Here is a 576,716-nt window from a genome sequence, read left to right on the forward strand (position 1 = left end):
TCAGTCAGATAAGCACATTTCCAGGTCAAAATCTCAACTTCACCAAATGACTCAACTTTTCATGCTGGTTGCACTGAAATGCTTTTTTACAGTTAGATGAGCACATCAGAAGATCAAAATCTCATCTTCACCAAATGACTGTATTTTGGATGCTGTTTGCACTGAAACGCTTATTTCAGCAAGATAAGCACATTTCCAGGTCAAAATACCATCTTCAACAAATTACTCAACTTATCATCTTGGTTTCACTGAAATGCTTCTTTCAGTGAGCTGAGCACTTCAAAAGACCAAAATCTCAATTTCACCAAATGACACAACTTTTGAGCCTGGATTGACTGAAATGCTTATTTCAATGAGGTACGCACTTCAGAAGATGAAAATCTCAACTTCACCAAACGACTCAACTTTTGATGCTGATTTCACTGAAATGCTTATTTCCGTGAGAATGGCACATTTCCAGGTCAAAATCTCAACTTCACCACATGACTCAACTTTTGATCCTGTTTTCATTGAAATGCCTCTTTCAGTGAGATAAGCACACTTCAGCAGACCAAAATCTCAACCTCACCAAATGACTCAACTTTTCATGCTGGTTGCACTGAAATGGTTATTTCAGTGAGATAAGCACTTCAGCAGACCAAAGTCTCAACTTCACCAAATGACTCAACTTTTCATGCTGGTTGCACTGAAATGCTTTTTACAGTGAGAAGAGCAGTTCAGAAGAACAAAATCTCAACTCCCTCAAATGACTCAACTTTTCATGCTGGTTTCACTGAAATGCTTTTTTACAGTTAGATGAGATCATCAGAAGAACAAAATCTCAACTTCACCAAATCACTGTGCTTTGGATGCTGTTTGCAGTGAAATGCTTATTTCATCAAGATAAGCACATTTCCAGGTCAAAATACCATCTTCAACAAATTACTCAACTTACCATGTTGCTTTCACTGAAGTGCTTTTTTCAGCGAGTTCAGCACTTTCAAAGACCCGAATTCTCAATTTCACAAAAGGACACATCTTTGATACTAGTTTCACTTAAATGCTTCTTTCGGTGAGATAAGCATATTTCCAGGCCATAATCTCAACTTCACGAAATGACTCAACTTTTTATCCTGTTTTCACTGAAATGCTTCTTTCAGTGAGCTGAGCACTTCAAAAGACCAAAATCTCAATTTCACCAAATGACACAACTTTTGAGCCTGGATTGACTGAAATGCTTATTTCAATGAGGTACGCACTTCAGAAGATGAAAATCTCAACTTCACCAAACGACTCAACTTTTGATGCTCATTTCACTGAAATGCTTATTTCCGTGAGAAGGGCACATTTCCAGGTCAAAATCTCAACTTCACCACATGACTCAACTTTTGATCCTGTTTTCACTGAAATGCCTCTTTCAGTGAGATAAGCACACTTCAGCAGACCAAAATCTCAACTTCACCAAATGACTCAACTTTTCATGCTGGTTGCACTGAAATGGTTATTTCAGTGAGATAAGCACTTCAGCAGACCAAAGTCTCAACTTCACCAAATGACTCAACTTTTCATGCTGGTTACACTGAAATGCTTTTTACAGTGAGAAGAGCAGGTCAGAAGACCAAAAGCTCAACTTCACCAAATGACTGTACTTTGGATGCTGTTTGCAGTGAAATGCTTATTTCAGCAAGGTAAGCACATTTCCAGGTCAAAATACCATCTTCAACAAATTACTCAACTTACCATGTTGGTTTCACTGAAGTGCTTCTTTCAGCGAGTTAAGCACTTTCAAAGACCCGATCTCTCAATTTCACCAAAGGACACAACTTTTGATACTGGTTTCACTGAAAAAGCTTATTTCAGTGAGATCAGCATATTTCCTGGTCAAAATCCCAACTTCACCGAAAGGCTTAAAGTTTCATGCTGGTTAACCTGAAATGCTTATTTCCATGTGATAAGCACCTTTCCAGGTCAATATCTGAACTTCAGCAAATGTCTCAACTTTTCATATAGATGTCACTGAAATACTTATTTCGGCAAGATAAGCACATTTCCAGGTCAAAATCTCAACTTCACCAAATGACTCACCTTTTGATCCTGTTTTTACTGAAATGCTTCTTTCAGCGAGATAAGCACATTTCCAGGCCAAAATCTCAACTTCACGAAATGACTCACCTTTTGATCCTGTTTTCACTGAAATGCTTCTTTCAGTCAGATAAGCACATTTCCAGGTCAAAATCTCAACTTCACCAAATGAATCAACTTTTCATGCTGGTTGCACTGAAATGCTTTTTTACAGTGAGATGAGCCCATCAGAAGATCAAAATCTCATCTTCACCAAATGACTGTATTTTGGATGCTGTTTGCACTGAAACGCTTATTTCAGATAGATAAGCACATTTCCAGGTCAAAATACCATCTTCAACAAATTACTCAACTTATCATCTTGGTTTCACTGAAATGCTTCTTTCAGTGAGCTGAGCACTTCAAAAGACCAAAATCTCAATTTCACCAAATGACACAACTTTTGATGCTCATTTCACTGAAATGCTTATTTCCGTGAGAAGGGCACATTTCCAGGTCAAAATCTCAACTTCACCACATGACTCAACTTTTGATCCTGTTTTCACTGAAATGCCTCTTTCAGTGAGATAAGCACACTGCAGCAGACCAAAATCTCAACTTCACCAAATGACTCAACTTTTCATGCTGGTTGCACTGAAATGGTTATTTCAGTGAGATGAGCACTTCAGCAGACCAAAGTCTCAACTTCACCAAATGACTCAACTTTTCATGCTCGTTACACTGAAATGCTTTTTACAGTGAGAAGAGCAGGTCAGGAGACCAAAAGCTCAACTTCACCAAATGACTGTACTTTGGATGCTGTTTGCAGTGAAATGCTTATTTCAGCAAGGTAAGCACATTTCCAGGTCAAAATACCATCTTCATCAAATTACTCAACTTACCATGTTGGTTTCACTGAAGTGCTTCTTTCAGCGAGTTAAGCACTTTCAAAGACCCGATCTCTCAATTTCACCAAAGGACACAACTTTTGATAGTGGTTTCACTGAAAAAGCTTATTTCAGTGAGATCAGCACATTTCCAGGCCAAAATCTCAACTTCACGAAATGACTCAACTTTTTATCCTGTTTTCACTGAAATGCTTCTTTCAGTGAGCTGAGCACTTCAAAAGACCAAAATCTCAATTTCACCAAATGACACAAATTTTGAGCCTGGATTGACTGAAATGCTTATTTCAATGAGGTACGCACTTCAGAAGATGAAAATCTCAACTTCACCAAACGACTCAACTTTTGATGCTCATTTCACTGAAATGCTTATTTCCGTGAGAAGGGCACATTTCCAGGTCAAAATCTCAACTTCACCACATGACTCAACTTTTGATCCTGTTTTCACTGAAATGCCTCTTTCAGTGAGATAAGCACACTTCAGCAGACCAAAATCTCAACTTCACCAAATGACTCAACTTTTCATGCTGGTTGCACTGAAATGGTTATTTCAGTGAGATAAGCACTTCAGCAGACCAAAGTCTCAACTTCACCAAATGACTCAACTTTTCATGCTGGTTACACTGAAATGCTTTTTACAGTGAGAAGAGCAGGTCAGAAGACCAAAAGCTCAACTTCACCAAATGACTGTACTTTGGATGCTGTTTGCAGTGAAATGCTTATTTCAGCAAGGTAAGCACATTTCCAGGTCAAAATACCATCTTCAACAAATTACTCAACTTACCATGTTGGTTTCACTGAAGTGCTTCTTTCAGCGAGTTAAGCACTTTCAAAGACCCGATCTCTCAATTTCACCAAAGGACACAACTTTTGATAGTGGTTTCACTGAAAAAGCTTATTTCAGTGAGATCAGCATATTTCCTGGTCAAAATCCCAACTTCACCGTAAGGCTTAAAGTTTCATGCTGGTTAACCTGAAATGCTTATTTCCATGTGATAAGCACCTTTCCAGGTCAATATCTGAACTTCAGCAAATGTCTCAACTTTTCATATAGATGTCACTGAAATACTTATTTCGGCAAGATAAGCACATTTCCAGGTCAAAATCTCAACTTCACCAAATGACTCACCTTTTGATCCTGTTTTTACTGAAATGCTTCTTTCAGCGAGATAAGCACATTTCCAGGCCAAAATCTCAACTTCACGAAATGACTCACCTTTTGATCCTGTTTTCACTGAAATGCTTCTTTCAGTCAGATAAGCACATTTCCAGGTCAAAATCTCAACTTCACCAAATGACTCAACTTTTCATGCTGGTTGCACTGAAATGCTTTTTTACAGTTAGATGAGCACATCAGAAGATCAAAATCTCATCTTCACCAAATGACTGTATTTTGGATGCTGTTTGCACTGAAACGCTTATTTCAGCAAGATAAGCACATTTCCAGGTCAAAATACCATCTTCAACAAATTACTCAACTTATCATCTTGGTTTCACTGAAATGCTTCTTTCAGTGAGCTGAGCACTTCAAAAGACCAAAATCTCAATTTCACCAAATGACACAACTTTTGAGCCTGGATTGACTGAAATGCTTATTTCAATGAGGTACGCACTTCAGAAGATGAAAATCTCAACTTCACCAAACGACTCAACTTTTGATGCTGATTTCACTGAAATGCTTCTTTCAGTCAGATAAGCACATTTCCAGGTCAAAATCTCAACTTCACCAAATGACTCAACTTTTCATGCTGGTTGCACTGAAATGCTTTTTTACAGTTAGATGAGCACATCAGAAGATCAAAATCTCATCTTCACCAAATGACTGTATTTTGGATGCTGTTTGCACTGAAACGCTTATTTCAGCAAGATAAGCACATTTCCAGGTCAAAATACCATCTTCAACAAATTACTCAACTTATCATCTTGTTTTCACTGAAATGCTTCTTTCAGTGAGCTGAGCACTTCAAAAGACCAAAATCTCAATTTCACCAAATGACACAACTTTTGAGCCTGGATTGACTGAAATGCTTATTTCAATGAGGTACGCACTTCAGAAGATGAAAATCTCAACTTCACCAAACGACTCAACTTTTGATGCTGATTTCACTGAAATGCTTATTTCCGTGAGAAGGGCACATTTCCAGGTCAAAATCTCAACTTCACCACATGACTCAACTTTTGAGCCTGTTTTCATTGAAATGCCTCTTTCAGTGAGATAAGCACACTTCAGCAGACCAAAATCTCAACCTCACCAAATGACTCAACTTTTCATGCTGGTTGCACTGAAATGGTTATTTCAGTGAGATAAGCACTTCAGCAGACCAAAGTCTCAACTTCACCAAATGACTCAACTTTTCATGCTGGTTGCACTGAAATGCTTTTTACAGTGAGAAGAGCAGTTCAGAAGAACAAAATCTCAACTTCCTAAAATGACTCAACTTTTCATGCTGGTTTCACTGAAATGCTTTTTTACAGTTAAATGAGATCATCAGAAGAACAAAATCTCAACTTCACCAAATCACTGTGCTTTGGATGCTGTTTGCAGTGAAATGCTTATTTCAGCAAGATAAGCACATTTCCAGGTCAAAATACCATCTTCAACAAATTACTCAACTTACCATGTTGCTTTCACTGAAGTGCTTTTTTCAGCGAGTTCAGCACTTTCAAAGACCCGAATTCTCAATTTCACAAAAGGACACATCTTTGATACTAGTTTCACTTAAATGCTTCTTTCGGTGAGATAAGCATATTTCCAGGCCATAATCTCAACTTCACGAAATGACTCAACTTTTTATCCTGTTTTCACTGAAATGCTTCTTTCAGTGAGCTGAGCACTTCAAAAGACCAAAATCTCAATTTCACCAAATGACACAACTTTTGAGCCTGGATTGACTGAAATGCTTATTTCAATGAGGTACGCACTTCAGAAGATGAAAATCTCAACTTCACCAAACGACTCAACTTTTGATGCTGATTTCACTGAAATGCTTATTTCCGTGAGAAGGGCACATTTCCAGGTCAAAATCTCAACTTCACCACATGACTCAACTTTTGATCCTGTTTTCACTGAAATGCCTCTTTCAGTGAGATAAGCACACTTCAGCAGACCAAAATCTCAACTTCACCAAATGACTCAACTTTTCATGCTGGTTGCACTGAAATGGTTATTTCAGTGAGATAAGCACTTCAGCAGACCAAAGTCTCAACTTCACCAAATGACTCAACTTTTCATGCTGGTTACACTGAAATGCTTTTTACAGTGAGAAGAGCAGGTCAGAAGACCAAAAGCTCAACTTCACCAAATGACTGCACTTTGGATGCTGTTTGCAGTGAAATGCTTATTTCAGCAAGGTAAGCACATTTCCAGGTCAAAATACCATCTTCAACAAATTACTCAACTTACCATGTTGGTTTCACTGAAGTGCTTCTTTCAGCGAGTTAAGCACTTTCAAAGACCCGATCTCTCAATTTCACCAAAGGACACAACTTTTGATACTGGTTTCACTGAAAAAGCTTATTTCAGTGAGATCAGCATATTTCCTGGTCAAAATCCCAACTTCACCGAAAGGCTTAAAGTTTCATGCTGGTTAAACTGAAATGCTTATTTCCATGTGATAAGCACCTTTCCAGGTCAATATCTGAACTTCAGCAAATGTCTCAACTTTTCATATAGATGTCACTGAAATACTTATTTCGGCAAGATAAGCACATTTCCAGGTCAAAATCTCAACTTCACCAAATGACTCACCTTTTGATCCTGTTTTTACTGAAATGCTTCTTTCAGCGAGATAAGCACATTTCCAGGCCAAAATCTCAACTTCACGAAATGACTCACCTTTTGATCCTGTTTTCACTGAAATGCTTCTTTCAGTCAGATAAGCACATTTCCAGGTCAAAATCTCAACTTCACCAAATGACTCAACTTTTCATGCTGGTTGCACTGAAATGCTTTTTTACAGTTAGATGAGCACATCAGAAGATCAAAATCTCATCTTCACCAAATGACTGTATTTTGGATGCTGTTTGCACTGAAACGCTTATTTCAGCAAGATAAGCACCTTTCCAGGTCAAAATACCATCTTCAACAAATTACTCAACTTATCATCTTGGTTTCACTGAAATGCTTCTTTCAGTGAGCTGAGCACTTCAAAAGACCAAAATCTCAATTTCACCAAATGACACAACTTTTGATGCTCATTTCACTGAAATGCTTATTTCCGTGAGAAGGGCACATTTCCAGGTCAAAATCTCAACTTCACCACATGACTCAACTTTTGATCCTGTTTTCAATGAAATGCCTCTTTCAGTGAGATAAGCACACTTCAGCAGACCAAAATCTCAACTTCACCAAATGACTCAACTTTTCATGCTGGTTGCACTGAAATGGTTATTTCAGTGAGATAAGCACTTCAGCAGACCAAAGTCTCAACTTCACCAAATGACTCAACTTTTCATGCTGGTTACACTGAAATGCTTTTTACAGTGAGAAGAGCAGGTCAGGAGACCAAAAGCTCAACTTCACCAAATGACTGTACTTTGGATGCTGTTTGCAGTGAAATGCTTATTTCAGCAAGGTAAGCACATTTCCAGGTCAAAATACCATCTTCAACAAATTACTCAACTTACCATGTTGGTTTCACTGAAGTGCTTCTTTCAGCGAGTTAAGCACTTTCAAAGACCCGATCTCTCAATTTCACCAAAGGACACAACTTTTGATAGTGGTTTCACTGAAAAAGCTTATTTCAGTGAGATCAGCACATTTCCAGGCCAAAATCTCAACTTCACGAAATGACTCAACTTTTTATCCTGTTTTCACTGAAATGCTTCTTTCAGTGAGCTGAGCACTTCAAAAGACCAAAATCTCAATTTCACCAAATGACACAAATTTTGAGCCTGGATTGACTGAAATGCTTATTTCAATGAGGTACGCACTTCAGAAGATGAAAATCTCAACTTCACCAAACGACTCAACTTTTGATGCTCATTTCACTGAAATGCTTATTTCCGTGAGAAGGGCACATTTCCAGGTCAAAATCTCAACTTCACCACATGACTCAACTTTTGATCCTGTTTTCACTGAAATGCCTCTTTCAGTGAGATAAGCACACTTCAGCAGACCAAAATCTCAACTTCACCAAATGACTCAACTTTTCATGCTGGTTGCACTGAAATGGTTATTTCAGTGAGATAAGCACTTCAGCAGACCAAAGTCTCAACTTCACCAAATGACTCAACTTTTCATGCTGGTTACACTGAAATGCTTTTTACAGTGAGAAGAGCAGGTCAGAAGACCAAAAGCTCAACTTCACCAAATGACTGTACTTTGGATGCTGTTTGCAGTGAAATGCTTATTTCAGCAAGGTAAGCACATTTCCAGGTCAAAATACCATCTTCAACAAATTACTCAACTTACCATGTTGGTTTCACTGAAGTGCTTCTTTCAGCGAGTTAAGCACTTTCAAAGACCCGATCTCTCAATTTCACCAAAGGACACAACTTTTGATACTGGTTTCACTGAAAAAGCTTATTTCAGTGAGATCAGCATATTTCCTGGTCAAAATCCCAACTACACCGAAAGGACTAAAGTTTCATGCTGGTTAACCTGAAATGCTTATTTCCATGTGATAAGCACCTTTCCAGGTCAATATCTGAACTTCAGCAAATGTCTCAACTTTTCATATAGATGTCACTGAAATACTTATTTCGGCAAGATAAGCACATTTCCAGGTCAAAATCTCAACTTCACCAAATGACTCACCTTTTGATCCTGTTTTTACTGAAATGCTTCTTTCAGCGAGATAAGCACATTTCCAGGCCAAAATCTCAACTTCACGAAATGACTCACCTTTTGATCCTGTTTTCACTGAAATGCTTCTTTCAGTCAGATAAGCACATTTCCAGGTCAAAATCTCAACTTCACCAAATGAATCAACTTTTCATGCTGGTTGCACTGAAATGCTTTTTTACAGTTAGATGAGCACATCAGAAGATCAAAATCTCATCTTCACCAAATGACTGTATTTTGGATGCTGTTTGCACTGAAACGCTTATTTCAGCAAGATAAGCACATTTCCAGGTCAAAATACTATCTTCAACAAATTACTCAACTTATCATCTTGGTTTCACTGAAATGCTTCTTTCAGTGAGCTGAGCACTTCAAAAGACCAAAATCTCAATTTCACCAAATGACACAACTTTTGAGCCTGGATTGACTGAAATGCTTATTTCAATGAGGTACGCACTTCAGAAGATGAAAATCTCAACTTCACCAAACGACTCAACTTTTGATGCTGATTTCACTGAAATGCTTATTTCCGTGAGAAGGGCACATTTCCACGTCAAAATCTCAACTTCACCACATGACTCAACTTTTGATCCTGTTTTCATTGAAATGCCTCTTTCAGTGAGATAAGCACACTTCAGCAGACCAAAATCTCAACCTCACCAAATGACTCAACTTTTCATGCTGGTTGCACTGAAATGGTTATTTCAGTGAGATAAGCACTTCAGCAGACCAAAGTCTCAACTTCACCAAATGACTCAACTTTTCATGCTGGTTGCACTGAAATGCTTTTTACAGTGAGAAGAGCAGTTCAGAAGAACAAAATCTCAACTTCCTCAAATGACTCAACTTTTCATGCTGGTTTCACTGAAATGCTTTTTTACAGTTAGATGAGATCATCAGAAGAACAAAATCTCAACTTCACCAAATCACTGTGCTTTGGATGCTGTTTGCAGTGAAATGCTTATTTCAGCAAGATAAGCACATTTCCAGGTCAAAATACCATCTTCAACAAATTACTCAACTTACCATGTTGCTTTCACTGAAGTGCTTTTTTCAGCGAGTTCAGCACTTTCAAAGACCCGAATTCTCAATTTCACAAAAGGACACATCTTTGATACTAGTTTCACTTAAATGCTTCTTTCGGTGAGATAAGCATATTTCCAGGCCATAATCTCAACTTCACGAAATGACTCAACTTTTTATCCTGTTTTCACTGAAATGCTTCTTTCAGTGAGCTGAGCACTTCAAAAGACCAAAATCTCAATTTCACCAAATGACACAACTTTTGAGCCTGGAATGACTGAAATGCTTATTTCAATGAGGTACGCACTTCAGAAGATGAAAATCTCAACTTCACCAAACGACTCAACTTTTGATGCTCATTTCACTGAAATGCTTATTTCCGTGAGAAGGGCACATTTCCAGGTCAAAATCTCAACTTCACCACATGACTCAACTTTTGATCCTGTTTTCACTGAAATGCCTCTTTCAGTGAGATAAGCACACTTCAGCAGACCAAAATCTCAACTTCACCAAATGACTCAACTTTTCATGCTGGTTGCACTGAAATGGTTATTTCAGTGAGATAAGCACTTCAGCAGACCAAAGTCTCAACTTCACCAAATGACTCAACTTTTCATGCTGGTTACACTGAAATGCTTTTTACAGTGAGAAGAGCAGGTCAGAAGACCAAAAGCTCAACTTCACCAAATGACTGCACTTTGGATGCTGTTTGCAGTGAAATGCTTATTTCAGCAAGGTAAGCACATTTCCAGGTCAAAATACCATCTTCAACAAATTACTCAACTTACCATGTTGGTTTCACTGAAGTGCTTCTTTCAGCGAGTTAAGCACTTTCAAAGACCCGATCTCTCAATTTCACCAAAGGACACAACTTTTGATACTGGTTTCACTGAAAAAGCTTATTTCAGTGAGATCAGCATATTTCCTGGTCAAAATCCCAACTTCACCGAAAGGCTTAAAGTTTCATGCTGGTTAACCTGAAATGCTTATTTCCATGTGATAAGCACCTTTCCAGGTCAATATCTGAACTTCAGCAAATGTCTCAACTTTTCATATAGATGTCACTGAAATACTTATTTCGGCAAGATAAGCACATTTCCAGGTCAAAATCTCAACTTCACCAAATGACTCACCTTTTGATCCTGTTTTTACTGAAATGCTTCTTTCAGCGAGATAAGCACATTTCCAGGCCAAAATCTCAACTTCACGAAATGACTCACCTTTTGATCCTGTTTTCACTGAAATGCTTCTTTCAGTCAGATAAGCACATTTCCAGGTCAAAATCTCAACTTCACCAAATGAATCAACTTTTCATGCTGGTTGCACTGAAATGCTTTTTTACAGTGAGATGAGCACATCAGAAGATCAAAATCTCATCTTCACCAAATGACTGTATTTTGGATGCTGTTTGCACTGAAACGCTTATTTCAGCAAGATAAGCACATTTCCAGGTCAAAATACCATCTTCAACAAATTACTCAACTTATCATCTTGGTTTCACTGAAATGCTTCTTTCAGTGAGCTGAGCACTTCAAAAGACCAAAATCTCAATTTCACCAAATGACACAACCTTTGATGCTCATTTCACTGAAATGCTTATTTCCGTGAGAAGGGCACATTTCCAGGTCAAAATCTCAACTTCACCACATGACTCAACTTTTGATCCTGTTTTCACTGAAATGCCTCTTTCAGTGAGATAAGCACACTTCAGCAGACCAAAATCTCAACTTCACCAAATGACTCAACTTTTCATGCTGGTTGCACTGAAATGGTTATTTCAGTGAGATAAGCACTTCAGCAGACCAAAGTCTCAACTTCACCAAATGACTCAACTTTTCATGCTGGTTACACTGAAATGCTTTTTACAGTGAGAAGAGCAGGTCAGAAGACCAAAAGCTCAACTTCACCAAATGACTGTACTTTGGATGCTGTTTGCAGTGAAATGCTTATTTCAGCAAGGTAAGCACATTTCCAGGTCAAAATACCATCTTCAACAAATTACTCAACTTACCATGTTGGTTTCACTGAAGTGCTTCTTTCAGCGAGTTAAGCACTTTCAAAGACCCGATCTCTCAATTTCACCAAAGGACACAACTTTTGATACTGGTTTCACTGAAAAAGCTTATTTCAGTGAGATCAGCATATTTCCTGGTCAAAATCCCAACTTCACCGAAAGGCTTAAAGTTTCATGCTGGTTAACCTGAAATGCTTATTTCCATGTGATAAGCACCTTTCCAGGTCAATATCTGAACTTCAGCAAATGTCTCAACTTTTCATATAGATGTCACTGAAATACTTATTTCGGCAAGATAAGCACATTTCCAGGTCAAAATCTCAACTTCACCAAATGACTCACCTTTTGATCCTGTTTTTACTGAAATGCTTCTTTCAGCGAGATAAGCACATTTCCAGGCCAAAATCTCAACTTCACGAAATGACTCACCTTTTGATCCTGTTTTCACTGAAATGCTTCTTTCAGTCAGATAAGCACATTTCCAGGTCAAAATCTCAACTTCACCAAATGAATCAACTTTTCATGCTGGTTGCACTGAAATGCTTTTTTACAGTGGGATGAGCACATCAGAAGATCAAAATCTCATCTTCACCAAATGACTGTATTTTGGATGCTGTTTGCACTGAAACGCTTATTTCAGCAAGATAAGCACATTTCCAGGTCAAAATACCATCTTCAACAAATTACTCAACTTATCATCTTGGTTTCACTGAAATGCTTCTTTCAGTGAGCTGAGCACTTCAAAAGACCAAAATCTCAATTTCACCAAATGACACAACTTTTGATGCTCATTTCACTGAAATGCTTATTTCCGTGAGAAGGGCACATTTCCAGGTCAAAATCTCAACTTCACCACATGACTCAACTTTTGATCCTGTTTTCACTGAAATGCCTCTTTCAGTGAGATAAGCACACTTCAGCAGACCAAAATCTCAACTTCACCAAATGACTCAACTTTTCATGCTGGTTGCACTGAAATGGTTATTTCAGTGAGATAAGCACTTCAGCAGACCAAAGTCTCAACTTCACCAAATGACTCAACTTTTCATGCTGGTTACACTGAAATGCTTTTTACAGTGAGAAGAGCAGGTCAGAAGACCAAAAGCTCAACTTCACCAAATGACTGTACTTTGGATGCTGTTTGCAGTGAAATGCTTATTTCAGCAAGGTAAGCACATTTCCAGGTCAAAATACCATCTTCAACAAATTACTCAACTTACCATGTTGGTTTCACTGAAGTGCTTCTTTCAGCGAGTTAAGCACTTTCAAAGACCCGATCTCTCAATTTCACCAAAGGACACAACTTTTGATACTGGTTTCACTGAAAAAGCTTATTTCAGTGAGATCAGCATATTTCCTGGTCAAAATCCCAACTTCACCGAAAGGCTTAAAGTTTCATGCTGGTTAACCTGAAATGCTTATTTCCATGTGATAAGCACCTTTCCATGTCAATATCTGAACTTCAGCAAATGTCTCAACTTTTCATATAGATGTCACTGCAATACTTATTTCGGCAAGATAAGCACATTTCCAGGTCAAAATCTCAACTTCACCAAATGACTCACCTTTTGATCCTGTTTTTACTGAAATGCTTCTTTCAGCGAGATAAGCACATTTCCAGGCCAAAATCTCAACTTCACCAAATGACTCACCTTTTGATCCTGTTTTCACTGAAATGCTTCTTTCAGTCAGATAAGCACATTTCCAGGTCAAAATCTCAACTTCACCAAATGACTCAACTTTTCATGCTGGTTGCACTGAAATGCTTTTTTACAGTTAGATGAGCACATCAGAAGATCAAAATCTCATCTTCACCAAATGACTGTATTTTGGATGCTGTTTGCACTGAAACGCTTATTTCAGCAAGATAAGCACCTTTCCAGGTCAAAATACCATCTTCAACAAATTACTCAACTTATCATCTTGGTTTCACTGAAATGCTTCTTTCAGTGAGCTGAGCACTTCAAAAGACCAAAATCTCAATTTCACCAAATGACACAACTTTTGAGCCTGGATTGACTGAAATGCTTATTTCAATGAGGTACGCACTTCAGAAGATGAAAATCTCAACTTCACCAAACGACTCAACTTTTGATGCTCATTTCACTGAAATGCTTATTTCCGTGAGAAGGGCACATTTCCAGGTCAAAATCTCAACTTCACCACATGACTCAACTTTTGATCCTGTTTTCACTGAAATGCCTCTTTCAGTGAGATAAGCACACTTCAGCAGACCAAAATCTCAACTTCACCAAATGACTCAACTTTTCATGCTGGTTGCACTGAAATGGTTATTTCAGTGAGATAAGCACTTCAGCAGACCAAAGTCTCAACTTCACCAAATGACTCAACTTTTCATGCTGGTTACACTGAAATGCTTTTTACAGTGAGAAGAGCAGGTCAGAAGACCAAAAGCTCAACTTCACCAAATGACTGTACTTTGGATGCTGTTTGCAGTGAAATGCTTATTTCAGCAAGGTAAGCACATTTCCAGGTCAAAATACCATCTTCAACAAATTACTCAACTTACCATGTTGGTTTCACTGAAGTGCTTCTTTCAGCGAGTTAAGCACTTTCAAAGACCCGATCTCTCAATTTCACCAAAGGACACAACTTTTGATAGTGGTTTCACTGAAAAAGCTTATTTCAGTGAGATCAGCATATTTCCTGGTCAAAATCCCAACTTCAGCGAAAGGCTTAAAGTTTCATGCTGGTTAACCTGAAATGCTTATTTCCATGTGATAAGCACCTTTCCAGGTCAATATCTGAACTTCAGCAAATGTCTCAACTTTTCATATAGATGTCACTGAAATACTTATTTCGGCAAGATAAGCACATTTCCAGGTCAAAATCTCAACTTCACCAAATGACTCACCTTTTGATCCTGTTTTTACTGAAATGCTTCTTTCAGCGAGATAAGCACATTTCCAGGCCAAAATCTCAACTTCACGAAATGACTCACCTTTTGATCCTGTTTTCACTGAAATGCTTCTTTCAGTCAGATAAGCACATTTCCAGGTCAAAATCTCAACTTCACCAAATGACTCAACTTTTCATGCTGGTTGCACTGAAATGCTTTTTTACAGTTAGATGAGCACATCAGAAGATCAAAATCTCATCTTCACCAAATGACTGTATTTTGGATGCTGTTTGCACTGAAACGCTTATTTCAGCAAGATAAGCACCTTTCCAGGTCAAAATACCATCTTCAACAAATTACTCAACTTATCATCTTGGTTTCACTGAAATGCTTCTTTCAGTGAGCTGAGCACTTCAAAAGACCAAAATCTCAATTTCACCAAATGACACAACTTTTGAGCCTGGATTGACTGAAATGCTTATTTCAATGAGGTACGCACTTCAGAAGATGAAAATCTCAACTTCACCAAACGACTCAACTTTTGATGCTCATTTCACTGAAATGCTTATTTCCGTGAGAAGGGCACATTTCCAGGTCAAAATCTCAACTTCACCACATGACTCAACTTTTGATCCTGTTTTCACTGAAATGCCTCTTTCAGTGAGATAAGCACACTTCAGCAGACCAAAATCTCAACTTCACCAAATGACTCAACTTTTCATGCTGGTTGCACTGAAATGGTTATTTCAGTGAGATAAGCACTTCAGCAGACCAAAGTCTCAACTTCACCAAATGACTCAACTTTTCATGCTGGTTACACTGAAATGCTTTTTACAGTGAGACGAGCAGGTCAGAAGACCAAAAGCTCAACTTCACCAAATGACTGCACTTTGGATGCTGTTTGCAGTGAAATGCTTATTTCAGCAAGGTAAGCACATTTCCAGGTCAAAATACCATCTTCAACAAATTACTCAACTTACCATGTTGGTTTCACTGAAGTGTTTCTTTCAGCGAGTTAAGCACTTTCAAAGACCCGATCTCTCAATTTCACCAAAGGACACAACTTTTGATACTGGTTTCACTGAAAAAGCTTATTTCAGTGAGATCAGCATATTTCCTGGTCAAAATCCCAACTTCACCGAAAGGCTTAAAGTTTCATGCTGGTTAACCTGAAATGCTTATTTCCATGTGATAAGCACCTTTCCAGGTCAATATCTGAACTTCAGCAAATGTCTCAACTTTTCATATAGATGTCACTGAAATACTTATTTCGGCAAGATAAGCACATTTCCAGGTCAAAATCTCAACTTCACCAAATGACTCACCTTTTGATCCTGTTTTTACTGAAATGCTTCTTTCAGCGAGATAAGCACATTTCCAGGCCAAAATCTCAACTTCACGAAATGACTCACCTTTTGATCCTGTTTTCACTGAAATGCTTCTTTCAGTCAGATAAGCACATTTCCAGGTCAAAATCTCAACTTCACCAAATGAATCAACTTTTCATGCTGGTTGCACTGAAATGCTTTTTTACAGTGAGATGAGCACATCAGAAGATCAAAATCTCATCTTCACCAAATGACTGTATTTTGGATGCTGTTTGCACTGAAACGCTTATTTCAGCAAGATAAGCACATTTCCAGGTCAAAATACCATCTTCAACAAATTACTCAACTTATCATCTTGGTTTCACTGAAATGCTTCTTTCAGTGAGCTGAGCACTTCAAAAGACCAAAATCTCAATTTCACCAAATGACACAACTTTTGATGCTCATTTCACTGAAATGCTTATTTCCGTGAGAAGGGCACATTTCCAGGTCAAAATCTCAACTTCACCACATGACTCAACTTTTGATCCTGTTTTCACTGAAATGCCTCTTTCAGTGAGATAAGCACACTTCAGCAGACCAAAATCTCAACTTCACCAAATGACTCAACTTTTCATGCTGGTTGCACTGAAATGGTTATTTCAGTGAGATAAGCACTTCAGCAGACCAAAGTCTCAACTTCACCAAATGACTCAACTTTTCATGCTGGTTACACTGAAATGCTTTTTACAGTGAGAAGAGCAGGTCAGAAGACCAAAAGCTCAACTTCACCAAATGACTGTACTTTGGATGCTGTTTGCAGTGAAATGCTTATTTCAGCAAGGTAAGCACATTTCCAGGTCAAAATACCATCTTCAACAAATTACTCAACTTACCATGTTGGTTTCACTGAAGTGCTTCTTTCAGCGAGTTAAGCACTTTCAAAGACCCGATCTCTCAATTTCACCAAAGGACACAACTTTTGATACTGGTTTCACTGAAAAAGCTTATTTCAGTGAGATCAGCATATTTCCTGGTCAAAATCCCAACTTCACCGAAAGGCTTAAAGTTTCATGCTGGTTAACCTGAAATGCTTATTTCCATGTGATAAGCACCTTTCCAGGTCAATATCTGAACTTCAGCAAATGTCTCAACTTTTCACATAGATGTCACTGAAATACTTATTTCGGCAAGATAAGCACATTTCCAGGTCAAAATCTCAACTTCACCAAATGACTCACCTTTTGATCCTGTTTTTACTGAAATGCTTCTTTCAGCGAGATAAGCACATTTCCAGGCCAAAATCTCAACTTCACGAAATGACTCACCTTTTGATCCTGTTTTCACTGAAATGCTTCTTTCAGTCAGATAAGCACATTTCCAGGTCAAAATCTCAACTTCACCAAATGAATCAACTTTTCATGCTGGTTGCACTGAAATGCTTTTTTACAGTGAGATGAGCACATCAGAAGATCAAAATCTCATCTTCACCAAATGACTGTATTTTGGATGCTGTTTCAACTGAAACGCTTATTTCAGCAAGATAAGCACATTTCCAGGTGAAAATACCATCTTCAACAAATTACTCAACTTATCATCTTGGTTTCACTGAAATGCTTCTTTCAGTGAGCTGAGCACTTCAAAAGACCAAAATCTCAATTTCACCAAATGACACAACTTTTGATGCTCATTTCACTGAAATGCTTATTTCCGTGAGAAGGGCACATTTCCAGGTCAAAATCTCAACTTCACCACATGACTCAACTTTTGATCCTGTTTTCACTGAAATGCCTCTTTCAGTGTGATAAGCACACTTCAGCAGACCAAAATCTCAACTTCACCAAATGTCTCAACTTTTCATGCTGGTTGCACTGAAATGGTTATTTCAGTGAGATAAGCACTTCAGCAGACCAAAGTCTCAACTTCACCAAATGACTCAACTTTTCATGCTGGTTACACTGAAATGCTTTTTACAGTGAGAAGAGCAGGTCAGAAGACCAAAAGCTCAACTTCACCAAATGACTGTACTTTGGATGCTGTTTGCAGTGAAATGCTTATTTCAGCAAGGTAAGCACATTTCCAGGTCAAAATACCATCTTCAACAAATTACTCAACTTACCATGTTGGTTTCACTGAAGTGCTTCTTTCAGCGAGTTAAGCACTTTCAAAGACCCGATCTCTCAATTTCACCAAAGGACACAACTTTTGATACTGGTTTCACTGAAAAAGCTTATTTCAGTGAGATCAGCATATTTCCTGGTCAAAATCCCAACTTCACCGAAAGGCTTAAAGTTTCATGCTGGTTAACCTGAAATGCTTATTTCCATGTGATAAGCACCTTTCCAGGTCAATATCTGAACTTCAGCAAATGTCTCAACTTTTCATATAGATGTCACTGAAATACTTATTTCGGCAAGATAAGCACATTTCCAGGTCAAAATCTCAACTTCACCAAATGACTCACCTTTTGATCCTGTTTTTACTGAAATGCTTCTTTCAGCGAGATAAGCACATTTCCAGGCCAAAATCTCAACTTCACGAAATGACTCACCTTTTGATCCTGTTTTCACTGAAATGCTTCTTTCAGTCAGATAAGCACATTTCCAGGTCAAAATCTCAACTTCACCAAATGAATCAACTTTTCATGCTGGTTGCACTGAAATGCTTTTTTACAGTGAGATGAGCACATCAGAAGATCAAAATCTCATCTTCACCAAATGACTGTATTTTGGATGCTGTTTGCACTGAAACGCTTATTTCAGCAAGATAAGCACATTTCCAGGTCAAAATACCATCTTCAACAAATTACTCAACTTATCATCTTGGTTTCACTGAAATGCTTCTTTCAGTGAGCTGAGCACTTCAAAAGACCAAAATCTCAATTTCACCAAATGACACAACTTTTGATGCTCATTTCACTGAAATGCTTATTTCCGTGAGAAGGGCACATTTCCAGGTCAAAATCTCAACTTCACCACATGACTCAACTTTTGATCCTGTTTTCACTGAAATGCCTCTTTCAGTGAGATAAGCACACTGCAGCAGACCAAAATCTCAACTTCACCAAATGACTCAACTTTTCATGCTGGTTGCACTGAAATGGTTATTTCAGTGAGATAAGCACTTCAGCAGACCAAAGTCTCAACTTCACCAAATGACTCAACTTTTCATGCTCGTTACACTGAAATGCTTTTTACAGTGAGAAGAGCAGGTCAGGAGACCAAAAGCTCAACTTCACCAAATGACTGTACTTTGGATGCTGTTTGCAGTGAAATGCTTATTTCAGCAAGGTAAGCACATTTCCAGGTCAAAATACCATCTTCAACAAATTACTCAACTTACCATGTTGGTTTCACTGAAGTGCTTCTTTCAGCGAGTTAAGCACTTTCAAAGACCCGATCTCTCAATTTCACCAAAGGACACAACTTTTGATAGTGGTTTCACTGAAAAAGCTTATTTCAGTGAGATCAGCACATTTCCAGGCCAAAATCTCAACTTCACGAAATGACTCAACTTTTTATCCTGTTTTCACTGAAATGCTTCTTTCAGTGAGCTGAGCACTTCAAAAGACCAAAATCTCAATTTCACCAAATGACACAAATTTTGAGCCTGGATTGACTGAAATGCTTATTTCAATGAGGTACGCACTTCAGAAGATGAAAATCTCAACTTCACCAAACGACTCAACTTTTGATGCTCATTTCACTGAAATGCTTATTTCCGTGAGAAGGGCACATTTCCAGGTCAAAATCTCAACTTCACCACATGACTCAACTTTTGATCCTGTTTTCACTGAAATGCCTCTTTCAGTGAGATAAGCACACTTCAGCAGACCAAAATCTCAACTTCACCAAATGACTCAACTTTTCATGCTGGTTGCACTGAAATGGTTATTTCAGTGAGATAAGCACTTCAGCAGACCAAAGTCTCAACTTCACCAAATGACTCAACTTTTCATGCTGGTTACACTGAAATGCTTTTTACAGTGAGAAGAGCAGGTCAGAAGACCAAAAGCTCAACTTCACCAAATGACTGTACTTTGGATGCTGTTTGCAGTGAAATGCTTATTTCAGCAAGGTAAGCACATTTCCAGGTCAAAATACCATCTTCAACAAATTACTCAACTTACCATGTTGGTTTCACTGAAGTGCTTCTTTCAGCGAGTTAAGCACTTTCAAAGACCCGATCTCTCAATTTCACCAAAGGACACAACTTTTGATACTGGTTTCACTGAAAAAGCTTATTTCAGTGAGATCAGCATATTTCCTGGTCAAAATCCCAACTTCACCGAAAGGCTTAAAGTTTCATGCTGGTTAACCTGAAATGCTTATTTCCATGTGATAAGCACCTTTCCAGGTCAATATCTGAACTTCAGCAAATGTCTCAACTTTTCATATAGATGTCACTGAAATACTTATTTCGGCAAGATAAGCACATTTCCAGGTCAAAATCTCAACTTCACCAAATGACTCACCTTTTGATCCTGTTTTTACTGAAATGCTTCTTTCAGCGAGATAAGCACATTTCCAGGCCAAAATCTCAACTTCACGAAATGACTCACCTTTTGATCCTGTTTTCACTGAAATGCTTCTTTCAGTCAGATAAGCACATTTCCAGGTCAAAATCTCAACTTCACCAAATGACTCAACTTTTCATGCTGGTTGCACTGAAATGCTTTTTTACAGTTAGATGAGCACATCAGAAGATCAAAATCTCAACTTCACCAAATGACTGTATTTTGGATGCTGTTTGCACTGAAACGCTTATTTCAGCAAGATAAGCACATTTCCAGGTCAAAATACCATCTTCAACAAATTACTCAACTTATCATCTTGGTTTCACTGAAATGCTTCTTTCAGTGAGCTTGAGCACTTCAAAAGACCAAAATCTCAATTTCACCAAATGACACAACTTTTGAGCCTGGATTGACTGAAATGCTTATTTCAATGAGGTACGCACTTCAGAAGATGAAAATCTCAACTTCACCAAACGACTCAACTTTTGATGCTGATTTCACTGAAATGCTTATTTCCGTGAGAAGGGCACATTTCCAGGTCAAAATCTCAACTTCACCACATGACTCAACTTTTGAGCCTGTTTTCATTGAAATGCCTCTTTCAGTGAGATAAGCACACTTCAGCAGACCAAAATCTCAACCTCACCAAATGACTCAACTTTTCATGCTGGTTGCACTGAAATGGTTATTTCAGTGAGATAAGCACTTCAGCAGACCAAAGTCTCAACTTCACCAAATGACTCAACTTTTCATGCTGGTTGCACTGAAATGCTTTTTACAGTGAGAAGAGCAGTTCAGAAGAACAAAATCTCAACTTCCTCAAATGACTCAACTTTTCATGCTGGTTTCACTGAAATGCTTTTTTACAGTTAGATGAGATCATCAGAAGAACAAAATCTCAACTTCACCAAATCACTGTGCTTTGGATGCTGTTTGCAGTGAAATGCTTATTTCAGCAAGATAAGCACATTTCCAGGTCAAAATACCATCTTCAACAAATTACTCAACTTACCATGTTGCTTTCACTGAAGTGCTTTTTTCCGCGAGTTCAGCACTTTCAAAGACCCGAATTCTCAATTTCACAAAAGGACACATCTTTGATACTAGTTTCACTGAAATGCTTCTTTCGGTGAGATAAGCACATTTCCAGGCCAAAATCTCAACTTCACGAAATGACTCAACTTTTTATCCTGTTTTCACTGAAATGCTTCTTTCAGTGAGCTGAGCACTTCAAAAGACCAAAATCTCAATTTCACCAAATGACACAACTTTTGAGCCTGGATTGACTGAAATGCTTATTTCAATGAGGTACGCACTTCAGAAGATGAAAATCTCAACTTCACCAAACGACTCAACTTTTGATGCTCATTTCACTGAAATGCTTATTTCCGTGAGAAGGGCACATTTCCAGGTCAAAATCTCAACTTCACCACATGACTCAACTTTTGATCCTGTTTTCACTGAAATGCCTCTTTCAGTGAGATAAGCACACTTCAGCAGACCAAAATCTCAACTTCACCAAATGACTCAACTTTTCATGCTGGTTGCACTGAAATGGTTATTTCAGTGAGATAAGCACTTCAGCAGACCAAAGTCTCAACTTCACCAAATGACTCAACTTTTCATGCTGGTTACACTGAAATGCTTTTTACAGTGAGAAGAGCAGGTCAGAAGACCAAAAGCTCAACTTCACCAAATGACTGCACTTTGGATGCTGTTTGCAGTGAAATGCTTATTTCAGCAAGGTAAGCACATTTCCAGGTCAAAATACCATCTTCAACAAATTACTCAACTTACCATGTTGGTTTCACTGAAGTGCTTCTTTCAGCGAGTTAAGCACTTTCAAAGACCCGATCTCTCAATTTCACCAAAGGACACAACTTTTGATACTGGTTTCACTGAAAAAGCTTATTTCAGTGAGATCAGCATATTTCCTGGTCAAAATCCCAACTTCACCGAAAGGCTTAAAGTTTCATGCTGGTTAAACTGAAATGCTTATTTCCATGTGATAAGCACGTTTCCAGGTCAATATCTGAACTTCAGCAAATGTCTCAACTTTTCATATAGATGTCACTGAAATACTTATTTCGGCAAGATAAGCACATTTCCAGGTCAAAATCTCAACTTCACCAAATGACTCACCTTTTGATCCTGTTTTTACTGAAATGCTTCTTTCAGCGAGATAAGCACATTTCCAGGCCAAAATCTCAACTTCACGAAATGACTCACCTTTTGATCCTGTTTTCACTGAAATGCTTCTTTCAGTCAGATAAGCACATTTCCAGGTCAAAATCTCAACTTCACCAAATGACTCAACTTTTCATGCTGGTTGCACTGAAATGCTTTTTTACAGTTAGATGAGCACATCAGAAGATCAAAATCTCATCTTCACCAAATGACTGTATTTTGGATGCTGTTTGCACTGAAACGCTTATTTCAGCAAGATAAGCACCTTTCCAGGTCAAAATACCATCTTCAACAAATTACTCAACTTATCATCTTGGTTTCACTGAAATGCTTCTTTCAGTGAGCTGAGCACTTCAAAAGACCAAAATCTCAATTTCACCAAATGACACAACTTTTGATGCTCATTTCACTGAAATGCTTATTTCCGTGAGAAGGGCACATTTCCAGGTCAAAATCTCAACTTCACCACATGACTCAACTTTTGATCCTGTTTTCACTGAAATGCCTCTTTCAGTGAGATAAGCACACTTCAGCAGACCAAAATCTCAACTTCACCAAATGACTCAACTTTTCATGCTGGTTGCACTGAAATGGTTATTTCAGTGAGATAAGCACTTCAGCCGACCAAAGTCTCAACTTCACCAAATGACTCAACTTTTCATGCTGGTTACACTGAAATGCTTTTTACAGTGAGAAGAGCAGGTCAGGAGACCAAAAGCTCAACTTCACCAAATGACTGTACTTTGGATGCTGTTTGCAGTGAAATGCTTATTTCAGCAAGGTAAGCACATTTCCAGGTCAAAATACCATCTTCAACAAATTACTCAACTTACCATGTTGGTTTCACTGAAGTGCTTCTTTCAGCGAGTTAAGCACTTTCAAAGACCCGATCTCTCAATTTCACCAAAGGACACAACTTTTGATAGTGGTTTCACTGAAAAAGCTTATTTCAGTGAGATCAGCACATTTCCAGGCCAAAATCTCAACTTCACGAAATGACTCAACTTTTTATCCTGTTTTCACTGAAATGCTTCTTTCAGTGAGCTGAGCACTTCAAAAGACCAAAATCTCAATTTCACCAAATGACACAAATTTTGAGCCTGGATTGACTGAAATGCTTATTTCAATGAGGTACGCACTTCAGAAGATGAAAATCTCAACTTCACCAAACGACTCAACTTTTGATGCTCATTTCACTGAAATGCTTATTTCCGTGAGAAGGGCACATTTCCAGGTCAAAATCTCAACTTCACCACATGACTCAACTTTTGATCCTGTTTTCACTGAAATGCCTCTTTCAGTGAGATAAGCACACTTCAGCAGACCAAAATCTCAACTTCACCAAATGACTCAACTTTTCATGCTGGTTGCACTGAAATGGTTATTTCAGTGAGATAAGCACTTCAGCAGACCAAAGTCTCAACTTCACCAAATGACTCAACTTTTCATGCTGGTTACACTGAAATGCTTTTTACAGTGAGAAGAGCGGGTCAGAAGACCAAAAGCTCAACTTCACCAAATGACTGTACTTTGGATGCTGTTTGCAGTGAAATGCTTATTTCAGCAAGGTAAGCACATTTCCAGGTCAAAATACCATCTTCAACAAATTACTCAACTTACCATGTTGGTTTCACTGAAGTGCTTCTTTCAGCGAGTTAAGCACTTTCAAAGACCCGATCTCTCAATTTCACCAAAGGACACAACTTTTGATACTGGTTTCACTGAAAAAGCTTATTTCAGTGAGATCAGCATATTTCCTGGTCAAAATCCCAACTTCACCGAAAGGACTAAAGTTTCATGCTGGTTAACCTGAAATGCTTATTTCCATGTGATAAGCACCTTTCCAGGTCAATATCTGAACTTCAGCAAATGTCTCAACTTTTCATATAGATGTCACTGAAATACTTATTTCGGCAAGATAAGCACATTTCCAGGTCAAAATCTCAACTTCACCAAATGACTCACCTTTTGATCCTGTTTTTACTGAAATGCTTCTTTCAGCGAGATAAGCACATTTCCAGGCCAAAATCTCAACTTCACGAAATGACTCACCTTTTGATCCTGTTTTCACTGAAATGCTTCTTTCAGTCAGATAAGCACATTTCCAGGTCAAAATCTCAACTTCACCAAATGAATCAACTTTTCATGCTGGTTGCACTGAAATGCTTTTTTACAGTTAGATGAGCACATCAGAAGATCAAAATCTCATCTTCACCAAATGACTGTATTTTGGATGCTGTTTGCACTGAAACGCTTATTTCAGCAAGATGAGCACATTTCCAGGTCAAAATACTATCTTCAACAAATTACTCAACTTATCATCTTGGTTTCACTGAAATGCTTCTTTCAGTGAGCTGAGCACTTCAAAAGACCAAAATCTCAATTTCACCAAATGACACAACTTTTGATGCTCATTTCACTGAAATGCTTATTTCCGTGAGAAGGGCACATTTCCAGGTCAAAATCTCAACTTCACCACATGACTCAACTTTTGATCCTGTTTTCACTGAAATGCCTCTTTCAGTGCGATAAGCACACTGCAGCAGACCAAAATCTCAACTTCACCAAATGACTCAACTTTTCATGCTGGTTGCACTGAAATGGTTATTTCAGTGAGATAAGCACTTCAGCAGACCAAAGTCTCAACTTCACCAAATGACTCAACTTTTCATGCTCGTTACACTGAAATGCTTTTTACAGTGAGAAGAGCAGGTCAGGAGACCAAAAGCTCAACTTCACCAAATGACTGTACTTTGGATGCTGTTTGCAGTGAAATGCTTATTTCAGCAAGGTAAGCACATTTCCAGGTCAAAATACCATCTTCAACAAATTACTCAACTTACCATGTTGGTTTCACTGAAGTGCTTCTTTCAGCGAGTTAAGCACTTTCAAAGACCCGATCTCTCAATTTCACCAAAGGACACAACTTTTGATAGTGGTTTCACTGAAAAAGCTTATTTCAGTGAGATCAGCACATTTCCAGGCCAAAATCTCAACTTCACGAAATGACTCAACTTTTTATCCTGTTTTCACTGAAATGCTTCTTTCAGTGAGCTGAGCACTTCAAAAGACCAAAATCTCAATTTCACCAAATGACACAAATTTTGAGCCTGGATTGACTGAAATGCTTATTTCAATGAGGTACGCACTTCAGAAGATGAAAATCTCAACTTCACCAAACGACTCAACTTTTGATGCTCATTTCACTGAAATGCTTATTTCCGTGAGAAGGGCACATTTCCAGGTCAAAATCTCAACTTCACCACATGACTCAACTTTTGATCCTGTTTTCACTGAAATGCCTCTTTCAGTGAGATAAGCACACTTCAGCAGACCAAAATCTCAACTTCACCAAATGACTCAACTTTTCATGCTGGTTGCACTGAAATGGTTATTTCAGTGAGATAAGCACTTCAGTAGACCAAAGTCTCAACTTCACCAAATGACTCAACTTTTCATGCTGGTTACACTGAAATGCTTTTTACAGTGAGAAGAGCAGGTCAGAAGACCAAAAGCTCAACTTCACCAAATGACTGTACTTTGGATGCTGTTTGCAGTGAAATGCTTATTTCAGCAAGGTAAGCACATTTCCAGGTCAAAATACCATCTTCAACAAATTACTCAACTTATCATCTTGGTTTCACTGAAATGCTTCTTTCAGTGAGCTGAGCACTTCAAAAGACCAAAATCTCAATTTCACCAAATGACACAACTTTTGAGCCTGGATTGACTGAAATGCTTATTTCAATGAGGTACGCACTTCAGAAGATGAAAATCTCAACTTCACCAAACGACTCAACTTTTGATGCTGATTTCACTGAAATGCTTATTTCCGTGAGAAGGGCACATTTCCACGTCAAAATCTCAACTTCACCACATGACTCAACTTTTGATCCTGTTTTCATTGAAATGCCTCTTTCAGTGAAATAAGCACACTTCAGCAGACCAAAATCTCAACCTCACCAAATGACTCAACTTTTCATGCTGGTTGCACTGAAATGGTTATTTCAGTGAGATAAGCACTTCAGCAGACCAAAGTCTCAACTTCACCAAATGACTCAACTTTTCATGCTGGTTGCACTGAAATGCTTTTTACAGTGAGAAGAGCAGTTCAGAAGAACAAAATCTCAACTTCCTCAAATGACTCAACTTTTCATGCTGGTTTCACTGAAATGCTTTTTTACAGTTAGATGAGATCATCAGAAGAACAAAATCTCAACTTCACCAAATCACTGTGCTTTGGATGCTGTTTGCAGTGAAATGCTTATTTCAGCAAGATAAGCACATTTCCAGGTCAAAATACCATCTTCAACAAATTACTCAACTTACCATGTTGCTTTCACTGAAGTGCTTTTTTCAGCGAGTTCAGCACTTTCAAAGACCCGAATTCTCAATTTCACAAAAGGACACATCTTTGATACTAGTTTCACTGAAATGCTTCTTTCGGTGAGATAAGCATATTTCCAGGCCATAATCTCAACTTCACGAAATGACTCAACTTTTTATCCTGTTTTCACTGAAATGCTTCTTTCAGTGAGCTGAGCACTTCAAAAGACCAAAATCTCAATTTCACCAAATGACACAACTTTTGAGCCTGGATTGACTGAAATGCTTATTTCAATGAGGTACGCACTTCAGAAGATGAAAATCTCAACTTCACCAAACGACTCAACTTTTGATGCTCATTTCACTGAAATGCTTATTTCCGTGAGAAGGGCACATTTCCAGGTCAAAATCTCAACTTCACCACATGACTCAACTTTTGATCCTGTTTTCACTGAAATGCCTCTTTCAGTGAGATAAGCACACTTCAGCAGACCAAAATCTCAACTTCACCAAATGACTCAACTTTTCATGCTGGTTGCACTGAAATGGTTATTTCAGTGAGATAAGCACTTCAGCAGACCAAAGTCTCAACTTCACCAAATGACTCAACTTTTCATGCTGGTTACACTGAAATGCTTTTTACAGTGAGAAGAGCAGGTCAGAAGACCAAAAGCTCAACTTCACCAAATGACTGTACTTTGGATGCTGTTTGCAGTGAAATGCTTATTTCAGCAAGGTAAGCACATTTCCAGGTCAAAATACCATCTTCAACAAATTACTCAACTTACCATGTTGGTTTCACTGAAGTGCTTCTTTCAGCGAGTTAAGCACTTTCAAAGACCCGATCTCTCAATTTCACCAAAGGACACAACTTTTGATACTGGTTTCACTGAAAAAGCTTATTTCAGTGAGATCAGCATATTTCCTGGTCAAAATCCCAACTTCACCGAAAGGCTTAAAGTTTCATGCTGGTTAACCTGAAATGCTTATTTCCATGTGATAAGCACCTTTCCAGGTCAATATCTGAACTTCAGCAAATGTCTCAACTTTTCACATAGATGTCACTGAAATACTTATTTCGGCAAGATAAGCACATTTCCAGGTCAAAATCTCAACTTCACCAAATGACTCACCTTTTGATCCTGTTTTTACTGAAATGCTTCTTTCAGCGAGATAAGCACATTTCCAGGCCAAAATCTCAACTTCACGAAATGACTCACCTTTTGATCCTGTTTTCACTGAAATGCTTCTTTCAGTCAGATAAGCACATTTCCAGGTCAAAATCTCAACTTCACCAAATGAATCAACTTTTCATGCTGGTTGCACTGAAATGCTTTTTTACAGTGAGATGAGCACATCAGAAGATCAAAATCTCATCTTCACCAAATGACTGTATTTTGGATGCTGTTTCAACTGAAACGCTTATTTCAGCAAGATAAGCACATTTCCAGGTGAAAATACCATCTTCAACAAATTACTCAACTTATCATCTTGGTTTCACTGAAATGCTTCTTTCAGTGAGCTGAGCACTTCAAAAGACCAAAATCTCAATTTCACCAAATGACACAACTTTTGATGCTCATTTCACTGAAATGCTTATTTCCGTGAGAAGGGCACATTTCCAGGTCAAAATCTCAACTTCACCACATGACTCAACTTTTGATCCTGTTTTCACTGAAATGCCTCTTTCAGTGTGATAAGCACACTTCAGCAGACCAAAATCTCAACTTCACCAAATGTCTCAACTTTTCATGCTGGTTGCACTGAAATGGTTATTTCAGTGAGATAAGCACTTCAGCAGACCAAAGTCTCAACTTCACCAAATGACTCAACTTTTCATGCTGGTTACACTGAAATGCTTTTTACAGTGAGAAGAGCAGGTCAGAAGACCAAAAGCTCAACTTCACCAAATGACTGTACTTTGGATGCTGTTTGCAGTGAAATGCTTATTTCAGCAAGGTAAGCACATTTCCAGGTCAAAATACCATCTTCAACAAATTACTCAACTTACCATGTTGGTTTCACTGAAGTGCTTCTTTCAGCGAGTTAAGCACTTTCAAAGACCCGATCTCTCAATTTCACCAAAGGACACAACTTTTGATACTGGTTTCACTGAAAAAGCTTATTTCAGTGAGATCAGCATATTTCCTGGTCAAAATCCCAACTTCACCGAAAGGCTTAAAGTTTCATGCTGGTTAACCTGAAATGCTTATTTCCATGTGATAAGCACCTTTCCAGGTCAATATCTGAACTTCAGCAAATGTCTCAACTTTTCATATAGATGTCACTGAAATACTTATTTCGGCAAGATAAGCACATTTCCAGGTCAAAATCTCAACTTCACCAAATGACTCACCTTTTGATCCTGTTTTTACTGAAATGCTTCTTTCAGCGAGATAAGCACATTTCCAGGCCAAAATCTCAACTTCACGAAATGACTCACCTTTTGATCCTGTTTTCACTGAAATGCTTCTTTCAGTCAGATAAGCACATTTCCAGGTCAAAATCTCAACTTCACCAAATGAATCAACTTTTCATGCTGGTTGCACTGAAATGCTTTTTTACAGTGAGATGAGCACATCAGAAGATCAAAATCTCATCTTCACCAAATGACTGTATTTTGGATGCTGTTTGCACTGAAACGCTTATTTCAGCAAGATAAGCACATTTCCAGGTCAAAATACCATCTTCAACAAATTACTCAACTTATCATCTTGGTTTCACTGAAATGCTTCTTTCAGTGAGCTGAGCACTTCAAAAGACCAAAATCTCAATTTCACCAAATGACACAACTTTTGATGCTCATTTCACTGAAATGCTTATTTCCGTGAGAAGGGCACATTTCCAGGTCAAAATCTCAACTTCACCACATGACTCAACTTTTGATCCTGTTTTCACTGAAATGCCTCTTTCAGTGAGATAAGCACACTGCAGCAGACCAAAATCTCAACTTCACCAAATGACTCAACTTTTCATGCTGGTTGCACTGAAATGGTTATTTCAGTGAGATAAGCACTTCAGCAGACCAAAGTCTCAACTTCACCAAATGACTCAACTTTTCATGCTCGTTACACTGAAATGCTTTTTACAGTGAGAAGAGCAGGTCAGGAGACCAAAAGCTCAACTTCACCAAATGACTGTACTTTGGATGCTGTTTGCAGTGAAATGCTTATTTCAGCAAGGTAAGCACATTTCCAGGTCAAAATACCATCTTCAACAAATTACTCAACTTACCATGTTGGTTTCACTGAAGTGCTTCTTTCAGCGAGTTAAGCACTTTCAAAGACCCGATCTCTCAATTTCACCAAAGGACACAACTTTTGATAGTGGTTTCACTGAAAAAGCTTATTTCAGTGAGATCAGCACATTTCCAGGCCAAAATCTCAACTTCACGAAATGACTCAACTTTTTATCCTGTTTTCACTGAAATGCTTCTTTCAGTGAGCTGAGCACTTCAAAAGACCAAAATCTCAATTTCACCAAATGACACAAATTTTGAGCCTGGATTGACTGAAATGCTTATTTCAATGAGGTACGCACTTCAGAAGATGAAAATCTCAACTTCACCAAACGACTCAACTTTTGATGCTCATTTCACTGAAATGCTTATTTCCGTGAGAAGGGCACATTTCCAGGTCAAAATCTCAACTTCACCACATGACTCAACTTTTGATCCTGTTTTCACTGAAATGCCTCTTTCAGTGAGATAAGCACACTTCAGCAGACCAAAATCTCAACTTCACCAAATGACTCAACTTTTCATGCTGGTTGCACTGAAATGGTTATTTCAGTGAGATAAGCACTTCAGCAGACCAAAGTCTCAACTTCACCAAATGACTCAACTTTTCATGCTGGTTACACTGAAATGCTTTTTACAGTGAGAAGAGCAGGTCAGAAGACCAAAAGCTCAACTTCACCAAATGACTGTACTTTGGATGCTGTTTGCAGTGAAATGCTTATTTCAGCAAGGTAAGCACATTTCCAGGTCAAAATACCATCTTCAACAAATTACTCAACTTACCATGTTGGTTTCACTGAAGTGCTTCTTTCAGCGAGTTAAGCACTTTCAAAGACCCGATCTCTCAATTTCACCAAAGGACACAACTTTTGATACTGGTTTCACTGAAAAAGCTTATTTCAGTGAGATCAGCATATTTCCTGGTCAAAATCCCAACTTCACCGAAAGGCTTAAAGTTTCATGCTGGTTAACCTGAAATGCTTATTTCCATGTGATAAGCACCTTTCCAGGTCAATATCTGAACTTCAGCAAATGTCTCAACTTTTCATATAGATGTCACTGAAATACTTATTTCGGCAAGATAAGCACATTTCCAGGTCAAAATCTCAACTTCACCAAATGACTCACCTTTTGATCCTGTTTTTACTGAAATGCTTCTTTCAGCGAGATAAGCACATTTCCAGGCCAAAATCTCAACTTCACGAAATGACTCACCTTTTGATCCTGTTTTCACTGAAATGCTTCTTTCAGTCAGATAAGCACATTTCCAGGTCAAAATCTCAACTTCACCAAATGACTCAACTTTTCATGCTGGTTGCACTGAAATGCTTTTTTACAGTTAGATGAGCACATCAGAAGATCAAAATCTCAACTTCACCAAATGACTGTATTTTGGATGCTGTTTGCACTGAAACGCTTATTTCAGCAAGATAAGCACATTTCCAGGTCAAAATACCATCTTCAACAAATTACTCAACTTATCATCTTGGTTTCACTGAAATGCTTCTTTCAGTGAGCTGAGCACTTCAAAAGACCAAAATCTCAATTTCACCAAATGACACAACTTTTGAGCCTGGATTGACTGAAATGCTTATTTCAATGAGGTACGCACTTCAGAAGATGAAAATCTCAACTTCACCAAACGACTCAACTTTTGATGCTGATTTCACTGAAATGCTTATTTCCGTGAGAAGGGCACATTTCCAGGTCAAAATCTCAACTTCACCACATGACTCAACTTTTGAGCCTGTTTTCATTGAAATGCCTCTTTCAGTGAGATAAGCACACTTCAGCAGACCAAAATCTCAACCTCACCAAATGACTCAACTTTTCATGCTGGTTGCACTGAAATGGTTATTTCAGTGAGATAAGCACTTCAGCAGACCAAAGTCTCAACTTCACCAAATGACTCAACTTTTCATGCTGGTTGCACTGAAATGCTTTTTACAGTGAGAAGAGCAGTTCAGAAGAACAAAATCTCAACTTCCTCAAATGACTCAACTTTTCATGCTGGTTTCACTGAAATGCTTTTTTACAGTTAGATGAGATCATCAGAAGAACAAAATCTCAACTTCACCAAATCACTGTGCTTTGGATGCTGTTTGCAGTGAAATGCTTATTTCAGCAAGATAAGCACATTTCCAGGTCAAAATACCATCTTCAACAAATTACTCAACTTACCATGTTGCTTTCACTGAAGTGCTTTTTTCCGCGAGTTCAGCACTTTCAAAGACCCGAATTCTCAATTTCACAAAAGGACACATCTTTGATACTAGTTTCACTGAAATGCTTCTTTCGGTGAGATAAGCACATTTCCAGGCCAAAATCTCAACTTCACGAAATGACTCAACTTTTTATCCTGTTTTCACTGAAATGCTTCTTTCAGTGAGCTGAGCACTTCAAAAGACCAAAATCTCAATTTCACCAAATGACACAACTTTTGAGCCTGGATTGACTGAAATGCTTATTTCAATGAGGTACGCACTTCAGAAGATGAAAATCTCAACTTCACCAAACGACTCAACTTTTGATGCTCATTTCACTGAAATGCTTATTTCCGTGAGAAGGGCACATTTCCAGGTCAAAATCTCAACTTCACCACATGACTCAACTTTTGATCCTGTTTTCACTGAAATGCCTCTTTCAGTGAGATAAGCACACTTCAGCAGACCAAAATCTCAACTTCACCAAATGACTCAACTTTTCATGCTGGTTGCACTGAAATGGTTATTTCAGTGAGATAAGCACTTCAGCAGACCAAAGTCTCAACTTCACCAAATGACTCAACTTTTCATGCTGGTTACACTGAAATGCTTTTTACAGTGAGAAGAGCAGGTCAGAAGACCAAAAGCTCAACTTCACCAAATGACTGCACTTTGGATGCTGTTTGCAGTGAAATGCTTATTTCAGCAAGGTAAGCACATTTCCAGGTCAAAATACCATCTTCAACAAATTACTCAACTTACCATGTTGGTTTCACTGAAGTGCTTCTTTCAGCGAGTTAAGCACTTTCAAAGACCCGATCTCTCAATTTCACCAAAGGACACAACTTTTGATACTGGTTTCACTGAAAAAGCTTATTTCAGTGAGATCAGCATATTTCCTGGTCAAAATCCCAACTTCACCGAAAGGCTTAAAGTTTCATGCTGGTTAAACTGAAATGCTTATTTCCATGTGATAAGCACGTTTCCAGGTCAATATCTGAACTTCAGCAAATGTCTCAACTTTTCATATAGATGTCACTGAAATACTTATTTCGGCAAGATAAGCACATTTCCAGGTCAAAATCTCAACTTCACCAAATGACTCACCTTTTGATCCTGTTTTTACTGAAATGCTTCTTTCAGCGAGATAAGCACATTTCCAGGCCAAAATCTCAACTTCACGAAATGACTCACCTTTTGATCCTGTTTTCACTGAAATGCTTCTTTCAGTCAGATAAGCACATTTCCAGGTCAAAATCTCAACTTCACCAAATGACTCAACTTTTCATGCTGGTTGCACTGAAATGCTTTTTTACAGTTAGATGAGCACATCAGAAGATCAAAATCTCATCTTCACCAAATGACTGTATTTTGGATGCTGTTTGCACTGAAACGCTTATTTCAGCAAGATAAGCACCTTTCCAGGTCAAAATACCATCTTCAACAAATTACTCAACTTATCATCTTGGTTTCACTGAAATGCTTCTTTCAGTGAGCTGAGCACTTCAAAAGACCAAAATCTCAATTTCACCAAATGACACAACTTTTGATGCTCATTTCACTGAAATGCTTATTTCCGTGAGAAGGGCACATTTCCAGGTCAAAATCTCAACTTCACCACATGACTCAACTTTTGATCCTGTTTTCACTGAAATGCCTCTTTCAGTGAGATAAGCACACTTCAGCAGACCAAAATCTCAACTTCACCAAATGACTCAACTTTTCATGCTGGTTGCACTGAAATGGTTATTTCAGTGAGATAAGCACTTCAGCCGACCAAAGTCTCAACTTCACCAAATGACTCAACTTTTCATGCTGGTTACACTGAAATGCTTTTTACAGTGAGAAGAGCAGGTCAGGAGACCAAAAGCTCAACTTCACCAAATGACTGTACTTTGGATGCTGTTTGCAGTGAAATGCTTATTTCAGCAAGGTAAGCACATTTCCAGGTCAAAATACCATCTTCAACAAATTACTCAACTTACCATGTTGGTTTCACTGAAGTGCTTCTTTCAGCGAGTTAAGCACTTTCAAAGACCCGATCTCTCAATTTCACCAAAGGACACAACTTTTGATAGTGGTTTCACTGAAAAAGCTTATTTCAGTGAGATCAGCACATTTCCAGGCCAAAATCTCAACTTCACGAAATGACTCAACTTTTTATCCTGTTTTCACTGAAATGCTTCTTTCAGTGAGCTGAGCACTTCAAAAGACCAAAATCTCAATTTCACCAAATGACACAAATTTTGAGCCTGGATTGACTGAAATGCTTATTTCAATGAGGTACGCACTTCAGAAGATGAAAATCTCAACTTCACCAAACGACTCAACTTTTGATGCTCATTTCACTGAAATGCTTATTTCCGTGAGAAGGGCACATTTCCAGGTCAAAATCTCAACTTCACCACATGACTCAACTTTTGATCCTGTTTTCACTGAAATGCCTCTTTCAGTGAGATAAGCACACTTCAGCAGACCAAAATCTCAACTTCACCAAATGACTCAACTTTTCATGCTGGTTGCACTGAAATGGTTATTTCAGTGAGATAAGCACTTCAGCAGACCAAAGTCTCAACTTCACCAAATGACTCAACTTTTCATGCTGGTTACACTGAAATGCTTTTTACAGTGAGAAGAGCGGGTCAGAAGACCAAAAGCTCAACTTCACCAAATGACTGTACTTTGGATGCTGTTTGCAGTGAAATGCTTATTTCAGCAAGGTAAGCACATTTCCAGGTCAAAATACCATCTTCAACAAATTACTCAACTTACCATGTTGGTTTCACTGAAGTGCTTCTTTCAGCGAGTTAAGCACTTTCAAAGACCCGATCTCTCAATTTCACCAAAGGACACAACTTTTGATACTGGTTTCACTGAAAAAGCTTATTTCAGTGAGATCAGCATATTTCCTGGTCAAAATCCCAACTTCACCGAAAGGACTAAAGTTTCATGCTGGTTAACCTGAAATGCTTATTTCCATGTGATAAGCACCTTTCCAGGTCAATATCTGAACTTCAGCAAATGTCTCAACTTTTCATATAGATGTCACTGAAATACTTATTTCGGCAAGATAAGCACATTTCCAGGTCAAAATCTCAACTTCACCAAATGACTCACCTTTTGATCCTGTTTTTACTGAAATGCTTCTTTCAGCGAGATAAGCACATTTCCAGGCCAAAATCTCAACTTCACGAAATGACTCACCTTTTGATCCTGTTTTCACTGAAATGCTTCTTTCAGTCAGATAAGCACATTTCCAGGTCAAAATCTCAACTTCACCAAATGAATCAACTTTTCATGCTGGTTGCACTGAAATGCTTTTTTACAGTGAGATGAGCACATCAGAAGATCAAAATCTCATCTTCACCAAATGACTGTATTTTGGATGCTGTTTGCACTGAAACGCTTATTTCAGCAAGATAAGCACATTTCCAGGTGAAAATACCATCTTCAACAAATTACTCAACTTATCATCTTGGTTTCACTGAAATGCTTCTTTCAGTGAGCTGAGCACTTCAAAAGACCAAAATCTCAATTTCACCAAATGACACAACTTTTGATGCTCATTTCACTGAAATGCTTATTTCCGTGAGAAGGGCACATTTCCAGGTCAAAATCTCAACTTCACCACATGACTCAACTTTTGATCCTGTTTTCACTGAAATGCCTCTTTCAGTGTGATAAGCACACTTCAGCAGACCAAAATCTCAACTTCACCAAATGTCTCAACTTTTCATGCTGGTTGCACTGAAATGGTTATTTCAGTGAGATAAGCACTTCAGCAGACCAAAGTCTCAACTTCACCAAATGACTCAACTTTTCATGCTGGTTACACTGAAATGCTTTTTACAGTGAGAAGAGCAGGTCAGAAGACCAAAAGCTCAACTTCACCAAATGACTGTACTTTGGATGCTGTTTGCAGTGAAATGCTTATTTCAGCAAGGTAAGCACATTTCCAGGTCAAAATACCATCTTCAACAAATTACTCAACTTACCATGTTGGTTTCACTGAAGTGCTTCTTTCAGCGAGTTAAGCACTTTCAAAGACCCGATCTCTCAATTTCACCAAAGGACACAACTTTTGATACTGGTTTCACTGAAAAAGCTTATTTCAGTGAGATCAGCATATTTCCTGGTCAAAATCCCAACTTCACCGAAAGGCTTAAAGTTTCATGCTGGTTAACCTGAAATGCTTATTTCCATGTGATAAGCACCTTTCCAGGTCAATATCTGAACTTCAGCAAATGTCTCAACTTTTCATATAGATGTCACTGAAATACTTATTTCGGCAAGATAAGCACATTTCCAGGTCAAAATCTCAACTTCACCAAATGACTCACCTTTTGATCCTGTTTTTACTGAAATGCTTCTTTCAGCGAGATAAGCACATTTCCAGGCCAAAATCTCAACTTCACGAAATGACTCACCTTTTGATCCTGTTTTCACTGAAATGCTTCTTTCAGTCAGATAAGCACATTTCCAGGTCAAAATCTCAACTTCACCAAATGAATCAACTTTTCATGCTGGTTGCACTGAAATGCTTTTTTACAGTGAGATGAGCACATCAGAAGATCAAAATCTCATCTTCACCAAATGACTGTATTTTGGATGCTGTTTGCACTGAAACGCTTATTTCAGCAAGATAAGCACATTTCCAGGTCAAAATACCATCTTCAACAAATTACTCAACTTATCATCTTGGTTTCACTGAAATGCTTCTTTCAGTGAGCTGAGCACTTCAAAAGACCAAAATCTCAATTTCACCAAATGACACAACTTTTGATGCTCATTTCACTGAAATGCTTATTTCCGTGAGAAGGGCACATTTCCAGGTCAAAATCTCAACTTCACCACATGACTCAACTTTTGATCCTGTTTTCACTGAAATGCCTCTTTCAGTGAGATAAGCACACTGCAGCAGACCAAAATCTCAACTTCACCAAATGACTCAACTTTTCATGCTGGTTGCACTGAAATGGTTATTTCAGTGAGATAAGCACTTCAGCAGACCAAAGTCTCAACTTCACCAAATGACTCAACTTTTCATGCTCGTTACACTGAAATGCTTTTTACAGTGAGAAGAGCAGGTCAGGAGACCAAAAGCTCAACTTCACCAAATGACTGTACTTTGGATGCTGTTTGCAGTGAAATGCTTATTTCAGCAAGGTAAGCACATTTCCAGGTCAAAATACCATCTTCAACAAATTACTCAACTTACCATGTTGGTTTCACTGAAGTGCTTCTTTCAGCGAGTTAAGCACTTTCAAAGACCCGATCTCTCAATTTCACCAAAGGACACAACTTTTGATAGTGGTTTCACTGAAAAAGCTTATTTCAGTGAGATCAGCACATTTCCAGGCCAAAATCTCAACTTCACGAAATGACTCAACTTTTTATCCTGTTTTCACTGAAATGCTTCTTTCAGTGAGCTGAGCACTTCAAAAGACCAAAATCTCAATTTCACCAAATGACACAAATTTTGAGCCTGGATTGACTGAAATGCTTATTTCAATGAGGTACGCACTTCAGAAGATGAAAATCTCAACTTCACCAAACGACTCAACTTTTGATGCTCATTTCACTGAAATGCTTATTTCCGTGAGAAGGGCACATTTCCAGGTCAAAATCTCAACTTCACCACATGACTCAACTTTTGATCCTGTTTTCACTGAAATGCCTCTTTCAGTGAGATAAGCACACTTCAGCAGACCAAAATCTCAACTTCACCAAATGACTCAACTTTTCATGCTGGTTGCACTGAAATGGTTATTTCAGTGAGATAAGCACTTCAGCAGACCAAAGTCTCAACTTCACCAAATGACTCAACTTTTCATGCTGGTTACACTGAAATGCTTTTTACAGTGAGAAGAGCAGGTCAGAAGACCAAAAGCTCAACTTCACCAAATGACTGTACTTTGGATGCTGTTTGCAGTGAAATGCTTATTTCAGCAAGGTAAGCACATTTCCAGGTCAAAATACCATCTTCAACAAATTACTCAACTTACCATGTTGGTTTCACTGAAGTGCTTCTTTCAGCGAGTTAAGCACTTTCAAAGACCCGATCTCTCAATTTCACCAAAGGACACAACTTTTGATACTGGTTTCACTGAAAAAGCTTATTTCAGTGAGATCAGCATATTTCCTGGTCAAAATCCCAACTTCACCGAAAGGCTTAAAGTTTCATGCTGGTTAACCTGAAATGCTTATTTCCATGTGATAAGCACCTTTCCAGGTCAATATCTGAACTTCAGCAAATGTCTCAACTTTTCATATAGATGTCACTGAAATACTTATTTCGGCAAGATAAGCACATTTCCAGGTCAAAATCTCAACTTCACCAAATGACTCACCTTTTGATCCTGTTTTTACTGAAATGCTTCTTTCAGCGAGATAAGCACATTTCCAGGCCAAAATCTCAACTTCACGAAATGACTCACCTTTTGATCCTGTTTTCACTGAAATGCTTCTTTCAGTCAGATAAGCACATTTCCAGGTCAAAATCTCAACTTCACCAAATGACTCAACTTTTCATGCTGGTTGCACTGAAATGCTTTTTTACAGTTAGATGAGCACATCAGAAGATCAAAATCTCAACTTCACCAAATGACTGTATTTTGGATGCTGTTTGCACTGAAACGCTTATTTCAGCAAGATAAGCACATTTCCAGGTCAAAATACCATCTTCAACAAATTACTCAACTTATCATCTTGGTTTCACTGAAATGCTTCTTTCAGTGAGCTGAGCACTTCAAAAGACCAAAATCTCAATTTCACCAAATGACACAACTTTTGAGCCTGGATTGACTGAAATGCTTATTTCAATGAGGTACGCACTTCAGAAGATGAAAATCTCAACTTCACCAAACGACTCAACTTTTGATGCTGATTTCACTGAAATGCTTATTTCCGTGAGAAGGGCACATTTCCAGGTCAAAATCTCAACTTCACCACATGACTCAACTTTTGAGCCTGTTTTCATTGAAATGCCTCTTTCAGTGAGATAAGCACACTTCAGCAGACCAAAATCTCAACCTCACCAAATGACTCAACTTTTCATGCTGGTTGCACTGAAATGGTTATTTCAGTGAGATAAGCACTTCAGCAGACCAAAGTCTCAACTTCACCAAATGACTCAACTTTTCATGCTGGTTGCACTGAAATGCTTTTTACAGTGAGAAGAGCAGTTCAGAAGAACAAAATCTCAACTTCCTCAAATGACTCAACTTTTCATGCTGGTTTCACTGAAATGCTTTTTTACAGTTAGATGAGATCATCAGAAGAACAAAATCTCAACTTCACCAAATCACTGTGCTTTGGATGCTGTTTGCAGTGAAATGCTTATTTCAGCAAGATAAGCACATTTCCAGGTCAAAATACCATCTTCAACAAATTACTCAACTTACCATGTTGCTTTCACTGAAGTGCTTTTTTCCGCGAGTTCAGCACTTTCAAAGACCCGAATTCTCAATTTCACAAAAGGACACATCTTTGATACTAGTTTCACTGAAATGCTTCTTTCGGTGAGATAAGCACATTTCCAGGCCAAAATCTCAACTTCACGAAATGACTCAACTTTTTATCCTGTTTTCACTGAAATGCTTCTTTCAGTGAGCTGAGCACTTCAAAAGACCAAAATCTCAATTTCACCAAATGACACAACTTTTGAGCCTGGATTGACTGAAATGCTTATTTCAATGAGGTACGCACTTCAGAAGATGAAAATCTCAACTTCACCAAACGACTCAACTTTTGATGCTCATTTCACTGAAATGCTTATTTCCGTGAGAAGGGCACATTTCCAGGTCAAAATCTCAACTTCACCACATGACTCAACTTTTGATCCTGTTTTCACTGAAATGCCTCTTTCAGTGAGATAAGCACACTTCAGCAGACCAAAATCTCAACTTCACCAAATGACTCAACTTTTCATGCTGGTTGCACTGAAATGGTTATTTCAGTGAGATAAGCACTTCAGCAGACCAAAGTCTCAACTTCACCAAATGACTCAACTTTTCATGCTGGTTACACTGAAATGCTTTTTACAGTGAGAAGAGCAGGTCAGAAGACCAAAAGCTCAACTTCACCAAATGACTGCACTTTGGATGCTGTTTGCAGTGAAATGCTTATTTCAGCAAGGTAAGCACATTTCCAGGTCAAAATACCATCTTCAACAAATTACTCAACTTACCATGTTGGTTTCACTGAAGTGCTTCTTTCAGCGAGTTAAGCACTTTCAAAGACCCGATCTCTCAATTTCACCAAAGGACACAACTTTTGATACTGGTTTCACTGAAAAAGCTTATTTCAGTGAGATCAGCATATTTCCTGGTCAAAATCCCAACTTCACCGAAAGGCTTAAAGTTTCATGCTGGTTAAACTGAAATGCTTATTTCCATGTGATAAGCACGTTTCCAGGTCAATATCTGAACTTCAGCAAATGTCTCAACTTTTCATATAGATGTCACTGAAATACTTATTTCGGCAAGATAAGCACATTTCCAGGTCAAAATCTCAACTTCACCAAATGACTCACCTTTTGATCCTGTTTTTACTGAAATGCTTCTTTCAGCGAGATAAGCACATTTCCAGGCCAAAATCTCAACTTCACGAAATGACTCACCTTTTGATCCTGTTTTCACTGAAATGCTTCTTTCAGTCAGATAAGCACATTTCCAGGTCAAAATCTCAACTTCACCAAATGACTCAACTTTTCATGCTGGTTGCACTGAAATGCTTTTTTACAGTTAGATGAGCACATCAGAAGATCAAAATCTCATCTTCACCAAATGACTGTATTTTGGATGCTGTTTGCACTGAAACGCTTATTTCAGCAAGATAAGCACCTTTCCAGGTCAAAATACCATCTTCAACAAATTACTCAACTTATCATCTTGGTTTCACTGAAATGCTTCTTTCAGTGAGCTGAGCACTTCAAAAGACCAAAATCTCAATTTCACCAAATGACACAACTTTTGATGCTCATTTCACTGAAATGCTTATTTCCGTGAGAAGGGCACATTTCCAGGTCAAAATCTCAACTTCACCACATGACTCAACTTTTGATCCTGTTTTCACTGAAATGCCTCTTTCAGTGAGATAAGCACACTTCAGCAGACCAAAATCTCAACTTCACCAAATGACTCAACTTTTCATGCTGGTTGCACTGAAATGGTTATTTCAGTGAGATAAGCACTTCAGCCGACCAAAGTCTCAACTTCACCAAATGACTCAACTTTTCATGCTGGTTACACTGAAATGCTTTTTACAGTGAGAAGAGCAGGTCAGGAGACCAAAAGCTCAACTTCACCAAATGACTGTACTTTGGATGCTGTTTGCAGTGAAATGCTTATTTCAGCAAGGTAAGCACATTTCCAGGTCAAAATACCATCTTCAACAAATTACTCAACTTACCATGTTGGTTTCACTGAAGTGCTTCTTTCAGCGAGTTAAGCACTTTCAAAGACCCGATCTCTCAATTTCACCAAAGGACACAACTTTTGATAGTGGTTTCACTGAAAAAGCTTATTTCAGTGAGATCAGCACATTTCCAGGCCAAAATCTCAACTTCACGAAATGACTCAACTTTTTATCCTGTTTTCACTGAAATGCTTCTTTCAGTGAGCTGAGCACTTCAAAAGACCAAAATCTCAATTTCACCAAATGACACAAATTTTGAGCCTGGATTGACTGAAATGCTTATTTCAATGAGGTACGCACTTCAGAAGATGAAAATCTCAACTTCACCAAACGACTCAACTTTTGATGCTCATTTCACTGAAATGCTTATTTCCGTGAGAAGGGCACATTTCCAGGTCAAAATCTCAACTTCACCACATGACTCAACTTTTGATCCTGTTTTCACTGAAATGCCTCTTTCAGTGAGATAAGCACACTTCAGCAGACCAAAATCTCAACTTCACCAAATGACTCAACTTTTCATGCTGGTTGCACTGAAATGGTTATTTCAGTGAGATAAGCACTTCAGCAGACCAAAGTCTCAACTTCACCAAATGACTCAACTTTTCATGCTGGTTACACTGAAATGCTTTTTACAGTGAGAAGAGCGGGTCAGAAGACCAAAAGCTCAACTTCACCAAATGACTGTACTTTGGATGCTGTTTGCAGTGAAATGCTTATTTCAGCAAGGTAAGCACATTTCCAGGTCAAAATACCATCTTCAACAAATTACTCAACTTACCATGTTGGTTTCACTGAAGTGCTTCTTTCAGCGAGTTAAGCACTTTCAAAGACCCGATCTCTCAATTTCACCAAAGGACACAACTTTTGATACTGGTTTCACTGAAAAAGCTTATTTCAGTGAGATCAGCATATTTCCTGGTCAAAATCCCAACTTCACCGAAAGGACTAAAGTTTCATGCTGGTTAACCTGAAATGCTTATTTCCATGTGATAAGCACCTTTCCAGGTCAATATCTGAACTTCAGCAAATGTCTCAACTTTTCATATAGATGTCACTGAAATACTTATTTCGGCAAGATAAGCACATTTCCAGGTCAAAATCTCAACTTCACCAAATGACTCACCTTTTGATCCTGTTTTTACTGAAATGCTTCTTTCAGCGAGATAAGCACATTTCCAGGCCAAAATCTCAACTTCACGAAATGACTCACCTTTTGATCCTGTTTTCACTGAAATGCTTCTTTCAGTCAGATAAGCACATTTCCAGGTCAAAATCTCAACTTCACCAAATGAATCAACTTTTCATGCTGGTTGCACTGAAATGCTTTTTTACAGTTAGATGAGCACATCAGAAGATCAAAATCTCATCTTCACCAAATGACTGTATTTTGGATGCTGTTTGCACTGAAACGCTTATTTCAGCAAGATGAGCACATTTCCAGGTCAAAATACTATCTTCAACAAATTACTCAACTTATCATCTTGGTTTCACTGAAATGCTTCTTTCAGTGAGCTGAGCACTTCAAAAGACCAAAATCTCAATTTCACCAAATGACACAACTTTTGATGCTCATTTCACTGAAATGCTTATTTCCGTGAGAAGGGCACATTTCCAGGTCAAAATCTCAACTTCACCACATGACTCAACTTTTGATCCTGTTTTCACTGAAATGCCTCTTTCAGTGCGATAAGCACACTGCAGCAGACCAAAATCTCAACTTCACCAAATGACTCAACTTTTCATGCTGGTTGCACTGAAATGGTTATTTCAGTGAGATAAGCACTTCAGCAGACCAAAGTCTCAACTTCACCAAATGACTCAACTTTTCATGCTCGTTACACTGAAATGCTTTTTACAGTGAGAAGAGCAGGTCAGGAGACCAAAAGCTCAACTTCACCAAATGACTGTACTTTGGATGCTGTTTGCAGTGAAATGCTTATTTCAGCAAGGTAAGCACATTTCCAGGTCAAAATACCATCTTCAACAAATTACTCAACTTACCATGTTGGTTTCACTGAAGTGCTTCTTTCAGCGAGTTAAGCACTTTCAAAGACCCGATCTCTCAATTTCACCAAAGGACACAACTTTTGATAGTGGTTTCACTGAAAAAGCTTATTTCAGTGAGATCAGCACATTTCCAGGCCAAAATCTCAACTTCACGAAATGACTCAACTTTTTATCCTGTTTTCACTGAAATGCTTCTTTCAGTGAGCTGAGCACTTCAAAAGACCAAAATCTCAATTTCACCAAATGACACAAATTTTGAGCCTGGATTGACTGAAATGCTTATTTCAATGAGGTACGCACTTCAGAAGATGAAAATCTCAACTTCACCAAACGACTCAACTTTTGATGCTCATTTCACTGAAATGCTTATTTCCGTGAGAAGGGCACATTTCCAGGTCAAAATCTCAACTTCACCACATGACTCAACTTTTGATCCTGTTTTCACTGAAATGCCTCTTTCAGTGAGATAAGCACACTTCAGCAGACCAAAATCTCAACTTCACCAAATGACTCAACTTTTCATGCTGGTTGCACTGAAATGGTTATTTCAGTGAGATAAGCACTTCAGTAGACCAAAGTCTCAACTTCACCAAATGACTCAACTTTTCATGCTGGTTACACTGAAATGCTTTTTACAGTGAGAAGAGCAGGTCAGAAGACCAAAAGCTCAACTTCACCAAATGACTGTACTTTGGATGCTGTTTGCAGTGAAATGCTTATTTCAGCAAGGTAAGCACATTTCCAGGTCAAAATACCATCTTCAACAAATTACTCAACTTATCATCTTGGTTTCACTGAAATGCTTCTTTCAGTGAGCTGAGCACTTCAAAAGACCAAAATCTCAATTTCACCAAATGACACAACTTTTGAGCCTGGATTGACTGAAATGCTTATTTCAATGAGGTACGCACTTCAGAAGATGAAAATCTCAACTTCACCAAACGACTCAACTTTTGATGCTGATTTCACTGAAATGCTTATTTCCGTGAGAAGGGCACATTTCCACGTCAAAATCTCAACTTCACCACATGACTCAACTTTTGATCCTGTTTTCATTGAAATGCCTCTTTCAGTGAAATAAGCACACTTCAGCAGACCAAAATCTCAACCTCACCAAATGACTCAACTTTTCATGCTGGTTGCACTGAAATGGTTATTTCAGTGAGATAAGCACTTCAGCAGACCAAAGTCTCAACTTCACCAAATGACTCAACTTTTCATGCTGGTTGCACTGAAATGCTTTTTACAGTGAGAAGAGCAGTTCAGAAGAACAAAATCTCAACTTCCTCAAATGACTCAACTTTTCATGCTGGTTTCACTGAAATGCTTTTTTACAGTTAGATGAGATCATCAGAAGAACAAAATCTCAACTTCACCAAATCACTGTGCTTTGGATGCTGTTTGCAGTGAAATGCTTATTTCAGCAAGATAAGCACATTTCCAGGTCAAAATACCATCTTCAACAAATTACTCAACTTACCATGTTGCTTTCACTGAAGTGCTTTTTTCAGCGAGTTCAGCACTTTCAAAGACCCGAATTCTCAATTTCACAAAAGGACACATCTTTGATACTAGTTTCACTGAAATGCTTCTTTCGGTGAGATAAGCATATTTCCAGGCCATAATCTCAACTTCACGAAATGACTCAACTTTTTATCCTGTTTTCACTGAAATGCTTCTTTCAGTGAGCTGAGCACTTCAAAAGACCAAAATCTCAATTTCACCAAATGACACAACTTTTGAGCCTGGATTGACTGAAATGCTTATTTCAATGAGGTACGCACTTCAGAAGATGAAAATCTCAACTTCACCAAACGACTCAACTTTTGATGCTCATTTCACTGAAATGCTTATTTCCGTGAGAAGGGCACATTTCCAGGTCAAAATCTCAACTTCACCACATGACTCAACTTTTGATCCTGTTTTCACTGAAATGCCTCTTTCAGTGAGATAAGCACACTTCAGCAGACCAAAATCTCAACTTCACCAAATGACTCAACTTTTCATGCTGGTTGCACTGAAATGGTTATTTCAGTGAGATAAGCACTTCAGCAGACCAAAGTCTCAACTTCACCAAACGACTCAACTTTTCATGCTGGTTACACTGAAATGCTTTTTACAGTGAGAAGAGCAGGTCAGAAGACCAAAAGCTCAACTTCACCAAATGACTGCACTTTGGATGCTGTTTGCAGTGAAATGCTTATTTCAGCAAGGTAAGCACATTTCCAGGTCAAAATACCATCTTCAACAAATTACTCAACTTACCATGTTGGTTTCACTGAAGTGCTTCTTTCAGCGAGTTAAGCACTTTCAAAGACCCGATCTCTCAATTTCACCAAAGGACACAACTTTTGATACTGGTTTCACTGAAAAAGCTTATTTCAGTGAGATCAGCATATTTCCTGGTCAAAATCCCAACTTCACCGAAAGGCTTAAAGTTTCATGCTGGTTAACCTGAAATGCTTATTTCCATGTGATAAGCACCTTTCCAGGTCAATATCTGAACTTCAGCAAATGTCTCAACTTTTCATATAGATGTCACTGAAATACTTATTTCGGCAAGATAAGCACATTTCCAGGTCAAAATCTCAACTTCACCAAATGACTCACCTTTTGATCCTGTTTTTACTGAAATGCTTCTTTCAGCGAGATAAGCACATTTCCAGGCCAAAATCTCAACTTCACGAAATGACTCACCTTTTGATCCTGTTTTCACTGAAATGCTTCTTTCAGTCAGATAAGCACATTTCCAGGTCAAAATCTCAACTTCACCAAATGACTGTATTTTGGATGCTGTTTGCACTGAAACGCTTATTTCAGCAAGATAAGCACATTTCCAGGTCAAAATACCATCTTCAACAAATTACTCAACTTATCATCTTGGTTTCACTGAAATGCTTCTTTCAGTGAGCTGAGCACTTCAAAAGACCAAAATCTCAATTTCACCAAATGACACAACTTTTGAGCCTGGATTGACTGAAATGCTTATTTCAATGAGGTACGCACTTCAGAAGATGAAAATCTCAACTTCACCAAACGACTCAACTTTTGATGCTGATTTCACTGAAATGCTTCTTTCAGTCAGATAAGCACATTTCCAGGTCAAAATCTCAACTTCACCAAATGACTCAACTTTTCATGCTGGTTGCACTGAAATGCTTTTTTACAGTTAGATGAGCACATCAGAAGATCAAAATCTCATCTTCACCAAATGACTGTATTTTGGATGCTGTTTGCACTGAAACGCTTATTTCAGCAAGATAAGCACATTTCCAGGTCAAAATACCATCTTCAACAAATTACTCAACTTATCATCTTGGTTTCACTGAAATGCTTCTTTCAGTGAGCTGAGCACTTCAAAAGACCAAAATCTCAATTTCACCAAATGACACAACTTTTGAGCCTGGATTGACTGAAATGCTTATTTCAATGAGGTACGCACTTCAGAAGATGAAAATCTCAACTTCACCAAACGACTCAACTTTTGATGCTGATTTCACTGAAATGCTTATTTCCGTGAGAAGGGCACATTTCCAGGTCAAAATCTCAACTTCACCACATGACTCAACTTTTGAGCCTGTTTTCATTGAAATGCCTCTTTCAGTGAGATAAGCACACTTCAGCAGACCAAAATCTCAACCTCACCAAATGACTCAACTTTTCATGCTGGTTGCACTGAAATGGTTATTTCAGTGAGATAAGCACTTCAGCAGACCAAAGTCTCAACTTCACCAAATGACTCAACTTTTCATGCTGGTTGCACTGAAATGCTTTTTACAGTGAGAAGAGCAGTTCAGAAGAACAAAATCTCAACTTCCTCAAATGACTCAACTTTTCATGCTGGTTTCACTGAAATGCTTTTTTACAGTTAGATGAGATCATCAGAAGAACAAAATCTCAACTTCACCAAATCACTGTGCTTTGGATGCTGTTTGCAGTGAAATGCTTATTTCAGCAAGATAAGCACATTTCCAGGTCAAAATACCATCTTCAACAAATTACTCAACTTACCATGTTGCTTTCACTGAAGTGCTTTTTTCAGCGAGTTCAGCACTTTCAAAGACCCGAATTCTTAATTTCACAAAAGGACACATCTTTGATACTAGTTTCACTGAAATGCTTCTTTCGGTGAGATAAGCATATTTCCAGGCCATAATCTCAACTTCACGAAATGACTCAACTTTTTATCCTGTTTTCACTGAAATGCTTCTTTCAGTGAGCTGAGCACTTCAAAAGACCAAAATCTCAATTTCACCAAATGACACAACTTTTGAGCCTGGATTGACTGAAATGCTTATTTCAATGAGGTACGCACTTCAGAAGATGAAAATCTCAACTTCACCAAACGACTCAACTTTTGATGCTCATTTCACTGAAATGCTTATTTCCGTGAGAAGGGCACATTTCCAGGTCAAAATCTCAACTTCACCACATGACTCAACTTTTGATCCTGTTTTCACTGAAATGCCTCTTTCAGTGAGATAAGCACACTTCAGCAGACCAAAATCTCAACTTCACCAAATGACTCAACTTTTCATGCTGGTTGCACTGAAATGGTTATTTCAGTGAGATAAGCACTTCAGCAGACCAAAGTCTCAACTTCACCAAATGACTCAACTTTTCATGCTGGTTACACTGAAATGCTTTTTACAGTGAGAAGAGCAGGTCAGAAGACCAAAAGCTCAACTTCACCAAATGACTGCACTTTGGATGCTGTTTGCAGTGAAATGCTTATTTCAGCAAGGTAAGCACATTTCCAGGTCAAAATACCATCTTCAACAAATTACTCAACTTACCATGTTGGTTTCACTGAAGTGCTTCTTTCAGCGAGTTAAGCACTTTCAAAGACCCGATCTCTCAATTTCACCAAAGGACACAACTTTTGATACTGGTTTCACTGAAAAAGCTTATTTCAGTGAGATCAGCATATTTCCTGGTCAAAATCCCAACTTCACCGAAAGGCTTAAAGTTTCATGCTGGTTAACCTGAAATGCTTATTTCCATGTGATAAGCACCTTTCCAGGTCAATATCTGAACTTCAGCAAATGTCTCAACTTTTCATATAGATGTCACTGAAATACTTATTTCGGCAAGATAAGCACATTTCCAGGTCAAAATCTCAACTTCACCAAATGACTCACCTTTTGATCCTGTTTTTACTGAAATGCTTCTTTCAGCGAGATAAGCACATTTCCAGGCCAAAATCTCAACTTCACGAAATGACTCACCTTTTGATCCTGTTTTCACTGAAATGCTTCTTTCAGTCAGATAAGCACATTTCCAGGTCAAAATCTCAACTTCACCAAATGACTGTATTTTGGATGCTGTTTGCACTGAAACGCTTATTTCAGCAAGATAAGCACATTTCCAGGTCAAAATACCATCTTCAACAAATTACTCAACTTATCATCTTGGTTTCACTGAAATGCTTCTTTCAGTGAGCTGAGCACTTCAAAAGACCAAAATCTCAATTTCACCAAATGACACAACTTTTGAGCCTGGATTGACTGAAATGCTTATTTCAATGAGGTACGCACTTCAGAAGATGAAAATCTCAACTTCACCAAACGACTCAACTTTTGATGCTGATTTCACTGAAATGCTTCTTTCAGTCAGATAAGCACATTTCCAGGTCAAAATCTCAACTTCACCAAATGACTCAACTTTTCATGCTGGTTGCACTGAAATGCTTTTTTACAGTTAGATGAGCACATCAGAAGATCAAAATCTCATCTTCACCAAATGACTGTATTTTGGATGCTGTTTGCACTGAAACGCTTATTTCAGCAAGATAAGCACATTTCCAGGTCAAAATACCATCTTCAACAAATTACTCAACTTATCATCTTGGTTTCACTGAAATGCTTCTTTCAGTGAGCTGAGCACTTCAAAAGACCAAAATCTCAATTTCACCAAATGACACAACTTTTGAGCCTGGATTGACTGAAATGCTTATTTCAATGAGGTACGCACTTCAGAAGATGAAAATCTCAACTTCACCAAACGACTCAACTTTTGATGCTGATTTCACTGAAATGCTTATTTCCGTGAGAAGGGCACATTTCCAGGTCAAAATCTCAACTTCACCACATGACTCAACTTTTGAGCCTGTTTTCATTGAAATGCCTCTTTCAGTGAGATAAGCACACTTCAGCAGACCAAAATCTCAACCTCACCAAATGACTCAACTTTTCATGCTGGTTGCACTGAAATGGTTATTTCAGTGAGATAAGCACTTCAGCAGACCAAAGTCTCAACTTCACCAAATGACTCAACTTTTCATGCTGGTTGCACTGAAATGCTTTTTACAGTGAGAAGAGCAGTTCAGAAGAACAAAATCTCAACTTCCTCAAATGACTCAACTTTTCATGCTGGTTTCACTGAAATGCTTTTTTACAGTTAGATGAGATCATCAGAAGAACAAAATCTCAACTTCACCAAATCACTGTGCTTTGGATGCTGTTTGCAGTGAAATGCTTATTTCAGCAAGATAAGCACATTTCCAGGTCAAAATACCATCTTCAACAAATTACTCAACTTACCATGTTGCTTTCACTGAAGTGCTTTTTTCCGCGAGTTCAGCACTTTCAAAGACCCGAATTCTCAATTTCACAAAAGGACACATCTTTGATACTAGTTTCACTGAAATGCTTCTTTCGGTGAGATAAGCACATTTCCAGGCCAAAATCTCAACTTCACGAAATGACTCAACTTTTTATCCTGTTTTCACTGAAATGCTTCTTTCAGTGAGCTGAGCACTTCAAAAGACCAAAATCTCAATTTCACCAAATGACACAACTTTTGAGCCTGGATTGACTGAAATGCTTATTTCAATGAGGTACGCACTTCAGAAGATGAAAATCTCAACTTCACCAAACGACTCAACTTTTGATGCTCATTTCACTGAAATGCTTATTTCCGTGAGAAGGGCACATTTCCAGGTCAAAATCTCAACTTCACCACATGACTCAACTTTTGATCCTGTTTTCACTGAAATGCCTCTTTCAGTGAGATAAGCACACTTCAGCAGACCAAAATCTCAACTTCACCAAATGACTCAACTTTTCATGCTGGTTGCACTGAAATGGTTATTTCAGTGAGATAAGCACTTCAGCAGACCAAAGTCTCAACTTCACCAAATGACTCAACTTTTCATGCTGGTTACACTGAAATGCTTTTTACAGTGAGAAGAGCAGGTCAGAAGACCAAAAGCTCAACTTCACCAAATGACTGCACTTTGGATGCTGTTTGCAGTGAAATGCTTATTTCAGCAAGGTAAGCACATTTCCAGGTCAAAATACCATCTTCAACAAATTACTCAACTTACCATGTTGGTTTCACTGAAGTGCTTCTTTCAGCGAGTTAAGCACTTTCAAAGACCCGATCTCTCAATTTCACCAAAGGACACAACTTTTGATACTGGTTTCACTGAAAAAGCTTATTTCAGTGAGATCAGCATATTTCCTGGTCAAAATCCCAACTTCACCGAAAGGCTTAAAGTTTCATGCTGGTTAAACTGAAATGCTTATTTCCATGTGATAAGCACCTTTCCAGGTCAATATCTGAACTTCAGCAAATGTCTCAACTTTTCATATAGATGTCACTGAAATACTTATTTCGGCAAGATAAGCACATTTCCAGGTCAAAATCTCAACTTCACCAAATGACTCACCTTTTGATCCTGTTTTTACTGAAATGCTTCTTTCAGCGAGATAAGCACATTTCCAGGCCAAAATCTCAACTTCACGAAATGACTCACCTTTTGATCCTGTTTTCACTGAAATGCTTCTTTCAGTCAGATAAGCACATTTCCAGGTCAAAATCTCAACTTCACCAAATGACTCAACTTTTCATGCTGGTTGCACTGAAATGCTTTTTTACAGTTAGATGAGCACATCAGAAGATCAAAATCTCATCTTCACCAAATGACTGTATTTTGGATGCTGTTTGCACTGAAACGCTTATTTCAGCAAGATAAGCACCTTTCCAGGTCAAAATACCATCTTCAACAAATTACTCAACTTATCATCTTGGTTTCACTGAAATGCTTCTTTCAGTGAGCTGAGCACTTCAAAAGACCAAAATCTCAATTTCACCAAATGACACAACTTTTGATGCTCATTTCACTGAAATGCTTATTTCCGTGAGAAGGGCACATTTCCAGGTCAAAATCTCAACTTCACCACATGACTCAACTTTTGATCCTGTTTTCACTGAAATGCCTCTTTCAGTGAGATAAGCACACTTCAGCAGACCAAAATCTCAACTTCACCAAATGACTCAACTTTTCATGCTGGTTGCACTGAAATGGTTATTTCAGTGAGATAAGCACTTCAGCAGACCAAAGTCTCAACTTCACCAAATGACTCAACTTTTCATGCTGGTTACACTGAAATGCTTTTTACAGTGAGAAGAGCAGGTCAGGAGACCAAAAGCTCAACTTCACCAAATGACTGTACTTTGGATGCTGTTTGCAGTGAAATGCTTATTTCAGCAAGGTAAGCACATTTCCAGGTCAAAATACCATCTTCAACAAATTACTCAACTTACCATGTTGGTTTCACTGAAGTGCTTCTTTCAGCGAGTTAAGCACTTTCAAAGACCCGATCTCTCAATTTCACCAAAGGACACAACTTTTGATAGTGGTTTCACTGAAAAAGCTTATTTCAGTGAGATCAGCACATTTCCAGGCCAAAATCTCAACTTCACGAAATGACTCAACTTTTTATCCTGTTTTCACTGAAATGCTTCTTTCAGTGAGCTGAGCACTTCAAAAGACCAAAATCTCAATTTCACCAAATGACACAAATTTTGAGCCTGGATTGACTGAAATGCTTATTTCAATGAGGTACGCACTTCAGAAGATGAAAATCTCAACTTCACCAAACGACTCAACTTTTGATGCTCATTTCACTGAAATGCTTATTTCCGTGAGAAGGGCACATTTCCAGGTCAAAATCTCAACTTCACCACATGACTCAACTTTTGATCCTGTTTTCACTGAAATGCCTCTTTCAGTGAGATAAGCACACTTCAGCAGACCAAAATCTCAACTTCACCAAATGACTCAACTTTTCATGCTGGTTGCACTGAAATGGTTATTTCAGTGAGATAAGCACTTCAGCAGACCAAAGTCTCAACTTCACCAAATGACTCAACTTTTCATGCTGGTTACACTGAAATGCTTTTTACAGTGAGAAGAGCGGGTCAGAAGACCAAAAGCTCAACTTCACCAAATGACTGTACTTTGGATGCTGTTTGCAGTGAAATGCTTATTTCAGCAAGGTAAGCACATTTCCAGGTCAAAATACCATCTTCAACAAATTACTCAACTTACCATGTTGGTTTCACTGAAGTGCTTCTTTCAGCGAGTTAAGCACTTTCAAAGACCCGATCTCTCAATTTCACCAAAGGACACAACTTTTGATACTGGTTTCACTGAAAAAGCTTATTTCAGTGAGATCAGCATATTTCCTGGTCAAAATCCCAACTTCACCGAAAGGACTAAAGTTTCATGCTGGTTAACCTGAAATGCTTATTTCCATGTGATAAGCACCTTTCCAGGTCAATATCTGAACTTCAGCAAATGTCTCAACTTTTCATATAGATGTCACTGAAATACTTATTTCGGCAAGATAAGCACATTTCCAGGTCAAAATCTCAACTTCACCAAATGACTCACCTTTTGATCCTGTTTTTACTGAAATGCTTCTTTCAGCGAGATAAGCACATTTCCAGGCCAAAATCTCAACTTCACGAAATGACTCACCTTTTGATCCTGTTTTCACTGAAATGCTTCTTTCAGTCAGATAAGCACATTTCCAGGTCAAAATCTCAACTTCACCAAATGAATCAACTTTTCATGCTGGTTGCACTGAAATGCTTTTTTACAGTTAGATGAGCACATCAGAAGATCAAAATCTCATCTTCACCAAATGACTGTATTTTGGATGCTGTTTGCACTGAAACGCTTATTTCAGCAAGATGAGCACATTTCCAGGTCAAAATACTATCTTCAACAAATTACTCAACTTATCATCTTGGTTTCACTGAAATGCTTCTTTCAGTGAGCTGAGCACTTCAAAAGACCAAAATCTCAATTTCACCAAATGACACAACTTTTGATGCTCATTTCACTGAAATGCTTATTTCCGTGAGAAGGGCACATTTCCAGGTCAAAATCTCAACTTCACCACATGACTCAACTTTTGATCCTGTTTTCACTGAAATGCCTCTTTCAGTGCGATAAGCACACTGCAGCAGACCAAAATCTCAACTTCACCAAATGACTCAACTTTTCATGCTGGTTGCACTGAAATGGTTATTTCAGTGAGATAAGCACTTCAGCAGACCAAAGTCTCAACTTCACCAAATGACTCAACTTTTCATGCTGGTTACACTGAAATGCTTTTTACAGTGAGAAGAGCAGGTCAGGAGACCAAAAGCTCAACTTCACCAAATGACTGTACTTTGGATGCTGTTTGCAGTGAAATGCTTATTTCAGCAAGGTAAGCACATTTCCAGGTCAAAATACCATCTTCAACAAATTACTCAACTTACCATGTTGGTTTCACTGAAGTGCTTCTTTCAGCGAGTTAAGCACTTTCAAAGACCCGATCTCTCAATTTCACCAAAGGACACAACTTTTGATAGTGGTTTCACTGAAAAAGCTTATTTCAGTGAGATCAGCACATTTCCAGGCCAAAATCTCAACTTCACGAAATGACTCAACTTTTTATCCTGTTTTCACTGAAATGCTTCTTTCAGTGAGCTGAGCACTTCAAAAGACCAAAATCTCAATTTCACCAAATGACACAAATTTTGAGCCTGGATTGACTGAAATGCTTATTTCAATGAGGTACGCACTTCAGAAGATGAAAATCTCAACTTCACCAAACGACTCAACTTTTGATGCTCATTTCACTGAAATGCTTATTTCCGTGAGAAGGGCACATTTCCAGGTCAAAATCTCAACTTCACCACATGACTCAACTTTTGATCCTGTTTTCACTGAAATGCCTCTTTCAGTGAGATAAGCACACTTCAGCAGACCAAAATCTCAACTTCACCAAATGACTCAACTTTTCATGCTGGTTGCACTGAAATGGTTATTTCAGTGAGATAAGCACTTCAGTAGACCAAAGTCTCAACTTCACCAAATGACTCAACTTTTCATGCTGGTTACACTGAAATGCTTTTTACAGTGAGAAGAGCAGGTCAGAAGACCAAAAGCTCAACTTCACCAAATGACTGTACTTTGGATGCTGTTTGCAGTGAAATGCTTATTTCAGCAAGGTAAGCACATTTCCAGGTCAAAATACCATCTTCAACAAATTACTCAACTTACCATGTTGGTTTCACTGAAGTGCTTCTTTCAGCGAGTTAAGCACTTTCAAAGACCCGATCTCTCAATTTCACCAAAGGATACAACTTTTGATAGTGGTTTCACTGAAAAAGCTTATTTCAGTGAGATCAGCATATTTCCTGGTCAAAATCCCAACTTCACCGAAAGGCTTAAAGTTTCATGCTGGTTAACCTGAAATGCTTATTTCCATGTGATAAGCACCTTTCCAGGTCAATATCTGAACTTCAGCAAATGTCTCAACTTTTCATATAGATGTCACTGAAATACTTATTTCGGCAAGATAAGCACATTTCCAGGTCAAAATCTCAACTTCACCAAATGACTCACCTTTTGATCCTGTTTTTACTGAAATGCTTCTTTCAGCGAGATAAGCACATTTCCAGGCCAAAATCTCAACTTCACGAAATGACTCACCTTTTGATCCTGTTTTCACTGAAATGCTTCTTTCAGTCAGATAAGCACATTTCCAGGTCAAAATCTCAACTTCACCAAATGACTCAACTTTTCATGCTGGTTGCACTGAAATGCTTTTTTACAGTTAGATGAGCACATCAGAAGATCAAAATCTCATCTTCACCAAATGACTGTATTTTGGATGCTGTTTGCACTGAAACGCTTATTTCAGCAAGATAAGCACATTTCCAGGTCAAAATACCATCTTCAACAAATTACTCAACTTATCATCTTGGTTTCACTGAAATGCTTCTTTCAGTGAGCTGAGCACTTCAAAAGACCAAAATCTCAATTTCACCAAATGACACAACTTTTGAGCCTGGATTGACTGAAATGCTTATTTCAATGAGGTACGCACTTCAGAAGATGAAAATCTCAACTTCACCAAACGACTCAACTTTTGATGCTCATTTCACTGAAATGCTTATTTCCGTGAGAAGGGCACATTTCCACGTCAAAATCTCAACTTCACCACATGACTCAACTTTTGATCCTGTTTTCATTGAAATGCCTCTTTCAGTGAGATAAGCACACTTCAGCAGACCAAAATCTCAACCTCACCAAATGACTCAACTTTTCATGCTGGTTGCACTGAAATGGTTATTTCAGTGAGATAAGCACTTCAGCAGACCAAAGTCTCAACTTCACCAAATGACTCAACTTTTCATGCTGGTTGCACTGAAATGCTTTTTACAGTGAGAAGAGCAGTTCAGAAGAACAAAATCTCAACTTCCTCAAATGACTCAACTTTTCATGCTGGTTTCACTGAAATGCTTTTTTACAGTTAGATGAGATCATCAGAAGAACAAAATCTCAACTTCACCAAATCACTGTGCTTTGGATGCTGTTTGCAGTGAAATGCTTATTTCAGCAAGATAAGCACATTTCCAGGTCAAAATACCATCTTCAACAAATTACTCAACTTACCATGTTGCTTTCACTGAAGTGCTTTTTTCAGCGAGTTCAGCACTTTCAAAGACCCGAATTCTCAATTTCACAAAAGGACACATCTTTGATACTAGTTTCACTGAAATGCTTCTTTCGGTGAGATAAGCATATTTCCAGGCCATAATCTCAACTTCACGAAATGACTCAACTTTTTATCCTGTTTTCACTGAAATGCTTCTTTCAGTGAGCTGAGCACTTCAAAAGACCAAAATCTCAATTTCACCAAATGACACAACTTTTGAGCCTGGATTGACTGAAATGCTTATTTCAATGAGGTACGCACTTCAGAAGATGAAAATCTCAACTTCACCAAACGACTCAACTTTTGATGCTCATTTCACTGAAATGCTTATTTCCGTGAGAAGGGCACATTTCCAGGTCAAAATCTCAACTTCACCACATGACTCAACTTTTGATCCTGTTTTCACTGAAATGCCTCTTTCAGTGAGATAAGCACACTTCAGCAGACCAAAATCTCAACTTCACCAAATGACTCAACTTTTCATGCTGGTTGCACTGAAATGGTTATTTCAGTGAGATAAGCACTTCAGCAGACCAAAGTCTCAACTTCACCAAATGACTCAACTTTTCATGCTGGTTACACTGAAATGCTTTTTACAGTGAGAAGAGCAGGTCAGAAGACCAAAAGCTCAACTTCACCAAATGACTGCACTTTGGATGCTGTTTGCAGTGAAATGCTTATTTCAGCAAGGTAAGCACATTTCCAGGTCAAAATACCATCTTCAACAAATTACTCAACTTACCATGTTGGTTTCACTGAAGTGCTTCTTTCAGCGAGTTAAGCACTTTCAAAGACCCGATCTCTCAATTTCACCAAAGGACACAACTTTTGATACTGGTTTCACTGAAAAAGCTTATTTCAGTGAGATCAGCATATTTCCTGGTCAAAATCCCAACTTCACCGAAAGGCTTAAAGTTTCATGCTGGTTAACCTGAAATGCTTATTTCCATGTGATAAGCACCTTTCCAGGTCAATATCTGAACTTCAGCAAATGTCTCAACTTTTCATATAGATGTCACTGAAATACTTATTTCGGCAAGATAAGCACATTTCCAGGTCAAAATCTCAACTTCACCAAATGACTCACCTTTTGATCCTGTTTTTACTGAAATGCTTCTTTCAGCGAGATAAGCACATTTCCAGGCCAAAATCTCAACTTCACGAAATGACTCACCTTTTGATCCTGTTTTCACTGAAATGCTTCTTTCAGTCAGATAAGCACATTTCCAGGTCAAAATCTCAACTTCACCAAATGACTCAACTTTTCATGCTGGTTGCACTGAAATGCTTTTCTACAGTTAGATGAGCACATCAGAAGATCAAAATCTCATCTTCACCAAATGACTGTATTTTGGATGCTGTTTGCACTGAAACGCTTATTTCAGCAAGATAAGCACCTTTCCAGGTCAAAATACCATCTTCAACAAATTACTCAACTTATCATCTTGGTTTCACTGAAATGCTTCTTTCAGTGAGCTGAGCACTTCAAAAGACCAAAATCTCAATTTCACCAAATGACACAACTTTTGAGCCTGGATTGACTGAAATGCTTATTTCAATGAGGTACGCACTTCAGAAGATGAAAATCTCAACTTCACCAAACGACTCAACTTTTGATGCTCATTTCACTGAAATGCTTATTTCCGTGAGAAGGGCACATTTCCAGGTCAAAATCTCAACTTCACCACATGACTCAACTTTTGATCCTGTTTTCATTGAAATGCCTCTTTCAGTGAGATAAGCACACTTCAGCAGACCAAAATCTCAACTTCACCAAATGACTCAACTTTTCATGCTGGTTGCACTGAAATGGTTATTTCAGTGAGATAAGCACTTCAGCAGACCAAAGTCTCAACTTCACCAAATGACTCAACTTTTCATGCTGGTTGCACTGAAATGCTTTTTACAGTGAGAAGAGCAGTTCAGAAGAACAAAATCTCAACTTCCTCAAATGACTCAACTTTTCATGCTGGTTTCACTGAAATGCTTTTTTACAGTTAGATGAGATCATCAGAAGAACAAAATCTCAACTTCACCAAATCACTGTGCTTTGGATGCTGTTTGCAGTGAAATGCTTATTTCAGCAAGATAAGCACATTTCCAGGTCAAAATACCATCTTCAACAAATTACTCAACTTACCATGTTGCTTTCACTGAAGTGCTTTTTTCAGCGAGTTCAGCACTTTCAAAGACCCGAATTCTCAATTTCACAAAAGGACACATCTTTGATACTAGTTTCACTGAAATGCTTCTTTCGGTGAGATAAGCACATTTCCAGGTCAAAATCTCAACTTCACGAAATGACTCAACTTTTTATCCTGTTTTCACTGAAATGCTTCTTTCAGTGAGCTGAGCACTTCAAAAGACCAAAATCTCAATTTCACCAAATGACACAACTTTTGAGCCTGGATTGACTGAAATGCTTATTTCAATGAGGTACGCACTTCAGAAGATGAAAATCTCAACTTCACCAAACGACTCAACTTTTGATGCTGATTTCACTGAAATGCTTATTTCCGTGAGAAGGGCACATTTCCAGGTCAAAATCTCAACTTCACCACATGACTCAACTTTTGATCCTGTTTTCACTGAAATGCCTCTTTCAGTGAGATAAGCACACTTCAGCAAACCAAAATCTCAACTTCACCAAATGACTCAACTTTTCATGCTGGTTGCACTGAAATGGTTATTTCAGTGAGATAAGCACTTCAGCAGACCAAAGTCTCAACTTCACCAAATGACTCAACTTTTCATGCTGGTTACACTGAAATGCTTTTTACAGTGAGAAGAGCAGGTCAGAAGACCAAAAGCTCAACTTCACCAAATGACTGTACTTTGGATGCTGTTTGCAGTGAAATGCTTATTTCAGCAAGGTAAGCACATTTCCAGGTCAAAATACCATCTTCAACAAATTACTCAACTTACCATGTTGGTTTCACTGAAGTGCTTCTTTCAGCGAGTTAAGCACTTTCAAAGACCCGATCTCTCAATTTCACTTTTGATACTGGTTTCACTGAAAAAGCTTATTTCAGTGAGATCAGCATATTTCCTGGTCAAAATCCCAACTTCACCGAAAGGCTTAAAGTTTCATGCTGGTTAACCTGAAATGCTTATTTCCATGTGATAAGCACCTTTCCAGGTCAATATCTGAACTTCAGCAAATGTCTCAACTTTTCATATAGATGTCACTGAAATACTTATTTCGGCAAGATAAGCACATTTCCAGGTCAAAATCTCAACTTCACCAAATGACTCACCTTTTGATCCTGTTTTTACTGAAATGCTTCTTTCAGCGAGATAAGCACATTTCCAGGCCAAAATCTCAACTTCACGAAATGACTCACCTTTTGATCCTGTTTTCACTGAAATGCTTCTTTCAGTCAGATAAGCACATTTCCAGGTCAAAATCTCAACTTCACCAAATGAATCAACTTTTCATGCTGGTTGCACTGAAATGCTTTTTTACAGTGAGATGAGCACATCAGAAGATCAAAATCTCATCTTCACCAAATGACTGTATTTTGGATGCTGTTTGCACTGAAACGCTTATTTCAGCAAGATAAGCACATTTCCAGGTCAAAATACCATCTTCAACAAATTACTCAACTTATCATCTTGGTTTCACTGAAATGCTTCTTTCAGTGAGCTGAGCACTTCAAAAGACCAAAATCTCAATTTCACCAAATGACACAACCTTTGATGCTCATTTCACTGAAATGCTTATTTCCGTGAGAAGGGCACATTTCCAGGTCAAAATCTCAACTTCACCACATGACTCAACTTTTGATCCTGTTTTCACTGAAATGCCTCTTTCAGTGAGATAAGCACACTTCAGCAGACCAAAATCTCAACTTCACCAAATGACTCAACTTTTCATGCTGGTTGCACTGAAATGGTTATTTCAGTGAGATAAGCACTTCAGCAGACCAAAGTCTCAACTTCACCAAATGACTCAACTTTTCATGCTGGTTACACTGAAATGCTTTTTACAGTGAGAAGAGCAGGTCAGAAGACCAAAAGCTCAACTTCACCAAATGACTGTACTTTGGATGCTGTTTGCAGTGAAATGCTTATTTCAGCAAGGTAAGCACATTTCCAGGTCAAAATACCATCTTCAACAAATTACTCAACTTACCATGTTGGTTTCACTGAAGTGCTTCTTTCAGCGAGTTAAGCACTTTCAAAGACCCGATCTCTCAATTTCACCAAAGGACACAACTTTTGATAGTGGTTTCACTGAAAAAGCTTATTTCAGTGAGATCAGCATATTTCCTGGTCAAAATCCCAACTTCAGCGAAAGGCTTAAAGTTTCATGCTGGTTAACCTGAAATGCTTATTTCCATGTGATAAGCACCTTTCCAGGTCAATATCTGAACTTCAGCAAATGTCTCAACTTTTCATATAGATGTCACTGAAATACTTATTTCGGCAAGATAAGCACATTTCCAGGTCAAAATCTCAACTTCACCAAATGACTCACCTTTTGATCCTGTTTTTACTGAAATGCTTCTTTCAGCGAGATAAGCACATTTCCAGGCCAAAATCTCAACTTCACGAAATGACTCACCTTTTGATCCTGTTTTCACTGAAATGCTTCTTTCAGTCAGATAAGCACATTTCCAGGTCAAAATCTCAACTTCACCAAATGAATCAACTTTTCATGCTGGTTGCACTGAAATGCTTTTTTACAGTGAGATGAGCACATCAGAAGATCAAAATCTCATCTTCACCAAATGACTGTATTTTGGATGCTGTTTGCACTGAAACGCTTATTTCAGCAAGATAAGCACATTTCCAGGTCAAAATACCATCTTCAACAAATTACTCAACTTATCATCTTGGTTTCACTGAAATGCTTCTTTCAGTGAGCTGAGCACTTCAAAAGACCAAAATCTCAATTTCACCAAATGACACAACTTTTGATGCTCATTTCACTGAAATGCTTATTTCCGTGAGAAGGGCACATTTCCAGGTCAAAATCTCAACTTCACCACATGACTCAACTTTTGATCCTGTTTTCACTGAAATGCCTCTTTCAGTGAGATAAGCACACTTCAGCAGACCAAAATCTCAACTTCACCAAATGACTCAACTTTTCATGCTGGTTGCACTGAAATGGTTATTTCAGTGAGATAAGCACTTCAGCAGACCAAAGTCTCAACTTCACCAAATGACTCAACTTTTCATGCTGGTTACACTGAAATGCTTTTTACAGTGAGAAGAGCAGGTCAGAAGACCAAAAGCTCAACTTCACCAAATGACTGTACTTTGGATGCTGTTTGCAGTGAAATGCTTATTTCAGCAAGGTAAGCACATTTCCAGGTCAAAATACCATCTTCAACAAATTACTCAACTTACCATGTTGGTTTCACTGAAGTGCTTCTTTCAGCGAGTTAAGCACTTTCAAAGACCCGATCTCTCAATTTCACCAAAGGACACAACTTTTGATAGTGGTTTCACTGAAAAAGCTTATTTCAGTGAGATCAGCATATTTCCTGGTCAAAATCCCAACTTCAGCGAAAGGCTTAAAGTTTCATGCTGGTTAACCTGAAATGCTTATTTCCATGTGATAAGCACCTTTCCAGGTCAATATCTGAACTTCAGCAAATGTCTCAACTTTTCATATAGATGTCACTGAAATACTTATTTCGGCAAGATAAGCACATTTCCAGGTCAAAATCTCAACTTCACCAAATGACTCACCTTTTGATCCTGTTTTTACTGAAATGCTTCTTTCAGCGAGATAAGCACATTTCCAGGCCAAAATCTCAACTTCACCAAATGACTCACCTTTTGATCCTGTTTTCACTGAAATGCTTCTTTCAGTCAGATAAGCACATTTCCAGGTCAAAATCTCAACTTCACCAAATGACTCAACTTTTCATGCTGGTTGCACTGAAATGCTTTTTTACAGTTAGATGAGCACATCAGAAGATCAAAATCTCATCTTCACCAAATGACTGTATTTTGGATGCTGTTTGCACTGAAACGCTTATTTCAGCAAGATAAGCACCTTTCCAGGTCAAAATACCATCTTCAACAAATTACTCAACTTATCATCTTGGTTTCACTGAAATGCTTCTTTCAGTGAGCTGAGCACTTCAAAAGACCAAAATCTCAATTTCACCAAATGACACAACTTTTGAGCCTGGATTGACTGAAATGCTTATTTCAATGAGGTACGCACTTCAGAAGATGAAAATCTCAACTTCACCAAACGACTCAACTTTTGATGCTCATTTCACTGAAATGCTTAATTCCGTGAGAAGGGCACATTTCCAGGTCAAAATCTCAACTTCACCACATGACTCAACTTTTGATCCTGTTTTCACTGAAATGCCTCTTTCAGTGAGATAAGCACACTTCAGCAGACCAAAATCTCAACTTCACCAAATGACTCAACTTTTCATGCTGGTTGCACTGAAATGGTTATTTCAGTGAGATAAGCACTTCAGCAGACCAAAGTCTCAACTTCACCAAATGACTCAACTTTTCATGCTGGTTACACTGAAATGCTTTTTACAGTGAGAAGAGCAGGTCAGAAGACCAAAAGCTCAACTTCACCAAATGACTGTACTTTGGATGCTGTTTGCAGTGAAATGCTTATTTCAGCAAGGTAAGCACATTTCCAGGTCAAAATACCATCTTCAACAAATTACTCAACTTACCATGTTGGTTTCACTGAAGTGCTTCTTTCAGCGAGTTAAGCACTTTCAAAGACCCGATCTCTCAATTTCACCAAAGGACACAACTTTTGATAGTGGTTTCACTGAAAAAGCTTATTTCAGTGAGATCAGCATATTTCCTGGTCAAAATCCCAACTTCAGCGAAAGGCTTAAAGTTTCATGCTGGTTAACCTGAAATGCTTATTTCCATGTGATAAGCACCTTTCCAGGTCAATATCTGAACTTCAGCAAATGTCTCAACTTTTCATATAGATGTCACTGAAATACTTATTTCGGCAAGATAAGCACATTTCCAGGTCAAAATCTCAACTTCACCAAATGACTCACCTTTTGATCCTGTTTTTACTGAAATGCTTCTTTCAGCGAGATAAGCACATTTCCAGGCCAAAATCTCAACTTCACGAAATGACTCACCTTTTGATCCTGTTTTCACTGAAATGCTTCTTTCAGTCAGATAAGCACATTTCCAGGTCAAAATCTCAACTTCACCAAATGACTCAACTTTTCATGCTGGTTGCACTGAAATGCTTTTTTACAGTTAGATGAGCACATCAGAAGATCAAAATCTCATCTTCACCAAATGACTGTATTTTGGATGCTGTTTGCACTGAAACGCTTATTTCAGCAAGATAAGCACCTTTCCAGGTCAAAATACCATCTTCAACAAATTACTCAACTTATCATCTTGGTTTCACTGAAATGCTTCTTTCAGTGAGCTGAGCACTTCAAAAGACCAAAATCTCAATTTCACCAAATGACACAACTTTTGAGCCTGGATTGACTGAAATGCTTATTTCAATGAGGTACGCACTTCAGAAGATGAAAATCTCAACTTCACCAAACGACTCAACTTTTGATGCTCATTTCACTGAAATGCTTATTTCCGTGAGAAGGGCACATTTCCAGGTCAAAATCTCAACTTCACCACATGACTCAACTTTTGATCCTGTTTTCACTGAAATGCCTCTTTCAGTGAGATAAGCACACTTCAGCAGACCAAAATCTCAACTTCACCAAATGACTCAACTTTTCATGCTGGTTGCACTGAAATGGTTATTTCAGTGAGATAAGCACTTCAGCAGACCAAAGTCTCAACTTCACCAAATGACTCAACTTTTCATGCTGGTTACACTGAAATGCTTTTTACAGTGAGAAGAGCAGGTCAGAAGACCAAAAGCTCAACTTCACCAAATGACTGTACTTTGGATGCTGTTTGCAGTGAAATGCTTATTTCAGCAAGGTAAGCACATTTCCAGGTCAAAATACCATCTTCAACAAATTACTCAACTTACCATGTTGGTTTCACTGAAGTGCTTCTTTCAGCGAGTTAAGCACTTTCAAAGACCCGATCTCTCAATTTCACCAAAGGACACAACTTTTGATAGTGGTTTCACTGAAAAAGCTTATTTCAGTGAGATCAGCATATTTCCTGGTCAAAATCCCAACTTCAGCGAAAGGCTTAAAGTTTCATGCTGGTTAACCTGAAATGCTTATTTCCATGTGATAAGCACCTTTCCAGGTCAATATCTGAACTTCAGCAAATGTCTCAACTTTTCATATAGATGTCACTGAAATACTTATTTCGGCAAGATAAGCACATTTCCAGGTCAAAATCTCAACTTCACCAAATGACTCACCTTTTGATCCTGTTTTTACTGAAATGCTTCTTTCAGCGAGATAAGCACATTTCCAGGCCAAAATCTCAACTTCACGAAATGACTCACCTTTTGATCCTGTTTTCACTGAAATGCTTCTTTCAGTCAGATAAGCACATTTCCAGGTCAAAATCTCAACTTCACCAAATGACTCAACTTTTCATGCTGGTTGCACTGAAATGCTTTTTTACAGTTAGATGAGCACATCAGAAGATCAAAATCTCATCTTCACCAAATGACTGTATTTTGGATGCTGTTTGCACTGAAACGCTTATTTCAGCAAGATAAGCACCTTTCCAGGTCAAAATACCATCTTCAACAAATTACTCAACTTATCATCTTGGTTTCACTGAAATGCTTCTTTCAGTGAGCTGAGCACTTCAAAAGACCAAAATCTCAATTTCACCAAATGACACAACTTTTGAGCCTGGATTGACTGAAATGCTTATTTCAATGAGGTACGCACTTCAGAAGATGAAAATCTCAACTTCACCAAACGACTCAACTTTTGATGCTCATTTCACTGAAATGCTTATTTCCGTGAGAAGGGCACATTTCCAGGTCAAAATCTCAACTTCACCACATGACTCAACTTTTGATCCTGTTTTCACTGAAATGCCTCTTTCAGTGAGATAAGCACACTTCAGCAGACCAAAATCTCAACTTCACCAAATGACTCAACTTTTCATGCTGGTTGCACTGAAATGGTTATTTCAGTGAGATAAGCACTTCAGCAGACCAAAGTCTCAACTTCACCAAATGACTCAACTTTTCATGCTGGTTACACTGAAATGCTTTTTACAGTGAGAAGAGCAGGTCAGAAGACCAAAAGCTCAACTTCACCAAATGACTGTACTTTGGATGCTGTTTGCAGTGAAATGCTTATTTCAGCAAGGTAAGCACATTTCCAGGTCAAAATACCATCTTCAACAAATTACTCAACTTACCATGTTGGTTTCACTGAAGTGCTTCTTTCAGCGAGTTAAGCACTTTCAAAGACCCGATCTCTCAATTTCACCAAAGGACACAACTTTTGATAGTGGTTTCACTGAAAAAGCTTATTTCAGTGAGATCAGCATATTTCCTGCTCAAAATCCCAACTTCAGCGAAAGGCTTAAAGTTTCATGCTGGTTAACCTGAAATGCTTATTTCCATGTGATAAGCACCTTTCCAGGTCAATATCTGAACTTCAGCAAATGTCTCAACTTTTCATATAGATGTCACTGAAATACTTATTTCGGCAAGATAAGCACATTTCCAGGTCAAAATCTCAACTTCACCAAATGACTCACCTTTTGATCCTGTTTTTACTGAAATGCTTCTTTCAGCGAGATAAGCACATTTCCAGGCCAAAATCTCAACTTCACGAAATGACTCACCTTTTGATCCTGTTTTCACTGAAATGCTTCTTTCAGTCAGATAAGCACATTTCCAGGTCAAAATCTCAACTTCACCAAATGAATCAACTTTTCATGCTGGTTGCACTGAAATGCTTTTTTACAGTGAGATGAGCACATCAGAAGATCAAAATCTCATCTTCACCAAATGACTGTATTTTGGATGCTGTTTGCACTGAAACGCTTATTTCAGCAAGATAAGCACATTTCCAGGTCAAAATACCATCTTCAACAAATTACTCAACTTATCATCTTGGTTTCACTGAAATGCTTCTTTCAGTGAGCTGAGCACTTCAAAAGACCAAAATCTCAATTTCACCAAATGACACAACTTTTGATGCTCATTTCACTGAAATGCTTATTTCCGTGAGAAGGGCACATTTCCAGGTCAAAATCTCAACTTCACCACATGACTCAACTTTTGATCCTGTTTTCACTGAAATGCCTCTTTCAGTGAGATAAGCACACTTCAGCAGACCAAAATCTCAACTTCACCAAATGACTCAACTTTTCATGCTGGTTGCACTGAAATGGTTATTTCAGTGAGATAAGCACTTCAGCAGACCAAAGTCTCAACTTCACCAAATGACTCAACTTTTCATGCTGGTTACACTGAAATGCTTTTTACAGTGAGAAGAGCAGGTCAGAAGACCAAAAGCTCAACTTCACCAAATGACTGTACTTTGGATGCTGTTTGCAGTGAAATGCTTATTTCAGCAAGGTAAGCACATTTCCAGGTCAAAATACCATCTTCAACAAATTACTCAACTTACCATGTTGGTTTCACTGAAGTGCTTCTTTCAGCGAGTTAAGCACTTTCAAAGACCCGATCTCTCAATTTCACCAAAGGACACAACTTTTGATAGTGGTTTCACTGAAAAAGCTTATTTCAGTGAGATCAGCATATTTCCTGGTCAAAATCCCAACTTCAGCGAAAGGCTTAAAGTTTCATGCTGGTTAACCTGAAATGCTTATTTCCATGTGATAAGCACCTTTCCAGGTCAATATCTGAACTTCAGCAAATGTCTCAACTTTTCATATAGATGTCACTGAAATACTTATTTCGGCAAGATAAGCACATTTCCAGGTCAAAATCTCAACTTCACCAAATGACTCACCTTTTGATCCTGTTTTTACTGAAATGCTTCTTTCAGCGAGATAAGCACATTTCCAGGCCAAAATCTCAACTTCACCAAATGACTCACCTTTTGATCCTGTTTTCACTGAAATGCTTCTTTCAGTCAGATAAGCACATTTCCAGGTCAAAATCTCAACTTCACCAAATGACTCAACTTTTCATGCTGGTTGCACTGAAATGCTTTTTTACAGTTAGATGAGCACATCAGAAGATCAAAATCTCATCTTCACCAAATGACTGTATTTTGGATGCTGTTTGCACTGAAACGCTTATTTCAGCAAGATAAGCACCTTTCCAGGTCAAAATACCATCTTCAACAAATTACTCAACTTATCATCTTGGTTTCACTGAAATGCTTCTTTCAGTGAGCTGAGCACTTCAAAAGACCAAAATCTCAATTTCACCAAATGACACAACTTTTGAGCCTGGATTGACTGAAATGCTTATTTCAATGAGGTACGCACTTCAGAAGATGAAAATCTCAACTTCACCAAACGACTCAACTTTTGATGCTCATTTCACTGAAATGCTTAATTCCGTGAGAAGGGCACATTTCCAGGTCAAAATCTCAACTTCACCACATGACTCAACTTTTGATCCTGTTTTCACTGAAATGCCTCTTTCAGTGAGATAAGCACACTTCAGCAGACCAAAATCTCAACTTCACCAAATGACTCAACTTTTCATGCTGGTTGCACTGAAATGGTTATTTCAGTGAGATAAGCACTTCAGCAGACCAAAGTCTCAACTTCACCAAATGACTCAACTTTTCATGCTGGTTACACTGAAATGCTTTTTACAGTGAGAAGAGCAGGTCAGAAGACCAAAAGCTCAACTTCACCAAATGACTGTACTTTGGATGCTGTTTGCAGTGAAATGCTTATTTCAGCAAGGTAAGCACATTTCCAGGTCAAAATACCATCTTCAACAAATTACTCAACTTACCATGTTGGTTTCACTGAAGTGCTTCTTTCAGCGAGTTAAGCACTTTCAAAGACCCGATCTCTCAATTTCACCAAAGGACACAACTTTTGATAGTGGTTTCACTGAAAAAGCTTATTTCAGTGAGATCAGCATATTTCCTGGTCAAAATCCCAACTTCAGCGAAAGGCTTAAAGTTTCATGCTGGTTAACCTGAAATGCTTATTTCCATGTGATAAGCACCTTTCCAGGTCAATATCTGAACTTCAGCAAATGTCTCAACTTTTCATATAGATGTCACTGAAATACTTATTTCGGCAAGATAAGCACATTTCCAGGTCAAAATCTCAACTTCACCAAATGACTCACCTTTTGATCCTGTTTTTACTGAAATGCTTCTTTCAGCGAGATAAGCACATTTCCAGGCCAAAATCTCAACTTCACGAAATGACTCACCTTTTGATCCTGTTTTCACTGAAATGCTTCTTTCAGTCAGATAAGCACATTTCCAGGTCAAAATCTCAACTTCACCAAATGACTCAACTTTTCATGCTGGTTGCACTGAAATGCTTTTTTACAGTTAGATGAGCACATCAGAAGATCAAAATCTCATCTTCACCAAATGACTGTATTTTGGATGCTGTTTGCACTGAAACGCTTATTTCAGCAAGATAAGCACCTTTCCAGGTCAAAATACCATCTTCAACAAATTACTCAACTTATCATCTTGGTTTCACTGAAATGCTTCTTTCAGTGAGCTGAGCACTTCAAAAGACCAAAATCTCAATTTCACCAAATGACACAACTTTTGAGCCTGGATTGACTGAAATGCTTATTTCAATGAGGTACGCACTTCAGAAGATGAAAATCTCAACTTCACCAAACGACTCAACTTTTGATGCTCATTTCACTGAAATGCTTATTTCCGTGAGAAGGGCACATTTCCAGGTCAAAATCTCAACTTCACCACATGACTCAACTTTTGATCCTGTTTTCACTGAAATGCCTCTTTCAGTGAGATAAGCACACTTCAGCAGACCAAAATCTCAACTTCACCAAATGACTCAACTTTTCATGCTGGTTGCACTGAAATGGTTATTTCAGTGAGATAAGCACTTCAGCAGACCAAAGTCTCAACTTCACCAAATGACTCAACTTTTCATGCTGGTTACACTGAAATGCTTTTTACAGTGAGAAGAGCAGGTCAGAAGACCAAAAGCTCAACTTCACCAAATGACTGTACTTTGGATGCTGTTTGCAGTGAAATGCTTATTTCAGCAAGGTAAGCACATTTCCAGGTCAAAATACCATCTTCAACAAATTACTCAACTTACCATGTTGGTTTCACTGAAGTGCTTCTTTCAGCGAGTTAAGCACTTTCAAAGACCCGATCTCTCAATTTCACCAAAGGACACAACTTTTGATAGTGGTTTCACTGAAAAAGCTTATTTCAGTGAGATCAGCATATTTCCTGGTCAAAATCCCAACTTCAGCGAAAGGCTTAAAGTTTCATGCTGGTTAACCTGAAATGCTTATTTCCATGTGATAAGCACCTTTCCAGGTCAATATCTGAACTTCAGCAAATGTCTCAACTTTTCATATAGATGTCACTGAAATACTTATTTCGGCAAGATAAGCACATTTCCAGGTCAAAATCTCAACTTCACCAAATGACTCACCTTTTGATCCTGTTTTTACTGAAATGCTTCTTTCAGCGAGATAAGCACATTTCCAGGCCAAAATCTCAACTTCACGAAATGACTCACCTTTTGATCCTGTTTTCACTGAAATGCTTCTTTCAGTCAGATAAGCACATTTCCAGGTCAAAATCTCAACTTCACCAAATGACTCAACTTTTCATGCTGGTTGCACTGAAATGCTTTTTTACAGTTAGATGAGCACATCAGAAGATCAAAATCTCATCTTCACCAAATGACTGTATTTTGGATGCTGTTTGCACTGAAACGCTTATTTCAGCAAGATAAGCACCTTTCCAGGTCAAAATACCATCTTCAACAAATTACTCAACTTATCATCTTGGTTTCACTGAAATGCTTCTTTCAGTGAGCTGAGCACTTCAAAAGACCAAAATCTCAATTTCACCAAATGACACAACTTTTGAGCCTGGATTGACTGAAATGCTTATTTCAATGAGGTACGCACTTCAGAAGATGAAAATCTCAACTTCACCAAACGACTCAACTTTTGATGCTCATTTCACTGAAATGCTTATTTCCGTGAGAAGGGCACATTTCCAGGTCAAAATCTCAACTTCACCACATGACTCAACTTTTGATCCTGTTTTCACTGAAATGCCTCTTTCAGTGAGATAAGCACACTTCAGCAGACCAAAATCTCAACTTCACCAAATGACTCAACTTTTCATGCTGGTTGCACTGAAATGGTTATTTCAGTGAGATAAGCACTTCAGCAGACCAAAGTCTCAACTTCACCAAATGACTCAACTTTTCATGCTGGTTACACTGAAATGCTTTTTACAGTGAGAAGAGCAGGTCAGAAGACCAAAAGCTCAACTTCACCAAATGACTGTACTTTGGATGCTGTTTGCAGTGAAATGCTTATTTCAGCAAGGTAAGCACATTTCCAGGTCAAAATACCATCTTCAACAAATTACTCAACTTACCATGTTGGTTTCACTGAAGTGCTTCTTTCAGCGAGTTAAGCACTTTCAAAGACCCGATCTCTCAATTTCACCAAAGGACACAACTTTTGATAGTGGTTTCACTGAAAAAGCTTATTTCAGTGAGATCAGCATATTTCCTGCTCAAAATCCCAACTTCAGCGAAAGGCTTAAAGTTTCATGCTGGTTAACCTGAAATGCTTATTTCCATGTGATAAGCACCTTTCCAGGTCAATATCTGAACTTCAGCAAATGTCTCAACTTTTCATATAGATGTCACTGAAATACTTATTTCGGCAAGATAAGCACATTTCCAGGTCAAAATCTCAACTTCACCAAATGACTCACCTTTTGATCCTGTTTTTACTGAAATGCTTCTTTCAGCGAGATAAGCACATTTCCAGGCCAAAATCTCAACTTCACGAAATGACTCACCTTTTGATCCTGTTTTCACTGAAATGCTTCTTTCAGTCAGATAAGCACATTTCCAGGTCAAAATCTCAACTTCACCAAATGACTCAACTTTTCATGCTGGTTGCACTGAAATGCTTTTTTACAGTTAGATGAGCACATCAGAAGATCAAAATCTCATCTTCACCAAATGACTGTATTTTGGATGCTGTTTGCACTGAAACGCTTATTTCAGCAAGATAAGCACCTTTCCAGGTCAAAATACCATCTTCAACAAATTACTCAACTTATCATCTTGGTTTCACTGAAATGCTTCTTTCAGTGAGCTGAGCACTTCAAAAGACCAAAATCTCAATTTCACCAAATGACACAACTTTTGAGCCTGGATTGACTGAAATGCTTATTTCAATGAGGTACGCACTTCAGAAGATGAAAATCTCAACTTCACCAAACGACTCAACTTTTGATGCTCATTTCACTGAAATGCTTATTTCCGTGAGAAGGGCACATTTCCAGGTCAAAATCTCAACTTCACCACATGACTCAACTTTTGATCCTGTTTTCACTGAAATGCCTCTTTCAGTGAGATAAGCACACTTCAGCAGACCAAAATCTCAACTTCACCAAATGACTCAACTTTTCATGCTGGTTGCACTGAAATGGTTATTTCAGTGAGATAAGCACTTCAGCAGACCAAAGTCTCAACTTCACCAAATGACTCAACTTTTCATGCTGGTTACACTGAAATGCTTTTTACAGTGAGAAGAGCAGGTCAGAAGACCAAAAGCTCAACTTCACCAAATGACTGCACTTTGGATGCTGTTTGCAGTGAAATGCTTATTTCAGCAAGGTAAGCACATTTCCAGGTCAAAATACCATCTTCAACAAATTACTCAACTTACCATGTTGGTTTCACTGAAGTGCTTCTTTCAGCGAGTTAAGCACTTTCAAAGACCCGATCTCTCAATTTCACCAAAGGACACAACTTTTGATAGTGGTTTCACTGAAAAAGCTTATTTCAGTGAGATCAGCATATTTCCTGGTCAAAATCCCAACTTCACCGAAAGGCTTAAAGTTTCATGCTGGTTTACCTGAAATGCTTATTTCCATGTGATAAGCACCTTTCCAGGTCAATATCTGAACTTCAGCAAATGTCTCAACTTTTCATATAGATGTCACTGAAATACTTATTTCGGCAAGATAAGCACATTTCCAGGTCAAAATCTCAACTTCACCAAATGACTCACCTTTTGATCCTGTTTTTACTGAAATGCTTCTTTCAGCGAGATAAGCACATTTCCAGGCCAAAATCTCAACTTCACGAAATGACTCACCTTTTGATCCTGTTTTCACTGAAATGCTTCTTTCAGTCAGATAAGCACATTTCCAGGTCAAAATCTCAACTTCACCAAATGACTCAACTTTTCATGCTGGTTGCACTGAAATGCTTTTTTACAGTTAGATGAGCACATCAGAAGATCAAAATCTCATCTTCACCAAATGACTGTATTTTGGATGCTGTTTGCACTGAAACGCTTATTTCAGCAAGATAAGCACCTTTCCAGGTCAAAATACCATCTTCAACAAATTACTCAACTTATCATCTTGGTTTCACTGAAATGCTTCTTTCAGTGAGCTGAGCACTTCAAAAGACCAAAATCTCAATTTCACCAAATGACACAACTTTTGAGCCTGGATTGACTGAAATGCTTATTTCAATGAGGTACGCACTTCAGAAGATGAAAATCTCAACTTCACCAAACGACTCAACTTTTGATGCTCATTTCACTGAAATGCTTATTTCCGTGAGAAGGGCACATTTCCAGGTCAAAATCTCAACTTCACCACATGACTCAACTTTTGATCCTGTTTTCATTGAAATGCCTCTTTCAGTGAGATAAGCACACTTCAGCAGACCAAAATCTCAACTTCACCAAATGACTCAACTTTTCATGCTGGTTGCACTGAAATGGTTATTTCAGTGAGATAAGCACTTCAGCAGACCAAAGTCTCAACTTCACCAAATGACTCAACTTTTCATGCTGGTTGCACTGAAATGCTTTTTACAGTGAGAAGAGCAGTTCAGAAGAACAAAATCTCAACTTCCTCAAATGACTCAACTTTTCATGCTGGTTTCACTGAAATGCTTTTTTACAGTTAGATGAGATCATCAGAAGAACAAAATCTCAACTTCACCAAATCACTGTGCTTTGGATGCTGTTTGCAGTGAAATGCTTATTTCAGCAAGATAAGCACATTTCCAGGTCAAAATACCATCTTCAACAAATTACTCAACTTACCATGTTGCTTTCACTGAAGTGCTTTTTTCAGCGAGTTCAGCACTTTCAAAGACCCGAATTCTCAATTTCACAAAAGGACACATCTTTGATACTAGTTTCACTGAAATGCTTCTTTCGGTGAGATAAGCACATTTCCAGGCCAAAATCTCAACTTCACGAAATGACTCAACTTTTTATCCTGTTTTCACTGAAATGCTTCTTTCAGTGAGCTGAGCACTTCAAAAGACCAAAATCTCAATTTCACCAAATGACACAACTTTTGAGCCTGGATTGACTGAAATGCTTATTTCAATGAGGTACGCACTTCAGAAGATGAAAATCTCAACTTCACCAAACGACTCAACTTTTGATGCTCATTTCACTGAAATGCTTATTTCCGTGACAAGGGCACATTTCCAGGTCAAAATCTCAACTTCACCACATGACTCAACTTTTGATCCTGTTTTCACTGAAATGCCTCTTTCAGTGAGATAAGCACACTTCAGCAGACCAAAATCTCAACTTCACCAAATGACTCAACTTTTCATGCTGGTTGCACTGAAATGGTTATTTCAGTGAGATAAGCACTTCAGCAGACCAAAGTCTCAACTTCACCAAATGACTCAACTTTTCATGCTGGTTACACTGAAATGCTTTTTACAGTGAGAAGAGCAGGTCAGAAGACCAAAAGCTCAACTTCACCAAATGACTGCACTTTGGATGCTGTTTGCAGTGAAATGCTTATTTCAGCAAGGTAAGCACATTTCCAGGTCAAAATACCATCTTCAACAAATTACTCAACTTACCATGTTGGTTTCACTGAAGTGCTTCTTTCAGCGCGTTAAGCACTTTCAAAGACCCGATCTCTCAATTTCACCAAAGGACACAACTTTTGATACTGGTTTCACTGAAAAAGCTTATTTCAGTGAGATCAGCATATTTCCTGGTCAAAATCCCAACTTCACCGAAAGGCTTAAAGTTTCATGCTGGTTAACCTGAAATGCTTATTTCCATGTGATAAGCACCTTTCCAGGTCAATATCTGAACTTCAGCAAATGTCTCAACTTTTCATATAGATGTCACTGAAATACTTATTTCGGCAAGATAAGCACATTTCCAGGTCAAAATCTCAACTTCACCAAATGACTCACCTTTTGATCCTGTTTTTACTGAAATGCTTCTTTCAGCGAGATAAGCACATTTCCAGGCCAAAATCTCAACTTCACGAAATGACTCACCTTTTGATCCTGTTTTCACTGAAATGCTTCTTTCAGTCAGATAAGCACATTTCCAGGTCAAAATCTCAACTTCACCAAATGACTCAACTTTTCATGCTGGTTGCACTGAAATGCTTTTTTACAGTTAGATGAGCACATCAGAAGATCAAAATCTCATCTTCACCAAATGACTGTATTTTGGATGCTGTTTGCACTGAAACGCTTATTTCAGCAAGATAAGCACCTTTCCAGGTCAAAATACCATCTTCAACAAATTACTCAACTTATCATCTTGGTTTCACTGAAATGCTTCTTTCAGTGAGCTGAGCACTTCAAAAGACCAAAATCTCAATTTCACCAAATGACACAACTTTTGAGCCTGGATTGACTGAAATGCTTATTTCAATGAGGTACGCACTTCAGAAGATGAAAATCTCAACTTCACCAAACGACTCAACTTTTGATGCTCATTTCACTGAAATGCTTATTTCCGTGAGAAGGGCACATTTCCAGGTCAAAATCTCAACTTCACCACATGACTCAACTTTTGATCCTGTTTTCATTGAAATGCCTCTTTCAGTGAGATAAGCACACTTCAGCAGACCAAAATCTCAACTTCACCAAATGACTCAACTTTTCATGCTGGTTGCACTGAAATGGTTATTTCAGTGAGATAAGCACTTCAGCAGACCAAAGTCTCAACTTCACCAAATGACTCAACTTTTCATGCTGGTTGCACTGAAATGCTTTTTACAGTGAGAAGAGCAGTTCAGAAGAACAAAATCTCAACTTCCTCAAATGACTCAACTTTTCATGCTGGTTTCACTGAAATGCTTTTTTACAGTTAGATGAGATCATCAGAAGAACAAAATCTCAACTTCACCAAATCACTGTGCTTTGGATGCTGTTTGCAGTGAAATGCTTATTTCAGCAAGATAAGCACATTTCCAGGTCAAAATACCATCTTCAACAAATTACTCAACTTACCATGTTGCTTTCACTGAAGTGCTTTTTTCAGCGAGTTCAGCACTTTCAAAGACCCGAATTCTCAATTTCACAAAAGGACACATCTTTGATACTAGTTTCACTGAAATGCTTCTTTCGGTGAGATAAGCACATTTCCAGGCCAAAATCTCAACTTCACGAAATGACTCAACTTTTTATCCTGTTTTCACTGAAATGCTTCTTTCAGTGAGCTGAGCACTTCAAAAGACCAAAATCTCAATTTCACCAAATGACACAACTTTTGAGCCTGGATTGACTGAAATGCTTATTTCAATGAGGTACGCACTTCAGAAGATGAAAATCTCAACTTCACCAAACGACTCAACTTTTGATGCTGATTTCACTGAAATGCTTATTTCCGTGACAAGGGCACATTTCCAGGTCAAAATCTCAACTTCACCACATGACTCAACTTTTGATCCTGTTTTCACTGAAATGCCTCTTTCAGTGAGATAAGCACACTTCAGCAGACCAAAATCTCAACTTCACCAAATGACTCAACTTTTCATGCTGGTTGCACTGAAATGGTTATTTCAGTGAGATAAGCACTTCAGCAGACCAAAGTCTCAACTTCACCAAATGACTCAACTTTTCATGCTGGTTACACTGAAATGCTTTTTACAGTGAGAAGAGCAGGTCAGAAGACCAAAAGCTCAACTTCACCAAATGACTGTACTTTGGATGCTGTTTGCAGTGAAATGCTTATTTCAGCAAGGTAAGCACATTTCCAGGTCAAAATACCATCTTCAACAAATTACTCAACTTACCATGTTGGTTTCACTGAAGTGCTTCTTTCAGCGAGTTAAGCACTTTCAAAGACCCGATCTCTCAATTTCACCAAAGGACACAACTTTTGATAGTGGTTTCACTGAAAAAGCTTATTTCAGTGAGATCAGCATATTTCCTGGTCAAAATCCCAACTTCACCGAAAGGCTTAAAGTTTCATGCTGGTTAACCTGAAATGCTTATTTCCATGTGATAAGCACCTTTCCAGGTCAATATCTGAACTTCAGCAAATGTCTCAACTTTTCATATAGATGTCACTGAAATACTTATTTCGGCAAGATAAGCACATTTCCAGGTCAAAATCTCAACTTCACCAAATGACTCACCTTTTGATCCTGTTTTTACTGAAATGCTTCTTTCAGCGAGATAAGCACATTTCCAGGCCAAAATCTCAACTTCACGAAATGACTCACCTTTTGATCCTGTTTTCACTGAAATGCTTCTTTCAGTCAGATAAGCACACTTCAGCAGACCAAAATCTCAACTTCACCAAATGAATCAACTTTTCATGCTGGTTGCACTGAAATGCTTTTTTACAGTGAGATGAGCACATCAGAAGATCAAAATCTCATCTTCACCAAATGACTGTATTTTGGATGCTGTTTGCACTGAAACGCTTATTTCAGCAAGATAAGCACATTTCCAGGTCAAAATACCATCTTCAACAAATTACTCAACTTATCATCTTGGTTTCACTGAAATGCTTCTTTCAGTGAGCTGAGCACTTCAAAAGACCAAAATCTCAATTTCACCAAATGACACAACTTTTGATGCTCATTTCACTGAAATGCTTATTTCCGTGAGAAGGGCACATTTCCAGGTCAAAATCTCAACTTCACCACATGACTCAACTTTTGATCCTGTTTTCACTGAAATGCCTCTTTCAGTGAGATAAGCACACTTCAGCAGACCAAAATCTCAACTTCACCAAATGACTCAACTTTTCATGCTGGTTGCACTGAAATGGTTATTTCAGTGAGATAAGCACTTCAGCAGACCAAAGTCTCAACTTCACCAAATGACTCAACTTTTCATGCTGGTTACACTGAAATGCTTTTTACAGTGAGAAGAGCAGGTCAGAAGACCAAAAGCTCAACTTCACCAAATGACTGTACTTTGGATGCTGTTTGCAGTGAAATGCTTATTTCAGCAAGGTAAGCACATTTCCAGGTCAAAATACCATCTTCAACAAATTACTCAACTTACCATGTTGGTTTCACTGAAGTGCTTCTTTCAGCGAGTTAAGCACTTTCAAAGACCCGATCTCTCAATTTCACTTTTGATAGTGGTTTCACTGAAAAAGCTTATTTCAGTGAGATCAGCATATTTCCTGGTCAAAATCCCAACTTCAGCGAAAGGCTTAAAGTTTCATGCTGGTTAACCTGAAATGCTTATTTCCATGTGATAAGCACCTTTCCAGGTCAATATCTGAACTTCAGCAAATGTCTCAACTTTTCATATAGATGTCACTGAAATACTTATTTCGGCAAGATAAGCACATTTCCAGGTCAAAATCTCAACTTCACCAAATGACTCACCTTTTGATCCTGTTTTTACTGAAATGCTTCTTTCAGCGAGATAAGCACATTTCCAGGCCAAAATCTCAACTTCACGAAATGACTCACCTTTTGATCCTGTTTTCACTGAAATGCTTCTTTCAGTCAGATAAGCACATTTCCAGGTCAAAATCTCAACTTCACCAAATGAATCAACTTTTCATGCTGGTTGCACTGAAATGCTTTTTTACAGTGAGATGAGCACATCAGAAGATCAAAATCTCATCTTCACCAAATGACTGTATTTTGGATGCTGTTTGCACTGAAACGCTTATTTCAGCAAGATAAGCACATTTCCAGGTCAAAATACCATCTTCAACAAATTACTCAACTTATCATCTTGGTTTCACTGAAATGCTTCTTTCAGTGAGCTGAGCACTTCAAAAGACCAAAATCTCAATTTCACCAAATGACACAACTTTTGATGCTCATTTCACTGAAATGCTTATTTCCGTGAGAAGGGCACATTTCCAGGTCAAAATCTCAACTTCACCACATGACTCAACTTTTGATCCTGTTTTCACTGAAATGCCTCTTTCAGTGAGATAAGCACACTTCAGCAGACCAAAATCTCAACTTCACCAAATGACTCAACTTTTCATGCTGGTTGCACTGAAATGGTTATTTCAGTGAGATAAGCACTTCAGCAGACCAAAGTCTCAACTTCACCAAATGACTCAACTTTTCATGCTGGTTACACTGAAATGCTTTTTACAGTGAGAAGAGCAGGTCAGAAGACCAAAAGCTCAACTTCACCAAATGACTGTACTTTGGATGCTGTTTGCAATGAAATGCTTATTTCAGCAAGGTAAGCACATTTCCAGGTCAAAATACCATCTTCAACAAATTACTCAACTTACCATGTTGGTTTCACTGAAGTGCTTCTTTCAGCGAGTTAAGCACTTTCAAAGACCCGATCTCTCAATTTCACCAAAGGACACAACTTTTGATACTGGTTTCACTGAAAAAGCTTATTTCAGTGAGATCAGCATATTTCCTGGTCAAAATCCCAACTTCACCGAAAGGCTTAAAGTTTCATGCTGGTTAACCTGAAATGCTTATTTCCATGTGATAAGCACCTTTCCAGGTCAATATCTGAACTTCAGCAAATGTCTCAACTTTTCATATAGATGTCACTGAAATACTTATTTCGGCAAGATAAGCACATTTCCAGGTCAAAATCTCAACTTCACCAAATGACTCACCTTTTGATCCTGTTTTTACTGAAATGCTTCTTTCAGCGAGATAAGCACATTTCCAGGCCAAAATCTCAACTTCACGAAATGACTCACCTTTTGATCCTGTTTTCACTGAAATGCTTCTTTCAGTCAGATAAGCACATTTCCAGGTCAAAATCTCAACTTCACCAAATGAATCAACTTTTCATGCTGGTTGCACTGAAATGCTTTTTTACAGTGAGATGAGCACATCAGAAGATCAAAATCTCATCTTCACCAAATGACTGTATTTTGAATGCTGTTTGCACTGAAACGCTTATTTCAGCAAGATAAGCACATTTCCAGGTCAAAATACCATCTTCAACAAATTACTCAACTTATCATCTTGGTTTCACTGAAATGCTTCTTTCAGTGAGCTGAGCACTTCAAAAGACCAAAATCTCAATTTCACCAAATGACACAACTTTTGATGCTCATTTCACTGAAATACTTATTTCCGTGAGAAGGGCACATTTCCAGGTCAAAATCTCAACTTCACCACATGACTCAACTTTTGATCCTGTTTTCACTGAAATGCCTCTTTCAGTGAGATAAGCACACTTCAGCAGACCAAAATCTCAACTTCACCAAATGACTCAACTTTTCATGCTGGTTGCACTGAAATGGTTATTTCAGTGAGATAAGCACTTCAGCAGACCAAAGTCTCAACTTCACCAAATGACTCAACTTTTCATGCTGGTTACACTGAAATGCTTTTTACAGTGAGAAGAGCAGGTCAGAAGACCAAAAGCTCAACTTCACCAAATGACTGTACTTTGGATGCTGTTTGCAGTGAAATGCTTATTTCAGCAAGGTAAGCACATTTCCAGGTCAAAATACCATCTTCAACAAATTACTCAACTTACCATGTTGGTTTCACTGAAGTGCTTCTTTCAGCGAGTTAAGCACTTTCAAAGACCCGATCTCTCAATTTCACCAAAGGACACAACTTTTGATAGTGGTTTCACTGAAAAAGCTTATTTCAGTGAGATCAGCATATTTCCTGGTCAAAATCCCAACTTCACCGAAAGGCTTAAAGTTTCATGCTGGTTAACCTGAAATGCTTATTTCCATGTGATAAGCACCTTTCCAGGTCAATATCTGAACTTCAGCAAATGTCTCAACTTTTCATATAGATGTCACTGAAATACTTATTTCGGCAAGATAAGCACATTTCCAGGTCAAAATCTCAACTTCACCAAATGACTCACCTTTTGATCCTGTTTTTACTGAAATGCTTCTTTCAGCGAGATAAGCACATTTCCAGGCCAAAATCTCAACTTCACGAAATGACTCACCTTTTGATCCTGTTTTCACTGAAATGCTTCTTTCAGTCAGATAAGCACATTTCCAGGTCAAAATCTCAACTTCACCAAATGACTCAACTTTTCATGCTGGTTGCACTGAAATGCTTTTTTACAGTTAGATGAGCACATCAGAAGATCAAAATCTCATCTTCACCAAATGACTGTATTTTGGATGCTGTTTGCACTGAAACGCTTATTTCAGCAAGATAAGCACCTTTCCAGGTCAAAATACCATCTTCAACAAATTACTCAACTTATCATCTTGGTTTCACTGAAATGCTTCTTTCAGTGAGCTGAGCACTTCAAAAGACCAAAATCTCCATTTCACCAAATGACACAACTTTTGAGCCTGGATTGACTGAAATGCTTATTTCAATGAGGTACGCACTTCAGAAGATAAAAATCTCAACTTCACCAAACGACTCAACTTTTGATGCTCATTTCACTGAAATGCTTATTTCCGTGAGAAGGGCACATTTCCACGTCAAAATCTCAACTTCACCACATGACTCAACTTTTGATCCTGTTTTCATTGAAATGCCTCTTTCAGTGAGATAAGCACACTTCAGCAGACCAAAATCTCAACTTCACCAAATGACTCAACTTTTCATGCTGGTTGCACTGAAATGGTTATTTCAGTGAGATAAGCACTTCAGCAGACCAAAGTCTCAACTTCACCAAATGACTCAACTTTTCATGCTGGTTGCACTGAAATGCTTTTTACAGTGAGAAGAGCAGTTCAGAAGAACAAAATCTCAACTTCTTCAAATGACTCAACTTTTCATGCTGGTTTCACTGAAATGCTTTTTTACAGTCAGATGAGATCATCAGAAGAACAAAATCTCAACTTCACCAAATCACTGTGCTTTGGATGCTGTTTGCAGTGAAATGCTTATTTCAGCAAGATAAGCACATTTCCAGGTCAAAATACCATCTTCAACAAATTACTCAACTTACCATGTTGCTTTCACTGAAGTGCTTTTTTCAGCGAGTTCAGCACTTTCAAAGACCCGAATTCTCAATTTCACAAAAGGACACATCTTTGATACTAGTTTCACTGAAATGCTTCTTTCGGTGAGATAAGCACATTTCCAGGCCAAAATCTCAACTTCACGAAATGACTCAACTTTTTATCCTGTTTTCACTGAAATGCTTCTTTCAGTGAGCTGAGCACTTCAAAAGACCAAAATCTCAATTTCACCAAATGACACAACTTTTGAGCCTGGATTGACTGAAATGCTTATTTCAATGAGGTACGCACTTCAGAAGATGAAAATCTCAACTTCACCAAACGACTCAACTTTTGATGCTGATTTCACTGAAATGCTTATTTCCGTGAGAAGGGCACATTACCAGGTCAAAATCTCAACTTCACCACATGACTCAACTTTTGATCCTGTTTTCATTGAAATGCCTCTTTCAGGGAGATAAGCACACTTCAGCAGACCAAAATCTCAACTTCACCAAATGACTCAACTTTTCATGCTGGTTGCACTGAAATGGTTATTTCAGTGAGATAAGCACTTCAGCAGACCAAAGTCTCAACTTCACCAAATGACTCAACTTTTCATGCTGGTTACACTGAAATGCTTTTTACAGTGAGAAGAGCAGGTCAGAAGACCAAAAGCTCAACTTCACCAAATGACTGTACTTTGGATGCTGTTTGCAGTGAAATGCTTATTTCAGCAAGGTAAGCACATTTCCAGGTCAAAATACCATCTTCAACAAATTACTCAACTTACCATGTTGGTTTCACTGAAGTGCTTCTTTCAGCGAGTTAAGCACTTTCAAAGACCCGATCTCTCAATTTCACCAAAGGACACAACTTTTGATAGTGGTTTCACTGAAAAAGCTTATTTCAGTGAGATCAGCATATTTCCTGGTCAAAATCCCAACTTCACCGAAAGGCTTAAAGTTTCATGCTGGTTAACCTGAAATGCTTATTTCCATGTTATAAGCACCTTTCCAGGTCAATATCTGAACTTCAGCAAATGTCTCAACGTTTCATATAGATGTCACTGAAATGCTTATATCGGCAAGATAAGCACATTTCCAGGTCAAAATCTCAACTTCACCAAATGAATCAACTTTTCATGCTGGTTGCACTGAAATGCTTTTTTACAGTGAGATGAGCACATCAGAAGATCAAAATCTCATCTTCACCAAATGACTGTATTTTGGATGCTGTTTGCACTGAAACGCTTATTTCAGCAAGATAAGCACATTTCCAGGTCAAAATACCATCTTCAACAAATTACTCAACTTATCATCTTGGTTTCACTGAAATGCTTCTTTCAGTGAGCTGAGCACTTCAAAAGACCAAAATCTCAATTTCACCAAATGACACAACTTTTGATGCTCATTTCACTGAAATGCTTATTTCCGTGAGAAGGGCACATTTCCAGGTCAAAATCTCAACTTCACCACATGACTCAACTTTTGATCCTGTTTTCACTGAAATGCCTCTTTCAGTGAGATAAGCACACTTCAGCAGACCAAAATCTCAACTTCACCAAATGACTCAACTTTTCATGCTGGTTGCACTGAAATGGTTATTTCAGTGAGATAAGCACTTCAGCAGACCAAAGTCTCAACTTCACCAAATGACTCAACTTTTCATGCTGGTTACACTGAAATGCTTTTTACAGTGAGAAGAGCAGGTCAGAAGACCAAAAGCTCAACTTCACCAAATGACTGTACTTTGGATGCTGTTTGCAGTGAAATGCTTATTTCAGCAAGGTAAGCACATTTCCAGGTCAAAATACCATCTTCAACAAATTACTCAACTTACCATGTTGGTTTCACTGAAGTGCTTCTTTCAGCGAGTTAAGCACTTTCAAAGACCCGATCTCTCAATTTCACCAAAGGACACAACTTTTGATAGTGGTTTCACTGAAAAAGCTTATTTCAGTGAGATCAGCATATTTCCTGGTCAAAATCCCAACTTCAGCGAAAGGCTTAAAGTTTCATGCTGGTTAACCTGAAATGCTTATTTCCATGTGATAAGCACCTTTCCAGGTCAATATCTGAACTTCAGCAAATGTCTCAACTTTTCATATAGATGTCACTGAAATACTTATTTCGGCAAGATAAGCACATTTCCAGGTCAAAATCTCAACTTCACCAAATGACTCACCTTTTGATCCTGTTTTTACTGAAATGCTTCTTTCAGCGAGATAAGCACATTTCCAGGCCAAAATCTCAACTTCACGAAATGACTCACCTTTTGATCCTGTTTTCACTGAAATGCTTCTTTCAGTCAGATAAGCACATTTCCAGGTCAAAATCTCAACTTCACCAAATGACTCAACTTTTCATGCTGGTTGCACTGAAATGCTTTTTTACAGTTAGATGAGCACATCAGAAGATCAAAATCTCATCTTCACCAAATGACTGTATTTTGGATGCTGTTTGCAGTGAAACGCTTATTTCAGCAAGATAAGCACATTTCCAGGTCAAAATACCATCTTCAACAAATTACTCAACTTATCATCTTGGTTTCACTGAAATGCTTCTTTCAGTGAGCTGTGCACTTCAAAAGACCAAAATCTCAATTTCACCAAATGACACAACTTTTGAGCCTGGATTGACTGAAATGCTTATTTCAATGAGGTACGCACTTCAGAAGATGAAAATCTCAACTTCACCAAACGACTCAACTTTTGATGCTGATTTCACTGAAATGCTTATTTCCGTGAGAAGGGCACATTTCCAGGTCAAAATCTCAACTTCACCACATGACTCAACTTTTGATCCTGTTTTCATTGAAATGCCTCTTTCAGTGAGATAAGCACACTTCAGCAGACCAAAATCTCAACTTCACCAAATGACTCAACTTTTCATGCTGGTTGCACTGAAATGGTTATTTCAGTGTGATAAGCACTTCAGCAGACCAAAGTCTCAACTTCACCAAATGACTCAACTTTTCATGCTGGTTACACTGAAATGCTTTTTACAGTGAGAAGAGCAGGTCAGAAGACCAAAAGCTCAACTTCACCAAATGACTGTACTTTGGATGCTGTTTGCAGTGAAATGCTTATTTCAGCAAGGTAAGCACATTTCCAGGTCAAAATACCATCTTCAACAAATTACTCAACTTACCATGTTGGTTTCACTGAAGTGCTTCTTTCAGCGAGTTAAGCACTTTCAAAGACCCGATCTCTCAATTTCACCAAAGGACACAACTTTTGATAGTGGTTTCACTGAAAAAGCTTATTTCAGTGAGATCAGCATATTTCCTGGTCAAAATCCCAACTTCACCGAAAGGCTTAAAGTTTCATGCTGGTTAACCTGAAATGCTTATTTCCATGTGATAAGCACCTTTCCAGGTCAATATCTCAACTTCACCAAATGACTCACCTTTTGATCCTGTTTTTACTGAAATGCTTCTTTCAGCGAGATAAGCACATTTCCAGGCCAAAATCTCAACTTCACGAAATGACTCACCTTTTGAACCTGTTTTCACTGAAATGCTTCTTTCAGTCAGATAAGCACATTTCCAGGTCAAAATCTCAACTTCACCAAATGAATCAACTTTTCATACTGGTTGCACTGAAATGCTTTTTTACAGTGAGATGAGCACATCAGAAGATCAAAATCTCATCTTCACCAAATGACTGTATTTTGGATGCTGTTTGCACTGAAACGCTTATTTCAGCAAGATAAGCACATTTCCAGGTCAAAATACCATCTTCAACAAATTACTCAACTTATCATCTTGGTTTCACTGAAATGCTTCTTTCAGTGAGCTGAGCACTTCAAAAGACCAAAATCTCAATTTCACCAAATGACACAACTTTTGATGCTCATTTCACTGAAATGCTTATTTCCGTGAGAAGGGCACATTTCCAGGTCAAAATCTCAACTTCACCACATGACTCAACTTTTGATCCTGTTTTCACTGAAATGCCTCTTTCAGTGAGATAAGCACACTTCAGCAGACCAAAATCTCAACTTCACCAAATGACTCAACTTTTCATGCTGGTTGCACTGAAATGGTTATTTCAGTGAGATAAGCACTTCAGCAGACCAAAGTCTCAACTTCACCAAATGACTCAACTTTTCATGCTGGTGACACTGAAATGCTTTTTACAGTGAGAAGAGCAGGTCAGAAGACCAAAAGCTCAACTTCACCAAATGACTGTACTTTGGATGCTGTTTGCAGTGAAATGCTTATTTCAGCAAGGTAAGCACATTTCCAGGTCAAAATACCATCTTCAACAAATTACTCAACTTACCATGTTGGTTTCACTGAAGTGCTTCTTTCAGCGAGTTAAGCACTTTCAAAGACCCGATCTCTCAATTTCACCAAAGGACACAACTTTTGATAGTGGTTTCACTGAAAAAGCTTATTTCAGTGAGATCAGCACATTTCCAGGCCAAAATCTCAACTTCACCAAATGACTCAACTTTTTATCCTGTTTTCACTGAAATGCTTCTTTCAGTGAGCTGAGCACTTCAAAAGACCAAAATCTCAATTTCACCAAATGACACAACTTTTGAGCCTGGATTGACTGAAATGCTTATTTCAATGAGGTACGCACTTCAGAAGATGAAAATCTCAACTTCACCAAACGACTCAACTTTTGAAGCTGATTTCACTGAAATGCTTATTTCCGTGAGAAGGGCACATTTCCAGGTCAAAATCTCAACTTCACCACATGACTCAACTTTTGATCCTGTTTTCACTGAAATGCCTCTTTCAGTGAGATAAGCACACTTCAGCAGACCAAAATCTCAACTTCACCAAATGACTCAACTTTTCATGCTGGTTGCACTGAAATGGTTATTTCAGTGAGATAAGCACTTCAGCAGACCAAAGTCTCAACTTCACCAAATGACTCAACTTTTCATGCTGGTTACACTGAAATGCTTTTTACAGTGAGAAGAGCAGGTCAGAAGACCAAAAGCTCAACTTCACCAAATGACTGTACTTTGGATGCTGTTTGCAGTGAAATGCTTATTTCAGCAAGGTAAGCACATTTCCAGGTCAAAATACCATCTTCAACAAATTACTCAACTTACCATGTTGGTTTCACTGAAGTGCTTCTTTCAGCGAGTTAAGCACTTTCAAAGACCCGATCTCTCAATTTCACCAAAGGACACAACTTTTGATACTGGTTTCACTGAAAAAGCTTATTTCAGTGAGATCAGCATATTTCCTGGTCAAAATCCCAACTAAACCGAAAGGCTTAAAGTTTCATGCTGGTTAACCTGAAATGCTTATTTCCATGTGATAAGCACCTTTCCAGGTCAATATCTGAACTTCAGCAAATGTCTCAACTTTTCATATAGATGTCACTGAAATACTTATTTCGGCAAGATAAGCACATTTCCAGGTCAAAATCTCAACTTCACCAAATGACTCACCTTTTGATCCTGTTTTTACTGAAATGCTTCTTTCAGCGAGATAAGCACATTTCCAGGCCAAAATCTCAACTTCACGAAATGACTCACCTTTTGATCCTGTTTTCACTGAAATGCTTCTTTCAGCGAGATAAGCACATTTCCAGGCCAAAATCTCAACTTCACGAAATGACTCACCTTTTGATCCTGTTTTCACTGAAATGCTTCTTTCAGTCAGATAAGCACATTTCCAGGCCAAAATCTCAACTTCACGAAATGACTCACCTTTTGATCCTGTTTTCATTGAAATGCCTCTTTCAGTGAGATAAGCACACTTCAGCAGACCAAAATCTCAACTTCACCAAATGACTCAACTTTTTTGCTGGTTGCACTGAAATGGTTATTTCAGTGAGATAAGCACTTCAGCAGACCAAAGTCTCAACTTCACCAAATGACTCAACTTTTCATGCTGGTTACACTGAAATGCTTTTTACAGTGAGAAGAGCAGGTCAGAAGACCAAAAGCTCAACTTCACCAAATGACTGTACTTTGGATGCTGTTTGCAGTGAAATGCTTATTTCAGCAAGGTAAGCACATTTCCAGGTCAAAATACCATCTTCAACAAATTACTCAACTTACCATGTTGGTTTCACTGAAGTGCTTCTTTCAGCGAGTTAAGCACTTTCAAAGACCCGATCTCTCAATTTCACCAAAGGACACAACTTTTGATAGTGGTTTCACTGAAAAAGCTTATTTCAGTGAGATCAGCATATTTCCTGGTCAAAATCCCAACTTCACCGAAAGGCTTAAAGTTTCATGCTGGTTAACCTGAAATGCTTATTTCCATGTGATAAGCACCTTTCCAGGTCAATATCTGAACTTCAGCAAATGTCTCAACTTTTCATATAGATGTCACTGAAATACTTATTTCGGCAAGATAAGCACATTTCCAGGTCAAAATCTCAACTTCACCAAATGACTCACCTTTTGATCCTGTTTTTACTGAAATGCTTCTTTCAGCGAGATAAGCACATTTCCAGGCCAAAATCTCAACTTCACGAAATGACTCACCTTTTGATCCTGTTTTCACTGAAATGCTTCTTTCAGTCAGATAAGCACATTTCCAGGTCAAAATCTCAACTTCACCAAATGACTCAACTTTTCATGCTGGTTGCACTGAAATGCTTTTTTACAGTTAGATGAGCACATCAGAAGATCAAAATCTCATCTTCACCAAATGACTGTATTTTGGATGCTGTTTGCAGTGAAACGCTTATTTCAGCAAGATAAGCACATTTCCAGGTCAAAATACCATCTTCAACAAATTACTCAACTTATCATCTAGGTTTCACTGAAATGCTTCTTTCAGTGAGCTGTGCACTTCAAAAGACCAAAATCTCAATTTCACCAAATGACACAACTTTTGAGCCTGGATTGACTGAAATGCTTATTTCAATGAGGTACGCACTTCAGAAGATGAAAATCTCAACTTCACCAAACGACTCAACTTTTGATGCTGATTTCACTGAAATGCTTATTTCCGTGAGAAGGGCACATTTCCAGGTCAAAATCTCAACTTCACCACATGACTCAACTTTTGATCCTGTTTTCATTGAAATGCCTCTTTCAGTGAGATAAGCACACTTCAGCAGACCAAAATCTCAACTTCACCAAATGACTCAACTTTTCATGCTGGTTGCACTGAAATGGTTATTTCAGTGTGATAAGCACTTCAGCAGACCAAAGTCTCAACTTCACCAAATGACTCAACTTTTCATGCTGGTTACACTGAAATGCTTTTTACAGTGAGAAGAGCAGGTCAGAAGACCAAAAGCTCAACTTCACCAAATGACTGTACTTTGGATGCTGTTTGCAGTGAAATGCTTATTTCAGCAAGGTAAGCACATTTCCAGGTCAAAATACCATCTTCAACAAATTACTCAACTTACCATGTTGGTTTCACTGAAGTGCTTCTTTCAGCGAGTTAAGCACTTTCAAAGACCCGATCTCTCAATTTCACCAAAGGACACAACTTTTGATAGTGGTTTCACTGAAAAAGCTTATTTCAGTGAGATCAGCATATTTCCTGGTCAAAATCCCAACTTCACCGAAAGGCTTAAAGTTTCATGCTGGTTAACCTGAAATGCTTATTTCCATGTGATAAGCACCTTTCCAGGTCAATATCTGAACTTCAGCAAATGTCTCAACTTTTCATATAGATGTCACTGAAATACTTATTTCGGCAAGATAAGCACATTTCCAAGTCAAAATCTCAACTTCACCAAATGACTCACCTTTTGATCCTGTTTTTACTGAAATGCTTCTTTCAGCGAGATAAGCACATTTCCAGGCCAAAATCTCAACTTCACGAAATGACTCACCTTTTGATCCTGTTTTCACTGAAATGCTTCTTTCAGTCAGATAAGCACATTTCCAGGTCAAAATCTCAACTTCACCAAATGAATCAACTTTTCATGCTGGTTGCACTGAAATGCTTTTTTACAGTGAGATGAGCACATCAGAAGATCAAAATCTCATCTTCACCAAATGACTGTATTTTGGATGCTGTTTGCACTGAAACGCTTATTTCAGCAAGATAAGCACATTTCCAGGTCAAAATACCATCTTCAACAAATTACTCAACTTATCATCTTGGTTTCACTGAAATGCTTCTTTCAGTGAGCTGAGCACTTCAAAAGACCAAAATCTCAATTTCACCAAATGACACAACTTTTGATGCTCATTTCACTGAAATGCTTATTTCCGTGAGAAGGGCACATTTCCAGGTCAAAATCTCAACTTCACCACATGACTCAACTTTTCATGCTGGTTGCACTGAAATGGTTAATTCAGTGAGATAAGCACTTCAGCAGACCAAAGTCTCAACTTCACCAAATGACTCAACTTTTCATGCTGGTGACACAAATGCTTTTTACAGTGAGAAGAGCAGGTCAGAAGACCAAAAGCTCAACTTCACCAAATGACTGTACTTTGGATGCTGTTTGCAGTGAAATGCTTATTTCAGCAAGGTAAGCACATTTCCAGGTCAAAATACCATCTTCAACAAATTACTCAACTTACCATGTTGGTTTCACTGAAGTGCTTCTTTCAGCGAGTTAAGCACTTTCAAAGACCCGATCTCTCAATTTCACCAAAGGACACAACTTTTGATAGTGGTTTCACTGAAAAAGCTTATTTCAGTGAGATCAGCATATTTCCTGGTCAAAATCCCAACTTCACCGAAAGGCTTAAAGTTTCATGCTGGTTAACCTGAAATGCTTATTTCCATGTGATAAGCACCTTTCCAGGTCAATATCTGAACTTCAGCAAATGTCTCAACTTTTCATATAGATGTCACTGAAATACTTATTTCGGCAAGATAAGCACATTTCCAGGTCAAAATCTCAACTTCACCAAATGACTCACCTTTTGATCCTGTTTTTACTGAAATGCTTCTTTCAGCGAGATAAGCACATTTCCAGGCCAAAATCTCAACTTCACGAAATGACTCACCTTTTGATCCTGTTTTCACTGAAATGCTTCTTTCAGTCAGATAAGCACATTTCCAGGTCAAAATCTCAACTTCACCAAATGACTCAACTTTTCATGCTGGTTGCACTGAAATGCTTTTTTACAGTTAGATGAGCACATCAGAAGATCAAAATCTCATCTTCACCAAATGACTGTATTTTGGATGCTGTTTGCAGTGAAACGCTTATTTCAGCAAGATAAGCACATTTCCAGGTCAAAATACCATCTTCAACAAATTACTCAACTTATCATCTTGGTTTCACTGAAATGCTTCTTTCAGTGAGCTGTGCACTTCAAAAGACCAAAATCTCAATTTCACCAAATGACACAACTTTTGAGCCTGGATTGACTGAAATGCTTATTTCAATGAGGTACGCACTTCAGAAGATGAAAATCTCAACTTCACCAAACGACTCAACTTTTGATGCTGATTTCACTGAAATGCTTATTTCCGTGAGAAGGGCACATTTCCAGGTCAAAATCTCAACTTCACCACATGACTCAACTTTTGATCCTGTTTTCATTGAAATGCCTCTTTCAGTGAGATAAGCACACTTCAGCAGACCAAAATCTCAACTTCACCAAATGACTCAACTTTTCATGCTGGTTGCAATGAAATGGTTATTTCAGTGTGATAAGCACTTCAGCAGACCAAAGTCTCAACTTCACCAAATGACTCAACTTTTCATGCTGGTTACACTGAAATGCTTTTTACAGTGAGAAGAGCAGGTCAGAAGACCAAAAGCTCAACTTCACCAAATGACTGTACTTTGGATGCTGTTTGCAGTGAAATGCTTATTTCAGCAAGGTAAGCACATTTCCAGGTCAAAATACCATCTTCAACAAATTACTCAACTTACCATGTTGGTTTCACTGAAGTGCTTCTTTCAGCGAGTTAAGCACTTTCAAAGACCCGATCTCTCAATTTCACCAAAGGACACAACTTTTGATAGTGGTTTCACTGAAAAAGCTTATTTCAGTGAGATCAGCATATTTCCTGGTCAAAATCCCAACTTCACCGAAAGGCTTAAAGTTTCATGCTGGTTGACCTGAAATGCTTATTTCCATGTGATAAGCACCTTTCCAGGTCAATATCTGAACTTCAGCAAATGTCTCAACTTTTCATATAGATGTCACTGAAATACTTATTTCGGCAAGATAAGCACATTTCCAGGTCAAAATCTCAACTTCACCAAATGACTCACCTTTTGATCCTGTTTTTACTGAAATGCTTCTTTCAGCGAGATAAGCACATTTCCAGGCCAAAATCTCAACTTCACGAAATGACTCACCTTTTGATCCTGTTTTCACTGAAATGCTTCTTTCAGTCAGATAAGCACATTTCCAGGTCAAAATCTCAACTTCACCAAATGACTCAACTTTTCATGCTGGTTGCACTGAAATGCTTTTTTACAGTTAGATGAGCACATCAGAAGATCAAAATCTCATCTTCACCAAATGACTGTATTTTGGATGCTGTTTGCACTGAAACGCTTATTTCAGCAAGATAAGCACATTTCCAGGTCAAAATACCATCTTCAACAAATTACTCAACTTATCATCTTGGTTTCACTGAAATGCTTCTTTCAGTGAGCTGAGCACTTCAAAAGACCAAAATCTCAATTTCACCAAATGACACAACTTTTGATGCTCATTTCACTGAAATGCTTATTTCCGTGAGAAGGGCACATTTCCAGGTCAAAATCTCAACTTCACCACATGACTCAACTTTTGATCCTGTTTTCACTGAAATGCCTCTTTCAGTGAGATAAGCACACTTCAGCAGACCAAAATCTCAACTTCACCAAATGACTCAACTTTTCATGCTGGTTGCACTGAAATGGTTATTTCAGTGAGATAAGCACTTCAGCAGACCAAAGTCTCAACTTCACCAAATGACTCAACTTTTCATGCTGGTTACACTGAAATGCTTTTTACAGTGAGAAGAGCAGGTCAGAAGACCAAAAGCTGAACTTCACCAAATGACTGTACTTTGGATGCTGTTTGCAGTGAAATGCTTATTTCAGCAAGGTAAGCACATTTCCAGGTCAAAATACCATCTTCAACAAATTACTCAACTTACCATGTTGGTTTCACTGAAGTGCTTCTTTCAGCGAGTTAAGCACTTTCAAAGACCCGATCTCTCAATTTCACCAAAGGACACAACTTTTGATACTGGTTTCACTGAAAAAGCTTATTTCAGTGAGATCAGCATATTTCCTGGTCAAAATCCCAACTTCACCGAAAGGCTTAAAGTTTCATGCTGGTTGACCTGAAATGCTTATTTCCATGTGATAAGCACCTTTCCAGGTCAATATCTGAACTTCAGCAAATGTCTCAACTTTTCATATAGATGTCACTGAAATACTTATTTCGGCAAGATAAGCACATTTCCAGGTCAAAATCTCAACTTCACCAAATGACTCACCTTTTGATCCTGTTTTTACTGAAATGCTTCTTTCAGCGAGATAAGCACATTTCCAGGCCAAAATCTCAACTTCACGAAATGACTCACCTTTTGATCCTGTTTTCACTGAAATGCTTCTTTCAGTCAGATAAGCACATTTCCAGGTCAAAATCTCAACTTCACCAAATGAATCAACTTTTCATGCTGGTTGCACTGAAATGCTTTTTTACAGTGAGATGAGCACATCAGAAGATCAAAATCTCATCTTCACCAAATGACTGTATTTTGGATGCTGTTTGCACTGAAACGCTTATTTCAGCAAGATAAGCACATTTCCAGGTCAAAATACCATCTTCAACAAATTACTCAACTTATCATCTTGGTTTCACTGAAATGCTTCTTTCAGTGAGCTGAGCACTTCAAAAGACCAAAATCTCAATTTCACCAAATGACACAACTTTTGATGCTCATTTCACTGAAATGCTTATTTCCGTGAGAAGGGCACATTTCCAGGTCAAAATCTCAACTTCACCACATGACTCAACTTTTGATCCTGTTTTCACTGAAATGCCTCTTTCAGTGAGATAAGCACACTTCAGCAGACCAAAATCTCAACTTCACCAAATGACTCAACTTTTCATGCTGGTTGCACTGAAATGGTTATTTCAGTGAGATAAGCACTTCAGCAGACCAAAGTCTCAACTTCACCAAATGACTCAACTTTTCATGCTGGTTACACTGAAATGCTTTTTACAGTGAGAAGAGCAGGTCAGAAGACCAAAAGCTCAACTTCACCAAATGACTGTACTTTGGATGCTGTTTGCAGTGAAATGCTTATTTCAGCAAGGTAAGCACATTTCCAGGTCAAAATACCATCTTCAACAAATTACTCAACTTACCATGTTGGTTTCACTGAAGTGCTTCTTTCAGCGAGTTAAGCACTTTCAAAGACCCGATCTCTCAATTTCACCAAAGGACACAACTTTTGATACTGGTTTCACTGAAAAAGCTTATTTCAGTGAGATCAGCATATTTCCTGGTCAAAATCCCAACTTCACCGAAAGGCTTAAAGTTTCATGCTGGTTAACCTGAAATGCTTATTTCCATGTGATAAGCACCTTTCCAGGTCAATATCTGAACTTCAGCAAATGTCTCAACTTTTCATATAGATGTCACTGAAATACTTATTTCGGCAAGATAAGCACATTTCCAGGTCAAAATCTCAACTTCACCAAATGACTCACCTTTTGATCCTGTTTTTACTGAAACGCTTCTTTCAGCGAGATAAGCACATTTCCAGGCCAAAATCTCAACTTCACGAAATGACTCACCTTTTGATCCTGTTTTCACTGAAATGCTTCTTTCAGTCAGATAAGCACATTTCCAGGTCAAAATCTCAACTTCACCAAATGAATCAACTTTTCATGCTGGTTGCACTGAAATGCTTTTTTACAGTGAGATGAGCACATCAGAAGATCAAAATCTCATCTTCACCAAATGACTGTATTTTGGATGCTGTTTGCACTGAAACGCTTATTTCAGCAAGATAAGCACATTTCCAGGTCAAAATACCATCTTCAACAAATTACTCAACTTATCATCTTGGTTTCACTGAAATGCTTCTTTCAGTGAGCTGAGCACTTCAAAAGACCAAAATCTCAATTTCACCAAATGACACAACTTTTGATGCTCATTTCACTGAAATGCTTATTTGCGTGAGAAGGGCACATTTCCAGGTCAAAATCTCAACTTCACCACATGACTCAACTTTTGATCCTGTTTTCACTGAAATGCCTCTTTCAGTGAGATAAGCACACTTCAGCAGACCAAAATCTCAACTTCACCAAATGACTCAACTTTTCATGCTGGTTGCACTGAAATGGTTATTTCAGTGAGATAAGCACTTCAGCAGACCAAAGTCTCAATTTCACCAAATGACTCAACTTTTCATGCTGGTTACACTGAAATGCTTTTTACAGTGAGAAGAGCAGGTCAGAAGACCAAAAGCTCAACTTCACCAAATGACTGTACTTTGGATGCTGTTTGCAGTGAAATGCTTATTTCAGCAAGGTAAGCACATTTCCAGGTCAAAATACCATCTTCAACAAATTACTCAACTTACCATGTTGGTTTCACTGAAGTGCTTCTTTCAGCGAGTTAAGCACTTTCAAAGACCCGATCTCTCAATTTCACCAAAGGACACAACTTTTGATAGTGGTTTCACTGAAAAAGCTTATTTCAGTGAGATCAGCACATTTCCAGGCCAAAATCTCAACTTCACCAAATGACTCAACTTTTCATGCTGGTTGCACTGAAATGCTTCTTTCAGTGAGCTGAGCACTTCAAAAGACCAAAATCTCAATTTCACCAAATGACACAACTTTTGAGCCTGGATTGACTGAAATGCTTATTTCAATGAGGTACGCACTTCAGAAGATGAAAATCTCAACTTCACCAAACGACTCAACTTTTGATGCTCATTTCACTGAAATGCTTATTTCCGTGAGAAGGGCACATTTCCAGGTCAAAATCTCAACTTCACCACATGACTCAACTTTTGATCCTGTTTTCATTGAAATGCCTCTTTCAGTGAGATAAGCACACTTCAGCAGACCAAAATCTCAACTTCACCAAATGACTCAACTTTTCATGCTGGTTGCACTGAAATGGTTATTTCAGTGAGATAAGCACTTCAGCAGACCAAAGTCTCAACTTCACCAAATGACTCAACTTTTCATGCTGGTTGCACTGAAATGCTTTTTACAGTGAGAAGAGCAGTTCAGAAGAACAAAATCTCAACTTCCTCAAATGACTCAACTTTTCATGCTGGTTTCACTGAAATGCTTTTTTACAGTTAGATGAGATCATCAGAAGAACAAAATCTCAACTTCACCAAATCACTGTGCTTTGGATGCTGTTTGCAGTGAAATGCTTATTTCAGCAAGATAAGCACATTTCCAGGTCAAAATACCATCTTCAACAAATTACTCAACTAACCATGTTGCTTTCACTGAAGTGCTTTTTTCAGCGAGTTCAGCACTTTCAAAGACCCGAATTCTCAATTTCACAAAACGACACATCTTTGATACTAGTTTCACTGAAATGCTTCTTTCGGTGAGATAAGCACATTTCCAGGCCAAAATCTCAACTACATGAAATGACTCAACTTTTTATCCTGTTTTCACTGAAATGCTTCTTTCAGTGAGCTGAGCACTTCAAAAGACCAAAATCTCAATTTCACCAAATGACACAACTTTTTAGCCTGGATTGACTGAAATGCTTATTTCAATGAGGTACGCACTTCAGAAGATGAAAATCTCAACTTCACCAAACGACTCAACTTTTGATGCTCATTTCACTGAAATGCTTATTTCCGTGAGAAGGGCACATTTCCAGGTCAAAATCTCAACTTCACCACATGACTCAACTTTTGATCCTGTTTTCATTGAAATGCCTCTTTCAGTGAGATAAGCACACTTCAGCAGACCAAAATCTCAACTTCACCAAATGACTCAACTTTTCATGCTGGTTGCACTGAAATGGTTATTTCAGTGAGATAAGCACTTCAGCAGACCAAAGTCTCAACTTCACCAAATGACTCAACTTTTCATGCTGGTTACACTGAAATGCTTTTTACAGTGAGAAGAGCAGGTCAGAAGACCAAAAGCTCAACTTCACCAAATGACTGTACTTTGGATGCTGTTTGCAGTGAAATGCTTATTTCAGCAAGGTAAGCACATTTCCAGGTCAAAATACCATCTTCAACAAATTACTCAACTTACCATGTTGGTTTCACTGAAGTGCTTCTTTCAGCGAGTTAAGCACTTTCAAAGACCCGATCTCTCAATTTCACCAAAGGACACAACTTTTGATACTGGTTTCACTGAAAAAGCTTATTTCAGTGAGATCAGCATATTTCCTGGTCAAAATCCCAACTTCACCGAAAGGCTTAAAGTTTCATGCTGGTTAACCTGAAATGCTTATTTCCATGTGATAAGCACCTTTCCAGGTCAATATCTGAACTTCAGCAAATGTCTCAACGTTTCATATAGATGTCACTGAAATACTTATTTCGGCAAGATAAGCACATTTCCAGGTCAAAATCTCAACTTCACCAAATGACTCACCTTTTGATCCTGTTTTTACTGAAATGCTTCTTTCAGCGAGATAAGCACATTTCCAGGCCAAAATCTCAACTTCACGAAATGACTCACCTTTTGATCCTGTTTTCACTGAAATGCTTCTTTCAGTCAGATAAGCACATTTCCAGGTCAAAATCTCAACTTCACCAAATGAATCAACTTTTCATGCTGGTTGCACTGAAATGCTTTTTTACAGTGAGATGAGCACATCAGAAGATCAAAATCTCATCTTCACCAAATGACTGTATTTTGGATGCTGTTTGCACTGAAACGCTTATTTCAGCAAGATAAGCACATTTCCAGGTCAAAATACCATCTTCAACAAATTACTCAACTTATCATCTTGGTTTCACTGAAATGCTTCTTTCAGTGAGCTGAGCACTTCAAAAGACCAAAATCTCAATTTCACCAAATGACACAACTTTTGAGCCTGGATTGACTGAAATGCTTATTTCAATGAGGTACGCACTTCAGAAGATGAAAATCTCAACTTCACCAAACGACTCAACTTTTGATGCTCATTTCACTGAAATGCTTATTTCCGTGAGAAGGGCACATTTCCAGGTCAAAATCTCAACTTCACCACATGACTCAACTTTTGATCCTGTTTTCATTGAAATGCCTCTTTCAGTGAGATAAGCACACTTCAGCAGACCAAAATCTCAACTTCACCAAATGACTCAACTTTTCATGCTGGTTGCACTGAAATGGTTATTTCAGTGAGATAAGCACTTCAGCAGACCAAAGTCTCAACTTCACCAAATGACTCAACTTTTCATGCTGGTGACACTGAAATGCTTTTTACAGTGAGAAGAGCAGGTCAGAAGACCAAAAGCTCAACTTCACCAAATGACTGTACTTTGGATGCTGTTTGCAGTGAAATGCTTATTTCAGCAAGGTAAGCACATTTCCAGGTCAAAATACCATCTTCAACAAATTACTCAACTTACCATGTTGGTTTCACTGAAGTGCTTCTTTCAGCGAGTTAAGCACTTTCAAAGACCCGATCTCTCAATTTCACCAAAGGACACAACTTTTGATAGTGGTTTCACTGAAAAAGCTTATTTCAGTGAGATCAGCATATTTCCTGGTCAAAATCCCAACTTCACCGAAAGGCTTAAAGTTTCATGCTGGTTAACCTGAAATGCTTATTTCCATGTGATAAGCACCTTTCCAGGTCAATATCTGAACTTCAGCAAATGTCTCAACTTTTCATATAGATGTCACTGAAATACTTATTTCGGCAAGATAAGCACATTTCCAGGTCAAAATCTCAACTTCACCAAATGACTCACCTTTTGATCCTGTTTTTACTGAAATGCTTCTTTCAGCGAGATAAGCACATTTCCAGGCCAAAATCTCAACTTCACGAAATGACTCACCTTTTGATCCTGTTTTCACTGAAATGCTTCTTTCAGTCAGATAAGCACATTTCCAGGTCAAAATCTCAACTTCACCAAATGACTCAACTTTTCATGCTGGTTGCACTGAAATGCTTTTTTACAGTTAGATGAGCACATCAGAAGATCAAAATCTCATCTTCACCAAATGACTGTATTTTGGATGCTGTTTGCACTGAAACGCTTATTTCAGCAAGATAAGCACCTTTCCAGGTCAAAATACCATCTTCAACAAATTACTCAACTTATCATCTTGGTTTCACTGAAATGCTTCTTTCAGTGAGCTGAGCACTTCAAAAGACCAAAATCTCAATTTCACCAAATGACACAACTTTTGAGCCTGGATTGACTGAAATGCTTATTTCAATGAGGTACGCACTTCAGAAGATGAAAATCTCAACTTCACCAAACGACTCAACTTTTGATGCTCATTTCACTGAAATGCTTATTTCCGTGAGAAGGGCACATTTCCAGGTCAAAATCTCAACTTCACCACATGACTCAACTTTTGATCCTGTTTTCATTGAAATGCCTCTTTCAGTGAGATAAGCACACTTCAGCAGACCAAAATCTCAACTTCACCAAATGACTCAACTTTTCATGCTGGTTGCACTGAAATGGTTATTTCAGTGAGATAAGCACTTCAGCAGACCAAAGTCTCAACTTCACCAAATGACTCAACTTTTCATGCTGGTTACACTGAAATGCTTTTTACAGTGAGAAGAGCAGGTCAGAAGACCAAAAGCTCAACTTCACCAAATGACTGTACTTTGGATGCTGTTTGCAGTGAAATGCTTATTTCAGCAAGGTAAGCACATTTCCAGGTCAAAATACCATCTTCAACAAATTACTCAACTTACCATGTTGGTTTCACTGAAGTGCTTCTTTCAGCGAGTTAAGCACTTTCAAAGACCCGATCTCTCAATTTCACCAAAGGACACAACTTTTGATACTGGTTTCACTGAAAAAGCTTATTTCAGTGAGATCAGCATATTTCCTGGTCAAAATCCCAACTTCACCGAAAGGCTTAAAGTTTCATGCTGGTTAACCTGAAATGCTTATTTCCATGTGATAAGCACCTTTCCAGGTCAATATCTGAACTTCAGCAAATGTCTCAACTTTTCATATAGATGTCACTGAAATACTTATTTCGGCAAGATAAGCACATTTCCAGGTCAAAATCTCAACTTCACCAAATGACTCACCTTTTGATCCTGTTTTTACTGAAATGCTTCTTTCAGCGAGATAAGCACATTTCCAGGCCAAAATCTCAACTTCACGAAATGACTCACCTTTTGATCCTGTTTTCACTGAAATGCTTCTTTCAGTCAGATAAGCACATTTCCAGGTCAAAATCTCAACTTCACCAAATGAATCAACTTTTCATGCTGGTTGCACTGAAATGCTTTTTTACAGTGAGATGAGCACATCAGAAGATCAAAATCTCATCTTCACCAAATGACTGTATTTTGGATGCTGTTTGCACTGAAACGCTTATTTCAGCAAGATAAGCACATTTCCAGGTCAAAATACCATCTTCAACAAATTACTCAACTTATCATCTTGGTTTCACTGAAATGCTTCTTTCAGTGAGCTGAGCACTTCAAAAGACCAAAATCTCAATTTCACCAAATGACACAACTTTTGATGCTCATTTCACTGAAATGCTTATTTCCGTGAGAAGGGCACATTTCCAGGTCAAAATCTCAACTTCACCACATGACTCAACTTTTGATCCTGTTTTCACTGAAATGCCTCTTTCAGTGAGATAAGCACACTTCAGCAGACCAAAATCTCAACTTCACCAAATGACTCAACTTTTCATGCTGGTTGCACTGAAATGGTTATTTCAGTGAGATAAGCACTTCAGCAGACCAAAGTCTCAACTTCACCAAATGACTCAACTTTTCATGCTGGTTACACTGAAATGCTTTTTACAGTGAGAAGAGCAGGTCAGAAGACCAAAAGCTCAACTTCACCAAATGACTGTACTTTGGATGCTGTTTGCAGTGAAATGCTTATTTCAGCAAGGTAAGCACATTTCCAGGTCAAAATACCATCTTCAACAAATTACTCAACTTACCATGTTGGTTTCACTGAAGTGCTTCTTTCAGCGAGTTAAGCACTTTCAAAGACCCGATCTCTCAATTTCACCAAAGGACACAACTTTTGATACTGGTTTCACTGAAAAAGCTTATTTCAGTGAGATCAGCATATTTCCTGGTCAAAATCCCAACTTCACCGAAAGGCTTAAAGTTTCATGCTGGTTAACCTGAAATGCTTATTTCCATGTGATAAGCACCTTTCCAGGTCAATATCTGAACTTCAGCAAATGTCTCAACTTTTCATATAGATGTCACTGAAATACTTATTTCGGCAAGATAAGCACATTTCCAGGTCAAAATCTCAACTTCACCAAATGACTCACCTTTTGATCCTGTTTTTACTGAAATGCTTCTTTCAGCGAGATAAGCACATTTCCAGGCCAAAATCTCAACTTCACGAAATGACTCACCTTTTGATCCTGTTTTCACTGAAATGCTTCTTTCAGTCAGATAAGCACATTTCCAGGTCAAAATCTCAACTTCACCAAATGACTCAACTTTTCATGCTGGTTGCACTGAAATGCTTTTTTACAGTTAGATGAGCACATCAGAAGATCAAAATCTATTCTTCACCAAATGACTGTATTTTGGATGCTGTTTGCACTGAAACGCTTATTTCAGCAAGATAAGCACCTTTCCAGGTCAAAATACCATCTTCAACAAATTACTCAACTTATCATCTTGGTTTCACTGAAATGCTTCTTTCAGTGAGCTGAGCACTTCAAAAGACCAAAATCTCAATTTCACCAAATGACACAACTTTTGAGCCTGGATTGACTGAAATGCTTATTTCAATGAGGTACGCACTTCAGAAGATGAAAATCTCAACTTCACCAAACGACTCAACTTTTGATGCTCATTTCACTGAAATGCTTATTTCCGTGAGAAGGGCACATTTCCAGGTCAAAATCTCAACTTCACCACATGACTCAACTTTTGATCCTGTTTTCATTGAAATGCCTCTTTCAGTGAGATAAGCACACTTCAGCAGACCAAAATCTCAACTTCACCAAATGACTCAACTTTTCATGCTGGTTGCACTGAAATGGTTATTTCAGTGAGATAAGCACTTCAGCAGACCAAAGTCTCAACTTCACCAAATGACTCAACTTTTCATGCTGGTTACACTGAAATGCTTTTTACAGTGAGAAGAGCAGGTCAGAAGACCAAAAGCTCAACTTCACCAAATGACTGTACTTTGGATGCTGTTTGCAGTGAAATGCTTATTTCAGCAAGGTAAGCACATTTCCAGGTCAAAATACCATCTTCAACAAATTACTCAACTTACCATGTTGGTTTCACTGAAGTGCTTCTTTCAGCGAGTTAAGCACTTTCAAAGACCCGATCTCTCAATTTCACCAAAGGACACAACTTTTGATACTGGTTTCACTGAAAAAGCTTATTTCAGTGAGATCAGCATATTTCCTGGTCAAAATCCCAACTTCACCGAAAGGCTTAAAGTTTCATGCTGGTTAACCTGAAATGCTTATTTCCATGTGATAAGCACCTTTCCAGGTCAATATCTGAACTTCAGCAAATGTCTCAACTTTTCATATAGATGTCACTGAAATACTTATTTCGGCAAGATAAGCACATTTCCAGGTCAAAATCTCAACTTCACCAAATGACTCACCTTTTGATCCTGTTTTTACTGAAATGCTTCTTTCAGCGAGATAAGCACATTTCCAGGCCAAAATCTCAACTTCACGAAATGACTCACCTTTTGATCCTGTTTTCACTGAAATGCTTCTTTCAGTCAGATAAGCACATTTCCAGGTCAAAATCTCAACTTCACCAAATGAATCAACTTTTCATGCTGGTTGCACTGAAATGCTTTTTTACAGTGAGATGAGCACATCAGAAGATCAAAATCTCATCTTCACCAAATGACTGTATTTTGGATGCTGTTTGCACTGAAACGCTTATTTCAGCAAGATAAGCACATTTCCAGGTCAAAATACCATCTTCAACAAATTACTCAACTTATCATCTTGGTTTCACTGAAATGCTTCTTTCAGTGAGCTGAGCACTTCAAAAGACCAAAATCTCAATTTCACCAAATGACACAACTTTTGATGCTCATTTCACTGAAATGCTTATTTCCGTGAGAAGGGCACATTTCCAGGTCAAAATCTCAACTTCACCACATGACTCAACTTTTGATCCTGTTTTCACTGAAATGCCTCTTTCAGTGAGATAAGCACACTTCAGCAGACCAAAATCTCAACTTCACCAAATGACTCAACTTTTCATGCTGGTTGCACTGAAATGGTTATTTCAGTGAGATAAGCACTTCAGCAGACCAAAGTCTCAACTTCACCAAATGACTCAACTTTTCATGCTGGTTACACTGAAATGCTTTTTACAGTGAGAAGAGCAGGTCAGAAGACCAAAAGCTCAACTTCACCAAATGACTGTACTTTGGATGCTGTTTGCAGTGAAATGCTTATTTCAGCAAGGTAAGCACATTTCCAGGTCAAAATACCATCTTCAACAAATTACTCAACTTACCATGTTGGTTTCACTGAAGTGCTTCTTTCAGCGAGTTAAGCACTTTCAAAGACCCGATCTCTCAATTTCACCAAAGGACACAACTTTTGATAGTGGTTTCACTGAAAAAGCTTATTTCAGTGAGATCAGCACATTTCCAGGCCAAAATCTCAACTTCACCAAATGACTCAACTTTTTATCCTGTTTTCACTGAAATGCTTCTTTCAGTGAGCTGAGCACTTCAAAAGACCAAAATCTCAATTTCACCAAATGACACAACTTTTGAGCCTGGATTGACTGAAATGCTTATTTCAATGAGGTACGCACTTCAGAAGATGAAAATCTCAACTTCACCAAACGACTCAACTTTTGATGCTCATTTCACTGAAATGCTTATTTCCGTGAGAAGGGCACATTTCCAGGTCAAAATCTCAACTTCACCACATGACTCAACTTTTGATCCTGTTTTCACTGAAATGCCTCTTTCAGTGAGATAAGCACACTTCAGCAGACCAAAATCTCAACTTCACCAAATGACTCAACTTTTCATGCTGGTTGCACTGAAATGGTTATTTCAGTGAGATAAGCACTTCAGCAGACCAAAGTCTCAACTTCACCAAATGACTCAACTTTTCATGCTGGTTACACTGAAATGCTTTTTACAGTGAGAAGAGCAGGTCAGAAGACCAAAAGCTCAACTTCACCAAATGACTGTACTTTGGATGCTGTTTGCAGTGAAATGCTTATTTCAGCAAGGTAAGCACATTTCCAGGTCAAAATACCATCTTCAACAAATTACTCAACTTACCATGTTGGTTTCACTGAAGTGCTTCTTTCAGCGAGTTAAGCACTTTCAAAGACCCGATCTCTCAATTTCACCAAAGGACACAACTTTTGATACTGGTTTCACTGAAAAAGCTTATTTCAGTGAGATCAGCATATTTCCTGGTCAAAATCCCAACTTCACCGAAAGGCTTAAAGTTTCATGCTGGTTAACCTGAAATGCTTATTTCCATGTGATAAGCACCTTTCCAGGTCAATATCTGAACTTCAGCAAATGTCTCAACTTTTCATATAGATGTCACTGAAATACTTATTTCGGCAAGATAAGCACATTTCCAGGTCAAAATCTCAACTTCACCAAATGACTCACCTTTTGATCCTGTTTTTACTGAAATGCTTCTTTCAGCGAGATAAGCACATTTCCAGGCCAAAATCTCAACTTCACGAAATGACTCACCTTTTGATCCTGTTTTCACTGAAATGCTTCTTTCAGTCAGATAAGCACATTTCCAGGTCAAAATCTCAACTTCACCAAATGAATCAACTTTTCATGCTGGTTGCACTGAAATGCTTTTTTACAGTGAGATGAGCACATCAGAAGATCAAAATCTCATCTTCACCAAATGACTGTATTTTGGATGCTGTTTGCACTGAAACGCTTATTTCAGCAAGATAAGCACATTTCCAGGTCAAAATACCATCTTCAACAAATTACTCAACTTATCATCTTGGTTTCACTGAAATGCTTCTTTCAGTGAGCTGAGCACTTCAAAAGACCAAAATCTCAATTTCACCAAATGACACAACTTTTGATGCTCATTTCACTGAAATGCTTATTTCCGTGAGAAGGGCACATTTCCAGGTCAAAATCTCAACTTCACCACATGACTCAACTTTTGATCCTGTTTTCACTGAAATGCCTCTTTCAGTGAGATAAGCACACTTCAGCAGACCAAAATCTCAACTTCACCAAATGACTCAACTTTTCATGCTGGTTGCACTGAAATGGTTATTTCAGTGAGATAAGCACTTCAGCAGACCAAAGTCTCAACTTCACCAAATGACTCAACTTTTCATGCTGGTTACACTGAAATGCTTTTTACAGTGAGAAGAGCAGGTCAGAAGACCAAAAGCTCAACTTCACCAAATGACTGTACTTTGGATGCTGTTTGCAGTGAAATGCTTATTTCAGCAAGGTAAGCACATTTCCAGGTCAAAATACCATCTTCAACAAATTACTCAACTTACCATGTTGGTTTCACTGAAGTGCTTCTTTCAGCGAGTTAAGCACTTTCAAAGACCCGATCTCTCAATTTCACCAAAGGACACAACTTTTGATAGTGGTTTCACTGAAAAAGCTTATTTCGGTGAGATCAGCACATTTCCAGGCCAAAATCTCAACTTCACGAAATGACTCAACTTTTTATCCTGTTTTCACTGAAATGCTTCTTTCAGTGAGCTGAGCACTTCAAAAGACCAAAATCTCAATTTCACCAAATGACACAACTTTTGATCCTGGATTGACTGAAATGCTTATTTCAATGAGGTACGCACTTCAGAAGATGAAAATCTCAACTTCACCAAACGACTCAACTTTTGATGCTCATTTCACTGAAATGCTTATTTCCGTGAGAAGGGCACATTTCCAGGTCAAAATCTCAACTTCACCACATGACTCAACTTTTGATCCTGTTTTCACTGAAATGCCTCTTTCAGTGAGATAAGCACACTTCAGCAGACCAAAATCTCAACTTCACCAAATGACTCAACTTTTCATGCTGGTTGCACTGAAATGGTTATTTCAGTGAGATAAGCACTTCAGCAGACCAAAGTCTCAACTTCACCAAATGACTCAACTTTTCATGCTGGTTACACTGAAATGCTTTTTACAGTGAGAAGAGCAGGTCAGAAGACCAAAAGCTCAACTTCACCAAATGACTGTACTTTGGATGCTGTTTGCAGTGAAATGCTTATTTCAGCAAGGTAAGCACATTTCCAGGTCAAAATACCATCTTCAACAAATTACTCAACTTACCATGTTGGTTTCACTGAAGTGCTTCTTTCAGCGAGTTAAGCACTTTCAAAGACCCGATCTCTCAATTTCACCAAAGGACACAACTTTTGATAGTGGTTTCACTGAAAAAGCTTATTTCAGTGAGATCAGCATATTTCCTGGTCAAAATCCCAACTTCACCGAAAGGCTTAAAGTTTCATGCTGGTTAACCTGAAATGCTTGTTTCCATGTGATAAGCACCTTTCCAGGTCAATATCTGAACTTCAGCAAATGTCTCAACTTTTCATATAGATGTCACTGAAATACTTATTTCGGCAAGATAAGCACATTTCCAGGTCAAAATCTCAACTTCACCAAATGACTCACCTTTTGATCCTGTTTTTACTGAAATGCTTCTTTCAGCGAGATAAGCACATTTCCAGGCCAAAATCTCAACTTCACGAAATGACTCACCTTTTGATCCTGTTTTCACTGAAATGCTTCTTTCAGTCAGATAAGCACATTTCCAGGTCAAAATCTCAACTTCACCAAATGACTCAACTTTTCATGCTGGTTGCCCTGAAATGCTTTTTTACAGTTAGATGAGCACATCAGAAGATCAAAATCTCATCTTCACCAAATGACTGTATTTTGGATGCTGTTTGCAGTGAAACGCTTATTTCAGCAAGATAAGCACCTTTCCAGGTCAAAATACCATCTTCAACAAATTACTCAACTTATCATCTTGGTTTCACTGAAATGCTTCTTTCAGTGAGCTGAGCACTTCAAAAGACCAAAATCTCAATTTCACCAAATGACACAACTTTTGAGCCTGGATTGACTGAAATGCTTATTTCAATGAGGTACGCACTTCAGAAGATGAAAATCTCAACTTCACCAAACGACTCAACTTTTGATGCTGATTTCACTGAAATGCTTATTTCCGTGAGAAGGGCACATTTCCAGGTCAAAATCTCAACTTCACCACATGACTCAACTTTTGATCCTGTTTTCATTGAAATGCCTCTTTCAGTGAGATAAGCACACTTCAGCAGACCAAAATCTCAACTTCACCAAATGACTCAACTTTTCATGCTGGTTGCACTGAAATGGTTATTTCAGTGAGATAAGCACTTCAGCAGACCAAAGTCTCAACTTCACCAAATGACTCAACTTTTCATGCTGGTTACACTGAAATGCTTTTTACAGTGAGAAGAGCAGGTCAGAAGACCAAAAGCTCAACTTCACCAAATGACTGTACTTTGGATGCTGTTTGCAGTGAAATGCTTATTTCAGCAAGGTAAGCACATTTCCAGGTCAAAATACCATCTTCAACAAATTACTCAACTTACCATGTTGGTTTCACTGAAGTGCTTCTTTCAGCGAGTTAAGCACTTTCAAAGACCCCATCTCTCAATTTCACCAAAGGACACAACTTTTGATAGTGGTTTCACTGAAAAAGCTTATTTCAGTGAGATCAGCATATTTCCTGGTCAAAATCCCAACTTCACCGAAAGGCTTAAAGTTTCATGCTGGTTAACCTGAAATGCTTATTTCCATGTGATAAGCACCTTTCCAGGTCAATATCTGAACTTCAGCAAATGTCTCAACTTTTCATATAGATGTCACTGAAATACTTATTTCGGCAAGATAAGCACATTTCCAGGTCAAAATCTCAACTTCACCAAATGACTCACCTTTTGATCCTGTTTTTACTGAAATGCTTCTTTCAGCGAGATAAGCACATTTCCAGGCCAAAATCTCAACTTCACGAAATGACTCACCTTTTGATCCTGTTTTCACTGAAATGCTTCTTTCCGTCAGATAAGCACATTTCCAGGTCAAAATCTCAACTTCACCAAATGAATCAACTTTTCATGCTGGTTGCACTGAAATGCTTTTTTACAGTGAGATGAGCACATCAGAAGATCAAAATCTCATCTTCACCAAATGACTGTATTTTGGATGCTGTTCGCACTGAAACGCTTATTTCAGCAAGATAAGCACATTTCCAGGTCAAAATACCATCTTCAACAAATTACTCAACTTATCATCTTGGTTTCACTGAAATGCTTCTTTCAGTGAGCTGAGCACTTCAAAAGACCAAAATCTCAATTTCATCAAATGACACAACTTTTGATGCTCATTTCACTGAAATGCTTATTTCCGTGAGAAGGGCACATTTCCAGGTCAAAATCTCAACTTCACCACATGACTCAACTTTTGATCCTGTTTTCACTGAAATGCCTCTTTCAGTGAGATAAGCACACTTCAGCAGACCAAAATCTCAACTTCACCAAATGACTCAACTTTTCATGCTGGTTGCACTGAAATGGTTATTTCAGTGAGATAAGCACTTCAGCAGACCAAAGTCTCAACTTCACCAAATGACTCAACTTTTCATGCTGGTTACACTGAAATGTTTTTTACAGTGAGAAGAGCAGGTCAGAAGACCAAAAGCTCAACTTCACCAAATGACTGTACTTTGGATGCTGTTTGCAGTGAAATGCTTATTTCAGCAAGGTAAGCACATTTCCAGGTCAAAATACCATCTTCAACAAATTACTCAACTTACCATGTTGGTTTCACTGAAGTGCTTCTTTCAGCGAGTTAAGCACTTTCAAAGACCCGATCTCTCAATTTCACCAAAGGACACAACTTTTGATACTGGTTTCACTGAAAAAGCTTATTTCAGTGAGATCAGCACATTATCAGGCCAAAATCTCAACTTCACGAAATGACTCAACTTTTTATCCTGTTTTCACTGAAATGCTTCTTTCAGTGAGCTGAGCACTTCAAAAGACCAAAATCTCAATTTCACCAAATGACACAACTTTTGAGCCTGGATTGACTGAAATGCTTATTTCAATGAGGTACGCACTTCAGAAGATGAAAATCTCAACTTCACCAAACGACTCAACTTTTGATGCTCATTTCACTGAAATGCTTATTTCCGTGAGAAGGGCACACTTCCAGGTCAAAATCTCAACTTCACCACATGACTCAACTTTTGATCCTGTTTTCACTGAAATGCCTCTTTCAGTGAGATAAGCACACTTCAGCAGACCAAAATCTCAACTTCACCAAATGACTCAACTTTTCATGCTGGTTGCACTGAAATGGTTATTTCAGTGAGATAAGCACTTCAGCAGACCAAAGTCTCAACTTCACCAAATGACTCAACTTTTCATGCTGGTTACACTGAAATGTTTTTTACAGTGAGAAGAGCAGGTCAGAAGACCAAAAGCTCAACTTCACCAAATGACTGTACTTTGGATGCTGTTTGCAGTGAAATGCTTATTTCAGCAAGGTAAGCACATTTCCAGGTCAAAATACCATCTTCAACAAATTACTCAACTTACCATGTTGGTTTCACTGAAGTGCTTCTTTCAGCGAGTTAAGCACTTTCAAAGACCCGATCTCTCAATTTCACCAAAGGACACAACTTTTGATAGTGGTTTCACTGAAAAAGCTTATTTCAGTGAGATCAGCATATTTCCTGGTCAAAATCCCAACTTCACCGAAAGGCTTAAAGTTTCATGCTGGTTAACCTGAAATGCTTATTTCCATGTGATAAGCACCTTTCCAGGTCAATATCTGAACTTCAGCAAATGTCTCAACTTTTCATATAGATGTCACTGAAATACTTATTTCGGCAAGATAAGCACATTTCCAGGTCAAAATCTCAACTTCACCAAATGACTCACCTTTTGATCCTGTTTTTACTGAAATGCTTCTTTCAGCGAGATAAGCACATTTCCAGGCCAAAATCTCAACTTCACGAAATGACTCACCTTTTGATCCTGTTTTCACTGAAATGCTTCTTTCAGTCAGATAAGCACATTTCCAGGTCAAAATCTCAACTTCACCAAATGACTCAACTTTTCATGCTGGTTGCACTGAAATGCTTTTTTACAGTTAGATGAGCACATCAGAAGATCAAAATCTCATCTTCACCAAATGACTGTATTTTGGATGCTGTTTGCACTGAAACGCTTATTTCAGCAAGATAAGCACCTTTCCAGGTCAAAATACCATCTTCAACAAATTACTCAACTTATCATCTTGGTTTCACTGAAATGCTTCTTTCAGTGAGCTGAGCACTTCAAAAGACCAAAATCTCAATTTCACCAAATGACACAACTTTTGAGCCTGGATTGACTGAAATGCTTATTTCAATGAGGTACGCTCTTCAGAAGATGAAAATCTCAACTTCACCAAACGACTCAACTTTTGATGCTGATTTCACTGAAATGCCTCTTTCAGTGAGATAAGCACACTTCAGCAGACCAAAATCTCAACTTCACCACATGACTCAACTTTTGATCCTGTTTTCATTGAAATGCCTCTTTCAGTGAGATAAGCACACTTCAGCAGACCAAAATCTCAACTTCACCAAATGACTCAACTTTTCATGCTGGTTGCACTGAAATGGTTATTTCAGTGAGATAAGCACTTCAGCAGACCAAAGTCTCAACTTCACCAAATGACTCAACTTTTCATGCTGGTTTCACTGAAATGCTTTTTACAGTGAGAAGAGCAGTTCAGAAGAACAAAATCTCAACTTCCTCAAATGACTCAACTTTTCATGCTGGTTTCACTGAAATGCTTTTTTACAGTTAGATGAGATCATCAGAAGAACAAAATCTCAACTTCACCAAATCACTGTGCTTTGGATGCTGTTTGCAGTGAAATGCTTATTTCAGCAAGATAAGCACATTTCCAGGTCAAAATACCATCTTCAACAAATTACTCAACTTACCATGTTGCTTTCACTGAAGTGCTTTTTTCAGCGAGTTCAGCACTTTCAAAGACCCGAATTCTCAATTTCACAAAAGTACACATCTTTGATACTAGTTTCACTGAAATGCTTCTTTCGGTGAGATAAGCACATTTCCAGGCCAAAATCTCAACTTCACGAAATGACTCAACTTTTTATCCTGTTTTCACTGAACTGCTTCTTTCAGTGAGCTGAGCACTTCAAAAGACCAAAATCTCAATTTCACCAAATGACACAACTTTTGAGCCTGGATTGACTGAAATGCTTATTTCAATGAGGTACGCACTTCAGAAGATGAAAATCTCAACTTCACCAAACGACTCAACTTTTGATGCTCATTTCACTGAAATGCTTATTTCCGTGAGAAGGGCACATTTCCAGGTCAAAATCTCAACTTCACCACATGACTCAACTTTTGATCCTGTTTTCACTGAAATGCCTCTTTCAGTGAGATAAGCACACTTCAGCAGACCAAAATCTCAACTTCACCAAATGACTCAACTTTTCATGCTGGTTGCACTGAAATGGTTATTTCAGTGAGATAAGCACTTCAGCAGACCAAAGTCTCAACTTCACCAAATGACTCAACTTTTCATGCTGGTTACACTGAAATGCTTTTTACAGTGAGAAGAGCAGGTCAGAAGACCAAAAGCTCAACTTCACCAAATGACTGCACTTTGGATGCTGTTTGCAGTGAAATGCTTATTTCAGCAAGGTAAGCACATTTCCAGGTCAAAATACCATCTTCAACAAATTACTCAACTTACCATGTTGGTTTCACTGAAGTGCTTCTTTCAGCGAGTTAAGCACTTTCAAAGACCCGATCTCTCAATTTCACCAAAGGACACAACTTTTGATACTGGTTTCACTGAAAAAGCTTATTTCAGTGAGATCAGCATATTTCCTGGTCAAAATCCCAACTTCACCGAAAGGCTTAAAGTTTCATGCTGGTTAACCTGAAATGCTTATTTCCATGTGATAAGCACCTTTCCAGGTCAATATCTGAACTTCAGCAAATGTCTCAACTTTTCATATAGATGTCACTGAAATACTTATTTCGGCAAGATAAGCACATTTCCAGGTCAAAATCTCAACTTCACCAAATGACTCACCTTTTGATCCTGTTTTTACTGAAATGCTTCTTTCAGCGAGATAAGCACATTTCCAGGCCAAAATCTCAACTTCACGAAATGACTCACCTTTTGATCCTGTTTTCACTGAAATGCTTCTTTCAGTCAGATAAGCACATTTCCAGGTCAAAATCTCAACTTCACCAAATGAATCAACTTTTCATGCTGGTTGCACTGAAATGCTTTTTTACAGTGAGATGAGCACATCAGAAGATCAAAATCTCATCTTCACCAAATGACTGTATTTTGGATGCTGTTTGCACTGAAACGCTTATTTCAGCAAGATAAGCACATTTCCAGGTCAAAATACCATCTTCAACAAATTACTCAACTTATCATCTTGGTTTCACTGAAATGCTTCTTTCAGTGAGCTGAGCACTTCAAAAGACCAAAATCTCAATTTCACCAAATGACACAACTTTTGATGCTCATTTCACTGAAATGCTTATTTCCGTGAGAAGGGCACATTTCCAGGTCAAAATCTCAACTTCACCACATGACTCAACTTTTGATCCTGTTTTCACTGAAATGCCTCTTTCAGTGAGATAAGCACACTTCAGCAGACCAAAATCTCAACTTCACCAAATGACTCAACTTTTCATGCTGGTTGCACTGAAATGGTTATTTCAGTGAGATAAGCACTTCAGCAGACCAAAGTCTCAACTTCACCAAATGACTCAACTTTTCATGCTGGTTACACTGAAATGCTTTTTACAGTGAGAAGAGCAGGTCAGAAGACCAAAAGCTCAACTTCACCAAATGACTGTACTTTGGATGCTGTTTGCAGTGAAATGCTTATTTCAGCAAGGTAAGCACATTTCCAGGTCAAAATACCATCTTCAACAAATTACTCAACTTACCATGTTGGTTTCACTGAAGTGCTTCTTTCAGCGAGTTAAGCACTTTCAAAGACCCGATCTCTCAATTTCACCAAAGGACACAACTTTTGATACTGGTTTCACTGAAAAAGCTTATTTCAGTGAGATCAGCATATTTCCTGGTCAAAATCCCAACTTCACCGAAAGGCTTAAAGTTTCATGCTGGTTAACCTGAAATGCTTATTTCCATGTGATAAGCACCTTTCCAGGTCAATATCTGAACTTCAGCAAATGTCTCAACTTTTCATATAGATGTCACTGAAATACTTATTTCGGCAAGATAAGCACATTTCCAGGTCAAAATCTCAACTTCACCAAATGACTCACCTTTTGATCCTGTTTTTACTGAAATGCTTCTTTCAGCGAGATAAGCACATTTCCAGGCGAAAATCTCAACTTCACGAAATGACTCACCTTTTGATCCTGTTTTCACTGAAATGCTTCTTTCAGTCAGATAAGCACATTTCCAGGTCAAAATCTCAACTTCACCAAATGAATCAACTTTTCATGCTGGTTGCACTGAAATGCTTTTTTACAGTGAGATGAGCACATCAGAAGATCAAAATCTCATCTTCACCAAATGACTGTATTTTGGATGCTGTTTGCACTGAAACGCTTATTTCAGCAAGATAAGCACATTTCCAGGTCAAAATACCATCTTCAACAAATTACTCAACTTATCATCTTGGTTTCACTGAAATGCTTCTTTCAGTGAGCTGAGCACTTCAAAAGACCAAAATCTCAATTTCACCAAATGACACAACTTTTGATGCTCATTTCACTGAAATGCTTATTTCAGTGAGAAGGGCACATTTCCAGGTCAAAATCTCAACTTCACCACATGACTCAACTTTTGATCCTGTTTTCACTGAAATGCCTCTTTCAGTGAGATAAGCACACTTCAGCAGACCAAAATCTCAACTTCACCAAATGACTCAACTTTTCATGCTGGTTGCACTGAAATGGTTATTTCAGTGAGATAAGCACTTCAGCAGACCAAAGTCTCAACTTCACCAAATGACTCAACTTTTCATGCTGGTTACACTGAAATGCTTTTTACAGTGAGAAGAGCAGGTCAGAAGACCAAAAGCTCAACTTCACCAAATGACTGTACTTTGGATGCTGTTTGCAGTGAAATGCTTATTTCAGCAAGGTAAGCACATTTCCAGGTCAAAATACCATCTTCAACAAATTACTCAACTTACCATGTTGGTTTCACTGAAGTGCTTCTTTCAGCGAGTTAAGCACTTTCAAAGACCCGATCTCTCAATTTCACCAAAGGACACAACTTTTGATATTGGTTTCACTGAAAAAGCTTATTTCAGTGAGATCAGCATATTTCCTGGTCAAAATCCCAACTTCAGCGAAAGGCTTAAAGTTTCATGCTGGTTAACCTGAAATGCTTATTTCCATGTGATAAGCACCTTTCCAGGTCAATATCTGAACTTCAGCAAATGTCTCAACTTTTCATATAGATGTCACTGAAATACTTATTTCGGCAAGATAAGCACATTTCCAGGTCAAAATCTCAACTTCACCAAATGACTCACCTTTTGATCCTGTTTTTACTGAAATGCTTCTTTCAGCGAGATAAGCACATTTCCAGGCCAAAATCTCAACTTCACGAAATGACTCACCTTTTGATCCTGTTTTCACTGAAATGCTTCTTTCAGTCAGATAAGCACATTTCCAGGTCAAAATCTCAACTTCACCAAATGACTCAACTTTTCATGCTGGTTGCACTGAAATGCTTTTTTACAGTTAGATGAGCACATCAGAAGATCAAAATCTCATCTTCACCAAATGACTGTATTTTGGATGCTGTTTGCACTGAAACGCTTATTTCAGCAAGATAAGCACCTTTCCAGGTCAAAATACCATCTTCAACAAATTACTCAACTTATCATCTTGGTTTCACTGAAATGCTTCTTTCAGTGAGCTGAGCACTTCAAAAGACCAAAATCTCAATTTCACCAAATGACACAACTTTTGAGCCTGGATTGACTGAAATGCTTATTTCAATGAGGTACGCACTTCAGAAGATGAAAATCTCAACTTCACCAAACGACTCAACTTTTGATGCTCATTTCACTGAAATGCTTATTTCCGTGAGAAGGGCACATTTCCAGGTCAAAATCTCAACTTCACCACATGACTCAACTTTTGATCCTGTTTTCATTGAAATGCCTCTTTCAGTGAGATAAGCACACTTCAGCAGACCAAAATCTCAACTTCACCAAATGACTCAACTTTTCACGCTGGTTGCACTGAAATGGTTATTTCAGTGAGATAAGCACTTCAGCAGACCAAAGTCTCAACTTCACCAAATGACTCAACTTTTCATGCTGGTTGCACTGAAATGCTTTTTACAGTGAGAAGAGCAGTTCAGAAGAACAAAATCTCAACTTCCTCAAATGACTCAACTTTTCATGCTGGTTTCACTGAAATGCTTTTTTACAGTTAGATGAGATCATCAGAAGAACAAAATCTCAACTTCACCAAATCACTGTGCTTTGGATGCTGTTTGCAGTGAAATGCTTATTTCAGCAAGATAAGCACATTTCCAGGTCAAAATACCATCTTCAACAAATTACTCAACTTACCATGTTGCTTTCACTGAAGTGCTTTTTTCAGCGAGTTCAGCACTTTCAAAGACCCGAATTCTCAATTTCACAAAAGGACACATCTTTGATACTAGTTTCACTGAAATGCTTCTTTCGGTGAGATAAGCACATTTCCAGGCCAAAATCTCAACTTCACGAAATGACTCAACTTTTTATCCTGTTTTCACTGAAATGCTTCTTTCAGTGAGCTGAGCACTTCAAAAGACCAAAATCTCCATTTCACCAAATGACACAACTTTTGAGCCTGGATTGACTGAAATGCTTATTTCAATGAGGTACGCACTTCAGAAGATGAAAATCTCAACTTCACCAAACGACTCAACTTTTGATGCTGATTTCACTGAAATGCTTATTTCCGTGAGAAGGGCACATTTCCAGGTCAAAATCTCAACTTCACCACATGACTCAACTTTTGATCCTGTTTTCATTGAAATGCCTCTTTCAGTGAGATAAGCACACTTCAGCAGACCAAAATCTCAACTTCACCAAATGACTCAACTTTTCATGCTGGTTGCACTGAAATGGTTATTTCAGTGAGATAAGCACTTCAGCAGACCAAAGTCTCAACTTCACCAAATGACTCAACTTTTCATGCTGGTTACACTGAAATGCTTTTTACAGTGAGAAGAGCAGGTCAGAAGACCAAAAGCTCAACTTCACCAAATGACTGTACTTTGGATGCTGTTTGCAGTGAAATGCTTATTTCAGCAAGGTAAGCACATTTCCAGGTCAAAATACCATCTTCAACAAATTACTCAACTTACCATGTTGGTTTCACTGAAGTGCTTCTTTCAGCGAGTTAAGCACTTTCAAAGACCCGATCTCTCAATTTCACCAAAGGACACAACTTTTGATACTGGTTTCACTGAAAAAGCTTATTTCAGTGAGATCAGCATATTTCCTGGTCAAAATCCCAACTTCACCGAAAGGTTTAAAGTTTCATGCTGGTTAACCTGAAATGCTTATTTCCATGTGATAAGCACCTTTCCAGGTCAATATCTGAACTTCAGCAAATGTCTCAACGTTTCATATAGATGTCACTGAAATACTTATTTCGGCAAGATAGGCACATTTCCAGGTCAAAATCTCAACTTCACCAAATGACTCACCTTTTGATCCTGTTTTTACTGAAATGCTTCTTTCAGCGAGATAAGCACATTTCCAGGCCAAAATCTCAACTTCACGAAATGACTCACCTTTTGATCCTGTTTTCACTGAAATGCTTCTTTCAGTCAGATAAGCACATTTCCAGGCCTAAATCTCAACTTCACCAAATGAATCAACTTTTCATGCTGGTTGCACTGAAATGCTTTTTTACAGTGAGATGAGCACATCAGAAGATCAAAATCTCATCTTCACCAAATGACTGTGTTTTGGATGCTGTTTGCACTGAAACGCTTATTTCAGCAAGATAAGCACATTTCCAGGTCAAAATACCATCTTCAACAAATTACTCAACTTATCATCTTGGTTTCACTGAAATGCTTCTTTCAGTGAGCTGAGCACTTCAAAAGACCAAAATCTCAATTTCACCAAATGACACAACTTTTGATGCTCATTTCACTGAAATGCTTATTTCCGTGAGAAGGGCACATTTCCAGGTCAAAATCTCAACTTCACCACATGACTCAACTTTTGATCCTGTTTTCACTGAAATGCCTCTTTCAGTGAGATAAGCACACTTCAGCAGACCAAAATCTCAACTTCACCAAATGACTCAACTTTTCATGCTGGTTGCACTGAAATGGTTATTTCAGTGAGATAAGCACTTCAGCAGACCAAAGTCTCAACTTCACCAAATGACTCAACTTTTCATGCTGGTTACACTGAAATGCTTTTTACAGTGAGAAGAGCAGGTCAGAAGACCAAAAGCTCAACTTCACCAAATGACTGTACTTTGGATGCTGTTTGCAGTGAAATGCTTATTTCAGCAAGGTAAGCACATTTCCAGGTCAAAATACCATCTTCAACAAATTACTCAACTTACCATGTTGGTTTCACTGAAGTGCTTCTTTCAGCGAGTTAAGCACTTTCAAAGACCCGATCTCTCAATTTCACCAAAGGACACAACTTTTGATACTGGTTTCACTGAAAAAGCTTATTTCAGTGAGATCAGCATATTTCCTGGTCAAAATCCCAACTTCACCGAAAGGCTTAAAGTTTCATGCTGGTTAACCTGAAATGCTTATTTCCATGTGATAAGCACCTTTCCAGGTCAATATCTGAACTTCAGCAAATGTCTCAACTTTTCATATAGATGTCACTGAAATACTTATTTCGGCAAGATAAGCACATTTCCAGGTCAAAATCTCAACTTCACCAAATGACTCACCTTTTGATCCTGTTTTTACTGAAATGCTTCTTTCAGCGAGATAAGCACATTTCCAGGCCAAAATCTCAACTTCACGAAATGACTCACCTTTTGATCCTGTTTTCACTGAAATGCTTCTTTCAGTCAGATAAGCACATTTCCAGGTCAAAATCTCAACTTCACCAAATGAATCAACTTTTCATGCTGGTTGCACTGAAATGCTTTTTTACAGTGAGATGAGCACATCAGAAGATCAAAATCTCATCTTCACCAAATGACTGTATTTTGGATGCTGTTTGCACTGAAACGCTTATTTCAGCAAGATAAGCACATTTCCAGGTCAAAATACCATCTTCAACAAATTACTCAACTTATCATCTTGGTTTCACTGAAATGCTTCTTTCAGTGAGCTGAGCACTTCAAAAGACCAAAATCTCATTTTCAACAAATGACACAACTTTTGATGCTCATTTCACTGAAATGCTTATTTCCGTGAGAAGGGCACATTTCCAGGTCAAAATCTCAACTTCACCACATGACTCAACTTTTGATCCTGTTTTCACTGAAATGCCTCTTTCAGTGAGATAAGCACACTTCAGCAGACCAAAATCTCAACTACACCAAATGACTCACCTTTTGATCCTGTTTTCACTGAAATGCTTCTTCCAGTCAGATAAGCACATTTCCAGGCCAAAATCTCAACTTCACCAAATGAATCAACTTTTCATGCTGGTTGCACTGAAATGCTTTTTTACAGTGAGATGAGCACATCAGAAGATCAAAATCTCATCTTCACCAAATGACTGTATTTTGGATGCTGTTTGCACTGAAACGCTTATTTCAGCAAGATAAGCACATTTCCAGGTCAAAATACCATCTTCATCAAATTACTCAACTTATCATCTTGGTTTCACTGAAATGCTTCTTTCAGTGAGCTGAGCACTTCAAAAGACCAAAATCTCAATTTCACCAAATGACACAACTTTTGATGCTCATTTCACTGAAATGCTTATTTCCGTGAGAAGGGCACATTTCCAGGTCAAAATCTCAACTTCACCACATGACTCAACTTTTGATCCTGTTTTCACTGAAATGCCTCTTTCAGTGAGATAAGCACACTTCAGCAGACCAAAATCTCAACTTCACCAAATGACTCAACTTTTCATGCTGGTTGCACTGAAATGGTTATTTCAGTGAGATAAGCACTTCAGCAGACCAAAGTCTCAACTTCACCAAATGACTCAACTTTTCATGCTGGTTACACTGAAATGCTTTTTACAGTGAGAAGAGCAGGTCAGAAGACCAAAAGCTCAACTTCACCAAATGACTGTACTTTGGATGCTGTTTGCAGTGAAATGCTTATTTCAGCAAGGTAAGCACATTTCCAGGTCAAAATACCATCTTCAACAAATTACTCAACTTACCATGTTGGTTTCACTGAAGTGCTTCTTTCAGCGAGTTAAGCACTTTCAAAGACCCGATCTCTCAATTTCACCAAAGGACACAACTTTTGATACTGGTTTCACTGAAAAAGCTTATTTCAGTGAGATCAGCATATTTCCTGGTCAAAATCCCAACTTCACCGAAAGGCTTAAAGTTTCATGCTGGTTAACCTGAAATGCTTATTTCCATGTGATAAGCACCTTTCCAGGTCAATATCTGAACTTCAGCAAATGTCTCAACTTTTCATATAGATGTCACTGAAATACTTATTTCGGCAAGATAAGCACATTTCCAGGTCAAAATCTCAACTTCACCAAATGACTCACCTTTTGATCCTGTTTTTACTGAAATGCTTCTTTCAGCGAGATAAGCACATTTCCAGGCCAAAATCTCAACTTCACGAAATGACTCACCTTTTGATCCTGTTTTCACTGAAATGCTTCTTTCAGTCAGATAAGCACATTTCCAGGTCAAAATCTCAACTTCACCAAATGAATCAACTTTTCATGCTGGTTGCACTGAAATGCTTTTTTACAGTGAGATGAGCACATCAGAAGATCAAAATCTCATCTTCACCAAATGACTGTATTTTGGATGCTGTTTGCACTGAAACGCTTATTTCAGCAAGATAAGCACATTTCCAGGTCAAAATACCATCTTCAACAAATTACTCAACTTATCATCTTGGTTTCACTGAAATGCTTCTTTCAGTGAGCTGAGCACTTCAAAAGACCAAAATCTCAATTTCACCAAATGACACAACTTTTGATGCTCATTTCACTGAAATGCTTATTTCCGTGAGAAGGGCACATTTCCAGGTCAAAATCTCAACTTCACCACATGACTCAACTTTTGATCCTGTTTTCACTGAAATGCCTCTTTCAGTGAGATAAGCACATTTCAGCAGACCAAAATCTCAACTTCACCAAATGACTCAACTTTTCATGCTGGTTGCACTGAAATGGTTATTTCAGTGAGATAAGCACTTCAGCAGACCAAAGTCTCAACTTCACCAAATGACTCAACTTTTCATGCTGGTTACACTGAAATGCTTTTTACAGTGAGAAGAGCAGGTCAGAAGACCAAAAGCTCAACTTCACCAAATGACTGTACTTTGGATGCTGTTTGCAGTGAAATGCTTATTTCAGCAAGGTAAGCACATTTCCAGGTCAAAATACCATCTTCAACAAATTACTCAACTTACCATGTTGGTTTCACTGAAGTGCTTCTTTCAGCGAGTTAAGCACTTTCAAAGACCCGATCTCTCAATTTCACCAAAGGACACAACTTTTGATACTGGTTTCACTGAAAAAGCTTATTTCAGTGAGATCAGCATATTTCCTGGTCAAAATCCCAACTTCACCGAAAGGCTTAAAGTTTCATGCTGGTTAACCTGAAATGCTTATTTCCATGTGATAAGCACCTTTCCAGGTCAATATCTGAACTTCAGCAAATGTCTCAACTTTTCATATAGATGTCACTGAAATACTTATTTCGGCAAGATAAGCACATTTCCAGGTCAAAATCTCAACTTCACCAAATGACTCACCTTTTGATCCTGTTTTTACTGAAATGCTTCTTTCAGCGAGATAAGCACATTTCCAGGCCAAAATCTCAACTTCACGAAATGACTCACCTTTTGATCCTGTTTTCACTGAAATGCTTCTTTCAGTCAGATAAGCACATTTCCAGGTCAAAATCTCAACTTCACCAAATGAATCAACTTTTCATGCTGGTTGCACTGAAATGCTTTTTTACAGTGAGATGAGCACATCAGAAGATCAAAATCTCATCTTCACCAAATGACTGTATTTTGGATGCTGTTTGCAGTGAAACGCTTATTTCAGCAAGATAAGCACCTTTCCAGGTCAAAATACCATCTTCAACAAATTACTCAACTTATCATCTTGGTTTCACTGAAATGCTTCTTTCAGTGAGCTGAGCACTTCAAAAGACCAAAATCTCAATTTCACCAAATGACACAACTTTTGATGCTCATTTCACTGAAATGCTTATTTCCGTGAGAAGGGCACATTTCCAGGTCAAAATCTCAACTTCACCACATGACTCAACTTTTGATCCTGTTTTCACTGAAATGCCTCTTTCAGTGAGATAAGCACACTTCAGCAGACCAAAATCTCAACTTCACCAAATGACTCAACTTTTCATGCTGGTTGCACTGAAATGGTTATTTCAGTGAGATAAGCACTTCAGCAGACCAAAGTCTCAACTTCACCAAATGACTCAACTTTTCATGCTGGTTACACTGAAATGCTTTTTACAGTGAGAAGAGCAGGTCAGAAGACCAAAAGCTCAACTTCACCAAATGACTGTACTTTGGATGCTGTTTGCAGTGAAATGCTTATTTCAGCAAGGTAAGCACATTTCCAGGTCAAAATACCATCTTCAACAAATTACTCAACTTACCATGTTGGTTTCACTGAAGTGCTTCTTTCAGCGAGTTAAGCACTTTCAAAGACCCGATCTCTCAATTTCACCAAAGGACACAACTTTTGATAGTGGTTTCACTGAAAAAGCTTATTTCGGTGAGATCAGCACATTTCCAGGCCAAAATCTCAACTTCACGAAATGACTCAACTTTTTATCCTGTTTTCACTGAAATGCTTCTTTCAGTGAGCTGAGCACTTCAAAAGACCAAAATCTCAATTTCACCAAATGACACAACTTTTGAGCCTGGATTGACTGAAATGCTTATTTCAATGAGGTACGCACTTCAGAAGATGAAAATCTCAACTTCACCAAACGACTCAACTTTTGATGCTCATTTCACTGAAATGCTTATTTCCGTGAGAAGGGCACATTTCCAGGTCAAAATCTCAACTTCACCACATGACTCAACTTTTGATCCTGTTTTCACTGAAATGCCTCTTTCAGTGAGATAAGCACACTTCAGCAGACCAAAATCTCAACTTCACCAAATGACTCAACTTTTCATGCTGGTTGCACTGAAATGGTTATTTCAGTGAGATAAGCACTTCAGCAGACCAAAGTCTCAACTTCACCAAATGACTCAACTTTTCATGCTGGTTACACTGAAATGCTTTTTACAGTGAGAAGAGCAGGTCAGAAGACCAAAAGCTCAACTTCACCAAATGACTGTACTTTGGATGCTGTTTGCAGTGAAATGCTTATTTCAGCAAGGTAAGCACATTTCCAGGTCAAAATACCATCTTCAACAAATTACTCAACTTACCATGTTGGTTTCACTGAAGTGCTTCTTTCAGCGAGTTAAGCACTTTCAAAGACCCGATCTCTCAATTTCACCAAAGGACACAACTTTTGATAGTGGTTTCACTGAAAAAGCTTATTTCAGTGAGATCAGCATATTTCCTGGTCAAAATCCCAACTTCACCGAAAGGCTTAAAGTTTCATGCTGGTTAACCTGAAATGCTTATTTCCATGTGATAAGCACCTTTCCAGGTCAATATCTGAACTTCAGCAAATGTCTCAACTTTTCATATAGATGTCACTGAAATACTTATTTCGGCAAGATAAGCACATTTCCAGGTCAAAATCTCAACTTCACCAAATGACTCACCTTTTGATCCTGTTTTTACTGAAATGCTTCTTTCAGCGAGATAAGCACATTTCCAGGCCAAAATCTCAACTTCACGAAATGACTCACCTTTTGATCCTGTTTTCACTGAAATGCTTCTTTCAGTCAGATAAGCACATTTCCAGGTCAAAATCTCAACTTCACCAAATGAATCAACTTTTCATGCTGGTTGCACTGAAATGCTTTTTTACAGTGAGATGAGCACATCAGAAGATCAAAATCTCATCTTCACCAAATGACTGTATTTTGGATGCTGTTCGCACTGAAACGCTTATTTCAGCAAGATAAGCACATTTCCAGGTCAAAATACCATCTTCAACAAATTACTCAACTTATCATCTTGGTTTCACTGAAATGCTTCTTTCAGTGAGCTGAGCACTTCAAAAGACCAAAATCTCAATTTCATCAAATGACACAACTTTTGATGCTCATTTCACTGAAATGCTTATTTCCGTGAGAAGGGCACATTTCCAGGTCAAAATCTCAACTTCACCACATGACTCAACTTTTGATCCTGTTTTCACTGAAATGCCTCTTTCAGTGAGATAAGCACACTTCAGCAGACCAAAATCTCAACTTCACCAAATGACTCAACTTTTCATGCTGGTTGCACTGAAATGGTTATTTCAGTGAGATAAGCACTTCAGCAGACCAAAGTCTCAACTTCACCAAATGACTCAACTTTTCATGCTGGTTACACTGAAATGTTTTTTACAGTGAGAAGAGCAGGTCAGAAGACCAAAAGCTCAACTTCACCAAATGACTGTACTTTGGATGCTGTTTGCAGTGAAATGCTTATTTCAGCAAGGTAAGCACATTTCCAGGTCAAAATACCATCTTCAACAAATTACTCAACTTACCATGTTGGTTTCACTGAAGTGCTTCTTTCAGCGAGTTAAGCACTTTCAAAGACCCGATCTCTCAATTTCACCAAAGGACACAACTTTTGATAGTGGTTTCACTGAAAAAGCTTATTTCAGTGAGATCAGCACATTTCCAGGCCAAAATCTCAACTTCACGAAATGACTCAACTTTTTATCCTGTTTTCACTGAAATGCTTCTTTCAGTGAGCTGAGCACTTCAAAAGACCAAAATCTCAATTTCACCAAATGACACAACTTTTGAGCCTGGATTGACTGAAATGTTTATTTCAATGAGGTACGCACTTCAGAAGATGAAAATCTCAACTTCACCAAACGACTCAACTTTTGATGCTCATTTCACTGAAATGCTTATTTCCATGAGAAGGGCACACTTCCAGGTCAAAATCTCAACTTCACCACATGACTCAACTTTTGATCCTGTTTTCACTGAAATGCCTCTTTCAGTGAGATAAGCACACTTCAGCAGACCAAAATCTCAACTTCACCAAATGACTCAACTTTTCATGCTGGTTGCACTGAAATGGTTATTTCAGTGAGATAAGCACTTCAGCAGACCAAAGTCTCAACTTCACCAAATGACTCAACTTTTCATGCTGGTTACACTGAAATGCTTTTTACAGTGAGAAGAGCAGGTCAGAAGACCAAAAGCTCAACTTCACCAAATGACTGTACTTTGGATGCTGTTTGCAGTGAAATGCTTATTTCAGCAAGGTAAGCACATTTCCAGGTCAAAATACCATCTTCAACAAATTACTCAACTTACCATGTTGGTTTCACTGAAGTGCTTCTTTCAGCGAGTTAAGCACTTTCAAAGACCCGATCTCTCAATTTCACCAAAGGACACAACTTTTGATACTGGTTTCACTGAAAAAGCTTATTTCTGTGAGATCAGCATATTTCCTGGTCAAAATCCCAACTTCACCGAAAGGCTTAAAGTTTCATGCTGGTTAACCTGAAATGCTTATTTCCATGTGATAAGCACCTTTCCAGGTCAATATCTGAACTTCAGCAAATGTCTCAACTTTTCATATAGATGTCACTGAAATACTTATTTCGGCAAGATAAGCACATTTCCAGGTCAAAATCTCAACTTCACCAAATGACTCACCTTTTGATCCTGTTTTTACTGAAATGCTTCTTTCAGCGAGATAAGCACATTTCCAGGCCAAAATCTCAACTTCACGAAATGACTCACCTTTTGATCCTGTTTTCACTGAAATGCTTCTTTCAGTCAGATAAGCACATTTCCAGGTCAAAATCTCAACTTCACCAAATGAATCAACTTTTCATGCTGGTTGCACTGAAATGCTTTTTTACAGTGAGATGAGCACATCAGAAGATCAAAATCTCATCTTCACCAAATGACTGTATTTTGGATGCTGTTTGCACTGAAACGCTTATTTCAGCAAGATAAGCACATTTCCAGGTCAAAATACCATCTTCAACAAATTACTCAACTTATCATCTTGGTTTCACTGAAATGCTTCTTTCAGTGAGCTGAGCACTTCAAAAGACCAAAATCTCATTTTCAACAAATGACACAACTTTTGATGCTCATTTCACTGAAATGCTTATTTCCGTGAGAAGGGCACATTTCCAGGTCAAAATCTCAACTTCACCACATGACTCAACTTTTGATCCTGTTTTCACTGAAATGCCTCTTTCAGTGAGATAAGCACACTTCAGCAGACCAAAATCTCAACTACACCAAATGACTCACCTTTTGATCCTGTTTTCACTGAAATGCTTCTTCCAGTCAGATAAGCACATTTCCAGGCCAAAATCTCAACTTCACCAAATGAATCAACTTTTCATGCTGGTTGCACTGAAATGCTTTTTTACAGTGAGATGAGCACATCAGAAGATCAAAATCTCATCTTCACCAAATGACTGTATTTTGGATGCTGTTTGCACTGAAACGCTTATTTCAGCAAGATAAGCACATTTCCAGGTCAAAATACCATCTTCAACAAATTACTCAACTTATCATCTTGGTTTCACTGAAATGCTTCTTTCAGTGAGCTGAGCACTTCAAAAGACCAAAATCTCAATTTCACCAAATGACACAACTTTTGATGCTCATTTCACTGAAATGCTTATTTCCGTGAGAAGGGCACATTTCCAGGTCAAAATCTCAACTTCACCACATGACTCAACTTTTGATCCTGTTTTCACTGAAATGCCTCTTTCAGTGAGATAAGCACACTTCAGCAGACCAAAATCTCAACTTCACCAAATGACTCAACTTTTCATGCTGGTTGCACTGAAATGGTTATTTCAGTGAGATAAGCACTTCAGCAGACCAAAGTCTCAACTTCACCAAATGACTCAACTTTTCATGCTGGTTACACTGAAATGCTTTTTACAGTGAGAAGAGCAGGTCAGAAGACCAAAAGCTCAACTTCACCAAATGACTGTACTTTGGATGCTGTTTGCAGTGAAATGCTTATTTCAGCAAGGTAAGCACATTTCCAGGTCAAAATACCATCTTCAACAAATTACTCAACTTACCATGTTGGTTTCACTGAAGTGCTTCTTTCAGCGAGTTAAGCACTTTCAAAGACCCGATCTCTCAATTTCACCAAAGGACACAACTTTTGATACTGGTTTCACTGAAAAAGCTTATTTCAGTGAGATCAGCATATTTCCTGGTCAAAATCCCAACTTCACCGAAAGGCTTAAAGTTTCATGCTGGTTAACCTGAAATGCTTATTTCCATGTGATAAGCACCTTTCCAGGTCAATATCTGAACTTCAGCAAATGTCTCAACTTTTCATATAGATGTCACTGAAATACTTATTTCGGCAAGATAAGCACATTTCCAGGTCAAAATCTCAACTTCACCAAATGACTCACCTTTTGATCCTGTTTTTACTGAAATGCTTCTTTCAGCGAGATAAGCACATTTCCAGGCCAAAATCTCAACTTCACGAAATGACTCACCTTTTGATCCTGTTTTCACTGAAATGCTTCTTTCAGTCAGATAAGCACATTTCCAGGTCAAAATCTCAACTTCACCAAATGAATCAACTTTTCATGCTGGTTGCACTGAAATGCTTTTTTACAGTGAGATGAGCACATCAGAAGATCAAAATCTCATCTTCACCAAATGACTGTATTTTGGATGCTGTTTGCACTGAAACGCTTATTTCAGCAAGATAAGCACATTTCCAGGTCAAAATACCATCTTCAACAAATTACTCAACTTATCATCTTGGTTTCACTGAAATGCTTCTTTCAGTGAGCTGAGCACTTCAAAAGACCAAAATCTCAATTTCACCAAATGACACAACTTTTGATGCTCATTTCACTGAAATGCTTATTTCCGTGAGAAGGGCACATTTCCAGGTCAAAATCTCAACTTCACCACATGACTCAACTTTTGATCCTGTTTTCACTGAAATGCCTCTTTCAGTGAGATAAGCACACTTCAGCAGACCAAAATCTCAACTTCACCAAATGACTCAACTTTTCATGCTGGTTGCACTGAAATGGTTATTTCAGTGAGATAAGCACTTCAGCAGACCAAAGTCTCAACTTCACCAAATGACTCAACTTTTCATGCTGGTTACACTGAAATGTTTTTTACAGTGAGAAGAGCAGGTCAGAAGACCAAAAGCTCAACTTCACCAAATGACTGTACTTTGGATGCTGTTTGCAGTGAAATGCTTATTTCAGCAAGGTAAGCACATTTCCAGGTCAAAATACCATCTTCAACAAATTACTCAACTTACCATGTTGGTTTCACTGAAGTGCTTCTTTCAGCGAGTTAAGCACTTTCAAAGACCCGATCTCTCAATTTCACCAAAGGACACAACTTTTGATAGTGGTTTCACTGAAAAAGCTTATTTCAGTGAGATCAGCACATTTCCAGGCCAAAATCTCAACTTCACGAAATGACTCAACTTTTTATCCTGTTTTCACTGAAATGCTTCTTTCAGTGAGCTGAGCACTTCAAAAGACCAAAATCTCAATTTCACCAAATGACACAACTTTTGAGCCTGGATTGACTGAAATGTTTATTTCAATGAGGTACGCACTTCAGAAGATGAAAATCTCAACTTCACCAAACGACTCAACTTTTGATGCTCATTTCACTGAAATGCTTATTTCCATGAGAAGGGCACACTTCCAGGTCAAAATCTCAACTTCACCACATGACTCAACTTTTGATCCTGTTTTCACTGAAATGCCTCTTTCAGTGAGATAAGCACACTTCAGCAGACCAAAATCTCAACTTCACCAAATGACTCAACTTTTCATGCTGGTTGCACTGAAATGGTTATTTCAGTGAGATAAGCACTTCAGCAGACCAAAGTCTCAACTTCACCAAATGACTCAACTTTTCATGCTGGTTACACTGAAATGCTTTTTACAGTGAGAAGAGCAGGTCAGAAGACCAAAAGCTCAACTTCACCAAATGACTGTACTTTGGATGCTGTTTGCAGTGAAATGCTTATTTCAGCAAGGTAAGCACATTTCCAGGTCAAAATACCATCTTCAACAAATTACTCAACTTACCATGTTGGTTTCACTGAAGTGCTTCTTTCAGCGAGTTAAGCACTTTCAAAGACCCGATCTCTCAATTTCACCAAAGGACACAACTTTTGATACTGGTTTCACTGAAAAAGCTTATTTCTGTGAGATCAGCATATTTCCTGGTCAAAATCCCAACTTCACCGAAAGGCTTAAAGTTTCATGCTGGTTAACCTGAAATGCTTATTTCCATGTGATAAGCACCTTTCCAGGTCAATATCTGAACTTCAGCAAATGTCTCAACTTTTCATATAGATGTCACTGAAATACTTATTTCGGCAAGATAAGCACATTTCCAGGTCAAAATCTCAACTTCACCAAATGACTCACCTTTTGATCCTGTTTTTACTGAAATGCTTCTTTCAGCGAGATAAGCACATTTCCAGGCCAAAATCTCAACTTCACGAAATGACTCACCTTTTGATCCTGTTTTCACTGAAATGCTTCTTTCAGTCAGATAAGCACATTTCCAGGTCAAAATCTCAACTTCACCAAATGAATCAACTTTTCATGCTGGTTGCACTGAAATGCTTTTTTACAGTGAGATGAGCACATCAGAAGATCAAAATCTCATCTTCACCAAATGACTGTATTTTGGATGCTGTTTGCACTGAAACGCTTATTTCAGCAAGATAAGCACATTTCCAGGTCAAAATACCATCTTCAACAAATTACTCAACTTATCATCTTGGTTTCACTGAAATGCTTCTTTCAGTGAGCTGAGCACTTCAAAAGACCAAAATCTCATTTTCAACAAATGACACAACTTTTGATGCTCATTTCACTGAAATGCTTATTTCCGTGAGAAGGGCACATTTCCAGGTCAAAATCTCAACTTCACCACATGACTCAACTTTTGATCCTGTTTTCACTGAAATGCCTCTTTCAGTGAGATAAGCACACTTCAGCAGACCAAAATCTCAACTACACCAAATGACTCACCTTTTGATCCTGTTTTCACTGAAATGCTTCTTCCAGTCAGATAAGCACATTTCCAGGCCAAAATCTCAACTTCACCAAATGAATCAACTTTTCATGCTGGTTGCACTGAAATGCTTTTTTACAGTGAGATGAGCACATCAGAAGATCAAAATCTCATCTTCACCAAATGACTGTATTTTGGATGCTGTTTGCACTGAAACGCTTATTTCAGCAAGATAAGCACATTTCCAGGTCAAAATACCATCTTCAACAAATTACTCAACTTATCATCTTGGTTTCACTGAAATGCTTCTTTCAGTGAGCTGAGCACTTCAAAAGACCAAAATCTCAATTTCACCAAATGACACAACTTTTGATGCTCATTTCACTGAAATGCTTATTTCCGTGAGAAGGGCACATTTCCAGGTCAAAATCTCAACTTCACCACATGACTCAACTTTTGATCCTGTTTTCACTGAAATGCCTCTTTCAGTGAGATAAGCACACTTCAGCAGACCAAAATCTCAACTTCACCAAATGACTCAACTTTTCATGCTGGTTGCACTGAAATGGTTATTTCAGTGAGATAAGCACTTCAGCAGACCAAAGTCTCAACTTCACCAAATGACTCAACTTTTCATGCTGGTTACACTGAAATGCTTTTTACAGTGAGAAGAGCAGGTCAGAAGACCAAAAGCTCAACTTCACCAAATGACTGTACTTTGGATGCTGTTTGCAGTGAAATGCTTATTTCAGCAAGGTAAGCACATTTCCAGGTCAAAATACCATCTTCAACAAATTACTCAACTTACCATGTTGGTTTCACTGAAGTGCTTCTTTCAGCGAGTTAAGCACTTTCAAAGACCCGATCTCTCAATTTCACCAAAGGACACAACTTTTGATACTGGTTTCACTGAAAAAGCTTATTTCAGTGAGATCAGCATATTTCCTGGTCAAAATCCCAACTTCACCGAAAGGCTTAAAGTTTCATGCTGGTTAACCTGAAATGCTTATTTCCATGTGATAAGCACCTTTCCAGGTCAATATCTGAACTTCAGCAAATGTCTCAACTTTTCATATAGATGTCACTGAAATACTTATTTCGGCAAGATAAGCACATTTCCAGGTCAAAATCTCAACTTCACCAAATGACTCACCTTTTGATCCTGTTTTTACTGAAATGCTTCTTTCAGCGAGATAAGCACATTTCCAGGCCAAAATCTCAACTTCACGAAATGACTCACCTTTTGATCCTGTTTTCACTGAAATGCTTCTTTCAGTCAGATAAGCACATTTCCAGGTCAAAATCTCAACTTCACCAAATGAATCAACTTTTCATGCTGGTTGCACTGAAATGCTTTTTTACAGTGAGATGAGCACATCAGAAGATCAAAATCTCATCTTCACCAAATGACTGTATTTTGGATGCTGTTTGCACTGAAACGCTTATTTCAGCAAGATAAGCACATTTCCAGGTCAAAATACCATCTTCAACAAATTACTCAACTTATCATCTTGGTTTCACTGAAATGCTTCTTTCAGTGAGCTGAGCACTTCAAAAGACCAAAATCTCAATTTCACCAAATGACACAACTTTTGATGCTCATTTCACTGAAATGCTTATTTCCGTGAGAAGGGCACATTTCCAGGTCAAAATCTCAACTTCACCACATGACTCAACTTTTGATCCTGTTTTCACTGAAATGCCTCTTTCAGTGAGATAAGCACACTTCAGCAGACCAAAATCTCAACTTCACCAAATGACTCAACTTTTCATGCTGGTTGCACTGAAATGGTTATTTCAGTGAGATAAGCACTTCAGCAGACCAAAGTCTCAACTTCACCAAATGACTCAACTTTTCATGCTGGTTACACTGAAATGCTTTTTACAGTGAGAAGAGCAGGTCAGAAGACCAAAAGCTCAACTTCACCAAATGACTGTACTTTGGATGCTGTTTGCAGTGAAATGCTTATTTCAGCAAGGTAAGCACATTTCCAGGTCAAAATACCATCTTCAACAAATTACTCAACTTACCATGTTGGTTTCACTGAAGTGCTTCTTTCAGCGAGTTAAGCACTTTCAAAGACCCGATCTCTCAATTTCACCAAAGGACACAACTTTTGATAGTGGTTTCACTGAAAAAGCTTATTTCAGTGAGATCAGCATATTTCCTGGTCAAAATCCCAACTTCACCGAAAGGCTTAAAGTTTCATGCTGGTTAACCTGAAATGCTTATTTCCATGTGATAAGCACCTTTCCAGGTCAATATCTGAACTTCAGCAAATGTCTCAACTTTTCATATAGATGTCACTGAAATACTTATTTCGGCAAGATAAGCACATTTCCAGGTCAAAATCTCAACTTCACCAAATGACTCACCTTTTGATCCTGTTTTTACTGAAATGCTTCTTTCAGCGAGATAAGCACATTTCCAGGCCAAAATCTCAACTTCACGAAATGACTCACCTTTTGATCCTGTTTTCACTGAAATGCTTCTTTCAGTCAGATAAGCACATTTCCAGGTCAAAATCTCAACTTCACCAAATGAATCAACTTTTCATGCTGGTTGCACTGAAATGCTTTTTTACAGTGAGATGAGCACATCAGAAGATCAAAATCTCATCTTCACCAAATGACTGTATTTTGGATGCTGTTTGCAGTGAAACGCTTATTTCAGCAAGATAAGCACCTTTCCAGGTCAAAATACCATCTTCAACAAATTACTCAACTTATCATCTTGGTTTCACTGAAATGCTTCTTTCAGTGAGCTGAGCACTTCAAAAGACCAAAATCTCAATTTCACCAAATGACACAACTTTTGATGCTCATTTCACTGAAATGCTTATTTCCGTGAGAAGGGCACATTTCCAGGTCAAAATCTCAACTTCACCACATGACTCAACTTTTGATCCTGTTTTCACTGAAATGCCTCTTTCAGTGAGATAAGCACACTTCAGCAGACCAAAATCTCAACTTCACCAAATGACTCAACTTTTCATGCTGGTTGCACTGAAATGGTTATTTCAGTGAGATAAGCACTTCAGCAGACCAAAGTCTCAACTTCACCAAATGACTCAACTTTTCATGCTGGTTACACTGAAATGCTTTTTACAGTGAGAAGAGCAGGTCAGAAGACCAAAAGCTCAACTTCACCAAATGACTGTACTTTGGATGCTGTTTGCAGTGAAATGCTTATTTCAGCAAGGTAAGCACATTTCCAGGTCAAAATACCATCTTCAACAAATTACTCAACTTACCATGTTGGTTTCACTGAAGTGCTTCTTTCAGCGAGTTAAGCACTTTCAAAGACCCGATCTCTCAATTTCACCAAAGGACACAACTTTTGATAGTGGTTTCACTGAAAAAGCTTATTTCGGTGAGATCAGCACATTTCCAGGCCAAAATCTCAACTTCACGAAATGACTCAACTTTTTATCCTGTTTTCACTGAAATGCTTCTTTCAGTGAGCTGAGCACTTCAAAAGACCAAAATCTCAATTTCACCAAATGACACAACTTTTGAGCCTGGATTGACTGAAATGCTTATTTCAATGAGGTACGCACTTCAGAAGATGAAAATCTCAACTTCACCAAACGACTCAACTTTTGATGCTCATTTCACTGAAATGCTTATTTCCGTGAGAAGGGCACATTTCCAGGTCAAAATCTCAACTTCACCACATGACTCAACTTTTGATCCTGTTTTCACTGAAATGCCTCTTTCAGTGAGATAAGCACACTTCAGCAGACCAAAATCTCAACTTCACCAAATGACTCAACTTTTCATGCTGGTTGCACTGAAATGGTTATTTCAGTGAGATAAGCACTTCAGCAGACCAAAGTCTCAACTTCACCAAATGACTCAACTTTTCATGCTGGTTACACTGAAATGCTTTTTACAGTGAGAAGAGCAGGTCAGAAGACCAAAAGCTCAACTTCACCAAATGACTGTACTTTGGATGCTGTTTGCAGTGAAATGCTTATTTCAGCAAGGTAAGCACATTTCCAGGTCAAAATACCATCTTCAACAAATTACTCAACTTACCATGTTGGTTTCACTGAAGTGCTTCTTTCAGCGAGTTAAGCACTTTCAAAGACCCGATCTCTCAATTTCACCAAAGGACACAACTTTTGATACTGGTTTCACTGAAAAAGCTTATTTCAGTGAGATCAGCATATTTCCTGGTCAAAATCCCAACTTCACCGAAAGGCTTAAAGTTTCATGCTGGTTAACCTGAAATGCTTATTTCCATGTGATAAGCACCTTTCCAGGTCAATATCTGAACTTCAGCAAATGTCTCAACTTTTCATATAGATGTCACTGAAATACTTATTTCGGCAAGATAAGCACATTTCCAGGTCAAAATCTCAACTTCACCAAATGACTCACCTTTTGATCCTGTTTTTACTGAAATGCTTCTTTCAGCGAGATAAGCACATTTCCAGGCCAAAATCTCAACTTCACGAAATGACTCACCTTTTGATCCTGTTTTCACTGAAATGCTTCTTTCAGTCAGATAAGCACATTTCCAGGTCAAAATCTCAACTTCACCAAATGAATCAACTTTTCATGCTGGTTGCACTGAAATGCTTTTTTACAGTGAGATGAGCACATCAGAAGATCAAAATCTCATCTTCACCAAATGACTGTATTTTGGATGCTGTTTGCAGTGAAACGCTTATTTCAGCAAGATAAGCACATTTCCAGGTCAAAATACCATCTTCAACAAATTACTCAACTTATCATCTTGGTTTCACTGAAATGCTTCTTTCAGTGAGCTGAGCACTTCAAAAGACCAAAATCTCAATTTCATCAAATGACACAACTTTTGATGCTCATTTCACTGAAATGCTTATTTCCGTGAGAAGGGCACATTTCCAGGTCAAAATCTCAACTTCACCACATGACTCAACTTTTGATCCTGTTTTCACTGAAATGCCTCTTTCAGTGAGATAAGCACACTTCAGCAGACCAAAATCTCAACTTCACCAAATGACTCAACTTTTCATGCTGGTTGCACTGAAATGGTTATTTCAGTGAGATAAGCACTTCAGCAGACCAAAGTCTCAACTTCACCAAATGACTCAACTTTTCATGCTGGTTACACTGAAATGTTTTTTACAGTGAGAAGAGCAGGTCAGAAGACCAAAAGCTCAACTTCACCAAATGACTGTACTTTGGATGCTGTTTGCAGTGAAATGCTTATTTCAGCAAGGTAAGCACATTTCCAGGTCAAAATACCATCTTCAACAAATTACTCAACTTACCATGTTGGTTTCACTGAAGTGCTTCTTTCAGCGAGTTAAGCACTTTCAAAGACCCGATCTCTCAATTTCACCAAAGGACACAACTTTTGATAGTGGTTTCACTGAAAAAGCTTATTTCAGTGAGATCAGCACATTTCCAGGCCAAAATCTCAACTTCACGAAATGACTCAACTTTTTATCCTGTTTTCACTGAAATGCTTCTTTCAGTGAGCTGAGCACTTCAAAAGACCAAAATCTCAATTTCACCAAATGACACAACTTTTGAGCCTGGATTGACTGAAATGTTTATTTCAATGAGGTACGCACTTCAGAAGATGAAAATCTCAACTTCACCAAACGACTCAACTTTTGATGCTCATTTCACTGAAATGCTTATTTCCATGAGAAGGGCACACTTCCAGGTCAAAATCTCAACTTCACCACATGACTCAACTTTTGATCCTGTTTTCACTGAAATGCCTCTTTCAGTGAGATAAGCACACTTCAGCAGACCAAAATCTCAACTTCACCAAATGACTCAACTTTTCATGCTGGTTGCACTGAAATGGTTATTTCAGTGAGATAAGCACTTCAGCAGACCAAAGTCTCAACTTCACCAAATGACTCAACTTTTCATGCTGGTTACACTGAAATGCTTTTTACAGTGAGAAGAGCAGGTCAGAAGACCAAAAGCTCAACTTCACCAAATGACTGTACTTTGGATGCTGTTTGCAGTGAAATGCTTATTTCAGCAAGGTAAGCACATTTCCAGGTCAAAATACCATCTTCAACAAATTACTCAACTTACCATGTTGGTTTCACTGAAGTGCTTCTTTCAGCGAGTTAAGCACTTTCAAAGACCCGATCTCTCAATTTCACCAAAGGACACAACTTTTGATAGTGGTTTCACTGAAAAAGCTTATTTCTGTGAGATCAGCATATTTCCTGGTCAAAATCCCAACTTCACCGAAAGGCTTAAAGTTTCATGCTGGTTAACCTGAAATGCTTATTTCCATGTGATAAGCACCTTTCCAGGTCAATATCTGAACTTCAGCAAATGTCTCAACTTTTCATATAGATGTCACTGAAATACTTATTTCGGCAAGATAAGCACATTTCCAGGTCAAAATCTCAACTTCACCAAATGACTCACCTTTTGATCCTGTTTTTACTGAAATGCTTCTTTCAGCGAGATAAGCACATTTCCAGGCCAAAATCTCAACTTCACGAAATGACTCACCTTTTGATCCTGTTTTCACTGAAATGCTTCTTTCAGTCAGATAAGCACATTTCCAGGTCAAAATCTCAACTTCACCAAATGAATCAACTTTTCATGCTGGTTGCACTGAAATGCTTTTTTACAGTGAGATGAGCACATCAGAAGATCAAAATCTCATCTTCACCAAATGACTGTATTTTGGATGCTGTTTGCAGTGAAACGCTTATTTCAGCAAGATAAGCACCTTTCCAGGTCAAAATACCATCTTCAACAAATTACTCAACTTATCATCTTGGTTTCACTGAAATGCTTCTTTCAGTGAGCTGAGCACTTCAAAAGACCAAAATCTCAATTTCACCAAATGACACAACTTTTGATGCTCATTTCACTGAAATGCTTATTTCCGTGAGAAGGGCACATTTCCAGGTCAAAATCTCAACTTCACCACATGACTCAACTTTTGATCCTGTTTTCACTGAAATGCCTCTTTCAGTGAGATAAGCACACTTCAGCAGACCAAAATCTCAACTTCACCAAATGACTCAACTTTTCATGCTGGTTGCACTGAAATGGTTATTTCAGTGAGATAAGCACTTCAGCAGACCAAAGTCTCAACTTCACCAAATGACTCAACTTTTCATGCTGGTTACACTGAAATGCTTTTTACAGTGAGAAGAGCAGGTCAGAAGACCAAAAGCTCAACTTCACCAAATGACTGTACTTTGGATGCTGTTTGCAGTGAAATGCTTATTTCAGCAAGGTAAGCACATTTCCAGGTCAAAATACCATCTTCAACAAATTACTCAACTTACCATGTTGGTTTCACTGAAGTGCTTCTTTCAGCGAGTTAAGCACTTTCAAAGACCCGATCTCTCAATTTCACCAAAGGACACAACTTTTGATAGTGGTTTCACTGAAAAAGCTTATTTCGGTGAGATCAGCACATTTCCAGGCCAAAATCTCAACTTCACGAAATGACTCAACTTTTTATCCTGTTTTCACTGAAATGCTTCTTTCAGTGAGCTGAGCACTTCAAAAGACCAAAATCTCAATTTCACCAAATGACACAACTTTTGAGCCTGGATTGACTGAAATGCTTATTTCAATGAGGTACGCACTTCAGAAGATGAAAATCTCAACTTCACCAAACGACTCAACTTTTGATGCTCATTTCACTGAAATGCTTATTTCCGTGAGAAGGGCACATTTCCAGGTCAAAATCTCAACTTCACCACATGACTCAACTTTTGATCCTGTTTTCACTGAAATGCCTCTTTCAGTGAGATAAGCACACTTCAGCAGACCAAAATCTCAACTTCACCAAATGACTCAACTTTTCATGCTGGTTGCACTGAAATGGTTATTTCAGTGAGATAAGCACTTCAGCAGACCAAAGTCTCAACTTCACCAAATGACTCAACTTTTCATGCTGGTTACACTGAAATGCTTTTTACAGTGAGAAGAGCAGGTCAGAAGACCAAAAGCTCAACTTCACCAAATGACTGTACTTTGGATGCTGTTTGCAGTGAAATGCTTATTTCAGCAAGGTAAGCACATTTCCAGGTCAAAATACCATCTTCAACAAATTACTCAACTTACCATGTTGGTTTCACTGAAGTGCTTCTTTCAGCGAGTTAAGCACTTTCAAAGACCCGATCTCTCAATTTCACCAAAGGACACAACTTTTGATACTGGTTTCACTGAAAAAGCTTATTTCAGTGAGATCAGCATATTTCCTGGTCAAAATCCCAACTTCACCGAAAGGCTTAAAGTTTCATGCTGGTTAACCTGAAATGCTTATTTCCATGTGATAAGCACCTTTCCAGGTCAATATCTGAACTTCAGCAAATGTCTCAACTTTTCATATAGATGTCACTGAAATACTTATTTCGGCAAGATAAGCACATTTCCAGGTCAAAATCTCAACTTCACCAAATGACTCACCTTTTGATCCTGTTTTTACTGAAATGCTTCTTTCAGCGAGATAAGCACATTTCCAGGCCAAAATCTCAACTTCACGAAATGACTCACCTTTTGATCCTGTTTTCACTGAAATGCTTCTTTCAGTCAGATAAGCACATTTCCAGGTCAAAATCTCAACTTCACCAAATGAATCAACTTTTCATGCTGGTTGCACTGAAATGCTTTTTTACAGTGAGATGAGCACATCAGAAGATCAAAATCTCATCTTCACCAAATGACTGTATTTTGGATGCTGTTTGCAGTGAAACGCTTATTTCAGCAAGATAAGCACATTTCCAGGTCAAAATACCATCTTCAACAAATTACTCAACTTATCATCTTGGTTTCACTGAAATGCTTCTTTCAGTGAGCTGAGCACTTCAAAAGACCAAAATCTCAATTTCATCAAATGACACAACTTTTGATGCTCATTTCACTGAAATGCTTATTTCCGTGAGAAGGGCACATTTCCAGGTCAAAATCTCAACTTCACCACATGACTCAACTTTTGATCCTGTTTTCACTGAAATGCCTCTTTCAGTGAGATAAGCACACTTCAGCAGACCAAAATCTCAACTTCACCAAATGACTCAACTTTTCATGCTGGTTGCACTGAAATGGTTATTTCAGTGAGATAAGCACTTCAGCAGACCAAAGTCTCAACTTCACCAAATGACTCAACTTTTCATGCTGGTTACACTGAAATGTTTTTTACAGTGAGAAGAGCAGGTCAGAAGACCAAAAGCTCAACTTCACCAAATGACTGTACTTTGGATGCTGTTTGCTGTGAAATGCTTATTTCAGCAAGGTAAGCACATTTCCAGGTCAAAATACCATCTTCAACAAATTACTCAACTTACCATGTTGGTTTCACTGAAGTGCTTCTTTCAGCGAGTTAAGCACTTTCAAAGACCCGATCTCTCAATTTCACCAAAGGACACAACTTTTGATAGTGGTTTCACTGAAAAAGCTTATTTCAGTGAGATCAGCACATTTCCAGGCCAAAATCTCAACTTCACGAAATGACTCAACTTTTTATCCTGTTTTCACTGAAATGCTTCTTTCAGTGAGCTGAGCACTTCAAAAGACCAAAATCTCAATTTCACCAAATGACTCAACTTTTGAGCCTGGATTGACTGAAATGTTTATTTCAATGAGGTACGCACTTCAGAAGATGAAAATCTCAACTTCACCAAACGACTCAACTTTTGATGCTCATTTCACTGAAATGCTTATTTCCATGAGAAGGGCACACTTCCAGGTCAAAATCTCAACTTCACCACATGACTCAACTTTTGATCCTGTTTTCACTGAAATGCCTCTTTCAGTGAGATAAGCACACTTCAGCAGACCAAAATCTCAACTTCACCAAATGACTCAACTTTTCATGCTGGTTGCACTGAAATGGTTATTTCAGTGAGATAAGCACTTCAGCAGACCAAAGTCTCAACTTCACCAAATGACTCAACTTTTCATGCTGGTTACACTGAAATGCTTTTTACAGTGAGAAGAGCAGGTCAGAAGACCAAAAGCTCAACTTCACCAAATGACTGTACTTTGGATGCTGTTTGCAGTGAAATGCTTATTTCAGCAAGGTAAGCACATTTCCAGGTCAAAATACCATCTTCAACAAATTACTCAACTTACCATGTTGGTTTCACTGAAGTGCTTCTTTCAGCGAGTTAAGCACTTTCAAAGACCCGATCTCTCAATTTCACCAAAGGACACAACTTTTGATAGTGGTTTCACTGAAAAAGCTTATTTCTGTGAGATCAGCATATTTCCTGGTCAAAATCCCAACTTCACCGAAAGGCTTAAAGTTTCATGCTGGTTAACCTGAAATGCTTATTTCCATGTGATAAGCACCTTTCCAGGTCAATATCTGAACTTCAGCAAATGTCTCAACTTTTCATATAGATGTCACTGAAATACTTATTTCGGCAAGATAAGCACATTTCCAGGTCAAAATCTCAACTTCACCAAATGACTCACCTTTTGATCCTGTTTTTACTGAAATGCTTCTTTCAGCGAGATAAGCACATTTCCAGGCCAAAATCACAACTTCACGAAATGACTCACCTTTTGATCCTGTTTTCACTGAAATGCTTCTTTCAGTCAGATAAGCACATTTCCAGGTCAAAATCTCAACTTCACCAAATGACTCAACTTTTCATGCTGGTTGCACTGAAATGCTTTTTTACAGTTAGATGAGCACATCAGAAGATCAAAATCTCATCTTCACCAAATGACTGTATTTTGGATGCTGTTTGCACTGAAACGCTTATTTCAGCAAGATAAGCACCTTTCCAGGTCAAAATACCATCTTCAACAAATTACTCAACTTATCATCTTGGTTTCACTGAAATGCTTCTTTCAGTGAGCTGAGCACTTCAAAAGACCAAAATCTCAATTTCACCAAATGACACAACTTTTGAGCCTGGATTGACTGAAATGCTTATTTCAATGAGGTACGCACTTCAGAAGATGAAAATCTCAACTTCACCAAACGACTCTACTTTTGATGCTCATTTCACTGAAATGCTTATTTCCGTGAGATGGGCACATTTCCAGGTCATAATCTCAACTTCACCACATGACGCAACTTTTGATCCTGTTTTCATTGAAATGCCTCTTTCAGTGAGATAAGCACACTTCAGCAGACCAAAATCTGAACTTCACCACATGACTCAACTTTTGATCCTGTTTTCATTGAAATGCCTCTTTCAGTGAGATAAGCACACTTCAGCAGACCAAAATGTCAACTTCACCAAATGACTCAACTTTTCATGCTGGTTACACTGAAATGCTTTTTACAGTGAGAAGAGCAGTTCAGAAGAACAAAATCTCAACTTCCTCAAATGACTCAACTTTTCATGCTGGTTTCACTGAAATGCCTCTTTCAGTGAGATAAGCACACTGCAGCAGATCTAAATCTCAACTTCAACAAATGACTCAACTTTTCATGCTGGTTGCACTGAAATGCTTTTTACAGTGAGAAGAGCAGTTCAGAAGAACAAAATCTCAACTTCCTCAAATGACTCAACTTTTCATGAAGGTTTCACTGAAATGCTTTTTTACAGTTAGATGAGATCATCAGAAGAACAAAATCTGAACTTCACCAAATCACTGTACTTTGGATGCTGTTTGCAGTGAAATGCTTATTTCAGCAAGATAAGCACATTTCCAGGTCAAAATACCATCTTCAACAAATTACTCAACTTACCATGTTGCTTTCACTGAAGTGCTTTTTTCAGCGAGTTCAGCACTTTCAAAGACCCGAATTCTCAATTTCACAAAAGGACACATCTTTGATACTAGTTTCACTGAAATGCTTCTTTCGGTGAGATAAGCACATTTCCAGGCCAAAATCTCAACTTCACGAAATGACTCAACTTTTTATCCTGTTTTCACTGAAATGCTTCTTTCAGTGAGCTGAGCACTTCAAAAGACCAAAATCTCAATTTCACCAAATGACACAACTTTTGAGCCTGGATTGACTGAAATGCTTATTTCAATGAGGTACGCACTTCAGAAGATGAAAATCTCAACTTCACCAAACGACTCAACTTTTGATGCTGATTTCACTGAAATGCTTATTTCCGTGAGAAGGGCACATTTCCAGGTCAAAATCTCAACTTCACCACATGACTCAACTTTTGATCCTGTTTTCATTGAAATGCCTCTTTCAGTGAGATAAGCACACTTCAGCAGACCAAAATCTCAACTTCACCAAATGACTCAACTTTTCATGCTGGTTGCACTGAAATGGTTATTTCAGTGAGATAAGCACTTCAGCAGACCAAAGTCTCAACTTCACCAAATGACTCAACTTTTCATGCTGGTTACACTGAAATGCTTTTTACAGTGAGAAGAGCAGTTCAGAAGAACAAAATCTCAACTTCCTCAAATGACTCAACTTTTCATGCTGGTTTCACTGAAATGCCTCTTTCAGTGAGATAAGCACACTGCAGCAGATCTAAATCTCAACTTCAACAAATGACTCAACTTTTCATGCTGGTTGCACTGAAATGCTTTTTACAGTGAGAAGAGCAGTTCAGAAGAACAAAATCTCAACTTCCTCAAATGACTCAACTTTTCATGCTGGTTTCACTGAAATGCTTTTTTACAGTTAGATGAGATCATCAGAAGAACAAAATCTCAACTTCAGTGAAAACAGGATCAAAAGTTGAGGCATGTGGTGAAGTTGAGATTTTGACCTGGAAATGTGCCCTTCTCACTGAAATAAGCATTTCAGTGAAATGAGCATCAAAAGTTGAGTCGTTTGGTGAAGTTGAGATTTTCATCTTCTGAAGTGCGTACCTCATTAAAATAAGCATTTCAGTCAATCCAGGCTCAAAAGTTGTGTCATTTGGTCAAATTGAGATTTTGGTCTTTTGAAGTGCTCAGCTCACTGAAAGAAGCATTTCAGTGAAACCAACATGATAAGTTGAGTAATTTGTTGCAGATCGTATTTTGACCTGGAAATGTGCTTATCTTGCTGAAATGAGCATTTCAGTGCAAACAGCATCCAAAGTACAGTGATTTGGTGAAGTTGAGATTTTGGTCTTCTGATGTGCTCATCGAACTGTAAAAAAGCATTTCAGTGCAACCAGCATGAAAAGTTGAGTCATTAGGTGAAGTTGAGATTTTGACCTGGAAATGTGCTTATCTCACTGAAAGAAGCATTTCAGTTAAAACAGGATCAAAAGGTGAGTCATTTCGTGAAGTTTAGATTTTGGCCTGGAAATGTGCTTATCTCGCTGAAAGAAGCATTTCAGTAAAAACAGGATCAAAAGTTGAGTCATTTGGTGAAGTTGAGATTTTGACCTGGAAATGTGCTTACCTTGCTGAAATAAGCATTTCACTGCAAACAGCATCCAAAGAACATTCATTTGGTGAAGTTGAGCTTTTGGTCTTCTGACCTGCTCTTCTCACTGTAAAAAGCATTTCAGTGTAACCAGCATGAAAAGTTGAGTCATTTGGTGAAGTTGAGACTTTGGTCTGCTGAAGTGCTTGTCTGACTGAAATAACCATTTCAGTGCAACCAGCATGAAAAGTTGAGTCATTTGGTGAAGTTGAGATTTTGGTCTGCTGAAGTGTGCTTATCTCACTGAAAGAGGCATTTCAGTGAAAACAGGATCAAAAGTTGAGTCATTTGTTGAAGTTGAGATTTTGACCTGGAAATGTGCTTATCTTGCCGAAATAAGTATTTCAGTGACATCTATATGAAAAGTTGAGACATTTGCTGAAGTTCAGATATTGACCTGGAAAGGTGCTTATCACATGGAAATAAGCATTTCAGGTTAACCAGCATGAAACTTTAAGCCTTTCGGTGAAGTTGGGATTTTGACCAGGAAATATGCTGATCTCACTGAAAACAGCTTTTTCAGTGAAACCAGTATCAAAAGTTGTGTCCTTTGGTGAAATTGAGAGATCGGGTCTTTGAAAGTGCTTAACTCGCTGAAAGAAGCACTTCAGTGAAACCAACATGGTAAGTTGAGTAATTTGTTGAAGATGGTATTTTGACCTGGAAATGTGCTTACCTTGCTGAAATAAGCATTTCACTGCAAACAGCATCCAAAGAACAGTCATTTGGTGAAGTTGAGCTTTTGGTCTTCTGACCTGCTCTTCTCACTGTAAAAAGCATTTCAGTGTCACCAGCATGAAAAGTTGAGTCATTTGGTGAAGTTGAGACTTTGGTCTGCTGAAGTGCTTATCTCACTGAAATAACCATTTCAGTGCAACCAGCATGAAAAGTTGAGTCATTTGGTGAAGTTGAGATTTTGGTCTGCTGAAGTGTTCTTATCTCACTGAAAGAGGCATTTCAGTGAAAACAGTATCAAAAGTTGAGTCATGTGGTGAAGTTGAGATTTTGACCTGGAAATGTGCCCTTCTCACTGAAATAAGCATTTCAGTGAAATGAGCATCAAAAGTTGAGTCGTTTGGTGAAGTTGAGATGTTCATCTTCTGAAGTGCGTACCTCATTGAAATAAGCATTTCAGTCAATCCAGGCTCAAAAGTTGTGTCATTTGGTGAAATTGAGATTTTGGTCTTTTGAAGAGCTCAGCTCACTGAAAGAAGCATTTCAGTGAAACCAACATGATAAGTTGAGTAATTTGTTGAAGATGGTATTTTGACCTGGAAATGTGCTTATCTTGCTGAAATAAGCATTTCAGTGCAAACAGCATCCAAAGTACAGTGATTTGGTAAAGTTGAGATTTTGGTCTTCTGATGATCTCATTTAACTGTAAAAAAGCATTTCAGTGCAACCGGCATGAAAAGTTGAGTCATTTGGTGAAGTTGAGATTTTGGTCTGCTGAAGTGTGCTTATCTCACTGAAAGAGGCATTTCAGTGAAAACAGGATCAAAAGTTGAGTCATGTGGTGAAGTTGAGATTTTGACCTGGAAATGTGCTTATCTTGCCGAAATAAGTATTTCAGTGACATCTGTATGAAAAGTTGAGACATTTGCTGAAGTTCAGATTTTGACCTGGAAAGGTGCGTATCACATGGAAATAAGCATTTCAGGTTAACCAGCATGAAAGTTTAAGCCTTTCGGTGAAGTTGGGATTTTGACCAGGAAATATGCTGATCTCACTGAAATAAGCTTTTTCAGTGAAACCACTATCAAAAGTTGTGTCCTTTGGTGAAATTGAGAAATCGGGTCTTTGAAAGTGCTTAACTCGCTGAAAGAAGCACTTCAGTGAAACCAACATGGTAAGTTGAGTAATTTGTTGAAGATGGTATTTTGACATGGAGAAATGTGCTTACCTTGCTGAAATAAGCATTTCACTGCAAACAGCATCCAAAGAACAGTCATTTGGTGAAGTTGAGCTTTTGGTCTTCTGACCTGCTCTTCTCACTGTAAAAAGCATTTCAGTGTAACCAGCATGAAAAGTTGAGTCATTTGGTGAAGTTGAGACTTTGGTCTGCTGAAGTGCTTATCTCACTGAAATAACCATTTCAGTGCAACCAGCATGAAAAGTTGAGTCATTTGGTGAAGTTGAGATTTTGGTCTGCTGAAGTGTGCTTATCTCACTGAAAGAAGCATTTCAGTGAAAACAGGATCAAAAGTTGAGTCATTTGGTGAAGTTGAGATTTTGACCTGGAAATGTGCCCTTCTCACTGAAATAAGCATTTCAGTGAAATGAGCATCAAAAGTTGAGTCGTTTGGTGAAGTTGAGATTTTCATCTTCTGAAGTGCGTACCTCATTGAAATAAGCATTTCAGTCAATCCAGGCTCAAAAGTTGTGTCATTTGGTGAAATTGAGATTTTGGTCTTTTGAAGTGCTCAGCTCACTGAAAGAAGCATTTCAGTGAAACCAACATGATAAGTTGAGTAATTTGTTGCAGATGGTATTTTGACCTGGAAATGTGCTTATCTTGCTGAAATAAGCGTTTCAGTGCAAACTGCTTCCAAAATACAGTCATTCGGTGAAGATGAGATTTTGGTCTTCTGATGTGCTCATCTAACTGTAAAAAAGCATTTCAGTGCAACCAGCATGAAAAGTTCAGTCATGAGGTGAAGTTGAGATTTTTGACCTGGAAATGTGCTTATCTCACTGAAAGAAGCATTTCAGTGAAAACAGGATCAAATGGTGAGTCATTTCGTGAAGTTGAGATTTTGGCCTGGAAATGTGCTTATCTCGCTGAAAGAAGCATTTCAGTGAAAACAGGATCAAATGGTGAGTCATTTCGTGAAGTTGAGATTTTGGCCTGGAAATGTGCTTATCTCGCTGAAAGAAGCATTTCAGTAAAAACAGGATCAAAAGGAGAGTCATTTGGTGAAGTTGAGATTTTGACCTGGAAATGTGCTTACCTTGCTGAAATAAGCATTTCACCGCAAACAGCATCCAAAGTACAGTCATTTGGTGAAGTTGAGCTTTTGGTCTTCTGACCTGCTCTTCTCACTGTAAGAAGCATTTCAGTGTCACCAGCATGAAAAGTTGAGTCATTTGGTGAAGTTGAGACTTTGGTCTGCTGAAGTGCTTATCTCACTGAAATAAACATTTCAGTGCAACCAGCATGAAAAGTTGAGTCATTTGGTGAAGTTGAGATTTTGGTCTGCTGAAGTGTTCTTATCTCACTGAAAGAGGCATTTCAGTGAAAACAGGATCAAAAGTTGAGTCATTTGGTGAAGTTGAGATTTTTACCTGGAAATGTGCCTTCTCACTGAAATAAGCATTTCAGTGAAATGAGCATCAAAAGTTGAGTCGTTTGGTGAAGTTGAGATTTTCATCTTCTGAAGTGCGTACCTCATTGAAATAAGCATTTCAGTCAATCCAGGCTCAAAAGTTGTGTCATTTGGTGAAATTGAGATTTTGGTCTTTTGAAGTGCTCAGCTCACTGAAAGAAGCATTTCAGTGAAACCAACATGATAAGTTGAGTAATTTGTTGAAGATGGTATTTTGAACTGGAAATGTGCTTATCTTGCTGAAATAAGCATTTCAGTGCAAACAGCATCCAAAGTACAGTGATTTGGTGAAGTTGAGATTTTGGTCTTCTGATGATCTCATCTAACTGTAAAAAAGCATTTCAGTGAAACCAGCATTGAAAGTTGAGTCATTCGAGGAAGTTGAGATTTTGTTCTTCTGACCTGCTCTTCTCACTGTAAAAAGCATTTCAGTGCAACCAGCATGAAAAGTTGAGTCATTTGGTGAAGTTGAGATTTTGGTCTGCTGAAGTGTGCTTATCTCACAGCAAGAGGCATTTCAGTGAAAACAGAATCAAAAGTTGAGTCATTTGGTGAAGTTGAGATTTTGACCTGGAAATGTGCCCTTCTCACTGAAATAAGCATTTCAGTGTAACCAGCATCAAAAGATGAGTCATTTGGTGAAGTTGACATTTTGGTCTTCTGAAGTGCTTATCAGACAGAAATAAAAGTTTCACTGAAATAAACGTTTCAGTGAAATTAGCATCAAAAGTTGAGTCATTTGGTGAAGTTGAGATTTTCATCTTCTGACGTGCATACCTCATTGAAATAAGCATTTCAGTCAATCCAGGCTCAAAAGTTGTGTCAATACAGTCATTTGGTGAAGTTGAGATTTTGGTCTGCTGAAGTGTGCTTATCTCACTGAAAGAGGCATTTCAGTGAAAACAGGATCAATAGTTGAGTCGTTTGGTGAAGTTGAGATTTTCATCTTCTGAAGTGCGTACCTCATTGAAATAAGCATTTCACTCAATCCAGGCTCAAAAGTTGTGTCATTTGGTGAAATTGAGATTTTGGTCTTTTGAAGAGCTCAGCTCACTGAAAGAAGCATTTCAGTTAAACCAACATGATAAGTTGAGTAATTTTTTGAAGATGGTATTTTGACCTGGAAATGTGCTTATCTTGCTGAAATAAGCATTTCAGTGCAAACAGCATCCAAAGTACAGTGATTTGGTGAAGTTGAGATTTTGGTCTTCTGATGATCTCATCTAACTGTAAAAAAGCATTTCAGTGCAACCAGCATGAAAAGTTGAGTCATTAGGTGAAGTTGAGATTTTGACCTGGAAATGTGCTTATCTCACTGAAAGAAGCATTTCAGTGAAAACAGGATCAAATGGTGAGTCATTTCGTGAAGTTGAGATTTTGGCCTGGAAATGTGCTTATCTCGCTGAAAGAAGCATTTCAGTAAAAACAGGATCAAAAGGAGAGTCATTTGGTGAAGTTGAGATTTTGACCTGGAAATATGCTTACCTTGCTGAAATAAGCATTTCACTGCAAACAGCATCCAAAGTACAGTCATTTGGTGAAGTTGAGCTTATGGTCTTCTGACCTGCTCTTCTCACTGTAAAAAGCATTTCAGTGTAACCAGCATGAAAAGTTGAGTCATTTGGTGAAGTTGAGACTTTGGTCTGCTGAAGTGCTTATCTCACTGAAATAACCATTTCAGTGCAACCAGCATGAAAAGTTGAGTCATTTGGTGAAGTTGAGATTTTGGTCTGCTGAAGTGTGCTTATCTCACTGTAAGAAGCATTTCAGTGAAAACAGGATCAAAAGTTGAGTCATTTGGTGAAGTTGAGATTTTGACCTGGAAATGTGCCCTTCTCACTGAAATAAGCATTTCAGTGAAATGAGCATCAAAAGTTGAGTCGTTTGGTGAAGTTGAGATTTTCATCTTCTGAAGTGCGTACCTCATTGAAATAAGCATTTCAGTCAATCCAGGCTCAAAAGTTGTGTCATTTGGTGAAATTGAGATATTGGTCTTTTGAAGTGCTCAGCTCACTGAAAGAAGCATTTCAGTGAAACCAACATGATAAGTTGAGTAATTTGTTGCAGATGGTATTTTGACCTGGAAATGTGCTTATCTTGCTGAAATAAGCGTTTCAGTGCAAACTGCTTCCAAAATACAGTCATTTGGTGAAGATGAGATTTTGGTCTTCTGATGTGCTCATCTAACTGTAAAAAAGCATTTCAGTGCAACCAGCATGAAAAGTTGAGTCATGAGGTGAAGTTGAGATTTTTGACCTGGAAATGTGCTTATCTCACTGAAAGAAGCATTTCAGTGAAAACAAGATCAAATGGTGAGTCATTTCGTGAAGTTGTGATTTTGGCCTGGAAATGTGCTTATCTCGCTGAAAGAAGCATTTCAGTAAAAACAGGATCAAAAGGAGACTCATTTGTGAAGTTGAGATTTTGACCTGGAAATGTGCTTACCTTGCTGAAATAAGCATTTCACCGCAAACAGCATCCAAAGTACAGTCATTTGGTGAAGTTGAGCTTTTGGTCTTCTGACCTGCTCTTCTCACTGTAAAAAGCATTTCAGTGTAACCAGCATGAAAAGTTGAGTCATTTGGTGAAGTTGATACTTTGGTCTGCTGAAGTGCTTATCTGACTGAAATAACCATTTCAGTGCAACCAGCATGAAAAGTTGAGTCATTTGGTGAAGTTGAGATTTTGGTCTGCTGAAGTGTGCTTATCTCACTGAAATAAGCATTTCAGTGAAAACAGGATCAAAAGTTGAGTCATGTGGTGAAGTTAGGATTTTGACCTGGAAATGTGTCCTTCTCACTGAAATAAGCATTTCAGTGAAATGAGCATCAAAAGTTGAGTCGTTTGGTGAAGTTGAGATTTTCATCTTCTGAAGTGCGTACCTCTTTGAAATAAGCATTTCAGTCAATCCAGGCTCAAAAGTTGTGTCATTTGGTGAAATTGAGATTTTGGTCTTTTGAAGTGCTCAGCTCACTGAAAGAAGCATTTCAGTGAAACCAACATGATAAGTTGAGAAATTTGTTGAAGATGGTATTTTGACCTGGAAATGTGCTTATCTTGCTGAAATAAGAATTTCAGTGCAAACAGCATCCAAAGTACAGTGATTTGGTGAAGTTGAGATTTTGGTCTTCTGATGATCTCATCTAACTGTAAAAAAGCATTTCAGTGAAACCAGCATTGAAAGTTGAGTCATTCGAGGAAGTTGAGATTTTGTTCTTCTGACCTGCTCTTCTCACTGTAAAAAGCATTTCAGTGCAACCAGCATGAAAAGTTGAGTCATTTGGTGAAGTTGAGATTTTGGTCAGCTGAAGTGTGCTTATCTCACGGCAAGAGGCATTTCAGTGAAAACAGGATCAAAAGTTGAGTCATTTGGTGAAGTTGAGATTTTGACCTGGAAATGTGCCCTTCTCACTGAAATAAGCATTTCAGTGTAACCAGCATCAAAAGTTGAGTCATTTGGTGAAGTTGACATTTTGGTCTTCTGAAGTGCTAATCAGACTGAAATAAAAGTTCCACTGAAATAAACGTTTCAGTGAAATTAGCATCAAAAGTTGAGTCATTTGGTGAAGTTGAGATTTTCATCTTCTGACGTGCGTACCTCATTGAAATAAGCATTTCAGTCAATCCAGGCTCAAAAGTTGTGTCAATACAGTCATTTGGTGAAGTTGAGATTTTGGTCTGCTGAAGTGTGCTTATCTCACTGAAAGAGGCATTTCAGTGAAAACAGGATCAAAAGTTGAGTCGTTTGGTGAAGTTGAGATTTTGGTCTTCTGATGATCTCATCTAACTGTAAAAAAGCATTTCAGTGCAACCAGCATGAAAAGTTGAGTCATTAGGTGAAGTTGAGATTTTGACCTGGAAATGTGCTTATCTCACTGAAAGAAGCATTTCAGTGAAAACAGGATCAAATGGTGAGTCATTTGGTGAAGTTGAGATTTTGGCCTGGAAATGTGCTTATCTCGCTGAAAGAAGCATTTCAGTAAAAACAGGATCAAAAGGAGAGTCATTTGGTGAAGTTGAGATTTTGACCTGGAAATATGCTTACCTTGCTGAAATAAGCATTTCACTGCAAACAGCATCCAAAGTACAGTCATTTGGTGAAGTTGAGCTTATGGTCTTCTGACCTGCTCTTCTCACTGTAAAAAGCATTTCAGTGTAACCAGCATGAAAAGTTGAGTCATTTGGTGAAGTTGAGACTTTGGTCTGCTGAAGTGCTTGTCTGACTGAAATAACCATTTCAGTGCAACCAGCATGAAAAGTTGAGTCATTTGGTGAAGTTGAGATTTTGGTCTGCTGAAGTGTGCTTATCTCACTGAAAGAAGCATTTCAGTGAAAACAGGATCAAAAGTTGAGTCATTTGGTGAAGTTGAGATTTTGACCTGGAAATGTGCCCTTCTCACTCAAATAAGCATTTCAGTGAAATGAGCATCAAAAGTTGAGTCGTTTGGTGAAGTTGAGATTTTCATCTTCTGAAGTGCGTACCTCATTGAAATAAGCATTTCAGTCAATCCAGGCTCAAAAGTTGTGTCATTTGGTGAAATTGAGATTTTGGTCTTTTGAAGTGCTCAGCTCACTGAAAGAAGCATTTCAGTGAAACCAACATGATAAGTTGAGTAATTTGTTGCAGATGGTATTTTGACCTGGAAATGTGCTTATCTTGCTGAAATAAGCGTTTCAGTGCAAACTGCTTCCAAAATACAGTCATTTGGTGAAGATGAGATTTTGGTCTTCTGATGTGCTCATCTAACTGTAAAAAAGCATTTCAGTGCAACCAGCATGAAAAGTTGAGTCATTAGGTGAAGTTGAGATTTTTGACCTGGAAATGTGCTTATCTCACTGAAAGAAGCATTTCAGTGAAAACAAGATCAAATGGTGAGTCATTTCGTGAAGTTGAGATTTTGGCCTGGAAATGTGCTTATCTCGCTGAAAGAAGCATTTCAGTGAAAACAGGATCAAAAGGAGAGTCATTTGGTGAAGTTGAGATTTTGACCTGGAAATGTGCTTACCTTGCTGAAATAAGCATTTCACCGCAAACAGCATCCAAAGTACAGTCATTTGGTGAAGTTGAGCTTTTGGTCTTCTGACCTGCTCTTCTCACTGTAAAAAGCATTTCAGTGTCACCAGCATGAAAAGTTGAGTCATTTGGTGAAGTTGAGACTTTGGTCTGCTGAAGTGCTTATCTCACTGAAATAACCATTTCACTGCAACCAGCATGAAAAGTTGAGTCATTTGGTGAAGTTGAGATTTTGGTCTGCTGAAGTGTGCTTATCTCACTGAAAGAAGCATTTCAGTGAAAACAGGATCAAAAGTTGAGTCATTTGGTGAAGTTGAGATTTTGACCTGGAAATGTGCCCTTCTCACTGAAATAAGCATTTCAGTGAAATGAGCATCAAAAGTTGAGTCGTTTGGTGAAGTTGAGATTTTCATCTTCTGAAGTGCGTACCTCATTGAAATAAGCATTTCAGTCAATCCAGGCTCAAAAGTTGTGTCATTTGGTGAAATTGAGATTTTGGTCTTTTGAAGTGCTCAGCTCACTGAAAGAAGCAATTCAGTGAAACCAACATGATAAGTTGAGTAATTTGTTGCAGATGGTATTTTGTCCTGGAAATGTGCTTATCTTTCTGAAATAAGCGTTTCAGTGCAAACTGCTTCCAAAATACAGTCATTTGGTGAAGATGAGATTTTGGTCTTCTGATGTGCTCATCTAACTGTAAAAAAGCATTTCAGTGCAACCAGCATGAAAAGTTGAGTCATGAGGTGAAGTTGAGATTTTTGACCTGGAAATGTGCTTATCTCACAGAAAGAAGCATTTCAGTGAAAACAAGATCAAATGGTGAGTCATTTCGTGAAGTTGAGATTTTGGCCTGGAAATGTGCTTATCTCGCTGAAAGAAGCATTTCAGTAAAAACAGGATCAAAAGGAGAGTCATTTGGTGAAGTTGAGATTTTGACCTGGAAATGTGCTTACCTTGCTGAAATAAGCATTTCACCGCAAACAGCATCCAAAGTACAGTCATTTGGTGAAGTTGAGCTTTTGGTCTTCTGACCTGCTCTTCTCACTGTAAAAAGCATTTCAGTGTAACCAGCATGAAAAGTTGAGTCATTTGGTGAAGTTGAGACTTTGGTCTGCTGAAGTGCTTATCTCACTGAAATAACCATTTCAGTGCAACCAGCATGAAAAGTTGAGTCATTTGGTGAAGTTGAGATTTTGGTCTGCTGAAGTGTGCTTATCTCACTGAAAGAAGCATTTCAGTGAAAACAGGATCAAAAGTTGAGTCATGTGGTGAAGTTAGGATTTTGCCCTGGAAATGTGCCCTTCTCACTGAAATAAGCATTTCAGTGAAATGAGCATCAAAAGTTGAGTCGTTTGGTGAAGTTGAGATTTTCATCTTCTGAAGTGCGTACCTCATTGAAATAAGCATTTCAGTCAATCCAGGCTCAAAAGTTGTGTCATTTGGTGAAATTGAGATTTTGGTCTTTTGAAGTGCTCAGCTCACTGAAAGAAGCATTTCAGTGAAACCAACATGATAAGTTGAGAAATTTGTTGAAGATGGTATTTTGACCTGGAAATGTGCTTATCTTGCTGAAATAAGAATTTCAGTGCAAACAGCATCCAAAGTACAGTGATTTGGTGAAGTTGAGATTTTGGTCTTCTGATGATCTCATCTAACTGTAAAAAAGCATTTCAGTGAAACCAGCATTGAAAGTTGAGTCATTCGAGGAAGTTGAGATTTTGTTCTTCTGACCTGCTCTTCTCACTGTAAAAAGCATTTCAGTGCAACCAGCATGAAAAGTTGAGTCATTTGGTGAAGTTGAGATTTTGGTCAGCTGAAGTGTGCTTATCTCACGGCAAGAGGCATTTCAGTGAAAACAGGATCAAAAGTTGAGTCATTTGGTGAAGTTGAGATTTTGACCTGGAAATGTGCCCTTCTCACTGAAATAAGCATTTCAGTGTAACCAGCATCAAAAGTTGAGTCATTTGGTGAAGTTGACATTTTGGTCTTCTGAAGTGCTTATCAGACTGAAATAAAAGTTTCACTGAAATAAACGTTTCAGTGAAATTAGCATCAAAAGTTGAGTCATTTGGTGAAGTTGAGATATTCATCTTCTGACGTGCGTACCTCATTGAAATAAGCATTTCAGTCAATCCAGGCTCAAAAGTTGTGTCAATACAGTCATTTGGTGAAGTTGAGATTTTGGTCTGCTGAAGTGTGCTTATCTCACTGAAAGAGGCATTTCAGTGAAAACAGGATCAAAAGTTGAGTCGTTTGGTGAAGTTGAGATTTTCATCTTCTGAAGTGCGTACCTCATTGACATAAGCATTTCACTCAATCCAGGCTCAAAAGTTGTGTCATTTGGTGAAATTGAGATTTTGGTCTTTTGAAGTGCTCAGCTCACTGAAAGAAGCATTTCAGTTAAACCAACATGATAAGTTGGGAAATTTGTTGAAGATGGTATTTTGACCTGGAAATGTGCTTATCTTGCTGAAATAAGAATTTCAGTGCAAACAGCATCCAAAGTACAGTGATTTGGTGAAGTTGAGATTTTGGTCTTCTGATGATCTCTTCTAACTGTAAAAAAGCATTTCAGTGCAACCAGCATGAAAAGTTGAGTCATTAGGTGAAGTTGAGATTTTGACCTGGAAATGTGCTTATCTCACTGAAAGAAGCATTTCAGTGAAAACAGGATCAAATGGTGAGTCATTTCGTGAAGTTGAGATTTTGACCTGGAAATGTGCCCTTCTCACTGAAATAAACATTTCAGTGAAATGAGCATCAAAAGTTGAGTCGTTTGGTGAAGTTGAGATTTTCATCTTCTGAAGTGCGTTCCTCATTGAAATAAGCATTTCAGTCAATCCAGGCTCAAAAGTTGTGTCATTTGGTGAAATTGAGATTTTGGTCTTTTGAAGTGCTCAGCTCACTGAAAGAAGCATTTCAGTGAAACCAACATGATAAGTTGAGTAATTTGTTGCAGATGGTATTTTGACCTGGAAATGTGCTAATCTTGCTGAAATAAGCATTTCAGTGCAAACAGCATCCAAAGTACAGTGATTTGGTGAAGTTGAGATTTTGGTCTTCTGATGTGCTCATCGAACTGTAAAAAAGCATTTCAGTGCATCCAGCATGAAAAGTTGAGTCATTAGGTGAAGTTGAGATTTTTGACCTGGAAATGTGCTTATCTCACTGAAAGAAGCATTTCAGTGAAAACAGGATCAAATGGTGAGTCATTTCGTGAAGTTGAGATTTTGGCCTGGAAATGTGCTTATCTCGCTGAAAGAAGCATTTCAGTGAAAACAGGATCAAATGGTGAGTCATTTCGTGAAGTTGAGATTTTGGCCTGGAAATGTGCTTATCTCGCTGAAAGAAGCATTTCAGTAAAAACAGGATCAAAAGGAGAGTCATTTGGTGAAGTTGAGATTTTGACCTGGAAATGTGCTTACCTTGCTGAAATAAGCATTTCACCGCAAACAGCATCCAAAGTACAGTCATTTGGTGAAGTTGAGCTTTTGGTCTTCTGACCTGCTCTTCTCACTGTAAAAAGCATTTCAGTGTCACCAGCATGAAAAGTTGAGTCATTTGGTGAAGTTGAGACTTTGGTCTGCTGAAGTGCTTATCTCACTGAAATAACCATTTCAGTGCAACCAGCATGAAAAGTTGAGTCATTTGGTGAAGTTGAGATTTTGGTCTGCTGAAGTGTTCTTATCTCACTGAAAGAGGCATTTCAGTGAAAACAGGATCAAAAGTTGAGTCATTTGGTGAAGTTGAGATTTTGACCTGGAAATGTGCCCTTCTCACTGAAATAAGCATTTCAGTGAAATGAGCATCAAAAGTTGAGTCGTTTGGTGAAGTTGAGATTTTCATCTTCTGAAGTGCGTACCTCATTGAAATAAGCATTTCAGTCAATCCAGGCTCAAAAGTTGTGTCATTTGGTGAAATTGAGATTTTGGTCTTTTGAAGTGCTCAGCTCACTGAAAGAAGCATTTCAGTGAAACCAACATGATAAGTTGAGTAATTTGTTGCAGATGGTATTTTGACCTGGAAATGTGCTTATCTTGCTGAAATAAGCGTTTCAGTGCAAACTGCTTCCAAAATACAGTCATTTGGTGAAGATGAGATTTTGGTCTTCTGATGTGCTCATCTAACTGTAAAAAAGCATTTCAGTGCAAACAGCATGAAAAGTTGAGTCATTAGGTGAAGTTGAGATTTTTGACCTGGAAATGTGCTTATCTCACAGAAAGAAGCATTTCAGTGAAAACAAGATCAAATGGTGAGTCATTTCGTGAAGTTGAGATTTTGGCCTGGAAATGTGCTTATCTCGCTGAAAGAAGCATTTCAGTAAAAACAGGATCAAAAGGAGAGTCATTTGGTGAAGTTGAGATTTTGACCTGGAAATGTGCTTACCTTGCTGAAATAAGCATTTCACCGCAAACAGCATCCAAAGTACAGTCATTTGGTGAAGTTGAGCTTTTGGTCTTCTGACCTGCTCTTCTCACTGTAAAAAGCATTTCAGTGTAACCAGCATGAAAAGTTGAGTCATTTGGTGAAGTTGAGACTTTGGTCTGCTGAAGTGCTTATCTCACTGAAATAACCATTTCAGTGCAACCAGCATGAAAAGTTGAGTCATTTGGTGAAGTTGAGATTTTGGTCTGCTGAAGTGTGCTTATCTCACTGAAAGAAGCATTTCAGTGAAAACAGGATCAAAAGTTGAGTCATGTGGTGAAGTTAGGATTTTGCCCTGGAAATGTGCCCTTCTCACTGAAATAAGCATTTCAGTGAAATGAGCATCAAAAGTTGAGTCGTTTGGTGAAGTTGAGATTTTCATCTTCTGAAGTGCGTACCTCATTGAAATAAGCATTTCACTCAATCCAGGCTCAAAAGTTGTGTCATTTGGTGAAATTGAGATTTTGGTCTTTTGAAGTGCTCAGCTCACTGAAAGAAGCATTTCAGTGAAACCAACATGATAAGTTGAGAAATTTGTTGAAGATGGTATTTTGACCTGGAAATGTGCTTATCTTGCTGAAATAAGAATTTCAGTGCAAACAGCATCCAAAGTACAGTGATTTGGTGAAGTTGAGATTTTGGTCTTCTGATGATCTCATCTAACTGTAAAAAAGCATTTCAGTGAAACCAGCATTGAAAGTTGAGTCATTCGAGGAAGTTGAGATTTTGTTCTTCTGACCTGCTCTTCTCACTGTAAAAAGCATTTCAGTGCAACCAGCATGAAAAGTTGAGTCATTTGGTGAAGTTGAGATTTTGGTCAGCTGAAGTGTGCTTATCTCACGGCAAGAGGCATTTCAGTGAAAACAGGATCAAAAGTTGAGTCATTTGGTGAAGTTGAGATTTTGACCTGGAAATGTGCCCTTCTCACTGAAATAAGCATTTCAGTGTAACCAGCATCAAAAGTTGAGTCATTTGGTGAAGTTGACATTTTGGTCTTCTGAAGTGCTTATCAGACTGAAATAAAAGTTTCACTGAAATAAACGTTTCAGTGAAATTAGCATCAAAAGTTGAGTCATTTGGTGAAGTTGAGATTTTCATCTTCTGACGTGCGTACCTCATTGAAATAAGCATTTCAGTCAATCCAGGCTCAAAAGTTGTGTCAATACAGTCATTTGGTGAAGTTGAGATTTTGGTCTGCTGAAGTGTGCTTATCTCACTGAAAGAGGCATTTCAGTGAAAACAGGATCAAAAGTTGAGTCGTTTGGTGAAGTTGAGATTTTCATCTTCTGAAGTGCGTACCTCATTGAAATAAGCATTTCACTCAATCCAGGCTCAAAAGTTGTGTCATTTGGTGAAATTGAGATTTTGGTCTTTTGAAGTGCTCAGCTCACTGAAAGAAGCATTTCAGTTAAACCAACATGATAAGTTGGGAAATTTGTTGAAGATGGTATTTTGACCTGGAAATGTGCTTATCTTGCTGAAATAAGAATTTCAGTGCAAACAGCATCCAAAGTACAGTGATTTGGTGAAGTTGAGATTTTGGTCTTCTGATGATCTCTTCTAACTGTAAAAAAGCATTTCAGTGCAACCAGCATGAAAAGTTGAGTCATTAGGTGAAGTTGAGATTTTGACCTGGAAATGTGCTTATCTCACTGAAAGAAGCATTTCAGTGAAAACAGGATCAAATGGTGAGTCATTTCGTGAAGTTGAGATTTTGACCTGGAAATGTGCCCTTCTCACTGAAATAAACATTTCAGTGAAATGAGCATCAAAAGTTGAGTCGTTTGGTGAAGTTGAGATTTTCATCTTCTGAAGTGCGTACCTCATTGAAATAAGCATTTCAGTCAATCCAGGCTCAAAAGTTGTGTCATTTGGTGAAATTGAGATTTTGGTCTTTTGAAGTGCTCAGCTCACTGAAAGAAGCATTTCAGTGAAACCAACATGATAAGTTGAGTAATTTGTTGCAGATGGTATTTTGACCTGGAAATGTGCTAATCTTGCTGAAATAAGCATTTCAGTGCAAACAGCATCCAAAGTACAGTGATTTGGTGAAGTTGAGATTTTGGTCTTCTGATGTGCTCATCGAACTGTAAAAAAGCATTTCAGTGCATCCAGCATGAAAAGTTGAGTCATTAGGTGAAGTTGAGATTTTTGACCTGGAAATGTGCTTATCTCACTGAAAGAAGCATTTCAGTGAAAACAGGATCAAATGGTGAGTCATTTCGTGAAGTTGAGATTTTGGCCTGGAAATGTGCTTATCTCGCTGAAAGAAGCATTTCAGTGAAAACAGGATCAAATGGTGAGTCATTTCGTGAAGTTGAGATTTTGGCCTGGAAATGTGCTTATCTCGCTGAAAGAAGCATTTCAGTAAAAACAGGATCAAAAGGAGAGTCATTTGGTGAAGTTGAGATTTTGACCTGGAAATGTGCTTACCTTGCTGAAATAAGCATTTCACCGCAAACAGCATCCAAAGTACAGTCATTTGGTGAAGTTGAGCTTTTGGTCTTCTGACCTGCTCTTCTCACTGTAAAAAGCATTTCAGTGTCACCAGCATCAAAAGTTGAGTCATTTGGTGAAGTTGAGACTTTGGTCTGCTGAAGTGCTTATCTCACTGAAATAACCATTTCAGTGCAACCAGCATGAAAAGTTGAGTCATTTGGTGAAGTTGAGATTTTGGTCTGCTGAAGTGTTCTTATCTCACTGAAAGAGGCATTTCAGTGAAAACAGGATCAAAAGTTGAGTCATTTGGTGAAGTTGAGATTTTGACCTGGAAATGTGCCCTTCTCACTGAAATAAGCATTTCAGTGAAATGAGCATCAAAAGTTGAGTCGTTTGGTGAAGTTGAGATTTTCATCTTCTGAAGTGCGTACCTCATTGAAATAAGCATTTCAGTCAATCCAGGCTCAAAAGTTGTGTCATTTGGTGAAATTGAGATTTTGGTCTTTTGAAGTGCTCAGCTCACTGAAAGAAGCATTTCAGTGAAACCAACATGATAAGTTGAGTAATTTGTTGCAGATGGTATTTTGACCTGGAAATGTGCTTATCTTGCTGAAATAAGCGTTTCAGTGCAAACTGCTTCCAAAATACAGTCATTTGGTGAAGATGAGATTTTGGTCTTCTGATGTGCTCATCTAACTGTAAAAAAGCATTTCAGTGCAAACAGCATGAAAAGTTGAGTCATTAGGTGAAGTTGAGATTTTTGACGTGGAAATGTGCTTATCTCACAGAAAGAAGCATTTCAGTGAAAACAAGATCAAATGGTGAGTCATTTCGTGAAGTTGAGATTTTGGCCTGGAAATGTGCTTATCTCGCTGAAAGAAGCATTTCAGTAAAAACAGGATCAAAAGGAGAGTCATTTGGTGAAGTTGAGATTTTGACCTGGAAATGTGCTTACCTTGCTGAAATAAGCATTTCACCGCAAACAGCATCCAAAGTACAGTCATTTGGTGAAGTTGAGCTTTTGGTCTTCTGACCTGCTCTTCTCACTGTAAAAAGCATTTCAGTGTAACCAGCATGAAAAGTTGAGTCATTTGGTGAAGTTGAGACTTTGGTCTGCTGAAGTGCTTATCTCACTGAAATAACCATTTCAGTGCAACCAGCATGAAAAGTTGAGTCATTTGGTGAAGTTGAGATTTTGGTCTGCTGAAGTGTGCTTATCTCACTGAAAGAAGCATTTCAGTGAAAACAGGATCAAAAGTTGAGTCATGTGGTGAAGTTAGGATTTTGCCCTGGAAATGTGCCCTTCTCACTGAAATAAGCATTTCAGTGAAATGAGCATCAAAAGTTGAGTCGTTTGGTGAAGTTGAGATTTTCATCTTCTGAAGTGCGTACCTCATTGACATAAGCATTTCACTCAATCCAGGCTCAAAAGTTGTGTCATTTGGTGAAATTGAGATTTTGGTCTTTTGAAGTGCTCAGCTCACTGAAAGAAGCATTTCAGTGAAACCAACATGATAAGTTGAGAAATTTGTTGAAGATGGTATTTTGACCTGGAAATGTGCTTATCTTGCTGAAATAAGAATTTCAGTGCAAACAGCATCCAAAGTACAGTGATTTGGTGAAGTTGAGATTTTGGTCTTCTGATGATCTCTTCTAACTGTAAAAAAGCATTTCAGTGCAACCAGCATGAAAAGTTGAGTCATTAGGTGAAGTTGAGATTTTGACCTGGAAATGTGCTTATCTCACTGAAAGAAGCATTTCAGTGAAAACAGGATCAAATGGTGAGTCATTTCGTGAAGTTGAGATTTTGACCTGGAAATGTGCCCTTCTCACTGAAATAAACATTTCAGTGAAATGAGCATCAAAAGTTGAGTCGTTTGGTGAAGTTGAGATTTTCATCTTCTGAAGTGCGTACCTCATTGAAATAAGCATTTCAGTCAATCCAGGCTCAAAAGTTGTGTCATTTGGTGAAATTGAGATTTTGGTCTTTTGAAGTGCTCAGCTCACTGAAAGAAGCATTTCAGTGAAACCAACATGATAAGTTGAGTAATTTGTTGCAGATGGTATTTTGACCTGGAAATGTGCTAATCTTGCTGAAATAAGCATTTCAGTGCAAACAGCATCCAAAGTACAGTGATTTGGTGAAGTTGAGATTTTGGTCTTCTGATGTGCTCATCGAACTGTAAAAAAGCATTTCAGTGCATCCAGCATGAAAAGTTGAGTCATTAGGTGAAGTTGAGATTTTTGACCTGGAAATGTGCTTATCTCACTGAAAGAAGCATTTCAGTGAAAACAGGATCAAATGGTGAGTCATTTCGTGAAGTTGAGATTTTGGCCTGGAAATGTGCTTATCTCGCTGAAAGAAGCATTTCAGTGAAAACAGGATCAAATGGTGAGTCATTTCGTGAAGTTGAGATTTTGGCCTGGAAATGTGCTTATCTCGCTGAAAGAAGCATTTCAGTAAAAACAGGATCAAAAGGAGAGTCATTTGGTGAAGTTGAGATTTTGACCTGTAAATGTGCTTACCTTGCTGAAATAAGCATTTCACCGCAAACAGCATCCAAAGTACAGTCATTTGGTGAAGTTGAGCTTTTGGTCTTCTGACCTGCTCTTCTCACTGTAAAAAGCATTTCAGTGTCACCAGCATGAAAAGTTGAGTCATTTGGTGAAGTTGAGACTTTGGTCTGCTGAAGTGCTTATCTCACTGAAATAACCATTTCAGTGCAACCAGCATGAAAAGTTGAGTCATTTGGTGAAGTTGAGATTTTGGTCTGCTGAAGTGTTCTTATCTCACTGAAAGAGGCATTTCAGTGAAAACAGGATCAAAAGTTGAGTCATTTGGTGAAGTTGAGATTTTGACCTGGAAATGTGCCCTTCTCACTGAAATAAGCATTTCAGTGAAATGAGCATCAAAAGTTGAGTCGTTTGGTGAAGTTGAGATTTTCATCTTCTGAAGTGCGTACCTCATTGAAATAAGCATTTCAGTCAATCCAGGCTCAAAAGTTGTGTCATTTGGTGAAATTGAAATTTTGGTCTTTTGAAGTGCTCAGCTCACTGAAAGAAGCATTTCAGTGAAACCAACATGATAAGTTGAGTAATTTGTTGCAGATGGTATTTTGACCTGGAAATGTGCTTATCTTGCTGAAATAAGCGTTTCAGTGCAAACTGCTTCCAAAATACAGTCATTTGGTGAAGATGAGATTTTGGTCTTCTGATGTGCTCATCTAACTGTAAAAAAGCATTTCAGTGCAAACAGCATGAAAAGTTGAGTCATTAGGTGAAGTTGAGATTTTTGACGTGGAAATGTGCTTATCTCACAGAAAGAAGCATTTCAGTGAAAACAAGATCAAATGGTGAGTCATTTCGTGAAGTTGAGATTTTGGCCTGGAAATGTGCTTATCTCGCTGAAAGAAGCATTTCAGTAAAAACAGGATCAAAAGGAGAGTCATTTGGTGAAGTTGAGATTTTGACCTGGAAATGTGCTTACCTTGCTGAAATAAGCATTTCACCGCAAACAGCATCCAAAGTACAGTCATTTGGTGAAGTTGAGCTTTTGGTCTTCTGACCTGCTCTTCTCACTGTAAAAAGCATTTCAGTGTAACCAGCATGAAAAGTTGAGTCATTTGGTGAAGTTGAGACTTTGGTCTGCTGAAGTGCTTATCTCACTGAAATAACCATTTCAGTGCAACCAGCATGAAAAGTTGAGTCATTTGGTGAAGTTGAGATTTTGGTCTGCTGAAGTGTGCTTATCTCACTGAAAGAAGCATTTCAGTGAAAACAGGATCAAAAGTTGAGTCATGTGGTGAAGTTAGGATTTTGACCTGGAAATGTGCCCTTCTCACTGAAATAAGCATTTCAGTGAAATGAGCATCAAAAGTTGAGTCGTTTGGTGAAGTTGAGATTTTCATCTTCTGAAGTGCGTACCTCATTGAAATAAGCATTTCACTCAATCCAGGCTCAAAAGTTGTGTCATTTGGTGAAATTGAGATTTTGGTCTTTTGAAGTGCTCAGCTCACTGAAAGAAGCATTTCAGTGAAACCAACATGATAAGTTGAGAAATTTGTTGAAAATGGTATTTTGACCTGGAAATGTGCTTATCTTGCTGAAATAAGAATTTCAGTGCAAACAGCATCCAAAGTACAGTGATTTGGTGAAGTTGAGATTTTGGTCTTCTGATGATCTCTTCTAACTGTAAAAAAGCATTTCAGTGCAACCAGCATGAAAAGTTGAGTCATTAGGTGAAGTTGAGATTTTGACCTGGAAATGTGCTTATCTCACTGAAAGAAGCATTTCAGTGAAAACAGGATCAAATGGTGAGTCATTTCGTGAAGTTGAGATTTTGACCTGGAAATGTGCCCTTCTCACTGAAATAAACATTTCAGTGAAATGAGCATCAAAAGTTGAGTCGTTTGGTGAAGTTGAGATTTTCATCTTCTGAAGTGCGTACCTCATTGAAATAAGCATTTCAGTCAATCCAGGCTCAAAAGTTGTGTCATTTGGTGAAATTGAGATTTTGGTCTTTTGAAGTGCTCAGCTCACTGAAAGAAGCATTTCAGTGAAACCAACATGATAAGTTGAGTAATTTGTTGCAGATGGTATTTTGACCTGGAAATGTGCTAATCTTGCTGAAATAAGCATTTCAGTGCAAACAGCATCCAAAGTACAGTGATTTGGTGAAGTTGAGATTTTGGTCTTCTGATGTGCTCATCGAACTGTAAAAAAGCATTTCAGTGCATCCAGCATGAAAAGTTGAGTCATTAGGTGAAGTTGAGATTTTTGACCTGGAAATGTGCTTATCTCACTGAAAGAAGCATTTCAGTGAAAACAGGATCAAATGGTGAGTCATTTCGTGAAGTTGAGATTTTGGCCTGGAAATGTGCTTATCTCGCTGAAAGAAGCATTTCAGTGAAAACAGGATCAAATGGTGAGTCATTTCGTGAAGTTGAGATTTTGGCCTGGAAATGTGCTTATCTCGCTGAAAGAAGCATTTCAGTAAAAACAGGATCAAAAGGAGAGTCATTTGGTGAAGTTGAGATTTTGACCTGGAAATGTGCTTACCTTGCTGAAATAAGCATTTCACCGCAAACAGCATCCAAAGTACAGTCATTTGGTGAAGTTGAGCTTTTGGTCTTCTGACCTGCTCTTCTCACTGTAAAAAGCATTTCAGTGTCACCAGCATGAAAAGTTGAGTCATTTGGTGAAGTTGAGACTTTGGTCTGCTGAAGTGCTTATCTCACTGAAATAACCATTTCATTTCAACCAGCATGAAAAGTTGAGTCATTTGGTGAAGTTGAGATTTTGGTCTGCTGAAGTGTTCTTATCTCACTGAAAGAGGCATTTCAGTGAAAACAGGATCAAAAGTTGAGTCATTTGGTGAAGTTGAGATTTTGACCTGGAAATGTGCCCTTCTCACTGAAATAAGCATTTCAGTGAAATGAGCATCAAAAGTTGAGTCGTTTGGTGAAGTTGAGATTTTCATCTTCTGAAGTGCGTACCTCATTGAAATAAGCATTTCAGTCAATCCAGGCTCAAAAGTTGTGTCATTTGGTGAAATTGAGATTTTGGTCTTTTGAAGTGCTCAGCTCACTGAAAGAAGCATTTCAGTGAAACCAACATGATAAGTTGAGTAATTTGTTGAAGATGGTATTTTGACCTGGAAATGTGCTTATCTTGCTGAAATAAGCGTTTCAGTGCAAACTGCTTCCAAAATACAGTCATTTGGTGAAGATGAGATTTTGGTCTTCTGATGTGCTCATCTAACTGTAAAAAAGCATTTCAGTGCAAACAGCATGAAAAGTTGAGTCATTAGGTGAAGTTGAGATTTTTGACGTGGAAATGTGCTTATCTCACAGAAAGAAGCATTTCAGTGAAAACAAGATCAAATGGTGAGTCATTTCGTGAAGTTGAGATTTTGGCCTGGAAATGTGCTTATCTCGCTGAAAGAAGCATTTCAGTAAAAACAGGATCAAAAGGAGAGTCATTTGGTGAAGTTGAGATTTTGACCTGGAAATGTGCTTACCTTGCTGAAATAAGCATTTCACCGCAAACAGCATCCAAAGTACAGTCATTTGGTGAAGTTGAGCTTTTGGTCTTCTGACCTGCTCTTCTCACTGTAAAAAGCATTTCAGTGTAACCAGCATGAAAAGTTGAGTCATTTGGTGAAGTTGAGACTTTGGTCTGCTGAAGTGCTTATCTCACTGAAATAACCATTTCAGTGCAACCAGCATGAAAAGTTGAGTCATTAGGTGAAGTTGAGATTTTGACCTGGAAATGTGCTTATCTCACTGAAAGATGCATTTCAGTGAAAACAGGATCAAATGGTGAGTCATTTCGTGAAGTTGAGATTTTGACCTGGAAATGTGCCCTTCTCACTGAAATAAACATTTCAGTGAAATGAGCATCAAAAGTTGAGTCGTTTGGTGAAGTTGAGATTTTCATCTTCTGAAGTGCGTACCTCATTGAAATAAGCATTTCAGTCAATCCAGGCTCAAAAGTTGTGTCATTTGGTGAAATTGAGATTTTGGTCTTTTGAAGTGCTCAGCTCACTGAAAGAAGCATTTCAGTGAAACCAACATGATAAGTTGAGTAATTTGTTGCAGATGGTATTTTGACCTGGAAATGTGCTAATCTTGCTGAAATAAGCATTTCAGTGCAAACAGCATCCAAAGTACAGTGATTTGGTGAAGTTGAGATTTTGGTCTTCTGATGTGCTCATCGAACTGTAAAAAAGCATTTCAGTGCATCCAGCATGAAAAGTTGAGTCATTAGGTGAAGTTGAGATTTTTGACCTGGAAATGTGCTTATCTCACTGAAAGAAGCATTTCAGTGAAAACGGGATCAAATGGTGAGTCATTTCGTGAAGTTGAGATTTTGGCCTGGAAATGTGCTTATCTCGCTGAAAGAAGCATTTCAGTGAAAACAGGATCAAATGGTGAGTCATTTCGTGAAGTTGAGATTTTGGCCTGGAAATGTGCTTATCTCGCTGAAAGAAGCATTTCAGTAAAAACAGGATCAAAAGGAGACTCATTTGTGAAGTTGAGATTTTGACCTGGAAATGTGCTTACCTTGCTGAAATAAGCATTTCACCGCAAACAGCATCCAAAGTACAGTCATTTGGTGAAGTTGAGCTTTTGGTCTTCTGACCTGCTCTTCTCACTGTAAAAAGCATTTCAGTGTAACCAGCATGAAAAGTTGAGTCATTTGGTGAAGTTGATACTTTGGTCTGCTGAAGTGCTTATCTCACTGAAATAACCATTTCAGTGCAACCAGCATGAAAAGTTGAGTCATTTGGTGAAGTTGAGATTTTGGTCTGCTGAAGTGTGCTTATCTCACTGAAAGAAGCATTTCAGTGAAAACAGGATCAAAAGTTGAGTCATGTGGTGAAGTTAGGATTTTGACCTGGAAATGTGTCCTTCTCACTGAAATAAGCATTTCAGTGAAATGAGCATCAAAAGTTGAGTCGTTTGGTGAAGTTGAGATTTTCATCTTCTGAAGTGCGTACCTCTTTGAAATAAGCATTTCAGTCAATCCAGGCTCAAAAGTTGTGTCATTTGGTGAAATTGAGATTTTGGTCTTTTGAAGTGCTCAGCTCACTGAAAGAAGCATTTCAGTGAAACCAACATGATAAGTTGAGAAATTTGTTGAAGATGGTATTTTGACCTGGAAATGTGCTTATCTTGCTGAAATAAGAATTTCAGTGCAAACAGCATCCAAAGTACAGTGATTTGGTGAAGTTGAGATTTTGGTCTTCTGATGATCTCATCTAACTGTAAAAAAGCATTTCAGTGAAACCAGCATTGAAAGTTGAGTCATTCGAGGAAGTTGAGATTTTGTTCTTCTGACCTGCTCTTCTCACTGTAAAAAGCATTTCAGTGCAACCAGCATGAAAAGTTGAGTCATTTGGTGAAGTTGAGATTTTGGTCAGCTGAAGTGTGCTTATCTCACGGCAAGAGGCATTTCAGTGAAAACAGGATCAAAAGTTGAGTCATTTGGTGAAGTTGAGATTTTGACCTGGAAATGTGCCCTTCTCACTGAAATAAGCATTTCAGTGTAACCAGCATCAAAAGTTGAGTCATTTGGTGAAGTTGACATTTTGGTCTACTGAAGTGCTAATCAGACTGAAATAAAAGTTTCACTGAAATAAACGTTTCAGTGAAATTAGCATCAAAAGTTGAGTCATTTGGTGAAGTTGAGATTTTCATCTTCTGACGTGCGTACCTCATTGAAATAAGCATTTCAGTCAATCCAGGCTCAAAAGTTGTGTCAATACAGTCATTTGGTGAAGTTGAGATTTTGGTCTGCTGAAGTGTGCTTATCTCACTGAAAGAGGCATTTCAGTGAAAACAGGATCAAAAGTTGAGTCGTTTGGTGAAGTTGAGATTTTCATCTTCTGAAGTGCGTACCTCATTGAAATAAGCATTTCACTCAATCCAGGCTCAAAAGTTGTGTCATTTGGTGAAATTGAGATTTTGGTCTTTTGAAGTGCTCAGCTCACTGAAAGAAGCATTTCAGTTAAACCAACATGATAAGTTGAGTAATTTTTTGAAGATGGTATTTTGACCTGGAAATGTGCTTATCTTGCTGAAATAAGCATTTCAGTGCAAACAGCATCCAAAGTACAGTGATTTGGTGAAGTTGAGATTTTGGTCTTCTGATGATCTCATCTAACTGTAAAAAAGCATTTCAGTGCAACCAGCATGAAAAGTTGAGTCATTAGGTGAAGTTGAGATTTTGACCTGGAAATGTGCTTATCTCACTGAAAGAAGCATTTCAGTGAAAACAGGATCAAATGGTGAGTCATTTCGTGAAGTTGAGATTTTGGCCTGGAAATGTGCTTATCTCGCTGAAAGAAGCATTTCAGTAAAAACAGGATCAAAAGGAGAGTCATTTGGTGAAGTTGAGATTTTGACCTGGAAATATGCTTACCTTGCTGAAATAAGCATTTCACTGCAAACAGCATCCAAAGTACAGTCATTTGGTGAAGTTGAGCTTATGGTCTTCTGACCTGCTCTTCTCACTGTAAAAAGCATTTCAGTGTAACCAGCATGAAAAGTTGAGTCATTTGGTGAAGTTGAGACTTTGGTCTGCTGAAGTGCTTGTCTGACTGAAATAACCATTTCAGTGCAACCAGCATGAAAAGTTGAGTCATTTGGTGAAGTTGAGATTTTGGTCTGCTGAAGTGTGCTTATCTCACTGAAAGAAGCATTTCAGTGAAAACAGGATCAAAAGTTGAGTCATTTGGTGAAGTTGAGATTTTGACCTGGAAATGTGCCCTTCTCACTGAAATAAGCATTTCAGTGAAATGAGCATCAAAAGTTGAGTCGTTTGGTGAAGTTGAGATTTTCATCTTCTGAAGTGCGTACCTCATTGAAATAAGCATTTCAGTCAATCCAGGCTCAAAAGTTGTGTCATTTGGTGAAATTGAGATTTTGGTCTTTTGAAGTGCTCAGCTCACTGAAAGAAGCATTTCAGTGAAACCAACATGATAAGTTGAGTAATTTGTTGCAGATGGTATTTTGACCTGGAAATGTGCTTATCTTGCTGAAATAAGCGTTTCAGTGCAAACTGCTTCCAAAATACAGTCATTTGGTGAAGATGAGATTTTGGTCTTCTGATGTGCTCATCTAACTGTAAAAAAGCATTTCAGTGCAACCAGCATGAAAAGTTGAGTCATTAGGTGAAGTTGAGATTTTTGACCTGGAAATGTGCTTATCTCACTGAAAGAAGCATTTCAGTGAAAACAAGATCAAATGGTGAGTCATTTCGTGAAGTTGAGATTTTGGCCTGGAAATGTGCTTATCTCGCTGAAAGAAGCATTTCAGTGAAAACAGGATCAAAAGGAGAGTCATTTGGTGAAGTTGAGATTTTGACCTGGAAATGTGCTTACCTTGCTGAAATAAGCATTTCACCGCAAACAGCATCCAAAGTACAGTCATTTGGTGAAGTTGAGCTTTTGGTCTTCTGACCTGCTCTTCTCACTGTAAAAAGCATTTCAGTGTCACCAGCATGAAAAGTTGAGTCATTTGGTGAAGTTGAGACTTTGGTCTGCTGAAGTGCTTATCTCACTGAAATAACCATTTCACTGCAACCAGCATGAAAAGTTGAGTCATTTGGTGAAGTTGAGATTTTGGTCTGCTGAAGTGTGCTTATCTCACTGAAAGAAGCATTTCAGTGAAAACAGGATCAAAAGTTGAGTCATTTGGTGAAGTTGAGATTTTGACCTGGAAATGTGCCCTTCTCACTGAAATAAGCATTTCAGTGAAATGTGCATCAAAAGTTGAGTCGTTTGGTGAAGTTGAGATTTTCATCTTCTGAAGTGCGTACCTCATTGAAATAAGCATTTCAGTCAATCCAGGCTCAAAAGTTGTGTCATTTGGTGAAATTGAGATTTTGGTCTTTTGAAGTGCTCAGCTCACTGAAAGAAGCAATTCAGTGAAACCAACATGATAAGTTGAGTAATTTGTTGCAGATGGTATTTTGTCCTGGAAATGTGCTTATCTTTCTGAAATAAGCGTTTCAGTGCAAACTGCTTCCAAAATACAGTCATTTGGTGAAGATGAGATTTTGGTCTTCTGATGTGCTCATCTAACTGTAAAAAAGCATTTCAGTGCAACCAGCATGAAAAGTTGAGTCATGAGGTGAAGTTGAGATTTTTGACCTGGAAATGTGCTTATCTCACAGAAAGAAGCATTTCAGTGAAAACAAGATCAAATGGTGAGTCATTTCGTGAAGTTGAGATTTTGGCCTGGAAATGTGCTTATCTCGCTGAAAGAAGCATTTCAGTAAAAACAGGATCAAAAGGAGAGTCATTTGGTGAAGTTGAGATTTTGACCTGGAAATGTGCTTACCTTGCTGAAATAAGCATTTCACCGCAAACAGCATCCAAAGTACAGTCATTTGGTGAAGTTGAGCTTTTGGTCTTCTGACCTGCTCTTCTCACTGTAAAAAGCATTTCAGTGTAACCAGCATGAAAAGTTGAGTCATTTGGTGAAGTTGAGACTTTGGTCTGCTGAAGTGCTTATCTCACTGAAATAACCATTTCAGTGCAACCAGCATGAAAAGTTGAGTCATTTGGTGAAGTTGAGATTTTGGTCTGCTGAAGTGTGCTTATCTCACTGAAAGAAGCATTTCAGTGAAAACAGGATCAAAAGTTGAGTCATGTGGTGAAGTTAGGATTTTGCCCTGGAAATGTGCCCTTCTCACTGAAATAAGCATTTCAGTGAAATGAGCATCAAAAGTTGAGTCGTTTGGTGAAGTTGAGATTTTCATCTTCTGAAGTGCGTACCTCATTGAAATAAGCATTTCACTCAATCCAGGCTCAAAAGTTGTGTCATTTGGTGAAATTGAGATTTTGGTCTTTTGAAGTGCTCAGCTCACTGAAAGAAGCATTTCAGTGAAACCAACATGATAAGTTGAGAAATTTGTTGAAGATGGTATTTTGACCTGGAAATGTGCTTATCTTGCTGAAATAAGAATTTCAGTGCAAACAGCATCCAAAGTACAGTGATTTGGTGAAGTTGAGATTTTGGTCTTCTGATGATCTCATCTAACTGTAAAAAAGCATTTCAGTGAAACCAGCATTGAAAGTTGAGTCATTCGAGGAAGTTGAGATTTTGTTCTTCTGACCTGCTCTTCTCACTGTAAAAAGCATTTCAGTGCAACCAGCATGAAAAGTTGAGTCATTTGGTGAAGTTGAGATTTTGGTCAGCTGAAGTGTGCTTATCTCACGGCAAGAGGCATTTCAGTGAAAACAGGATCAAAAGTTGAGTCATTTGGTGAAGTTGAGATTTTGACCTGGAAATGTGCCCTTCTCACTGAAATAAGCATTTCAGTGTAACCAGCATCAAAAGTTGAGTCATTTGGTGAAGTTGACATTTTGGTCTTCTGAAGTGCTTATCAGACTGAAATAAAAGTTTCACTGAAATAAACGTTTCAGTGAAATTAGCATCAAAAGTTGAGTCATTTGGTGAAGTTGCGATTTTCATCTTCTGACGTGCGTACCTCATTGAAATAAGCATTTCAGTCAATCCAGGCTCAAAAGTTGTGTCAATACAGTCATTTGGTGAAGTTGAGATTTTGGTCTGATGAAGTGTGCTTATCTCACTGAAAGAGGCATTTCAGTGAAAACAGGATCAAAAGTTGAGTCGTTTGGTGAAGTTGAGATTTTCATCTTCTGAAGTGCGTACCTCATTGAAATAAGCATTTCACTCAATCCAGGCTCAAAAGTTGTGTCATTTGGTGAAATTGAGATTTTGGTCTTTTGAAGTGCTCAGCTCACTGAAAGAAGCATTTCAGTTAAACCAACATGATAAGTTGGGAAATTTGTTGAAGATGGTATTTTGACCTGGAAATGTGCTTATCTTGCTGAAATAAGAATTTCAGTGCAAACAGCATCCAAAGTACAGTGATTTGGTGAAGTTGAGATTTTGGTCTTCTGATGATCTCTTCTAACTGTAAAAAAGCATTTCAGTGCAACCAGCATGAAAAGTTGAGTCATTAGGTGAAGTTGAGATTTTGACCTGGAAATGTGCTTATCTCACTGAAAGAAGCATTTCAGTGAAAACAGGATCAAATGGTGAGTCATTTCGTGAAGTTGAGATTTTGACCTGGAAATGTGCCCTTCTCACTGAAATAAACATTTCAGTGAAATGAGCATCAAAAGTTGAGTCGTTTGGTGAAGTTGAGATTTTCATCTTCTGAAGTGCGTTCCTCATTGAAATAAGCATTTCAGTCAATCCAGGCTCAAAAGTTGTGTCATTTGGTGAAATTGAGATTTTGGTCTTTTGAAGTGCTCAGCTCACTGAAAGAAGCATTTCAGTGAAACCAACATGATAAGTTGAGTAATTTGTTGCAGATGGTATTTTGACCTGGAAATGTGCTAATCTTGCTGAAATAAGCATTTCAGTGCAAACAGCATCCAAAGTACAGTGATTTGGTGAAGTTGAGATTTTGGTCTTCTGATGTGCTCATCGAACTGTAAAAAAGCATTTCAGTGCATCCAGCATGAAAAGTTGAGTCATTAGGTGAAGTTGAGATTTTTGACCTGGAAATGTGCTTATCTCACTGAAAGAAGCATTTCAGTGAAAACAGGATCAAATGGTGAGTCATTTCGTGAAGTTGAGATTTTGGCCTGGAAATGTGCTTATCTCGCTGAAAGAAGCATTTCAGTGAAAACAGGATCAAATGGTGAGTCATTTCGTGAAGTTGAGATTTTGGCCTGGAAATGTGCTTATCTCGCTGAAAGAAGCATTTCAGTAAAAACAGGATCAAAAGGAGAGTCATTTGGTGAAGTTGAGATTTTGACCTGGAAATGTGCTTACCTTGCTGAAATAAGCATTTCACCGCAAACAGCATCCAAAGTACAGTCATTTGGTGAAGTTGAGCTTTTGGTCTTCTGACCTGCTCTTCTCACTGTAAAAAGCATTTCAGTGTCACCAGCATGAAAAGTTGAGTCATTTGGTGAAGTTGAGACTTTGGTCTGCTGAAGTGCTTATCTCACTGAAATAACCATTTCAGTGCAACCAGCATGAAAAGTTGAGTCATTTGGTGAAGTTGAGATTTTGGTCTGCTGAAGTGTTCTTATCTCACTGAAAGAGGCATTTCAGTGAAAACAGGATCAAAAGTTGAGTCATTTGGTGAAGTTGAGATTTTGACCTGGAAATGTGCCCTTCTCACTGAAATAAGCATTTCAGTGAAATGAGCATCAAAAGTTGAGTCGTTTGGTGAAGTTGAGATTTTCATCTTCTGAAGTGCGTACCTCATTGAAATAAGCATTTCAGTCAATCCAGGCTCAAAAGTTGTGTCATTTGGTGAAATTGAGATTTTGGTCTTTTGAAGTGCTCAGCTCACTGAAAGAAGCATTTCAGTGAAACCAACATGATAAGTTGAGTAATTTGTTGCAGATGGTATTTTGACCTGGAAATGTGCTTATCTTGCTGAAATAAGCGTTTCAGTGCAAACTGCTTCCAAAATACAGTCATTTGGTGAAGATGAGATTTTGGTCTTCTGATGTGCTCATCTAACTGTAAAAAAGCATTTCAGTGCAAACAGCATGAAAAGTTGAGTCATTAGGTGAAGTTGAGATTTTTGACCTGGAAATGTGCTTATCTCACAGAAAGAAGCATTTCAGTGAAAACAAGATCAAATGGTGAGTCATTTCGTGAAGTTGAGATTTTGGCCTGGAAATGTGCTTATCTCGCTGAAAGAAGCATTTCAGTAAAAACAGGATCAAAAGGAGAGTCATTTGGTGAAGTTGAGATTTTGACCTGGAAATGTGCTTACCTTGCTGAAATAAGCATTTCACCGCAAACAGCATCCAAAGTACAGTCATTTGGTGAAGTTGAGCTTTTGGTCTTCTGACCTGCTCTTCTCACTGTAAAAAGCATTTCAGTGTAACCAGCATGAAAAGTTGAGTCATTTGGTGAAGTTGAGACTTTGGTCTGCTGAAGTGCTTATCTCACTGAAATAACCATTTCAGTGCAACCAGCATGAAAAGTTGAGTCATTTGGTGAAGTTGAGATTTTGGTCTGCTGAAGTGTGCTTATCTCACTGAAAGAAGCATTTCAGTGAAAACAGGATCAAAAGTTGAGTCATGTGGTGAAGTTAGGATTTTGCCCTGGAAATGTGCCCTTCTCACTGAAATAAGCATTTCAGTGAAATGAGCATCAAAAGTTGAGTCGTTTGGTGAAGTTGAGATTTTCATCTTCTGAAGTGCGTACCTCATTGAAATAAGCATTTCACTCAATCCAGGCTCAAAAGTTGTGTCATTTGGTGAAATTGAGATTTTGGTCTTTTGAAGTGCTCAGCTCACTGAAAGAAGCATTTCAGTGAAACCAACATGATAAGTTGAGAAATTTGTTGAAGATGGTATTTTGACCTGGAAATGTGCTTATCTTGCTGAAATAAGAATTTCAGTGCAAACAGCATCCAAAGTACAGTGATTTGGTGAAGTTGAGATTTTGGTCTTCTGATGATCTCATCTAACTGTAAAAAAGCATTTCAGTGAAACCAGCATTGAAAGTTGAGTCATTCGAGGAAGTTGAGATTTTGTTCTTCTGACCTGCTCTTCTCACTGTAAAAAGCATTTCAGTGCAACCAGCATGAAAAGTTGAGTCATTTGGTGAAGTTGAGATTTTGGTCAGCTGAAGTGTGCTTATCTCACGGCAAGAGGCATTTCAGTGAAAACAGGATCAAAAGTTGAGTCATTTGGTGAAGTTGAGATTTTGACCTGGAAATGTGCCCTTCTCACTGAAATAAGCATTTCAGTGTAACCAGCATCAAAAGTTGAGTCATTTGGTGAAGTTGACATTTTGGTCTTCTGAAGTGCTTATCAGACTGAAATAAAAGTTTCACTGAAATAAACGTTTCAGTGAAATTAGCATCAAAAGTTGAGTCATTTGGTGAAGTTGAGATTTTCATCTTCTGACGTGCGTACCTCATTGAAATAAGCATTTCAGTCAATCCAGGCTCAAAAGTTGTGTCAATACAGTCATTTGGTGAAGTTGAGATTTTGGTCTGCTGAAGTGTGCTTATCTCACTGAAAGAGGCATTTCAGTGAAAACAGGATCAAAAGTTGAGTCGTTTGGTGAAGTTGAGATTTTCATCTTCTGAAGTGCGTACCTCATTGAAATAAGCATTTCACTCAATCCAGGCTCAAAAGTTGTGTCATTTGGTGAAATTGAGATTTTGGTCTTTTGAAGTGCTCAGCTCACTGAAAGAAGCATTTCAGTTAAACCAACATGATAAGTTGGGAAATTTGTTGAAGATGGTATTTTGACCTGGAAATGTGCTTATCTTGCTGAAATAAGAATTTCAGTGCAAACAGCATCCAAAGTACAGTGATTTGGTGAAGTTGAGATTTTGGTCTTCTGATGATCTCTTCTAACTGTAAAAAAGCATTTCAGTGCAACCAGCATGAAAAGTTGAGTCATTAGGTGAAGTTGAGATTTTGACCTGGAAATGTGCTTATCTCACTGAAAGAAGCATTTCAGTGAAAACAGGATCAAATGGTGAGTCATTTCGTGAAGTTGAGATTTTGACCTGGAAATGTGCCCTTCTCACTGAAATAAACATTTCATTGAAATGAGCATCAAAAGTTGAGTCGTTTGGTGAAGTTGAGATTTTCATCTTCTGAAGTGCGTACCTCATTGAAATAAGCATTTCAGTCAATCCAGGCTCAAAAGTTGTGTCATTTGGTGAAATTGAGATTTTGGTCTTTTGAAGTGCTCAGCTCACTGAAAGAAGCATTTCAGTGAAACCAACATGATAAGTTGAGTAATTTGTTGCAGATGGTATTTTGACCTGGAAATGTGCTAATCTTGCTGAAATAAGCATTTCAGTGCAAACAGCATCCAAAGTACAGTGATTTGGTGAAGTTGAGATTTTGGTCTTCTGATGTGCTCATCGAACTGTAAAAAAGCATTTCAGTGCATCCAGCATGAAAAGTTGAGTCATTAGGTGAAGTTGAGATTTTTGACCTGGAAATGTGCTTATCTCACTGAAAGAAGCATTTCAGTGAAAACAGGATCAAATGGTGAGTCATTTCGTGAAGTTGAGATTTTGGCCTGGAAATGTGCTTATCTCGCTGAAAGAAGCATTTCAGTGAAAACAGGATCAAATGGTGAGTCATTTCGTGAAGTTGAGATTTTGGCCTGGAAATGTGCTTATCTCGCTGAAAGAAGCATTTCAGTAAAAACAGGATCAAAAGGAGAGTCATTTGGTGAAGTTGAGATTTTGACCTGGAAATGTGCTTACCTTGCTGAAATAAGCATTTCACCGCAAACAGCATCCAAAGTACAGTCATTTGGTGAAGTTGAGCTTTTGGTCTTCTGACCTGCTCTTCTCACTGTAAAAAGCATTTCAGTGTCACCAGCATCAAAAGTTGAGTCATTTGGTGAAGTTGAGACTTTGGTCTGCTGAAGTGCTTATCTCACTGAAATAACCATTTCAGTGCAACCAGCATGAAAAGTTGAGTCATTTGGTGAAGTTGAGATTTTGGTCTGCTGAAGTGTTCTTATCTCACTGAAAGAGGCATTTCAGTGAAAACAGGATCAAAAGTTGAGTCATTTGGTGAAGTTGAGATTTTGACCTGGAAATGTGCCCTTCTCACTGAAATAAGCATTTCAGTGAAATGAGCATCAAAAGTTGAGTCGTTTGGTGAAGTTGAGATTTTCATCTTCTGAAGTGCGTACCTCATTGAAATAAGCATTTCAGTCAATCCAGGCTCAAAAGTTGTGTCATTTGGTGAAATTGAGATTTTGGTCTTTTGAAGTGCTCAGCTCACTGAAAGAAGCATTTCAGTGAAACCAACATGATAAGTTGAGTAATTTGTTGAAGATGGTATTTTGACCTGGAAATGTGCTTATCTTGCTGAAATAAGCGTTTCAGTGCAAACTGCTTCCAAAATACAGTCATTTGTTGAAGATGAGATTTTGGTCTTCTGATGTGCTCATCTAACTGTAAAAAAGCATTTCAGTGCAAACAGCATGAAAAGTTGAGTCATTAGGTGAAGTTGAGATTTTTGACGTGGAAATGTGCTTATCTCACAGAAAGAAGCATTTCAGTGAAAACAAGATCAAATGGTGAGTCATTTCGTGAAGTTGAGATTTTGGCCTGGAAATGTGCTTATCTCGCTGAAAGAAGCATTTCAGTAAAAACAGGATCAAAAGGAGAGTCATTTGGTGAAGTTGAGATTTTGACCTGGAAATGTGCTTACCTTGCTGAAATAAGCATTTCACCGCAAACAGCATCCAAAGTACAGTCATTTGGTGAAGTTGAGCTTTTGGTCTTCTGACCTGCTCTTCTCACTGTAAAAAGCATTTCAGTGTAACCAGCATGAAAAGTTGAGTCATTTGGTGAAGTTGAGACTTTGGTCTGCTGAAGTGCTTATCTCACTGAAATAACCATTTCAGTGCAACCAGCATGAAAAGTTGAGTCATTTGGTGAAGTTGAGATTTTGGTCTGCTGAAGTGTGCTTATCTCACTGAAAGAAGCATTTCAGTGAAAACAGGATCAAAAGTTGAGTCATGTGGTGAAGTTAGGATTTTGCCCTGGAAATGTGCCCTTCTCACTGAAATAAGCATTTCAGTGAAATGAGCATCAAAAGTTGAGTCGTTTGGTGAAGTTGAGATTTTCATCTTCTGAAGTGCGTACCTCATTGAAATAAGCATTTCACTCAATCCAGGCTCAAAAGTTGTGTCATTTGGTGAAATTGAGATTTTGGTCTTTTGAAGTGCTCAGCTCACTGAAAGAAGCATTTCAGTGAAACCAACATGATAAGTTGAGAAATTTGTTGAAGATGGTATTTTGACCTGGAAATGTGCTTATCTTGCTGAAATAAGAATTTCAGTGCAAACAGCATCCAAAGTACAGTGATTTGGTGAAGTTGAGATTTTGGTCTTCTGATGATCTCATCTAACTGTAAAAAAGCATTTCAGTGAAACCAGCATTGAAAGTTGAGTCATTCGAGGAAGTTGAGATTTTGTTCTTCTGACCTGCTCTTCTCACTGTAAAAAGCATTTCAGTGCAACCAGCATGAAAAGTTGAGTCATTTGGTGAAGTTGAGATTTTGGTCAGCTGAAGTGTGCTTATCTCACGGCAAGAGGCATTTCAGTGAAAACAGGATCAAAAGTTGAGTCATTTGGTGAAGTTGAGATTTTGACCTGGAAATGTGCCCTTCTCACTGAAATAAGCATTTCAGTGTAACCAGCATCAAAAGTTGAGTCATTTGGTGAAGTTGACATTTTGGTCTTCTGAAGTGCTTATCAGACTGAAATAAAAGTTTCACTGAAATAAACGTTTCAGTGAAATTAGCATCAAAAGTTGAGTCATTTGGTGAAGTTGAGATTTTCATCTTCTGACGTGCGTACCTCATTGAAATAAGCATTTCAGTCAATCCAGGCTCAAAAGTTGTGTCAATACAGTCATTTGGTGAAGTTGAGATTTTGGTCTGCTGAAGTGTGCTTATCTCACTGAAAGAGGCATTTCAGTGAAAACAGGATCAAAAGTTGAGTCGTTTGGTGAAGTTGAGATTTTCATCTTCTGAAGTGCGTACCTCATTGACATAAGCATTTCACTCAATCCAGGCTCAAAAGTTGTGTCATTTGGTGAAATTGAGATTTTGGTCTTTTGAAGTGCTCAGCTCACTGAAAGAAGCATTTCAGTGAAACCAACATGATAAGTTGAGAAATTTGTTGAAGATGGTATTTTGACCTGGAAATGTGCTTATCTTGCTGAAATAAGAATTTCAGTGCAAACAGCATCCAAAGTACAGTGATTTGGTGAAGTTGAGATTTTGGTCTTCTGATGATCTCTTCTAACTGTAAAAAAGCATTTCAGTGCAACCAGCATGAAAAGTTGAGTCATTAGGTGAAGTTGAGATTTTGACCTGGAAATGTGCTTATCTCACTGAAAGAAGCATTTCAGTGAAAACAGGATCAAATGGTGAGTCATTTCGTGAAGTTGAGATTTTGACCTGGAAATGTGCCCTTCTCACTGAAAGAAGCATTTCAGTGAAAACAGGATCAAATGGTGAGTCATTTCGTGAAGTTGAGATTTTGGCCTGGAAATGTGCTTATCTCGCTGAAAGAAGCATTTCAGTAAAAACAGGATCAAAAGGAGAGTCATTTGGTGAAGTTGAGATTTTGACCTGGAAATGTGCTTACCTTGCTGAAATAAGCATTTCACCGCAAACAGCATCCAAAGTACAGTCATTTGGTGAAGTTGAGCTTTTGGTCTTCTGACCTGCTCTTCTCACTGTAAAAAGCATTTCAGTGTCACCAGCATGAAAAGTTGAGTCATTTGGTGAAGTTGAGACTTTGGTCTGCTGAAGTGCTTATCTCACTGAAATAACCATTTCAGTGCAACCAGCATGAAAAGTTGAGTCATTTGGTGAAGTTGAGATTTTGGTCTGCTGAAGTGTTCTTATCTCACTGAAAGAGGCATTTCAGTGAAAACAGGATCAAAAGTTGAGTCATTTGGTGAAGTTGAGATTTTGACCTGGAAATGTGCCCTTCTCACTGAAATAAGCATTTCAGTGAAATGAGCATCAAAAGTTGAGTCGTTTGGTGAAGTTGAGATTTTCATCTTCTGAAGTGCGTACCTCATTGAAATAAGCATTTCAGTCAATCCAGGCTCAAAAGTTGTGTCATTTGGTGAAATTGAGATTTTGGTCTTTTGAAGTGCTCAGCTCACTGAAAGAAGCATTTCAGTGAAACCAACATGATAAGTTGAGTAATTTGTTGCAGATGGTATTTTGACCTGGAAATGTGCTTATCTTGCTGAAATAAGCGTTTCAGTGCAAACTGCTTCCAAAATACAGTCATTTGGTGAAGATGAGATTTTGGTCTTCTGATGTGCTCATCTAACTGTAAAAAAGCATTTCAGTGCAAACAGCATGAAAAGTTGAGTCATTAGGTGAAGTTGAGATTTTTGACGTGGAAATGTGCTTATCTCACAGAAAGAAGCATTTCAGTGAAAACAAGATCAAATGGTGAGTCATTTCGTGAAGTTGAGATTTTGGCCTGGAAATGTGCTTATCTCGCTGAAAGAAGCATTTCAGTAAAAACAGGATCAAAAGGAGAGTCATTTGGTGAAGTTGAGATTTTGACCTGGAAATGTGCTTACCTTGCTGAAATAAGCATTTCACCGCAAACAGCATCCAAAGTACAGTCATTTGGTGAAGTTGAGCTTTTGGTCTTCTGACCTGCTCTTCTCACTGTAAAAAGCATTTCAGTGTAACCAGCATGAAAAGTTGAGTCATTTGGTGAAGTTGAGACTTTGGTCTGCTGAAGTGCTTATCTCACTGAAATAACCATTTCAGTGCAACCAGCATGAAAAGTTGAGTCATTTGGTGAAGTTGAGATTTTGGTCTGCTGAAGTGTGCTTATCTCACTGAAAGAAGCATTTCAGTGAAAACAGGATCAAAAGTTGAGTCATGTGGTGAAGTTAGGATTTTGACCTGGAAATGTGCCCTTCTCACTGAAATAAGCATTTCAGTGAAATGAGCATCAAAAGTTGAGTCGTTTGGTGAAGTTGAGATTTTCATCTTCTGAAGTGCGTACCTCATTGAAATAAGCATTTCACTCAATCCAGGCTCAAAAGTTGTGTCATTTGGTGAAATTGAGATTTTGGTCTTTTGAAGTGCTCAGCTCACTGAAAGAAGCATTTCAGTGAAACCAACATGATAAGTTGAGAAATTTGTTGAAGATGGTATTTTGACCTGGAAATGTGCTTATCTTGCTGAAATAAGAATTTCAGTGCAAACAGCATCCAAAGTACAGTGATTTGGTGAAGTTGAGATTTTGGTCTTCTGATGATCTCTTCTAACTGTAAAAAAGCATTTCAGTGCAACCAGCATGAAAAGTTGAGTCATTAGGTGAAGTTGAGATTTTGACCTGGAAATGTGCTTATCTCACTGAAAGAAGCATTTCAGTGAAAACAGGATCAAATGGTGAGTCATTTCGTGAAGTTGAGATTTTGACCTGGAAATGTGCCCTTCTCACTGAAATAAACATTTCAGTGAAATGAGCATCAAAAGTTGAGTCGTTTGGTGAAGTTGAGATTTTCATCTTCTGAAGTGCGTACCTCATTGAAATAAGCATTTCACTCAATCCAGGCTCAAAAGTTGTGTCATTTGGTGAAATTGAGATTTTGGTCTTTTGAAGTGCTCAGCTCACTGAAAGAAGCATTTCAGTGAAACCAACATGATAAGTTGAGTAATTTGTTGCAGATGGTATTTTGACCTGGAAATGTGCTAATCTTGCTGAAATAAGCATTTCAGTGCAAACAGCATCCAAAGTACAGTGATTTGGTGAAGTTGAGATTTTGGTCTTCTGATGTGCTCATCGAACTGTAAAAAAGCATTTCAGTGCATCCAGCATGAAAAGTTGAGTCATTAGGTGAAGTTGAGATTTTTGACCTGGAAATGTGCTTATCTCACTGAAAGAAGCATTTCAGTGAAAACAGGATCAAATGGTGAGTCATTTCGTGAAGTTGAGATTTTGGCCTGGAAATGTGCTTATCTCGCTGAAAGAAGCATTTCAGTGAAAACAGGATCAAATGGTGAGTCATTTCGTGAAGTTGAGATTTTGGCCTGGAAATGTGCTTATCTCGCTGAAAGAAGCATTTCAGTAAAAACAGGATCAAAAGGAGAGTCATTTGGTGAAGTTGAGATTTTGACCTGGAAATGTGCTTACCTTGCTGAAATAAGCATTTCACCGCAAACAGCATCCAAAGTACAGTCATTTGGTGAAGTTGAGCTTTTGGTCTTCTGACCTGCTCTTCTCACTGTAAAAAGCATTTCAGTGTCACCAGCATGAAAAGTTGAGTCATTTGGTGAAGTTGAGACTTTGGTCTGCTGAAGTGCTTATCTCACTGAAATAACCATTTCAGTGCAACCAGCATGAAAAGTTGAGTCATTTGGTGAAGTTGAGATTTTGGTCTGCTGAAGTGTTCTTATCTCACTGAAAGAGGCATTTCAGTGAAAACAGGATCAAAAGTTGAGTCATTTGGTGAAGTTGAGATTTTGACCTGGAAATGTGCCCTTCTCACTGAAATAAGCATTTCAGTGAAATGAGCATCAAAAGTTGAGTCGTTTGGTGAAGTTGAGATTTTCATCTTCTGAAGTGCGTACCTCATTGAAATAAGCATTTCAGTCAATCCAGGCTCAAAAGTTGTGTCATTTGGTGAAATTGAGATTTTGGTCTTTTGAAGTGCTCAGCTCACTGAAAGAAGCATTTCAGTGAAAACAGGATAAAAAGTTGAGTAATTTGTTGCAGATGGTATTTTGACCTGGAAATGTGCTTATCTTGCTGAAATAAGCGTTTCAGTGCAAACTGCTTCCAAAATACAGTCATTTGGTGAAGATGAGATTTTGGTCTTCTGATGTGCTCATCTAACTGTAAAAAAGCATTTCAGTGCAAACAGCATGAAAAGTTGAGTCATTAGGTGAAGTTGAGATTTTTGACCTGGAAATGTGCTTATCTCACAGAAAGAAGCATTTCAGTGAAAACAAGATCAAATGGTGAGTCATTTCGTGAAGTTGAGATTTTGGCCTGGAAATGTGCTTATCTCGCTGAAAGAAGCATTTCAGTAAAAACAGGATCAAAAGGAGAGTCATTTGGTGAAGTTGAGATTTTGACCTGGAAATGTGCTTACCTTGCTGAAATAAGCATTTCACCGCAAACAGCATCCAAAGTACAGTCATTTGGTGAAGTTGAGCTTTTGGTCTTCTGACCTGCTCTTCTCATTGTAAAAAGCCTTTCAGTGTAACCAGCATGAAAAGTTGAGTCATTTGGTGAAGTTGAGACTTTGGTCTGCTGAAGTGCTTATCTCACTGAAATAACCATTTCAGTGCAACCAGCATGAAAAGTTGAGTCATTTGGTGAAGTTGAGATTTTGGTCTGCTGAAGTGTGCTTATCTCACTGAAAGAAGCATTTCAGTGAAAACAGGATCAAAAGTTGAGTCCTGTGGTGAAGTTGAGATTTTGACCTGGAAATGTGCCCTTCTCACTGAAATAAGCATTTCAGTGAAATGAGCATCAAAAGTTGAGTCGTTTGGTGAAGTAGAGATTTTCATCTTCTGAAGTGCGTACCTCATTGAAATAAGCATTTCAGTGAAAACAGGATCAAAAGTTGTGTCAATTGGTGAAATTGATATTTTGTTCTTTTGAAGTGCTCAGCTCACTGAAAGAAGCATTTCAGTGCAACCAGCATGAAAAGTTGAGTCATTTGTTGAAGTTGAGATTTAGGTCTGCTGCAGTGTGCTTATCTCACTGAAAGAGGCATTTCAGTGAAACCAACATGATAAGTTGAGAAATTTGTTGAAGATGGTATTTTGACCTGGAAATGTGCTTATCTTGCTGAAATAAGAATTTCAGTGCAAACAGCATCCAAAGTACAGTGATTTGGTGAAGTTGAGATTTTGGTCTTCTGATGATCTCATCTAACTGTAAAAAAGCATTTCAGTGAAACCAGCATTGAAAGTTGAGTCATTCGAGGAAGTTGAGATTTTGTTCTTCTGACCTGCTCTTCTCACTGTAAAAAGCATTTCAGTGCAACCAGCATGAAAAGTTGAGTCATTTGGTGAAGTTGAGATTTTGGTCAGCTGAAGTGTGCTTATCTCACGGCAAGAGGCATTTCAGTGAAAACAGGATCAAAAGTTGAGTCATTTGGTGAAGTTGAGATTTTGACCTGGAAATGTGCCCTTCTCACTGAAATAAGCATTTCAGTGTAACCAGCATCAAAAGTTGAGTCATTTGGTGAAGTTGACATTTTGGTCTTCTGAAGTGCTTATCAGACTGAAATAAAAGTTTCACTGAAATAAACGTTTCAGTGAAATTAGCATCAAAAGTTGAGTCATTTGGTGAAGTTGAGATTTTCATCTTCTGACGTGCGTACCTCATTGAAATAAGCATTTCAGTCAATCCAGGCTCAAAAGTTGTGTCAATACAGTCATTTGGTGAAGTTGAGATTTTGGTCTGCTGAAGTGTGCTTATCTCACTGAAAGAGGCATTTCAGTGAAAACAGGATCAAAAGTTGAGTCGTTTGGTGAAGTTGAGATTTTCATCTTCTGAAGTGCGTACCTCATTGAAATAAGCATTTCACTCAATCCAGGCTCAAAAGTTGTGTCATTTGGTGAAATTGAGATTTTGGTCTTTTGAAGTGCTCAGCTCACTGAAAGAAGCATTTCAGTGAAACCAACATGATAAGTTGAGAAATTTGTTGAAGATGGTATTTTGACCTGGAAATGTGCTTATCTTGCTGAAATAAGAATTTCAGTGCAAACAGCATCCAAAGTACAGTGATTTGGTGAAGTTGAGATTTTGGTCTTCTGATGATCTCTTCTAACTGTAAAAAAGCATTTCAGTGCAACCAGCATGAAAAGTTGAGTCATTAGGTGAAGTTGAGATTTTGACCTGGAAATGTGCTTATCTCACTGAAAGAAGCATTTCAGTGAAAACAGGATCAAAAGTTGAGTCATTTGGTGAAGTTGAGATTTTGACCTGGAAATGTGCCCATCTCACTGAAATAAGCATTTCAGTGAAATGAGCATCAAAAGTTGAGTCGTTTGGTGAAGTTGAGATTTTCATCTTCTGAAGTGCGTACCTCATTGAAATAAGCATTTCAGTCAATCCAGGCTCAAAAGTTGTGTCATTTGGTGAAATTGAGATTTTGGTCTTTTGAAGTGCTCAGCTCACTGAAAGAAGCATTTCAGTGAAACCAACATGATAAGTTGAGTAATTTGTTGCAGATGGTATTTTGACCTGGAAATGTGCTAATCTTGCTGAAATAAGCATTTCAGTGCAAACAGCATCCAAAGGACAGTGATTTGGTGAAGTTGAGATTTTGGTCTTCTGATGTGCTCATCGAACTGTAAAAAAGCATTTCAGTGCAACCAGCATGAAAAGTTGAGTCATTAGGTGAAGTTGAGATTTTTGACCTGGAAATGTGCTTATCTCACTGAAAGAAGCATTTCAGTGAAAACAGGATCAAATGGTGAGTCATTTCGTGAAGTTGAGATTTTGGCCTGGAAATGTGCTTATCTCGCTGAAAGAAGCATTTCAGTGAAAACAGGATCAAATGGTGAGTCATTTCGTGAAGTTGAGATTTTGGCCTGGAAATGTGCTTATCTCGCTGAAAGAAGCATTTCAGTAAAAACAGGATCAAAAGGAGAGTCATTTGGTGAAGTTGAGATTTTGACCTGGAAATGTGCTTACCTTGCTGAAATAAGCATTTCACCGCAAACAGCATCCAAAGTACAGTCATTTGGTGAAGTTGAGCTTTTGGTCTTCTGACCTGCTCTTCTCACTGTAAAAAGCATTTCAGTGTCACCAGCATGAAAAGTTGAGTCATTTGGTGAAGTTGAGACTTTGGTCTGCTGAAGTGCTTATCTCACTGAAATAACCATTTCAGTGCAACCAGCATGAAAAGTTGAGTCATTTGGTGAAGTTGAGATTTTGGTCTGCTGAAGTGTTCTTATCTCACTGAAAGAGGCATTTCAGTGAAAACAGGATCAAAAGTTGAGTCATTTGGTGAAGTTGAGATTTTGACCTGGAAATGTGCCCTTCTCACGGAAATAAGCATTTCAGTGAAATGAGCATCAAAAGTTGAGTCGTTTGGTGAAGTTGAGATTTTCATCTTCTGAAGTGCGTACCTCATTGAAATAAGCATTTCACTCAATCCAGGCTCAAAAGTTGTGTCATTTGGTGAAATTGAGATTTTGGTCTTTTGAAGAGCTCAGCTCACTGAAAGAAGCATTTCAGTTAAACCAACATGATAAGTTGAGTAATTTTTTGAAGATGGTATTTTGACCTGGAAATGTGCTTATCTTGCTGAAATAAGCATTTCAGTGCAAACAGCATCCAAAGTACAGTGATTTGGTGAAGTTGAGATTTTGGTCTTCTGATGATCTCATCTAACTGTAAAAAAGCATTTCAGTGCAACCAGCATGAAAAGTTGAGTCATTAGGTGAAGTTGAGATTTTGACCTGGAAATGTGCTTATCTCACTGAAAGAAGCATTTCAGTGAAAACAGGATCAAATGGTGAGTCATTTCGTGAAGTTGAGATTTTGGCCTGGAAATGTGCTTATCTCGCTGAAAGAAGCATTTCAGTAAAAACAGGATCAAAAGGAGAGTCATTTGGTGAAGTTGAGATTTTGACCTGGAAATGTGCTTACCTTGCTGAAATAAGCATTTCACCGCAAACAGCATCCAAAGTACAGTCATTTGGTGAAGTTGAGCTTTTGGTGTTCTGACCTGCTCTTCTCACTGTAAAAAGCATTTCAGTGTAACCAGCATGAAAAGTTGAGTCATTTGGTGAAGTTGAGACTTTGGTCTGCTGAAGTGCTTATCTCACTGAAATAACCATTTCAGTGCAACCAGCATAAAAAGTTGAGTCATTTGGTGAAGTTGAGATTTTGGTCTGCTGAAGTGTTTCTTATCTCACTGAAAGAGGCATTTCAGTGAAAACAGGATCAAAAGTTGAGTCATGTGGTGAAGTTGAGATTTTGACCAAGAAATGTGCCCTTCTCACTGAAATAAGCATTTCAGTGAAATGAGCATCAAAAGTTGAGTCGTTTGGTGAAGTTGAGATTTTCATCTTCTGAAGTGCGTACCTCATGGAAATAAGCATTTCACTCAATCCAGGCTCAAAAGTTGTGTCATTTGGTGAAATTGAGATTTTGGTCATTTGAAGAGCTCAGCTCACTGAAAGAAGCATTTCAGTTAAACCAACATGATAAGTTGAGTAATTTTTTGAAGATGGTATTTTGACCTGGAAATGTGCTTATCTTGCTGAAATAAGCATTTCAGTGCAAACAGCATCCAAAGTACAGTGATTTGGTGAAGTTGAGATTTTGGTCTTCTGATGATCTCATCTAAATGTAAAAAAGCATTTCAGTGCAACCAGCATGAAAAGTTGAGTCATTAGGTGAAGTTGAGATTTTGACCTGGAAATGTGCTTATCTCGCTGAAAGAAGCATTTCAGTAAAAACAGGATCAAAAGGAGAGTCATTTGGTGAAGTTGAGATTTTGACCTGGAAATGTGCTTACCTTGCTGAAATAAGCATTTCACCGCAAACAGCATCCAAAGTACAGTCATTTGGTGAAGTTGAGCTTTTGGTCTTCTGACCTGCTCTTCTCACTGTAAAAAGCATTTCAGTGTCACCAGCATGAAAAGTACAGTCATTTGGTGAAGTTGTGACTTTGGTCTGCTGAAGTGCTTATCTCACTGAAATAACCATTTCAGTGCAACCAGCATGAAAAGTTGAGTCATTTGGTGAAGTTGAGATTTTGGTCTGCTGAAGTGTTCTTATCTCACTGAAAGAGGCATTTCAGTGAAAACAGGATCAAAAGTTGAGTCATTTGGTGAAGTTGAGATTTTGACCTGGAAATGTGCCCTTCTCACTGAAATAACCATTTCAGTGAAATGAGCATCAAAAGTTGAGTCGTTTGGTGAAGTTGAGATTTTCATCTTCTGAAGTGCGCACCTCATTGAAATAAGCATTTCAGTCAATCCAGGCTCAAAAGTTGTGTCATTTGGTGAAATTGAGATTTTGGTCTTTTGAAGTGCTCAGCTCACTGAAAGAAGCATTTCAGTGAAACCAACATGATAAGTTGAGTAATTTGTTGCAGATGGTATTTTGACCTGGAAATGTGCTTATCTTGCTGAAATAAGCATTTCAGTGCAAACAGCATCCAAAGTACAGTGATTTGGTGAAGTTGAGATTTTGGTCTTCTGATGATCTCATCTAACTGTAAAAAAGCATTTCAGTGAAACCAGCATTGAAAGTTGAGTCATTCGAGGAAGTTGAGATTTTGTTCTTCTGACCTGCTCTTCTCACTGCAAAAAGCATTTCAGTGCAACCAGCATGAAAAGTTGAGTCATTTGGTGAAGTTGAGATTTTGGTCTGCTGAAGTGTGCTTATCTCACGGCAAGAGGCATTTCAGTGAAAACAGGATCAAAAGTTGAGTCATTTGGTGAAGTTTAGATTTTGACCTGGAAATGTGCCCTTCTCACTGAAATAAGCATTTCAGTGTAACCAGCATCAAAAGTTGAGTCATTTGGTGAAGTTGACATTTTGGTCTTCTGAAGTGCTTATCAGACTGAAATAAAAGTTTCACTGAAATAAACGTTTCAGTGAAATTAGCATCAAAAGTTGAGTCATTTGGTGAAGTTGAGATTTTCATCTTCTGACGTGCGTACCTCATTGAAATAAGCATTTCAGTCAATCCAGGCTCAAAAGTTGTGTCAATACAGTCATTTGGTGAAGTTGAGATTTTGGTCTGCTGGAGTGTGCTTATCTCACTGAAAGAGGCATTTCAGTGAAAACAGGATCAAAAGTTGAGTCGTTTGGTGAAGTTGAGATTTTGACCTGGAAATATGCTTACCTTGCTGAAATAAGCATTTCACTGCAAACAGCATGCAATGTACAGTCATTTGGTGAAGTTGAGCTTATGGTCTTCTGACCTGCTCTTCTCACTGTAAAAAGCATTTCAGTGTAACCAGCATGAAAAGTTGAGTCATTTGGTGAAGTTGAGACTTTGGTCTGCTGAAGTGCTTATCTCACTGAAATAACCATTTCAGTGCAACCAGCATGAAAAGTTGAGTCATTTGGTGAAGTTGAGATTTTGGTCTGCTGAAGTGTGCTTATCTCACTGAAAGAAGCATTTCAGTGAAAACAGGATCAAAAGTTGAGTCATTTTGTGAAGTTGAGATTTTGACCTGGAAATGAGCATCAAAAGTTGAGTCGTTTGGTGAAGTTGAGATTTTCATCTTCTGAAGTGCGTACCTCTTTGAAATAAGCATTTCAGTCAATCCAGGCTCAAAAGTTGTGTCATTTGGTGAAATTGAGATTTTGGTCTTTTGAAGTGCTCAGCTCACTGAAAGAAGCATTTCAGTGAAACCAACATGATAAGTTGAGTAAATTGTTGAAGATGGTATTTTGACCTGGAAATGTGCTTATCTTGCTGAAATAAGCATTTCAGTGCAAACAGCATCCAAAGTACAGTGATTTGGTGAAGTTGAGATTTTGGTCTTCTGATGATCTCATCTAACTGTAAAAAAGCATTTCAGTGCAACCAGCATGAAAAGTTGATTCATTAGGTGAAGTTGAGATTTTGACCTGGAAATGTGCTTATCTCACTGAAAGAAGCATTTCAGTGAAAACAGGATAAAATGGTGAGTCATTTCGTGAAGTTGAGATTTTGGCCTGGAAATGTGCTTATCTCGCTGAAAGAAGCATTTCAGTAAAAACAGGATCAAAAGGAGAGTCATTTGGTGAAGTTGAGATTTTGACCTGGAAATATGCTTACCTTGCTGAAATAAGCATTTCACTGCAAACAGCATCCAAAGTACAGTCATTTGGTGAAGTTGAGCTTATGGTCTTCTGACCTGCTCTTCTCACTGTAAAAAGCATTTCAGTGTAACCAGCATCAAAAGTTGAGTCATTTGGTGAAGTTGAGACTTTGGTCTGCTGAAGTGCTTATCTCACTGAAATAACCATTTCAGTGCAACCAGCATGAAAAGTTGAGTCATTTGGTGAAGTTGAGATTTTGGTCTGCTGAAGTGTGCTTATCTCACTGAAAGAAGCATTTCAGTGAAAACAGGATCAAAAGTTGAGTCATTTGGTGAAGTTGAGATTTTGACCTGGAAATGTGCCCTTCTCACTCAAATAAGCATTTCAGTGAAATGAGCATCAAAAGTTGAGTCGTTTGGTGAAGTTGAGATTTTCATCTTCTGAAGTGCGTACCTCATTGAAATAAGCATTTCAGTCAATCCAGGCTCAAAAGTTGTGTCATTTGGTGAAATTGAGATTTTGGTCTTTTGAAGTGCTCAGCTCACTGAAAGAAGCATTTCAGTGAAACCAACATGATAAGTTGAGTAATTTGTTGCAGATGGTATTTTGACCTGGAAATGTGCTTATCTTGCTGAAATAAGCGTTTCAGTGCAAACTGCTTCCAAAATACAGTCATTTGGTGAAGATGAGATTTTGGTCTTCTGATGAGCTCATCTAACTGTAAAAAAGCATTTCAGTGCAACCAGCATGAAATGTTGAGTCATTAGGTGAAGTTGAGATTTTTGACCTGGAAATGTGCTTATCTCACTGAAAGAAGCATTTCAGTGAAAACAAGATCAAATGGTGAGTCATTTCGTGAAGTTGAGATTTTGGCCTGGAAATGTGCTTATCTCGCTGAAAGAAGCATTTCAGTAAAAACAGGATCAAAAGGAGAGTCATTTGGTGAAGTTGAGATTTTGACCTGGAAATGTGCTTACCTTGCTGAAATAAGCATTTAATCGCAAACAGCATCCAAAGTACAGTCATTTGGTGAAGTTGAGCTTTTGGTCTTCTGACCTGCTCTTCTCACTGTAAAAAGCATTTCAGTGTAACCAGCATGAAAAGTTGAGTCATTTGGTGAAGTTGAGACTTTGGTCTGCTGAAGTGTTCTTATCTCACTGAAAGAGGCATTTCAGTGAAAACAGGATCAAAAGTTGAGTCATTTGGTGAAGTTGAGATTTTGACCTGGAAATGTGCCCTTCTCACTGAAATAACCATTTCAGTGAAATGAGCATCAAAAGTTGAGTCGTTTGGTGAAGTTGAGATTTTCATCTTCTGAAGTGCGCACCTCATTGAAATAAGCATTTCAGTCAATCCAGGCTCAAAAGTTGTGTCATTTGGTGAAATTGAGATTTTGGTCTTTTGAAGTGCTCAGCTCACTGAAAGAAGCATTTCAGTGAAACCAACATGATAAGTTGAGTAATTTGTTGCAGATGGTATTTTGACCTGGAAATGTGCTTATCTTGCTGAAATAAGCATTTCAGTGCAAACAGCATCCAAAGTACAGTGATTTGGTGAAGTTGAGATTTTGGTCTTCTGATGATCTCATCTAACTGTAAAAAAGCATTTCAGTGAAACCAGCATTGAAAGTTGAGTCATTCGAGGAAGTTGAGATTTTGTTCTTCTGACCTGCTCTTCTCACTGCAAAAAGCATTTCAGTGCAACCAGCATGAAAAGTTGAGTCATTTGGTGAAGTTGAGATTTTGGTCTGCTGAAGTGTGCTTATCTCACGGCAAGAGGCATTTCAGTGAAAACAGGATCAAAAGTTGAGTCATTTGGTGAAGTTGAGATTTTGACCTGGAAATGTGCCCTTCTCACTGAAATAAGCATTTCAGTGTAACCAGCATCAAAAGTTGAGTCATTTGGTGAAGTTGACATTTTGGTCTTCTGAAGTGCTTATCAGACTGAAATAAAAGTTTCACTGAAATAAACGTTTCAGTGAAATTAGCATCAAAAGTTGAGTCATTTGGTGAAGTTGAGATTTTCATCTTCTGACGTGCGTACCTCATTGAAATAAGCATTTCAGTCAATCCAGGCTCAAAAGTTGTGTCAATACAGTCATTTGGTGAAGTTGAGATTTTGGTCTGCTGGAGTGTGCTTATCTCACTGAAAGAGGCATTTCAGTGAAAACAGGATCAAAAGTTGAGTCGTTTGGTGAAGTTGAGATTTTGACCTGGAAATATGCTTACCTTGCTGAAATAAGCATTTCACTGCAAACAGCATCCAATGTACAGTCATTTGGTGAAGTTGAGCTTATGGTCTTCTGACCTGCTCTTCTCACTGTAAAAAGCATTTCAGTGTAACCAGCATGAAAAGTTGAGTCATTTGGTGAAGTTGAGACTTTGGTCTGCTGAAGTGCTTATCTCACTGAAATAACCATTTCAGTGCAACCAGCATGAAAAGTTGAGTCATTTGGTGAAGTTGAGATTTTGGTCTGCTGAAGTGTGCTTATCTCACTGAAAGAAGCATTTCAGTGAAAACAGGATCAAAAGTTGAGTCATTTTGTGAAGTTGAGATTTTGACCTGGAAATGAGCATCAAAAGTTGAGTCGTTTGGTGAAGTTGAGATTTTCATCTTCTGAAGTGCGTACCTCTTTGAAATAAGCATTTCAGTCATTCCAGGCTCAAAAGTTGTGTCATTTGGTGAAATTGAGATTTTGGTCTTTTGAAGTGCTCAGCTCACTGAAAGAAGCATTTCAGTGAAACCAACATGATAAGTTGAGTAAATTGTTGAAGATGGTATTTTGACCTGGAAATGTGCTTATCTTGCTGAAATAAGCATTTCAGTGCAAACAGCATCCAAAGTACAGTGATTTGGTGAAGTTGAGATTTTGGTCTTCTGATGATCTCATCTAACTGTAAAAAAGCATTTCAGTGCAACCAGCATGAAAAGTTGATTCATTAGGTGAAGTTGAGATTTTGACCTGGAAATGTGCTTATCTCACTGAAAGAAGCATTTCAGTGAAAACAGGATAAAATGGTGAGTCATTTCGTGAAGTTGAGATTTTGGCCTGGAAATGTGCTTATCTCGCTGAAAGAAGCATTTCAGTAAAAACAGGATCAAAAGGAGAGTCATTTGGTGAAGTTGAGATTTTGACCTGGAAATATGCTTACCTTGCTGAAATAAGCATTTCACTGCAAACAGCATCCAAAGTACAGTCATTTGGTGAAGTTGAGCTTATGGTCTTCTGACCTGCTCTTCTCACTGTAAAAAGCATTTCAGTGTAACCAGCATCAAAAGTTGAGTCATTTGGTGAAGTTGAGACTTTGGTCTGCTGAAGTGCTTATCTCACTGAAATAACCATTTCAGTGCAACCAGCATGAAAAGTTGAGTCATTTGGTGAAGTTGAGATTTTGGTCTGCTGAAGTGTGCTTATCTCACTGAAAGAAGCATTTCAGTGAAAACAGGATCAAAAGTTGAGTCATTTGGTGAAGTTGAGATTTTGACCTGGAAATGTGCCCTTCTCACTGAAATAAGCATTTCAGTGAAATGAGCATCAAAAGTTGAGTCGTTTGGTGAAGTTGAGATTTTCATCTTCTGAAGTGCGTACCTCATTGAAATAAGCATTTCAGTCAATCCAGGCTCAAAAGTTGTGTCATTTGGTGAAATTGAGATTTTGGTCTTTTGAAGTGCTCAGCTCACTGAAAGAAGCATTTCAGTGAAACCAACATGATAAGTTGAGTAATTTGTTGCAGATGGTATTTTGACCTGGAAATGTGCTTATCTTGCTGAAATAAGCGTTTCAGTGCAAACTGCTTCCAAAATACAGTCATTTGGTGAAGATGAGATTTTGGTCTTCTGATGAGCTCATCTAACTGTAAAAAAGCATTTCAGTGCAACCAGCATGAAATGTTGAGTCATTAGGTGAAGTTGAGATTTTTGACCTGGAAATGTGCTTATCTCACTGAAAGAAGCATTTCAGTGAAAACAAGATCAAATGGTGAGTCATTTCGTGAAGTTGAGATTTTGGCCTGGAAATGTGCTTATCTCGCTGAAAGAAGCATTTCAGTAAAAACAGGATCAAAAGGAGAGTCATTTGGTGAAGAGTGAGATTTTGACCTGGAAATGTGCTTACCTTGCTGAAATAAGCATTTAATCGCAAACAGCATCCAAAGTACAGTCATTTGGTGAAGTTGAGCTTTTGGTCTTCTGACCTGCTCTTCTCACTGTAAAAAGCATTTCAGTGTAACCAGCATGAAAAGTTGAGTCATTTGGTGAAGTTGAGACTTTGGTCTGCTGAAGTGCTTATCTCACTGAAATAACCATTTCAGTGCAACCAGCATGAAAAGTTGAGTCATTTGGTGAAGTTGAGATATTGGTCTGCTGAAGTGTGCTTATCTCACTGAAAGAAGCATTTCAGTGAAAACAGGATCAAAAGTTGAGTCATGTGCTGAAGTTGAGATTTTGACCTGGAAATGTGCCCTTCTCACGGAAATAAACATTTCAGTGAAATGAGCATCAAAAGTTGAGTCGTTTGGTGAAGTTGAGATTTTCATCTTCTGAAGTGCGTACCTCATTGAAATAAGCATTTCAGTCAATCCAGGCTCAAAAGTTGTGTCATTTGGTGAAATTGAGATTTTGGTCATTTGAAGAGCTCAGCTCACTGAAAGAAGCATTTCAGTTAAACCAACATGATAAGTTGAGTAATTTTTTGAAGATGGTATTTTGACCTGGAAATGTGCTTATCTTGCTGAAATAAGCATTTCAGTGCAAACAGCATCCAAAGTACAGTGATTTGGTGAAGTTGAGATTTTGGTCTTCTGATGATCTCATCTAAATGTAAAAAAGCATTTCAGTGCAACCAGCATGAAAAGTTGAGTCATTAGGTGAAGTTGAGATTTTGACCTGGAAATGTGCTTATCTCGCTGAAAGAAGCATTTCAGTAAAAACAGGATCAAAAGGAGAGTCATTTGGTGAAGTTGAGATTTTGACCTGGAAATGTGCTTACCTTGCTGAAATAAGCATTTCACCGCAAACAGCATCCAAAGTACAGTCATTTGGTGAAGTTGAGCTTTTGGTCTTCTGACCTGCTCTTCTCACTGTAAAAAGCATTTCAGTGTCACCAGCATGAAAAGTACAGTCATTTGGTGAAGTTGAGACTTTGGTCTGCTGAAGTGCTTATCTCACTGAAATAACCATTTCAGTGCAACCAGCATGAAAAGTTGAGTCATTTGGTGAAGTTGAGATTTTGGTCTGCTGAAGTGTTCTTATCTCACTGAAAGAGGCATTTCAGTGAAAACAGGATCAAAAGTTGAGTCATTTGGTGAAGTTGAGATTTTGACCTGGAAATGTGCCCTTCTCACTGAAATAACCATTTCAGTGAAATGAGCATCAAAAGTTGAGTCGTTTGGTGAAGTTGAGATTTTCATCTTCTGAAGTGCGCACCTCATTGAAATAAGCATTTCAGTCAATCCAGGCTCAAAAGTTGTGTCATTTGGTGAAATTGAGATTTTGGTCTTTTGAAGTGCTCAGCTCACTGAAAGAAGCATTTCAGTGAAACCAACATGATAAGTTGAGTAATTTGTTGCAGATGGTATTTTGACCTGGAAATGTGCTTATCTTGCTGAAATAAGCATTTCAGTGCAAACAGCATCCAAAGTACAGTGATTTGGTGAAGTTGAGATTTTGGTCTTCTGATGATCTCATCTAACTGTAAAAAAGCATTTCAGTGAAACCAGCATTGAAAGTTGAGTCATTCGAGGAAGTTGAGATTTTGTTCTTCTGACCTGCTCTTCTCACTGCAAAAAGCATTTCAGTGCAACCAGCATGAAAAGTTGAGTCATTTGGTGAAGTTGAGATTTTGGTCTGCTGAAGTGTGCTTATCTCACGGCAAGAGGCATTTCAGTGAAAACAGGATCAAAAGTTGAGTCATTTGGTGAAGTTGAGATTTTGACCTGGAAATGTGCCCTTCTCACTGAAATAAGCATTTCAGTGTAACCAGCATCAAAAGTTGAGTCATTTGGTGAAGTTGACATTTTGGTCTTCTGAAGTGCTTATCAGACTGAAATAAAAGTTTCACTGAAATAAACGTTTCAGTGAAATTAGCATCAAAAGTTGAGTCATTTGGTGAAGTTGAGATTTTCATCTTCTGACGTGCGTACCTCATTGAAATAAGCATTTCAGTCAATCCAGGCTCAAAAGTTGTGTCAATACAGTCATTTGGTGAAGTTGAGATTTTGGTCTGCTGGAGTGTGCTTATCTCACTGAAAGAGGCATTTCAGTGAAAACAGGATCAAAAGTTGAGTCGTTTGGTGAAGTTGAGATTTTGACCTGGAAATATGCTTACCTTGCTGAAATAAGCATTTCACTGCAAACAGCATCCAATGTACAGTCATTTGGTGAAGTTGAGCTTATGGTCTTCTGACCTGCTCTTCTCACTGTAAAAAGCATTTCAGTGTAACCAGCATGAAAAGTTGAGTCATTTGGTGAAGTTGAGACTTTGGTCTGCTGAAGTGCTTATCTCACTGAAATAACCATTTCAGTGCAACCAGCATGAAAAGTTGAGTCATTTGGTGAAGTTGAGATTTTGGTCTGCTGAAGTGTGCTTATCTCACTGAAAGAAGCATTTCAGTGAAAACAGGATCAAAAGTTGAGTCATTTTGTGAAGTTGAGATTTTGACCTGGAAATGAGCATCAAAAGTTGAGTCGTTTGGTGAAGTTGAGATTTTCATCTTCTGAAGTGCGTACCTCTTTGAAATAAGCATTTCAGTCAATCCAGGCTCAAAAGTTGTGTCATTTGGTGAAATTGAGATTTTGGTCTTTTGAAGTGCTCAGCTCACTGAAAGAAGCATTTCAGTGAAACCAACATGATAAGTTGAGTAAATTGTTGAAGATGGTATTTTGACCTGGAAATGTGCTTATCTTGCTGAAATAAGCATTTCAGTGCAAACAGCATCCAAAGTACAGTGATTTGGTGAAGTTGAGATTTTGGTCTTCTGATGATCTCATCTAACTGTAAAAAAGCATTTCAGTGCAACCAGCATGAAAAGTTGATTCATTAGGTGAAGTTGAGATTTTGACCTGGAAATGTGCTTATCTCACTGAAAGAAGCATTTCAGTGAAAACAGGATAAAATGGTGAGTCATTTCGTGAAGTTGAGATTTTGGCCTGGAAATGTGCTTATCTCGCTGAAAGAAGCATTTCAGTAAAAACAGGATCAAAAGGAGAGTCATTTGGTGAAGTTGAGATTTTGACCTGGAAATATGCTTACCTTGCTGAAATAAGCATTTCACTGCAAACAGCATCCAAAGTACAGTCATTTGGTGAAGTTGAGCTTATGGTCTTCTGACCTGCTCTTCTCACTGTAAAAAGCATTTCAGTGTAACCAGCATCAAAAGTTGAGTCATTTGGTGAAGTTGAGACTTTGGTCTGCTGAAGTGCTTATCTCACTGAAATAACCATTTCAGTGCAACCAGCATGAAAAGTTGAGTCATTTGGTGAAGTTGAGATTTTGGTCTGCTGAAGTGTGCTTATCTCACTGAAAGAAGCATTTCAGTGAAAACAGGATCAAAAGTTGAGTCATTTGGTGAAGTTGAGATTTTGACCTGGAAATGTGCCCTTCTCACTCAAATAAGCATTTCAGTGAAATGAGCATCAAAAGTTGAGTCGTTTGGTGAAGTTGAGATTTTCATCTTCTGAAGTGCGTACCTCATTGAAATAAGCATTTCAGTCAATCCAGGCTCAAAAGTTGTGTCATTTGGTGAAATTGAGATTTTGGTCTTTTGAAGTGCTCAGCTCACTGAAAGAAGCATTTCAGTGAAACCAACATGATAAGTTGAGTAATTTGTTGCAGATGGTATTTTGACCTGGAAATGTGCTTATCTTGCTGAAATAAGCGTTTCAGTGCAAACTGCTTCCAAAATACAGTCATTTGGTGAAGATGAGATTTTGGTCTTCTGATGAGCTCATCTAACTGTAAAAAAGCATTTCAGTGCAACCAGCATGAAATGTTGAGTCATTAGGTGAAGTTGAGATTTTTGACCTGGAAATGTGCTTATCTCACTGAAAGAAGCATTTCAGTGAAAACAAGATCAAATGGTGAGTCATTTCGTGAAGTTGAGATTTTGGCCTGGAAATGTGCTTATCTCGCTGAAAGAAGCATTTCAGTAAAAACAGGATCAAAAGGAGAGTCATTTGGTGAAGTTGAGATTTTGACCTGGAAATGTGCTTACCTTGCTGAAATAAGCATTTAATCGCAAACAGCATCCAAAGTACAGTCATTTGGTGAAGTTGAGCTTTTGGTCTTCTGACCTGCTCTTCTCACTGTAAAAAGCATTTCAGTGTAACCAGCATGAAAAGTTGAGTCATTTGGTGAAGTTGAGACTTTGGTCTGCTGAAGTGCTTATCTCACTGAAATAACCATTTCAGTGCAACCAGCATGAAAAGTTGAGTCATTTGGTGAAGTTGAGATATTGGTCTGCTGAAGTGTGCTTATCTCACTGAAAGAAGCATTTCAGTGAAAACAGGATCAAAAGTTGAGTCATGTGCTGAAGTTGAGATTTTGACCTGGAAATGTGCCCTTCTCACGGAAATAAACATTTCAGTGAAATGAGCATCAAAAGTTGAGTCGTTTGGTGAAGTTGAGATTTTCATCTTCTGAAGTGCGTACCTCATTGAAATAAGCATTTCAGTCAATCCAGGCTCAAAAGTTGTGTCATTTGGTGAAATTGAGATTTTGGTCTTTTGAAGTGCTCAGCTCACTGAAAGAAGCATTTCAGTGAAACCAACATGATAAGTTGAGAAATTTGTTGAAGATGGTATTTTGACCTGGAAATGTGCTTATCTTGCTGAAATAAGAATTTCAGTGCAAACAGCATCCAAAGTACAGTGATTTGGTGAAGTTGAGATTTTGGTCTTCGGACGATCTCTTCTAACTGTAAAAAAGCATTTCAGTGCAACCAGCATGAAAAGTTGAGTCATTAGGTGAAGTTGAGATTTTGACCTGGCAATGTGCTTATCTCACTGAAAGAAGCATTTCAGTGAAAACAGGATCAAATGGTGAGTCATTTGGTGAAGTTGAGATTTTGGCCTGGAATTGTTCTTATCTCGCTGAAAGAAGCATTTCAGTAAAAACAGGATCAAAAGGAGAGTCATTTGGTGAAGTTGAGATTTTGACTTGGAAATATGCTTACCTTGCTGAAATAAGCATTTCACTGCAAACAGCATCCAAAGTACAGTCATTTGGTGAAGTTGAGCTTATGGTCTTCTGACCTGCTCTTCTCACTGTAAAAAGCATTTCAGTGTAACCAGCATGAAAAGTTGAGTCATTTGGTGAAGTTGAGACTTTGGTCTGCTGAAGTGCTTATCTCACTGAAATAACCATTTCAGTGCAACCAGCATGAAAAGTTGAGTCATTTGGTGAAGTTGAGATTTTGGTCTGCTGAAGTGTGCTTATCTCACTGAAAGAAGCATTTCAGTGAAAACAGGATCAAAAGTTGAGTCATTTGGTGAAGTTGTGATTTTGGTCTGCTGAAGTGTGCTTATCTCACTGAAAGAAGCATTTCAGTGAAAACAGGATCAAAAGTTGAGTCATTTGGTGAAGTTGAGATTTTGACCTGGAAATGTGCCCTTCTCTTTGAAATAAGCATTTCAGTGAAATGAGCATTTTAAGTTGAGTCGTTTGGTGAAGTTGAGATTTTCATCTTCTGAAGTGCGTACCTCATTGAAATAAGCATTTCAGTCAATCCAGGCTCAAAAGTTGTGTCATTTGGTGAAATTGAGATTTTGGTCTTTTGAAGTGCTCAGCTCACTGAAAGAAGCATTTCAGTGAAACCAACATGATAAGTTGAGTAATTTGTTGCAGATGGTATTTTGACCTGGAAATGTGCTAATCTTGCTGAAATAAGCGTTTCAGTGCAAACTGCTTCCAAAATACAGTCATTTGGTGAAGATGAGATTTTGGTCTTCTGATGTGCTCATCTAACTGTAAAAAAGCATTTCAGTGCAACCAGCATGAAAAGTTGAGTCATTAGGTGAAGTTGAGATTTTTGACCTGGAAATGTGCTTATCTCACTGAAAGAAGCATTTCAGTGAAAACAGGATCAAATGGTGAGTCATTTCGTGAAGTTGAGATTTTGGCCTGGAAATGTGCTTATCTCGCTGAAAGAAGCATTTCAGTGAAAACAGGATCAAAAGGAGAGTCATTTGGTGAAGTTGAGATTTTGACCTGGAAATGTGCTTACCTTGCTGAAATAAGCATTTCACCGCAAACAGCATCCAAAGTACAGTCATTTGGTGAAGTTGAGCTTTTGGTCTTCTGACCTGCTCTTCTCACTGTAAAAAGCATTTCAGTGTCACCAGCATGAAAAGTACAGTCATTTGGTGAAGTTGAGACTTTGGTCTGCTGAAGTGCTTATCTCACTGAAATAACCATTTCAGTGCAACCAGCATGAAAAGTTGAGTCATTTGGTGAAGTTGAGATTTTGGTCTGCTGAAGTGTTCTTATCTCACTGAAAGAGGCATTTCAGTGAAAACAGGATCAAAAGTTGAGTCATGTGGTGAAGTTGAGATTTTGACCTGGAAATGTGCCCTTCTCACGGAAATAAGCATTTCAGTGAAATGAGCATCAAAAGTTGAGTCGTTTGGTGAAGTTGAGATTTTCATCTTCTGAAGTGCGTACCTCATTGAAATAAGCATTTCACTCAATCCAGGCTCAAAAGTTGTGTCATTTGGTGAAATTGAGATTTTGGTCTTTTGAAGAGCTCAGCTCACTGAAAGAAGCATTTCAGTTAAACCAACATGATAAGTTGAGTAATTTTTTGAAGATGTTATTTTGACCTGGAAATGTGCTTATCTTGCTGAAATAAGCATTTCAGTGCAAACAGCATCCAAAGTACAGTGATTTGGTGAAGTTGAGATTTTGGTCTTCTGATGATCTCATCTAACTGTAAAAAAGCATTTCAGTGCAACCAGCATGAAAAGTTGAGTCATTAGGTGAAGTTGAGATTTTGACCTGGAAATGTGCTTATCTCACTGAAAGAAGCATTTCAGTGAAAACAGGATCAAATGGTGAGTCATTTCGTGAAGTTGAGATTTTGGCCTGTAAATGTGCTTATCTCGCTGAAAGAAGCATTTCAGTAAAAACAGGATCAAAAGGAGAGTCATTTGGTGAAGTTGAGATTTTGACCTGGAAATGTGCTTACCTTGCTGAAAGAAGCATTTCACCGCAAACAGCATCCAAAGTACAGTCATTTGGTGAAGTTGAGCTTTTGGTGTTCTGACCTGCTCTTCTCACTCTAAAAAGCATTTCAGTGTAACCAGCATGAAAAGTTGAGTCATTTGGTGAAGTTGAGACTTTGGTCTGCTGAAGTGCTTATCTCACTGAAATAACCATTTCAGTGCAACCAGCATGAAAAGTTGAGTCATTTGGTGAAGTTGAGATTTTGGTCTGCTGAAGTGTTTCTTATCTCACTGAAAGAGGCATTTCAGTGAAAACAGGATCAAAAGTTGAGTCATGTGGTGAAGTTGAGATTTTGACCAAGAAATGTGCCCTTCTCACTGAAATAAGCATTTCAGTGAAATGAGCATCAAAAGTTGAGTCGTTTGGTGAAGTTGAGATTTTCATCTTCTGAAGTGCGTACCTCATTGAAATAAGCATTTCACTCAATCCAGGCTCAAAAGTTGTGTCATTTGGTGAAATTGAGATTTTGGTCATTTGAAGAGCTCAGCTCACTGAAAGAAGCATTTCAGTTAAACCAACATGATAAGTTGAGTAATTTTTTGAAGATGGTATTTTGACCTGGAAATGTGCTTATCTTGCTGAAATAAGCATTTCAGTGCAAACAGCATCCAAAGTACAGTGATTTGGTGAAGTTGAGATTTTGGTCTTCTGATGATCTCATCTAAATGTAAAAAAGCATTTCAGTGCAACCAGCATGAAAAGTTGAGTCATTAGGTGAAGTTGAGATTTTGACCTGGAAATGTGCTTATCTCGCTGAAAGAAGCATTTCAGTAAAAACAGGATCAAAAGGAGAGTCATTTGGTGAAGTTGAGATTTTGACCTGGAAATGTGCTTACCTTGCTGAAATAAGCATTTCACCGCAAACAGCATCCAAAGTACAGTCATTTGGTGAAGTTGAGCTTTTGGTCTTCTGACCTGCTCTTCTCACTGTACAAAGCATTTCAGTGTCACCAGCATGAAAAGTACAGTCATTTGGTGAAGTTGAGACTTTGGTCTGCTGAAGTGCTTATCTCACTGAAATAACCATTTCAGTGCAACCAGCATGAAAAGTTGAGTCATTTGGTGAAGTTGAGATTTTGGTCTGCTGAAGTGTTCTTATCTCACTGAAAGAGGCATTTCAGTGAAAACAGGATCAAAAGTTGAGTCATTTGGTGAAGTTGAGATTTTGACCTGGAAATGTGCCCTTCTCACTGAAATAACCATTTCAGTGAAATGAGCATCAAAAGTTGAGTCGTTTGGTGAAGTTGAGATTTTCATCTTCTGAAGTGCGCACCTCATTGAAATAAGCATTTCAGTCAATCCAGGCTCAAAAGTTGTGTCATTTGGTGAAATTGAGATTTTGGTCTTTTGAAGTGCTCAGCTCACTGAAAGAAGCATTTCAGTGAAACCAACATGATAAGTTGAGTAATTTGTTGCAGATGGTATTTTGACCTGGAAATGTGCTTATCTTGCTGAAATAAGCATTTCAGTGCAAACAGCATCCAAAGTACAGTGATTTGGTGAAGTTGAGATTTTGGTCTTCTGATGATCTCATCTAACTGTAAAAAAGCATTTCAGTGAAACCAGCATTGAAAGTTGAGTCATTCGAGGAAGTTGAGATTTTGTTCTTCTGACCTGCTCTTCTCACTGCAAAAAGCATTTCAGTGCAACCAGCATGAAAAGTTGAGTCATTTGGTGAAGTTGAGATTTTGGTCTGCTGAAGTGTGCTTATCTCACGGCAAGAGGCATTTCAGTGAAAACAGGATCAAAAGTTGAGTCATTTGGTGAAGTTGAGATTTTGACCTGGAAATGTGCCCTTCTCACTGAAATAAGCATTTCAGTGTAACCAGCATCAAAAGTTGAGTCATTTGGTGAAGTTGACATTTTGGTCTTCTGAAGTGCTTATCAGACTGAAATAAAAGTTTCACTGAAATAAACGTTTCAGTGAAATTAGCATCAAAAGTTGAGTCATTTGGTGAAGTTGAGATTTTCATCTTCTGACGTGCGTACCTCATTGAAATAAGCATTTCAGTCAATCCAGGCTCAAAAGTTGTGTCAATACAGTCATTTGGTGAAGTTGAGATTTTGGTCTGCTGGAGTGTGCTTATCTCACTGAAAGAGGCATTTCAGTGAAAACAGGATCAAAAGTTGAGTCGTTTGGTGAAGTTGAGATTTTGACCTGGAAATATGCTTACCTTGCTGAAATAAGCATTTCACTGCAAACAGCATTCAATGTACAGTCATTTGGTGAAGTTGAGCTTATGGTCTTCTGACCTGCTCTTCTCACTGTAAAAAGCATTTCAGTGTAACCAGCATGAAAAGTTGAGTCATTTGGTGAAGTTGAGACTTTGGTCTGCTGAAGTGCTTATCTCACTGAAATAACCATTTCAGTGCAACCAGCATGAAAAGTTGAGTCATTTGGTGAAGTTGAGATTTTGGTCTGCTGAAGTGTGCTTATCTCACTGAAAGAAGCATTTCAGTGAAAACAGGATCAAAAGTTGAGTCATTTTGTGAAGTTGAGATTTTGACCTGGAAATGAGCATCAAAAGTTGAGTCGTTTGGTGAAGTTGAGATTTTCATCTTCTGAAGTGCGTACCTCTTTGAAATAAGCATTTCAGTCAATCCAGGCTCAAAAGTTGTGTCATTTGGTGAAATTGAGATTTTGGTCTTTTGAAGTGCTCAGCTCACTGAAAGAAGCATTTCAGTGAAACCAACATGATAAGTTGAGTAAATTGTTGAAGATGGTATTTTGACCTGGAAATGTGCTTATCTTGCTGAAATAAGCATTTCAGTGCAAACAGCATCCAAAGTACAGTGATTTGGTGAAGTTGAGATTTTGGTCTTCTGATGATCTCATCTAACTGTAAAAAAGCATTTCAGTGAAACCAGCATTGAAAGTTGAGTCATTCGAGGAAGTTGAGATTTTGTTCTTCTGACCTGCTCTTCTCACTGTATAAAGCATTTCAGTGCAACCAGCATCAAAAGTTGAGTCATTTGGTGAAGTTGAGATTTTGACCTGGAAATGTGCCCTTCTCACTGAAATGAGCATTTCAGTGTAACCAGCATCAAAAGTTGAGTCATTTGGTGAAGTTGACATTTTGGTCTTCTGAAGTGCTTATTCAGACTGAAATAAAAGTTTCACTGAAATAAACGTTTCAGTGAAATTAGCATCAAAAGTTGAGTCATTTGGTGAAGTTGAGATTTTCATCTTCTGAAGTGCGTACCTCTTTGAAATAAGCATTTCAGTCAATCCAGGCTCAAGAGTTGTGTCATTTTGTGAAATTGAGATTTTGGTCTTTTGAAGTGCTCAGCTCACTGAAAGAAGCATTTCAGTTAAACCAACATGGTAAGTTGAGTAATTTGTTGAAGATGGTATTTTGTCCTGGAAATGTGCTTACCTTGCTGAAATAAGCATTTCACTGCAAACAGCATCCAAAGAACAGTCATTTGGTGAAGTTGAGCTTTTGGTCTTCTGACCTGCTCTTCTCACTGTAAAAAGCATTTCAGTGTAACCAGCATGAAAAGTTGAGTCATTTGGTGAAGTTGAGACTTTGGTCTGCTGAAGTGCTTATCTCACTGAAATAACCATTTCAGTGCAACCAGCATGAAAAGTTGAGTCATTTGGTGAAGTTGAGATTTTGGTCTGCTGAAGTGTGCTTATCTCACTGAAAGAAGCATTTCAGTGAAAACAGGATCAAAAGTTGAGTCATGTGGTGAAGTTGAGATTTTGACCTGGAAATGTGCCCTTCTCACGGAAATAAACATTTCAGTGAAATGAGCATCAAAAGTTGAGTCGTTTGGTGAAGTTGAGATTTTCATCTTCTGAAGTGCGTACCTCATTGAAATAAGCATTTCAGTCAATCCAGGCTCAAAAGTTGTGTCATTTGGTGAAATTGAGATTTTGGTCTTTTGAAGTGCTCAGCTCACTGAAAGATGCATTTCAGTGAAACCAACATGATAAGTTGAGAAATTTGTTGAAGATGGTATTTTGACCTGGAAATGTGCTTATCTTGCTGAAATAAGAATTTCAGTGCAAACAGCATCCAAAGTACAGTGATTTGGTGAAGTTGAGATTTTGGTCTTCTGACGATCTCTTCTAACTGTAAAAAAGCATTTCAGTGCAACCAGCATGAAAAGTTGAGTCATTAGGTGAAGTTGAGATTTTGACCTGGAAATGTGCTTATCTCACTGAAAGAAGCATTTCAGTGAAAACAGGATCAAATGGTGAGTCATTTGGTGAAGTTGAGATTTTGGCCTGAAATTGTTTTTATCTTGCTGAAAGAAGCATTTCAGTGAAAACAGGATCAAAAGGAGAGTCATTTGGTGAAGTTGAGATTTTGACTTGGAAATATGCTTACCTTGCTGAAATAAGCATTTCACTGCAAACAGCATCCAAAGTACAGTCATTTGGTGAAGTTGAGCTTATGGTCTTCTGACCTGCTCTTCTCACTGTAAAAAGCATTTCAGTGTAACCAGCATGAAAAGTTGAGTCATTTGGTGAAGTTGAGACTTTGGTCTGCTGAAGTGCTTATCTCACTGAAATAACCATTTCAGTGCAACCAGCATGAAAAGTTGAGTCATTTGGTGAAGTTGAGATTTTGGTCTGCTGAAGTGTGATTATCTCACTGAAAGAAGCATTTCAGTGAAAACAGGATCAAAAGTTGAGTCATTTGGTGAAGTTGAGATTTTGGTCTGCTGAAGTGTGCTTATCTCACTGAAAGAAGCATTTCAGTGAAAACAGGATCAAAAGTTGAGTCATGTGGTGAAGTTGAGATTTTGACCTGGAAATGTGCCCTTCTCACGGAAATAAACATTTCAGTGAAATGAGCATCAAAAGTTGAGTCGTTTGGTGAAGTTGAGATTTTCATCTTCTGAAGTGCGTACCTCATTGAAATAAGCATTTCACTCAATCCAGGCTCAAAAGTTGTGTCATTTGGTGAAATTGAGATTTTGGTCTTTTGAAGAGCTCAGCTCACTGAAAGACGCATTTCAGTTAAACCAACATGATAAGTTGAGTAATTTTTTGAAGATGGTATTTTGACCTGGAAATGTGCTTATCTTGCTGAAATAAGCATTTCAGTGCAAACAGCATCCAAAGTACAGTGATTTGGTGAAGTTGAGATTTTGGTCTTCTGATGATCTCATCTAAATGTAAAAAAGCATTTCAGTGCAACCAGCATGAAAAGTTGAGTCATTAGGTGAAGTTGAGATTTTGACCTGGAAATGTGCTTATCTCGCTGAAAGAAGCATTTCAGTAAAAACAGGATCAAAAGGAGAGTCATTTGGTGAAGTTGAGATTTTGACCTGGAAATGTGCTTACCTTGCTGAAATAAGCATTTCACCGCAAACAGCATCCAAAGTACAGTCATTTGGTGAAGTTGAGCATTTGGTCTTCTGACCTGCTCTTCTCACTGTACAAAGCATTTCAGTGTCACCAGCATGAAAAGTACAGTCATTTGGTGAAGTTGAGACTTTGGTCTGCTGAAGTGCTTATCTCACTGAAATAACCATTTCAGTGCAACCAGCATGAAAAGTTGAGTCATTTGGTGAAGTTGAGATTTTGGTCTGCTGAAGTGTTCTTATCTCACTGAAAGAGGCATTTCAGTGAAAACAGGATCAAAAGTTGAGTCATTTGGTGAAGTTGAGATTTTGACCTGGAAATGTGCCCTTCTCACTGAAATAACCATTTCAGTGAAATGAGCATCAAAAGTTGAGTCATTTGGTGAAGTTGAGATTTTCATCTTCTGAAGTGCGTACCTCATTGAAATAAGCATTTCAGTCAATCCAGGCTCAAAAGTTGTGTCATTTGGTGAAATTGAGATTTTGGTCTTTTGAAGTGCTCAGCTCACTGAAAGAAGCATTTCAGTGAAACCAACATGATAAGTTGAGTAATTTGTTGAAGATGGTATTTTGACCTGGAAATGTGCTTATCTTGCTGAAATAAGCATTTCAGTGCAAACAGCATCCAAAGTACAGTGATTTGGTGAAGTTGAGATTTTGGTCTTCTGATGATCTCATCTAACTGTAAAAAAGCATTTCAGTGAAACCAGCATTGAAAGTTGAGTCATTCGAGGAAGTTGAGATTTTGTTCTTCTGACCTGCTCTTCTCACTGCAAAAAGCATTTCAGTGCAACCAGCATGAAAAGTTGAGTCATTTGGTGAAGTTGAGATTTTGGTCTGCTGAAGTGTGCTTATCTCACGGCAAGAGGCATTTCAGTGAAAACAGGATCAAAAGTTGAGACATTTGGTGAAGTTGAGATTTTGGTCTGCTGAAGTGTGCTTATCTCACGGCAAGAGGCATTTCAGTGTAACCAGCATCAAAAGTTGAGTCATTTGGTGAAGTTGACATTTTGGTCTTCTGAAGTGCTTATCAGACTGAAATAAAAGTTTCACTGAAATAAACGTTTCAGTGAAATTAGCATCAAAAGTTGAGTCATTTGGTGAAGTTGAGATTTTCATCTTCTGACGTGCGTACCTCATTGAAATAAGCATTTCAGTCAATCCAGGCTCAAAAGTTGTGTCAATACAGTCATTTGGTGAAGTTGAGATTTTGGTCTGCTGGAGTGTGCTTATCTCACTGAAAGAGGCATTTCAGTGAAAACAGGATCAAAAGTTGAGTCGTTTGGTGAAGTTGAGATTTTCATCTTCTGAAGTGCGTACCTCATTGAAATAAGCATTTCACTCAATCCAGGCTCAAAAGTTGTGTCATTTGGTGAAATTGAGATTTTGGTCTTTTGAAGTGCTCAGCTCACTGAAAGAAGCATTTCAGTTAAACCAACATGATAAGTTGAGTAATTTTTTGAAGATGGTATTTTGACCTGGAAATGTGCTTATCTTGCTGAAATAAGCATTTCAGTGCAAACAGCATCCAAAGTACAGTGATTTGGTGAAGTTGAGATTTTGGTCTTCTGATGATCTCATCTAACTGTAAAAAAGCATTTCAGTGCAACCAGCATGAAAAGTTGAGTCATTAGGTGAAGTTGAGATTTTGACCAGGAAATGTGCTTATCTCACTGAAAGAAGCATTTCAGTGAAAACAGGATAAAATGGTGAGTCATTTCGTGAAGTTGAGATTTTGGCCTGGAAATGTGCTTATCTCGCTGAAAGAAGCATTTCAGTAAAAACAGGATCAAAAGGAGAGTCATTTGGTGAAGTTGAGATTTTGAACTGGAAATATGCTTACCTTGCTGAAATAAGCATTTCACTGCAAACAGCATCCAAAGTACAGTCATTTGGTGAAGTTGAGCTTATGGTCTTCTGACCTGCTCTTCTCACTGTAAAAAGCATTTCAGTGTCACCAGCATGAAAAGTACAGTCATTTGGTGAAGTTGAGACTTTGGTCTGCTGAAGTGCTTATCTCACTGAAATAACCATTTCAGTGCAACCAGCATGAAAAGTTGAGTCATTTGGTGAAGTTGAGATTTTGGTCTGCTGAAGTGTGCTTATCTCACTGAAAGAAGCATTTCAGTGAAAACAGGATCAAAAGTTGAGTCATTTTGTGAAGTTGAGATTTTGACCTGGAAATGAGCATCAAAAGTTGAGTCGTTTGGTGAAGTTGAGATTTTCATCTTCTGAAGTGCGTACCTCATTGAAATAAGCATTTCAGTCAATCCAGGCTCAAAAGTTGTGTCATTTGGTGAAATTGAGATTTTGGTCTTTTGAAGTGCTCAGCTCACTGAAAGAAGCATTTCAGTGAAACCAACATGATAAGTTGAGTAAATTGTTGAAGATGGTATTTTGACCTGGAAATGTGCTTATCTTGCTGAAATAAGCATTTCAGTGCAAACAGCATCCAAAGTACAGTGATTTGGTGAAGTTGAGATTTTGGTCTTCTGATGATCTCATCTAACTGTAAAAAAGCATTTCAGTGCAACCAGCATGAAAAGTTGAGTCATTAGGTGAAGTTGAGATTTTGACCTGGAAATGTGCTTATCTCACTGAAAGAAGCATTTCAGTGAAAACAGGATAAAATGGTGAGTCATTTCGTGAAGTTGAGATTTTGGCCTGGAAATGTGCTTATCTCGCTGAAAGAAGCATTTCAGTAAAAACAGGATCAAAAGGAGAGTCATTTGGTGAAGTTGAGATTTTGACCTGGAAATATGCTTACCTTGCTGAAATAAGCATTTCACTGCAAACAGCATCCAAAGTACAGTCATTTGGTGAAGTTGAGCTTATGGTCTTCTGACCTGCTCTTCTCACTGTAAAAAGCATTTCAGTGTAACCAGCATCAAAAGTTGAGTCATTTGGTGAAGTTGAGACTTTGGTCTGCTGAAGTGCTTATCTCACTGAAATAACCATTTCAGTGCAACCAGCATGAAAAGTTGAGTCATTTGGTGAAGTTGAGATTTTGGTCTGCTGAAGTGTGCTTATCTCACTGAAAGAAGCATTTCAGTGAAAACAGGATCAAAAGTTGAGTCATTTGGTGAAGTTGAGATTTTGACCTGGAAATGTGCCCTTCTCACTCAAATAAGCATTTCAGTGAAATGAGCATCAAAAGTTGAGTCGTTTGGTGAAGTTGAGATTTTCATCTTCTGAAGTGCGTACCTCATTGAAATAAGCATTTCAGTCAATCCAGGCTCAAAAGTTGTGTCATTTGGTGAAATTGAGATTTTGGTCTTTTGAAGTGCTCAGCCCACTGAAAGAAGCATTTCAGTGAAACCAACATGATAAGTTGAGTAATTTGTTGCAGATGGTATTTTGACCTGGAAATGTGCTTATCTTGCTGAAATAAGCGTTTCAGTGCAAACTGCTTCCAAAATACAGTCATTTGGTGAAGATGAGATTTTGGTCTTCTGATGAGCTCATCTAACTGTAAAAAAGCATTTCAGTGCAACCAGCATGAAATGTTGAGTCATTAGGTGAAGTTGAGATTTTTGACCTGGAAATGTGCTTATCTCACTGAAAGAAGCATTTCAGTGAAAACAAGATCAAATGGTGAGTCATTTCGTGAAGTTGAGATTTTGGCCTGGAAATGTGCTTATCTCGCTGAAAGAAGCATTTCAGTAAAAACAGGATCAAAAGGAGAGTCATTTGGTGAAGTTGAGATTTTGACCTGGAAATGTGCTTACCTTGCTGAAATAAGCATTTCACCGCAAACAGCATCCAAAGTACAGTCATTTGGTGAAGTTGAGCTTTTGGTCTTCTGACCTGCTCTTCTCACTGTAAAAAGCATTTCAGTGTCACCAGCATGAAAAGTACAGTCATTTGGTGAAGTTGAGACTTTGGTCTGCTGAAGTGCTTATCTCACTGAAATAACCATTTCAGTGCAACCAGCATGAAAAGTTGAGTCATTTGGTGAAGTTGAGATTTTGGTCTGCTGAAGTGTTCTTATCTCACTGAAAGAGGCATTTCAGTGAAAACAGGATCAAAAGTTGAGTCATTTGGTGAAGTTGAGATTTTGACCTGGAAATGTGCCCTTCTCACTGAAATAACCATTTCAGTGAAATGAGCATCAAAAGTTGAGTCATTTGGTGAAGTTGAGATTTTCATCTTCTGAAGTGCGTACCTCATTGAAATAAGCATTTCAGTCAATCCAGGCTCAAAAGTTGTGTCATTTGGTGAAATTGAGATTTTGGTCTTTTGAAGTGCTCAGCTCACTGAAAGAAGCATTTCAGTGAAACCAACATGATAAGTTGAGTAATTTGTTGAAGATGGTATTTTGACCTGGAAATGTGCTTATCTTGCTGAAATAAGCATTTCAGTGCAAACAGCATTCAAAGTACAGTGATTTGGTGAAGTTGAGATTTTGGTCTTCTGATGATCTCATCTAACTGTAAAAAAGCATTTCAGTGAAACCAGCATTGAAAGTTGAGTCATTCGAGGAAGTTGAGATTTTGTTCTTCTGACCTGCTCTTCTCACTGCAAAAAGCATTTCAGTGCAACCAGCATGAAAAGTTGAGTCATTTGGTGAAGTTGAGATTTTGGTCTGCTGAAGTGTGCTTATCTCACGGCAAGAGGCATTTCAGTGAAAACAGGATCAAAAGTTGAGACATTTGGTGAAGTTGAGATTTTGGTCTGCTGAAGTGTGCTTATCTCACGGCAAGAGGCATTTCAGTGTAACCAGCATCAAAAGTTGAGTCATTTGGTGAAGTTGACATTTTGGTCTTCTGAAGTGCTTATCAGACTGAAATAAAAGTTTCACTGAAATAAACGTTTCAGTGAAATTAGCATCAAAAGTTGAGTCATTTGGTGAAGTTGAGATTTTCATCTTCTGACGTGCGTACCTCATTGAAATAAGCATTTCAGTCAATCCAGGCTCAAAAGTTGTGTCAATACAGTCATTTGGTGAAGTTGAGATTTTGGTCTGCTGGAGTGTGCTTATCTCACTGAAAGAGGCATTTCAGTGAAAACAGGATCAAAAGTTGAGTCGTTTGGTGAAGTTGAGATTTTCATCTTCTGAAGTGCGTACCTCATTGAAATAAGCATTTCACTCAATCCAGGCTCAAAAGTTGTGTCATTTGGTGAAATTGAGATTTTGGTCTTTTGAAGTGCTCAGCTCACTGAAAGAAGCATTTCAGTTAAACCAACATGATAAGTTGAGTAATTTTTTGAAGATGGTATTTTGACCTGGAAATGTGCTTATCTTGCTGAAATAAGCATTTCAGTGCAAACAGCATCCAAAGTACAGTGATTTGGTGAAGTTGAGATTTTGGTCTTCTGATGATCTCATCTAACTGTAAAAAAGCATTTCAGTGCAACCAGCATGAAAAGTTGAGTCATTAGGTGAAGTTGAGATTTTGACCAGGAAATGTGCTTATCTCACTGAAAGAAGCATTTCAGTGAAAACAGGATAAAATGGTGAGTCATTTCGTGAAGTTGAGATTTTGGCCTGGAAATGTGCTTATCTCGCTGAAAGAAGCATTTCAGTAAAAACAGGATCAAAAGGAGAGTCATTTGGTGAAGTTGAGATTTTGACCTGGAAATATGCTTACCTTGCTGAAATAAGCATTTCACTGCAAACAGCATCCAAAGTACAGTCATTTGGTGAAGTTGAGCTTATGGTCTTCTGACCTGCTCTTCTCACTGTAAAAAGCATTTCAGTGTCACCAGCATGAAAAGTACAGTCATTTGGTGAAGTTGAGACTTTGGTCTGCTGAAGTGCTTATCTCACTGAAATAACCATTTCAGTGCAACCAGCATGAAAAGTTGAGTCATTTGGTGAAGTTGAGATTTTGGTCTGCTGAAGTGTGCTTATCTCACTGAAAGAAGCATTTCAGTGAAAACAGGATCAAAAGTTGAGTCATTTTGTGAAGTTGAGATTTTGACCTGGAAATGAGCATCAAAAGTTGAGTCGTTTGGTGAAGTTGAGATTTTCATCTTCTGAAGTGCGTACCTCATTGAAATAAGCATTTCAGTCAATCCAGGCTCAAAAGTTGTGTCATTTGGTGAAATTGAGATTTTGGTCTTTTGAAGTGCTCAGCTCACTGAAAGAAGCATTTCAGTGAAACCAACATGATAAGTTGAGTAAATTGTTGAAGATGGTATTTTGACCTGGAAATGTGCTTATCTTGCTGAAATAAGCATTTCAGTGCAAACAGCATCCAAAGTACAGTGATTTGGTGAAGTTGAGATTTTGGTCTTCTGATGATCTCATCTAACTGTAAAAAAGCATTTCAGTGCAACCAGCATGAAAAGTTGAGTCATTAGGTGAAGTTGAGATTTTGACCTGGAAATGTGCTTATCTCACTGAAAGAAGCATTTCAGTGAAAACAGGATAAAATGGTGAGTCATTTCGTGAAGTTGAGATTTTGTCCTGGAAATGTGCTTATCTCGCTGAAAGAAGCATTTCAGTAAAAACAGGATCAAAAGGAGAGTCATTTGGTGAAGTTGAGATTTTGACCTGGAAATATGCTTACCTTGCTGAAATAAGCATTTCACTGCAAACAGCATCCAAAGTACAGTCATTTGGTGAAGTTGAGCTTATGGTCTTCTGACCTGCTCTTCTCACTGTAAAAAGCATTTCAGTGTAACCAGCATCAAAAGTTGAGTCATTTGGTGAAGTTGAGACTTTGGTCTGCTGAAGTGCTTATCTCACTGAAATAACCATTTCAGTGCAACCAGCATGAAAAGTTGAGTCATTTGGTGAAGTTGAGATTTTGGTCTGCTGAAGTGTGCTTATCTCACTGAAAGAAGCATTTCAGTGAAAACAGGATCAAAAGTTGAGTCATTTGGTGAAGTTGAGATTTTGACCTGGAAATGTGCCCTTCTCACTCAAATAAGCATTTCAGTGAAATGAGCATCAAAAGTTGAGTCGTTTGGTGAAGTTGAGATTTTCATCTTCTGAAGTGCGTACCTCATTGAAATAAGCATTTCAGTCAATCCAGGCTCAAAAGTTGTGTCATTTGGTGAAATTGAGATTTTGGTCTTTTGAAGTGCTCAGCTCACTGAAAGAAGCATTTCAGTGAAACCAACATGATAAGTTGAGTAATTTGTTGCAGATGGTATTTTGACCTGGAAATGTGCTTATCTTGCTGAAATAAGCGTTTCAGTGCAAACTGCTTCCAAAATACAGTCATTTGGTGAAGATGAGATTTTGGTCTTCTGATGAGCTCATCTAACTGTAAAAAAGCATTTCAGTGCAACCAGCATGAAATGTTGAGTCATTAGGTGAAGTTGAGATTTTTGACCTGGAAATGTGCTTATCTCACTGAAAGAAGCATTTCAGTGAAAACAAGATCAAATGGTGAGTCATTTCGTGAAGTTGAGATTTTGGCCTGGAAATGTGCTTATCTCGCTGAAAGAAGCATTTCAGTAAAAACAGGATCAAAAGGAGAGTCATTTGGTGAAGTTGAGATTTTGACCTGGAAATATGCTTACCTTGCTGAAATAAGCATTTCATCGCAATCAGCATCCAAAGTACAGTCATTTGGTGAAGTTGAGCTTTTGGTCTTCTGACCTGCTCTTCTCACTGTAAAAAGCATTTCAGTGTAACCAGCATGAAAAGTTGAGTCATTTGGTGAAGTTGAGACTTTGGTCTGCTGAAGTGCTTATCTCACTGAAATAACCATTTCAGTGCAACCAGCATGAAAAGTTGAGTCATTTGGTGAAGTTGAGATTTTGGTCTGCTGAAGTGTGCTTATCTCACTGAAAGAAGCATTTCAGTGAAAACAGGATCAAAAGTTGAGTCATGTGGTGAAGTTGAGATTTTGACCTGGAAATGTGCCCTTCTCACGGAAATAAACATTTCAGTGAAATGAGCATCAAAAGTTGAGTCGTTTGGTGAAGTTGAGATTTTCATCTTCTGAAGTGCGTACCTCATTGAAATAAGCATTTCAGTCAATCCAGGCTCAAAAGTTGTGTCATTTGGTGAAATTGAGATTTTGGTCTTTTGAAGTGCTCAGCTCACTGAAAGAAGCATTTCAGTGAAACCAACATGATAAGTTGAGAAATTTGTTGAAGATGGTATTTTGACCTGGAAATGTGCTTATCTTGCTGAAATAAGAATTTCAGTGCAAACAGCATCCAAAGTACAGTGATTTGGTGAAGTTGAGATTTTGGTCTTCTGACGATCTCTTCTAACTGTAAAAAAGCATTTCAGTGCAACCAGCATGAAAAGTTGAGTCATTAGGTGAAGTTGAGATTTTGACCTGGAAATGTGCTTATCTCACTGAAAGAAGCATTTCAGTGAAAACAGGATCAAATGGTGAGTCATTTGGTGAAGTTGAGATTTTGGCCTGGAATTGTTTTTATCTCGCTGAAAGAAGCATTTCAGTAAAAACAGGATCAAAAGGAGAGTCATTTGGTGAAGTTGAGATTTTGACTTGGAAATATGCTTACCTTGCTGAAATAAGCATTTCACTGCAAACAGCATCGAAAGTACAGTCATTTGGTGAAGTTGAGCTTATGGTCTTCTGACCTGCTCTTCTCACTGTAAAAAGCATTTCAGTGTAACCAGCATGAAAAGTTGAGTCATTTGGTGAAGTTGAGACTTTGGTCTGCTGAAGTGCTTATCTCACTGAAATAACCATTTCAGTGCAACCAGCATGAAAAGTTGAGTCATTTGGTGAAGTTGAGATTTTGGTCTGCTGAAGTGTGCTTATCTCACTGAAAGAAGCATTTCAGTGAAAACAGGATCAAAAGTTGAGTCATTTGGTGAAGTTGAGTTTTTGGTCTGCTGAAGTGTGCTTATCTCACTGAAAGAAGCATTTCAGTGAAAACAGGATCAAAAGTTGAGTCATTTGGTGAAGTTGAGATTTTCATCTTCTGAAGTGCGTACCTCATTGAAATAAGCATTTCACTCAATCCAGGCTCAAAAGTTGTGTCATTTGGTGAAATTGAGATTTTGGTCTTTTGAAGTGCTCAGCTCACTGAAAGAAGCATTTCAGTGAAACCAACATGATAAGTTGAGTAATTTGTTGCAGATGGTATTTTGACCTGGAAATGTGCTAATCTTGCTGAAATAAGCATTTCAGTGCAAACAGCATCCAAAGTACAGTGATTTGGTGAAGTTGAGATTTTGGTCTTCTGATGTGCTCATCGAACTGTAAAAAAGCATTTCAGTGCAACCAGCATGAAAAGTTGAGTCATTAGGTGAAGTTGAGATTTTGACCGGGAAATGTGTTTATCTCACTGAAAGAAGCATTTCAGTGAAAACAGGATCAAAAGGTGAGTCATTTCGTGAAGTTTAGATTTTGGCCTGGAAATGTGCTTATCTCGCTGAAAGAAGCATTTCAGTGAAAACAGGATCAAAAGGTGAGTCATGTGGTGAAGTTGAGATTTTGACCTGGAAATGTGCTTATCTTGCCGAAATAAGTATTTCAGTGACATCTATATGAAAAGTTGAGACATTTGCTGAAGTTCAGATATTGACCTGGAAAGGTGCTTATCACATGGAAATAAGCATTTCAGGTTAACCAGCATGAAACTTTAAGCCTTTCGGTGAAGTTGGGATTTTGACCAGGAAATATGCTGATCTCACTGAAATACGCTTTTTCAGTGAAACCAGTATCAAAAGTTGTGTCCTTTGGTGAAATTGAGAGATCGGGTCTTTGAAAGTGCTTAACGCGCTGAAAGAAGCACTTCAGTGAAACCAACATGGTAAGTTGAGTAATTTGTTGAAGATGGTATTTTGACCTGGAAATGTGCTTACCTTGCTGAAATAAGCATTTCACTGCAAACAGCATCCAAAGTACAGTCATTTGGTGAAGTTGAGCTTTTGGTCTTCTGACCTGCTCTTCTCACTGTAAAAAGCATTTCAGTGTAACGAGCATGAAAAGTTGAGTCATTTGGTGAAGTTGAGACTTTGGTCTGCTGAAGTGCTTATCTCACTGAAATAACCATTTCAGTGCAACCAGCATGAAAAGTTGAGTCATTTGGTGAAGTTGAGATTTTGGTCTGCTGAAGTGTGCTTATCTCACTGAAAGAAGCATTTCAGTGAAAACAGGATCAAAAGTTGAGTCCTGTGGTTAAGTTGAGATTTTGACCTGGAAATGTGCCCTTCTCACTGAAATAAGCATTTCAGTGAAATGAGCATCAAAAGTTGAGTCGTTTGGTGAAGTTGAGATTTTCATCTTCTGAAGTGCGTACCTCATTGAAATAAGCATTTCAGTGAAAACAGGATCAAAAGTTGTGTCAATTGGTGAAATTGATATTTTGGTCTTTTGAAGTGCTCAGCTCACTGAAAGAAGCATTTCAGTGCAACCAGCATGAAAAGTTGAGTCATTTGTTGAAGTTGAGATTTAGGTCTGCTGCAGTGTGCTTATCTCACTGAAAGAGGCATTTCAGTGAAACCAACATGATAAGTTGAGTAATTTGTTGAAGATGGTATTTTGACCTGGAAATGTGCTTATCTTGCTGAAATAAGCATTTCAGTGCAAACAGCATCCAAAGTACAGTGATTTGGTGAAGTTGAGATTTTGGTCTTCTGATGATCTCATCTAACTGTAAAAAAGCATTTCAGTGAAGCCAGCATTGAAAGTTGAGTCATTCGAGGAAGTTGAGATTTTGTTCTTCTGACCTGCTCTTCTCACTGTAAAAAGCATTTCAGTGCAACCAGCATGAAAAGTTGAGTCATTTGGTGAAGTTGAGATTTTGACCTGGAAATGTGCCCTTCTCTTTGAAATAAGCATTTCAGTGAAATGAGCATCAAAAGTTGAGTCGTTTGGTGAAGTTGAGATTTTCATCTTCTGAAGTGCGTACCTCATTGAAATAAGCATTTCAGTCAATCCAGGCTCAAAAGTTGTGTCATTTGGTGAAATTGAGATTTTGGTCTTTTGAAGTGCTCAGCTCACTGAAAGAAGCATTTCAGTGAAACCAACATGATAAGTTGAGTAATTTGTTGCAGATGGTATTTTGACCTGGAAATGTGCTAATCTTGCTGAAATAAGCATTTCACCGCAAACAGCATCCAAAGTACAGTCATTTGGTGAAGTTGAGCTTTTGGTCTTCTGACCTGCTCTTCTCACTGTAAAAAGCATTTCAGTGTCACCAGCATGAAAAGTACAGTCATTTGGTGAAGTTGAGACTTTGGTCTGCTGAAGTGCTTATCTCACTGAAATAACCATTTCAGTGCAACCAGCATGAAAAGTTGAGTCATTTGGTGAAGTTGAGATTTTGGTCTGCTGAAGTGTTCTTATCTCACTGAAAGAGGCATTTCAGTGAAAACAGGATCAAAAGTTGAGTCATTTGGTGAAGTTGAGATTTTGACCTGGAAATGTGCCCTTCTCACTGAAATAACCATTTCAGTGAAATGAGCATCAAAAGTTGAGTCATTTGGTGAAGTTGAGATTTTCATCTTCTGAAGTGCGTACCTCATTGAAATAAGCATTTCAGTCAATCCAGGCTCAAAAGTTGTGTCATTTGGTGAAATTGAGATTTTGGTCTTTTGAAGTGCTCAGCTCACTGAAAGAAGCATTTCAGTGAAACCAACATGATAAGTTGAGTAATTTGTTGAAGATGGTATTTTGACCTGGAAATGTGCTTATCTTGCTGAAATAAGCATTTCAGTGCAAACAGCATTCAAAGTACAGTGATTTGGTGAAGTTGAGATTTTGGTCTTCTGATGATCTCATCTAACTGTAAAAAAGCATTTCAGTGAAACCAGCATTGAAAGTTGAGTCATTCGAGGAAGTTGAGATTTTGTTCTTCTGACCTGCTCTTCTCACTGCAAAAAGCATTTCAGTGCAACCAGCATGAAAAGTTGAGTCATTTGGTGAAGTTGAGATTTTGGTCTGCTGAAGTGTGCTTATCTCACGGCAAGAGGCATTTCAGTGAAAACAGGATCAAAAGTTGAGTCATTTGGTGAAGTTGAGATTTTGACCTGGAAATGTGCCCTTCTCACTGAAATAAGCATTTCAGTGTAACCAGCATCAAAAGTTGAGTCATTTGGTGAAGTTGACATTTTGGTCTTCTGAAGTGCTTATCAGACTGAAATAAAAGTTTCACTGAAATAAACGTTTCAGTGAAATTAGCATCAAAAGTTGAGTCATTTGGTGAAGTTGAGATTTTGACCTGGAAATGTGCCCTTCTCACTGAAATAAACATTTCAGTGAAATGAGCATCAAAAGTTGAGTCATTTGGTGAAGTTGAGATTTTCATCTTCTGAAGTGCGTACCTCATTGAAATAAGCATTTCAGTCAATCCAGGCTCAAAAGTTGTGTCATTTGGTGAAATTGAGATTTTGGTCTTTTGAAGTGCTCAGCTCACTGAAAGAAGCATTTCAGTGAAACCAACATGATAAGTTGAGTAATTTGTTGCAGATGGTATTTTGACCTGGAAATGTGCTTATCTTGCTGAAATAAGCATTTCAGTGCAAACAGCATTCAAAGTACAGTGATTTGGTGAAGTTGAGATTTTGGTCTTCTGATGATCTCATCTAACTGTAAAAAAGCATTTCAGTGAAACCAGCATTGAAAGTTGAGTCATTCGAGGAAGTTGAGATTTTGTTCTTCTGACCTGCTCTTCTCACTGCAAAAAGCATTTCAGTGCAACCAGCATGAAAAGTTGAGTCATTTGGTGAAGTTGAGATTTTGGTCTGCTGAAGTGTGCTTATCTCACGGCAAGAGGCATTTCAGTGAAAACAGGATCAAAAGTTGAGTCATTTGGTGAAGTTGAGATTTTGACCTGGAAATGTGCCCTTCTCACTGAAATAAGCATTTCAGTGTAACCAGCATCAAAAGTTGAGTCATTTGGTGAAGTTGACATTTTGGTCTTCTGAAGTGCTTATCAGACTGAAATAAAAGTTTCACTGAAATAAACGTTTCAGTGAAATTAGCATCAAAAGTTGAGTCATTTGGTGAAGTTGAGATTTTCATCTTCTGACGTGCGTACCTCATTGAAATAAGCATTTCAGTCAATCCAGGCTCAAAAGTTGTGTCAATACAGTCATTTGGTGAAGTTGAGATTTTGGTCTGCTGGAGTGTGCTTATCTCACTGAAAGAGGCATTTCAGTGAAAACAGGATCAAAAGTTGAGTCGTTTGGTGAAGTTGAGATTTTCATCTTCTGAAGTGCGTACCTCATTGAAATAAGCATTTCACTCAATCCAGGCTCAAAAGTTGTGTCATTTGGTGAAATTGAGATTTTGGTCTTTTGAAGTGCTCAGCTCACTGAAAGAAGCATTTCAGTGAAACCAACATGATAAGTTGAGTAATTTTTTGAAGATGGTATTTTGACCTGGAAATTTGCTTATCTTGCTGAAATAAGCATTTCAGTGCAAACAGCATCCAAAGTACAGTGATTTGGTGAAGTTGAGATTTTGGTCTTCTGATGATCTCATCTAACTGTAAAAAAGCATTTCAGTGCAACCAGCATGAAAAGTTGAGTCATTAGGTGAAGTTGAGATTTTGACCAGGAAATGTGCTTATCTCACTGAAAGAAGCATTTCAGTGAAAACAGGATAAAATGGTGAGTCATTTCGTGAAGTTGAGATTTTGGCCTGGAAATGTGCTTATCTCGCTGAAAGAAGCATTTCAGTAAAAACAGGATCAAAAGGAGAGTCATTTGGTGAAGTTGAGATTTTGACCTGGAAATATGCTTACCTTGCTGAAATAAGCATTTCACTGCAAACAGCATCCAAAGTACAGTCATTTGGTGAAGTTGAGCTTATGGTCTTCTGACCTGCTCTTCTCACTGTAAAAAGCATTTCAGTGTCACCAGCATGAAAAGTACAGTCATTTGGTGAAGTTGAGACTTTGGTCTGCTGAAGTGCTTATCTCACTGAAATAACCATTTCAGTGCAACCAGCATGAAAAGTTGAGTCATTTGGTGAAGTTGAGATTTTGGTCTGCTGAAGTGTGCTTATCTCACTGAAAGAAGCATTTCAGTGAAAACAGGATCAAAAGTTGAGTCATTTTGTGAAGATGAGATTTTGACCTGGAAATGAGCATCAAAAGTTGAGTCGTTTGGTGAAGTTGAGATTTTCATCTTCTGAAGTGCGTACCTCATTGAAATAAGCATTTCAGTCAATCCAGGCTCAAAAGTTGTGTCATTTGGTGAAATTGAGATTTTGGTCTTTTGAAGTGCTCAGCTCACTGAAAGAAGCATTTCAGTGAAACCAACATGATAAGTTGAGTAAATTGTTGAAGATGGTATTTTGACCTGGAAATGTGCTTATCTTGCTGAAACAAGCATTTCAGTGCAAACAGCATCCAAAGTACAGTGATTTGGTGAAGTTGAGATTTTGGTCTTCTGATGTGCTCATCTAACTGTAAAAAAGCATTTCAGTGCAACCAGCATGAAAAGTTGAGTCATTAGGTGAAGTTGAGATTTTGACCTGGAAATGTGCTTATCTCACTGAAAGAAGCATTTCAGTGAAAACAGGATAAAATGGTGAGTTATTTCGTGAAGTTGAGATTTTGGCCTGGAAATGTGCTTATCTCGCTGAAAGAAGCATTTCAGTAAAAACAGGATCAAAAGGAGAGTCATTTGGTGAAGTTGAGATTTTGACCTGGAAATATGCTTACCTTGCTGAAATAAGCATTTCACTGCAAACAGCATCCAAAGTACAGTCATTTGGTGAAGTTGAGCTTATGGTCTTCTGACCTGCTCTTCTCACTCTAAAAAGCATTTCAGTGTAACCAGCATCAAAAGTTGAGTCATTTGGTGAAGTTGAGACTTTGGTCTGCTGAAGTGCTTATCTCACTGAAATAACCATTTCAGTGCAACCAGCATGAAAAGTTGAGTCATTTGGTGAAGTTGAGATTTTGGTCTGCTGAAGTGTGCTTATCTCACTGAAAGAAGCATTTCAGTGAAAACAGGATCAAAAGTTGAGTCATTTGGTGAAGTTGAGATTTTGAGCTGGAAATGTGCCCTTCTCACTGAAATAAGCATTTCAGTGAAATGAGCATCAAAAGTTGAGTCGTTTGGTGAAGTTGAGATTTTCATCTTCTGAAGTGCGTACCTCATTGAAATAAGCATTTCACTCAATCCAGGCTCAAAAGTTGTGTCATTTGGTGAAATTGAGATTTTGGTCTTTTGAAGTGCTCAGCTCACTGAAAGAAGCATTTCAGTGAAACCAACATGATAAGTTGAGTAATTTGTTGCAGATGGTATTTTGACCTGGAAATGTGCTTATCTTGCTGAAATAAGCGTTTCAGTGCAAACTGCTTCCAAAATACAGTCATTTGGTGAAGATGAGATTTTGGTCTTCTGATGTGCTCATCTAACTGTAAAAAAGCATTTCAGTGCAACCAGCATGAAAAGTTGAGTCATTAGGTGAAGTTGAGATTTTTGACCTGGAAATGTGCTTATCTCACTGAAAGAAGCATTTCAGTGAAAACAAGATCAAATGGTGAGTCATTTCGTGAAGTTGAGATTTTGGCCTGGAAATGTGCTTATCTCGCTGAAAGAAGCATTTCAGTAAAAACAGGATCAAAAGGAGAGTCATTTGGTGAAGTTGAGATTTTGACCTGGAAATGTGCTTACCTTGCTGAAATAAGCATTTCATCGCAATCAGCATCCAAAGTACAGTCATTTGGTGAAGTTGAGCTTTTGGTCTTCTGACCTGCTCTTCTCACTGTAAAAAGCATTTCAGTGTAACCAGCATGAAAAGTTGAGTCATTTGGTGAAGTTGAGACTTTGGTCTGCTGAAGTGCTTATCTCACTGAAATAACCATTTCAGTGCAACCAGCATGAAAAGTTGAGTCATTTGGTGAAGTTGAGATTTTGGTCTGCTGAAGTGTGCTTATCTCACTGAAAGAAGCATTTCAGTGAAAACAGGATCAAAAGTTGAGTCATGTGGTGAAGTTGAGATTTTGACCTGGAAATGTGCCCTTCTCACGGAAATAAACATTTCAGTGAAATGAGCATCAAAAGTTGAGTCGTTTGGTGAAGTTGAGATTTTCATCTTCTGAAGTGCGTACCTCATTGAAATAAGCATTTCAGTCAATCCAGGCTCAAAAGTTGTGTCATTTGGTGAAATTGAGATTTTGGTCTTTTGAAGTGCTCAGCTCACTGAAAGAAGCATTTCAGTGAAACCAACATGATAAGTTGAGAAATTTGTTGAAGATGGTATTTTGACCTGGAAATGTGCTTATCTTGCTGAAATAAGAATTTCAGTGCAAACAGCATCCAAAGTACAGTGATTTGGTGAAGTTGAGATTTTGGTCTTCTGACGATCTCTTCTAACTGTAAAAAAGCATTTCAGTGCAACCAGCATGAAAAGTTGAGTCATTAGGTGAAGTTGAGATTTTGACCTGGAAATGTGCTTATCTCACTGAAAGAAGCATTTCAGTGAAAACAGGATCAAATGGTGAGTCATTTGGTGAAGTTGAGATTTTGGCCTGGAATTCTTTTTATCTCGCTGAAAGAAGCATTTCAGTAAAAACAGGATCAAAAGGAGAGTCATTTGGTGAAGTTGAGATTTTGACTTGGAAATATGCTTACCTTGCTGAAATAAGCATTTCACTGCAAACAGCATCCAAAGTACAGTCATTTGGTGAAGTTGAGCTTATGGTCTTCTGACCTGCTCTTCTCACTGTAAAAAGCATTTCAGTGTAACCAGCATGAAAAGTTGAGTCATTTGGTGAAGTTGAGACTTTGGTCTGCTGAAGTGCTTATCTCACTGAAATAACCATTTCAGTGCAACCAGCATGAAAAGTTGAGTCATTTGGTGAAGTTGAGATTTTGGTCTGCTGAAGTGTGCTTATCTCACTGAAAGAAGCATTTCAGTGAAAACAGGATCAAAAGTTGAGTCATTTGGTGAAGTTGAGTTTTTGGTCTGCTGAAGTGTGCTTATCTCACTGAAAGAAGCATTTCAGTGAAAACAGGATCAAAAGTTGAGTCATTTGGTGAAGTTGAGATTTTGACCTGGAAATGTGCCCTTCTCTTTGAAATAAGCATTTCAGTGAAATGAGCATCAAAAGTTGAGTCGTTTGGTGAAGTTGAGATTTTCATCTTCTGAAGTGCGTACCTCATTGAAATAAGCATTTCACTCAATCCAGGCTCAAAAGTTGTGTCATTTGGTGAAATTGAGATTTTGGTCTTTTGAAGTGCTCAGCTCACTGAAAGAAGCATTTCAGTGAAACCAACATGATAAGTTGAGTAATTTGTTGCAGATGGTATTTTGACCTGGAAATGTGCTAATCTTGCTGAAATAAGCATTTCAGTGCAAACAGCATCCAAAGTACAGTGATTTGGTGAAGTTGAGATTTTGGTCTTCTGATGTGCTCATCGAACTGTAAAAAAGCATTTCAGTGCAACCAGCATGAAAAGTTGAGTCATTAGGTGAAGTTGAGATTTTGACCGGGAAATGTGTTTATCTCACTGAAAGAAGCATTTCAGTGAAAACAGGATCAAAAGGTGAGTCATTTCGTGAAGTTTAGATTTTGGCCTGGAAATGTGCTTATCTCGCTGAAAGAAGCATTTCAGTGAAAACAGGATCAAAAGGTGAGTCATGTGGTGAAGTTGAGATTTTGACCTGGAAATGTGCTTATCTTGCCGAAATAAGTATTTCAGTGACATCTATATGAAAAGTTGAGACATTTGCTGAAGTTCAGATATTGACCTGGAAAGGTGCTTATCACATGGAAATAAGCATTTCAGGTTAACCAGCATGAAACTTTAAGCCTTTCGGTGAAGTTGGGATTTTGACCAGGAAATATGCTGATCTCACTGAAATACGCTTTTTCAGTGAAACCAGTATCAAAAGTTGTGTCCTTTGGTGAAATTGAGAGATCGGGTCTTTGAAAGTGCTTAACGCGCTGAAAGAAGCACTTCAGTGAAACCAACATGGTAAGTTGAGTAATTTGTTGAAGATGGTATTTTGACCTGGAAATGTGCTTACCTTGCTGAAATAAGCATTTCACTGCAAACAGCATCCAAAGTACAGTCATTTGGTGAAGTTGAGCTTTTGGTCTTCTGACCTGCTCTTCTCACTGTAAAAAGCATTTCAGTGTAACGAGCATGAAAAGTTGAGTCATTTGGTGAAGTTGAGACTTTGGTCTGCTGAAGTGCTTATCTCACTGAAATAACCATTTCAGTGCAACCAGCATGAAAAGTTGAGTCATTTGGTGAAGTTGAGATTTTGGTCTGCTGAAGTGTGCTTATCTCACTGAAAGAAGCATTTCAGTGAAAACAGGATCAAAAGTTGAGTCCTGTGGTTAAGTTGAGATTTTGACCTGGAAATGTGCCCTTCTCACTGAAATAAGCATTTCAGTGAAATGAGCATCAAAAGTTGAGTCGTTTGGTGAAGTTGAGATTTTCATCTTCTGAAGTGCGTACCTCATTGAAATAAGCATTTCAGTGAAAACAGGATCAAAAGTTGTGTCAATTGGTGAAATTGATATTTTGGTCTTTTGAAGTGCTCAGCTCACTGAAAGAAGCATTTCAGTGCAACCAGCATGAAAAGTTGAGTCATTTGTTGAAGTTGAGATTTAGGTCTGCTGCAGTGTGCTTATCTCACTGAAAGAGGCATTTCAGTGAAACCAACATGATAAGTTGAGTAATTTGTTGAAGATGGTATTTTGACCTGGAAATGTGCTTATCTTGCTGAAATAAGCATTTCAGTGCAAACAGCATCCAAAGTACAGTGATTTGGTGAAGTTGAGATTTTGGTCTTCTGATGATCTCATCTAACTGTAAAAAAGCATTTCAGTGAAGCCAGCATTGAAAGTTGAGTCATTCGAGGAAGTTGAGATTTTGTTCTTCTGACCTGCTCTTCTCACTGTAAAAAGCATTTCAGTGCAACCAGCATGAAAAGTTGAGTCATTTGGTGAAGTTGAGATTTTGACCTGGAAATGTGCCCTTCTCTTTGAAATAAGCATTTCAGTGAAATGAGCATCAAAAGTTGAGTCGTTTGGTGAAGTTGAGATTTTCATCTTCTGAAGTGCGTACCTCATTGAAATAAGCATTTCAGTCAATCCAGGCTCAAAAGTTGTGTCATTTGGTGAAATTGAGATTTTGGTCTTTTGAAGTGCTCAGCTCACTGAAAGAAGCATTTCAGTGAAACCAACATGATAAGTTGAGTAATTTGTTGCAGATGGTATTTTGACCTGGAAATGTGCTAATCTTGCTGAAATAAGCATTTCACCGCAAACAGCATCCAAAGTACAGTCATTTGGTGAAGTTGAGCTTTTGGTCTTCTGACCTGCTCTTCTCACTGTAAAAAGCATTTCAGTGTCACCAGCATGAAAAGTACAGTCATTTGGTGAAGTTGAGACTTTGGTCTGCTGAAGTGCTTATCTCACTGAAATAACCATTTCAGTGCAACCAGCATGAAAAGTTGAGTCATTTGGTGAAGTTGAGATTTTGGTCTGCTGAAGTGTTCTTATCTCACTGAAAGAGGCATTTCAGTGAAAACAGGATCAAAAGTTGAGTCATTTGGTGAAGTTGAGATTTTGACCTGGAAATGTGCCCTTCTCACTGAAATAACCATTTCAGTGAAATGAGCATCAAAAGTTGAGTCATTTGGTGAAGTTGAGATTTTCATCTTCTGAAGTGCGTACCTCATTGAAATAAGCATTTCAGTCAATCCAGGCTCAAAAGTTGTGTCATTTGGTGAAATTGAGATTTTGGTCTTTTGAAGTGCTCAGCTCACTGAAAGAAGCATTTCAGTGAAACCAACATGATAAGTTGAGTAATTTGTTGAAGATGGTATTTTGACCTGGAAATGTGCTTATCTTGCTGAAATAAGCATTTCAGTGCAAACAGCATTCAAAGTACAGTGATTTGGTGAAGTTGAGATTTTGGTCTTCTGATGATCTCATCTAACTGTAAAAAAGCATTTCAGTGAAACCAGCATTGAAAGTTGAGTCATTCGAGGAAGTTGAGATTTTGTTCTTCTGACCTGCTCTTCTCACTGCAAAAAGCATTTCAGTGCAACCAGCATGAAAAGTTGAGTCATTTGGTGAAGTTGAGATTTTGGTCTGCTGAAGTGTGCTTATCTCACGGCAAGAGGCATTTCAGTGAAAACAGGATCAAAAGTTGAGTCATTTGGTGAAGTTGAGATTTTGACCTGGAAATGTGCCCTTCTCACTGAAATAAGCATTTCAGTGTAACCAGCATCAAAAGTTGAGTCATTTGGTGAAGTTGACATTTTGGTCTTCTGAAGTGCTTATCAGACTGAAATAAAAGTTTCACTGAAATAAACGTTTCAGTGAAATTAGCATCAAAAGTTGAGTCATTTGGTGAAGTTGAGATTTTGACCTGGAAATGTGCCCTTCTCACTGAAATAACCATTTCAGTGAAATGAGCATCAAAAGTTGAGTCATTTGGTGAAGTTGAGATTTTCATCTTCTGAAGTGCGTACCTCATTGAAATAAGCATTTCAGTCAATCCAGGCTCAAAAGTTGTGTCATTTGGTGAAATTGAGATTTTGGTCTTTTGAAGTGCTCAGCTCACTGAAAGAAGCATTTCAGTGAAACCAACATGATAAGTTGAGTAATTTGTTGCAGATGGTATTTTGACCTGGAAATGTGCTTATCTTGCTGAAATAAGCATTTCAGTGCAAACAGCATTCAAAGTACAGTGATTTGGTGAAGTTGAGATTTTGGTCTTCTGATGATCTCATCTAACTGTAAAAAAGCATTTCAGTGAAACCAGCATTGAAAGTTGAGTCATTCGAGGAAGTTGAGATTTTGTTCTTCTGACCTGCTCTTCTCACTGCAAAAAGCATTTCAGTGCAACCAGCATGAAAAGTTGAGTCATTTGGTGAAGTTGAGATTTTGGTCTGCTGAAGTGTGCTTATCTCACGGCAAGAGGCATTTCAGTGAAAACAGGATCAAAAGTTGAGTCATTTCGTGAAGTTGAGATTTTGACCTGGAAATGTGCCCTTCTCACTGAAATAAGCATTTCAGTGTAACCAGCATCAAAAGTTGAGTCATTTGGTGAAGTTGACATTTTGGTCTTCTGAAGTGCTTATCAGACTGAAATAAAAGTTTCACTGAAATAAACGTTTCAGTGAAATTAGCATCAAAAGTTGAGTCATTTGGTGAAGTTGAGATTTTCATCTTCTGACGTGCGTACCTCATTGAAATAAGCATTTCAGTCAATCCAGGCTCAAAAGTTGTGTCAATACAGTCATTTGGTGAAGTTGAGATTTTGGTCTGCTGGAGTGTGCTTATCTCACTGAAAGAGGCATTTCAGTGAAAACAGGATCAAAAGTTGAGTCGTTTGGTGAAGTTGAGATTTTCATCTTCTGAAGTGCGTACCTCATTGAAATAAGCATTTCACTCAATCCAGGCTCAAAAGTTGTGTCATTTGGTGAAATTGAGATTTTGGTCTTTTGAAGTGCTCAGCTCACTGAAAGAAGCATTTCAGTGAAACCAACATGATAAGTTGAGTAATTTTTTGAAGATGGTATTTTGACCTGGAAATTTGCTTATCTTGCTGAAATAAGCATTTCAGTGCAAACAGCATCCAAAGTACAGTGATTTGGTGAAGTTGAGATTTTGGTCTTCTGATGATCTCATCTAACTGTAAAAAAGCATTTCAGTGCAACCAGCATGAAAAGTTGAGTCATTAGGTGAAGTTGAGATTTTGACCAGGAAATGTGCTTATCTCACTGAAAGAAGCATTTCAGTGAAAACAGGATAAAATGGTGAGTCATTTCGTGAAGTTGAGATTTTGGCCTGGAAATGTGCTTATCTCGCTGAAAGAAGCATTTCAGTAAAAACAGGATCAAAAGGAGAGTCATTTGGTGAAGTTGAGATTTTGACCTGGAAATATGCTTACCTTGCTGAAATAAGCATTTCACTGCAAACAGCATCCAAAGTACAGTCATTTGGTGAAGTTGAGCTTATGGTCTTCTGACCTGCTCTTCTCACTGTAAAAAGCATTTCAGTGTCACCAGCATGAAAAGTACAGTCATTTGGTGAAGTTGAGACTTTGGTCTGCTGAAGTGCTTATCTCACTGAAATAACCATTTCAGTGCAACCAGCATGAAAAGTTGAGTCATTTGGTGAAGTTGAGATTTTGGTCTGCTGAAGTGTGCTTATCTCACTGAAAGAAGCATTTCAGTGAAAACAGGATCAAAAGTTGAGTCATTTTGTGAAGTTGAGATTTTGACCTGGAAATGAGCATCAAAAGTTGAGTCGTTTGGTGAAGTTGAGATTTTCATCTTCTGAAGTGCGTACCTCATTGAAATAAGCATTTCAGTCAATCCAGGCTCAAAAGTTGTGTCATTTGGTGAAATTGAGATTTTGGTCTTTTGAAGTGCTCAGCTCACTGAAAGAAGCATTTCAGTGAAACCAACATGATAAGTTGAGTAAATTGTTGAAGATGGTATTTTGACCTGGAAATGTGCTTATCTTGCTGAAACAAGCATTTCAGTGCAAACAGCATCCAAAGTACAGTGATTTGGTGAAGTTGAGATTTTGGTCTTCTGATGTGCTCATCTAACTGTAAAAAAGCATTTCAGTGCAACCAGCATGAAAAGTTGAGTCATTAGGTGAAGTTGAGATTTTGACCTGGAAATGTGCTTATCTCACTGAAAGAAGCATTTCAGTGAAAACAGGATAAAATGGTGAGTCATTTCGTGAAGTTGAGATTTTGGCCTGGAAATGTGCTTATCTCGCTGAAAGAAGCATTTCAGTAAAAACAGGATCAAAAGGAGAGTCATTTGGTGAAGTTGAGATTTTGACCTGGAAATATGCTTACCTTGCTGAAATAAGCATTTCACTGCAAACAGCATCCAAAGTACAGTCATTTGGTGAAGTTGAGCTTATGGTCTTCTGACCTGCTCTTCTCACTCTAAAAAGCATTTCAGTGTAACCAGCATCAAAAGTTGAGTCATTTGGTGAAGTTGAGACTTTGGTCTGCTGAAGTGCTTATCTCACTGAAATAACCATTTCAGTGCAACCAGCATGAAAAGTTGAGTCATTTGGTGAAGTTGAGATTTTGGTCTGCTGAAGTGTGCTTATCTCACTGAAAGAAGCATTTCAGTGAAAACAGGATCAAAAGTTGAGTCATTTGGTGAAGTTGAGATTTTGACCTGGAAATGTGCCCTTCTCACTGAAATAAGCATTTCAGTGAAATGAGCATCAAAAGTTGAGTCGTTTGGTGAAGTTGAGATTTTCATCTTCTGAAGTGCGTACCTCATTGAAATAAGCATTTCAGTCAATCCAGGCTCAAAAGTTGTGTCATTTGGTGAAATTGAGATTTTGGTCTTTTGAAGTGCTCAGCTCACTGAAAGAAGCATTTCAGTGAAACCAACATGATAAGTTGAGTAATTTGTTGCAGATGGTATTTTGACCTGGAAATGTGCTTATCTTGCTGAAATAAGCGTTTCAGTGCAAACTGCTTCCAAAATACAGTCATTTGGTGAAGATGAGATTTTGGTCTTCTGATGTGCTCATCTAACTGTAAAAAAGCATTTCAGTGCAACCAGCATGAAAAGTTGAGTCATTAGGTGAAGTTGAGATTTTTGACCTGGAAATGTGCTTATCTCACTGAAAGAAGCATTTCAGTGAAAACAAGATCAAATGGTGAGTCATTTCGTGAAGTTGAGATTTTGGCCTGGAAATGTGCTTATCTCGCTGAAAGAAGCATTTCAGTAAAAACAGGATCAAAAGGAGAGTCATTTGGTGAAGTTGAGATTTTGACCTGGAAATGTGCTTACCTTGCTGAAATAAGCATTTCATCGCAATCAGCATCCAAAGTACAGTCATTTGGTGAAGTTGAGCTTTTGGTCTTCTGACCTGCTCTTCTCACTGTAAAAAGCATTTCAGTGTAACCAGCATGAAAAGTTGAGTCATTTGGTGAAGTTGAGACTTTGGTCTGCTGAAGTGCTTATCTCACTGAAATAACCATTTCAGTGCAACCAGCATGAAAAGTTGAGTCATTTGGTGAAGTTGAGATTTTGGTCTGCTGAAGTGTGCTTATCTCACTGAAAGAAGCATTTCAGTGAAAACAGGATCAAAAGTTGAGTCATGTGGTGAAGTTGAGATTTTGACCTGGAAATGTGCCCTTCTCACGGAAATAAACATTTCAGTGAAATGAGCATCAAAAGTTGAGTCGTTTGGTGAAGTTGAGATTTTCATCTTCTGAAGTGCGTACCTCATTGAAATAAGCATTTCAGTCAATCCAGGCTCAAAAGTTGTGTCATTTGGTGAAATTGAGATTTTGGTCTTTTGAAGTGCTCAGCTCACTGAAAGAAGCATTTCAGTGAAACCAACATGATAAGTTGAGAAATTTGTTGAAGATGGTATTTTGACCTGGAAATGTGCTTATCTTGCTGAAATAAGAATTTCAGTGCAAACAGCATCCAAAGTACAGTGATTTGGTGAAGTTGAGATTTTGGTCTTCTGACGATCTCTTCTAACTGTAAAAAAGCATTTCAGTGCAACCAGCATGAAAAGTTGAGTCATTAGGTGAAGTTGAGATTTTGACCTGGAAATGTGCTTATCTCACTGAAAGAAGCATTTCAGTGAAAACAGGATCAAATGGTGAGTCATTTGGTGAAGTTGAGATTTTGGCCTGGAATTGTTTTTATCTCGCTGAAAGAAGCATTTCAGTAAAAACAGGATCAAAAGGAGAGTCATTTGGTGAAGTTGAGATTTTGACTTGGAAATATGCTTACCTTGCTGAAATAAGCATTTCACTGCAAACAGCATCCAAAGTACAGTCATTTGGTGAAGTTGAGCTTATGGTCTTCTGACCTGCTCTTCTCACTGTAAAAAGCATTTCAGTGTAACCAGCATGAAAAGTTGAGTCATTTGGTGAAGTTGAGACTTTGGTCTGCTGAAGTGCTTATCTCACTGAAATAACCATTTCAGTGCAACCAGCATGAAAAGTTGAGTCATTTGGTGAAGTTGAGATTTTGGTCTGCTGAAGTGTGCTTATCTCACTGAAAGAAGCATTTCAGTGAAAACAGGATCAAAAGTTGAGTCATTTGGTGAAGTTGAGTTTTTGGTCTGCTGAAGTGTGCTTATCTCACTGAAAGAAGCATTTCAGTGAAAACAGGATCAAAAGTTGAGTCATTTGGTGAAGTTGAGATTTTGACCTGGAAATGTGCCCTTCTCTTTGAAATAAGCATTTCAGTGAAATGAGCATCAAAAGTTGAGTCGTTTGGTGAAGTTGATATCTTCATCTTCTGAAGTGCGTACCTCATTGAAATAAGCATTTCAGTCAATCCAGGCTCAAAAGTTGTGTCATTTGGTGAAATTGAGATTTTGGTCTTTTGAAGTGCTCAGCTCACTGAAAGAAGCATTTCAGTGAAACCAACATGATAAGTTGAGTAATTTGTTGCAGATGGTATTTTGACCTGGAAATGTGCTTATCTTGCTGAAATAAGCATTTCAGTGCAAACAGCATCCAAAGTACAGTGATTTGGTGAAGTTGAGATTTTGGTCTTCTGATGTGCTCATCGAACTGTAAAAAAGCATTTCAGTGCAACCAGCATGAAAAGTTGAGTCATTAGGTGAAGTTGAGATTTTGACCGGGAAATGTGTTTATCTCACAGAAAGAAGCATTTCAGTGAAAACAGGATCAAAAGGTGAGTCATTTCGTGAAGTTTAGATTTTGGCCTGGAAATGTGCTTATCTCGCTGAAAGAAGCATTTCAGTGAAAACAGGATCAAAAGGTGAGTCATGTGGTGAAGTTGAGATTTTGACCTGGAAATGTGCTTATCTTGCCGAAATAAGTATTTCAGTGACATCTATATGAAAAGTTGAGACATTTGCTGAAGTTCAGATATTGACCTGGAAAGGTGCTTATCACATGGAAATAAGCATTTCAGGTTAACCAGCATGAAACTTTAAGCCTTTCGGTGAAGTTGGGATTTTGAACAGGAAATATGCTGATCTCACTGAAATAAGCTTTTTCAGTGAAACCAGTATCAAAAGTTGTGTCCTTTGGTGAAATTGAGAGATCGGGTCTTTGAAAGTGCTTAACGCGCTGAAAGAAGCACTTCAGTGAAACCAACATGGTAAGTTGAGTAATTTGTTGAAGATGGCATTTTGACCTGGAAATGTGCTTACCTTGCTGAAATAAGCATTTCACTGCAAACAGCATCCAAAGTACAGTCATTTGGTGAAGTTGAGCTTTTGGTCTTCTGACCTGCTCTTCTCACTGTAAAAAGCATTTCAGTGTAACCAGCATGAAAAGTTGAGTCATTTGGTGAAGTTGAGACTTTGGTCTGCTGAAGTGCTTATCTCACTGAAAGAACCATTTCAGTGCAACCAGCATGAAAAGTTGAGTCATTTGGTGAAGTTGAGATTTTGGTCTGCTGAAGTGTGCTTATCTCACTGAAAGAAGCATTTCAGTGAAAACAGGATCAAAAGTTGAGTCCTGTGGTGAAGTTGAGATTTTGACCTGGAAATGTGCCCTTCTCACTGAAATAAGCATTTCAGTGAAATGAGCATCAAAAGTTGAGTCGTTTGGTGAAGTTGAGATTTTCATCTTCTGAAGTGCGTACCTCTTTGAAATAAGCATTTCAGTGAAAACAGGATCAAAAGTTGTGTCAATTGGTGAAATTGATATTTTGGTCTTTTGAAGTGCTCAGCTCACTGAAAGAAGCATTTCAGTGCAACCAGCATGAAAAGTTGAGTCATTTGTTGAAGTTGAGATTTAGGTCTGCTGCAGTGTGCTTATCTCACTGAAAAAGGCATTTCAGTGAAACCAACATGATAAGTTGAGTAATTTGTTGAAGATGGTATTTTGACCTGGAAATGTGCTTATCTTGCTGAAATAAGCATTTCAGTGCAAACAGCATCCAAAGTACAGTGATTTGGTGAAGTTGAGATTTTGGTCTTCTGATGATCTCATCTAACTGTAAAAAAGCATTTCAGTGAAACCAGCATTGAAAGTTGAGTCATTCGAGGAAGTTGAGATTTTGTTCTTCTGACCTGCTCTTCTCACTGTAAAAAGCATTTCAGTGCAACCAGCATGAAAAGTTGAGTCATTTGGTGAAGTTGAGATTTTGACCTGGAAATGTGCCCTTCTCACTGAAATGAGCATTTCAATGTAACCAGCATCAAAAGTTGAGTCATTTGGTGAAGTTGACATTTTGGTCTTCTGAAGTGCTTATCAGACTGAAATAAAAGTTTCACTGAAATAAACGTTTCAGTGAAATTAGCATCAAAAGTTGAGACATTTGGTGAAGTTGAGATTTTCATCTTCTGAAGTGCGTACCTCATTGAAATAAGCATTTCAGTCAATCCAGGCTCAAGAGTTGTGTCATTTTGTGAAATTGAGATTTTGGTCTTTTGAAGTGCTCAGCTCACTGAAAGAAGCATTTCAGTTAAACCAACATGATAAGTTGAGTAATTTTTTGAAGATGGTATTTTGACCTGGAAATGTGCTTATCTTGCTGAAATAAGCATTTCAGTGCAAACAGCATCCAAACTACAGTCATTTGGTGAAGTTGAGATTTTGGTCTGCTGAAGTGTGCTTATCTCACTGAAAGAGGCATTTCAGTGAAAACAGGATCAAAAGTTGAGTCGTTTGGTGAAGTTGAGATTTTCATCTTCTGAAGTGCGTACCTCATTGAAATAAGCATTTCACTCAATCCAGGCTCAAAAGTTGTGTCATTTGGTGAAATTGAGATTTTGGTCTTTTGAAGAGCTCAGCTCACTGAAAGAAGCATTTCAGTTAAACCAACATGATAAGTTGAGTAATTTTTTGAAGATGGTATTTTGACCTGGAAATGTGCTTATCTTGCTGAAATAAGCATTTCAGTGCAAACAGCATCCAAAGTACAGTGATTTGGTGAAGTTGAGATTTTGGTCTTCTGATGATCTCATCTAACTGTAAAAAAGCATTTCAGTGCAACCAGCATGAAAAGTTGAGTCATTAGGTGAAGTTGAGATTTTGACCTGGAAATGTGCTTATCTCACTGAAAGAAGCATTTCAGTGAAAACAGGATCAAATGGCGAGTCATTTCGTGAAGTTGAGATTTTGGCCTGGAAATGTGCTTATCTCGCTGAAAGAAGCATTTCAGTAAAAACAGGATCAAAAGGAGAGTCATTTGGTGAAGTTGAGATTTTGACCTGGAAATATGCTTACCTTGCTGAAATAAGCATTTCACTGCAAACAGCATCCAAAGTACAGTCATTTGGTGAAGTTGAGCTTATGGTCTTCTGACCTGCTCTTCTCACTGTAAAAAGCATTTCAGTGTAACCAGCATGAAAAGTTGAGTCATTTGGTGAAGTTGAGACTTTGGTCTGCTGAAGTGCTTATCTCACTGAAATAACCATTTCAGTGCAACCAGCATGAAAAGTTGAGTCATTTGGTGAAGTTGAGATTTTGGTCTGCTGAAGTGTGCCTATCTCACTGAAAGAAGCATTTCAGTGAAAACAGGATCAAAAGTTGAGTCATGTGGTGAAGTTGAGATTTTGACATGGAAATGTGCCCTTCTCACTGAAATAAGCATTTCAGTGAAATGAGCATCAAAAGTTGAGTCGTTTGGTGAAGTTGAGATTTTCATCTTCTGAAGTGCGTACCTCATTGAAATAAGCATTTCAGTCAATCCAGGCTCAAAAGTTGTGTCATTTGGTGAAATTGAGATTTTGGTCTTTTGAAGTGCTCAGCTCACTGAAAGAAGCATTTCAGTGAAACCAACATGATAAGTTGAGTAATTTGTTGCAGATGGTATTTTGACCTGGAAATGTGCTTATCTTGCTGAAATAAGCGTTTCAGTGCAAACTGCTTCCAAAATACAGTCATTTGGTGAAGATGAGATTTTGGTCTTCTGATGTGCTCATCTAACTGTAAAAAAGCATTTCAGTGCAACCAGCATGAAAAGTTGAGTCAATAGGTGAAGTTGAGATTTTTGACCTGGAAATGTGCTTATCTCACTGAAAGAAGCATTTCAGTGAAAACAAGATCAAATGGTGAGTCATTTCGTGAAGTTGAGATTTTGGCCTGGAAATGTGCTTATCTCGCTGAAAGAAGCATTTCAGTAAAAACAGGATCAAAAGGTGAGTCATTTGGTGAAGTTGAGATTTTGACCTGGAAATGTGCTTACCTTGCTGAAATAAGCATTTCACCGCAAACAGCATCCAAAGTACAGTCATTTGGTGAAGTTGAGCTTTTGGTCTTCTGACCTGCTCTTCTCACTGTAAAAAGCATTTCAGTGTAACCAGCATGAAAAGTTGAGTCATTTGGTGAAGTTGAGACTTTGGTCTGCTGAAGTGCTTATCTCACTGAAATAACCATTTCAGTGCAACCAGCATGAAAAGTTGAGTCATTTGGTGAAGTTGAGATTTTGGTCTGCTGAAGTGTGCTTATCTCACTGAAAGAAGCATTTCAGTGAAAACAGGATCAAAAGTTGAGTCATGTGGTGAAGTTGAGATTTTGACCTGGAAATGTGCCCTTCTCACGGAAATAAACATTTCAGTGAAATGAGCATCAAAAGTTGAGTCGTTTGGTGAAGTTGAGATTTTCATCTTCTGAAGTGCGTACCTCATTGAAATAAGCATTTCACTCAATCCAGGCTCAAAAGTTGTGTCATTTGGTGAAATTGAGATTTTGGTCTTTTGAAGAGCTCAGCTCACTGAAAGAAGCATTTCAGTTAAACCAACATGATAAGTTGAGTAATTTTTTGAAGATGGTATTTTGACCTGGAAATGTGCTTATCTTGCTGAAATAAGCATTTCAGTGCAAACAGCATCCAAAGTACAGTGATTTGGTGAAGTTGAGATTTTGGTCTTCTGATGATCTCATCTAACTGTAAAAAAGCATTTCAGTGCAACCAGCATGAAAAGTTGAGTCATTAGGTGAAGTTGAGATTTTGACCTGGAAATGTGCTTATCTCACTGAAAGAAGCATTTCAGTGAAAACAGGATCAAATGGCGAGTCATTTCGTGAAGTTGAGATTTTGGCCTGGAAATGTGCTTATCTCGCTGAAAGAAGCATTTCAGTAAAAACAGGATCAAAAGGAGAGTCATTTGGTGAAGTTGAGATTTTGACCTGGAAATATGCTTACCTTGCTGAAATAAGCATTTCACTGCAAACAGCATCCAAAGTACAGTCATTTGGTGAAGTTGAGCTTATGGTCTTCTGACCTGCTCTTCTCACTGTAAAAAGCATTTCAGTGTAACCAGCATGAAAAGTTGAGTCATTTGGTGAAGTTGAGACTTTGGTCTGCTGAAGTGCTTATCTCACTGAAATAACCATTTCAGTGCAACCAGCATGAAAAGTTGAGTCATTTGGTGAAGTTGAGATTTTGGTCTGCTGAAGTGTGCTATTCTCACTGAAAGAAGCATTTCAGTGAAAACAGGATCAAAAGTTGAGTCATTTGGTGAAGTTGAGATTTTGACCTGGAAATGTGCCCTTCTCACTGAAATAAGCATTTCAGTGAAATGAGCATCAAAAGTTGAGTCGTTTGGTGAAGTTGAGATTTTCATCTTCTGAAGTGCGTACCTCATTGAAATAAGCATTTCAGTCAATCCAGGCTCAAAAGTTGTGTCATTTGGTGAAATTGAGATTTTGGTCTTTTGAAGTGCTCAGCTCACTGAAAGAAGCATTTCAGTGAAACCAACATGATAAGTTGAGTAATTTGTTGCAGATGGTATTTTGACCTGGAAATGTGCTTATCTTGCTGAAATAAGCGTTTCAGTGCAAACTGCTTCCAAAATACAGTCATTTGGTGAAGATGAGATTTTGGTCTTCTGATGTGCTCATCTAACTGTAAAAAAGCATTTCAGTGCAACCAGCATGAAAAGTTGAGTCATTAGGTGAAGTTGAGATTTTTGACCTGGAAATGTGCTTATCTCACTGAAAGAAGCATTTCAGTGAAAACAAGATCAAATGGTGAGTCATTTCGTGAAGTTGAGATTTTGGCCTGGAAATGTGCTTATCTCGCTGAAAGAAGCATTTCAGTAAAAACAGGATCAAAAGGAGAGTCATTTGGTGAAGTTGAGATTTTGACCTGGAAATGTGCTTACCTTGCTGAAATAAGCATTTCACCGCAAACAGCATCCAAAGTACAGTCATTTGGTGAAGTTGAGCTTTTGGTCTTCTGACCTGCTCTTCTCACTGTAAAAAGCATTTCAGTGTAACCAGCATGAAAAGTTGAGTCATTTGGTGAAGTTGAGACTTTGGTCTGCTGAAGTGCTTATCTCACTGAAATAACCATTTCAGTGCAACCAGCATGAAAAGTTGAGTCATTTGGTGAAGTTGAGATTTTGGTCTGCTGAAGTGTGCTTATCTCACTGAAAGAAGCATTTCAGTGAAAACAGGATCAAAAGTTGAGTCATGTGGTGAAGTTGAGATTTTGACCTGGAAATGTGCCCTTCTCACGGAAATAAACATTTCAGTGAAATGAGCATCAAAAGTTGAGTCGTTTGGTGAAGTTGAGATTTTCATCTTCTGAAGTGCGTACCTCATTGAAATAAGCATTTCAGTCAATCCAGGCTCAAAAGTTGTGTCATTTGGTGAAATTGAGATTTTGGTCTTTTGAAGAGCTCAGCTCACTGAAAGAAGCATTTCAGTTAAACATGATAAGTTGAGTAATTTTTTGAAGATGGTATTTTGACCTGGAAATGTGCTTATCTTGCTGAAATAAGCATTTCAGTGCAAACAGCATCCAAAGTACAGTGATTTGGTGAAGTTGAGATTTTGGTCTTCTGATGATCTCATCTAACTGTAAAAAAGCATTTCAGTGCAACCAGCATGAAAAGTTGAGTCATTAGGTGAAGTTGAGATTTTGACCTGGAAATGTGCTTATCTCACTGAAAGAAGCATTTCAGTGAAAACAGGATCAAATGGCGAGTCATTTCGTGAAGTTGAGATTTTGGCCTGGAAATGTGCTTATCTCGCTGAAAGAAGCATTTCAGTAAAAACAGGATCAAAAGGAGAGTCATTTGGTGAAGTTGAGATTTTGACCTGGAAATATGCTTACCTTGCTGAAATAAGCATTTCACTGCAAACAGCATCCAAAGTACAGTCATTTGGTGAAGTTGAGCTTATGGTCTTCTGACCTGCTCTTCTCACTGTAAAAAGCATTTCAGTGTAACCAGCATGAAAAGTTGAGTCATTTGGTGAAGTTGAGACTTTGGTCTGCTGAAGTGCTTATCTCACTGAAATAACCATTTCAGTGCAACCAGCATGAAAAGTTGAGTCATTTGGTGAAGTTGAGATTTTGGTCTGCTGAAGTGTGCTTATCTCACTGAAAGAAGCATTTCAGTGAAAACAGGATCAAAAGTTGAGTCATGTGGTGAAGTTGAGATTTTGACCTGGAAATGTGCCCTTCTCACTGAAATAAGCATTTCAGTGAAATGAGCATCAAAAGTTGAGTCGTTTGGTGAAGTTGAGATTTTCATCTTCTGAAGTGCGTACCTCATTGAAATAAGCATTTCAGTCAATCCAGGCTCAAAAGTTGTGTCATTTGGTGAAATTGAGATTTTGGTCTTTTGAAGTGCTCAGCTCACTGAAAGAAGCATTTCAGTGAAACCAACATGATAAGTTGAGTAATTTGTTGCAGATGGTATTTTGACCTGGAAATGTGCTTATCTTGCTGAAATAAGCGTTTCAGTGCAAACTGCTTCCAAAATACAGTCATTTGGTGAAGATGAGATTTTGGTCTTCTGATGTGCTCATCTAACTGTAAAAAAGCATTTCAGTGCAACCAGCATGAAAAGTTGAGTCATTAGGTGAAGTTGAGATTTTTGACCTGGAAATGTGCTTATCTCACTGAAAGAAGCATTTCAGTGAAAACAAGATCAAATGGTGAGTCATTTCGTAAAGTTGAGATTTTGGCCTGGAAATGTGCTTATCTCGCTGAAAGAAGCATTTCAGTAAAAACAGGATCAAAAGGTGAGTCATTTGGTGAAGTTGAGATTTTGACCTGGAAATGTGCTTACCTTGCTGAAATAAGCATTTCACCGCAAACAGCATCCAAAGTACAGTCATTTGGTGAAGTTGAGCTTTTGGTCTTCTGACCTGCTCTTCTCACTGTAAAAAGCATTTCAGTGTAACCAGCATGAAAAGTTGAGTCATTTGGTGAAGTTGAGACTTTGGTCTGCTGAAGTGCTTATCTCACCGAAATAACCATTTCAGTGCAACCAGCATGAAAAGTTGAGTCATTTGGTGAAGTTGAGATTTTGGTCTGCTGAAGTGTGCTTATCTCACTGAAAGAAGCATTTCAGTGAAAACAGGATCAAAAGTTGAGTCATGTGGTGAAGTTGAGATTTTGACCTGGAAATGTGCCCTTCTCACGGAAATAAACATTTCAGTGAAATGAGCATCAAAAGTTGAGTCGTTTGGTGAAGTTGAGATTTTCATCTTCTGAAGTGCGTACCTCATTGAAATAAGCATTTCACTCAATCCAGGCTCAAAAGTTGTGTCATTTGGTGAAATTGAGATTTTGGTCTTTTGAAGAGCTCAGCTCACTGAAAGAAGCATTTCAGTTAAACCAACATGATAAGTTGAGTAATTTTTTGAAGATGGTATTTTGACCTGGAAATGTGCTTATCTTGCTGAAATAAGCATTTCAGTGCAAACAGCATCCAAAGTACAGTGATTTGGTGAAGTTGAGATTTTGGTCTTCTGATGATCTCATCTAACTGTAAAAAAGCATTTCAGTGCAACCAGCATGAAAAGTTGAGTCATTAGGTGAAGTTGAGATTTTGACCTGGAAATGTGCTTATCTCACTGAAAGAAGCATTTCAGTGAAAACAGGATCAAATGGCGAGTCATTTCGTGAAGTTGAGATTTTGGCCTGGAAATGTGCTTATCTCGCTGAAAGAAGCATTTCAGTAAAAACAGGATCAAAAGGAGAGTCATTTGGTGAAGTTGAGATTTTGACCTGGAAATATGCTTACCTTGCTGAAATAAGCATTTCACTGCAAACAGCATCCAAAGTACAGTCATTTGGTGAAGTTGAGCTTATGGTCTTCTGACCTGCTCTTCTCACTGTAAAAAGCATTTCAGTGTAACCAGCATGAAAAGTTGAGTCATTTGGTGAAGTTGAGACTTTGGTCTGCTGAAGTGCTTATCTCACTGAAATAACCATTTCAGTGCAACCAGCATGAAAAGTTGAGTCATTTGGTGAAGTTGAGATTTTGGTCTGCTGAAGTGTGCTTATCTCACTGAAAGAAGCATTTCAGTGAAAACAGGATCAAAAGTTGAGTCATTTGGTGAAGTTGAGATTTTGACCTGGAAATGTGCCCTTCTCACTGAAATAAGCATTTCAGTGAAATGAGCATCAAAAGTTGAGTCGTTTGGTGAAGTTGAGATTTTCATCTTCTGAAGTGCGTACCTCATTGAAATAAGCATTTCAGTCAATCCAGGCTCAAAAGTTGTGTCATTTGGTGAAATTGAGATTTTGGTCTTTTGAAGTGCTCAGCTCACTGAAAGAAGTATTTCAGTGAAACCAACATGATAAGTTGAGTAATTTGTTGCAGATGGTATTTTGACCTGGAAATGTGCTTATCTTGCTGAAATAAGCGTTTCAGTGCAAACTGCTTCCAAAATACAGTCATTTGGTGAAGATGAGATTTTGGTCTTCTGATGTGCTCATCTAACTGTAAAAAAGCATTTCAGTGCAACCAGCATGAAAAGTTGAGTCATTAGGTGAAGTTGAGATTTTTGACCTGGAAATGTGCTTATCTCACTGAAAGAAGCATTTCAGTGAAAACAAGATCAAATGGTGAGTCATTTCGTGAAGTTGAGATTTTGGCCTGGAAATGTGCTTATCTCGCTGAAAGAAGCATTTCAGTAAAAACAGGATCAAAAGGAGAGTCATTTGGTGAAGTTGAGATTTTGACCTGGAAATGTGCTTACCTTGCTGAAATAAGCATTTCACCGCAAACAGCATCCAAAGTACAGTCATTTGGTGAAGTTGAGCTTTTGGTCTTCTGACCTGCTCTTCTCACTGTAAAAAGCATTTCAGTGTAACCAGCATGAAAAGTTGAGTCATTTGGTGAAGTTGAGACTTTGGTCTGCTGAAGTGCTTATCTCACTGAAATAACCATTTCAGTGCAACCAGCATGAAAAGTTGAGTCATTTGGTGAAGTTGAGATTTTGGTCTGCTGAAGTGTGCTTATCTCACTGAAAGAAGCATTTCAGTGAAAACAGGATCAAAAGTTGAGTCATGTGGTGAAGTTGAGATTTTGACCTGGAAATGTGCCCTTCTCACGGAAATAAACATTTCAGTGAAATGAGCATCAAAAGTTGAGTCGTTTGGTGAAGTTGAGATTTTCATCTTCTGAAGTGCGTACCTCATTGAAATAAGCATTTCAGTCAATCCAGGCTCAAAAGTTGTGTCATTTGGTGAAATTGAGATTTTGGTCTTTTGAAGTGCTCAGCTCACTGAAAGAAGCATTTCAGTGAAACCAACATGATAAGTTGAGTAATTTGTTGCAGATGGTATTTTGACCTGGAAATGTGCTTATCTTGCTGAAATAAGCGTTTCAGTGCAAACTGCTTCCAAAATACAGTCATTTGGTGAAGATGAGATTTTGGTCTTCTGATGTGCTCATCTAACTGTAAAAAAGCATTTCAGTGCAACCAGCATGAAAAGTTGAGTCATTAGGTGAAGTTGAGATTTTTGACCTGGAAATGTGCTTATCTCACTGAAAGAAGCATTTCAGTGAAAACAAGATCAAATGGTGAGTCATTTCGTGAAGTTGAGATTTTGGCCTGGAAATGTGCTTATCTCGCTGAAAGAAGCATTTCAGTAAAAACAGGATCAAAAGGAGAGTCATTTGGTGAAGTTGAGATTTTGACCTGGAAATATGCTTACCTTGCTGAAATAAGCATTTCACTGCAAACAGCATCCAAAGTACAGTCATTTGGTGAAGTTGAGCTTATGGTCTTCTGACCTGCTCTTCTCACTGTAAAAAGCATTTCAGTGTAACCAGCATGAAAAGTTGAGTCATTTGGTGAAGTTGAGACTTTGGTCTGCTGAAGTGCTTATCTCACTGAAACAACCATTTCAGTGCAACCAGCATGAAAAGTTGAGTCATTTGGTGAAGTTGAGATTTTGGTCTGCTGAAGTGTGCTTATCTCACTGAAAGAAGCATTTCAGTGAAAACAGGATCAAAAGTTGAGTCATGTGGTGAAGTTGAGATTTTGACCTGGAAATGTGCCCTTCTCACTGAAATAAGCATTTCAGTGTAACCAGCATCAAAAGTTGAGTCGTTTGGTGAAGTTGAGATTTTCATCTTCTGAAGTGCGTACCTCATTGAAATAAGCATTTCAGTCAATCCAGGCTCAAAAGTTGTGTCATTTGGTGAAATTGAGATTTTGGTCTTTTGAAGTGCTCAGCTCACTGAAAGAAGCATTTCAGTGAAACCAACATGATAAGTTGAGTAATTTGTTGCAGATGGTATTTTGACCTGGAAATGTGCTTATCTTGCTGAAATAAGCGTTTCAGTGCAAACTGCTTCCAAAATACAGTCATTTGGTGAAGATGAGATTTTGGTCTTCTGATGTGCTCATCTAACTGTAAAAAAGCATTTCAGTGCAACCAGCTTGAAAAGTTGAGTCATTAGGTGAAGTTGAGATTTTTGACCTGGAAATGTGCTTATCTCACTGAAAGAAGCATTTCAGTGAAAACAAGATCAAATGGTGAGTCATTTCGTGAAGTTGAGATTTTGGCCTGGAAATGTGCTTATCTCGCTGAAAGAAGCATTTCAGTAAAAACAGGATCAAAAGGTGAGTCATTTCGTGAAGTTGAGATTTTGACCTGGAAATGTGCTTACCTTGCTGAAATAAGCATTTCACCGCAAACAGCATCCAAAGTACAGTCATTTGGTGAAGTTGAGCTTTTGGTCTTCTGACCTGCTCTTCTCACTGTAAAAAGCATTTCAGTGTAACCAGCATGAAAAGTTGAGTCATTTGGTGAAGTTGAGACTTTGGTCTGCTGAAGTGCTTATCTCACTGAAATAACCATTTCAGTGCAACCAGCATGAAAAGTTGAGTCATTTGGTGAAGTTGAGATTTTGGTCTGCTGAAGTGTGCTTATCTCACTGAAAGAAGCATTTCAGTGAAAACAGGATCAAAAGTTGAGTCATGTGGTGAAGTTGAGATTTTGACCTGGAAATGTGCCCTTCTCACGGAAATAAACATTTCAGTGAAATGAGCATCAAAAGTTGAGTCGTTTGGTGAAGTTGAGATTTTCATCTTCTGAAGTGCGTACCTCATTGAAATAAGCATTTCACTCAATCCAGGCTCAAAAGTTGTGTCATTTGGTGAAATTGAGATTTTGGTCTTTTGAAGAGCTCAGCTCACTGAAAGAAGCATTTCAGTTAAACCAACATGATAAGTTGAGTAATTTTTTGAAGATGGTATTTTGACCTGGAAATGTGCTTATCTTGCTGAAATAAGCATTTCAGTGCAAACAGCATCCAAAGTACAGTGATTTGGTGAAGTTGAGATTTTGGTCTTCTGATGATCTCATCTAACTGTAAAAAAGCATTTCAGTGCAACCAGCATGAAAAGTTGAGTCATTAGGTGAAGTTGAGATTTTGACCTGGAAATGTGCTTATCTCACTGAAAGAAGCATTTCAGTGAAAACAGGATCAAATGGCGAGTCATTTCGTGAAGTTGAGATTTTGGCCTGGAAATGTGCTTATCTCGCTGAAAGAAGCATTTCAGTAAAAACAGGATCAAAAGGAGAGTCATTTGGTGAAGTTGAGATTTTGACCTGGAAATATGCTTACCTTGCTGAAATAAGCATTTCACTGCAAACAGCATCCAAAGTACAGTCATTTGGTGAAGTTGAGCTTATGGTCTTCTGACCTGCTCTTCTCACTGTAAAAAGCATTTCAGTGTAACCAGCATGAAAAGTTGAGTCATTTGGTGAAGTTGAGACTTTGGTCTGCTGAAGTGCTTATCTCACTGAAATAACCATTTCAGTGCAACCAGCATGAAAAGTTGAGTCATTTGGTGAAGTTGAGATTTTGGTCTGCTGAAGTGTGCTTATCTCAATGAAAGAAGCATTTCAGTGAAAACAGGATCAAAAGTTGAGTCATGTGGTGAAGTTGAGATTTTGACCTGGAAATGTGCCCTTCTCACGGAAATAAACATTTCAGTGAAATGAGCATCAAAAGTTGAGTCGTTTGGTGAAGTTGAGATTTTCATCTTCTGAAGTGCGTACCTCATTGAAATAAGCATTTCACTCAATCCAGGCTCAAAAGTTGTGTCATTTGGTGAAATTGAGATTTTGGTCTTTTGAAGTGCTCACCTCACTGAAAGAAGCATTTCAGTGAAACCAACATGATAAGTTGAGTAATTTGTTGCAGATGGTATTTTGACCTGGAAATGTGCTTATCTTGCTGAAATAAGCGTTTCAGTGCAAACTGCTTCCAAAATACAGTCATTTGGTGAAGATGAGATTTTGGTCTTCTGATGTGCTCATCTAACTGTAAAAAAGCATTTCAGTGCAACCAGCATGAAAAGTTGAGTCATTAGGTGAAGTTGAGATTTTTGACCTGGAAATGTGCTTATCTCACTGAAAGAAGCATTTCAGTGAAAACAAGATCAAATGGTGAGTCATTTCGTGAAGTTGAGATTTTGGCCTGGAAATGTGCTTATCTCGCTGAAAGAAGCATTTCAGTAAAAACAGGATCAAAAGGAGAGTCATTTGGTGAAGTTGAGATTTTGACCTGGAAATGTGCTTACCTTGCTGAAATAAGCATTTCACCGCAAACAGCATCCAAAGTACAGTCATTTGGTGAAGTTGAGCTTTTGGTCTTCTGACCTGCTCTTCTCACTGTAAAAAGCATTTCAGTGTAACCAGCATGAAAAGTTGAGTCATTTGGTGAAGTTGAGACTTTGGTCTGCTGAAGTGCTTATCTCACTGAAATAACCATTTCAGTGCAACCAGCATGAAAAGTTGAGTCATTTGGTGAAGTTGAGATTTTGGTCTGCTGAAGTGTGCTTATCTCACTGAAAGAAGCATTTCAGTGAAAACAGGATCAAAAGTTGAGTCATGTGGTGAAGTTGAGATTTTGACCTGGAAATGTGCCCTTCTCACGGAAATAAACATTTCAGTGAAATGAGCATCAAAAGTTGAGTCGTTTGGTGAAGTTGAGATTTTCATCTTCTGAAGTGCGTACCTCATTGAAATAAGCATTTCACTCAATCCAGGCTCAAAAGTTGTGTCATTTGGTGAAATTGAGATTTTGGTCTTTTGAAGAGCTCAGCTCACTGAAAGAAGCATTTCAGTTAAACCAACATGATAAGTTGAGTAATTTTTTGAAGATGGTATTTTGACCTGGAAATGTGCTTATCTTGCTGAAATAAGCATTTCAGTGCAAACAGCATCCAAAGTACAGTGATTTGGTGAAGTTGAGATTTTGGTCTTCTGATGATCTCATCTAACTGTAAAAAAGCATTTCAGTGCAACCAGCATGAAAAGTTGAGTCATTAGGTGAAGTTGAGATTTTGACCTGGAAATGTGCTTATCTCACTGAAAGAAGCATTTCAGTGAAAACAGGATCAAATGGCGAGTCATTTCGTGAAGTTGAGATTTTGGCCTGGAAATGTGCTTATCTCGCTGAAAGAAGCATTTCAGTAAAAACAGGATCAAAAGGAGAGTCATTTGGTGAAGTTGAGATTTTGACCTGGAAATATGCTTACCTTGCTGAAATAAGCATTTCACTGCAAACAGCATCCAAAGTACAGTCATTTGGTGAAGTTGAGCTTATGGTCTTCTGACCTGCTCTTCTCACTGTAAAAAGCATTTCAGTGTAACCAGCATGAAAAGTTGAGTCATTTGGTGAAGTTGAGACTTTGGTCTGCTGAAGTGCTTATCTCACTGAAATAACCATTTCAGTGCAACCAGCATGAAAAGTTGAGTCATTTGGTGAAGTTGAGATTTTGGTCTGCTGAAGTGTGCTTATCTCACTGAAAGAAGCATTTCAGTGAAAACAGGATCAAAAGTTGAGTCATTTGGTGAAGTTGAGATTTTGACCTGGAAATGTGCCCTTCTCACTGAAATAAGCATTTCAGTGAAATGAGCATCAAAAGTTGAGTCGTTTGGTGAAGTTGAGATTTTCATCTTCTGAAGTGCGTACCTCATTGAAATAAGCATTTCAGTCAATCCAGGCTCAAAAGTTGTGTCATTTGGTGAAATTGAGATTTTGGTCTTTTGAAGTGCTCAGCTCACTGAAAGAAGCATTTCAGTGAAACCAACATGATAAGTTGAGTAATTTGTTGCAGATGGTATTTTGACCTGGAAATGTGCTTATCTTGCTGAAATAAGCGTTTCAGTGCAAACTGCTTCCAAAATACAGTCATTTGGTGAAGATGAGATTTTGGTCTTCTGATGTGCTCATCTAACTGTAAAAAAGCATTTCAGTGCAACCAGCATGAAAAGTTGAGTCATTTCGTGAAGTTTAGATTTTGGCCTGGAAATGTGCTTATCTCGCTGAAAGAAGCATTTCAGTGAAAACAAGATCAAAAGGAGAGTCATTTGGTGAAGTTGAGATTTTGACCTGGAAATGTGCTTACCTTGCTGAAATAAGCATTTCACCGCAAACAGCATCCAAAGTACAGTCATTTGGTGAAGTTGAGCTTTTGGTCTTCTGACCTGCTCTTCTCACTGTAAAAAGCATTTCAGTGTAACCAGCATGAAAAGTTGAGTCATTTGGTGAAGTTGAGACTTTGGTCTGCTGAAGTGCTTATCTCACTGAAATAACCATTTCAGTGCAACCAGCATGAAAAGTTGAGTCATTTGGTGAAGTTGAGATTTTGGTCTGCTGAAGTGTGCTTATCTCACTGAAAGAAGCATTTCAGTGAAAACAGGATCAAAAGTTGAGTCATTTGGTGAAGTTGAGATTTTGACCTGGAAATGTGCCCTTCTCACTGAAATAAGCATTTCAGTGAAATGAGCATCAAAAGTTGAGTCGTTTGGTGAAGTTGAGATTTTCATCCTCTGAAGTGCGTACCTCATTGAAATAAGCATTTCAGTCAATCCAGGCTCAAAAGTTGTGTCATTTGGTGAAATTGAGATTTTGGTCTTTTGAAGTGCTCAGCTCACTGAAAGAAGCATTTCAGTGAAACCAACATGATAAGTTGAGTAATTTGTTGCAGATGGTATTTTGACCTGGAAATGTGCTAATCTTGCTGAAATAAGCATTTCAGTGCAAACAGCATCCAAAGTACAGTGATTTGGTGAAGTTGAGATTTTGGTCTTCTGATGTGCTCATCGAACTGTAAAAAAGCATTTCAGTGCAACCAGCATGAAAAGTTGAGTCATTAGGTGAAGTTGAGATTTTGACCTGGAAATGTGTTTATCTCACAGAAAGAAGCATTTCAGTGAAAACAGGATCAAAAGGTGAGTCATTTATTGAAGTTTAGATTTTGGCCTGGAAATGTGCTTATCTCGCTGAAAGAAGCATTTCAGTGAAAACAGGATCAAAAGGTGAGTCATGTGGTGAAGTTGAGATTTTGACCTGGAAATGTGCTTATCTTGCCGAAATAAGTATTTCAGTGACATCTATATGAAAAGTTGATACATTTGCTGAAGTTCAGATATTGACCTGGAAAGGTGCTTATCACATGGAAATAAGCATTTCAGGTTAACCAGCATGAAACTTTAAGCCTTTCGGTGAAGTTGGGATTTTGACCAGGAAATATGCTGATCTCACTGCAATCAGCTTTTTCAGTGAAACCAGTATCAAAAGTTGTGTCCTTTGGTGAAATTGAGAGATCGGGTCTTTGAAAGTGCTTAACGCGCTGAAAGAAGCACTTCAGTGAAACCAACATGGTAAGTTGAGTAATTTGTTGAAGATGGTATTTTGACCTGGAAATGTGCTTACCTTGCTGAAATAAGCATTTCACTGCAAACAGCATCCAAAGTACAGTCATTTGGTGAAGTTGAGCTTTTGGTCTTCTGACCTGCTCTTCTCACTGTAAAAAGCATTTCAGTGTAACGAGCATGAAAAGTTGAGTCATTTGGTGAAGTTGAGACTTTGGTCTGCTGAAGTGCTTATCTCACTGAAATAACCATTTCAGTGCAACCAGCATGAAAAGTTGAGTCATTTGGTGAAGTTGAGATTTTGGTCTGCTGAAGTGTGCTTATCTCACTGAAAGAAGCATTTCAGTGAAAACAGGATCAAAAGTTGAGTCCTGTGGTGAAGTTGAGATTTTGACCTGGAAATGTGCCCTTCTCACTGAAATAAGCATTTCAGTGAAATGAGCATCAAAAGTTGAGTCGTTTGGTGAAGTTGAGATTTTCATCTTCTGAAGTGCGTACCTCATTGAAATAAGCATTTCAGTGAAAACAGGATCAAAAGTTGTGTCAATTGGTGAAATTGATATTTTGGTCTTTTGAAGTGCTCAGCTCACTGAAAGAAGCATTTCAGTTAAACCAACATGATAAGTTGAGTAATTTTTTGAAGATGGTATTTTGACCTGGAAATGTGCTTATCTTGCTGAAATAAGCATTTCAGTGCAAACAGCATCCAAAGTACAGTGATTTGGTGAAGTTGAGATTTTGGTCTTCTGATGATCTCATCTAACTGTAAAAAAGCATTTCAGTGCAACCAGCATGAAAAGTTGAGTCATTAGGTGAAGTTGAGATTTTGACCTGGAAATGTGCTTATCTCACTGAAAGAAGCATTTCAGTGAAAACAGGATCAAATGGCGAGTCATTTCGTGAAGTTGAGATTTTGGCCTGGAAATGTGCTTATCTCGCTGAAAGAAGCATTTCAGTAAAAACAGGATCAAAAGGAGAGTCATTTGGTGAAGTTGAGATTTTGACCTGGAAATATGCTTACCTTGCTGAAATAAGCATTTCACTGCAAACAGCATCCAAAGTACAGTCATTTGGTGAAGTTGAGCTTATGGTCTTCTGACCTGCTCTTCTCACTGTAAAAAGCATTTCAGTGTAACCAGCATGAAAAGTTGAGTCATTTGGTGAAGTTGAGACTTTGGTCTGCTGAAGTGCTTATCTCACTGAAATAACCATTTCAGTGCAACCAGCATGAAAAGTTGAGTCATTTGGTGAAGTTGAGATTTTGGTCTGCTGAAGTGTGCTTATCTCACTGAAAGAAGCATTTCAGTGAAAACAGGATCAAAAGTTGAGTCATTTGGTGAAGTTGAGATTTTGACCTGGAAATGTGCCCTTCTCACTGAAATAAGCATTTCAGTGAAATGAGCATCAAAAGTTGAGTCGTTTGGTGAAGTTGAGATTTTCATCTTCTGAAGTGCGTACCTCATTGAAATAAGCATTTCAGTCAATCCAGGCTCAAAAGTTGTGTCATTTGGTGAAATTGAGATTTTGGTCTTTTGAAGTGCTCAGCTCACTGAAAGAAGCATTTCAGTGAAACCAACATGATAAGTTGAGTAATTTGTTGCAGATGGTATTTTGACCTGGAAATGTGCTTATCTTGCTGAAATAAGCGTTTCAGTGCAAACTGCTTCCAAAATACAGTCATTTGGTGAAGATGAGATTTTGGTCTTCTGATGTGCTCATCTAACTGTAAAAAAGCATTTCAGTGCAACCAGCATGAAAAGTTGAGTCATTTCGTGAAGTTTAGATTTTGGCCTGGAAATGTGCTTATCTCGCTGAAAGAAGCATTTCAGTGAAAACAAGATCAAAAGGAGAGTCATTTGGTGAAGTTGAGATTTTGACCTGGAAATGTGCTTACCTTGCTGAAATAAGCATTTCACCGCAAACAGCATCCAAAGTACAGTCATTTGGTGAAGTTGAGCTTTTGGTCTTCTGACCTGCTCTTCTCACTGTAAAAAGCATTTCAGTGTAACCAGCATGAAAAGTTGAGTCATTTGGTGAAGTTGAGACTTTGGTCTGCTGAAGTGCTTATCTCACTGAAATAACCATTTCAGTGCAACCAGCATGAAAAGTTGAGTCATTTGGTGAAGTTGAGATTTTGGTCTGCTGAAGTGTGCTTATCTCACTGAAAGAAGCATTTCAGTGAAAACACGATCAAAAGTTGAGTCATTTGGTGAAGTTGAGATTTTGACCTGGAAATGTGCCCTTCTCACTGAAATAAGCATTTCAGTGAAATGAGCATCAAAAGTTGAGTCGTTTGGTGAAGTTGAGATTTTCATCTTCTGAAGTGCGTACCTCATTGAAATAAGCATTTCAGTCAATCCAGGCTCAAAAGTTGTGTCATTTGGTGAAATTGAGATTTTGGTCTTTTGAAGTGCTCAGCTCACTGAAAGAAGCATTTCAGTGAAACCAACATGATAAGTTGAGTAATTTGTTGCAGATGGTATTTTGACCTGGAAATGTGCTAATCTTGCTGAAATAAGCATTTCAGTGCAAACAGCATCCAAAGTACAGTGATTTGGTGAAGTTGAGATTTTGGTCTTCTGATGTGCTCATCGAACTGTAAAAAAGCATTTCAGTGCAACCAGCATGAAAAGTTGAGTCATTAGGTGAAGTTGAGATTTTGACCTGGAAATGTGCTTATCTCACTGAAAGAAGCATTTCAGTGAAAACAGGATCAAAAGGTGAGTCATTTATTGAAGTTTAGATTTTGGCCTGGAAATGTGCTTATCTCGCTGAAAGAAGCATTTCAGTGAAAACAGGATCAAAAGGTGAGTCATGTGGTGAAGTTGAGATTTTGACCTGGAAATGTGCTTATCTTGCCGAAATAAGTATTTCAGTGACATCTATATGAAAAGTTGATACATTTGCTGAAGTTCAGATATTGACCTGGAAAGGTGCTTATCACATGGAAATAAGCATTTCAGGTTAACCAGCATGAAACTTTAAGCCTTTCGGTGAAGTTGGGATTTTGACCAGGAAATATGCTGATCTCACTGCAATCAGCTTTTTCAGTGAAACCAGTATCAAAAGTTGTGTCCTTTGGTGAAATTGAGAGATCGGGTCTTTGAAAGTGCTTAACGCGCTGAAAGAAGCACTTCAGTGAAACCAACATGGTAAGTTGAGTAATTTGTTGAAGATGGTATTTTGACCTGGAAATGTGCTTACCTTGCTGAAATAAGCATTTCACTGCAAACAGCATCCAAAGTACAGTCATTTGGTGAAGTTGAGCTTTTGGTCTTCTGACCTGCTCTTCTCACTGTAAAAAGCATTTCAGTGTAACGAGCATGAAAAGTTGAGTCATTTGGTGAAGTTGAGACTTTGGTCTGCTGAAGTGCTTATCTCACTGAAATAACCATTTCAGTGCAACCAGCATGAAAAGTTGAGTCATTTGGTGAAGTTGAGATTTTGGTCTGCTGAAGTGTGCTTATCTCACTGAAAGAAGCATTTCAGTGAAAACAGGATCAAAAGTTGAGTCCTGTGGTGAAGTTGAGATTTTGACCTGGAAATGTGCCCTTCTCACTGAAATAAGCATTTCAGTGAAATGAGCATCAAAAGTTGAGTCGTTTGGTGAAGTTGAGATTTTCATCTTCTGAAGTGCGTACCTCATTGAAATAAGCATTTCAGTGAAAACAGGATCAAAAGTTGTGTCAATTGGTGAAATTGATATTTTGGTCTTTTGAAGTGCTCAGCTCACTGAAAGAAGCATTTCAGTTAAACCAACATGATAAGTTGAGTAATTTTTTGAAGATGGTATTTTGACCTGGAAATGTGCTTATCTTGCTGAAATAAGCATTTCAGTGCAAACAGCATCCAAAGTACAGTGATTTGGTGAAGTTGAGATTTTGGTCTTCTGATGATCTCATCTAACTGTAAAAAAGCATTTCAGTGCAACCAGCATGAAAAGTTGAGTCATTAGGTGAAGTTGAGATTTTGACCTGGAAATGTGCTTATCTCACTGAAAGAAGCATTTCAGTGAAAACAGGATCAAATGGCGAGTCATTTCGTGAAGTTGAGATTTTGGCCTGGAAATGTGCTTATCTCGCTGAAAGAAGCATTTCAGTAAAAACAGGATCAAAAGGAGAGTCATTTGGTGAAGTTGAGATTTTGACCTGGAAATATGCTTACCTTGCTGAAATAAGCATTTCACTGCAAACAGCATCCAAAGTACAGTCATTTGGTGAAGTTGAGCTTATGGTCTTCTGACCTGCTCTTCTCACTGTAAAAAGCATTTCAGTGTAACCAGCATGAAAAGTTGAGTCATTTGGTGAAGTTGAGACTTTGGTCTGCTGAAGTGCTTATCTCACTGAAATAACCATTTCAGTGCAACCAGCATGAAAAGTTGAGTCATTTGGTGAAGTTGAGATTTTGGTCTGCTGAAGTGTGCTTATCTCACTGAAAGAAGCATTTCAGTGAAAACAGGATCAAAAGTTGAGTCATTTGGTGAAGTTGAGATTTTGACCTGGAAATGTGCCCTTCTCACTGAAATAAGCATTTCAGTGAAATGAGCATCAAAAGTTGAGTCGTTTGGTGAAGTTGAGATTTTCATCTTCTGAAGTGCGTACCTCATTGAAATAAGCATTTCAGTCAATCCAGGCTCAAAAGTTGTGTCATTTGGTGAAATTGAGATTTTGGTCTTTTGAAGTGCTCAGCTCACTGAAAGAAGCATTTCAGTGAAACCAACATGATAAGTTGAGTAATTTGTTGCAGATGGTATTTTGACCTGGAAATGTGCTTATCTTGCTGAAATAAGCGTTTCAGTGCAAACTGCTTCCAAAATACAGTCATTTGGTGAAGATGAGATTTTGGTCTTCTGATGTGCTCATCTAACTGTAAAAAAGCATTTCAGTGCAACCAGCATGAAAAGTTGAGTCATTTCGTGAAGTTTAGATTTTGGCCTGGAAATGTGCTTATCTCGCTGAAAGAAGCATTTCAGTGAAAACAAGATCAAAAGGAGAGTCATTCGGTGAAGTTGAGATTTTGACCTGGAAATGTGCTTACCTTGCTGAAATAAGCATTTCACCGCAAACAGCATCCAAAGTACAGTCATTTGGTGAAGTTGAGCTTTTGGTCTTCTGACCTGCTCTTCTCACTGTAAAAAGCATTTCAGTGTAACCAGCATGAAAAGTTGAGTCATTTGGTGAAGTTGAGACTTTGGTCTGCTGAAGTGCTTATCTCACTGAAATAACCATTTCAGTGCAACCAGCATGAAAAGTTGAGTCATTTGGTGAAGTTGAGATTTTGGTCTGCTGAAGTGTGCTTATCTCACTGAAAGAAGCATTTCAGTGAAAACAGGATCAAAAGTTGAGTCATTTGGTGAAGTTGAGATTTTGACCTGGAAATGTGCCCTTCTCACTGAAATAAGCATTTCAGTGAAATGAGCATCAAAAGTTGAGTCGTTTGGTGAAGTTGAGATTTTCATCTTCTGAAGTGCGTACCTCATTGAAATAAGCATTTCAGTCAATCCAGGCTCAAAAGTTGTGTCATTTGGTGAAATTGAGATTTTGGTCTTTTGAAGTGCTCAGCTCACTGAAAGAAGCATTTCAGTGAAACCAACATGATAAGTTGAGTAATTTGTTGCAGATGGTATTTTGACCTGGAAATGTGCTAATCTTGCTGAAATAAGCATTTCAGTGCAAACAGCATCCAAAGTACAGTGATTTGGTGAAGTTGAGATTTTGGTCTTCTGATGATCTCTTCTAACTGTAAAAAAGCATTTCAGTGCAACCAGCATGAAAAGTTGAGTCATTAGGTGAAGTTGAGATTTTGACCTGGAAATGTGCTTATCTCACTGAAAGAAGCATTTCAGTGAAAACAGGATCAAATGGCGAGTCATTTCGTGAAGTTGAGATTTTGGCCTGGAAATGTGCTTATCTCGCTGAAAGAAGCATTTCAGTAAAAACAGGATCAAAAGGAGAGTCATTTGGTGAAGTTGAGATTTTGACCTGGAAATATGCTTACCTTGCTGAAATAAGCATTTCACTGCAAACAGCATCCAAAGTACAGTCATTTGGTGAAGTTGAGCTTATGGTCTTCTGACCTGCTCTTCTCACTGTAAAAAGCATTTCAGTGTAACCAGCATGAAAAGTTGAGTCATTTGGTGAAGTTGAGACTTTGGTCTGCTGAAGTGCTTATCTCACTGAAATAACCATTTCAGTGCAACCAGCATGAAAAGTTGAGTCATTTGGTGAAGTTGAGATTTTGGTCTGCTGAAGTGTGCTTATCTCACTGAAAGAAGCATTTCAGTGAAAACAGGATCAAAAGTTGAGTCATGTGGTGAAGTTGAGATTTTGACCTGGAAATGTGCCCTTCTCACGGAAATAAACATTTCAGTGAAATGAGCATCAAAAGTTGAGTCGTTTGGTGAAGTTGAGATTTTCATCTTCTGAAGTGCGTACCTCATTGAAATAAGCATTTCACTCAATCCAGGCTCAAAAGTTGTGTCATTTGGTGAAATTGAGATTTTGGTCTTTTGAAGTGCTCACCTCACTGAAAGAAGCATTTCAGTGAAACCAACATGATAAGTTGAGTAATTTTTTGAAGATGGTATTTTGACCTGGAAATGTGCTTATCTTGCTGAAATAAGCATTTCAGTGCAAACAGCATCCAAAGTACAGTGATTTGGTGAAGTTGAGATTTTGGTCTTCTGATGATCTCATCTAACTGTAAAAAAGCATTTCAGTGCAACCAGCATGAAAAGTTGAGTCATTAGGTGAAGTTGAGATTTTGACCTGGAAATGTGCTTATCTCACTGAAAGAAGCATTTCAGTGAAAACAGGATCAAATGGCGAGTCATTTCGTGAAGTTGAGATTTTGGCCTGGAAATGTGCTTATCTCGCTGAAAGAAGCATTTCAGTAAAAACAGGATCAAAAGGAGAGTCATTTGGTGAAGTTGAGATTTTGACCTGGAAATATGCTTACCTTGCTGAAATAAGCATTTCACTGCAAACAGCATCCAAAGTACAGTCATTTGGTGAAGTTGAGCTTATGGTCTTCTGACCTGCTCTTCTCACTGTAAAAAGCATTTCAGTGTAACCAGCATGAAAAGTTGAGTCATTTGGTGAAGTTGAGACTTTGGTCTGCTGAAGTGCTTATCTCACTGAAATAACCATTTCAGTGCAACCAGCATGAAAAGTTGAGTCATTTGGTGAAGTTGAGATTTTGGTCTGCTGAAGTGTGCTTATCTCACTGAAAGAAGCATTTCAGTGAAAACAGGATCAAAAGTTGAGTCATTTGGTGAAGTTGAGATTTTGACCTGGAAATGTGCCCTTCTCACTGAAATAAGCATTTCAGTGAAATGAGCATCAAAAGTTGAGTCGTTTGGTGAAGTTGAGATTTTCATCTTCTGAAGTGCGTACCTCATTGAAATAAGCATTTCAGTCAATCCAGGCTCAAAAGTTGTGTCATTTGGTGAAATTGAGATTTTGGTCTTTTGAAGTGCTCAGCTCACTGAAAGAAGCATTTCAGTGAAACCAACATGATAAGTTGAGTAATTTGTTGCAGATGGTATTTTGACCTGGAAATGTGCTTATCTTGCTGAAATAAGCGTTTCAGTGCAAACTGCTTCCAAAATACAGTCATTTGGTGAAGATGAGATTTTGGTCTTCTGATGTGCTCATCTAACTGTAAAAAAGCATTTCAGTGCAACCAGCATGAAAAGTTGAGTCATTTCGTGAAGTTTAGATTTTGGCCTGGAAATGTGCTTATCTCGCTGAAAGAAGCATTTCAGTGAAAACAAGATCAAAAGGAGAGTCATTTGGTGAAGTGGAGATTTTGACCTGGAAATGTGCTTACCTTGCTGAAATAAGCATTTCACCGCAAACAGCATCCAAAGTACAGTCATTTGGTGAAGTTGAGCTTTTGGTCTTCTGACCTGCTCTTCTCACTGTAAAAAGCATTTCAGTGTAACCAGCATGAAAAGTTGAGTCATTTGGTGAAGTTGAGACTTTGGTCTGCTGAAGTGCTCATCTCACTGAAATAACCATTTCAGTGCAACCAGCATGAAAAGTTGAGTCATTTGGTGAAGTTGAGATTTTGGTCTGCTGAAGTGTGCTTATCTCACTGAAAGAAGCATTTCAGTGAAAACAGGATCAAAAGTTGAGTCATTTGGTGAAGTTGAGATTTTGACCTGGAAATGTGCCCTTCTCACTGAAATAAGCATTTCAGTGAAATGAGCATCAAAAGTTGAGTCGTTTGGTGAAGTTGAGATTTTCATCTTCTGAAGTGCGTACCTCATTGAAATAAGCATTTCAGTCAATCCAGGCTCAAAAGTTGTGTCATTTGGTGAAATTGAGATTTTGGTCTTTTGAAGTGCTCAGCTCACTGAAAGAAGCATTTCAGTGAAACCAACATGATAAGTTGAGTAATTTGTTGCAGATGGTATTTTGACCTGGAAATGTGCTAATCTTGCTGAAATAAGCATTTCAGTGCAAACAGCATCCAAAGTACAGTGATTTGGTGAAGTTGAGATTTTGGTCTTCTGATGTGCTCATCGAACTGTAAAAAAGCATTTCAGTGCAACCAGCATGAAAAGTTGAGTCATTAGGTGAAGTTGAGATTTTGACCTGGAAATGTGTTTATCTCACAGAAAGAAGCATTTCAGTGAAAACAGGATCAAAAGGTGAGTCATTTATTGAAGTTTAGATTTTGTCCTGGAAATGTGCTTATCTCGCTGAAAGAAGCATTTCAGTGAAAACAGGATCAAAAGGTGAGTCATGTGGTGAAGTTGAGATTTTGACCTGGAAATGTGCTTATCTTGCCGAAATAAGTATTTCAGTGACATCTATATGAAAAGTTGATACATTTGCTGAAGTTCAGATATTGACCTGGAAAGGTGCTTATCACATGGAAATAAGCATTTCAGGTTAACCAGCATGAAACTTTAAGCCTTTCGGTGAAGTTGGGATTTTGACCAGGAAATATGCTGATCTCACTGCAATCAGCTTTTTCAGTGAAACCAGTATCAAAAGTTGTGTCCTTTGGTGAAATTGAGAGATCGGGTCTTTGAAAGTGCTTAACGCGCTGAAAGAAGCACTTCAGTGAAACCAACATGGTAAGTTGAGTAATTTGTTGAAGATGGTATTTTGACCTGGAAATGTGCTTACCTTGCTGAAATAAGCATTTCACTGCAAACAGCATCCAAAGTACAGTCATTTGGTGAAGTTGAGCTTTTGGTCTTCTGACCTGCTCTTCTCACTGTAAAAAGCATTTCAGTGTAACGAGCATGAAAAGTTGAGTCATTTGGTGAAGTTGAGACTTTGGTCTGCTGAAGTGCTTATCTCACTGAAATAACCATTTCAGTGCAACCAGCATGAAAAGTTGAGTCATTTGGTGAAGTTGAGATTTTGGTCTGCTGAAGTGTGCTTATCTCACTGAAAGAAGCATTTCAGTGAAAACAGGATCAAAAGTTGAGTCCTGTGGTGAAGTTGAGATTTTGACCTGGAAATGTGCCCTTCTCACTGAAATAAGCATTTCAGTGAAATGAGCATCAAAAGTTGAGTCGTTTGGTGAAGTTGAGATTTTCATCTTCTGAAGTGCGTACCTCATTGAAATAAGCATTTCAGTGAAAACAGGATCAAAAGTTGTGTCAATTGGTGAAATTGATATTTTGGTCTTTTGAAGTGCTCAGCTCACTGAAAGAAGCATTTCAGTTAAACCAACATGATAAGTTGAGTAATTTTTTGAAGATGGTATTTTGACCTGGAAATGTGCTTATCTTGCTGAAATAAGCATTTCAGTGCAAACAGCATCCAAAGTACAGTGATTTGGTGAAGTTGAGATTTTGGTCTTCTGATGATCTCATCTAACTGTAAAAAAGCATTTCAGTGCAACCAGCATGAAAAGTTGAGTCATTAGGTGAAGTTGAGATTTTGACCTGGAAATGTGCTTATCTCACTGAAAGAAGCATTTCAGTGAAAACAGGATCAAATGGCGAGTCATTTCGTGAAGTTGAGATTTTGGCCTGGAAATGTGCTTATCTCGCTGAAAGAAGCATTTCAGTAAAAACAGGATCAAAAGGAGAGTCATTTGGTGAAGTTGAGATTTTGACCTGGAAATATGCTTACCTTGCTGAAATAAGCATTTCACTGCAAACAGCATCCAAAGTACAGTCATTTGGTGAAGTTGAGCTTATGGTCTTCTGACCTGCTCTTCTCACTGTAAAAAGCATTTCAGTGTAACCAGCATGAAAAGTTGAGTCATTTGGTGAAGTTGAGACTTTGGTCTGCTGAAGTGCTTATCTCACTGAAATAACCATTTCAGTGCAACCAGCATGAAAAGTTGAGTCATTTGGTGAAGTTGAGATTTTGGTCTGCTGAAGTGTGCTTATCTCACTGAAAGAAGCATTTCAGTGAAAACAGGATCAAAAGTTGAGTCATTTGGTGAAGTTGAGATTTTGACCTGGAAATGTGCCCTTCTCACTGAAATAAGCATTTCAGTGAAATGAGCATCAAAAGTTGAGTCGTTTGGTGAAGTTGAGATTTTCATCTTCTGAAGTGCGTACCTCATTGAAATAAGCATTTCAGTCAATCCAGGCTCAAAAGTTGTGTCATTTGGTGAAATTGAGATTTTGGTCTTTTGAAGTGCTCAGCTCACTGAAAGAAGCATTTCAGTGAAACCAACATGATAAGTTGAGTAATTTGTTGCAGATGGTATTTTGACCTGGAAATGTGCTTATCTTGCTGAAATAAGCGTTTCAGTGCAAACTGCTTCCAAAATACAGTCATTTGGTGAAGATGAGATTTTGGTCTTCTGATGTGCTCATCTAACTGTAAAAAAGCATTTCAGTGCAACCAGCATGAAAAGTTGAGTCATTTCGTGAAGTTTAGATTTTGGCCTGGAAATGTGCTTATCTCGCTGAAAGAAGCATTTCAGTGAAAACAAGATCAAAAGGAGAGTCATTTGGTGAAGTTGAGATTTTGACCTGGAAATGTGCTTACCTTGCTGAAATAAGCATTTCACCGCAAACAGCATCCAAAGTACAGTCATTTGGTGAAGTTGAGCTTTTGGTCTTCTGACCTGCTCTTCTCACTGTAAAAAGCATTTCAGTGTAACCAGCATGAAAAGTTGAGTCATTTGGTGAAGTTGAGACTTTGGTCTGCTGAAGTGCTTATCTCACTGAAATAACCATTTCAGTGCAACCAGCATGAAAAGTTGAGTCATTTGGTGAAGTTGAGATTTTGGTCTGCTGAAGTGTGCTTATCTCACTGAAAGAAGCATTTCAGTGAAAACAGGATCAAAAGTTGAGTCATTTGGTGAAGTTGAGATTTTGACCTGGAAATGTGCCCTTCTCACTCAAATAAGCATTTCAGTGAAATGAGCATCAAAAGTTGAGTCGTTTGGTGAAGTTGAGATTTTCATCTTCTGAAGTGCGTACCTCATTGAAATAAGCATTTCAGTCAATCCACGCTCAAAAGTTGTGTCATTTGGTGAAATTGAGATTTTGGTCTTTTGAAGTGCTCAGCTCACTGAAAGAAGCATTTCAGTGAAACCAACATGATAAGTTGAGTAATTTGTTGCAGATGGTATTTTGACCTGGAAATGTGCTAATCTTGCTGAAATAAGCATTTCAGTGCAAACAGCATCCAAAGTACAGTGATTTGGTGAAGTTGAGATTTTGGTCTTCTGATGTGCTCATCGAACTGTAAAAAAGCATTTCAGTGCAACCAGCATGAAAAGTTGAGTCATTAGGTGAAGTTGAGATTTTGACCTGGAAATGTGTTTATCTCACAGAAAGAAGCATTTCAGTGAAAACAGGATCAAAAGGTGAGTCATTTATTGAAGTTTAGATTTTGGCCTGGAAATGTGCTTATCTCGCGGAAAGAAGCATTTCAGTGAAAACAGGATCAAAAGGTGAGTCATGTGGTGAAGTTGAGATTTTGACCTGGAAATGTGCTTATCTTGCCGAAATAAGTATTTCAGTGACATCTATATGAAAAGTTGATACATTTGCTGAAGTTCAGATATTGACCTGGAAAGGTGCTTATCACATGGAAATAAGCATTTCAGGTTAACCAGCATGAAACTTTAAGCCTTTCGGTGAAGTTGGGATTTTGACCAGGAAATATGCTGATCTCACTGCAATAAGCTTTTTCAGTGAAACCAGTATCAAAAGTTGTGTCCTTTGGTGAAATTGAGAGATCGGGTCTTTGAAAGTGCTTAACGCGCTGAAAGAAGCACTTCAGTGAAACCAACATGGTAAGTTGAGTAATTTGTTGAAGATGGTATTTTGACCTGGAAATGTGCTTACCTTGCTGAAATAAGCATTTCACTGCAAACAGCATCCAAAGTACAGTCATTTGGTGAAGTTGAGCTTTTGGTCTTCTGACCTGCTCTTCTCACTGTAAAAAGCATTTCAGTGTAACGAGCATGAAAAGTTGAGTCATTTGGTGATGTTGAGACTTTGGTCTGCTGAAGTGCTTATCTCACTGAAATAACCATTTCAGTGCAACCAGCATGAAAAGTTGAGTCATTTGGTGAAGTTGAGATTTTGGTCTGCTGAAGTGTGCTTATCTCACTGAAAGAAGCATTTCAGTGAAAACAGGATCAAAAGTTGAGTCCTGTGGTGAAGTTGAGATTTTGACCTGGAAATGTGCCCTTCTCACTGAAATAAGCATTTCAGTGAAATGAGCATCAAAAGTTGAGTCGTTTGGTGAAGTTGAGATTTTCATCTTCTGAAGTGCGTACCTCACTGAAATAAGCATTTCAGTGAAAACAGGATCAAAAGTTGTGTCAATTGGTGAAATTGATATTTTGGTCTTTTGAAGTGCTCAGCTCACTGAAAGAAGCATTTCAGTGCAACCAGCATGAAAAGTTGAGTCATTTGTTGAAGTTGAGATTTAGGTCTGCTGCAGTGTGCTTATCTCACTGAAAGAGGCATTTCAGTGAAACCAACATGATAAGTTGAGTAATTTGTTGAAGATGGTATTTTGACCTGGAAATGTGCTTATCTTGCTGAAATAAGCATTTCAGTGCAAACAGCATCCAAAGTACATTGATTTGGTGAAGCTGAGATTTTGGTCTTCTGATGATCTCATCTAACTGTAAAAAAGCATTTCAGTGAAACCAGCATTGAAAGTTGAGTCATTCGAGGAAGTTGAGATTTTGTTCTTCTGACCTGCTCTTCTCACTGTAAAAAGCATTTCAGTGCAACCAGCATGAAAAGTTGAGTCATTTGGTGAAGTTGAGATTTTGACCTGGAAATGTGCCCTTCTCACTGAAATAAGCATTTCAGTGTAACCAGCATCAAAAGTTGAGTCATTTGGTGAAGTTGACATTTTGGTCTTCTGAAGTGCTTATCAGACTGAAATAAAAGTTTCACTGAAATAAACGTTTCAGTGAAATTAGCATCAAAAGTTGAGTCATTTGGTGAAGTTGAGATTTTCATCTTCTGACGTGCGTACCTCATTGAAATAAGCATTTCAGTCAATCCAGGCTCAAAAGTTGTGTCAATACAGTCATTTGGTGAAGTTGAGATTTTGGTCTGCTGAAGTGTGCTTATCTCACTGAAAGAGGCATTTCAGTGAAAACAGGATCAAAAGTTGAGTCGTTTGGTGAAGTTGAGATTTTCATCTTCTGAAGTGCGTACCTCATTGAAATAAGCATTTCACTCAATCCAGGCTCAAAAGTTGTGTCATTTGGTGAAATTGAGATTTTGGTCTTTTGAAGAGCTCAGCTCACTGAAAGAAGCATTTCAGTTAAACATGATAAGTTGAGTAATTTTTTGAAGATGGTATTTTGACCTGGAAATGTGCTTATCTTGCTGAAATAAGCATTTCAGTGCAAACAGCATCCAAAGTACAGTGATTTGGTGAAGTTGAGATTTTGGTCTTCTGATGATCTCATCTAACTGTAAAAAAGCATTTCAGTGCAACCAGCATGAAAAGTTGAGTCATTAGGTGAAGTTGAGATTTTGACCTGGAAATGTGCTTATCTCACTGAAAGAAGCATTTCAGTGAAAACAGGATAAAATGGTGAGTCATTTCGTGAAGTTGAGATTTTGGCCTGGAAATGTGCTTATCTCGCTGAAAGAAGCATTTCAGTAAAAACAGGATCAAAAGGAGAGTCATTTGGTGAAGTTGAGATTTTGACCTGGAAATATGCTTACCTTGCTGAAATGAGCATTTCACTGCAAACAGCATCCAAAGTACAGTCATTTGGTGAAGTTGAGCTTTTGGTCTTCTGACCTGCTCTTCTCACTGTAAAAAGCATTTCAGTGTAACCAGCATGAAAAGTTGAGTCATTTGGTGAAGTTGAGACTTTGGTCTGCTGAAGTGCTCATCTCACTGAAATAACCATTTCAGTGCAACCAGCATGAAAAGTTGAGTCATTTGGTGAAGTTGAGATTTTGGTCTGCTGAAGTGTGCTTATCTCACTGAAAGAAGCATTTCAGTGAAAACAGGATCAAAAGTTGAGTCATTTGGTGAAGTTGAGATTTTGACCTGGAAATGTGCCCTTCTCACTGAAATAAGCATTTCAGTGAAATGAGCATCAAAAGTTGAGTCGTTTGGTGAAGTTGAGATTTTCATCTTCTGAAGTGCGTACCTCATTGAAATAAGCATTTCAGTCAATCCAGGCTCAAAAGTTGTGTCATTTGGTGAAATTGAGATTTTGGTCTTTTGAAGTGCTCAGCTCACTGAAAGAAGCATTTCAGTGAAACCAACATGATAAGTTGAGTAATTTGTTGCAGATGGTATTTTGACCTGGAAATGTGCTAATCTTGCTGAAATAAGCATTTCAGTGCAAACAGCATCCAAAGTACAGTGATTTGGTGAAGTTGAGATTTTGGTCTTCTGATGTGCTCATCGAACTGTAAAAAAGCATTTCAGTGCAACCAGCATGAAAAGTTGAGTCATTAGGTGAAGTTGAGATTTTGACCTGGAAATGTGTTTATCTCACAGAAAGAAGCATTTCAGTGAAAACAGGATCAAAAGGTGAGTCATTTATTGAAGTTTAGATTTTGTCCTGGAAATGTGCTTATCTCGCTGAAAGAAGCATTTCAGTGAAAACAGGATCAAAAGGTGAGTCATGTGGTGAAGTTGAGATTTTGACCTGGAAATGTGCTTATCTTGCCGAAATAAGTATTTCAGTGACATCTATATGAAAAGTTGATACATTTGCTGAAGTTCAGATATTGACCTGGAAAGGTGCTTATCACATGGAAATAAGCATTTCTGGTTAACCAGCATGAAACTTTAAGCCTTTCGGTGAAGTTGGGATTTTGACCAGGAAATATGCTGATCTCACTGCAATCAGCTTTTTCAGTGAAACCAGTATCAAAAGTTGTGTCCTTTGGTGAAATTGAGAGATCGGGTCTTTGAAAGTGCTTAACGCGCTGAAAGAAGCACTTCAGTGAAACCAACATGGTAAGTTGAGTAATTTGTTGAAGATGGTATTTTGACCTGGAAATGTGCTTACCTTGCTGAAATAAGCATTTCACTGCAAACAGCATCCAAAGTACAGTCATTTGGTGAAGTTGAGCTTTTGGTCTTCTGACCTGCTCTTCTCACTGTAAAAAGCATTTCAGTGTAACGAGCATGAAAAGTTGAGTCATTTGGTGAAGTTGAGACTTTGGTCTGCTGAAGTGCTTATCTCACTGAAATAACCATTTCAGTGCAACCAGCATGAAAAGTTGAGTCATTTGGTGAAGTTGAGATTTTGGTCTGCTGAAGTGTGCTTATCTCACTGAAAGAAGCATTTCAGTGAAAACAGGATCAAAAGTTGAGTCCTGTGGTGAAGTTGAGATTTTGACCTGGAAATGTGCCCTTCTCACTGAAATAAGCATTTCAGTGAAATGAGCATCAAAAGTTGAGTCGTTTGGTGAAGTTGAGATTTTCATCTTCTGAAGTGCGTACCTCATTGAAATAAGCATTTCAGTGAAAACAGGATCAAAAGTTGTGTCAATTGGTGAAATTGATATTTTGGTCTTTTGAAGTGCTCAGCTCACTGAAAGAAGCATTTCAGTTAAACCAACATGATAAGTTGAGTAATTTTTTGAAGATGGTATTTTGACCTGGAAATGTGCTTATCTTGCTGAAATAAGCATTTCAGTGCAAACAGCATCCAAAGTACAGTGATTTGGTGAAGTTGAGATTTTGGTCTTCTGATGATCTCATCTAACTGTAAAAAAGCATTTCAGTGCAACCAGCATGAAAAGTTGAGTCATTAGGTGAAGTTGAGATTTTGACCTGGAAATGTGCTTATCTCACTGAAAGAAGCATTTCAGTGAAAACAGGATCAAATGGCGAGTCATTTCGTGAAGTTGAGATTTTGGCCTGGAAATGTGCTTATCTCGCTGAAAGAAGCATTTCAGTAAAAACAGGATCAAAAGGAGAGTCATTTGGTGAAGTTGAGATTTTGACCTGGAAATATGCTTACCTTGCTGAAATAAGCATTTCACTGCAAACAGCATCCAAAGTACAGTCATTTGGTGAAGTTGAGCTTATGGTCTTCTGACCTGCTCTTCTCACTGTAAAAAGCATTTCAGTGTAACCAGCATGAAAAGTTGAGTCATTTGGTGAAGTTGAGACTTTGGTCTGCTGAAGTGCTTATCTCACTGAAATAACCATTTCAGTGCAACCAGCATGAAAAGTTGAGTCATTTGGTGAAGTTGAGATTTTGGTCTGCTGAAGTGTGCTTATCTCACTGAAAGAAGCATTTCAGTGAAAACAGGATCAAAAGTTGAGTCATTTGGTGAAGTTGAGATTTTGACCTGGAAATGTGCCCTTCTCACTGAAATAAGCATTTCAGTGAAATGAGCATCAAAAGTTGAGTCGTTTGGTGAAGTTGAGATTTTCATCTTCTGAAGTGCGTACCTCATTGAAATAAGCATTTCAGTCAATCCAGGCTCAAAAGTTGTGTCATTTGGTGAAATTGAGATTTTGGTCTTTTGAAGTGCTCAGCTCACTGAAAGAAGCATTTCAGTGAAACCAACATGATAAGTTGAGTAATTTGTTGCAGATGGTATTTTGACCTGGAAATGTGCTTATCTTGCTGAAATAAGCGTTTCAGTGCAAACTGCTTCCAAAATACAGTCATTTGGTGAAGATGAGATTTTGGTCTTCTGATGTGCTCATCTAACTGTAAAAAAGCATTTCAGTGCAACCAGCATGAAAAGTTGAGTCATTTCGTGAAGTTTAGATTTTGGCCTGGAAATGTGCTTATCTCGCTGAAAGAAGCATTTCAGTGAAAACAAGATCAAAAGGAGAGTCATTTGGTGAAGTTGAGATTTTGACCTGGAAATGTGCTTACCTTGCTGAAATAAGCATTTCACCGCAAACAGCATCCAAAGTACAGTCATTTGGTGAAGTTGAGCTTTTGGTCTTCTGACCTGCTCTTCTCACTGTAAAAAGCATTTCAGTGTAACCAGCATGAAAAGTTGAGTCATTTGGTGAAGTTGAGACTTTGGTCTGCTGAAGTGCTTATCTCACTGAAATAACCATTTCAGTGCAACCAGCATGAAAAGTTGAGTCATTTGGTGAAGTTGAGATTTTGGTCTGCTGAAGTGTGCTTATCTCACTGAAAGAAGCATTTCAGTGAAAACAGGATCAAAAGTTGAGTCATTTGGTGAAGTTGAGATTTTGACCTGGAAATGTGCCCTTCTCACTCAAATAAGCATTTCAGTGAAATGAGCATCAAAAGTTGAGTCGTTTGGTGAAGTTGAGATTTTCATCTTCTGAAGTGCGTACCTCATTGAAATAAGCATTTCAGTCAATCCACGCTCAAAAGTTGTGTCATTTGGTGAAATTGAGATTTTGGTCTTTTGAAGTGCTCAGCTCACTGAAAGAAGCATTTCAGTGAAACCAACATGATAAGTTGAGTAATTTGTTGCAGATGGTATTTTGACCTGGAAATGTGCTAATCTTGCTGAAATAAGCATTTCAGTGCAAACAGCATCCAAAGTACAGTGATTTGGTGAAGTTGAGATTTTGGTCTTCTGATGTGCTCATCGAACTGTAAAAAAGCATTTCAGTGCAACCAGCATGAAAAGTTGAGTCATTAGGTGAAGTTGAGATTTTGACCTGGAAATGTGTTTATCTCACAGAAAGAAGCATTTCAGTGAAAACAGGATCAAAAGGTGAGTCATTTATTGAAGTTTAGATTTTGGCCTGGAAATGTGCTTATCTCGCGGAAAGAAGCATTTCAGTGAAAACAGGATCAAAAGGTGAGTCATGTGGTGAAGTTGAGATTTTGACCTGGAAATGTGCTTATCTTGCCGAAATAAGTATTTCAGTGACATCTATATGAAAAGTTGATACATTTGCTGAAGTTCAGATATTGACCTGGAAAGGTGCTTATCACATGGAAATAAGCATTTCAGGTTAACCAGCATGAAACTTTAAGCCTTTCGGTGAAGTTGGGATTTTGACCAGGAAATATGCTGATCTCACTGCAATAAGCTTTTTCAGTGAAACCAGTATCAAAAGTTGTGTCCTTTGGTGAAATTGAGAGATCGGGTCTTTGAAAGTGCTTAACGCGCTGAAAGAAGCACTTCAGTGAAACCAACATGGTAAGTTGAGTAATTTGTTGAAGATGGTATTTTGACCTGGAAATGTGCTTACCTTGCTGAAATAAGCATTTCACTGCAAACAGCATCCAAAGTACAGTCATTTGGTGAAGTTGAGCTTTTGGTCTTCTGACCTGCTCTTCTCACTGTAAAAAGCATTTCAGTGTAACGAGCATGAAAAGTTGAGTCATTTGGTGATGTTGAGACTTTGGTCTGCTGAAGTGCTTATCTCACTGAAATAACCATTTCAGTGCAACCAGCATGAAAAGTTGAGTCATTTGGTGAAGTTGAGATTTTGGTCTGCTGAAGTGTGCTTATCTCACTGAAAGAAGCATTTCAGTGAAAACAGGATCAAAAGTTGAGTCCTGTGGTGAAGTTGAGATTTTGACCTGGAAATGTGCCCTTCTCACTGAAATAAGCATTTCAGTGAAATGAGCATCAAAAGTTGAGTCGTTTGGTGAAGTTGAGATTTTCATCTTCTGAAGTGCGTACCTCACTGAAATAAGCATTTCAGTGAAAACAGGATCAAAAGTTGTGTCAATTGGTGAAATTGATATTTTGGTCTTTTGAAGTGCTCAGCTCACTGAAAGAAGCATTTCAGTGCAACCAGCATGAAAAGTTGAGTCATTTGTTGAAGTTGAGATTTAGGTCTGCTGCAGTGTGCTTATCTCACTGAAAGAGGCATTTCAGTGAAACCAACATGATAAGTTGAGTAATTTGTTGAAGATGGTATTTTGACCTGGAAATGTGCTTATCTTGCTGAAATAAGCATTTCAGTGCAAACAGCATCCAAAGTACATTGATTTGGTGAAGCTGAGATTTTGGTCTTCTGATGATCTCATCTAACTGTAAAAAAGCATTTCAGTGAAACCAGCATTGAAAGTTGAGTCATTCGAGGAAGTTGAGATTTTGTTCTTCTGACCTGCTCTTCTCACTGTAAAAAGCATTTCAGTGCAACCAGCATGAAAAGTTGAGTCATTTGGTGAAGTTGAGATTTTGACCTGGAAATGTGCCCTTCTCACTGAAATAAGCATTTCAGTGTAACCAGCATCAAAAGTTGAGTCATTTGGTGAAGTTGACATTTTGGTCTTCTGAAGTGCTTATCAGACTGAAATAAAAGTTTCACTGAAATAAACGTTTCAGTGAAATTAGCATCAAAAGTTGAGTCATTTGGTGAAGTTGAGATTTTCATCTTCTGACGTGCGTACCTCATTGAAATAAGCATTTCAGTCAATCCAGGCTCAAAAGTTGTGTCAATACAGTCATTTGGTGAAGTTGAGATTTTGGTCTGCTGAAGTGTGCTTATCTCACTGAAAGAGGCATTTCAGTGAAAACAGGATCAAAAGTTGAGTCGTTTGGTGAAGTTGAGATTTTCATCTTCTGAAGTGCGTACCTCATTGAAATAAGCATTTCACTCAATCCAGGCTCAAAAGTTGTGTCATTTGGTGAAATTGAGATTTTGGTCTTTTGAAGAGCTCAGCTCACTGAAAGAAGCATTTCAGTTAAACATGATAAGTTGAGTAATTTTTTGAAGATGGTATTTTGACCTGGAAATGTGCTTATCTTGCTGAAATAAGCATTTCAGTGCAAACAGCATCCAAAGTACAGTGATTTGGTGAAGTTGAGATTTTGGTCTTCTGATGATCTCATCTAACTGTAAAAAAGCATTTCAGTGCAACCAGCATGAAAAGTTGAGTCATTAGGTGAAGTTGAGATTTTTGACCTGGAAATGTGCTTATCTCACTGAAAGAAGCATTTCAGTGAAAACAGGATAAAATGGTGAGTCATTTCGTGAAGTTGAGATTTTGGCCTGGAAATGTGCTTATCTCGCTGAAAGAAGCATTTCAGTAAAAACAGGATCAAAAGGAGAGTCATTTGGTGAAGTTGAGATTTTGACCTGGAAATATGCTTACCTTGCTGAAATGAGCATTTCACTGCAAACAGCATCCAAAGTACAGTCATTTGGTGAAGTTGAGCTTATGGTCTTCTGACCTGCTCTTCTCACTGTAAAAAGCATTTCAGTGTAACCAGCATGAAAAGTTGAGTCATTTGGTGAAGTTGAGACTTTGGTCTGCTGAAGTGCTTATCTCACTGAAATAACCATTTCAGTGCAACCAGCATGAAAAGTTGAGTCATTTGGTGAAGTTGAGATTTTGGTCTGCTGAAGTGTGCTTATCTCACTGAAAGAAGCATTTCAGTGAAAACAGGATCAAAAGTTGAGTCATTTGGTGAAGTTGAGATTTTGACCTGGAAATGTGCCCTTCTCACTGAAATAAGCATTTCAGTGAAATGAGCATCAAAAGTTGAGTCGTTTGGTGAAGTTGAGATTTTCATCTTCTGAAGTGCGTACCTCATTGAAATAAGCATTTCAGTCAATCCAGGCTCAAAAGTTGTGTCATTTGGTGAAATTGAGATTTTGGTCTTTTGAAGTGCTCAGCTCACTGAAAGAAGCATTTCAGTGAAACCAACATGATAAGTTGAGTAATTTGTTGCAGATGGTATTTTGACCTGGAAATGTGCTTATCTTGCTGAAATAAGCGTTTCAGTGCAAACTGCTTCCAAAGTACAGTGATTTGGTGAAGTTGAGATTTTGGTCTTCTGATGATCTCTTCTAACTGTAAAAAAGCATATCAGTGCAACCAGCATGAAAAGTTGAGTCATTAGGTGAAGTTGAGATTTTGACCTGGAAATGTGCTTATCTCACTGAAAGAAGCATTTCAGTGAAAACAGGATCAAATGGTGAGTCATTTGGTGAAGTTGAGATTTTGGCCTGGAATTGTTTTTATCTCGCTGAAAGAAGCATTTCAGTAAAAACAGGATCAAAAGGAGAGTCATTTGGTGAAGCTGAGATTTTGACCTGGAAATATGCTTACCTTGCTGAAATAAGCATTTCACTGCAAACAGCATCCAAAGTACAGTCATTTGGTGAAGTTGAGCTTATTGTCTTCTGACCTGCTCTTCACACTGTAAAAAGCATTTCAGTGTAACCAGCATGAAATGTTGAGTCATTTGGTGAAGTTGAGACTTTGGTCTGCTGAAGTGCTTATCTCACTGAAATAACCATTTCAGTGCAACCAGCATGAAAAGTTGAGTCATTTGGTGAAGTTGAGATTTTGGTCTGCTGAAGTGTGCTTATCTCACTGAAAGAAGCATTTCAGTGAAAACAGGATCAAAAGATGAGTCATTTGGTGAAGTTGAGATTTTGGTCTGCTGAAGTGTGCTTATCTCACTGAAAGAAGCATTTCAGTGAAAACAGGATCAAAAGTTGAGTCATTTGGTGAAGTTGAGATTTTGACCTGGAAATGTGCCCTTCTCACTGAAATAAGCATTTCAGTGAAATGAGCATCAAAAGTTGAGTCGTTTGGTGAAGTTGAGATTTTCATCTTCTGAAGTGCGTACCTCATTGAAATAAGCATTTCAGTCAATCCAGGCTCAAAAGTTGTGTCATTTGGTGAAATTGAGATTTTGGTCTTTTGAAGTGCTCAGCTCACTGAAAGAAGCATTTCAGTGAAACCAACATGATAAGTTGAGTAATTTGTTGCAGATGGTATTTTGACCTGGAAATGTGCTTATCTTGCTGAAATAAGCGTTTCAGTGCAAACTGCTTCCAAAATACAGTCATTTGGTGAAGATGAGATTTTGGTCTTCTGATGTGCTCATCTAACTGTAAAAAAGCATTTCAGTGCAACCAGCATGAAAAGTTGAGTCATTAGGTGAAGTTGAGATTTTTGACCTGGAAATGTGCTTATCTCACTGAAAGAAGCATTTCAGTGAAAACAAGATCAAATGGTGAGTCATTTCGTGAAGTTGAGATTTTGGCCTGGAAATGTGCTTATCTCGCTGAAAAGAAGCATTTCAGTAAAAACAGGATCAAAAGGAGAGTCATTTGGTGAAATTGAGATTTTGACCTGGAAATGTGCTTACCTTGCTGAAATAAGCATTTCACCGCAAACAGCATCCAAAGTACAGTCATTTGGTGAAGTTGAGCTTTTGGTCTTCTGACCTGCTCTTCTCACTGTAAAAAGCATTTCAGTGTAACCAGCATGAAAAGTTGAGTCATTTGGTGAAGTTGAGACTTTGGTCTGCTGAAGTGCTTATCTCACTGAAATAACCATTTCAGTGCAACCAGCATGAAAAGTTGAGTCATTTGGTGAAGTTGAGATTTTGGTCTGCTGAAGTGTGCTTATCTCACTGAAAGAAGCATTTCAGTGAAAACAAGATCAAATGGTGAGTCATTTCGTGAAGTTGAGATTTTGGCCTGGAAATGTGCTTATCTCGCTGAAAGAAGCATTTCAGTAAAAACAGGATCAAAAGGAGAGTCATTTGGTGAAGTTGAGATTTTGACCTGGAAATATGCTTACCTTGCTGAAATAAGCATTTCACTGCAAACAGCATCCAAAGTACAGTCATTTGGTGAAGTTGAGCTTATGGTCTTCTGACCTGCTCTTCTCACTGTAAAAAGCATTTCAGTGTAACCAGCATGAAAAGTTGAGTCATTTGGTGAAGTTGAGACTTTGGTCTGCTGAAGTGCTTATCTCACTGAAATAACCATTTCAGTGCAACCAGCATGAAAAGTTGAGTCATTTGGTGAAGTTGAGATTTTGGTCTGCTGAAGTGTGCTTATCTCACTGAAGGAAGCATTTCAGTGAAAACAGGATCAAAAGTTGAGTCATGTGGTGAAGTTGAGATTTTGACCTGGAAATGTGCCCTTCTCACAGAAATAAGCATTTCAGTGAAATGAGCATCAAAAGTTGAGTCGTTTGGTGAAGTTGAGATTTTCATCTTCTGAAGTGCGTACCTCATTGAAATAAGCATTTCAGTCATACCAGGCTCAAAAGTTGTGTCATTTGGTGAAATTGAGATTTTGGTCTTTTGAAGTGCTCAGCTCACTGAAAGAAGCATTTCAGTGAAACCAACATGATAAGTTGAGTAATTTGTTGCAGATGGTATTTTGACCTGGAAATGTGCTTATCTTGCTGAAATAAGCGTTTCAGTGCAAACTGCTTCCAAAATACAGTCATTTGGTGAAGATGAGATTTTGGTCTTCTGATGTGCTCATCTAACTGTAAAAAAGCATTTCAGTGCAACCAGCATGAAAAGTTGAGTCATTAGGTGAAGTTGAGATTTTTGACCTGGAAATGTGCTTATCTCACTGAAAGAAGCATTTCAGTGAAAACAAGATCAAATGGTGAGTCATTTCGTGAAGTTGAGATTTTGGCCTGGAAATGTGCTTATCTCGCTGAAAGAAGCATTTCAGTAAAAACAGGATCAAAAGGTGAGTCATTTCGTGAAGTTGAGATTTTGACCTGGAAATGTGCTTACCTTGCTGAAATAAGCATTTCACCGCAAACAGCATCCAAAGTACAGTCATTTGGTGAAGTTGAGCTTTTGGTCTTCTGACCTGCTCTTCTCACTGTAAAAAGCATTTCAGTGTAACCAGCATGAAAAGTTGAGTCATTTGGTGAAGTTGAGACTTTGGTCTGCTGAAGTGCTTATCTCACTGAAATAACCATTTCAGTGCAACCAGCATGAAAAGTTGAGTCATTTGGTGAAGTTGAGATTTTGGTCTGCTGAAGTGTGCTTATCTCACTGAAAGAAGCATTTCAGTGAAAACAGGATCAAAAGTTGAGTCATGTGGTGAAGTTGAGATTTTGACCTGGAAATGTGCCCTTCTCACGGAAATAAACATTTCAGTGAAATGAGCATCAAAAGTTGAGTCGTTTGGTGAAGTTGAGATTTTCATCTTCTGAAGTGCGTACCTCATTGAAATAAGCATTTCAGTCAATCCAGGCTCAAAAGTTGTGTCATTTGGTGAAATTGAGATTTTGGTCTTTTGAAGAGCTCAGCTCACTGAAAGAAGCATTTCAGTTAAACCAACATGATAAGTTGAGTAATTTTTTGAAGATGGTATTTTGACCTGGAAATGTGCTTATCTTGCTGAAATAAGCATTTCAGTGCAAACAGCATCCAAAGTACAGTGATTTGGTGAAGTTGAGATTTTGGTCTTCTGATGATCTCATCTAACTGTAAAAAAGCATTTCAGTGCAACCAGCATGAAAAGTTGAGTCATTAGGTGAAGTTGAGATTTTGACCTGGAAATGTGCTTATCTCACTGAAAGAAGCATTTCAGTGAAAACAGGATCAAATGGCGAGTCATTTCGTGAAGTTGAGATTTTGGCCTGGAAATGTGCTTATCTCGCTGAAAGAAGCATTTCAGTAAAAACAGGATCAAAAGGAGAGTCATTTGGTGAAGTTGAGATTTTGACCTGGAAATATGCTTACCTTGCTGAAATAAGCATTTCACTGCAAACAGCATCCAAAGTACAGTCATTTGGTGAAGTTGATCTTATGGTCTTCTGACCTGCTCTTCTCACTGTAAAAAGCATTTCAGTGTAACCAGCATGAAAAGTTGAGTCATTTGGTGAAGTTGAGACTTTGGTCTGCTGAAGTGCTTATCTCACTGAAATAACCATTTCAGTGCAACCAGCATGAAAAGTTGAGTCATTTGGTGAAGTTGAGATTTTGGTCTGCTGAAGTGTGCTTATCTCACTGAAAGAAGCATTTCAGTGAAAACAGGATCAAAAGTTGAGTCATTTGGTGAAGTTGAGATTTTGACCTGGAAATGTGCCCTTCTCACTGAAATAAGCATTTCAGTGAAATGAGCATCAAAAGTTGAGTCGTTTGGTGAAGTTGAGATTTTCATCTTCTGAAGTGCGTACCTCATTGAAATAAGCATTTCACTCAATCCAGGCTCAAAAGTTGTGTCATTTGGTGAAATTGAGATTTTGGTCTTTTGAAGTGCTCAGCTCACTGAAAGAAGCATTTCAGTGAAACCAACATGATAAGTTGAGTAATTTGTTGCAGATGGTATTTTGACCTGGAAATGTGCTTATCTTGCTGAAATAAGCGTTTCAGTGCAAACTGCTTCCAAAATACAGTCATTTGGTGAAGATGAGATTTTGGTCTTCTGATGTGCTCATCTAACTGTAAAAAAGCATTTCAGTGCAACCAGCATGAAAAGTTGAGTCATTAGGTGAAGTTGAGATTTTTGACCTGGAAATGTGCTTATCTCACTGAAAGAGGCATTTCAGTGAAAACAGGATCAAAAGTTGAGTCGTTTGGTGAAGTTGAGATTTTCATCTTCTGAAGTGCGTACCTCATTGAAATAAGCATTTCACTCAATCCAGGCTCAAAAGTTGTGTCATTTGGTGAAATTGAGATTTTGGTCTTTTGAAGAGCTCAGCTCACTGAAAGAAGCATTTCAGTTAAACATGATAAGTTGAGTAATTTTTTGAAGATGGTATTTTGACCTGGAAATGTGCTTATCTTGCTGAAATAAGCATTTCAGTGCAAACAGCATCCAAAGTACAGTGATTTGGTGAAGTTGAGATTTTGGTCTTCTGATGATCTCATCTAACTGTAAAAAAGCATTTCAGTGCAACCAGCATGAAAAGTTGAGTCATTAGGTGAAGTTGAGATTTTTGACCTGGAAATGTGCTTATCTCACTGAAAGAAGCATTTCAGTGAAAACAGGATAAAATGGTGAGTCATTTCGTGAAGTTGAGATTTTGGCCTGGAAATGTGCTTATCTCGCTGAAAGAAGCATTTCAGTAAAAACAGGATCAAAAGGAGAGTCATTTGGTGAAGTTGAGATTTTGACCTGGAAATATGCTTACCTTGCTGAAATGAGCATTTCACTGCAAACAGCATCCAAAGTACAGTCATTTGGTGAAGTTGAGCTTATGGTCTTCTGACCTGCTCTTCTCACTGTAAAAAGCATTTCAGTGTAACCAGCATGAAAAGTTGAGTCATTTGGTGAAGTTGAGACTTTGGTCTGCTGAAGTGCTTATCTCACTGAAATAACCATTTCAGTGCAACCAGCATGAAAAGTTGAGTCATTTGGTGAAGTTGAGATTTTGGTCTGCTGAAGTGTGCTTATCTCACTGAAAGAAGCATTTCAGTGAAAACAGGATCAAAAGTTGAGTCATTTGGTGAAGTTGAGATTTTGACCTGGAAATGTGCCCTTCTCACTGAAATAAGCATTTCAGTGAAATGAGCATCAAAAGTTGAGTCGTTTGGTGAAGTTGAGATTTTCATCTTCTGAAGTGCGTACCTCATTGAAATAAGCATTTCAGTCAATCCAGGCTCAAAAGTTGTGTCATTTGGTGAAATTGAGATTTTGGTCTTTTGAAGTGCTCAGCTCACTGAAAGAAGCATTTCAGTGAAACCAACATGATAAGTTGAGTAATTTGTTGCAGATGGTATTTTGACCTGGAAATGTGCTTATCTTGCTGAAATAAGCGTTTCAGTGCAAACTGCTTCCAAAGTACAGTGATTTGGTGAAGTTGAGATTTTGGTCTTCTGATGATCTCTTCTAACTGTAAAAAAGCATATCAGTGCAACCAGCATGAAAAGTTGAGTCATTAGGTGAAGTTGAGATTTTGACCTGGAAATGTGCTTATCTCACTGAAAGAAGCATTTCAGTGAAAACAGGATCAAATGGTGAGTCATTTGGTGAAGTTGAGATTTTGGCCTGGAATTGTTTTTATCTCGCTGAAAGAAGCATTTCAGTAAAAACAGGATCAAAAGGAGAGTCATTTGGTGAAGCTGAGATTTTGACCTGGAAATATGCTTACCTTGCTGAAATAAGCATTTCACTGCAAACAGCATCCAAAGTACAGTCATTTGGTGAAGTTGAGCTTATTGTCTTCTGACCTGCTCTTCACACTGTAAAAAGCATTTCAGTGTAACCAGCATGAAATGTTGAGTCATTTGGTGAAGTTGAGACTTTGGTCTGCTGAAGTGCTTATCTCACTGAAATAACCATTTCAGTGCAACCAGCATGAAAAGTTGAGTCATTTGGTGAAGTTGAGATTTTGGTCTGCTGAAGTGTGCTTATCTCACTGAAAGAAGCATTTCAGTGAAAACAGGATCAAAAGATGAGTCATTTGGTGAAGTTGAGATTTTGGTCTGCTGAAGTGTGCTTATCTCACTGAAAGAAGCATTTCAGTGAAAACAGGATCAAAAGTTGAGTCATTTGGTGAAGTTGAGATTTTGACCTGGAAATGTGCCCTTCTCACTGAAATAAGCATTTCAGTGAAATGAGCATCAAAAGTTGAGTCGTTTGGTGAAGTTGAGATTTTCATCTTCTGAAGTGCGTACCTCATTGAAATAAGCATTTCAGTCAATCCAGGCTCAAAAGTTGTGTCATTTGGTGAAATTGAGATTTTGGTCTTTTGAAGTGCTCAGCTCACTGAAAGAAGCATTTCAGTGAAACCAACATGATAAGTTGAGTAATTTGTTGCAGATGGTATTTTGACCTGGAAATGTGCTTATCTTGCTGAAATAAGCGTTTCAGTGCAAACTGCTTCCAAAATACAGTCATTTGGTGAAGATGAGATTTTGGTCTTCTGATGTGCTCATCTAACTGTAAAAAAGCATTTCAGTGCAACCAGCATGAAAAGTTGAGTCATTAGGTGAAGTTGAGATTTTTGACCTGGAAATGTGCTTATCTCACTGAAAGAAGCATTTCAGTGAAAACAAGATCAAATGGTGAGTCATTTCGTGAAGTTGAGATTTTGGCCTGGAAATGTGCTTATCTCGCTGAAAAGAAGCATTTCAGTAAAAACAGGATCAAAAGGAGAGTCATTTGGTGAAATTGAGATTTTGACCTGGAAATGTGCTTACCTTGCTGAAATAAGCATTTCACCGCAAACAGCATCCAAAGTACAGTCATTTGGTGAAGTTGAGCTTTTGGTCTTCTGACCTGCTCTTCTCACTGTAAAAAGCATTTCAGTGTAACCAGCATGAAAAGTTGAGTCATTTGGTGAAGTTGAGACTTTGGTCTGCTGAAGTGCTTATCTCACTGAAATAACCATTTCAGTGCAACCAGCATGAAAAGTTGAGTCATTTGGTGAAGTTGAGATTTTGGTCTGCTGAAGTGTGCTTATCTCACTGAAAGAAGCATTTCAGTGAAAACAAGATCAAATGGTGAGTCATTTCGTGAAGTTGAGATTTTGGCCTGGAAATGTGCTTATCTCGCTGAAAGAAGCATTTCAGTAAAAACAGGATCAAAAGGAGAGTCATTTGGTGAAGTTGAGATTTTGACCTGGAAATATGCTTACCTTGCTGAAATAAGCATTTCACTGCAAACAGCATCCAAAGTACAGTCATTTGGTGAAGTTGAGCTTATGGTCTTCTGACCTGCTCTTCTCACTGTAAAAAGCATTTCAGTGTAACCAGCATGAAAAGTTGAGTCATTTGGTGAAGTTGAGACTTTGGTCTGCTGAAGTGCTTATCTCACTGAAATAACCATTTCAGTGCAACCAGCATGAAAAGTTGAGTCATTTGGTGAAGTTGAGATTTTGGTCTGCTGAAGTGTGCTTATCTCACTGAAGGAAGCATTTCAGTGAAAACAGGATCAAAAGTTGAGTCATGTGGTGAAGTTGAGATTTTGACCTGGAAATGTGCCCTTCTCACAGAAATAAGCATTTCAGTGAAATGAGCATCAAAAGTTGAGTCGTTTGGTGAAGTTGAGATTTTCATCTTCTGAAGTGCGTACCTCATTGAAATAAGCATTTCAGTCATACCAGGCTCAAAAGTTGTGTCATTTGGTGAAATTGAGATTTTGGTCTTTTGAAGTGCTCAGCTCACTGAAAGAAGCATTTCAGTGAAACCAACATGATAAGTTGAGTAATTTGTTGCAGATGGTATTTTGACCTGGAAATGTGCTTATCTTGCTGAAATAAGCGTTTCAGTGCAAACTGCTTCCAAAATACAGTCATTTGGTGAAGATGAGATTTTGGTCTTCTGATGTGCTCATCTAACTGTAAAAAAGCATTTCAGTGCAACCAGCATGAAAAGTTGAGTCATTAGGTGAAGTTGAGATTTTTGACCTGGAAATGTGCTTATCTCACTGAAAGAAGCATTTCAGTGAAAACAAGATCAAATGGTGAGTCATTTCGTGAAGTTGAGATTTTGGCCTGGAAATGTGCTTATCTCGCTGAAAGAAGCATTTCAGTAAAAACAGGATCAAAAGGTGAGTCATTTCGTGAAGTTGAGATTTTGACCTGGAAATGTGCTTACCTTGCTGAAATAAGCATTTCACCGCAAACAGCATCCAAAGTACAGTCATTTGGTGAAGTTGAGCTTTTGGTCTTCTGACCTGCTCTTCTCACTGTAAAAAGCATTTCAGTGTAACCAGCATGAAAAGTTGAGTCATTTGGTGAAGTTGAGACTTTGGTCTGCTGAAGTGCTTATCTCACTGAAATAACCATTTCAGTGCAACCAGCATGAAAAGTTGAGTCATTTGGTGAAGTTGAGATTTTGGTCTGCTGAAGTGTGCTTATCTCACTGAAAGAAGCATTTCAGTGAAAACAGGATCAAAAGTTGAGTCATGTGGTGAAGTTGAGATTTTGACCTGGAAATGTGCCCTTCTCACGGAAATAAACATTTCAGTGAAATGAGCATCAAAAGTTGAGTCGTTTGGTGAAGTTGAGATTTTCATCTTCTGAAGTGCGTACCTCATTGAAATAAGCATTTCAGTCAATCCAGGCTCAAAAGTTGTGTCATTTGGTGAAATTGAGATTTTGGTCTTTTGAAGAGCTCAGCTCACTGAAAGAAGCATTTCAGTTAAACCAACATGATAAGTTGAGTAATTTTTTGAAGATGGTATTTTGACCTGGAAATGTGCTTATCTTGCTGAAATAAGCATTTCAGTGCAAACAGCATCCAAAGTACAGTGATTTGGTGAAGTTGAGATTTTGGTCTTCTGATGATCTCATCTAACTGTAAAAAAGCATTTCAGTGCAACCAGCATGAAAAGTTGAGTCATTAGGTGAAGTTGAGATTTTGACCTGGAAATGTGCTTATCTCACTGAAAGAAGCATTTCAGTGAAAACAGGATCAAATGGCGAGTCATTTCGTGAAGTTGAGATTTTGGCCTGGAAATGTGCTTATCTCGCTGAAAGAAGCATTTCAGTAAAAACAGGATCAAAAGGAGAGTCATTTGGTGAAGTTGAGATTTTGACCTGGAAATATGCTTACCTTGCTGAAATAAGCATTTCACTGCAAACAGCATCCAAAGTACAGTCATTTGGTGAAGTTGATCTTATGGTCTTCTGACCTGCTCTTCTCACTGTAAAAAGCATTTCAGTGTAACCAGCATGAAAAGTTGAGTCATTTGGTGAAGTTGAGACTTTGGTCTGCTGAAGTGCTTATCTCACTGAAATAACCATTTCAGTGCAACCAGCATGAAAAGTTGAGTCATTTGGTGAAGTTGAGATTTTGGTCTGCTGAAGTGTGCTTATCTCACTGAAAGAAGCATTTCAGTGAAAACAGGATCAAAAGTTGAGTCATTTGGTGAAGTTGAGATTTTGACCTGGAAATGTGCCCTTCTCACTGAAATAAGCATTTCAGTGAAATGAGCATCAAAAGTTGAGTCGTTTGGTGAAGTTGAGATTTTCATCTTCTGAAGTGCGTACCTCATTGAAATAAGCATTTCACTCAATCCAGGCTCAAAAGTTGTGTCATTTGGTGAAATTGAGATTTTGGTCTTTTGAAGTGCTCAGCTCACTGAAAGAAGCATTTCAGTGAAACCAACATGATAAGTTGAGTAATTTGTTGCAGATGGTATTTTGACCTGGAAATGTGCTTATCTTGCTGAAATAAGCGTTTCAGTGCAAACTGCTTCCAAAATACAGTCATTTGGTGAAGATGAGATTTTGGTCTTCTGATGTGCTCATCTAACTGTAAAAAAGCATTTCAGTGCAACCAGCATGAAAAGTTGAGTCATTAGGTGAAGTTGAGATTTTTGACCTGGAAATGTGCTTATCTCACTGAAAGAAGCATTTCAGTGAAAACAAGATCAAATGGTGAGTCATTTCGTGAAGTTGAGATTTTGGCCTGGAAATGTGCTTATCTCGCTGAAAGAAGCATTTCAGTAAAAACAGGATCAAAAGGTGAGTCATTTGGTGAAGTTGAGATTTTGACCTGGAAATGTGCTTACCTTGCTGAAATAAGCATTTCACCGCAAACAGCATCCAAAGTACAGTCATTTGGTGAAGTTGAGCTTTTGGTCTTCTGACCTGCTCTTCTCACTGTAAAAAGCATTTCAGTGTAACCAGCATGAAAAGTTGAGTCATTTGGTGAAGTTGAGACTTTGGTCTGCTGAAGTGCTTATCTCACTGAAATAACCATTTCAGTGCAACCAGCATGAAAAGTTGAGTCATTTGGTGAAGTTGAGATTTTGGTCTGCTGAAGTGTGCTTATCTCACTGAAAGAAGCATTTCAGTGAAAACAGGATCAAAAGTTGAGTCATGTGGTGAAGTTGAGATTTTGACCTGGAAATGTGCCCTTCTCACGGAAATAAACATTTCAGTGAAATGAGCATCAAAAGTTGAGTCGTTTGGTGAAGTTGAGATTTTCATCTTCTGAAGTGCGTACCTCATTGAAATAAGCATTTCAGTCAATCCAGGCTCAAAAGTTGTGTCATTTGGTGAAATTGAGATTTTGGTCTTTTGAAGTGCTCAGCTCACTGAAAGAAGCATTTCAGTGAAACCAACATGATAAGTTGAGTAATTTGTTGCAGATGGTATTTTGACCTGGAAATGTGCTTATCTTGCTGAAATAAGCGTTTCAGTGCAAACTGCTTCCAAAATACAGTCATTTGGTGAAGATGAGATTTTGGTCTTCTGATTTGCTCATCTAACTGTAAAAAAGCATTTCAGTGCAACCAGCATGAAAAGTTGAGTCATTAGGTGAAGTTGAGATTTTTGACCTGGAAATGTGCTTATCTCACTGAAAGAAGCATTTCAGTGAAAACAAGATCAAATGGTGAGTCATTTCGTGAAGTTGAGATTTTGGCCTGGAAATGTGCTTATCTCGCTTAAAGAAGCATTTCAGTAAAAACAGGATCAAAAGGAGAGTCATTTGGTGAAGTTGAGATTTTGACATAGAAATGTGCTTACCTTGCTGAAATAAGCATTTCACCGCAAACAGCATCCAAAGTAGAGTCATTTGGTGAAGTTGAGCTTTTGGTCTTCTGACCTGCTCTTCTCACTGTAAAAAGCATTTCAGTGTAACCAGCATGAAAAGTTGAGTCATTTGGTGAAGTTGAGACTTTGGTCTGCTGAAGTGCTTATCTCACTGAAATAACCATTTCAGTGCAACCAGCATGAAAAGTTGAGTCATTTGGTGAAGTTGAGATTTTGGTCTGCTGAAGTGTGCTTATCTCACTGAAAGAAGCATTTCAGTGAAAACAGGATCAAAAGTTGAGTCATGTGGTGAAGTTGAGATTTTGACCTGGAAATGTGCCCTTCTCACGAAAATAAACATTTCAGTGAAATGAGCATCAAAAGTTGAGTCGTTTGGTGAAGTTGAGATTTTCATCTTCTGAAGTGCGTACCTCATTGAAATAAGCATTTCAGTCAATCCAGGCTCAAAAGTTGTGTCATTTGGTGAAATTGAGATTTTGGTCTTTTGAAGAGCTCAGCTCACTGAAAGAAGCATTTCAGTTAAACCAACATGATAAGTTGAGTAATTTTTTGAAGATGGTATTTTGACCTGGAAATGTGCTTATCTTGCTGAAATAAGCATTTCAGTGCAAACAGCATCCAAAGTACAGTGATTTGGTGAAGTTGAGATTTTGGTCTTCTGATGATCTCATCTAACTGTAAAAAAGCATTTCAGTGCAACCAGCATGAAAAGTTGAGTCATTAGGTGAAGTTGAGATTTTGACCTGGAAATGTGCTTATCTCACTGAAAGAAGCATTTCAGTGAAAACAGGATCAAATGGCGAGTCATTTCGTGAAGTTGAGATTTTGGCCTGGAAATGTGCTTATCTCGCTGAAAGAAGCATTTCAGTAAAAACAGGATCAAAAGGAGAGTCATTTGGTGAAGTTGAGATTTTGACCTGGAAATATGCTTACCTTGCTGAAATAAGCATTTCACTGCAAACAGCATCCAAAGTACAGTCATTTGGTGAAGTTGAGCTTATGGTCTTCTGACCTGCTCTTCTCACTGTAAAAAGCATTTCAGTGTAACCAGCATGAAAAGTTGAGTCATTTGGTGAAGTTGAGACTTTGGTCTGCTGAAGTGCTTATCTCACTGAAAGAAGCATTTCAGTGCAACCAGCATGAAAAGTTGAGTCATTTGTTGAAGTTGAGATTTAGGTCTGCTGCAGTGTGCTTATCTCACTGAAAGAGGCATTTCAGTGAAACCAACATGATAAGTTGAGTAATTTGTTGAAGATGGTATTTTGACCTGGAAATGTGCTTATCTTGCTGAAATAAGCATTTCAGTGCAAACAGCATCCAAAGTACAGTGATTTGGTGAAGTTGAGATTTTGGTCTTCTGATGATCTCATCTAACTGTAAAAAAGCATTTCAGTGAAACCAGCATTGAAAGTTGAGTCATTCGAGGAAGTTGAGATTTTGTTCTTCTGACCTGCTCTTCTCACTGTAAAAAGCATTTCAGTGCAACCAGCATGAAAAGTTGAGTCATTTGGTGAAGTTGAGATTTTGACCTGGAAATGTGCCCTTCTGTTTGAAATAAGCATTTCAGTGAAATGAGCATCAAAAGTTGAGTCGTTTGGTGAAGTTGAGATTTTCATCTTCTGAAGTGCGTACCTCATTGAAATAAGCATTTCAGTCAATCCAGGCTCAAAAGTTGTGTCATTTGGTGAAATTGAGATTTTGGTCTTTTGAAGTGCTCAGCTCACTGAAAGAAGCATTTCAGTGAAACCAACATGATAAGTTGAGTAATTTGTTGCAGATGGTATTTTGACCTGGAAATGTGCTAATCTTGCTGAAATAAGCATTTCAGTGCAAACAGCATCCAAAGTACAGTGATTTGGTGAAGTTGAGATTTTGGTCTTCTGATGTGCTCATCGAACTGTAAAAAAGCATTTCAGTGCAACCAGCATGAAAAGTTGAGTCATTAGGTGAAGTTGAGATTTTGACCTGGAAATGTGTTTATCTCACTGAAAGAAGCATTTCAGTGAAAACAGGATCAAAAGGTGAGTCATTTCGTGAAGTTTAGATTTTGGCCTGGAAATGTGCTTATCTCGCTGAAAGAAGCATTTCAGTAAAAACAGGATCAAAAGGAGAGTCATTTGGTGAAGTTGAGATTTTGACCTGGAAATATGCTTACCTTGCTGAAATAAGCATTTCACTGCAAACAGCATCCAAAGTACAGTCATTTGGTGAAGTTGAGCTTATGGTCTTCTGACCTGCTCTTCTCACTGTAAAAAGCATTTCAGTGTAACCAGCATGAAAAGTTGAGTCATTTGGTGAAGTTGAGACTTTGGTCTGCTGAAGTGCTTATCTCACTGAAATAACCATTTCAGTGCAACCAGCATGAAAAGTTGAGTCATTTGGTGAAGTTGAGATTTTGGTCTGCTGAAGTGTGCTTATCTCACTGAAAGAAGCATTTCAGTGAAAACAGGATCAAAAGTTGAGTCATTTGGTGAAGTTGAGATTTTGACCTGGAAATGTGCCCTTCTCACTGAAATAAGCATTTCAGTGAAATGAGCATCAAAAGTTGAGTCGTTTGGTGAAGTTGAGATTTTCATGTTCTGAAGTGCCTACCTCATTGAAATAAGCATTTCAGTCAATCCAGGCTCAAAAGTTGTGTCATTTGGTGAAATTGAGATTTTGGTCTTTTGAAGTGCTCAGCTCACTGAAAGAAGCATTTCAGTGAAACCAACATGATAAGTTGAGTAATTTGTTGCAGATGGTATTTTGACCTGGAAATGTGCTTATCTTGCTGAAATAAGCGTTTCAGTGCAAACTGCTTCCAAAGTACAGTGATTTGGTGAAGTTGAGATTTTGGTCTTCTGATGATCTCTTCTAACTGTAAAAAAGCATTTCAGTGCAACCAGCATGAAAAGTTGAGTCATTAGGTGAAGTTGAGATTTTGACCTGGAAATGTGCTTATCTCACTGAAAGAATCATTTCAGTGAAAACAGGATCAAATGGTGAGTCATTTGGTGAAGTTGAGATTTTGGCCTGGAATTGTTTTTATCTCGCTGAAAGAAGCATTTCAGTAAAAACAGGATCAAAAGGAGAGTCATTTGGTGAAGTTGAGATTTTGACCTGGAAATATGCTTACCTTGCTGAAATAAGCATTTCACTGCAAACAGCATCCAAAGTACAGTCATTTGGTGAAGTTGAGCTTATGGTCTTCTGACCTGCTCTTCACACTGTAAAAAGCATTTCAGTGTAACCAGCATGAAATGTTGAGTCATTTGGTGAAGTTGAGACTTTGGTCTGCTGAAGTGCTTATCTCACTGAAATAACCATTTCAGTGCAACCAGCATGAAAAGTTGAGTCATTTGGTGAAGTTGAGATTTTGGTCTGCTGAAGTGTGCTTATCTCACTGAAAGAAGCATTTCAGTGAAAACAGGATCAAAAGTTGAGTCATGTGGTGAAGTTGAGATTTTGACCTGGAAATGTGCCCTTCTCACTGAAATAAGCATTTCAGTGAAATGAGCATCAAAAGTTGAGTCGTTTGGTGAAGTTGAGATTTTCATCTTCTGAAGTGCGTACCTCATTGAAATAAGCATTTCAGTCAATCCAGGCTCAAAAGTTGTGTCATTTGGTGAAATTGAGATTTTGGTCTTTTGAAGTGCTCAGCTCACTGAAAGAAGCATTTCAGTGAAACCAACATGATAAGTTGAGTAATTTGTTGCAGATGGTATTTTGACCTGGAAATGTGCTTATCTTGCTGAAATAAGCGTTTCAGTGCAAACTGCTTCCAAAATACAGTCATTTGGTGAAGATGAGATTTTGGTCTTCTGATTTGCTCATCTAACTGTAAAAAAGCATTTCAGTGCAACCAGCATGAAAAGTTGAGTCATTAGGTGAAGTTGAGATTTTTGACCTGGAAATGTGCTTATCTCACTGAAAGAAGCATTTCAGTGAAAACAAGATCAAATGGTGAGTCATTTCGTGAAGTTGAGATTTTGGCCTGGAAATGTGCTTATCTCGCTGAAAGAAGCATTTCAGTAAAAACAGGATCAAAAGGAGAGTCATTTGGTGAAGTTGAGATTTTGACCTGGAAATATGCTTACCTTGCTGAAATAAGCATTTCACTGCAAACAGCATCCAAAGTACAGTCATTTGGTGAAGTTGAGCTTATGGTCTTCTGACCTGCTCTTCTCACTGTAAAAAGCATTTCAGTGTAACCAGCATGAAAAGTTGAGTCATTTGGTGAAGTTGAGACTTTGGTCTGCTGAAGTGCTTATCTCACTGAAATAACCATTTCAGTGCAACCAGCATGAAAAGTTGAGTCATTTGGTGAAGTTGAGATTTTGGTCTGCTGAAGTGTGCTTATCTCACTGAAAGAAGCATTTCAGTGAAAACAGGATCAAAAGTTGAGTCATGTGGTGAAGTTGAGATTTTGACCTGGAAATGTGCCCTTCTCACTGAAATAAGCATTTCAGTGAAATGAGCATCAAAAGTTGAGTCGTTTGGTGAAGTTGAGATTTTCATCTTCTGAAGTGCGTACCTCATTGAAATAAGCATTTCAGTCAATCCAGGCTCAAAAGTTGTGTCATTTGGTGAAATTGAGATTTTGGTCTTTTGAAGTGCTCAGCTCACTGAAAGAAGCATTTCAGTGAAACCAACATGATAAGTTGAGTAATTTGTTGCAGATGGTATTTTGACCTGGAAATGTGCTTATCTTGCTGAAATAAGCGTTTCAGTGCAAACTGCTTCCAAAATACAGTCATTTGGTGAAGATGAGATTTTGGTCTTCTGATGTGCTCATCTAACTGTAAAAAAGCATTTCAGTGCAACCAGCATGAAAAGTTGAGTCATTAGGTGAAGTTGAGATTTTTGACCTGGAAATGTGCTTATCTCACTGAAAGAAGCATTTCAGTGAAAACAAGATCAAATGGTGAGTCATTTCGTGAAGTTGAGATTTTGGCCTGGAAATGTGCTTATCTCGCTGAAAGAAGCATTTCAGTAAAAACAGGATCAAAAGGTGAGTCATTTCGTGAAGTTGAGATTTTGACCTGGAAATGTGCTTACCTTGCTGAAATAAGCATTTCACCGCAAACAGCATCCAAAGTACAGTCATTTGGTGAAGTTGAGCTTTTGGTCTTCTGACCTGCTCTTCTCACTGTAAAAAGCATTTCAGTGTAACCAGCATGAAAAGTTGAGTCATTTGGTGAAGTTGAGACTTTGGTCTGCTGAAGTGCTTATCTCACTGAAATAACCATTTCAGTGCAACCAGCATGAAAAGTTGAGTCATTTGGTGAAGTTGAGATTTTGGTCTGCTGAAGTGTGCTTATCTCACTGAAAGAAGCATTTCAGTGAAAACAGGATCAAAAGTTGAGTCATGTGGTGAAGTTGAGATTTTGACCTGGAAATGTGCCCTTCTCACGGAAATAAACATTTCAGTGAAATGAGCATCAAAAGTTGAGTCGTTTGGTGAAGTTGAGATTTTCATCTTCTGAAGTGCGTACCTCATTGAAATAAGCATTTCACTCAATCCAGGCTCAAAAGTTGTGTCATTTGGTGAAATTGAGATTTTGGTCTTTTGAAGAGCTCAGCTCACTGAAAGAAGCATTTCAGTTAAACCAACATGATAAGTTGAGTAATTTTTTGAAGATGGTATTTTGACCTGGAAATGTGCTTATCTTGCTGAAATAAGCATTTCAGTGCAAACAGCATCCAAAGTACAGTGATTTGGTGAAGTTGAGATTTTGGTCTTCTGATGATCTCATCTAACTGTAAAAAAGCATTTCAGTGCAACCAGCATGAAAAGTTGAGTCATTAGGTGAAGTTGAGATTTTGACCTGGAAATGTGCTTATCTCACTGAAAGAAGCATTTCAGTGAAAACAGGATCAAATGGCGAGTCATTTCGTGAAGTTGAGATTTTGGCCTGGAAATGTGCTTATCTCGCTGAAAGAAGCATTTCAGTAAAAACAGGATCAAAAGGAGAGTCATTTGGTGAAGTTGAGATTTTGACCTGGAAATATGCTTACCTTGCTGAAATAAGCATTTCACTGCAAACAGCATCCAAAGTACAGTCATTTGGTGAAGTTGATCTTATGGTCTTCTGACCTGCTCTTCTCACTGTAAAAAGCATTTCAGTGTAACCAGCATGAAAAGTTGAGTCATTTGGTGAAGTTGAGACTTTGGTCTGCTGAAGTGCTTATCTCACTGAAATAACCATTTCAGTGCAACCAGCATGAAAAGTTGAGTCATTTGGTGAAGTTGAGATTTTGGTCTGCTGAAGTGTGCTTATCTCACTGAAAGAAGCATTTCAGTGAAAACAGGATCAAAAGTTGAGTCATTTGGTGAAGTTGAGATTTTGACCTGGAAATGTGCCCTTCTCACTGAAATAAGCATTTCAGTGAAATGAGCATCAAAAGTTGAGTCGTTTGGTGAAGTTGAGATTTTCATCTTCTGAAGTGCGTACCTCATTGAAATAAGCATTTCAGTCAATCCAGGCTCAAAAGTTGTGTCATTTGGTGAAATTGAGATTTTGGTCTTTTGAAGTGCTCAGCTCACTGAAAGAAGCATTTCAGTGAAACCAACATGATAAGTTGAGTAATTTGTTGCAGATGGTATTTTGACCTGGAAATGTGCTTATCTTGCTGAAATAAGCGTTTCAGTGCAAACTGCTTCCAAAATACAGTCATTTGGTGAAGATGAGATTTTGGTCTTCTGATGTGCTCATCTAACTGTAAAAAAGCATTTCAGTGCAACCAGCATGAAAAGTTGAGTCATTAGGTGAAGTTGAGATTTTTGACCTGGAAATGTGCTTATCTCACTGAAAGAAGCATTTCAGTGAAAACAAGATCAAATGGTGAGTCATTTCGTGAAGTTGAGATTTTGGCCTGGAAATGTGCTTATCTCGCTTAAAGAAGCATTTCAGTAAAAACAGGATCAAAAGGAGAGTCATTTGGTGAAGTTGAGATTTTGACCTGGAAATGTGCTTACCTTGCTGAAATAAGCATTTCACCGCAAACAGCATCCAAAGTAGAGTCATTTGGTGAAGTTGAGCTTTTGGTCTTCTGACCTGCTCTTCTCACTGTAAAAAGCATTTCAGTGTAACCAGCATGAAAAGTTGAGTCATTTGGTGAAGTTGAGACTTTGGTCTGCTGAAGTGCTTATCTCACTGAAATAACCATTTCAGTGCAACCAGCATGAAAAGTTGAGTCATTTGGTGAAGTTGAGATTTTGGTCTGCTGAAGTGTGCTTATCTCACTGAAAGAAGCATTTCAGTGAAAACAGGATCAAAAGTTGAGTCATGTGGTGAAGTTGAGATTTTGACCTGGAAATGTGCCCTTCTCACGGAAATAAACATTTCAGTGAAATGAGCATCAAAAGTTGAGTCGTTTGGTGAAGTTGAGATTTTCATCTTCTGAAGTGCGTACCTCATTGAAATAAGCATTTCACTCAATCCAGGCTCAAAAGTTGCGTCATTTGGTGAAATTGAGATTTTGGTCTTTTGAAGAGCTCAGCTCACTGAAAGAAGCATTTCAGTTAAACCAACATGATACGTTGAGTAATTTTTTGAAGATGGTATTTTGACCTGGAAATGTGCTTATCTTGCTGAAATAAGCATTTCAGTGCAAACAGCATCCAAAGTACAGTGATTTGGTGAAGTTGAGATTTTGGTCTTCTGATGATCTCATCTAACTGTAAAAAAGCATTTCAGTGCAACCAGCATGAAAAGTTGAGTCATTAGGTGAAGTTGAGATTTTGACCTGGAAATGTGCTTATCTCACTGAAAGAAGCATTTCAGTGAAAACAGGATCAAATGGCGAGTCATTTCGTGAAGTTGAGATTTTGGCCTGGAAATGTGCTTATCTCGCTGAAAGAAGCATTTCAGTAAAAACAGGATCAAAAGGAGAGTCATTTGGTGAAGTTGAGATTTTGACCTGGAAATATGCTTACCTTGCTGAAATAAGCATTTCACTGCAAACAGCATCCAAAGTACAGTCATTTGGTGAAGTTGAGCTTATGGTCTTCTGACCTGCTCTTCTCACTGTAAAAAGCATTTCAGTGTAACCAGCATGAAAAGTTGAGTCATTTGGTGAAGTTGAGACTTTGGTCTGCTGAAGTGCTTATCTCACTGAAATAACCATTTCAGTGCAACCAGCATGAAAAGTTGAGTCATTTGGTGAAGTTGAGATTTTGGTCTGCTGAAGTGTGCTTATCTCACTGAAAGAAGCATTTCAGTGAAAACAGGATCAAAAGTTGAGTCATTTGGTGAAGTTGAGATTTTGACCTGGAAATGTGCCCTTCTCACTCAAATAAGCATTTCAGTGAAATGAGCATCAAAAGTTGAGTCGTTTGGTGAAGTTGAGATTTTCATCTTCTGAAGTGCGTACCTCATTGAAATAAGCATTTCAGTCAATCCACGCTCAAAAGTTGTGTCATTTGGTGAAATTGAGATTTTGGTCTTTTGAAGTGCTCAGCTCACTGAAAGAAGCATTTCAGTGAAACCAACATGATAAGTTGAGTAATTTGTTGCAGATGGTATTTTGACCTGGAAATGTGCTAATCTTGCTGAAATAAGCATTTCAGTGCAAACAGCATCCAAAGTACAGTGATTTGGTGAAGTTGAGATTTTGGTCTTCTGATGTGCTCATCGAACTGTAAAAAAGCATTTCAGTGCAACCAGCATGAAAAGTTGAGTCATTAGGTGAAGTTGAGATTTTGACCTGGAAATGTGTTTATCTCACAGAAAGAAGCATTTCAGTGAAAACAGGATCAAAAGGTGAGTCATTTATTGAAGTTTAGATTTTGGCCTGGAAATGTGCTTATCTCGCGGAAAGAAGCATTTCAGTGAAAACAGGATCAAAAGGTGAGTCATGTGGTGAAGTTGAGATTTTGACCTGGAAATGTGCTTATCTTGCCGAAATAAGTATTTCAGTGACATCTATATGAAAAGTTGATACATTTGCTGAAGTTCAGATATTGACCTGGAAAGGTGCTTATCACATGGAAATAAGCATTTCAGGTTAACCAGCATGAAACTTTAAGCCTTTCGGTGAAGTTGGGATTTTGACCAGGAAATATGCTGATCTCACTGCAATAAGCTTTTTCAGTGAAACCAGTATCAAAAGTTGTGTCCTTTGGTGAAATTGAGAGATCGGGTCTTTGAAAGTGCTTAACGCGCTGAAAGAAGCACTTCAGTGAAACCAACATGGTAAGTTGAGTAATTTGTTGAAGATGGTATTTTGACCTGGAAATGTGCTTACCTTGCTGAAATAAGCATTTCACTGCAAACAGCATCCAAAGTACAGTCATTTGGTGAAGTTGAGCTTTTGGTCTTCTGACCTGCTCTTCTCACTGTAAAAAGCATTTCAGTGTAACGAGCATGAAAAGTTGAGTCATTTGGTGATGTTGAGACTTTGGTCTGCTGAAGTGCTTATCTCACTGAAATAACCATTTCAGTGCAACCAGCATGAAAAGTTGAGTCATTTGGTGAAGTTGAGATTTTGGTCTGCTGAAGTGTGCTTATCTCACTGAAAGAAGCATTTCAGTGAAAACAGGATCAAAAGTTGAGTCCTGTGGTGAAGTTGAGATTTTGACCTGGAAATGTGCCCTTCTCACTGAAATAAGCATTTCAGTGAAATGAGCATCAAAAGTTGAGTCGTTTGGTGAAGTTGAGATTTTCATCTTCTGAAGTGCGTACCTCACTGAAATAAGCATTTCAGTGAAAACAGGATCAAAAGTTGTGTCAATTGGTGAAATTGATATTTTGGTCTTTTGAAGTGCTCAGCTCACTGAAAGAAGCATTTCAGTGCAACCAGCATGAAAAGTTGAGTCATTTGTTGAAGTTGAGATTTAGGTCTGCTGCAGTGTGCTTATCTCACTGAAAGAGGCATTTCAGTGAAACCAACATGATAAGTTGAGTAATTTGTTGAAGATGGTATTTTGACCTGGAAATGTGCTTATCTTGCTGAAATAAGCATTTCAGTGCAAACAGCATCCAAAGTACATTGATTTGGTGAAGCTGAGATTTTGGTCTTCTGATGATCTCATCTAACTGTAAAAAAGCATTTCAGTGAAACCAGCATTGAAAGTTGAGTCATTCGAGGAAGTTGAGATTTTGTTCTTCTGACCTGCTCTTCTCACTGTAAAAAGCATTTCAGTGCAACCAGCATGAAAAGTTGAGTCATTTGGTGAAGTTGAGATTTTGACCTGGAAATGTGCCCTTCTCACTGAAATAAGCATTTCAGTGTAACCAGCATCAAAAGTTGAGTCATTTGGTGAAGTTGACATTTTGGTCTTCTGAAGTGCTTATCAGACTGAAATAAAAGTTTCACTGAAATAAACGTTTCAGTGAAATTAGCATCAAAAGTTGAGTCATTTGGTGAAGTTGAGATTTTCATCTTCTGACGTGCGTACCTCATTGAAATAAGCATTTCAGTCAATCCAGGCTCAAAAGTTGTGTCAATACAGTCATTTGGTGAAGTTGAGATTTTGGTCTGCTGAAGTGTGCTTATCTCACTGAAAGAGGCATTTCAGTGAAAACAGGATCAAAAGTTGAGTCGTTTGGTGAAGTTGAGATTTTCATCTTCTGAAGTGCGTACCTCATTGAAATAAGCATTTCACTCAATCCAGGCTCAAAAGTTGTGTCATTTGGTGAAATTGAGATTTTGGTCTTTTGAAGAGCTCAGCTCACTGAAAGAAGCATTTCAGTTAAACATGATAAGTTGAGTAATTTTTTGAAGATGGTATTTTGACCTGGAAATGTGCTTATCTTGCTGAAATAAGCATTTCAGTGCAAACAGCATCCAAAGTACAGTGATTTGGTGAAGTTGAGATTTTGGTCTTCTGATGATCTCATCTAACTGTAAAAAAGCATTTCAGTGCAACCAGCATGAAAAGTTGAGTCATTAGGTGAAGTTGAGATTTTTGACCTGGAAATGTGCTTATCTCACTGAAAGAAGCATTTCAGTGAAAACAGGATAAAATGGTGAGTCATTTCGTGAAGTTGAGATTTTGGCCTGGAAATGTGCTTATCTCGCTGAAAGAAGCATTTCAGTAAAAACAGGATCAAAAGGAGAGTCATTTGGTGAAGTTGAGATTTTGACCTGGAAATATGCTTACCTTGCTGAAATGAGCATTTCACTGCAAACAGCATCCAAAGTACAGTCATTTGGTGAAGTTGAGCTTATGGTCTTCTGACCTGCTCTTCTCACTGTAAAAAGCATTTCAGTGTAACCAGCATGAAAAGTTGAGTCATTTGGTGAAGTTGAGACTTTGGTCTGCTGAAGTGCTTATCTCACTGAAATAACCATTTCAGTGCAACCAGCATGAAAAGTTGAGTCATTTGGTGAAGTTGAGATTTTGGTCTGCTGAAGTGTGCTTATCTCACTGAAAGAAGCATTTCAGTGAAAACAGGATCAAAAGTTGAGTCATTTGGTGAAGTTGAGATTTTGACCTGGAAATGTGCCCTTCTCACTGAAATAAGCATTTCAGTGAAATGAGCATCAAAAGTTGAGTCGTTTGGTGAAGTTGAGATTTTCATCTTCTGAAGTGCGTACCTCATTGAAATAAGCATTTCAGTCAATCCAGGCTCAAAAGTTGTGTCATTTGGTGAAATTGAGATTTTGGTCTTTTGAAGTGCTCAGCTCACTGAAAGAAGCATTTCAGTGAAACCAACATGATAAGTTGAGTAATTTGTTGCAGATGGTATTTTGACCTGGAAATGTGCTTATCTTGCTGAAATAAGCGTTTCAGTGCAAACTGCTTCCAAAGTACAGTGATTTGGTGAAGTTGAGATTTTGGTCTTCTGATGATCTCTTCTAACTGTAAAAAAGCATATCAGTGCAACCAGCATGAAAAGTTGAGTCATTAGGTGAAGTTGAGATTTTGACCTGGAAATGTGCTTATCTCACTGAAAGAAGCATTTCAGTGAAAACAGGATCAAATGGTGAGTCATTTGGTGAAGTTGAGATTTTGGCCTGGAATTGTTTTTATCTCGCTGAAAGAAGCATTTCAGTAAAAACAGGATCAAAAGGAGAGTCATTTGGTGAAGCTGAGATTTTGACCTGGAAATATGCTTACCTTGCTGAAATAAGCATTTCACTGCAAACAGCATCCAAAGTACAGTCATTTGGTGAAGTTGAGCTTATTGTCTTCTGACCTGCTCTTCACACTGTAAAAAGCATTTCAGTGTAACCAGCATGAAATGTTGAGTCATTTGGTGAAGTTGAGACTTTGGTCTGCTGAAGTGCTTATCTCACTGAAATAACCATTTCAGTGCAACCAGCATGAAAAGTTGAGTCATTTGGTGAAGTTGAGATTTTGGTCTGCTGAAGTGTGCTTATCTCACTGAAAGAAGCATTTCAGTGAAAACAGGATCAAAAGATGAGTCATTTGGTGAAGTTGAGATTTTGGTCTGCTGAAGTGTGCTTATCTCACTGAAAGAAGCATTTCAGTGAAAACAGGATCAAAAGTTGAGTCATTTGGTGAAGTTGAGATTTTGACCTGGAAATGTGCCCTTCTCACTGAAATAAGCATTTCAGTGAAATGAGCATCAAAAGTTGAGTCGTTTGGTGAAGTTGAGATTTTCATCTTCTGAAGTGCGTACCTCATTGAAATAAGCATTTCAGTCAATCCAGGCTCAAAAGTTGTGTCATTTGGTGAAATTGAGATTTTGGTCTTTTGAAGTGCTCAGCTCACTGAAAGAAGCATTTCAGTGAAACCAACATGATAAGTTGAGTAATTTGTTGCAGATGGTATTTTGACCTGGAAATGTGCTTATCTTGCTGAAATAAGCGTTTCAGTGCAAACTGCTTCCAAAATACAGTCATTTGGTGAAGATGAGATTTTGGTCTTCTGATGTGCTCATCTAACTGTAAAAAAGCATTTCAGTGCAACCAGCATGAAAAGTTGAGTCATTAGGTGAAGTTGAGATTTTTGACCTGGAAATGTGCTTATCTCACTGAAAGAAGCATTTCAGTGAAAACAAGATCAAATGGTGAGTCATTTCGTGAAGTTGAGATTTTGGCCTGGAAATGTGCTTATCTCGCTGAAAAGAAGCATTTCAGTAAAAACAGGATCAAAAGGAGAGTCATTTGGTGAAATTGAGATTTTGACCTGGAAATGTGCTTACCTTGCTGAAATAAGCATTTCACCGCAAACAGCATCCAAAGTACAGTCATTTGGTGAAGTTGAGCTTTTGGTCTTCTGACCTGCTCTTCTCACTGTAAAAAGCATTTCAGTGTAACCAGCATGAAAAGTTGAGTCATTTGGTGAAGTTGAGACTTTGGTCTGCTGAAGTGCTTATCTCACTGAAATAACCATTTCAGTGCAACCAGCATGAAAAGTTGAGTCATTTGGTGAAGTTGAGATTTTGGTCTGCTGAAGTGTGCTTATCTCACTGAAAGAAGCATTTCAGTGAAAACAAGATCAAATGGTGAGTCATTTCGTGAAGTTGAGATTTTGGCCTGGAAATGTGCTTATCTCGCTGAAAGAAGCATTTCAGTAAAAACAGGATCAAAAGGAGAGTCATTTGGTGAAGTTGAGATTTTGACCTGGAAATATGCTTACCTTGCTGAAATAAGCATTTCACTGCAAACAGCATCCAAAGTACAGTCATTTGGTGAAGTTGAGCTTATGGTCTTCTGACCTGCTCTTCTCACTGTAAAAAGCATTTCAGTGTAACCAGCATGAAAAGTTGAGTCATTTGGTGAAGTTGAGACTTTGGTCTGCTGAAGTGCTTATCTCACTGAAATAACCATTTCAGTGCAACCAGCATGAAAAGTTGAGTCATTTGGTGAAGTTGAGATTTTGGTCTGCTGAAGTGTGCTTATCTCACTGAAGGAAGCATTTCAGTGAAAACAGGATCAAAAGTTGAGTCATGTGGTGAAGTTGAGATTTTGACCTGGAAATGTGCCCTTCTCACAGAAATAAGCATTTCAGTGAAATGAGCATCAAAAGTTGAGTCGTTTGGTGAAGTTGAGATTTTCATCTTCTGAAGTGCGTACCTCATTGAAATAAGCATTTCAGTCATACCAGGCTCAAAAGTTGTGTCATTTGGTGAAATTGAGATTTTGGTCTTTTGAAGTGCTCAGCTCACTGAAAGAAGCATTTCAGTGAAACCAACATGATAAGTTGAGTAATTTGTTGCAGATGGTATTTTGACCTGGAAATGTGCTTATCTTGCTGAAATAAGCGTTTCAGTGCAAACTGCTTCCAAAATACAGTCATTTGGTGAAGATGAGATTTTGGTCTTCTGATGTGCTCATCTAACTGTAAAAAAGCATTTCAGTGCAACCAGCATGAAAAGTTGAGTCATTAGGTGAAGTTGAGATTTTTGACCTGGAAATGTGCTTATCTCACTGAAAGAAGCATTTCAGTGAAAACAAGATCAAATGGTGAGTCATTTCGTGAAGTTGAGATTTTGGCCTGGAAATGTGCTTATCTCGCTGAAAGAAGCATTTCAGTAAAAACAGGATCAAAAGGTGAGTCATTTCGTGAAGTTGAGATTTTGACCTGGAAATGTGCTTACCTTGCTGAAATAAGCATTTCACCGCAAACAGCATCCAAAGTACAGTCATTTGGTGAAGTTGAGCTTTTGGTCTTCTGACCTGCTCTTCTCACTGTAAAAAGCATTTCAGTGTAACCAGCATGAAAAGTTGAGTCATTTGGTGAAGTTGAGACTTTGGTCTGCTGAAGTGCTTATCTCACTGAAATAACCATTTCAGTGCAACCAGCATGAAAAGTTGAGTCATTTGGTGAAGTTGAGATTTTGGTCTGCTGAAGTGTGCTTATCTCACTGAAAGAAGCATTTCAGTGAAAACAGGATCAAAAGTTGAGTCATGTGGTGAAGTTGAGATTTTGACCTGGAAATGTGCCCTTCTCACGGAAATAAACATTTCAGTGAAATGAGCATCAAAAGTTGAGTCGTTTGGTGAAGTTGAGATTTTCATCTTCTGAAGTGCGTACCTCATTGAAATAAGCATTTCAGTCAATCCAGGCTCAAAAGTTGTGTCATTTGGTGAAATTGAGATTTTGGTCTTTTGAAGAGCTCAGCTCACTGAAAGAAGCATTTCAGTTAAACCAACATGATAAGTTGAGTAATTTTTTGAAGATGGTATTTTGACCTGGAAATGTGCTTATCTTGCTGAAATAAGCATTTCAGTGCAAACAGCATCCAAAGTACAGTGATTTGGTGAAGTTGAGATTTTGGTCTTCTGATGATCTCATCTAACTGTAAAAAAGCATTTCAGTGCAACCAGCATGAAAAGTTGAGTCATTAGGTGAAGTTGAGATTTTGACCTGGAAATGTGCTTATCTCACTGAAAGAAGCATTTCAGTGAAAACAGGATCAAATGGCGAGTCATTTCGTGAAGTTGAGATTTTGGCCTGGAAATGTGCTTATCTCGCTGAAAGAAGCATTTCAGTAAAAACAGGATCAAAAGGAGAGTCATTTGGTGAAGTTGAGATTTTGACCTGGAAATATGCTTACCTTGCTGAAATAAGCATTTCACTGCAAACAGCATCCAAAGTACAGTCATTTGGTGAAGTTGATCTTATGGTCTTCTGACCTGCTCTTCTCACTGTAAAAAGCATTTCAGTGTAACCAGCATGAAAAGTTGAGTCATTTGGTGAAGTTGAGACTTTGGTCTGCTGAAGTGCTTATCTCACTGAAATAACCATTTCAGTGCAACCAGCATGAAAAGTTGAGTCATTTGGTGAAGTTGAGATTTTGGTCTGCTGAAGTGTGCTTATCTCACTGAAAGAAGCATTTCAGTGAAAACAGGATCAAAAGTTGAGTCATTTGGTGAAGTTGAGATTTTGACCTGGAAATGTGCCCTTCTCACTGAAATAAGCATTTCAGTGAAATGAGCATCAAAAGTTGAGTCGTTTGGTGAAGTTGAGATTTTCATCTTCTGAAGTGCGTACCTCATTGAAATAAGCATTTCACTCAATCCAGGCTCAAAAGTTGTGTCATTTGGTGAAATTGAGATTTTGGTCTTTTGAAGTGCTCAGCTCACTGAAAGAAGCATTTCAGTGAAACCAACATGATAAGTTGAGTAATTTGTTGCAGATGGTATTTTGACCTGGAAATGTGCTTATCTTGCTGAAATAAGCGTTTCAGTGCAAACTGCTTCCAAAATACAGTCATTTGGTGAAGATGAGATTTTGGTCTTCTGATGTGCTCATCTAACTGTAAAAAAGCATTTCAGTGCAACCAGCATGAAAAGTTGAGTCATTAGGTGAAGTTGAGATTTTTGACCTGGAAATGTGCTTATCTCACTGAAAGAAGCATTTCAGTGAAAACAAGATCAAATGGTGAGTCATTTCGTGAAGTTGAGATTTTGGCCTGGAAATGTGCTTATCTCGCTGAAAGAAGCATTTCAGTAAAAACAGGATCAAAAGGAGAGTCATTTGGTGAAGTTGAGATTTTGACCTGGAAATGTGCTTACCTTGCTGAAATAAGCATTTCACCGCAAACAGCATCCAAAGTACAGTCATTTGGTGAAGTTGAGCTTTTGGTCTTCTGACCTGCTCTTCTCACTGTAAAAAGCATTTCAGTGTAACCAGCATGAAAAGTTGAGTCATTTGGTGAAGTTGAGACTTTGGTCTGCTGAAGTGCTTATCTCACTGAAATAACCATTTCAGTGCAACCAGCATGAAAAGTTGAGTCATTTGGTGAAGTTGAGATTTTGGTCTGCTGAAGTGTGCTTATCTCACTGAAAGAAGCATTTCAGTGAAAACAGGATCAAAAGTTGAGTCATGTGGTGAAGTTGAGATTTTGACCTGGAAATGTGCCCTTCTCACGGAAATAAACATTTCAGTGAAATGAGCATCAAAAGTTGAGTCGTTTGGTGAAGTTGAGATTTTCATCTTCTGAAGTGCGTACCTCATTGAAATAAGCATTTCAGTCAATCCAGGCTCAAAAGTTGTGTCATTTGGTGAAATTGAGATTTTGGTCTTTTGAAGTGCTCAGCTCACTGAAAGAAGCATTTCAGTGAAACCAACATGATAAGTTGAGTAATTTGTTGCAGATGGTATTTTGACCTGGAAATGTGCTTATCTTGCTGAAATAAGCGTTTCAGTGCAAACTGCTTCCAAAATACAGTCATTTGGTGAAGATGAGATTTTGGTCTTCTGATTTGCTCATCTAACTGTAAAAAAGCATTTCAGTGCAACCAGCATGAAAAGTTGAGTCATTAGGTGAAGTTGAGATTTTTGACCTGGAAATGTGCTTATCTCACTGAAAGAAGCATTTCAGTGAAAACAAGATCAAATGGTGAGTCATTTCGTGAAGTTGAGATTTTGGCCTGGAAATGTGCTTATCTCGCTTAAAGAAGCATTTCAGTAAAAACAGGATCAAAAGGAGAGTCATTTGGTGAAGTTGAGATTTTGACATAGAAATGTGCTTACCTTGCTGAAATAAGCATTTCACCGCAAACAGCATCCAAAGTAGAGTCATTTGGTGAAGTTGAGCTTTTGGTCTTCTGACCTGCTCTTCTCACTGTAAAAAGCATTTCAGTGTAACCAGCATGAAAAGTTGAGTCATTTGGTGAAGTTGAGACTTTGGTCTGCTGAAGTGCTTATCTCACTGAAATAACCATTTCAGTGCAACCAGCATGAAAAGTTGAGTCATTTGGTGAAGTTGAGATTTTGGTCTGCTGAAGTGTGCTTATCTCACTGAAAGAAGCATTTCAGTGAAAACAGGATCAAAAGTTGAGTCATGTGGTGAAGTTGAGATTTTGACCTGGAAATGTGCCCTTCTCACGAAAATAAACATTTCAGTGAAATGAGCATCAAAAGTTGAGTCGTTTGGTGAAGTTGAGATTTTCATCTTCTGAAGTGCGTACCTCATTGAAATAAGCATTTCAGTCAATCCAGGCTCAAAAGTTGTGTCATTTGGTGAAATTGAGATTTTGGTCTTTTGAAGAGCTCAGCTCACTGAAAGAAGCATTTCAGTTAAACCAACATGATAAGTTGAGTAATTTTTTGAAGATGGTATTTTGACCTGGAAATGTGCTTATCTTGCTGAAATAAGCATTTCAGTGCAAACAGCATCCAAAGTACAGTGATTTGGTGAAGTTGAGATTTTGGTCTTCTGATGATCTCATCTAACTGTAAAAAAGCATTTCAGTGCAACCAGCATGAAAAGTTGAGTCATTAGGTGAAGTTGAGATTTTGACCTGGAAATGTGCTTATCTCACTGAAAGAAGCATTTCAGTGAAAACAGGATCAAATGGCGAGTCATTTCGTGAAGTTGAGATTTTGGCCTGGAAATGTGCTTATCTCGCTGAAAGAAGCATTTCAGTAAAAACAGGATCAAAAGGAGAGTCATTTGGTGAAGTTGAGATTTTGACCTGGAAATATGCTTACCTTGCTGAAATAAGCATTTCACTGCAAACAGCATCCAAAGTACAGTCATTTGGTGAAGTTGAGCTTATGGTCTTCTGACCTGCTCTTCTCACTGTAAAAAGCATTTCAGTGTAACCAGCATGAAAAGTTGAGTCATTTGGTGAAGTTGAGACTTTGGTCTGCTGAAGTGCTTATCTCACTGAAAGAAGCATTTCAGTGCAACCAGCATGAAAAGTTGAGTCATTTGTTGAAGTTGAGATTTAGGTCTGCTGCAGTGTGCTTATCTCACTGAAAGAGGCATTTCAGTGAAACCAACATGATAAGTTGAGTAATTTGTTGAAGATGGTATTTTGACCTGGAAATGTGCTTATCTTGCTGAAATAAGCATTTCAGTGCAAACAGCATCCAAAGTACAGTGATTTGGTGAAGTTGAGATTTTGGTCTTCTGATGATCTCATCTAACTGTAAAAAAGCATTTCAGTGAAACCAGCATTGAAAGTTGAGTCATTCGAGGAAGTTGAGATTTTGTTCTTCTGACCTGCTCTTCTCACTGTAAAAAGCATTTCAGTGCAACCAGCATGAAAAGTTGAGTCATTTGGTGAAGTTGAGATTTTGACCTGGAAATGTGCCCTTCTGTTTGAAATAAGCATTTCAGTGAAATGAGCATCAAAAGTTGAGTCGTTTGGTGAAGTTGAGATTTTCATCTTCTGAAGTGCGTACCTCATTGAAATAAGCATTTCAGTCAATCCAGGCTCAAAAGTTGTGTCATTTGGTGAAATTGAGATTTTGGTCTTTTGAAGTGCTCAGCTCACTGAAAGAAGCATTTCAGTGAAACCAACATGATAAGTTGAGTAATTTGTTGCAGATGGTATTTTGACCTGGAAATGTGCTAATCTTGCTGAAATAAGCATTTCAGTGCAAACAGCATCCAAAGTACAGTGATTTGGTGAAGTTGAGATTTTGGTCTTCTGATGTGCTCATCGAACTGTAAAAAAGCATTTCAGTGCAACCAGCATGAAAAGTTGAGTCATTAGGTGAAGTTGAGATTTTGACCTGGAAATGTGTTTATCTCACTGAAAGAAGCATTTCAGTGAAAACAGGATCAAAAGGTGAGTCATTTCGTGAAGTTTAGATTTTGGCCTGGAAATGTGCTTATCTCGCTGAAAGAAGCATTTCAGTAAAAACAGGATCAAAAGGAGAGTCATTTGGTGAAGTTGAGATTTTGACCTGGAAATATGCTTACCTTGCTGAAATAAGCATTTCACTGCAAACAGCATCCAAAGTACAGTCATTTGGTGAAGTTGAGCTTATGGTCTTCTGACCTGCTCTTCTCACTGTAAAAAGCATTTCAGTGTAACCAGCATGAAAAGTTGAGTCATTTGGTGAAGTTGAGACTTTGGTCTGCTGAAGTGCTTATCTCACTGAAATAACCATTTCAGTGCAACCAGCATGAAAAGTTGAGTCATTTGGTGAAGTTGAGATTTTGGTCTGCTGAAGTGTGCTTATCTCACTGAAAGAAGCATTTCAGTGAAAACAGGATCAAAAGTTGAGTCATTTGGTGAAGTTGAGATTTTGACCTGGAAATGTGCCCTTCTCACTGAAATAAGCATTTCAGTGAAATGAGCATCAAAAGTTGAGTCGTTTGGTGAAGTTGAGATTTTCATGTTCTGAAGTGCCTACCTCATTGAAATAAGCATTTCAGTCAATCCAGGCTCAAAAGTTGTGTCATTTGGTGAAATTGAGATTTTGGTCTTTTGAAGTGCTCAGCTCACTGAAAGAAGCATTTCAGTGAAACCAACATGATAAGTTGAGTAATTTGTTGCAGATGGTATTTTGACCTGGAAATGTGCTTATCTTGCTGAAATAAGCGTTTCAGTGCAAACTGCTTCCAAAGTACAGTGATTTGGTGAAGTTGAGATTTTGGTCTTCTGATGATCTCTTCTAACTGTAAAAAAGCATTTCAGTGCAACCAGCATGAAAAGTTGAGTCATTAGGTGAAGTTGAGATTTTGACCTGGAAATGTGCTTATCTCACTGAAAGAATCATTTCAGTGAAAACAGGATCAAATGGTGAGTCATTTGGTGAAGTTGAGATTTTGGCCTGGAATTGTTTTTATCTCGCTGAAAGAAGCATTTCAGTAAAAACAGGATCAAAAGGAGAGTCATTTGGTGAAGTTGAGATTTTGACCTGGAAATATGCTTACCTTGCTGAAATAAGCATTTCACTGCAAACAGCATCCAAAGTACAGTCATTTGGTGAAGTTGAGCTTATGGTCTTCTGACCTGCTCTTCACACTGTAAAAAGCATTTCAGTGTAACCAGCATGAAATGTTGAGTCATTTGGTGAAGTTGAGACTTTGGTCTGCTGAAGTGCTTATCTCACTGAAATAACCATTTCAGTGCAACCAGCATGAAAAGTTGAGTCATTTGGTGAAGTTGAGATTTTGGTCTGCTGAAGTGTGCTTATCTCACTGAAAGAAGCATTTCAGTGAAAACAGGATCAAAAGTTGAGTCATGTGGTGAAGTTGAGATTTTGACCTGGAAATGTGCCCTTCTCACTGAAATAAGCATTTCAGTGAAATGAGCATCAAAAGTTGAGTCGTTTGGTGAAGTTGAGATTTTCATCTTCTGAAGTGCGTACCTCATTGAAATAAGCATTTCAGTCAATCCAGGCTCAAAAGTTGTGTCATTTGGTGAAATTGAGATTTTGGTCTTTTGAAGTGCTCAGCTCACTGAAAGAAGCATTTCAGTGAAACCAACATGATAAGTTGAGTAATTTGTTGCAGATGGTATTTTGACCTGGAAATGTGCTTATCTTGCTGAAATAAGCGTTTCAGTGCAAACTGCTTCCAAAATACAGTCATTTGGTGAAGATGAGATTTTGGTCTTCTGATTTGCTCATCTAACTGTAAAAAAGCATTTCAGTGCAACCAGCATGAAAAGTTGAGTCATTAGGTGAAGTTGAGATTTTTGACCTGGAAATGTGCTTATCTCACTGAAAGAAGCATTTCAGTGAAAACAAGATCAAATGGTGAGTCATTTCGTGAAGTTGAGATTTTGGCCTGGAAATGTGCTTATCTCGCTGAAAGAAGCATTTCAGTAAAAACAGGATCAAAAGGAGAGTCATTTGGTGAAGTTGAGATTTTGACCTGGAAATATGCTTACCTTGCTGAAATAAGCATTTCACTGCAAACAGCATCCAAAGTACAGTCATTTGGTGAAGTTGAGCTTATGGTCTTCTGACCTGCTCTTCTCACTGTAAAAAGCATTTCAGTGTAACCAGCATGAAAAGTTGAGTCATTTGGTGAAGTTGAGACTTTGGTCTGCTGAAGTGCTTATCTCACTGAAATAACCATTTCAGTGCAACCAGCATGAAAAGTTGAGTCATTTGGTGAAGTTGAGATTTTGGTCTGCTGAAGTGTGCTTATCTCACTGAAAGAAGCATTTCAGTGAAAACAGGATCAAAAGTTGAGTCATGTGGTGAAGTTGAGATTTTGACCTGGAAATGTGCCCTTCTCACTGAAATAAGCATTTCAGTGAAATGAGCATCAAAAGTTGAGTCGTTTGGTGAAGTTGAGATTTTCATCTTCTGAAGTGCGTACCTCATTGAAATAAGCATTTCAGTCAATCCAGGCTCAAAAGTTGTGTCATTTGGTGAAATTGAGATTTTGGTCTTTTGAAGTGCTCAGCTCACTGAAAGAAGCATTTCAGTGAAACCAACATGATAAGTTGAGTAATTTGTTGCAGATGGTATTTTGACCTGGAAATGTGCTTATCTTGCTGAAATAAGCGTTTCAGTGCAAACTGCTTCCAAAATACAGTCATTTGGTGAAGATGAGATTTTGGTCTTCTGATGTGCTCATCTAACTGTAAAAAAGCATTTCAGTGCAACCAGCATGAAAAGTTGAGTCATTAGGTGAAGTTGAGATTTTTGACCTGGAAATGTGCTTATCTCACTGAAAGAAGCATTTCAGTGAAAACAAGATCAAATGGTGAGTCATTTCGTGAAGTTGAGATTTTGGCCTGGAAATGTGCTTATCTCGCTGAAAGAAGCATTTCAGTAAAAACAGGATCAAAAGGTGAGTCATTTCGTGAAGTTGAGATTTTGACCTGGAAATGTGCTTACCTTGCTGAAATAAGCATTTCACCGCAAACAGCATCCAAAGTACAGTCATTTGGTGAAGTTGAGCTTTTGGTCTTCTGACCTGCTCTTCTCACTGTAAAAAGCATTTCAGTGTAACCAGCATGAAAAGTTGAGTCATTTGGTGAAGTTGAGACTTTGGTCTGCTGAAGTGCTTATCTCACTGAAATAACCATTTCAGTGCAACCAGCATGAAAAGTTGAGTCATTTGGTGAAGTTGAGATTTTGGTCTGCTGAAGTGTGCTTATCTCACTGAAAGAAGCATTTCAGTGAAAACAGGATCAAAAGTTGAGTCATGTGGTGAAGTTGAGATTTTGACCTGGAAATGTGCCCTTCTCACGGAAATAAACATTTCAGTGAAATGAGCATCAAAAGTTGAGTCGTTTGGTGAAGTTGAGATTTTCATCTTCTGAAGTGCGTACCTCATTGAAATAAGCATTTCACTCAATCCAGGCTCAAAAGTTGTGTCATTTGGTGAAATTGAGATTTTGGTCTTTTGAAGAGCTCAGCTCACTGAAAGAAGCATTTCAGTTAAACCAACATGATAAGTTGAGTAATTTTTTGAAGATGGTATTTTGACCTGGAAATGTGCTTATCTTGCTGAAATAAGCATTTCAGTGCAAACAGCATCCAAAGTACAGTGATTTGGTGAAGTTGAGATTTTGGTCTTCTGATGATCTCATCTAACTGTAAAAAAGCATTTCAGTGCAACCAGCATGAAAAGTTGAGTCATTAGGTGAAGTTGAGATTTTGACCTGGAAATGTGCTTATCTCACTGAAAGAAGCATTTCAGTGAAAACAGGATCAAATGGCGAGTCATTTCGTGAAGTTGAGATTTTGGCCTGGAAATGTGCTTATCTCGCTGAAAGAAGCATTTCAGTAAAAACAGGATCAAAAGGAGAGTCATTTGGTGAAGTTGAGATTTTGACCTGGAAATATGCTTACCTTGCTGAAATAAGCATTTCACTGCAAACAGCATCCAAAGTACAGTCATTTGGTGAAGTTGATCTTATGGTCTTCTGACCTGCTCTTCTCACTGTAAAAAGCATTTCAGTGTAACCAGCATGAAAAGTTGAGTCATTTGGTGAAGTTGAGACTTTGGTCTGCTGAAGTGCTTATCTCACTGAAATAACCATTTCAGTGCAACCAGCATGAAAAGTTGAGTCATTTGGTGAAGTTGAGATTTTGGTCTGCTGAAGTGTGCTTATCTCACTGAAAGAAGCATTTCAGTGAAAACAGGATCAAAAGTTGAGTCATTTGGTGAAGTTGAGATTTTGACCTGGAAATGTGCCCTTCTCACTGAAATAAGCATTTCAGTGAAATGAGCATCAAAAGTTGAGTCGTTTGGTGAAGTTGAGATTTTCATCTTCTGAAGTGCGTACCTCATTGAAATAAGCATTTCAGTCAATCCAGGCTCAAAAGTTGTGTCATTTGGTGAAATTGAGATTTTGGTCTTTTGAAGTGCTCAGCTCACTGAAAGAAGCATTTCAGTGAAACCAACATGATAAGTTGAGTAATTTGTTGCAGATGGTATTTTGACCTGGAAATGTGCTTATCTTGCTGAAATAAGCGTTTCAGTGCAAACTGCTTCCAAAATACAGTCATTTGGTGAAGATGAGATTTTGGTCTTCTGATGTGCTCATCTAACTGTAAAAAAGCATTTCAGTGCAACCAGCATGAAAAGTTGAGTCATTAGGTGAAGTTGAGATTTTTGACCTGGAAATGTGCTTATCTCACTGAAAGAAGCATTTCAGTGAAAACAAGATCAAATGGTGAGTCATTTCGTGAAGTTGAGATTTTGGCCTGGAAATGTGCTTATCTCGCTTAAAGAAGCATTTCAGTAAAAACAGGATCAAAAGGAGAGTCATTTGGTGAAGTTGAGATTTTGACCTGGAAATGTGCTTACCTTGCTGAAATAAGCATTTCACCGCAAACAGCATCCAAAGTAGAGTCATTTGGTGAAGTTGAGCTTTTGGTCTTCTGACCTGCTCTTCTCACTGTAAAAAGCATTTCAGTGTAACCAGCATGAAAAGTTGAGTCATTTGGTGAAGTTGAGACTTTGGTCTGCTGAAGTGCTTATCTCACTGAAATAACCATTTCAGTGCAACCAGCATGAAAAGTTGAGTCATTTGGTGAAGTTGAGATTTTGGTCTGCTGAAGTGTGCTTATCTCACTGAAAGAAGCATTTCAGTGAAAACAGGATCAAAAGTTGAGTCATGTGGTGAAGTTGAGATTTTGACCTGGAAATGTGCCCTTCTCACGGAAATAAACATTTCAGTGAAATGAGCATCAAAAGTTGAGTCGTTTGGTGAAGTTGAGATTTTCATCTTCTGAAGTGCGTACCTCATTGAAATAAGCATTTCACTCAATCCAGGCTCAAAAGTTGCGTCATTTGGTGAAATTGAGATTTTGGTCTTTTGAAGAGCTCAGCTCACTGAAAGAAGCATTTCAGTTAAACCAACATGATACGTTGAGTAATTTTTTGAAGATGGTATTTTGACCTGGAAATGTGCTTATCTTGCTGAAATAAGCATTTCAGTGCAAACAGCATCCAAAGTACAGTGATTTGGTGAAGTTGAGATTTTGGTCTTCTGATGATCTCATCTAACTGTAAAAAAGCATTTCAGTGCAACCAGCATGAAAAGTTGAGTCATTAGGTGAAGTTGAGATTTTGACCTGGAAATGTGCTTATCTCACTGAAAGAAGCATTTCAGTGAAAACAGGATCAAATGGCGAGTCATTTCGTGAAGTTGAGATTTTGGCCTGGAAATGTGCTTATCTCGCTGAAAGAAGCATTTCAGTAAAAACAGGATCAAAAGGAGAGTCATTTGGTGAAGTTGAGATTTTGACCTGGAAATATGCTTACCTTGCTGAAATAAGCATTTCACTGCAAACAGCATCCAAAGTACAGTCATTTGGTGAAGTTGAGCTTATGGTCTTCTGACCTGCTCTTCTCACTGTAAAAAGCATTTCAGTGTAACCAGCATGAAAAGTTGAGTCATTTGGTGAAGTTGAGACTTTGGTCTGCTGAAGTGCTTATCTCACTGAAAGAAGCATTTCAGTGCAACCAGCATGAAAAGTTGAGTCATTTGTTGAAGTTGAGATTTAGGTCTGCTGCAGTGTGCTTATCTCACTGAAAGAGGCATTTCAGTGAAACCAACATGATAAGTTGAGTAATTTGTTGAAGATGGTATTTTGACCTGGAAATGTGCTTATCTTGCTGAAATAAGCATTTCAGTGCAAACAGCATCCAAAGTACAGTGATTTGGTGAAGTTGAGATTTTGGTCTTCTGATGATCTCATCTAACTGTAAAAAAGCATTTCAGTGAAACCAGCATTGAAAGTTGAGTCATTCGAGGAAGTTGAGATTTTGTTCTTCTGACCTGCTCTTCTCACTGTAAAAAGCATTTCAGTGCAACCAGCATGAAAAGTTGAGTCATTTGGTGAAGTTGAGATTTTGACCTGGAAATGTGCCCTTCTCTTTGAAATAAGCATTTCAGTGAAATGAGCATCAAAAGTTGAGTCGTTTGGTGAAGTTGAGATTTTCATCTTCTGAAGTTCGTACCTCATTGAAATAAGCATTTCAGTCAATCCAGGCTCAAAAGTTGTGTCATTTGGTGAAATTGAGATTTTGGTCTTTTGAAGTGCTCAGCTCACTGAAAGAAGCATTTCAGTGAAACCAACATGATAAGTTGAGTAATTTGTTGCAGATGGTATTTTGACCTGGAAATGTGCTAATCTTGCTGAAATAAGCATTTCAGTGCAAACAGCATCCAAAGTACAGTGATTTGGTGAAGTTGAGATTTTGGTCTTCTGATGTGCTCATCGAACTGTAAAAAAGCATTTCAGTGCAACCAGCATGAAAAGTTGAGTCATTAGGTGAAGTTGAGATTTTGACCTGGAAATGTGTTTATCTCACTGAAAGAAGCATTTCAGTGAAAACAGGATCAAAAGGTGAGTCATTTCGTGAAGTTTAGATTTTGGCCTGGAAATGTGCTTATCTCGCTGAAAGAAGCATTTCAGTGAAAACAGGATCAAAAGGTGAGTCATGTGGTGAAGTTGAGATTTTGACCTGGAAATGTGCTTATCTTGCCGAAATAAGTATTTCAGTGACATCTATATGAAAAGTTGAGACATTTGCTGAAGTTCAGATATTGACCTGGAAAGGTGCTTATCACATGGAAATAAGCATTTCAGGTTAACCAGCATGAAACTTTAAGCCTTTCGGTGAAGTTGGGATTTTGAACAGGAAATATGCTGATCTCACTGAAATAAGCTTTTTCAGTGAAACCAGTATCAAAAGTTGTGTCCTTTGGTGAAATTGAGAGATCGGGTCTTTGAAAGTGCTTAACGCGCTGAAAGAAGCACTTCAGTGAAACCAACATGGTAAGTTGAGTAATTTGTTGAAGATGGCATTTTGACCTGGAAATGTGCTTACCTTGCTGAAATAAGCATTTCACTGCAAACAGCATCCAAAGTACAGTCATTTGGTGAAGTTGAGCTTTTGGTCTTCTGACCTGCTCTTCTCACTGTAAAAAGCATTTCAGTGTAACGAGCATGAAAAGTTGAGTCATTTGGTGAAGTTGAGACTTTGGTCTGCTGAAGTGCTTATCTCACTGAAATAACCATTTCAGTGCAACCAGCATGAAAAGTTGAGTCATTTGGTGAAGTTGAGATTTTGGTCTGCTGAAGTGTGCTTATCTCACTGAAAGAAGCATTTCAGTGAAAACAGGATCAAAAGTTGAGTCCTGTGGTGAAGTTGAGATTTTGACCTGGAAATGTGCCCTTCTCACTGAAATAAGCATTTCAGTGAAATGAGCATCAAAAGTTGAGTCGTTTGGTGAAGTTGAGATTTTCATCTTCTGAAGTGCGTACCTCATTGAAATAAGCATTTCAGTGAAAACAGGATCAAAAGTTGTGTCAATTGGTGAAATTGATATTTTGGTCTTTTGAAGTGCTCAGCTCACTGAAAGAAGCATTTCAGTGCAACCAGCATGAAAAGTTGAGTCATTTGTTGAAGTTGAGATTTAGGTCTGCTGCAGTGTGCTTATCTCACTGAAAAAGGCATTTCAGTGAAACCAACATGATAAGTTGAGTAATTTGTTCAAGATGGTATTTTGACCTGGAAATGTGCTTATCTTGCTGAAATAAGCATTTCAGTGCAAACAGCATCCAAAGTACAGTGATTTGGTGAAGTTGAGATTTTGGTCTTCTGATGATCTCATCTAACTGTAAAAAAGCATTTCAGTGAAACCAGCATTGAAAGTTGAGTCATTCGAGGAAGTTGAGATTTTGTTCTTCTGACCTGCTCTTCTCACTGTAAAAAGCATTTCAGTGCAACCAGCATGAAAAGTTGAGTCATTTGGTGAAGTTGAGATTTTGACCTGGAAATGTGCCCTTCTCACTGAAATGAGCATTTCAGTGTAACCAGCATCAAAAGTTGAGTCATTTGGTGACGTTGACATTTTGGTCTTCTGAAGTGCTTATCAGACTGAAATAAAAGTTTCACTGAAATAAACGTTTCAGTGAAATTAGCATCAAAAGTTGAGTCATTTGGTGAAGTTGAGATTTTGACCTGGAAATGTGCTTATCTTGCCGAAATAAGTATTTCAGTGACATCTATATGAAAAGTTGAGACATTTGCTGAAGTTCAGATATTGACCTGGAAAGGTGCTTATCACATGGAAATAAGCATTTCAGGTTAAACAGCATGAAACTTTAAGCCTTTCGGTGAAGTTGGGATTTTGAACAGGAAATATGCTGATCTCACTGAAATAAGCTTTTTCAGTGAAACCAGTATCAAAAGTTGTGTCCTTTGGTGAAATTGAGAGATCGGGTCTTTGAAAGTGCTTAACGCGCTGAAAGAAGCACTTCAGTGAAACCAACATGGTAAGTTGAGTAATTTGTTGAAGATGGCATTTTGACCTGGAAATGTGCTTACCTTGCTGAAATAAGCATTTCACTGCAAACAGCATCCAAAGTACAGTCATTTGGTGTAGTTGAGCTTTTGGTCTTCTGACCTGCTCTTCTCACTGTAAAAAGCATTTCAGTGTAACGAGCATGAAAAGTTGAGTCATTTGGTGAAGTTGAGACTTTGGTCTGCTGAAGTGCTTATCTCACTGAAATAACCATTTCAGTGCAACCAGCATGAAAAGTTGAGTCATTTGGTGAAGTTGAGATTTTGGTCTGCTGAAGTGTGCTTATCTCACTGAAAGAAGCATTTCAGTGAAAACAGGATCAAAAGTTGAGTCCTGTGGTGAAGTTGAGATTTTGACCTGGAAATGTGCCCTTCTCACTGAAATAAGCATTTCAGTGAAATGAGCATCAAAAGTTGAGTCGTTTGGTGAAGTTGAGATTTTCATCTTCTGAAGTGCGTACCTCATTGAAATAAGCATTTCAGTGAAAACAGGATCAAAAGTTGTGTCAATTGGTGAAATTGATATTTTGGTCTTTTGAAGTGCTCAGCTCACTGAAAGAAGCATTTCAGTGCAACCAGCATGAAAAGTTGAGTCATTTGTTGAAGTTGAGATTTAGGTCTGCTGCAGTGTGCTTATCTCATTGAAAAAGGCATTTCAGTGAAACCAACATGATAAGTTGAGTAATTTGTTGAAGATGGTATTTTGACCTGGAAATGTGCCTATCTTGCTGAAATAAGCATTTCAGTGCAAACAGCATCCAAAGTACAGTGATTTGGTGAAGTTGAGATTTTGGTCTTCTGATGATCTCATCTAACTGTAAAAAAGCATTTCAGTGAAACCAGCATTGAAAGTTGAGTCATTCGAGGAAGTTGAGATTTTGTTCTTCTGACCTGCTCTTCTCACTGTATAAAGCATTTCAGTGCAACCAGCATGAAAAGTTGAGTCATTTGGTGAAGTTGAGATTTTGACCTGGAAATGTGCCCTTCTCACTGAAATGAGCATTTCAGTGTAACCAGCATCAAAAGTTGAGTCATTTGGTGAAGTTGACATTTTGGTCTTCTGAAGTGCTTATCAGACTGAAATAAAAGTTTCACTGAAATAAACGTTTCAGTGAAATTAGCATCAAAAGTTGAGTCATTTGGTGAAGTTGAGATTTTCATCTTCTGAAGTGCGTACCTCATTGAAATAAGAATTTCAGTCAATCCAGGCTCAAGAGTTGTGTCATTTTGTGAAATTGAGATTTTGGTCTTTTGAAGTGCTCAGCTCACTGAAAGAAGCATTTCAGTTTAACCAACATGATAAGTTGAGTAATTTTTTGAAGATGGTATTTTGACCTGGAAATGTGCTTATCTTGCTGAAATAAGCATTTCAGTGCAAACAGCATCCAAAGTACAGTCATTTGGTGAAGTTGAGATTTTGGTCTGCTGAAGTGTGCTTATCTCACTGAAAGAGGCATTTCAGTGAAAACAGGATCAAAAGTTGAGTCGTTTGGTGAAGTTGAGATTTTCATCTTCTGAAGTGCGTACCTCATTGAAATAAGCATTTCACTCAATCCAGGCTCAAAAGTTGTGTCATTTGGTGAAATTGAGATTTTGGTCTTTTGAAGAGCTCAGCTCACTGAAAGAAGCATTTCAGTTAAACCAACATGATAAGTTGAGTAATTTTTTGAAGATGGTATTTTGACCTGGAAATGTGCTTATCTTGCTGAAATAAGCATTTCAGTGCAAACAGCATCCAAAGTACAGTGATTTGGTGAAGTTGAGATTTTGGTCTTCTGATGATCTCATCTAACTGTAAAAAAGCATTTCAGTGCAACCAGCATGAAAAGTTGAGTCATTAGGTGAAGTTGAGATTTTGACCTGGAAATGTGCTTATCTCACTGAAAGAAGCATTTCAGTGAAAACAGGATCAAATGGCGAGTCATTTCGTGAAGTTGAGATTTTGGCCTGGAAATGTGCTTATCTCGCTGAAAGAAGCATTTCAGTAAAAACAGGATCAAAAGGAGAGTCATTTGGTGAAGTTGAGATTTTGACCTGGAAATATGCTTACCTTGCTGAAATAAGCATTTCACTGCAAACAGCATCCAAAGTACAGTCATTTGGTGAAGTTGAGCTTATGGTCTTCTGACCTGCTCTTCTCACTGTAAAAAGCATTTCAGTGTAACCAGCATGAAAAGTTGAGTCATTTGGTGAAGTTGAGACTTTGGTCTGCTGAAGTGCTTATCTCACTGAAATAACCATTTCAGTGCAACCAGCATGAAAAGTTGAGTCATTTGGTGAAGTTGAGATTTTGGTCTGCTGAAGTGTGCTTATCTCACTGAAAGAAGCATTTCAGTGAAAACAGGATCAAAAGTTGAGTCATGTGGTGAAGTTGAGATTTTGACCTGGAAATGTGCCCTTCTCACTGAAATAAGCATTTCAGTGAAATGAGCATCAAAAGTTGAGTCGTTTGGTGAAGTTGAGATTTTCATCTTCTGAAGTGCGTACCTCATTGAAATAAGCATTTCAGTCAATCCAGGCTCAAAAGTTGTGTCATTTGGTGAAATTGAGATTTTGGTCTTTTGAAGTGCTCAGCTCACTGAAAGAAGCATTTCAGTGAAACCAACATGATAAGTTGAGTAATTTGTTGCAGATGGTATTTTGACCTGGAAATGTGCTTATCTTGCTGAAATAAGCGTTTCAGTGCAAACTGCTTCCAAAATACAGTCATTTGGTGAAGATGAGATTTTGGTCTTCTGATGTGCTCATCTAACTGTAAAAAAGCATTTCAGTGCAACCAGCATGAAAAGTTGAGTCATTAGGTGAAGTTGAGATTTTTGACCTGGAAATGTGCTTATCTCACTGAAAGAAGCATTTCAGTGAAAACAAGATCAAATGGTGAGTCATTTCGTGAAGTTGAGATTTTGGCCTGGAAATGTGCTTATCTCGCTGAAAGAAGCATTTCAGTAAAAACAGGATCAAAAGGTGAGTCATTTGGTGAAGTTGAGATTTTGACCTGGAAATGTGCTTACCTTGCTGAAATAAGCATTTCACCGCAAACAGCATCCAAAGTACAGTCATTTGGTGAAGTTGAGCTTTTGGTCTTCTGACCTGCTCTTCTCACTGTAAAAAGCATTTCAGTGTAACCAGCATGAAAAGTTGAGTCATTTGGTGAAGTTGAGACTTTGGTCTGCTGAAGTGCTTATCTCACTGAAATAACCATTTCAGTGCAACCAGCATGAAAAGTTGAGTCATTTGGTGAAGTTGAGATTTTGGTCTGCTGAAGTGTGCTTATCTCACTGAAAGAAGCATTTCAGTGAAAACAGGATCAAAAGTTGAGTCATGTGGTGAAGTTGAGATTTTGACCTGGAAATGTGCCCTTCTCACGGAAATAAACATTTCAGTGAAATGAGCATCAAAAGTTGAGTCGTTTGGTGAAGTTGAGATTTTCATCTTCTGAAGTGCGTACCTCATTGAAATAAGCATTTCACTCAATCCAGGCTCAAAAGTTGTGTCATTTGGTGAAATTGAGATTTTGGTCTTTTGAAGAGCTCAGCTCACTGAAAGAAGCATTTCAGTTAAACCATGATAAGTTGAGTAATTTTTTGAAGATGGTATTTTGACCTGGAAATGTGCTTATCTTGCTGAAATAAGCGTTTCAGTGCAAACTGCTTCCAAAATACAGTCATTTGGTGAAGATGAGATTTTGGTCTTCTGATTTGATCATCTAACTGTAAAAAAGCATTTCAGTGCAACCAGCATGAAAAGTTGAGTCATTAGGTGAAGTTGAGATTTTTGACCTGGAAATGTGCTTATCTCACTGAAAGAAGCATTTCAGTGAAAACAAGATCAAATGGTGAGTCATTTCGTGAAGTTGAGATTTTGGCCTGGAAATGTGCTTATCTCGCTGAAAGAAGCATTTCAGTAAAAACAGGATCAAAAGGAGAGTCATTTGGTGAAGTTGAGATTTTGACCTGGAAATATGCTTACCTTGCTGAAATAAGCATTTCACTGCAAACAGCATCCAAAGTACAGTCATTTGGTGAAGTTGAGCTTATGGTCTTCTGACCTGCTCTTCTCACTGTAAAAAGCATTTCAGTGTAACCAGCATGAAAAGTTGAGTCATTTGGTGAAGTTGAGACTTTGGTCTGCTGAAGTGCTTATCTCACTGAAATAACCATTTCAGTGCAACCAGCATGAAAAGTTGAGTCATTTGGTGAAGTTGAGATTTTGGTCTGCTGAAGTGTGCTTATCTCACTGAAAGAAGCATTTCAGTGAAAACAGGATCAAAAGTTGAGTCATGTGGTGAAGTTGAGATTTTGACCTGGAAATGTGCCCTTCTCACTGAAATAAGCATTTCAGTGAAATGAGCATCAAAAGTTGAGTCGTTTGGTGAAGTTGAGATTTTCATCTTCTGAAGTGCGTACCTCATTGAAATAAGCATTTCAGTCAATCCAGGCTCAAAAGTTGTGTCATTTGGTGAAATTGAGATTTTGGTCTTTTGAAGTGCTCAGCTCACTGAAAGAAGCATTTCAGTGAAACCAACATGATAAGTTGAGTAATTTGTTGCAGATGGTATTTTGACCTGGAAATGTGCTTATCTTGCTGAAATAAGCGTTTCAGTGCAAACTGCTTCCAAAATACAGTCATTTGGTGAAGATGAGATTTTGGTCTTCTGATGTGCTCATCTAACTGTAAAAAAGCATTTCAGTGCAACCAGCATGAAACGTTGAGTCATTAGGTGAAGTTGAGATTTTTGACCTGGAAATGTGCTTATCTCACTGAAAGAAGCATTTCAGTGAAAACAAGATCAAATGGTGAGTCATTTCGTGAAGTTGAGATTTTGGCCTGGAAATGTGCTTATCTCGCTGAAAGAAGCATTTCAGTAAAAACAGGATCAAAAGGTGAGTCATTTGGTGAAGTTGAGATTTTGACCTGGAAATGTGCTTACCTTGCTGAAATAAGCATTTCACCGCAAACAGCATCCAAAGTACAGTCATTTGGTGAAGTTGAGCTTTTGGTCTTCTGACCTGCTCTTCTCACTGTAAAAAGCATTTCAGTGTAACCAGCATGAAAAGTTGAGTCATTTGGTGAAGTTGAGACTTTGGTCTGCTGAAGTGCTTATCTCACTGAAATAACCATTTCAGTGCAACCAGCATGAAAAGTTGAGTCATTTGGTGAAGTTGAGATTTTGGTCTGCTGAAGTGTGCTTATCTCACTGAAAGAAGCATTTCAGTGAAAACAGGATCAAAAGTTGAGTCATGTGGTGAAGTTGAGATTTTGACCTGGAAATGTGCCCTTCTCACGGAAATAAACATTTCAGTGAAATGAGCATCAAAAGTTGAGTCGTTTGGTGAAGTTGAGATTTTCATCTTCTGAAGTGCGTACCTCATTGAAATAAGCATTTCACTCAATCCAGGCTCAAAAGTTGTGTCATTTGGTGAAATTGAGATTTTGGTCTTTTGAAGAGCTCAGCTCACTGAAAGAAGCATTTCAGTTAAACCAACATGATATGTTGAGTAATTTTTTGAAGATGGTATTTTGACCTGGAAATGTGCTTATCTTGCTGAAATAAGCATTTCAGTGCAAACAGCATCCAAAGTACAGTGATTTGGTGAAGTTGAGATTTTGGTCTTCTGATGATCTCATCTAACTGTAAAAAAGCATTTCAGTGCAACCAGCATGAAAAGTTGAGTCATTAGGTGAAGTTGAGATTTTGACCTGGAAATGTGCTTATCTCACTGAAAGAAGCATTTCAGTGAAAACAGGATCAAATGGTGAGTCATTTCGTGAAGTTGAGATTTTGGCCTGGAAATGTGCTTATCTCGCTGAAAGAAGCATTTCAGTAAAAACAGGATCAAAAGGAGAGTCATTTGGTGAAGTTGACATTTTGACCTGGAAATATGCTTACCTTGCTGAAATAAGCATTTCACTGCAAACAGCATCCAAAGTACAGTCATTTGGTGAAGTTGAGCTTATGGTCTTCTGACCTGCTCTTCTCACTGTAAAAAGCATTTCAGTGTAACCAGCATGAAAAGTTGAGTCATTTGGTGAAGTTGAGACTTTGGTCTGCTGAAGTGCTTATCTCACTGAAATAACCATTTCAGTGCAACCAGCATGAAAAGTTGAGTCATTTGGTGAAGTTGAGATTTTGGTCTGCTGAAGTGTGCTTATCTCACTGAAAGAAGCATTTCAGTGAAAACAGGATCAAAAGTTGAGTCATTTGGTGAAGTTGAGATTTTGACCTGGAAATGTGCCCTTCTCACTGAAATAAGCATTTCAGTGAAATGAGCATCAAAAGTTGAGTCGTTTGGTGAAGTTGAGATTTTCATCTTCTGAAGTGCGTACCTCATTGAAATAAGCATTTCAGTCAATCCAGGCTCAAAAGTTGTGTCATTTGGTGAAATTGAGATTTTGGTCTTTTGAAGTGCTCAGCTCACTGAAAGAAGCATTTCAGTGAAACCAACATGATAAGTTGAGTAATTTGTTGCAGATGGTATTTTGACCTGGAAATGTGCTTATCTTGCTGAAATAAGCGTTTCAGTGCAAACTGCTTCCAAAATACAGTCATTTGGTGAAGATGAGATTTTGGTCTTCTGATGTGCTCATCTAACTGTAATAAAAGCATTTCAGTGCAACCAGCATGAAAAGTTGAGTCATTAGGTGAAGTTGAGATTTTTGACCTGGAAATGTGCTTATCTCACTGAAAGAAGCATTTCAGTGAAAACAAGATCAAATGGTGAGTCATTTCGTGAAGTTGAGATTTTGGCCTGGAAATGTGCTTATCTCGCTGAAAGAAGCATTTCAGTAAAAACAGGATCAAAAGGAGAGTCATTTGGTGAAGTTGAGATTTTGACCTGGAAATGTGCTTACCTTGCTGAAATAAGCATTTCACCGCAAACAGCATCCAAAGTACAGTCATTTGGTGAAGTTGAGCTTTTGGTCTTCTGACCTGCTCTTCTCACTGTAAAAAGCATTTCAGTGTAACCAGCATGAAAAGTTGAGTCATTTGGTGAAGTTGAGACTTTGGTCTGCTGAAGTGCTTATCTCACTGAAATAACCATTTCAGTGCAACCAGCATGAAAAGTTGAGTCATTTGGTGAAGTTGAGATTTTGGTCTGCTGAAGTGTGCTTATCTCACTGAAAGAAGCATTTCAGTGAAAACAGGATCAAAAGTTGAGTCATGTGGTGAAGTTGAGATTTTGACCTGGAAATGTGCCCTTCTCACGGAAATAAACATTTCAGTGAAATGAGCATCAAAAGTTGAGTCGTTTGGTGAAGTTGAGATTTTCATCTTCTGAAGTGCGTACCTCATTGAAATAAGCATTTCAGTCAATCCAGGCTCAAAAGTTGTGTCATTTGGTGAAATTGAGATTTTGGTCTTTTGAAGTGCTCAGCTCACTGAAAGAAGCATTTCAGTGAAACCAACATGATAAGTTGAGTAATTTTTTGAAGATGGTATTTTGACCTGGAAATGTGCTTATCTTGCTGAAATAAGCGTTTCAGTGCAAACTGCTTCCAAAATACAGTCATTTGGTGAAGATGAGATTTTGGTCTTCTGATTTGCTCATCTAACTGTAAAAAAGCATTTCAGTGCAACCAGCATGAAAAGTTGAGTCATTAGGTGAAGTTGAGATTTTTGACCTGGAAATGTGCTTATCTCACTGAAAGAAGCATTTCAGTGAAAACAAGATCAAATGGTGAGTCATTTCGTGAAGTTGAGATTTTGGCCTGGAAATGTGCTTATCTCGCTTAAAGAAGCATTTCAGTAAAAACAGGATCAAAAGGAGAGTCATTTGGTGAAGTTGAGATTTTGGTCTTTTGAAGAGCTCAGCTCACTGAAAGAAGCATTTCAGTTAAACCAACATGATAAGTTGAGTAATTTTTTGAAGATGGTATTTTGACCTGGAAATGTGCTTATCTTGCTGAAATAAGCATTTCAGTGCAAACAGCATCCAAAGTACAGTGATTTGGTGAAGTTGAGATTTTGGTCTTCTGATGATCTCATCTAACTGTAAAAAAGCATTTCAGTGCAACCAGCATGAAAAGTTGAGTCATTAGGTGAAGTTGAGATTTTGACCTGGAAATGTGCTTATCTCACTGAAAGAAGCATTTCAGTGAAAACAGGATCAAATGGCGAGTCATTTCGTGAAGTTGAGATTTTGGCCTGGAAATGTGCTTATCTCGCTGAAAGAAGCATTTCAGTAAAAACAGGATCAAAAGGAGAGTCATTTGGTGAAGTTGAGATTTTGACCTGGAAATATGCTTACCTTGCTGAAATAAGCATTTCACTGCAAACAGCATCCAAAGTACAGTCATTTGGTGAAGTTGAGCTTATGGTCTTCTGACCTGCTCTTCTCACTGTAAAAAGCATTTCAGTGTAACCAGCATGAAAAGTTGAGTCATTTGGTGAAGTTGAGACTTTGGTCTGCTGAAGTGCTTATCTCACTGAAATAACCATTTCAGTGCAACCAGCATGAAAAGTTGAGTCATTTGGTGAAGTTGAGATTTTGGTCTGCTGAAGTGTGCTTATCTCACTGAAAGAAGCATTTCAGTGAAAACAGGATCAAAAGTTGAGTCATTTGGTGAAGTTGAGATTTTGACCTGGAAATGTGCCCTTCTCACTGAAATAAGCATTTCAGTGAAATGAGCATCAAAAGTTGAGTCGTTTGGTGAAGTTGAGATTTTCATCTTCTGAAGTGCGTACCTCATTGAAATAAGCATTTCAGTCAATCCAGGCTCAAAAGTTGTGTCATTTGGTGAAATTGAGATTTTGGTCTTTTGAAGTGCTCAGCTCACTGAAAGAAGCATTTCAGTGAAACCAACATGATAAGTTGAGTAATTTGTTGCAGATGGTATTTTGACCTGGAAATGTGCTTATCTTGCTGAAATAAGCGTTTCAGTGCAAACTGCTTCCAAAATACAGTCATTTGGTGAAGATGAGATTTTGGTCTTCTGATGTGCTCATCTAACTGTAAAAAAGCATTTCAGTGCAACCAGCATGAAAAGTTGAGTCATTAGGTGAAGTTGAGATTTTTGACCTGGAAATGTGCTTATCTCACTGAAAGAAGCATTTCAGTGAAAACAAGATCAAATGGTGAGTCATTTCGTGAAGTTGAGATTTTGGCCTGGAAATGTGCTTATCTCGCTGAAAGAAGCATTTCAGTAAAAACAGGATCAAAAGGAGAGTCATTTGGTGAAGTTGAGATTTTGACCTGGAAATGTGCTTACCTTGCTGAAATAAGCATTTCACCGCAAACAGCATCCAAAGTACAGTCATTTGGTGAAGTTGAGCTTTTGGTCTTCTGACCTGCTCTTCTCACTGTAAAAAGCATTTCAGTGTAACCAGCATGAAAAGTTGAGTCATTTGGTGAAGTTGAGACTTTGGTCTGCTGAAGTGCTTATCTCACTGAAATAACCATTTCAGTGCAACCAGCATGAAAAGTTGAGTCATTTGGTGAAGTTGAGATTTTGGTCTGCTGAAGTGTGCTTATCTCACTGAAAGAAGCATTTCAGTGAAAACAGGATCAAAAGTTGAGTCATGTGGTGAAGTTGAGATTTTGACCTGGAAATGTGCCCTTCTCACGGAAATAAACATTTCAGTGAAATGAGCATCAAAAGTTGAGTCGTTTGGTGAAGTTGAGATTTTCATCTTCTGAAGTGCGTACCTCATTGAAATAAGCATTTCACTCAATCCAGGCTCAAAAGTTGTGTCATTTGGTGAAATTGAGATTTTGGTCTTTTGAAGAGCTCAGCTCACTGAAAGAAGCATTTCAGTTAAACCAACATGATATGTTGAGTAATTTTTTGAAGATGGTATTTTGACCTGGAAATGTGCTTATCTTGCTGAAATAAGCATTTCAGTGCAAACAGCATCCAAAGTACAGTGATTTGGTGAAGTTGAGATTTTGGTCTTCTGATGATCTCATCTAACTGTAAAAAAGCATTTCAGTGCAACCAGCATGAAAAGTTGAGTCATTAGGTGAAGTTGAGATTTTGACCTGGAAATGTGCTTATCTCACTGAAAGAAGCATTTCAGTGAAAACAGGATCAAATGGTGAGTCATTTCGTGAAGTTGAGATTTTGGCCTGGAAATGTGCTTATCTCGCTGAAAGAAGCATTTCAGTAAAAACAGGATCAAAAGGAGAGTCATTTGGTGAAGTTGACATTTTGACCTGGAAATATGCTTACCTTGCTGAAATAAGCATTTCACTGCAAACAGCATCCAAAGTACAGTCATTTGGTGAAGTTGAGCTTATGGTCTTCTGACCTGCTCTTCTCACTGTAAAAAGCATTTCAGTGTAACCAGCATGAAAAGTTGAGTCATTTGGTGAAGTTGAGACTTTGGTCTGCTGAAGTGCTTATCTCACTGAAATAACCATTTCAGTGCAACCAGCATGAAAAGTTGAGTCATTTGGTGAAGTTGAGATTTTGGTCTGCTGAAGTGTGCTTATCTCACTGAAAGAAGCATTTCAGTGAAAACAGGATCAAAAGTTGAGTCATTTGGTGAAGTTGAGATTTTGACCTGGAAATGTGCCCTTCTCACTGAAATAAGCATTTCAGTGAAATGAGCATCAAAAGTTGAGTCGTTTGGTGAAGTTGAGATTTTCATCTTCTGAAGTGCGTACCTCATTGAAATAAGCATTTCAGTCAATCCAGGCTCAAAAGTTGTGTCATTTGGTGAAATTGAGATTTTGGTCTTTTGAAGTGCTCAGCTCACTGAAAGAAGCATTTCAGTGAAACCAACATGATAAGTTGAGTAATTTGTTGCAGATGGTATTTTGACCTGGAAATGTGCTTATCTTGCTGAAATAAGCGTTTCAGTGCAAACTGCTTCCAAAATACAGTCATTTGGTGAAGATGAGATTTTGGTCTTCTGATGTGCTCATCTAACTGTAAAAAAGCATTTCAGTGCAACCAGCATGAAAAGTTGAGTCATTAGGTGAAGTTGAGATTTTTGACCTGGAAATGTGCTTATCTCACTGAAAGAAGCATTTCAGTGAAAACAAGATCAAATGGTGAGTCATTTCGTGAAGTTGAGATTTTGGCCTGGAAATGTGCTTATCTCGCTGAAAGAAGCATTTCAGTAAAAACAGGATCAAAAGGAGAGTCATTTGGTGAAGTTGAGATTTTGACCTGGAAATGTGCTTACCTTGCTGAAATAAGCATTTCACCGCAAACAGCATCCAAAGTACAGTCATTTGGTGAAGTTGAGCTTTTGGTCTTCTGACCTGCTCTTCTCACTGTAAAAAGCATTTCAGTGTAACCAGCATGAAAAGTTGAGTCATTTGGTGAAGTTGAGACTTTGGTCTGCTGAAGTGCTTATCTCACTGAAATAACCATTTCAGTGCAACCAGCATGAAAAGTTGAGTCATTTGGTGAAGTTGAGATTTTGGTCTGCTGAAGTGTGCTTATCTCACTGAAAGAAGCATTTCAGTGAAAACAGGATCAAAAGTTGAGTCATGTGGTGAAGTTGAGATTTTGACCTGGAAATGTGCCCTTCTCACGGAAATAAACATTTCAGTGAAATGAGCATCAAAAGTTGAGTCGTTTGGTGAAGTTGAGATTTTCATCTTCTGAAGTGCGTACCTCATTGAAATAAGCATTTCAGTCAATCCAGGCTCAAAAGTTGTGTCATTTGGTGAAATTGAGATTTTGGTCTTTTGAAGTGCTCAGCTCACTGAAAGAAGCATTTCAGTGAAACCAACATGATAAGTTGAGTAATTTTTTGAAGATGGTATTTTGACCTGGAAATGTGCTTATCTTGCTGAAATAAGCGTTTCAGTGCAAACTGCTTCCAAAATACAGTCATTTGGTGAAGATGAGATTTTGGTCTTCTGATTTGCTCATCTAACTGTAAAAAAGCATTTCAGTGCAACCAGCATGAAAAGTTGAGTCATTAGGTGAAGTTGAGATTTTTGACCTGGAAATGTGCTTATCTCACTGAAAGAAGCATTTCAGTGAAAACAAGATCAAATGGTGAGTCATTTCGTGAAGTTGAGATTTTGGCCTGGAAATGTGCTTATCTCGCTTAAAGAAGCATTTCAGTAAAAACAGGATCAAAAGGAGAGTCATTTGGTGAAGTTGAGATTTTGGTCTTTTGAAGAGCTCAGCTCACTGAAAGAAGCATTTCAGTTAAACCAACATGATAAGTTGAGTAATTTTTTGAAGATGGTATTTTGACCTGGAAATGTGCTTATCTTGCTGAAATAAGCATTTCAGTGCAAACAGCATCCAAAGTACAGTGATTTGGTGAAGTTGAGATTTTGGTCTTCTGATGATCTCATCTAACTGTAAAAAAGCATTTCAGTGCAACCAGCATGAAAAGTTGAGTCATTAGGTGAAGTTGAGATTTTGACCTGGAAATGTGCTTATCTCACTGAAAGAAGCATTTCAGTGAAAACAGGATCAAATGGCGAGTCATTTCGTGAAGTTGAGATTTTGGCCTGGAAATGTGCTTATCTCGCTGAAAGAAGCATTTCAGTAAAAACAGGATCAAAAGGAGAGTCATTTGGTGAAGTTGAGATTTTGACCTGGAAATATGCTTACCTTGCTGAAATAAGCATTTCACTGCAAACAGCATCCAAAGTACAGTCATTTGGTGAAGTTGAGCTTATGGTCTTCTGACCTGCTCTTCTCACTGTAAAAAGCATTTCAGTGTAACCAGCATGAAAAGTTGAGTCATTTGGTGAAGTTGAGACTTTGGTCTGCTGAAGTGCTTATCTCACTGAAATAACCATTTCAGTGCAACCAGCATGAAAAGTTGAGTCATTTGGTGAAGTTGAGATTTTGGTCTGCTGAAGTGTGCTTATCTCACTGAAAGAAGCATTTCAGTGAAAACAGGATCAAAAGTTGAGTCATTTGGTGAAGTTGAGATTTTGACCTGGAAATGTGCCCTTCTCACTGAAATAAGCATTTCAGTGAAATGAGCATCAAAAGTTGAGTCGTTTGGTGAAGTTGAGATTTTCATCTTCTGAAGTGCGTACCTCATTGAAATAAGCATTTCAGTCAATCCAGGCTCAAAAGTTGTGTCATTTGGTGAAATTGAGATTTTGGTCTTTTGAAGTGCTCAGCTCACTGAAAGAAGCATTTCAGTGAAACCAACATGATAAGTTGAGTAATTTGTTGCAGATGGTATTTTGACCTGGAAATGTGCTTATCTTGCTGAAATAAGCGTTTCAGTGCAAACTGCTTCCAAAATACAGTCATTTGGTGAAGATGAGATTTTGGTCTTCTGATGTGCTCATCTAACTGTAAAAAAGCATTTCAGTGCAACCAGCATGAAAAGTTGAGTCATTAGGTGAAGTTGAGATTTTTGACCTGGAAATGTGCTTATCTCACTGAAAGAAGCATTTCAGTGAAAACAAGATCAAATGGTGAGTCATTTCGTGAAGTTGAGATTTTGGCCTGGAAATGTGCTTATCTCGCTGAAAGAAGCATTTCAGTAAAAACAGGATCAAAAGGAGAGTCATTTGGTGAAGTTGAGATTTTGACCTGGAAATGTGCTTACCTTGCTGAAATAAGCATTTCACCGCAAACAGCATCCAAAGTACAGTCATTTGGTGAAGTTGAGCTTTTGGTCTTCTGACCTGCTCTTCACACTGTAAAAAGCATTTCAGTGTAACCAGCATGAAAAGTTGAGTCATTTGGTGAAGTTGAGACTTTGGTCTGCTGAAGTGCTTATCTCACTGAAATAACCATTTCAGTGCAACCAGCATGAAAAGTTGAGTCATTTGGTGAAGTTGAGATTTTGGTCTGCTGAAGTGTGCTTATCTCACTGAAAGAAGCATTTCAGTGAAAACAGGATCAAAAGTTGAGTCATGTGGTGAAGTTGAGATTTTGACCTGGAAATGTGCCCTTCTCACGGAAATAAACATTTCAGTGAAATGAGCATCAAAAGTTGAGTCGTTTGGTGAAGTTGAGATTTTCATCTTCTGAAGTGCGTACCTCATTGAAATAAGCATTTCACTCAATCCAGGCTCAAAAGTTGTGTCATTTGGTGAAATTGAGATTTTGGTCTTTTGAAGTGCTCAGCTCACTGAAAGAAGCATTTCAGTGAAACCAACATGATAAGTTGAGTAATTTGTTGCAGATGGTATTTTGACCTGGAAATGTGCTTTTCTTGCTGAAATAAGCGTTTCAGTGCAAACTGCTTCCAAAATACAGTCATTTGGTGAAGATGAGATTTTGGTCTTCTGATGTGCTCATCTAACTGTAAAAAAGCATTTCAGTGCAACCAGCATGAAAAGTTGAGTCATTAGGTGAAGTTGAGATTTTTGACCTGGAAATGTGCTTATCTCACTGAAAGAAGCATTTCAGTGAAAACAAGATCAAATGGTGAGTCATTTCGTGAAGTTGAGATTTTGGCCTGGAAATGTGCTTATCTCGCTTAAAGAAGCATTTCAGTAAAAACAGGATCAAAAGGAGAGTCATTTGGTGAAGTTGAGATTTTGACCTGGAAATGTGCTTACCTTGCTGAAATAAGCATTTCACCGCAAACAGCATCCAAAGTAGAGTCATTTGGTGAAGTTGAGCTTTTGGTCTTCTGACCTGCTCTTCTCACTGTAAAAAGCATTTCAGTGTAACCAGCATGAAAAGTTGAGTCATTTGGTGAAGTTGAGACTTTGGTCTGCTGAAGTGCTTATCTCACTGAAATAACCATTTCAGTGCAACCAGCATGAAAAGTTGAGTCATTTGGTGAAGTTGAGATTTTGGTCTGCTGAAGTGTGCTTATCTCACTGAAAGAAGCATTTCAGTGAAAACAGGATCAAAAGTTGAGTCATGTGGTGAAGTTGAGATTTTGACCTGGAAATGTGCCCTTCTCACGGAAATAAACATTTCAGTGAAATGAGCATCAAAAGTTGAGTCGTTTGGTGAAGTTGAGATTTTCATCTTCTGAAGTGCGTACCTCATTGAAATAAGCATTTCACTCAATCCAGGCTCAAAAGTTGTGTCATTTGGTGAAATTGAGATTTTGGTCTTTTGAAGAGCTCAGCTCACTGAAAGAAGCATTTCAGTTAAACCAACATGATAAGTTGAGTAATTTTTTGAAGATGGTATTTTGACCTGGAAATGTGCTTATCTTGCTGAAATAAGCATTTCAGTGCAAACAGCATCCAAAGTACAGTGATTTGGTGAAGTTGAGATTTTGGTCTTCTGATGATCTCATCTAACTGTAAAAAAGCATTTCAGTGCAACCAGCATGAAAAGTTGAGTCATTAGGTGAAGTTGAGATTTTGACCTGGAAATGTGCTTATCTCACTGAAAGAAGCATTTCAGTGAAAACAGGATCAAATGGCGAGTCATTTCGTGAAGTTGAGATTTTGGCCTGGAAATGTGCTTATCTCGCTGAAAGAAGCATTTCAGTAAAAACAGGATCAAAAGGAGAGTCATTTGGTGAAGTTGAGATTTTGACCTGGAAATATGCTTACCTTGCTGAAATAAGCATTTCACTGCAAACAGCATCCAAAGTACAGTCATTTGGTGAAGTTGAGCTTATGGTCTTCTGACCTGCTCTTCTCACTGTAAAAAGCATTTCAGTGCAACCAGCATGAAAAGTTGAGTCATTAGGTGAAGTTGAGATTTTTGACCTGGAAATGTGCTTATCTCACTGAAAGAAGCATTTCAGTGAAAACAAGATCAAATGGTGAGTCATTTCGTGAAGTTGAGATTTCGGCCTGGAAATGTGCTTATCTCGCTTAAAGAAGCATTTCAGTAAAAACAGGATCAAAAGGAGAGTCATTTGGTGAAGTTGAGATTTTGGTCTTTTGAAGAGCTCAGCTCACTGAAAGAAGCATTTCAGTTAAACCAACATGATAAGTTGAGTAATTTTTTGAAGATGGTATTTTGACCTGGAAATGTGCTTATCTTGCTGAAATAAGCATTTCAGTGCAAACAGCATCCAAAGTACAGTGATTTGGTGAAGTTGAGATTTTGGTCTTCTGATGATCTCATCTAACTGTAAAAAAGCATTTCAGTGCAACCAGCATGAAAAGTTGAGTCATTAGGTGAAGTTGAGATTTTGACCTGGAAATGTGCTTATCTCACTGAAAGAAGCATTTCAGTGAAAACAGGATCAAATGGCGAGTCATTTCGTGAAGTTGAGATTTTGGCCTGGAAATGTGCTTATCTCGCTGAAAGAAGCATTTCAGTAAAAACAGGATCAAAAGGAGAGTCATTTGGTGAAGTTGAGATTTTGACCTGGAAATATGCTTACCTTGCTGAAATAAGCATTTCACTGCAAACAGCATCCAAAGTACAGTCATTTGGTGAAGTTGAGCTTATGGTCTTCTGACCTGCTCTTCTCACTGTAAAAAGCATTTCAGTGTAACCAGCATGAAAAGTTGAGTCATTTGGTGAAGTTGAGACTTTGGTCTGCTGAAGTGCTTATCTCACTGAAATAACCATTTCAGTGCAACCAGCATGAAAAGTTGAGTCATTTGGTGAAGTTGAGATTTTGGTCTGCTGAAGTGTGCTTATCTCACTGAAAGAAGCATTTCAGTGAAAACAGGATCAAAAGTTGAGTCATTTGGTGAAGTTGAGATTTTGACCTGGAAATGTGCCCTTCTCACTGAAATAAGCATTTCAGTGAAATGAGCATCAAAAGTTGAGTCGTTTGGTGAAGTTGAGATTTTCATCTTCTGAAGTGCGTACCTCATTGAAATAAGCATTTCAGTCAATCCAGGCTCAAAAGTTGTGTCATTTGGTGAAATTGAGATTTTGGTCTTTTGAAGTGCTCAGCTCACTGAAAGAAGCATTTCAGTGAAACCAACATGATAAGTTGAGTAATTTGTTGCAGATGGTATTTTGACCTGGAAATGTGCTTATCTTGCTGAAATAAGCGTTTCAGTGCAAACTGCTTCCAAAATACAGTCATTTGGTGAAGATGAGATTTTGGTCTTCTGATGTGCTCATCTAACTGTAAAAAAGCATTTCAGTGCAACCAGCATGAAAAGTTGAGTCATTAGGTGAAGTTGAGATTTTTGACCTGGAAATGTGCTTATCTCACTGAAAGAAGCATTTCAGTGAAAACAAGATCAAATGGTGAGTCATTTCGTGAAGTTGAGATTTTGGCCTGGAAATGTGCTTATCTCGCTGAAAGAAGCATTTCAGTAAAAACAGGATCAAAAGGAGAGTCATTTGGTGAAGTTGAGATTTTGACCTGGAAATGTGCTTACCTTGCTGAAATAAGCATTTCACCGCAAACAGCATCCAAAGTACAGTCATTTGGTGAAGTTGAGCTTTTGGTCTTCTGACCTGCTCTTCACACTGTAAAAAGCATTTCAGTGTAACCAGCATGAAAAGTTGAGTCATTTGGTGAAGTTGAGACTTTGGTCTGCTGAAGTGCTTATCTCACTGAAATAACCATTTCAGTGCAACCAGCATGAAAAGTTGAGTCATTTGGTGAAGTTGAGATTTTGGTCTGCTGAAGTGTGCTTATCTCACTGAAAGAAGCATTTCAGTGAAAACAGGATCAAAAGTTGAGTCATGTGGTGAAGTTGAGATTTTGACCTGGAAATGTGCCCTTCTCACGGAAATAAACATTTCAGTGAAATGAGCATCAAAAGTTGAGTCGTTTGGTGAAGTTGAGATTTTCATCTTCTGAAGTGCGTACCTCATTGAAATAAGCATTTCACTCAATCCAGGCTCAAAAGTTGTGTCATTTGGTGAAATTGAGATTTTGGTCTTTTGAAGTGCTCAGCTCACTGAAAGAAGCATTTCAGTGAAACCAACATGATAAGTTGAGTAATTTGTTGCAGATGGTATTTTGACCTGGAAATGTGCTTTTCTTGCTGAAATAAGCGTTTCAGTGCAAACTGCTTCCAAAATACAGTCATTTGGTGAAGATGAGATTTTGGTCTTCTGATGTGCTCATCTAACTGTAAAAAAGCATTTCAGTGCAACCAGCATGAAAAGTTGAGTCATTAGGTGAAGTTGAGATTTTTGACCTGGAAATGTGCTTATCTCACTGAAAGAAGCATTTCAGTGAAAACAAGATCAAATGGTGAGTCATTTCGTGAAGTTGAGATTTTGGCCTGGAAATGTGCTTATCTCGCTTAAAGAAGCATTTCAGTAAAAACAGGATCAAAAGGAGAGTCATTTGGTGAAGTTGAGATTTTGACCTGGAAATGTGCTTACCTTGCTGAAATAAGCATTTCACCGCAAACAGCATCCAAAGTAGAGTCATTTGGTGAAGTTGAGCTTTTGGTCTTCTGACCTGCTCTTCTCACTGTAAAAAGCATTTCAGTGTAACCAGCATGAAAAGTTGAGTCATTTGGTGAAGTTGAGACTTTGGTCTGCTGAAGTGCTTATCTCACTGAAATAACCATTTCAGTGCAACCAGCATGAAAAGTTGAGTCATTTGGTGAAGTTGAGATTTTGGTCTGCTGAAGTGTGCTTATCTCACTGAAAGAAGCATTTCAGTGAAAACAGGATCAAAAGTTGAGTCATGTGGTGAAGTTGAGATTTTGACCTGGAAATGTGCCCTTCTCACGGAAATAAACATTTCAGTGAAATGAGCATCAAAAGTTGAGTCGTTTGGTGAAGTTGAGATTTTCATCTTCTGAAGTGCGTACCTCATTGAAATAAGCATTTCAGTCAATCCAGGCTCAAAAGTTGTGTCATTTGGTGAAATTGAGATTTTGGTCTTTTGAAGAGCTCAGCTCACTGAAAGAAGCATTTCAGTTAAACCAACATGATAAGTTGAGTAATTTTTTGAAGATGGTATTTTGACCTGGAAATGTGCTTATCTTGCTGAAATAAGCATTTCAGTGCAAACAGCATCCAAAGTACAGTGATTTGGTGAAGTTGAGATTTTGGTCTTCTGATGATCTCATCTAACTGTAAAAAAGCATTTCAGTGCAACCAGCATGAAAAGTTGAGTCATTAGGTGAAGTTGAGATTTTGACCTGGAAATGTGCTTATCTCACTGAAAGAAGCATTTCAGTGAAAACAGGATCAAATGGCGAGTCATTTCGTGAAGTTGAGATTTTGGCCTGGAAATGTGCTTATCTCGCTGAAAGAAGCATTTCAGTAAAAACAGGATCAAAAGGAGAGTCATTTGGTGAAGTTGAGATTTTGACCTGGAAATATGCTTACCTTGCTGAAATAAGCATTTCACTGCAAACAGCATCCAAAGTACAGTCATTTGGTGAAGTTGAGCTTATGGTCTTCTGACCTGCTCTTCTCACTGTAAAAAGCATTTCAGTGTAACCAGCATGAAAAGTTGAGTCATTTGGTGAAGTTGAGACTTTGGTCTGCTGAAGTGCTTATCTCACTGAAATAACCATTTCAGTGCAACCAGCATGAAAAGTTGAGTCATTTGGTGAAGTTGAGATTTTGGTCTGCTGAAGTGTGCTTATCTCACTGAAAGAAGCATTTCAGTGAAAACAGGATCAAAAGTTGAGTCATTTGGTGAAGTTGAGATTTTGACCTGGAAATGTGCCCTTCTCACTGAAATAAGCATTTCAGTGAAATGAGCATCAAAAGTTGAGTCGTTTGGTGAAGTTGAGATTTTCATCTTCTGAAGTGCGTACCTCATTGAAATAAGCATTTCAGTCAATCCAGGCTCAAAAGTTGTGTCATTTGGTGAAATTGAGATTTTGGTCTTTTGAAGTGCTCAGCTCACGGAAAGAAGCATTTCAGTGAAACCAACATGATAAGTTGAGTAATTTGTTGCAGATGGTATTTTGACCTGGAAATGTGCTTATCTTGCTGAAATAAGCGTTTCAGTGCAAACTGCTTCCAAAATACAGTCATTTGGTGAAGATGAGATTTTGGTCTTCTGATGTGCTCATCTAACTGTAAAAAAGCATTTCAGTGCAACCAGCATGAAAAGTTGAGTCATTAGGTGAAGTTGAGATTTTTGACCTGGAAATGTGCTTATCTCACTGAAAGAAGCATTTCAGTGAAAACAAGATCAAATGGTGAGTCATTTCGTGAAGTTGAGATTTTGGCCTGGAAATGTGCTTATCTCGCTGAAAGAAGCATTTCAGTAAAAACAGGATCAAAAGGAGAGTCATTTGGTGAAGTTGAGATTTTGACCTGGAAATGTGCTTACCTTGCTGAAATAAGCATTTCACCGCAAACAGCATCCAAAGTACAGTCATTTGGTGAAGTTGAGCTTTTGGTCTTCTGACCTGCTCTTCACACTGTAAAAAGCATTTCAGTGTAACCAGCATGAAAAGTTGAGTCATTTGGTGAAGTTGAGACTTTGGTCTGCTGAAGTGCTTATCTCACTGAAATAACCATTTCAGTGCAACCAGCATGAAAAGTTGAGTCATTTGGTGAAGTTGAGATTTTGGTCTGCTGAAGTGTGCTTATCTCACTGAAAGAAGCATTTCAGTGAAAACAGGATCAAAAGTTGAGTCATGTGGTGAAGTTGAGATTTTGACCTGGAAATGTGCCCTTCTCACGGAAATAAACATTTCAGTGAAATGAGCATCAAAAGTTGAGTCGTTTGGTGAAGTTGAGATTTTCATCTTCTGAAGTGCGTACCTCATTGAAATAAGCATTTCACTCAATCCAGGCTCAAAAGTTGTGTCATTTGGTGAAATTGAGATTTTGGTCTTTTGAAGTGCTCAGCTCACTGAAAGAAGCATTTCAGTGAAACCAACATGATAAGTTGAGTAATTTGTTGCAGATGGTATTTTGACCTGGAAATGTGCTTTTCTTGCTGAAATAAGCGTTTCAGTGCAAACTGCTTCCAAAATACAGTCATTTGGTGAAGATGAGATTTTGGTCTTCTGATGTGCTCATCTAACTGTAAAAAAGCATTTCAGTGCAACCAGCATGAAAAGTTGAGTCATTAGGTGAAGTTGAGATTTTTGACCTGGAAATGTGCTTATCTCACTGAAAGAAGCATTTCAGTGAAAACAAGATCAAATGGTGAGTCATTTCGTGAAGTTGAGATTTTGGCCTGGAAATGTGCTTATCTCGCTGAAAGAAGCATTTCAGTGAAAACAGGATCAAATGGCGAGTCATTTCGTGAAGTTGAGATTTTGGCCTGGAAATGTGCTTATCTCGCTGAAAGAAGCATTTCAGTAAAAACAGGATCAAAAGGAGAGTCATTTGGTGAAGTTGAGATTTTGACCTGGAAATATGCTTACCTTGCTGAAATAAGCATTTCACTGCAAACAGCATCCAAAGTACAGTCATTTGGTGAAGTTGAGCTTATGGTCTTCTGACCTGCTCTTCTCACTGTAAAAAGCATTTCAGTGTAACCAGCATGAAAAGTTGAGTCATTTGGTGAAGTTGAGACTTTGGTCTGCTGAAGTGCTTATCTCACTGAAATAACCATTTCAGTGCAACCAGCATGAAAAGTTGAGTCATTTGGTGAAGTTGAGATTTTGGTCTGCTGAAGTGTGCTTATCTCACTGAAAGAAGCATTTCAGTGAAAACAGGGTCAAAAGTTGAGTCATTTGGTGAAGTTGAGATTTTGACCTGGAAATGTGCCCTTCTCACTGAAATAAGCATTTCAGTGAAATGAGCATCAAAAGTTGAGTCGTTTGGTGAAGTTGAGATTTTCATCTTCTGAAGTGCGTACCTCATTGAAATAAGCATTTCAGTCAATCCAGGCTCAAAAGTTGTGTCATTTGGTGAAATTGAGATTTTGGTCTTTTGAAGTGCTCAGCTCACTGAAAGAAGCATTTCAGTGAAACCAACATGATAAGTTGAGTAATTTGTTGCAGATGGTATTTTGACCTGGAAATGTGCTTATCTTGCTGAAATAAGCGTTTCAGTGCAAACTGCTTCCAAAATACAGTCATTTGGTGAAGATGAGATTTTGGTCTTCTGATGTGCTCATCTAACTGTAAAAAAGCATTTCAGTGCAACCAGCATGAAAAGTTGAGTCATTAGGTGAAGTTGAGATTTTTGACCTGGAAATGTGCTTATCTCACTGAAAGAAGCATTTCAGTGAAAACAAGATCAAATGGTGAGTCATTTCGTGAAGTTGAGATTTTGGCCTGGAAATGTGCTTATCTGACTGAAAGAAGCATTTCAGTAAAAACAGGATCAAAAGGAGAGTCATTTGGTGAAGTTGAGATTTTGACCTGGAAATGTGCTTACCTTGCTGAAATAAGCATTTCACCGCAAACAGCATCCAAAGTACAGTCATTTGGTGAAGTTGAGCTTTTGGTCTTCTGACCTGCTCTTCTCACTGTAAAAAGCATTTCAGTGTAACCAGCATGAAAAGTTGAGTCATTTGGTGAAGTTGAGACTTTGGTCTGCTGAAGTGCTTATCTCACTGAAATAACCATTTCAGTGCAACCAGCATGAAAAGTTGAGTCATTTGGTGAAGTTGAGATTTTGGTCTGCTGAAGTGTGCTTATCTCACTGAAAGAAGCATTTCAGTGAAAACAGGATCAAAAGTTGAGTCATGTGGTGAAGTTGAGATTTTGACCTGGAAATGTGCCCTTCTCACGGAAATAAACATTTCAGTGAAATGAGCATCAAAAGTTGAGTCGTTTGGTGAAGTTGAGATTTTCATCTTCTGAAGTGCGTACCTCATTGAAATAAGCATTTCACTCAATCCAGGCTCAAAAGTTGTGTCATTTGGTGAAATTGAGATTTTGGTCTTTTGAAGTGCTCAGCTCACTGAAAGAAGCATTTCAGTGAAACCAACATGATAAGTTGAGTAATTTGTTGCAGATGGTATTTTGACCTGGAAATGTGCTTATCTTGCTGAAATAAGCGTTTCAGTGCAAACTGCTTCCAAAATACAGTCATTTGGTGAAGATGAGATTTTGGTCTTCTGATGTGCTCATCTAACTGTAAAAAAGCATTTCAGTGCAACCAGCATGAAAAGTTGAGTCATTAGGTGAAGTTGAGATTTTTGACCTGGAAATGTGCTTATCTCACTGAAAGAAGCATTTCAGTGAAAACAAGATCAAATGGTGAGTCATTTCGTGAAGTTGAGATTTTGGCCTGGAAATGTGCTTATCTCGCTGAAAGAAGCATTTCAGTGAAAACAGGATCAAATGGCGAGTCATTTCGTGAAGTTGAGATTTTGGCCTGGAAATGTGCTTATCTCGCTGAAAGAAGCATTTCAGTAAAAACAGGATCAAAAGGAGAGTCATTTGGTGAAGTTGAGATTTTGACCTGGAAATATGCTTACCTTGCTGAAATAAGCATTTCACTGCAAACAGCATCCAAAGTACAGTCATTTGGTGAAGTTGAGCTTTTGGTCTTCTGACCTGCTCTTCTCACTGTAAAAAGCATTTCAGTGTAACCAGCATGAAAAGTTGAGTCATTTGGTGAAGTTGAGACTTTGGTCTGCTGAAGTGCTTATCTCACTGAAATAACCATTTCAGTGCAACCAGCATGAAAAGTTGAGTCATTTGGTGAAGTTGAGATTTTGGTCTGCTGAAGTGTGCTTATCTCACTGAAAGAAGCATTTCAGTGAAAACAGGGTCAAAAGTTGAGTCATTTGGTGAAGTTGAGATTTTGACCTGGAAATGTGCCCTTCTCACTGAAATAAGCATTTCAGTGAAATGAGCATCAAAAGTTGAGTCGTTTGGTGAAGTTGAGATTTTCATCTTCTGAAGTGCGTACCTCATTGAAATAAGCATTTCAGTCAATCCAGGCTCAAAAGTTGTGTCATTTGGTGAAATTGAGATTTTGGTCTTTTGAAGTGCTCAGCTCACTGAAAGAAGCATTTCAGTGAAACCAACATGATAAGTTGAGTAATTTGTTGCAGATGGTATTTTGACCTGGAAATGTGCTTATCTTGCTGAAATAAGCGTTTCAGTGCAAACTGCTTCCAAAATACAGTCATTTGGTGAAGATGAGATTTTGGTCTTCTGATGTGCTCATCTAACTGTAAAAAAGCATTTCAGTGCAACCAGCATGAAAAGTTGAGTCATTAGGTGAAGTTGAGATTTTTGACCTGGAAATGTGCTTATCTCACTGAAAGAAGCATTTCAGTGAAAACAAGATCAAATGGTGAGTCATTTCGTGAAGTTGAGATTTTGGCCTGGAAATGTGCTTATCTGACTGAAAGAAGCATTTCAGTAAAAACAGGATGAAAAGGAGAGTCATTTGGTGAAGTTGAGATTTTGACCTGGAAATGTGCTTACCTTGCTGAAATAAGCATTTCACCGCAAACAGCATCCAAAGTACAGTCATTTGGTGAAGTTGAGCTTTTGGTCTTCTGACCTGCTCTTCTCACTGTAAAAAGCATTTCAGTGTAACCAGCATGAAAAGTTGAGTCATTTGGTGAAGTTGAGACTTTGGTCTGCTGAAGTGCTTATCTCACTGAAATAACCATTTCAGTGCAACCAGCATGAAAAGTTGAGTCATTTGGTGAAGTTGAGATTTTGGTCTGCTGAAGTGTGCTTATCTCACTGAAAGAAGCATTTCAGTGAAAACAGGATCAAAAGTTGAGTCATGTGGTGAAGTTGAGATTTTGACCTGGAAATGTGCCCTTCTCACGGAAATAAACATTTCAGTGAAATGAGCATCAAAAGTTGAGTCGTTTGGTGAAGTTGAGATTTTCATCTTCTGAAGTGCGTACCTCATTGAAATAAGCATTTCAGTCAATCCAGGCTCAAAAGTTGTGTCATTTGGTGAAATTGAGATTTTGGTCTTTTGAAGTGCTCAGCTCACTGAAAGAAGCATTTCAGTGAAACCAACATGATAAGTTGAGTAATTTGTTGCAGATGGTATTTTGACCTGGAAATGTGCTTATCTTGCTGAAATAAGCGTTTCAGTGCAAACTGCTTCCAAAATACAGTCATTTGGTGAAGATGAGATTTTGGTCTTCTGATGTGCTCATCTAACTGTAAAAAAGCATTTCAGTGCAACCAGCATGAAAAGTTGAGTCATTAGGTGAAGTTGAGATTTTTGACCTGGAAATGTGCTTATCTCACTGAAAGAAGCATTTCAGTGAAAACAAGATCAAATGGTGAGTCATTTCGTGAAGTTGAGATTTTGGCCTGGAAATGTGCTTATCTCGCTGAAAGAAGCATTTCAGTAAAAACAGGATCAAAAGGTGAGTCATTTGGTGAAGTTGAGATTTTGACCTGGAAATGTGCTTACCTTGCTGAAATAAGCATTTCACCGCAAACATCATCAAAAGTACAGTCATTTGGTGAAGTTGAGCTTTTGGTCTTCTGACCTGCTCTTCTCACTGTAAAAAGCATTTCAGTGTAACCAGCATGAAAAGTTGAGTCATTTGGTGAAGTTGAGACTTTGGTCTGCTGAAGTGCTTATCTCACTGAAATAACCATTTCAGTGCAACCAGCATGAAAAGTTGAGTCATTTGGTGAAGTTGAGATTTTGGTCTGCTGAAGTGTGCTTATCTCACTGAAAGAAGCATTTCAGTGAAAACAGGATCAAAAGTTGAGTCATGTGGTGAAGTTGAGATTTTGACCTGGAAATGTGCCCTTCTCACGGAAATAAACATTTCAGTGAAATGAGCATCAAAAGTTGAGTCGTTTGGTGAAGTTGAGATTTTCATCTTCTGAAGTGCGTACCTCATTGAAATAAGCATTTCAGTCAATCCAGGCTCAAAAGTTGTGTCATTTGGTGAAATTGAGATTTTGGTCTTTTGAAGAGCTCAGCTCACTGAAAGAAGCATTTCAGTTAAACCAACATGATAAGTTGAGTAATTTTTTGAAGATGGTATTTTGACCTGGAAATGTGCTTATCTTGCTGAAATAAGCATTTCAGTGCAAACAGCATCCAAAGTACAGTGATTTGGTGAAGTTGAGATTTTGGTCTTCTGATGATCTCATCTAACTGTAAAAAAGCATTTCAGTGCAACCAGCATGAAAAGTTGAGTCATTAGGTGAAGTTGAGATTTTGACCTGGAAATGTGCTTATCTCACTGAAAGAAGCATTTCAGTGAAAACAGGATCAAATGGCGAGTCATTTCGTGAAGTTGAGATTTTGGCCTGGAAATGTGCTTATCTCGCTGAAAGAAGCATTTCAGTAAAAACAGGATCAAAAGGAGAGTCATTTGGTGAAGTTGAGATTTTGACCTGGAAATATGCTTACCTTGCTGAAATAAGCATTTCACTGCAAACAGCATCCAAAGTACAGTCATTTGGTGAAGTTGAGCTTATGGTCTTCTGACCTGCTCTTCTCACTGTAAAAAGCATTTCAGTGCAACCAGCATGAAAAGTTGAGTCATTAAGTGAAGTTGAGATTTTTGACCTGGAAATGTGCTTATCTCACTGAAAGAAGCATTTCAGTGAAAACAAGATCAAATGGTGAGTCATTTCGTGAAGTTGAGATTTTGGCCTGGAAATGTGCTTATCTCGCTGAAAGAAGCATTTCAGTAAAAACAGGATCAAAAGGAGAGTCATTTGGTGAAGTTGAGATTTTGACCTGGAAATGTGCTTACCTTGCTGAAATAAGCATTTCACCGCAAACAGCATCCAAAGTACAGTCATTTGGTGAAGTTGAGCTTTTGGTCTTCTGACCTGCTCTTCTCACTGTAAAAAGCATTTCAGTGTAACCAGCATGAAAAGTTGAGTCATTTGGTGAAGTTGAGACTTTGGTCTGCTGAAGTGCTTATCTCACTGAAATAACCATTTCAGTGCAACCAGCATGAAAAGTTGAGTCATTTGGTGAAGTTGAGATTTTGGTCTGCTGAAGTGTGCTTATCTCACTGAAAGAAGCATTTCAGTGAAAACAGGATCAAAAGTTGAGTCATGTGGTGAAGTTGAGATTTTGACCTGGAAATGTGCCCTTCTCACGGAAATAAATATTTCAGTGAAATGAGCATCAAAAGTTGAGTCGTTTGGTGAAGTTGAGATTTTCATCTTCTGAAGTGCGTACCTCATTGAAATAAGCATTTCACTCAATCCAGGCTCAAAAGTTGTGTCATTTGGTGAAATTGAGATTTTGGTCTTTTGAAGAGCTCAGCTCACTGAAAGAAGCATTTCAGTTAAACCAACATGATAAGTTGAGTAATTTTTTGAAGATGGTATTTTGACCTGGAAATGTGCTTATCTTGCTGAAATAAGCATTTCAGTGCAAACAGCATCCAAAGTACAGTGATTTGGTGAAGTTGATTTTGGTCTTCTGATGATCTCATCTAACTGTAAAAAAGCATTTCAGTGCAACCAGCATGAAAAGTTGAGTCATTAGGTGAAGTTGAGATTTTGACCTGGAAATGTGCTTATCTCACTGAAAGAAGCATTTCAGTGAAAACAGGATCAAATGGCGAGTCATTTCGTGAAGTTGAGATTTTGGCCTGGAAATGTGCTTATCTCGCTGAAAGAAGCATTTCAGTAAAAACAGGATCAAAAGGAGAGTCATTTGGTGAAGTTGAGATTTTGACCTGGAAATATGCTTACCTTGCTGAAATAAGCATTTCACTGCAAACAGCATCCAAAGTACAGTCATTTGGTGAAGTTGAGCTTATGGTCTTCTGACCTGCTCTTCTCACTGTAAAAAGCATTTCAGTGTAACCAGCATGAAAAGTTGAGTCATTTGGTGAAGTTGAGACTTTGGTCTGCTGAAGTGCTTATCTCACTGAAATAACCATTTCAGTGCAACCAGCATGAAAAGTTGAGTCATTTGGTGAAGTTGAGATTTTGGTCTGCTGAAGTGTGCTTATCTCACTGAAAGAAGCATTTCAGTGAAAACAGGATCAAAAGTTGAGTCATTTGGTGAAGTTGAGATTTTGACCTGGAAATGTGCCCTTCTCACTGAAATAAGCATTTCAGTGAAATGAGCATCAAAAGTTGAGTCGTTTGGTGAAGTTGAGATTTTCATCTTCTGAAGTGCGTACCTCATTGAAATAAGCATTTCAGTCAATCCAGGCTCAAAAGTTGTGTCATTTGGTGAAATTGAGATTTTGGTCTTTTGAAGTGCTCAGCTCACTGAAAGAAGCATTTCAGTGAAACCAACATGATAAGTTGAGTAATTTGTTGCAGATGGTATTTTGACCTGGAAATGTGCTTATCTTGCTGAAATAAGCGTTTCAGTGCAAACTGCTTCCAAAATACAGTCATTTGGTGAAGATGAGATTTTGGTCTTCTGATGTGCTCATCTAACTGTAAAAAAGCATTTCAGTGCAACCAGCATGAAAAGTTGAGTCATTAGGTGAAGTTGAGATTTTTGACCTGGAAATGTGCTTATCTCACTGAAAGAAGCATTTCAGTGAAAACAAGATCAAATGGTGAGTCATTTCGTGAAGTTGAGATTTTGGCCTGGAAATGTGCTTATCTCGCTGAAAGAAGCATTTCAGTAAAAACAGGATCAAAAGGAGAGTCATTTGGTGAAGTTGAGATTTTGACCTGGAAATGTGCTTACCTTGCTGAAATAAGCATTTCACCGCAAACAGCATCCAAAGTACAGTCATTTGGTGAAGTTGAGCTTTTGGTCTTCTGACCTGCTCTTCTCACTGTAAAAAGCATTTCAGTGTAACCAGCATGAAAAGTTGAGTCATTTGGTGAAGTTGAGACTTTGGTCTGCTGAAGTGCTTATCTCACTGAAATAACCATTTCAGTGCAACCAGCATGAAAAGTTGAGTCATTTGGTGAAGTTGAGATTTTGGTCTGCTGAAGTGTGCTTATCTCACTGAAAGAAGCATTTCAGTGAAAACAGGATCAAAAGTTGAGTCATGTGGTGAAGTTGAGATTTTGACCTGGAAATGTGCCCTTCTCACGGAAATAAACATTTCAGTGAAATGAGCATCAAAAGTTGAGTCGTTTGGTGAAGTTGAGATTTTCATCTTCTGAAGTGCGTACCTCATTGAAATAAGCATTTCAGTCAATCCAGGCTCAAAAGTTGTGTCATTTGGTGAAATTGAGATTTTGGTCTTTTGAAGTGCTCACCTCACTGAAAGAAGCATTTCAGTGAAACCAACATGATAAGTTGAGTAATTTGTTGCAGATGGTATTTTGACCTGGAAATGTGCTTATCTTGCTGAAATAAGCGTTTCAGTGCAAACTGCTTCCAAAATACAGTCATTTGGTGAAGATGAGATTTTGGTCTTCTGATGTGCTCATCTAACTGTAAAAAAGCATTTCAGTGCAACCAGCATGAAACGTTGAGTCATTAGGTGAAGTTGAGATTTTTGACCTGGAAATGTGCTTATCTCACTGAAAGAAGCATTTCAGTGAAAACAAGATCAAATGGTGAGTCATTTCGTGAAGTTGAGATTTTGGCCTGGAAATGTGCTTATCTCGCTGAAAGAAGCATTTCAGTAAAAACAGGATCAAAAGGAGAGTCATTTGGTGAAGTTGAGATTTTGACCTGGAAATGTGCTTACCTTGCTGAAATAAGCATTTCACCGCAAACAGCATCCAAAGTACAGTCATTTGGTGAAGTTGAGCTTTTGGTCTTCTGACCTGCTCTTCTCACTGTAAAAAGCATTTCAGTGTAACCAGCATGAAAAGTTGAGTCATTTGGTGAAGTTGAGACTTTGGTCTGCTGAAGTGCTTATCTCACTGAAATAACCATTTCAGTGCAACCAGCATGAAAAGTTGAGTCATTTGGTGAAGTTGAGATTTTGGTCTGCTGAAGTGTGCTTATCTCACTGAAAGAAGCATTTCAGTGAAAACAGGATCAAAAGTTGAGTCATGTGGTGAAGTTGAGATTTTGACCTGGAAATGTGCCCTTCTCACGGAAATAAACATTTCAGTGAAATGAGCATCAAAAGTTGAGTCGTTTGGTGAAGTTGAGATTTTCATCTTCTGAAGTGCGTACCTCATTGAAATAAGCATTTCACTCAATCCAGGCTCAAAAGTTGTGTCATTTGGTGAAATTGAGATTTTGGTCTTTTGAAGAGCTCAGCTCACTGAAAGAAGCATTTCAGTTAAACCAACATGATAAGTTGAGTAATTTTTTGAAGATGGTATTTTGACCTGGAAATGTGCTTATCTTGCTGAAATAAGCATTTCAGTGCAAACAGCATCCAAAGTACAGTGATTTGGTGAAGTTGAGATTTTGGTCTTCTGATGATCTCATCTAACTGTAAAAAAGCATTTCAGTGCAACCAGCATGAAAAGTTGAGTCATTAGGTGAAGTTGAGATTTTGACCTGGAAATGTGCTTATCTCACTGAAAGAAGCATTTCAGTGAAAACAGGATCAAATGGCGAGTCATTTCGTGAAGTTGAGATTTTGGCCTGGAAATGTGCTTATCTCGCTGAAAGAAGCATTTCAGTAAAAACAGGATCAAAAGGAGAGTCATTTGGTGAAGTTGAGATTTTGACCTGGAAATATGCTTACCTTGCTGAAATAAGCATTTCACTGCAAACAGCATCCAAAGTACAGTCATTTGGTGAAGTTGAGCTTATGGTCTTCTGACCTGCTCTTCTCACTGTAAAAAGCATTTCAGTGTAACCAGCATGAAAAGTTGAGTCATTTGGTGAAGTTGAGACTTTGGTCTGCTGAAGTGCTTATCTCACTGAAATAACCATTTCAGTGCAACCAGCATGAAAAGTTGAGTCATTTGGTGAAGTTGAGATTTTGGTCTGCTGAAGTGTGCTTTTCTCACTGAAAGAAGCATTTCAGTGAAAACAGGATCAAAAGTTGAGTCATTTGGTGAAGTTGAGATTTTGACCTGGAAATGTGCCCTTCTCACGGAAATAAACATTTCAGTGAAATGAGCATCAAAAGTTGAGTCGTTTGGTGAAGTTGAGATTTTCATCTTCTGAAGTGCGTACCTCATTGAAATAAGCATTTCAGTCAATCCAGGCTCAAAAGTTGTGTCATTTGGTGAAATTGAGATTTTGGTCTTTTGAAGTGCTCAGCTCACTGAAAGAAGCATTTCAGTGAAACCAACATGATAAGTTGAGTAATTTGTTGCAGATGGTATTTTGACCTGGAAATGTGCTTATCCTGCTGAAATAAGCGTTTCAGTGCAAACTGCTTCCAAAATACAGTCATTTGGTGAAGATGAGATTTTGGTCTTCTGATGTGCTCATCTAACTGTAAAAAAGCATTTCAGTGCAACCAGCATGAAAAGTTGAGTCATTAGGTGAAGTTGAGATTTTTGACCTGGAAATGTGCTTATCTCACTGAAAGAAGCATTTCAGTGAAAACAAGATCAAATGGTGAGTCATTTCGTGAAGTTGAGATTTTGGCCTGGAAATGTGCTTATCTCGCTGAAAGAAGCATTTCAGTAAAAACAGGATCAAAAGGAGAGTCATTTGGTGAAGTTGAGATTTTGACCTGGAAATGTGCTTACCTTGCTGAAATAAGCATTTCACCGCAAACAGCATCCAAAGTACAGTCATTTGGTGAAGTTGAGCTTTTGGTCTTCTGACCTGCTCTTCTCACTGTAAAAAGCATTTCAGTGTAACCAGCATGAAAAGTTGAGTCATTTGGTGAAGTTGAGACTTTGGTCTGCTGAAGTGCTTATCTCACTGAAATAACCATTTCAGTGCAACCAGCATGAAAAGTTGAGTCATTTGGTGAAGTTGAGATTTTGGTCTGCTGAAGTGTGCTTATCTCACTGAAAGAAGCATTTCAGTGAAAACAGGATCAAAAGTTGAGTCATGTGGTGAAGTTGAGATTTTGACCCGGAAATGTGCCCTTCTCACGGAAATAAACATTTCAGTGAAATGAGCATCAAAAGTTGAGTCGTTTGGTGAAGTTGAGATTTTCATCTTCTGAAGTGCGTACCTCATTGAAATAAGCATTTCACTCAATCCAGGCTCAAAAGTTGTGTCATTTGGTGAAATTGAGATTTTGGTCTTTTGAAGAGCTCAGCTCACTGAAAGAAGCATTTCAGTGAAACCAACATGATAAGTTGAGAAATTTGTTGAAGATGGTATTTTGACCTGGAAATGTGCTTATCTTGCTGAAATAAGAATTTCAGTGCAAACAGCATCCAAAGTACAGTGATTTGGTGAAGTTGAGATTTTGGTCTTCTGATGATCTCTTCTAACTGTAAAAAAGCATTTCAGTGCAACCAGCATGAAAAGTTGAGTCATTAGGTGAAGTTGAGATTTTGACCTGGAAATGTGCTTATCTCACTGAAAGAAGCATTTCAGTGAAAACAGGATCAAATGGTGAGTCATTTGGTGAAGTTGAGATTTTGGCCTGGAATTGTTTTTATCTCGCTGAAAGAAGCATTTCAGTAAAAACAGGATCAAAAGGAGAGTCATTTGGTGAAGTTGAGATTTTGACCTGGAAATATGCTTACCTTGCTGAAATAAGCATTTCACTGCAAACAGCATCCAAAGTACAGTCATTTGGTGAAGTTGAGCTTATGGTCTTCTGTCCTGCTCTTCTCACTGTAAAAAGCATTTCAGTGTAACCAGCATGAAAAGTTGAGTCATTTGGTGAAGTTGAGACTTTGGTCTGCTGAAGTGCTTATCTCACTGAAATAACCATTTCAATGCAACCAGCATGAAAAGTTGAGTCATTTGGTGAAGTTGAGATTTTGGTCTGCTGAAGTGTGCTTATCTCACTGAAAGAAGCATTTCAGTGAAAACAGGATCAAAAGTTGAGTCATTTGGTGAAGTTGAGATTTTGACCTGGAAATGTGCCCTTCTCACTGAAATAAGCATTTCAGTGAAATGAGCATCAAAAGTTGAGTCGTTTGGTGAAGTTGAGATTTTCATCTTCTGAAGTGCGTACCTCATTGAAATAAGCATTTCAGTCAATCCAGGCTCAAAAGTTGTGTCATTTGGTGAAATTGAGATTTTGGTCTTTTGAAGAGCTCAGCTCACTGAAAGAAGCATTTCAGTGAAACCAACATGATAAGTTGAGTAATTTGTTGCAGATGGTATTTTGACCTGGAAATGTGCTTATCTTGCTGAAATAAGCATTTCAGTGCAAACAGCATCCAAAGTACAGTGATTTGGTGAAGTTGAGATTTTGGTCTTCTGATGTGCTCATCGAACTGTAAAAAAGCATTTCAGTGCAACCAGCATGAAAAGTTGAGTCATTAGGTGAAGTTGAGATTTTGACCTGGAAATGTGTTTATCTCACTGAAAGAAGCATTTCAGTGAAAACAGGATCAAAAGGTGAGTCATTTCGTGAAGGTGAGATTTTGGCCTGGAAATGTGCTTATCTCGATGAAAGAAGCATTTCAGTGAAAACAGGATCAAAAGGTGAGTCATGTGGTGAAGTTGAGATTTTGACCTGGAAATGTGCTTATCTTGCCGAAATAAGTATTTCAGTGACATCTATATGAAAAGTTGAGACATTTGCTGAAGTTCAGATATTGACCTGGAAAGGTGCTTCTCACATGGAAATAAGCATTTCAGGTTAACCAGCATGAAACTTTAAGCCTTTCGGTGAAGTTGGGATTTTGACCAGGAAATATGCTGATCTCACTGCAATAAGCTTTTTCAGTGAAACCAGTATCAAAAGTTGCGTCCTTTGGTGAAATTGAGAGATCGGGTCTTTGAAAGTGCTTAACGCGCTGAAAGAAGCACTTCAGTGAAACCAACATGGTAAGTTGAGTAATTTGTTGAAGATGGTATTTTGACCTGGAAATGTGCTTACCTTGCTGAAATAAGCATTTCACTGCAAACAGCATCCAAAGTACAGTCATTTGGTGAAGTTGAGCTTTTGGTCTTCTGACCTGCTCTTCTCACTGTAAAAAGCATTTCAGTGTAACGAGCATGAAAAGTTGAGTCATTTGGTGAAGTTGAGACTTTGGTCTGCTGAAGTGCTTATCTCACTGAAATAACCATTTCAGTGCAACCAGCATGAAAAGTTGAGTCATTTGGTGAAGTTGAGATTTTGGTCTGCTGAAGTGTGCTTATCTCACTGAAAGAAGCATTTCAGTGAAAACAGGATCAAAAGTTGAGTCCTGTGGTGAAGTTGAGATTTTGACCTGGAAATGTGCCCTTCTCACTGAAATAAGCATTTCAGTGAAATGAGCATCAAAAGTTGAGTCGTTTGGTGAAGTTGAGATTTTCATCTTCTGAAGTGCGTACCTCATTGAAATAAGCATTTCAGTCAATCCAGGCTCAAAAGTTGTGTCATTTGGTGAAATTGAGATTTTGGTCTTTTGAAGTGCTCACCTCACTGAAAGAAGCATTTCAGTGAAACCAACATGATAAGTTGAGTAATTTGTTGCAGATGGTATTTTGACCTGGAAATGTGCTTATCTTGCTGAAATAAGCGTTTCAGTGCAAACTGCTTCCAAAATACAGTCATTTGGTGAAGATGAGATTTTGGTCTTCTGATGTGCTCATCTAACTGTAAAAAAGCATTTCAGTGCAACCAGCATGAAACGTTGAGTCATTAGGTGAAGTTGAGATTTTTGACCTGGAAATGTGCTTATCTCACTGAAAGAAGCATTTCAGTGAAAACAAGATCAAATGGTGAGTCATTTCGTGAAGTTGAGATTTTGGCCTGGAAATGTGCTTATCTCGCTGAAAGAAGCATTTCAGTAAAAACAGGATCAAAAGGAGAGTCATTTGGTGAAGTTGAGATTTTGACCTGGAAATGTGCTTACCTTGCTGAAATAAGCATTTCACCGCAAACAGCATCCAAAGTACAGTCATTTGGTGAAGTTGAGCTTTTGGTCTTCTGACCTGCTCTTCTCACTGTAAAAAGCATTTCAGTGTAACCAGCATGAAAAGTTGAGTCATTTGGTGAAGTTGAGACTTTGGTCTGCTGAAGTGCTTATCTCACTGAAATAACCATTTCAGTGCAACCAGCATGAAAAGTTGAGTCATTTGGTGAAGTTGAGATTTTGGTCTGCTGAAGTGTGCTTATCTCACTGAAAGAAGCATTTCAGTGAAAACAGGATCAAAAGTTGAGTCATGTGGTGAAGTTGAGATTTTGACCTGGAAATGTGCCCTTCTCACGGAAATAAACATTTCAGTGAAATGAGCATCAAAAGTTGAGTCGTTTGGTGAAGTTGAGATTTTCATCTTCTGAAGTGCGTACCTCATTGAAATAAGCATTTCACTCAATCCAGGCTCAAAAGTTGTGTCATTTGGTGAAATTGAGATTTTGGTCTTTTGAAGAGCTCAGCTCACTGAAAGAAGCATTTCAGTTAAACCAACATGATAAGTTGAGTAATTTTTTGAAGATGGTATTTTGACCTGGAAATGTGCTTATCTTGCTGAAATAAGCATTTCAGTGCAAACAGCATCCAAAGTACAGTGATTTGGTGAAGTTGAGATTTTGGTCTTCTGATGATCTCATCTAACTGTAAAAAAGCATTTCAGTGCAACCAGCATGAAAAGTTGAGTCATTAGGTGAAGTTGAGATTTTGACCTGGAAATGTGCTTATCTCACTGAAAGAAGCATTTCAGTGAAAACAGGATCAAATGGCGAGTCATTTCGTGAAGTTGAGATTTTGGCCTGGAAATGTGCTTATCTCGCTGAAAGAAGCATTTCAGTAAAAACAGGATCAAAAGGAGAGTCATTTGGTGAAGTTGAGATTTTGACCTGGAAATATGCTTACCTTGCTGAAATAAGCATTTCACTGCAAACAGCATCCAAAGTACAGTCATTTGGTGAAGTTGAGCTTATGGTCTTCTGACCTGCTCTTCTCACTGTAAAAAGCATTTCAGTGTAACCAGCATGAAAAGTTGAGTCATTTGGTGAAGTTGAGACTTTGGTCTGCTGAAGTGCTTATCTCACTGAAATAACCATTTCAGTGCAACCAGCATGAAAAGTTGAGTCATTTGGTGAAGTTGAGATTTTGGTCTGCTGAAGTGTGCTTTTCTCACTGAAAGAAGCATTTCAGTGAAAACAGGATCAAAAGTTGAGTCATTTGGTGAAGTTGAGATTTTGACCTGGAAATGTGCCCTTCTCACGGAAATAAACATTTCAGTGAAATGAGCATCAAAAGTTGAGTCGTTTGGTGAAGTTGAGATTTTCATCTTCTGAAGTGCGTACCTCATTGAAATAAGCATTTCAGTCAATCCAGGCTCAAAAGTTGTGTCATTTGGTGAAATTGAGATTTTGGTCTTTTGAAGTGCTCAGCTCACTGAAAGAAGCATTTCAGTGAAACCAACATGATAAGTTGAGTAATTTGTTGCAGATGGTATTTTGACCTGGAAATGTGCTTATCCTGCTGAAATAAGCGTTTCAGTGCAAACTGCTTCCAAAATACAGTCATTTGGTGAAGATGAGATTTTGGTCTTCTGATGTGCTCATCTAACTGTAAAAAAGCATTTCAGTGCAACCAGCATGAAAAGTTGAGTCATTAGGTGAAGTTGAGATTTTTGACCTGGAAATGTGCTTATCTCACTGAAAGAAGCATTTCAGTGAAAACAAGATCAAATGGTGAGTCATTTCGTGAAGTTGAGATTTTGGCCTGGAAATGTGCTTATCTCGCTGAAAGAAGCATTTCAGTAAAAACAGGATCAAAAGGAGAGTCATTTGGTGAAGTTGAGATTTTGACCTGGAAATGTGCTTACCTTGCTGAAATAAGCATTTCACCGCAAACAGCATCCAAAGTACAGTCATTTGGTGAAGTTGAGCTTTTGGTCTTCTGACCTGCTCTTCTCACTGTAAAAAGCATTTCAGTGTAACCAGCATGAAAAGTTGAGTCATTTGGTGAAGTTGAGACTTTGGTCTGCTGAAGTGCTTATCTCACTGAAATAACCATTTCAGTGCAACCAGCATGAAAAGTTGAGTCATTTGGTGAAGTTGAGATTTTGGTCTGCTGAAGTGTGCTTATCTCACTGAAAGAAGCATTTCAGTGAAAACAGGATCAAAAGTTGAGTCATGTGGTGAAGTTGAGATTTTGACCCGGAAATGTGCCCTTCTCACGGAAATAAACATTTCAGTGAAATGAGCATCAAAAGTTGAGTCGTTTGGTGAAGTTGAGATTTTCATCTTCTGAAGTGCGTACCTCATTGAAATAAGCATTTCACTCAATCCAGGCTCAAAAGTTGTGTCATTTGGTGAAATTGAGATTTTGGTCTTTTGAAGAGCTCAGCTCACTGAAAGAAGCATTTCAGTGAAACCAACATGATAAGTTGAGAAATTTGTTGAAGATGGTATTTTGACCTGGAAATGTGCTTATCTTGCTGAAATAAGAATTTCAGTGCAAACAGCATCCAAAGTACAGTGATTTGGTGAAGTTGAGATTTTGGTCTTCTGATGATCTCTTCTAACTGTAAAAAAGCATTTCAGTGCAACCAGCATGAAAAGTTGAGTCATTAGGTGAAGTTGAGATTTTGACCTGGAAATGTGCTTATCTCACTGAAAGAAGCATTTCAGTGAAAACAGGATCAAATGGTGAGTCATTTGGTGAAGTTGAGATTTTGGCCTGGAATTGTTTTTATCTCGCTGAAAGAAGCATTTCAGTAAAAACAGGATCAAAAGGAGAGTCATTTGGTGAAGTTGAGATTTTGACCTGGAAATATGCTTACCTTGCTGAAATAAGCATTTCACTGCAAACAGCATCCAAAGTACAGTCATTTGGTGAAGTTGAGCTTATGGTCTTCTGTCCTGCTCTTCTCACTGTAAAAAGCATTTCAGTGTAACCAGCATGAAAAGTTGAGTCATTTGGTGAAGTTGAGACTTTGGTCTGCTGAAGTGCTTATCTCACTGAAATAACCATTTCAATGCAACCAGCATGAAAAGTTGAGTCATTTGGTGAAGTTGAGATTTTGGTCTGCTGAAGTGTGCTTATCTCACTGAAAGAAGCATTTCAGTGAAAACAGGATCAAAAGTTGAGTCATTTGGTGAAGTTGAGATTTTGACCTGGAAATGTGCCCTTCTCACTGAAATAAGCATTTCAGTGAAATGAGCATCAAAAGTTGAGTCGTTTGGTGAAGTTGAGATTTTCATCTTCTGAAGTGCGTACCTCATTGAAATAAGCATTTCAGTCAATCCAGGCTCAAAAGTTGTGTCATTTGGTGAAATTGAGATTTTGGTCTTTTGAAGAGCTCAGCTCACTGAAAGAAGCATTTCAGTGAAACCAACATGATAAGTTGAGTAATTTGTTGCAGATGGTATTTTGACCTGGAAATGTGCTTATCTTGCTGAAATAAGCATTTCAGTGCAAACAGCATCCAAAGTACAGTGATTTGGTGAAGTTGAGATTTTGGTCTTCTGATGTGCTCATCGAACTGTAAAAAAGCATTTCAGTGCAACCAGCATGAAAAGTTGAGTCATTAGGTGAAGTTGAGATTTTGACCTGGAAATGTGTTTATCTCACTGAAAGAAGCATTTCAGTGAAAACAGGATCAAAAGGTGAGTCATTTCGTGAAGGTGAGATTTTGGCCTGGAAATGTGCTTATCTCGATGAAAGAAGCATTTCAGTGAAAACAGGATCAAAAGGTGAGTCATGTGGTGAAGTTGAGATTTTGACCTGGAAATGTGCTTATCTTGCCGAAATAAGTATTTCAGTGACATCTATATGAAAAGTTGAGACATTTGCTGAAGTTCAGATATTGACCTGGAAAGGTGCTTCTCACATGGAAATAAGCATTTCAGGTTAACCAGCATGAAACTTTAAGCCTTTCGGTGAAGTTGGGATTTTGACCAGGAAATATGCTGATCTCACTGCAATAAGCTTTTTCAGTGAAACCAGTATCAAAAGTTGCGTCCTTTGGTGAAATTGAGAGATCGGGTCTTTGAAAGTGCTTAACGCGCTGAAAGAAGCACTTCAGTGAAACCAACATGGTAAGTTGAGTAATTTGTTGAAGATGGTATTTTGACCTGGAAATGTGCTTACCTTGCTGAAATAAGCATTTCACTGCAAACAGCATCCAAAGTACAGTCATTTGGTGAAGTTGAGCTTTTGGTCTTCTGACCTGCTCTTCTCACTGTAAAAAGCATTTCAGTGTAACGAGCATGAAAAGTTGAGTCATTTGGTGAAGTTGAGACTTTGGTCTGCTGAAGTGCTTATCTCACTGAAATAACCATTTCAGTGCAACCAGCATGAAAAGTTGAGTCATTTGGTGAAGTTGAGATTTTGGTCTGCTGAAGTGTGCTTATCTCACTGAAAGAAGCATTTCAGTGAAAACAGGATCAAAAGTTGAGTCCTGTGGTGAAGTTGAGATTTTGACCTGGAAATGTGCCCTTCTCACTGAAATAAGCATTTCAGTGAAATGAGCATCAAAAGTTGAGTCGTTTGGTGAAGTTGAGATTTTCATCTTCTGAAGTGCGTACCTCATTGAAATAAGCATTTCAGTCAATCCAGGCTCAAAAGTTGTGTCATTTGGTGAAATTGAGATTTTGGTCTTTTGAAGTGCTCAGCTCACTGAAAGAAGCATTTCAGTGAAACCAACATGATAAGTTGAGTAATTTGTTGCAGATGGTATTTTGACCTGGAAATGTGCTTATCTTGCTGAAATAAGCGTTTCAGTGCAAACTGCTTCCAAAATACAGTCATTTGGTGAAGATGAGATTTTGGTCTTCTGATGTGCTCATCTAACTGTAAAAAAGCATTTCAGTGCAACCAGCATGAAAAGTTGAGTCATTAGGTGAAGTTGAGATTTTTGACCTGGAAATGTGCTTATCTCACTGAAAGAAGCATTTCAGTGAAAACAAGATCAAATGGTGAGTCATTTCGTGAAGTTGAGATTTTGGCCTGGAAATGTGCTTATCTCGCTGAAAGAAGCATTTCAGTAAAAACAGGATCAAAAGGAGAGTCATTTGGTGAAGTTGAGATTTTGACCTGGAAATGTGCTTACCTTGCTGAAATAAGCATTTCAGTGCAAACAGCATCCAAAGTACAGTGATTTGGTGAAGTTGAGCTTTTGGTCTTCTGACCTGCTCTTCTCACTGTAAAAAGCATTTCAGTGTAACGAGCATGAAAAGTTGAGTCATTTGGTGAAGTTGAGACTTTGGTCTGCTGAAGTGCTTATCTCACTGAAAGAACCATTTCAGTGCAACCAGCATGAAAAGTTGAGTCATTTGGTGAAGTTGAGATTTTGGTCTGCTGAAGTGTGCTTATCTCACTGAAAGAAGCATTTCAGTGAAAACAGGATCAAAAGTTGAGTCCTGTGGTGAAGTTGAGATTTTGACCTGGAAATGTGCCCTTCTCACTGAAATAAGCATTTCAGTGAAATGAGCATCAAAAGTTGAGTCGTTTGGTGAAGTTGAGATTTTCATCTTCTGAAGTGCGTACCTCATTGAAATAAGCATTTCAGTGAAAACAGGATCAAAAGTTGTGTCAATTGGTGAAATTGATATTTTGGTCTTTTGAAGTGCTCAGCTCACTGAAAGAAGCATTTCAGTGCAACCAGCATGAAAAGTTGAGTCATTTGTTGAAGTTGAGATTTAGGTCTGCTGCAGTGTGCTTATCTCACTGAAAGAGGCATTTCAGTGAAACCAACATGATAAGTTGAGTAATTTGTTGAAGATGGTATTTTGACCTGGAAATGTGCTTATCTTGCTGAAATAAGCATTTCAGTGCAAACAGCATCCAAAGTACATTGATTTGGTGAAGTTGAGATTTTGGTCTTCTGATGATCTCATCTAACTGTAAAAAAGCATTTCAGTGAAACCAGCATTGAAAGTTGAGTCATTCGAGGAAGTTGAGATTTTGTTCTTCTGACCTGCTCTTCTCACTGTAAAAAGCATTTCAGTGCAACCAGCATGAAAAGTTGAGTCATTTGGTGAAGTTGAGATTTTGACCTGGAAATGTGCCCTTCTCACTGAAATAAGCATTTCAGTGTAACCAGCATCAAAAGTTGAGTCATTTGGTGAAGTTGACATTTTGGTCTTCTGAAGTGCTTATCAGACTGAAATAAAAGTTTCACTGAAATAAACGTTTCAGTGAAATTAGCATCAAAAGTTGAGTCATTTGGTGAAGTTGAGATTTTCATCTTCTGACGTGCGTACCTCATTGAAATAAGCATTTCAGTCAATCCAGGCTCAAAAGTTGTGTCAATACAGTCATTTGGTGAAGTTGAGATTTTGGTCTGCTGAAGTGTGCTTATCTCACTGAAAGAGGCATTTCAGTGAAAACAGGATCAAAAGTTGAGTCGTTTGGTGAAGTTGAGATTTTCATCTTCTGAAGTGCGTACCTCATTGAAATAAGCATTTCACTCAATCCAGGCTCAAAAGTTGTGTCATTTGGTGAAATTGAGATTTTGGTCTTTTGAAGAGCTCAGCTCACTGAAAGAAGCATTTCAGTTAAACATGATAAGTTGAGTAATTTTTTGAAGATGGTATTTTGACCTGGAAATGTGCTTATCTTGCTGAAATAAGCATTTCAGTGCAAACAGCATCCAAAGTACAGTGATTTGGTGAAGTTGAGATTTTGGTCTTCTGATGATCTCATCTAACTGTAAAAAAGCATTTCAGTGCAACCAGCATGAAAAGTTGAGTCATTAGGTGAAGTTGAGATTTTGACCTGGAAATGTGCTTATCTCACTGAAAGAAGCATTTCAGAGAAAACAGGATCAAATGGTGAGTCATTTCGTGAAGTTGAGATTTTGGCCTGGAAATGTGCTTATCTCGCTGAAAGAAGCATTTCAGTAAAAACAGGATCAAAAGGAGAGTCATTTGGTGAAGTTGAGATTTTGACCTGGAAATATGCTTACCTTGCTGAAATAAGCATTTCACTGCAAACAGCATCCAAAGTACAGTCATTTGGTGAAGTTGAGCTTATGGTCTTCTGACCTGCTCTTCTCACTGTAAAAAGCATTTCAGTGTAACCAGCATGAAAAGTTGAGTCATTTGGTGAAGTTGAGACTTTGGTCTGCTGAAGTGCTTATCTCACTGAAATAACCATTTCAGTGCAACCAGCATGAAAAGTTGAGTCATTTGGTGAAGTTGAGATTTTGGTCTGCTGAAGTGTGCTTATCTCACTGAAAGAAGCATTTCAGTGAAAACAGGATCAAAAGTTGAGTCATTTGGTGAAGTTGAGATTTTGACCTGGAAATGTGCCCTTCTCACTGAAATAAGCATTTCAGTGAAATGAGCATCAAAAGTTGAGTCGTTTGGTGAAGTTGAGATTTTCATCTTCTGAAGTGCGTACCTCATTGAAATAAGCATTTCAGTCAATCCAGGCTCAAAAGTTGTGTCATTTGGTGAAATTGAGATTTTGGTCTTTTGAAGTGCTCAGCTCACTGAAAGAAGCATTTCAGTGAAACCAACATGATAAGTTGAGTAATTTGTTGCAGATGGTATTTTGACCTGGAAATGTGCTTATCTTGCTGAAATAAGCGTTTCAGTGCAAACTGCTTCCAAAATACAGTCATTTGGTGAAGATGAGATTTTGGTCTTCTGATGTGCTCATCTAACTGTAAAAAAGCATTTCAGTGCAACCAGCATGAAAAGTTGAGTCATTAGGTGAAGTTGAGATTTTTGACCTGGAAATGTGCTTATCTCACTGAAAGAAGCATTTCAGTGAAAACAAGATCAAATGGTGAGTCATTTCGTGAAGTTGAGATTTTGGCCTGGAAATGTGCTTATCTCGCTGAAAGAAGCATTTCAGTAAAAACAGGATCAAAAGGAGAGTCATTTGGTGAAGTTGAGATTTTGACCTGGAAATGTGCTTACCTTGCTGAAATAAGCATTTCACCGCAAACAGCATCCAAAGTACAGTCATTTGGTGAAGTTGAGCTTTTGGTCTTCTGACCTGCTCTTCTCACTGTAAAAAGCATTTCAGTGTAACCAGCATGAAAAGTTGAGTCATTTGGTGAAGTTGAGACTTTGGTCTGCTGAAGTGCTTATCTCACTGAAATAACCATTTCAGTGCAACCAGCATGAAAAGTTGAGTCATTTGGTGAAGTTGAGATTTTGGTCTGCTGAAGTGTGCTTATCTCACTGAAAGAAGCATTTCAGTGAAAACAGGATCAAAAGTTGAGTCATGTGGTGAAGTTGAGATTTTGACCTGGAAATGTGCCCTTCTCACGGAAATAAACATTTCAGTGAAATGAGCATCAAAAGTTGAGTCGTTTGGTGAAGTTGAGATTTTCATCTTCTGAAGTGCGTACCTCATTGAAATAAGCATTTCAGTCAATCCAGGCTCAAAAGTTGTGTCATTTGGTGAAATTGAGATTTTGGTCTTTTGAAGTGCTCACCTCACTGAAAGAAGCATTTCAGTGAAACCAACATGATAAGTTGAGTAATTTGTTGCAGATGGTATTTTGACCTGGAAATGTGCTTATCTTGCTGAAATAAGCGTTTCAGTGCAAACTGCTTCCAAAATACAGTCATTTGGTGAAGATGAGATTTTGGTCTTCTGATGTGCTCATCTAACTGTAAAAAAGCATTTCAGTGCAACCAGCATGAAACGTTGAGTCATTAGGTGAAGTTGAGATTTTTGACCTGGAAATGTGCTTATCTCACTGAAAGAAGCATTTCAGTGAAAACAAGATCAAATGGTGAGTCATTTCGTGAAGTTGAGATTTTGGCCTGGAAATGTGCTTATCTCGCTGAAAGAAGCATTTCAGTAAAAACAGGATCAAAAGGAGAGTCATTTGGTGAAGTTGAGATTTTGACCTGGAAATGTGCTTACCTTGCTGAAATAAGCATTTCACCGCAAACAGCATCCAAAGTACAGTCATTTGGTGAAGTTGAGCTTTTGGTCTTCTGACCTGCTCTTCTCACTGTAAAAAGCATTTCAGTGTAACCAGCATGAAAAGTTGAGTCATTTGGTGAAGTTGAGACTTTGGTCTGCTGAAGTGCTTATCTCACTGAAATAACCATTTCAGTGCAACCAGCATGAAAAGTTGAGTCATTTGGTGAAGTTGAGATTTTGGTCTGCTGAAGTGTGCTTATCTCACTGAAAGAAGCATTTCAGTGAAAACAGGATCAAAAGTTGAGTCATGTGGTGAAGTTGAGATTTTGACCTGGAAATGTGCCCTTCTCACGGAAATAAACATTTCAGTGAAATGAGCATCAAAAGTTGAGTCGTTTGGTGAAGTTGAGATTTTCATCTTCTGAAGTGCGTACCTCATTGAAATAAGCATTTCACTCAATCCAGGCTCAAAAGTTGTGTCATTTGGTGAAATTGAGATTTTGGTCTTTTGAAGAGCTCAGCTCACTGAAAGAAGCATTTCAGTTAAACCAACATGATAAGTTGAGTAATTTTTTGAAGATGGTATTTTGACCTGGAAATGTGCTTATCTTGCTGAAATAAGCATTTCAGTGCAAACAGCATCCAAAGTACAGTGATTTGGTGAAGTTGAGATTTTGGTCTTCTGATGATCTCATCTAACTGTAAAAAAGCATTTCAGTGCAACCAGCATGAAAAGTTGAGTCATTAGGTGAAGTTGAGATTTTGACCTGGAAATGTGCTTATCTCACTGAAAGAAGCATTTCAGTGAAAACAGGATCAAATGGCGAGTCATTTCGTGAAGTTGAGATTTTGGCCTGGAAATGTGCTTATCTCGCTGAAAGAAGCATTTCAGTAAAAACAGGATCAAAAGGAGAGTCATTTGGTGAAGTTGAGATTTTGACCTGGAAATATGCTTACCTTGCTGAAATAAGCATTTCACTGCAAACAGCATCCAAAGTACAGTCATTTGGTGAAGTTGAGCTTATGGTCTTCTGACCTGCTCTTCTCACTGTAAAAAGCATTTCAGTGTAACCAGCATGAAAAGTTGAGTCATTTGGTGAAGTTGAGACTTTGGTCTGCTGAAGTGCTTATCTCACTGAAATAACCATTTCAGTGCAACCAGCATGAAAAGTTGAGTCATTTGGTGAAGTTGAGATTTTGGTCTGCTGAAGTGTGCTTATCTCACTGAAAGAAGCATTTCAGTGAAAACAGGATCAAAAGTTGAGTCATTTGGTGAAGTTGAGATTTTGACCTGGAAATGTGCCCTTCTCACTGAAATAAGCATTTCAGTGAAATGAGCATCAAAAGTTGAGTCGTTTGGTGAAGTTGAGATTTTCATCTTCTGAAGTGCGTACCTCATTGAAATAAGCATTTCAGTCAATCCAGGCTCAAAAGTTGTGTCATTTGGTGAAATTGAGATTTTGGTCTTTTGAAGTGCTCAGCTCACTGAAAGAAGCATTTCAGTGAAACCAACATGATAAGTTGAGTAATTTGTTGCAGATGGTATTTTGACCTGGAAATGTGCTTATCCTGCTGAAATAAGCGTTTCAGTGCAAACTGCTTCCAAAATACAGTCATTTGGTGAAGATGAGATTTTGGTCTTCTGATGTGCTCATCTAACTGTAAAAAAGCATTTCAGTGCAACCAGCATGAAAAGTTGAGTCATTAGGTGAAGTTGAGATTTTTGACCTGGAAATGTGCTTATCTCACTGAAAGAAGCATTTCAGTGAAAACAAGATCAAATGGTGAGTCATTTCGTGAAGTTGAGATTTTGGCCTGGAAATGTGCTTATCTCGCTGAAAGAAGCATTTCAGTAAAAACAGGATCAAAAGGAGAGTCATTTGGTGAAGTTGAGATTTTGACCTGGAAATGTGCTTACCTTGCTGAAATAAGCATTTCACCGCAAACAGCATCCAAAGTACAGTCATTTGGTGAAGTTGAGCTTTTGGTCTTCTGACCTGCTCTTCTCACTGTAAAAAGCATTTCAGTGTAACCAGCATGAAAAGTTGAGTCATTTGGTGAAGTTGAGACTTTGGTCTGCTGAAGTGCTTATCTCACTGAAATAACCATTTCAGTGCAACCAGCATGAAAAGTTGAGTCATTTGGTGAAGTTGAGATTTTGGTCTGCTGAAGTGTGCTTATCTCACTGAAAGAAGCATTTCAGTGAAAACAGGATCAAAAGTTGAGTCATGTGGTGAAGTTGAGATTTTGACCCGGAAATGTGCCCTTCTCACGGAAATAAACATTTCAGTGAAATGAGCATCAAAAGTTGAGTCGTTTGGTGAAGTTGAGATTTTCATCTTCTGAAGTGCGTACCTCATTGAAATAAGCATTTCACTCAATCCAGGCTCAAAAGTTGTGTCATTTGGTGAAATTGAGATTTTGGTCTTTTGAAGAGCTCAGCTCACTGAAAGAAGCATTTCAGTGAAACCAACATGATAAGTTGAGAAATTTGTTGAAGATGGTATTTTGACCTGGAAATGTGCTTATCTTGCTGAAATAAGAATTTCAGTGCAAACAGCATCCAAAGTACAGTGATTTGGTGAAGTTGAGATTTTGGTCTTCTGATGATCTCTTCTAACTGTAAAAAAGCATTTCAGTGCAACCAGCATGAAAAGTTGAGTCATTAGGTGAAGTTGAGATTTTGACCTGGAAATGTGCTTATCTCACTGAAAGAAGCATTTCAGTGAAAACAGGATCAAATGGTGAGTCATTTGGTGAAGTTGAGATTTTGGCCTGGAATTGTTTTTATCTCGCTGAAAGAAGCATTTCAGTAAAAACAGGATCAAAAGGAGAGTCATTTGGTGAAGTTGAGATTTTGACCTGGAAATATGCTTACCTTGCTGAAATAAGCATTTCACTGCAAACAGCATCCAAAGTACAGTCATTTGGTGAAGTTGAGCTTATGGTCTTCTGACCTGCTCTTCTCACTGTAAAAAGCATTTCAGTGTAACCAGCATGAAAAGTTGAGTCATTTGGTGAAGTTGAGACTTTGGTCTGCTGAAGTGCTTATCTCACTGAAATAACCATTTCAATGCAACCAGCATGAAAAGTTGAGTCATTTGGTGAAGTTGAGATTTTGGTCTGCTGAAGTGTGCTTATCTCACTGAAAGAAGCATTTCAGTGAAAACAGGATCAAAAGTTGAGTCATTTGGTGAAGTTGAGATTTTGACCTGGAAATGTGCCCTTCTCACTGAAATAAGCATTTCAGTGAAATGAGCATCAAAAGTTGAGTCGTTTGGTGAAGTTGAGATTTTCATCTTCTGAAGTGCGTACCTCATTGAAATAAGCATTTCAGTCAATCCAGGCTCAAAAGTTGTGTCATTTGGTGAAATTGAGATTTTGGTCTTTTGAAGAGCTCAGCTCACTGAAAGAAGCATTTCAGTGAAACCAACATGATAAGTTGAGTAATTTGTTGCAGATGGTATTTTGACCTGGAAATGTGCTTATCTTGCTGAAATAAGCATTTCAGTGCAAACAGCATCCAAAGTACAGTGATTTGGTGAAGTTGAGATTTTGGTCTTCTGATGTGCTCATCGAACTGTAAAAAAGCATTTCAGTGCAACCAGCATGAAAAGTTGAGTCATTAGGTGAAGTTGAGATTTTGACCTGGAAATGTGTTTATCTCACTGAAAGAAGCATTTCAGTGAAAACAGGATCAAAAGGTGAGTCATTTCGTGAAGGTGAGATTTTGGCCTGGAAATGTGCTTATCTCGATGAAAGAAGCATTTCAGTGAAAACAGGATCAAAAGGTGAGTCATGTGGTGAAGTTGAGATTTTGACCTGGAAATGTGCTTATCTTGCCGAAATAAGTATTTCAGTGACATCTATATGAAAAGTTGAGACATTTGCTGAAGTTCAGATATTGACCTGGAAAGGTGCTTCTCACATGGAAATAAGCATTTCAGGTTAACCAGCATGAAACTTTAAGCCTTTCGGTGAAGTTGGGATTTTGACCAGGAAATATGCTGATCTCACTGCAATAAGCTTTTTCAGTGAAACCAGTATCAAAAGTTGCGTCCTTTGGTGAAATTGAGAGATCGGGTCTTTGAAAGTGCTTAACGCGCTGAAAGAAGCACTTCAGTGAAACCAACATGGTAAGTTGAGTAATTTGTTGAAGATGGTATTTTGACCTGGAAATGTGCTTACCTTGCTGAAATAAGCATTTCACTGCAAACAGCATCCAAAGTACAGTCATTTGGTGAAGTTGAGCTTTTGGTCTTCTGACCTGCTCTTCTCACTGTAAAAAGCATTTCAGTGTAACGAGCATGAAAAGTTGAGTCATTTGGTGAAGTTGAGACTTTGGTCTGCTGAAGTGCTTATCTCACTGAAATAACCATTTCAGTGCAACCAGCATGAAAAGTTGAGTCATTTGGTGAAGTTGAGATTTTGGTCTGCTGAAGTGTGCTTATCTCACTGAAAGAAGCATTTCAGTGAAAACAGGATCAAAAGTTGAGTCCTGTGGTGAAGTTGAGATTTTGACCTGGAAATGTGCCCTTCTCACTGAAATAAGCATTTCAGTGAAATGAGCATCAAAAGTTGAGTCGTTTGGTGAAGTTGAGATTTTCATCTTCTGAAGTGCGTACCTCATTGAAATAAGCATTTCAGTCAATCCAGGCTCAAAAGTTGTGTCATTTGGTGAAATTGAGATTTTGGTCTTTTGAAGTGCTCAGCTCACTGAAAGAAGCATTTCAGTGAAACCAACATGATAAGTTGAGTAATTTGTTGCAGATGGTATTTTGACCTGGAAATGTGCTTATCTTGCTGAAATAAGCGTTTCAGTGCAAACTGCTTCCAAAATACAGTCATTTGGTGAAGATGAGATTTTGGTCTTCTGATGTGCTCATCTAACTGTAAAAAAGCATTTCAGTGCAACCAGCATGAAAAGTTGAGTCATTAGGTGAAGTTGAGATTTTTGACCTGGAAATGTGCTTATCTCACTGAAAGAAGCATTTCAGTGAAAACAAGATCAAATGGTGAGTCATTTCGTGAAGTTGAGATTTTGGCCTGGAAATGTGCTTATCTCGCTGAAAGAAGCATTTCAGTAAAAACAGGATCAAAAGGAGAGTCATTTGGTGAAGTTGAGATTTTGACCTGGAAATGTGCTTACCTTGCTGAAATAAGCATTTCAGTGCAAACAGCATCCAAAGTACAGTGATTTGGTGAAGTTGAGCTTTTGGTCTTCTGACCTGCTCTTCTCACTGTAAAAAGCATTTCAGTGTAACGAGCATGAAAAGTTGAGTCATTTGGTGAAGTTGAGACTTTGGTCTGCTGAAGTGCTTATCTCACTGAAATAACCATTTCAGTGCAACCAGCATGAAAAGTTGAGTCATTTGGTGAAGTTGAGATTTTGGTCTGCTGAAGTGTGCTTATCTCACTGAAAGAAGCATTTCAGTGAAAACAGGATCAAAAGTTGAGTCCTGTGGTGAAGTTGAGATTTTGACCTGGAAATGTGCCCTTCTCACTGAAATAAGCATTTCAGTGAAATGAGCATCAAAAGTTGAGTCGTTTGGTGAAGTTGAGATTTTCATCTTCTGAAGTGCGTACCTCATTGAAATAAGCATTTCAGTGAAAACAGGATCAAAAGTTGTGTCAATTGGTGAAATTGATATTTTGGTCTTTTGAAGTGCTCAGCTCACTGAAAGAAGCATTTCAGTGCAACCAGCATGAAAAGTTGAGTCATTTGTTGAAGTTGAGATTTAGGTCTGCTGCAGTGTGCTTATCTCACTGAAAGAGGCATTTCAGTGAAACCAACATGATAAGTTGAGTAATTTGTTGAAGATGGTATTTTGACCTGGAAATGTGCTTATCTTGCTGAAATAAGCATTTCAGTGCAAACAGCATCCAAAGTACATTGATTTGGTGAAGTTGAGATTTTGGTCTTCTGATGATCTCATCTAACTGTAAAAAAGCATTTCAGTGAAACCAGCATTGAAAGTTGAGTCATTCGAGGAAGTTGAGATTTTGTTCTTCTGACCTGCTCTTCTCACTGTAAAAAGCATTTCAGTGCAACCAGCATGAAAAGTTGAGTCATTTGGTGAAGTTGAGATTTTGACCTGGAAATGTGCCCTTCTCACTGAAATAAGCATTTCAGTGTAACCAGCATCAAAAGTTGAGTCATTTGGTGAAGTTGACATTTTGGTCTTCTGAAGTGCTTATCAGACTGAAATAAAAGTTTCACTGAAATAAACGTTTCAGTGAAATTAGCATCAAAAGTTGAGTCATTTGGTGAAGTTGAGATTTTCATCTTCTGACGTGCGTACCTCATTGAAATAAGCATTTCAGTCAATCCAGGCTCAAAAGTTGTGTCAATACAGTCATTTGGTGAAGTTGAGATTTTGGTCTGCTGAAGTGTGCTTATCTCACTGAAAGAGGCATTTCAGTGAAAACAGGATCAAAAGTTGAGTCGTTTGGTGAAGTTGAGATTTTCATCTTCTGAAGTGCGTACCTCATTGAAATAAGCATTTCACTCAATCCAGGCTCAAAAGTTGTGTCATTTGGTGAAATTGAGATTTTGGTCTTTTGAAGAGCTCAGCTCACTGAAAGAAGCATTTCAGTTAAACATGATAAGTTGAGTAATTTTTTGAAGATGGTATTTTGACCTGGAAATGTGCTTATCTTGCTGAAATAAGCATTTCAGTGCAAACAGCATCCAAAGTACAGTGATTTGGTGAAGTTGAGATTTTGGTCTTCTGATGATCTCATCTAACTGTAAAAAAGCATTTCAGTGCAACCAGCATGAAAAGTTGAGTCATTAGGTGAAGTTGAGATTTTGACCTGGAAATGTGCTTATCTCACTGAAAGAAGCATTTCAGAGAAAACAGGATCAAATGGTGAGTCATTTCGTGAAGTTGAGATTTTGGCCTGGAAATGTGCTTATCTCGCTGAAAGAAGCATTTCAGTAAAAACAGGATCAAAAGGAGAGTCATTTGGTGAAGTTGAGATTTTGACCTGGAAATATGCTTACCTTGCTGAAATAAGCATTTCACTGCAAACAGCATCCAAAGTACAGTCATTTGGTGAAGTTGAGCTTATGGTCTTCTGACCTGCTCTTCTCACTGTAAAAAGCATTTCAGTGTAACCAGCATGAAAAGTTGAGTCATTTGGTGAAGTTGAGACTTTGGTCTGCTGAAGTGCTTATCTCACTGAAATAACCATTTCAGTGCAACCAGCATGAAAAGTTGAGTCATTTGGTGAAGTTGAGATTTTGGTCTGCTGAAGTGTGCTTATCTCACTGAAAGAAGCATTTCAGTGAAAACAGGATCAAAAGTTGAGTCATTTGGTGAAGTTGAGATTTTGACCTGGAAATGTGCCCTTCTCACTGAAATAAGCATTTCAGTGAAATGAGCATCAAAAGTTGAGTCGTTTGGTGAAGTTGAGATTTTCATCTTCTGAAGTGCGTACCTCATTGAAATAAGCATTTCAGTCAATCCAGGCTCAAAAGTTGTGTCATTTGGTGAAATTGAGATTTTGGTCTTTTGAAGTGCTCAGCTCACTGAAAGAAGCATTTCAGTGAAACCAACATGATAAGTTGAGTAATTTGTTGCAGATGGTATTTTGACCTGGAAATGTGCTTATCTTGCTGAAATAAGCGTTTCAGTGCAAACTGCTTCCAAAATACAGTCATTTGGTGAAGATGAGATTTTGGTCTTCTGATGTGCTCATCTAACTGTAAAAAAGCATTTCAGTGCAACCAGCATGAAAAGTTGAGTCATTAGGTGAAGTTGAGATTTTTGACCTGGAAATGTGCTTATCTCACTGAAAGAAGCATTTCAGTGAAAACAAGATCAAATGGTGAGTCATTTCGTGAAGTTTAGATTTTGGCCTGGAAATGTGCTTATCTCGCTGAAAGAAGCATTTCAGTGAAAACAAGATCAAAAGGAGAGTCATTTGGTGAAGTTGAGATTTTGACCTGGAAATGTGCTTACCTTGCTGAAATAAGCATTTCACCGCAAACAGCATCCAAAGTACAGTCATTTGGTGAAGTTGAGCTTTTGGTCTTCTGACCTGCTCTTCTCACTGTAAAAAGCATTTCAGTGTAACCAGCATGAAAAGTTGAGTCATTTGGTGAAGTTGAGACTTTGGTCTGCTGAAGTGCTTATCTCACTGAAATAACCATTTCAGTGCAACCAGCATGAAAAGTTGAGTCATTTGGTGAAGTTGAGATTTTGGTCTGCTGAAGTGTGCTTATCTCACTGAAAGAAGCATTTCAGTGAAAACAGGATCAAAAGTTGAGTCATGTGGTGAAGTTGAGATTTTGACCCGGAAATGTGCCCTTCTCACGGAAATAAACATTTCAGTGAAATGAGCATCAAAAGTTGAGTCGTTTGGTGAAGTTGAGATTTTCATCTTCTGAAGTGCGTACCTCATTGAAATAAGCATTTCACTCAATCCAGGCTCAAAAGTTGTGTCATTTGGTGAAATTGAGATTTTGGTCTTTTGAAGAGCTCAGCTCACTGAAAGAAGCATTTCAGTGAAACCAACATGATAAGTTGAGAAATTTGTTGAAGATGGTATTTTGACCTGGAAATGTGCTTATCTTGCTGAAATAAGAATTTCAGTGCAAACAGCATCCAAAGTACAGTGATTTGGTGAAGTTGAGATTTTGGTCTTCTGATGATCTCTTCTAACTGTAAAAAAGCATTTCAGTGCAACCAGCATGAAAAGTTGAGTCATTAGGTGAAGTTGAGATTTTGACCTGGAAATGTGCTTATCTCACTGAAAGAAGCATTTCAGTGAAAACAGGATCAAATGGTGAGTCATTTGGTGAAGTTGAGATTTTGGCCTGGAATTGTTTTTATCTCGCTGAAAGAAGCATTTCAGTAAAAACAGGATCAAAAGGAGAGTCATTTGGTGAAGTTGAGATTTTGACCTGGAAATATGCTTACCTTGCTGAAATAAGCATTTCACTGCAAACAGCATCCAAAGTACAGTCATTTGGTGAAGTTGAGCTTATGGTCTTCTGACCTGCTCTTCTCACTGTAAAAAGCATTTCAGTGTAACCAGCATGAAAAGTTGAGTCATTTGGTGAAGTTGAGACTTTGGTCTGCTGAAGTGCTTATCTCACTGAAATAACCATTTCAATGCAACCAGCATGAAAAGTTGAGTCATTTGGTGAAGTTGAGATTTTGGTCTGCTGAAGTGTGCTTATCTCACTGAAAGAAGCATTTCAGTGAAAACAGGATCAAAAGTTGAGTCATTTGGTGAAGTTGAGATTTTGACCTGGAAATGTGCCCTTCTCACTGAAATAAGCATTTCAGTGAAATGAGCATCAAAAGTTGAGTCGTTTGGTGAAGTTGAGATTTTCATCTTCTGAAGTGCGTACCTCATTGAAATAAGCATTTCAGTCAATCCAGGCTCAAAAGTTGTGTCATTTGGTGAAATTGAGATTTTGGTCTTTTGAAGTGCTCAGCTCACTGAAAGAAGCATTTCAGTGAAACCAACATGATAAGTTGAGTAATTTGTTGCAGATGGTATTTTGACCTGGAAATGTGCTTATCTTGCTGAAATAAGCATTTCAGTGCAAACAGCATCCAAAGTACAGTGATTTGGTGAAGTTGAGATTTTGGTCTTCTGATGTGCTCATCGAACTGTAAAAAAGCATTTCAGTGCAACCAGCATGAAAAGTTGAGTCATTAGGTGAAGTTGAGATTTTGACCTGGAAATGTGTTTATCTCACTGAAAGAAGCATTTCAGTGAAAACAGGATCAAAAGGTGAGTCATTTCGTGAAGTTGAGATTTTGGCCTGGAAATGTGCTTATCTCGATGAAAGAAGCATTTCAGTGAAAACAGGATCAAAAGGTGAGTCATGTGGTGAAGTTGAGATTTTGACCTGGAAATGTGCTTATCTTGCCGAAATAAGTATTTCAGTGACATCTATATGAAAAGTTGAGACATTTGCTGAAGTTCAGATATTGACCTGGAAAGGTGCTTATCACATGGAAATAAGCATTTCAGGTTAACCAGCATGAAACTTTAAGCCTTTCGGTGAAGTTGGGATTTTGACCAGGAAATATGCTGATCTCACTGCAATAAGCTTTTTCAGTGAAACCAGTATCAAAAGTTGCGTCCTTTGGTGAAATTGAGAGATCGGGTCTTTGAAAGTGCTTAACGCGCTGAAAGAAGCACTTCAGTGAAACCAACATGGTAAGTTGAGTAATTTGTTGAAGATGGTATTTTGACCTGGAAATGTGCTTACCTTGCTGAAATAAGCATTTCACTGCAAACAGCATCCAAAGTACAGTCATTTGGTGAAGTTGAGCTTTTGGTCTTCTGACCTGCTCTTCTCACTGTAAAAAGCATTTCAGTGTAACCAGCATGAAAAGTTGAGTCATTTGGTGAAGTTGAGACTTTGGTCTGCTGAAGTGCTTATCTCACTGAAATAACCATTTCAGTGCAACCAGCATGAAAAGTTGAGTCATTTGGTGAAGTTGAGATTTTGGTCTGCTGAAGTGTGCTTATCTCACTGAAAGAAGCATTTCAGTGAAAACAGGATCAAAAGTTGAGTCATTTGGTGAAGTTGAGATTTTGACCTGGAAATGTGCCCTTCTCACTGAAATAAGCATTTCAGTGAAATGAGCATCAAAAGTTGAGTCGTTTGGTGAAGTTGAGATTTTCATCTTCTGAAGTGCGTACCTCATTGAAATAAGCATTTCAGTCAATCCAGGCTCAAAAGTTGTGTCATTTGGTGAAATTGAGATTTTGGTCTTTTGAAGTGCTCAGCTCACTGAAAGAAGCATTTCAGTGAAACCAACATGATAAGTTGAGTAATTTGTTGCAGATGGTATTTTGACCTGGAAATGTGCTTATCTTGCTGAAATAAGCGTTTCAGTGCAAACTGCTTCCAAAATACAGTCATTTGGTGAAGATGAGATTTTGGTCTTCTGATGTGCTCATCTAACTGTAAAAAAGCATTTCAGTGCAACCAGCATGAAAAGTTGAGTCATTTGGTGAAGTTGAGATTTTGGTCTGCTGAAGTGTGCTTATCTCACTGAAAGAAGCATTTCAGTGAAAACAGGATCAAAAGTTGAGTCCTGTGGTGAAGTTGAGATTTTGACCTGGAAATGTGCCCTTCTCACTGAAATAAGCATTTCAGTGAAATGAGCATCAAAAGTTGAGTCGTTTGGTGAAGTAGAGATTTTCATCTTCTGAAGTGCGTACCTCATTGAAATAAGCATTTCAGTGAAAACAGGATCAAAAGTTGTGTCAATTGGTGAAATTGATATTTTGGTCTTTTGAAGTGCTCAGCTCACTGAAAGAAGCATTTCAGTGCAACCAGCATGAAAAGTTGAGTCATTTGTTGAAGTTGAGATTTAGGTCTGCTGCAGTGTGCTTATCTCACTGAAAGAGGCATTTCAGTGAAACCAACATGATAAGTTGAGTAATTTGTTGAAGATGGTATTTTGACCTGGAAATGTGCTTATCTTGCTGAAATAAGCATTTCAGTGCAAACAGCATCCAAAGTACATTGATTTGGTGAAGTTGAGATTTTGGTCTTCTGATGATCTCATCTAACTGTAAAAAAGCATTTCAGTGAAACCAGCATTGAAAGTTGAGTCATTCGAGGAAGTTGAGATTTTGTTCTTCTGACCTGCTCTTCTCACTGTAAAAAGCATTTCAGTGCAACCAGCATGAAAAGTTGAGTCATTTGGTGAAGTTGAGATTTTGACCTGGAAATGTGCCCTTCTCACTGAAATAAGCATTTCAGTGTAACCAGCATCAAAAGTTGAGTCATTTGGTGAAGTTGACATTTTGGTCTTCTGAAGTGCTTATCAGACTGAAATAAAAGTTTCACTGAAATAAACGTTTCAGTGAAATTAGCATCAAAAGTTGAGTCATTTGGTGAAGTTGAGATTTTCATCTTCTGACGTGCGTACCTCATTGAAATAAGCATTTCAGTCAATCCAGGCTCAAAAGTTGTGTCAATACAGTCATTTGGTGAAGTTGAGATTTTGGTCTGCTGAAGTGTGCTTATCTCACTGAAAGAGGCATTTCAGTGAAAACAGGATCAAAAGTTGAGTCGTTTGGTGAAGTTGAGATTTTCATCTTCTGAAGTGCGTACCTCATTGAAATAAGCATTTCACTCAATCCAGGCTCAAAAGTTGTGTCATTTGGTGAAATTGAGATTTTGGTCTTTTGAAGAGCTCAGCTCACTGAAAGAAGCATTTCAGTTAAACATGATAAGTTGAGTAATTTTTTGAAGATGGTATTTTGACCTGGAAATGTGCTTATCTTGCTGAAATAAGCATTTCAGTGCAAACAGCATCCAAAGTACAGTGATTTGGTGAAGTTGAGATTTTGGTCTTCTGATGATCTCATCTGACTGTAAAAAAGCATATCAGTGCAACCAGCATGAAAAGTTGAGTCATTAGGTGAAGTTGAGATTTTGACCTGGAAATGTGCTTATCTCACTGAAAGAAGCATTTCAGTGAAAACAGGATCAAATGGTGAGTCATTTCGTGAAGTTGAGATTTTGGCCTGGAAATGTGCTTATCTCGCTGAAAGAAGCATTTCAGTAAAAACAGGATCAAAAGGAGAGTCATTTGGTGAAGTTGAGATTTTGACCTGGAAATATGCTTACCTTGCTGAAATAAGCATTTCACTGCAAACAGCATCCAAAGTACAGTCATTTGGTGAAGTTGAGCTTATGGTCTTCTGACCTGCTCTTCTCACTCTAAAAAGCATTTCAGTGTAACCAGCATCAAAAGTTGAGTCATTTGGTGAAGTTGAGACTTTGGTCTGCTGAAGTGCTTATCTCACTGAAATAACCATTTCAGTGCAACCAGCATGAAAAGTTGAGTCATTTGGTGAAGTTGAGATTTTGGTCTGCTGAAGTGTGCTTATCTCACTGAAAGAAGCATTTCAGTGAAAACAGGATCAAAAGTTGAGTCATTTGGTGAAGTTGAGATTTTGACCTGGAAATGTGCCCTTCTCACTGAAATAAGCATTTCAGTGAAATGAGCATCAAAAGTTGAGTCGTTTGGTGAAGTTGAGATTTTCATCTTCTGAAGTGCGTACCTCATTGAAATAAGCATTTCAGTCAATCCAGGCTCAAAAGTTGTGTCATTTGGTGAAATTGAGATTTTGGTCTTTTGAAGTGCTCAGCTCACTGAAAGAAGCATTTCAGTGAAACCAACATGATAAGTTGAGTAATTTGTTGCAGATGGTATTTTGACCTGGAAATGTGCTTATCTTGCTGAAATAAGCGTTTCAGTGCAAACTGCTTCCAAAATACAGTCATTTGGTGAAGATGAGATTTTGGTCTTCTGATGTGCTCATCTAACTGTAAAAAAGCATTTCAGTGCAACCAGCATGAAAAGTTGAGTCATTAGGTGAAGTTGAGATTTTTGACCTGGAAATGTGCTTATCTCACTGAAAGAAGCATTTCAGTGAAAACAAGATCAAATGGTGAGTCATTTCGTGAAGTTTAGATTTTGGCCTGGAAATGAGCTTATCTCGCTGAAAGAAGCATTTCAGTGAAAACAAGATCAAAAGGAGAGTCATTTGGTGAAGTTGAGATTTTGACCTGGAAATGTGCTTACCTTGCTGAAATAAGCATTTCACCGCAAACAGCATCCAAAGTACAGTCATTTGGTGAAGTTGAGCTTTTGGTCTTCTGACCTGCTCTTCTCACTGTAAAAAGCATTTCAGTGTAACCAGCATGAAAAGTTGAGTCATTTGGTGAAGTTGAGACTTTGGTCTGCTGAAGTGCTTATCTCACTGAAATAACCATTTCAGTGCAACCAGCATGAAAAGTTGAGTCATTTGGTGAAGTTGAGATTTTGGTCTGCTGAAGTGTGCTTATCTCACTGAAAGAAGCATTTCAGTGAAAACAGGATCAAAAGTTGAGTCATTTGGTGAAGTTGAGATTTTGACCTGGAAATGTGCCCTTCTCACTGAAATAAGCATTTCAGTCAAATGAGCATCAAAAGTTGAGTCGTTTGGTGAAGTTGAGATTTTCATCTTCTGAAGTGCGTACCTCATTGAAATAAGCATTTCAGTCAATCCAGGCTCAAAAGTTGTGTCATTTGGTGAAATTGAGATTTTGGTCTTTTGAAGTGCTCAGCTCACTGAAAGAAGCATTTCAGTGAAACCAACATGATAAGTTGAGTAATTTGTTGCAGATGGTATTTTGACCTGGAAATGTGCTTATCTTGCTGAAATAAGCGTTTCAGTGCAAACTGCTTCCAAAATACAGTCATTTGGTGAAGATGAGATTTTGGTCTTCTGATGTGCTCATCTAACTGTAAAAAAGCATTTCAGTGCAACCAGCATGAAAAGTTGAGTCATTAGGTGAAGTTGAGATTTTTGACCTGGAAATGTGCTTATCTCACTGAAAGAAGCATTTCAGTGAAAACAAGATCAAATGGTGAGTCATTTCGTGAAGTTTAGATTTTGGCCTGGAAATGTGCTTATCTCGCTGAAAGAAGCATTTCAGTGAAAACAAGATCAAAAGGAGAGTCATTTGGTGAAGTTGAGATTTTGACCTGGAAATGTGCTTACCTTGCTGAAATAAGCATTTCACCGCAAACAGCATCCAAAGTACAGTCATTTGGTGAAGTTGAGCTTTTGGTCTTCTGACCTGCTCTTCTCACTGTAAAAAGCATTTCAGTGTAACCAGCATGAAAAGTTGAGTCATTTGGTGAAGTTGAGACTTTGGTCTGCTGAAGTGCTTATCTCACTGAAATAACCATTTCAGTGCAACCAGCATGAAAAGTTGAGTCATTTGGTGAAGTTGAGATTTTGGTCTGCTGAAGTGTGCTTATCTCACTGAAAGAAGCATTTCAGTGAAAACAGGATCAAAAGTTGAGTCATTTGGTGAAGTTGAGATTTTGACCTGGAAATGTGCCCTTCTCACTGAAATAAGCATTTCAGTGAAATGAGCATCAAAAGTTGAGTCGTTTGGTGAAGTTGAGATTTTCATCTTCTGAAGTGCGTACCTCATTGAAATAAGCATTTCAGTCAATCCAGGCTCAAAAGTTGTGTCATTTGGTGAAATTGAGATTTTGGTCTTTTGAAGTGCTCAGCTCACTGAAAGAAGCATTTCAGTGAAACCAACATGATAAGTTGAGTAATTTGTTGCAGATGGTATTTTGACCTGGAAATGTGCTAATCTTGCTGAAATAAGCATTTCAGTGCAAACAGCATCCAAAGTACAGTGATTTGGTGAAGTTGAGATTTTGGTCTTCTGATGTGCTCATCGAACTGTAAAAAAGCATTTCAGTGCAACCAGCATGAAAAGTTGAGTCATTAGGTGAAGTTGAGATTTTGACCTGGAAATGTGTTTATCTCACAGAAAGAAGCATTTCAGTGAAAACAGGATCAAAAGGTGAGTCATTTATTGAAGTTTAGATTTTGGCCTGGAAATGTGCTTATCTCGCTGAAAGAAGCATTTCAGTGAAAACAGGATCAAAAGGTGAGTCATGTGGTGAAGTTGAGATTTTGACCTGGAAATGTGCTTATCTTGCCGAAATAAGTATTTCAGTGACATCTATATGAAAAGTTGAGACATTTGCTGAAGTTCAGATATTGACCTGGAAAGGTGCTTATCACATGGAAATAAGCATTTCAGGTTAACCAGCATGAAACTTTAAGCCTTTCGGTGAAGTTGGGATTTTGACCAGGAAATATGCTGATCTCACTGCAATAAGCTTTTTCAGTGAAACCAGTATCAAAAGTTGTGTCCTTTGGTGAAATTGAGAGATCGGGTCTTTGAAAGTGCTTAACGCGCTGAAAGAAGCACTTCAGTGAAACCAACATGGTAAGTTGAGTAATTTGTTGAAGATGGTATTTTGACCTGGAAATGTGCTTACCTTGCTGAAATAAGCATTTCACTGCAAACAGCATCCAAAGTACAGTCATTTGGTGAAGTTGAGCTTTTGGTCTTCTGACCTGCTCTTCTCACTGTAAAAAGCATTTCAGTGTAACGAGCATGAAAAGTTGAGTCATTTGGTGAAGTTGAGACTTTGGTCTGCTGAAGTGCTTATCTCACTGAAATAACCATTTCAGTGCAACCAGCATGAAAAGTTGAGTCATTTGGTGAAGTTGAGATTTTGGTCTGCTGAAGTGTGCTTATCTCACTGAAAGAAGCATTTCAGTGAAAACAGGATCAAAAGTTGAGTCCTGTGGTGAAGTTGAGATTTTGACCTGGAAATGTGCCCTTCTCACTGAAATAAGCATTTCAGTGAAATGAGCATCAAAAGTTGAGTCGTTTGGTGAAGTAGAGATTTTCATCTTCTGAAGTGCGTACCTCATTGAAATAAGCATTTCAGTGAAAACAGGATCAAAAGTTGTGTCAATTGGTGAAATTGATATTTTGGTCTTTTGAAGTGCTCAGCTCACTGAAAGAAGCATTTCAGTGCAACCAGCATGAAAAGTTGAGTCATTTGTTGAAGTTGAGATTTAGGTCTGCTGCAGTGTGCTTATCTCACTGAAAGAGGCATTTCAGTGAAACCAACATGATAAGTTGAGTAATTTGTTGAAGATGGTATTTTGACCTGGAAATGTGCTTATCTTGCTGAAATAAGCATTTCAGTGCAAACAGCATCCAAAGTACATTGATTTGGTGAAGTTGAGATTTTGGTCTTCTGATGATCTCATCTAACTGTAAAAAAGCATTTCAGTGAAACCAGCATTGAAAGTTGAGTCATTCGAGGAAGTTGAGATTTTGTTCTTCTGACCTGCTCTTCTCACTGTAAAAAGCATTTCAGTGCAACCAGCATGAAAAGTTGAGTCATTTGGTGAAGTTGAGATTTTGACCTGGAAATGTGCCCTTCTCACTGAAATAAGCATTTCAGTGTAACCAGCATCAAAAGTTGAGTCATTTGGTGAAGTTGACATTTTGGTCTTCTGAAGTGCTTATCAGACTGAAATAAAAGTTTCACTGAAATAAACGTTTCAGTGAAATTAGCATCAAAAGTTGAGTCATTTGGTGAAGTTGAGATTTTCATCTTCTGACGTGCGTACCTCATTGAAATAAGCATTTCAGTCAATCCAGGCTCAAAAGTTGTGTCAATACAGTCATTTGGTGAAGTTGAGATTTTGGTCTGCTGAAGTGTGCTTATCTCACTGAAAGAGGCATTTCAGTGAAAACAGGATCAAAAGTTGAGTCGTTTGGTGAAGTTGAGATTTTCATCTTCTGAAGTGCGTACCTCATTGAAATAAGCATTTCACTCAATCCAGGCTCAAAAGTTGTGTCATTTGGTGAAATTGAGATTTTGGTCTTTTGAAGAGCTCAGCTCACTGAAAGAAGCATTTCAGTTAAACATGATAAGTTGAGTAATTTTTTGAAGATGGTATTTTGACCTGGAAATGTGCTTATCTTGCTGAAATAAGCATTTCAGTGCAAACAGCATCCAAAGTACAGTGATTTGGTGAAGTTGAGATTTTGGTCTTCTGATGATCTCATCTGACTGTAAAAAAGCATATCAGTGCAACCAGCATGAAAAGTTGAGTCATTAGGTGAAGTTGAGATTTTGACCTGGAAATGTGCTTATCTCACTGAAAGAAGCATTTCAGTGAAAACAGGATCAAATGGTGAGTCATTTCGTGAAGTTGAGATTTTGGCCTGGAAATGTGCTTATCTCGCTGAAAGAAGCATTTCAGTAAAAACAGGATCAAAAGGAGAGTCATTTGGTGAAGTTGAGATTTTGACCTGGAAATATGCTTACCTTGCTGAAATAAGCATTTCACTGCAAACAGCATCCAAAGTACAGTCATTTGGTGAAGTTGAGCTTATGGTCTTCTGACCTGCTCTTCTCACTCTAAAAAGCATTTCAGTGTAACCAGCATCAAAAGTTGAGTCATTTGGTGAAGTTGAGACTTTGGTCTGCTGAAGTGCTTATCTCACTGAAATAACCATTTCAGTGCAACCAGCATGAAAAGTTGAGTCATTTGGTGAAGTTGAGATTTTGGTCTGCTGAAGTGTGCTTATCTCACTGAAAGAAGCATTTCAGTGAAAACAGGATCAAAAGTTGAGTCATTTGGTGAAGTTGAGATTTTGACCTGGAAATGTGCCCTTCTCACTGAAATAAGCATTTCAGTGAAATGAGCATCAAAAGTTGAGTCGTTTGGTGAAGTTGAGATTTTCATCTTCTGAAGTGCGTACCTCATTGAAATAAGCATTTCAGTCAATCCAGGCTCAAAAGTTGTGTCATTTGGTGAAATTGAGATTTTGGTCTTTTGAAGTGCTCAGCTCACTGAAAGAAGCATTTCAGTGAAACCAACATGATAAGTTGAGTAATTTGTTGCAGATGGTATTTTGACCTGGAAATGTGCTTATCTTGCTGAAATAAGCGTTTCAGTGCAAACTGCTTCCAAAATACAGTCATTTGGTGAAGATGAGATTTTGGTCTTCTGATGTGCTCATCTAACTGTAAAAAAGCATTTCAGTGCAACCAGCATGAAAAGTTGAGTCATTAGGTGAAGTTGAGATTTTTGACCTGGAAATGTGCTTATCTCACTGAAAGAAGCATTTCAGTGAAAACAAGATCAAATGGTGAGTCATTTCGTGAAGTTTAGATTTTGGCCTGGAAATGTGCTTATCTCGCTGAAAGAAGCATTTCAGTGAAAACAAGATCAAAAGGAGAGTCATTTGGTGAAGTTGAGATTTTGACCTGGAAATGTGCTTACCTTGCTGAAATAAGCATTTCACCGCAAACAGCATCCAAAGTACAGTCATTTGGTGAAGTTGAGCTTTTGGTCTTCTGACCTGCTCTTCTCACTGTAAAAAGCATTTCAGTGTAACCAGCATGAAAAGTTGAGTCATTTGGTGAAGTTGAGACTTTGGTCTGCTGAAGTGCTTATCTCACTGAAATAACCATTTCAGTGCAACCAGCATGAAAAGTTGAGTCATTTGGTGAAGTTGAGATTTTGGTCTGCTGAAGTGTGCTTATCTCACTGAAAGAAGCATTTCAGTGAAAACAGGATCAAAAGTTGAGTCATTTGGTGAAGTTGAGATTTTGACCTGGAAATGTGCCCTTCTCACTGAAATAAGCATTTCAGTGAAATGAGCATCAAAAGTTGAGTCGTTTGGTGAAGTTGAGATTTTCATCTTCTGAAGTGCGTACCTCATTGAAATAAGCATTTCAGTCAATCCAGGCTCAAAAGTTGTGTCATTTGGTGAAATTGAGATTTTGGTCTTTTGAAGTGCTCAGCTCACTGAAAGAAGCATTTCAGTGAAACCAACATGATAAGTTGAGTAATTTGTTGCAGATGGTATTTTGACCTGGAAATGTGCTTATCTTGCTGAAATAAGCGTTTCAGTGCAAACTGCTTCCAAAATACAGTCATTTGGTGAAGATGAGATTTTGGTCTTCTGATGTGCTCATCTAACTGTAAAAAAGCATTTCAGTGCAACCAGCATGAAAAGTTGAGTCATTAGGTGAAGTTGAGATTTTTGACCTGGAAATGTGCTTATCTCACTGAAAGAAGCATTTCAGTGAAAACAAGATCAAATGGTGAGTCATTTCGTGAAGTTTAGATTTTGGCCTGGAAATGTGCTTATCTCGCTGAAAGAAGCATTTCAGTGAAAACAAGATCAAAAGGAGAGTCATTTGGTGAAGTTGAGATTTTGACCTGGAAATGTGCTTACCTTGCTGAAATAAGCATTTCACCGCAAACAGCATCCAAAGTACAGTCATTTGGTGAAGTTGAGCTTTTGGTCTTCTGACCTGCTCTTCTCACTGTAAAAAGCATTTCAGTGTAACCAGCATGAAAAGTTGAGTCATTTGGTGAAGTTGAGACTTTGGTCTGCTGAAGTGCTTATCTCACTGAAATAACCATTTCAGTGCAACCAGCATGAAAAGTTGAGTCATTTGGTGAAGTTGAGATTTTGGTCTGCTGAAGTGTGCTTATCTCACTGAAAGAAGCATTTCAGTGAAAACAGGATCAAAAGTTGAGTCATTTGGTGAAGTTGAGATTTTGACCTGGAAATGTGCCCTTCTCACTGAAATAAGCATTTCAGTGAAATGAGCATCAAAAGTTGAGTCGTTTGGTGAAGTTGAGATTTTCATCTTCTGAAGTGCGTACCTCATTGAAATAAGCATTTCAGTCAATCCAGGCTCAAAAGTTGTGTCATTTGGTGAAATTGAGATTTTGGTCTTTTGAAGTGCTCAGCTCACTGAAAGAAGCATTTCAGTGAAACCAACATGATAAGTTGAGTAATTTGTTGCAGATGGTATTTTGACCTGGAAATGTGCTAATCTTGCTGAAATAAGCATTTCAGTGCAAACAGCATCCAAAGTACAGTGATTTGGTGAAGTTGAGATTTTGGTCTTCTGATGTGCTCATCGAACTGTAAAAAAGCATTTCAGTGCAACCAGCATGAAAAGTTGAGTCATTAGGTGAAGTTGAGATTTTGACCTGGAAATGTGTTTATCTCACAGAAAGAAGCATTTCAGTGAAAACAGGATCAAAAGGTGAGTCATTTATTGAAGTTTAGATTTTGGCCTGGAAATGTGCTTATCTCGCTGAAAGAAGCATTTCAGTGAAAACAGGATCAAAAGGTGAGTCATGTGGTGAAGTTGAGATTTTGACCTGGAAATGTGCTTATCTTGCCGAAATAAGTATTTCAGTGACATCTATATGAAAAGTTGAGACATTTGCTGAAGTTCAGATATTGACCTGGAAAGGTGCTTATCACATGGAAATAAGCATTTCAGGTTAACCAGCATGAAACTTTAAGCCTTTCGGTGAAGTTGGGATTTTGACCAGGAAATATGCTGATCTCACTGCAATAAGCTTTTTCAGTGAAACCAGTATCAAAAGTTGTGTCCTTTGGTGAAATTGAGAGATCGGGTCTTTGAAAGTGCTTAACGCGCTGAAAGAAGCACTTCAGTGAAACCAACATGGTAAGTTGAGTAATTTGTTGAAGATGGTATTTTGACCTGGAAATGTGCTTACCTTGCTGAAATAAGCATTTCACTGCAAACAGCATCCAAAGTACAGTCATTTGGTGAAGTTGAGCTTTTGGTCTTCTGACCTGCTCTTCTCACTGTAAAAAGCATTTCAGTGTAACGAGCATGAAAAGTTGAGTCATTTGGTGAAGTTGAGACTTTGGTCTGCTGAAGTGCTTATCTCACTGAAATAACCATTTCAGTGCAACCAGCATGAAAAGTTGAGTCATTTGGTGAAGTTGAGATTTTGGTCTGCTGAAGTGTGCTTATCTCACTGAAAGAAGCATTTCAGTGAAAACAGGATCAAAAGTTGAGTCCTGTGGTGAAGTTGAGATTTTGACCTGGAAATGTGCCCTTCTCACTGAAATAAGCATTTCAGTGAAATGAGCATCAAAAGTTGAGTCGTTTGGTGAAGTTGAGATTTTCATCTTCTGAAGTGCGTACCTCATTGAAATAAGCATTTCAGTGAAAACAGGATCAAAAGTTGTGTCAATTGGTGAAATTGATATTTTGGTCTTTTGAAGTGCTCAGCTCACTGAAAGAAGCATTTCAGTGCAACCAGCATGAAAAGTTGAGTCATTTGTTGAAGTTGAGATTTAGGTCTGCTGCAGTGTGCTTATCTCACTGAAAGAGGCATTTCAGTGAACCAACATGATAAGTTGAGTAATTTGTTGAAGATGGTATTTTGACCTGGAAATGTGCTTATCTTGCTGAAATAAGCATTTCAGTGCAAACAGCATCCAAAGTACATTGATTTGGTGAAGTTGAGATTTTGGTCTTCTGATGATCTCATCTAACTGTAAAAAAGCATTTCAGTGAAACCAGCATTGAAAGTTGAGTCATTCGAGGAAGTTGAGATTTTGTTCTTCTGACCTGCTCTTCTCACTGTAAAAAGCATTTCAGTGCAACCAGCATGAAAAGTTGAGTCATTTGGTGAAGTTGAGATTTTGACCTGGAAATGTGCCCTTCTCACTGAAATAAGCATTTCAGTGTAACCAGCATCAAAAGTTGAGTCATTTGGTGAAGTTGACATTTTGGTCTTCTGAAGTGCTTATCAGACTGAAATAAAAGTTTCACTGAAATAAACGTTTCAGTGAAATTAGCATCAAAAGTTGAGTCATTTGGTGAAGTTGAGATTTTCATCTTCTGACGTGCGTACCTCATTGAAATAAGCATTTCAGTCAATCCAGGCTCAAAAGTTGTGTCAATACAGTCATTTGGTGAAGTTGAGATTTTGGTCTGCTGAAGTGTGCTTATCTCACTGAAAGAGGCATTTCAGTGAAAACAGGATCAAAAGTTGAGTCGTTTGGTGAAGTTGAGATTTTCATCTTCTGAAGTGCGTACCTCATTGAAATAAGCATTTCACTCAATCCAGGCTCAAAAGTTGTGTCATTTGGTGAAATTGAGATTTTGGTCTTTTGAAGAGCTCAGCTCACTGAAAGAAGCATTTCAGTTAAACATGATAAGTTGAGTAATTTTTTGAAGATGGTATTTTGACCTGGAAATGTGCTTATCTTGCTGAAATAAGCATTTCAGTGCAAACAGCATCCAAAGTACAGTGATTTGGTGAAGTTGAGATTTTGGTCTTCTGATGATCTCATCTGACTGTAAAAAAGCATTTCAGTGCAACCAGCATGAAAAGTTGAGTCATTAGGTGAAGTTGAGATTTTGACCTGGAAATGTGCTTATCTCACTGAAAGAAGCATTTCAGTGAAAACAGGATCAAATGGTGAGTCATTTCGTGAAGTTGAGATTTTGGCCTGGAAATGTGCTTATCTCGCTGAAAGAAGCATTTCAGTAAAAACAGGATCAAAAGGAGAGTCATTTGGTGAAGTTGAGATTTTGACCTGGAAATATGCTTACCTTGCTGAAATAAGCATTTCACTGCAAACAGCATCCAAAGTACAGTCATTTGGTGAAGTTGAGCTTATGGTCTTCTGACCTGCTCTTCTCACTCTAAAAAGCATTTCAGTGTAACCAGCATCAAAAGTTGAGTCATTTGGTGAAGTTGAGACTTTGGTCTGCTGAAGTGCTTATCTCACTGAAATAACCATTTCAGTGCAACCAGCATGAAAAGTTGAGTCATTTGGTGAAGTTGAGATTTTGGTCTGCTGAAGTGTGCTTATCTCACTGAAAGAAGCATTTCAGTGAAAACAGGATCAAAAGTTGAGTCATTTGGTGAAGTTGAGATTTTGACCTGGAAATGTGCCCTTCTCACTGAAATAAGCATTTCAGTGAAATGAGCATCAAAAGTTGAGTCGTTTGGTGAAGTTGAGATTTTCATCTTCTGAAGTGCGTACCTCATTGAAATAAGCATTTCAGTCAATCCAGGCTCAAAAGTTGTGTCATTTGGTGAAATTGAGATTTTGGTCTTTTGAAGTGCTCAGCTCACTGAAAGAAGCATTTCAGTGAAACCAACATGATAAGTTGAGTAATTTGTTGCAGATGGTATTTTGACCTGGAAATGTGCTTATCTTGCTGAAATAAGCGTTTCAGTGCAAACTGCTTCCAAAATACAGTCATTTGGTGAAGATGAGATTTTGGTCTTCTGATGTGCTCATCTAACTGTAAAAAAGCATTTCAGTGCAACCAGCATGAAAAGTTGAGTCATTAGGTGAAGTTGAGATTTTTGACCTGGAAATGTGCTTATCTCACTGAAAGAAGCATTTCAGTGAAAACAAGATCAAATGGTGAGTCATTTCGTGAAGTTTAGATTTTGGCCTGGAAATGTGCTTATCTCGCTGAAAGAAGCATTTCAGTGAAAACAAGATCAAAAGGAGAGTCATTTGGTGAAGTTGAGATTTTGACCTGGAAATGTGCTTACCTTGCTGAAATAAGCATTTCACCGCAAACAGCATCCAAAGTACAGTCATTTGGTGAAGTTGAGCTTTTGGTCTTCTGACCTGCTCTTCTCACTGTAAAAAGCATTTCAGTGTAACCAGCATGAAAAGTTGAGTCATTTGGTGAAGTTGAGACTTTGGTCTGCTGAAGTGCTTATCTCACTGAAATAACCATTTCAGTGCAACCAGCATGAAAAGTTGAGTCATTTGGTGAAGTTGAGATTTTGGTCTGCTGAAGTGTGCTTATCTCACTGAAAGAAGCATTTCAGTGAAAACAGGATCAAAAGTTGAGTCATTTGGTGAAGTTGAGATTTTGACCTGGAAATGTGCCCTTCTCACTGAAATAAGCATTTCAGTGAAATGAGCATCAAAAGTTGAGTCGTTTGGTGAAGTTGAGATTTTCATCTTCTGAAGTGCGTACCTCATTGAAATAAGCATTTCAGTCAATCCAGGCTCAAAAGTTGTGTCATTTGGTGAAATTGAGATTTTGGTCTTTTGAAGTGCTCAGCTCACTGAAAGAAGCATTTCAGTGAAACCAACATGATAAGTTGAGTAATTTGTTGCAGATGGTATTTTGACCTGGAAATGTGCTAATCTTGCTGAAATAAGCATTTCAGTGCAAACAGCATCCAAAGTACAGTGATTTGGTGAAGTTGAGATTTTGGTCTTCTGATGTGCTCATCGAACTGTAAAAAAGCATTTCAGTGCAACCAGCATGAAAAGTTGAGTCATTAGGTGAAGTTGAGATTTTGACCTGGAAATGTGTTTATCTCACAGAAAGAAGCATTTCAGTGAAAACAGGATCAAAAGGTGAGTCATTTATTGAAGTTTAGATTTTGGCCTGGAAATGTGCTTATCTCGCTGAAAGAAGCATTTCAGTGAAAACAGGATCAAAAGGTGAGTCATGTGGTGAAGTTGAGATTTTGACCTGGAAATGTGCTTATCTTGCCGAAATAAGTATTTCAGTGACATCTATATGAAAAGTTGAGACATTTGCTGAAGTTCAGATATTGACCTGGAAAGGTGCTTATCACATGGAAATAAGCATTTCAGGTTAACCAGCATGAAACTTTAAGCCTTTCGGTGAAGTTGGGATTTTGACCAGGAAATATGCTGATCTCACTGCAATAAGCTTTTTCAGTGAAACCAGTATCAAAAGTTGTGTCCTTTGGTGAAATTGAGAGATCGGGTCTTTGAAAGTGCTTAACGCGCTGAAAGAAGCACTTCAGTGAAACCAACATGGTAAGTTGAGTAATTTGTTGAAGATGGTATTTTGACCTGGAAATGTGCTTACCTTGCTGAAATAAGCATTTCACTGCAAACAGCATCCAAAGTACAGTCATTTGGTGAAGTTGAGCTTTTGGTCTTCTGACCTGCTCTTCTCACTGTAAAAAGCATTTCAGTGTAACCAGCATGAAAAGTTGAGTCATTTGGTGAAGTTGAGACTTTGGTCTGCTGAAGTGCTTATCTCACTGAAATAACCATTTCAGTGCAACCAGCATGAAAAGTTGAGTCATTTGGTGAAGTTGAGATTTTGGTCTGCTGAAGTGTGCTTATCTCACTGAAAGAAGCATTTCAGTGAAAACAGGATCAAAAGTTGAGTCCTGTGGTGAAGTTGAGATTTTGACCTGGAAATGTGCCCTTCTCACTGAAATAAGCATTTCAGTGAAATGAGCATCAAAAGTTGAGTCGTTTGGTGAAGTTGAGATTTTCATCTTCTGAAGTGCGTACCTCATTGAAATAAGCATTTCAGTGAAAACAGGATCAAAAGTTGTGTCAATTGGTGAAATTGATATTTTGGTCTTTTGAAGTGCTCAGCTCACTGAAAGAAGCATTTCAGTGCAACCAGCATGAAAAGTTGAGTCATTTGTTGAAGTTGAGATTTAGGTCTGCTGCAGTGTGCTTATCTCACTGAAAGAGGCATTTCAGTGAAACCAACATGATAAGTTGAGTAATTTGTTGAAGATGGTATTTTGACCTGGAAATGTGCTTATCTTGCTGAAATAAGCATTTCAGTGCAAACAGCATCCAAAGTACATTGATTTGGTGAAGTTGAGATTTTGGTCTTCTGATGATCTCATCTAACTGTAAAAAAGCATTTCAGTGAAACCAGCATTGAAAGTTGAGTCATTCGAGGAAGTTGAGATTTTGTTCTTCTGACCTGCTCTTCTCACTGTAAAAAGCATTTCAGTGCAACCAGCATGAAAAGTTGAGTCATTTGGTGAAGTTGAGATTTTGACCTGGAAATGTGCCCTTCTCACTGAAATAAGCATTTCAGTGTAACCAGCATCAAAAGTTGAGTCATTTGGTGAAGTTGACATTTTGGTCTTCTGAAGTGCTTATCAGACTGAAATAAAAGTTTCACTGAAATAAACGTTTCAGTGAAATTAGCATCAAAAGTTGAGTCATTTGGTGAAGTTGAGATTTTCATCTTCTGACGTGCGTACCTCATTGAAATAAGCATTTCAGTCAATCCAGGCTCAAAAGTTGTGTCAATACAGTCATTTGGTGAAGTTGAGATTTTGGTCTGCTGAAGTGTGCTTATCTCACTGAAAGAGGCATTTCAGTGAAAACAGGATCAAAAGTTGAGTCGTTTGGTGAAGTTGAGATTTTCAGCTTCTGAAGTGCGTACCTCATTGAAATAAGCATTTCACTCAATCCAGGCTCAAAAGTTGTGTCATTTGGTGAAATTGAGATTTTGGTCTTTTGAAGAGCTCAGCTCACTGAAAGAAGCATTTCAGTTAAACATGATAAGTTGAGTAATTTTTTGAAGATGGTATTTTGACCTGGAAATGTGCTTATCTTGCTGAAATAAGCATTTCAGTGCAAACAGCATCCAAAGTACAGTGATTTGGTGAAGTTGAGATTTTGGTCTTCTGATGATCTCATCTAACTGTAAAAAAGCATTTCAGTGCAACCAGCATGAAAAGTTGAGTCATTAGGTGAAGTTGAGATTTTGACCTGGAAATGTGCTTATCTCACTGAAAGAAGCATTTCAGTGAAAACAGGATAAAATGGTGAGTCATTTCGTGAAGTTGAGATTTTGGCCTGGAAATGTGCTTATCTCGCTGAAAGAAGCATTTCAGTAAAAACAGGATCAAAAGGAGAGTCATTTGGTGAAGTTGAGATTTTGACCTGGAAATATGCTTACCTTGCTGAAATAAGCATTTCACTGCAAACAGCATCCAAAGTACAGTCATTTGGTGAAGTTGAGCTTATGGTCTTCTGACCTGCTCTTCTCACTCTAAAAAGCATTTCAGTGTAACCAGCATGAAAAGTTGAGTCATTTGGTGAAGTTGAGACTTTGGTCTGCTGAAGTGCTTATCTCACTGAAATAACCATTTCAGTGCAACCAGCATGAAAAGTTGAGTCATTTGGTGAAGTTGAGATTTTGGTCTGCTGAAGTGTGCTTATCTCACTGAAAGAAGCATTTCAGTGAAAACAGGATCAAAAGTTGAGTCATTTGGTGAAGTTGAGATTTTGACCTGGAAATGTGCCCTTCTCACTGAAATAAGCATTTCAGTGAAATGAGCATCAAAAGTTGAGTCGTTTGGTGAAGTTGAGATTTTCATCTTCTGAAGTGCGTACCTCATTGAAATAAGCATTTCACTCAATCCAGGCTCAAAAGTTGTGTCATTTGGTGAAATTGAGATTTTGGTCTTTTGAAGTGCTCAGCTCACTGAAAGAAGCATTTCAGTGAAACCAACATGATAAGTTGAGTAATTTGTTGCAGATGGTATTTTGACCTGGAAATGTGCTTATCTTGCTGAAATAAGCGTTTCAGTGCAAACTGCTTCCAAAGTACAGTGATTTGGTGAAGTTGAGATTTTGGTCTTCTAATGATCTCTTCTAACTGTAAAAAAGCATTTCAGTGCAACCAGCATGAAAAGTTGAGTCATTAGGTGAAGTTGAGATTTTGACCTGGAAATGTGCTTATCTCACTGAAAGAAGCATTTCAGTGAAAACAGGATCAAATGGTGAGTCATTTGGTGAAGTTGAGATTTTGGCCTGGAATTGTTTTTATCTCGCTGAAAGAAGCATTTCAGTAAAAACAGGATCAAAAGGAGAGTCATTTGGTGTAGTTGAGATTTTGACCTGGAAATATGCTTACCTTGCTGAAATAAGCATTTCACTGCAAACAGCATCCAAAGTACAGTCATTTGGTGAAGTTGAGCTTATGGTCTTCTGACCTGCTCTTCACACTGTAAAAAGCATTTCAGTGTAACCAGCATGAAATGTTGAGTCATTTGGTGAAGTTGAGACTTTGGTCTGCTGAAGTGCTTATCTCACTGAAATAACCATTTCAGTGCAACCAGCATGAAAAGTTGAGTCATTTGGTGAAGTTGAGATTTTGGTCTGCTGAAGTGTGCTTATCTCACTGAAAGAAGCATTTCAGTGAAAACAGGATCAAAAGTTGAGTCATTTGGTGAAGTTGAGATTTTGGTCTGCTGAAGTGTGCTTATCTCACTGAAAGAAGCATTTCAGTGAAAACAGGATCAAAAGTTGAGTCATTTGGTGAAGTTGAGATTTTGACCTGGAAATGTGCCCTTCTCACTGAAATAAGCATTTCAGTGAAATGAGCATCAAAAGTTGAGTCGTTTGGTGAAGTTGAGATTTTCATCTTCTGAAGTGCGTACCTCATTGAAATAAGCATTTCAGTCAATCCAGGCTCAAAAGTTGTGTCATTTGGTGAAATTGAGATTTTGGTCTTTTGAAGTGCTCAGCTCACTGAAAGAAGCATTTCAGTGAAACCAACATGATAAGTTGAGTAATTTGTTGCAGATGGTATTTTGACCTGGAAATGTGCTAATCTTGCTGAAATAAGCATTTCAGTGCAAACAGCATCCAAAGTACAGTGATTTGGTGAAGTTGAGATTTTGGTCTTCTGATGTGCTCATCTAACTGTAAAAAAGCATTTCAGTGCAACCAGCATGAAAAGTTGAGTCATTAGGTGAAGTTGAGATTTTGACCTGGAAATGTGTTTATCTCACAGAAAGAAGCATTTCAGTGAAAACAGGATCAAAAGGTGAGTCATTTATTGAAGTTTAGATTTTGGCCTGGAAATGTGCTTATCTCGCTGAAAGAAGCATTTCAGTGAAAACAGGATCAAAAGGTGAGTCATGTGGTGAAGTTGAGATTTTGACCTGGAAATGTGCTTATCTTGCCGAAATAAGTATTTCAGTGACATCTATATGAAAAGTTGAGACATTTGCTGAAGTTCAGATATTGACCTGGAAAGGTGCTTATCACATGGAAATAAGCATTTCAGGTTAACCAGCATGAAACTTTAAGCCTTTCGGTGAAGTTGGGATTTTGACCAGGAAATATGCTGATCTCACTGCAATAAGCTTTTTCAGTGAAACCAGTATCAAAAGTTGTGTCCTTTGGTGAAATTGAGAGATCGGGTCTTTGAAAGTGCTTAACGCGCTGAAAGAAGCACTTCAGTGAAACCAACATGGTAAGTTGAGTAATTTGTTGAAGATGGTATTTTGACCTGGAAATGTGCTTACCTTGCTGAAATAAGCATTTCACTGCAAACAGCATCCAAAGAACAGTCATTTGGTGAAGTTGAGCTTTTGGTCTTCTGACCTGCTCTTCTCACTGTAAAAAGCATTTCAGTGTAACCAGCATGAAAAGTTGAGTCATTTGGTGAAGTTGAGACTTTGGTCTGCTGAAGTGCTTATCTCACTGAAATAACCATTTCAGTGCAACCAGCATGAAAAGTTGAGTCATTTGGTGAAGTTGAGATTTTGGTCTGCTGAAGTGTGCTTATCTCACTGAAAGAAGCATTTCAGTGAAAACAGGATCAAAAGTTGAGTCCTGTGGTGAAGTTGAGATTTTGACCTGGAAATGTGCCCTTCTCACTGAAATAAGCATTTCAGTGAAATGAGCATCAAAAGTTGAGTCGTTTGGTGAAGTTGAGATTTTCATCTTCTGAAGTGCGTACCTCATTGAAATAAGCATTTCAGTGAAAACAGGATCAAAAGTTGTGTCAATTGGTGAAATTGATATTTTGGTCTTTTGAAGTGCTCAGCTCACTGAAAGAAGCATTTCAGTGCAACCAGCATGAAAAGTTGAGTCATTTGTTGAAGTTGAGATTTAGGTCTGCTGCAGTGTGCTTATCTCACTGAAAGAGGCATTTCAGTGAAACCAACATGATAAGTTGAGTAATTTGTTGAAGATGGTATTTTGACCTGGAAATGTGCTTATCTTGCTGAAATAAGCATTTCAGTGCAAACAGCATCCAAAGTACAGTGATTTGGTGAAGTTGAGATTTTGGTCTTCTGATGATCTCATCTAACTGTAAAAAAGCATTTCAGTGAAACCAGCATTGAAAGTTGAGTCATTCGAGGAAGTTGAGATTTTGTTCTTCTGACCTGCTCTTCTCACTGTAAAAAGCATTTCAGTGCAACCAGCATGAAAAGTTGAGTCATTTGGTGAAGTTGAGATTTTGACCTGGAAATGTGCCCTTCTCACTGAAATAAGCATTTCAGTGTAACCAGCATCAAAAGTTGAGTCATTTGGTGAAGTTGACATTTTGGTCTTCTGAAGTGCTTATCAGACTGAAATAAAAGTTTCACTGAAATAAACGTTTCAGTGAAATTAGCATCAAAAGTTGAGTCATTTGGTGAAGTTGAGATTTTCATCTTCTGAAGTGCGTACCTCATTGAAATAAGCATTTCACTCAATCCAGGCTCAAAAGTTGTGTCATTTGGTGAAATTGAGATTTTGGTCTTTTGAAGTGCTCAGCTCACTGAAAGAAGCATTTCAGTGAAACCAACATGATAAGTTGAGAAATTTGTTGAAGATGGTATTTTGACCTGGAAATGTGCTTATCTTGCTGAAATAAGAATTTCAGTGCAAGCAGCATCCAAAGTACAGTGATTTGGTGAAGTTGAGATTTTGGTCTTCTGATGATCTCTTCTAACTGTAAAAAAGCATTTCAGTGCAACCAGCATGAAAAGTTGAGTCATTAGGTGAAGTTGAGATTTTGACCTGGAAATGTGCTTATCTCACTGAAAGAAGCATTTCAGTGAAAACAGGATCAAATGGTGAGTCATTTGGTGAAGTTGAGATTTTGGCCTGGAATTGTTTTTATCTCGCTTAAAGAAGCATTTCAGTAAAAACAGGATCAAAAGGAGAGTCATTTGGTGAAGTTGAGATTTTGACCTGGAAATATGCTTACCTTGCTGAAATAAGCATTTCACTGCAAACAGCATCCAAAGTACAGTCATTTGGTGAAGTTGAGCTTATGGTCTTCTGACCTGCTCTTCACACTGTAAAAAGCATTTCAGTGTAACCAGCATGAAAAGTTGAGTCATTTGGTGAAGTTGAGACTTTGGTCTGCTGAAGTGCTTATCTCACTGAAATAACCATTTCAGTGCAACCAGCATGAAAAGTTGAGTCATTTGGTGAAGTTGAGATTTTGGTCTGCTGAAGTGTGCTTATCTCACTGAAAGAAGCATTTCAGTGAAAACAGGATCAAAAGTTGAGTCATTTGGTGAAGTTGAGATTTTGGTCTGCTGAAGTGTGCTTATCTCACTGAAAGAAGCATTTCAGTGAAAACAGGATCAAAAGTTGAGTCATTTGGTGAAGTTGAGATTTTGACCTGGAAATGTGCCCTTCTCACTGAAATAAGCATTTCAGTGAAATGAGCATCAAAAGTTGAGTCGTTTGGTGAAGTTGAGATTTTCATCTTCTGAAGTGTGTACCTCATTGAAATAAGCATTTCAGTCAATCCAGGCTCAAAAGTTGTGTCATTTGGTGAAATTGAGATTTTGGTCTTTTGAAGTGCTCAGCTCACTGAAAGAAGCATTTCAGTGAAACCAACATGATAAGTTGAGTAATTTGTTGCAGATGGTATTTTGACCTGGAAATGTGCTAATCTTGCTGAAATAAGCATTTCAGTGCAAACAGCATCCAAAGTACAGTGATTTGGTGAAGTTGAGATTTTGGTCTTCTGATGTGCTCATCGAACTGTAAAAAAGCATTTCAGTGAAACCAGCATGAAAAGTTGAGTCATTAGGTGAAGTTGAGATTTTGACCTGGAAATGTGTTTATCTCACTGAAAGAAGCATTTCAGTGAAAACAGGATCAAAAGGTGAGTCATTTCGTGAAGTTTAGATTTTGGCCTGGAAATGTGCTTATCTCGCTGAAAGAAGCATTTCAGTGAAAACAGGATCAAAAGGTGAGTCTTGTGGTGAAGTTGAGATTTTGACCTGGAAATGTGCTTATCTTGCCGAAATAAGTATTTCAGTGACATCTATATGAAAAGTTGAGACATTTGCTGAAGTTCAGATATTGACCTGGAAAGGTGCTTATCACATGGAAATAAGCATTTCAGGTTAACCAGCATGAAACTTTAAGCCTTTCGGTGAAGTTGGGATTTTGACCAGGAAATATGCTGATCTCACTGAAATAAGCTTTTTCAGTGAAACCAGTATCAAAAGTTGTGTCCTTTGGTGAAATTGAGAGATCGGGTCTTTGAAAGTGCTTAACGCGCTGAAAGAAGCACTTCAGTGAAACCAACATGGTAAGTTGAGTAATTTGTTGAAGATGGTATTTTGACCTGGAAATGTGCTTACCTTGCTGAAATAAGCATTTCACTGCAAACAGCATCCAAAGTACAGTCATTTGGTGAAGTTGAGCTTTTGGTCTTCTGACCTGCTCTTCTCACTGTAAAAAGCATTTCAGTGTAACGAGCATGAAAAGTTGAGTCATTTGGTGAAGTTGAGACTTTGGTCTGCTGAAGTGCTTATCTCACTGAAATAACCATTTCAGTGCAACCAGCATGAAAAGTTGAGTCATTTGGTGAAGTTGAGATTTTGGTCTGCTGAAGTGTGCTTATCTCACTGAAAGAAGCATTTCAGTGAAAACAGGATCAAAAGTTGAGTCCTGTGGTGAAGTTGAGATTTTGACCTGGAAATGTGCCCTTCTCACTGAAATAAGCATTTCAGTGAAATGAGCATCAAAAGTTGAGTCGTTTGGTGAAGTAGAGATTTTCATCTTCTGAAGTGCGTACCTCATTGAAATAAGCATATCAGTGAAAACAGGATCAAAAGTTGTGTCAATTGGTGAAATTGATATTTTGGTCTTTTGAAGTGCTCAGCTCACTGAAAGAAGCATTTCAGTGCAACCAGCATGAAAAGTTGAGTCATTTGTTGAAGTTGAGATTTAGGTCTGCTGCAGTGTGCTTATCTCACTGAAAGAGGCATTTCAGTGAAACCAACATGATAAGTTGAGTAATTTGTTGAAGATGGTATTTTGACCTGGAAATGTGCTTATCTTGCTGAAATAAGCATTTCAGTGCAAACAGCATCCAAAGTACATTGATTTGGTGAAGTTGAGATTTTGGTCTTCTGATGATCTCATCTAACTGTAAAAAAGCATTTCAGTGAAACCAGCATTGAAAGTTGAGTCATTCGAGGAAGTTGAGATTTTGTTCTTCTGACCTGCTCTTCTCACTGTAAAAAGCATTTCAGTGCAACCAGCATGAAAAGTTGAGTCATTTGGTGAAGTTGAGATTTTGACCTGGAAATGTGCCCTTCTCACTGAAATAAGCATTTCAGTGTAACCAGCATCAAAAGTTGAGTCATTTGGTGAAGTTGACATTTTGGTCTTCTGAAGTGCTTATCAGACTGAAATAAAAGTTTCACTGAAATAAACATTTCAGTGAAATTAGCATCAAAAGTTGAGTCATTTGGTGAAGTTGAGATTTTCATCTTCTGACGTGCGTACCTCATTGAAATAAGCATTTCAGTCAATCCAGGCTCAAAAGTTGTGTCAATACAGTCATTTGGTGAAGTTGAGATTTTGGTCTGCTGAAGTGTGCTTATCTCACTGAAAGAGGCATTTCAGTGAAAACAGGATCAAAAGTTGAGTCGTTTGGTGAAGTTGAGATTTTCAGCTTCTGAAGTGCGTACCTCATTGAAATAAGCATTTCACTCAATCCAGGCTCAAAAGTTGTGTCATTTGGTGAAATTGAGATTTTGGTCTTTTGAAGAGCTCAGCTCACTGAAAGAAGCATTTCAGTTAAACATGATAAGTTGAGTAATTTTTTGAAGATGGTATTTTGACCTGGAAATGTGCTTATCTTGCTGAAATAAGCATTTCAGTGCAAACAGCATCCAAAGTACAGTGATTTGGTGAAGTTGAGATTTTGGTCTTCTGATGATCTCATCTAACTGTAAAAAAGCATTTCAGTGCAACCAGCATGAAAAGTTGAGTCATTAGGTGAAGTTGAGATTTTGACCTGGAAATGTGCTTATCTCACTGAAAGAAGCATTTCAGTGAAAACAGGATAAAATGGTGAGTCATTTCGTGAAGTTGAGATTTTGGCCTGGAAATGTGCTTATCTCGCTGAAAGAAGCATTTCAGTAAAAACAGGATCAAAAGGAGAGTCATTTGGTGAAGTTGAGATTTTGACCTGGAAATATGCTTACCTTGCTGAAATAAGCATTTCACTGCAAACAGCATCCAAAGTACAGTCATTTGGTGAAGTTGAGCTTATGGTCTTCTGACCTGCTCTTCTCACTGTAAAAAGCATTTCAGTGTAACCAGCATGAAAAGTTGAGTCATTTGGTGAAGTTGAGACTTTGGTCTGCTGAAGTGCTTATCTCACTGAAATAACCATTTCAGTGCAACCAGCATGAAAAGTTGAGTCATTTGGTGAAGTTGAGATTTTGGTCTGCTGAAGTGTGCTTATCTCACTGAAAGAAGCATTTCAGTGAAAACAGGATCAAAAGTTGAGTCATTTGGTGAAGTTGAGATTTTGACCTGGAAATGTGCCCTTCTCACTGAAATAAGCATTTCAGTGAAATGAGCATCAAAAGTTGAGTCGTTTGGTGAAGTTGAGATTTTCATCTTCTGAAGTGCGTACCTCATTGAAATAAGCATTTCAGTCAATCCAGGCTCAAAAGTTGTGTCATTTGGTGAAATTGAGATTTTGGTCTTTTGAAGTGCTCAGCTCACTGAAAGAAGCATTTCAGTGAAACCAACATGATAAGTTGAGTAATTTGTTGCAGATGGTATTTTGACCTGGAAATGTGCTTATCTTGCTGAAATAAGCGTTTCAGTGCAAACTGCTTCCAAAGTACAGTGATTTGGTGAAGTTGAGATTTTGGTCTTCTGATGATCTCTTCTAACTGTAAAAAAGCATTTCAGTGCAACCAGCATGAAAAGTTGAGTCATTAGGTGAAGTTGAGATTTTGACCTGGAAATGTGCTTATCTCACTGAAAGAAGCATTTCAGTGAAAACAGGATCAAATGGTGAGTCATTTGGTGAAGTTGAGATTTTGCCCTGGAATTGTTTTTATCTCGCTGAAAGAAGCATTTCAGTAAAAACAGGATCAAAAGGAGAGTCATTTGGTGAAGTTGAGCTTATGGTCTTCTGACCTGCTCTTCACACTGTAAAAAGCATTTCAGTGTAACCAGCATGAAATGTTGAGTCATTTGGTGAAGTTGAGACTTTGGTCTGCTGAAGTGCTTATCTCACTGAAATAACCATTTCAGTGCAACCAGCATGAAAAGTTGAGTCATTTGGTGAAGTTGAGATTTTGGTCTGCTGAAGTGTGCTTATCTCACTGAAAGAAGCATTTCAGTGAAAACAGGATCAAAAGTTGAGTCATTTGGTGAAGTTGAGATTTTGACCTGGAAATGTGCCCTTCTCACTGAAATAAGCATTTCAGTGAAATGAGCATCAAAAGTTGAGTCGTTTGGTGAAGTTGAGATTTTCATCTTCTGAAGTGCGTACCTCATTGAAATAAGCATTTCAGTCAATCCAGGCTCAAAAGTTGTGTCATTTGGTGAAATTGAGATTTTGGTCTTTTGAAGTGCTCAGCTCACTGAAAGAAGCATTTCAGTGAAACCAACATGATAAGTTGAGTAATTTGTTGCAGATGGTATTTTGACCTGGAAATGTGCTAATCTTGCTGAAATAAGCATTTCAGTGCAAACAGCATCCAAAGTACAGTGATTTGGTGAAGTTGAGATTTTGGTCTTCTGATGTGCTCATCGAACTGTAAAAAAGCATTTCAGTGCAACCAGCATGAAAAGTTGAGTCATTAGGTGAAGTTGAGATTTTTGACCTGGAAATGTGTTTATCTCACAGAAAGAAGCATTTCAGTGAAAACAGGATCAAAAGGTGAGTCATTTATTGAAGTTTAGATTTTGGCCTGGAAATGTGCTTATCTCGCTGAAAGAAGCATTTCAGTGAAAACAGGATCAAAAGGTGAGTCATGTGGTGAAGTTGAGATTTTGACCTGGAAATGTGCTTATCTTGCCGAAATAAGTATTTCAGTGACATCTATATGAAAAGTTGAGACATTTGCTGAAGTTCAGATATTGACCTGGAAAGGTGCTTATCACATGGAAATAAGCATTTCAGGTTAACCAGCATGAAACTTTAAGCCTTTCGGTGAAGTTGGGATTTTGACCAGGAAATATGCTGATCTCACTGCAATAAGCTTTTTCAGTGAAACCAGTATCAAAAGTTGTGTCCTTTGGTGAAATTGAGAGATCGGGTCTTTGAAAGTGCTTAACGCGCTGAAAGAAGCACTTCAGTGAAACCAACATGGTAAGTTGAGTAATTTGTTGAAGATGGTATTTTGACCTGGAAATGTGCTTACCTTGCTGAAATAAGCATTTCACTGCAAACAGCATCCAAAGTACAGTCATTTGGTGAAGTTGAGCTTTTGGTCTTCTGACCTGCTCTTCTCACTGTAAAAAGCATTTCAGTGTAACCAGCATGAAAAGTTGAGTCATTTGGTGAAGTTGAGACTTTGGTCTGCTGAAGTGCTTATCTCACTGAAATAACCATTTCAGTGCAACCAGCATGAAAAGTTGAGTCATTTGGTGAAGTTGAGATTTTGGTCTGCTGAAGTGTGCTTATCTCACTGAAAGAAGCATTTCAGTGAAAACAGGATCAAAAGTTGAGTCCTGTGGTGAAGTTGAGATTTTGACCTGGAAATGTGCCCTTCTCACTGAAATAAGCATTTCAGTGAAATGAGCATCAAAAGTTGAGTCGTTTGGTGAAGTTGAGATTTTCATCTTCTGAAGTGCGTACCTCATTGAAATAAGCATTTCAGTGAAAACAGGATCAAAAGTTGTGTCAATTGGTGAAATTGATATTTTGGTCTTTTGAAGTGCTCAGCTCACTGAAAGAAGCATTTCAGTGCAACCAGCATGAAAAGTTGAGTCATTTGTTGAAGTTGAGATTTAGGTCTGCTGCAGTGTGCTTATCTCACTGAAAGAGGCATTTCAGTGAAACCAACATGATAAGTTGAGTAATTTGTTGAAGATGGTATTTTGACCTGGAAATGTGCTTATCTTGCTGAAATAAGCATTTCAGTGCAAACAGCATCCAAAGTACATTGATTTGGTGAAGTTGAGATTTTGGTCTTCTGATGATCTCATCTAACTGTAAAAAAGCATTTCAGTGAAACCAGCATTGAAAGTTGAGTCATTCGAGGAAGTTGAGATTTTGTTCTTCTGACCTGCTCTTCTCACTGTAAAAAGCATTTCAGTGCAACCAGCATGAAAAGTTGAGTCATTTGGTGAAGTTGAGATTTTGACCTGGAAATGTGCCCTTCTCACTGAAATAAGCATTTCAGTGTAACCAGCATCAAAAGTTGAGTCATTTGGTGAAGTTGACATTTTGGTCTTCTGAAGTGCTTATCAGACTGAAATAAAAGTTTCACTGAAATAAACGTTTCAGTGAAATTAGCATCAAAAGTTGAGTCATTTGGTGAAGTTGAGATTTTCATCTTCTGACGTGCGTACCTCATTGAAATAAGCATTTCAGTCAATCCAGGCTCAAAAGTTGTGTCAATACAGTCATTTGGTGAAGTTGAGATTTTGGTCTGCTGAAGTGTGCTTATCTCACTGAAAGAGGCATTTCAGTGAAAACAGGATCAAAAGTTGAGTCGTTTGGTGAAGTTGAGATTTTCAGCTTCTGAAGTGCGTACCTCATTGAAATAAGCATTTCACTCAATCCAGGCTCAAAAGTTGTGTCATTTGGTGAAATTGAGATTTTGGTCTTTTGAAGAGCTCAGCTCACTGAAAGAAGCATTTCAGTTAAACATGATAAGTTGAGTAATTTTTTGAAGATGGTATTTTGACCTGGAAATGTGCTTATCTTGCTGAAATAAGCATTTCAGTGCAAACAGCATCCAAAGTACAGTGATTTGGTGAAGTTGAGATTTTGGTCTTCTGATGATCTCATCTAACTGTAAAAAAGCATTTCAGTGCAACCAGCATGAAAAGTTGAGTCATTAGGTGAAGTTGAGATTTTGACCTGGAAATGTGCTTATCTCACTGAAAGAAGCATTTCAGTGAAAACAGGATAAAATGGTGAGTCATTTCGTGAAGTTGAGATTTTGGCCTGGAAATGTGCTTATCTCGCTGAAAGAAGCATTTCAGTAAAAACAGGATCAAAAGGAGAGTCATTTGGTGAAGTTGAGATTTTGACCTGGAAATATGCTTACCTTGCTGAAATAAGCATTTCACTGCAAACAGCATCCAAAGTACAGTCATTTGGTGAAGTTGAGCTTATGGTCTTCTGACCTGCTCTTCTCACTGTAAAAAGCATTTCAGTGTAACCAGCATGAAAAGTTGAGTCATTTGGTGAAGTTGAGACTTTGGTCTGCTGAAGTGCTTATCTCACTGAAATAACCATTTCAGTGCAACCAGCATGAAAAGTTGAGTCATTTGGTGAAGTTGAGATTTTGGTCTGCTGAAGTGTGCTTATCTCACTGAAAGAAGCATTTCAGTGAAAACAGGATCAAAAGTTGAGTCATTTGGTGAAGTTGAGATTTTGACCTGGAAATGTGCCCTTCTCACTGAAATAAGCATTTCAGTGAAATGAGCATCAAAAGTTGAGTCGTTTGGTGAAGTTGAGATTTTCATCTTCTGAAGTGCGTACCTCATTGAAATAAGCATTTCACTCAATCCAGGCTCAAAAGTTGTGTCATTTGGTGAAATTGAGATTTTGGTCTTTTGAAGTGCTCAGCTCACTGAAAGAAGCATTTCAGTGAAACCAACATGATAAGTTGAGTAATTTGTTGCAGATGGTATTTTGACCTGGAAATGTGCTTATCTTGCTGAAATAAGCGTTTCAGTGCAAACTGCTTCCAAAGTACAGTGATTTGGTGAAGTTGAGATTTTGGTCTTCTAATGATCTCTTCTAACTGTAAAAAAGCATTTCAGTGCAACCAGCATGAAAAGTTGAGTCATTAGGTGAAGTTGAGATTTTGACCTGGAAATGTGCTTATCTCACTGAAAGAAGCATTTCAGTGAAAACAGGATCAAATGGTGAGTCATTTGGTGAAGTTGAGATTTTGGCCTGGAATTGTTTTTATCTCGCTGAAAGAAGCATTTCAGTAAAAACAGGATCAAAAGGAGAGTCATTTGGTGTAGTTGAGATTTTGACCTGGAAATATGCTTACCTTGCTGAAATAAGCATTTCACTGCAAACAGCATCCAAAGTACAGTCATTTGGTGAAGTTGAGCTTATGGTCTTCTGACCTGCTCTTCACACTGTAAAAAGCATTTCAGTGTAACCAGCATGAAATGTTGAGTCATTTGGTGAAGTTGAGACTTTGGTCTGCTGAAGTGCTTATCTCACTGAAATAACCATTTCAGTGCAACCAGCATGAAAAGTTGAGTCATTTGGTGAAGTTGAGATTTTGGTCTGCTGAAGTGTGCTTATCTCACTGAAAGAAGCATTTCAGTGAAAACAGGATCAAAAGTTGAGTCATTTGGTGAAGTTGAGATTTTGGTCTGCTGAAGTGTGCTTATCTCACTGAAAGAAGCATTTCAGTGAAAACAGGATCAAAAGTTGAGTCATTTGGTGAAGTTGAGATTTTGACCTGGAAATGTGCCCTTCTCACTGAAATAAGCATTTCAGTGAAATGAGCATCAAAAGTTGAGTCGTTTGGTGAAGTTGAGATTTTCATCTTCTGAAGTGCGTACCTCATTGAAATAAGCATTTCAGTCAATCCAGGCTCAAAAGTTGTGTCATTTGGTGAAATTGAGATTTTGGTCTTTTGAAGTGCTCAGCTCACTGAAAGAAGCATTTCAGTGAAACCAACATGATAAGTTGAGTAATTTGTTGCAGATGGTATTTTGACCTGGAAATGTGCTAATCTTGCTGAAATAAGCATTTCAGTGCAAACAGCATCCAAAGTACAGTGATTTGGTGAAGTTGAGATTTTGGTCTTCTGATGTGCTCATCTAACTGTAAAAAAGCATTTCAGTGCAACCAGCATGAAAAGTTGAGTCATTAGGTGAAGTTGAGATTTTGACCTGGAAATGTGTTTATCTCACAGAAAGAAGCATTTCAGTGAAAACAGGATCAAAAGGTGAGTCATTTATTGAAGTTTAGATTTTGGCCTGGAAATGTGCTTATCTCGCTGAAAGAAGCATTTCAGTGAAAACAGGATCAAAAGGTGAGTCATGTGGTGAAGTTGAGATTTTGACCTGGAAATGTGCTTATCTTGCCGAAATAAGTATTTCAGTGACATCTATATGAAAAGTTGAGACATTTGCTGAAGTTCAGATATTGACCTGGAAAGGTGCTTATCACATGGAAATAAGCATTTCAGGTTAACCAGCATGAAACTTTAAGCCTTTCGGTGAAGTTGGGATTTTGACCAGGAAATATGCTGATCTCACTGCAATAAGCTTTTTCAGTGAAACCAGTATCAAAAGTTGTGTCCTTTGGTGAAATTGAGAGATCGGGTCTTTGAAAGTGCTTAACGCGCTGAAAGAAGCACTTCAGTGAAACCAACATGGTAAGTTGAGTAATTTGTTGAAGATGGTATTTTGACCTGGAAATGTGCTTACCTTGCTGAAATAAGCATTTCACTGCAAACAGCATCCAAAGAACAGTCATTTGGTGAAGTTGAGCTTTTGGTCTTCTGACCTGCTCTTCTCACTGTAAAAAGCATTTCAGTGTAACCAGCATGAAAAGTTGAGTCATTTGGTGAAGTTGAGACTTTGGTCTGCTGAAGTGCTTATCTCACTGAAATAACCATTTCAGTGCAACCAGCATGAAAAGTTGAGTCATTTGGTGAAGTTGAGATTTTGGTCTGCTGAAGTGTGCTTATCTCACTGAAAGAAGCATTTCAGTGAAAACAGGATCAAAAGTTGAGTCCTCTGGTGAAGTTGAGATTTTGACCTGGAAATGTGCCCTTCTCACTGAAATAAGCATTTCAGTGAAATGAGCATCAAAAGTTGAGTCGTTTGGTGAAGTTGAGATTTTCATCTTCTGAAGTGCGTACCTCATTGAAATAAGCATTTCAGTGAAAACAGGATCAAAAGTTGTGTCAATTGGTGAAATTGATATTTTGGTCTTTTGAAGTGCTCAGCTCACTGAAAGAAGCATTTCAGTGCAACCAGCATGAAAAGTTGAGTCATTTGTTGAAGTTGAGATTTAGGTCTGCTGCAGTGTGCTTATCTCACTGAAAGAGGCATTTCAGTGAAACCAACATGATAAGTTGAGTAATTTGTTGAAGATGGTATTTTGACCTGGAAATGTGCTTATCTTGCTGAAATAAGCATTTCAGTGCAAACAGCATCCAAAGTACAGTGATTTGGTGAAGTTGAGATTTTGGTCTTCTGATGATCTCATCTAACTGTAAAAAAGCATTTCAGTGAAACCAGCATTGAAAGTTGAGTCATTCGAGGAAGTTGAGATTTTGTTCTTCTGACCTGCTCTTCTCACTGTAAAAAGCATTTCAGTGCAACCAGCATGAAAAGTTGAGTCATTTGGTGAAGTTGAGATTTTGACCTGGAAATGTGCCCTTCTCACTGAAATAAGCATTTCAGTGTAACCAGCATCAAAAGTTGAGTCATTTGGTGAAGTTGACATTTTGGTCTTCTGAAGTGCTTATCAGACTGAAATAAAAGTTTCACTGAAATAAACGTTTCAGTGAAATTAGCATCAAAAGTTGAGTCATTTGGTGAAGTTGAGATTTTCATCTTCTGAAGTGCGTACCTCATTGAAATAAGCATTTCACTCAATCCAGGCTCAAAAGTTGTGTCATTTGGTGAAATTGAGATTTTGGTCTTTTGAAGTGCTCAGCTCACTGAAAGAAGCATTTCAGTGAAACCAACATGATAAGTTGAGAAATTTGTTGAAGATGGTATTTTGACCTGGAAATGTGCTTATCTTGCTGAAATAAGAATTTCAGTGCAAGCAGCATCCAAAGTACAGTGATTTGGTGAAGTTGAGATTTTGGTCTTCTGATGATCTCTTCTAACTGTAAAAAAGCATTTCAGTGCAACCAGCATGAAAAGTTGAGTCATTAGGTGAAGTTGAGATTTTGACCTGGAAATGTGCTTATCTCACTGAAAGAAGCATTTCAGTGAAAACAGGATCAAATGGTGAGTCATTTGGTGAAGTTGAGATTTTGGCCTGGAATTGTTTTTATCTCGCTTAAAGAAGCATTTCAGTAAAAACAGGATCAAAAGGAGAGTCATTTGGTGAAGTTGAGATTTTGACCTGGAAATATGCTTACCTTGCTGAAATAAGCATTTCACTGCAAACAGCATCCAAAGTACAGTCATTTGGTGAAGTTGAGCTTATGGTCTTCTGACCTGCTCTTCACACTGTAAAAAGCATTTCAGTGTAACCAGCATGAAAAGTTGAGTCATTTGGTGAAGTTGAGACTTTGGTCTGCTGAAGTGCTTATCTCACTGAAATAACCATTTCAGTGCAACCAGCATGAAAAGTTGAGTCATTTGGTGAAGTTGAGATTTTGGTCTGCTGAAGTGTGCTTATCTCACTGAAAGAAGCATTTCAGTGAAAACAGGATCAAAAGTTGAGTCATTTGGTGAAGTTGAGATTTTGGTCTGCTGAAGTGTGCTTATCTCACTGAAAGAAGCATTTCAGTGAAAACAGGATCAAAAGTTGAGTCATTTGGTGAAGTTGAGATTTTGACCTGGAAATGTGCCCTTCTCACTGAAATAAGCATTTCAGTGAAATGAGCATCAAAAGTTGAGTCGTTTGGTGAAGTTGAGATTTTCATCTTCTGAAGTGTGTACCTCATTGAAATAAGCATTTCAGTCAATCCAGGCTCAAAAGTTGTGTCATTTGGTGAAATTGAGATTTTGGTCTTTTGAAGTGCTCAGCTCACTGAAAGAAGCATTTCAGTGAAACCAACATGATAAGTTGAGTAATTTGTTGCAGATGGTATTTTGACCTGGAAATGTGCTAATCTTGCTGAAATAAGCATTTCAGTGCAAACAGCATCCAAAGTACAGTGATTTGGTGAAGTTGAGATTTTGGTCTTCTGATGTGCTCATCGAACTGTAAAAAAGCATTTCAGTGAAACCAGCATGAAAAGTTGAGTCATTAGGTGAAGTTGAGATTTTGACCTGGAAATGTGTTTATCTCACTGAAAGAAGCATTTCAGTGAAAACAGGATCAAAAGGTGAGTCATTTCGTGAAGTTTAGATTTTGGCCTGGAATTGTGCTTATCTCGCTGAAAGAAGCATTTCAGTGAAAACAGGATCAAAAGGTGAGTCTTGTGGTGAAGTTGAGATTTTGACCTGGAAATGTGCTTATCTTGCCGAAATAAGTATTTCAGTGACATCTATATGAAAAGTTGAGACATTTGCTGAAGTTCAGATATTGACCTGGAAAGGTGCTTATCACATGGAAATAAGCATTTCAGGTTAACCAGCATGAAACTTTAAGCCTTTCGGTGAAGTTGGGATTTTGACCAGGAAATATGCTGATCTCACTGAAATAAGCTTTTTCAGTGAAACCAGTATCAAAAGTTGTGTCCTTTGGTGAAATTGAGAGATCGGGTCTTTGAAAGTGCTTAACGCGCTGAAAGAAGCACTTCAGTGAAACCAACATGGTAAGTTGAGTAATTTGTTGAAGATGGTATTTTGACCTGGAAATGTGCTTACCTTGCTGAAATAAGCATTTCACTGCAAACAGCATCCAAAGTACAGTCATTTGGTGAAGTTGAGCTTTTGGTCTTCTGACCTGCTCTTCTCACTGTAAAAAGCATTTCAGTGTAACGAGCATGAAAAGTTGAGTCATTTGGTGAAGTTGAGACTTTGGTCTGCTGAAGTGCTTATCTCACTGAAATAACCATTTCAGTGCAACCAGCATGAAAAGTTGAGTCATTTGGTGAAGTTGAGATTTTGGTCTGCTGAAGTGTGCTTATCTCACTGAAAGAAGCATTTCAGTGAAAACAGGATCAAAAGTTGAGTCCTGTGGTGAAGTTGAGATTTTGACCTGGAAATGTGCCCTTCTCACTGAAATAAGCATTTCAGTGAAATGAGCATCAAAAGTTGAGTCGTTTGGTGAAGTAGAGATTTTCATCTTCTGAAGTGCGTACCTCATTGAAATAAGCATATCAGTGAAAACAGGATCAAAAGTTGTGTCAATTGGTGAAATTGATATTTTGGTCTTTTGAAGTGCTCAGCTCACTGAAAGAAGCATTTCAGTGCAACCAGCATGAAAAGTTGAGTCATTTGTTGAAGTTGAGATTTAGGTCTGCTGCAGTGTGCTTATCTCACTGAAAGAGGCATTTCAGTGAAACCAACATGATAAGTTGAGTAATTTGTTGAAGATGGTATTTTGACCTGGAAATGTGCTTATCTTGCTGAAATAAGCATTTCAGTGCAAACAGCATCCAAAGTACATTGATTTGGTGAAGTTGAGATTTTGGTCTTCTGATGATCTCATCTAACTGTAAAAAAGCATTTCAGTGAAACCAGCATTGAAAGTTGAGTCATTCGAGGAAGTTGAGATTTTGTTCTTCTGACCTGCTCTTCTCACTGTAAAAAGCATTTCAGTGCAACCAGCATGAAAAGTTGAGTCATTTGGTGAAGTTGAGATTTTGACCTGGAAATGTGCCCTTCTCACTGAAATAAGCATTTCAGTGTAACCAGCATCAAAAGTTGAGTCATTTGGTGAAGTTGACATTTTGGTCTTCTGAAGTGCTTATCAGACTGAAATAAAAGTTTCACTGAAATAAACATTTCAGTGAAATTAGCATCAAAAGTTGAGTCATTTGGTGAAGTTGAGATTTTCATCTTCTGACGTGCGTACCTCATTGAAATAAGCATTTCAGTCAATCCAGGCTCAAAAGTTGTGTCAATACAGTCATTTGGTGAAGTTGAGATTTTGGTCTGCTGAAGTGTGCTTATCTCACTGAAAGAGGCATTTCAGTGAAAACAGGATCAAAAGTTGAGTCGTTTGGTGAAGTTGAGATTTTCAGCTTCTGAAGTGCGTACCTCATTGAAATAAGCATTTCACTCAATCCAGGCTCAAAAGTTGTGTCATTTGGTGAAATTGAGATTTTGGTCTTTTGAAGAGCTCAGCTCACTGAAAGAAGCATTTCAGTTAAACATGATAAGTTGAGTAATTTTTTGAAGATGGTATTTTGACCTGGAAATGTGCTTATCTTGCTGAAATAAGCATTTCAGTGCAAACAGCATCCAAAGTACAGTGATTTGGTGAAGTTGAGATTTTGGTCTTCTGATGATCTCATCTAACTGTAAAAAAGCATTTCAGTGCAACCAGCATGAAAAGTTGAGTCATTAGGTGAAGTTGAGATTTTGACCTGGAAATGTGCTTATCTCACTGAAAGAAGCATTTCAGTGAAAACAGGATAAAATGGTGAGTCATTTCGTGAAGTTGAGATTTTGGCCTGGAAATGTGCTTATCTCGCTGAAAGAAGCATTTCAGTAAAAACAGGATCAAAAGGAGAGTCATTTGGTGAAGTTGAGATTTTGACCTGGAAATATGCTTACCTTGCTGAAATAAGCATTTCACTGCAAACAGCATCCAAAGTACAGTCATTTGGTGAAGTTGAGCTTATGGTCTTCTGACCTGCTCTTCTCACTGTAAAAAGCATTTCAGTGTAACCAGCATGAAAAGTTGAGTCATTTGGTGAAGTTGAGACTTTGGTCTGCTGAAGTGCTTATCTCACTGAAATAACCATTTCAGTGCAACCAGCATGAAAAGTTGAGTCATTTGGTGAAGTTGAGATTTTGGTCTGCTGAAGTGTGCTTATCTCACTGAAAGAAGCATTTCAGTGAAAACAGGATCAAAAGTTGAGTCATTTGGTGAAGTTGAGATTTTGACCTGGAAATGTGCCCTTCTCACTGAAATAAGCATTTCAGTGAAATGAGCATCAAAAGTTGAGTCGTTTGGTGAAGTTGAGATTTTCATCTTCTGAAGTGCGTACCTCATTGAAATAAGCATTTCAGTCAATCCAGGCTCAAAAGTTGTGTCATTTGGTGAAATTGAGATTTTGGTCTTTTGAAGTGCTCAGCTCACTGAAAGAAGCATTTCAGTGAAACCAACATGATAAGTTGAGTAATTTGTTGCAGATGGTATTTTGACCTGGAAATGTGCTTATCTTGCTGAAATAAGCGTTTCAGTGCAAACTGCTTCCAAAGTACAGTGATTTGGTGAAGTTGAGATTTTGGTCTTCTGATGATCTCTTCTAACTGTAAAAAAGCATTTCAGTGCAACCAGCATGAAAAGTTGAGTCATTAGGTGAAGTTGAGATTTTGACCTGGAAATGTGCTTATCTCACTGAAAGAAGCATTTCAGTGAAAACAGGATCAAATGGTGAGTCATTTGGTGAAGTTGAGATTTTGCCCTGGAATTGTTTTTATCTCGCTGAAAGAAGCATTTCAGTAAAAACAGGATCAAAAGGAGAGTCATTTGGTGAAGTTGAGCTTATGGTCTTCTGACCTGCTCTTCACACTGTAAAAAGCATTTCAGTGTAACCAGCATGAAATGTTGAGTCATTTGGTGAAGTTGAGACTTTGGTCTGCTGAAGTGCTTATCTCACTGAAATAACCATTTCAGTGCAACCAGCATGAAAAGTTGAGTCATTTGGTGAAGTTGAGATTTTGGTCTGCTGAAGTGTGCTTATCTCACTGAAAGAAGCATTTCAGTGAAAACAGGATCAAAAGTTGAGTCATTTGGTGAAGTTGAGATTTTGGTCTGCTGAAGTGTGCTTATCTCACTGAAAGAAGCATTTCAGTGAAAACAGGATCAAAAGTTGAGTCATTTGGTGAAGTTGAGATTTTGACCTGGAAATGTGCCCTTCTCACTGAAATAAGCATTTCAGTGAAATGAGCATCAAAAGTTGAGTCGTTTGGTGAAGTTGAGATTTTCATCTTCTGAAGTGCGTACCTCATTGAAATAAGCATTTCAGTCAATCCAGGCTCAAAAGTTGTGTCATTTGGTGAAATTGAGATTTTGGTCTTTTGAAGTGCTCAGCTCACTGAAAGAAGCATTTCAGTGAAACCAACATGATAAGTTGAGTAATTTGTTGCAGATGGTATTTTGACCTGGAAATGTGCTAATCTTGCTGAAATAAGCATTTCAGTGCAAACAGCATCCAAAGTACAGTGATTTCGTGAAGTTGAGATTTTGGTCTTCTGATGTGCTCATCGAACTGTAAAAAAGCATTTCAGTGCAACCAGCATGAAAAGTTGAGTCATTAGGTGAAGTTGAGATTTTTGACCTGGAAATGTGTTTATCTCACAGAAAGAAGCATTTCAGTGAAAACAGGATCAAAAGGTGAGTCATTTATTGAAGTTTAGATTTTGGCCTGGAAATGTGCTTATCTCGCTGAAAGAAGCATTTCAGTGAAAACAGGATCAAAAGGTGAGTCATGTGGTGAAGTTGAGATTTTGACCTGGAAATGTGCTTATCTTGCCGAAATAAGTATTTCAGTGACATCTATATGAAAAGTTGAGACATTTGCTGAAGTTCAGATATTGACCTGGAAAGGTGCTTATCACATGGAAATAAGCATTTCAGGTTAACCAGCATGAAACTTTAAGCCTTTCGGTGAAGTTGGGATTTTGACCAGGAAATATGCTGATCTCACTGCCATAAGCTTTTTCAGTGAAACCAGTATCAAAAGTTGTGTCCTTTGGTGAAATTGAGAGATCGGGTCTTTGAAAGTGCTTAACGCGCTGAAAGAAGCACTTCAGTGAAACCAACATGGTAAGTTGAGTAATTTGTTGAAGATGGTATTTTGACCTGGAAATGTGCTTACCTTGCTGAAATAAGCATTTCACTGCAAACAGCATCCAAAGTACAGTCATTTGGTGAAGTTGAGCTTTTGGTCTTCTGACCTGCTCTTCTCACTGTAAAAAGCATTTCAGTGTAACGAGCATGAAAAGTTGAGTCATTTGGTGAAGTTGAGACTTTGGTCTGCTGAAGTGCTTATCTCACTGAAATAACCATTTCAGTGCAACCAGCATGAAAAGTTGAGTCATTTGGTGAAGTTGAGATTTTGGTCTGCTGAAGTGTGCTTATCTCACTGAAAGAAGCATTTCAGTGAAAACAGGATCAAAAGTTGAGTCCTCTGGTGAAGTTGAGATTTTGACCTGGAAATGTGCCCTTCTCACTGAAATAAGCATTTCAGTGAAATGAGCATCAAAAGTTGAGTCGTTTGGTGAAGTTGAGATTTTCATCTTCTGAAGTGCGTACCTCATTGAAATAAGCATTTCAGTGAAAACAGGATCAAAAGTTGTGTCAATTGGTGAAATTGATATTTTGGTCTTTTGAAGTGCTCAGCTCACTGAAAGAAGCATTTCAGTGCAACCAGCATGAAAAGTTGAGTCATTTGTTGAAGTTGAGATTTAGGTCTGCTGCAGTGTGCTTATCTCACTGAAAGAGGCATTTCAGTGAAACCAACATGATAAGTTGAGTAATTTGTTGAAGATGGTATTTTGACCTGGAAATGTGCTTATCTTGCTGAAATAAGCATTTCAGTGCAAACAGCATCCAAAGTACAGTGATTTGGTGAAGTTGAGATTTTGGTCTTCTGATGATCTCATCTAACTGTAAAAAAGCATTTCAGTGAAACCAGCATTGAAAGTTGAGTCATTCGAGGAAGTTGAGATTTTGTTCTTCTGACCTGCTCTTCTCACTGTAAAAAGCATTTCAGTGCAACCAGCATGAAAAGTTGAGTCATTTGGTGAAGTTGAGATTTTGACCTGGAAATGTGCCCTTCTCACTGAAATAAGCATTTCAGTGTAACCAGCATCAAAAGTTGAGTCATTTGGTGAAGTTGACATTTTGGTCTTCTGAAGTGCTTATCAGACTGAAATAAAAGTTTCACTGAAATAAACGTTTCAGTGAAATTAGCATCAAAAGTTGAGTCATTTGGTGAAGTTGAGATTTTCATCTTCTGAAGTGCGTACCTCATTGAAATAAGCATTTCACTCAATCCAGGCTCAAAAGTTGTGTCATTTGGTGAAATTGAGATTTTGGTCTTTTGAAGTGCTCAGCTCACTGAAAGAAGCATTTCAGTGAAACCAACATGATAAGTTGAGAAATTTGTTGAAGATGGTATTTTGACCTGGAAATGTGCTTATCTTGCTGAAATAAGAATTTCAGTGCAAGCAGCATCCAAAGTACAGTGATTTGGTGAAGTTGAGATTTTGGTCTTCTGATGATCTCTTCTAACTGTAAAAAAGCATTTCAGTGCAACCAGCATGAAAAGTTGAGTCATTAGGTGAAGTTGAGATTTTGACCTGGAAATGTGCTTATCTCACTGAAAGAAGCATTTCAGTGAAAACAGGATCAAATGGTGAGTCATTTGGTGAAGTTGAGATTTTGGCCTGGAATTGTTTTTATCTCGCTGAAAGAAGCATTTCAGTAAAAACAGGATCAAAAGGAGAGTCATTTGGTGAAGTTGAGATTTTGACCTGGAAATATGCTTACCTTGCTGAAATAAGCATTTCACTGCAAACAGCATCCAAAGTACAGTCATTTGGTGAAGTTGAGCTTATGGTCTTCTGACCTGCTCTTCACACTGTAAAAAGCATTTCAGTGTAACCAGCATGAAAAGTTGAGTCATTTGGTGAAGTTGAGACTTTGGTCTGCTGAAGTGCTTATCTCACTGAAATAACCATTTCAGTGCAACCAGCATGAAAAGTTGAGTCATTTGGTGAAGTTGAGATTTTGGTCTGCTGAAGTGTGCTTATCTCACTGAAAGAAGCATTTCAGTGAAAACAGGATCAAAAGTTGAGTCATTTGGTGAAGTTGAGATTTTGGTCTGCTGAAGTGTGCTTATCTCACTGAAAGAAGCATTTCAGTGAAAACAGGATCAAAAGTTGAGTCATTTGGTGAAGTTGAGATTTTGACCTGGAAATGTGCCCTTCTCACTGAAATAAGCATTTCAGTGAAATGAGCATCAAAAGTTGAGTCGTTTGGTGAAGTTGAGATTTTCATCTTCTGAAGTGTGTACCTCATTGAAATAAGCATTTCAGTCAATCCAGGCTCAAAAGTTGTGTCATTTGGTGAAATTGAGATTTTGGTCTTTTGAAGTGCTCAGCTCACTGAAAGAAGCATTTCAGTGAAACCAACATGATAAGTTGAGTAATTTGTTGCAGATGGTATTTTGACCTGGAAATGTGCTAATCTTGCTGAAATAAGCATTTCAGTGCAAACAGCATCCAAAGTACAGTGATTTGGTGAAGTTGAGATTTTGGTCTTCTGATGTGCTCATCGAACTGTAAAAAAGCATTTCAGTGAAACCAGCATGAAAAGTTGAGTCATTAGGTGAAGTTGAGATTTTGACCTGGAAATGTGTTTATCTCACTGAAAGAAGCATTTCAGTGAAAACAGGATCAAAAGGTGAGTCATTTCGTGAAGTTTAGATTTTGGCCTGGAAATGTGCTTATCTCGCTGAAAGAAGCATTTCAGTGAAAACAGGATCAAAAGGTGAGTCTTGTGGTGAAGTTGAGATTTTGACCTGGAAATGTGCTTATCTTGCCGAAATAAGTATTTCAGTGACATCTATATGAAAAGTTGAGACATTTGCTGAAGTTCAGATATTGACCTGGAAAGGTGCTTATCACATGGAAATAAGCATTTCAGGTTAACCAGCATGAAACTTTTAGCCTTTCGGTGAAGTTGGGATTTTGACCAGGAAATATGCTGATCTCACTGAAATAAGCTTTTTCAGTGAAACCAGTATCAAAAGTTGTGTCCTTTGGTGAAATTGAGAGATCGGGTCTTTGAAAGTGCTTAACGCGCTGAAAGAAGCACTTCAGTGAAACCAACATGGTAAGTTGAGTAATTTGTTGAAGATGGTATTTTGACCTGGAAATGTGCTTACCTTGCTGAAATAAGCATTTCACTGCAAACAGCATCCAAAGTACAGTCATTTGGTGAAGTTGAGCTTTTGGTCTTCTGACCTGCTCTTCTCACTGTAAAAAGCATTTCAGTGTAACGAGCATGAAAAGTTGAGTCATTTGGTGAAGTTGAGACTTTGGTCTGCTGAAGTGCTTATCTCACTGAAATAACCATTTCAGTGCAACCAGCATGAAAAGTTGAGTCATTTGGTGAAGTTGAGATTTTGGTCTGCTGAAGTGTGCTTATCTCACTGAAAGAAGCATTTCAGTGAAAACAGGATCAAAAGTTGAGTCCTGTGGTGAAGTTGAGATTTTGACCTGGAAATGTGCCCTTCTCACTGAAATAAGCATTTCAGTGAAATGAGCATCAAAAGTTGAGTCGTTTGGTGAAGTTGAGATTTTCATCTTCTGAAGTGCGTACCTCATTGAAATAAGCATTTCAGTGAAAACAGGATCAAAAGTTGTGTCAATTGGTGAAATTGATATTTTGGTCTTTTGAAGTGCTCAGCTCACTGAAAGAAGCATTTCAGTGCAACCAGCATGAAAAGTTGAGTCATTTGTTGAAGTTGAGATTTAGGTCTGCTGCAGTGTGCTTATCTCACTGAAAGAGGCATTTCAGTGAAACCAACATGATAAGTTGAGTAATTTGTTGAAGATGGTATTTTGACCTGGAAATGTGCTTATCTTGCTGAAATAAGCATTTCAGTGCAAACAGCATCCAAAGTACATTGATTTGGTGAAGTTGAGATTTTGGTCTTCTGATGATCTCATCTAACTGTAAAAAAGCATTTCAGTGAAACCAGCATTGAAAGTTGAGTCATTCGAGGAAGTTGAGATTTTGTTCTTCTGACCTGCTCTTCTCACTGTAAAAAGCATTTCAGTGCAACCAGCATGAAAAGTTGAGTCATTTGGTGAAGTTGAGATTTTGACCTGGAAATGTGCCCTTCTCACTGAAATAAGCATTTCAGTGTAACCAGCATCAAAAGTTGAGTCATTTGGTGAAGTTGACATTTTGGTCTTCTGAAGTGCTTATCAGACTGAAATAAAAGTTTCACTGAAATAAACGTTTCAGTGAAATTAGCATCAAAAGTTGAGTCATTTGGTGAAGTTGAGATTTTCATCTTCTGACGTGCGTACCTCATTGAAATAAGCATTTCAGTCAATCCAGGCTCAAAAGTTGTGTCAATACAGTCATTTGGTGAAGTTGAGATTTTGGTCTGCTGAAGTGTGCTTATCTCACTGAAAGAGGCATTTCAGTGAAAACAGGATCAAAAGTTGAGTCGTTTGGTGAAGTTGAGATTTTCATCTTCTGAAGTGCGTACCTCATTGAAATAAGCATTTCACTCAATCCAGGCTCTAAAGTTGTGTCATTTGGTGAAATTGAGATTTTGGTCTTTTGAAGAGCTCAGCTCACTGAAAGAAGCATTTCAGTTAAACCAACATGATAAGTTGAGTAATTTTTTGAAGATGGTATTTTGACCTGGAAATGTGCTTATCTTGCTGAAATAAGCATTTCAGTGCAAACAGCATCCAAAGTACAGTGATTTGGTGAAGTTGAGATTTTGGTCTTCTGATGATCTCATCTAACTGTAAAAAAGCATTTCAGTGCAACCAGCATGAAAAGTTGAGTCATTAGGTGAAGTTGAGATTTTGACCTGGAAATGTGCTTATCTCACTGAAAGAAGCATTTCAGTGAAAACAGGATCAAATGGTGAGTCATTTCGTGAAGTTGAGATTTTGGCCTGGAAATGTGCTTATCTCGCTGAAAGAAGCATTTCAGTAAAAACAGGATCAAAAGGAGAGTCATTTGGTGAAGTTGAGATTTTGACCTGGAAATATGCTTACCTTGCTGAAATAAGCATTTCACTGCAAACAGCATCCAAAGTACAGTCATTTGGTGAAGTTGAGCTTATGGTCTTCTGACCTGCTCTTCTCACTGTAAAAATCATTTCAGTGTAACGAGCATGAAAAGTTGAGTCATTTGGTGAAGTTGAGACTTTGGTCTGCTGAAGTGCTTATCTCACTGAAATAACCATTTCAGTGCAACCAGCATGAAAAGTTGAGTCATTTGGTGAAGTTGAGATTTTGGTCTGCTGAAGTGTGCTTATCTCACTGAAAGAAGCATTTCAGTGAAAACAGGATCAAAAGTTGAGTCATTTGGTGAAGTTGAGATTTTGACCTGGAAATGTGCCCTTCTCACGGAAATAAACATTTCAGTGAAATGAGCATCAAAAGTTGAGTCGTTTGGTGAAGTTGAGATTTTCATCTTCTGAAGTGCGTACCTCATTGAAATAAGCATTTCAGTCAATCCAGGCTCAAAAGTTGTGTCATTTGGTGAAATTGAGATTTTGGTCTTTTGAAGTGCTCAGCTCACTGAAAGAAGCATTTCAGTGAAACCAACATGATAAGTTGAGTAATTTGTTGCAGATGGTATTTTGACCTGGAAATGTGCTTATCTTGCTGAAATAAGCGTTTCAGTGCAAACTGCTTCCAAAATACAGTCATTTGGTGAAGATGAGATTTTGGTCTTCTGATGTGCTCATCTAACTGTAAAAAAGCATTTCAGTGCAACCAGCATGAAAAGTTGAGTCATTAGGTGAAGTTGAGATTTTTGACCGGGAAATGTGCTTAACTCACTGAAAGAAGCATTTCAGTGAAAACAAGATCAAATGGTGAGTCATTTCGTGAAGTTGAGATTTTGGCCTGGAAATGTGCTTATCTCGCTGAAAGAAGCATTTCAGTAAAAACAGGATCAAAAGGAGAGTCATTTGGTGAAGTTGAGATTTTGACCTGGAAATGTGCTTACCTTGCTGAAATAAGCATTTCACCGCAAACAGCATCCAAAGTACAGTCATTTGGTGAAGTTGAGCTTTTGGTCTTCTGACCTGCTCTTCTCACTGTAAAAAGCATTTCAGTGTAACGAGCATGAAAAGTTGAGTCATTTGGTGAAGTTGAGACTTTGGTCTGCTGAAGTGCTTATCTCACTGAAATAACCATTTCAGTGCAACCAGCATGAAAAGTTGAGTCATTTGGTGAAGTTGAGATTTTGGTCTGCTGAAGTGTGCTTATCTCACTGAAAGAAGCATTTCAGTGAAAACAGGATCAAAAGTTGAGTCATGTGGTGAAGTTGAGATTTTGACCTGGAAATGTGCCCTTCTCACGGAAATAAACATTTCAGTGAAATGAGCATCAAAAGTTGAGTCGTTTGGTGAAGTTGAGATTTTCATCTTCTGAAGTGCGTACCTCATTGAAATAAGCATTTCACTCAATCCAGGCTCAAAAGTTGTGTCATTTGGTGAAGTTGAGATTTTGGTCTGCTGAAGTGTGCTTATCTCACTGAAAGAAGCATTTCAGTGAAAACAGGATCAAAAGTTGAGTCATTTGGTGAAGTTGAGATTTTGGTCTGCTGAAGTGTGCTTATCTCACTGAAAGAAGCATTTCAGTGAAAACAGGATCAAAAGTTGAGTCATTTGGTGAAGTTGAGATTTTGACCTGGAAATGTGCCCTTCTCACTGAAATAAGCATTTCAGTGAAATGAGCATCAAAAGTTGAGTCGTTTGGTGAAGTTGAGATTTTCATCTTCTGAAGTGTGTACCTCATTGAAATAAGCATTTCAGTCAATCCAGGCTCAAAAGTTGTGTCATTTGGTGAAATTGAGATTTTGGTCTTTTGAAGTGCTCAGCTCACTGAAAGAAGCATTTCAGTGAAACCAACATGATAAGTTGAGTAATTTGTTGCAGATGGTATTTTGACCTGGAAATGTGCTAATCTTGCTGAAATAAGCATTTCAGTGCAAACAGCATCCAAAGTACAGTGATTTGGTGAAGTTGAGATTTTGGTCTTCTGATGTGCTCATCGAACTGTAAAAAAGCATTTCAGTGCAACCAGCATGAAAAGTTGAGTCATTAGGTGAAGTTGAGATTTTGACCTGGAAATGTGTTTATCTCACTGAAAGAAGCATTTCAGTGAAAACAGGATCAAAAGGTGAGTCATTTCGTGAAGTTTAGATTTTGGCCTGGAAATGTGCTTATCTCACTGAAAGAAGCATTTCTTTGAAAACAGGATCAAAAGGTGAGTCATGTGGTGAAGTTGAGATTTTGACCTGGAAATGTGCTTATCTTGCCGAAATAAGTATTTCAGTGACATCTATATGAAAAGTTGAGACATTTGCTGAAGTTCAGATATTGACCTGGAAAGGTGCTTATCACATGGAAATAAGCATTTCAGGTTAACCAGCATGAAACTTTAAGCCTTTCGGTGAAGTTGGGATTTTGACCAGGAAATATGCTGATCTCACTGAAATAAGCTTTTTCAGTGAAACCAGTATCAAAAGTTGTGTCCTTTGGTGAAATTGAGAGATCGGGTCTTTGAAAGTGCTTAACGCGCTGAAAGAAGCACTTCAGTGAAACCAACATGGTAAGTTGAGTAATTTGTTGAAGATGGTATTTTGACCTGGAAATGTGCTTACCTTGCTGAAATAAGCATTTCACTGCAAACAGCATCCAAAGTACAGTCATTTGGTGAAGTTGAGCTTTTGGTCTTCTGACCTGCTCTTCTCACTGTAAAAAGCATTTCAGTGTAACGAGCATGAAAAGTTGAGTCATTTGGTGAAGTTGAGACTTTGGTCTGCTGAAGTGCTTATCTCACTGAAATAACCATTTCAGTGCAAACAGCATGAAAAGTTGAGTCATTTGGTGAAGTTGAGATTTTGGTCTGCTGAAGTGTGCTTATCTCACTGAAAGAAGCATTTCAGTGAAAACAGGATCAAAAGTTGAGTCCTGTGGTGAAGTTGAGATTTTGACCTGGAAATGTGCCCTTCTCACTGAAATAAGCATTTCAGTGAAATGAGCATCAAAAGTTGAGTCGTTTGGTGAAGTTGAGATTTTCATCTTCTGAAGTGTGTACCTCATTGAAATAAGCATTTCAGTGAAAACAGGATCAAAAGTTGTGTCAATTGGTGAAATTGATATTTTGGTCTTTTGAAGTGCTCAGCTCACTGAAAGAAGCATTTCAGTGCAACCAGCATGAAAAGTTGAGTCATTTGTTGAAGTTGAGATTTAGGTCTGCTGCAGTGTGCTTATCTCACTGAAAGAGGCATTTCAGTGAAACCAACATGATAAGTTGAGTAATTTGTTGAAGATGGTATTTTGACCTGGAAATGTGCTTATCTTGCTGAAATAAGCATTTCAGTGCAAACAGCATCCAAAGTACAGTGATTTGGTGAAGTTGAGATTTTGGTCTTCTGATGATCTCATCTAACTGTAAAAAAGCATTTCAGTGAAACCAGCATTGAAAGTTGAGTCATTCGAGGAAGTTGAGATTTTGTTCTTCTGACCTGCTCTTCTCACTGTAAAAAGCATTTCAGTGCAACCAGCATGAAAAGTTGAGTCATTTGGTGAAGTTGAGATTTTGACCTGGAAATGTGCCCTTCTCACTGAAATAAGCATTTCAGTGTAACCAGCATCAAAAGTTGAGTCATTTGGTGAAGTTGACATTTTGGTCTTCTGAAGTGCTTATCAGACTGAAATAAAAGTTTCACTGAAATAAACGTTTCAGTGAAATTAGCATCAAAAGTTGAGTCATTTGGTGAAGTTGAGATTTTCATCTTCTGAAGTGCGTACCTCATTGAAATAAGCATTTCACTCAATCCAGGCTCAAAAGTTGTGTCATTTGGTGAAATTGAGATTTTGGTCTTTTGAAGTGCTCAGCTCACTGAAAGAAGCATTTCAGTGAAACCAACATGATAAGTTGAGAAATTTGTTGAAGATGGTATTTTGACCTGGAAATGTGCTTATCTTGCTGAAATAAGAATTTCAGTGCAAGCAGCATCCAAAGTACAGTGATTTGGTGAAGTTGAGATTTTGGTCTTCTGATGATCTCTTCTAACTGTAAAAAAGCATTTCAGTGCAACCAGCATGAAAAGTTGAGTCATTAGGTGAAGTTGAGATTTTGACCTGGAAATGTGCTTATCTCACTGAAAGAAGCATTTCAGTGAAAACAGGATCAAATGGTGAGTCATTTGGTGAAGTTGAGATTTTGGCCTGGAATTGATTTATCTCGCTGAAAGAAGCATTTCAGTAAAAACAGGATCAAAAGGAGAGTCATTTGGTGAAGTTGAGATTTTGACCTGGAAATATGCTTACCTTGCTGAAATAAGCATTTCACTGCAAACAGCATCCAAAGTACAGTCATTTGGTGAAGTTGAGCTTATGGTCTTCTGACCTGCTCTTCTCACTGTAAAAAGCATTTCAGTGTAACCAGCATGAAAAGTTGAGTCATTTGGTGAAGTTGAGACTTTGGTCTGCTGAAGTGCTTATCTCACTGAAATAACCATTTCAGTGCAACCAGCATGAAAAGTTGAGTCATTTGGTGAAGTTGAGATTTTGGTCTGCTGAAGTGTGCTTATCTCACTGAAAGAAGCATTTCAGTGAAAACAGGATCAAAAGTTGAGTCATTTGGTGAAGTTGAGATTTTGACCTGGAAATGTGCCCTTCTCACTGAAATAAGCATTTCAGTGAAATGAGCATCAAAAGTTGAGTCGTTTGGTGAAGTTGAGATTTTCATCTTCTGAAGTGTGTACCTCATTGAAATAAGCATTTCAGTCAATCCAGGCTCAAAAGTTGTGTCATTTGGTGAAATTGAGATTTTGGTCTTTTGAAGTGCTCAGCTCACTGAAAGAAGCATTTCAGTGAAACCAACATGATAAGTTGAGTAATTTGTTGCAGATGGTATTTTGACCTGGAAATGTGCTTATCTTGCTGAAATAAGCATTTCAGTGCAAACAGCATCCAAAGTACAGTGATTTGGTGAAGTTGAGATTTTGGTCTTCTGATGTGCTCATCGAACTGTAAAAAAGCAATTCAGTGAAACCAGCATGAAAAGTTGAGTCATTAGGTGAAGTTGAGATTTTGACCTGGAAATGTGTTTATCTCACTGAAAGAAGCATTTCAGTGAAAACAGGATCAAAAGGTGAGTCATTTCGTGAAGATTAGATTTTGGCCTGGAAATGTGCTTATCTCGCTGAAAGAAGCATTTCAGTGAAAACAGGATCAAAAGGTGAGTCATGTGGTGAAGTTGAGATTTTGACCTGGAAATGTGCTTATCTTGCCGAAATAAGTATTTCAGTGACATCTATATGAAAAGTTGAGACATTTGCTGAAGTTCAGATATTGACCTGGAAAGGTGCTTATCACATGGAAATAAGCATTTCAGGTTAACCAGCATGAAACTTTAAGCCTTTCGGTGAAGTTGGGATTTTGACCAGGAAATATGCTGATCTCACTGCAATAAGCTTTTTCAGTGAAACCAGTATCAAAAGTTGTGTCCTTTGGTGAAATTGAGAGATCGGGTCTTTGAAAGTGCTTAACGCGCTGAAAGAAGCACTTCAGTGAAACCAACATGGTAAGTTGAGTAATTTGTTGAAGATGGTATTTTGACCTGGAAATGTGCTTACCTTGCTGAAATAAGCATTTCACTGCAAACAGCATCCAAAGTACAGTCATTTGGTGAAGTTGAGCTTTTGGTCTTCTGACCTGCTCTTCTCACTGTAAAAAGCATTTCAGTGTAACGAGCATGAAAAGTTTAGTCATTTGGTGAAGTTGAGACTTTGGTCTGCTGAAGTGCTTATCTCACTGAAATAACCATTTCAGTGCAAACAGCATGAAAAGTTGAGTCATTTGGTGAAGTTGAGATTTTGGTCTGCTGAAGTGTGCTTATCTCACTGAAAGAAGCATTTCAGTGAAAACAGGATCAAAAGTTGAGTCCTGTGGTGAAGTTGAGATTTTGACCTGGAAATGTGCCCTTCTCACTGAAATAAGCATTTCAGTGAAATGAGCATCAAAAGTTGAGTCGTTTGGTGAAGTTGAGATTTTCATCTTCTGAAGTGTGTACCTCATTGAAATAAGCATTTCAGTGAAAACAGGATCAAAAGTTGTGTCAATTGGTGAAATTGATATTTTGGTCTTTTGAAGTGCTCAGCTCACTGAAAGAAGCATTTCAGTGCAACCAGCATGAAAAGTTGAGTCATTTGTTGAAGTTGAGATTTAGGTCTGCTGCAGTGTGCTTATCTCACTGAAAGAGGCATTTCAGTGAAACCAACATGATAAGTTGAGTAATTTGTTGAAGATGGTATTTTGACCTGGAAATGTGCTTATCTTGCTGAAATAAGCATTTCAGTGCAAACAGCATCCAAAGTACAGTGATTTGGTGAAGTTGAGATTTTGGTCTTCTGATGATCTCATCTAACTGTAAAAAAGCATTTCAGTGAAACCAGCATTGAAAGTTGAGTCATTCGAGGAAGTTGAGATTTTGTTCTTCTGACCTGCTCTTCTCACTGTAAAAAGCATTTCAGTGCAACCAGCATGAAAAGTTGAGTCATTTGGTGAAGTTGAGATTTTGACCTGGAAATGTGCCCTTCTCACTGAAATAAGCATTTCAGTGTAACCAGCATCAAAAGTTGAGTCATTTGGTGAAGTTGACATTTTGGTCTTCTGAAGTGCTTATCAGACTGAAATAAAAGTTTCACTGAAATAAACGTTTCAGTGAAATTAGCATCAAAAGTTGAGTCATTTGGTGAAGTTGAGATTTTCATCTTCTGAAGTGCGTACCTCATTGAAATAAGCATTTCACTCAATCCAGGCTCAAAAGTTGTGTCATTTGGTGAAATTGAGATTTTGGTCTTTTGAAGTGCTCAGCTCACTGAAAGAAGCATTTCAGTGAAACCAACATGATAAGTTGAGAAATTTGTTGAAGATGGTATTTTGACCTGGAAATGTGCTTATCTTGCTGAAATAAGAATTTCAGTGCAAGCAGCATCCAAAGTACAGTGATTTGGTGAAGTTGAGATTTTGGTCTTCTGATGATCTCTTCTAACTGTAAAAAAGCATTTCAGTGCAACCAGCATGAAAAGTTGAGTCATTAGGTGAAGTTGAGATTTTGACCTGGAAATGTGCTTATCTCACTGAAAGAAGCATTTCAGTGAAAACAGGATCAAATGGTGAGTCATTTGGTGAAGTTGAGATTTTGGCCTGGAATTGATTTATCTCGCTGAAAGAAGCATTTCAGTAAAAACAGGATCAAAAGGAGAGTCATTTGGTGAAGTTGAGATTTTGACCTGGAAATATGCTTACCTTGCTGAAATAAGCATTTCACTGCAAACAGCATCCAAAGTACAGTCATTTGGTGAAGTTGAGCTTATGGTCTTCTGACCTGCTCTTCACACTGTAAAAAGCATTTCAGTGTAACCAGCATGAAAAGTTGAGTCATTTGGTGAAGTTGAGACTTTGGTCTGCTGAAGTGCTTATCTCACTGAAATAACCATTTCAGTGCAACCAGCATGAAAAGTTGAGTCATTTGGTGAAGTTGAGATTTTGGTCTGCTGAAGTGTGCTTATCTCACTGAAAGAAGCATTTCAGTGAAAACAGGATCAAAAGTTGAGTCATTTGGTGAAGTTGAGATTTTGACCTGGAAATGTGCCCTTCTCACTGAAATAAGCATTTCAGTGAAATGAGCATCAAAAGTTGAGTCGTTTGGTGAAGTTGAGATTTTCATCTTCTGAAGTGTGTACCTCATTGAAATAAGCATTTCAGTCAATCCAGGCTCAAAAGTTGTGTCATTTGGTGAAATTGAGATTTTGGTCTTTTGAAGTGCTCAGCTCACTGAAAGAAGCATTTCAGTGAAACCAACATGATAAGTTGAGTAATTTGTTGCAGATGGTATTTTGACCTGGAAATGTGCTTATCTTGCTGAAATAAGCATTTCAGTGCAAACAGCATCCAAAGTACAGTGATTTGGTGAAGTTGAGATTTTGGTCTTCTGATGTGCTCATCGAACTGTAAAAAAGCAATTCAGTGAAACCAGCATGAAAAGTTGAGTCATTAGGTGAAGTTGAGATTTTGACCTGGAAATGTGTTTATCTCACTGAAAGAAGCATTTCAGTGAAAACAGGATCAAAAGGTGAGTCATTTCGTGAAGTTTAGATTTTGGCCTGGAAATGTGCTTATCTCGCTGAAAGAATCATTTCAGTGAAAACAGGATCAAAAGGTGAGTCTTGTGGTGAAGTTGAGAATTTGACCTGGAAATGTGCTTATCTTGCCGAAATAAGTATTTCAGTGACATCTATATGAAAAGTTGAGACATATGCTGAAGTTCAGATATTGACCTGGAAAGGTGCTTATCACATGGAAATAAGCATTTCAGGTTAACCAGCATGAAACTTTAAGCCTTTCGGTGAAGTTGGGATTTTGACCAGGAAATATGCTGATCTCACTGAAATAAGCTTTTTCAGTGAAACCAGTATCAAAAGTTGTGTCCTTTGGTGAAATTGAGAGATCGGGTCTTTGAAAGTGCTTAACGCGCTGAAAGAAGCACTTCAGTGAAACCAACATGGTAAGTTGAGTAATTTGTTGAAGATGGTATTTTGACCTGGAAATGTGCTTACCTTGCTGAAATAAGCATTTCACTGCAAACAGCATCCAAAGTACAGTCATTTGGTGAAGTTGAGCTTTTGGTCTTCTGACCTGCTCTTCTCACTGTAAAAAGCATTTCAGTGTAACGAGCATGAAAAGTTGAGTCATTTGGTGAAGTTGAGACTTTGGTCTGCTGAAGTGCTTATCTCACTGAAATAACCATTTCAGTGCAACCAGCATGAAAAGTTGAGTCATTTGGTGAAGTTGAGATTTTGGTCTGCTGAAGTGTGCTTGTCTCACTGAAAGAAGCATTTCAGTGAAAACAGGATCAAAAGTTGAGTCCTGTGGTGAAGTTGAGATTTTGACCTGGAAATGTGCCCTTCTCACTGAAATAAGCATTTCAGTGAAATGAGCATCAAAAGTTGAGTCGTTTGTTGAAGTTGAGATTTTCATCTTCTGAAGTGCGTACCTCATTGAAATAAGCATTTCAGTGAAAACAGGATCAAAAGTTGTGTCAATTGGTGAAATTGATATTTTGGTCTTTTGAAGTGCTCAGCTCACTGAAAGAAGCATTTCAGTGCAACCAGCATGAAAAGTTGAGTCATTTGTTGAAGTTGAGATTTAGGTCTGCTGCAGTGTGCTTATCTCACTGAAAGAGGCATTTCAGTGAAACCAACATGATAAGTTGAGTAATTTGTTGAAGATGGTATTTTGACCTGGAAATGTGCTTATCTTGCTGAAATAAGCATTTCAGTGCAAACAGCATCAAAAGTACAGTGATTTGGTGAAGTTGAGATTTTGGTCTTCTGATGATCTCATCTAACTGTAAAAAAGCATTTCAGTGCAACCAGCATGAAAAGTTGAGTCATTTGGTGAAGTTGAGATTTTTGACCTGGAAATGTGCTTATCTCACTGAAAGAAGCATTTCAGTGAAAACAAGATCAAATGGTGAGTCATTTCGTGAAGTTGAGATTTTGGCCTGGAAATGTGCTTATCTCGCTGAAAGAAGCATTTCAGTAAAAACAGGATCAAAAGGAGAGTCATTTGGTGAAGTTGAGATTTTGACCTGGAAATGTGCTTACCTTGCTGAAATAAGCATTTCACCGCAAACAGCATCCAAAGTACAGTCATTTGGTGAAGTTGAGCTTTTGGTCTTCTGACCTGCTCTTCTCACTGTAAAAAGCATTTCAGTGTAACCAGCATGAAAAGTTGAGTCATTTGGTGAAGTTGAGACTTTGGTCTGCTGAAGTGCTTATCTCACTGAAATAACCATTTCAGTGCAACCAGCATGAAAAGTTGAGTCATTTGGTGAAGTTGAGATTTTGGTCTGCTGAAGTGTGCTTATCTCACTGAAAGAAGCATTTCAGTGAAAACAGGATCAAAAGTTGAGTCATTTGGTGAAGTTGAGATTTTGACCTGGAAATGTGCCCTTCTCACTGAAATAAGCATTTCAGTGAAATGAGCATCAAAAGTTGAGTCGTTTGGTGAAGTTGAGATTTTCATCTTCTGAAGTGCGTACCTCATTGAAATAAGCATTTCAGTCAATCCAGGCTCAAAAGTTGTGTCATTTGGTGAAATTGAGATTTTGGTCTTTTGAAGTGCTCAGCTCACTGAAAGAAGCATTTCAGTGAAACCAACATGATAAGTTGAGTAATTTGTTGCAGATGGTATTTTGACCTGGAAATGTGCTAATCTTGCTGAAATAAGCATTTCAGTGCAAACAGCATCCAAAGTACAGTGATTTGGTGAAGTTGAGATTTTGGTCTTCTGATGTGCTCATCGAACTGTAAAAAAGCATTTCAGTGCAACCAGCATGAAAAGTTGAGTCATTAGGTGAAGTTGAGATTTTGACCTGGAAATGTGTTTATCTCACAGAAAGAAGCATTTCAGTGAAAACAGGATCAAAAGGTGAGTCATTTCGTGAAGTTTAGATTTTGGCCTGGAAATGTGCTTATCTCGCTAAAGAAGCATTTCAGTGAAAACAGGATCAAAAGGTGAGTCATGTGGTGAAGTTGAGATTTTGACCTGGAAATGTGCTTATCTTGCCGAAATAAGTATTTCAGTGACATCTATATGAAAAGTTGAGACATTTGCTGAAGTTCAGATATTGACCTGGAAAGGTGCTTATCACATGGAAATAAGCATTTCAGGTGAACCAGCATGAAACTTTAAGCCTTTCGGTGAAGTTGGGATTTTGACCAGGAAATATGCTGATCTCACTGCAATAAGCTTTTTCAGTGAAACCAGTATCAAAAGTTGTGTCCTTTGGTGAAATTGAGAGATCGGGTCTTTGAAAGTGCTTAACGCGCTGAAAGAAGCACTTCAGTGAAACCAACATGGTAAGTTGAGTAATTTGTTGAAGATGGTATTTTGACCTGGAAATGTGCTTACCTTGCTGAAATAAGCATTTCACTGCAAACAGCATCCAAAGTACAGTCATTTGGTGAAGTTGAGCTTTTGGTCTTCTGACCTGCTCTTCTCACTGTAAAAAGCATTTCAGTGTAACGAGCATGAAAAGTTGAGTCATTTGGTGAAGTTGAGACTTTGGTCTGCTGAAGTGCTTATCTCACTGAAATAACCATTTCAGTGCAACCAGCATGAAAAGTTGAGTCATTTGGTGAAGTTGAGATTTTGGTCTGCTGAAGTGTGCTTATCTCACTGAAAGAAGCATTTCAGTGAAAACAGGATCAAAAGTTGAGTCCTGTGGTGAAGTTGAGATTTTGACCTGGAAATGTGCCCTTCTCACTGAAATAAGCATTTCAGTGAAATGAGCATCAAAAGTTGAGTCGTTTGGTGAAGTTGAGATTTTCATCTTCTGAAGTGCGTACCTCATTGAAATAAGCATTTCAGTGAAAACAGGATCAAAAGTTGTGTCAATTGGTGAAATTGATATTTTGGTCTTTTGAAGTGCTCAGCTCACTGAAAGAAGCATTTCAGTGCAACCAGCATGAAAAGTTGAGTCATTTGTTGAAGTTGAGATTTAGGTCTGCTGCAGTGTGCTTATCTCACTGAAAGAGGCATTTCAGTGAAACCAACATGATAAGTTGAGTAATTTGTTGAAGATGGTATTTTGACCTGGAAATGTGCTTATCTTGCTGAAATAAGCATTTCAGTGCAAACAGCATCCAAAGTACATTGATTTGGTGAAGTTGAGATTTTGGTCTTCTGATGATCTCATCTAACTGTAAAAAAGCATTTCAGTGAAACCAGCATTGAAAGTTGAGTCATTCGAGGAAGTTGAGATTTTGTTCTTCTGACCTGCTCTTCTCACTGTAAAAAGCATTTCAGTGCAACCAGCATGAAAAGTTGAGTCATTTGGTGAAGTTGAGATTTTGACCTGGAAATGTGCCCTTCTCACTGAAATAAGCATTTCAGTGTAACCAGCATCAAAAGTTGAGTCATTAGGTGAAGTTGAGATTTTGACCTGGAAATGTGCTTATCTCACTGAAAGAAGCATTTCAGTTAAAACAGGATCAAAAGGTGAGTCATTTCGTGAAGTTTAGATTTTGGCCTGGAAATGTGCTTATCTCGCTGAAAGAAGCATTTCAGTGAAAACAGGATCAAAAGGTGAGTCATGTGGTGAAGTTGAGATTTTGACCTGGAAATGTGCTTATCTTGCCGAAATAAGTATTTCAGTGACATCTATATGAAAAGTTGAGACATTTGCTGAAGTTCAGATATTGACCTGGAAAGGTGCTTATCACATGGAAATAAGCATTTCAGGTTAACCAGCATGAAACTTTAAGCCTTTCGGTGAAGTTGGGATTTTGACCAGGAAATATGCTGATCTCACTGCAATAAGCTTTTTCAGTGAAACCAGTATCAAAAGTTGTGTCCTTTGGTGAAATTGAGAGATCGGGTCTTTGAAAGTGCTTAACGCGCTGAAAGAAGCACTTCAGTGAAACCAACATGGTAAGTTGAGTAATTTGTTGAAGATGGTATTTTGACCTGGAAATGTGCTTACCTTGCTGAAATAAGCATTTCACTGCAAACAGCATCCAAAGTACAGTCATTTGGTGAAGTTGAGCTTTTGGTCTTCTGACCTGCTCTTCTCACTGTAAAAAGCATTTCAGTGTAACGAGCATGAAAAGTTGAGTCATTTGGTGAAGTTGAGACTTTGGTCTGCTGAAGTGCTTATCTCACTGAAATAACCATTTCAGTGCAACCAGCATGAAAAGTTGAGTCATTTGGTGAAGTTGAGATTTTGGTATGCTGAAGTGTGCTTATCTCACTGAAAGAAGCATTTCAGTGAAAACAGGATCAAAAGTTGAGTCATTTGGTGAAGTTGAGATTTTGACCTGGAAATGTGCCCTTCTCACTGAAATAAGCATTTCAGTGAAATGAGCATCAAAAGTTGAGTCGTTTGGTGAAGTTGAGATTTTCATCTTCTGAAGTGCGTACCTCATTGAAATAAGCATTTCAGTCAATCCAGGCTCAAAAGTTGTGTCATTTGGTGAAATTGAGATTTTGGTCTTTTGAAGTGCTCAGCTCACTGAAAGAAGCATTTCAGTGAAACCAACATGATAAGTTGAGTAATTTGTTGCAGATGGTATTTTGACCTGGAAATGTGCTTATCTTGCTGAAATAAGAATTTCAGTGCAAGCAGCATCCAAAGTACAGTGATTTGGTGAAGTTGAGATTTTGGTCTTCTGATGATCTCTTCTAACTGTAAAAAAGCATTTCAGTGCAACCAGCATGAAAAGTTGAGTCATTAGGTGAAGTTGAGATTTTGACCTGGAAATGTGCTTATCTCACTGAAAGAAGCATTTCAGTGAAAACAGGATCAAATGGTGAGTCATTTGGTGAAGTTGAGATTTTGGCCTGGAATTGTTTTTATCTCGCTGAAAGAAGCATTTCAGTAAAAACAGGATCAAAAGGAGAGTCATTTGGTGAAGTTGAGATTTTGACCTGGAAATATGCTTACCTTGCTGAAATAAGCATTTCACTGCAAACAGCATCCAAAGTACAGTCATTTGGTGAAGTTGAGCTTATGGTCTTCTGACCTGCTCTTCACACTGTAAAAAGCATTTCAGTGTAACCAGCATGAAAAGTTGAGTCATTTGGTGAAGTTGAGACTTTGGTCTGCTGAAGTGCTTATCTCACTGAAATAACCATTTCAGTGCAACCAGCATGAAAAGTTGAGTCATTTGGTGAAGTTGAGATTTTGGTCTGCTGAAGTGTGCTTATCTCACTGAAAGAAGCATTTCAGTGAAAACAGGATCAAAAGTTGAGTCATTTGGTGAAGTTGAGATTTTGGTCTGCTGAAGTGTGCTTATCTCACTGAAAGAAGCATTTCAGTGAAAACAGGATCAAAAGTTGAGTCATTTGGTGAAGTTGAGATTTTGACCTGGAAATGTGCCCTTCTCACTGAAATAAGCATTTCAGTGAAATGAGCATCAAAAGTTGAGTCGTTTGGTGAAGTTGAGATTTTCATCTTCTGAAGTGCGTACCTCATTGAAATAAGCATTTCAGTGAAAACAGGATCAAAAGTTGTGTCAATTGGTGAAATTGATATTTTGGTCTTTTGAAGTGCTAAGCTCACTGAAAGAAGCATTTCAGTGCAACCAGCATGAAAAGTTGAGTCATTTGTTGAAGTTGAGATTTAGGTCTGCTGCAGTGTGCTTATCTCACTGAAAGAGGCATTTCAGTGAAACCAACATGATAAGTTGAGTAATTTGTTGAAGATGGTATTTTGACCTGGAAATGTGCTTATCTTGCTGAAATAAGCATTTCAGTGCAAACAGCATCCAAAGTACAGTGATTTGGTGAAGTTGAGATTTTGGTCTTCTGATGATCTCATCTAACTGTAAAAAAGCATTTCAGTGAAACCAGCATTGAAAGTTGAGTCATTCGAGGAAGTTGAGATTTTGTTCTTCTGACCTGCTCTTCTCACTGTAAAAAGCATTTCAGTGCAACCAGCATGAAAAGTTGAGTCATTTGGTGAAGTTGAGATTTTGACCTGGAAATGTGCCCTTCTCACTGAAATAAGCATTTCAGTGTAACCAGCATCAAAAGTTGAGTCATTTGGTGAAGTTGACATTTTGGTCTTCTGAAGTGCTTATCAGACTGAAATAAAAGTTTCACTGAAATAAACGTTTCAGTGAAATTAGCATCAAAAGTTGAGTCATTTGGTGAAGTTGAGATTTTCATCTTCTGAAGTGCGTACCTCATTGAAATAAGCATTTCACTCAATCCAGGCTCAAAAGTTGTGTCATTTGGTGAAATTGAGATTTTGGTCTTTTGAAGTGCTCAGCTCACTGAAAGAAGCATTTCAGTGAAACCAACATGATAAGTTGAGTAATTTGTTGAAGATGGTATTTTGACCTGGAAATGTGCTTATCTTGCTGAAATAAGAATTTCAGTGCAAGCAGCATCCAAAGTACAGTGATTTGGTGAAGTTGAGATTTTGGTCTTCTGATGATCTCTTCTAACTGTAAAAAAGCATTTCAGTGCAACCAGCATGAAAAGTTGAGTCATTAGGTGAAGTTGAGATTTTGACCTGGAAATGTGCTTATCTCACTGAAAGAAGCATTTCAGTGAAAACAGGATCAAATGGTGAGTCATTTGGTGAAGTTGAGATTTTGGCCTGGAATTGTTTTTATCTCGCTGAAAGAAGCATTTCAGTAAAAACAGGATCAAAAGGAGAGTCATTTGGTGAAGTTGAGATTTTGACCTGGAAATATGCTTACCTTGCTGAAATAAGCATTTCACTGCAAACAGCATCCAAAGTACAGTCATTTGGTGAAGTTGAGCTTATGGTCTTCTGACCTGCTCTTCACACTGTAAAAAGCATTTCAGTGTAACCAGCATGAAAAGTTGAGTCATTTGGTGAAGTTGAGACTTTGGTCTGCTGAAGTGCTTATCTCACTGAAATAACCATTTCAGTGCAACCAGCATGAAAAGTTGAGTCATTTGGTGAAGTTGAGATTTTGGTCTGCTGAAGTGTGCTTATCTCACTGAAAGAAGCATTTCAGTGAAAACAGGATCAAAAGTTGAGTCATTTGGTGAAGTTGAGATTTTGGTCTGCTGAAGTGTGCTTATCTCACTGAAAGAAGCATTTCAGTGAAAACAGGATCAAAAGTTGAGTCATTTGGTGAAGTTGAGATTTTGACCTGGAAATGTGCCCTTCTCACTGAAATAAGCATTTCAGTGAAATGAGCATCAAAAGTTGAGTCGTTTGGTGAAGTTGAGATTTTCATCTTCTGAAGTGTGTACCTCATTGAAATAAGCATTTCAGTCAATCCAGGCTCAAAAGTTGTGTCATTTGGTGAAATTGAGATTTTGGTCTTTTGAAGTGCTCAGCTCACTGAAAGAAGCATTTCAGTGAAACCAACATGATAAGTTGAGTAATTTGTTGCAGATGGTATTTTGACCTGGAAATGTGCTAATCTTGCTGAAATAAGCATTTCAGTGCAAACAGCATCCAAAGTACAGTGATTTGGTGAAGTTGAGATTTTGGTCTTCTGATGTGCTCATCGAACTGTAAAAAAGCATTTCAGTGCAACCAGCATGAAAAGTTGAGTCATTAGGTGAAGTTGAGATTTTGACCTGGAAATGTGTTTATCTCACTGAAAGAAGCATTTCAGTGAAAACAGGATCAAAAGGTGAGTCATTTCGTGAAGTTTAGATTTTGGCCTGGAAATGTGCTTATCTCGCTGAAAGAAGCATTTCAGTGAAAACAGGATCAAAAGGTGAGTCTTGTGGTGAAGTTGAGATTTTGACCTGGAAATGTGCTTATCTTGCCGAAATAAGTATTTCAGTGACATCTATATGAAAAGTTGAGACATTTGCTGAAGTTCAGATATTGACCTGGAAAGGTGCTTATCACATGGAAATAAGCATTTCAGGTTAACCAGCATGAAACTTTAAGCCTTTCGGTGAAGTTGGGATTTTGACCAGGAAATATGCTGATCTCACTGAAATAAGCTTTTTCAGTGAAACCAGTATCAAAAGTTGTGTCCTTTGGTGAAATTGAGAGATCGGGTCTTTGAAAGTGCTTAACTCGCTGAAAGAAGCACTTCAGTGAAACCAACATGGTAAGTTGAGTAATTTGTTGAAGATGGTATTTTGACCTGGAAATGTGCTTACCTTGCTGAAATAAGCATTTCACTGCAAACAGCATCCAAAGTACAGTCATTTGGTGAAGTTGAGCTTTTGGTCTTCTGACCTGCTCTTCTCACTGTAAAAAGCATTTCAGTGTAACCAGCATGAAAAGTTGAGTCATTTGGTGAAGTTGAGACTTTGGTCTGCTGAAGTGCTTATCTCACTGAAATAACCATTTCAGTGCAACCAGCATGAAAAGTTGAGTCATTTGGTGAAGTTGAGATTTTGGTCTGCTGAAGTGTGCTTATCTCACTGAAAGAAGCATTTCAGTGAAAACAGGATCAAAAGTTGAGTCCTGTGGTGAAGTTGAGATTTTGACCTGGAAATGTGCCCTTCTCACTGAAATAAGCATTTCAGTGAAATGAGCATCAAAAGTTGAGTCGTTTGGTGAAGTTGAGATTTTCATCTTCTGAAGTGCGTACCTCATTGAAATAAGCATTTCAGTGAAAACAGGATCAAAAGTTGTGTCAATTGGTGAAATTGATATTTTGGTCTTTTGAAGTGCTCAGCTCACTGAAAGAAGCATTTCAGTGCAACCAGCATGAAAAGTTGAGTCATTTGTTGAAGTTGAGATTTAGGTCTGCTGCAGTGTGCTTATCTCACTGAAAGAGGCATTTCAGTGAAACCAACATGATAAGTTGAGTAATTTGTTGAAGATGGTATTTTGACCTGGAAATGTGCTTATCTTGCTGAAATAAGCATTTCAGTGCAAACAGCATCCAAAGTACATTGATTTGGTGAAGTTGAGATTTTGGTCTTCTGATGATCTCATCTAACTGTAAAAAAGCATTTCAGTGAAACCAGCATTGAAAGTTGAGTCATTCGAGGAAGTTGAGATTTTGTTCTTCTGACCTGCTCTTCTCACTGTAAAAAGCATTTCAGTGCAACCAGCATGAAAAGTTGAGTCATTTGGTGAAGTTGAGATTTTGACCTGGAAATGTGCCCTTCTCACTGAAATAAGCATTTCAGTGTAACCAGCATCAAAAGTTGAGTCATTTGGTGAAGTTGACATTTTGGTCTTCTGAAGTGCTTATCAGACTGAAATAAAAGTTTCACTGAAATAAACGTTTCAGTGAAATTAGCATCAAAAGTTGAGTCATTTGTTGAAGTTGAGATTTTCATCTTCTGACGTGCGTACCTCATTGAAATAAGCATTTCAGTCAATCCAGGCTCAAAAGTTGTGTCAATACAGTCATTTGGTGAAGGTGAGATTTTGTTCTGCTGAAGTGTGCTTATCTCACTGAAAGAGGCATTTCAGTGAAAACAGGATCAAAAGTTGAGTCGTTTGGTGAAGTTGAGATTTTCATCTTCTGAAGTGCGTACCTCATTGAAATAAGCATTTCACTCAATCCAGGCTCAAAAGTTGTGTCATTTGGTGAAATTGAGATTTTGGTCTTTTGAAGAGCTCAGCTCACTGAAAGAAGCATTTCAGTTAAACCAACATGATAAGTTGAGTAATTTTTTGAAGATGGTATTTTGACCTGGAAATGTGCTTATCTTGCTGAAATAAGCATTTCAGTGCAAACAGCATCCAAAGTACAGTGATTTGGTGAAGTTGAGATTTTGGTCTTCTGATGATCTCATCTAACTGTAAAAAAGCATTTCAGTGCAACCAGCATGAAAAGTTGAGTCATGAGGTGATGTTGAGATTTTGACCTGGAAATGTGCTTATCTCACTGAAAGAAGCATTTCAGTGAAAACAGGATCAAATGGTGAGTCATTTCGTGAAGTTGAGATTTTGGCCTGGAAATGTGCTTATCTCGCTGAAAGAAGCATTTCAGTAAAAACAGGATCAAAAGGAGAGTCATTTGGTGAAGTTGAGATTTTGACCTGGAAATATGCTTACCTTGCTGAAATAAGCATTTCACTGCAAACAGCATCCAAAGTACAGTCATTTGGTGAAGTTGAGCTTATGGTCTTCTGACCTGCTCTTCTCACTGTAAAAATCATTTCAGTGTAACCAGCATGAAAAGTTGAGTCATTTGGTGAAGTTGAGACTTTGGTCTGCTGAAGTGCTTATCTCACTGAAATAACCATTTCAGTGCAACCAGCATGAAAAGTTGAGTCATTTGGTGAAGTTGAGATTTTGGTCTGCTGAAGTGTGCTTATCTCACTGAAAGAAGCATTTCAGTGAAAACAGGATCAAAAGTTGAGTCATTTGGTGAAGTTGAGATTTTGACCTGGAAATGTGCCCTTCTCACGGAAATAAACATTTCAGTGAAATGAGCATCAAAAGTTGAGTCGTTTGGTGAAGTTGAGATTTTCATCTTCTGAAGTGCGTACCTCATTGAAATAAGCATTTCAGTCAATCCAGGCTCAAAAGTTGTGTCATTTGGTGAAATTGAGATTTTGGTCTTTTGAAGTGCTCAGCTCACTGAAAGAAGCATTTCAGTGAAACCAACATGATAAGTTGAGTAATTTGTTGCAGATGGTATTTTGACCTGGAAATGTGCTTATCTTGCTGAAATAAGCGTTTCAGTGCAAACTGCTTCCAAAATACAGTCATTTGGTGAAGATGAGATTTTGGTCTTCTGATGTGCTCATCTAACTGTAAAAAAGCATTTCAGTGCAACCAGCATGAAAAGTTGAGTCATTAGGTGAAGTTGAGATTTTTGACCGGGAAATGTGCTTAACTCACTGAAAGAAGCATTTCAGTGAAAACAAGATCAAATGGTGAGTCATTTCGTGAAGTTGAGATTTTGGCCTGGAAATGTGCTTATCTCGCTGAAAGAAGCATTTCAGTAAAAACAGGATCAAAAGGAGAGTCATTTGGAGAAGTTGAGATTTTGACCTGGAAATGTGCTTACCTTGCTGAAATAAGCATTTCACCGCAAACAGCATCCAAAGTACAGTCATTTGGTGAAGTTGAGCTTTTGGTCTTCTGACCTGCTCTTCTCACTGTAAAAAGCATTTCAGTGTAACCAGCATGAAAAGTTGAGTCATTTGGTGAAGTTGAGACTTTGGTCTGCTGAAGTGCTTATCTCACTGAAATAACCATTTCAGTGCAACCAGCATGAAAAGTTGAGTCATTTGGTGAAGTTGAGATTTTGGTCTGCTGAAGTGTGCTTATCTCACTGAAAGAAGCATTTCAGTGAAAACAGGATCAAAAGTTGAGTCCTGTGGTGAAGTTGAGATTTTGACCTGGAAATGTGCCCTTCTCACGGAAATAAACATTTCAGTGAAATGAGCATCAAAAGTTGAGTTGTTTGGTGAAGTTGAGATTTTCATCTTCTGAAGTGCGTACCTCATTGAAATAAGCATTTCACTCAATCCAGGCTCAAAAGTTGTGTCATTTGGTGAAGTTGAGATTTTGGTCTGCTGAAGTGTGCTTATCTCACTGAAAGAAGCATTTCAGTGAAAACAGGATCAAAAGTTGAGTCATTTGGTGAAGTTGAGATTTTGGTCTGCTGAAGTGTGCTTATCTCACTGAAAGAAGCATTTCAGTGAAAACAGGATCAAAAGTTGAGTCATTTGGTGAAGTTGAGATTTTGACCTGGAAATGTGCCCTTCTCACTGAAATAAGCATTTCAGTGAAATGAGCATCAAAAGTTGAGTCGTTTGGTGAAGTTGAGATTTTCATCTTCTGAAGTGTGTACCTCATTGAAATAAGCATTTCAGTCAATCCAGGCTCAAAAGTTGTGTCATTTGGTGAAATTGAGATTTTGGTCTTTTGAAGTGCTCAGCTCACTGAAAGAAGCATTTCAGTGAAACCAACATGATAAGTTGAGTAATTTGTTGCAGATGGTATTTTGACCTGGAAATGTGCTAATCTTGCTGAAATAAGCATTTCAGTGCAAACAGCATCCAAAGTACAGTGATTTGGTGAAGTTGAGATTTTGGTCTTCTGATGTGCTCATCGAACTGTAAAAAAGCATTTCAGTGCAACCAGCATGAAAAGTTGAGTCATTAGGTGAAGTTGAGATTTTGACCTGGAAATGTGTTTATCTCACTGAAAGAAGCATTTCAGTGAAAACAGGATCAAAAGGTGAGTCATTTCGTGAAGATTAGGTTTTGGCCTGGAAATGTGCTTATCTCGCTGAAAGAAGCATTTCAGTGAAAACAGGATCAAAAGGTGAGTCATGTGGTGAAGTTGAGATTTTGACCTGGAAATGTGCTTATCTTGCCGAAATAAGTATTTCAGTGACATCTATATGAAAAGTTGAGACATTTGCTGAAGTTCAGATATTGACCTGGAAAGGTGCTTATCACATGGAAATAAGCATTTCAGGTTAACCAGCATGAAACTTTAAGCCTTTCGGTGAAGTTGGGATTTTGACCAGGAAATATGCTGATCTCACTGAAATAAGCTTTTTCAGTGAAACCAGTATCAAAAGTTGTGTCCTTTGGTGAAATTGAGAGATCGGGTCTTTGAAAGTGCTTAACGCGCTGAAAGAAGCACTTCAGTGAAACCAACATGGTAAGTTGAGTAATTTGTTGAAGATGGTATTTTGACCTGGAAATGTGCTTACCTTGCTGAAATAAGCATTTCACTGCAAACAGCATCCAAAGTACAGTCATTTGGTGAAGTTGAGCTTTTGGTCTTCTGACCTGCTCTTCTCACTGTAAAAAGCATTTCAGTGTAACCAGCATGAAAAGTTGAGTCATTTGGTGAAGTTGAGACTTTGGTCTGCTGAAGTGCTTATCTCACTGAAATAACCATTTCAGTGCAACCAGCATGAAAAGTTGAGTCATTTGGTGAAGTTGAGATTTTGGTCTGCTGAAGTGTGCTTATCTCACTGAAAGAAGCATTTCAGTGAAAACAGGATCAAAAGTTGAGTCCTGTGGTGAAGTTGAGATTTTGACCTGGAAATGTGCCCTTCTCACTGAAATAAGCATTTCAGTGAAATGAGCATCAAAAGTTGAGTCGTTTGGTGAAGTTGAGATTTTCATCTTCTGAAGTGCGTACCTCATTGAAATAAGCATTTCAGTGAAAACAGGATCAAAAGTTGTGTCAATTGGTGAAATTGATATTTTGGTCTTTTGAAGTGCTCAGCTCACTGAAAGAAGCATTTCAGTGCAACCAGCATGAAAAGTTGAGTCATTTGTTGAAGTTGAGATTTAGGTCTGCTGCAGTGTGCTTATCTCACTGAAAGAGGCATTTCAGTGAAACCAACATGATAAGTTGAGTAATTTGTTGAAGATGGTATTTTGACCTGGAAATGTGCTTATCTTGCTGAAATAAGCATTTCAGTGCAAACAGCATCCAAAGTACAGTGATTTGGTGAAGTTGAGATTTTGGTCTTCTGATGATCTCATCTAACTGTAAAAAAGCATTTCAGTGAAACCAGCATTGAAAGTTGAGTCATTCGAGGAAGTTGAGATTTTGTTCTTCTGACCTGCTCTTCTCACTGTAAAAAGCATTTCAGTGCAACCAGCATGAAAAGTTGAGTCATTTGGTGAAGTTGAGATTTTGACCTGGAAATGTGCCCTTCTCACTGAAATAAGCATTTCAGTGTAACCAGCATCAAAAGTTGAGTCATTAGGTGAAGTTGAGATTTTGACCTGGAAATGTGCTTATCTCACTGAAAGAAGCATTTCAGTTAAAACAGGATCAAAAGGTGAGTCATTTCGTGAAGTTTAGATTTTGGCCTGGAAATGTGCTTATCTCGCTGAAAGAAGCATTTCAGTGAAAACAGGATCAAAAGGTGAGTCATGTTGTGAAGTTGAGATTTTGACCTGGAAATGTGCTTATCTTGCCGAAATAAGTATTTCAGTGACATCTATATGAAAAGTTGAGACATTTGCTGAAGTTCAGATATTGACCTGGAAAGGTGCTTATCACATGGAAATAAGCATTTCAGGTTAACCAGCATGAAACTTTAAGCCTTTCGGTGAAGTTGGGATTTTGACCAGGAAATATGCTGATCTCACTGCAATAAGCTTTTTCAGTGAAACCAGTATCAAAAGTTGTGTCCTTTGGTGAAATTGAGAGATCGGGTCTTTGAAAGTGCTTAACTCGCTGAAAGAAGCACTTCAGTGAAACCAACATGGTAAGTTGAGTAATTTGTTGAAGATGGTATTTTGACCTGGAAATGTGCTTACCTTGCTGAAATAAGCATTTCACTGCAAACAGCATCCAAAGTACAGTCATTTGGTGAAGTTGAGCTTTTGGTCTTCTGACCTGCTCTTCTCACTGTAAAAAGCATTTCAGTGTAACCAGCATGAAAAGTTGAGTCATTTGGTGAAGTTGAGACTTTGGTCTGCTGAAGTGCTTATCTCACTGAAATAACCATTTCAGTGCAACCAGCATGAAAAGTTGAGTCATTTGGTGAAGTTGAGATTTTGGTCTGCTGAAGTGTGCTTATCTCACTGAAAGAAGCATTTCAGTGAAAACAGGATCAAAAGTTGAGTCCTGTGGTGAAGTTGAGATTTTGACCTGGAAATGTGCCCTTCTCACTGAAATAAGCATTTCAGTGAAATGAGCATCAAAAGTTGAGTCGTTTGGTGAAGTTGAGATTTTCATCTTCTGAAGTGCGTACCTCATTGAAATAAGCATTTCAGTGAAAACAGGATCAAAAGTTGTGTCAATTGGTGAAATTGATATTTTGGTCTTTTGAAGTGCTCAGCTCACTGAAAGAAGCATTTCAGTGCAACCAGCATGAAAAGTTGAGTCATTTGTTGAAGTTGAGATTTAGGTCTGCTGCAGTGTGCTTATCTCACTGAAAGAGGCATTTCAGTGAAACCAACATGATAAGTTGAGTAATTTGTTGAAGATGGTATTTTGACCTGGAAATGTGCTTATCTTGCTGAAATAAGCATTTCAGTGCAAACAGCATCCAAAGTACAGTGATTTGGTGAAGTTGAGATTTTGGTCTTCTGATGATCTCATCTAACTGTAAAAAAGCATTTCAGTGAAACCAGCATTGAAAGTTGAGTCATTCGAGGAAGTTGAGATTTTGTTCTTCTGACCTGCTCTTCTCACTGTAAAAAGCATTTCAGTGCAACCAGCATGAAAAGTTGAGTCATTTGGTGAAGTTGAGATTTTGACCTGGAAATGTGCCCTTCTCACTGAAATAAGCATTTCAGTGTAACCAGCATCAAAAGTTGAGTCATTTGGTGAAGTTGACATTTTGGTCTTCTGAAGTGCTTATCAGACTGAAATAAAAGTTTCACTGAAATAAACGTTTCAGTGAAATTAGCATCAAAAGTTGAGTCATTTGGTGAAGTTGAGATTTTCATCTTCTGACGTGCGTACCTCATTGAAATAAGCATTTCAGTCAATCCAGGCTCAAAAGTTGTGTCAATACAGTCATTTGGTGAAGTTGAGATTTTGGTCTGCTGAAGTGTGCTTATCTCACTGAAAGAGGCATTTCAGTGAAAACAGGATCAAAAGTTGAGTCGTTTGGTGAAGTTGAGATTTTCATCTTCTGAAGTGCGTACCTCATTGAAATAAGCATTTCACTCAATCCAGGCTCAAAAGTTGTGTCATTTGGTGAAATTGAGATTTTGGTCTTTTGAAGAGCTCAGCTCACTGAAAGAAGCATTTCAGTTAAACCAACATGATAAGTTGAGTAATTTTTTGAAGATGGTATTTTGACCTGGAAATGTGCTTATCTTGCTGAAATAAGCATTTCAGTGCAAACAGCATCCAAAGTACAGTGATTTGGTGAAGTTGAGATTTTGGTCTTCTGATGATCTCATCTAACTGTAAAAAAGCATTTCAGTGCAACCAGCATGAAAAGTTGAGTCATTAGGTGAAGTTGAGATTTTGACCTGGAAATGTGCTTATCTCACTGAAAGAAGCATTTCAGTGAAAACAGGATCAAATGGTGAGTCATTTCGTGAAGTTGAGATTTTGGCCTGGAAATGTGCTTATCTCGCTGAAAGAAGCATTTCAGTAAAAACAGGATCAAAAGGAGAGTCATTTGGTGAAGTTGAGATTTTGACCTGGAAATATGCTTACCTTGCTGAAATAAGCATTTCACTGCAAACAGCATCCAAAGTACAGTCATTTGGTGAAGTTGAGCTTATGGTCTTCTGACCTGCTCTTCTCACTGTAAAAATCATTTCAGTGTAACCAGCATGAAAAGTTGAGTCATTTGGTGAAGTTGAGACTTTGGTCTGCTGAAGTGCTTATCTCACTGAAATAACCATTTCAGTGCAACCAGCATGCAAAGTTGAGTCATTTGGTGAAGTTGAGATTTTGGTCTGCTGAAGTGTGCTTATCTCACTGAAAGAAGCATTTCAGTGAAAACAGGATCAAAAGTTGAGTCCTGTGGTGAAGTTGAGATTTTGACCTGGAAATGTGCCCTTCTCACTGAAATAAGCATTTCAGTGAAATGAGCATCAAAAGTTGAGTCGTTTGGTGAAGTTGAGATTTTCATCTTCTGAAGTGCGTACCTCATTGAAATAAGCATTTCAGTGAAAACAGGATCAAAAGTTGTGTCAATTGGTGAAATTGATATTTTGGTCTTTTGAAGTGCTCAGCTCACTGAAAGAAGCATTTCAGTGCAACCAGCATGAAAAGTTGAGTCATTTGTTGAAGTTGAGATTTAGGTCTGCTGCAGTGTGCTTATCTCACTGAAAGAGGCATTTCAGTGAAACCAACATGATAAGTTGAGTAATTTGTTGCAGATGGTATTTTGACCTGGAAATGTGCTTATCTTGCTGAAATAAGCGTTTCAGTGCAAACTGCTTCCAAAATACAGTCATTTGGTGAAGATGAGATTTTGGTCTTCTGATGTGCTCATCTAACTGTAAAAAAGCATTTCAGTGCAACCAGCATGAAAAGTTGAGTCATTAGGTGAAGTTGAGATTTTTGACCTGGAAATGTGCTTATCTCACAGAAAGAAGCATTTCAGTGAAAACAAGATCAAATGGTGAGTCATTTCGTGAAGTTGAGTTTTTGGCCTGGAAATGTGCTTATCTCGCTGAAAGAAGCATTTCAGTAAAAACAGGATCAAAAGGAGAGTCATTTGGTGAAGTTGAGATTTTGACCTGGAAATGTGCTTACCTTGCTGAAATAAGCATTTCACTGCAAACAGCATCCAAAGTACAGTCATTTGGTGAAGTTGAGCTTTTGGTCTTCTGACCTGCTCTTCTCACTGTAAAAAGCATTTCAGTGTAACCAGCATGAAAAGTTGAGTCATTTGGTGAAGTTGAGACTTTGGTCTGCTGAAGTGCTTATCTCACTGAAATAACCATTTCAGTGCAACCAGCATGAAAAGTTGAGTCATTTGGTGAAGTTGAGATTTTGGTCTGCTGAAGTGTGCTTATCTCACTGAAAGAAGCATTTCAGTGAAAACAGGATCAAAAGTTGAGTCATGTGGTGAAGTTGAGATTTTGACCTGGAAATGTGCCCTTCTCACGGAAATAAACATTTCAGTGAAATGAGCATCAAAAGTTGAGTCGTTTGGTGAAGTTGAGATTTTCATCTTCTGAAGTGCGTACCTCATTGAAATAAGCATTTCAGTCAATCCAGGCTCAAAAGTTGTGTCATTTGGTGAAATTGAGATTTTGGTCTTTTGAAGTGCTCAGCTCACTGAAAGAAGCATTTCAGTGAAACCAACATGAAAAGTTGAGAAATTTGTTGAAGATGGTATTTTGACCTGGAAATGTGCTTATCTTGCTGAAATAAGAATTTCAGTGCAAGCAGCATCCAAAGTACAGTGATTTGGTGAAGTTGAGATTTTGGTCTTCTGATGATCTCTTCTAACTGTAAAAAAGCATTTCAGTGCAACCAGCATGAAAAGTTGAGTCATTAGGTGAAGTTGAGATTTTGACCTGGAAATGTGCTTATCTGACTGAAAGAAGCATTTCAGTGAAAACAGGATCAAATGGTGAGTCATTTGGTGAAGTTTAGATTTTGGCCTGGAATTGTTTTTATCTCGCTGAAAGAAGCATTTCAGTAAAAACAGGATCAAAAGGAGAGTCATTTGGTGAAGTTGAGATTTTGACCTGGAAATATGCTTACCTTGCTGAAATAAGCATTTCACTGCAAACAGCATCCAAAGTACAGTCATTTGGTGAAGTTGAGCTTATGGTCTTCTGACCTGCTCTTCACACTGTAAAAAGCATTTCAGTGTAACCAGCATGAAAAGTTGAGTCATTTGGTGAAGTTGAGACTTTGGTCTGCTGAAGTGCTTATCTCACTGAAATAACCATTTCAGTGCAACCAGCATGAAAAGTTGAGTCATTTGGTGAAGTTGAGATTTTGGTCTGCTGAAGTGTGCTTATCTCACTGAAAGAAGCATTTCAGTGAAAACAGGATCAAAAGTTGAGTCATTTGGTGAAGTTGAGATTTTGGTCTGCTGAAGTGTGCTTATCTCACTGAAAGAAGCATTTCAGTGAAAACAGGATCAAAAGTTGAGTCATTTGGTGAAGTTGAGATTTTGACCTGGAAATGTGCCCTTCTCACTGAAATAAGCATTTCAGTCAAATGAGCATCAAAAGTTGAGTCGTTTGGTGAAGTTGAGATTTTCATCTTCTGAAGTGCGTACCTCATTGAAATAAGCATTTCAGTCAATCCAGGCTCAAAAGTTGTGTCATTTGGTGAAATTGAGATTTTGGTCTTTTGAAGTGCTCAGCTCACTGAAAGAAGCATTTCAGTGAAACCAACATGATAAGTTGAGTAATTTGTTGCAGATGGTATTTTGACCTGGAAATGTGCTAATCTTGCTGAAATAAGCATTTCAGTGCAAACAGCATCCAAAGTACAGTGATTTGGTGAAGTTGAGATTTTGGTCTTCTGATGTGCTCATCGAACTGTAAAAAAGCATTTCAGTGCAACCAGCATGAAAAGTTGAGTCATTAGGTGAAGTTGAGATTTTGACCTGGAAATGTGTTTATCTCACTGAAAGAAGCATTTCAGTGAAAACAGGATCAAAAGGTGAGTCATGTGGTGAAGTTGAGATTTTGACCTGGAAATGTGCTTATCTTGCCGAAATAAGTATTTCAGTGACATCTATATGAAAAGTTGAGACATTTGCTGAAGTTCAGATATTGACCTGGAAAGGTGCTTATCACATGGAAATAAGCATTTCAGGTTAACCAGCATGAAACTTTAAGCCTTTCGGTGAAGTTGGGATTTTGACCAGGAAATATGCTGATCTCACTGAAATAAGCTTTTTCAGTGAAACCAGTATCAAAAGTTGTGTCCTTTGGTGAAATTGAGAGATCGGGTCTTTGAAAGTGCTTAACGCGCTGAAAGAAGCACTTCAGTGAAACCAACATGGTAAGTTGAGTAATTTGTTGAAGATGGTATTTTGACCTGGAAATGTGCTTACCTTGCTGAAATAAGCATTTCACTGCAAACAGCATCCAAAGTACAGTCATTTGGTGAAGTTGAGCTTTTGGTCTTCTGACCTGCTCTTCTCACTGTAAAAAAGCATTTCAGTGTAACGAGCATGAAAAGTTGAGTCATTTGGTGAAGTTGAGACTTTGGTCTGCTGAAGTGCTTAACTCACTGAAATAACCATTTCAGTGCAACCAGCATGAAAAGTTGAGTCATTTGGTGAAGTTGAGATTTTGGTCTGCTGAAGTGTGCTTATCTCACTGAAAGAAGCATTTCAGTGAAAACAGGATCAAAACTTGAGTCCTGTGGTGAAGTTGAGATTTTGACCTGGAAATGTGCCCTTCTCACTGAAATAAGCATTTCAGTGAAATGAGCATCAAAAGTTGAGTCGTTTGGTGAAGTTGAGATTTTCATCTTCTGAAGTGCGTACCTCATTGAAATAAGAATTTCAGTGAAAACAGGATCAAAAGTTGTGTCAATTGGTGAAATTGATATTTTGGTCTTTTGAAGTGCTCAGCTCACTGAAAGAAGCATTTCAGTGCAACCAGCATGAAAAGTTGAGTCATTTGTTGAAGTTGAGATTTAGGTCTGCTGCAGTGTGCTTATCTCACTGAAAGAGGCATTTCAGTGAAACCAACATGATAAGTTGAGTAATTTGTTGAAGATGGTATTTTGACCTGGAAATGTGCTTATCTTGCTGAAATAAGCATTTCAGTGCAAACAGCATCCAAAGTACAGTGATTTGGTGAAGTTGAGATTTTGGTCTTCTGATGATCTCATCTAACTGTAAAAAAGCATTTCAGTGAAACCAGCATTGAAAGTTGAGTCATTCGAGGAAGTTGAGATTTTGTTCTTCTGACCTGCTCTTCTCACTGTAAAAAGCATTTCAGTGCAACCAGCATGAAAAGTTGAGTCATTTGGTGAAGTTGAGATTTTGACCTGGAAATGTGCCCTTCTCACTGAAATAAGCATTTCAGTGTAACCAGCATCAAAAGTTGAGTCATTTGGTGAAGTTGACATTTTGGTCTTCTGAAGTGCTTATCAGACTGAAATAAAAGTTTCACTGAAATAAGCGTTTCAGTGAAATTAGCATCAAAAGTTGAGTCATTTGGTGAAGTTGAGATTTTCATCTTCTGACGTGCGTACCTCATTGAAATAAGCATTTCAGTCAATCCAGGCTCAAAAGTTGTGTCAATACAGTCATTTGGTGAAGTTGAGATTTTGGTCTGCTGAAGTGTGCTTATCTCACTGAAAGAGGCATTTCAGTGAAAACAGGATCAAAAGTTGAGTCGTTTGGTGAAGTTGAGATTTTCATCTTCTGAAGTGCGTACCTCATTGCAATAAGCATTTCACTCAATCCAGGCTCAAAAGTTGTGCCATTTGGTGAAATTGAGATTTTGGTCTTTTGAAGAGCTCAGCTCACTGAAAGAAGCATTTCAGTTAAACCAACATGATAAGTTGAGTAATTTTTTGAAGATGGTATTTTGACCTGGAAATGTGCTTATCTTGCTGAAATAAGCATTTCAGTGCAAACAGCATCCAAAGTACAGTGATTTGGTGAAGTTGAGATTTTGGTCTTCTGATGATCTCATCTAACTGTAAAAAAGCATTTCAGTGCAACCAGCATGAAAAGTTGAGTCATTAGGTGAAGTTGAGATTTTGACCTGGAAATGTGCTTATCTCACTGAAAGAAGCATTTCAGTGAAAACAGGATCAAATGGCGAGTCATTTCGTGAAGTTGAGATTTTGGCCTGGAAATGTGCTTATCTCGCTGAAAGAAGCATTTCAGTAAAAACAGGATCAAAAGGAGAGTCATTTGGTGAAGTTGAGATTTTGACCTGGAAATATGCTTACCTTGCTGAAATAAGCATTTCACTGCAAACAGCATCCAAAGTACAGTCATTTGGTGAAGTTGAGCTTATGGTCTTCTGACCTGCTCTTCTCACTGTAAAAAGCATTTCAGTGTAACCAGCATGAAAAGTTGAGTCATTTGGTGAAGTTGAGACTTTGGTCTGCTGAAGTGCTTATCTCACTGAAAGAACCATTTCAGTGCAACCAGCATGAAAAGTTGAGTCATTTGGTGAAGTTGAGATTTTGGTCTGCTGAAGTGTGCTTATCTCACTGAAAGAAGCATTTCAGTGAAAACAGGATCAAAAGTTGAGTCATTTGGTGAAGTTGAGATTTTGACCTGGAAATGTGCCCTTCTCACTGAAATAAGCATTTCAGTGAAATGAGCATCAAAAGTTGAGTCGTTTGGTGAAGTTGAGATTTTCATCTTCTGAAGTGCGTACCTCATTGAAATAAGCATTTCAGTCAATCCAGGCTCAAAAGTTGTGTCATTTGGTGAAATTGAGATTTTGGTCTTTTGAAGTGCTCAGCTCACTGAAAGAAGCATTTCAGTGAAACCAACATGATAAGTTGAGTAATTTGTTGCAGATGGTATTTTGACCTGGAAATGTGCTTATCTTGCTAAAATAAGCGTTTCAGTGCAAACTGCTTCCAAAATACAGTCATTTGGTGAAGATGAGATTTTGGTCTTCTGATGTGCTCATCTAACTGTAAAAAAGCATTTCAGTGCAACCAGCATGAAAAATTGAGTCATTAGGTGAAGTTGAGATTTTTGACCTGGAAATGTGCTTATCTCACTGAAAGAAGCATTTCAGTGAAAACAAGATCAAATGGTGAGTCATTTCGTGAAGTTGAGATTTTGGCCTGGAAATGTGCTTATCTCGCTGAAAGAAGCATTTCAGTAAAAACAGGATCAAAAGGAGAGTCATTTGGTGAAGTTGAGATTTTGACCTGGAAATGTGCTTACCTTGCTGAAATAAGCATTTCACCGCAAACAGCATCCAAAGTACAGTCATTTAGTGAAGTTGAGCTTATGGTCTTCTGACCTACTCTTCTCACTGTAAAAAGCATTTCAGTGTAACCAGCATGAAAAGTTGAGTCATTTGGTGAAGTTGAGATTTTGGTCTGCTGAAGTGTGCTTATCTCACTGAAAGAAGCATTTCAGTGAAAACAGGATCAAAAGTTGAGTCCTGTGGTGAAGTTGAGATTTTGACCTGGAAATGTGCCCTTCTCACTGAAATAAGCATTTCAGTGAAATGAGCATCAAAAGTTGAGTCGTTTGGTGAAGTTGAGATTTTCATCTTCTGAAGTGCGTACCTCATTGAAATAAGAATTTCAGTGAAAACAGGATCAAAAGTTGTGTCAATTGGTGAAATTGATATTTTGGTCTTTTGAAGTGCTCAGCTCACTGAAAGAAGCATTTCAGTGCAACCAGCATGAAAAGTTGAGTCATTTGTTGAAGTTGAGATTTAGGTCTGCTGCAGTGTGCTTATCTCACTGAAAGAGGCATTTCAGTGAAACCAACATGATAAGTTGAGTAATTTGTTGAAGATGGTATTTTGACCTGGAAATGTGCTTATCTTGCTGAAATAAGCATTTCAGTGCAAACAGCATCCAAAGTACAGTGATTTGGTGAAGTTGAGATTTTGGTCTTCTGATGATCTCATCTAACTGTAAAAAAGCATTTCAGTGAAACCAGCATTGAAAGTTGAGTCATTCGAGGAAGTTGAGATTTTGTTCTTCTGACCTGCTCTTCTCACTGTAAAAAGCATTTCAGTGCAACCAGCATGAAAAGTTGAGTCATTTGGTGAAGTTGAGATTTTGACCTGGAAATGTGCCCTTCTCACTGAAATAAGCATTTCAGTGTAACCAGCATCAAAAGTTGAGTCATTTGGTGAAGTTGACATTTTGGTCTTCTGAAGTGCTTATCAGACTGAAATAAAAGTTTCACTGAAATAAGCGTTTCAGTGAAATTAGCATCAAAAGTTGAGTCATTTGGTGAAGTTGAGATTTTCATCTTCTGACGTGCGTACCTCATTGAAATAAGCATTTCAGTCAATCCAGGCTCAAAAGTTGTGTCAATACAGTCATTTGGTGAAGTTGAGATTTTGGTCTGCTGAAGTGTGCTTATCTCACTGAAAGAGACATTTCAGTGAAAACAGGATCAAAAGTTGAGACGTTTGGTGAAGTTGAGATTTTCATCTTCTGAAGTGCGTACCTCATTGCAATAAGCATTTCACTCAATCCAGGCTCAAAAGTTGTGCCATTTGGTGAAATTGAGATTTTGGTCTTTTGAAGAGCTCAGCTCACTGAAAGAAGCATTTCAGTTAAACCAACATGATAAGTTGAGTAATTTTTTGAAGATGGTATTTTGACCTGGAAATGTGCTTATCTTGCTGAAATAAGCATTTCAGTGCAAACAGCATCCAAAGTACAGTGATTTGGTGAAGTTGAGATTTTGGTCTTCTGATGATCTCATCTAACTGTAAAAAAGCATTTCAGTGCAACCAGCATGAAAAGTTGAGTCATTAGGTGAAGTTGAGATTTTGACCTGGAAATGTGCTTATCTCACTGAAAGAAGCATTTCAGTGAAAACAGGATCAAATGGCGAGTCATTTCGTGAAGTTGAGATTTTGGCCTGGAAATGTGCTTATCTCGCTGAAAGAAGCATTTCAGTAAAAACAGGATCAAAAGGAGAGTCATTTGGTGAAGTTGAGATTTTGACCTGGAAATATGCTTACCTTGCTGAAATAAGCATTTCACTGCAAACAGCATCCAAAGTACAGTCATTTGGTGAAGTTGAGCTTATGGTCTTCTGACCTGCTCTTCTCACTGTAAAAAGCATTTCAGTGTAACCAGCATGAAAAGTTGAGTCATTTGGTGAAGTTGAGACTTTGGTCTGCTGAAGTGCTTATCTCACTGAAAGAACCATTTCAGTGCAACCAGCATGAAAAGTTGAGTCATTTGGTGAAGTTGAGATTTTGGTCTGCTGAAGTGTGCTTATCTCACTGAAAGAAGCATTTCAGTGAAAACAGGATCAAAAGTTGAGTCATTTGGTGAAGTTGAGATTTTGACCTGGAAATGTGCCCTTCTCACTGAAATAAGCATTTCAGTGAAATGAGCATCAAAAGTTGAGTCGTTTGGTGAAGTTGAGATTTTCATCTTCTGAAGTGCGTACCTCATTGAAATAAGCATTTCAGTCAATCCAGGCTCAAAAGTTGTGTCATTTGGTGAAATTGAGATTTTGGTCTTTTGAAGTGCTCAGCTCACTGAAAGAAGCATTTCAGTGAAACCAACATGATAAGTTGAGTAATTTGTTGCAGATGGTATTTTGACCTGGAAATGTGCTTATCTTGCTAAAATAAGCGTTTCAGTGCAAACTGCTTCCAAAATACAGTCATTTGGTGAAGATGAGATTTTGGTCTTCTGATGTGCTCATCTAACTGTAAAAAAGCATTTCAGTGCAACCAGCATGAAAAATTGAGTCATTAGGTGAAGTTGAGATTTTTGACCTGGAAATGTGCTTATCTCACTGAAAGAAGCATTTCAGTGAAAACAAGATCAAATGGTGAGTCATTTCGTGAAGTTGAGATTTTGGCCTGGAAATGGGCTTATCTCGCTGAAAGAAGCATTTCAGTAAAAACAGGATCAAAAGGAGAGTCATTTGGTGAAGTTGAGATTTTGACCTGGAAATGTGCTTACCTTGCTGAAATAAGCATTTCACCGCAAACAGCATCCAAAGTACAGTCATTTAGTGAAGTTGAGCTTATGGTCTTCTGACCTACTCTTCTCACTGTAAAAAGCATTTCAGTGTAACCAGCATGAAAAGTTGAGTCATTTGGTGAAGTTGAGACTTTGGTCTGCTGAAGTGCTTATCTCACTGAAATAACCATTTCAGTGCAACCAGCATGAAAAGTTGAGTCATTTGGTGAAGTTGAGATTTTGGTCTGCTGAAGTGTGCTTATCTCACTGAAAGAAGCATTTCAGTGAAAACAGGATCAAAAGTTGAGTCATTTGGTGAAGTTGAGATTTTGACCTGGAAATGTGCCCTTCTCACTGAAATAAGCATTTCAGTGAAATGAGCATCAAAAGTTGAGTCGTTTGGTGAAGTTGAGATTTTCATCTTCTGAAGTGCGTACCTCATTGAAATAAGCATTTCAGTCAATCCAGGCTCAAAAGTTGTGTCATTTGGTGAAATTGAGATTTTGGTCTTTTGAAGTGCTCAGCTCACTGAAAGAAGCATTTCAGTGAAACCAACATGATAAGTTGAGTAATTTGTTGCAGATGGTATTTTGACCTGGAAATGTGCTAATCTTGCTGAAATAAGCATTTCAGTGCAAACAGCATCCAAAGTACAGTGATTTGGTGAAGTTGAGATTTTGGTCTTCTGATGTGCTCATCGAACTGTAAAAAAGCATTTCAGTGCAACCAGCATGAAAAGTTGAGTCATTAGGTGAAGTTGAGATTTTGACCTGGAAATGTGTTTATCTCACTGAAAGAAGCATTTCAGTGAAAACAGGATCAAAAGGTGAGTCATTTCGTGAAGTTTAGATTTTGGCCTGGAAATGTGCTTATCTTGCCGAAATAAGTATTTCAGTGACATCTATATTAAAAGTTGAGACATTTGCTGAAGTTCAGATATTGACCTGGAAAGGTGCTTATCACATGGAAATAAGCATTTCAGGTTAACCAGCATGAAACTTTAAGCCTTTCGGTGAAGTTGGGATTTTGACCAGGAAATATGCTGATCTCACTGAAATAAGCTTTTTCAGTGAAACCAGTATCAAAAGTTGTGTCCTTTGGTGAAATTGAGAGATCGGGTCTTTGAAAGTGCTTAACGCGCTGAAAGAAGCACTTCAGTGAAACCAACATGGTAAGTTGAGTAATTTGTTGAAGATGGTATTTTGACCTGGAAATGTGCTTACATGGCTGAAATAAGCATTTCACTGCAAACAGCATCCAAAGTACAGTCATTTGGTGAAGTTGAGCTTTTGGTCTTCTGACCTGCTCTTCTCACTGTAAAAAGCATTTCAGTGTAACCAGCATGAAAAGTTGAGTCATTTGGTGAAGTTGAGACTTTGGTCTGCTGAAGTGCTTATCTCACTGAAATAACCATTTCAGTGCAACCAGCATGAAAAGTTGAGTCATTTGGTGAAGTTGAGATTTTGGTCTGCTGAAGTGTGCTTATCTCACTGAAAGAAGCATTTCAGTGAAAACAGGATCAAAAGTTGAGTCCTGTGGTGAAGTTGAGATTTTGACCTGGAAATGTGCCCTTCTCACTGAAATAAGCATTTCAGTGAAATGAGCATCAAAAGTTGAGTCGTTTGGTGAAGTTGAGATTTTCATCTTCTGAAGTGCGTACCTCATTGAAATAAGCATTTCAGTGAAAACAGGATCAAAAGTTGTGTCAATTGGTGAAATTGATATTTTGGTCTTTTGAAGTGCTCAGCTCACTGAAAGAAGCATTTCAGTGCAACCAGCATGAAAAGTTGAGTCATTTGTTGAAGTTGAGATTTAGGTCTGCTGCAGTGTGCTTATCTCACTGAAAGAGGCATTTCAGTGAAACCAACATGATAAGTTGAGTAATTTGTTGAAGATGGTATTTTGACCTGGAAATGTGCTTATCTTGCTGAAATAAGCATTTCAGTGCAAACAGCATCCAAAGTACAGTGATTTGGTGAAGTTGAGATTTTGGTCTTCTGATGATCTCATCTAACTGTAAAAAAGCATTTCAGTGAAACCAGCATTGAAAGTTGAGTCATTCGAGGAAGTTGAGATTTTGTTCTTCTGACCTGCTCTTCTCACTGTAAAAAGCATTTCAGTGCAACCAGCATGAAAAGTTGAGTCATTTGGTGAAGTTGAGATTTTGACCTGGAAATGTGCCCTTCTCACTGAAATAAGCATTTCAGTGTAACCAGCATCAAAAGTTGAGTCATTTGGTGAAGTTGACATTTTGGTCTTCTGAAGTGCTTATCAGACTGAAATAAAAGTTTCACTGAAATAAACGTTTCAGTGAAATTAGCATCAAAAGTTGAGTCATTTGGTGAAGTTGAGATTTTCATCTTCTGACGTGCGTACCTCATTGAAATAAGCATTTCAGTCAATCCAGGCTCAAAAGTTGTGTCAATACAGTCATTTGGTGAAGTTGAGATTTTGGTCTGCTGAAGTGTGCTTATCTCACTGAAAGAGGCATTTCAGTGAAAACAGGATCAAAAGTTGAGTCGTTTGGTGAAGTTGAGATTTTCATCTTCTGAAGTGCGTACCTCATTGAAATAAGCATTTCAGTCAATCCAGGCTCAAAAGTTGTGTCATTTGGTGAAATTGAGATTTTGGTCTTTTGAAGAGCTCAGCTCACTGAAAGAAGCATTTCAGTTAAACCAACATGATAAGTTGAGTAATTTTTTGAAGATGGTATTTTGACCTGGAAATGTGCTTATCTTGCTGAAATAAGCATTTCAGTGCAAACAGCATCCAAAGTACAGTGATTTGGTGAAGTTGAGATTTTGGTCTTCTGATGATCTCATCTAACTGTAAAAAAGCATTTCAGTGCAACCAGCATGAAAAGTTGAGTCATTAGGTGAAGTTGAGATTTTGACCTGGAAATGTGCTTATCTCACTGAAAGAAGCATTTCAGTGAAAACAGGATCAAATGGTGAGTCATTTCGTGAAGTTGAGATTTTGGCCTGGAAATGTGCTTATCTCGCTGAAAGAAGCATTTCAGTAAAAACAGGATCAAAAGGAGAGTCATTTGGTGAAGTTGAGATTTTGACCTGGAAATATGCTTACCTTGCTGAAATAAGCATTTCACTGCAAACAGCATCCAAAGTACAGTCATTTGGTGAAGTTGAGCTTATGGTCTTCTGACCTGCTCTTCTCACTGTAAAAATCATTTCAGTGTAACCAGCATGAAAAGTTGAGTCATTTGGTGAAGTTGAGACTTTGGTCTGCTGAAGTGCTTATCTCACTGAAATAACCATTTCAGTGCAACCAGCATGCAAAGTTGAGTCATTTGGTGAAGTTGAGATTTTGGTCTGCTGAAGTGTGCTTATCTCACTGAAAGAAGCATTTCAGTGAAAACAGGATCAAAAGTTGAGTCATTTGGTGAAGTTGAGATTTTGACCTGGAAATGTGCCCTTCTCACTGAAATAAGCATTTCAGTCAAATGAGCATCAAAAGTTGAGTCGTTTGGTGAAGTTGAGATTTTCATCTTCTGAAGTGCGTACCTCATTGAAATAAGCATTTCAGTCAATCCAGGCTCAAAAGTTGTGTCATTTGGTGAAATTGAGATTTTGGTCTTTTGAAGTGCTCAGCTCACTGAAAGAAGCATTTCAGTGAAACCAACATGATAAGTTGAGTAATTTGTTGCAGATGGTATTTTGACCTGGAAATGTGCTTATCTTGCTGAAATAAGCGTTTCAGTGCAAACTGCTTCCAAAATACAGTCATTTGGTGAAGATGAGATTTTGGTCTTCTGATGTGCTCATCTAACTGTAAAAAAGCATTTCAGTGCAACCAGCATGAAAAGTTGAGTCATTAGGTGAAGTTGAGATTTTTGACCTGGAAATGTGCTTATCTCACAGAAAGAAGCATTTCAGTGAAAACAAGATCAAATGGTGAGTCATTTCGTGAAGTTGAGATTTTGGCCTGGAAATGTGCTTATCTCGCTGAAAGAAGCATTTCAGTAAAAACAGGATCAAAAGGAGAGTCATTTGGTGAAGTTGAGATTTTGACCTGGAAATGTGCTTACCTTGCTGAAATAAGCATTTCACCGCAAACAGCATCCAAAGTACAGTCATTTGGTGAAGTTGAGCTTTTGGTCTTCTGACCTGCTCTTCTCACTGTAAAAAGCATTTCAGTGTAACCAGCATGAAAAGTTGAGTCATTTGGTGAAGTTGAGACTTTGGTCTGCTGAAGTGCTTATCTCACTGAAATAACCATTTCAGTGCAACCAGCATGAAAAGTTGAGTCATTTGGTGAAGTTGAGATTTTGGTCTGCTGAAGTGTGCTTATCTCACTGAAAGAAGCATTTCAGTGAAAACAGGATCAAAAGTTGAGTCATGTGGTGAAGTTGAGATTTTGACCTGGAAATGTGCCCTTCTCACGGAAATAAACATTTCAGTGAAATGAGCATCAAAAGTTGAGTCGTTTGGTGAAGTTGAGATTTTCATCTTCTGAAGTGCGTACCTCATTGAAATAAGCATTTCAGTCAATCCAGGCTCAAAAGTTGTGTCATTTGGTGAAATTGAGATTTTGGTCTTTTGAAGTGCTCAGCTCACTGAAAGAAGCATTTCAGTGAAACCAACATGAAAAGTTGAGAAATTTGTTGAAGATGGTATTTTGACCTGGAAATGTGCTTATCTTGCTGAAATAAGAATTTCAGTGCAAGCAGCATCCAAAGTACAGTGATTTGGTGAAGTTGAGATTTTGGTCTTCTGATGATCTCTTCTAACTGTAAAAAAGCATTTCAGTGCAACCAGCATGAAAAGTTGAGTCATTAGGTGAAGTTGAGATTTTGACCTGGAAATGTGCTTATCTCACTGAAAGAAGCATTTCAGTGAAAACAGGATCAAATGGTGAGTCATTTGGTGAAGTTTAGATTTTGGCCTGGAATTGTTTTTATCTCGCTGAAAGAAGCATTTCAGTAAAAACAGGATCAAAAGGAGAGTCATTTGGTGAAGTTGAGATTTTGACCTGGAAATATGCTTACCTTGCTGAAATAAGCATTTCACTGCAAACAGCATCCAAAGTACAGTCATTTGGTGAAGTTGAGCTTATGGTCTTCTGACCTGCTCTTCACACTGTAAAAAGCATTTCAGTGTAACCAGCATGAAAAGTTGAGTCATTTGGTGAAGTTGAGACTTTGGTCTGCTGAAGTGCTTATCTCACTGAAATAACCATTTCAGTGCAACCAGCATGAAAAGTTGAGTCATTTGGTGAAGTTGAGATTTTGGTCTGCTGAAGTGTGCTTATCTCACTGAAAGAAGCATTTCAGTGAAAACAGGATCAAAAGTTGAGTCATTTGGTGAAGTTGAGATTTTGGTCTGCTGAAGTGTGCTTATCTCACTGAAAGAAGCATTTCAGTGAAAACAGGATCAAAAGTTGAGTCATTTGGTGAAGTTGAGATTTTGACCTGGAAATGTGCCCTTCTCACTGAAATAAGCATTTCAGTCAAATGAGCATCAAAAGTTGAGTCGTTTGGTGAAGTTGAGATTTTCATCTTCTGAAGTGCGTACCTCATTGAAATAAGCATTTCAGTCAATCCAGGCTCAAAAGTTGTGTCATTTGGTGAAATTGAGATTTTGGTCTTTTGAAGTGCTCAGCTCACTGAAAGAAGCATTTCAGTGAAACCAACATGATAAGTTGAGTAATTTGTTGCAGATGGTATTTTGACCTGGAAATGGGCTAATCTTGCTGAAATAAGCATTTCAGTGCAAACAGCATCCAAAGTACAGTGATTTGGTGAAGTTGAGATTTTGGTCTTCTGATGTGCTCATCGAACTGTAAAAAAGCATTTCAGTGCAACCAGCATGAAAAGTTGAGTCATTAGGTGAAGTTGAGATTTTGACCTGGAAATGTGTTTATCTCACTGAAAGAAGCATTTCAGTGAAACCAACATGATAAGTTGAGTAATTTGTTGAAGATGGTATTTTGACCTGGAAATGTGCTTATCTTGCTGAAATAAGCATTTCAGTGCAAACAGCATCCAAAGTACAGTGATTTGGTGAAGTTGAGATTTTGGTCTTCTGATGTGCTCATCGAACTGTAAAAAAGCATTTCAGTGCAACCAGCATGAAAAGTTGAGTCATTAGGTGAAGTTGAGATTTTGACCTGGAAATGTGTTTATCTCACTGAAAGAAGCATTTCAGTGAAAACAGGATCAAAAGGTGAGTCATGTGGTGAAGTTGAGATTTTGACCTGGAAATGTGCTTATCTTGCCGAAATAAGTATTTCAGTGACATCTATATGAAAAGTTGAGACATTTGCTGAAGTTCAGATATTGACCTGGAAAGGTGCTTATCACATGGAAATAAGCATTTCAGGTTAACCAGCATGAAACTTTAAGCCTTTCGGTGAAGTTGGGATTTTGACCAGGAAATATGCTGATCTCACTGAAATAAGCTTTTTCAGTGAAACCAGTATCAAAAGTTGTGTCCTTTGGTGAAATTGAGAGATCGGGTCTTTGAAAGTGCTTAACGCGCTGAAAGAAGCACTTCAGTGAAACCAACATGGTAAGTTGAGTAATTTGTTGAAGATGGTATTTTGACCTGGAAATGTGCTTACCTTGCTGAAATAAGCATTTCACTGCAAACAGCATCCAAAGTACAGTCATTTGGTGAAGTTGAGCTTTTGGTCTTCTGACCTGCTCTTCTCACTGTAAAAAGCATTTCAGTGTAACGAGCATGAAAAGTTGAGTCATTTGGTGAAGTTGAGACTTTGGTCTGCTGAAGTGCTTAACTCACTGAAATAACCATTTCAGTGCAACCAGCATGAAAAGTTGAGTCATTTGGTGAAGTTGAGATTTTGGTCTGCTGAAGTGTGCTTATCTCACTGAAAGAAGCATTTCAGTGAAAACAGGATCAAAAGTTGAGTCCTGTGGTGAAGTTGAGATTTTGACCTGGAAATGTGCCCTTCTCACTGAAATAAGCATTTCAGTGAAATGAGCATCAAAAGTTGAGTCGTTTGGTGAAGTTGAGATTTTCATCTTCTGAAGTGCGTACCTCATTGAAATAAGAATTTCAGTGAAAACAGGATCAAAAGTTGTGTCAATTGGTGAAATTGATATTTTGGTCTTTTGAAGTGCTCAGCTCACTGAAAGAAGCATTTCAGTGCAACCAGCATGAAAAGTTGAGTCATTTGTTGAAGTTGAGATTTACGTCTGCTGCAGTGTGCTTATCTCACTGAAAGAGGCATTTCAGTGAAACCAACATGATAAGTTGAGTAATTTGTTGAAGATGGTATTTTGACCTGGAAATGTGCTTATCTTGCTGAAATAAGCATTTCAGTGCAAACAGCATCCAAAGTACAGTGATTTGGTGAAGTTGAGATTTTGGTCTTCTGATGATCTCATCTAACTGTAAAAAAGCATTTCAGTGAAACCAGCATTGAAAGTTGAGTCATTCGAGGAAGTTGAGATTTTGTTCTTCTGACCTGCTCTTCTCACTGTAAAAAGCATTTCAGTGCAACCAGCATGAAAAGTTGAGTCATTTGGTGAAGTTGAGATTTTGACCTGGAAATGTGCCCTTCTCACTGAAATAAGCATTTCAGTGTAACCAGCATCAAAAGTTGAGTCATTTGGTGAAGTTGACATTTTGGTCTTCTGAAGTGCTTATCAGACTGAAATAAAAGTTTCACTGAAATAAGCGTTTCAGTGAAATTAGCATCAAAAGTTGAGTCATTTGGTGAAGTTGAGATTTTCATCTTCTGACGTGCGTACCTCATTGAAATAAGCATTTCAGTCAATCCAGGCTCAAAAGTTGTGTCAATACAGTCATTTGGTGAAGTTGAGATTTTGGTCTGCTGAAGTGTGCTTATCTCACTGAAAGAGGCATTTCAGTGAAAACAGGATCAAAAGTTGAGTCGTTTGGTGAAGTTGAGATTTTCATCTTCTGAAGTGCGTACCTCATTGCAATAAGCATTTCACTCAATCCAGGCTCAAAAGTTGTGCCATTTGGTGAAATTGAGATTTTGGTCTTTTGAAGAGCTCAGCTCACTGAAAGAAGCATTTCAGTTAAACCAACATGATAAGTTGAGTAATTTTTTGAAGATGGTATTTTGACCTGGAAATGTGCTTATCTTGCTGAAATAAGCATTTCAGTGCAAACAGCATCCAAAGTACAGTGATTTGGTGAAGTTGAGATTTTGGTCTTCTGATGATCTCATCTAACTGTAAAAAAGCATTTCAGTGCAACCAGCATGAAAAGTTGAGTCATTAGGTGAAGTTGAGATTTTGACCTGGAAATGTGCTTATCTCACTGAAAGAAGCATTTCAGTGAAAACAGGATCAAATGGCGAGTCATTTCGTGAAGTTGAGATTTTGGCCTGGAAATGTGCTTATCTCGCTGAAAGAAGCATTTCAGTAAAAACAGGATCAAAAGGAGAGTCATTTGGTGAAGTTGAGATTTTGACCTGGAAATATGCTTACCTTGCTGAAATAAGCATTTCACTGCAAACAGCATCCAAAGTACAGTCATTTGGTGAAGTTGAGCTTATGGTCTTCTGACCTGCTCTTCTCACTGTAAAAAGCATTTCAGTGTAACCAGCATGAAAAGTTGAGTCATTTGGTGAAGTTGAGACTTTGGTCTGCTGAAGTGCTTATCTCACTGAAAGAACCATTTCAGTGCAACCAGCATGAAAAGTTGAGTCATTTGGTGAAGTTGAGATTTTGGTCTGCTGAAGTGTGCTTATCTCACTGAAAGAAGCATTTCAGTGAAAACAGGATCAAAAGTTGAGTCATTTGGTGAAGTTGAGATTTTGACCTGGAAATGTGCCCTTCTCACTGAAATAAGCATTTCAGTGAAATGAGCATCAAAAGTTGAGTCGTTTGGTGAAGTTGAGATTTTCATCTTCTGAAGTGCGTACCTCATTGAAATAAGCATTTCAGTCAATCCAGGCTCAAAAGTTGTGTCATTTGGTGAAATTGAGATTTTGGTCTTTTGAAGTGCTCAGCTCACTGAAAGAAGCATTTCAGTGAAACCAACATGATAAGTTGAGTAATTTGTTGCAGATGGTATTTTGACCTGGAAATGTGCTTATCTTGCTAAAATAAGCGTTTCAGTGCAAACTGCTTCCAAAATACAGTCATTTGGTGAAGATGAGATTTTGGTCTTCTGATGTGCTCATCTAACTGTACAAAAGCATTTCAGTGCAACCAGCATGAAAAATTGAGTCATTAGGTGAAGTTGAGATTTTTGACCTGGAAATGTGCTTATCTCACTGAAAGAAGCATTTCAGTGAAAACAGGATCAAAAGGAGAGTCATTTGGTGAAGTTGAGATTTTGACCTGGAAATGTGCTTACCTTGCTGAAATAAGCATTTCACCGCAAACAGCATCCAAAGTACAGTCATTTAGTGAAGTTGAGCTTATGGTCTTCTGACCTACTCTTCTCACTGAAAGAACCATTTCAGTGCAACCAGCATGAAAAGTTGAGTCATTTGGTGAAGTTGAGATTTTGGTCTGCTGAAGTGTGCTTATCTCACTGAAAGAAGCATTTCAGTGAAAACAGGATCAAAAGTTGAGTCATTTGGTGAAGTTGAGATTTTGACCTGGAAATGTGCCCTTCTCACTGAAATAAGCATTTCAGTGAAATGAGCATCAAAAGTTGAGTCGTTTGGTGAAGTTGAGATTTTCATCTTCTGAAGTGCGTACCTCATTGAAATAAGCATTTCAGTCAATCCAGGCTCAAAAGTTGTGTCATTTGGTGAAATTGAGATTTTGGTCTTTTGAAGTGCTCAGCTCACTGAAAGAAGCATTTCAGTGAAACCAACATGATAAGTTGAGTAATTTGTTGCAGATGGTATTTTGACCTGGAAATGTGCTAATCTTGCTGAAATAAGCATTTCAGTGCAAACAGCATCCAAAGTACAGTGATTTGGTGAAGTTGAGATTTTGGTCTTCTGATGTGCTCATCGAACTGTAAAAAAGCATTTCAGTGCAACCAGCATGAAAAGTTGAGTCATTAGGTGAAGTTGAGATTTTGACCTGGAAATGTGTTTATCTCACTGAAAGAAGCATTTCAGTGAAAACAGGATCAAAAGGTGAGTCATTTCGTGAAGTTTAGATTTTGGCCTGGAAATGTGCTTATCTCGCTGAAAGAAGCATTTCAGTGAAAACAGGATCAAAAGGTGAGTCATGTGGTGAAGTTGAGATTTTGACCTGGAAATGTGCTTATCTTGCCGAAATAAGTATTTCAGTGACATCTATATTAAAAGTTGAGACATTTGCTGAAGTTCAGATATTGACCTGGAAAGGTGCTTATCACATGGAAATAAGCATTTCAGGTTAACCAGCATGAAACTTTAAGCCTTTCGGTGAAGTTGGGATTTTGACCAGGAAATATGCTGATCTCACTGAAATAAGCTTTTTCAGTGAAACCAGTATCAAAAGTTGTGTCCTTTGGTGAAATTGAGAGATCGGGTCTTTGAAAGTGCTTAACGCGCTGAAAGAAGCACTTCAGTGAAACCAACATGGTAAGTTGAGTAATTTGTTGAAGATGGTATTTTGACCTGGAAATGTGCTTACATGGCTGAAATAAGCATTTCACTGCAAACAGCATCCAAAGTACAGTCATTTGGTGAAGTTGAGCTTTTGGTCTTCTGACCTGCTCTTCTCACTGTAAAAAGCATTTCAGTGTAACGAGCATGAAAAGTTGAGTCATTTGGTGAAGTTGAGACTTTGGTCTGCTGAAGTGCTTAACTCACTGAAATAACCATTTCAGTGCAACCAGCATGAAAAGTTGAGTCATTTGGTGAAGTTGAGATTTTGGTCTGCTGAAGTGTGCTTATCTCACTGAAAGAAGCATTTCAGTGAAAACAGGATCAAAAGTTGAGTCCTGTGGTGAAGTTGAGATTTTGACCTGGAAATGTGCCCTTCTCACTGAAATAAGCATTTCAGTGAAATGAGCATCAAAAGTTGAGTCGTTTGGTGAAGTTGAGATTTTCATCTTCTGAAGTGCGTACCTCATTGAAATAAGCATTTCAGTGAAAACAGGATCAAAAGTTGTGTCAATTGGTGAAATTGATATTTTGGTCTTTTGAAGTGCTCAGCTCACTGAAAGAAGCATTTCAGTGCAACCAGCATGAAAAGTTGAGTCATTTGTTGAAGTTGAGATTTAGGTCTGCTGCAGTGTGCTTATCTCACTGAAAGAGGCATTTCACTGAAACCAACATGATAAGTTGAGTAATTTGTTGAAGATGGTATTTTGACCTGGAAATGTGCTTATCTTGCTGAAATAAGCATTTCAGTGCAAACAGCATCCAAAGTACAGTGATTTGGTGAAGTTGAGATTTTGGTCTTCTGATGATCTCATCTAACTGTAAAAAAGCATTTCAGTGAAACCAGCATTGAAAGTTGAGTCATTCGAGGAAGTTGAGATTTTGTTCTTCTGACCTGCTCTTCTCACTGTAAAAAGCATTTCAGTGCAACCAGCATGAAAAGTTGAGTCATTTGGTGAAGTTGAGATTTTGACCTGGAAATGTGCCCTTCTCACTGAAATAAGCATTTCAGTGTAACCAGCATCAAAAGTTGAGTCATTTGGTGAAGTTGACATTTTGGTCTTCTGAAGTGCTTATCAGACTGAAATAAAAGTTTCACTGAAATAAACGTTTCAGTGAAATTAGCATCAAAAGTTGAGTCATTTGGTGAAGTTGAGATTTTCATCTTCTGACGTGCGTACCTCATTGAAATAAGCATTTCAGTCAATCCAGGCTCAAAAGTTGTGTCAATACAGTCATTTGGTGAAGTTGAGATTTTGGTCTGCTGAAGTGTGCTTATCTCACTGAAAGAGGCATTTCAGTGAAAACAGGATCAAAAGTTGAGTCGTTTGGTGAAGTTGAGATTTTCATCTTCTAAGTGCGTACCTCATTGCAATAAGCATTTCACTCAATCCAGGCTCAAAAGTTGTGTCATTTGGTGAAATTGAGATTTTGGTCTTTTGAAGAGCTCAGCTCACTGAAAGAAGCATTTCAGTTAAACCAACATGATAAGTTGAGTAATTTTTTGAAGATGGTATTTTGACCTGGAAATGTGCTTATCTTGCTGAAATAAGCATTTCAGTGCAAACAGCATCCAAAGTACAGTGATTTGGTGAAGTTGAGATTTTGGTCTTCTGATGATCTCATCTAACTGTAAAAAAGCATTTCAGTGCAACCAGCATGAAAAGTTGAGTCATTAGGTGAAGTTGAGATTTTGACCTGGAAATGTGCTTATCTCACTGAAAGAAGCATTTCAGTGAAAACAGGATCAAATGGCGAGTCATTTCGTGAAGTTGAGATTTTGGCCTGGAAATGTGCTTATCTCGCTGAAAGAAGCATTTCAGTAAAAACAGGATCAAAAGGAGAGTCATTTGGTGAAGTTGAGATTTTGACCTGGAAATATGCTTACCTTGCTGAAATAAGCATTTCACTGCAAACAGCATCCAAAGTACAGTCATTTGGTGAAGTTGAGCTTATGGTCTTTTGACCTGCTCTTCTCACTGTAAAAAGCATTTCAGTGTAACCAGCATGAAAAGTTGAGTCATTTGGTGAAGTTGAGACTTTGGTCTGCTGAAGTGCTTATCTCACTGAAATAACCATTTCAGTGCAACCAGCATGAAAAGTTGAGTCATTTGGTGAAGTTGAGATTTTGGTCTGCTGAAGTGTGCTTATCTCACTGAAAGAAGCATTTCAGTGAAAACAGGATCAAAAGTTGAGTCATTTGGTGAAGTTGAGATTTTGACCTGGAAATGTGCCCTTCTCACTGAAATAAGCATTTCAGTGAAATGAGCATCAAAAGTTGAGTCGTTTGGTGAAGTTGAGATTTTCATCTTCTGAAGTGCGTACCTCATTGAAATAAGCATTTCAGTCAATCCAGGCTCAAAAGTTGTGTCATTTGGTGAAATTGAGATTTTGGTCTTTTGAAGTGCTCAGCTCACTGAAAGAAGCATTTCAGTGAAACCAACATGATAAGTTGAGTAATTTGTTGCAGATGGTATTTTGACCTGGAAATGTGCTAATCTTGCTGAAATAAGCATTTCAGTGCAAACAGCATCCAAAGTACAGTGATTTGGTGAAGTTGAGATTTTGGTCTTCTGATGTGCTCATCGAACTGTAAAAAAGCATTTCAGTGCAACCAGCATGAAAAGTTGAGTCATTAGGTGAAGTTGAGATTTTGACCTGGAAATGTGTTTATCTCACTGAAAGAAGCATTTCAGTGAAAACAGGATCAAAAGGTGAGTCATTTCGTGAAGTTTAGATTTTGGCCTGGAAATGTGCTTATCTCGCTGAAAGAAGCATTTCAGTGAAAACAGGATCAAAAGGTGAGTCATGTGGTGAAGTTGAGATTTTGACCTGGAAATGTGCTTATCTTGCCGAAATAAGTATTTCAGTGACATCTATATTAAAAGTTGAGACATTTGCTGAAGTTCAGATATTGACCTGGAAAGGTGCTTATCACATGGAAATAAGCATTTCAGGTTAACCAGCATGAAACTTTAAGCCTTTCGGTGAAGTTGGGATTTTGACCAGGAAATATGCTGATCTCACTGAAATAAGCTTTTTCAGTGAAACCAGTATCAAAAGTTGTGTCCTTTGGTGAAATTGAGAGATCGGGTCTTTGAAAGTGCTTAACGCGCTGAAAGAAGCACTTCAGTGAAACCAACATGGTAAGTTGAGTAATTTGTTGAAGATGGTATTTTGACCTGGAAATGTGCTTACATGGCTGAAATAAGCATTTCACTGCAAACAGCATCCAAAGTACAGTCATTTGGTGAAGTTGAGCTTTTGGTCTTCTGACCTGCTCTTCTCACTGTAAAAAGCATTTCAGTGTAACGAGCATGAAAAGTTGAGTCATTTGGTGAAGTTGAGACTTTGGTCTGCTGAAGTGCTTAACTCACTGAAATAACCATTTCAGTGCAACCAGCATGAAAAGTTGAGTCATTTGGTGAAGTTGAGATTTTGGTCTGCTGAAGTGTGCTTATCTCACTGAAAGAAGCATTTCAGTGAAAACAGGATCAAAAGTTGAGTCCTGTGGTGAAGTTGAGATTTTGACCTGGAAATGTGCCCTTCTCACTGAAATAAGCATTTCAGTGAAATGAGCATCAAAAGTTGAGTCGTTTGGTGAAGTTGAGATTTTCGTCTTCTGAAGTGCGTACCTCATTGAAATAAGCATTTCAGTGAAAACAGGATCAAAAGTTGTGTCAATTGGTGAAATTGATATTTTGGTCTTTTGAAGTGCTCAGCTCACTGAAAGAAGCATTTCAGTGCAACCAGCATGAAAAGTTGAGTCATTTGTTGAAGTTGAGATTTAGGTCTGCTGCAGTGTGCTTATCTCACTGAAAGAGGCATTTCAGTGAAACCAACATGATAAGTTGAGTAATTTGTTGAAGATGGTATTTTGACCTGGAAATGTGCTTATCTTGCTGAAATAAGCATTTCAGTGCAAACAGCATCCAAAGTACAGTGATTTGGTGAAGTTGAGATTTTGGTCTTCTGATGATCTCATCTAACTGTAAAAAAGCATTTCAGTGAAACCAGCATTGAAAGTTGAGTCATTCGAGGAAGTTGAGATTTTGTTCTTCTGACCTGCTCTTCTCACTGTAAAAAGCATTTCAGTGCAACCAGCATGAAAAGTTGAGTCATTTGGTGAAGTTGAGATTTTGACCTGGAAATGTGCCCTTCTCACTGAAATAAGCATTTCAGTGTAACCAGCATCAAAAGTTGAGTCATTTGGTGAAGTTGACATTTTGGTCTTCTGAAGTGCTTATCAGACTGAAATAAAAGTTTCACTGAAATAAACGTTTCAGTGAAATTAGCATCAAAAGTTGAGTCATTTGGTGAAGTTGAGATTTTCATCTTCTGACGTGCGTACCTCATTGAAATAAGCATTTCAGTCAATCCAGGCTCAAAAGTTGTGTCAATACAGTCATTTGGTGAAGTTGAGATTTTGGTCTGCTGAAGTGTGCTTATCTCACTGAAAGAGGCATTTCAGTGAAAACAGGATCAAAAGTTGAGTCGTTTGGTGAAGTTGAGATTTTCATCTTCTGAAGTGCGTACCTCATTGCAATAAGCATTTCACTCAATCCAGGCTCAAAAGTTGTGTCATTTGGTGAAATTGAGATTTTGGTCTTTTGAAGAGCTCAGCTCACTGAAAGAAGCATTTCAGTTAAACCAACATGATAAGTTGAGTAATTTTTTGAAGATGGTATTTTGACCTGGAAATGTGCTTACATGGCTGAAATAAGCATTTCACTGCAAACAGCATCCAAAGTACAGTCATTTGGTGAAGTTGAGCTTTTGGTCTTCTGACCTGCTCTTCTCACTGTAAAAAGCATTTCAGTGTAACGAGCATGAAAAGTTGAGTCATTTGGTGAAGTTGAGACTTTGGTCTGCTGAAGTGCTTAACTCACTGAAATAACCATTTCAGTGCAACCAGCATGAAAAGTTGAGTCATTTGGTGAAGTTGAGATTTTGGTCTGCTGAAGTGTGCTTATCTCACTGAAAGAAGCATTTCAGTGAAAACAGGATCAAAAGTTGAGTCCTGTGGTGAAGTTGAGATTTTGACCTGGAAATGTGCCCTTCTCACTGAAATAAGCATTTCAGTGAAATGAGCATCAAAAGTTGAGTCGTTTGGTGAAGTTGAGATTTTCATCTTCTGAAGTGCGTACCTCATTGAAATAAGCATTTCAGTGAAAACAGGATCAAAAGTTGTGTCAATTGGTGAAATTGATATTTTGGTCTTTTGAAGTGCTCAGCTCACTGAAAGAAGCATTTCAGTGCAACCAGCATGAAAAGTTGAGTCATTTGTTGAAGTTGAGATTTAGGTCTGCTGCAGTGTGCTTATCTCACTGAAAGAGGCATTTCACTGAAACCAACATGATAAGTTGAGTAATTTGTTGAAGATGGTATTTTGACCTGGAAATGTGCTTATCTTGCTGAAATAAGCATTTCAGTGCAAACAGCATCCAAAGTACAGTGATTTGGTGAAGTTGAGATTTTGGTCTTCTGATGATCTCATCTAACTGTAAAAAAGCATTTCAGTGAAACCAGCATTGAAAGTTGAGTCATTCGAGGAAGTTGAGATTTTGTTCTTCTGACCTGCTCTTCTCACTGTAAAAAGCATTTCAGTGCAACCAGCATGAAAAGTTGAGTCATTTGGTGAAGTTGAGATTTTGACCTGGAAATGTGCCCTTCTCACTGAAATAAGCATTTCAGTGTAACCAGCATCAAAAGTTGAGTCATTTGGTGAAGTTGACATTTTGGTCTTCTGAAGTGCTTATCAGACTGAAATAAAAGTTTCACTGAAATAAACGTTTCAGTGAAATTAGCATCAAAAGTTGAGTCATTTGGTGAAGTTGAGATTTTCATCTTCTGACGTGCGTACCTCATTGAAATAAGCATTTCAGTCAATCCAGGCTCAAAAGTTGTGTCAATACAGTCATTTGGTGAAGTTGAGATTTTGGTCTGCTGAAGTGTGCTTATCTCACTGAAAGAGGCATTTCAGTGAAAACAGGATCAAAAGTTGAGTCGTTTGGTGAAGTTGAGATTTTCATCTTCTGAAGTGCGTACCTCATTGCAATAAGCATTTCACTCAATCCAGGCTCAAAAGTTGTGTCATTTGGTGAAATTGAGATTTTGGTCTTTTGAAGAGCTCAGCTCACTGAAAGAAGCATTTCAGTTAAACCAACATGATAAGTTGAGTAATTTTTTGAAGATGGTATTTTGACCTGGAAATGTGCTTATCTTGCTGAAATAAGCATTTCAGTGCAAACAGCATCCAAAGTACAGTGATTTGGTGAAGTTGAGATTTTGGTCTTCTGATGATCTCATCTAACTGTAAAAAAGCATTTCAGTGCAACCAGCATGAAAAGTTGAGTCATTAGGTGAAGTTGAGATTTTGACCTGGAAATGTGCTTATCTCACTGAAAGAAGCATTTCAGTGAAAACAGGATCAAATGGCGAGTCATTTCGTGAAGTTGAGATTTTGGCCTGGAAATGTGCTTATCTCGCTGAAAGAAGCATTTCAGTAAAAACAGGATCAAAAGGAGAGTCATTTGGTGAAGTTGAGATTTTGACCTGGAAATATGCTTACCTTGCTGAAATAAGCATTTCACTGCAAACAGCATCCAAAGTACAGTCATTTGGTGAAGTTGAGCTTATGGTCTTTTGACCTGCTCTTCTCACTGTAAAAAGCATTTCAGTGTAACCAGCATGAAAAGTTGAGTCATTTGGTGAAGTTGAGACTTTGGTCTGCTGAAGTGCTTATCTCACTGAAATAACCATTTCAGTGCAACCAGCATGAAAAGTTGAGTCATTTGGTGAAGTTGAGATTTTGGTCTGCTGAAGTGTGCTTATCTCACTGAAAGAAGCATTTCAGTGAAAACAGGATCAAAAGTTGAGTCATTTGGTGAAGTTGAGATTTTGACCTGGAAATGTGCCCTTCTCACTGAAATAAGCATTTCAGTGAAATGAGCATCAAAAGTTGAGTCGTTTGGTGAAGTTGAGATTTTCATCTTCTGAAGTGCGTACCTCATTGAAATAAGCATTTCAGTCAATCCAGGCTCAAAAGTTGTGTCATTTGGTGAAATTGAGATTTTGGTCTTTTGAAGTGCTCAGCTCACTGAAAGAAGCATTTCAGTGAAACCAACATGATAAGTTGAGTAATTTGTTGCAGATGGTATTTTGACCTGGAAATGTGCTAATCTTGCTGAAATAAGCATTTCAGTGCAAACAGCATCCAAAGTACAGTGATTTGGTGAAGTTGAGATTTTGGTCTTCTGATGTGCTCATCGAACTGTAAAAAAGCATTTCAGTGCAACCAGCATGAAAAGTTGAGTCATTAGGTGAAGTTGAGATTTTGACCTGGAAATGTGTTTATCTCACTGAAAGAAGCATTTCAGTGAAAACAGGATCAAAAGGTGAGTCATTTCGTGAAGTTTAGATTTTGGCCTGGAAATGTGCTTATCTCGCTGAAAGAAGCATTTCAGTGAAAACAGGATCAAAAGGTGAGTCATGTGGTGAAGTTGAGATTTTGACCTGGAAATGTGCTTATCTTGCCGAAATAAGTATTTCAGTGACATCTATATTAAAAGTTGAGACATTTGCTGAAGTTCAGATATTGACCTGGAAAGGTGCTTATCACATGGAAATAAGCATTTCAGGTTAACCAGCATGAAACTTTAAGCCTTTCGGTGAAGTTGGGATTTTGACCAGGAAATATGCTGATCTCACTGAAATAAGCTTTTTCAGTGAAACCAGTATCAAAAGTTGTGTCCTTTGGTGAAATTGAGAGATCGGGTCTTTGAAAGTGCTTAACGCGCTGAAAGAAGCACTTCAGTGAAACCAACATGGTAAGTTGAGTAATTTGTTGAAGATGGTATTTTGACCTGGAAATGTGCTTACATGGCTGAAATAAGCATTTCACTGCAAACAGCATCCAAAGTACAGTCATTTGGTGAAGTTGAGCTTTTGGTCTTCTGACCTGCTCTTCTCACTGTAAAAAGCATTTCAGTGTAACGAGCATGAAAAGTTGAGTCATTTGGTGAAGTTGAGACTTTGGTCTGCTGAAGTGCTTAACTCACTGAAATAACCATTTCAGTGCAACCAGCATGAAAAGTTGAGTCATTTGGTGAAGTTGAGATTTTGGTCTGCTGAAGTGTGCTTATCTCACTGAAAGAAGCATTTCAGTGAAAACAGGATCAAAAGTTGAGTCCTGTGGTGAAGTTGAGATTTTGACCTGGAAATGTGCCCTTCTCACTGAAATAAGCATTTCAGTGAAATGAGCATCAAAAGTTGAGTCGTTTGGTGAAGTTGAGATTTTCGTCTTCTGAAGTGCGTACCTCATTGAAATAAGCATTTCAGTGAAAACAGGATCAAAAGTTGTGTCAATTGGTGAAATTGATATTTTGGTCTTTTGAAGTGCTCAGCTCACTGAAAGAAGCATTTCAGTGCAACCAGCATGAAAAGTTGAGTCATTTGTTGAAGTTGAGATTTAGGTCTGCTGCAGTGTGCTTATCTCACTGAAAGAGGCATTTCAGTGAAACCAACATGATAAGTTGAGTAATTTGTTGAAGATGGTATTTTGACCTGGAAATGTGCTTATCTTGCTGAAATAAGCATTTCAGTGCAAACAGCATCCAAAGTACAGTGATTTGGTGAAGTTGAGATTTTGGTCTTCTGATGATCTCATCTAACTGTAAAAAAGCATTTCAGTGAAACCAGCATTGAAAGTTGAGTCATTCGAGGAAGTTGAGATTTTGTTCTTCTGACCTGCTCTTCTCACTGTAAAAAGCATTTCAGTGCAACCAGCATGAAAAGTTGAGTCATTTGGTGAAGTTGAGATTTTGACCTGGAAATGTGCCCTTCTCACTGAAATAAGCATTTCAGTGTAACCAGCATCAAAAGTTGAGTCATTTGGTGAAGTTGACATTTTGGTCTTCTGAAGTGCTTATCAGACTGAAATAAAAGTTTCACTGAAATAAACGTTTCAGTGAAATTAGCATCAAAAGTTGAGTCATTTGGTGAAGTTGAGATTTTCATCTTCTGACGTGCGTACCTCATTGAAATAAGCATTTCAGTCAATCCAGGCTCAAAAGTTGTGTCAATACAGTCATTTGGTGAAGTTGAGATTTTGGTCTGCTGAAGTGTGCTTATCTCACTGAAAGAGGCATTTCAGTGAAAACAGGATCAAAAGTTGAGTCGTTTGGTGAAGTTGAGATTTTCATCTTCTGAAGTGCGTACCTCATTGCAATAAGCATTTCACTCAATCCAGGCTCAAAAGTTGTGTCATTTGGTGAAATTGAGATTTTGGTCTTTTGAAGAGCTCAGCTCACTGAAAGAAGCATTTCAGTTAAACCAACATGATAAGTTGAGTAATTTTTTGAAGATGGTATTTTGACCTGGAAATGTGCTTATCTTGCTGAAATAAGCATTTCAGTGCAAACAGCATCCAAAGTACAGTGATTTGGTGAAGTTGAGATTTTGGTCTTCTGATGATCTCATCTAACTGTAAAAAAGCATTTCAGTGCAACCAGCATGAAAAGTTGAGTCATTAGGTGAAGTTGAGATTTTGACCTGGAAATGTGCTTATCTCACTGAAAGAAGCATTTCAGTGAAAACAGGATCAAATGGCGAGTCATTTCGTGAAGTTGAGATTTTGGCCTGGAAATGTGCTTATCTCGCTGAAAGAAGCATTTCAGTAAAAACAGGATCAAAAGGAGAGTCATTTGGTGAAGTTGAGATTTTGACCTGGAAATATGCTTACCTTGCTGAAATAAGCATTTCACTGCAAACAGCATCCAAAGTACAGTCATTTGGTGAAGTTGAGCTTATGGTCTTCTGACCTGCTCTTCTCACTGTAAAAAGCATTTCAGTGTAACCAGCATGAAAAGTTGAGTCATTTGGTGAAGTTGAGACTTTGGTCTGCTGAAGTGCTTATCTCACTGAAAGAACCATTTCAGTGCAACCAGCATGAAAAGTTGAGTCATTTGGTGAAGTTGAGATTTTGGTCTGCTGAAGTGTGCTTATCTCACTGAAAGAAGCATTTCAGTGAAAACAGGATCAAAAGTTGAGTCATTTGGTGAAGTTGAGATTTTGACCTGGAAATGTGCCCTTCTCACTGAAATAAGCATTTCAGTGAAATGAGCATCAAAAGTTGAGTCGTTTGGTGAAGTTGAGATTTTCATCTTCTGAAGTGCGTACCTCATTGAAATAAGCATTTCAGTCAATCCAGGCTCAAAAGTTGTGTCATTTGGTGAAATTGAGATTTTGGTCTTTTGAAGTGCTCAGCTCACTGAAAGAAGCATTTCAGTGAAACCAACATGATAAGTTGAGTAATTTGTTGCAGATGGTATTTTGACCTGGAAATGTGCTAATCTTGCTGAAATAAGCATTTCAGTGCAAACAGCATCCAAAGTACAGTGATTTGGTGAAGTTGAGATTTTGGTCTTCTGATGTGCTCATCGAACTGTAAAAAAGCATTTCAGTGCAACCAGCATGAAAAGTTGAGTCATTAGGTGAAGTTGAGATTTTGACCTGGAAATGTGTTTATCTCACTGAAAGAAGCATTTCAGTGAAAACAGGATCAAAAGGTGAGTCATTTCGTGAAGTTTAGATTTTGGCCTGGAAATGTGCTTATCTCGCTGAAAGAAGCATTTCAGTGAAAACAGGATCAAAAGGTGAGTCATGTGGTGAAGTTGAGATTTTGACCTGGAAATGTGCTTATCTTGCCGAAATAAGTATTTCAGTGACATCTATATTAAAAGTTGAGACATTTGCTGAAGTTCAGATATTGACCTGGAAAGGTGCTTATCACATGGAAATAAGCATTTCAGGTTAACCAGCATGAAACTTTAAGCCTTTCGGTGAAGTTGGGATTTTGACCAGGAAATATGCTGATCTCACTGAAATAAGCTTTTTCAGTGAAACCAGTATCAAAAGTTGTGTCCTTTGGTGAAATTGAGAGATCGGGTCTTTGAAAGTGCTTAACGCGCTGAAAGAAGCACTTCAGTGAAACCAACATGGTAAGTTGAGTAATTTGTTGAAGATGGTATTTTGACCTGGAAATGTGCTTACATGGCTGAAATAAGCATTTCACTGCAAACAGCATCCAAAGTACAGTCATTTGGTGAAGTTGAGCTTTTGGTCTTCTGACCTGCTCTTCTCACTGTAAAAAGCATTTCAGTGTAACGAGCATGAAAAGTTGAGTCATTTGGTGAAGTTGAGACTTTGGTCTGCTGAAGTGCTTAACTCACTGAAATAACCATTTCAGTGCAACCAGCATGAAAAGTTGAGTCATTTGGTGAAGTTGAGATTTTGGTCTGCTGAAGTGTGCTTATCTCACTGAAAGAAGCATTTCAGTGAAAACAGGATCAAAAGTTGAGTCCTGTTTTGAAGTTGAGATTTTGACCTGGAAATGTGCCCTTCTCACTGAAATAAGCATTTCAGTGAAATGAGCATCAAAAGTTGAGTCGTTTGGTGAAGTTGAGATTTTCATCTTCTGAAGTGCGTACCTCATTGAAATAAGCATTTCAGTGAAAACAGGATCAAAAGTTGTGTCAATTGGTGAAATTGATATTTTGGTCTTTTGAAGTGCTCAGCTCACTGAAAGAAGCATTTCAGTGCAACCAGCATGAAAAGTTGAGTCATTTGTTGAAGTTGAGATTTAGGTCTGCTGCAGTGTGCTTATCTCACTGAAAGAGGCATTTCAGTGAAACCAACATGATAAGTTGAGTAATTTGTTGAAGATGGTATTTTGACCTGGAAATGTGCTTATCTTGCTGAAATAAGCATTTCAGTGCAAACAGCATCCAAAGTACAGTGATTTGGTGAAGTTGAGATTTTGGTCTTCTGATGATCTCATCTAACTGTAAAAAAGCATTTCAGTGAAACCAGCATTGAAAGTTGAGTCATTCGAGGAAGTTGAGATTTTGTTCTTCTGACCTGCTCTTCTCACTGTAAAAAGCATTTCAGTGCAACCAGCATGAAAAGTTGAGTCATTTGGTGAAGTTGAGATTTTGACCTGGAAATGTGCCCTTCTCACTGAAATAAGCATTTCAGTGTAACCAGCATCAAAAGTTGAGTCATTTGGTGAAGTTGACATTTTGGTCTTCTGAAGTGCTTATCAGACTGAAATAAAAGTTTCACTGAAATAAACGTTTCAGTGAAATTAGCATCAAAAGTTGAGTCATTTGGTGAAGTTGAGATTTTCATCTTCTGACGTGCGTACCTCATTGAAATAAGCATTTCAGTCAATCCAGGCTCAAAAGTTGTGTCAATACAGTCATTTGGTGAAGTTGAGATTTTGGTCTGCTGAAGTGTGCTTATCTCACTGAAAGAGGCATTTCAGTGAAAACAGGATCAAAAGTTGAGTCGTTTGGTGAAGTTGAGATTTTCATCTTCTGAAGTGCGTACCTCATTGCAATAAGCATTTCACTCAATCCAGGCTCAAAAGTTGTGTCATTTGGTGAAATTGAGATTTTGGTCTTTTGAAGAGCTCAGCTCACTGAAAGAAGCATTTCAGTTAAACCAACATGATAAGTTGAGTAATTTTTTGAAGATGGTATTTTGACCTGGAAATGTGCTTATCTTGCTGAAATAAGCATTTCAGTGCAAACAGCATCCAAAGTACAGTGATTTGGTGAAGTTGAGATTTTGGTCTTCTGATGATCTCATCTAACTGTAAAAAAGCATTTCAGTGCAACCAGCATGAAAAGTTGAGTCATTAGGTGAAGTTGAGATTTTGACCTGGAAATGTGCTTATCTCACTGAAAGAAGCATTTCAGTGAAAACAGGATCAAATGGCGAGTCATTTCGTGAAGTTGAGATTTTGGCCTGGAAATGTGCTTATCTCGCTGAAAGAAGCATTTCAGTAAAAACAGGATCAAAAGGAGAGTCATTTGGTGAAGTTGAGATTTTGACCTGGAAATATGCTTACCTTGCTGAAATAAGCATTTCACTGCAAACAGCATCCAAAGTACAGTCATTTGGTGAAGTTGAGCTTATGGTCTTCTGACCTGCTCTTCTCACTGTAAAAAGCATTTCAGTGTAACCAGCATGAAAAGTTGAGTCATTTGGTGAAGTTGAGACTTTGGTCTGCTGAAGTGCTTATCTCACTGAAAGAACCATTTCAGTGCAACCAGCATGAAAAGTTGAGTCATTTGGTGAAGTTGAGATTTTGGTCTGCTGAAGTGTGCTTATCTCACTGAAAGAAGCATTTCAGTGAAAACAGGATCAAAAGTTGAGTCATTTGGTGAAGTTGAGATTTTGACCTGGAAATGTGCCCTTCTCACTGAAATAAGCATTTCAGTGAAATGAGCATCAAAAGTTGAGTCGTTTGGTGAAGTTGAGATTTTCATCTTCTGAAGTGCGTACCTCATTGAAATAAGCATTTCAGTCAATCCAGGCTCAAAAGTTGTGTCATTTGGTGAAATTGAGATTTTGGTCTTTTGAAGTGCTCAGCTCACTGAAAGAAGCATTTCAGTGAAACCAACATGATAAGTTGAGTAATTTGTTGCAGATGGTATTTTGACCTGGAAATGTGTTTATCTTGCTGAAATAAGCGTTTCAGTGCAAACTGCTTCCAAAATACAGTCATTTGGTGAAGATGAGATTTTGGTCTTCTGATGTGCTCATCTAACTGTAAAAAAGCATTTCAGTGCAACCAGCATGAAAAGTTGAGTCATTAGGTGAAGTTGAGATTTTTGACCTGGAAATGTGCTTATCTCACTGAAAGAAGCATTTCAGTGAAAACAAGATCAAATGGTGAGTCATTTCGTGAAGTTGAGATTTTGGCCTGGAAATGTGCTTATCTCGCTGAAAGAAGCATTTCAGTAAAAACAGGATCAAAAGGAGAGTCATTTGGTGAAGTTGAGATTTTGACCTGGAAATGTGCTTACCTTGCTGAAATAAGCATTTCACCGCAAACAGCATCCAAAGTACAGTCATTTGGTGAAGTTGAGCTTTTGGTCTTCTGACCTGCTCTTCTCACTGTAAAAAGCATTTCAGTGTAACCAGCATGAAAAGTTGAGTCATTTGGTGAAGTTGAGACTTTGGTCTGCTGAAGTGCTTATCTCACTGAAATAACCATTTCAGTGCAACCAGCATGAAAAGTTGAGTCATTTGGTGAAGTTGAGATTTTGGTCTGCTGAAGTGTGCTTATCTCACTGAAAGAAGCATTTCAGTGAAAACAGGATCAAAAGTTGAGTCATGTGGTGAAGTTGAGATTTTGACCTGGAAATGTGCCCTTCTCACGGAAATAAGCATTTCAGTGAAATGAACATCAAAAGTTGAGTCGTTTGGTGAAGTTGAGATTTTCATCTTCTGAAGTGCGTACCTCATTGAAATAAGCATTTCAGTCAATCAGGCTCAAAAGTTGTGTCATTTGGTGAAATTGAGATTTTGGTCTTTTGAAGTGCTCAGCTCACTGAAAGAAGCATTTCAGTGAAACCAACATGATAAGTTGAGTAATTTGTTGCAGATGGTATTTTGACCTGGAAATGTGCTTATCTTGCTGAAATAAGCGTTTCAGTGCAAACTGCTTCCAAAATACAGTCATTTGGTGAAGATGAGATTTTGGTCTTCTGATGTGCTCATCTAACTGTAAAAAAGCATTTCAGTGCAACCAGCATGAAAAGTTGAGTCATTAGGTGAAGTTGAGATTTTTGACCTGGAAATGTGCTTATCTCACTGAAAGAAGCATTTCAGTGAAAACAAGATCAAATGGTGAGTCATTTCGTGAAGTTGAGATTTTGGCCTGGAAATGTGCTTATCTCGCTGAAAGAAGCATTTCAGTAAAAACAGGATCAAAAGGAGAGTCATTTGGTGAAGTTGAGATTTTGACCTGGAAATGTGCTTACCTTGCTGAAATAAGCATTTCACCGCAAACAGCATCCAAAGTACAGTCATTTGGTGAAGTTGAGCTTTTGGTCTTCTGACCTGCTCTTCTCACTGTAAAAAGCATTTCAGTGTAACCAGCATGAAAAGTTGAGTCATTTGGTGAAGTTGAGACTTTGGTCTGCTGAAGTGCTTATCTCACTGAAATAACCATTTCAGTGCAACCAGCATGAAAAGTTGAGTCATTTGGTGAAGTTGAGATTTTGGTCTGCTGAAGTGTGCTTATCTCACTGAAAGAAGCATTTCAGTGAAAACAGGATCAAAAGTTGAGTCATGTGGTGAAGTTGAGATTTTGACCTGGAAATGTGCCCTTCTCACGGAAATAAACATTTCAGTGAAATGAGCATCAAAAGTTGAGTCGTTTGTTGAAGTTGAGATTTTCATCTTCTGAAGTGCGTACCTCATTGAAATAAGCATTTCACTCAATCCAGGCTCAAAAGTTGTGTCATTTGGTGAAATTGAGATTTTGGTCTTTTGAAGTGCTCAGCTCACTGAAAGAAGCATTTCAGTGAAACCAACATGATAAGTTGAGAAATTTGTTGAAGATGGTATTTTGACCTGGAAATGTGCTTATCTTGCTGAAATAAGAATTTCAGTGCAAACAGCATCCAAAGTACAGTGATTTGGTGAAGTTGAGATTTTGGTCTTCTGATGATCTCTTCTAACTGTAAAAAAGCATTTCAGTGCAACCAGCATGAAAAGTTGAGTCATTAGGTGAAGTTGAGATTTTGACCTGGAAATGTGCTTATCTCACTGAAAGAAGCATTTCAGTGAAAACAGGATCAAATGGTGAGTCATTTGGTGAAGTTGAGATTTTGGCCTGGAATTGTTTTTATCTCGCTGAAAGAAGCATTTCAGTAAAAACAGGATCAAAAGGGGAGTCATTTGGTGAAGTTGAGATTTTGACCTGGAAATATGCTTACCTTGCTGAAATAAGCATTTCACTGCAAACAGCATCCAAAGTACAGTCATTTAGTGAAGTTGAGCTTATGGTCTTCTGACCTACTCTTCTCACTGTAAAAAGCATTTCAGTGTAACCAGCATGAAAAGTTGAGTCATTTGGTGAAGTTGAGACTTTGGTCTGCTGAAGTGCTTATCTCACTTAAATAACCATTTCAGTGCAACCAGCATGAAAAGTTGAGTCATTTGGTGAAGTTGAGATTTTGCTCTGCTGAAGTGTGCTTATCTCACTGAAAGAAGCATTTCAGTGAAAACAGGATCAAAAGTTGAGTCATTTGGTGAAGTTGAGATTTTGACCTGGAAATGTGCCCTTCTCACTGAAATAAGCATTTCAGTGAAATGAGCATCAAAAGTTGAGTCGTTTGGTGAAGTTGAGATTTTCATCTTCTGAAGTGCGTACCTCATTGAAATAAGCATTTCAGTCAATCCAGGCTCAAAAGTTGTGTCATTTGGTGAAATTGAGATTTTGGTCTTTTGAAGTGCTCAGCTCACTGAAAGAAGCATTTCAGTGAAACCAACATGATAAGTTGAGTAATTTGTTGCAGATGGTATTTTGACCTGGAAATGTGCTAATCTTGCTGAAATAAGCATTTCAGTGCAAACAAGATCAAATGGTGAGTCATTTCGTGAAGTTGAGATTTTGGCCTGGAAATGTGCTTATCTCGCTGAAAGAAGCATTTCAGTAAAAACAGGATCAAAAGGAGAGTCATTTGGTGAAGTTGAGATTTTGACCTGGAAATGTGCTTACCTTGCTGAAATAAGCATTTCACCGCAAACAGCATCCAAAGTACAGTCATTTGGTGAAGTTGAGCTTTTGGTCTTCTGACCTGCTCTTCTCACTGTAAAAAGCATTTCAGTGTAACCAGCATGAAAAGTTGAGTCATTTGGTGAAGTTGAGACTTTGGTCTGCTGAAGTGCTTATCTCACTGAAATAACCATTTCAGTGCAACCAGCATGAAAAGTTGAGTCATTTGGTGAAGTTGAGATTTTGGTCTGCTGAAGTGTGCTTATCTCACTGAAAGAAGCATTTCAGTGAAAACAGGATCAAAAGTTGAGTCATGTGGTGAAGTTGAGATTTTGACCTGGAAATGTGCCCTTCTCACGGAAATAAGCATTTCAGTGAAATGAACATCAAAAGTTGAGTCGTTTGGTGAAGTTGAGATTTTCATCTTCTGAAGTGCGTACCTCATTGAAATAAGCATTTCAGTCAATCAGGCTCAAAAGTTGTGTCATTTGGTGAAATTGAGATTTTGGTCTTTTGAAGTGCTCAGCTCACTGAAAGAAGCATTTCAGTGAAACCAACATGATAAGTTGAGTAATTTGTTGCAGATGGTATTTTGACCTGGAAATGTGCTTATCTTGCTGAAATAAGCGTTTCAGTGCAAACTGCTTCCAAAATACAGTCATTTGGTGAAGATGAGATTTTGGTCTTCTGATGTGCTCATCTAACTGTAAAAAAGCATTTCAGTGCAACCAGCATGAAAAGTTGAGTCATTAGGTGAAGTTGAGATTTTTGACCTGGAAATGTGCTTATCTCACTGAAAGAAGCATTTCAGTGAAAACAAGATCAAATGGTGAGTCATTTCGTGAAGTTGAGATTTTGGCCTGGAAATGTGCTTATCTCGCTGAAAGAAGCATTTCAGTAAAAACAGGATCAAAAGGAGAGTCATTTGGTGAAGTTGAGATTTTGACCTGGAAATGTGCTTACCTTGCTGAAATAAGCATTTCACCGCAAACAGCATCCAAAGTACAGTCATTTGGTGAAGTTGAGCTTTTGGTCTTCTGACCTGCTCTTCTCACTGTAAAAAGCATTTCAGTGTAACCAGCATGAAAAGTTGAGTCATTTGGTGAAGTTGAGACTTTGGTCTGCTGAAGTGCTTATCTCACTGAAATAACCATTTCAGTGCAACCAGCATGAAAAGTTGAGTCATTTGGTGAAGTTGAGATTTTGGTCTGCTGAAGTGTGCTTATCTCACTGAAAGAAGCATTTCAGTGAAAACAGGATCAAAAGTTGAGTCATGTGGTGAAGTTGAGATTTTGACCTGGAAATGTGCCCTTCTCACGGAAATAAACATTTCAGTGAAATGAGCATCAAAAGTTGAGTCGTTTGTTGAAGTTGAGATTTTCATCTTCTGAAGTGCGTACCTCATTGAAATAAGCATTTCACTCAATCCAGGCTCAAAAGTTGTGTCATTTGGTGAAATTGAGATTTTGGTCTTTTGAAGTGCTCAGCTCACTGAAAGAAGCATTTCAGTGAAACCAACATGATAAGTTGAGAAATTTGTTGAAGATGGTATTTTGACCTGGAAATGTGCTTATCTTGCTGAAATAAGAATTTCAGTGCAAACAGCATCCAAAGTACAGTGATTTGGTGAAGTTGAGATTTTGGTCTTCTGATGATCTCTTCTAACTGTAAAAAAGCATTTCAGTGCAACCAGCATGAAAAGTTGAGTCATTAGGTGAAGTTGAGATTTTGACCTGGAAATGTGCTTATCTCACTGAAAGAAGCATTTCAGTGAAAACAGGATCAAATGGTGAGTCATTTGGTGAAGTTGAGATTTTGGCCTGGAATTGTTTTTATCTCGCTGAAAGAAGCATTTCAGTAAAAACAGGATCAAAAGGAGAGTCATTTGGTGAAGTTGAGATTTTGACCTGGAAATATGCTTACCTTGCTGAAATAAGCATTTCACTGCAAACAGCATCCAAAGTACAGTCATTTAGTGAAGTTGAGCTTATGGTCTTCTGACCTACTCTTCTCACTGTAAAAAGCATTTCAGTGTAACCAGCATGAAAAGTTGAGTCATTTGGTGAAGTTGAGACTTTGGTCTGCTGAAGTGCTTATCTCACTTAAATAACCATTTCAGTGCAACCAGCATGAAAAGTTGAGTCATTTGGTGAAGTTGAGATTTTGCTCTGCTGAAGTGTGCTTATCTCACTGAAAGAAGCATTTCAGTGAAAACAGGATCAAAAGTTGAGTCATTTGGTGAAGTTGAGATTTTGACCTGGAAATGTGCCCTTCTCACTGAAATAAGCATTTCAGTGAAATGAGCATCAAAAGTTGAGTCGTTTGGTGAAGTTGAGATTTTCATCTTCTGAAGTGCGTACCTCATTGAAATAAGCATTTCAGTCAATCCAGGCTCAAAAGTTGTGTCATTTGGTGAAATTGAGATTTTGGTCTTTTGAAGTGCTCAGCTCACTGAAAGAAGCATTTCAGTGAAACCAACATGATAAGTTGAGTAATTTGTTGCAGATGGTATTTTGACCTGGAAATGTGCTAATCTTGCTGAAATAAGCATTTCAGTGCAAACAGCATCCAAAGTACAGTGATTTGGTGAAGTTGAGATTTTGGTCTTCTGATGTGCTCATCGAACTGTAAAAATGCATTTCAGTGCAACCAGCATGAAAAGTTGAGTCATTAGGTGAAGTTGAGATTTTGACCTGGAAATGTGTTTATCTCACTGAAAGAAGCATTTCAGTGAAAACAGGATCAAAAGGTGAGTCATTTCGTGAAGTTTAGATTTTGGCCTGGAAATGTGCTTATCTCGCTGAAAGAAGCATTTCAGTGAAAACAGGATCAAAAGGTGAGTCATGTGGTGAAGTTGAGATTTTGACCTGGAAATGTGCTTATCTTGCCGAAATAAGTATTTCAGTGACATCTATATGAAAAGTAGAGACATTTCCGAAGTTCAGATATTGACCTGGAAAGGTGCTTATCACATGGAAATAAGCATTTCAGGTTAACCAGCATGAAACTTTAAGCCTTTCGGTGAAGTTGGGATTTTGACCAGGAAATATGCTGATCTCACTGCAATAAGCTTTTTCAGTGAAACCAGTATCAAAAGTTGTGTCCTTTGGTGAAATTGAGAGATCGGGTCTTTGAAAGTGCTTAACGCGCTGAAAGAAGCACTTCAGTGAAACCAACATGGTAAGTTGAGTAATTTGTTGAAGATGGTATTTTGACCTGGAAATGTGCTTACCTTGCTGAAATAAGCATTTCACTGCAAACAGCATCCAAAGTACAGTCATTTGGTGAAGTTGAGCTTTTGGTCTTCTGACCTGCTCTTCTCACTGTAAAAAGCATTTCAGTGTAACGAGCATGAAAAGTTGAGTCATTTGGTGAAGTTGAGACTTTGGTCTGCTGAAGTGCTTATCTCACTGAAATAACCATTTCAGTGCAACCAGCATGAAAAGTTGAGTCATTTGGTGAAGTTGAGATTTTGGTCTGCTGAAGTGTGCTTATCTCACTGAAAGAAGCATTTCAGTGAAAAGAGGATCAAAAGTTGAGTCCTGTGGTGAAGTTGAGATTTTGACCTGGAAATGTGCCCTTCTCACTGAAATAAGCATTTCAGTGAAATGAGCATCAAAAGTTGAGACGTTTGGTGAAGTTGAGATTTTCATCTTCTGAAGTGCGTACCTCATTGAAATAAGCATTTCAGTGAAAACAGGATCAAAAGTTGTGTCAATTGGTGAAATTGATATTTTGGTCTTTTGAAGTGCTCAGCTCACTGAAAGAAGCATTTCAGTGAAACCAGCATGAAAAGTTGAGTCATTTGTTGAAGTTGAGATTTAGGTCTGCTGCAGTGTGCTTATCTCACTGAAAGAGGCATTTCAGTGAAAACAGGATCAAAAGTTGAGTCATGTGGTGAAGTTGAGATTTTGACATGCAAGTGTGCCCTTCTCACTGAAAGAAGCATTTCAGTGAAATCAGGATCAAAAGTTGAGTCATTTGGTGAAGTTGAGATTTTTGTCTGCTGAAGTGTGCTTATCTCACTGAAAGAAGCATTTCATTGAAATCAGGATCAAAAGTTGAGTCATTTGGTGAAGTTGAGTTTTTGGCATGGAAATGTGCTTATCTCACCGAAAGAAGTATTTCAGAGAAATCTATATGAAAAGTTGAGTCATTTGCTCATGTTCAGATTGTGACCTGGAAACGTGCTTATCTCACGTAAATAAGCATTTCAGGTAAACAGACATGAAAATGTAAGTCTTTTGGTGAAGTTGAGATTTTGGTCTTCTGATGTGCTCATCTAAATGTAAAAAAGCATTTCAGTGCAACCAGCATGAAAAGTTGAGTCATTTTGCGAAGTTGAGATTTTGACCTGGAAATGTGGTTATCTCACTGAAAGAAGCATTTCAGTGAAAACAGGATCAAAAGGTGAGTCATGTGGTGAAGTTGAGATTTTGACCTGGAAATGTGCTTATCTCACTGAAAGAAGCATGTCAGTGAAATGAGCATCAAAAGTTGAGTCGTTTGGTGAAGTTGAGATTTTCATCTTCTGAAGTGCGTACCTCATTGAAATAAGCATTTCAGTCAATCCAGGCTCAAGAGTTGTGTCATTTTGTGAAATTGAGATTTTGGTCTTTTGAAGTGCTCAGCTCACTGAAAGAAGCATTTCAGTGAAACCAACATGATAATTTGAGTAATTTTTTGAAGATGGTATTTTGACCTGGAAATGTGCCCTTCTCACTGAAAGCAGCATTTCAGTGAAAACAGGATAAAAAGTTGAGTCATTTCGTGAAGTTGAGATTTTGGCCTGGAAATGTGCTTATCTCACCGAAAGAAGCATTTCAGTGAAACTAGTATCAAAGATGTGTCCTTTTGTGAAATTGAGAATTCGGGTTTTTGAAAGTGCTGAACTCGCTGAAAAAAGCACTTCAGTGAAACCAACATGGTAAGTTGAGTAATTTGTTGAAGATGGTATTTGACCTGGAAATGTGCTTATCTTGCTGAAATAAGTATTTCAGTGACATCTATATGAAAAGTTGAGACATTTGCTGAAGTTCAGATATTGACCTGGAAAGGTGCTTATCACATGGAAATAAGCATTTCAGGTTAACCAGCATGAAACTTTAAGCCTTTCGGTGAAGTTGGGATTTTGACCAGGAAATATGCTGATCTCACTGAAATAAGCTTTTTCAGTGAAAACAGTATCAAAAGTTCTGTCCTTTGGTGAAAATGAGAGATCGGGTCTTTGAAAGTGCTTAACTCGCTGAAAGAAGCACTTCAGTGAAACCAACATGGTAAGTTGAGTAATTTGTTGAAGATGGTATTTTGACCTGGAAATGTGCTTACATTGCTGAAATAAGCATTTCACTGCAAACAGCATCCAAATAACAGTCATTTGGTGAAGTTGAGCTTTTGGTCTTCTGACCTGCTCTTCTCACTGTAAAAAGCATTTCAGTGTAACGAGCATGAAAAGTTGAGTCATTAGGTGACGTTGAGACTTTGGTCTGCTGAAGTGCTTATCTCACTGAAATAACCATTTCAGTGCAACCAGCATGAAAAGTTGAGTCATTTGGTGAAGTTGAGATTTTGGTCTGCTGAAGTGTGCTTATCTCACTGAAAGAGGCATTTCAGTGAAAACAGGATCAAAAGTTGAGTCATGTGGTGAAGTTGAGATTTTGACCTGGAAATGTGCTTATCTTGCCGAAATAAGTATTTCAGTGACATCTATATGAAAAGTTGAGACATTTGCTGAAGTTCAGATATTGACCTGGAAAGGTACTTATCACATGGAAATAAGCATTTCAGGTTAACCAGCATGAAACTTTAAGCCTTTCGGTGAAGTTGGGATTTTGACCAGGAAATATGCTGATCTCACTGAAAACAGCTTTTTCAGTGAAACCAGTATCAAAAGTTGTGTCCATTGGTGAAATTGAGAAATCGGGTCTTTGAAAGTGCTTAACTCGCTGAAAGAAGTACTTCAGTGAAACCAACATGGTAAGTTGAGTAATTTGTTGAAGATGGTATTTTGACCTGGAAATGTGCTTACCTTGCTGAAATAAGCATTTCACTGCAAACAGCATCCAAAGAACAGTCATTTGGTGAAGTTGAGCTTTTGGTCTTCTGACCTGCTCTTCTCACTGTAAAAAGCATTTCAGTGTAACCAGCATGAAAAGTTGAGTCATTTGGTGAAGTTGAGACTTTGGTCTGCTGAAGTGCTTATCTCACTGAAATAACCATTTCAGTGCAACCAGCATGAAAAGTTGAGTCATTTGGTGAAGTTGAGATTTTGGTCTGCTGAAGTGTGCTTATCTCACTGAAAGAGGCATTTCAGTGAAAACAGGATCAAAAGTTGAGTCATGTGGTGAAGATGAGATTTTGACCTGGAAATGTGCTTATCTTGCCGAAATAAGCATTTCAGTGAAATGAGCATCAAAATTTGTGTCGTTTGGTGAAGTTGAGATTTTCATCTTCTGAAGTGCGTACCTCATTGAAATAAGCATTTCAGTCAATCCAGGCTCAAAAGTTGTGTCATTTGGTAAAATTGAGATTTTGGTCTTTTGAAGTGCTCAGCTCACTGAAAGAAGCATTTCAGTGAAACCAACATGATAAGTTGAGTAATTTGTTGCAGATGGTATTTTGACCTGGAAATGTGCTTATCTTGCTGAAATAAGCATTTCAGTGCAAACAGCATCCAAAGTACAGTGATTTGGTGAAGTTGAGATTTTGGTCTTCTGATGTGCTCATCTAACTGTAAAAAAGCATTTCAGTGCAACCAGCATGAAAAGTTGAGTCATTAGGTGACGTTGAGATTTTGACCTGGAAATGTGCTTATCTCACTGAAAGAAGCATTTCAGTGAAAACAGGATCAAAAGGTGAGTCATTTCGTGAAGTTGAGATTTTGGCCTGGAAATGTGCTTATCTCGCTGAAAGAAGCATTTCAGTAAAAACAGGATCAAAAGGTGAGTCATTTGGTGAAGTTGAGATTTTGACCTGGAAATGTGCTTATCTTGCTGAAATAAGTATTTCAGTGACATCTATATGAAAAGTTGAGACATTTGCTGAAGTTCAGATATTGACCTGGAAAGGTGCTTATCACATGGAAATAAGCATTTCAGGTTAACCAGCCTGAAACTTTAAGCCTTTCGGTGAAGTTGGGATTTTGACCAGGAAATATGCTGATCTCACTGAAATAAACTTTTTCAGTGAAAACAGTATCAAAAGTTGTGTCCTTTGGTGAAATTGAGAGATCGGGTCTTTGAAAGTGCTTAACTCGCTGAAAGAAGCACTTCAGTGAAACCAACATGGTAAGTTGAGTAATTTGTTGAAGATGGTATTTTGACCTGGAAATGTGCTTACATAGCGGAAATAAGCATTTCACTGCAAACAGCATCCAAAGTACAGTCATTTGGTGAAGTTGAGCTTTTGGTCTTCTGACCTGCTCTTCTCACCGTAAAAAGCATTTCAGTGTAACCAGCATGAAAAGTTGAGTCATTTGGTGAAGTTGAGACTTTGGTCTGCTGAAGTGCTTATCTCACTGAAATAACCATTTCAGTGCAACCAGCATGAACAGTTGAGTCATTTGGTGAAGTTGAGATTTTGGTCTGCTGAAGTGTGCTTATCTCACTGAAAGAGGCATTTCAGTGAAAACAGGATCAAAAGTTGAGTCATGTGGTGAAGTTGAGATTTTGACCTGGAAATGTGCTTATCTTGCCGAAATAAGTATTTCAGTGACATCTATATGAAAATTTGAGACATTTGCTGAAGTTCAGATATTGACCTGGAAAGGTGCTTATCACATGGAAATAAGCATTTCAGGTTAACCAGCATGAAACTTTAAGCCTTTCGGTGAAGTTGGGATTTTGACCAGGAAATATGCTGATCTCACTGAAATAAGCTTTTTCAGTGAAACCAGTATCAAAAGTTGTGTCCTTTGGTGAAATTGAGAGATCGGGTCTTTGAAAGTGCTTAACTCGCTGAAAGAAGCACTTCAGTGAAACAAACATGGTAAGTTGAGTAATTTGTTGAAGATGGTATTTTGACATGGAGAAATGTGCTTACATTGCGGAAATAAGCATTTCACTGCAAACAGCATCCAAAGTACAGTCATTTGGTGAAGTTGAGCTTTTGGTCTTCTGACCTGCTCTTCTCACTGTAAAAAGCATTTCAGTGTAACCAGCATGAAAAGTTGAGTCATTTGGTGAAGTTGAGACTTTGGTCTGCTGAAGTGCTGATCTCACTGAAATAAACAATTCAGTGCAGCCAGCATGAAAAGTTGAGTCATTTGGTGAAGTTGAGATTTTGGTCTGCTGAAGTGTGCTTATCTCACTGAAAGAGGCATTTCAGTGAAAACAGGATCAAAAGTTGAGTCATGTGGTGAAGTTGAGATTTTGACCTGGAAATGTGCCCTTCTCACGGAAATAAGCATTTCAGTGAAATGAGCATCAAAAGTTGAGTCGTTTGGTGAAGTTGAGATTTTCATCTTCTGAAGTGCGTACCTCATTGAAATAAGCATTTCAGTGAAAACAGGATCAAAAGTTGTGTCAATTGGTGAAATTGAGATTTTGGTCTTTTGAAGTGCTCAGCTCACTGAAAGAAGCATTTCAGTGAAACCAACATGATAAGTTGAGTAATTTGTTGAAGATGGTATTTTGACCTGGAAATGTGCTTATCTTGCTGAAATAAGCATTTCAGTGCAAACAGCATCCAAAGTACAGTCATTTGGTGAAGTTGAGCTTTTGGTCTTCTGATGATCTCATCTAACTGTAAAAAAGCATTTCAGTGAAACCAGCATGAAAAGTTGAGTCATTCGAGGAAGTTGAGGTTTTGTTCTTCTGACCTGCTCTTCTCACTGTAAAAAGCATTTCAGTGCAACCAGCATGAAAAGTTGAGTCATTTGGAGAAGTTGAGATTTTGGTCTGCTGAAGTGTGCTTATCTCACTGAAAGAGGCATTTTAGTGAAAACAGGATCAAAAGTTGAGTCATTTGGTGAAGTTGAGATTTTGACCTGGAAATGTGCCCTTCTCACTGAAATAAGCATTTCAGTGAAACCAGCATCAAAAGTTGAGCCATTTGGTGAAGTTGACATTTTGGTCTTCTGAAGTGCTTATCAGACTGAAATAAAAGATTCACTGAAATAAACGTTTCAGTGAAATGAGCATCAAAAGTTGAGTCATTTGGTGAAGTTGAGATTTTCATCTTCTGACGTGCGTACCTCATTGAAATAAGCATTTCAGTCAATCCAGGCTCAAAAGTTGTGTCATTTGGTGAAATTGAGATTTTGGTCTTTTGTAGTGCTCAGCTCACTGAAAGAAGCATTTCAGTGAAAACAAAATGATAAGTTGAGTAATTTGTTGAAGATGGTATTTTGACCTGGAAATGTGCTTATCTTGCTGAAATAAGCGTTTCAGTGCAAACTGCTTCCAAAATACAGTCATTTGGTGAAGATGAGATTTTGGTCTTCTGATGTGCTCATCTAACTGTAAAAAAGCATTTCAGTGCAACCAGCATGAAAAGTTGAGTCATTAGGTGAAGTTGAGATTTTTGACCTGGAAATGTGCTTATCTCACTGAAAGAAGCATTTCAGTGAAAACAGGATCAAATGGTGAGTCATTTCGTGAAGTTTAGATTTTGGCCTGTAAATGTGCTTATCTCGCTGAAAGAAGCATTTCAGAAAAACAGGATCAAAAGGAGAGTCATTTGGTGAAGTTGAGATTTTGACATGGAAATGTGCTTACCTTGCTGAAATAAGCATTTCACCGCAAACAGCATCCAAAGTACAGTCATTTGGTGAAGTTGAGCTTTTGGTCTTCTGACCTGCTCTTCTCACTGTAAAAAGCATTTCAGTGTCACCAGCATGAAAAGTTGAGTCATTTGGTGAAGTTGAGACTTTGGTCTGCTGAAGTGCTTATCTCACTGAAATAACCATTTCAGTGCAACCAGCATGAAAAGTTGAGTCATTTGGTGAAGTTGAGATTTTGGCCTGCTGAAGTGTGCTTATCTCACTGAAAGAGGCATTTCAGTGAAAACAGGATCAAAAGTTGAGTCATTTGGTGAAGTTGAGATTTTGACCTGGAAATGTGCCCTTCTCACTGAAATAAGCATTTCAGTGAAACCAGCATCAAGAGTTGAGTCATTTGGTGAAGTTGACATTTTGGTCTTCTGAAGGGCTTATCAGACTGAAATAAAAGTTTCACTGAAATAAACGTTTCAGTGAAATTAGCATCAAAAGTTGAGTCATTTGGTGAAGTTGAGATTTTCATCTTCTGACGTGCGTACCTCAATGAAATTAGCATTTCAGTCAATCCAGGCTCAAAAGTTGTGCCATTTGGTGAAATTGAGATTTTGGTCTTTTGTAGTGCTCAGCTCACTGAAAGAAGCATTTCAGTGAAACCAACATGATAAGTTGAGTAATTTGTTGAAGATGGTATTTTGACCTGGAAATGTGCTTATCTTGCTGAAGTAAGCGTTTCAGTGCAAACAGCATCCAAAGTACAGTGATTTGGTGAAGTTGAAATTTTGGTCTTCTGATGATCTCATCTAACTGTAAAAAAGCATTTCAGTGCAACCAGCATGAAAAGTTGAGTCATTAGGTGAAGTTGAGATTTTGACCTGGAAATGTGCTTATCTCACTGAAAGAAGCATTTCAGTGAAAACAGGATCAAATGGTGAGTCATTTCGTGAAGTTTAGATTTTGGCCTGGAAATGTGCTGATCTCGCTGAAAGAAGCATTTCAGTAAAAACAGGATCAAAAGGAGAGTCATTTGGTGAAGTTGAGATTTTGACCTGGAAATAAGCTTACCTTGCTGAAATCAGCATTTCACTGCAAACAGCATCCAAAGTACAGTCATTTGGTGAAGTTGAGCTTATGGTCTTCTGACCTGCTCTTCTCACTGTAAAAAGCATTTCAGTGTCACCAGCATGAAAAGTTGAGTCATTTGGTGAAGTTGAGACTTTGGTCTGCTGAAGTGCTTATCTCACTGAAATAACCATTTCAGTGCAACCAGCATGAAAAGTTGAGTCATTTGGTGAAGTTGAGATTTTGGTCTGCTGAAGTGTGCTTATCTCACTGAAAGAGGCATTTCAGTGAAAACAGGATCAAAAGTTGAGTCATGTGGTGAAGTTGAGATTTTGACCTGGAAATGTGCTTATCTTGCCGAAATAAGTATTTCAGTGACATCTATATGAAAATTTGAGACATTTGCTGAAGTTCAGATATTGACCTGGAAAGGTGCTTATCACATGGAAATAAGCATTTCAGGTTAACCAGCATGAAACTTTAAGCCTTTCGGTGAAGTTGGGATTTTGACCAGGAAATATGCTGATCTCACTGAAATAAGCTTTTTCAGTGAAACCAGTATCAAAAGTTGTGTCCTTTGGTGAAATTGAGAAATCGGGTCTTTGAAAGTGCTTAACTCGCTGAAAGAAGCACTTCAGTGAAACAAACATGGTAAGTTGAGTAATTTGTTGAAGATGGTATTTTGACATGGAGAAATGTGCTTACCTTGCTGAAATAAGCATTTCACTGCAAACAGCATCCAAAGTACAGTCATTTGGTGAAGTTGAGCTTTTGGTCTTCTGACCTGCTCTTCTCACTGTAAAAAGCATTTCAGTGTAACCAGCATGAAAAGTTGAGTCATTTGGTGAAGTTGAGACTTTGGTCTGCTGAAGTGCTGATCTCACTGAAATAAACAATTCAGTGCAGCCAGCATGAAAAGTTGAGTCATTTGGTGAAGTTGAGATTTTGGTCTGCTGAAGTGTGCTTATCTCACTGAAAGAGGCATTTCAGTGAAAACAGGATCAAAAGTTGAGTCATGTGGTGAAGTTGAGATTTTGACCTGGAAATGTGCCCTTCTCACGGAAATAAGTATTTCAGTGAAATGAGCATCAAAAGTTGAGTCGTTTGGTGAAGTTGAGATTTTCATCTTCTGAAGTGCGTACCTCATTGAAATAAGCATTTCAGTGAAAACAGGATCAAAAGTTGTGTCAATTGGTGAAATTGAGATTTTGGTCTTTTGAAGTGCTCAGCTCACTGAAAGAAGCATTTCAGTGAAACCAACATGATAAGTTGAGTAATTTGTTGAAGATGGTATTTTGACCTGGAAATGTGCTTATCTTGCTGAAATAAGCATTTCAGTGCAAACAGCATCCAAAGTACAGTCATTTGGTGAAGTTGAGCTTTTGGTCTTCTGATGATCTCATCTAACTGTAAAAAAGCATTTCAGTGAAACCAGCATGAAAAGTTGAGTCATTCGAGGAAGTTGAGGTTTTGTTCTTCTGACCTGCTCTTCTCACTGTAAAAAGCATTTCAGTGCAACCAGCATGAAAAGTTGAGTCATTTGGTGAAGTTGAGATTTTGGTCTGCTGAAGTGTGCTTATCTCACTGAAAGAGGCATTTTAGTGAAAACAGGATCAAAAGTTGAGTCATTTGGTGAAGTTGAGATTTTGACCTGGAAATGTGCCCTTCTCACTGAAATAAGCATTTCAGTGAAACCAGCATCAAAAGTTGAGCCATTTGGTGAAGTTGACATTTTGGTCTTCTGAAGTGCTTATCAGACTGAAATAAAAGATTCACTGAAATAAACGTTTCAGTGAAATGAGCATCAAAAGTTGAGTCATTTGGTGAAGTTGAGATTTTCATCTTCTGACGTGCGTACCTCATTGAAATAAGCATTTCAGTCAATCCAGGCTCAAAAGTTGTGTCATTTGGTGAAATTGAGATTTTGGTCTTTTGTAGTGCTCAGCTCACTGAAAGAAGCATTTCAGTGAAAACAACATGATAAGTTGAGTAATTTGTTGAAGATGGTATTTTGACCTGGAAATGTGCTTATCTTGCTGAAATAAGCGTTTCAGTGCAAACTGCTTCCAAAATACAGTCATTTGGTGAAGATGAGATTTTGGTCTTCTGATGTGCTCATCTAACTGTAAAAAAGCATTTCAGTGCAACCAGCATGAAAAGTTGAGTCATTAGGTGAAGTTGAGATTTTTGACCTGGAAATGTGCTTATCTCACTGAAAGAAGAATTTCAGTGAAAACAGGATCAAATGGTGAGTCATTTCGTGAAGTTGAGATTTTGGCCTGGAAATGTGCTTATCTCGCTGAAAGAAGCATTTCAGAAAAACAGGATCAAAAGGAGAGTCATTTGGTGAAGTTGAGATTTTGACATGGAAATGTGCTTACCTTGCTGAAATAAGCATTTCACCGCAAACAGCATCCAAAGTACAGTCATTTGGTGAAGTTGAGCTTTTGGTCTTCTGACCTGCTCTTCTCACTGTAAAAAGCATTTCAGTGTCACCAGCATGAAAAGTTGAGTCATTTGGTGAAGTTGAGACTTTGGTCTGCTGAAGTGCTTATCTCACTGAAATAACCATTTCAGTGCAACCAGCATGAAAAGTTGAGTCATTTGGTGAAGTTGAGATTTTGGTCTGCTGAAGTGTGCTTATCTCACTGAAAGAGGCATTTCAGTGAAAACAGGATCAAAAGTTGAGTCATTTGGTGAAGTTGAGATTTTGACCTGGAAATGTGCCCTTCTCACTGAAATAAGCATTTCAGTGAAACCAGCATCAAAAGTTGAGTCATTTGGTGAAGTTGACATTTTGGTCTTCTGAAGGGCTTATCAGACTGAAATAAAAGTTTCACTGAAATAAACGTTTCAGTGAAATTAGCATCAAAAGTTGAGTCATTTGGTGAAGTTGAGATTTTCATCTTCTGACGTGCGTACCTCAATGAAATTAGCATTTCAGTCAATCCAGGCTCAAAAGTTGTGCCATTTGGTGAAATTGAGATTTTGGTCTTTTGTAGTGCTCAGCTCACTGAAAGAAGCATTTCAGTGAAACCAACATGATAAGTTGAGTAATTTGTTGAAGATGGTATTTTGACCTGGAAATGTGCTTATCTTGCTGAAGTAAGCGTTTCAGTGCAAACAGCATCCAAAGTACAGTGATTTGGTGAAGTTGAAATTTTGGTCTTCTGATGATCTCATCTAACTGTAAAAAAGCATTTCAGTGCAACCAGCATGAAAAGTTGAGTCATTAGGTGAAGTTGAGATTTTGACCTGGAAATGTGCTTATCTCACTGAAAGAAGCATTTCAGTGAAAACAGGATCAAATGGTGAGTCATTTCGTGAAGTTTAGATTTTGGCCTGGAAATGTGCTGATCTCGCTGAAAGAAGCATTTCAGTAAAAACAGGATCAAAAGGAGAGTCATTTGGTGAAGTTGAGATTTTGACCTGGAAATAAGCTTACCTTGCTGAAATAAGCATTTCACTGCAAACAGCATCCAAAGTACAGTCATTTGGTGAAGTTGAGCTTATGGTCTTCTGACCTGCTCATCTCACTGTAAAAAGCATTTCAGTGTCACCAGCATGAAAAGTTGAGTCATTTGGTGAAGTTGAGACTTTGGTCTGCTGAAGTGCTTATCTCACTGAAATAACCATTTCAGTGCAACCAGCATGAAAAGTTGAGTCATTTGGTGAAGTTGAGACTTTGGTCTGCTGAAGTGCTTATCTCACTGAAATAACCATTTCAGTGCAACCAGCATGAAAAGTTGAGTCATTTGGTGAAGTTGAGATTTTGGTCTGCTGAAGTGAGCTTATCTCACTGTTAGAGGCATATCAGTGAAAACAGTTTCAAAAGTTGAGTCATGTGGTGAAGTTGAGATTTTGACCTGGAAATGTGGCCTTCTCACTGAAATAAGCATTTCAGTGAAATGAGCATCAAAAGTTGAGTCGTTTGGTGAAGTTGAGATTTTCATCTTCTGAAGTGCGTACCTCATTGAAATAAGCATTTCAGTCAATCCAGGCTCAAAAGTTGTGTCATTTGGTGAAATTGAGATTTTGGTCTTTTGAAGTGCTCAGCTCACTGAAAGAAGCATTTCAGTGAAACCAACATGATAAGTTGAGTAATTTGTTGCAGATGGTGTTTTGACCTGGAAATGTGCTTATCTTGCTGAAATAAGCATTTCAGTGCAAACAGCATCCAAAGTACAGTCATTTGGTGAAGTTGAGATTTTGGTCGTCTGATGTGCTCATCTAACTGTAAAAAAGCATTTCAGTGCAACCAGCATGAAAAGTTGAGTCATTAGGTGACGTTGAGATTTTGACCTGGAAATGTGCTTATCTCACTGAAAGAAGCATTTCAGTGAAAACAGGATCAAAAGGTGAGTCATTTCGTGAAGTTGAGATTTTGGCCTGGAAATGTGCTTATCTCGCTGAAAGAAGCATTTCAGTAAAAACAGGATCAAAAGGTGAGTCATTTGGTGAAGTTGAGATTTTGACCTGGAAATGTGCTTATCTTGCTGAAATAAGTATTTCAGTGACATCTATATGAAAAGTTGAGACATTTGCTGAAGTTCAGATATTGACCTGGAAAGGTGCTTATCACATGGAAATAAGCATTTCAGGTTAACCAGCCTGAAACTTTAAGCCTTTCGGTGAAGTTGGGATTTTGACCAGGAAATATGCTGATCTCACTGAAATAAGCTTTTTCAGTGAAAACAGTATCAAAAGTCGTGTCCTTTGGTGAAATTGAGAGATCGGGTCTTTGAAAGTGCTTAACTCGCTGAAAGAAGCACTTCAGTGAAACCAACATGGTAAGTTGAGTAATTTGTTGCAGATGGTATTTTGACCTGGAAATGTGCTTACATTGCTGAAATAAGCATTTCACTGCAATCAGCATCCAAAGTACAGTCATTTGGTGAAGTTGAGCTTTTGGTCTTCTGACCTGCTCTTCTCACCGTAAAAAGCATTTCAGTGTAACCAGCATGAAAAGTTGAGTCATTTGGTGAAGTTGAGACTTTGGTCTGCTGAAGTGCTTATCTCACTGAAATAACCATTTCAGTGCAACCAGCATGAACAGTTGAGTCATTTGGTGAAGTTGAGATTTTGGTCTGCTGAAGTGTGCTTATCTCACTGAAAGAGGCATTTCAGTGAAAACAGGATCAAAAGTTGAGTCATGTGGTGAAGTTGAGATTTTGGTCTTCTGAAGGGCTTATCAGACTGAAATAAAAGATTCACTGAAATAAACGTTTCAGTGAAATGAGCATCAAAAGTTGAGTCATTTGGTGAAGTTGAGATTTTCATCTTCTGACGTGCGTACCTCATTGAAATAAGCATTTCAGTCAATCCAGGCTCAAAAGTTGTGTCATTTGGTGAAATTGAGATTTTGGTCTTTTGTAGTGCTCAGCTCACTGAAAGAAGCATTTCAGTGAAAACAACATGATAAGTTGAGTAATTTGTTGAAGATGGTATTTTGACCTGGAAATGTGCTTATCTTGCTGAAATAAGCGTTTCAGTGCAAACTGCTTCCAAAATACAGTCATTTGGTGAAGATGAGATTTTGGTCTTCTGATGTGCTCATCTAACTGTAAAAAAGCATTTCAGTGCAACCAGCATGAAAAGTTGAGTCATTAGGTGAAGTTGAGATTTTTGACCTGGAAATGTGCTTATCTCACTGAAAGAAGCATTTCAGTGAAAACAGGATCAAATGGTGAGTCATTTCGTGAAGTTGAGATTTTGGCCTGGAAATGTGCTTATCTCGCTGAAAGAAGCATTTCAGAAAAACAGGATCAAAAGGAGAGTCATTTGGTGAAGTTGAGATTTTGACATGGAAATGTGCTTACCTTGCTGAAATAAGCATTTCACCGCAAACAGCATCCAAAGTACAGTCATTTGGTGAAGTTGAGCTTTTGGTCTTCTGACCTGCTCTTCTCACTGTAAAAAGCATTTCAGTGTCACCAGCATGAAAAGTTGAGTCATTTGGTGAAGTTGAGACTTTGGTCTGCTGAAGTGCTTATCTCACTGAAATAACCATTTCAGTGCAACCAGCATGAAAAGTTGAGTCATTTGGTGAAGTTGAGATTTTGGTCTGCTGAAGTGTGCTTATCTCACTGAAAGAGGCATTTCAGTGAAAACAGGATCAAAAGTTGAGTCATTTGGTGAAGTTGAGATTTTGACCTGGAAATGTGCCCTTCTCACTGAAATAAGCATTTCAGTGAAACCAGCATCAAAAGTTGAGTCATTTGGTGAAGTTGACATTTTGGTCTTCTGAAGGGCTTATCAGACTGAAATAAAAGTTTCACTGAAATAAACGTTTCAGTGAAATTAGCATCAAAAGTTGAGTCATTTGGTGAAGTTGAGATTTTCATCTTCTGACGTGCGTACCTCAATGAAATTAGCATTTCAGTCAATCCAGGCTCAAAAGTTGTGCCATTTGGTGAAATTGAGATTTTGGTCTTTTGTAGTGCTCAGCTCACTGAAAGAAGCATTTCAGTGAAACCAACATGATAAGTTGAGTAATTTGTTGAAGATGGTATTTTGACCTGGAAATGTGCTTATCTTGCTGAAGTAAGCGTTTCAGTGCAAACAGCATCCAAAGTACAGTGATTTGGTGAAGTTGAAATTTTGGTCTTCTGATGATCTCATCTAACTGTAAAAAAGCATTTCAGTGCAACCAGCATGAAAAGTTGAGTCATTAGGTGAAGTTGAGATTTTGACCTGGAAATGTGCTTATCTCACTGAAAGAAGCATTTCAGTGAAAACAGGATCAAAAGGTGAGTCATTTCGTGAAGTTGAGATTTTGGCCTGGAAATGTGCTGATCTCGCTGAAAGAAGCATTTCAGTAAAAACAGGATCAAAAGGAGAGTCATTTGGTGAAGTTGAGATTTTGACCTGGAAATGTGCTTATCTTGCCGAAATAAGTATTTCAGTGACATCTATATGAAAATTTGAGACATTTGCTGAAGTTCAGATATTGACCTGGAAAGGTGCTTATCACATGGAAATAAGCATTTCAGGTTAACCAGCATGAAACTTTAAGCCTTTCGGTGAAGTTGGGATTTTGACCAGGAAATATGCTGATCTCACTGAAATAAGCTTTTTCAGTGAAACCAGTATCAAAAGTTGTGTCCTTTGGTGAAATTGAGAAATCGGGTCTTTGAAAGTGCTTAACTCGCTGAAAGAAGCACTTCAGTGAAACCAACATGGTAAGTTGAGTAATTTGTTGAAGATGGTATTTTGACATGGAGAAATGTGCTTACCTTGCTGAAATAAGCATTTCACTGCAAACAGCATCCAAAGTACAGTCATTTGGTGAAGTTGAGCTTTTGGTCTTCTGACCTGCTCTTCTCACCGTAAAAAGCATTTCAGTGTAACCAGCATGAAAAGTTGAGTCATTTGGTGAAGTTGAGACTTTGGTCTGCTGAAGTGCTTATCTCACTGAAATAACCATTTCAGTGCAACCAGCATGAACAGTTGAGTCATTTGGTGAAGTTGAGATTTTGGTCTGCTGAAGTGTGCTTATCTCACTGAAAGAGGCATTTCAGTGAAAACAGGATCAAAAGTTGAGTCATGTGGTGAAGTTGAGATTTTGACCTGGAAATGTGCTTATCTTGCCGAAATAAGTTTTTCAGTGATATCTGTATGAAAATTTGAGACATTTGCTGAAGTTCAGATATTGACCTGGAAAGGTGCTTATCACATGGAAATAAGCATTTCAGGTTAACCAGCATGAAACTTTAAGCCTTTCGGTGAAGTTGGGATTTTGACCAGGAAATATGCTGATCTCACTGAAATAAGCTTTTTCAGTGAAAACAGTATCAAAAATTGTGTCCTTTGGTGAAATTGAGAGATCGGGTCTTTGAAAGTGCTTAACTCGCTGAAAGAAGCACTTCAGTGAAACCAACATGGTAAGTTGAGTAATTTGTTGAAGATGGTATTTTGACCTGGAAATGTGCTTACCTTGCTGAAATAAGCATTTCACTGCAAACAGCATCCAAAGAACAGTCATTTGGTGAAGTTGAGCTTTTGGTCTTCTAACCTGCTCTTCTCACTGTAAAAAGCATTTCAGTGTAACCAGCATGAAAAGTTGAGTCATTAGGTGAAGTTGAGATTTTGACCTGGAAATGTGCTTATCTCACTGAAAGAAGCATTTCAGTGAAAACAGGATCAAAAGGTGAGTCATTTCGTGAAGTTTAGATTTTGGCCTGGAAATGTGCTTATCTCGCTGAAAGAAGCATTTCAGTAAAAACAGGATCAAAAGGTGAGTCATTTGGTGAAGTTGAGATTTTGACCTGGAAATGTGCTTATCTTGCTGAAATAAGTATTTCAGTGACATCTATATGAAAAGTTGAGACATTTGCTGAAGTTCAGATATTGACCTGGAAAGGTGCTTATCACATGGAAATAAGCATTTCAGGTTCACCAGCATGAAACTTTAAGCCTTTCGGTGAAGTTGGGATTTTGACCAGGAAATATGCTGATCTCACTGAAATAAGCTTTTTCAGTGAAAACAGTATCAATAGTTGTGTCCTTTGGTGAAATTGAGAGATCGGGTCTTTGAAAGTGCTTAACTCGCTGAAAGAAGCACTTCAGTGAAACCAACATGGTAAGTTGAGTAATTTGTTGCAGATGGTATTTTGACCTGGAAATGTGCTTACCTTGCTGAAATAAGCATTTCACTGCAAACAGCATCCAAAGAACAGTCATTTGGTGAAGTTGAGCTTTTGGTCTTCTGACCTGCTCTTCTCACTGTAAAAAGCATTTCAGTGTAACCAGCATGAAAAGTTGAGTCATTAGGTGAAGTTGAGATTTTGACCTGGAAATGTGCTTATCTCACTGAAAGAAGCATTTCAGTGAAAACAGGATCAAAAGGTGAGTCATTTCGTGAAGTTTAGATTTTGGCCTGGAAATGTGCTTATCTCGCTGAAAGAAGCATTTCAGTAAAAACAGGATCAAAAGGTGAGTCATTTGGTGAAGTTGAGATTTTGACCTGAAAATGTGCTTATCTTGCTGAAATAAGTATTTCAGTGACATCTATATGAAAAGTTGAGACATTTGCTGAAGTTCAGATATTGACCTGGAAAGGTGCTTATCACATGGAAATAAGCATTTCAGGTTCACCAGCATGAAACTTTAAGCCTTTCGGTGAAGTTGGGATTTTGACCAGGAAATATGCTGATCTCACTGAAATAAGCTTTTTCAGTGAAAACAGTATCAAAAGTTGTGTCCTTTGTTGAAATTGAGAGATCGGGTCTTTGAAAGTGCTTAACTCGCTGAAAGAAGCACTTCAGTGAAACCAACATGGTAAGTTGAGTAATTTGTTGAAGATGGTATTTTGACCTGGAAATGTGCTTACCTTGCTGAAATAAGCATTTCACTGCAAACAGCATCCAAAGAACAGTCATTTGGTGAAGTTGAGCTTTTGGTCTTCTAACCTGCTCTTCTCACTGTAAAAAGCATTTCAGTGTAACCAGCATGAAAAGTTGAGTCATTAGGTGAAGTTGAGATTTTGACCTGGAAATGTGCTTATCTCACTGAAAGAAGCATTTCAGTGAAAACAGGATCAAAAGGTGAGTCATTTCGTGAAGTTTAGATTTTGGCCTGGAAATGTGCTTATCTCACTGAAAGAAGCATTTCAGTAAAAACAGGATCGAAAGGTGAGTCATTTGGTGAAGTTGAGATTTTGACCTGGAAATGTGCTTATCTTGCTGAAATAAGTATTTCAGTGACATCTATATGAAAAGTTGAGACATTTGCTGAAGTTCAGATATTGACCTGGAAAGGTGCTTATCACATGGAAATAAGCATTTCAGGTTCACCAGCATGAAACTTTAAGCCTTTCGGTGAAGTTGGGATTTTGACCAGGAAATATGCTGATCTCACTGAAATAAGCTTTTTCAGTGAAAACAGTATCAAAAGTTGTGTCCTTTGGTGAAATTGAGAGATCGGGTTTTTGAAAGTGCTTAACTCGCTGAAAGAAGCACTTCAGTGAAACCAACATGGTAAGTTGAGTAATTTGTTGAAGATGGTATTTTGACCTGGAAATGTGCTTACCTTGCTGAAATAAGCATTTCACTGCAAACAGCATCCAAAGAACAGTCATTTGGTGAAGTTGAGCTTTTGGTCTTCTGACCTGCTCTTCTCATTGTAAAAAGCATTTCAGTGTAACCAGCATGAAAAGTTGAGTCATTAGGTGAAGTTGAGATTTTGACCTGGAAATGTGCTTATCTCACTGAAAGAAGCATTTCAGTGAAAACAGGATCAAAAGGTGAGTCATTTCGTGAAGTTTAGATTTTGGCCTGGAAATGTGCTTATCTCGCTGAAAGAAGCATTTCAGTGAAAACAGGATCAAAAGTTGAGTCATTTGGTGAAGTTGAGATTTTGACCTGGAAATGTGCTTACCTTGAGAAATAAGCATTTCACTGCAAACAGCATCCAAAGTACAGTCATTTGGTGAAGTTGAGCTTTTGGTCTTCTGACCTGCTCTTCTCACTGTAAAAAGCATTTCAGTGTAACCAGCATGAAAAGTTGAGTCATTTGGTGAAGTTGAGACTTTGGTCTGCTGAAGTGCCTATCTCACTGAAATAACCATGTCAGTGCAACCAGCATGAAAAGTTGAGTCATTTGGTGAAGTTGAGATTTTGGTCTGCTGAAGTGAGCTTATCTCACTGTTAGAGGCATATCAGTGAAAACAGTATCAAAAGTTGAGTCATGTGGTGAAGTTGAGATTTTGACCTGGAAATGTGCCCTTCTCACTGAAATAAGCATTTCAGTGAAATGAGCATCAAAAGTTGAGTCGTTTGGTGAAGTTGAGATTTTCATCTTCTGAAGTGCGTACCTCATTGAAATAAGCATTTCAGTCAATCCAGGCTCAAAAGTTGTGTCATTTGGTGAAATTGAGATTTTGGTCTTTTGAAGTGCTCAGCTCACTGAAAGAAGCATTTCAGTGAAACCAACATGATAAGTTGAGTAATTTGTTGAAGATGGTATTTTGACCTGGAAATGTGCTTATCTTGCTGAAATAAGCATTTCAGTGCAAACAGCATCCAAAGTACAGTGATTTGGTAAAGTTGAGATTTTGGTCTTCTGATGATCTCATTTAACTGTAAAAAAGCATTTCAGTGAAACCAGCATGAAAAGTTGAGTCATTCGAGGAAGTTGAGATTTTGTTCTTCTGACCTGCACTTCTCACTGTAAAAAGCATTTCAGTGCAACCAGCATGAAAAGTTGAGTCATTTGGTGAAGTTGAGATTTTGGTCTGCTGAAGTGTGCTTATCTCACTGAAAGAGGCATTACAGTGAAAACAGGATCAAAAGTTGAGTCATGTGGTGAAGTTGAGATTTTGACCTGGAAATGTGCTTATCTTGCCGAAATAAGTATTTCAGTGACATCTGTATGAAAAGTTGAGACATTTGCTGAAGTTCAGATATTGACCTGGAAAGGTGCTTATCACATGGAAATAAGCATTTCAGGTTAACCAGCATGAAACTTTAAGCCTTTCGGTGAAGTTGGGATTTTGACCAGGAAATATGCTGATCTCACTGAAATCAGCTTTTTCAGTGAAACCAGTATCAAAAGTGGTGTCCTTTGGTGAAATTGAGAAATCGGGTCTTTGAAAGTGCTTAACTCGCTGAAAGAAGCACTTCAGTGAAACAAACATGGTAAGTTGAGTAATTTGTTGAAGATGGTATTTTGACATGGAGAAATGTGCTTACCTTGCTGAAATAAGCATTTCACTGCAAACAGCATCCAAAGAACAGTCATTTGGTGAAGTTGAGCTTTTGGTCTTCTGACCTGCTCTTCTCACTGTAAAAAGCATTTCAGTGTAACCAGCATGAAAAGTTGAGTCATTTGGTGAAGTTGAGACTTTGGTCTGCTGAAGTGCTGATCTCACTGAAATAAACAATTCAGTGCAGCCAGCATGAAAAGTTGAGTCATTTGGTGAAGTTGAGATTTTGGTCTGCTGAAGTGTGCTGATCTCACTGAAAGAGGCATTTCAGTGAAAACAGGATCAAAAGTTGAGTCATGTGGTGAAGTTGAGATTTTGACCTGGAAATGTGCCCTTCTCACGGAAATAAGCATTTCAGTGAAATGAGCATCAAAAGTTGAGTCGTTTGGTGAAGTTGAGATTTTCATCTTCTGAAGTGCGTACCTCATTGAAATAAGCATTTCAGTGAAAACAGGATCAAAAGTTGTGTCAATTGGTGAAATTGAGATTTTGGTCTTTTGAAGTGCTCAGCTCACTGAAAGAAGCATTTCAGTGAAACCAACATGATAAGTTGAGTAATTTGTTGAAGATGGTATTTTGACCTGGAAATGTGCTTATCTTGCTGAAATAAGCATTTCAGTGCAAACAGCATCCAAAGTACAGTCATTTGGTGAAGTTGAGCTTTTGGTCTTCTGATGATCTCATCTAACTGTAAAAAAGCATTTCAGTGAAACCAGCATGAAAAGTTGAGTCATTCGAGGAAGTTGAGGTTTTGTTCTTCTGACCTGCTCTTCTCACTGTAAAAAGCATTTCAGTGCAACCAGCATGAAAAGTTGAGTCATTTGGTGAAGTTGAGATTTTGGTCTGCTGAAGTGTGCTTATCTCACTGAAAGAGGCATTTTAGTGAAAACAGGATCAAAAGTTGAGTCATTTGGTGAAGTTGAGATTTTGACCTGGAAATGTGCCCTTCTCACTGAAATAAGCATTTCAGTGAAACCAGCATCAAAAGTTGAGCCATTTGGTGAAGTTGACATTTTGGTCTTCTGAAGTGCTTATCAGACTGAAATAAAAGATTCACTGAAATAAACGTTTCAGTGAAATGAGCATCAAAAGTTGAGTCATTTGGTGAAGTTGAGATTTTCATCTTCTGACGTGCGTACCTCATTGAAATAAGCATTTCAGTCAATCCAGGCTCAAAAGTTGTGTCATTTGGTGAAATTGAGATTTTGGTCTTTTGTAGTGCTCAGCTCACTGAAAGAAGCATTTCAGTGAAAACAACATGATAAGTTGAGTAATTTGTTGAAGATGGTATTTTGACCTGGAAATGTGCTTATCTTGCTGAAATAAGCGTTTCAGTGCAAACTGCTTCCAAAATACAGTCATTTGGTGAAGATGAGATTTTGGTCTTCTGATGTGCTCATCTAACTGTAAAAAAGCATTTCAGTGCAACCAGCATGAAAAGTTGAGTCATTAGGTGAAGTTGAGATTTTTGACCTGGAAATGTGCTTATCTCACTGAAAGAAGCATTTCAGTGAAAACAGGATCAAATGGTGAGTCATTTCGTGAAGTTGAGATTTTGGCCTGGAAATGTGCTTATCTCGCTGAAAGAAGCATTTCAGAAAAACAGGATCAAAAGGAGAGTCATTTGGTGAAGTTGAGATTTTGACATGGAAATGTGCTTACCTTGCTGAAATAAGCATTTCACCGCAAACAGCATCCAAAGTACAGTCATTTGGTGAAGTTGAGCTTTTGGTCTTCTGACCTGCTCTTCTCACTGTAAAAAGCATTTCAGTGTCACCAGCATGAAAAGTTGAGTCATTTGGTGAAGTTGAGACTTTGGTCTGCTGAAGTGATTATCTCACTGAAATAACCATTTCAGTGCAACCAGCATGAAAAGTTGAGTCATTTGGTGAAGTTGAGATTTTGGTCTGCTGAAGTGTGCTTATCTCACTGAAAGAGGCATTTCAGTGAAAACAGGATCAAAAGTTGAGTCATTTGGTGAAGTTGAGATTTTGACCTGGAAATGTGCCCTTCTCACTGAAATAAGCATTTCAGTGAAACCAGCATCAAAAGTTGAGTCATTTGGTGAAGTTGACATTTTGGTCTTCTGAAGGGCTTATCAGACTGAAATAAAAGTTTCACTGAAATAAACGTTTCAGTGAAATTAGCATCAAAAGTTGAGTCATTTGGTGAAGTTGAGATTTTCATCTTCTGACGTGCGTACCTCAATGAAATTAGCATTTCAGTCAATCCAGGCACAAAAGTTGTGCCATTTGGTGAAATTGAGATTTTGGTCTTTTGTAGTGCTCAGCTCACTGAAAGAAGCATTTCAGTGAAACCAACATGATAAGTTGAGTAATTTGTTGAAGATGGTATTTTGACCTGGAAATGTGCTTATCTTGCTGAAGTAAGCGTTTCAGTGCAAACAGCATCCAAAGTACAGTGATTTGGTGAAGTTGAAATTTTGGTCTTCTGATGATCTCATCTAACTGTAAAAAAGCATTTCAGTGCAACCAGCATGAAAAGTTGAGTCATTAGGTGAAGTTGAGATTTTGACCTGGAAATGTGCTTATCTCACTGAAAGAAGCATTTCAGTGAAAACAGGATCAAATGGTGAGTCATTTCGTGAAGTTTAGATTTTGGCCTGGAAATGTGCTGATCTCGCTGAAAGAAGCATTTCAGTAAAAACAGGATCAAAAGGAGAGTCATTTGGTGAAGTTGAGATTTTGACCTGGAAATAAGCTTACCTTGCTGAAATAAGCATTTCACTGCAAACAGCATCCAAAGTACAGTCATTTGGTGAAGTTGAGCTTATGGTCTTCGGACCTGCTCTTCTCACTGTAAAAAGCATTTCAGTGTCACCAGCATGAAAAGTTGAGTCATTTGGTGAAGTTGAGACTTTGGTCTGCTGAAGTGCTTATCTCACTGAAATAACCATTTCAGTGCAACCAGCATGAAAAGTTGAGTCATTTGAGGAAGTTGAGACTTTGGTCTGCTGAAGTGCTTATCTCACTGAAAGAAGCATTTCAGTGAAAACAGGATCAAAAGTTGAGTCATTTGGTGAAGTTGAGATTTTGACCTGGAAATGTGCCCTTCTCACTGAAATAAGCATTTCAGTGAAATGAGCATCAAAAGTTGAGTCGTTTGGTGAAGTTGAGATTTTCATCTTCTGAAGTGCGTACCTCATTGAAATAAGCATTTCAGTCACTCCAGGCTCAAAAGTTGTGTCATTTGGTGAAATTGAGATTTTGGTCTTTTGAAGTGCTCAGCTCACTGAAAGAAGCATTTCAGTGAAACCAAGATGATAAGTTGAGTAATTTGTTGAAGATGGTATTTTGACCTGGAAATGTGCTTATCTTGCTGAAATAAGCATTTCAGTGTAAACAGCATCCAAAGTACAGTGATTTGGTGAAGTTGAGATTTTGGTCTTCTGATGTGCTCATCGAACTGTAAAAAAGCATTTCAGTGCAACCAGCATGAAAAGTTGAGTCATTAGGTGAAGTTGAGATTTTGACCTGGAAATGTGTTTATCTCACTGAAAGAAGCATTTCAGTAAAAACAGGATCAAAAGGTGAGTCATTTGGTGAAGTTGAGATTTTGACCTGGAAATGTGCTTATCTTGCTGAAATAAGTATTTCAGTGACATCTGTATGAAAAGTTGAGACATTTGCTGAAGTTCAGATATTGACCTGGAAAGGTGCTTATCACATGGAAATAAGCATTTCAGGTTAACCAGCATGAAACTTTAAGCCTTTCGGTGAAGTTGGGATTTTGACCAGGAAATATGCTGATCTCAATGAAATAAGCTTTTTCAGTGAAAACAGTATCAATAGTTGTGTCCTTTGGTGAAATTGAGAGATCGGGTCTTTGAAAGTGCTTAACTCGCTGAAAGAAGCACTTCAGTGAAACCAACATGGTAAGTTGAGTAATTTGTTGAAGATGGTATTTTGACCTGGAAATGTGCTTACCTTGCTGAAATAAGCATTTCACTGCAAACAGCATCCAAAGAACAGTCATTTGGTGAAGTTGAGCTTTTGGTCTTCTAACCTGCTCTTCTCACTGTAAAAAGCATTTCAGTGTAACCAGCATGAAAAGTTGAGTCATTAGGTGAAGTTGAGATTTTGACCTGGAAATGTGCTTATCTCACTGAAAGAAGCATTTCAGTGAAAACAGGATCAAAAGGTGAGTCATTTCGTGAAGTTTAGATTTTGGCCTGGAAATGTGCTTATCTCGCTGAAAGAATCATTTCAGTAAAAACAGGATCAAAAGGTGAGTCATTTGGTGAAGTTGAGATTTTGACCTGGAAATGTGCTTATCTTGCTGAAATAAGTATTTCAGTGACATCTATATGAAAAGTTGAGACATTTGCTGAAGTTCAGATATTGACCTGGAAAGGTGCTTATCACATGGAAATAAGCATTTCAGGTTCACCAGCATGAAACTTTAAGCCTTTCGGTGAAGTTGGGATTTTGACCAGGAAATATGCTGATCTCACTGAAATAAGCTTTTTCAGTGAAAACAGTATCAATAGTTGTGTCCTTTGGTGAAATTGAGAGATCGGGTCTTTGAAAGTGCTTAACTCGCTGAAAGAAGCACTTCAGTGAAACCAACATGGTAAGTTGAGTAATTTGTTGAAGATGGTATTTTGACCTGGAAATGTGCTTACCTTGCTGAAATAAGCATTTCACTGCAAACAGCATCCAAAGAACAGTCATTTGGTGAAGTTGAGCTTTTGGTCTTCTGACCTGCTCTTCTCACTGTAAAAAGCATTTCAGTGTAACCAGCATGAAAAGTTGAGTCATTAGGTGAAGTTGAGATTTTGACCTGGAAATGTGCTTATCTCACTGAAAGAAGCATTTCAGTGAAAACAGGATCAAAAGGTGAGTCATTTCGTGAAGTTTAGATTTTGGCCTGGAAATGTGCTTATCTCACTGAAAGAAGCATTTCAGTAAAAACAGGATCAAAAGGTGAGTCATTTGGTGAAGTTGAGATTTTGACCTGGAAATGTGCTTATCTTGCTGAAATAAGTATTTCAGTGACATCTATATGAAAAGTTGAGACATTTGCTGAAGTTCAGATATTGACCTGGAAAGGTGCTTATCACATGGAAATAAGCATTTCAGGTTCACCAGCATGAAACTTTAAGCCTTTCGGTGAAGTTGGGATTTTGACCAGGAAATATGCTGATCTCACTGAAATAAGCTTTTTCAGTGAAAACAGTATCAAAAGTTGTGTCCTTTGGTGAAATTGAGAGATCGGGTCTTTGAAAGTGCTTAACTCGCTGAAAGAAGCACTTCAGTGAAACCAACATGGTAAGTTGAGTAATTTGTTGAAGATGGTATTTTGACCTGGAAATGTGCTTACCTTGCTGAAATAAGCATTTCACTGCAAACAGCATCCAAAGAACAGTCATTTGGTGAAGTTGAGCTTTTGGTCTTCTGACCTGCTCTTCTCATTGTAAAAAGCATTTCAGTGTAACCAGCATGAAAAGTTGAGTCATTAGGTGAAGTTGAGATTTTGACCTGGAAATGTGCTTATCTCACTGAAAGAAGCATTTCAGTGAAAACAGGATCAAAAGGTGAGTCATTTCGTGAAGTTTAGATTTTGGCCTGGAAATGTGCTTATCTCGCTGAAAGAAGCATTTCAGTGAAAACAGGATCAAAAGGTGAGTCATTTGGTGAAGTTGAGATTTTGACCTGGAAATGTGCTTACCTTGAGAAATAAGCATTTCACTGCAAACAGCATCCAAAGTACAGTCATTTGGTGAAGTTGAGCTTTTGGTCTTCTGACCTGCTCTTCTCACTGTAAAAAGCATTTCAGTGTAACCAGCATGAAAAGTTGAGTCATTTGGTGAAGTTGAGACTTTGGTCTGCTGAAGTGCCTATCTCACTGAAATAACCATGTCAGTGCAACCAGCATGAAAAGTTGAGTCATTTGGTGAAGTTGAGATTTTGGTCTGCTGAAGTGAGCTTATCTCACTGTTAGAGGCATATCAGTGAAAACAGTATCAAAAGTTGAGTCATGTGGTGAAGTTGAGATTTTGACCTGGAAATGTGCCCTTCTCACTGAAATAAGCATTTCAGTGAAATGAGCATCAAAAGTTGAGTCGTTTGGTGAAGTTGAGATTTTCATCTTCTGAAGTGCGTACCTCATTGAAATAAGCATTTCAGTCAATCCAGGCTCAAAAGTTGTGTCATTTGGTGAAATTGAGATTTTGGTCTTTTGAAGTGCTCAGCTCACTGAAAGAAGCATTTCAGTGAAACCAACATGATAAGTTGAGTAATTTGTTGAAGATGGTATTTTGACCTGGAAATGTGCTTATCTTGCTGAAATAAGCATTTCAGTGCAAACAGCATCCAAAGTACAGTGATTTGGTAAAGTTGAGATTTTGGTCTTCTGATGATCTCATTTAACTGTAAAAAAGCATTTCAGTGAAACCAGCATGAAAAGTTGAGTCATTCGAGGAAGTTGAGATTTTGTTCTTCTGACCTGCACTTCTCACTGTAAAAAGCATTTCAGTGCAACCAGCATGAAAAGTTGAGTCATTTGGTGAAGTTGAGATTTTGGTCTGCTGAAGTGTGCTTATCTCACTGAAAGAGGCATTAGAGTGAAAACAGGATCAAAAGTTGAGTCATGTGGTGAAGTTGAGATTTTGACCTGGAAATGTGCTTATCTTGCCGAAATAAGTATTTCAGTGACATCTGTATGAAAAGTTGAGACATTTGCTGAAGTTCAGATATTGACCTGGAAAGGTGCTTATCACATGGAAATAAGCATTTCAGGTTAACCAGCATGAAACTTTAAGCCTTTCGGTGAAGTTGGGATTTTGACCAGGAAATATGCTGATCTCACTGAAATAAGCTTTTTCAGTGAAACCAGTATCAAAAGTGGTGTCCTTTGGTGAAATTGAGAAATCGGGTCTTTGAAAGTGCTTAACTCGCTGAAAGAAGCACTTCAGTGAAACCAACATGGTAAGTTGAGTAATTTGTTGAAGATGGTATTTTGACATGGAGAAATGTGCTTACCTTGCTGAAATAAGCATTTCACTGCAAACAGCATCCAAAGAACAGTCATTTGGTGAAGTTGAGCTTTTGGTCTTCTGACCTGCTCTTCTCACTGTAAAAAGCATTTCAGTGTAACCAGCATGAAAAGTTGAGTCATTTGGTGAAGTTGAGATTTTGGTCTGCTGAAGTGCTTATCTCACTGAAATAACCATTTCAGTGCAACCAGCATGAAAAGTTGAGTCATTTGGTGAAGTTGAGATTTTGGTCTGCTGAAGTGTGCTTATCTCACTGAAAGAAGCATTTCTGTGAAAACAGGATCAAAAGTTGAGTCATGTGGTGAAGTTGAGATTTTGACCAGGAAATGTGCCCTTCTCACTGAAATAAGCATTTCAGTGAAATGAGCATCAAAAGTTGTGTCGTTTGGTGAAGTTGAGATTTTCATCTTCTGAAGTGCGTACCTCATTGAAATAAGCATTTCAGTCAATCCAGGCTCAAAAGTTGTGTCATTTGGTAAAATTGAGATTTTGGTCTTTTGAAGTGCTCAGCTCACTGAAAGAAGCATTTCAGTGAAACCAACATGATAAGTTGAGTAATTTGTTGCAGATGGTATTTTGACCTGGAAATGTGCTTATCTTGCTGAAATAAGCATTTCAGTGCAAACAGCATCCAAAGTACAGTGATTTGGTGAAGTTGAGATTTTGGTCTTCTGATGTGCTCATCTAACTGTAAAAAAGCATTTCAGTGCAACCAGCATGAAAAGTTGAGTCATTAGGTGACGTTGAGATTTTGACCTGGAAATGTGCTTATCTCACTGAAAGAAGCATTTCAGTGAAAACAGGATCAAAAGGTGAGTCATTTCGTGAAGTTTAGATTTTGGCCTGGAAATGTGCTTATCTCGCTGAAAGAAGCATTTCAGTAAAAACAGGATCAAAAGGTGAGTCATTTGGTGAAGTTGAGATTTTGACCTGGAAATGTGCTTATCTTGCTGAAATAAGTATTTCAGTGACATCTATATGAAAAGTTGAGACATTTGCTGAAGTTCAGATATTGACCTGGAAAGGTGCTTATCACATGGAAATAAGCATTTCAGGTTAACCAGCATGAAACTTTAAGCCTTTCGGTGAAGTTGGGATTTTGACCAGGAAATATGCTGATCTCACTGAAATAAGCTTTTTCAGTGAAAACAGTATCAATAGTTGTGTCCTTTGGTGAAATTGAGAGATCGGGTCTTTGAAAGTGCTTAACTCGCTGAAAGAAGCACTTCAGTGAAACCAACATGGTAAGTTGAGTAATTTGTTGAAGATGGTATTTTGACCTGGAAATGTGCTTACATTGCTGAAATAAGCATTTCACTGCAAACAGCATCCAAAGTACAGTCATTTGGTGAAGTTGAGCTTTTGGTCTTCTGACCTGCTCTTCTCACCGTAAAAAGCATTTCAGTGTAACCAGCATGAAAAGTTGAGTCATTTGGTGAAGTTGAGACTTTGGTCTGCTGAAGTGCTTATCTCACTGAAATAACCATTTCAGTGCAACCAGCATGAACAGTTGAGTCATTTGGTGAAGTTGAGATTTTGGTCTGCTGAAGTGTGCTTATCTCACTGAAAGAGGCATTTCAGTGAAAACAGGATCAAAAGTTGAGTCATGTGGTGAAGTTGAGATTTTGACCTGGAAATGTGCCCTTCTCACGGAAATAAGCATTTCAGTGAAATGAGCATCAAAAGTTGAGTCGTTTGGTGAAGTTGAGATTTTCATCTTCTGAAGTGCGTACCTCATTGAAATAAGCATTTCAGTGAAAACAGGATCAAAAGTTGTGTCAATTGGTGAAATTGAGATTTTGGTCTTTTGAAGTGCTCAGCTCACTGAAAGAAGCATTTCAGTGAAACCAACATGATAAGTTGAGTAATTTGTTGAAGATGGTATTTTGACCTGGAAATGTGCTTACCTTGCTGAAATAAGCATTTCAGTGCAAACAGCATCCAAAGTACAGTCATTTGGTGAAGTTGAGCTTTTGGTCTTCTGATGATCTCATCTAACTGTAAAAAAACATTTCAGTGAAACCAGCATGAAAAGTTGAGTCATTCGAGGAAGTTGAGGTTTTGTTCTTCTGACCTGCTCTTCTCACTGTAAAAAGCATTTCAGTGCAACCAGCATGAAAAGTTGAGTCATTTGGTGAAGTTGAGATTTTGGTCTGCTGAAGTGTGCTTATCTCACTGAAAGAGGCATTTTAGTGAAAACAGGATCAAAAGTTGAGTCATTTGGTGAAGTTGAGATTTTGACCTGGAAATGTGCCCTTCTCACTGAAATAAGCATTTCAGTGAAACCAGCATCAAAAGTTGAGCCATTTGGTGAAGTTGACATTTTGGTCTTCTGAAGTGCCTATCAGACTGAAATAAAAGATTCACTGAAATAAACGTTTCAGTGAAATGAGCATCAAAAGTTGAGTCATTTGGTGAAGTTGAGATTTTCATCTTCTGACGTGCGTACCTCATTGAAATAAGCATTTCAGTCAATCCAGGCTCAAAAGTTGTGTCATTTGGTGAAATTGAGATTTTGGTCTTTTGTAGTGCTCAGCTCACTGAAAGAAGCATTTCAGTGAAAACAACATGATAAGTTGAGTAATTTGTTGAAGATGGTATTTTGACCTGGAAATGTGCTTATCTTGCTGAAATAAGCGTTTCAGTGCAAACTGCTTCCAAAATACAGTCATTTGGTGAAGATGAGATTTTGGTCTTCTGATGTGCTCATCTAACTGTAAAAAAGCATTTCAGTGCAACCAGCATGAAAAGTTGAGTCATTAGGTGAAGTTGAGATTTTTGACCTGGAAATGTGCTTATCTCACTGAAAGAAGCATTTCAGTGAAAACAGGATCAAATGGTGAGTCATTTCGTGAAGTTGAGATTTTGGCCTGGAAATGTGCTTATCTCGCTGAAAGAAGCATTTCAGAAAAACAGGATCAAAAGGAGAGTCATTTGGTGAAGTTGAGATTTTGACCTGGAAATGTGCTTACCTTGCTGAAATAAGCATTTCACCGCAAACAGCATCCAAAGTACAGTCATTTGGTGAAGTTGAGCTTTTGGTCTTCTGACCTGCTCTTCTCACTGTAAAAAGCATTTCAGTGTCACCAGCATGAAAAGTTGAGTCATTTGGTGAAGTTGAGACTTTGGTCTGCTGAAGTGCTTATCTCACTGAAATAACCATTTCAGTGCAACCAGCATGAAAAGTTGAGTCATTTGGTGAAGTTGAGATTTTGGTCTGCTGAAGTGTGCTTATCTCACTGAAAGAGGCATTTCAGTGAAAACAGGATCAAAAGTTGAGTCATTTGGTGAAGTTGAGATTTTGACCTGGAAATGTGCCCTTCTCACTGAAATAAGCATTTCAGTGAAACCAGCATCAAAAGTTGAGTCATTTGGTGAAGTTGACATTTTGGTCTTCTGAAGGGCTTATCAGACTGAAATAAAAGTTTCACTGAAATAAACGTTTCAGTGAAATTAGCATCAAAAGTTGAGTCATTTGGTGAAGTTGAGATTTTCATCTTCTGACGTGCGTACCTCAATGAAATTAGCATTTCAGTCAATCCAGGCTCAAAAGTTGTGCCATTTGGTGAAATTGAGATTTTGGTCTTTTGTAGTGCTCAGCTCACTGAAAGAAGCATTTCAGTGAAACCAACATGATAAGTTGAGTAATTTGTTGAAGATGGTATTTTGACCTGGAAATGTGCTTATCTTGCTGAAGTAAGCGTTTCAGTGCAAACAGCATCCAAAGTACAGTGATTTGGTGAAGTTGAAATTTTGGTCTTCTGATGATCTCATCTAACTGTAAAAAAGCATTTCAGTGCAACCAGCATGAAAAGTTGAGTCATTAGGTGAAGTTGAGATTTTGACCTGGAAATGTGCTTATCTCACTGAAAGAAGCATTTCAGTGAAAACAGGATCAAATGGTGAGTCATTTCGTGAAGTTTAGATTTTGGCCTGGAAATGTGCTGATCTCGCTGAAAGAAGCATTTCAGTAAAAACAGGATCAAAAGGAGAGTCATTTGGTGAAGTTGAGATTTTGACCTGGAAATAAGCTTACCTTGCTGAAATAAGCATTTCACTGCAAACAGCATCCAAAGTACAGTCATTTGGTGAAGTTGAGCTTATGGTCTTCGGACCTGCTCTTCTCACTGTAAAAAGCATTTCAGTGTCACCAGCATGAAAAGTTGAGTCATTTGGTGAAGTTGAGACTTTGGTCTGCTGAAGTGCTTATCTCACTGAAATAACCATTTCAGTGCAACCAGCATGAAAAGTTGAGTCATTTGAGGAAGTTGAGACTTTGGTCTGCTGAAGTGCTTATCTCACTGAAAGAAGCATTTCAGTGAAAACAGGATCAAAAGTTGAGTCATTTGGTGAAGTTGAGATTTTGACCTGGAAATGTGCCCTTCTCACTGAAATAAGCATTTCAGTGAAATGAGCATCAAAAGTTGAGTCGTTTGGTGAAGTTGAGATTTTCATCTTCTGAAGTGCGTACCTCATTGAAATAAGCATTTCAGTCACTCCAGGCTCAAAAGTTGTGTCATTTGGTGAAATTGAGATTTTGGTCTTTTGAAGTGCTCAGCTCACTGAAAGAAGCATTTCAGTGAAACCAACATGATAAGTTGAGTAATTTGTTGCAGATGGTATTTTGACCTGGAAATGTGCTTATCTTGCTGAAATAAGCATTTCAGTGTAAACAGCATCCAAAGTACAGTGATTTGGTGAAGTTGAGATTTTGGTCTTCTGATGTGCTCATCGAACTGTAAAAAAGCATTTCAGTGCAACCAGCATGAAAAGTTGAGTCATTAGGTGAAGTTGAGATTTTGACCTGGAAATGTGTTTATCTCACTGAAAGAAGCATTTCAGTAAAAACAGGATCAAAAGGTGAGTCATTTGGTGAAGTTGAGATTTTGACCTGGAAATGTGCTTATCTTGCTGAAATAAGTATTTCAGTGACATCTGTATGAAAAGTTGAGACATTTGCTGAAGTTCAGATATTGACCTGGAAAGGTGCTTATCACATGGAAATAAGCATTTCAGGTTAACCAGCATGAAACTTTAAGCCTTTCGGTGAAGTTGGGATTTTGACCAGGAAATATGCTGATCTCACTGAAATAAGCTTTTTCAGTGAAAACAGTATCAATAGTTGTGTCCTTTGGTGAAATTGAGAGATCGGGTCTTTGAAAGTGCTTAACTCGCTGAAAGAAGCACTTCAGTGAAACCAACATGGTAAGTTGAGTAATTTGTTGAAGATGGTATTTTGACCTGGAAATGTGCTTACCTTGCTGAAATAAGCATTTCACTGCAAACAGCATCCAAAGAACAGTGATTTGGTGAAGTTGAGATTTTGGTCTTCTGATGTGCTCATCGAACTGTAAAAAAGCATTTCAGTGCAACCAGCATGAAAAGTTGAGTCATTAGGTGAAGTTGAGATTTTGACCTGGAAATGTGTTTATCTCACTGAAAGAAGCATTTCAGTAAAAACAGGATCAAAAGGTGAGTCATTTGGTGAAGTTGAGATTTTGACCTGGAAATGTGCTTATCTTGCTGAAATAAGTATTTCAGTGACATCTGTATGAAAAGTTGAGACATTTGCTGAAGTTCAGATATTGACCTGGAAAGGTGCTTATCACATGGAAATAAGCATTTCAGGTTAACCAGCATGAAACTTTAAGCCTTTCGGTGAAGTTGGGATTTTGACCAGGAAATATGCTGATCTCACTGAAATAAGCTTTTTCAGTGAAAACAGTATCAATAGTTGTGTCCTTTGGTGAAATTGAGAGATCGGGTCTTTGAAAGTGCTTAACTCGCTGAAAGAAGCACTTCAGTGAAACCAACATGGTAAGTTGAGTAATTTGTTGAAGATGGTATTTTGACCTGGAAATGTGCTTACCTTGCTGAAATAAGCATTTCACTGCAAACAGCATCCAAAGAACAGTCATTTGGTGAAGTTGAGCTTTTGGTCTTCTAACCTGCTCTTCTCACTGTAAAAAGCATTTCAGTGTAACCAGCATGAAAAGTTGAGTCATTAGGTGAAGTTGAGATTTTGACCTGGAAATGTGCTTATCTCACTGAAAGAAGCATTTCAGTGAAAACAGGATCAAAAGGTGAGTCATTTCGTGAAGTTTAGATTTTGGCCTGGAAATGTGCTTATCTCGCTGAAAGAAGCATTTCAGTAAAAACAGGATCAAAAGGTGAGTCATTTGGTGAAGTTGAGATTTTGACCTGGAAATGTGCTTATCTTGCTGAAATAAGTATTTCAGTGACATCTATATGAAAAGTTGAGACATTTGCTGAAGTTCAGATATTGACCTGGAAAGGTGCTTATCACATGGAAATAAGCATTTCAGGTTAACCAGCATGAAACTTTAAGCCTTTCGGTGAAGTTGGGATTTTGACCAGGAAATATGCTGATCTCACTGAAATAAGCTTTTTCAGTGAAAACAGTATCAATAGTTGTGTCCTTTGGTGAAATTGAGAGATCGGGTCTTTGAAAGTGCTTAACTCGCTGAAAGAAGCACTTCAGTGAAACCAACATGGTAAGTTGAGTAATTTGTTGAAGATGGTATTTTGACCTGGAAATGTGCTTACCTTGCTGAAATAAGCATTTCACTGCAAACAGCATCCAAAGAACAGTCATTTGGTGAAGTTGAGCTTTTGGTCTTCTGACCTGCTCTTCTCATTGTAAAAAGCATTTCAGTGTAACCAGCATGAAAAGTTGAGTCATTAGGTGAAGTTGAGATTTTGACCTGGAAATGTGCTTATCTCACTGAAAGAAGCATTTCAGTGAAAACAGGATCAAAAGGTGAGTCATTTCGTGAAGTTTAGATTTTGGCCTGGAAATGTGCTTATCTCGCTGAAAGAAGCATTTCAGTGAAAACAGGATCAAAAGGTGAGTTATTTGGTGAAGTTGAGATTTTGACCTGGAAATGTGCCCTTCTCACTGAAATAAGCATTTCAGTGAAATGAGCATCAAAAGTTGAGTCGTTTGGTGAAGTTGAGATTTTCATCTTCTGAAGTGCGTACCTCATTGAAATAAGCATTTCAGTCAATCCAGGCTCAAAAGTTGTGTCATTGGTGAAATGGAGATTTTGGTCTTTTGAAGTGCTCAGCTCACTGAAAGAAGCATTTCAGTGAAACCAACATGATAAGTTGAGTAATTTGTTGAAGATGGTATTTTGACCTGGAAATGTGCTTATCTTGCTGAAATAAGCATTTCAGTGCAAACAGCATCCAAAGTACAGTGATTTGGTGAAGTTGAGATTTTGGTCTTTTGATGATCTCATCTAACTGTAAAAAAGCATTTCAGTGAAACCAGCATGAAAAGTTGAGTCATTCGAGGAAGTTGAGATTTTGTTGTTCTGACCTGCACTTCTCACTGTAAAAAGCATTTCAGTGCAACCAGCATGAAAAGTTGAGTCATTTGGTGAAGTTGAGATTTTGGTCTTCTGAAGTGTGCTTATCTCACTGAAAGAGGCATTTCAGTGAAAACAGGATCAAAAGGTGAGTCATTTGGTGAAGTTGAGATTTTGACCTGGAAATGTGCCCTTCTCACTGAAATAAGCATTTCAGTGAAATGAGCAGCAAAAGTTGAGTCGTTTGGTGAAGTTGAGATTTTCATCTTCTGAAGTGCGTACCTCATTGAAATAAGCATTTCAGTCAATCCAGGCTCAAAAGTTGTGTCATTTGGTGAAATTGAGATTTTGGTCTTTTGAAGTGCTCAGCTCACTGAAAGAAGCATTTCAGTGAAGCCAACATGATAAGTTGAGTAATTTGTTGCAGATGGTATTTTGACCTGGAAATGTGCTTATCTTGCTGAAATAAGCTTTTCAGTGCAAACAGCATCCAAAGTACAGTGATTTGGTGAAGTTGAGCTTTTGGTCTTCTGATGTGCTCATCGAACTGTAAAAAAGCATTTCAGTGCAACCAGCATGAAAAGTTGAGTCATTAGGTGAAGTTGAGATTTTGACCTGGAAATGTGTTTATCTCACTGAAAGAAGCATTTCAGTGAAAACAGGATCAAAAGGTGAGTCATTTCGTGAAGTTTAGATTTTGGCCATGAAATGTGCTTATCTCGCTGAAAGAAGCATTTCAGTAAAAACAGGATCAAAAGGTGAGTCATTTGGTGAAGTTGAGATTTTGACCTGGAAATGTGCTTATCTTGCTGAAATAAGTATTTCAGTGACATCTATATGAAAAGTTGAGACATTTGCTGAAGTTCAGATATTGACCTGGAAAGGTGCTTATCACATGGAAATAAGCATTTCAGGTTCACCAGCATGAAACTTTAAGCCTTTCGGTGAAGTTGGGATTTTGACCAGGAAATATGCTGATCTCACTGAAATAAGCTTTTTCAGTGAAAACAGTATCAAAAGTTGTGTCCTTTGGTGAAATTGAGAGATCGGGTCTTTGAAAGTGCTTAACTCGCTGAAAGAAGCACTTCAGTGAAACCAACATGGTAAGTTGAGTAATTTGTTGAAGATGGTATTTTGACCTGGAAATGTGCTTACCTTGCTGAAATAAGCATTTCACTGCAAACAGCATCCAAAGAACAGTCATTTGGTGAAGTTGAGCTTTTGGTCTTCTGACCTGCTCTTCTCATTGTAAAAAGCATTTCAGTGTAACCAGCATGAAAAGTTGAGTCATTAGGTGAAGTTGAGATTTTGACCTGGAAATGTGCTTATCTCACTGAAAGAAGCATTTCAGTGAAAACAGGATCAAAAGGTGAGTCATTTCGTGAAGTTTAGATTTTGGCCTGGAAATGTGCTGATCTCGCTGAAAGAAGCATTTCAGTGAAAACAGGATCAAAAGGTGAGTCATTTGGTGAAGTTGAGATTTTGACCTGGAAATGTGCCCTTCTCACTGAAATAAGCATTTCAGTGAAATGAGCATCAAAAGTTGAGTCGTTTGGTGAAGTTGAGATTTTCATCTTCTGAAGTGCGTACCTCATTGAAATAAGCATTTCAGTCAATCCAGGCTCAAAAGTTGTGTCATTGGTGAAATGGAGATTTTGGTCTTTTCAAGTGCTCAGCTCACTGAAAGAAGCATTTCAGTGAAACCAACATGATAAGTTGAGTAATTTGTTGAAGATGGTATTTTGACCTGGAAATGTGCTTATCTTGCTGAAATAAGCATTTCAGTGCAAACAGCATCCAAAGTACAGTGATTTGGTGAAGTTGAGATTTTGGTCTTTTGATGATCTCGTCTAACTGTAAAAAAGCATTTCAGTGAAACCAGCATGAAAAGTTGAGTCATTCGAGGAAGTTGAGATTTTGTTCTTCTGACCTGCTCTTCTCACTGTAAAAAGCATTTCAGTGCAACCAGCATGAAAAGTTGAGTCATTTGGTGAAGTTGAGATTTTTGTCTTCTGAAGTGTGCTTATCTCACTGAAAGAGGCATTTCAGTGAAAACAGGATCAAAAGGTGAGTCATTTGGTGAAGTTGAGATTTTGACCTGGAAATGTGCCCTTCTCACTGAAATAAGCATTTCAGTGAAATGAGCATCAAAAGTTGAGTCGTTTGGTGAAGTTGAGATTTTCATCTTCTGAAGTGCGTACCTCATTGAAATAAGCATTTCAGTCAATCCAGGCTCAAAAGTTGTGCCATTTGGTGAAATTGAGATTTTGGTCTTTTGAAGTGCTCAGCTCACTGAAAGAAGCATTTCAGTGAAGCCAACATGATAAGTTGAGTAATTTGTTGCAGATGGTATTTTGACCTGGAAATGTGCTTATCTTGCTGAAATAAGCATTTCAGTGCAAACAGCATCCAAAGAACAGTCATTTGGTGAAGTTGAGCTTTTGGTCTTCTAACCTGCTCTTCTCACTGTAAAAAGCATTTCAGTGTAACCAGCATGAAAAGTTGAGTCATTAGGTGAAGTTGAGATTTTGACCTGGAAATGTGCTTATCTCACTGAAAGAAGCATTTCAGTGAAAACAGGATCAAAAGGTGAGTCATTTCGTGAAGTTTAGATTTTGGCCTGGAAATGTGCTTATCTCGCTGAAAGAAGCATTTCAGTAAAAACAGGATCAAAAGGTGAGTCATTTGGTGAAGTTGAGATTTTGACCTGGAAATGTGCTTATCTTGCTGAAATAAGTATTTCAGTGACATCTATATGAAAAGTTGAGACATTTGCTGAAGTTCAGATATTGACCTGGAAAGGTGCTTATCACATGGAAATAAGCATTTCAGGTTAACCAGCATGAAACTTTAAGCCTTTCGGTGAAGTTGGGATTTTGACCAGGAAATATGCTGATCTCACTGAAATAAGCTTTTTCAGTGAAAACAGTATCAATAGTTGTGTCCTTTGGTGAAATTGAGAGATCGGGTCTTTGAAAGTGCTTAACTCGCTGAAAGAAGCACTTCAGTGAAACCAACATGGTAAGTTGAGTAATTTGTTGAAGATGGTATTTTGACCTGGAAATGTGCTTACCTTGCTGAAATAAGCATTTCACTGCAAACAGCATCCAAAGAACAGTCATTTGGTGAAGTTGAGCTTTTGGTCTTCTAACCTGCTCTTCTCACTGTAAAAAGCATTTCAGTGTAACCAGCATGAAAAGTTGAGTCATTAGGTGAAGTTGAGATTTTGACCTGGAAATGTGCTTATCTCACTGAAAGAAGCATTTCAGTGAAAACAGGATCAAAAGGTGAGTCATTTCGTGAAGTTTAGATTTTGGCCTGGAAATGTGCTTATCTCACTGAAAGAAGCATTTCAGTAAAAACAGGATCAAAAGGTGAGTCATTTGGTGAAGTTGAGATTTTGACCTGGAAATGTGCTTATCTTGCTGAAATAAGTATTTCAGTGACATCTATATGAAAAGTTGAGACATTTGCTGAAGTTCAGATATTGACCTGGATAGGTGCTTATCACATGGAAATAAGCATTTCAGGTTCACCAGCATGAAACTTTAAGCCTTTCGGTGAAGTTGGGATTTTGACCAGGAAATATGCTGATCTCACTGAAATAAGCTTTTTCAGTGAAAACAGTATCAAAAGTTGTGTCCTTTGGTGAAATTGAGAGATCGGGTCTTTGAAAGTGCTTAACTCGCTGAAAGAAGCACTTCAGTGAAACCAACATGGTAAGTTGAGTAATTTGTTGAAGATGGTATTTTGACCTGGAAATGTGCTTACCTTGCTGAAATAAGCATTTCACTGCAAACAGCATCCAAAGAACAGTCATTTGGTGAAGTTGAGCTTTTGGTCTTCTGACCTGCTCTTCTCATTGTAAAAAGCATTTCAGTGTAACCAGCATGAAAAGTTGAGTCATTAGGTGAAGTTGAGATTTTGACCTGGAAATGTGCTTATCTCACTGAAAGAAGCATTTCAGTGAAAACAGGATCAAAAGGTGAGTCATTTCGTGAAGTTTAGATTTTGGCCTGGAAATGTGCTTATCTCGCTGAAAGAAGCATTTCAGTGAAAACAGGATCAAAAGGTGAGTCATTTGGTGAAGTTGAGATTTTGACCTGGAAATGTGCTTACCTTGAGAAATAAGCATTTCACTGCAAACAGCATCCAAAGTACAGTCATTTGGTGAAGTTGAGCTTTTGGTCTTCTGACCTGCTCTTCTCACTGTAAAAAGCATTTCAGTGTAACCAGCATGAAAAGTTGAGTCATTTGGTGAAGTTGAGACTTTGGTCTGCTGAAGTGCCTATCTCACTGAAATAACCATGTCAGTGCAACCAGCATGAAAAGTTGAGTCATTTGGTGAAGTTGAGATTTTGGTCTGCTGAAGTGAGCTTATCTCACTGTTAGAGGCATATCAGTGAAAACAGTATCAAAAGTTGAGTCATGTGGTGAAGTTGAGATTTTGACCTGGAAATGTGCCCTTCTCACTGAAATAAGCATTTCAGTGAAATGAGCATCAAAAGTTGAGTCGTTTGGTGAAGTTGAGATTTTCATCTTCTGAAGTGCGTACCTCATTGAAATAAGCATTTCAGTCAATCCAGGCTCAAAAGTTGTGTCATTTGGTGAAATTGAGATTTTGGTCTTTTGAAGTGCTCAGCTCACTGAAAGAAGCATTTCAGTGAAACCAACATGATAAGTTGAGTAATTTGTTGAAGATGGTATTTTGACCTGGAAATGTGCTTATCTTGCTGAAATAAGCATTTCAGTGCAAACAGCATCCAAAGTACAGTGATTTGGTAAAGTTGAGATTTTGGTCTTCTGATGATCTCATTTAACTGTAAAAAAGCATTTCAGTGAAACCAGCATGAAAAGTTGAGTCATTCGAGGAAGTTGAGATTTTGTTCTTCTGACCTGCACTTCTCACTGTAAAAAGCATTTCAGTGCAACCAGCATGAAAAGTTGAGTCATTTGGTGAAGTTGAGATTTTGGTCTGCTGAAGTGTGCTTATCTCACTGAAAGAGGCATTAGAGTGAAAACAGGATCAAAAGTTGAGTCATGTGGTGAAGTTGAGATTTTGACCTGGAAATGTGCTTATCTTGCCGAAATAAGTATTTCAGTGACATCTGTATGAAAAGTTGAGACATTTGCTGAAGTTCAGATATTGACCTGGAAAGGTGCTTATCACATGGAAATAAGCATTTCAGGTTAACCAGCATGAAACTTTAAGCCTTTCGGTGAAGTTGGGATTTTGACCAGGAAATATGCTGATCTCACTGAAATAAGCTTTTTCAGTGAAACCAGTATCAAAAGTGGTGTCCTTTGGTGAAATTGAGAAATCGGGTCTTTGAAAGTGCTTAACTCGCTGAAAGAAGCACTTCAGTGAAACCAACATGGTAAGTTGAGTAATTTGTTGAAGATGGTATTTTGACATGGAGAAATGTGCTTACCTTGCTGAAATAAGCATTTCACTGCAAACAGCATCCAAAGAACAGTCATTTGGTGAAGTTGAGCTTTTGGTCTTCTGACCTGCTCTTCTCACTGTAAAAAGCATTTCAGTGTAACCAGCATGAAAAGTTGAGTCATTTGGTGAAGTTGAGACTTTGGTCTGCTGAAGTGCTTATCTCACTGAAATAACCATTTCAGTGCAACCAGCATGAAAAGTTGAGTCATTTGGTGAAGTTGAGATTTTGGTCTGCTGAAGTGTGCTTATCTCACTGAAAGAGGCATTTCTGTGAAAACAGGATCAAAAGGTGAGTCATTTGGTGAAGTTGAGATTTTGACCTGGAAATGTGCCCTTCTCACTGAAATAAGCATTTCAGTGAAATGAGCATCAAAAGTTGAGTCGTTTGGTGAAGTTGAGATTTTCATCTTCTGAAGTGCGTACCTCATTGAAATAAGCATTTCAGTCAATCCAGGCTCAAAAGTTGTGTCATTGGTGAAATGGAGATTTTGGTCTTTTCAAGTGCTCAGCTCACTGAAAGAAGCATTTCAGTGAAACCAACATGATAAGTTGAGTAATTTGTTGAAGATGGTATTTTGACCTGGAAATGTGCTTATCTTGCTGAAATAAGCATTTCAGTGCAAACAGCATCCAAAGTACAGTGATTTGGTGAAGTTGAGATTTTGGTCTTTTGATGATCTCATCTAACTGTAAAAAAGCATTTCAGTGAAACCAGCATGAAAAGTTGAGTCATTCGAGGAAGTTGAGATTTTGTTCTTCTGACCTGCTCTTCTCACTGTAAAAAGCATTTCAGTGCAACCAGCATGAAAAGTTGAGTCATTTGGTGAAGTTGAGATTTTTGTCTTCTGAAGTGTGCTTATCTCACTGAAAGAGGCATTTCAGTGAAAACAGGATCAAAAGGTGAGTCATTTGGTGAAGTTGAGATTTTGACCTGGAAATGTGCCCTTCTCACTGAAATAAGCATTTCAGTGAAATGAGCATCAAAAGTTGAGTCGTTTGGTGAAGTTGAGATTTTCATCTTCTGAAGTGCGTACCTCATTGAAATAAGCATTTCAGTCAATCCAGGCTCAAAAGTTGTGTCATTTGGTGAAATTGAGATTTTGGTCTTTTGAAGTGCTCAGCTCACTGAAAGAAGCATTTCAGTGAAGCCAACATGATAAGTTGAGTAATTTGTTGCAGATGGTATTTTGACCTGGAAATGTGCTTATCTTGCTGAAATAAGCATTTCAGTGCAAACAGCATCCAAAGAACAGTCATTTGGTGAAGTTGAGCTTTTGGTCTTCTAACCTGCTCTTCTCACTGTAAAAAGCATTTCAGTGTAACCAGCATGAAAACTTGAGTCATTAGGTGAAGTTGAGATTTTGACCTGGAAATGTGCTTATCTCACTGAAAGAAGCATTTCAGTGAAAACAGGATCAAAAGGTGAGTCATTTCGTGAAGTTTAGATTTTGGCCTGGAAATGTGCTTATCTCGCTGAAAGAAGCATTTCAGTAAAAACAGGATCAAAAGGTGAGTCATTTGGTGAAGTTGAGATTTTGACCTGGAAATGTGCTTATCTTGCTGAAATAAGTATTTCAGTGACATCTATATGAAAAGTTGAGACATTTGCTGAAGTTCAGATATTGACCTGGAAAGGTGCTTATCACATGGAAATAAGCATTTCAGGTTAACCAGCATGAAACTTTAAGCCTTTCGGTGAAGTTGGGATTTTGACCAGGAAATATGCTGATCTCACTGAAATAAGCTTTTTCAGTGAAAACAGTATCAATAGTTGTGTCCTTTGGTGAAATTGAGAGATCGGGTCTTTGAAAGTGCTTAACTCGCTGAAAGAAGCACTTCAGTGAAACCAACATGGTAAGTTGAGTAATTTGTTGAAGATGGTATTTTGACCTGGAAATGTGCTTACCTTGCTGAAATAAGCATTTCACTGCAAACAGCATCCAAAGAACAGTCATTTGGTGAAGTTGAGCTTTTGGTCTTCTAACCTGCTCTTCTCACTGTAAAAAGCATTTCAGTGTAACCAGCATGAAAAGTTGAGTCATTAGGTGAAGTTGAGATTTTGACCTGGAAATGTGCTTATCTCACTGAAAGAAGCATTTCAGTGAAAACAGGATCAAAAGGTGAGTCATTTCGTGAAGTTTAGATTTTGGCCTGGAAATGTGCTTATCTCACTGAAAGAAGCATTTCAGTAAAAACAGGATCAAAAGGTGAGTCATTTGGTGAAGTTGAGATTTTGACCTGGAAATGTGCTTATCTTGCTGAAATAAGTATTTCAGTGACATCTATATGAAAAGTTGAGACATTTGCTGAAGTTCAGATATTGACCTGGATAGGTGCTTATCACATGGAAATAAGCATTTCAGGTTCACCAGCATGAAACTTTAAGCCTTTCGGTGAAGTTGGGATTTTGACCAGGAAATATGCTGATCTCACTGAAATAAGCTTTTTCAGTGAAAACAGTATCAAAAGTTGTGTCCTTTGGTGAAATTGAGAGATCGGGTCTTTGAAAGTGCTTAACTCGCTGAAAGAAGCACTTCAGTGAAACCAACATGGTAAGTTGAGTAATTTGTTGAAGATGGTATTTTGACCTGGAAATGTGCTTACCTTGCTGAAATAAGCATTTCACTGCAAACAGCATCCAAAGAACAGTCATTTGGTGAAGTTGAGCTTTTGGTCTTCTGACCTGCTCTTCTCATTGTAAAAAGCATTTCAGTGTAACCAGCATGAAAAGTTGAGTCATTAGGTGAAGTTGAGATTTTGACCTGGAAATGTGCTTATCTCACTGAAAGAAGCATTTCAGTGAAAACAGGATCAAAAGGTGAGTCATTTCGTGAAGTTTAGATTTTGGCCTGGAAATGTGCTTATCTCGCTGAAAGAAGCATTTCAGTGAAAACAGGATCAAAAGGTGAGTCATTTGGTGAAGTTGAGATTTTGACCTGGAAATGTGCTTACCTTGAGAAATAAGCATTTCACTGCAAACAGCATCCAAAGTACAGTCATTTGGTGAAGTTGAGCTTTTGGTCTTCTGACCTGCTCTTCTCACTGTAAAAAGCATTTCAGTGTAACCAGCATGAAAAGTTGAGTCATTTGGTGAAGTTGAGACTTTGGTCTGCTGAAGTGCCTATCTCACTGAAATAACCATGTCAGTGCAACCAGCATGAAAAGTTGAGTCATTTGGTGAAGTTGAGATTTTGGTCTGCTGAAGTGAGCTTATCTCACTGTTAGAGGCATATCAGTGAAAACAGTATCAAAAGTTGAGTCATGTGGTGAAGTTGAGATTTTGACCTGGAAATGTGCCCTTCTCACTGAAATAAGCATTTCAGTGAAATGAGCATCAAAAGTTGAGTCGTTTGGTGAAGTTGAGATTTTCATCTTCTGAAGTGCGTACCTCATTGAAATAAGCATTTCAGTCAATCCAGGCTCAAAAGTTGTGCCATTTGGTGAAATGGAGATTTTGGTCTTTTGAAGTGCTCAGCTCACTGAAAGAAGCATTTCAGTGAAACCAACATGATAAGTTGAGTAATTTGTTGAAGATGGTATTTTGACCTGGAAATGTGCTTATCTTGCTGAAATAAGCATTTCAGTGCAAACAGCATCCAAAGTACAGTGATTTGGTAAAGTTGAGATTTTGGTCTTCTGATGATCTCATTTAACTGTAAAAAAGCATTTCAGTGAAACCAGCATGAAAAGTTGAGTCATTCGAGGAAGTTGAGATTTTGTTCTTCTGACCTGCACTTCTCACTGTAAAAAGCATTTCAGTGCAACCAGCATGAAAAGTTGAGTCATTTGGTGAAGTTGAGATTTTGGTCTGCTGAAGTGTGCTTATCTCACTGAAAGAGGCATTACAGTGAAAACAGGATCAAAAGTTGAGTCATGTGGTGAAGTTGAGATTTTGACCTGGAAATGTGCTTATCTTGCCGAAATAAGTATTTCAGTGACATCTGTATGAAAAGTTGAGACATTTGCTGAAGTTCAGATATTGACCTGGAAAGGTGCTTATCACATGGAAATAAGCATTTCAGGTTAACCAGCATGAAACTTTAAGCCTTTCGGTGAAGTTGGGATTTTGACCAGGAAATATGCTGATCTCACTGAAATCAGCTTTTTCAGTGAAACCAGTATCAAAAGTGGTGTCCTTTGGTGAAATTGAGAAATCGGGTCTTTGAAAGTGCTTAACTCGCTGAAAGAAGCACTTCAGTGAAACCAACATGGTAAGTTGAGTAACTTGTTGAAGATGGTATTTTGACATGGAGAAATGTGCTTACCTTGCTGAAATAAGCATTTCACTGCAAACAGCATCCAAAGAACAGTCATTTGGTGAAGTTGAGCTTTTGGTCTTCTGACCTGCTCTTCTCACTGTAAAAAGCATTTCAGTGTAACCAGCATGAAAAGTTGAGTCATTTGGTGAAGTTGAGACTTTGGTCTGCTGAAGTGCTTATCTCACTGAAATAACCATTTCAGTGCAACCAGCATGAAAAGTTGAGTCATTTGGTGAAGTTGAGATTTTGGTCTGCTGAAGTGTGCTTATCTCACTGAAAGAGGCATTTCAGTGAAAACAGGATCAAAAGTTGAGTCATGTGGTGAAGTTGAGATTTTGACCAGGAAATGTGCCCTTCTCACTGAAATAAGCATTTCAGTGAAATGAGCATCAAAAGTTGTGTCGTTTGGTGAAGTTGAGATTTTCATCTTCTGAAGTGCGTACCTCATTGAAATAAGCATTTCAGTCAATCCAGGCTCAAAAGTTGTGTCATTTGGTAAAATTGAGATTTTGGTCTTTTGAAGTGCTCAGCTCACTGAAAGAAGCATTTCAGTGAAACCAACATGATAAGTTGAGTAATTTGTTGCAGATGGTATTTTGACCTGGAAATGTGCTTATCTTGCTGAAATAAGCATTTCAGTGCAAACAGCATCCAAAGTACAGTGATTTGGTGAAGTTGAGATTTTGGTCTTCTGATGTGCTCATCTAACTGTAAAAAAGCATTTCAGTGCAACCAGCATGAAAAGTTGAGTCATTAGGTGACGTTGAGATTTTGACCTGGAAATGTGCTTATCTCACTGAAAGAAGCATTTCAGTGAAAACAGGATCAAAAGGTGAGTCATTTCGTGAAGTTGAGATTTTGGCCTGGAAATGTGCTTATCTCGCTGAAAGAAGCATTTCAGTAAAAACAGGATCAAAAGGTGAGTCATTTGGTGAAGTTGAGATTTTGACCTGGAAATGTGCTTATCTTGCTGAAATAAGTATTTCAGTGACATCTATATGAAAAGTTGAGACATTTGCTGAAGTTCAGATATTGACCTGGAAAGGTGCTTATCACATGGAAATAAGCATTTCAGGTTAACCAGCCTGAAACTTTAAGCCTTTCGGTGAAGTTGGGATTTTGACCAGGAAATATGCTGATCTCACTGAAATAAGCTTTTTCAGTGAAAACAGTATCAAAAGTTGTGTCCATTGGTGAAATTGAGAGATCGGGTCTTTGAAAGTGCTTAACTCGCTGAAAGAAGCACTTCAGTGAAACCAACATGGTAAGTTGAGTAATTTGTTGAAGATGGTATTTTGACCTGGAAATGTGCTTACATTGCTGAAATAAGCATTTCACTGCAAACAGCATCCAAAGTACAGTCATTTGGTGAAGTTGAGCTTTTGGTCTTCTGACCTGCTCTTCTCACCGTAAAAAGCATTTCAGTGTAACCAGCATGAAAAGTTGAGTCATTTGGTGAAGTTGAGACTTTGGTCTGCTGAAGTGCTTAACTCACTGAAATAACCATTTCAGTGCAACCAGCATGAACAGTTGAGTCATTTGGTGAAGTTGAGATTTTGGTCTGCTGAAGTGTGCTTATCTCACTGAAAGAGGCATTTCAGTGAAAACAGGATCAAAAGTTGAGTCATGTGGTGAAGTTGAGATTTTGACCTGGAAATGTGCTTATCTTGCCGAAATAAGTATTTCAGTGACATCTATATGAAAATTTGAGACATTTGCTGAAGTTCAGATATTGACCTGGAAAGGTGCTTATCACATGGAAATAAGCATTTCAGGTTAACCAGCATGAAACTTTAAGCCTTTCGGTGAAGTTGGGATTTTGACCAGGAAATATGCTGATCTCACTGAAATAAGCTTTTTCAGTGAAACCAGTATCAAAAGTTGTGTCCTTTGGTGAAATTGAGAAATCGGGTCTTTGAAAGTGCTTAACTCGCTGAAAGAAGCACTTCAGTGAAACAAACATGGTAAGTTGAGTAATTTGTTGAAGATGGTATTTTGACATGGAGAAATGTGCTTACCTTGCTGAAATAAGCGTTTCACTGCAAACAGCATCCAAAGTACAGTCATTTGGTGAAGTTGAGCTTTTGGTCTTCTGACCTGCTCTTCTCACTGTAAAAAGCATTTCAGTGTAACCAGCATGAAAAGTTGAGTCATTTGGTGAAGTTGAGACTTTGGTCTGCTGAAGTGCTGATCTCACTGAAATAAACAATTCAGTGCAGCCAGCATGAAAAGTTGAGTCATTTGGTGAAGTTGAGATTTTGGTCTGCTGAAGTGTGCTTATCTCACTGAAAGAGGCATTTCAGTGAAAACAGGATCAAAAGTTGAGTCATGTGGTGAAGTTGAGATTTTGACCTGGAAATGTGCCCTTCTCACGGAAATGAGCATTTCAGTGAAATGAGCATCAAAAGTTGAGTCGTTTGGTGAAGTTGAGATTTTCATCTTCTGAAGTGCGTACCTCATTGAAATAAGCATTTCAGTGAAAACAGGATCAAAAGTTGTGTCAATTGGTGAAATTGAGATTTTGGTCTTTTGAAGTGCTCAGCTCACTGAAAGAAGCATTTCAGTGAAACCAACATGATAAGTTGAGTAATTTGTTGAAGATGGTATTTTGACCTGGAAATGTGCTTATCTTGCTGAAATAAGCATTTCAGTGCAAACAGCATCCAAAGTACAGTCATTTGGTGAAGTTGAGCTTTTGGTCTTCTGATGATCTCATCTAACTGTAAAAAAGCATTTCAGTGAAACCAGCATGAAAAGTTGAGTCATTCGAGGAAGTTGAGGTTTTGTTCTTCTGACCTGCTCTTCTCACTGTAAAAAGCATTTCAGTGCAACCAGCATGAAAAGTTGAGTCATTTGGTGAAGTTGAGATTTTGGTCTGCTGAAGTGTGCTTATCTCACTGAAAGAGGCATTTTAGTGAAAACAGGATCAAAAGTTGAGTCATTTGGTGAAGTTGAGATTTTGACCTGGAAATGTGCCCTTCTCACTGAAATAAGCATTTCAGTGAAACCAGCATCAAAAGTTGAGCCATTTGGTGAAGTTGACATTTTGGTCTTCTGAAGTGCTTATCAGACTGAAATAAAAGATTCACTGAAATAAACGTTTCAGTGAAATGAGCATCAAAAGTTGAGTCATTTGGTGAAGTTGAGATTTTCATCTTCTGACGTGCGTACCTCATTGAAATAAGCATTTCAGTCAATCCAGGCTCAACAGTTGTGTCATTTGGTGAAATTGAGATTTTGGTCTTTTGTAGTGCTCAGCTCACTGAAAGAAGCATTTCAGTGAAAACAACATGATAAGTTGAGTAATTTGTTGAAGATGGTATTTTGACCTGGAAATGTGCTTATCTTGCTGAAATAAGCGTTTCAGTGCAAACTGCTTCCAAAATACAGTCATTTGGTGAAGATGAGATTTTGGTCTTCTGATGTGCTCATCTAACTGTAAAAAAGCATTTCAGAGCAACCAGCATGAAAAGTTGAGTCATTAGGTGAAGTTGAGATTTTTGACCTGGAAATGTGCTTATCTCACTGAAAGAAGCATTTCAGTGAAAACAGGATCAAATGGTGAGTCATTTCGTGAAGTTGAGATTTTGGCCTGGAAATGTGCTTATCTCGCTGAAAGAAGCATTTCAGAAAAACAGGATCAAAAGGAGAGTCATTTGGTGAAGTTGAGATTTTGACATGGAAATGTGCTTACCTTGCTGAAATAAGCATTTCACCGCAAACAGCATCCAAAGTACAGTCATTTGGTGAAGTTGAGCTTTTGGTCTTCTGACCTGCTCTTCTCACTGTAAAAAGCATTTCAGTGTCACCAGCATGAAAAGTTGAGTCATTTGGTGAAGTTGAGACTTTGGTCTGCTGAAGTGCTTATCTCACTGAAATAACCATTTCAGTGCAACCAGCATGAAAAGTTGAGTCATTTGGTGAAGTTGAGATTTTGGTCTGCTGAAGTGTGCTTATCTCACTGAAAGAGGCATTTCAGTGAAAACAGGATCAAAAGTTGAGTCATTTGGTGAAGTTGAGATTTTGACCTGGAAATGTGCCCTTCTCACTGAAATAAGCATTTCAGTGAAACCAGCATCAAAAGTTGAGTCATTTGGTGAAGTTGACATTTTGGTCTTCTGAAGGGCTTATCAGACTGAAATAAAAGTTTCACTGAAATAAACGTTTCAGTGAAATTAGCATCAAAAGTTGAGTCATTTGGTGAAGTTGAGATTTTCATCTTCTGACGTGCGTACCTCAATGAAATTAGCATTTCAGTCAATCCAGGCTCAAAAGTTGTGCCATTTGGTGAAATTGAGATTTTGGTCTTTTGTAGTGCTCAGCTCACTGAAAGAAGCATTTCAGTGAAACCAACATGATAAGTTGAGTAATTTGTTGAAGATGGTATTTTGACCTGGAAATGTGCTTATCTTGCTGAAGTAAGCGTTTCAGTGCAAACAGCATCCAAAGTACAGTGATTTGGTGACGTTGAAATTTTGGTCTTCTGATGATCTCATCTAACTGTAAAAAAGCATTTCAGTGCAACCAGCATGAAAAGTTGAGTCATTAGGTGAAGTTGAGATTTTGACCTGGAAATGTGCTTATCTCACTGAAAGAAGCATTTCAGTGAAAACAGGATCAAATGGTGAGTCATTTCGTGAAGTTTAGATTTTGGCCTGGAAATGTGCTGATCTCGCTGAAAGAAGCATTTCAGTAAAAACAGGATCAAAAGGAGAGTCATTTGGTGAAGTTGAGATTTTGACCTGGAAATAAGCTTACCTTGCTGAAATAAGCATTTCACTGCAAACAGCATCCAAAGTACAGTCATTTGGTGAAGTTGAGCTTATGGTCTTCTGACCTGCTCTTCTCACTGTAAAAAGCATTTCAGTGCAACCAGCATGAAAAGTTGAGTCATTTGGTGAAGTTGAGATTTTGGTCTGCTGAAGTGTGCTTATCTCACTGAAAGAGGCATTTCAGTGAAAACAGGATCAAAAGTTGAGTCATGTGGTGAAGTTGAGATTTTGACCTGGAAATGTGCTTATCTTGCCGAAATAAGTATTTCAGTGACATCTGTATGAAAAGTTGAGACATTTGCTGAAGTTCAGATATTGACCTGGAAAGGTGCTTATCACATGGAAATAAGCATTTCAGGTTAACCAGCATGAAACTTTAAGCCTTTCGGTGAAGTTGGGATTTTGACCAGGAAATATGCTGATCTCACTGAAATAAGCTTTTTCAGTGAAACCAGTATCAAAAGTGGTGTCCTTTGGTGAAATTGAGAAATCGGGTCTTTGAAAGTGCTTAACTCGCTGAAAGAAGCACTTCAGTGAAACCAACATGGTAAGTTGAGTAATTTGTTGAAGATGGTATTTTGACATGGAGAAATGTGCTTACCTTGCTGAAATAAGCATTTCACTGCAAACAGCATCCAAAGAACAGTCATTTGGTGAAGTTGAGCTTTTGGTCTTCTGACCTGCTCTTCTCACTGTAAAAAGCATTTCAGTGTAACCAGCATGAAAAGTTGAGTCATTTGGTGAAGTTGAGACTTTGGTCTGCTGAAGTGCTTATCTCACTGAAATAACCATTTCAGTGCAACCAGCATGAAAAGTTGAGTCATTTGGTGAAGTTGAGATTTTGGTCTGCTGAAGTGTGCTTATCTCACTGAAAGAGGCATTTCAGTGAAAACAGGATCAAAAGTTGAGTCATGTGGTGAAGTTGAGATTTTGACCAGGAAATGTGCCCTTCTCACTGAAATAAGCATTTCAGTGAAATGAGCATCAAAAGTTGTGTCGTTTGGTGAAGTTGAGATTTTCATCTTCTGAAGTGCGTACCTCATTGAAATAAGCATTTCAGTCAATCCAGGCTCAAAAGTTGTGTCATTTGGTAAAATTGAGATTTTGGTCTTTTGAAGTGCTCAGCTCACTGAAAGAAGCATTTCAGTGAAACCAACATGATAAGTTGAGTAATTTGTTGCAGATGGTATTTTGACCTGGAAATGTGCTTATCTTGCTGAAATAAGCATTTCAGTGCAAACAGCATCCAAAGTACAGTGATTTGGTGAAGTTGAGATTTTGGTCTTCTGATGTGCTCATCTAACTGTAAAAAAGCATTTCAGTGCAACCAGCATGAAAAGTTGAGTCATTAGGTGACGTTGAGATTTTGACCTGGAAATGTGCTTATCTCACTGAAAGAAGCATTTCAGTGAAAACAGGATCAAATGGTGAGTCATTTCGTGAAGTTGAGATTTTGGCCTGGAAATGTGCTTATCTCGCTGAAAGAAGCATTTCAGTAAAAACAGGATCAAAAGGTGAGTCATTTGGTGAAGTTGAGATTTTGACCTGGAAATGTGCTTATCTTGCTGAAATAAGTATTTCAGTGACATCTATATGAAAAGTTGAGACATTTGCTGAAGTTCAGATATTGACCTGGAAAGGTGCTTATCACATGGAAATAAGCATTTCAGGTTAACCAGCCTGAAACTTTAAGCCTTTCGGTGAAGTTGGGATTTTGACCAGGAAATATGCTGATCTCACTGAAATAAGCTTTTTCAGTGAAAACAGTATCAAAAGTTGTGTCCTTTGGTGAAATTGAGAGATCGGGTCTTTGAAAGTGCTTAACTCGCTGAAAGAAGCACTTCAGTGAAACCAACATGGTAAGTTGAGTAATTTGTTGAAGATGGTATTTTGACCTGGAAATGTGCTTACATTGCTGAAATAAGCATTTCACTGCAAACAGCATCCAAAGTACAGTCATTTGGTGAAGTTGAGCTTTTGGTCTTCTGACCTGCTCTTCTCACCGTAAAAAGCATTTCAGTGTAACCAGCATGAAAAGTTGAGTCATTTGGTGAAGTTGAGACTTTGGTCTGCTGAAGTGCTTATCTCACTGAAATAACCATTTCAGTGCAACCAGCATGAACAGTTGAGTCATTTGGTGAAGTTGAGATTTTGGTCTGCTGAAGTGTGCTTATCTCACTGAAAGAGGCATTTCAGTGAAAACAGGATCAAAAGTTGAGTCATGTGGTGAAGTTGAGATTTTGACCTGGAAATGTGCTTATCTTGCCGAAATAAGTATTTCAGTGACATCTATATGAAAATTTGAGACATTTGCTGAAGTTCAGATATTGACCTGGAAAGGTGCTTATCACATGGAAATAAGCATTTCAGGTTAACCAGCATGAAACTTTAAGCCTTTCGGTGAAGTTGGGATTTTGACCAGGAAATATGCTGATCTCACTGAAATAAGCTTTTTCAGTGAAACCAGTATCAAAAGTTGTGTCCTTTGGTGAAATTGAGAAATCGGGTCTTTGAAAGTGCTTAACTCGCTGAAAGAAGCACTTCAGTGAAACAAACATGGTAAGTTGAGTAATTTGTTGAAGATGGTATTTTGACATGGAGAAATGTGCTTACCTTGCTGAAATAAGCATTTCACTGCAAACAGCATCCAAAGTACAGTCATTTGGTGAAGTTGAGCTTTTGGTCTTCTGACCTGCTCTTCTCACTGTAAAAAGCATTTCAGTGTAACCAGCATGAAAAGTTGAGTCATTTGGTGAAGTTGAGACTTTGGTCTGCTGAAGTGCTGATCTCACTGAAATAAACAATTCAGTGCAGCCAGCATGAAAAGTTGAGTCATTTGGTGAAGTTGAGATTTTGGTCTGCTGAAGTGTGCTTATCTCACTGAAAGAGGCATTTCAGTGAAAACAGGATCAAAAGTTGAGTCATGTGGTGAAGTTGAGATTTTGACCTGGAAATGTGCCCTTCTCACGGAAATAAGCATTTCAGTGAAATGAGCATCAAAAGTTGAGTCGTTTGGTGAAGTTGAGATTTTCATCTTCTGAAGTGCGTACCTCATTGAAATAAGCATTTCAGTGAAAACAGGATCAAAAGTTGTGTCAATTGGTGAAATTGAGATTTTGGTCTTTTGAAGTGCTCAGCTCACTGAAAGAAGCATTTCAGTGAAACCAACATGATAAGTTGAGTAATTTGTTGAAGATGGTATTTTAGAACATAGAACATAGAACATAGAACAGTACAGCACAGAACAGGCCCTTCAGCCCACAATGTTGTGCCGACCATTGATCGTCATGGATGCACCCTCAAATTTCTGTGACCATATGCATGTCCAGCAGTCTCTTAAATGACCCCAATGACCTTGCTTCCACAACTGCTGCTGGCAACGCATTCCATGCTCTCACAACTCTCTGCGTAAAGAACCTGCCTCTGACATCCCCTCTATACTTTCCACCAACCAGCTTAAAACTATGACCCCTCGTGCTAGCCATTTCTGCCCTGGAAAATAGTCTCTGGCTATCGACTCTATCTATGCCTCTCATTATCTTGTATACCTCAATTAGGTCCCCTCTCCTCCTCCTTTTCTCCAATGAAAAGAGACCGAGCTCAGTCAACCTCTCTTCATAAGATAAGCCCTCCAGTCCAGGCAGCATCCTGGTAAACCTCCTCTGAACCCTCTCCAAAGCATCCACATCTTTCCTATAATAGGGCGCCCAGAACTGGACGCAGTATTCCAAGTGCGGTCTAACCAAAGTTTTATAGAGCTGCAACAAGATCTCACGACTCTTAAACTCAATCCCCCTGTTAATGAAAGCCAAAACACCATATGCTTTCTTAACAACCCTGTCCACTTGGGTGGCCATTTTAAGGGATCTATGTATCTGCACACCAAGATCCCTCTGTTCCTCCACGCTGCCAAGAATCCTATCCTTAATCCTGTACTCAGCTTTCAAATTCGACCTTCCAAAATGCATCACCTCGCATTTATCCAGGTTGAACTCCATCTGCCACCTCTCAGCCCATCTCTGCATCCTGTCAATGTCCCGCTGCAGCCTACAACAGCCCTCTACACTGTCAACGACACCTCCGACCTTTGTGTCGTCTGCAAACTTGCTGACCCATCCTTCAATTCCCTCGTCCAAGTCATTAATAAAAATTACAAACAGTAGAGGCCCAAGGACAGAGCCCTGTGGAACCCCACTCACCACTGACTTCCAGGCAGAATATTTTCCTTCTACTACCACTCGCTGTCTTCTGTTGGCCAGCCAATTCTGTATCCAAGCAGCTAAGTTCCCCTGTATCCCATTCCTCCTGACCTTCTGAATGAGCCTTCCATGGGGAACCTTATCAAATGCCTTACTGAAGTCCATATACACCACATCCACAGCTTGACCCTCATCAACCTTACTAGTCACATCCTCAAAAAACTCGATAAGGTTTGTAAGGCATGACCTACCCCTCACAAAGCCGTGTTGACTGTATTTGATCAAGCCATGCTCTTCCAGATGGTCATAAATCTTATCCCTCAGAATCCTTTCTAACACCTTGCAGACGACAGACGTGAGACTTACCGGTCTATAATTGCCGGGGATTTCCCTATTTCCTTTCTTGAAGAGAGGAATTACATTTGCCTCTCTCCAGTCCTCAGGTACGACTCCAGTGGAGAGCGAGGATGCAAAGATCTTCGCAAGTGGCGAAGCAATTGCATTTCTCGCTTCCCAAAGCAGCCGAGGACAAATCTGATCCGGGCCTGGCGACTTGTCAATCTTAATGTTTGACAAAATTTTCAGTACATCAGCTTCCTCTATCTCTATCCATTCCAGCATGCACACCTGCTCTTCAAAGGTTTCATTCACTACACAGGTCGTTTCTTTCGTAAAGACAGAAGCAAAAAACTCATTTAGGGCTTCCCCTACCTCCTCAGGCTCCACACACAAGTTCCCTATGCTATCCCTGATCGGCCCTACTCTTTCTTTGACCATTCTCTTATTCCTCACGTAAGTGTAAAATGCCTTTGTGTTTTCCCGGATTCCTTCTGCCAAGCCTTTCTCGTGCCCCCTCCTGGCTCTCCTCAGACCATTTTTGAGCTCCTTCCTTGCCTGCATGTAATCCTCTCTAGCTGAACTTGACCCTAGCTTCCTCCACCTTATGTAAGCTACCTTCTTCCTTTTCACTAGAAGCTCCACCGCTCTCGTCATCCAAGGTTCCTTTATCTTACCCCGTCTTGCCTGTCTCAGAGGGACATATTTACTCATCACTCCCAACAACTGTTCCTTAAACCATCTCCACATGTCTATAGTTCCCTTACCATGGAACAACTGCTCCCAGTCCATGCTTCCTAACTCGTGTCTAATCGCATCATAGTTTCCTCTTCCCCAATTAAATATCCTCCCATTCTGCCTAATCCTCTCCTTCTCCATAGCTATGTAGAATGAGAGAGTGTTATGGTCACTATCACCAAAATGCTCTCCCACCACAAGATCTGATACCTTCAGTGACATCTATTTTGACCTGGAAATGTGCTTATCTTGCTGAAATAAGCATTTCAGTGCAAACAGCATCCAAAGTACAGTCATTTGGTGAAGTTGAGCTTTTGGTCTTCTGATGATCTCATCTAACTGTAAAAAAGCATTTCAGTGAAACCAGCATGAAAAGTTGAGTCATTCGAGGAAGTTGAGGTTTTGTTCTTCTGACCTGCTCTTCTCACTGTAAAAAGCATTTCAGTGCAACCAGCATGAAAAGTTGAGTCATTTGGTGAAGTTGAGATTTTGGTCTGCTGAAGTGTGCTTATCTCACTGAAAGAGGCATTTTAGTGAAAACAGGATCAAAAGTTGAGTCATTTGGTGAAGTTGAGATTTTGACCTGGAAATGTGCCCTTCTCACTGAAATAAGCATTTCAGTGAAACCAGCATCAAAAGTTGAGCCATTTGGTGAAGTTGACATTTTGGTCTTCTGAAGTGCTTATCAGACTGAAATAAAAGATTCACTGAAATAAACGTTTCAGTGAAATGAGCATCAAAAGTTGAGTCATTTGGTGAAGTTGAGATTTTCATCTTCTGACGTGCGTACCTCATTGAAATAAGCATTTCAGTCAATCCAGGCTCAAAAGTTGTGTCATTTGGTGAAATTGAGATTTTGGTCTTTTGTAGTGCTCAGCTCACTGAAAGAAGCATTTCAGTGAAAACAGGATAAAAAGTTGAGTCATTTCGTGAAGTTGAGATTTTGACCTGGAAATGTGCTTATCTTGCTGAAATAAGTATTTCAGTGACATCTATATGAAAAGTTGAGACATTTGCTGAAGTTCAGATATTGACCTGGAAAGGTGCTTATCACATGGAAATAAGCATTTCAGGTTCACCAGCATGAAACTTTAAGCCTTTCGGTGAAGTTGGGATTTTGACCAGGAAATATGCTGATCTCACTGAAATAAGCTTTTTCAGTGAAAACAGTATCAAAAGTTGTGTCCTTTGTTGAAATTGAGAGATCGGGTCTTTGAAAGTGCTTAACTCGCTGAAAGAAGCACTTCAGTGAAACCAACATGGTAAGTTGAGTAATTTGTTGAAGATGGTATTTTGACCTGGAAATGTGCTTACCTTGCTGAAATAAGCATTTCACTGCAAACAGCATCCAAAGAACAGTCATTTGGTGAAGTTGAGCTTTTGGTCTTCTGACCTGCTCTTCTCATTGTAAAAAGCATTTCAGTGTAACCAGCATGAAAAGTTGAGTCATTAGGTGAAGTTGAGATTTTGACCTGGAAATGTGCTTATCTCACTGAAAGAAGCATTTCAGTGAAAACAGGATGAAAAGGTGAGTCATTTCGTGAAGTTTAGATTTTGGCCTGGAAATGTGCTTATCTCGCTGAAAGAAGCATTTCAGTGAAAACAGGATCAAAAGGTGAGTCATTTGGTGAAGTTGAGATTTTGACCTGGAAATGTGCCCTTCTCACTGAAATAAGCATTTCAGTGAAATGAGCATCAAAAGTTGAGTCGTTTGGTGAAGTTGAGATTTTCATCTTCTGAAGTGCGTACCTCATTGAAATAAGCATTTCAGTCAATCCAGGCTCAAAAGTTGTGTCATTGGTGAAATGGAGATTTTGGTCTTTTGAAGTGCTCAGCTCACTGAAAGAAGCATTTCAGTGAAACCAACATGATAAGTTGAGTAATTTGTTGAAGATGGTATTTTGACCTGGAAATGTGCTTATCTTGCTGAAATAAGCATTTCAGTGCAAACAGCATCCAAAGTACAGTGATTTGGTGAAGTTGAGATTTTGGTCTTTTGATGATCTCATCTAACTGTAAAAAAGCATTTCAGTGAAACCAGCATGAAAAGTTGAGTCATTCGAGGAAGTTGAGATTTTGTTCTTCTGACCTGCTCTTCTCACTGTAAAAAGCATTTCAGTGCAACCAGCATGAAAAGTTGAGTCATTTGGTGAAGTTGAGATTTTGGTCTTCTGAAGTGTGCTTATCTCACTGAAAGAGGCATTTCAGTGAAAACAGGATCAAAAGGTGAGTCATTTGGTGAAGTTGAGATTTTGACCTGGAAATGTGCTTATCTTGCTGAAATAAGTATTTCAGTGACATCTATATGAAAAGTTGAGACATTTGCTGAAGTTCAGATATTGACCTGGAAAGGTGCTTATCACATGGAAATAAGCATTTCAGGTTCACCAGCATGAAACTTTAAGCCTTTCGGTGAAGTTGGGATTTTGACCAGGAAATATGCTGATCTCACTGAAATAAGCTTTTTCAGTGAAAACAGTATCAAAAGTTGTGTCCTTTGGTGAAATTGAGAGATCGGGTCTTTGAAAGTGCTTAACTCGCTGAAAGAAGCACTTCAGTGAAACCAACATGGTAAGTTGAGTAATTTGTTGAAGATGGTATTTTGACCTGGAAATGTGCTTACCTTGCTGAAATAAGCATTTCACTGCAAACAGCATCCAAAGAACAGTCATTTGGTGAAGTTGAGCTTTTGGTCTTCTGACCTGCTCTTCTCATTGTAAATAGCATTTCAGTGTAACCAGCATGAAAAGTTGAGTCATTAGGTGAAGTTGAGATTTTGACCTGGAAATGTGCTTATCTCACTGAAAGAAGCATTTCAGTGAAAACAGGTTCAAAAGGTCAGTCATTTCGTGAAGTTTAGATTTTGGCCTGGAAATGTGCTTATCTCGCTGAAAGAAGCATTTCAGTGAAAACAGGATCAAAAGGTGAGTCATTTGGTGAAGTTGAGATTTTGACCTGGAAATGTGCCCTTCTCACTGAAATAAGCATTTCAGTGAAATGAGCATCAAAAGTTGAGTCGTTTGGTGAAGTTGAGATTTTCATCTTCTGAAGTGCGTACCTCATTGAAATAAGCATTTCAGTCAATCCAGGCTCAAAAGTTGTGTCATTGGTGAAATGGAGATTTTGGTCTTTTGAAGTGCTCAGCTCACTGAAAGAAGCATTTCAGTGAAACCAACATGATAAGTTGAGTAATTTGTTGAAGATGGTATTTTGACCTGGAAATGTGCTTATCTTGCTGAAATAAGCATTTCAGTGCAAACAGCATCCAAAGTACAGTGATTTGGTGAAGTTGAGATTTTGGTCTTTTGATGATCTCATCTAACTGTAAAAAAGCATTTCAGTGAAACCAGCATGAAAAGTTGAGTCATTCGAGGAAGTTGAGATTTTGTTCTTCTGACCTGCTCTTCTCACTGTAAAAAGCATTTCAGTGCAACCAGCATGAAAAGTTGAGTCATTTGGTGAAGTTGAGATTTTGGTCTTCTGAAGTGTGCTTATCTCACTGAAAGAGGCATTTCAGTGAAAACAGGATCAAAAGGTGAGTCATTTGGTGAAGTTGAGATTTTGACCTGGAAATGTGCCCTTCTCACTGAAATAAGCATTTCAGTGAAATGAGCATCAAAAGTTGAGTCGTTTGGTGAAGTTGAGATTTTCATCTTCTGAAGTGCGTACCTCATTGAAAGAAGCATTTCAGTCAATCCAGGCTCAAAAGTTGTGTCATTTGGTGAAATTGAGATTTTGGTCTTTTGAAGTGCTCAGCTCACTGAAAGAAGCATTTCAGTGAAGCCAACATGATAAGTTGAGTAATTTGTTGCAGATGGTATTTTGACCTGGAAATGTGCTTATCTTGCTGAATTAAGCATTTCAGTGCAAACAGCATCCAAAGAACAGTCATTTGGTGAAGTTGAGCTTTTGGTCTTCTAACCTGCTCTTCTCACTGTAAAAAGCATTTCAGTGTAACCAGCATGAAAAGTTGAGTCATTAGGTGAAGTTGAGATTTTGACCTGGAAATGTGCTTATCTCACTGAAAGAAGCATTTCAGTGAAAACAGGATCAAAAGGTGAGTCATTTCGTGAAGTTTAGATTTTGGCCTGGAAATGTGCTTATCTCGCTGAAAGAAGCATTTCAGTAAAAACAGGATCAAAAGGTGAGTCATTTGGTGAAGTTGAGATTTTGACCTGGAAATGTGCTTATCTTGCTGAAATAAGTATTTCAGTGACATCTATATGAAAAGTTGAGACATTTGCTGAAGTTCAGATATTGACCTGGAAAGGTGCTTATCACATGGAAATAAGCATTTCAGGGTAACCAGCATGAAACTTTAAGCCTTTCGGTGAAGTTGGGATTTTGACCAGGAAATATGCTGATCTCACTGAAATAAGCTTTTTCAGTGAAAACAGTATCAATAGTTGTGTCCTTTGGTGAAATTGAGAGATCGGGTCTTTGAAAGTGCTTAACTCGCTGAAAGAAGCACTTCAGTGAAACCAACATGGTAAGTTGAGTAATTTGTTGAAGATGGTATTTTGACCTCGAAATGTGCTTACCTTGCTGAAATAAGCATTTCACTGCAAACAGCATCCAAAGAACAGTCATTTGGTGAAGTTGAGCTTTTGGTCTTCTAACCTGCTCTTCTCACTGTAAAAAGCATTTCAGTGTAACCAGCATGAAAAGCTGAGTCATTAGGTGAAGTTGAGATTTTGACCTGGAAATGTGCTTATCTCACTGAAAGAAGCATTTCAGTGAAAACAGGATCAAAAGGTGAGTCATTTCGTGAAGTTTAGATTTTGGCCTGGAAATGTGCTTATCTCGCTGAAAGAAGCATTTCAGTAAAAACAGGATCAAAAGGTGAGTCATTTGGTGAAGTTGAGATTTTGACCTGGAAATGTGCTTATCTTGCTGAAATAAGTATTTCAGTGACATCTATATGAAAAGTTGAGACATTTGCTGAAGTTCAGATATTGACCTGGAAAGGTGCTTATCACATGGAAATAAGCATTTCAGGTTCACCAGCATGAAACTTTAAGCCTTTCGGTGAAGTTGGGATTTTGACCAGGAAATATGCTGATCTCACTGAAATAAGCTTTTTCAGTGAAAACAGTATCAAAAGTTGTGTCCTTTGGTGAAATTGAGAGATCGGGTCTTTGAAAGTGCTTAACTCGCTGAAAGATGCACTTCAGTGAAACAAACATGGTAAGTTGAGTAATTTGTTGAAGATGGTATTTTGACATGGAGAAATGTGCTTACCTTGCTGAAATAAGCATTTCACTGCAAACAGCATGCAAAGTACAGTCATTTGGTGAAGTTGAGCTTTTGGTCTTCTGACCTGCTCTTCTCACTGTAAAAAGCATTTCAGTGTAACCAGCATGAAAAGTTGAGTCATTTGGTGAAGTTGAGACTTTGGTCTGCTGAAGTGCTGATCTCACTGAAATAAACAATTCAGTGCAGCCAGCATGAAAAGTTGAGTCATTTGTTGAAGTTGAGATTTTGGTCTGCTGAAGTGTGCTTATCTCACTGAAAGAGGCATTTCAGTGAAAACAGGATCAAAAGTTGAGTCATGTGGTGAAGTTGAGATTTTGACCTGGAAATGTGCCCTTCTCACGGAAATAAGCATTTCAGTGAAATGAGCATCAAAAGTTGAGTCGTTTGGTGAAGTTGAGATTTTCATCTTCTGAAGTGCGTACCTCATTGAAATAAGCATTTCAGTGAAAACAGGATCAAAAGTTGTGTCAATTGGTGAAATTGAGATTTTGGTCTTTTGAAGTGCTCAGCTCACTGAAAGAAGCATTTCAGTGAAACCAACATGATAAGTTGAGTAATTTGTTGAAGATGGTATTTTAGAACATAGAACATAGAACATAGAACAGTACAGCACAGAACAGGCCCTTCAGCCCACAATGTTGTGCCGACCATTGATCCTCATGGATGCACCCTCAAATTTCTGTGACCATATGCATGTCCAGCAGTCTCTTAAATGACCCCAATGACCTTGCTTCCACAACTGCTGCTGGCAACGCATTCCATGCTCTCACAACTCTCTGCGTAAAGAACCTGCCTCTGACATCCCCTCTATACTTTCCACCAACCAGCTTAAAACTATGACCCCTCGTGCTAGCCATTTCTGCCCTGGAAAATAGTCTCTGGCTATCGACTCTATCTATGCCTCTCATTATCTTGTATACCTCAATTAGGTCCCCTCTCCTCCTCCTTTTCTCCAATGAAAAGAGACCGAGCTCAGTCAACCTCTCTTCATAAGATAAGCCCTCCAGTCCAGGCAGCATCCTGGTAAACCTCCTCTGAACCCTCTCCAAAGCATCCACATCTTTCCTATAATAGGGCGCCCAGAACTGGACGCAGTATTCCAAGTGCGGTCTAACCAAAGTTTTATAGAGCTGCAACAAGATCTCACGACTCTTAAACTCAATCCCCCTGTTAATGAAAGCCAAAACACCATATGCTTTCTTAACAACCCTGTCCACTTGGGTGGCCATTTTAAGGGATCTATGTATCTGCACACCAAGATCCCTCTGTTCCTCCACGCTGCCAAGAATCCTATCCTTAATCCTGTACTCAGCTTTCAAATTCGACCTTCCAAAATGCATCACCTCGCATTTATCCAGGTTGAACTCCATCTGCCACCTCTCAGCCCATCTCTGCATCCTGTCAATGTCCCGCTGCAGCCTACAACAGCCCTCTACACTGTCAACGACACCTCCGACCTTTGTGTCGTCTGCAAACTTGCTGACCCATCCTTCAATTCCCTCGTCCAAGTCATTAATAAAAATTACAAACAGTAGAGGCCCAAGGACAGAGCCCTGTGGAACCCCACTCACCACTGACTTCCAGGCAGAATATTTTCCTTCTACTACCACTCGCTGTCTTCTGTTGGCCAGCCAATTCTGTATCCAAGCAGCTAAGTTCCCCTGTATCCCATTCCTCCTGACCTTCTGAATGAGCCTTCCATGGGGAACCTTATCAAATGCCTTACTGAAGTCCATATACACCACATCCACAGCTTGACCCTCATCAACCTTACTAGTCACATCCTCAAAAAACTCGATAAGGTTTGTAAGGCATGACCTACCCCTCACAAAGCCGTGTTGACTGTATTTGATCAAGCCATGCTCTTCCAGATGGTCATAAATCTTATCCCTCAGAATCCTTTCTAACACCTTGCAGACGACAGACGTGAGACTTACCGGTCTATAATTGCCGGGGATTTCCCTATTTCCTTTCTTGAAGAGAGGAATTACATTTGCCTCTCTCCAGTCCTCAGGTACGACTCCAGTGGAGAGCGAGGATGCAAAGATCTTCGCAAGTGGCGAAGCAATTGCATTTCTCGCTTCCCAAAGCAGCCGAGGACAAATCTGATCCGGGCCTGGCGACTTGTCAATCTTAATGTTTGACAAAATTTTCAGTACATCAGCTTCCTCTATCTCTATCCATTCCAGCATGCACACCTGCTCTTCAAAGGTTTCATTCACTACACAGGTCGTTTCTTTCGTAAAGACAGAAGCAAAAAACTCATTTAGGGCTTCCCCTACCTCCTCAGGCTCCACACACAAGTTCCCTATGCTATCCCTGATCGGCCCTACTCTTTCTTTGACCATTCTCTTATTCCTCACGTAAGTGTAAAATGCCTTTGTGTTTTCCCGGATTCCTTCTGCCAAGCCTTTCTCGTGCCCCCTCCTGGCTCTCCTCAGACCATTTTTGAGCTCCTTCCTTGCCTGCATGTAATCCTCTCTAGCTGAACTTGACCCTAGCTTCCTCCACCTTATGTAAGCTACCTTCTTCCTTTTCACTAGAAGCTCCACCGCTCTCGTCATCCAAGGTTCCTTTATCTTACCCCGTCTTGCCTGTCTCAGAGGGACATATTTACTCATCACTCCCAACAACTGTTCCTTAAACCATCTCCACATGTCTATAGTTCCCTTACCATGGAACAACTGCTCCCAGTCCATGCTTCCTAACTCGTGTCTAATCGCATCATAGTTTCCTCTTCCCCAATTAAATATCCTCCCATTCTGCCTAATCCTCTCCTTCTCCATAGCTATGTAGAATGAGAGAGTGTTATGGTCACTATCACCAAAATGCTCTCCCACCACAAGATCTGATACCTTCAGTGACATCTATTTTGACCTGGAAATGTGCTTATCTTGCTGAAATAAGCATTTCAGTGCAAACAGCATCCAAAGTACAGTCATTTGGTGAAGTTGAGCTTTTGGTCTTCTGATGATCTCATCTAACTGTAAAAAAGCATTTCAGTGAAACCAGCATGAAAAGTTGAGTCATTCGAGGAAGTTGAGGTTTTGTTCTTCTGACCTGCTCTTCTCACTGTAAAAAGCATTTCAGTGCAACCAGCATGAAAAGTTGAGTCATTTGGTGAAGTTGAGATTTTGGTCTGCTGAAGTGTGCTTATCTCACTGAAAGAGGCATTTTAGTGAAAACAGGATCAAAAGTTGAGTCATTTGGTGAAGTTGAGATTTTGACCTGGAAATGTGCCCTTCTCACTGAAATAAGCATTTCAGTGAAACCAGCATCAAAAGTTGAGCCATTTGGTGAAGTTGACATTTTGGTCTTCTGAAGTGCTTATCAGACTGAAATAAAAGATTCACTGAAATAAACGTTTCAGTGAAATGAGCATCAAAAGTTGAGTCATTTGGTGAAGTTGAGATTTTCATCTTCTGACGTGCGTACCTCATTGAAATAAGCATTTCAGTCAATCCAGGCTCAAAAGTTGTGTCATTTGGTGAAATTGAGATTTTGGTCTTTTGTAGTGCTCAGCTCACTGAAAGAAGCATTTCAGTGAAAACAGGATAAAAAGTTGAGTCATTTCGTGAAGTTGAGATTTTGACCTGGAAATGTGCTTATCTTGCTGAAATAAGTATTTCAGTGACATCTATATGAAAAGTTGAGACATTTGCTGAAGTTCAGATATTGACCTGGAAAGGTGCTTATCACATGGAAATAAGCATTTCAGGTTCACCAGCATGAAACTTTAAGCCTTTCGGTGAAGTTGGGATTTTGACCAGGAAATATGCTGATCTCACTGAAATAAGCTTTTTCAGTGAAAACAGTATCAAAAGTTGTGTCCTTTGTTGAAATTGAGAGATCGGGTCTTTGAAAGTGCTTAACTCGCTGAAAGAAGCAATTCAGTGAAACCAACATGGTAAGTTGAGTAATTTGTTGAAGATGGTATTTTGACCTGGAAATGTGCTTACATTGCTGAAATAAGCATTTCACTGCAAACAGCATCCAAAGAACAGTCATTTGGTGAAGTTGAGCTTTTGGTCTTCTGACCTGCTCTTCTCATTGTAAAAAGCATTTCAGTGTAACCAGCATGAAAAGTTGAGTCATTAGGTGAAGTTGAGATTTTGACCTGGAAATGTGCTTATCTCACTGAAAGAAGCATTTCAGTGAAAACAGGATCAAAAGGTGAGTCATTTCGTGAAGTTTAGATTTTGGCCTGGAAATGTGCTTATCTCGCTGAAAGAAGCATTTCAGTGAAAACAGGATCAAAAGGTGAGTCATTTGGTGAAGTTGAGATTTTGACCTGGAAATGTGCCCTTCTCACTGAAATAAGCATTTCAGTGAAATGAGCATCAAAAGTTGAGTCGTTTGGTGAAGTTGAGATTTTCATCTTCTGAAGTGCGTACCTCATTGAAATAAGCATTTCAGTGAAAACAGGATCAAAAGTTGTGTCAATTGGTGAAATTGATATTTTGGTCTTTTGAAGTGCTCAGCTCACTGAAAGAAGCATTTCAGTGCAACCAGCATGAAAAGTTGAGTCATTTGTTGAAGTTGAGATTTAGGTCTGCTGCAGTGTGCTCATCTCACTGAAAGAGGCATTTCAGTGAAACCAACATGATAAGTTGAGTAATTTGTTGAAGATGGTATTTTGACCTGGAAATGTGCTTATCTTGCTGAAATAAGCATTTCAGTGCAAACAGCATCCAAAGTACATTGATTTGGTGAAGTTGAGATTTTGGTCTTCTGATGATCTCATCTAACTGTAAAAAAGCATTTCAGTGAAACCAGCATTGAAAGTTGAGTCATTCGAGGAAGTTGAGATTTTGTTCTTCTGACCTGCTCTTCTCACTGTAAAAAGCATTTCAGTGCAACCAGCATGAAAAGTTGAGTCATTTGGTGAAGTTGAGATTTTGGTCTTCTGAAGTGTGCTTATCTCACTGAAAGAGGCATTTCAGTGAAAACAGGATCAAAAGGTGAGTCATTTGGTGAAGTTGAGATTTTGACCTGGAAATGTGCCCTTCTCACTGAAATAAGCATTTCAGTGAAATGAGCAGCAAAAGTTGAGTCGTTTGGTGAAGTTGAGATTTTCATCTTCTGAAGTGCGTACCTCATTGAAATAAGCATTTCAGTCAATCCAGGCTCAAAAGTTGTGTCATTTGGTGAAATTGAGATTTTGGTCTTTTGAAGTGCTCAGCTCACTGAAAGAAGCATTTCAGTGAAGCCAACATGATAAGTTGAGTAATTTGTTGCAGATGGTATTTTGACCTGGAAATGTGCTTATCTTGCTGAAATAAGCATTTCAGTGCAAACAGCATCCAAAGAACAGTCATTTGGTGAAGTTGAGCTTTTGGTCTTCTAACCTGCTCTTCTCACTGTAAAAAGCATTTCAGTGTAACCAGCATGAAAAGTTGAGTCATTAGGTGAAGTTGAGATTTTGACCTGGAAATGTGCTTATCTCACTGAAAGAAGCATTTCAGTGAAAACAGGATCAAAAGGTGAGTCATTTCGTGAAGTTTAGATTTTGGCCTGGAAATGTGCTTATCTCGCTGAAAGAAGCATTTCAGTAAAAACAGGATCAAAAGGTGAGTCATTTGGTGAAGTTGAGATTTTGACCTGGAAATGTGCTTATCTTGCTGAAATAAGTATTTCAGTGACATCTATATGAAAAGTTGAGACATTTGCTGAAGTTCAGATATTGACCTGGAAAGGTGCTTATCACATGGAAATAAGCATTTCAGGTTAACCAGCATGAAACTTTAAGCCTTTCGGTGAAGTTGGGATTTTGACCAGGAAATATGCTGATCTCACTGAAATAAGCTTTTTCAGTGAAAACAGTATCAATAGTTGTGTCCTTTGGTGAAATTGAGAGATCGGGTCTTTGAAAGTGCTTAACTCGCTGAAAGAAGCACTTCAGTGAAACCAACATGGTAAGTTGAGTAATATGTTGAAGATGGTATTTTGACCTGGAAATGTGCTTACCTTGCTGAAATAAGCATTTCACTGCAAACAGCATCCAAAGAACAGTCATTTGGTGAAGTTGAGCTTTTGGTCTTCTGATGTGCTCATCTAACTGTAAAAAGCATTTCAGTGTAACCAGCATGAAAAGCTGAGTCATTAGGTGAAGTTGAGATTTTGACCTGGAAATGTGCTTATCTCACTGAAAGAAGCATTTCAGTGAAAACAGGATCAAAAGGTGAGTCATTTCGTGAAGTTTAGATTTTGGCCTGGAAATGTGCTTATCTCGCTGAAAGAAGCATTTCAGTAAAAACAGGATCAAAAGGTGAGTCATTTGGTGAAGTTGAGATTTTGACCTGGAAATGTGCTTATCTTGCTGAAATAAGTATTTCAGTGACATCTATATGAAAAGTTGAGACATTTGCTGAAGTTCAGATATTGACCTGGAAAGGTGCTTATCACATGGAAATAAGCATTTCAGGTTCACCAGCATGAAACTTTAAGCCTTTCGGTGAAGTTGGGATTTTGACCAGGAAATATGCTGATCTCACTGAAATAAGCTTTTTCAGTGAAAACAGTATCAATAGTTGTGTCCTTTGGTGAAATTGAGAGATCGGGTCTTTGAAAGTGCTTAACTCGCTGAAAGAAGCACTTCAGTGAAACCAACATGGTAAGTTGAGTAATTTGTTGAAGATGGTATTTTGACCTGGAAATGTGCTTACCTTGCTGAAATAAGCATTTCACTGCAAACAGCATCCAAAGAACAGTCATTTGGTGAAGTTGAGCTTTTGGTCTTCTGACCTGCTCTTCTCATTGTAAAAAGCATTTCAGTGTAACCAGCATGAAAAGTTGAGTCATTAGGTGAAGTTGAGATTTTGACCTGGAAATGTGCTTATCTCACTGAAAGAAGCATTTCAGTGAAAACAGGATGAAAAGGTGAGTCATTTCGTGAAGTTTAGATTTTGGCCTGGAAATGTGCTTATCTCGCTGAAAGAAGCATTTCAGTGAAAACAGGATCAAAAGGTGAGTCATTTGGTGAAGTTGAGATTTTGACCTGGAAATGTGCCCTTCTCACTGAAATAAGCATTTCAGTGAAATGAGCATCAAAAGTTGAGTCGTTTGGTGAAGTTGAGATTTTCATCTTCTGAAGTGCGTACCTCATTGAAATAAGCATTTCAGTCAATCCAGGCTCAAAAGTTGTGTCATTGGTGAAATGGAGATTTTGGTCTTTTGAAGTGCTCAGCTCACTGAAAGAAGCATTTCAGTAAAAACACGATCAAAAGGTGAGTCATTTGGTGAAGTTGAGATTTTGACCTGGAAATGTGCTTATCTTGCTGAAATAAGTATTTCAGTGACATCTATATGAAAAGTTGAGACATTTGCTGAAGTTCAGATATTGACCTGGAAAGGTGCTTATCACATGGAAATAAGCATTTCAGGTTCACCAGCATGAAACTTTAAGCCTTTCGGTGAAGTTGGGATTTTGACCAGGAAATATGCTGATCTCACTGAAATAAGCTTTTTCAGTGAAAACAGTATCAAAAGTTGTGTCCTTTGGTGAAATTGAGAGATCGGGTCTTTGAAAGTGCTTAACTCGCTGAAAGAAGCACTTCAGTGAAACAAACATGGTAAGTTGAGTAATTTGTTGAAGATGGTATTTTGACATGGAGAAATGTGCTTACCTTGCTGAAATAAGCATTTCACTGCAAACAGCATCCAAAGTACAGTCATTTGGTGAAGTTGAGCTTTTGGTCTTCTGACCTGCTCTTCTCACTGTAAAAAGCATTTCAGTGTAACCAGCATGAAAAGTTGAGTCATTTGGTGAAGTTGAGACTTTGGTCTGCTGAAGTGCTGATCTCACTGAAATAAACAATTCAGTCCAGCCAGCATGAAAAGTTGAGTCATTTGTTGAAGTTGAGATTTTGGTCTGCTGAAGTGTGCTTATCTCACTGAAAGAGGCATTTCAGTGAAAACAGGATCAAAAGTTGAGTCATGTGGTGAAGTTGAGATTTTGACCTGGAAATGTGCCCTTCTCACGGAAATAAGCATTTCAGTGAAATGAGCATCAAAAGTTGAGTCGTTTGGTGAAGTTGAGATTTTCATCTTCTGAAGTGCGTACCTCATTGAAATAAGCATTTCAGTGAAAACAGGATCAAAAGTTGTGTCAATTGGTGAAATTGAGATTTTGGTCTTTTGAAGTGCTCAGCTCACTGAAAGAAGCATTTCAGTGAAACCAACATGATAAGTTGAGTAATTTGTTGAAGATGGTATTTTAGAACATAGAACATAGAACATAGAACAGTACAGCACAGAACAGGCCCTTCAGCCCACAATGTTGTGCCGACCATTGATCCTCATGGATGCACCCTCAAATTTCTGTGACCATATGCATGTCCAGCAGTCTCTTAAATGACCCCAATGACCTTGCTTCCACAACTGCTGCTGGCAACGCATTCCATGCTCTCACAACTCTCTGCGTAAAGAACCTGCCTCTGACATCCCCTCTATACTTTCCACCAACCAGCTTAAAACTATGACCCCTCGTGCTAGCCATTTCTGCCCTGGAAAATAGTCTCTGGCTATCGACTCTATCTATGCCTCTCATTATCTTGTATACCTCAATTAGGTCCCCTCTCCTCCTCCTTTTCTCCAATGAAAAGAGACCGAGCTCAGTCAACCTCTCTTCATAAGATAAGCCCTCCAGTCCAGGCAGCATCCTGGTAAACCTCCTCTGAACCCTCTCCAAAGCATCCACATCTTTCCTATAATAGGGCGCCCAGAACTGGACGCAGTATTCCAAGTGCGGTCTAACCAAAGTTTTATAGAGCTGCAACAAGATCTCACGACTCTTAAACTCAATCCCCCTGTTAATGAAAGCCAAAACACCATATGCTTTCTTAACAACCCTGTCCACTTGGGTGGCCATTTTAAGGGATCTATGTATCTGCACACCAAGATCCCTCTGTTCCTCCACGCTGCCAAGAATCCTATCCTTAATCCTGTACTCAGCTTTCAAATTCGACCTTCCAAAATGCATCACCTCGCATTTATCCAGGTTGAACTCCATCTGCCACCTCTCAGCCCATCTCTGCATCCTGTCAATGTCCCGCTGCAGCCTACAACAGCCCTCTACACTGTCAACGACACCTCCGACCTTTGTGTCGTCTGCAAACTTGCTGACCCATCCTTCAATTCCCTCGTCCAAGTCATTAATAAAAATTACAAACAGTAGAGGCCCAAGGACAGAGCCCTGTGGAACCCCACTCACCACTGACTTCCAGGCAGAATATTTTCCTTCTACTACCACTCGCTGTCTTCTGTTGGCCAGCCAATTCTGTATCCAAGCAGCTAAGTTCCCCTGTATCCCATTCCTCCTGACCTTCTGAATGAGCCTTCCATGGGGAACCTTATCAAATGCCTTACTGAAGTCCATATACACCACATCCACAGCTTGACCCTCATCAACCTTACTAGTCACATCCTCAAAAAACTCGATAAGGTTTGTAAGGCATGACCTACCCCTCACAAAGCCGTGTTGACTGTATTTGATCAAGCCATGCTCTTCCAGATGGTCATAAATCTTATCCCTCAGAATCCTTTCTAACACCTTGCAGACGACAGACGTGAGACTTACCGGTCTATAATTGCCGGGGATTTCCCTATTTCCTTTCTTGAAGAGAGGAATTACATTTGCCTCTCTCCAGTCCTCAGGTACGACTCCAGTGGAGAGCGAGGATGCAAAGATCTTCGCAAGTGGCGAAGCAATTGCATTTCTCGCTTCCCAAAGCAGCCGAGGACAAATCTGATCCGGGCCTGGCGACTTGTCAATCTTAATGTTTGACAAAATTTTCAGTACATCAGCTTCCTCTATCTCTATCCATTCCAGCATGCACACCTGCTCTTCAAAGGTTTCATTCACTACACAGGTCGTTTCTTTCGTAAAGACAGAAGCAAAAAACTCATTTAGGGCTTCCCCTACCTCCTCAGGCTCCACACACAAGTTCCCTATGCTATCCCTGATCGGCCCTACTCTTTCTTTGACCATTCTCTTATTCCTCACGTAAGTGTAAAATGCCTTTGTGTTTTCCCGGATTCCTTCTGCCAAGCCTTTCTCGTGCCCCCTCCTGGCTCTCCTCAGACCATTTTTGAGCTCCTTCCTTGCCTGCATGTAATCCTCTCTAGCTGAACTTGACCCTAGCTTCCTCCACCTTATGTAAGCTACCTTCTTCCTTTTCACTAGAAGCTCCACCGCTCTCGTCATCCAAGGTTCCTTTATCTTACCCCGTCTTGCCTGTCTCAGAGGGACATATTTACTCATCACTCCCAACAACTGTTCCTTAAACCATCTCCACATGTCTATAGTTCCCTTACCATGGAACAACTGCTCCCAGTCCATGCTTCCTAACTCGTGTCTAATCGCATCATAGTTTCCTCTTCCCCAATTAAATATCCTCCCATTCTGCCTAATCCTCTCCTTCTCCATAGCTATGTAGAATGAGAGAGTGTTATGGTCACTATCACCAAAATGCTCTCCCACCACAAGATCTGATACCTTCAGTGACATCTATTTTGACCTGGAAATGTGCTTATCTTGCTGAAATAAGCATTTCAGTGCAAACAGCATCCAAAGTACAGTCATTTGGTGAAGTTGAGCTTTTGGTCTTCTGATGATCTCATCTAACTGTAAAAAAGCATTTCAGTGAAACCAGCATGAAAAGTTGAGTCATTCGAGGAAGTTGAGGTTTTGTTCTTCTGACCTGCTCTTCTCACTGTAAAAAGCATTTCAGTGCAACCAGCATGAAAAGTTGAGTCATTTGGTGAAGTTGAGATTTTGGTCTGCTGAAGTGTGCTTATCTCACTGAAAGAGGCATTTTAGTGAAAACAGGATCAAAAGTTGAGTCATTTGGTGAAGTTGAGATTTTGACCTGGAAATGTGCCCTTCTCACTGAAATAAGCATTTCAGTGAAACCAGCATCAAAAGTTGAGCCATTTGGTGAAGTTGACATTTTGGTCTTCTGAAGTGCTTATCAGACTGAAATAAAAGATTCACTGAAATAAACGTTTCAGTGAAATGAGCATCAAAAGTTGAGTCATTTGGTGAAGTTGAGATTTTCATCTTCTGACGTGCGTACCTCATTGAAATAAGCATTTCAGTCAATCCAGGCTCAAAAGTTGTGTCATTTGGTGAAATTGAGATTTTGGTCTTTTGTAGTGCTCAGCTCACTGAAAGAAGCATTTCAGTGAAAACAGGATAAAAAGTTGAGTCATTTCGTGAAGTTGAGATTTTGACCTGGAAATGTGCTTATCTTGCTGAAATAAGTATTTCAGTGACATCTATATGAAAAGTTGAGACATTTGCTGAAGTTCAGATATTGACCTGGAAAGGTGCTTATCACATGGAAATAAGCATTTCAGGTTCACCAGCATGAAACTTTAAGCCTTTCGGTGAAGTTGGGATTTTGACCAGGAAATATGCTGATCTCACTGAAATAAGCTTTTTCAGTGAAAACAGTATCAAAAGTTGTGTCCTTTGTTGAAATTGAGAGATCGGGTCTTTGAAAGTGCTTAACTCGCTGAAAGAAGCAATTCAGTGAAACCAACATGGTAAGTTGAGTAATTTGTTGAAGATGGTATTTTGACCTGGAAATGTGCTTACCTTGCTGAAATAAGCATTTCACTGCAAACAGCATCCAAAGAACAGTCATTTGGTGAAGTTGAGCTTTTGGTCTTCTGACCTGCTCTTCTCATTGTAAAAAGCATTTCAGTGTAACCAGCATGAAAAGTTGAGTCATTAGGTGAAGTTGAGATTTTGACCTGGAAATGTGCTTATCTCACTGAAAGAAGCATTTCAGTGAAAACAGGATCAAAAGGTGAGTCATTTCGTGAAGTTTAGATTTTGGCCTGGAAATGTGCTTATCTCGCTGAAAGAAGCATTTCAGTGAAAACAGGATCAAAAGGTGAGTCATTTGGTGAAGTTGAGATTTTGACCTGGAAATGTGCCCTTCTCACTGAAATAAGCATTTCAGTGAAATGAGCATCAAAAGTTGAGTCGTTTGGTGAAGTTGAGATTTTCATCTTCTGAAGTGCGTACCTCATTGAAATAAGCATTTCAGTGAAAACAGGATCAAAAGTTGTGTCAATTGGTGAAATTGATATTTTGGTCTTTTGAAGTGCTCAGCTCACTGAAAGAAGCATTTCAGTGCAACCAGCATGAAAAGTTGAGTCATTTGTTGAAGTTGAGATTTAGGTCTGCTGCAGTGTGCTCATCTCACTGAAAGAGGCATTTCAGTGAAACCAACATGATAAGTTGAGTAATTTGTTGAAGATGGTATTTTGACCTGGAAATGTGCTTATCTTGCTGAAATAAGCATTTCAGTGCAAACAGCATCCAAAGTACATTGATTTGGTGAAGTTGAGATTTTGGTCTTCTGATGATCTCATCTAACTGTAAAAAAGCATTTCAGTGAAACCAGCATTGAAAGTTGAGTCATTCGAGGAAGTTGAGATTTTGTTCTTCTGACCTGCTCTTCTCACTGTAAAAAGCATTTCAGTGCAACCAGCATGAAAAGTTGAGTCATTTGGTGAAGTTGAGATTTTGGTCTTCTGAAGTGTGCTTATCTCACTGAAAGAGGCATTTCAGTGAAAACAGGATCAAAAGGTGAGTCATTTGGTGAAGTTGAGATTTTGACCTGGAAATGTGCCCTTCTCACTGAAATAAGCATTTCAGTGAAATGAGCAGCAAAAGTTGAGTCGTTTGGTGAAGTTGAGATTTTCATCTTCTGAAGTGCGTACCTCATTGAAATAAGCATTTCAGTCAATCCAGGCTCAAAAGTTGTGTCATTTGGTGAAATTGAGATTTTGGTCTTTTGAAGTGCTCAGCTCACTGAAAGAAGCATTTCAGTGAAGCCAACATGATAAGTTGAGTAATTTGTTGCAGATGGTATTTTGACCTGGAAATGTGCTTATCTTGCTGAAATAAGCATTTCAGTGCAAACAGCATCCAAAGAACAGTCATTTGGTGAAGTTGAGCTTTTGGTCTTCTAACCTGCTCTTCTCACTGTAAAAAGCATTTCAGTGTAACCAGCATGAAAAGTTGAGTCATTAGGTGAAGTTGAGATTTTGACCTGGAAATGTGCTTATCTCACTGAAAGAAGCATTTCAGTGAAAACAGGATCAAAAGGTGAGTCATTTCGTGAAGTTTAGATTTTGGCCTGGAAATGTGCTTATCTCGCTGAAAGAAGCATTTCAGTAAAAACAGGATCAAAAGGTGAGTCATTTGGTGAAGTTGAGATTTTGACCTGGAAATGTGCTTATCTTGCTGAAATAAGTATTTCAGTGACATCTATATGAAAAGTTGAGACATTTGCTGAAGTTCAGATATTGACCTGGAAAGGTGCTTATCACATGGAAATAAGCATTTCAGGTTCACCAGCATGAAACTTTAAGCCTTTCGGTGAAGTTGGGATTTTGACCAGGAAATATGCTGATCTCACTGAAATAAGCTTTTTCAGTGAAAACAGTATCAATAGTTGTGTCCTTTGGTGAAATTGAGAGATCGGGTCTTTGAAAGTGCTTAACTCGCTGAAAGAAGCACTTCAGTGAAACCAACATGGTAAGTTGAGTAATTTGTTGAAGATGGTATTTTGACCTGGAAATGTGCTTACCTTGCTGAAATAAGCATTTCACTGCAAACAGCATCCAAAGAACAGTCATTTGGTGAAGTTGAGCTTTTGGTCTTCTGATGTGCTCATCTAACTGTAAAAAGCATTTCAGTGTAACCAGCATGAAAAGCTGAGTCATTAGGTGAAGTTGAGATTTTGACCTGGAAATGTGCTTATCTCACTGAAAGAAGCATTTCAGTGAAAACAGGATCAAAAGGTGAGTCATTTCGTGAAGTTTAGATTTTGGCCTGGAAATGTGCTTATCTCGCTGAAAGAAGCATTTCAGTAAAAACAGGATCAAAAGGTGAGTCATTTGGTGAAGTTGAGATTTTGACCTGGAAATGTGCTTATCTTGCTGAAATAAGTATTTCAGTGACATCTATATGAAAAGTTGAGACATTTGCTGAAGTTCAGATATTGACCTGGAAAGGTGCTTATCACATGGAAATAAGCATTTCAGGTTCACCAGCATGAAACTTTAAGCCTTTCGGTGAAGTTGGGATTTTGACCAGGAAATATGCTGATCTCACTGAAATAAGCTTTTTCAGTGAAAACAGTATCAATAGTTGTGTCCTTTGGTGAAATTGAGAGATCGGGTCTTTGAAAGTGCTTAACTCGCTGAAAGAAGCACTTCAGTGAAACCAACATGGTAAGTTGAGTAATTTGTTGAAGATGGTATTTTGACCTGGAAATGTGCTTACCTTGCTGAAATAAGCATTTCACTGCAAACAGCATCCAAAGAACAGTCATTTGGTGAAGTTGAGCTTTTGGTCTTCTGACCTGCTCTTCTCATTGTAAAAAGCATTTCAGTGTAACCAGCATGAAAAGTTGAGTCATTAGGTGAAGTTGAGATTTTGACCTGGAAATGTGCTTATCTCACTGAAAGAAGCATTTCAGTGAAAACAGGATGAAAAGGTGAGTCATTTCGTGAAGTTTAGATTTTGGCCTGGAAATGTGCTTATCTCGCTGAAAGAAGCATTTCAGTGAAAACAGGATCAAAAGGTGAGTCATTTGGTGAAGTTGAGATTTTGACCTGGAAATGTGCCCTTCTCACTGAAATAAGCATTTCAGTGAAATGAGCATCAAAAGTTGAGTCGTTTGGTGAAGTTGAGATTTTCATCTTCTGAAGTGCGTACCTCATTGAAATAAGCATTTCAGTCAATCCAGGCTCAAAAGTTGTGTCATTGGTGAAATGGAGATTTTGGTCTTTTGAAGTGCTCAGCTCACTGAAAGAAGCATTTCAGTGAAACCAACATGATAAGTTGAGTAATTTGTTGAAGATGGTATTTTGACCTGGAAATGTGCTTATCTTGCTGAAATAAGCATTTCAGTGCAAACAGCATCCAAAGTACAGTGATTTGGTGAAGTTGAGATTTTGGTCTTTTGATGATCTCATCTAACTGTAAAAAAGCATTTCAGTGAAACCAGCATGAAAAGTTGAGTCATTCGAGGAAGTTGAGATTTTGTTCTTCTGACCTGCTCTTCTCACTGTAAAAAGCATTTCAGTGCAACCAGCATGAAAAGTTGAGTCATTTGGTGAAGTTGAGATTTTGGTCTTCTGAAGTGTGCTTATCTCACTGAAAGAGGCATTTCAGTGAAAACAGGATCAAAAGGTGAGTCATTTGGTGAAGTTGAGATTTTGACCTGGAAATGTGCCCTTCTCACTGAAATAAGCATTTCAGTGAAATGAGCAGCAAAAGTTGAGTCGTTTGGTGAAGTTGAGATTTTCATCTTCTGAAGTGCGTACCTCATTGAAATAAGCATTTCAGTCAATCCAGGCTCAAAAGTTGTGTCATTTGGTGAAATTGAGATTTTGGTCTTTTGAAGTGCTCAGCTCACTGAAAGAAGCATTTCAGTGAAGCCAACATGATAAGTTGAGTAATTTGTTGCAGATGGTATTTTGACCTGGAAATGTGCTTATCTTGCTGAAATAAGCATTTCAGTGCAAACAGCATCCAAAGTACAGTGATTTGGTGAAGTTGAGCTTTTGGACTTCTGATGTGCTCATCGAACTGTAAAAAAGCATTTCAGTGCAACCAGCATGAAAAGTTGAGTCATTAGGTGAAGTTGAGATTTTGACCTGGAAATGTGTTTATCTCACTGAAAGAAGCATTTCAGTGAAAACAGGATCAAAAGGTGAGTCATTTCGTGAAGTTTAGATTTTGGCCTGGAAATGTGCTTATCTCGCTGAAAGAAGCATTTCAGTAAAAACAGGATCAAAAGGTGAGTCATTTGGTGAAGTTGAGATTTTGACCTGGAAATGTGCTTATCTTGCTGAAATAAGTATTTCAGTGACATCTATATGAAAAGTTGAGACATTTGCTGAAGTTCAGATATTGACCTGGAAAGGTGCTTATCACATGGAAATAAGCATTTCAGGTTAACCAGCATGAAACTTTAAGCCTTTCGGTGAAGTTGGGATTTTGACCAGGAAATATGCTGATCTCACTGAAATAAGCTTTTTCAGTGAAAACAGTATCAATAGTTGTGTCCTTTGGTGAAATTGAGAGATCGGGTCTTTGAAAGTGCTTAACTCGCTGAAAGAAGCACTTCAGTGAAACCAACATGGTAAGTTGAGTAATTTGTTGAAGATGGTATTTTGACCTGGAAATGTGCTTACCTTGCTGAAATAAGCATTTCACTGCAAACAGCATCCAAAGAACAGTCATTTGGTGAAGTTGAGCTTTTGGTCTTCTAACCTGCTCTTCTCACTGTAAAAAGCATTTCAGTGTAACCAGCATGAAAAGTTGAGTCATTAGGTGAAGTTGAGATTTTGACCTGGAAATGTGCTTATCTCACTGAAAGAAGCATTTCAGTGAAAACAGGATGAAAAGGTGAGTCATTTCGTGAAGTTTAGATTTTGGCCTGGAAATGTGCTTATCTCGCTGAAAGAAGCATTTCAGTAAAAACAGGATCAAAAGGTGAGTCATTTGGTGAAGTTGAGATTTTGACCTGGAAATGTGCTTATCTTGCTGAAATAAGTATTTCAGTGACATCTATATGAAAAGTTGAGACATTTGCTGAAGTTCAGATATTGACCTGGAAAGGTGCTTATCACATGGAAATAAGCATTTCAGGTTCACCAGCATGAAACTTTAAGCCTTTCGGTGAAGTTGGGATTTTGACCAGGAAATATGCTGATCTCACTGAAATAAGCTTTTTCAGTGAAAACAGTATCAATAGTTGTGTCCTTTGGTGAAATTGAGAGATCGGGTCTTTGAAAGTGCTTAACTCGCTGAAAGAAGCACTTCAGTGAAACCAACATGGTAAGTTGAGTAATTTGTTGAAGATGGTATTTTGACCTGGAAATGTGCTTACCTTGCTGAAATAAGCATTTCACTGCAAACAGCATCCAAAGAACAGTCATTTGGTGAAGTTGAGCTTTTGGTCTTCTAACCTGCTCTTCTCACTGTAAAAAGCATTTCAGTGTAACCAGCATGAAAAGTTGAGTCATTAGGTGAAGTTGAGATTTTGACCTGGAAATGTGCTTATCTCACTGAAAGAAGCATTTCAGTGAAAACAGGATGAAAAGGTGAGTCATTTCGTGAAGTTTAGATTTTGGCCTGGAAATGTGCTTATCTCGCTGAAAGAAGCATTTCAGTAAAAACAGGATCAAAAGGTGAGTCATTTGGTGAAGTTGAGATTTTGACCTGGAAATGTGCTTATCTTGCTGAAATAAGTATTTCAGTGACATCTATATGAAAAGTTGAGACATTTGCTGAAGTTCAGATATTGACCTGGAAAGGTGCTTATCACATGGAAATAAGCATTTCAGGTTCACCAGCATGAAACTTTAAGCCTTTCGGTGAAGTTGGGATTTTGACCAGGAAATATGCTGATCTCACTGAAATAAGCTTTTTCAGTGAAAACAGTATCAAAAGTTGTGTCCTTTGGTGAAATTGAGAGATCGGGTCTTTGAAAGTGCTTAACTCGCTGAAAGAAGCACTTCAGTGAAACCAACATGGTAAGTTGAGTAATTTGTTGAAGATGGTATTTTGACCTGGAAATGTGCTTACCTTGCTGAAATAAGCATTTCACTGCAAACAGCATCCAAAGAACAGTCATTTGGTGAAGTTGAGCTTTTGGTCTTCTGACCTGCTCTTCTCATTGTAAAAAGCATTTCAGTGTAACCAGCATGAAAAGTTGAGTCATTAGGTGAAGTTGAGATTTTGACCTGGAAATGTGCTTATCTCACTGAAAGAAGCATTTCAGTGAAAACAGGATGAAAAGGTGAGTCATTTCGTGAAGTTTAGATTTTGGCCAGGAAATGTGCTTATCTCACTGAAAGAAGCATTTCAGTGAAAACAGGATCAAAAGGTGAGTCATTTGGTGAAGTTGAGATTTTGACCTGGAAATGTGCCCTTCTCACTGAAATAAGCATTTCAGTGAAATGAGCATCAAAAGTTGAGTCGTTTGGTGAAGTTGAGATTTTCATCTTCTGAAGTGCGTACCTCATTGAAATAAGCATTTCAGTCAATCCAGGCTCAAAAGTTGTGTCATTGGTGAAAGGGAGATTTTGGTCTTTTGAAGTGCTCAGCTCACTGAAAGAAGCATTTCAGTGAAACCAACATGATAAGTTGAGTAATTTGTTGCAGATGGTAATTTGACCTGGAAATGTGCTTATCTTGCTGAAATAAGCATTTCAGTGCAAACAGCATCCAAAGTACAGTGATTTGGTGAAGTTGAGATTTTGGTCTTTTGATGATCTCATCTAACTGTAAAAAAGCATTTCAGTGAAACCAGCATGAAAAGTTGAGTCATTCGAGGAAGTTGAGATTTTGTTCTTCTGACCTGCTCTTCTCACTGTAAAAAGCATTTCAGTGCAACCAGCATGAAAAGTTGAGTCATTTGGTGAAGTTGAGATTTTGGTCTTCTGAAGTGTGCTTATCTCACTGAAAGAGGCATTTCAGTGAAAACAGGATCAAAAGGTGAGTCATTTGGTGAAGTTGAGATTTTGACCTGGAAATGTGCCCTTCTCACTGAAATAAGCATTTCAGTGAAATGAGCAGCAAAAGTTGAGTCGTTTGGTGAAGTTGAGATTTTCATCTTCTGAAGTGCGTACCTCATTGAAATAAGCATTTCAGTCAATCCAGGCTCAAAAGTTGTGTCATTTGGTGAAATTGAGATTTTGGTCTTTTGAAGTGCTCAGCTCACTGAAAGAAGCATTTCAGTGAAGCCAACATGATAAGTTGAGTAATTTGTTGCAGATGGTATTTTGACCTGGAAATGTGCTTATCTTGCTGAAATAAGCATTTCAGTGCAAACAGCATCCAAAGTACAGTGATTTGGTGAAGTTGAGCTTTTGGTCTTCTGATGTGCTCATCGTACTGTAAAAAAGCATTTCAGTGCAACCAGCATGAAAAGTTGAGTCATTAGGTGAAGTTGAGATTTTGACCTGGAAATGTGTTTATCTCACTGAAAGAAGCATTTCAGTGAAAACAGGATCAAAAGGTGAGTCATTTCGTGAAGTTTAGATTTTGGCCTGGAAATGTGCTTATCTCGCTGAAAGAAGCATTTCAGTAAAAACAGGATCAAAAGGTGAGTCATTTGGTGAAGTTGAGATTTTGACCTGGAAATGTGCTTATCTTGCTGAAATAAGTATTTCAGTGACATCTATATGAAAAGTTGAGACATTTGCTGAAGTTCAGATATTGACCTGGAAAGGTGCTTATCACATGGAAATAAGCATTTCAGGTTAACCAGCATGAAACTTTAAGCCTTTCGGTGAAGTTGGGATTTTGACCAGGAAATATGCTGATCTCACTGAAATAAGCTTTTTCAGTGAAAACAGTATCAAAAGTTGTGTCCTTTGGTGAAATTGAGAGATCGGGTCTTTGAAAGTGCTTAACTCGCTGAAAGAAGCACTTCAGTGAAACCAACATGGTAAGTTGAGTAATTTGTTGAAGATGGTATTTTGACCTGGAAATGTGCTTACCTTGCTGAAATAAGCATTTCACTGCAAACAGCATCCAAAGAACAGTCATTTGGTGAAGTTGAGCTTTTGGTCTTCTGACCTGCTCTTCTCATTGTAAAAAGCATTTCAGTGTAACCAGCATGAAAAGTTGAGTCATTAGGTGAAGTTGAGATTTTGACCTGGAAATGTGCTTATCTCACTGAAAGAAGCATTTCAGTGAAAACAGGATCAAAAGGTGAGTCATTTCGTGAAGTTTAGATTTTGGCCTGGAAATGTGCTTATCTCGCTGAAAGAAGCATTTCTGTGAAAACAGGATCAAAAGGTGAGTCATTTGGTGAAGTTGAGATTTTGACCTGGAAATGTGCCCTTCTCACTGAAATAAGCATCTCAGTGAAATGAGCATCAAAAGTTGAGTCGTTTGGTGAAGTTGAGATTTTCATCTTCTGAAGTGCGTACCTCATTGAAATAAGCATTTCAGTCAATCCAGGCTCAAAAGTTGTGTCATTGGTGAAATGGAGATTTTGGTCTTTTGAAGTGCTCAGCTCACTGAAAGAAGCATTTCAGTGAAACCAACATGATAAGTTGAGTAATTTGTTGAAGATGGTATTTTGACCTGGAAATGTGCTTATCTTGCTGAAATAAGCATTTCAGTGCAAACAGCATCCAAAGTACAGTGATTTGGTGAAGTTGAGATTTTGGTCTTTTGATGATCTCATCTAACTGTAAAAAAGCATTTCAGTGAAACCAGCATGAAAAGTTGAGTCATTCGAGGAAGTTGAGATTTTGTTCTTCTGACCTGCTCTTCTCACTGTAAAAAGCATTTCAGTGCAACCAGCATGAAAAGTTGAGTCATTTGGTGAAGTTGAGATTTTGGTCTTCTGAAGTGTGCTTATCTCACTGAAAGAGGCATTTCAGTGAAAACAGGATCAAAAGGTGAGTCATTTGGTGAAGTTGAGATTTTGACCTGGAAATGTGCCCTTCTCACTGAAATAAGCATTTCAGTGAAATGAGCAGCAAAAGTTGAGTCGTTTGGTGAAGTTGAGATTTTCATCTTCTGAAGTGCGTACCTCATTGAAATAAGCATTTCAGTCAATCCAGGCTCAAAAGTTGTGTCATTTGGTGAAATTGAGATTTTGGTCTTTTGAAGTGCTCAGCTCACTGAAAGAAGCATTTCAGTGAAACCAACATGATAAGTTGAGTAATTTGTTGCAGATGGTATTTTGACCTGGAAATGTGCTTATCTTGCTGAAATAAGCGTTTCAGTGCAAACTGCTTCCAAAATACAGTCATTTGGTGAAGATGAGATTTTGGTCTTCTGATGTGCTCATCGTACTGTAAAAAAGCATTTCAGTGCAACCAGCATGAAAAGTTGAGTCATTTGGTGAAGTTGAGATTTTGACCTGGAAATGTGCTTATCTCACTGAAAGAAGCATTTCAGTGAAAACAGGATCAAGTGGTGAGTCATTTCGTGAAGTTGAGATTTTGGCCTGGAAATGTGCTTATCTCGCTGAAAGAAGCATTTCAGTAAAAACAGGATCAAAAGGAGAGTCATTTGGTGAAGTTGAGATTTTGACCTGGAAATGTGCTTACCTTGCTGAAATAAGCATTTCACTGCAAACAGCATCCAAAGTACAGTCATTTGGTGAAGTTGAGCTTTTGGTCTTCTGACCTGCTCTTCTCACTGTAAAAAGCATTTCAGTGTAACCAGCATGAAAAGTTGAGTCATTAGGTGAAGTTGAGACTTTGGTCTGCTGAAGTGCTTATCTCACTGAAATAACCATTTCAGTGCAACCAGCATGAAAAGTTGAGTCATTTGGTGAAGTTGAGATTTTGGTCTGCTGAAGTGTGCTTATTTCACTGAAAGAGGCATTTCAGTGAAAACAGGATCAAAAGTTGATTCATGTGGTGAAGTTGAGATTTTGACCTGGAAATGTGCTTATCTTGCCGAAATAAGTATTTCAGTGACATCCATATGAAGAGTTGAGACATTTGCTGAAGTTCAGATATTGACCTGGAAAGGTGCTTATCACATGGAAATAAGCATTTCAGGTTAACCAGCATGAAACTTAAAACCTTTCGGTGAAGTTGGGATTTTGACCAGGAAATATGCTGATCTCACTGAAATCAGCTTTTTCAGTGAAACCAGTATCAAAAGTTGTGTCCTTTGGTGAAATTGAGAAATCGGGTCTTTGAAAGTGCTTAACTCGCTGAAAGAAGCACTTCAGTGAAACCAACATGGTAAGTTGAGTAATTTGTTGAAGATGGTATTTTGACCTGGAAATGTGCTTACCTTGCTGAAATAAGCATTTCACTGCAAACAGCATCCAAAGAACAGTCATTTGGTGAAGTTGAGCTTTTGGTCTTCTGACCTGCTCTTCTCACTGTAAAAAGCATTTCAGTGTAACCAGCATGAAAAGTTGAGTCATTTGGTGAAGTTGAGACTTTGGTCTGCTGAAGTGCTTATCTCACTGAAATAACCATTTCAGTGCAACCAGCATGAAAAGTTGAGTCATTTGGTGAAGTTGAGATTTTGGTCTGCTGAAGTGTGCTTATCTCACTGAACGAGGCATTTCCGTGAAAACAGGATCAAAAGTTGAGCCATGTGGTGAAGTTGAGATTTTGACCTGGAAATGTGCCCTTCTCACTGAAATAAGCATTTCAGTGAAATGAGCATCAAAAGTTGAGTCGTTTGGTGAAGTTGAGATTTTCATCTTCTGAAGTGCGTACCTCATTGAAATAAGCATTTCAGTCAATCCAGGCTCAAAAGTTCTGTCATTGGTGAAATGGAGATTTTGGTCTTTTGAAGTGCTCAGCTCACTGAAAGAAGCATTTCAGTGAAACCAACATGATAAGTTGAGTAATTTGTTGAAGATGGTATTTTGACCTGGAAATGTGCTTATCTTGCTGAAATAAGCATTTCAGTGCAAACAGCATCCAAAGTACAGTGATTTGGTGAAGATGAGATTTTGGTCTTCTGATGATCTCATCTAACTGTAAAAAAGCATTTCAGTGCAACCAGCATGAAAAGGTGAGTCATTTGGTGAAGTTCAGATATTGGCCTGGAAAGGTGCTTATCACATGGAAATAAGCATTTCAGGTTAACCAGCATGAAACTTTAAGCCTTTCGGTGAAGTTGGGATTTTGACCAGGAAATATGCTGATCTCACTGAAATAAGCTTTTTCAGTGAAAACAGTATCAAAAGTTGTGTCCTTTGTTGAAATTGAGAGATCGGGTCTTTGAAAGTGCTTAACTCGCTGAATGAAGCACTTCAGTGAAACCAACATGGTAAGTTGAGTAATTTGTTGAAGATGGTATTTTGACCTGGAAATGTGCTTACCTTGCTGAAATAAGCATTTCACTGCAAACAGCATCCAAAGAACAGTCATTTGGTGAAGTTGAGCTTTTGGTCTTCTGACCTGCTCTTCTCACTGTAAAAAGCATTTCAGTGTAACCAGCATGAAAAGTTGAGTCATTTGGTGAAGTTGAGACTTTGGTCTGCTGAAGTGCTTATCTCACTGAAATAACCATTTCAGTGCAACCAACATGAAAAGTTGAGTCATTTGGTGAAGTTGAGATTTTGGTCTGCTGAAGTGTGCTTATCTCACTGAAAGAGGCATTTCAGTGAAAACAGGATCAAAAGTTGAGTCATGTGGTGAAGTTGAGATTTTGACCTGGAAATGTGCCCTTCTCACTGAAATAAGCATTTCAGTGAAATGAGCATCAAAAGTTGAGTCGTTTGGTGAAGTTGAGATTTTCATCTTCTGAAGTGCGTACCTCATTGAAATAAGCATTTCAGTCAATCCAGGCTCAAAAGTTGTGCCATTTGGTGAAATTGAGATTTTGGTCTTTTGAAGTGCTCAGCTCACTGAAAGAAGCATTTCAGTGAAACCAACATGATAAGTTGAGTAATTTGTTGAAGATGGTATTTTGACCTGGAAATGTGCTTATCTTGCTGAAATAAGCATTTCAGTGCAAACAGCATCCAAAGTACAGTCATTTGGTGAAGTTGAGCTTTTGGTCTTCTGACCTGCTCTTCTCACTGTAAAAAGCATTTCAGTGTAACCAGCATGAAAAGTTGAGTCATTAGGTGAAGTTGAGATTTTGACCTGGAAATGTGCTTATCTCACTGAAAGAAGCATTTCAGTGAAAACAGGATCAAAAGGTGAGTCATTTGGTGAAGTTGAGATTTTGACCTGGAAATGTGCCCTTCTCACTGAAATAAGCATTTCAGTGAAATGAGCATCAAAAGTTGAGTCGTTTGGTGAAGTTGAGATTTTCATCTTCTGAAGTGCGTACCTCATTGAAATAAGCATTTCAGTCAATCCAGGCTCAAAAGTTGTGTCATTGGTGAAATGGAGATTTTGGTCTTTTGAAGTGCTCAGCTCACTGAAAGAAGCATTTCAGTGAAACCAACATGATAAGTTGAGTAATTTGTTGAAGATGGTATTTTGACCTGGAAATGTGCTTATCTTGCTGAAATAAGCATTTCAGTGCAAACAGCATCCAAAGTACAGAAATTTGGTGAAGTTGAGATTTTGGTCTTTTGATGATCTCATCTAACTGTAAAAATGCATTTCAGTGAAACCAGCATGAAAAGTTGAGTCATTCGAGGAAGTTGAGATTTTGTTCTTCTGACCTGCTCTTCTCACTGTAAAAAGCATTTCAGTGCAACCAGCATGAAAAGTTGAGTCATTTGGTGAAGGTGAGATTTTGGTCTTCTGAAGTGTGCTTATCTCACTGAAAGAGGCATTTCAGTGAAAACAGGATCAAAAGGTGAGTCATTTGGTGAAGTTGAGATTTTGACCTGGAAATGTGCCCTTCTCACTGAAATAAGCGTTTCAGTGAAATGAGCAGCAAAAGTTGAGTCGTTTGGTGAAGTTGAGATTTTCATCTTCTGAAGTGCGTACCTCATTGAAATAAGCATTTCAGTCAATCCAGGCTCAAAAGTTGTGTCATTTGGTGAAATTGAGATTTTGGTCTTTTGAAGTGCTCAGCTCACTGAAAGAAGCATTTCAGTGAAGCCAACATGATAAGTTGAGTAAATTGTTGCAGATGGTATTTTGACCTGGAAATGTGCTTATCTTGCTGAAATAAGCATTTCAGTGCAAACAGCATCCAAAGTACAGTGATTTGGTGAAGTTGAGCTTTTGGTCTTCTGATGTGCTCATCGAACTGTAAAAAAGCATTTCAGTGCAACCAGCATGAAAAGTTGAGTCATTAGGTGAAGTTGAGATTTTGACCTGGAAATGTGTTTATCTCACTGAAAGAAGCATTTCAGTGAAAACAGGATGAAAAGGTGAGTCATTTCGTGAAGTTTAGATTTTGGCCTGGAAATGTGCTTATCTCGCTGAAAGAAGCATTTCAGTAAAAACAGGATCAAAAGGTGAGTCATTTGGTGAAGTTGAGATTTTGACCTGGAAATGTGCTTATCTTGCTGAAATAAGTATTTCAGTGACATCTATATGAAAAGTTGAGACATTTGCTGAAGTTCAGATATTGACCTGGAAAGGTGCTTATCACATGGAAATAAGCATTTCAGGTTCACCAGCATGAAACTTTAAGCCTTTCGGTGAAGTTGGGATTTTGACCAGGAAATATGCTGATCTCACTGAAATAAGCTTTTTCAGTGAAAACAGTATCAAAAGTTGTGTCCTTTGGTGAAATTGAGAGATCGGGTCTTTGAAAGTGCTTAACTCGCTGAAAGAAGCACTTCAGTGAAACCAACATGGTAAGTTGAGTAATTTGTTGAAGATGGTATTTTGACCTGGAAATGTGCTTACCTTGCTGAAATAAGCATTTCACTGCAAACAGCATCCAAAGAACAGTCATTTGGTGAAGTTGAGCTTTTGGTCTTCTGACCTGCTCTTCTCATTGTAAAAAGCATTTCAGTGTAACCAGCATGAAAAGTTGAGTCATTAGGTGAAGTTGAGATTTTGACCTGGAAATGTGCTTATCTCACTGAAAGAAGCATTTCAGTGAAAACAGGATCAAAAGGTGAGTCATTTCGTGAAGTTTAGATTTTGGCCTGGAAATGTGCTTATCTCGCTGAAAGAAGCATTTCTGTGAAAACAGGATCAAAAGGTGAGTCATTTGGTGAAGTTGAGATTTTGACCTGGAAATGTGCCCTTCTCACTGAAATAAGCATTTCAGTGAAATGAGCATCAAAAGTTGAGTCGTTTGGTGAAGTTGAGATTTTCATCTTCTGAAGTGCGTACCTCATTGAAATAAGCATTTCAGTCAATCCAGGCTCAAAAGTTGTGTCATTGGTGAAATGGAGATTTTGGTCTTTTGAAGTGCTCAGCTCACTGAAAGAAGCATTTCAGTGAAACCAACATGATAAGTTGAGTAATTTGTTGAAGATGGTATTTTGACCTGGAAATGTGCTTATCTTGCTGAAATAAGCATTTCAGTGCAAACAGCATCCAAAGTACAGTGATTTGGTGAAGTTGAGATTTTGGTCTTTTGATGATCTCATCTAACTGTAAAAAAGCATTTCAGTGAAACCAGCATGAAAAGTTGAGTCATTCGAGGAAGTTGAGATTTTGTTCTTCTGACCTGCTCTTCTCACTGTAAAAAGCATTTCAGTGCAACCAGCATGAAAAGTTGAGTCATTTGGTGAAGTTGAGATTTTGGTCTTCTGAAGTGTGCTTATCTCACTGAAAGAGGCATTTCAGTGAAAACAGGATCAAAAGGTGAGTCATTTGGTGAAGTTGAGATTTTGACCTGGAAATGTGCCCTTCTCACTGAAATAAGCATTTCAGTGAAATGAGCAGCAAAAGTTGAGTCGTTTGGTGAAGTTGAGATTTTCATCTTCTGAAGTGCGTACCTCATTGAAATAAGCATTTCAGTCAATCCAGGCTCAAAAGTTGTGTCATTTGGTGAAATTGAGATTTTGGTCTTTTGAAGTGCTCAGCTCACTGAAAGAAGCATTTCAGTGAAACCAACATGATAAGTTGAGTAATTTGTTGCAGATGGTATTTTGACCTGGAAATGTGCTTATCTTGCTGAAATAAGCGTTTCAGTGCAAACTGCTTCCAAAATACAGTCATTTGGTGAAGATGAGATTTTGGTCTTCTGATGTGCTCATCGTACTGTAAAAAAGCATTTCAGTGCAACCAGCATGAAAAGTTGAGTCATTTGGTGAAGTTGAGATTTTGACCTGGAAATGTGCTTATCTCACTGAAAGAAGCATTTCAGTGAAAACAGGATCAAGTGGTGAGTCATTTCGTGAAGTTGAGATTTTGGCCTGGAAATGTGCTTATCTCGCTGAAAGAAGCATTTCAGTAAAAACAGGATCAAAAGGAGAGTCATTTGGTGAAGTTGAGATTTTGACCTGGAAATGTGCTTACCTTGCTGAAATAAGCATTTCACTGCAAACAGCATCCAAAGTACAGTCATTTGGTGAAGTTGAGCTTTTGGTCTTCTGACCTGCTCTTCTCACTGTAAAAAGCATTTCAGTGTAACCAGCATGAAAAGTTGAGTCATTAGGTGAAGTTGAGACTTTGGTCTGCTGAAGTGCTTATCTCACTGAAATAACCATTTCAGTGCAACCAGCATGAAAAGTTGAGTCATTTGGTGAAGTTGAGATTTTGGTCTGCTGAAGTGTGCTTATTTCACTGAAAGAGGCATTTCAGTGAAAACAGGATCAAAAGTTGATTCATGTGGTGAAGTTGAGATTTTGACCTGGAAATGTGCTTATCTTGCCGAAATAAGTATTTCAGTGACATCCATATGAAGAGTTGAGACATTTGCTGAAGTTCAGATATTGACCTGGAAAGGTGCTTATCACATGGAAATAAGCATTTCAGGTTAACCAGCATGAAACTTAAAACCTTTCGGTGAAGTTGGGATTTTGACCAGGAAATATGCTGATCTCACTGAAATCAGCTTTTTCAGTGAAACCAGTATCAAAAGTTGTGTCCTTTGGTGAAATTGAGAAATCGGGTCTTTGAAAGTGCTTAACTCGCTGAAAGAAGCACTTCAGTGAAACCAACATGGTAAGTTGAGTAATTTGTTGAAGATGGTATTTTGACCTGGAAATGTGCTTACCTTGCTGAAATAAGCATTTCACTGCAAACAGCATCCAAAGTACAGTCATTTGGTGAAGTTGAGCTTTTGGTCTTCTGACCTGCTCTTCTCACTGTAAAAAGCATTTCAGTGTAACCAGCATGAAAAGTTGAGTCATTTGGTGAAGTTGAGACGTTGGTCTGCTGAAGTGCTTATCTCACTGAAATAACCATTTCAGTGCAACCAGCATGAAAAGTTGAGTCATTTGGTGAAGTTGAGATTTTGGTCTGCTGAAGTGTGCTTATCTCACTGAACGAGGCATTTCCGTGAAAACAGGATCAAAAGTTGAGCCATGTGGTGAAGTTGAGATTTTGACCTGGAAATGTGCCCTTCTCACTGAAATAAGCATTTCAGTGAAATGAGCATCAAAAGTTGAGTCGTTTGGTGAAGTTGAGATTTTCATCTTCTGAAGTGCGTACCTCATTGAAATAAGCATTTCAGTCAATCCAGGCTCAAAAGTTCTGTCATTGGTGAAATGGAGATTTTGGTCTTTTGAAGTGCTCAGCTCACTGAAAGAAGCATTTCAGTGAAACCAACATGATAAGTTGAGTAATTTGTTGAAGATGGTATTTTGACCTGGAAATGTGCTTATCTTGCTGAAATAAGCATTTCAGTGCAAACAGCATCCAAAGTACAGTGATTTGGTGAAGATGAGATTTTGGTCTTCTGATGATCTCATCTAACTGTAAAAAAGCATTTCAGTGCAACCAGCATGAAAAGGTGAGTCATTTGGTGAAGTTCAGATATTGGCCTGGAAAGGTGCTTATCACATGGAAATAAGCATTTCAGGTTAACCAGCATGAAACTTTAAGCCTTTCGGTGAAGTTGGGATTTTGACCAGGAAATATGCTGATCTCACTGAAATAAGCTTTTTCAGTGAAAACAGTATCAAAAGTTGTGTCCTTTGTTGAAATTGAGAGATCGGGTCTTTGAAAGTGCTTAACTCGCTGAATGAAGCACTTCAGTGAAACCAACATGGTAAGTTGAGTAATTTGTTGAAGATGGTATTTTGACCTGGAAATGTGCTTACCTTGCTGAAATAAGCATTTCACTGCAAACAGCATCCAAAGAACAGTCATTTGGTGAAGTTGAGCTTTTGGTCTTCTGACCTGCTCTTCTCACTGTAAAAAGCATTTCAGTGTAACCAGCATGAAAAGTTGAGTCATTTGGTGAAGTTGAGATTTTGGTCTGCTGAAGTGTGCTTATCTCACTGAAAGAGGCATTTCAGTGAAAACAGGATCAAAAGTTGAGTCATGTGGTGAAGTTGAGATTTTGACCTGGAAATGTGCCCTTCTCACTGAAATAAGCATTTCAGTGAAATGAGCATCAAAAGTTGAGTCGTTTGGTGAAGTTGAGATTTTCATCTTCTGAAGTGCGTACCTCATTGAAATAAGCATTTCAGTCAATCCAGGCTCAAAAGTTGTGCCATTTGGTGAAATTGAGATTTTGGTCTTTTGAAGTGCTCAGCTCACTGAAAGAAGCATTTCAGTGAAACCAACATGATAAGTTGAGTAATTTGTTGAAGATGGTATTTTGACCTGGAAATGTGCTTATCTTGCTGAAATAAGCATTTCAGTGCAAACAGCATCCAAAGTACAGTCATTTGGTGAAGTTGAGATTTTGGTCTTCTGATGATCTCATCTAACTGTAAAAAAGCATTTCAGTGAAACCAGCATGAAAAGTTGAGTCTTTCGAGGAAGTTGAGATTTGGTTCTTCTGACATGCTCTTCTCACTGTAAAAAGCATTTCAGTGCAACCAGCATGAAAAGTTGAGTCATTTGGTGAAGTTGAGATTTTGGTCTTCTGAAGTGTGCTTATCTCACTGAAAGAGGCATTTCAGTGAAAACAGGATCAAAAGGTGAGTCATTTGGTGAAGTTGAGATTTTGACCTGGAAATGTGCCCTTCTCACTGAAATAAGCATTTCAGTGAAACCAGCATCAAAAGTTCAGTCAATTGGTGAAGTTGACATTTTGGTCTTCTGAAGTGCTTATCAGACTGAAATGAAAGTTTCACTGAAATAAACGTTTCAGTGAAATGAGCATCAAAAGTTGAGTCATTTGGTGAAGTTGAGATTTTCATCTTCTGAAGTGCGTACCTCATTGAAATAAGCATTTCAGTCAATCCAGGCTCAAAAGTTGCGTCATTTGGTGAAATTGAGATTTTGGTCTTTTGAAGTGCTCAGCTCACTGAAAGAACCATTTCAGTGAAACCAACATGATAAGTTGAGTAATTTGTTGAAGATGGTATTTTGACCTGGAAATGTGCTTATCTTGCTGAAATAAGCGTTTCAGTGCAAACAGCTTCCAAAATACAGTCATTTGGTGAAGATGAGATTTTGGTCTTCTGATGTGCTCATCTAACTGTAAAAAAGCATTTCAGTGCAACCAGCATGAAAAAGTGAGTCATTTGGTGAAGTTGAGATTTTGACCTTGAAATGTGATTATCTTGCCGAAATAAGTATTTCAGTGACATCTATATGAAAAGTTGAGACATTTGCTGAAGTTCAGATATTGACCTGGAAATATGCTTATCTCACTGAAAGAAGCATTTCAGTAAAAACAGGATCAAAAGGTGAGTCATTTGGTGAAGTTGAGATTTTGACCTGGAAATGTGCTTATCTTGCCGAAATAAGTATTTCAGTGACATCTATATGAAAAGTTGAGACATTTGCTGAAGTTCAGATATTGACCTGGAAAGGTGCTTATCACATGGAAATAAGCATTTCAGGTTAACCAGCATGAAACTTTAAGCCTTTCGGTGAAGTTGGGATTTTGACCAGGAAATATGCTGATCTCACTGAAATAAGCTTTTTCAGTGAAAACAGTATCAAAAATTGTGTCCTTTGGTGAAATTGAGAGATCGGGTCTTTGAAAGTGCTTAACTCGCTGAAAGAAGCACTTCAGTGAAACCAACATGGTAAGTTGAGTAATTTGTTGAAGATGGTATTTTGACCTGGAAATGTGCTTACCTTGCTGAAATAAGCATTTCACTGCAAACAGCATCCAAAGAACAGTCATTTGGTGAAGTTGAGCTTTTGGTCTTCTGACCTGCTCTTCTCACTGTAAAAAGCATTTCAGTGTAACCAGCATGAAAAGTTGAGTCATTTGGTGAAGTTGAGACTTTGGTCTGCTGAAGTGCTTATCTCACTGAAATAACCATTTCAGTGCAACCAGCATGAAAAGTTGAGTCATTTGGTGAAGTTGAGATTTTGGTCTGCTGAAGTGTGCTTATCTCACTGAAAGAGGCATTTCAGTGAAAACAGGATCAAAAGTTGAGTCATGTGGTGAAGTTGAGATTTTGACCTGGAAATGTGCCCTTCTCACTGAAATAAGCATTTCAGTGAAATGAGAATCAAAAGTTGAGTCGTTTGGTGAAGTTGAGATTTTCATCTTCTGAAGTGCGTACCTCATTGAAATAAGCATTTCAGTCAATCCAGGCTCAAAAGTTGTGTCATTTGGTGAAATTGAGATTTTGGTCTTTTGAAGTGCTCAGCTCACTGAAAGAAGCATTTCAGTGAAACCAACATGATAAGTTGAGTAATTTGTTGAAGATGGTATTTTGACCTGGAAATGTGCTTATCTTGCTGAAAGAAGCGTTTCAGTGCAAACAGCTTCCAAAATACAGTCATTTGGTGAAGATGAGATTTTGGTCTTCTGATGTGCTCATCTAACTGTAAAAAAGCATTTCAGTGCAACCAGCATGAAAAGGTGAGTCATTTGGTGAAGTTCAGATATTGACCTGGAAAGGTGCTTATCACATGGAAATAAGCATTTCAGGTTCACCAGCATGAAACTTTAAGCCTTTCGGTGAAGTTGGGATTTTGACCAGGAAATATGCTGATCTCACTGAAATAAGCTTTTTCAGTGAAAACAGTATCAAAAGTTGTGTCCTTTGTTGAAATTGAGAGATCGGGTCTTTGAAAGTGCTTAACTCGCTGAATGAAGCACTTCAGTGAAACCAACATGGTAAGTTGAGTAATTTGTTGAAGATGGTATTTTGACCTGGAAATGTGCTTACCTTGCTGAAATAAGCATTTCACTGCAAACAGCATCCAAAGAACAGTCATTTGGTGAAGTTGAGCTTTTGGTCTTCTGACCTGCTCTTCTCATTGTAAAAAGCATTTCAGTGTAACCAGCATGAAAAGTTGAGTCATTTGGTGAAGTTGAGACTTTGGTCTGCTGAAGTGCTTATCTCAATGAAATAACCATTTCAGTGCAACCAGCATGAAAAGTTGAGTCATTTGGTGAAGTTGAGATTTTGGTCTGCTGAAGTGTGCTTATCTCACTGAAAGAGGCATTTCAGTGAAAACAGGATCAAAAGTTGAGTCATGTGGTGAAGTTGAGATTTTGACCTGGAAATGTGCCCTTCTCACGGAAATAAGCATTTCAGTGAAATGAGCATCAAAAGTTGAGTCGTTTGGTGAAGTTGAGATTTTCATCTTCTGAAGTGCGTACCTCATTGAAATAAGCATTTCAGTCAATCCAGGCTCAAAAGTTCTGTCATTGTTGAAATGGAGATTTTGGTCTTTTGAAGTGCTCAGCTCACTGAAAGAAGCATTTCAGTGAAACCAACATGATAAGTTGAGTAATTTGTTGAAGATGGTATTTTGACCTGGAAATGTGCTTATCTTGCTGAAATAAGCATTTCAGTGCAAACAGCATCCAAAGTACAGTCATTTGGTGAAGTTGAGATTTTGGTCTTCTGATGATCTCATCTAACTGTAAAAAAGCATTTCAGTGAAACCAGCATGAAAAGTTGAGTCTTCGAGGAAGTTGAGATTTTGTTCTTCTGACATGCTCTTCTCACTGTAAAATGCATTTCAGTGCAACCAGCATGAAAAGTTGAGTCATTTGGTGAAGTTGAGATTTTGGTCTGCTGAAGTGTGCTTATCTCACTGAAAGAGGCATTTCAGTGAAAACAGGATCAAAAGTTGAGTCATTTGGTGAAGTTGAGATTTTGACCTGGAAATGTGCCCTTCTCACTGAAATAAGCATTTCAGTGAAACCAGCATCAAAAGTTCAGTCAATTGGTGAAGTTGACATTTTGGTCTTCTGAAGTGCTTATCAGACTGAAATAAAAGTTTCACTGAAATAAACGTTTCAGTGAAATGAGCATCAAAAGTTGAGTCATTTGGTGAAGTTGAGATTTTCATCTTCTGAAGTGCGTACCTCATTGAAATAAGCATTTCAGTCAATCCAGGCTCAAAAGTTGCGTCATTTGGTGAAATTGAGATTTTGGTCTTTTGAAGTGCTCAGCTCACTGAAAGAACCATTTCAGTGAAACCAACATGATAAGTTGAGTAATTTGTTGAAGATGGTATTTTGACCTGGAAATGTGCTTATCTTGCTGAAATAAGCGTTTCAGTGCAAACAGCTTCCAAAATACAGTCATTTGGTGAAGATGAGATTTTGGTCTTCTGATGTGCTCATCTAACTGTAAAAAAGCATTTCAGTGCAACCAGCATGAAAAAGTGAGTCATTTGGTGAAGTTGAGATTTTGACCTTGAAATGTGCTTATCTTGCCGAAATAAGTATTTCAGTGACATCTATATGAAAAGTTGAGACATTTGCTGAAGTTCAGATATTGACCTGGAAATATGCTTATCTCACTGAAAGAAGCATTTCAGTAAAAACAGGATCAAAAGGTGAGTCATTTGGTGAAGTTGAGATTTTGACCTGGAAATGTGCTTATCTTGCCGAAATAAGTATTTCAGTGACATCTATATGTAAAGTTGAGACATTTGCTGAAGTTCAGATATTGACCTGGAAAGGTGCTTATCACATGGAAATAAGCATTTCAGGTTAACCAGCATGAAACTTTAAGCCTTTCGGTGAAGTTGGGATTTTGACCAGGAAATATGCTGATCTCACTGAAATAAGCTTTTTCAGTGAAAACAGGATCAAAAATTGTGTCCTTTGGTGAAATTGAGAGATCGGGTCTTTGAAAGTGCTTAACTCGCTGAAAGAAGCACTTCAGTGAAACCAACATGGTAAGTTGAGTAATTTGTTGAAGATGGTATTTTGACCTGGAAATGTGCTTACCTTGCTGAAATAAGCATTTCACTGCAAACAGCATCCAAAGAACAGTCATTTGGTGAAGTTGAGCTTTTGGTCTTCTGACCTGCTCTTCTCACTGTAAAAAGCATTTCAGTGTAACCAGCATGAAAAGTTGAGTCATTTGGTGAAGTTGAGACTTTGGTCTGCTGAAGTGCTTATCTCACTGAAATAACCATTTCAGTGCAACCAGCATGAAAAGTTGAGTCATTTGGTGAAGTTGAGATTTTGATCTGCTGAAGTGTGCTTATCTCACTGAAAGAGGCATTTCAGTGAAAACAGGATCAAAAGTTGAGTCATGTGGTGAAGTTGAGATTTTGACCTGGAAATGTGCCCTTCTCACTGAAATAAGCATTTCAGTGAAATGAGAATCAAAAGTTGAGTCGTTTGGTGAAGTTGAGATTTTCATCTTCTGAAGTGCGTACCTCATTGAAATAAGCATTTCAGTCAATCCAGGCTCAAAAGTTGTGTCATTTGGTGAAATTGAGATTTTGGTCTTTTGAAGTGCTCAGCTCACTGAAAGAAGCATTTCAGTGAAACCAACATGATAAGTTGAGTAATTTGTTGAAGATGGTATTTTGACCTGGAAATGTGCTTATCTTGCTGAAAGAAGCGTTTCAGTGCAAACAGCTTCCAAAATACAGTCATTTGGTGAAGATGAGATTTTGGTCTTCTGATGTGCTCATCTAACTGTAAAAAAGCATTTCAGTGCAACCAGCATGAAAAGGTGAGTCATTTGGTGAAGTTCAGATATTGACCTGGAAAGGTGCTTATCACATGGAAATAAGCATTTCAGGTTCACCAGCATGAAACTTTAAGCCTTTCGGTGAAGTTGGGATTTTGACCAGGAAATATGCTGATCTCACTGAAATAAGCTTTTTCAGTGAAAACAGTATCAAAAGTTGTGTCCTTTGTTGAAATTGAGAGATCGGGTCTTTGAAAGTGCTTAACTCGCTGAATGAAGCACTTCAGTGAAACCAACATGGTAAGTTGAGTAATTTGTTGAAGATGGTATTTTGACCTGGAAATGTGCTTACCTTGCTGAAATAAGCATTTCACTGCAAACAGCATCCAAAGAACAGTCATTTGGTGAAGTTGAGCTTTTGGTCTTCTGACCTGCTCTTCTCATTGTAAAAAGCATTTCAGTGTAACCAGCATGAAAAGTTGAGTCATTTGGTGAAGTTGAGACTTTGGTCTGCTGAAGTGCTTATCTCAATGAAATAACCATTTCAGTGCAACCAGCATGAAAAGTTGAGTCATTTGGTGAAGTTGAGATTTTGGTCTGCTGAAGTGTGCTTATCTCACTGAAAGAGGCATTTCAGTGAAAACAGGATCAAAAGTTGAGTCATGTGGTGAAGTTGAGATTTTGACCTGGAAATGTGCCCTTCTCACGGAAATAAGCATTTCAGTGAAATGAGCATCAAAAGTTGAGTCGTTTGGTGAAGTTGAGATTTTCATCTTCTGAAGTGCGTACCTCATTGAAATAAGCATTTCAGTCAATCCAGGCTCAAAAGTTCTGTCATTGTTGAAATGGAGATTTTGGTCTTTTGAAGTGCTCAGCTCACTGAAAGAAGCATTTCAGTGAAACCAACATGATAAGTTGAGTAATTTGTTGAAGATGGTATTTTGACCTGGAAATGTGCTTATCTTGCTGAAATAAGCATTTCAGTGCAAACAGCATCCAAAGTACAGTCATTTGGTGAAGTTGAGATTTTGGTCTTCTGATGATCTCATCTAACTGTAAAAAAGCATTTCAGTGAAACCAGCATGAAAAGTTGAGTCTTTCGAGGAAGTTGAGATTTTGTTCTTCTGACATGCTCTTCTCACTGTAAAAAGCATTTCAGTGCAACCAGCATGAAAAGTTGAGTCATTTGGTGAAGTTGAGATTTTGGTCTGCTGAAGTGTGCTTATCTCACTGAAAGAGGCATTTCAGTGAAAACAGGATCAAAAGTTGAGTCATTTGGTGAAGTTGAGATTTTGACCTGGAAATGTGCCCTTCTCACTGAAATAAGCATTTCAGTGAAACCAGCATCAAAAGTTCAGTCAATTGGTGAAGTTGACATTTTGGTCTTCTGAAGTGCTTATCAGACTGAAATAAAAGTTTCACTGAAATAAACGTTTCAGTGAAATGAGCATCAAAAGTTGAGTCATTTGGTGAAGTTGAGATTTTCATCTTCTGAAGTGCGTACCTCATTGAAATAAGCATTTCAGTCAATCCAGGCTCAAAAGTTGCGTCATTTGGTGAAATTGAGATTTTGGTCTTTTGAAGTGCTCAGCTCACTGAAAGAACCATTTCAGTGAAACCAACATGATAAGTTGAGTAATTTGTTGAAGATGGTATTTTGACCTGGAAATGTGCTTATCTTGCTGAAATAAGCGTTTCAGTGCAAACAGCTTCCAAAATACAGTCATTTGGTGAAGATGAGATTTTGGTCTTCTGATGTGCTCATCTAACTGTAAAAAAGCATTTCAGTGCAACCAGCATGAAAAAGTGAGTCATTTGGTGAAGTTGAGATTTTGACCTGGAAATGTGCTTATCTTGCCGAAATAAGTATTTCAGTGACATCTATATGAAAAGTTGAGACATTTGCTGAAGTTCAGATATTGACCTGGAAATATGCTTATCTCACTGAAAGAAGCATTTCAGTAAAAACAGGATCAAAAGGTGAGTCATTTGGTGAAGTTGAGATTTTGACCTGGAAATGTGCTTATCTTGCCGAAATAAGTATTTCAGTGACATCTATATGAAAAGTTGAGACATATGCTGAAGTTCAGATATTGACCTGGAAAGGTGCTTATCACATGGAAATAAGCATTTCAGGTTAACCAGCATGAAACTTTAAGCCTTTCGGTGAAGTTGGGATTTTGACCAGGAAATATGCTGATCTCACTGAAATAAGCTTTTTCAGTGAAAACAGGATCAAAAATTGTGTCCTTTGGTGAAATTGAGAGATCGGGTCTTTGAAAGTGCTTAACTCGCTGAAAGAAGCACTTCAGTGAAACCAACATGGTAAGTTGAGTAATTTGTTGAAGATGGTATTTTGACCTGGAAATGTGCTTACCTTGCTGAAATAAGCATTTCACTGCAAACAGCATCCAAAGAACAGTCATTTGGTGAAGTTGAGCTTTTGGTCTTCTGACCTGCTCTTCTCACTGTAAAAAGCATTTCAGTGTAACCAGCATGAAAAGTTGAGTCATTTGGTGAAGTTGAGACTTTGGTCTGCTGAAGTGCTTATCTCACTGAAATAACCATTTCAGTGCAACCAGCATGAAAAGTTGAGTCATTTGGTGAAGTTGAGATTTTGATCTGCTGAAGTGTGCTTATCTCACTGAAAGAGGCATTTCAGTGAAAACAGGATCAAAAGTTGAGTCATGTGGTGAAGTTGAGATTTTGACCTGGAAATGTGCCCTTCTCACTGAAATAAGCATTTCAGTGAAATGAGAATCAAAAGTTGAGTCGTTTGGTGAAGTTGAGATTTTCATCTTCTGAAGTGCGTACCTCATTGAAATAAGCATTTCAGTCAATCCAGGCTCAAAAGTTGTGTCATTTGGTGAAATTGAGATTTTGGTCTTTTGAAGTGCTCAGCTCACTGAAAGAAGCATTTCAGTGAAACCAACATGATAAGGTGAGTAATTTGTTGAAGATGGTATTTTGACCTGGAAATGTGCTTATCTTGCTGAAAGAAGCGTTTCAGTGCAAACAGCTTCCAAAATACAGTCATTTGGTGAAGATGAGATTTTGGTCTTCTGATGTGCTCATCTAACTGTAAAAAAGCATTTCAGTGCAACCAGCATGAAAAGGTGAGTCATTTGGTGAAGTTCAGATATTGACCTGGAAAGGTGCTTATCACATGGAAATAAGCATTTCAGGTTCACCAGCATGAAACTTTAAGCCTTTCGGTGAAGTTGGGATTTTGACCAGGAAATATGCTGATCTCACTGAAATAAGCTTTTTCAGTGAAAACAGTATCAAAAGTTGTGTCCTTTGTTGAAATTGAGAGATCGGGTCTTTGAAAGTGCTGAACTCGCTGAATGAAGCACTTCAGTGAAACCAACATGGTAAGTTGAGTAATTTGTTGAAGATGGTATTTTGACCTGGAAATGTGCTTACCTTGCTGAAATAAGCATTTCACTGCAAACAGCATCCAAAGAACAGTCATTTGGTGAAGTTGAGCTTTTGGTCTTCTGACCTGCTCTTCTCATTGTAAAAAGCATTTCAGTGTAACCAGCATGAAAAGTTGAGTCATTTGGTGAAGTTGAGACTTTGGTCTGCTGAAGTGCTTATCTCAATGAAATAACCATTTCAGTGCAACCAGCATGAAAAGTTGAGTCATTTGGTGAAGTTGAGATTTTGGTCTGCTGAAGTGTGCTTATCTCACTGAAAGAGGCATTTCAGTGAAAACAGGATCAAAAATTGAGCCATGTGGTGAAGTTGAGATTTTGACCTGGAAATGTGCCCTTCTCTATGAAATAAGCATTTCAGTGAAATGAGCATCAAAAGTTGAGTCGTTTGGTGAAGTTGAGATTTTCATCTTCTGAAGTGCGTACCTCATTGAAATAAGCATTTCAGTCAATCCAGGCTCAAAAGTTCTGTCATTGTTGAAATGGAGATTTTGGTCTTTTGAAGTGCTCAGCTCACTGAAAGAACCATTTCAGTGAAACCAACATGATAAGTTGAGTAATTTGTTGAAGATGGTATTTTGACCTGGAAATGTGCTGATCTTGCTGAAATAAGCATTTCAGTGCAAACAGCATCCAAAGTACAGTCATTTGGTGAAGTTGAGATTTTGGTCTTCTGATGATCTCATCTAACTGTAAAAAAGCATTTCAGTGAAACCAGCATGAAAAGTTGAGTCTTTCGAGGAAGTTGAGATTTTGTTCTTCTGACATGCTCTTCTCACTGTAAAAAGCATTTCAGTGCAACCAGCATGAAAAGTTGAGTCATTTGGTGAAGTTGAGATTTTGGTCTGCTGAAGTGTGCTTATCTCACTGAAAGAGGCATTTCAGTGAAAACAGGATCAAAAGTTGAGTCATTTGGTGAAGTTGAGATTTTGACCTGGAAATGTGCCCTTCTCACTGAAATAAGCATTTCAGTGAAACCAGCATCAAAAGTTGAGTCAATTGGTGAAGTTGACATTTTGGTCTTCTGAAGTGCTTATCAGACTGAAATAAAAGTTTCACTGAAATAAACGTTTCAGTGAAATGAGCATCAAAAGTTGAGTCATTTGGTGAAGTTGAGATTTTCATCTTCTGAAGTGCGTACCTCATTGAAATAAGCATTTCAGTCAATCCAGGCTCAAAAGTTGAGTCATTTGGTGAAATTGAGATTTTGGTCTTTTGAAGTGCTCAGCTCACTGAAAGAACCATTTCAGTGAAACCAACATGATAAGTTGAGTAATTTGTTGAAGATGGTATTTTGACCTGGAAATGTGCTTATCTTGCTGAAATAAGCGTTTCAGTGCAAACAGCTTCCAAAATACAGTCATTTGGTGAAGATGAGATTTTGGTCTTCTGATGTGCTCATCTAACTGTAAAAAAGCACTTCAGTGCAACCAGCATGAAAAAGTGAGTCATTTGGTGAAGTTGAGATTTTGACCTGGAAATGTGCTTATCTTGCCGAAATAAGTATTTCAGTGACATCTATATGAAAAGTTGAGACATTTGCTGAAGTTCAGATATTGACCTGGAAATATGCTTGTCTCACTGAAAGAAGCATTTCAGTAAAAACAGGATCAAAAGGTGAGTCATTTGGTGAAGTTGAGATTTTGACCTGGAAATGTGCTTATCTTGCTGAAATAAGTATTTCAGTGACATCTATATGAAAAGTTGAGACATTTGCTGAAGTTCAGATATTGACCTGGAAAGGTGCTTATCACATGGAAATAAGCATTTCAGGTTAACCAGCATGAAACTTTAAGCCTTTCGGTGAAGTTGGGATTTTGACCAGGAAATATGCTGATCTCACTGAAATAAGCTTTTTCAGTGAAAACAGTATCAATAGTTGTGTCCTTTGGTGAAATTGAGAGATCGGGTCTTTGAAAGTGCTTAACTCGCTGAAAGAAGCACTTCAGTGAAACCAACATGGTAAGTTGAGTAATTTGTTGAAGATGGTATTTTGACCTGGAAATGTGCTTACCTTGCTGAAATAAGCATTTCACTGCAAACAGCATCCAAAGAACAGTCATTTGGTGAAGTTGAGCTTTTGGTCTTCTAACCTGCTCTTCTCACTGTAAAAAGCATTTCAGTGTAACCAGCATGAAAAGTTGAGTCATTAGGTGAAGTTGAGATTTTGACCTGGAAATGTGCTTATCTCACTGAAAGAAGCATTTCAGTGAAAACAGGATGAAAAGGTGAGTCATTTCGTGAAGTTTAGATTTTGGCCTGGAAATGTGCTTATCTCGCTGAAAGAAGCATTTCAGTAAAAACAGGATCAAAAGGTGAGTCATTTGGTGAAGTTGAGATTTTGACCTGGAAATGTGCTTATCTTGCTGAAATAAGTATTTCAGTGACATCTATATGAAAAGTTGAGACATTTGCTGAAGTTCAGATATTGACCTGGAAAGGTGCTTATCACATGGAAATAAGCATTTCAGGTTCACCAGCATGAAACTTTAAGCCTTTCGGTGAAGTTGGGATTTTGACCAGGAAATATGCTGATCTCACTGAAATAAGCTTTTTCAGTGAAAACAGTATCAATAGTTGTGTCCTTTGGTGAAATTGAGAGATCGGGTCTTTGAAAGTGCTTAACTCGCTGAAAGAAGCACTTCAGTGAAACCAACATGGTAAGTTGAGTAATTTGTTGAAGATGGTATTTTGACCTGGAAATGTGCTTACCTTGCTGAAATAAGCATTTCACTGCAAACAGCATCCAAAGAACAGTCATTTGGTGAAGTTGAGCTTTTGGTCTTCTAACCTGCTCTTCTCACTGTAAAAAGCATTTCAGTGTAACCAGCATGAAAAGTTGAGTCATTAGGTGAAGTTGAGATTTTGACCTGGAAATGTGCTTATCTCACTGAAAGAAGCATTTCAGTGAAAACAGGATCAAAAGGTGAGTCATTTCGTGAAGTTTAGATTTTGGCCTGGAAATGTGCTTATCTCGCTGAAAGAAGCATTTCAGTAAAAACAGGATCAAAAGGTGAGTCATTTGGTGAAGTTGAGATTTTGACCTGGAAATGTGCTTATCTTGCTGAAATAAGTATTTCAGTGACATCTATATGAAAAGTTGAGACATTTGCTGAAGTTCAGATATTGACCTGGAAAGGTGCTTATCACATGGAAATAAGCATTTCAGGTTCACCAGCATGAAACTTTAAGCCTTTCGGTGAAGTTGGGATTTTGACCAGGAAATATGCTGATCTCACTGAAATAAGCTTTTTCAGTGAAAACAGTATCAATAGTTGTGTCCTTTGGTGAAATTGAGAGATCGGGTCTTTGAAAGTGCTTAACTCGCTGAAAGAAGCACTTCAGTGAAACCAACATGGTAAGTTGAGTAATTTGTTGAAGATGGTATTTTGACCTGGAAATGTGCTTACCTTGCTGAAATAAGCATTTCACTGCAAACAGCATCCAAAGAACAGTCATTTGGTGAAGTTGAGCTTTTGGTCTTCTGACCTGCTCTTCTCATTGTAAAAAGCATTTCAGTGTAACCAGCATGAAAAGTTGAGTCATTAGGTGAAGTTGAGATTTTGACCTGGAAATGTGCTTATCTCACTGAAAGAAGCATTTCAGTGAAAACAGGATGAAAAGGTGAGTCATTTCGTGAAGTTTAGATTTTGGCCTGGAAATGTGCTTATCTCGCTGAAAGAAGCATTTCTGTGAAAACAGGATCAAAAGGTGAGTCATTTGGTGAAGTTGAGATTTTGACCTGGAAATGTGCCCTTCTCACTGAAATAAGCATTTCAGTGAAATGAGCATCAAAAGTTGAGTCGTTTGGTGAAGTTGAGATTTTCATCTTCTGAAGTGCGTACCTCATTGAAATAAGCATTTCAGTCAATCCAGGCTCAAAAGTTGTGTCATTGGTGAAATGGAGATTTTGGTCTTTTGAAGTGCTCAGCTCACTGAAAGAAGCATTTCAGTGAAACCAACATGATAAGTTGAGTAATTTGTTGAAGATGGTATTTTGACCTGGAAATGTGCTTATCTTGCTGAAATAAGCATTTCAGTGCAAACAGCATCCAAAGTACAGTGATTTGGTGAAGTTGAGAATTTGGTCTTTTGATGATCTCATCTAACTGTAAAAAAGCATTTCAGTGAAACCAGCATGAAAAGTTGAGTCATTCGAGGAAGTTGAGATTTTGTTCTTCTGACCTGCTCTTCTCACTGTAAAAAGCATTTCAGTGCAACCAGCATGAAAAGTTGAGTCATTTGGTGAAGTTGAGATTTTGGTCTTCTGAAGTGTGCTTATCTCACTGAAAGAGGCATTTCAGTGAAAACAGGATGAAAAGGTGAGTCATTTGGTGAAGTTGAGATTTTGACCTGGAAATGTGCCCTTCTCACTGAAATAAGCATTTCAGTGAAATGAGCAGCAAAAGTTGAGTCGTTTGGTGAAGTTGAGATTTTCATCTTCTGAAGTGCGTACCTCATTGAAATAAGCATTTCAGTCAATCCAGGCTCAAAAGTTGTGTCATTTGGTGAAATTGAGATTTTGGTCTTTTGAAGTGCTCAGCTCACTGAAAGAAGCATTTCAGTGAAGCCAACATGATAAGTTGAGTAATTTGTTGCAGATGGTATTTTGACCTGGAAATGTGCTTATCTTGCTGAAATAAGCATTTCAGTGCAAACAGCATCCAAAGTACAGTGATTTGGTGAAGTTGAGCTTTTGGACTTCTGATGTGCTCATCGAACTGTAAAAAAGCATTTCAGTGCAACCAGCATGAAAAGTTGAGTCATTAGGTGAAGTTGAGATTTTGACCTGGAAATGTGTTTATCTCACTGAAAGAAGCATTTCAGTGAAAACAGGATCAAAAGGTGAGTCATTTCGTGAAGTTTAGATTTTGGCCTGGAAATGTGCTTATCTCGCTGAAAGAAGCATTTCAGTAAAAACAGGATCAAAAGGTGAGTCATTTGGTGAAGTTGAGATTTTGACCTGGAAATGTGCTTATCTTGCTGAAATAAGTATTTCAGTGACATCTATATGAAAAGTTGAGACATTTGCTGAAGTTCAGATATTGACCTGGAAAGGTGCTTATCACATGGAAATAAGCATTTCAGGTTAACCAGCATGAAACTTTAAGCCTTTCGGTGAAGTTGGGATTTTGACCAGGAAATATGCTGATCTCACTGAAATAAGCTTTTTCAGTGAAAACAGTATCAATAGTTGTGTCCTTTGGTGAAATTGAGAGATCGGGTCTTTGAAAGTGCTTAACTCGCTGAAAGAAGCACTTCAGTGAAACCAACATGGTAAGTTGAGTAATTTGTTGAAGATGGTATTTTGACCTGGAAATGTGCTTACCTTGCTGAAATAAGCATTTCACTGCAAACAGCATCCAAAGAACAGTCATTTGGTGAAGTTGAGCTTTTGGTCTTCTAACCTGCTCTTCTCACTGTAAAAAGCATTTCAGTGTAACCAGCATGAAAAGTTGAGTCATTAGGTGAAGTTGAGATTTTGACCTGGAAATGTGTTTATCTCACTGAAAGAAGCATTTCAGTGAAAACAGGATCAAAAGGTGAGTCATTTCGTGAAGTTTAGATTTTGGCCTGGAAATGTGCTTATCTCGCTGAAAGAAGCATTTCAGTAAAAACAGGATCAAAAGGTGAGTCATTTGGTGAAGTTGAGATTTTGACCTGGAAATGTGCTTATCTTGCTGAAATAAGTATTTCAGTGACATCTATATGAAAAGTTGAGACATTTGCTGAAGTTCAGATATTGACCTGGAAAGGTGCTTATCACATGGAAATAAGCATTTCAGGTTAACCAGCATGAAACTTTAAGCCTTTCGGTGAAGTTGGGATTTTGACCAGGAAATATGCTGATCTCACTGAAATAAGCTTTTTCAGTGAAAACAGTATCAAAAGTTGTGTCCTTTGGTGAAATTGAGAGATCGGGTCTTTGAAAGTGCTTAACTCGCTGAAAGAAGCACTTCAGTGAAACCAACATGGTAAGTTGAGTAATTTGTTGAAGATGGTATTTTGACCTGGAAATGTGCTTACCTTGCTGAAATAAGCATTTCACTGCAAACAGCATCCAAAGAACAGTCATTTGGTGAAGTTGAGCTTTTGGTCTTCTGACCTGCTCTTCTCATTGTAAAAAGCATTTCAGTGTAACCAGCATGAAAAGTTGAGTCATTAGGTGAAGTTGAGATTTTGACCTGGAAATGTGCTTATCTCACTGAAAGAAGCATTTCAGTGAAAACAAGATCAAAAGGTGAGTCATTTCGTGAAGTTTAGATTTTGGCCTGGAAATGTGCTTATCTCGCTGAAAGAAGCATTTCTGTGAAAACAGGATCAAAAGGTGAGTCATTTGGTGAAGTTGAGATTTTGACCTGGAAATGTGCCCTTCTCACTGAAATAAGCATCTCAGTGAAATGAGCATCAAAATTTGAGTCGTTTGGTGAAGTTGAGATTTTCATCTTCTGAAGTGCGTACCTCATTGAAATAAGCATTTCAGTCAATCCAGGCTCAAAAGTTGTGTCATTGGTGAAATGGAGATTTTGGTCTTTTGAAGTGCTCAGCTCACTGAAAGAAGCATTTCAGTGAAACCAACATGATAAGTTGAGTAATTTGTTGAAGATGGTATTTTGACCTGGAAATGTGCTTATCTTGCTGAAATAAGCATTTCAGTGCAAACAGCATCCAAAGTACAGTGATTTGGTGAAGTTGAGATTTTGGTCTTTTGATGATCTCATCTAACTGTAAAAAAGCATTTCAGTGAAACCAGCATGAAAAGTTGAGTCATTCGAGGAAGTTGAGATTTTGTTCTTCTGACCTGCTCTTCTCACTGTAAAAAGCATTTCAGTGCAACCAGCATGAAAAGTTGAGTCATTTGGTGAAGTTGAGATTTTGGTCTTCTGAAGTGTGCTTATCTCACTGAAAGAGGCATTTCAGTGAAAACAGGATCAAAAGGTGAGTCATTTGGTGAAGTTGAGATTTTGACCTGGAAATGTGCCCTTCTCACTGAAATAAGCATTTCAGTGAAATGAGCAGCAAAAGTTGAGTCGTTTGGTGAAGTTGAGATTTTCATCTTCTGAAGTGCGTACCTCATTGAAATAAGCATTTCAGTCAATCCAGGCTCAAAAGTTGTGTCATTTGGTGAAATTGAGATTTTGGTCTTTTGAAGTGCTCAGCTCACTGAAAGAAGCATTTCAGTGAAACCAACATGATAAGTTGAGTAATTTGTTGCAGATGGTATTTTGACCTGGAAATGTGCTTATCTTGCTGAAATAAGCGTTTCAGTGCAAACTGCTTCCAAAATACAGTCATTTGGTGAAGATGAGATTTTGGTCTTCTGATGTGCTCATCTAACTGTAAAAAAGCATTTCAGTGCAACCAGCATGAAAAGTTGAGTCATTTGGTGAAGTTGAGATTTTGACCTGGAAATGTGCTTATCTCACTGAAAGAAGCATTTCAGTGAAAACAGGATCAAGTGGTGAGTCATTTCGTGAAGTTGAGATTTTGGCCTGGAAATGTGCTTATCTCGCTGAAAGAAGCATTTCAGTAAAAACAGGATCAAAAGGAGAGTCATTTGGTGAAGTTGAGATTTTGACCTGGAAATGTGCTTACCTTGCTGAAATAAGCATTTCACTGCAAACAGCATCCAAAGTACAGTCATTTGGTGAAGTTGAGCTTTTGGTCTTCTGACCTGCTCTTCTCACTGTAAAAAGCATTTCAGTGTAACCAGCATGAAAAGTTGAGTCATTAGGTGAAGTTGAGACTTTGGTCTGCTGAAGTGCTTATCTCACTGAAATAACCATTTCAGTGCAACCAGCATGAAAAGTTGAGTCATTTGGTGAAGTTGAGATTTTGGTCTGCTGAAGTGTGCTTATTTCACTGAAAGGGGCATTTCAGTGAAAACAGGATCAAAAGTTGATTCATGTGGTGAAGTTGAGATTTTGACCTGGAAATGTGCTTATCTTGCCGAAATAAGTATTTCAGTGACATCCATATGAAGAGTTGAGACATTTGCTGAAGTTCAGATATTGACCTGGAAAGGTGCTTATCACATGGAAATAAGCATTTCAGGTTAACCAGCATGAAACTTAAAACCTTTCGGTGAAGTTGGGATTTTGACCAGGAAATATGCTGATCTCACTGAAATCAGCTTTTTCAGTGAAACCAGAATCAAAAGTTGTGTCCTTTGGTGAAATTGAGAAATCGGGTCTTTGAAAGTGCTTAACTCGCTGAAAGAAGCACTTCAGTGAAACCAACATGGTAAGTTGAGTAATTTGTTGAAGATGGTATTTTGACCTGGAAATGTGCTTACCTTGCTGAAATAAGCATTTCACTGCAAACAGCATCCAAAGAACAGTCATTTGGTGAAGTTGAGCTTTTGGTCTTCTGACCTGCTCTTCTCACTGTAAAAAGCATTTCAGTGTAACCAGCATGAAAAGTTGAGTCATTTGGTGAAGTTGAGACTTTGGTCTGCTGAAGTGCTTATCTCACTGAAATAACCATTTCAGTGCAACCAGCATGAAAAGTTGAGTCATTTGGTGAAGTTGAGATTTTGGTCTGCTGAAGTGTGCTTATCTCACTGAACGAGGCATTTCCGTGAAAACAGGATCAAAAGTTGAGCCATGTGGTGAAGTTGAGATTTTGACCTGGAAATGTGCCCTTCTCACTGAAATAAGCATTTCAGTGAAATGAGCATCAAAAGTTGAGTCGTTTGGTGAAGTTGAGATTTTCATCTTCTGAAGTGCGTACCTCATTGAAATAAGCATTTCAGTCAATCCAGGCTCAAAAGTTCTGTCATTGGTGAAATGGAGATTTTGGTCTTTTGAAGTGCTCAGCTCACTGAAAGAAGCATTTCAGTGAAACCAACATGATAAGTTGAGTAATTTGTTGAAGATGGTATTTTGACCTGGAAATGTGCTTATCTTGCTGAAATAAGCATTTCAGTGCAAACAGCATCCAAAGTACAGTGATTTGGTGAAGATGAGATTTTGGTCTTCTGATGATCTCATCTAACTGTAAAAAAGCATTTCAGTGCAACCAGCATGAAAAGGTGAGTCATTTGGTGAAGTTCAGATATTGGCCTGGAAAGGTGCTTATCACATGGAAATAAGCATTTCAGGTTAACCAGCATGAAACTTTAAGCCTTTCGGTGAAGTTGGGATTTTGACCAGGAAATATGCTGATCTCACTGAAATAAGCTTTTTCAGTGAAAACAGTATCAAAAGTTGTGTCCTTTGTTGAAATTGAGAGATCGGGTCTTTGAAAGTGCTTAACTCGCTGAATGAAGCACTTCAGTGAAACCAACATGGTAAGTTGAGTAATTTGTTGAAGATGGTATTTTGACCTGGAAATGTGCTTACCTTGCTGAAATAAGCATTTCACTGCAAACAGCATCCAAAGAACAGTCATTTGGTGAAGTTGAGCTTTTGGTCTTCTGACCTGCTCTTCTCACTGTAAAAAGCATTTCAGTGTAACCAGCATGAAAAGTTGAGTCATTTGGTGAAGTTGAGACTTTGGTCTGCTGAAGTGCTTATCTCACTGAAATAACCATTTCAGTGCAACCAACATGAAAAGTTGAGTCATTTGGTGAAGTTGAGATTTTGGTCTGCTGAAGTGTGCTTATCTCACTGAAAGAGGCATTTCAGTGAAAACAGGATCAAAAGTTGAGTCATGTGGTGAAGTTGAGATTTTGACCTGGAAATGTGCCCTTCTCACTGAAATAAGCATTTCAGTGAAATGAGCATCAAAAGTTGAGTCGTTTGGTGAAGTTGAGATTTTCATCTTCTGAAGTGCGTACCTCATTGAAATAAGCATTTCAGTCAATTCAGGCTCAAAAGTTGTGCCATTTGGTGAAATTGAGATTTTGGTCTTTTGAAGTGCTCAGCTCACTGAAAGAAGCATTTCAGTGAAACCAACATGATAAGTTGAGTAATTTGTTGAAGATGGTATTTTGACCTGGAAATGTGCTTATCTTGCTGAAATAAGCATTTCAGTGCAAACAGCATCCAAAGTACAGTCATTTGGTGAAGTTGAGCTTTTGGTCTTCTGACCTGCTCTTCTCACTGTAAAAAGCATTTCAGTGTAACCAGCATGAAAAGTTGAGTCATTAGGTGAAGTTGAGATTTTGACCTGGAAATGTGCTTATCTCACTGAAAGAAGCATTTCAGTGAAAACAGGATCAAAAGGTGAGTCATTTCGTGAAGTTTAGATTTTGGCCTGGAAATGTGCTTATCTCGCTGAAAGAAGCATTTCTGTGAAAACAGGATCAAAAGGTGAGTCATTTGGTGAAGTTGAGATTTTGACCTGGAAATGTGCCCTTCTCACTGAAATAAGCATTTCAGTGAAATGAGCATCAAAAGTTGAGTCGTTTGGTGAAGTTGAGATTTTCATCTTCTGAAGTGCGTACCTCATTGAAATAAGCATTTCAGTCAATCCAGGCTCAAAAGTTGTGTCATTGGTGAAATGGAGATTTTGGTCTTTTGAAGTGCTCAGCTCACTGAAAGAAGCATTTCAGTGAAACCAACATGATAAGTTGAGTAATTTGTTGAAGATGGTATTTTGACCTGGAAATGTGCTTATCTTGCTGAAATAAGCATTTCAGTGCAAACAGCATCCAAAGTACAGTGATTTGGTGAAGTTGAGATTTTGGTCTTTTGATGATCTCATCTAACTGTAAAAATGCATTTCAGTGAAACCAGCATGAAAAGTTGAGTCATTCGAGGAAGTTGAGATTTTGTTCTTCTGACCTGCTCTTCTCACTGTAAAAAGCATTTCAGTGCAACCAGCATGAAAAGTTGAGTCATTTGGTGAAGGTGAGATTTTGGCCTTCTGAAGTGTGCTTATCTCACTGAAAGAGGCATTTCAGTGAAAACAGGATCAAAAGGTGAGTCATTTGGTGAAGTTGAGATTTTGACCTGGAAATGTGCCCTTCTCACTGAAATAAGCATTTCAGTGAAATGAGCAGCAAAAGTTGAGTCGTTTGGTGAAGTTGAGATTTTCATCTTCTGAAGTGCGTACCTCATTGAAATAAGCATTTCAGTCAATCCAGGCTCAAAAGTTGTGTCATTTGGTGAAATTGAGATTTTGGTCTTTTGAAGTGCTCAGCTCACTGAAAGAAGCATTTCAGTGAAGCCAACATGATAAGTTGAGTAAATTGTTGCAGATGGTATTTTGACCTGGAAATGTGCTTATCTTGCTGAAATAAGCATTTCAGTGCAAACAGCATCCAAAGTACAGTGATTTGGTGAAGTTGAGCTTTTGGTCTTCTGATGTGCTCATCGAACTGTAAAAAAGCATTTCAGTGCAACCAGCATGAAAAGTTGAGTCATTAGGTGAAGTTGAGATTTTGACCTGGAAATGTGTTTATCTCACTGAAAGAAGCATTTCAGTGAAAACAGGATGAAAAGGTGAGTCATTTCGTGAAGTTTAGATTTTGGCCTGGAAATGTGCTTATCTCGCTGAAAGAAGCATTTCAGTAAAAACAGGATCAAAAGGTGAGTCATTTGGTGAAGTTGAGATTTTGACCTGGAAATGTGCTTATCTTGCTGAAATAAGTATTTCAGTGACATCTATATGAAAAGTTGAGACATTTGCTGAAGTTCAGATATTGACCTGGAAAGGTGCTTATCACATGGAAATAAGCATTTCAGGTTCACCAGCATGAAACTTTAAGCCTTTCGGTGAAGTTGGGATTTTGACCAGGAAATATGCTGATCTCACTGAAATAAGCTTTTTCAGTGAAAACAGTATCAAAAGTTGTGTCCTTTGGTGAAATTGAGAGATCGGGTCTTTGAAAGTGCTTAACTCGCTGAATGAAGCACTTCAGTGAAACCAACATGGTAAGTTGAGTAATTTGTTGAAGATGGTATTTTGACCTGGAAATGTGCTTACCTTGCTGAAATAAGCATTTCACTGCAAACAGCATCCAAAGAACAGTCATTTGGTGAAGTTGAGCTTTTGGTCTTCTGACCTGCTCTTCTCATTGTAAAAAGCATTTCAGTGTAACCAGCATGAAAAGTTGAGTCATTAGGTGAAGTTGAGATTTTGACCTGGAAATGTGCTTATCTCACTGAAAGAAGCATTTCAGTGAAAACAGGATCAAAAGGTGAGTCATTTCGTGAAGTTTAGATTTTGGCCTGGAAATGTGCTTATCTCGCTGAAAGAAGCATTTCTGTGAAAACAGGATCAAAAGGTGAGTCATTTGGTGAAGTTGAGATTTTGACCTGGAAATGTGCCCTTCTCACTGAAATAAGCATTTCAGTGAAATGAGCATCAAAAGTTGAGTCGTTTGGTGAAGTTGAGATTTTCATCTTCTGAAGTGCGTACCTCATTGAAATAAGCATTTCAGTCAATCCAGGCTCAAAAGTTGTGTCATTGGTGAAATGGAGATTTTGGTCTTTTGAAGTGCTCAGCTCACTGAAAGAAGCATTTCAGTGAAACCAACATGATAAGTTGAGTAATTTGTTGAAGATGGTATTTTGACCTGGAAATGTGCTTATCTTGCTGAAATAAGCATTTCAGTGCAAACAGCATCCAAAGTACAGTGATTTGGTGAAGTTGAGATTTTGGTCTTTTGATGATCTCATCTAACTGTAAAAAAGCATTTCAGTGAAACCAGCATGAAAAGTTGAGTCATTCGAGGAAGTTGAGATTTTGTTCTTCTGACCTGCTCTTCTCACTGTAAAAAGCATTTCAGTGTAACCAGCATGAAAAGTTGAGTCATTAGGTGAAGTTGAGACTTTGGTCTGCTGAAGTGCTTATCTCACTGAAATAACCATTTCAGTGCAACCAGCATGAAAAGTTGAGTCATTTGGTGAAGTTGAGATTTTGGTCTGCTGAAGTGTGCTTATTTCACTGAAAGAGGCATTTCAGTGAAAACAGGATCAAAAGTTGATTCATGTGGTGAAGTTGAGATTTTGACCTGGAAATGTGCTTATCTTGCCGAAATAAGTATTTCAGTGACATCCATATGAAGAGTTGAGACATTTGCTGAAGTTCAGATATTGACCTGGAAAGGTGCTTATCACATGGAAATAAGCATTTCAGGTTAACCAGCATGAAACTTATAACCTTTCGGTGAAGTTGGGATTTTGACCAGGAAATATGCTGATCTCACTGAAATCAGCTTTTTCAGTGAAACCAGTATCAAAAGTTGTGTCCTTTGGTGAAATTGAGAAATCGGGTCTTTGAAAGTGCTTAACTCGCTGAAAGAAGCACTTCAGTGAAACCAACATGGTAAGTTGAGTAATTTGTTGAAGATGGTATTTTGACCTGGAAATGTGCTTACCTTGCTGAAATAAGCATTTCACTGCAAACAGCATCCAAAGTACAGTCATTTGGTGAAGTTGAGCTTTTGGTCTTCTGACCTGCTCTTCTCACTGTAAAAAGCATTTCAGTGTAACCAGCATGAAAAGTTGAGTCATTTGGTGAAGTTGAGACGTTGGTCTGCTGAAGTGCTTATCTCACTGAAATAACCATTTCAGTGCAACCAGCATGAAAAGTTGAGTCATTTGGTGAAGTTGAGATTTTGGTCTGCTGAAGTGTGCTTATCTCACTGAACGAGGCATTTCCGTGAAAACAGGATCAAAAGTTGAGCCATGTGGTGAAGTTGAGATTTTGACCTGGAAATGTGCCCTTCTCACTGAAATAAGCATTTCAGTGAAATGAGCAGCAAAAGTTGAGTCGTTTGGTGAAGTTGAGATTTTCATCTTCTGAAGTGCGTACCTCATTGAAATAAGCATTTCAGTCAATCCAGGCTCAAAAGTTCTGTCATTGGTGAAATGGAGATTTTGGTCTTTTGAAGTGCTCAGCTCACTGAAAGAAGCATTTCAGTGAAACCAACATGATAAGTTGAGTAATTTGTTGAAGATGGTATTTTGACCTGGAAATGTGCTTATCTTGCTGAAATAAGCATTTCAGTGCAAACAGCATCCAAAGTACAGTGATTTGGTGAAGATGAGATTTTGGTCTTCTGATGATCTCATCTAACTGTAAAAAAGCATTTCAGTGCAACCAGCATGAA

This window comes from Stegostoma tigrinum, chromosome 3 (assembly GCF_030684315.1).
Source record: "Stegostoma tigrinum isolate sSteTig4 chromosome 3, sSteTig4.hap1, whole genome shotgun sequence".
NCBI lineage: Eukaryota > Metazoa > Chordata > Chondrichthyes > Orectolobiformes > Stegostomatidae > Stegostoma > Stegostoma tigrinum.